This window comes from Bacillus rossius, assembly GCF_032445375.1.
Source record: "Bacillus rossius redtenbacheri isolate Brsri chromosome 9 unlocalized genomic scaffold, Brsri_v3 Brsri_v3_scf9_2, whole genome shotgun sequence".
Lineage (NCBI taxonomy): Eukaryota > Metazoa > Arthropoda > Insecta > Phasmatodea > Bacillidae > Bacillus > Bacillus rossius.
This window is the reverse complement of record NW_026962013.1, coordinates 12,961,328-13,458,523: the sequence shown is the minus strand read 5'-3', so window position 1 is coordinate 13,458,523 and position 497,196 is coordinate 12,961,328. Positions and strand designations below refer to the sequence as shown.

The 497,196-nt window shown below is 38.0% G+C and overlaps 9 protein-coding genes across 19 annotated transcripts; 3 read left to right on the top strand and 6 right to left on the bottom strand.

Moving 5' to 3' along the window:
- Positions 1-3,834: 3,834 nt before the first annotated feature.
- LOC134542795 (beta-1,4-N-acetylgalactosaminyltransferase bre-4-like) lies at positions 3,835-43,061 on the bottom strand. 2 transcript variants are annotated; one of them, XM_063387325.1, is made up of 5 exons: positions 42,861-43,061; positions 16,567-16,961; positions 12,080-12,316; positions 10,079-10,262; positions 3,835-9,010 (listed from the first exon to the last, which is right to left on the bottom strand). In XM_063387325.1, the coding sequence occupies exons 2-5, from the start codon at positions 16,925-16,927 to the stop codon at positions 8,659-8,661; spliced, it is 1,134 nt and encodes a 377-aa protein (XP_063243395.1). In that variant the 5' UTR covers positions 16,928-16,961; positions 42,861-43,061; the 3' UTR covers positions 3,835-8,658. The 2 variants fall into 2 exon arrangements, with proteins under 2 accessions (XP_063243395.1, XP_063243396.1); XM_063387326.1 differs by lacking the exon at positions 42,861-43,061 and adding an exon at positions 20,922-21,121.
- A 2,946-nt stretch (positions 43,062-46,007) lies between these two features.
- On the bottom strand, positions 46,008-104,374 carry LOC134543258 (low density lipoprotein receptor adapter protein 1-A-like). The gene is made up of 9 exons (XM_063388171.1): positions 104,285-104,374; positions 101,779-102,133; positions 61,007-61,167; positions 59,528-59,640; positions 57,352-57,463; positions 56,545-56,674; positions 52,383-52,549; positions 50,464-50,513; positions 46,008-49,617 (listed from the first exon to the last, which is right to left on the bottom strand). Exons 1-9 carry the CDS (start codon positions 104,372-104,374, stop codon positions 49,476-49,478), a joined length of 1,320 nt encoding a protein of 439 aa, XP_063244241.1. The 3' UTR covers positions 46,008-49,475.
- Positions 104,375-120,982: 16,608 nt separating this feature from the next.
- On the bottom strand, positions 120,983-168,958 carry LOC134543196 (actin-binding protein WASF3-like). Its single transcript, XM_063388098.1, is given in 10 exon segments — positions 120,983-129,333; positions 137,918-138,038; positions 138,138-138,326; positions 138,328-138,565; positions 139,220-139,429; positions 141,660-141,853; positions 147,574-147,720; positions 150,525-150,793; positions 153,858-154,170; positions 168,709-168,958. Coding segments are annotated over 9 exon segments (1,821 nt in total). The 5' UTR covers positions 154,132-154,170; positions 168,709-168,958; the 3' UTR covers positions 120,983-129,154.
- Positions 168,959-173,922: 4,964 nt separating this feature from the next.
- LOC134542914 (U6 snRNA-associated Sm-like protein LSm3) lies at positions 173,923-180,011 on the top strand. Its single transcript, XM_063387500.1, has 3 exons — positions 173,923-173,983; positions 175,122-175,229; positions 179,406-180,011. Exons 1-3 carry the CDS (start codon positions 173,963-173,965, stop codon positions 179,583-179,585), a joined length of 309 nt encoding a protein of 102 aa, XP_063243570.1. The 5' UTR covers positions 173,923-173,962; the 3' UTR covers positions 179,586-180,011.
- Positions 180,012-190,897: 10,886 nt separating this feature from the next.
- Positions 190,898-193,472, bottom strand: LOC134542913 (uncharacterized). Its single transcript, XM_063387499.1, has 2 exons — positions 193,168-193,472; positions 190,898-191,834 (listed from the first exon to the last, which is right to left on the bottom strand). The coding sequence occupies exons 1-2, from the start codon at positions 193,459-193,461 to the stop codon at positions 190,938-190,940; spliced, it is 1,191 nt and encodes a 396-aa protein (XP_063243569.1). The 5' UTR covers positions 193,462-193,472; the 3' UTR covers positions 190,898-190,937.
- Positions 193,473-194,761: 1,289 nt separating this feature from the next.
- LOC134543257 (sperm flagellar protein 2-like) lies at positions 194,762-204,223 on the bottom strand. Its single transcript, XM_063388169.1, has 6 exons — positions 204,022-204,223; positions 200,621-203,930; positions 199,631-200,044; positions 198,215-198,449; positions 196,725-196,984; positions 194,762-195,050 (listed from the first exon to the last, which is right to left on the bottom strand). Exons 2-6 carry the CDS (start codon positions 203,872-203,874, stop codon positions 194,762-194,764), a joined length of 4,452 nt encoding a protein of 1,483 aa, XP_063244239.1. The 5' UTR covers positions 203,875-203,930; positions 204,022-204,223.
- Positions 204,224-215,112: 10,889 nt separating this feature from the next.
- On the top strand, positions 215,113-228,586 carry LOC134542862 (zinc finger protein 253-like). Of its 2 annotated transcripts, XM_063387433.1 has the most exons (4): positions 215,113-215,504; positions 215,861-216,034; positions 218,324-218,988; positions 221,158-228,586. In XM_063387433.1, the coding sequence occupies exons 1-4, from the start codon at positions 215,361-215,363 to the stop codon at positions 222,065-222,067; spliced, it is 1,893 nt and encodes a 630-aa protein (XP_063243503.1). In that variant the 5' UTR covers positions 215,113-215,360; the 3' UTR covers positions 222,068-228,586. The 2 variants fall into 2 exon arrangements, with proteins under 2 accessions (XP_063243503.1, XP_063243504.1); XM_063387434.1 differs by lacking the exon at positions 215,861-216,034 and having other exon boundaries at positions 215,126-215,504.
- A 3,030-nt stretch (positions 228,587-231,616) lies between these two features.
- Positions 231,617-258,973, top strand: LOC134543363 (33 kDa inner dynein arm light chain, axonemal). 4 transcript variants are annotated; one of them, XM_063388357.1, is made up of 6 exons: positions 231,617-231,775; positions 235,928-236,071; positions 248,965-249,097; positions 250,591-250,661; positions 254,891-255,088; positions 256,925-258,973. In XM_063388357.1, exons 1-6 carry the CDS (start codon positions 231,677-231,679, stop codon positions 256,958-256,960), a joined length of 681 nt encoding a protein of 226 aa, XP_063244427.1. In that variant the 5' UTR covers positions 231,617-231,676; the 3' UTR covers positions 256,961-258,973. The 4 variants fall into 4 exon arrangements, with proteins under 4 accessions (XP_063244427.1, XP_063244426.1, XP_063244429.1 ...); XM_063388356.1 differs by having other exon boundaries at positions 250,591-250,736; XM_063388358.1 differs by lacking the exon at positions 231,617-231,775 and adding an exon at positions 232,982-233,227 and having other exon boundaries at positions 250,591-250,736.
- LOC134543362 (protein lap4) lies at positions 258,972-496,323 on the bottom strand. 6 transcript variants are annotated; one of them, XM_063388350.1, is made up of 38 exons: positions 495,993-496,323; positions 495,754-495,871; positions 398,264-398,342; positions 397,545-397,634; positions 396,082-396,202; positions 394,422-394,496; positions 392,626-392,843; positions 390,522-390,655; positions 389,589-389,700; positions 387,639-387,817; positions 374,933-375,147; positions 361,892-362,002; positions 360,963-361,076; positions 357,820-358,059; positions 355,829-355,978; positions 352,343-352,427; positions 346,124-346,305; positions 345,273-345,419; positions 344,165-344,347; positions 342,392-342,565; positions 339,983-340,063; positions 338,466-339,263; positions 322,952-323,062; positions 321,030-321,209; positions 316,803-316,961; positions 315,775-315,889; positions 315,243-315,367; positions 314,493-314,588; positions 312,406-312,567; positions 283,320-283,670; positions 281,911-282,013; positions 279,087-279,143; positions 278,776-278,875; positions 274,870-274,948; positions 272,618-272,728; positions 271,876-272,007; positions 268,720-268,920; positions 258,972-264,665 (listed from the first exon to the last, which is right to left on the bottom strand). In XM_063388350.1, the coding sequence occupies exons 1-38, from the start codon at positions 496,152-496,154 to the stop codon at positions 264,474-264,476; spliced, it is 6,042 nt and encodes a 2,013-aa protein (XP_063244420.1). In that variant the 5' UTR covers positions 496,155-496,323; the 3' UTR covers positions 258,972-264,473. The 6 variants fall into 6 exon arrangements, with proteins under 6 accessions (XP_063244420.1, XP_063244424.1, XP_063244421.1 ...); XM_063388354.1 differs by having other exon boundaries at positions 338,724-339,263; XM_063388351.1 differs by having other exon boundaries at positions 374,933-375,039.
- Positions 496,324-497,196: the final 873 nt, after the last annotated feature.

The following is a 497,196-nucleotide window of genomic DNA, read 5'->3' as shown; positions in this document are numbered from 1 at the left end:
TTGCTGTAGAGCTCAAACAGAACCTGGCACACGGTGATTTACCGCGTGTGTGTGATTATTCCCCTTAAACAACATTTGAAAAAAAAAAAATGTTCAAAGTCTGAGTGATGGCACACCAATACATTATATTTCTCCCTCATTTCAACAACTTTCCCAGAATTTAAAGTAGATCCCCTAACATTCCCTGACTTTCCAGAATGCGGAAACCCTGTGGTTGAATGCTGACAGCACTGGAGAACATTTTTTAACCCTGGAAATTTTCAGGCAGCTAGGAAGAGACAATTGTGGCTGCTATGTAACATAAGGGGGGGGGGGGGGGGGAGGAGGAGGAGTAGGAGGAAGAAGAAGTAAAGGTATGAAGAGAAGTTACAGGCTACTTGGAGAATAGAGAGAGGATGGGAACAGAGTGTGATGACAATTGAGCACTAAGGAAACATACATGCAGGGGAGAACGGGCAGTATCCAGACAAACCCTATCTACTCTTAGCATCTTCCAAAATACCTGATTGCCAAACATCTGAGGTTTCGCCAGAGTCACCTTGGTGGGAGGCGAGAGATCAACACCCCTATTTTTTTTTTTATTTCGTGTAAACATATTAACTATGAATACGGCAGTCGGTAGGAGTAATTTTGTGTGAAAATGGAACAGAAGTTGATGAACAGAAATGTCTCACAAAGATGATTGATCAATGCAACATAAACCCATATTTAGTCACTTTCGTAAACATTAGAGGTCATTCCAAACGTATTGGTGTGCCAAATGAAACTTTATGATAGTGAAACTACCCTGGAATATATTTGATAAACTAAAATAGTCATAGTAAAAAGTATTTACAAGTTTTAAAACACCTAAGAAAATTGACATTACAATAATTCTGATAAATATTCTCCTTCTAAATTCCCAAGAGGCTTAGTAGCACAGTGGTAGATCACAAGGTTGGTAACCCCAAGAGGCATGGTTCAAATCTCATCATTGATTTTTTTTTTCTTTTTTAAATAACATTATAATATAATAATAATGTTTAATCAGCTCAATAAAGTTAAGGTTTGTTTGTAGGAAGTATTTACAGACTTATTTCAGTTGTTATAGCAGTAACAAATATATACATATACTGTTAAAATTTGTGTTTTAAAAGGTCACAGGTTAATATTTCAGTAGTATAACTTCTTAACGTGTGCGGAAACTTTATAATTACAACTGTTTGGTGAATTTTAACAAGATTATCAGAATTTCAACAAAAATTCTTGTTGAAAACCATGTTTCAAAATTTGGGGTTTTACCGGAGCCATTTCTAACAGTTTAAAATTACCAGTTATTTTGTGCTGCTCTGCTATCTGCGTTTAATGGTGGCAATCAACGTTTAAAATTCAGGCAGCGAATTCTAGCAGCAGACGCAGAACGAATATGTGCGATTCATATACAGAAATGTTTGTATTTGAAAAGCTACTATTTAATCAGTTTATTAATCATGCTTGGCATTATTTTAAAGAATTCTATGTTGTATTTTGTATCTGAGTTTTGTATTTAAAGTTTATTATTTGCAACATAAGAACACATGAGTTAGCTCATCACAGTGATTAAATGTTTACACGTAACTAGTGAGAACTGAAAGAGTCGCTCACAATTTTTTTTTTGTTGTATTGTGCTAAAAACATATGACTCATTTACTATGGCTCTAAATGCTGGCCAACAGCTTTCAAGATATTCCTGCCAAACAGCTGTAGCTTTAACACATGCAGACCATAAAGATAAGGATGTCACCAGGATTGGCATGTGCGCGTTTGGAGAATTCTGTACGTCGGGAAGTACAAGTTGGCTGAAATGGATTTTGCAAGGCCAGTTATGAGGATTTAAACGTGAAAGAAAAATATCTCGAAACAGAAAAATAATACTCCAAAACTACAGTGACAAACTATTATTTTTTTTAAATAATAGTTTTGATGTAAGTATTAAGTTTCCAAACCTTTCTTGGGAAAAACTACATTAATTAAGAAAAATTATTTTTCTTGCAGAAAATTATTTATCATTTTAAATAAGCTTAATGTTTCATCGACAACAGGGCCATTACAGAAAGTAACGCATGACAAAAGACCAATGATGTTAAGGAAACTAAGCGCTGCAGAGTCTTAAATTATGCATTTTTTTTACAGGACATTAGCAAACATATCAGTGATCTATTTTCACACAGAGTGAAAACAAAATTTCAATGATATTTATAGATATTTATTCAAAGCCCTTCAATAGCAATTTTCATACTGCTTCATCTCAAAACCTTCAAATTAAATCAATCTTACGAAACCACCCAAAGAATGTGAATTGAAATATGCTTATAGTCTATCACGGGCCGTAAGTATGACTAGTGCTAAATTTTATGGTTTTATTTTCAGGCCTATTGGTGTCATTGTTTTTTTATTTTATGGTATCTGTTTATTAAAAACCAAAACATATTAATGAACAAATATGATACTTAAATCTACCAATATTACATATTTCTCCAAAACAGTGTTATTTTGACTGATGCACAATGCACTTTTTCAATGTAATAATCATGTCTAACTATTTGGAACAAATAAAATAAATCTCTTATGTATTTCTGTGTTTGAAAAATGTTCTAATATCGTAATATAAAAATATTTTTATTAAATTGTTTATGTCCAGTGCTTTGTGGTATATTAACATAAATTTCAGTGTTATATGGTGTATGACATTCCTTTCTGTGTTGTTTTGGTTTTATCGCAATTCACTGTATAATCTTGTTCCTAAGCACGACAAAAAGACTGTAAGTCAGTCTCATTGTGTTGCGCATGTTCGACCAGGCACTGAATATACGTGATGGTGTCATCCTTAGCACTTCCTTACAGCTTTCGAAATAACAACAATCCTCAAGTAGTGACCTTGTAAATTTATAGTTATATAGTGTTTGCTTGTTACTTTCGTGCAGCCACGAACAATTTTTATCCCTTGATCTGTGTATGATAGTATTCATATGCCAATGTTTTTGCTGCTAGGTCTTAAGAAAATTGTTTGCATGTCCCTTAATCAAATGTGTACTCTGGAAAGAAATACTTAAGTAACTTCTTGGCTGAAGCCCTTAAGTTTTTGTGCAAATGCATTTTTTTTGGTTGCTTCAACTTATGCAATGTTTAAATATTGAGCAAGTAATATTCTAGTCGTTAATGTAATGTACCTATAAGCATTAGTATTTGCTTAGTAACTCACTTAATGATCATGCTCCCAAAGCTTTATATTGCAAATTTTATTTCGATTTTATGAAGTTTAACAGCTGTATAGATAAAAATAAAATGCTCATAATTTTGAATCAGGTTTCTTGAATCATTTGAGGTCTCTTGTGTGAGCAGACAAACACAAGATACTAAAACTGCCACACTTATACTTCCCTAGAGAAGATTTTTATCGTTTTACTTTAATGCTGATTCACAGCAGGCCAGATCAAGTAAAGTATTAATTTTTGTCAATGACATGCAACCAACCAATGAGAACTAAATTCCAATCCAATTGGTAAATTCCAATTTGAAGTTGAAAAATCCTAATTATAATTCAAAAATTCAGAAACACAAATGCTAAAGAACCACATCCACCCAAATTTAAGACAACCTCATCATATACGAGATTCATTGGATATAAGACACCGTCTCAACACTATTTTAAGGCTGTCATTCTGAAAACCAAAAAATTTTAAAACCACTGGTTTAGAAGATTTTGGAGTAAAGGATGGTGAATTTGAATTCTATTTAATTCACGTTTGCAGATTTTATTCTTTTATTGTAGGATATATGTAATGGATAAATTGCAAAAACAAAATAACAACAGTATTGTAGGTACATATTTATTCTATGTTTCCTGAACAAACGTTTGCTACATGGAAGTCCTATACTTAAGTACAGGGAGACATCAACACACACACACACACACACACATACTGGTAATATCGCACAGCAAAACCCTGTGCTAATCACAGATGCTGCTTCTCCCACACAACTTTGTGCTGACTGCCCTTGGAGCCACTTCCCCATCCCACTATTTGTTTACTACATTAGCAAAACTACTGTTAGGTGAAGTTTATTCAACTTTATAACAAATGCAAATGTACAACTACATCCTACATGCGATAGTACAACTTGAAACTGAACGGATGTCCGCACCAACACGCCCACTGATCACCTTGTAAACTGCAGGAAGCATTTTAAGTACAGTAACAACCAGGAACATTCTATGCTTTCGGAACTGAACACAACCGTGTCTCGTGCACTGAGCACTGAAGGTACAGGAACCATTTTACTAACTCACATGGCTGTATCTACGTCTGCTACAAAATTTGAAGACTACATTAAACAAATGAAAAGAAAAAAAGAAGAAAATTTTAAATGATGTAATCAACAAAAGTGATAAAAAGTTTACTCAAATATACAGAATAGCAGGAAAGAATGATAATTTGTATGTTCATGTCTAAAATGTAAAAAAGATATCTGTTCATAACTAAAACAACAATCTGTGTACAGGGCCGTCGAGAGAAACTAAGGACCTGGAGGCAAATGATTTTATCGGGCCCCTTCCCTATCATTTAACGCACAACTTTTAAAACCTAGCAATAAAAAAAATATAGGTCAGTAAATATTAACATTGCCACAGCTGCAAATTTTATCTGTGCATATCGCATTACTTGTAAGATTTCCTATAAATTCTATTAACAATATACTTGTGATATTCGTTCTATCAGGGTAAATCCAAACATTAAAAATAATTTCAACCAGAGATTAATTTACTTAAAAACTATCTATATCTGCTCTGAATTCACCACACACATCCAGTGCTGTGACTTTGATGAAAACTACACATAATTTTTGCACTGCCCAGCTAAATTCACTTCCCAGAACAAATTAGTAAAATTTACATTCAAACTCCGGGTATCACAAAAATGGAAAGGAAAATTAAAATAAAATGAAACTTCATTCTATACAGTGCAAAATGAACTTATAAATTTGTACATAAACGATAGGGAAATGTTTTCAAGATAAACAGAACAAACTTTTATGCTTGAAATACAGATAATGCTTCCTACCAGACTTTCCAAAATAAATGTGTAGTTAAAAAAATAAAGAACAGTCCAATCTTTAACTTACCTCAAAACATGACTAGGTTCTTCACGGAAAATACTCCGTACCAAAACATAATATGTATTTTAATTTTAAAAAGACACATAATATATCTGTTAACCTAAAGTAAAGACAAATTCACTACTGAAAATCAGAATACATAATTTTTTATGTATTTCAGAAAATTATGTGGATTCTTGCCAAAAAAAATTAGAACATTTTTATTTTTAGTACTAATTAAGATCTTCGCTATTTGGGCTGTAACTGATTTTATTATATTTTATTTATAGTTACAAGACAGTATTTGTATTTCAAGATAATTGTAAAACTTAGCTATTACATTAACTATTTTTTTTTTGCTGAAACAAATGATTTAACAAGAAAATGTTAAGAATAATGTATGCAGTTCACATACTATGGAACCAAGTGAGCTTTATAAGTAATACAGTTCAATTTTAAATTAATCACAATTTTTTTTTTGAAAATTTAAATGATTTGTGAATAAGAAATACTGTTTTCACCCAAACAAATCATTTCAATGTTACCATATCTTAAACCTCTGATTATTGAATAGTGCCAGATTTTTTCAAATCATATATTTTTAAAGCTGAGATGAAATTCTTATAAACCTTAAACCAGATTAAATTTTTTTTTCTAAATTTGAGATTCACAAAATTGTTTAACTATATGACCAATAAATTTACATTAACGTAATAATGTAATACAAGCAAGCAAATTGAAATGCTAACTTTCGAAGAATAATATCTAATATTAATTTACCTATGGTAAAAATTACAGTAAAATCCCATTAAGACTTTTTCAAGGGACAATAAGCTGGAAAACTTATTATGCGGGAACGTCTTAAACATGTTTTACTGTATTTTTGTTTTTGGCATCTACCATGACATCTTATGGAAATGAGACACGATGCATTCACACGTAAAATTTTACCTGAACTGTAGGTATAGCAGAAAATTGCAATGCTTATCTCATTTTCATTATGCCTGTTACACAAACATGTCAGTGGTTAAAAGGCTAACATAGTAAATTACATTTATGTATTAGGTATAACTTCCTGCTAATACTGACACAAGATGCTGAATTTAGCACGCTTCATCAAGATGATAAGTAAAGATCACTACATCAGCACCATTACATCACAATACAAAATTTAAAGGTACGTATATAATAATTGGTATAAATAATAACAGCTTAGATGTAATAATACATACACTGCTGTGATATGCAACACATGTTGAAGTCTTAAAATTTTTATCTGCACATAACTAATGAAAAATTTCAGCAAGTAAAACTAAGTCGTGCAAGTGTAAAAAGAAGTGAAGGCTGTGATACAAACAGGATGAGCTGCCCTTCACTGTTACTTGTACATCATTTACGCAATTTGAGGCATGTTACATTTATTAAAATACAATATCTACATACAAACAAATATAACAATATTAACATACTAACAACATACGTATTCACTTTTTACAGACTACACAAAACAAGAAAACACATACGATGTAACCACAGCCCCTATTATAAATGTAATTGTCGCACGACTCACCCAAAGATCAGAGAATACAGTATTGCTGTTACTGAACAAGTGCCATGCTAAGTGGAACAAGTCGAAACTATAGATCCTCGCTGCCACGTGAACAGATGAACGGGCACGTAACGCTTCCACAACGTATCAGACACAATACGGCACCTTTCACGACGAACACCCCCTGGCACGCACAATCAAGAAACGACCGCAAGAGATATACCACACTTTACGTTTAGAATTATGGTTCTCACAAACAAACATATACAATGGGTTATTGTATCAAAAAAAGAAAGGAAAAACTACACTATCAATAAAACAAAGTGGAATGTTAGTTAAAATAAAATACGTGATGGCTTGTAACAGTGTTTCCAAAAACGAGTGAAGCAGCCGTGTTCACATAGTTTGGAAGCTCAGATGCCCGTATGAACTTTGCAAGCAAGTACCCACACAGTCCGTGACTGTGACCAACTGGAATGCACAAGTCATAAACAAACATTGGATTACATTGAATATATTCTCAATTCAGTTCAGTTTTCTCATTATATCAAACTACCAGTAGAAGTGTTACCAAACTTCAGAGAACTGAAATTTTTGTTCAACTTTTTAAAAAAAAACTAAATGTGACAGCTACTACTGGGAAGTTGTTATGAGCTCTAAAAACATTTATACCATAGTATTCCTTAATAGAGAAAACAAATAAAAACATTAAAATATATCTGATTCATTACTTACAACATCTATGTTTTGATGAGCAAAATTTTCTATTACCACCTAATGAGTATGTATGTTTATCAGATTCAATATCAGATCATTACAGCATTTTCATGAATACAGACATGTACACAAAAAAAAAACTTAAACCAAGAGATTCTAGATTATCAAGAGACCAATGCAGTCAAAGGTTAAAAGTTTCTTTAAGTCAAAATCACAATGTTAGTAGTTAAAACTTGCAAAAATTTACTCTATCACATAGTTTTCAGTACGTTAGCTTTTTAGAAGTGAATTTTGATACACATATATAAATCACGAGAATGATAAGTTCTGACCTACCACCTACCTGAGAGAGAGAGAGAGAGAGAGAGAGAGAGAGAGAGAGAGAGAGAGAGAGAGAGAGAAGATACAGCAACCCCACACACACATTCACATGACCAGATACTTATTTTTTTTTTCCGTTGCTATAAATTAAAAGAGATTCTACGAAAATGTTCAATTGGAACAAACATGTTTCTTTATACATCAGTTGAGAGTCGACATATCACAATCACATTTCTGACTAGCAGCGAGCATGAATATCCGGGGAAGATGGACTGCAGGTCGGTGGGGGGAGGGCGGAGGAAATGCTGCAAGCAGCTCCGGAAGCAATACAGTCTCGTTCCGCGTTTGTCCACACTACAGTCTTATGAGACGAGACACACACAACAATGTTAATGTGATCAAACATGTCAGCAGACACACTAACTATATCCAAACATGATCCAATTAATGAACTCTAGCTAGATGTACTATACATAAGCGAATGAGGTAAAGTTATAAATCAAACTATTCTCAGGGATGTGGACATAGCAAGCAAATGTGTTTCTCTTCAAGTTTAAAGTAATGACCACAGCCATGTTAATATTAAAAAAAAATTTATTCAAAATAGATTTCTTTCTGAAATATATCCATATATATTTTTTACCTTCTTGCAATGAAAAGTGGAGATGATATAGAAAACACCATATGCTTATATGCTAAAATTCGAGTTTCTAAAAAGTTATTTCATGTAGTAGTTATATGTAATTTGGAAGTAGCATTTAGGCATGATCTTAAATTGTAATACCTATGGATTTGTTATTCAAACGTACCAGCCGAAGAGCTGTATGTGCGAGACTCGGCTGGCTTCTCGGCCCGGCTTGTGGCAGCTCCCCACCGACCCACGCGCCCGCCCTCCCCGGGGACAGCACCTGGCACGGCGCGACCTAGCGGCCGCGCCACGGCAGCACGGCACCCCATCAGCTGGGGGCCTCCACCTCCACGAGGACATGGGTGTACAGCCTCGGCAGCTCCAGCCGCAGGCGCCGGTACTTCAGGTCGCTGAGGCCGTCGCTGAGGAAGCGCTTGCGGCCGGCGTGCAGGTACTCGTACCGCTTGGGGTTGGCGCGCTGCTTGTGGTGCGTCAGCATGCGGTAGCGCGCCACGTTGGCCGGGTAGCGCGAGATGTGGTAGCCGTGGTACTTGATGCGGTTCGACATGTCGTCGTCCTCCGCCCCCCACCCCCAGTACATGTTGCTGAAGCCGTTCACCTTCTCGAACTGCGCCTTCGTCATGGCACTCACGCCACCAAATATGTCATCGTAAGGTAACCTACACACACAAACACCATTTCGTTAAATTAATTTCCAAGTGAAATATTTCAAAGAAGAACGTAACACAAAAAAAAAAATCATCTTGAATCCATGCTCAAATCCCATGGATTTAATTTCCCAACTCAAGGGTTACAAAGATTTTTTATTGTCAATCAGCATGACAAATAAGCACTTAAAACTTAGACACAATAACCAACTGCCTTCAGGATGGTCTTGGACATGTTAAAGCCAATATACTATTCTTTTATCAGAAACTAAAAATAAAACCAGTGCCGAAGGCATAATCTGTAGAATCAAAGCATGCACAATTTTTCCAATATAAGTGACAATCTGTGAACTGTGAACTTTTTATAACGTGGACTAAATGGCAGATTACGGGATTGAGGATCAAGAGAGAAAATTCTGTCGCTTTTAATTTATCAGTGATAACAAGAGAAAATATGCATATGCATGGAATAGTCAATCATAAAATACCATAATAATGTAGAGGAAGAAAATCTTATACCTCTTACTCTGCCTTTAAATGACAACTGTCAAAATAATTTTTGCATATTTCCATTTCATGTCTCAATTCCTAATACATACCTCCAATAGACAAAAAATATCTTTCTTCATTCCTCCACTCACTCCAAAAACCATCCCAAGGTGCCCAGCAAAACTCACATATCAAACTCCTTGACTTTTCACTGACTTTTGTAATTTTTTGCCGACCAAAACACGCTATATTTCTATAAAAATAACAAATAATTTTTTTTTGCAATATTCCCCAACAGTGCTACAGACACAATGTACTTATGGATTAGCTTTAATGTTGTGATTAAATGTTTGCACAGTAACAAAAAGCCCGAAAAGAATGCACGGCATGATGTTTCTTTTATCACACTGCAAGGCACCAACATGGGTATATAAATAAAATAAAAAAACTAGCATATTCAAATGCAATGTTGTGTCAAAATTTCAAAAAAATCGGCGAAGAACATTTACATTTTTATTTACATAGAAGAGAATGTATGAAAGCAATTGAAGTGCTAAAATGTTGTCCCCACCATCCAGCAATGACTGCTACCTGTACTTCAGGGAGTCGACGGCCACCGACATGTGCCGGGGCTGCTCCGGGCAGTTGTACAAGTTGCGGTCGTCCTCCGGCAGCAGGTCCACGTCGTGGAAGACGAAGCAGTCGTAGCTGTACTGCTTCAGAGCCTCCACGAACCCAACGTTCATGAGCATGGCGCGGTTGAACGGGCCGTCACCTGCACAGCCAGTCGCAATCAGGAACTACTGGGCGTGCACAACACAACCTGCGACTCAACGTTGACGCTGGGTAATGCTTGCAACTTACTTCACCTCTAAATTAAAAAAAAAAAAAAAAAAAAAAAATCAGTGTAATTTAGAAGAGAAGGGGATATTTCCGATATCCTACCGCCTAGTTTCGCCCCTGCAGTTATCAGCAACACATCACCAGAGGCCTTGCGGGCTATAGCGGGAGTACCTCCACATGATGCAAGCAATCCACAGACACATTTGCCATGTGAGAATAAGAAGTGTCGTGTTGACTGATCCTGAACGACACTGATGTACCAATCTGACAACAGGGTGCCCCAAAGCAACACTAGAGGTGACCTGAAGTCATTCGCTACAACTCCCACAGGTAATACTGGTGTTTCTCCACAACATTAGCCAGATATTTCTCTATAACCTCAATACCACTACATGCACACGTGATCATTATCTCATGAAAGGCAAAGCTGCAATTTACGGCTATCTAAAGTGCCCAAAAAGTTGCACGATTGACGAACAATACAGCAATCCTTTTCTGATGTGGTCTGTTGTTTAATCGGAACCTTCATGAAGCTTGTGGGCTTGCTCACTAGTTCCAACTGGAGCTACCGTTTTGTCGAAATGCCTCGTACTAAGGTCAATTGCATGATACAGCGTATACTGGACTCCCCCAAACCAACATTATGGACACTACCTAACTCTAACAAATGCTTGTAATTCTTTCTATGCATAGTCTCAAGTCTAACAAGCCTCCTTAACTGTATTGACAGATTGTATGATTCTCTGATAATAATATCACTTAATCCACTCTCGTGGACGTTCTAAATGTTGCAAATCAGGGAAACTCTAATCATTTACACATATATTGATGGTATGCACATGTGTCAAATTAAAGAGACTTAAAACATTCTTCCCAGATGTACAATTTCTTATAAGCATATTTTGCAAAAATTTACATATTCTCTGACACAGCTTTACTATACAACCAAGAATGTAACACAAATGTTATAGGTACATCTATTACCGGATGCAAATATGACATACAACAAACTTATCAAAAGGAAATGCTCCAAAGCTTCTAAAGCCTACAAATGTTTCCTAGTAATTCAGTGTTTCCAGTTATAAATCAAACATAAAAAAAACACCTTTTTTTGTAACTAAAAACTATGTAAAAAAATGTGTGTCTTTTCAGATCTATCATTTAAAAAAAATTGAGAACCCTTATCATTACGTTAATGAAAATTAAATTTGATGGTGAAACCAACCTCAAATAAGTTTAAGATTACTAACAGAATATTATATGGCTGTTTACAGAATTTTTAATTGACAATGAAAAATAGAAGAAAAGGACAGAAGGCAGAAGGAGAGGCTAGATAGGATGCATCCAGTGCTGGGTGGGGTGGGAGGGTGGGTAGAACTGAGGCAACGAGTTACGAGGGGGGAAGCCTAGTAGGCGGGAGAACTGAGGAGCGAAGAAGCACGGAATGGTTGTGAGAACGATATGGGAATGGAATGTGTTGGAGGAGTAGTGTATGTTGGCTACGAGTGTAAAGCAGTTCAGGAGAAAAGCGAGAGAAAAGGCTTGCCCCCGGGGTTTATTTTTTGTACATTTGCAGCAGAAATCAATAATAATAGTAATAATCATCATCATCATCATAATCATCATTGTCCATCATCATAATCATCATCGTCCATCATCATCCATCATCATCATCATCCTGGGTATAAAGATAGGAGAATGTGCGAACACAGAGAAGCAAGACTTGTCAGTCGGCGTGGCAATAATCACCTGCCTGCTCGATGACGTACACCCCGTAGTCGAGCTGCTGCCGCTGCAGCACCGGGTGCAGGTTCCTCAGCAGGATGGCGAGGTGCTGGGCGCGGTCGCGGAACGGGACGACGACGGCCACGCGGTCTCGCGCCCGGCAGCTGGACGGCCGGTACCGGCCGCCGGGCAGCAGGCTCGGGAACATCCTCTCCAGCTCCTCCAGGGGGGGCGCCTCCGTCACCACCTTCACGGGCCCCTCTGTCGAGCAGGCGGGACACGGCACTCGCTGCGGGGCTTCTTACGTTACGACACATGCACGACTTATCGAATCCAGCCAGTTTGTCAGAATATCAACACACCTACTTGAATCTATTAGTCTTTAAATCCAAGACATATTCCTCTTTTCCTCCGTAGTTGTTCTAAAAGAAATGTTTACATACAAATATAAGATGGCATTAGCTATATAGCACACATCATCTATAAGAATTTACAGAAGAACACATAGCTGTGACCATATTTTCTCCAGAAGTTTCTCAACAATTGGCAAATAATTATGTCAGCACATGTCAAAACATAGCTTTATAAAACACCACTGACCATGTTTCAAATAATGAATGTATGTATGCATACTTTCACTGCTCATTTCTCACTGGATGCAGCCTTCAAACTAAAGGATACTTTGGTTAAGTATCCTGAATTATTTTGCTTCTCTTATTTAATGTTTTTGCACATGGTTGTAAATAAACTCATAACCATATTTAATTGTTTGTAAAAGGCTTTTTTCTACTAAACAAATCCTTATTATGAACTTAAATAATGGCAGATTTTTATGTCAATCCTAGCATCTGTTGAATTCATGAAATTATGCAATAAGTTATACAGTTTTGGGTTGAATGCTGGTACATAGCCTTTATCTTCAAACACTTCATTAATACCTACAGCATTCATAAATCATTAAAAAAAACTCAGATTTCTATGGTTCTGGTAAAAGGTAAAAACTAATGAATGATATCAAAGAAAATAAAAGTTGTTAGACGAAGGCTGCATAGAAATGGTTAATTCAAAACTGTATACATGATATCATGCTTTTAGTACATAAAATTATGCCTTCAAACTCATAAAAACTGTTAAATAAAGACTTGTTTGGCAGGGGGGAAAAAAGGCATAGCTATGTACTTATGTACGCACATTAGAAGTTACACTTCATTTTTATTTAAGACATTGAACTGTTTTGAAATTTACTGCAACAAAAATTAATTTAATAAACACTCAGTATTCAATATTAATATGAACATCTCTAAAATTAATTAATTTAGTAAAATAATAAACATATTTTAATTAATTATGAAAATCAATAAACATGCTAAATGTTAATTCTCACTTAACACTTATTAGTTATAATTATTTATTATAAACTATTCAATATCAGTCACTAAATTCTGAACGCGACTCACACTTGTACTCGCCGCTAAAATTCACTACCGGAGCAGCTACATCAACTATCAAATCATTCGATTTGTAGAGCAATGAAACGTCTCCAATAAAAATGAAAAAGACTTGAAAAAATTCTAAACCCCAGCTTGGAACTGATTTTTGACAAGGAATTTGATTAAAATACTGCCCACCTAGTTAAAATTCATTAAAAAGTTAATACTTTATAGAGTCCACACCATTAGGTGATTATAAATGATTAAGCATTAAAGGATAGTTGTACTATTATACATAAAGTTTTATTTTTTTATTACTTATGTGAATTCATGGAAATTAATTTCCTAACAAACGTAAATATTATTAGTTTAAGTAAAAATAGAGGATTTAGGTCTACCTAGTATGAAATAATCAATCAAATGGAATGAGCAATAAAATTTAAGAATATTACAGCAATACTATAAACAAATAAAATGTATTCATACATATTTGTTTAAAGCACAATTTGTATAATACAATAATTTGTAATTAATTTTTTTTTTCACATACGTATTTGAATCACGTTCCTTCAGCTTATTAGACGTGCACTATAACCACTGCGATATGAAGCCTACAGAGAGAATACATATTATAATTGTTATAATACCAGTAAACTTACATTATTTAAACCTTGAAATTACTCATTAGTATGACTTTTTTTTTAGTATACCAAATATATTCCAGGGTAGTTTCACTAACATAAAGTTTCATTTAGCACACCAATACATTTGGTATATCCCCTTTATGAACGTGACTGCATATGGATTTATGTTCATACATGTGGATCCGCCATCTTCATGTGAAAAATTTATGCATGGCGCACGCGCAACCCGTAAAAATGTTCCCTCACGTAATTTTTCCAAAACTTCGAAATTTGTTTTATAAGAAATTAAATATGATAGTATAAATTTACTTAAAATCACGTGCAAAAACACTGTTTAGAAGCAACAATGTAGCTGTTGGGGATAAATAGAAATTTTAACAAAAAAACTAATTAAAAAAAATACTTTACAAAAAAATTGATATACACTAAAAAGTAAAAAAATAATTGTGTATTCTTCTACAACTTAATAATCAAATTACTTTTTCTACTCATCAATATGTAGGTACGTTCTATGTGTTTACCACGCAAGAAGGTAGGTATAATGTAGTTACAATTATTGTTATTTTTGGAGTTGGTGTCACACTTCAAATCTAACTCAACACATACCTACACCGTTTGCTACATTATGTCTCAGCATAGTGTCGTATTAAAGTTTGTTTGTTTGGTATAATTAGGTATTATTTATGTCGTTTCAAGGTCGCAGATATTGTCACAGTTTATTGTCGTATGAAAGTTAATTTGTAAATGGGTTTAATTAGGTATTGGTATTCTGTCACAGTACTTACTCACAGTATATTGTCGTTCGTATAAAAGTTAATTTGTAAAAAAAATATTTCTAAAAGTATTCTCGTATTATTATTGCTAGGTATATTGTAGCGTTTCCTTGGTTGACACAGACTCCAAATATAACAATAATTGTAACTACATTATACCTACCTTCTTGCGTGGTAAACACATAGATCGTACCTACATATTGATAAGTAGAAAAAGTAAGTTGATTATTAAGTTGTAGAAGAATACACAATTATTTCTTTTACTTTTTAGTGTATATTAATTTGTTTTAAAATAGTTTTTTTTAAAGTTGTTTTTTTTTGTTAAAATTTGTGTTGATTTTTTGATTTTTAGTGAATCTGAGGTACACTTATTTGTGTGAATATGGGTAGACCTACTAAACGTGCTGCTCATATGAGACAGCGCCGTTTAAATGAAACAAACAAAGTCAGGGAGAAACGCCTAGCTCAACAGAGAAAATCTACTTCTAGGACAATTTCAAAAGAGACTTGCGAAGAGCGCAAAAATAGACTTTCGAAAATGTGAGTTTAAATAAAAAGTTTTGAAAATATCGAATAACGTAGTCACCATCTTGGCTCGATCAACGATCGTCTATCGAATGAGACGGAGGAGCAACGTGCCCACCGACTGAGCGTGATATACGATCGTCTATCCAAAGAGACAGAGGAGCAACGTGCAAACCGTCTCAGCTTAATCCACGTTACGGTAGGTGACAAAAATATCAGGAAAGCCTATAAAAGATTCGGCCGAGTATCGTTAATTAGCTCCTAAGAATTTATTGACGAGTTCCGTTACTTTGCCATGGATCCCATAATCAGAACCTAACCAAACTTTCATCAAACTACCCTTGAAGTACATCCTTTCCTATATAAAAAAAAAAAGGATCATCGAAATCGGTTGGCGTGATATTGAGTTATTCGTCCATTTGTCGCGCACATACTTAATGAAAATTTAAGACTTATATGGTTTTCTAATGGAAACCATTGTTAGAACTGGACCGAATTTAAATGGGACCACACGGGAAGCACCAGCTTTCAAATAAAAAAAGAATCATCAAAATTGGTTCACCCAGTCCAAAGGGGAAAGGGGTCGTCCATTAATTACGTGATTTTTTTTAGCAAATTTTTAATCCCCCCTCCCCCCTAGTGATTTGTGGTGAGGTTTAGGACAAACACCCCCCCCAATAAATCACGTGTATTTCTTTGGTACAAAATATTTTTAAAAATTTCAGAATATTATCTTTAAATATAGGTATAATCTAATTTAATTCTGGAAAATTAAGCACAGCATGTATTCGGCGCCAAAATCACAGTCTTACTGGCGACCGGCAAGCCGAGCCGGGTGGTTCATGTTGCGGCGGCGGGCGGGGATATTGTTTCCCGGCTACGGCGAGTCAAGGTCACGCGTCGCCTTTCGGTTTAGTAGAAATCGCGCTAAAAAAAAAAAAAAAAAAAAAAAAAAAATACACGTGATATCTCTCTACAACCCCCTCCCTCCCCCTTGTGATATTTCGTGATTTTTCCCGAACCCCCCCCCCCCCTTTTCGAGCCTCACGTGATTAATGGACGATCCCAAAATTCTGAGGTAACTAACATAAAAAAACAGCCGAATTGTGAATTGAAGTCTGTTAAAAAGGGAGACTCACGCAGGTCCGGAGGGATGGCCGGGCACTCGGGCCGGCCTGACTCTGGGGTCGGGGTCGTGGAGTTGTAGGCGGCGGCGGCGACGGCGGCGACGGCGGCGGGGGTGGAACTAGCGGGGGCGGGGGACGGCGTGCCGGCGGCGGGCGGCGTGCCGTTGACGGCTACCAGCGCCGCGGGAGGGGGCGGGGTGGCGCGGGGCCGCACCACGCGCAGGCGCGCGTGCGACGAGTTGACGAGGAAGAGCGGCTCGAGGCGGTGCGGCTCGAACATGCCGCTGAACAAGTACTGCAGGCAGAAGTACAGCCCCACCAGCACCATGAGGGACTTGCAGCAGCACGAGCGGAGACACGACAGCAGCGCCATGCCGGCGCGGAGCGGAGCGGTCGGCTGCGGCGATCTGCGGCACACACACAGCCCTGCGATCCCTCACGATCCCTCACGATCCCTTACAGTCCCTTGGCAGATGCGGTCACGGGAAGCCGCCTTTTCACAGACGAGAGAGCCAAAACCCGTATCTTTAATAATATAATAATAATAATTTATTTCCCTTTTTTTTTACACTTTGTTGGCAATATTCACTTAATTAACCAGGAAATTTAGCACTCACGAAAGCAAGCATGTATGTGAGTGCATCTAGTCACTTTAAATTACATGCGGTATGCTATGCATGCTATGGTATGTAGCTATCTTAACCAAATAAACCGTCCACAATGTTTTAAAGTATTTATAATGTAGCTAACCTAACCTAATTGACCATTAGTATCCTTTTATCAACACCGCCATATTTATTTACAATGAACAACAAAAAAAAAAAAAACCGACGATGCACGATCGGTCGTTTGGCTCTTTCGTTTGTGAAAAGAAGGCTTCCCATGCGGCCACAGTGTAGAGGAAGCATTTCTACTTTTAACCGCTAGCACCACCTGTTGACCTTAGCCGCGCTTATGCGCAGGTAGCCATTCCGAGTCGTGATAGCTACGAATACTCAGCAAAACGTAAATAACAACAACCAAATTTAAAAAAAAAATTATTGTACCGTGGAAGTTATACATGATAGCAATCAATTAAATAACCTTACTAGTCCACTTTTTGCTTAGTTTTTATTAATGTTTTTTGTTTCTATTTGAGTTATTACTAGAGACCGGAAAAATTCGCGAGTTCATTTCGCGATAGGCTGAAATACAAATAGTTATACCTCAATGCAGCCTCTGTTATTGGCTCACAACTCACCTAGATGACTCTGGGCCAATGAGAAACACCCCAACCAAAGCTGTATCGAATCACAGGCTGCTACGTTGGGACGTCTCACAAGACAGCAGCCAATGAGTGGGTCACATTTGACCGAGTGTAAGTAGAACTATGGAGTTCATCCTACAGGTCATTGAACCCGCGAATTTTTCCGGTCCCTAATTATTACTTACACTTATAACTAGAGACCTGTAAAATTCACGGATTCATTTCGCGATAGGATAGAGTCCAAATACTTTTGACATTATTTTGCTTCAGTGATTGGGCCACAGTTTATCTGAAGGACTCTGGGCCAATGAAAAATCTTTAACAGAAGAATTAGCGAATCACGATCATTCCAGTCAACAGGTGTTACGAGTCGGTAACCAATCAGCAGATGTAATTTGCACGAGTGCATAGAGGATCATGGAGTCTATCCTTTAGGGATTTGAAATCGCGAATTTTACAGGTCTCTACTTACAACGTTTTAAACACATCTTATGCCAAAAATTTAAGTAATGTATACTGTTACGAACGCAGACAGGACCGCGAACACGCCAGGTTTCGGAGCTGGCTGGCGGCCCCGCCAGGCCACTGGCGTCATGCGCCAATCACGTGGCCGCCACTGACGCGAGGTACGCCGCGCGTGACTGGCCGGATTGCAAGGGTCGTCGCTACCCGCCCTCCCCCCTCCCCCTGCGTCGTCCTACCTCGGCGCTGTTATCTGTCGCCGGGGAATTCCGCGGGTCGCCGCAACCTGATTGACGCTGCTTTTCTGGCGGGGGGGTCGTTACCACAACGCCGAAATACCATAACGCCCGAATGTCAAAATTGACCACAACGCCGACAGCTAGAAAACTGCTGTGTACCACAACGCCGAAATAACAACTGAATGAATTTAGGTGTGAACGTACTTTTCATTGTCCCGACTTTCAAATAATCGGGGGCAAATGTGTTTCTTTTTATAAGAAAAAAAGGGGGAGTGTATGCTGAGGACCCCGAATGGCTCGAAAACAATCCAAGTCGAAAGTGAATCAATTTTTGAAATTCTGTGGTTTTAACCCTTGAGAAGCAGTCGACTTCGGGCAGATTTCCCATCATGCCCGATCTAATGGATATACAAAAAAAAAACATGGTTATTGCTTTTTGCACGAAAGTAGTGGTTTTTTTTTCCTGTGCCCCCCCCCCCCCCCCCCTTTTTTTCCACTCTTCGGGTCAAAGTCATGAAATTATTGTATTGTCATCCGGATTACATGTACTAGCAAAGTTTCAAATCGATACGACAATTAGAAGTAGGTTAAATTCGACTTACAAGATTTGATTACATAGTTAGTTACAAGTGAAGCTAATAAAAGCGTGTTAATAAAAATACTAGCCTGCAATATGAAAATCTCATTTTGCGAAGAACTGCAATCCTACAAATTCGTCGATTCCATCTCGAGTACGACCCCATTCTCTAGGCTAGATGGTAAACTTGCGCCTGATCTCGTACCAGAAGTTGAAAAATAAACCCTCAGCTTAGAAAACAGAAGTAAGTACAGATAAGACTTGGCACAAGACACAAATTTTTTCCTTCAGCTATTTTTTTTTTTTTTTTGCGCCATATTGGTTGGACGCCCAAAACATTGGCCGACCTTTAGTGTTTGCATTGTGGAATCAGTTGTACAAGACTGCATTCTATTGAGCGGATCAATACGACGATAGCGATATTAAAGATTGACTTCAATTACGTTTCCTGACAATTCCTTACTCCGAGGTTTTTTTTTTAAAGGCCACGAAAACGGGAAGCCTAAGATGTACATCAAGTTGTGTCCTTGCCCGAACACGCCCGAATATTCACCTTCGGCCAACCTTGGGTTTATTTATATATATTTATATTTCTCTGTTTATTTTAATGTAGCTATACTAACCTAACTAACCGTCCATAGTGTTTTAAAGTGTTTTAATGTTGCTAACCTAACCGACCACTTTTAATATTTGAATTAATTGTTCCTGCGCAAAAATAAAACAAATCCCGAGGTTGTCCGAAGGTGAATATTCGGGCGTGTTCGGGCAGGGACAGAGCTTAATGTACATCTTAGGCTTCTCCACGAGAACTTACCATAGAAAATTGAAAGTAACACAAAATACTATCCAACCATGGAGTTTGAAATTGTCAGGAGACAACGTGCTGTGACGTAGTTGAACTCACTTCCTTCTACCTCGCCATCGCCATAATGTTCCGCCCAAAAACATTGCGGAAATTGTGCTTGATAACTTCTCTTGATGGTTGGTTAGTTTAGGTTAGGTTAGTATGAATTAGAATATCCGAAATTAAAAAGTCACTTTCAAAAATAAAACAGTAATTTAAACCTGTTTCCGGAATGCAAAAACTACACTACTTCATACACTCACCATGTAAACACGCAGATTTGGCCACCCCCTCTATACAACACTGTATAGTATTTTGGTTACATTAAATGCTCAGAACATAAGACTGACGGCATAAGACTGATTTTTCGACTTCTACGTTGACCTACGATTTTCCTAAATTAACTGTTAAAATGACAGACAGATTAGAATTTTTGCTTAAATTATTAAATATTATTTTGTAAGGTACGTAGTCTAATGCTCCAATCCAATAGCGCGAAGAAATGGTCGTGACACTTTCCGATTAAAAAATATTCGTTTTTCCATCGCGTCGTGGGTGCGACGTTATTGAATGCCTGCGCGTAATTTTTTTTCTAAAGATGTTTTGACTAGTGCATTATTATTATTCCTTATTATTTATATATTATTCTAATAAATGTATTTATCTGTAAATACTAATACATTTATTCATGTTCAATATTTTTTTTCTATCGAACGTTAAATTTAGACTTAACATATTTCAAAAATATCAATAAAAATATTTTGTTGACATTGATGGCTGTAGTATGCGCGGTGCATGTGTAATGATAAGAAACATTTTGTATGTACTACTAGTTTAGTTTTGTCTGTCGCTCAGGTGTAAAAAAAAACACGACTTTTTGCAATCACATCGCGTGATTCCAGCATAATAATATTGCACTTGCGACTTCACATTTAGAGATAAATACGCTTGATGTTTACTAACAGAAGATTTCAAAGACAAACACACGACATACAGTACCTTACAAGCAGTCGAGTAGCAAGCCCAAAAAACCTGTCCCGAAGGACAAAAGCAAACGAACTCTGCAAAAATTAACACCAGTTCTTTTTATGAGGCATGCTTAATCACAACGGCGCTGATGTCGTCGGAAACATGACTCCGCGGCTTTATTCCCTCTTAAGACTCAGGTCGCACAGCGCTCATGTGTTAAATACAGCCACGGAAAGTTGGCATCACCATGACGTGCGCATGCGCGGATAGCACTAAAAAAAAAATGGGGAGCACTGTTCGATTGTGCAAATTTCAGTAATGCGAGGAATATATGATTGTAACTTCCCAGCTTACGACGCTTAGATTACAGTACAGAACAAACGACGCCCACTGTTGCAGGTTCGATACCACTCAACTTGTTAAAATTAGTATTCTTATTTTGTATACTACCAATAATTATAGTAAGTTTTAATTTCTTTCATTTTTTTACTGTTTGTCGGTTTTTTAAAGTCTATAAAATAGTGTATTCTGATAATACTATTACACTCGTGTGGGTACATTCTGAAAAAAAAAAATTTAAACACCAATAATTTTTTTTTTCAAAAGAGAAACGATTTGTAGCAGTCGTTCACTATTACTAACAGGATCATTCCATTAATTATGTACTACGGTTAAACAGAGCCATTTCCAATACTAAATTATATAAAACAATATTATATTTTAACCTGTGTATTGCAGATGTATTTGATAGATTTAACTGAATTACAATACTCAACATTGATATGGGCTTTGAAAGTACGTGACAAAACAGGATTAAATGGCACCCCCCATCGATTATCAATATCATTTCCATTAACTTTTATTGCTATTCCACCGTCTTCCGGAGACAGCCTTAGATACTCAGGATATCCATCTTCAACTGTTTGAGTTTATTTTAAGAAAGGCCTTGGGTATCGTTTAGTGCAAACACCAGCCGCCACGCAAGGTGAATTGAAGTTGAACGACTCCACACGGGCCATGAATCATCGTTGATTTAATAATTTCATTAAGTGTTTGATCCTGATCGGGGTCAGGTAATTCAGCCCTTATAACTTCGTCAATAGAGTCGGGTCATTAAATTAGAAATATATCCATTCTGTATCCCGGTTGCGTTTGTTTGCTCGTTCAGTGGCAGGGATACTGTACAAGTCATAAGACAAGAGGTCTCGTGCCGAGTCACGGGATGCCGGACCAGAGACCTGGATCCGGCGCGGCCAGATGGCGGCGGGTTGCCATGGCGCCGGGCTGCTGGGGTCCTTATCGACCAGCGATACGCGCCGCACGCCCACCGCAGCTGTGTTGACAAAACACAGCGCCCGCCGGCTGTACACAGCTAGAGCGGGGGGGGGGGGGGGAGGGGGGATATGTTCCCCTCCACTCCCTTTGCAAGACCCACAATCCTCGTTACTACCCCCAGACACGATGAATCTGAAGGTTGTTCTCTCCAAGGGCGTCCTATAATAGTTTGTAAGGGAAAAATTGAAAATTTTTAATATTTTGAATGGCAAATGGCGACTTTAAGGAGAAAAAAAAAAGTTTCTGTTCCAACCCCGTTAAAAGCTTTGTCATTTTACTAAAACACTAGGTCACGGTACTTTCATACTCTATAATAAAGAATGACATGTTATTTTGACAACTTTATTGAATGCAGTGAATATTTAGCAACACAAATGCAGGATCAAAGTCCTTATAGCCTACATTAAACCACTTCTACGTATTACCAACTTTTAAATAATTTTCTTGAAAGAAAAACACCTGATTACACTTTTTTTTTTCCTTTCCCATATCCCCGCTTAGCCTTTTGTCCAATTTAAAGGTAAGGTAGGGTATTTCAAATTATTCAATTTAGCGCAACACTTTGCGGTCTTAAAAACACATAAAATGTGGTCAACTGTTGTTATGGTCCTTATTACACAATTTTTTCTAAAAGTATTTCACGTTTCTTGAACGATTGATTTAAATCATTTAAAAGGACATATGCCACTGCTGGTTTTCACGGCGTGTCATAGAGAAACCACAAGAATGGACAAGTAATACAAACACAAAGAAAAACAAGCTAAAATCAACCGCTGTCAAATGTAAAATGCAAAGACAAGTACAGAAAATTCCGTGGAAAGAATCAGACAAGTATTACAACAGAGACGCGACACAGTGGGCTGAAAACAAGAGACAGTTGCAACAGGAACAGTAAATAAAGACAACAAAAAAATACCTAGGACAATACAGCGACAGATAGTAGAACCCAACGATGATAACTAAACATAATGTGGACGACACAACAACACAGAGAAGCACAATCGATGTGACAAAACAGATGTTCTTGACACTACAACGACTACAGCACATACGAACACAACGCTGCAGTTACGATTTTATTTTGGGGCTGTTCTAGAATGAGTGTTGCCCAAGCCTTTTGAGAAACTCTCAAGGTGATATTTGTATTTTAAATATAATTTTGCATTTAAATACACGTTTGCAGTCTTAAGAGGTCGACAGTCAAGAGTGTAACTTCATAGCCAACTGCCGCGCAGGGTCGGGTCGACCCAAAGTTGATCCATCACAAGATCGGTTCGACCCGGTAGACTTTCCGAACGAGCAGGGTAGAAGTCAAATCGTAGACATATCAAACCCGGTTGCTTTTTCCGTAAACGACCACACGGGCTTGCGCACACGGGCTGCAACTTTATCAGCACGCATAGTAGAACGAAGCCTCGCGGAATGGCTAAATTATAGTCTACTTGTATCCTCCGCGTACCACTTATTTCTATTTTGCGTTAAAATATGACCTTTCAAAGTTTTTTTTTTTTTTTTTTTTTTAGTTTATATTTTATGTTATCTGTTAACTACTTACAAACAGTACACAGTGTGTTGTAAGCACGTATCTATTGTAGCTTTCACCACACATTAACGTATAATTATCATCCTTCAGTCTTCCACTAATTATCATGGCCGAAGTGGGCCACATTTATAGCCCGCATGAGTCACTCTTTTAGCCGCAGGGGGGGCAGTGACCCCAAAGTCGGCTGTGGAAATGAACCAGGTTGGTCCTATTTTTACGGCCCGATTAGGCGACAATATAGCGCTCGTACGAAAGAGCCCGCATGTTCACAACGGCAGGTCTCCCACTGGCTCCGATAAAAACTTCCACCAAAACTGTGTCCGGAGTCGGCATACACGCAGCTACTAACGGGTACTTTCAAAAGAATCAACACCATCGTTGAGTTTTTAGAATATCGACAACCTCATTTGGCGTACAATCACACGGCGTGGCAACTGTGTACAATAAAAAAAAAAAATGTTGCCTGACGGCACGCGGGGATAGAAGTGAGTAAATTTACACTTGCTGAAAGTTTTTTTTTTTTTTTTAATGCATACTGTTGGTGTACTATCATCACAACATAACGTGTTATTTTACTTTATGTAAATAAAATTTTACAAAGACACTGTAAATGTGAAACTATCAGAAGAATCGCTCATGTGTATTTTCGAACGAATGATGAGATTTTAGAATATCAACCTACATTTGAGGTAAAATTACTAGTAGTGATTTCGCACAAGTAATGTGTAAAAAACTCACAAACAGTGTTTTTTTTCCCGAATAAAATATAAAAATGTAAATATACACTAACACCGAATGCGTAAATTTACAACAAAACAAATTTAGTGGACGTTACTTTGGAACAAAATCACCACACGATACTTCATTCACAGTTTATGCAGTATTAATTCATGTCCACTGCTGAGTTGCTGATTAACCGTTGTAATCTGTACTATTCTCGATAAAAGAAAAATATTTTTAGTGTTAAATTACAAATTTGCACCTACACACCGTGTCAAATTAATCATTGTCCATTTTATTTAACAATTAAATGTGATAGCGTTAAAAAATCGCCCGTAAAGACCAATTGTTCATTAACAGCTATAAGCTACAAAAATAATATATATCTTGTAATTAGTAAAAAATTAACATTTTCATTGTTAATGTAGATTTACTCAACGATGCAGTGAAATCAACTGACAGTTGTGGTTAACAATACATATGCATTCATATGTAACTTCATATATAAAAAAGAGTCATAATACACCAACAGCTACGGCATATTTACCAATCCATAGCAATTGTATTTTTGCACTTTTTATAGTATTTTTTTTACTTGAACACAAGAGTGAAAATACTTCAACACATGCACGCTTTTCGCGGCCATTGTCTGGAGTTGCTCGGATCCTGGGTTTTCGGTTGTCAGCTAACTTCTACCCTGATGATGGCGACTGCAACGTCGGCCGAAACGTGAGTGATATCTTCGCCAGAAACCAAGCTACTCCCCGGGTGTAAAAATCACACTAACGTCGGCATAGACACTGCTGCCACTGATCAAAAACACTGGACTCGAGACAACGTGTCTGGTTGGACTAAAGCGGCTTCATGCAGCTGCCCACGTTGTTAAGTTTTCATTACTTAATGATTATGATTTGAAAATTCTTTAACGCAACTTCTAACGTGTCACGAAGGTTCACTGGAACAAGACATACGGGTTTTAGTTATTCCATACGGAGCATTATAATCATCATGGTAAGATCGTTGTGCAGTATACTGACATGATACGAGGAGTTGCCAAGTATCATGCGAACCTCGTGGGTCGCGCCATGCACACACCAGCCGGCGGAGACACAGCGAGCGGCGAACGACTCGTCACCGTCCAGGGTTCGATGCTCGGCGGCCATCTTGTTCTGGCCCGCCCAGCGCCAGGCTTGCCAACCTCGGGGCGAGGGCGGCGGGCGGACGTCCTGGGACGCAGGCCCCATGTAGGGCCCAGGACACAGCCAACTGCCTGGTCAGCTGAGCGAGGTACGGGGCTGAGGCGGTGACTATGCTGGGTTGGTGGTCCTAGCCGCTGGTCATTGCCGAAGCTCCAATACCTTCCCGATCAAAAAAGAGGGAGTGGATCCCTAGCTCTGGAATGTATAAACGAACTGGAATTTTCCCCACTCTACCATGTTAGGGAGAATGCCGGCCGTAGGTCGGAACAATCTGCAGTGACCTGGTCCCTCTCTCATTTCAAACCTCGAGCAGAGTGCGCCGTCGGCGGTGTCTTGCAGTTTCCGCGGCTCGCTGCTCAGGACTGTCGCCGGCTGCCCTTGCGACGCAGTCCGCTGCAGGTGTTTCGCTCCTCGTGTTGATGGTAACGTGAAGCACTCACGGCCACCCACTGCGGGTTGATTGCGGACACTCGCGCAAACATGCGATGTTCTTCACGCTCCACCTAGCAAGTACCCCATGGTCATCACGAACCAACATGCGCTGTGTGTTTCGTTATGTCTTGTCATAATCCACGGGACTTGTGAGCCACGGTAAAAAAATCAATGACGTCAAAGGCCAGCAACCTCCGAATCTTAAATGTGTGCGTTAAATAAACTATTTTCATTTTGTTTCAGTGATAAAATAAATATTTTATTTCTACTTTAATTTTTGTTTCAAAATTTAAAACTATCAGTGATTTTTTTTAAGTAATTAAAATTTGTGACGTTAAATAAAGGTGCAATACATGTGTTTTGCCATAGCAAACGTAAAAAATAGATAAGATCCTAACCTCAAATGTTGATTACGTAAAACTTCATTGTGAATAGGTTTGGCTCCTAACACACCCAGCTATGTTAAAATAAAATCGTGTCACTTAAATGTCACATCATTTAATACTTATTATAGTTAAATTACATTGCTAACCTCTTGTTCGTTTCACACCGCCAACTGACACATACACGTGGTACATGACGTAGCACCGCGGTGCGATAAATACCGTCCGAAATGTTTGTTGATACTCAAATATTACGGTACACGCCGTCACAACGTCATCAATTAGTCTGAGTTTAAGCGAATATTGTCGTGTTCGTAATCACGCTTACCGCGTCTTGTAGGGAAGCCTATGATGTACATTCTGTATTGCACAGACCCGAACAAGCCCGAATATCTACCGTCGGCCAATTCATAAACAACCATTAAAATGATTTGACAGTGTTTTTTAATGTAGCTATACTAACCTAACATAACCAACCATCCACAATTTTGTAAAGTAATAAAAAAATTATCCTGTAGTTGGCCGAAGGTAGATATTCGGGCTTGTTCGGGTCTGTGCAATACAGAATGTACATCATAGGCTTCTCCGTCTTGTATATCGCACGCGGCGCGTGTGTTCGCGGGACGGAAACAAAGAGGTCGGAGTTTCCGGAGCCACCGCCGCTTGCTCCTTGGCGACAAAGAGGCGGGCGCGCAGCCTTCTCTCCTTGCTCGCCGGCGCTCCGCCGCAGAGAGCCGTGTCGCCACAAAAGAGGCACGAAGCACTTTTCCGGTCCATTGTCGCCGGCAACAAAAGCTCGCGCGCCTCAACTCCGATCCCTGGATGCCCCCCGAGGGCATTTAATCAAGCCGCGCTTTATGTCCTCCACGTGGGCGCGACACTGTACAGCCCCGGCTAGCTGAGTCCGGAGCAGTGGCGGATCCAACGGGGGGCACCAGGGGCAAGTGACCCCCCTCCCCCCCCCCCGAAAAACCAGTTGTCTGCTACATTAATATTGCCGACAAAAATGATTGTTTCTGAAACCAATAAAATATTTTAAAATATAATTAATGAATTTTTTGTAGAATCATAAAATCTGGTGGTTGGACGTTGTGTGCAGTGTGAGTAGATTAAATACAAATTTAGTAATTTTAAGACATTTTTTTTTTCTCTGGCTTCTCTGAAATCCTAGAGGTGAACCTCTGGATCCGCCACTGGTCCGAGTGCAGTTCTGGGCGAATGTGGTCTTTCCACTGTTACAAATATATTTATACAATTAAATTTGAAAATACACTTTGTAAAGGTTTATAATAAACACCGTTTCTATCCCTGATATTCAAAATAAATAATTTATTTAAAGTATATGATTTAAAAGCACATATATAATTTTTATTTGTATGCAGCCTTTAATATCTTGTCAAATTTTGTTGCTTGCTGCAAACGCATTGTAAAAATTCATTCGCATAATTTTTTTCAAAACACGCCTTCAATAATAATTACTAAAGTACCGATATATATAGCCTTATTTTTTCATCGTGTGAAAATTTCGTTGCTTGGTGCGCGCGAATTGTAAAAATTTAGTCATTTCTTCATAACGCGCCTAAAGAAGTATGACTTAAAAAAAACTGTTGTAAGAAAATCAATCCGATCCTTAATGCAGGCAGTGTATCACCGTATTTACGCCTGTTCCGAGCGTGTCAGTCGCTGAAACGCAAATGTATGCACGCCCACCTCATGAATCATTGCATGCTGCACGTCGAATACATGTTTCCCCTAGAATGGGGCCACGCCATCGACTCACGTGCGAAATGTGTTGCCTACAAACCAGGCGTTGCTGATATTTTACTCATCACACCAGCAACCCTTCTAAAACGATTACGGTTTTTTAAATGGGCCAGGCCACAATAAATAGGACATAGTTGCATATTTTGATATTTAATTTTATATCAGGAAAACATATTAAACAAGTATATCGGGCTTAAACTTATTGTAGACATATTGCATTAACGGCTTGGCAAGACCGTTGGTTTAATACGCATGCTCGAACTTAAATAGTAAAAATGTTTGGTCACAGAAGGACAACAGTTGTTTTTTTTACATTTTATTACATTCCAATTTCCTGTTGGTCAAATATTTCGTCGTAGGACTATGTTACTTTGTATGAGTAAACAAGAGAAGAAGAAAAAGTGGGTGTAAATATAACAAGATTACGTGAGTAACAGCCCATTTTCTCCCCCATAAAGCTTATGTCAATAACTTCACTGATATTATGCAATTTTTTTCATAATTTGTCTTCGCCACTGCCACTCGCACCGAAAGCCAGCGTGCATCGTCTGTGCCACTAAGTCGAAAGGGTCCGACTTATTATATATATATATATATATATATATATATATATATACACACACACACACACACACATACATACAGATATATGCAAAAACAACCTGAGCCATGAGTTCTACAAATTTACAATAAGGAGTGAAAAATATTATTTACTCAGTAGGCTAACTTTTCATAGAAACTCTTCTTTTCAGCAGGACATTTCCAACAGATATTTTATTTTTCAGCAGGCTTATATATACATATATATATATGTATATATGTATATATACATATATATATGTATATATATATATATAATGTGTGTGTATTTTAAATAGGTGGGAAATGTAAATAATTTTCACTGAAGTTACGCACGCGCGCGCCGTCCAAGTCGGAGCTGGTCCCGAGCCGCGCCGGAGAAAGCCGAACGAGCGAGGCGCGACGTGTCAATAAGAAGAGAGGAACCCGGCGACAGTCACCCAGCCGAGCCGCGGTCGACTGGCCGCGCGCTTGCACTTTCCCCGCCGCGAGTCCTTTCTCCGGCTGAATGCTAACACACACACACACAAAAAAAAAACGGGAGGAGGGGGGAGAAGGGGAGGGCGATTTTTGCATCGCAGATCCGACTCGGACTCGCTGCTTTCCGATTGCACAACCACGGGGCATTCGCGGCTAGCGTCCACAGAACCTGCGGTCCGACGGCCACCCGGCGATCCAAAGCTTGAAAACCTTCGTCATGTTTGTGCCGTTAATTAGTAATTTCGACACGATATATTTTAAATTTTTATTATGGTTTTAAATTTTTGTGTGGAAATTTTATTTGCTCTACTATAGTGTGATTTTACTTTGTTAGTCGGGTGTACTCCTCTGAGTTAAACTTTGTCTCAGTGCTCTGAAGTCCCTTTCCCATCGGCGTATCGGATATTTTGCTGGCCTAATCCCTGACTGGCAGACAGTTTACCATTTCCCCCGCCTTCAGTCACGCCTCAAGCCTGTAATATTATTTCTCTTCGTGACCCTAACTGCATAGACAAGCCTGTAGCTTGCAGGCGACCAGTTCTCAGAGACGAGCTGAGATTGGCCTTTTTCATCACGTATTAGTGTTATGTTCGCTCCTCTGCAGCCACGACGGGGCGGAGATTCCCAGCAGCGTTGCATGTTACCCCCCCCCCCCCCTTCTCAGTTCCAAGTAAGACCAATGACCGGTCGTAACCCCCTGGGCAACAGTGACCGTTCTCAAGGTCTCCGCGCAAAAACGAGTGCCCTAAAACTGAGCACAAGCGCTACCTAGCGACCAAGTCGCGAACTTCTCCGCTAGCCTACCCTCTAGGGCGCCAGAGAGCAGCACCTGCTTTCCCTTGAGTTATATGGACGCCGAGGGACGAGTCGATTGTTTTCAACTCAGACCCCTCCGAAAGAGTTCTCTACTGTCGCCCAGTGATGCCAACTTCAAAACTACTGCCAGAGTTTTTTTTTTCGCCCGCATTCGGGCAAGTTCGGAATCTTTCGGCGGCCCAGACCTCCCTCCACCTGTAAGAGCCGGCGCACACTTTTAATTACGAGACGCGGTTTGCCGCGACACACAGATCAACTCGCGTCGCGTCGGCAGACAGATCTCCAGCGAGTATCGGCGAATCGTCAGACTCTGCAAGACTTCATCCGACCGCTAACGACTATGTAGTCGCTTTGTATAAGGGATGCTATCCCTCAAGTCAATCCTAGTAGATTAGTCTGTCTGCATAGTTTAATTTTTTGCCTTCGAAATTTTTCTCTTTTAAATGTTATCATGAAGAAATCATCCGCGTCCTGCCGCGCAATTCGCGAGCTCCAGACCCTGGCTGACTCCACGACTGCAGCGTGCTGGGCAACTCCCCTGTTTTGGTGAGTGATAATTCGCGACCCCCCCCCCCCTTTTTTTTTTTCTCCTTTAAATTTTTTTGGGCATTTTCTGCCCCATAGACTGCCTGTATACAAGTTCTAATCAGTTTTGATTTGGACTTTTGCAGACAGGGTCGATGACAGGGAGAGACTGATTGCTCCCATCTCGTGCCCCCCCCCCCCCCCTCCTGTTCCGTGGGTCACATTAGAAGAAACGTTTCTACTACCCGACGTGATCGTTTGAAGACCCCGGGTGGTAATGTAAATTCAACATTTCCCCCTTACCTAGCTACGAACTATCTTAAGCGGATGACCAACCCACCAGCGACCAGTGTTTTCCTCAAGAACATGTAGAACGAATAGAACTAATTATCAATGTAATCATCGGATCCATCCAATTTTGGGTGTGAAACTCATAATGCAAATGTTTATATTTCAAACTAAGAATGTAAATTGTTTTAAATAATCGCGGGCCGGCCCCTTTTCGTTTTCTTTTGTTTTTTTAAATCTTTGAAATTTGTTAAAACCTTTTGTATGTAATGTAATGGAAACAAGATAATTCATCAGGGCAAATAAAACAGGGAAACTATAGATCAAGTTAATCGTGTAGTTTTTATTTATTGATTTTTACGATCCACCAACTTCCTCCTTGCTTGTTACAGGAAGTTCCTAAATTTTGTTTGTTCCCCACCTCGTGTCGCCTCTGGTAAATCAATTTATTTAACTTATTTTTCTTACCCAGCAGTTTCCAAGGCTCCTTTTAATTAATTTAAAATAATTCAATTTTGAGGCACGAGGGGTGTTACATGTTTGAAAGTTTTCCTCGCAAACATAGTTATCGGTGCCTGTGACATCTCCGTTTAAAGTCTCGTGTGCGTGTGCTCAAAATATTGATCAGCCATCAGTAGAGACATGCAAAATTCACGGATTCGTTTCGCGATAGGCTAGCATCAAAACAACTATACCTTCGTACCGCTTCTGCGATTGGCCCAAATTTTACCCGGGCAAATGTGAGCCAATGGGAAACACTAAACCAAGAAAGTGCCGAATTACGGACAGCCTAGTTGAGACGTCTCACGCATCAGTAGCCAATGAACAGTCATTTCCGCGAGTATTTAAAGGACTGTGGAGTCTATCCTAGAGTTCAATGAATCCGCGAATTTTGCAGGTCTCTACATCACTCATCAGACGGGGCGCCATTCAAATGTTGATAATCGAGGTGCTCAAGCTAGGAGGCTGCGGTTCAAATGAATGTCCAGACTTCGTTACGGGGAGATGGCAGAGACGTGTGAACAGCAAACTGTAAACGAGTCTTTCGGTACACACCAGTAAACACCTGAACCCCGATAACGAGCAAAATTCGAATGTTCTCATGATGATGTAAATACACTGAATAGCATGCATCACGTGCTCTAGTCGAGGATCGGCCAAACGTGGCAGAGATTGATGCCATGCCTACCTCCCCTAGCTTAGATCTGGACTGACACTAGTTAAGTTTGGACCCAGGTAAAACCTGCATGAGTTGACTTGGCAGCCGCGTAGCCTCGGCGATTCTCAACATGAACCAACACAATAAATAACTGTTCGCTTCAGTGGGTTGCGGGCCCGCGTAAGGCATGGGCAACTCTCCGTGGCGATACCTGGGGATTCAAACCAGCCTACGGGCCAATCAAACAATCATACCTGTTTAGTTTCACCTTTGGGTTTATCTGTTTGACATCAGCTGTTTTAGGCTTGTTCTCTTTGGGTTTATGTTTTAATTTTTTTTTATTTCTTACTTTGCATTCACATCAAACAGTGCAAAACTGCAATTGCGCATGTCTAAAAAAAATTGTACCAAATAATAAATGGCATACGCCGTCGGAACTGCCACAGAGGCAGGGCGCCGAACAATTGCCCGCCGGCCAATCGATGGCGAGGTGAGGACCGTTATTTTTGTCTGCACGACGCGCCCACGCGCGACCACGCCGTCGAAAACCTCGGGTCGAGGCAGTGACGTGAGCGTTGCAGTGAAGACTCGCCGCGAGTCGCTCCACGCACACAGGCGCCACCAACAGCAACGAACAGGCCACCAACAGCAACGGAGAAACCACCAACAGCAACGAAGAGGCCACCAACAGTAACGAAGAGGCCACCAACAGCAACGAAGAGGCCACCAACAGCAACGAAGAGGCCACCAACAGCAACGAAGAGGCCAACAACAGCAACGAAGAGGCCACCAACAGCAACTAAGAGGCCACCAACAGCAACGAAGAGGCCAACAACAGCAACGAAGAGGGCACCAACAGCAACTAAGAGGCCACCAACAGCAACTAAGAGGCCACCAACAGCAACGAAGAGGCCACCAACAGCAACGAAGAGGCCAACAACAGCAACTAAGAGGCCACCAACAGCAACGAAGAGGCCAACAACAGCAACGAAGAGGCCACCAACAGCAACGAAGAGGCCACCAACAGCAACTAAGAGGCCACCAACAGCAACTAAGAGGCCACCAACAGCAACTAAGAGGCCACCAACAGCAACTAAGAGGCCACCAACAGCAACGAAGAGGCGACCAACAGCAACGAAGAGGCGACCAACAGCAACGGAGAGGCGACCAAGTCCGGCTTGCACGGTCGGGCGAGGAAAACACAAGCCAAAACTCCGCAGGTCGATCACAAGCAGTGATGGAGTGAAATGTCTTGCATCCGGCATTCCACAGTCCGGCACCAATCGAACCGCTCGCGTTCAGTTCTCCGGGTGGATTCCTTCCGGCTGTTGACCTTTACCTCCAGGTCGCATTACTGCGCTGTCAGCGTTTCTAGCTCGCTCATTTCAGAACAGCTTTTCCAGCTTTCAAGCGGGCTACAGTTTAAATTTTGGAATTTCGGCTAAAACTATACGGAAGTTCAATTATCCAGCAAAACCATTAATCCGCCAAAGGCTTAAAGCTTAGCGTGACATAAATGTTTGGTGAACGCTGCGCCAGAGGGGTCTATGTGAGGCGGGATAATAAGCGCGACGCTCGCTGGTGCTTCTAGCGCGGTATCGCCTTTAAGCGCAAGGCTGTGGACTGGTGCGCAGTCTTCTCGTCGCGCAAAGGGCAAGTACGAAAATTGAGCGGCGACCGTAACATTACATGGCGGAGAAATGAATATAAAGGTGTAATGCAGTCCCTTAAGTGGTTTCAAGAATATGTACCGGTTGTTTACGCGCAAAGATTAATCTTAAAACACGCGTTATGGCCATTTTAACTTTTCTAAAAATACAGTTTAAAAACTTAATCCGGAAAGAAAACTACTCAATGGCCCTCAGCGAATTATTACATGCTTTTCATAAACAGACCCTAATCGGATATCTGGATTAGTTTTGAAATCACAAGCTCTGCAAACCGTACGTGTCCGGGTAGGCGGGCGGCTTAAGTAATTGGCTAGACTTGGGTGAGTCCCGCTAGCGCATAAACGGACGTGAGACGATGCAGCCCCATCCCAAAATTTAGTTTTACTATAATTAGTTCATTTTCACCTCCAATCACTGAAATGACTACTTCAATTAATATACAAATACAAGATTTGATAATTTTTTGATCTTACGTCATTGCTAGTTACACTGTACGTCACAAGAAACAATAACGAAAAAGATGACTATACAAACCCACACAAATCAAGAAAAATCAGCCGATGTCAAACATTAAAAACATAAAAAAGTAAAAAAAATCTGTGGAAGGAATTAGAAAAAAATAATAAAAACACAAGACGGACATAATGGACTAATAACGACATATAGTTGCAACAGGAACAGAGAAAAGGACAGAAAGCGACAACACAGCGACAAACAGACGAACTAAACGATGACTGATGCTAAACCGATCTTCTGTACACAACGACTACAGCACAGGTGACCACAATAGGCTTCCTGAGACAACAGGCGCGACGTTTCGAAAAAACCGCTATCTGTTCCCGTCCTCAGGCACAAACAGAACGAACAAATTAAGAGTAACCATGACGACAATGGCCTTACGCCGAGGTGAGTGATCAAACATGGATATCTGAAACCTAAGAAACACCGGGGAAGGGGAGGGGGTGGGCTACGAGATTAAGTTTTTTTTTCCTTCCCTGGAGTGGTTCTCCTTGAGAACGTGTAACGATCTGCTCGCAAAAGCCGTCTCCCTTGGCGTCGCGACGCGAACAACGCCAGCGATCGCTCCCAGTCGAGTTCAACTCCGGAAAGCGCCCTGCTGGCCCTTGAAACCGGGGCATCCACCGCTCCTCACCGACGCGAACCGAGTTCGACTCCTGTCCGGGTCCGTCCCAGGTTTTCTTTCTGAGCGTGTGACGTCTTAGCTCCCGGTATACGGCGTTTGGTACAAGTAATTTCATTAATGGGACGGAAATGCGTATCCACGGTGCGCTGCCATCTGCTACAGGGAAACTTTATGTCATTAACTGTTTAATGAATTGTAACCAGATGGGCAGTATTGCAACAAAATTCCTAGTCGAAAATCAGGCTCGAGATGGGATTAAGTATTTTTTTTTAAGTCTCTTTGATTTTAATCGGAGCAGTTTCATTATATAGTTTAAAACTTCGGTCTGCAAATTGAATAGTTCTATAGTCGATATGGCTGCTCCGGCAGCGAATTCTAGCGGCGGGAGTGAAAACTATGTGTGATTCGCGTCCAGAATTTAAGTTGAAAACACAGTTTGGATAATTTATCACGCTCGGCATTATTTAAACGAATTATACTTTCAATTTTGTGTCCGAGTTTCGTATTATAAGTGTATTTGCAACATGAGAACACATGAATTTGATCGCTACCGAGGTTAGATGATACACATCTCTGGCGAGTACTGAAAGACTCACTCACTTATTTTTTTTAAGAATGTGAATCTTGGCTGACGTCATGAGCCCATGGGTTTACGCGAGGTTAAATCCAACTAAGCCTTGAGCAGGCTCCATGTGGTGACGTGAGGGTTAGGTAAATGTCATTTAAAATACTTCAAATTTGTGTAAACGCTCGGTTAGGTTAGCTAATTAAAAAAAAAAAATTTCAATAACGTGTGAACGGTTGTTTACGTAGGTTTCATATTTTAGTTAACATAAAGCTATAAATTTTTAAAAAAATGAATACTTCAGCTGTATTTTTTTATTTCGATCCATTAAATACCTAATTTCCTTAAATCTTATTAATACTATTTTTTTTAATTGTCTTATATTTCTCTGCTGTTTTACCCCTTACAATAATATACTTACGGGTCGAGGTTTTGCCAAAGAAGTTTCACTTCTCTCACGTGTACTGAGTTACACGTGCTTTTGCTGAATATTCTTTCCACCGCTTTTCTTATGAGTGCGCAATGCAGGTCTCTCAAGAATACATAAACTAAGTTGATCAAAATCGAGCGTGTAACCAATAATACTCTAGAAGAAATCACGAAGCATAAACTGGCAACAGCGTACTGTGAATGCTGTAAATAAATACACAAAACAAAAAATGTTTTACTAATTTGTATAGAAAATCTAACAATAGCAGTGGTATATTTGAGGGGGTTGCTAGAGATATTTGTTTCACACAAAAAAAAATAGTTCTCGTCCACCATCATGCATCCATCTTGGACAGCCTAAATACCGCACCAAATAACGTACTTAGGCTAAAAATTAATTCCAGCTATACATTAACAGAGTGGCCACACACATTCTCTAGTGAAATTCCCTGACTTTTCCAGGTTTTCCCTGACCTGGTCTTAATTTGCCCTGACTCTGATTTTGCATCTAGGCTACTTCAATTTTTAAAAATTAATCTGCACATTTTTTTAAATACTGCAAGTCTTCAATAGATGGTAATTGTTTTGTATTGCGTATTCATGTCCATTTCTCGATCTTGATCGTGTGAAAATTGAATCCGTAGCACGTGATGCTTATTGTTTAAATTAAGTTGCAAATATCTCGTCCACTTGTTTAATAACAGGTCCGTATTTACCGCGTATTCTGAAGCATTAGTCCCCATAAATATAAGGCTAAATTATTTAATGTGTTCCAAGATGTGTAGGGAAATAATCTTTACATAATATATATGCGTAGAATAACACTTGACAATAAATATGTCACATCATTGATCTTTTTAAGCCTACCACCGAATACTTTAAATGAAGAAAATATTGTCACAGCGTAACGGATGATAAGTAGTATCGTATTTAACGCCAGTCAGCTGGTTGGCTTGCCCGCCCAGGCGTGACCTTCAACACACGTGCGTGCGCCTGTCAGCCTGCTGTCGCAAGTAGCTGGATCCTTTGTTATTACGTTAAAATTCGACAAAATTAAAACACTTTTTTATGATAACCCGTGGTGTAGGAAGGGAAAAAAAACATTGCCGTGGAAAATCTTATGAGTGACTGGAGAAAAACAAATTGTGTTTTGAGTGATAGTGGTATTGCAATAAAAAGTTGATTTGATGTGAGAATTTGTAGCGTGTACTTCCTTAGCGATTTTCCAATGTATTTTTAAATCTAACAAGGAATTGATTTCGATCATGTGACCGAAATGTTAATGACGTCTTACTGTTGCAAACAAAACAACTGCAGTCGGTAGCCATTACTTTTATGGTGTTTCCGTCGCACCACGATAATCATGTTATAATTCAGAGTTGATTCATAAGTCAAATATTTACAACCCGCTATATTCTGGTACACGTATTTCCGATGGAATGTTTATGGCAGTTCTACACAAAAAAGTTGCGGTCGGCAGCCATTACATTCATGTTGTTGTTTTTTTCCGTCGTATCACCATTTAACATGTTATAATTCAGTTAATCCATAAATAAAATATTTGCCGCTCGCCATATTTAGATATATGTATTCATTTACAACGAGATGTTTTATGGCGCTTTGTAAACATAACTGCAGCTGGTAATCAGTACATTCATGGTGTTTTTTCCATAGCATCGCGGTAAAAAAGATATATTTTTTTACTGTGGCGATTTCGTGCTAGCTGGAATTACAGACGTGCTATTCTAGACTGGGGTATTAAAATTTACATCGCGGTAACTGAATTCGCGCAGTTTGATGAAAAAACAAAAGCAGCATTAATGTAAAAATGGCTAGTGACTAGTTTTGTTTACAACAGTAGACCTTCTGCGACTACAAACTTTCTTCTCGTAGTAAGATTTTACATTTCCTTATAATTTTTAATCAATTCAAGTTTTTTTTAACCTCAAACCTTCGGTAATAATTGCGTCTCTCATAAAAAATATACTTTCAAACCCGTCCAAAGTGTCAGTTGTTCATTTTGAAATCACACGTTACCCAACATTAAATAATGACGGAACTTGTGTCATGCAGTGTTCCCGTGCGGCGTTGTCAAATTTTCAGAACACATTTTACAAAGGAAGAAAGAAAAGAAAAAAAAAGCAGATTATTGGGGTGTACCTATACGGTAATATACAGAAATAATTCTGAAAATAGCACTACTAAATAATGTTTTTATAGCAAAAATCGCTGTTGAAATGCAGAAACAAGCTCATCTAAAAAAAATTCCCTGACCCATCAAAAAATTTCCTGACTTTTCCAGGTTTTCCCTGACCTGTTTTAAATTCCCTGACTTTTCCCGGTCTGTGGTCACCCTGAAACTGACACCTTGAGCATAACAGTCAGTGCACACTGAGTTCGTCCATACCATCTGAACTCCTTCGATCATATGTGAGCTCAGGTGGACTTCAAATTGACTGAATAAGCATGACGTCTGAATCCAACTGTAGTCCGCTTTTGCAACATCTAAAAAAATCAATACCGCACATAAACAGTCTCTATAAAAGCTCGGAACGGGATCCCAGTTCATTTAAGTTCAAATATTAATCATATTATGCGTCATTAAAGTTGTTTTAAAATATATATATGCTGCAAAATCAAATGGTAAACATGTAATGAGTGCCAGATAATAGTAATATGCCGTGTCCGTAAAGTATATTGTGTAATTAAACACGATCTGAGACCTAGAATACAAAGTTGACAATGTGACGTCGCTGCACACATTTTATTGCCAGCATTATTTTGCTTTACTGAATTGAAGTCAGTTTGGCTTGCACTTTTTCTTCAGGAAATAGGTTAAAAATTTGTTTGTAGTTTAGTTATTGCAATTTTAATTTTTTTTAATGTATACGAGTAAATATATTAAATTTTTTTCATCTTATTAAAGACGTGATTTTTCGTCGCGGTCCGGAGATTTTCATAAATATGTGACTAAGTGAAAAACCATTCATCACTTAAATATTATTTCGAAAGTAAACATGTTGGAGAATTTTTGTGATTTAATTAACTTTATTAAGTAGCCTTGGACGTTATGAAACCACGAGTTATTAGTTGATTTTTGGTGACTTTGTGGTAATGAATGTAAATCTTTTAAATTACGTGGTATTAGAATTTAAAAAAAAAAACTTTTAAACATGAATTAAAATTGTTTGCAATTCATGTCCTTATTTTTCAAATTAATACACTATCGAAAAGAAAGCAAGGCGTTACGAGAATTTGATCCTGTAGCGATAGGTAGTCCCGCCTTGCCGCGACCTTGTTCACAGATAACGCAGCAACTGGACTCCAGCAGATACGATGACAAAAGAGCCTTCCCCTTGCTTCTTCCCTTTTCACAAGCAGCTCAGATATTTCGCTCCGCCCATCCACTAGCCGCAGCACGAGGCCAGTAGCCCAGCGCGCTAAAGATTTTACTAGGAAGGCTCCCTTAAGTATGTAGTTTGACATAAATTCACGCATTTGTAAATTAGTATAAAAATTTCCCATCGGATTGAAATTTATACAGGAATTAAAATTATTTACTGAAAAAGTTAATATTAACCACCTGTTTGGCTGGCTAATACAATTTAGAAGGCAAAACTTAAATTAATCCAAAGTATGCAGCATCGCAAGCACATGGCTATGTGCTTGAAATACTGCCTTAAGTTAGAACAATATTATCACATAGGATGAGATGGGAAGAGAGTTTTTAGTCCTTTAATTTTGTTTCATTGAAAAAGTAAGGAATAATAACTGGAAAAGACATGCTCATAAAGAGAAAATACTTCGAGTCTTGCCTGTAGCGCATCACATGCATCAATTGCATGTTACCTATATACCCAAGACAATCATAACCTAATCCCAAAAATGACCTTTAGCTTTGGTGAACTGTTAACAATGGAAATGCTGCTATGATAATTTTTTGGCATGAAAAAGCATAATTCTTATCTTTCCCAAATTTTATACAATTTTGCAGTGTGAGATTTATTATTTTTTGAGTCTGTAACAACCTGGAGGAAATAACTAATTATTCTATGGGTTGTCTACATGCCACCAATGTAGACATCAAACAGAAACTTAAGTATTGCAAATTGTGGCAAATTATTGGAAAAAATTGACACCTTTTAGAACAATTATTCACATTAATATAGTTGGAGACATGTGGAAGAAGGAAACGTTGAGCTATCAGATATGTTAACTATTCACATGGCTAAACCTTTAAAATTATAAAAAAGGTGCTGCAGCAGGTATCACCTCATTATATGTCAGCCGGTATTAATTACCTACATAGTTACCATAGCCATGACACGCGATCCACACGCAACCCAATGCTATCTATCCCAGTGCACTCATCCAAATGTCTGTCGGGATCTTTTGCAACCGTGAGTAGCAGGCTCTGGAATAAATTAGACCAAGCGACAAGGCAAACAAAAAATCTAGCATCCTTTAAGTACAGGCTGAAAAAACATCTTTGTAACAACTGCTTACCATGACCACTTCACTGCTACCCTACTGCTTGATTCTGTGCGTGAATGTGCGAGTGACTGGTTTTAATGTAGTAGCACCTAATGTTTTTTTTCTTTTTTTTTTCGGTTTTGATACTTTTTGCTGTATGTTTAATTACTTTCCTTTTTATGTATGTCTATGCTTAGTTTTTAATTACTTTATAATTAGTTATGGTTGAATCTTTTGTAATAGTTAATATTTGAACATTAAGTTAAAATTTTAATTTGTTCTCTTAATATTTAGTCTATATCATGCTTAGTTTTTAATATTCAAATCTTTGATGTAATTGCAGAAAAGTGGTTAAGTGTATTTAGCCTTAACTTCGCCACCAATAAAGACGATAAACAAACAAACAAACAAACAAACAGTAGTTTCTTTTAGTCATTTTTGAGAAGGGAGCGAATTAACCAATACTTGCACAGTAAATTTTCCCGGAAGTGACATCACAAGGGCCGTCTGCACTGGAAGTGAAGTATGCAGTTATGAAGTAAAAAAATTAGTGTACTTTTCACGTTACTTCCTGTCAAAAAAAATTCACCATTTTGAAAAGCATTTTGCAGGTTAAATTTTGATTGATTGCTTAAATAATTAAAATTCTTTTAAAATTTGATCACATTATATTTTACTAGGATTAAGTACCTAAATATTAAATATAAAAATTAATACTTCCAGTTTCAAAAAAAAAAACATGCAAATTGGTATACTAATCGTAATGTATGGTATTTTAAACTACAATGGTATTTTAATGTAAGTAAAATAAAGTTCCTTATTTTTATAGTACACAGTATAAAAATTTTATTTTTTTAAAAAATACAACTACATTAAAAAAAACTCTCTCGGAAGAGGGGGGGAAAATGATAATTTCCGAGGGATACAAAGCTCTCCCAGAGAAATGTCTGGAAGAACACTGATTGCCAATCAGGCCCTGGCACAATGTGGCGAGAAGCATGTGTGTGTTCTGGCATAACTACAGGTGTATGGCATCCCACCAATGAGGTGGCCCTAGTGTACCCTTCACTCTTTCCTCAACCCTGTTAACTCTTTAACATAGCAAAAAAAAAAACTTCTGGCAGCTATGTCAATTGTGAGAGTGTTTTCACAATAGAACATGTAACTGTTAGAGGCATGAGAATAACACTACCTACATTTCAACTTCATCCTAATGCTCACTTGCTTCAATGCATAACAAATAAAAAAATAAAAAATCTTAAAGAAATTTCAGTTTATGCTGGAAATTTAAGTATCATTAATCTAATTGTTTTATTATTTAGGGGGTATAATTGGAATTGTTGATAAGTGCATACTCAGTTTTATTATTTTTTAATGTCAGTTTGAACTATGCCTGCAGACATTTGCATATTAATAATTCATTGTATTTAGCACTGTTAATTTGGCTACATCCTTTACCCTTCACAAATAATGATTAACTACAGTCTCTTTCCCCACTTAAAATATTATAGAAGACATTCACACTGAGCCTATATTTATGCAGCGGCTTCAAATCTTGAATCAGCTTTCATTCTGTCTGGAAATGCTAATGGTCTTGCATTTTGTACCCAGCAAATTTTAATTTATCTAGCTGATGAACTGAACGCAAGCTATGCTAGTATGTGGACATCTTCATGGTGAAGATATTCCCTTTGTCTTTTATATTTTGTTCCAGTTTTGTAACTTACGTTCATGAGGTGATCGTTCTGTATCACGTATCCAAGTTTATCCCTTGATCCTGAATACACTGATACATGTTATAATTTACCTAGTACCTATGTAAAAATATCATTGCCAAACAAAAACTGAAATATCTCAATACAAACAAATCATATCAAGTTTTCCAGAGGTGCCAGGCAATCGCCCAGGAACCCACACTGGTGCTTTTCATTTTTATTTTACTTGTTTGTCTAAGTAGTGTTCTTTTTAAAATATGGACATTAATGGGAAAAATAATATTTAAATGGTAAAAGTTCCATATCACGTATCCAAGTTCATCCCTTCATCCTGATGACAAAATATTGTGATATAACAATTAATTATGAAGTTGAATACAAAAGCAAATATTTCACAAGACCTGACAAAAACTTCAGATATAATATAACATTAAGCGTAACTACGGTATTTACCATGGGGTTTTTTTTTTCCTGAAAAAGCACCGATCACTATACTTACCGGAAAGCGATGGAAATAATTTTTTTTTAGCGTTTAATAATTGTTTACAAGAGCCTTTCAATGTACGATGTTGTGTGTTCTAGATAATCATAGAAGAGTACAGATTCAAATAGAGTACACTATATATGATTATATTATTTATTTACTAGCATATAAAAATTATAGAAACAAAATAGTTGAATTCTCAGCTTTAGGTTATTCAGACGAGAAACAATTTTTTAAAGAAAAATTGTGTAACAGCTATTACTTACCAAAACAAGTAAAAGGGAAAGAGTACATTTCATCAGTCTAAATCACTAAAAACTAACTGGCAACATCAGATCACTTGTTCACCGAAAATCACACATGCTTTATGAACTCAACTCGTCTTCATATTTCCCTCCGCGCCACTTCGCAACTCACAAATGCGACCTCACGTAATCATTTAACAACACACGCAAATTACCTCCGCACGCCATTTTGCCTAATATCAGGTTACGTACTACACCAACAACGAACTTCTTCGCCTACAAACATTCCCATAGTGTTAATATAAATATTCACCGTAATTATAAAAGTGTAATAAATATAAACAAAATAATAATCAAATACAATAGAATTTTAAAATTTTAAACAAAAATTCATAATAATATTTTAGGCTAATATATTTGTTTTCATACTAGTATGCATGAAAAAGTGAGGCGGGCTATTTAAAATGATTCAGATGATTACTGGCACATATTTCAAATAACATGTTATGCTTCTTTACCTTTGTTTTGAGAAGCAATTAGAAAAAAAAAACAAATGAGGATGATAAAATGTTTAGCCTAAAAATGAAGTAAATAAATCCTAGTACTGTGGGTGAAGTCAAATATTGTAGACAACAATGATGGCAAAGTAAATGTCACGAAGAGTGATTTAGGAAGTTTCTTTTAGAAAGTTGGAAAATATGTTCTTATATGGAAATAGTGCTAGTATATACTATTACAGTACAGTAAAAATTTTGTATTAGGTACAATGTGAAAATATTCAGTCATACATAAAAATTATGATCAACAGAAATGTTTCAACTTTACATCTATCCTTACATATATTTTAATATACCAGCCATTGATAACAAAGTGCAATATCAGGCATTATTTTGTTTATTTAATTAGATTTTGTTTACACCCTAATAGAGCCATTATTTTGCACTGCAGGTGAGAAAACCACAAGTACAGACTTCGAGCATATGCTTATCTAAAACCGTTTGAGTTACTCTCTAATTGTGACCTTAAGCCAACACTCTACAATGCTTACAGTCGATACTATTAAATTTTATAACTGGGACAGCCTTTTATGGATATACTGTATTTGGTGAGGTGCAGTTCAATGCAGACACCCATAATACAGCTGGATGAAAGGGCTTAGATCCCCCCCTCCCCGGGGGAGGGGTGGCAGGGAGGCCTGGGCACCCCCTAGAACTAAGAAGCTCCTGACAGGGTGCCCACTTACGCTTGCATAATCGTGACTATGAAACAGGGTCGACTGATACTTGATGCACTTATTCAATATGAATGTCTTAATTTAAAAATAAATAAGATATTTTTGTGTATGAAAATGTTCTAAGGTTGTAATGTAAAAATGAGTAACTAATAACAGTTGCAAGATTGGAGAAAAAAAAAAAGGAAACTTTTTCCAATCTTTTTTTATTAAATTGTGGTACAAACTTCATGCTAAATAAATTACTTTCATTGAATTTAATATTTAACTGATTAGATATTTTCCAGTAAAAGTAAGTTTTTGTTGAAAATGCTGATTAATTTCATTATTTTAATTGCATTTTGGTGCTTTGTGGTGTATTAACTTGTATTTTGGTGCTTTTCAGTTTTATTTTGGTTTTATCACAATTCACGACATAATCTGGTCCCTACCCATACCTCATCTCACTAAACTCGCTCCTGGGAACAGGCACTGGATGTCAGGTCTGCAGCTCACCTGGAGAGGAGATGATTGGGTGGATCAGCTCGGAGGGTGGTCTGTACCTACAACCCAAGGCCGTCAGAGCAGGGGTGGCAAAATCCCCTGGGAGGGTAGCCATCAGCTTAAAAAAAATTGTCGGAACTCAATCAGACCCTCCTTTTCAGTCGGGCCCCGGGGATTTTGCCACCCGGACCTGACGGCGCTGGTTGTAGGCCCAAACCAGCCTCCGGACCAAAATTTAAATTCTACTGCTAATAAAATTTATTGGAAACCTTACAAGTTTTGCAATTTTTCCAGATAACATCTATAGTTATGGCCATGGTTATTTTTAGTCATTAGATACATAATTTTATACTTGTGGGACTTGAAAAATTACACATTATTTGACGAGGAGGGGGGGGGGGGGGGCAAATTATTTGCCCCCGGGCCCTGTCCCCAACCATCCACGGGGAGATGGCCCCTGCCCGGGGCGAGTCGATCCTGCAGTGGTTTACTATTGCTTTCTTCAGTGTAAAGGTCCGAACTCGGGAGGGAAATTTTCCACAGATGAGAGATCTCCTGTCCAGAATGTGAATTGAACCTGGAACTTCTGTCTCGCCAGCCAAAGGCGCTAACCGTTGAGTCCAACAGGTCTTGCCTCTAGAGAGTAGCCGGCTCCAACTCAAAATCCTACTCCCGCTCGACGACCTGAGAAATCTTACAAGGGGCGGCTCCAGGGTCAGGCAAGTGGGGCTACTGTCCTGGCCCCCGCGACTAGCAGGTCCTTACGGCAACCTTTTTAATTTTTATTTTTCTTGTCCGTATGATAATTCAAAGTGCTGGTCATTCATTACCTTTGGATTTCTATGTGAGTTTTCACAATAATTTCATATTAGAAAAACTTTCAAATATTTAATCGCCTCACAAAATGATGACATTTCACCGGAATGTGATCCTCGACATTTGAAAAACCAACCAGGATATAATTTATTAAGAAAGAATGTAAGCAATTTTTTTTTTAAGATAAATCAGTAAAATCACAGTCAACATTTAAGTTATTGGTTTAAAAATCTTGTTTCAAAGAGTTCATTTTTTCAAATTTTCTGGGTTCTTCGATAAGGCCCCTCTCCCAAACAATAGCGATCCGCTAAAGTTAGTGGGCCAGGGGGTTCCAAAGTCTAGACCGCCATGGCCACACCCCAAAATAACAGCCATGAATGAAACTAACCTGGCCATTGACAACAGGGTGTTGTGTATTTTTGTCTCTAGTAATTAACTGTTGACTGTGAACTGTAAATAGAAGTAGTAGTGTATATATAAGCTGTCCCTTATTTAATATCCCAGCAAGACGATTAGGGAATAGAGATATTAATAAGCTTTCTGTAAACCCTACATGAGCAATCTGAATTGTGTTAAGATAAAAAATTTCAAATGAAAACCTAGAAAAACTTCAGCTATATTTAAGTAAAATCAAAAGCACTTGTTCAAATATTTTATTCCAATAAAACATTTTGAACACAAATATACATTTCCTATAGATTACAAAAATATGCCTAGTTGTTAAAAAAAAAGTTCTAATTCAAAATGCCATTTTGAGTTCATACATTAATAAATAACACATTTAAAGTTGTCATACAAAAGTTAATAAAACCTGGAAATATGCCACAACAAATTACAATAAGTGATTTGTAACATTCCAAGAAAAAATTCTCAGTACTATAAATGATCACCACTTGAATATTTCATCTATCATGGTTTTATATTAAAAAAAAATCCTGATTTTAGTTTTCAGAATTAGACAAATCTAGATATTCTGGCCACAACTCACAAACTAAAGATTAATACCATTCTACATTAATAATTAATTACATCACATACAATAGCAAGCAAATATTTACATAAGGTAGGTACATGTAAATATCAATAACATCACATAAATAAGAATGTATGAACAGGCAATAAAACATGGTTTATAAATCATAACTTTTATCATCTTGAATAAGTGCTATTTGATACATTTGACAACACATGTGCTTAACATAAGCAAACAGTTGAACAATAAAAGTATCAAATGAGAAGCATATTAAATAGTTATTCCCTCTCAGTTATGAGTTCCTCTGCCCTTCAGCAAAAATTGTAATCTGCAAATAAATTCATGATTGCCTCCCTCCACATTTATTTCCATCCGTCAGCCTGACAGGCGTACGTACAATCAGCAAATCATGGGTACCAGTACCTATTAAATATCTCATGTTAAAGGTACTCTGGTAGGTATGGTTTTGAGTGCAATGTACAACAATGGTAATCAAAAATATATAATAATATTTTAGTACACAGCAGTAAATTTAAGAAAATTTTTTAAAATGATAAAAAATTTCCAATGGAATGGAATGTATTGACTACTTAAACATTGATACTTTACTAAATTTATTAGGGTATTTTAAGTCTATGCATAAGTATTTGAACTCTAGTTAAAAAATTTAGTTTAGGTAGTAAAATTTGGTTAGCATTTTTTTTTTAATTTGTAAAACTTTTAAAACAATTGCCAATTTGTGTGGTGAATGGTTGTATAAAATTGTAAAAATTTCAAGCACTCTTCCCAGTCAATTGTTGGCACATTGTACATACAAGCATCTAAAACATCAATTTTTAAGCACTGCACACCATACAAAAGAACATTTACACAGATTAAATGTTATCACAATATACTTTTTAAATGCTTTCAAAAATACCCTAGTTGCACTGATGACACTAATAATAAAGTTTTTAAATACACTGTAGTTTCTTAACAACTTATGACTGAATATAGCCATACGTATACATGGTGTTTTTCAGAGTTGCAAATGTGAAAGCATTAAGACGTCCTGTTGCAAAAGCTTAGAGGCTCACAAATTTGGCAGAAAAGTACAGAAAAGATGTGATTAAAAATCTGTTTCAGTTTTTTCCAGAAAGTTCAAATCTAACATATATTTCCTTTAACTTGATGTTCTAAATCAAGGTGTCACACTGTATGCATACCACTTAAAAGCTCAATTTTAATCAAACATGATGTAACAATACAGTGGAGAAATACAAATAATTTAAAATTAAAACGGTTAAGTAGCATACTTTATTAAAAATACATACAGAGTATCTTCAAACTTGGTTGTGATTTAATGAAGAAAATGCATTTATATGCTGTAAGTATGTGAAAATAAATTTTAAAAAACCTGCCATCAACAAACTACCAGTACTCTGATGGGTGCATTATTGTGAACCTGTGCAGGAAAATTCTGAAAATTGGCTGGATGAATGCTAAATCCATTGCCAGTTGATCTAACCCATCTGATATCCTGTAGAAGCAGAGGGACATAACTAGAACAGTTTCTACCCTGGGCAAGAACTCATCTTGGCGCTTCATTTTTTTCAAACCAACCAACCGAAAACTTTTTCCCGACACCACCTCATATTGCCACCACATATTAATATTATTTGTTATTTAACTTTGAAGATAAAAAAATATATTTATTTTCAGTCATTTCATATTCAATACATCGCAAGTTGGAAAGTGTGCGAAAAATTCCAATTTTTGTAAATATTTGACGGTATGACGTGCATGTATCTTTCAATACAAATAATTCTGTTCATCTTCCCTCCATATTTTTTTTTTTTTTTGTGTTCTAACACTATGAAGCTATGTTATTCAAATGAATATCTATGGTAAAAGTTACTCTGCTGGTTTAGCGCCCCCCTTAATTCGGTGCACGGGGCACAAGCCCCGGCTGCCCCCTCTAGTTATGTCCCTGTGTAGAAGGACCTAGCTACTTGTGCTTCCATAAAATAACAATTTTGTGAATAAATACTAAGCTAGCATGACACAATGCTCGCATATTCTGAAAACTCTTGAACTCAACGGCTCTGTAACGAGACAAGATAAAACCGTCCGTTATTCAACTCTGATATTGCTGAATGTAAAACTGCAAATTTGCCCTGAAATACCATCCTGCAATTTGAGTTATTTTATTTTTGCTTAATTTTTTATATTGTTTTTAAGGGTTTTCCAACGCAAACTAATTTCTCACTCTTAAGAGTCTTGCATTCAATGTTATGTTTTAAATTTTACCCTCAGATATTTACCAAATGCTATTTGCTAACTTTAAAATTCCTACAAATATGTTCAAATTTACAATTTGTTGTTATGAAATAGGCAATGCCATCATTGTCTCTTAGAATAAATACATTTTTCAATGTTTTCATTGCTAGATAAAAATGAAACCACTAAAGTTGTTGTTTAGTCTCTTTTTAAACATTTTTACAAATAAAAAATTGGACTAAAAAAACCCAAAGAAGGCAATTAAAGGACAATAATATACAATATAGTAACACAGTTTCAAACCATTAATAACACTGAAATAGGTGAACGATGTATATGCAAAATTGACTTCAGTGTAAATTTTGACATTTGTTTCATAGTTTTATAGAATATTTTAAAGCAGGCTTTCAAAAAAAACATGTTAATTCAGCTGTGTACAAATCAAATTAATTCTACCTTGATTCACTAAAAAAATCTGCAGAAATCTTTCACAGGGTGTCTCCATAGCTGACCTAGTGTTTGTTCTCTCCACTTTCTTAATTACTTCTATACTTAACAGAACCTTGCATTAGCACTAAAACACCACTTGAAAGAAAAAAAAAATTATTTCGTATTCTGGGTGTTGGCAGACTGGAGCACGTCATTTTCCTCTCAAATTTCTGTCATTGGGGGATTCCCGTGACTTTTCCAGAGTTTGGAACCCTGGAACTTCCTCGACTTTCCCGTGATTTTCGCCGACGCCCCGCTTCGTCTCACCGCTCTTCCCCGCCCGAACTGGCGACCCAAAGCGGCGAGGCCGCGTGCACTCGGCGACGCTCCCGGCACAAGAGGCGGTGAGGGGGAGGGATAAGGTGAGGAGGCGGTCCCCCCGCTCCTACTGGCACAGGAGGTCGATGGAGCGGGCCTGGCCCCAGCCGACTGGCCCGTCGCCCCAGCCGCTGCAGCCGCCCGCTTGCAGCACCTCCCGCTGGTGCTGGGGCGAGCTCGTCGTGAACAAGTTCTGGGAGGCGGTCAACCTGCGGGGGAGACGACACTTCGGTGAGCCGTTGCGACTCACCCACACTCGGGGACAACATTTTATGGTATTATTTTTTAAAACATTTTCATGTTTAAAACAGGAGATTTCTGTGTTATTGTTTTAATTCGTTAAAAAAATATATATATTATTCAATAAAATAAGAAACTAAAATATTACTTAATGCTCATTTCACCAAAATATTCTCATTTTCATTGACACCCGATGCACTAATACAATGAAATCATTTGTAATAAGCATGTCTCAACCAGAACTACTGAGAAAAAATATAAATAAATTTGTTTGAAACATGTGTCATTATTAATGTAAAAACTTGTTACTAATGTAAGAGATGCAAGATTAAACAGTATAATATTAATTTTTTTCCCACTCCATATATGTCATACATTTTGGTACAAAATTCATGCTAAATAAATTACATTCAATAAATTTACCATGATAAAAGAATACATTTTTAAAAAAATTTGAGTTAAGTTTTTGTCAAATTGCTGGTTGATTTCATATTTTTTAGTTACTCTGGTACTAAATAGTTGCAACTTGCATTTAGGTGTTATATGGTGTATTGATGCTTTGCTGTGTTCACCATATGATCTTGTCTCTATTTATTCCTGATATCCCCAAAATGTTATACCTAATGGTGATATTAACTGTGATAAATGATTGTTTTATATTCACTTCCTTCCTAACTAATTTTTGGTCTCTCATATTCACTATGAGATGATTTTATCAATAAAATGAAATGATGTTAAAAACTTATAACAGTATCAAGTTGATGACACTAGCATACAATGGGTTCCATTGATGATACGTATTAACTATTCTTTACCTTGCAAAATTGCTATTCATGGTCTCTGGCCAGTCATCCTCAAACGATACCTGTTATGGCACACAAAACAGGGTTAGACAAAACTTTATACTCACATAAACAAAAAAAAAAAATTCACACAAAATACTTTAATTATTTGACTACATAAAGCAAGGCATGCAATTCTCACCAAATGTTTATGACCATTGGTAGATATAAGTATGACATTGTCCAGGGCTATGCCTTAGAAGAGTCTAATGTCGCTCCCACAATATCTTTCCCCCTCCCCTTCAAGCGCAGTTCCAAAGAAGGAGGGGGCAGCCTCAGGGGCCAATAGCCCCTCCCAAGCCCAAATTTCATTTTTTTTAAATTTTTTGTAGGGGATAATTATGTTAACTTAAATACTTCAATTCACGTGAAAATCTTTTCTTTCATGAAAAGTTGTTTGAAACATTTAAATAACAGTATTTGAGACCATAAAGTAAATATTCCAAGCCTATCTGTGTGTTGTTCAGACTCCTTCACACCGTGCCACTCAAAACGCGCAAAAATTGTCTCAAGCGACTGCAAACACACCACTCCACCACATTCCCAATTGCTGGTAGAGAAATGGCTTTGGAGGAAGCAGGTGAAATGTTAGTGTTGTTGCTACAATGAAAGACATTCTGTAAAAACAGAAGATACTGGATACATTTGATCCTTTCTTGAGCAATAACATACCGATTTCTAACCAACACTTTTTTTTGTAACTCTATGAGTATTCCTCTGCAAGCGTGTCCAGATTGTGATTCTCTCCCGCACTTATAAACTAAACCTTTCGGTGTGGAAACTTGACCCCACCATTATTCGAAGAAACAGCTAAATGGCAGTAAGTGGCTTAATTACAAACGCGCCAGTGTACGCACGATGCCCCAACCACGGCTGGTGTGAATGCACCACTCGGTGGGAATAGTTCTGCTTGGTATTTCATGTTACCACGGCATATTTCTGTTGGCGCGCTCGCATTGGCTCAGTGTACAAGGAGCCTTAATGTTACGTTTTGCAACTGATTCTTTCTTTGTTAAGATAGCTCTTCCCGATAAGTGTTTCCGGAGCCGCCCCTGCCCCCTCCTCAATTAGCTTCTCTCGTCAGTCATGCGTGAGGCGAGCGTTTGAATAGCACACCACCCAACCGGAAGAAGGGGGAAAAACAGTAAGGTAGAGCCGGTGCCATGAACTCCTAAGACTGTGCTACCGGGGAGTTTGAGTTTCGTCCCCACGCTGGCAACACCATGCCCTGGCATTGGAGTTTCGCCAAGTCTGCAGCACCCGTGCAACACCAGAACAATGTCAATCAACCCAGTGTCAAATCGTTTACTAAATGTGGGGCTAAAGGTAATTTTTTAAACCCCCCTGATGAATGATAATAATTGGGCACTAAACTTTTTTTTAAGCTCAATTTTGTTCTTTTTTGCCTTCATAATGTGTATAAATGGACAATATCTATAAAAAAAACAAGGTTTACTGGTCTATAAAATCTTTACCATACTAGAAATTTTTTTTTAAATAATAAAGATTGTTCCTATACATTTTTGTAAACACACAAATTTTGACAAGCCTGTAGTAACATAAATACCTGTTGGAACACTATAATGGTTTTTAACTATCATACTTAGTAAAGAAAGCTGTGAAGTTTCATATTATGTTTATTTTTATAAAATTTTATATTAAAGCATTAAATGCCACAAATGAGTCCATTTTAAAAATATATATATATTGTAGATTTAGCAGATGAGGTACCAGCATCAGAATGGTTTTAGATTGTAGTTAAAAACATGCTCATTAGATAAATGTAGCAATATGACATTGAGTGTAAAATCTTTGTCTTCCCATACTTTCCATCTCCTTTAACAAACTTTGGCTGTATTAAATTTCATCATTTTCGCAATGCTGTTACTTACCCAAGAATTGCCGTTGTCTGTCAGGGAGTCATCTTCCGACGAGAGATCAATCAGCATCGTCTTGCTGTCATGATGGGTTTCATTGTCCATCAGTCTCGTCTGGGGCTCATATTTTTTGACTTCTGCAGGTCGACTGCAGCTGCTGTTCAGTTTGGCATTGATGGCATCTGTAAGAAATATGAAATCAAAAGTTCAAGTTTTCATGGTTCCAAATATATACCTATATACTTCTGCCTTTTTATTTATATCTTTTACTATGTGGGCTTCTAGTTAGCGTAATGTTTTAGTCATTAGTGGGATGCTCAGCATCCAGGATGTGACAATTGTGAAGGTAGATATTTTTATTGGGTAGTGTGATTTTGAGGTTTCCTTCGTGTATTTCCATGCTTCAGAAGGCTCGCCCAAAAGCAAATACATATGTTTATTACATTACAGCTTGGTCTTACACACCATGTTAATGTTTTTTAGTTTTTTCATCATTAATTTTACTTAAGGGCTATTTCTAAAATTTTAACTTTATAGCTCTCTTGCATTTGTTCCACAAATATTTTTACTTGGTGTAATATTATGGGAGTAAAAACTAGTATCAAGAAGATATCAAGGAAAACATTTTTACACCGCGTGCATTGTTGTAAACTTTCATCTAAGTAAAACCTTTATCGCAAAAATAAGTGCTGGGACCTATAGTGCACCCGTTGAACAGTGCACAGTGACTTATTGTTGTAGCTCACTACTTCATGAGTACATTAAGTACTAACTATGTGGATGAACAGTACACAGTGACTTGTTATTGTGGCAGCTCACTACTACATGAGTACATTAAATACTAACTATGTGGATGAACAGTGCACAGTGACTTGCTATTGTTGCAGCTCACTACCACATGAGTACATTAAATACTAACTATGTGGATGAACAGTGCACAGTGACTTGCTATTGTTGCAACTCACTACTACATGAGTATGTACATTAAATACTAACTATGTGGATGAACAGTGCACAGTGACTTGCTATTGTTGCAAATCACTACTACATAAGTATATTAAATATTAACTATGTGGATGAACAGTGCACAGTGACTTGCTATTGTTGCAGCTCACTACTACATGAGTACATTAAATACTAACTATGTGGATAAACAGTGCACAGTGACTTGCTATTGTTGCAGCTCACTATAACATGAGTACATTAAATACTAACTATGTGGATGAACAGTGCACAGTGACTTGCTATTGTTGAAACTCACTACTACATGAGTATGTACATTAAATACTAACTATGTGGATGAACAGTGCACAGTGACTTGCTATTGTTGCAGCTCACTACTACATGAGTACATTAAATACTAACTATGTGGATGACCAGTGCACAGTCACTTGCTATTGTTGCAGCTCACTACTACATACGTACATTAAATATTAACTATGTGGATGAACACTGCACAGCGACTTGCTATAGTTGCAGCTCACTACCACATGAGTACATTAAATACTAACTATGTGGATGAACAGTGCACAGTGACTTGCTATTGTTGCAGCTCACTACCGCATGAGTATGTACATTAAATACTAACTATGTGGATGAACAGTGCACAGTGACTTGCTATTGTTGCTGCTCACTACTACATGAGTACATTAAATACTAACTATGTGGATGAACAGTGCACAGTGACTTGCTATTGTTGCAGCTCACTACCACATGAGTACATTAAATACTAACTATGTGGATGAACAGTGCACAGTGACTTGCTATTGTTGCAGCTCACTACCACATGAGTACATTAAATACTAACTATGTGGATGAACAGTGCACAGTGACTTGCTATTGTTGCAGCTCACTACCACATGAGTACATTAAATACTAACTATGTGGATGAACAGTGAACAGTGACTTGCTATTGTTGAAACTCACTACTACATGAGTATGTACATTAAATACTAACTATGTGGATGAACAGTGCACAGTGACTTGCTATTGTTGCAGCTCACTACTACATAAGTACATTAAATATTAACTATGTGGATGAACAGTGCACAGTGACTTGCTATTGTTGCAGCTCACTACCACATGAGTACATTAAATACTAACTATGTGGATGAACAGTGCACAGTGACTTGCTATTGATGAAACTCACTACTACATGAGTATGTACATTAAATACTAACTATGTGGATGACCAGTGCACAGGGACTTGCTATTGTTGCAGCTCACTACTACATGAGTACATTAAATATTAACTATGTGGATGAACACTGCACAGCGACTTGCTATTGTTGCTGCTCACTACCACATGAGTACATTAAATACTAACTATGTAGATGAACAGTGCACAGTGACTTGCTTTTGTTGCTGCTCACTACTACATGAGTACATTAAATACTAACTATGTGGATGAACAGTGCACAGTGACTTGCTATTGATGCTGCTCACTACTACATGAGTACATTAAATACTAACTATGTGGATGAACAGTGCACAGTGACTTGCTATTGTTGCAGCTCACTACCACATGAGTACATTAAATACTAACTATGTGGATGAACAGTGCACAGTGACTTGCTATTGTTGCAGCTCACTACTACATAAGTACATTAAATATTAACTATGTGGATGAACACTGCACAGCGACTTGCTATTGTTGCTGCTCACTACTACATGAGTACATTAAATACTAACTATGTGGATGAACAGTGCAAAGTGACTTGCTATTGTTGCAGCTCACTACTACATGAGAACATTAAATACTAACTATGTGGATGAACAGTGCACAGTGACTTGCTATTGTTGCAGCTCACTACCACATGAGTACATTAAATACTAACTATGTGGATGAACAGTGAACAGTGACTTGCTATTGTTGAAACTCACTACTACATGAGTATGTACATTAAATACTAACTATGTGGATGAACAGTGCACAGTGACTTGCTATTGTTGCAGCTCACTACTACATAAGTACATTAAATATTAACTATGTGGATGAACACTGCACAGCGACTTGCTATTGTTGCAGCTCACTACTACATGAGTACATTAAATACTAACTATGTGGATGAACAGTGCACAGTGACTTGCTATTGTTGCAGCTCACTACCACATGAGTACATTAAATACTAACTATGTGGATGAACAGTGAACAGTGACTTGCTATTGTTGAAACTCACTACTACATGAGTATGTACATTAAATACTAACTATGTGGATGAACAGTGCACAGTGACTTGCTATTTTTGCAGCTCACTACTACATAAGTACATTAAATATTAACTATGTGGATGAACACTGCACAGCGACTTGCTATTGTTGCTGCTCACTACTACATGAGTAAATTAAATACTAACTATGTGGATGAACAGTGCACAGTGACTTGGTATTGTTGCAGCTCACTACCACATGAGTACATTAAATACTAACTATGTGGATGAACAGTGCACAGTGACTTGCTATTGTTGCAGCTCACTACTACATGAGTACATTAAATACTAACTATGTGGATGAACAGTGCACAGTGACTTGCTATTGTTGCAACTCACTACTACATGAGTATGTACATTAAATACTAACTATGTGGATGACCAGTGCACAGTGACTTGCTATTGTTGCAGCTCACTACTACATGAGTACATTAAATACTAACTATGTGGATGAACAGTGCACAGTGACTTGCTATTGTTGCTGCTCACTACTACATGAGTACATTAAATACTAACTATGTGGATGAACAGTGCACAGTGACTTGCTATTGTTGCTGCTCACTACTACATGAGTACATTAAATACTAACTATGTGGATGAACAGTGCACAGTGACTTGCTATTGTTGCAGCTCACTACTACATGAGTACATTAAATACTAACTATGTGGGTGAACAATGCAGAGACTTGCTATTGTTGCAGCTCAGCAACTTGATCTCATGTCACGTAAGTATTTTTTCACACAAAATGCACTTATAAACTTTTCAGAAAGCATGTTTGAGGCAAGCGACAAGCAAGCCGAGAGACAATCGCGCTAATACTTGTCGCTAGGTGTCGCTTCGCGTCTTGCTAGGTGTGGCCACCCAAGTGTTTGCCACGTCGCATCCAGTGTGATCAAGTCCTACGTGTGCCCAGGTAGGCAGGGGCCTTACAACAATTTACAAACCACCACACAGTTACTGCACGCACCTTGTTTCTGGCTGGCGTAGCGGGAAGTGTGGCCGAGGGCAGACTCACTCCTGGCGGTCTCCTGCGACAACTGCCACAGTTGGTAGGCCGTGTTGAACGACTGTGCGACAGTGAGAGTCACTGCCTGAGTCTGCCAAAACCAAATAGCATATGTAACTGTTAGTGATAAATAAAATATAATTACAGCTTCATTTTATAAACTTTCAAGTTGGAAGTATAACACCTACAACAGTAGCTGACAATCCTTAAAAATTATTTTTCTATTTTTTTTCTTTCCTGATTTATCTTTAAAGTAGATAATAGCTTAGTACTGCGATTTTTTTGCCCAAAAGAAAAATTAGTAGATTAATATTTTATTTTTTCCACAAAGTATAATTTTTAAATTAAATTACAACTTGTAGTTACATTTCCATTCAAATTTACCATTTTTCTGATTTAGAAATTATCTAAGGTATCCTTAAACTAAAAGAAACATAACAGTCCTAAAAATTAATATTCTTTATTAAGAATGTACCTAATATTGTAATTGCAGGCTTATAAAAATTTGAAATTTAAAAGTAGAGGATGTTTATATACGCATGTGGTGAATTTATTATTTATCAGACACATTTAACTTCCCTTATACTCTTGTCACCAAGCTTTTAAAACATTTTATTTATAATTTTAAGCCTTGAATATCTACTATAATGTATTTCCACACAGGATATTAAATGTTTTCCTACAACAATATTTTTTTCTGTGCTATATGATACAACGTATGTGCAATACTGAATAATAAAAAATTACAGGGTTTAAAACAGAACCAACCGTTTTTCTTTTCGGGCACAGGAAGGCATGACATTCCATGGTTTCATTGCTGTTCGTGGCAATGAAAGCAAACACATGGCTGTGAGTTGCGTCCGCAGAACAGTAGGAGATCCTGCATGGAAAGACATAGTAGGTGGCAGTTAGTTAACTCTGAACATGATGTTACATAGCAATAAACATTATGTGTTACATAAAACATAACCACTAGCAGGGGCGCAACAACAGGGGGGGGGGGGAAGGGTATTTTGCCCCCCCCCCCCTCTAAAACCTTGAAGTGGGGGCAAACGGGTGCAAAGAAAGTGCTGTACACAAGTCGGATATGTTATTTCCACTAGCTGTGTAACCAATTTTTAGATAATAAAACTGCTTAAATAGCACCTTTTCCACCTTGAAATACAAATTTTCCCGGGGGAGGACCCCCCGACCCCCCGCTTCAATAGGGGGGATCGATGATTCTTTATAAAAAGGTATATTGCCCCCCCCCCCCCCCCCTTGAAAATTTAGTTGTTGCGCCTCTGACCACTAGGATTCATAAATTAGAATAAAATACTTACCTATGAGTGAGTCTTTCAGTACTCGCCAGAGATGTGTAAATAGCAAATTTATTTTCTCATGTGGCAAATACACTTATAATACAAAACTGAGACAAAAAATTTTATGTAAAACTCTTTAAAATAATACAAGCCATGATAAATATATGCACATTGTGTTTTCAACTACATTTATGGACGCGAATCACACACCTCTAGATTTCACTGCCGGAGAAGTTACATATTAGACCATTGAATTGTTCCATTTACAGTACGAAATGTTAAACTATATAATGAAACGACTCTGATAAAAGAGAAAAAGACTTGAAAAATAGTAAACCCCGGCCTTGTACCTGATGTTCGACAAGGAATTGTATTTAAATACTAATACTGCCTATATTGTTAAAATTCGTTAAACGGTTAATACTATAAAGTTTCCCTTTGTCTTTGTGAACTTGGATTCACACCATCTGTCATAGATGGTAGCACCGTGGTTATACACATTTTCATCCCATGCAAATTCCGTTCCATTCACGAAATTACTCCTATCAATGCCTTATACCGAGAGCTAAGATGATACACATCAAAAAATAAACGAGACGTTTTGTGAAAGACAAGTAGGCCGAGTGTGGGTCTGGTACATGACCGAGTGTCTGTCCCAAGCATGTGATCTGTGGGTGTAATGAGGATCTCCCAATTGAGTCCGTCCTCGCCACATCCCCTTTATTACGCCCTTCTCTTGTTGTAGATAGTTCTTGAACAGATATCACTGAATTCTACCACACTGAAAGTCTTCTCTTACGTTCTACTTCAAGATTTCTTTACTGCTTCTTTGCAATTGTCCACTACGAGACGTGGCAAAGGCCAATATATCTATGGAATCTATAGAAGCGACCCTGCCCTACATGAAATATAACTAACGCCAAACCAAAAATAACCTACTTTGAAAGCCTCTAAGAGTAGAGACCATACATACAAAAAAAAAACACTAACATTTTCATTTCTGAAAAATTTGCCTCTGATATTATGGAGTAGAATAATGAACCAAGAAGGCGTGGTAATGGTAAAAAAAAATGCTACATATTACTTGGAATCCAATAGAACTGACATCTCAATTTCAAATGAACCCAATATTCAACACAGGCTTTCCACAGTTCACAAATATCATTTCTTGCAATACGTTGGGTAGTGATGGATACAGAATAATTTTTTTATGGGTGGTACGGGCATTGGATGTTGGGCATGTGATTGGGTGTGTTGCGACTAGTCTAAACAACTTTATGTCCTAGTAAAGGTTGCTGGAAAATGATCCAGAGGTAGAACAGCATGTATATTAAATGCTTCACCGAAATAAAAACTCTGCAGATTTATTTTGGAGAAACGGCAGAGTGCCTAAAAAGGAGAAGCAATCAGAAGGTACTACTAAACTATAGGATCATGACCCTCAGCCATTATGACAACGACTCAGCTGGATGATCAGCAAAACTAACAAATGTCATGGCATACCAAATGAAGGTGATGATGAACTTGGACTAAGCTAGCTGAAGGAGCGTCATCAGCAGCTTCCATCAGGGCAAAAACAAGCATATAAAACTAGTGTCCTCAATACAGCACTGCAAAAATAAAATTAAAAGAGAAAAAAATACCTGTAGATGGAGACCTCGAGGTGCGTGTCCTGTGTGGTTGGATAAACTGTCTTGATGCCGTCCAAGTTGATGCACAGCTCCACCCTCGGCAGTTTCTTGCCGCTAGCCTTCGCCTGCAACACGAGGAAGGCCTCATCATAAGTTTTCTCTTGTGAAAGTCTGAATGAGGTTTTCAGTTGTAATGTTAAGAACGGTTTCACTGCAAGGTTAACCACAGGGTAGTTTTCTGTGAATTTATAAACTGACAGTGCTCATATATTGTGGTCAGACTCAAGTACAAAATCAGCTGGCTTTTTCATCGCATTCGCTCTCTTAGCATTAGCAATAAACTTGATAAGTTTCTTGCATAGTTTGGGTAGGTTCCTTAGTTCTCAGGTCATGTACGTACCAACTGAAATAATGTGTCTGTGTATTGTTAACTGTTACACTAAAACAGTTCATTTTATTCTTAAATAATTCTGTACAAAAACCACACAAAATTAACCATTTTCTTAATGACAAAAAGATGAAGTATTTATATGTGGCTGTGTATAAAATGCAAACAATAAGCAGAAAACTATAAAATATACAGAGAGAGAGTTTTCCGTAAAACCGTTTACGTTTATCAACCCCGTTTCACAGTCGCGATTTTGAAAGCGCAAGCAAGGGGCTTCTTAATTCTAGGGAGGATCTACACCCATAAACCCGGAGTGTTCGACTCCATTATAGGATCCACGAGACACACTGACGTTATCCTGAGAAGAAAAAAAAGGAGGGAACATAGCGTCATGTCTCCCCCCCTCCTCCCCTGAACACTGAATATTTTTTTTTTTTACATTTTCTCCTAATTCCTTTTCATAGCTCACCAAACTTACAGACAACAGAACGTTTTTGAACCACAAATAAAACTGACTAAATATTTCGGTTCTAAGTGTACCAAGATTGTGTTGGGCGGTCGTTCTGGGGGCTGGGACCAGACCCCCACATTATTCTGTGGGCCCCGTTGCTAGAAGTCATTATGCCCCCCCCCCCCCCCTCTTTTTTCTAACAGATATAAAAAAATTTCTTTATATATATTGTTTTAGTTATATATTTTTTTTAACCTTTTCACAATTATTTTTCAAACACAAAACTATTTTTAAGTCAGTGTTTCGATTGTCAACGTAAATTGATTTTGAATAATGGCAAATAGATGAGTGTAAGTGTTCTGCACTGTCAACATGGTGTCTCGTCAATTGGTGGTGGTTTTGTTACTCACAGTTGTAGATTCAGACACGTTCTGTACGCACAGCATATTCCGAATAATATTACTCTGGTGTGATATTTCATCGGTACCTAAATTTAGGCCTTTCTGTTTAATTGTTTTCTACGATTTATTTAAAATTGTCTACTTTTTTTTTGTTTCAAGTTTTTTTTCTTTCCTTCGCAGGCCCCCTAGACCCACCGGTAGCACCGGCCATGTGGGGGCCCTGGCCGGGGGCACGCGGACGGGGCACGAACCATGGTGATGATGGTCTTGATGGCCTCGGCCGTGGCCTCCTCGCTGCTCGGGGTCTCGATGAGCGTGCTGCCCAGGTACTTGACCAGGTAGCTGACGCCGTCGGCGGGCAGGTCGGGCTCGCAGTCCTTGTCGCCGTCCAGCTGCCACTCGTCGCTCAGCTCTGCGACAGCCCAGCCACACTCGTCACTCTCACTCTCACTCTCACTCTCACTCCCGAGGACACCGACCCGTCCAGGGGGGAAGACACGTCTTAATGGTTTCAACAATGCGTTTGTCATAACGAATTTTTTTATTAATCTGTAATGCTAAAAAAAATTGGCCTTATGTTAAGGCAGAGATCATACAATTAAAAGAGTCACGCTATAATCGTGTATATTAACAGCGTAACTACAGTTGTATTTATTTTTAAAATATATATAAATATATATACCAAAAGCCAATGGCTTCACAGGGTAAACTATGTGTAGCAGCTAGCCACTATTAACTTCAGGCGTTCCATTTGTGATTTTTCGAAGCCACGTTTGGAAGACCTAACGATTGCTAATTGTTAAAGTTAAAGCCTAAAAACTGTTGGAACCAAGATGGCGTCTTTTGGTTTCCATGTATCTTCCTTGTGAGGAAAAGTCTCACCCAGAATTTGCCTGTAGCCTGGAGTGACAGTACATCATGATGGCCGGACAAGGATTCGAACACTAGACCTCGGGATTGGGAGTTCAGAGTCCACCTGAACTTCTAATCGCAGGCTGCTGGCGAAGGATCTAGTATTAATCAACTCATTTTTTTTTTCTCTAATACCTAAGTATTTTTACCCGTGTAGTTGAATGCCACTGCGGAGTCCGAGTAATGTGAACTTATGACGAGCACGTGACGAGGAAATGGTTTCTTCACGTGCGACGGGCAGTCGGTTGCAGAACCACGTTCTAGGCCGTTCACACAATTGTTGTTCAAATTCATAATGAAGAAGGATTTTTTTTTTGTTCTTGGAAATTAAACCCCTTGGCAAACGGGGTTTGTGTTTCGTTCATGACAATGATATACTTTACCAGTAAAATTATATTTGGTTGCGTTATCACAAATTAAAATTTTCCTAATAGTTTTTTCCCCCATTTTAACCGCTAGGTATCGACAAGGCTTGGTCCAATAACACCATACAAATGACGAGAGCAGACAGCGAACTTCAGGATAAAGAAGTTCTCGTAAATGAGAGACCCCCTTCCCGTATCCAAACAGACTCTATATCACCAGCTATTTCGGTCGCAGAACCATCTGTAGGAACCACCCAGCCTCAGACATAACATCAAAGAGGGAGTAGAGAAAGCTATACGAGCACGGAAATACACGAAACTATTTATACGCTGGTTCTCAGAGTTCTTCCGGGGCCTAAGTGATCTTATCTCCAGGTGAAGAGAAGATGTCCGTGTACTGCAAGGAAAGAACAAAATAAACAAGGAATGAGTTAACTTTCAACACACTTTCAACTTTATTTGAACTGAGAAAATATATAACAAAACAATTTAAATTAAAAGTACGGAACTGATATCCACGGGTGAAAGAATGATCCCTTCAGTATTATTATAGACATGAAATTCCAAGCAGTGTTCTGAATATTTAGCTGCAAAAGTCAATTAGTGATAGCAAAATAAAAAAAAATCGTTTCATTTTTAATGAAGTAGTGCGTTCATAGATATGAAATAAACAATTATAAAATGCACTGTACCAGCATTTTTGTTTTTAAATTGAGAAAACATCAGTGAAGTCTAATAATTGTTTGTGACGCGTGCTATTATACAATCACCAAAAGAAATCAGAAAACTTCGATAAAAAGAAACTACCAGTATTAATATATTAGATATAAGAGTACGGTAACAACCACATATAATGTGCGAACATCTAACCTCGGTAACGAGCTAATTCACGTGTTCTCGTGTTGAAAATAAAATTACAATACGAAACTCTGACACAAAATGACACGTAGAATTATTCAAAGTAATGCCGAGCGCGATAAATATACGCATATTGTGTTTTCAACTACATTTATTGACGCGAATAACACATAAGTTTCCGCACCCGCCGCAAGAATTCACTACCGGAGCAGCTGCGCCGACCATCTAGTTTGCAGAGTGAAATAGCTCCGATAAAAGTGAAAAAGACTTGGGAAAAAAAAATAATTAAACCCCGGCTTTGGACCTGATTTTTCGACAAGCAATTTTATTTAAATTCTGTCCATCTTGTTAAAATTTATTAGACAGTTCATACTACGTATAAAGTTTCCCTTTGGTTTTGCAACTTTGGTTCGCGCCATCTGCCACACATGGCATGCGATTTCCGTTACATTCGCGAAATTACTCCTACCGAGAGCTAAGGGAAGCCATTTCACAGACGAGAGAGCAACATCCGAAGTTCCCCGAAGTTCATGCTCGCCTTTTTTTTTTTTTTTTTCCGTTCTATCCATTGTATAAACTGGTGTGGCATTAAATTTTGCGGTCGATTAGGATAGGTTAGCTACATTATAAATACTTTAAAACATTGTGGATGGTTGGTTATATTAGGTAAGTATAGCTACATTAAAAATACTGTAAAATCATTTTATGGTTGCTTAGCAAATAACTTTTTAATATGTAGCTATCCAGCGCTAGGAAACCGTTTACATGATTTCACAGTATCTTTAATGTAGCTATCCTAACATAAACCGTCCACAATGTTTTAAAGTATTTATAATGTAGCTAACCTAACCTTTTACAATGAACAAAAAAAAAAACCGAATTGCACGATCGGGCGTTTGGCTCTCTCGTCTGTGAAAAGAAGGCTTCCCGAGAGCTAAGATGTTACACAACAACAACAACAACAACAACAACAACAACAACAACAACAAAAACAACTAAACCGGCCTGCCTGGGCGTTAACCAAATACGTGTTAATACCGCAATCACGCACAATGTAAACAGCTGAACCTATTAGAAAGAACAACAATGATGCAGGCGAACCGGCAGAACTGGTTATAAATGTGTGTCACGCTGTGATCACGTGTTTCCCGTGTGTTCCCTCTCACCGCTCCCCTGTCCTGTCATCTCCTTCTCCTCACTGCAGTCGTACCTGCTAGAGGTGGGTCGAAAAGTTTCAACCTGATACTTTGTCACTGATACGCGCCTGTATCAGGAACGACAAACGAGTACACTTGAAAAGTTTCAAGTACTTTAGTATCAGTTCAGAATTCGCCTGAAACAACACCACGGCCAATGTGCGCAGAACCCGATCGCAGATGACTGTCACTTGGGCGGAGCTTGTGAAAGGGCAGGGAGCAGGAACGACGAATAAGGGATAAAGAAGGGAAATAATGTAGGGGAGGAAGCGCAGGGGAAGGCGTTGAAGGAGAGGCGCAAAGCGAAATTGTTACGAGTCGTTTGGTTATTGTCCCACATCAAAGTACGCTCAGTGCGCAGTGCGTGCACAGTCTCGTTCAATAATAAAACTAATGAAATTTTAATATTAAAAAGTACATTAATACAAGATATAATATTTATATTTGTGCACCTAACAACTATGAAAATGCAAATAAATTCTCAGTTGACACTAATAACAGATGTAATCAACAGATGGACTTTTTTTTTCCGAAAACAATTAGTAACTAGTGTTTTCATACATTAAAAGATTACGATTTTATCAAAAATTAAAAATTAAAAAAAACAGATACGTACATTAGTGAGCATACTACATCAATGTTTACGTTTCAAATGTTTCTTCAGATTAGTCGATGATGATTTATAACTCAGTTTTTGTTTACACAAATTACAATTAGCAAACTCATTATTTTCCGTAAAAAAATTCCACACAAATGAAGTCTTTTTCCTGCACTTATCCATTCCTTATTTCACTATAAAGATACTAACTACAAAGCATGACAGCCCGCAACAATGTACATGGTGGTAATTAATATACGGCCAGGACGAACTGCAGTGAATGTTGAACTGATTGATACTGGCTGTATCAGGCGGGCATGAGAGTAACAGAGGTAGAGAATTACCGGGCGTGATAAATAATGTATCAGAGACACCGATACCTTTTTACGCTGGTGATGACGGCACGGAGGATGTGTACCCTGTAACGAGAATGCTGATACCTTGTCGCTTCCTGGGACCGCTACTGCTCTGATACAAAAGTATCAGAGACTTGTAACTAGGTCCATTACTGTATCAGTAACAGGTTGGAACAGATACTGAAAATTGCTGTAACAACCCACCTCTAGTACCTGCCACTGCACGTCCTCTGAACGAGCTCACGTAATGGACGGGTGCCAGCGGCAAGTGCCTCGCTCCTCTAGAGTGATGGCGTCACAGGCCAGGTGTATGGGAGGACGGTCAGGGACGTAACTAGAGAGGGGTAGACGGGGCATGTACCACTTCATCACGCCAGTTAGCCGATCTAACTGGTGGGGAGCTTCACTCCCCCGCCGAATTAGGTACACGTTAACTTTTGTAGCATTACGCAACCTACCAGCGCAACACACAGGACCGTGTGCCAAACCTATCCCACAAGAACACGCACCCCCGCCGTCGATTCAAATGATTATTCACCAGTGTGGGGTGCACCTGAACTACTATGCACTTGGCGAGTTGTAGAAACTTCTGTTTCTGGCCTCGCCCACGCTTGCTGCCCCGGATGGCAATATGATTAATCGGCGGCGGGGCACGTACTCCGGAGCCCACGGGAGGAGGGGGGGGGGGAGCGCAAAACTGGCAGAGTAAATTTTACTACACACACAAACATACACACAAACGCACACAAACACACACACACACACACTTGAATATCATAGTATAATAAAACACAAAAATGTCGGAGGGCAGACGAACGGAATTATTTATATTGAAAGATACAAACATACACATATATCGTCAGATATTGAAAAGCTGGTATTTCTTCACGTACTCTGCAAATAAATATGTTTGCTTATCATCTAAGTTGAATAAAAAAAATATTTGGAATAGTGGAATCAATACGAGGTGTTGTCGGGAAAGTTTTTGGTTAGGTTGGTATGAGAAAAAAGAATTAAGGGGGGGGGGGGGCAGCCAAGATTAGTTCTTGCCCCGGGTGGAAACTAGTATAGTTACGTCCCTGTGAAGAGTGGAGTCTCCCTTGTTCGAAGTAAACGGGCCGGCATAACGTCGGATAATAGGGAGGTGTTAAGAAAAGGCATATTAAACGTCAACTTACGTATTCATTTCTCAACATTATTAAGCTAATAATCATGTTTACAACAAAACAATAAGAAATAAAACATTCGGTTAGAGATCTGTCTGAAGTTAATTACAGTACTTAAAAGGTTCAGTCGTGTGATGATATAAGGAATGTTTGACCTTCGGGGTAACTAATCAGCTGTGGTGGAGTTGTGTGGTGTTCAAGGAATATTCTGGAGGAGGGGAGACCGGTGATTTAGTTCTGTTTGTGTTGCGCGCTGCTCGGTGACACAAAGAGTCTCTAAGGCGTCGGGATCAAGGTTGTGGTCGCAGAAGCGTAACGCCTCAGTGATCACAACCCAAGACCCTGCGTGGAGTAGGGCAAGGCCAGTGTTACACCGTGCGCTTCTGTCGCCGCGGCTGAGACTTCCGCAGCTGTTTTTCGATCAATATTCTTTCGACCGATTTTCTTAAGTGTGTTACAACGCAGGTCTCTCAAGGATGCACTAGACACTGGCCCCGATTTACAAACGGGCCAACCGGGCATTTTCCCAGAGCGAAGGTTTTTGAGGGGCGGTAAAATTTGAGGTGTAAAAAAATAAAAAATAAAAATTGAGATTAAGGATTTTTTTTTCATGTACGGTAATGATGTGATTTTCATCATGTCAAGGAAAATTTTTAATATGTACTCGCTTTTGCAGTGGGCTTAAAATACTCGTCGTTATTTTTAAGAATTCTGCGTTAAATTTCGTGTCCAAGTTTCGATTCAACATTATTATATAATATATAATGTTATTTAAAACGTATTTTTAAAAAAATCAGTGACGAGATTTTAGCCATGTCCCTTGGGGTAAATAAGCGCACGCTCTACCACTGTGCAAGAAGAATATGCATTATAATTATTGTAATGTGACTTTCCTTAGATATTTTAAAACTTCAGATTACTTTTTTACAATGAATAAATTCAGTAGGTGATGGCGACCGAGACGCGGCTACAACCCAGAAGCCAAGCAACTCCAGACAATGTACGCGGAAAGCCTGCGATCTTCATTGTGACTATTTCAGTTTACTAAATACAATCCGGGGTAGTTTCGTTATCATAAAGTGTAAATTAGGCCCCTCAAATATGTTTGGTATGTACCCTTGATGTTTACGAAAGTGACTGTGCGCGGGTTTAATGTTGCTACACGTGAACTCCGCCGCCGTTTCTCGACTTCCGTTCCATATTCACGAAGTTACTGCTTCCAAATGCCGCATACCGAGAGCTAAGATGTAAAATAAAAATAAAAAAGTGTTGGAAAATGGGAAGCCTACGATTCACGCCGAGTATTCGACATGCCCGAACATTACCGAATACTTGCCTTCGGGTGTCTTCGGAATTCTTTTTTTTTATGTGAAAAAACGTCTGTTTTAAATGCCGGAAATGTCAATTCTAACTTCTCCAATGCTACCAATGAGAAAATCTAGTCAATGTGAGTGTTACATATACTGGAAAGTTATGTATGAATGAAAAAAAGAAATAAAACACTATTTATGTTGTTCTTCTGAAATAATAAATTTGAAATTAAGGTGAGTAATTTTTATAAAAGGGAAGATAGTAATAATAAAAACAACTACTTTTATGACAAGGTTTTTTCTGACATTGTGATCTAATAGTTCACCATTTTAACAAATGATTAAGTTACGTTTATGTATTACAAATCTGTGATATATAGAATGAAAATGGTCAGTTGGGTTAGGTTGTGGACAGTGGGTTATGATAGGTTAGGTCCATTTAATATTCTTTAAAATTAGGATGATTGGTTAGGATAGGTTAGCTATATAGCTAAACAAAAGAATTCCGAAGTCACCCGAAGGCAGGTATTCGGTAATGTTCGGGCATGTCGAAATCTCGGCGTGAATCGTAAGCTTCTCCTGGAAAATAGGCTAGGCTTTGTCTGCTGTTCCGGCACGCAGGCATTTCGGCGTGGGGTAAATACATCCAGCGTGACACGTGTGCGGTTGAACTGATTGGCTGTGCTGGACGCGCGCTGTGCAAGACGCGAGGGAAGGCGAGCTCGCTCGCGACGCGGCGGCGGCGGTTAGTTCGGCGCGGGGAGGGAGTGGGGAGTGGGGAGTGGGGAGTGGGGTGAAGGAGTGGGGAGACGGGAGAGGGGTGACTTTGAGCACGTGATCGCGGCGTGATGCACACAAACACAAGCAGCTCGGCTGGCAGGCGGCCCGGGCCGCGAGGCCGACAGCTGCCGGCGCCCAGCTGGAAGAGTTACTGCTCCGCGGTCAGAGCTGCCAACCCGCTGGATAACTCCCGTCTCATACCGATTACAAATCTACACTTTTTTTTTTTTTTTTTTAACGAAGAAATGTCTTAACACCCGAATAGTGGAGGGAACCAAAATAATTTATACTTTTTTTTTTCAACATAAAAAATACCGGGAGATTAATTTCTAAAAAAAAAAAAAAAAAAAAAAAGATCTCTTATCTATCAACTTACACACGAATCAAGACTTAAGCTGAGTTCACAATTGAAAAAAAAAATTTTTTTATATAGTTATGTGGCCTACAGCTTTCGCCCATAGCCAAAGGGTCATTATATGCAGATTGAATCTTCAATGTCCAGTTTTTACCAAATATGAGAATATATATATTCTACACCCATGCCTTACGCGGGACTCGAACCCAGGACCCCTCGCACCGTCAGCCGGTGTGCATCCGACTACGCTACGAATGGAAAAAAAATAACAGTAACAGTGAGTCGTGATTTGGCCGACATGTTTACCAACCCACTGATTCACAACAGCGCACAGGACGGTCGCGCGCATGGAAGACAGACAGTTCGAGCGCGTAGAAAGGGAAATGAACATGTTTTATTTCTGTTACGGACGCATGGCGCAACAACCAATGAGTAGTAGAGTAGGAAGCCATTTTTGGCGGGACTTAAGAACTGTTTATATTTATCAATCATATTGCGGCAAGAAATTGTCGAGGTATTACGATGCTTAGGTGTGATTCCTGCTTTTAAAAATTAATGCAAAAAATTTAAACAAAATAACGGTGTCGTTGTTAGAATGGTTAGCAAAAAAAATGTATACAAACCTTATTTATATGTTGAAAAACTGAGCTCGCGAATTGCTGGTCAGATGTCACGGGTTAATCTTTTTGTAGTTAATATAGTTACTTATTAACACTGCCAACAGATATAGGATACATCGCGAAATATCATATCATATCATATCATACCATATATATATATATATATATATATATATATATATATATATATATATCCATAGCAATTATTTTTTACTTTTTTAATATTGGAAATTTGCCTTCGCTAAGGAAGAGAACTAAACTTTGAGTAGATTTTAAAAAAAAATCGCAGTGTCTATCGACAGTATTACTAAAGCTGTAGTCATTCCTAAAAATGAATTAATTGCTAAACACAAAGGAATTCAAACGGGGAAACTGTCTGTCGCAGTCAGTTTTTATTCACTTCAGGGCATTCGATTAAATTATATTCTATTCTTTAACTAAATTATATTTTGAAAAATTAAATTATCTAAATATATGGTCTAAAAACCGTTGGAAACCAACATGGCATATTTCGGTTCCCACAGCTTTTCCCTTGAACGACTTAACGGATTTATCACGAATGTTACCCTCGTTTGATATTAGTCCATTCGTGATCACGGTGACCTTCAAGTAGCACCGCTCGAGTGCGTCGCGTTCATGATTGCGGGTTTCGACGATCGCAATGAAACGGTTTTGGTCATTGCAATTGTGGGTCGGCCTTTTTCAAAAACTTGTATAGTGGGAAGCCTTCATTTCACAGACGAGAGAGCCACACCCGAAGTTCCCCGAAGTTCATGCTCGCTTTTTTTTTCCGTACCACAACAGGTGTATTTGTTTGGGATAGCTTACTCATACCGTATGAGTCATACGTCATACACCGTTCTATCTAATCGTATAAACCGGTGTGGCATTAAATTTTTCTGTCGATTAGGATAGGTTAGCTACATTAAAAATACTGTAAAATAATTTTATGGTTGCGTAGCAAATAACTTTTTAATATGCAGCTATCCAGCGCTAGGACACCGTTTACATGATTTCACAGTAACTATCTTTAATGTAGCTATCCTAACAAAATCAACCGTCCACAATGTTTTAAAGTATTTATAATGTATCTAACCTAACCTAATTGACCATTAGTTATCATGAGTTGGCCAAAATAAACATTCACGGACACACGGCAAACGAAAAATATGGTGGCGTACAAATAAATACCGTTGCCATGTTTATGGTCTTTCCTTTTATCAACACCGCCATATTTATTTACAATGAACAAAAAAAAACCGAAGATGCACGATCGTTCGTTTGGCTCTCTCGTCTGTGAAATGAAGGCTTCCCTGGTATAGTTCGCGTGATGTACTTTCCTCAAATTTGACAGTTCTCAGAAGTGGTACGTACTGTGCCCATTTCCCCAATGGCCACATAAAGTTTGTTTGTTTACGCATGAAGTTGCTGACCAACGTTGTGAACGGAACAATGCGCAGACCGCCGGCGATACACAACACAAAACTATACACGGACCGTTTTGCCACGCGTAAAATAATTTTCGGCGTGGCTGACGCGGCGAGACCGGACGGGAGAAACACCAGGCATCAGGAGCGGCAACAGCTCTGATGCCGCATCACGCGCGCACTGGTCAAGTAACGGAATGCCGTCACGAGGGCCAGGTGCCACGCAAGCGTTTGATTGTTTGGAATACGGCGCGGCTTCGCTCCCGTCTGGGCGAGCGAACGAAGACCACGTGTTGCGAACACGCCACGACCTGCTGTGGATAAAAGCAGCTTTTTATTGACGTGACGTCTAATAAATCGATGAACGCCGGCTGCGCGCACGAAAAAGTGTCCCGTTACGCACATTGTCCCGTTACGCTGTGTCCCGTTACGCTCATTGTACGCTTGCGCCGCATCTATCTCTCTTCCACTCGATTGGAACAACCATCGATTTGACTTTTTCGAGGTACATTAAAGTTGAAACACTCCCGTTCGTTTCCTACTTTTCCTATCATCGTCCTATCCTTAACAGAATAACACAGATCGGAAGAAGTTAAATAGCAAACATGTATAAAAGTTATAGTTAAAATAATCTGTTCGTTAAAGTAATAAACATATTTGAATTAATGAGTGCAAATAAAAGTAAATTTATTAATTAAATTGTAGATTTCATTTCACTCCTTTGTATCCATAGAAAATAGTGATAATTCAATAAAAATGATTCAATTTTATTCATAAAAGTATGCAATCATTTCATCAATGTTTTGTTATGACGTTGTCACGTTAGACTATCGTCCGTAAACCGACTTTACAGACAACCAAATTTTTTATTTTTCCTAACCTAACTAAAACCAGGTGTATTAGTTTGGGAGCGGTCTGGGTTAGGGAAGACTCTAGATGCGTGCCAGGCCTATTCATGCTGGGTTTCAGCCACGCAGAAAAGGCAGCACGAATCGTGTGCTTTGTTAGGGGATCCGCCAGCCATGACTAAACCCCCCCCCCCCCCCCCCCAATCCTAGATCTAAACTGTAGCTAGTTAAGTTGGGCCCAAGTAAAAAAAAGACACACAGGGAAAAAACTCCGGGCTCATTCACGCTGGGTTAAATTATTACCCAACACTTTAGCACGGTTATATATACACGTACATACATAAACAACGGGCTCGCTCTGACGAGCAAAAAGGCTCTTCTCGCCGCTCCTTTCGGCAGCGTTCAATCAGTCTGTGGCCCGTCCTCCCCTCTCCCAACAGACAACAAAAAAAAAAATCCCCACTGTACGGCGCATGACTCAAGGGAGAAAATAAACACCTTCTTGCTTTCTGGATCACACCTTTGAATATATATATTCAAAGATCGCACTTAGCTTCTGGTTACCTGAACAAATCGTGGCTGTATGAAGGCTAATACTAGAGACATTTGTTCTCTTACTGGCTTGTAATGACTCTCTAGGAAGAATCGTAAAAAAAAAAAAAAAAAAAAAAAAAAGCCATCAAGCTTCATTAGCACCAAAAAGTAGTTTTATCCAGATGAGGCTAAAATACGTATTTTTATAAAGATGTGATACAATTTCAGAGATGATGTTTTTTTTTTTAAATATATAATTATAAAAAAATGTGGAAGATATACCTGGTTTAGTTTCTCTCACCGTTAGGATAAATTGGAATTAGTTGGTTTCGGACGTGGCATGCTACTTCTTGTATTATCTCAGGAACAATAACAAAGCTTTTAACTTTTTTTTTTTTTTTTTTTTTGCCGAAGCCCTGAACACTATTGCGATCCAGGCGAGCTATATAGACCCGAAGGTAAACAAGGGAGCGCGTGAGAGTGTTGTGATGGCGGAGGCTGCTTTCCCGCGCGTAGCCTCCATCCAGTCTGTGTCGGCCGCGTCCCGCCGCGGGCGTCTCTTCGGGCGTCCTTCGGCCGGGAAGCCCTCATTTCACAAAGAAACGGGCTCCCCATTTGGAAGCCACCCGGAAGGTTTTTTTTTTTTGTTCCACCCACCGTTTCTTTGGTAGCCTGACTTGTTACAAGGGATTGTATTCCTACCAGAGAAAATGCCACCATTTTGTCTGGGCAATCCGCCTTGGAGGAGCCGGGGCGCGAACCCGGGCCCTACAAGTCACAAGGCAGGCGCTCTACCCCAGAACCAGAGTGGTAGAGCTTCATTTCACACACGAAAGAGCCACGCCCGAAGTCCCCCGAAGTTCATGCTCGCTTTTTTTTTTTTTCCCGTACCACAACAGGTGTTATTTATTTGCAATGTAGCTTACTCATACGTCACACGCCGTTCCATCTCATTGTATAAACCGGTGTGGCGCTAAATTTTGCGGTCGATTAGGATAGGTTAGCTACATTATAAATACTTTAAAACATTGTGGATGGTTGGTTATATTAGGTAAGTATAGCTACATTAAAAATACTGTAAAATCATCTTATGGTTGCTTAGCAAATAACTTTTTAATATGCAGCTATCCAGCGCTAGGGAAACCCGTTTACATGATTTCACAGTATCTTTAATGTAGCTATCCTAACCATATCAACCGTCCACAACGTTTTAAAGTATATATAATGTAGCTAATCTAACCTAATTTACCATTAGTTATCATGAGTTGTCCAAAATAAACATTCACGGACACACGGCAAACGAAAAATATGGCGGCGTACAAATAAAAAACCGTTGCCTTGTTCATTGACTTTCCTTTTATCAACACCGCCATATTTATTTACAATGAACCAAAAAAAAAACCCGAAGATGCACGATCGGGCGTTTGGCTCGCTCGTCTGTGAAAAGAAGGCTTCCCGCTTCGGCGCGAACACAACAGCTCCCAGCCCAACCTGGCGGGCACATCTCGTACTAAACATCCCGCGACGCGAGACAACCATCAACTTCGAAGGTCGCGGCGATCACCGCTGGGTGAGGGGGGGGGAGGGGGGGGGGTTGTCTCCCCCGTGATTACGAACACGACAATTTTTCAATAATGCTCGCAAGGCTTTCACGGCCATTTTCTGAAATAGCTTGGCTGCTGGGTTGTAGCCGTGTCTCGGTCGAAATTGCAGTCGCCATCATCAGGGAGCAGTTACCTACTCCCCTAGTAGGTAACTGCTCCCTGATGATGGCGACTGCAATGTCGACCGAAAAGTCGGTGAATTATTCGCCAAGGACACCGATACAACTCAGAAGCCAAGCTAGGTACTTCACGACAATTTTTCTTTGAACTACGAACATTGATGACGGTGTGTCGTTATGTACCGTAGTCTTTGAGTGCGAACACACATTTCGGACGGTTACATATATACCACGTGTGTGAAACGAATAAAAGGTTAGCGATGTAATTTAACTGTAATAGTTACTAAATAATGTGAAATTTCAATAGCGCGATTTTCTCTTTGTCATAGTTGGGTGCGTTAAGGAGACAAAACCTATTTACAATATAGTTTAACGTAATTAATATTTGAGTTTAGGAATTGTTAATGTTTATCTAAGGTTTTATGACGTAACATTAACGACACTAATTTATTTTACTCCGTGTTTAAATGAAATAATTATTCTACAAATAACAGATTAGTTTTAAACTCTTGAAAAATAAAATAAATCTCAAAATAAATATTCATATATCACGGATACAAAAAATGTTTATTGAACGCACACATTAAATATGCAATGGTTGCTTGCCTTTGACGTCACTGAATATTACCCTGAATATTACCGTGACTCACAAGTCACGCGCATTTTGTGACTAAACACGCAGCCGACTTCCATAGCGTGGTTGGATGCACACCGGCTTACGGTGCAAGGAGTTCTGGGTTCGAGTCCCGGGTAAGGTATGGGTGTTAATCCACGTACAGATATTTTATTAGTGATATATGATAGCATTCAAAAGTAGGCTACATGTATATTTTTATTATGGCTTGGCTCCTTCTATAAGTATTATTAAATTCAATTTATTACTGACTGCTGACTTTTAGATAATTAATAAATTTTTTTTTTTTTTTTTTTTTTTTTTTTTTTTTTTTTTTTTTACCGAGATATGTACGTTGACCTTCTAGAGAAACTAAGCGCCCGGAAGCAAATAATTTTGTCAGGCACCCTCCTGTTACTTAACGTAAACCTTTAAAAAAAAATCCACAATTTTAAAATAATATATCTCTCATAAGACTGTAAACGTTATCGTGGCCATACGTGTGAACGTGATCTGCGTGTATCGCTTAATTTGTAAGGTTTCCAATTAACGAAATTACACGTAATTTTCGTCCAACTATGTATCAAGGTAAAGTAAGGCAAGAAAAAAAATATCGAAACTCAACCTGGCCCGGTGATTTCATCCCCCCTTCTCTTTTATTTTTTGTTTAAATTCGACGGCCCTTCAAACACTCACAGCGATACGATGTAATGGAGTTCTCGAAGAGAAAAGAGAGCTAGACGGAGTATGAGGAAGAGGGTGAAGATGTTCTCTGTTGGCAAAGAAACGACCATCTTCACGAATGGCTAAGACGGGACGGAAAAAGGGCAAGATAATAAAAAAAAACACAAGAGAGATGTTAACAGGGAAAAAGAAGGGGGACGAAAGCAATCAAGACAAAAGTTCGAATTACGAGAGCAATTAAGCGGTCGCGGATTTAATTTCCTGCCAGAGAGATTTCAGCGAAACTTAAGTTACGCTATGCTTAGTTTCGTAAGTTACGCCCCCGCGGCAGTTTATCGGGCCCCGCGAAGACGAACGTCAACAGAATTACTTGTAACTTTCTTCTCGGAGAACAATCCCCGGGAAGAGAATGGGCTGGGAGAGTTTATTCTCCTTGTAATAGCCCCGCAAAATAAATGGTTTTCGCCGACCACGGGGCAATCATCCCTCACTAAATTCTGACGTACGAGGCTGTAATGAATCGTGGTTACTCGCAATGGCTAAAGCAAGGGGAGAGGGGAAAGATACAAGGGTTATCCTTCCTCCTCCCCCCCACCCCTTGATGTTATGAAAAAAATTATGCAATATCTCGGCGCAGGCAATATGTTATTTTGAGTGATGCAACACCTCAAGTTGAGTAATCTTGATAATGATAATGTATCCGTACAAACACCTTGTTGACGTAAGTTATTTAATACGCAATTATATACCTATTTTATTATTCAAATAGTCTTCCGGAAAAAAAAATATGTTAGCGAGTCTTTTAGTACTCGCCAGAAATGTCTTAACATCTACCCTCGATAACGAGTACATTCATGTGTTATAGTGTTATAAATACACTTATAATGCGAAACTGTGACAAAAAAATTTAACCTTGAATTTTTAAAATAATGCCGAGAGTGATAAATACACGCAAATTGTGATTTCAACTAAATTCCTGAACGCGTAGTTTCCGCTACCACCGCTAGAATTCGCCACCGGAGCAGCTACGTCGACTATCGAATAATTCGATTTGCAGAGCAAAAGGTTAAATTATATAATAATGAAACTGTTCCGATAAAAGCGAAAAAGACTCCATAGCGTAGAGTAAAATCCACAACAATGAGACTTTTCTCCGTGGACTGCCGCAATAAATTTTCGCGTGTGAAACGGCGTTGTCGCAGTTCGCTTTCACGAGTCGTTGCCGAGTGCGACGAACGGTAAAATAAGCATAACAAACCATAGCGTATCCGGGAAGCCTAAGATGTACATCAAGTTCTGTCCCTGTCCGAACACGCCCCAAAATATTCACCTTCGGCCAACCTCGGGTTCATTTATATATATATTTATATTTCTCTGTCTATTTTAATGTAGCTATACTAACCTAACTAACCATCCATAGTGTTTAAAAGTGTTTTAATGTAGCTAACCTAACCGACCACTTTTAATATTTGAATTCATTTTTTCCTGCGCAAAAATAACAAACAAATCCCGAGGTTGGCCGAAGTTGAATATTCGGACGTGTTCGGGCAGGGACAGAACTTCATGTACAACTTAGGCTTCTCAGCATTTCCGTCGTAGTTTACTTCTTCTCTATGGGAGACAACGTTTTGCGGACCCGCATGACATAATACTTTGGCGACGTCGGGCTTACGAGGATCGCCTCTCGAGTTGAGAGCTTCAAAAAGGTCACACGTTGGTGCGACAGGGATGTAATTGCTTGTCTCAGAAGTAAGCCCCGCTGGTAGGCCATAGAAGGGGGGAATTGCAAAAAAAGATGAAGAGCGACCCTGCTGGGCTTCGGCAATTACGACTGACATTAAAGACCCTGGAGCACTTCCTCCAACATGGCTCGCTTGTCGCCTGGAAAGGGGGTGGGAGGGGAGGAAAAGCGATAGACATTAATGACTGAGAAAAACCCCTGCGATAGCAGTGCTCTATCTTCAAGCGGCAGTTTGTCTGCGCCGGTGACCTAGTTGTCGGCACTCGACAAAACTCGCTTGTTTGGTGCCACGCAGGGCTTCACGCCAACGTGCGTGACAATGAAGCCAGTGATCGAATCACCTCATCTGTGAATCGAATCACCATAGATGATAGGTATGTTCACCATGCTACTAGAATCAGTATAATGTTTACACAAAGTTTTATTTCAAGTGCGTCGTTAGCCGATGGCCTAGAGGGAGGGGGGGGGGGGGGGCGGGGGGGACATGTTGTGGGAAAAGTATGTATTTTTTTTTTGCATTTGGCTACATTATTTTATATCTCTAACGCTCTAGGGGGGGGGGGCAACTGCCCCCCTACCCCGCTCTGGCGACGCCCTTGTTTATTATAACGTGTCATCTTGGCTATCGGTATACGGCATTTTTCGTGAATGGAACGAAAGGCGCATGGAACGGAAATGTGTAACCACGGTGCTGCCATCTGTGGCGGATGGTGCAAACCAAAGGTTCACAAAGACAAAGGGGAAAGTATTAACTGTTTAATGATTATAACAAGATGGACATTATTTTAATAAAAATTATTTGCGAAAAATCATGTCCAAAGCCGGAGTGACGTATTTTTTAAAGTCCTTTTTCGCTTTTATCAGAACCGTTTCATCTACAGTTTAAAATTTCGGTCTGCTAGTCAAATGATAAAATAGTCCGACGTAGCTGCTACGACAGCGAATTCTAGCGGCGGGTGCGGAAACTACGCATAGGCGTGCCTACAGGGGGGGCCAGGTGGGCCATGGCCCCCCATAATGTAATCACTCAGATCGGAATTTTCTCTAATACGTTCGTTAATATTCGTATATTCCTGGCACTGTGACACTCTAACTGTTTTTCAGAGTTGCAGCGTGCTAATTAACAATATTTTTAAACATTTTATCGTTCTGGAAATACAGCCGCCTTAGTTTATTTAAAACAAGAGGTCCCTTAAAATGCCAAGCAAAAAAATAATTTTTTTTTAAGAGGTTTGTTAAAGTTCTGTTGTCTGAATTGCTGTTTTTACATTCTCTAAAAAGAAGTTCATTTCAAGGTAGATCTGGACCAAGCTATTGGAAAATTTGAGGGGGAAAAATGTGTAAGTACTTTTTAAACATTGTCTATGGAAAAAAAAAATATATATATATATATTTTAAAGATTGTTAAAATTATACGGATATAAATATTAACTAGTAAACATATCTCGTTGATACTGCACAAAAATATAAACACGGCAATGAGTGAATGTATTTAGGCTATTTATCATTATAAATTCAGCTTCTGATTTAAAAATTTAGCAGGGCCCCCCCCTAATGGAAATGTCTGGGCACGCCTATGAAACTACGTGTGATTCGCAAAAGAAATGTCATAGAAAACATAATTTTCGTATATTTAACACGCTCGGCATTATTTTAAAGAATTATAAGTTTAATCTTTTTGTCCGAGTTTCGTATTATAAGTTTAATCTTTTTGTCCGAGTTTCGTATTATAAGTTTAATCTTTTTGTCCGAGTTTCGTATTATAAGTTTATTTGCAACATGAGAACATACGAGTTTGCTCGTTACCGAGGTTAAATGTTTACACGTCACTGCCAAGTACAGAAATACTCGCTCACTTTTCATTTCCTAACCTATGTCTAAACTTTATGTTTTACGTGACAACGTCTAATAAATCGATGAACGCCGGCTGCACGCACGAAAAAGGATGACTCATTGTCCCGTTACGCTCATTGTACGCTTGCGCCGCATCTATCTCTCTTCCACTCGATTGGAACAACCATCGATTTGACTTTTTCGAGGCACATTAAACATGAAACACTCCCATTCGTCTCCTACCTTTCCTATCATCGTCCTATCCTTAACAGAATCACACAGATTGGAAGAAGTTAAATAGCAAACATGTATAAAAGTTATAGTTAAAATAATCTGTTCGTTAAAGTAATAAACATATTTGAATTAATGAGTACAAATAAAAGTAAATTCATCAATTAAATTGTAGATTTAATTTCACTCCTTCTTTGTATCCATACAAATAGTGATAATTCAATAAAAATGATTCAATTTTATTCATAAAAGTATGCAATCATTTCATCAATGTTTTGTTATGACGTCACGTTAAACTATCGTCCGTAAACCGACTTTACAGACAACCAATTTGTTTAATGTATGTAAGTTGAAGGAATTACTCACTGCGGTATACAGCTATCATTTGCCGTCGGTGTTGATGCTTGGTTACTCGCCGAGGCCCTAGCGAGAAGCGACAGCTATTGACGTGATACGCGTCGTTATATATAGTCCCTTGCGAGTGCACGCAGTCTTAAAAACCTTCGAGAACGAACGCTTCCAAGTCTGCGTGCAATATGTTGCCAAATATTAGGCCAGGCCTACAGGGCATTTTTACAGACAATTTTTTTTTATGCAGAAAATTTAATAAACTATGCTCATGTGTTTCTTATTGTTTAATTTTATATTTAGAGGCATTTAATTGTAACGATTTTAAAAATATTATAAATTAAACATATATATTTAACTGTCGGCTTTAAAATACTCAATAGCAATGCGAGTTGGGTTGCGGGGTTAATATTAAAATAAATATTCCATAGGCTTTTGCAAATCTTGTTTTTTTATTCAAATTTAAAATCAAATATTAAAATATTTACTAATAATATTTTTAGAATCGAATTTTAACATACAATAAAATATTTTTCACACTTCTCGGGAGTCCAAGAAAAATTGATCCAAAATACAGTAAAATATTATATATGACCATAATAGAGAAGTGTTAAAAAAAATAAAATTAAAAAAATATGGCAATGCATTTTCTTAAACCATTCAATTTTAAGTTTGAAAAGTGTTGTGTTGACACAACTAATTTATGTACATAAAAATTTAGTAATTTTTAAATTTTAATTCTAATATTATATGTTACATAAAAAACAACGTGTGCACAATGTTGCAGTAAACATATCCAAATTTCTAAATAATTCATGTTAGCTTCATACCATCATGCATTTTTTTTTCAATAAACATTTTTTTTTGCGAATGAGTTCAACTTGTATATAGTGTTAGCGAATAATTAAAAAAAAAAATAAACATTAAATTTGAAATTTCTTATAGGATGTCAAATTATTCGCGAACATCGAATGTCAAATTATTTACGAATATCTTATAATTTTTCCGTGGTCACAGAACTGCGAGACGACCAGCTAGTTAATAAGAGAGTTGTTGTTAAACACGCTTCCTTCAAATTGTTTCAGCTTGCACCGGTTCAGTTCCATGGAGCTGAGACAGCTTCCAGACGCCCTGCGGACAGCTGCAGCTGTACTGACTTGATGTAAGCTTTTGGACATACGCCATTGCTAAGCACATGTATGTCTGTAGAAGAAAACTACAAAAAACCCAAAAGACAAACACACAAATTAAGCAAAACATTGCTGTTGTCAACAGGATATAAATGCCACATGATATTCCATAACAGAAATATGGTTAACAAACAAAGAAAAACAAAGAAAAATGGACTAAGAGAACGAGAGAACGAAAAAAAAAACACAAATGATGACAGCACAAAAATATTGAACCCGAAAAAATTCAGCACAACAGTTGAAACGAGACAAAAACACGACAAAACGAAAAAAAAAAACGAAACAAACACAATAGTTTTCTAAAACAGAAGAGAACGAAAAAACCCCCATAAATGATGACAACACAAATATATTGAACAAAAAAAAATTCAGCACAACAGTTGAAATGAGACAAAAACACGACAAAACAAAAAGACGAATCAAACACAATAGTTTTCTAAAAACAGAAACAAGCTACGTTTCGGGAACTGCTATCTGCTCCCGTCCTCAGGCAGAGACGCACATGGTACGGAAACACAGGTGCGACACAGCCACCGCGGGCCTCGAGGACCGAGAGCCAGATCCGGGCATCGAACCACAGGCCCCCGCGGAGAGATCCAGGCCGCGAATTGCCGCCCCACTACCTCTAGTTGTGAAAACAGATATGAGGTTTTAATGATGATGTTTGGTGACCCTGAGGTGTGTGTGTGAGTTGAGGTGGTTCGGCGGGGGTTGCAGTCAGGACTCGAACCCGTGCTGTGCTGGAGGGCTGTTTCAGGAGCACGGTGGGAGAATATGTGTATGTGTGATTTTGGGTTCGTGGGTTCGAATCCCGTTGGAAACAAAGGTTTCAAAGGGCCGCCTGTCCTGCGCTCTCTATTCCGGGTGTGTAGGTTGTTAAGCTGGCTGTGGTTTCCGGTAGTGTTGGTGTGAACGAACAGTTGGATAAGTTCTAAGATGGTGTAGGTTGATGGTGACTGTGAAATGTTGTGGGACTTGTTCGCAACGAGTGGTAGACATGAGTGAGATGTTGTATGGGATGACACAGTGGTAGACATGAGTGAGATGTTGTATGGGATGACACAGTGGTAGACATGAGTGAGATGTTGTATGGGATGACACAGCGGTAGACATGAGTGAGATGTTGTATGGGATGACACAGCGGTAGACATGAGTGAGATGTTGTATGGGATGACACAGCGGTAGACATGAGTGAGATGTTGTATGGGATGACACAGCGGTAGACATGAGTGAGATGTTGTATGGGATGACACAGCGGTAGACATGAGTGAGATGTTGTATGGGATGACACAGCGGTAGACATGAGTGAGATGTTGTATGGGATGACACAGCGGTAGACATGAGTGAGATGTTGTATGGGATGACACAGCGGTAGACATGAGTGAGATGTTGTATGGGATGACACAGCGGTAGACATGAGTGAGATGTTGTATGGGATGACACAGCGGTAGACATGAGTGAGATGTTGTATGGGATGACACAGCGGTAGACATGAGTGAGATGTTGTATGGGATGACACAGCGGTAGACATGAGTGAGATGTTGTATGGGATGACACAGCGGTAGACATGAGTGAGATGTTGTATGGGATGACACAGCGGTAGACATGAGTGAGATGTTGTATGGGATGACACAGCGGTAGACATGAGTGAGATGTTGTATGGGATGACACAGCGGTAGACATGAGTGAGATGTTGTATGGGATGACACAGCGGTAGACATGAGTGAGATGTTGTATGGGATGACACAGCGGTAGACATGAGTGAGATGTTGTATGGGATGACACAGCGGTAGACATGAGTGAGATGTTGTATGGGATGACACAGCGGTAGACATGAGTGAGATGTTGTATGGGATGACACAGCGGTAGACATGAGTGAGATGTTGTATGGGATGACACAGCGGTAGACATGAGTGAGATGTTGTATGGGATGACACAGTTGTAGACATGAGTGAGATGTTGTATGGGATGACACAGTGGTAGACATGAGTGAGATGTTGTATGGGATGACACAGTGGTAGACATGAGTGAGATGTTGTATGGGATGACACAGTGGTAGACATGAGTGAGATGTTGTATGGGATGACACAGCGGTACACATGAGTGAGATGTTGTATGGGATGACACAGTGGTAGACATGAGTGAGATGTTGTATGGGATGACACAGTGAGTGAGATGTTGTATGGGATGACACAGTGAGTGAGATGTTGTATGGGATGACACAGTTGTAGACATGAGTGAGATGTTGTATGGGATGACACAGTAGTAGACATGAGTGAGATGTTGTATGGGATGACACAGTGGTAGACATGAGTGAGATGTTGTATGGGATGACACAGTGAGTGAGATGTTGTATGGGATGACACTCGGCCACCGGAACTCCTGGCACACACAGAGAGGCTCCAGGAGAGAGACGCGGTGTTGCAGATGGAAGACGTGACGACGAAGTGGTGACGCAAGACGGCGGGGTCGTGACGTAACGAAGACACGCGGTTGCCGCAGGTGACAGCAGGGTGCTGGCTGGCCTAGTGACCCAGTTGCCCCCTCCCTGCCTTCGTCGCCACCACTCCTCCTTCCTCTTTGTAATTGGCGGAGGGCTGAGGGGGTTAACACCATTATCGTTCAGTGTTTGCCAGACGTAAACCGAATTCGGGTGCCCATTTCCAAATTACTGTCTGTACACAGTACCCGAGAAGATCCTCTTGGATACGTAGATGTACGCGAATTTAGGGGGAAAAAAATTAATAGTCAAAAAATATTAACAATATCAACTTTTAATTTTAAAAAAATATTTGCCCTGACCGTTACGTACTGACATTCAAACATCCGTGCCGTTTTGAAGTCTCAGCTAAGCTATATTCCTAAGGATCTCTGGAGAACCTCAGGATCATGTTGCTAGTATAAAGAAAACAGTAGGTCAGTAGCATCAGGATCAGGCATATTTCTCACTGAAAAACAAGTCTCGGCTACAATATTAAAGCTCAACACAAATTTACATCACCATATTTATATTACGGTAATATTTACAATAAGTTTACAATCTTTAACCTGAAAATATCATTTTTGACGTGACAACGTCTAATAAATCGATGAACGCCAGCTGCACGCACGAAAAAGTGTCCCGTTACGCACATTGTCCCGTTACGCACATTGTCCCGTTACGCTCATTGTACGCTTGCACCGCATCTATCTCTCTTCGACTCGATTGGAACAACCATCGATTTGACTTTTTCGAGGCACATTAAACTTGAAACACTCCCATTCGTTTCCTACTTTTCCTATCATCGTCCTATCCTTAACAGAATAACACAGATTGGAAGAAGTTAAATAGCAAATATGTATAAAAGTTATAGTTAAAATAATCTGTTCGTTAAAGTAATAAACATATTTGAATTAATGAGTGCAAACAAAAGTAAATTTATCAATTAAATTTTAGATTTCATTTCACTCCTTCTTTGTATCCATAAAAATAGTGATAATTCAATAAAAATGATTCAATTTTATTCATAAAAGTATGCAATAATTTCATCAATGTTTTGTTATGACGTTGTCACGTTAAACTATAGTCCATAAACCGACTTTACAGACAACCAATCTTTTTTTTTAACAAAACACGGTTGATGCGCAAGGCAGTAGAGAGAATGTCAACAGGAATTTCTTAGATGTAAAAAAAAATATCGATACGAAAATAAAATTATTCAACAGGGCGGTTGAGACCGAGGCTCAAGTAATAACTAGCTCAAGTGTTTACTGAATGAATAAACTCAAAGTATTGAAAGCTGATCATTTCTTCGCAATGCATGAAACGTATGGTGTCCCAAAAACCACAATAATTTTGTTTACTTGTACCCCCACCCCTTTCCACCCCTTAATACTCCATTGTTAACGGTCGTCGACAGTTCTTGGCACGCCGCGGCCATCTCGAGGACTCGGGGCTTTTTGCAACGCTCGCAGTTGTTTTTGGTTGTTTGTTTATCTTCTACTCGGGCTCTGGCCACCGTCTTGGTGGAATGTGGCCCGCTTTCGCGCCCGATGACCGCACAGCTGTCGTACATTTCTAGTCGGTGAATAGGTTAAGGTCGACCCTCCATTTTCTTCACCGCCAAGGCTTCGAACCAAAGATACAGCACACGAACGAAATGAAATAAATGAATCGAGTGTGAAAAAGTAGTGTCAAAGACTGTCTTAACTCCAGAGTACTTATTTCTTGGTAATTACTTATATACCTTCGAGATTGCTACACTAATAATTTTTAAGTTAATTATTAAAAAAAAACCTGTTAAATGAACACAGCGTGGTCGGTGTCACGTGGTGTGGCATACCATAAATTTTTGCATTTCCTACTCATTTATATAGCACATGAGATTTTGCATTATAAAACAACATTAAGTGTTTTTTCGCACATAAATCACTTACCATGCAATCAGTCGTCAAGTAGATAAATTAACATTATAAACCTAAATATTTGGATTTGAACCTCTATACCGTTTCTTCCTTTTTTGTTAGTAGTTATGGGCCCACCCGACAGATAGCGTCACATGTCGCGCGTAACATGGTTTCAGTCTCCGCTGTAAGAGCCGCACTTCTCTATCTCCCTCCTTGTTCTATGGTAATGCCCCTTCCAACTGTGACGCGTCCTGACCTTCCGCAGTAGTTTTGGGCCCACCCGACAGATAGAGTCACATGTCGCGCGAAAAATTGTCTCAGTCTCAGCTGTAAGAGTCTCCCTCCTTGTTCTATGGTAACGCCCTTCCAACTGGTTAAGCCTTCGTTTCACAGACGAGACAGCCACACCCGAAGTTCCCCGAAGTTCATGCTCACTTTTTTTTCCCCGTTCTATCTCATTGTATAAACCGGTCGATTAGGATAGGTTAACTACATTATAAATACTTTAAAACATTGTGGATGGTTGGTTATATTAGGTAAGTATAGCTACATTAAAAATGCTGTAAAATCATTTTATGGTTGCTTAGCAAATAACTTTTTTAATATGTAGCTATCCAGGGCTAGGAAACCGTTCACATGATTTCACAGTATCTTTAATGTAGCTATTCTAGTCAAATATACCGTCCACAGTGTTTTAAAGTGGGTATTTATAATGTAGCTAACCTAACCTTTTACAATGAAAAAAAAAAAAAACCGAAGATGCACGATCGGGAGTTTGGCTCTCTCGTCTGTGAAAAGAAGGCTTCCCTTCCAACAACTGCGACGCGTCCTGACCTTCCGCAAGCGATAGCTATAGAGGTCGCGAGCGCCCGGCGTGTCTTTGAAGTGATGAACCGCTGCGCTGGGCGGGCGTCGGTCCCCGAAGGCCTCTGGACCACAGCTCCGGCGCGGCCTTGAACTACTAGCAGGGACCGATAACATTATGTGTGCGTCCGACACGTCCATTAGGGATCGTCCATCAATCACGTGAGGCTCAAAAAAAAGGGGGGGAGGGGTTCGGGAAAAATCACCAAATATCACAAGGGGGGAGGGGGTGTAGAGAGATATCACGTGTATTTATTTTTTTTTAGCGCGATTTCTACTAAACCGAAAAGCGATGCGTGACCTTGACAGGCAACAATATCCCCGCCCGCCGCAACATGAACCGCCAGTCGCCAGTAAGACTGTGATTTTGGCGCCGAATACATGCTGTGCTTAATTTTCCAGAATTAAATTAGATTATACCTATATTAAAAGATAATTTTCTGAAATTTTTAAAAATATTTTGTACCGAAAAAATACACGTGATTTTTTTTTTGGGGGGGGGGGGGGGGGTAATTCTAAAACCTCACCACAAATCACTAGGGGGGAGGGGGAGTTAAAAATTTGCTAAAAAAACATCACGTGATTAATGGACGACCCCTTATCAGTCGGCGGGTTGAAGTTCGCTTCGCGACGGCTGAGCGGCGGTGCAGAGTCCGAGGGAGAAAATCGCCGACAGACGGAGATAAAAAGATAAAAATTGAAAAAAAAAATAAAAAAATGCTGGTCCATAACACTGACCCCGATCAGCTGGTCCGAGAGAAACGCGTAGTTTACAAACATTGGCCAAGAAGATCGCTGGCTGGTGAAATGCGACGTAGGCCTACTCCAACTCGCTCGCAGCCTCGGGATTTTATCAGCCAGTATTCTATAATTTAAAAAAAACCTGTATTTCAGAAATGTAAATGTTGTTGCGTCATTACGCTCGAAAGTTTTCTGCTGACGTGTTTCCCAAATAATTAACGAGCCTAAATGATCAACGAAAACAAACACAGTAACTGTCATATACACACTATTTAAAAAGAATTAAAATAATAGTATCGTGTGATTTTTTTTTCTAATCACAAACCATCCCTAAAAAGAGTGCAAAAGGAGTAAATTCTGTTTTATAAATGAAAACCATAGGAGGTAGGTCGTAGACACACACACAGTGAGCACCAGTTTACAGACTAATATTTGTATTTATATAAACATTGTGACGTAGGTTGCGGATGTGGGCCTCTTTGTGGTATTCTCAGATACCAACGACAAGCCACGAGCGGGGGGGAGTTCGACCGCAGCTCGTCGATTTCCAAGCATCCCGCGCACGAGGCTACAAACACTGGCCAGGAGAATGAACTATAGCCAGATCGCAGGCACTGTCAGTGGGCATAGCCTCGCAGCTGGGGAGCCTGCGAAATGACGCTCTGGTCGTACCCAGAGATTAGAGAAAGTTACAGATGGAGCATAAAACACAGTTTGTAGGTATCTCTGCTGAAGCCAAGGGACTAAGGGGGAAGCAGGTCGCCGCCATATTGTTCCATGAAGAAAATCGCATTTTCTCATAAGTAATGTATGTATGGTGGTGGAAAAGTGCATGAATATTAAACAAATAAAATACGGTTGACTCGAGAAAAAATGATTGTGTACAAGAGTATGTAGTAAACTACATTTCCATATAGGTACGATATGAACAAATGGCCGCCATATTATTACGTGAACAAACTGGCCACAGTGCCCAGAGCTTATGCTCCATCTGTACCTTTCTCTAATGTCTGGTTGCACCTCGACACTCGCCGCAGGCCTACCACCTGCTCGCAGATCCGGCCCCTGGACGCGGGGAGGGAGGGTGCGAGGGTCACCCACGTGGAAGGGTTGATGGTTGTATTGGGGGGGGGGGGGGGCTGGTCCCCGCTGGGTCGGGGGGCGGACTGCGGGGTGCGAATATCGACCCCTGCGCCTCCCGGGTGCTCGCTCGCCCGGCCGCAACCCCCATCCCCCTCCCCAGTCGTACAACCCCCCCCTCCGGCAAAACCCCCGCCCCTTCGCGACCCGGTCACAGCTGCTCCTGGGTTCGGATCCCGCGTGCTTCCTGCACGCACACCTGGGCTGTGTTTCGTCCGCAGACCTCGCCCTCATTCGGATCGCGAGGACAAAAATCACAACCGGGACGGTGGTAATACATACACGTAAAAAATTTCAGACCGTAAATTTATTTCGCAAATTTTGCACAACATTATCTCTACTTAAGACTACAGCTTGTTTCCATAAACGAAACCAAGCGGACGTATCGTAACCTCGGGGCAAAAATTATCCGCTATACATAATCAGCACGGTTATAAGATTTGTCTTCAGTTTGACGACTACCTAAACTTTATCGTTCTGTTGTAGGTTTCTTAAACGGAACACAGCCACATGCATACTAACTTTTTTTTTTTTTTTTTTTAGATCTCGAAGAAAAGCTACTTATTTTCAGTCGTTACTGTTGTGAGACTTAAAAGGAAAAGATTTACCGAGTTTGTATTTCATGGTCTCTTAGACCCAATAACTATCTGTCAAAACTCAAAAGTTTATTAATATACTAGGACATATAAAATAGACACACACTCATATGTGTCTATATATATCTAGCAATTTTAATGGTCTTAATTTTGCACAATCTACTTCAAGACTGTTGCATAAAATACAGCCATGGGAAATCCTGAGCTAGTTCGTTGATTGGCAAAATCGGACCATCAACTCACTTGACGTGAAAACAAATATTGTATCCCTTTATAGTTATTTTTTTCTCCAAAAGAGTAATACCAAAAACGTTTGTCTGAAACAATTTTTGTTTAAAGGACCAACAAATATATACTCTCCTAGAAGTGTTTTGAAATGAAACGTCTTTACGGCCGGAATGGCGGGTCGAAACCATGACTCGTGAGAGTGAAACGAAAACTGCAACGTTCAAAAGTGTGGGCTCGATGGTACAGAGGAAGAGGAGGACTGTTGAGCGCCCCACTCTTCACTCCCGGGCAAGCGTAAATGAAGCGACGCTACAGCGCTGGATTTTTTTGTTACGCGAGAAACGTAAAAGAGTTCTCTTTAAATTCAATTACAACAAAATTTTGTACCGGCATTTCCAAGGGTCTGTTTTTTTTATTGTTGAGTTTTTGAATATTTTATTTTATAGTTCAAACGAATTATTGATAATCGCGAATTATATTTCTTATGTTAGAGGATATATGTTTAGTTAAATACTAAAATTTAAGAGGAAAACTAATATTTTATGAAGAGTTTTATAAAAGCACCTAACGTATTTAATTGCGACAGTAAATTTGTTAAATAATTCATGGCCAATTTTTGAATTATATAATGTAATTTTATTTAGAATTGTATCTTTCGTTGTACGATAGCCCCTCCCGAAAATTCTTCCTGGGACCGCCCTTGATTATTGAAGTGAAAACATGAAGATTCGCGGTACCACGCAAACTTTTTTTTATATAGTTTTGACAAAATTATGAGAGCGAATTTTTACGATGCGCACGCACATTGCAACAAAATTTTCACAGGCTGGAAAAAAAAGGCTACACACAAAAAATGCTATTTACATATTAAAATTATATATGTGCTTTTAAATTTTACTTTATTAATTGATAGTGAATACTGGTTCCTATCATTAAAAATTATTTTTTGTGAATACTAGTGATATAATTAGTGTTTATAAACTTTTTCAAGTGTACTTATATAAGTGAGGTTATGTTCCCGTATGTACAGCTGATTTTCATCATAAATTATTTCATAGTTATTTAATAAATAATTCAAATTAATAAATTAAAATAAACATTCAGCATATTTTATGATTTTCTTTTTTTAAGTAAATTTTTTTTAATTATTTTATTGCAGTATTTATATAACTACAGTTTTTATTTTTTATTTCCATTTATTATTTGCATGCAATATTAAGGTTAGTTTTTTATTTCGCCAATTAAGTAAAATGTAAGTACACGCACTTTCCTTTTTTATATTAAAAAAAAGGCTGATAGCTGGGTAGCATGTTGCTGTGAAATATAGATAATCCAAACGTCAAGAGACGGGATCAACCAGTGACACCCAAGTCTCGGCGTCGCTGGCACCTGGCCAGGCAGAGAAGCCCCACGCGGGCTGCGATTGGTCCTAGGCGAACCCCCTTCCACCAGGGGAAACGGGCGGCCTTCCGCGGGTCGCCGCCGACTGGCGGTGGCGTGGGCTAGGTCCGTGCAGCCCCTTTGTTTACAGACCGCGCCGCCTGCACGCCCGCAGCCCGCCCGACACGCAAGTCCAGCGGGTTGCCGCGCGCGAGCCCTGCAGGGGCGGGCAAGATTGTGTATTACTATTATTGTATATAGTGTATTAAATTTTGCGGTCGATTGGGATAGGTTAGCTACATTATAAATAATTCAAAACATTGTGGATGATTGGTTATATTAGGTAGGTATAGCTACATTAAAAATATTGTAAAATCATTTTATGGTTGCTTAGCAAATAACTTTTTAATATGTAGCTATCCAGCGCTAGGAAACCGTTTACATGATTTCACAGTATTTTTAATGTAGCTATCCTAACCAAATCAACCGTCCAAAATGTTTTAAAGTATTTATAATATAGCTAACCTAACCTAATTGACCATTAGTTATCATGAGTTGTATATTTATTTACAATGAACAAAAAAATATCCCCGAAGATGCACGATCGGGAGTTTGGCTCTCTCGTATGTTGAAAGAAGGCTTGCCAACGTGAGTATTCGGGTATGTCCAGAAGGATGAGTGAATCGTAGGCTTCCCAAATTACTTTAACCAAATGTCGTGAACCGAGAGCTAACGTGTTACAAATAAACAAGTTTTCCCGTCCGCACCGCACGCACAGTTGCTAGAGCCCGGGATCACACGGCAGATACCAGTCGAGTGGCCTGAAGCCAGCTTATCTTTCCTATCCACCGCTATTATTCTACAGTGATTATAAGTGCCGACTATTGGACCGAGCTGTGGGGGGGGGGGGGGGGGGACCCAATATATCCGAGTATCAATTGTCATTAGAAGTTCCACTTTCTGATTGTGATAGAGAAAATATATATATTCAGCTACGTGTTGCTGAGAGCATGCGATAGAAAATACGCAGTAAATACTAACAGATGATAATAGTTTTCGTGTCATTAGTTCCGTTTAAGGAAAATCTCTAGAAATGTTCCACTATTCTAGCAATCCATATTTTGTTTTGCTAAGAACTTTGTCAACACACGAATGCTTAACACTTTTTGATACTTGTTATTCATAATTAACAATTTTTTGACGTGGCAACGTCTAATATATCGACGAACGCCGGCTGCACGCACGAAAAAGTGTTCCGTAACGCACATTGTCCCACTACGATGTGTCCCGTTACGCTCATTGTACGCTTGCGCCGCATCTCTCTTCCACTCGATTGGAACAACCATCGAATTGACTTTTCAATCATGTTTTCGTCGTTTGAATTATTAATATTATGTAATTTAACGATCGTCCACCGATTTTCAGCACAATCGGTACGGTTATTTAAAAGTAATTTTGAATTTTTAAATACTTTTTGTACGAACAATGGTGTTTTATAGTTACACATAATAATTCAAATTACACCCGGGATATTTTGCACAATGTTTTTAAAAAATATTGTAACATATTATAAATAAGTTTGGTGTATTTGGGATGCATATTTGTTATAAAATCGTATTATAAAAACGAAATAATATTATTCCCCTACGGTGCTTTCATCTACGGTGACGAACGCGAACCGAACGATCGCGCAATGTACCCGCTTCCGCGGCAACCAGGCACTCGTTAATACATATTTTCCTTTGTTTATCGCGAGGGGCGTTATTATTAATGAATTATAAATAAAATATCGTGCCCGGGGCCATAATTGCATATCATTTTGAGCACTAGAAGACATAAAAACGTAAAATATTCACGACGAATTTTAATCTGTGGTTTTGATTGCTTATTACAACAACAATTTCGGCAATAAAGGTTAATTATTCTTGCATTTTAAAAATCTGATTACTAGTATAATTTCAAAGTATTTATTCTTTTATTATTAACATAAAAAGGATCCAATTTTATTCATAAAAGTATGCAATCATTTCATCAATGTTTTGTTATGACGTCACGTTAAACTATCGTCCGTAAACCGACTTTAAAGACAACCAATTTTTTTTTTTATGTTTGCGTCACCTCTGAGGTCGAATACATTCGGTCACCTTGGCCAGACTTACTTAAGGCACGGCAAGAACACTATCTACGACAGTCTGCACTATATTGGACTCGGAGGTCACGATGATAGTTTTCACGCTTCCAAACGATTGTGTAGTTTATTTTCGAGTGGGAGGCAGTCATAGAGAGAAGACAGTCATTGAGAAAACAATAGCATGAATAACAGTATTTTTTACTAACTACCTCTCTCTAGAAGTTAATTTTCTGTGATTTTGAAATGTGTAAAATTATATTTCAGTGGTTATATTAATATTTTGTGTTTTATAAATTTCAACACATAATAAAAAATAAAAAAATACCGGTAAAGCCTCGACGTTTTACTCTTGTTTTGTACCTTTTTACTAAAATAAAAATTAATTATTCTATAATAAGTCATTTAAGGATTTTGATGACATATACATGCATATCTATAATTTTCTTTTTGAACTCACAGTTCACTATATGAAAATGTTTTATTACTATCCCAAGAAAATCCACCGCTCCATTACTGACGAAAGCAAAAAATAGTATTTTAAGAGCTAAACAGCATTTTGAAACACAGAAATGTTATGTGTGAAACATTGCTTCCTGCCAAAGTCAAAAACAAAATTAAAAAATATATACCCAACAAAGTGAGTTTTTACTTTAAATTTTGCTGGAATAAAACTTGTATTAAGGATTATTATGGAATACATAGTATAATACAAGGCCATATAAGGGTTCTTAAGCAATAAAAATTAAGGATGGGCCAGTCAAATCCTCAAATATCATAAAATCCTTACTTTTCGAAGGATTTTATTTTCGAAGAAAACTTTTAACATGTAGTTATATGAGTTATATATTCAAAGAACTTAGTTCACTAATAAAACATTTAAAGGGTTAAATGTTTCAACACTACAGTTCATTTTATTTTTCTTGTACATTATTTTATTTTGTACCCTTGAGACTAAAATTCGTATTCGAGAGGTACATTCGAGATACCTTTTGGGATTTGAATTGGAAGTTCTGATTCTTGAAAATTGGTATTCTACTCAGCACTCATAAAAATATCATTAAATAATTTTTGAAGGTTATTAAATAGAATTAGTAACCACGTGACTTTTTTCCCACTACTTGAACAGTGTGCGAAGTGAACCAGGAGCAGGGACTGGAGGAAGATTCTCTGACTGCGACCACTGTGCGTGCAACGCGGGCATCATAGTCCAACAAGAGCGCAGTGTAGGGCAGAGCTCCAAGCTGGCGGAAGGCAAAGGGAAACCAGCGCGGGATCACCTCGCCACTCCGGTGCCTGGAAGGACCGACTTCATCGCAAATATGCCACCCATTTTTTATTTATAGCGCCTATCCGGGCACACACGCGGTGGGCAGGTCTTTGGAATAAACAACCACGGCGTTTGAAAAACTGCTCCAACACATCACAATGGCGTCTGTTTACGAAAAGAATTTTAAGAAAACGTCGAGCGCGGATGAGTTGTCCCGCCTCCGTACTTCGTTTTTAAACTGCATTCTTAAAACGAGTGAAAACTGTTAGAACGCGTGTTTTCAGAATAATTTTTAGGCACGGAACACTATGGGCACAGATTCTTGAAAGCACTCAAGGGACTTGCGTTACTACTCCCTCATCTTCAATAATTCTCCACCATACAGTGTTACGGTTGCCTCTGAAACATCATGGCTGTCCCATGCACGAGGAGACTAGCTCAGAGTTTTGCGCTTAGAGGCGATACCGTGCTATAAGCACCTGGGAGCTTCGCACTTATCCCGCCTCACAGCCCTGACTGCGGTTTCCCGTAACCACCCCAGGCAAATGCCGGCGTGGCTCTTACAATGTGACACGGCCGGTTCACTCCGCAATATCCATTTGATGGGGAAAAAAACGTTAATGCTTGCTCTTGCACTTTCGTTAGATAACAAGTTAGATAACGTACTCGATGGCGCAATATCATTTCACTTACAAATACTGTTATCAGTTTCGCCTGCCCTATCGCGCTTATAAGCACGGCAAGTATAACGTTTGAAAACGTGATTTTTTTTTCAGTTGCAGTACATTCCTTTGTACGGCCTTATTTGAATAAAGGTCACGGTTTATGTCGATCTTAGTGATGTAGTTTCACGTGGTGTTAACAACGGGTGCTCATTTTTTAGACGTTTGAGGAAAAAAATACTGTTATTCATGCTATTGTTTTCTCAAAGACTGTCTTCTCTCTATGACTGCCTCCCGCTCTAAAATAAACTACACAATCGTTTGGAAGCGTGAAATCTATCATCGTGACCTCTGAGTCCAATATAGTGCAGACTGTCGTAAATAGTGTTCTTGCCTAAGTAAGTTTGGCCAAGGTGACCGAATGCATTCGACCTCAGAGGTGGCGCAAACATTTAAGAACCTGTATACGTCTCTCGGCGGATAGGCTGCCAAGACGAAAAAAAAAAAAAAAAAAAACAGCCGATGCAAACGAAATGCAGAAATGACCTCGACGTGACCAAGGTACTCGGCGTTAAGAGTACTTTAAGAGAAAGGACATGAGACTTGTTTATTAGTAGTTGAAGACGTACTTACTACACTTACACACACACACACACACACACACACACACACACTTGCTTTTAAAAATGGCTCGAAAGTAATTTTAACTCATTGCTGAAAATAGTGTGTTCTCGACTGTGGTGTGTCTGTGTTGTCCAAGGCTGTTGTTTTAATGCATTTACTGTTCTCGTCGTTATCGCCCCGCTGTGTTCGTCTGTGCTGTACTTTTTTTTTTTTTCTCCCGCGGACACAATTCATTCCACGGAATTTATCTGTGCCGTCGTTGAAACATTTGACATCAGATTATGTTGGATTGCTCTCCGTACATTTAGGTATTCATCTTAGCTGTGCATTCAGCCAGTGTAGACCAGCAATACCTAATGAAGTGAGAGGGGACGCGACCTTTCTGCCGCGGACTCGCGCCTACAGTCGCTTCTCTTGCAGACGCTGACGCCGGCGAGGTGTTGTGTTGCGCGCTTCTCTCTCCCCCCCCCCCCCTCCCCAACTCCTTGCTCGCACATTTGTCTCCTGTCATCAGCGGCGGCTTTCACGTACTGCAGTAAAAAAAAAAAAAAACAAGCGACGCACGCCGGCCGGCTTTCCCCGCCGCCAGGAGCGCGGACGTCGCGACTTGCGTCTGTGGAGATACCGCCCCTCCCCTCCCTCCAAAACTCGCCGTCACTCACTTCCCCTCCTCCACTAACGTAATTGCGTCGAGAAAACTAACAGTGGCAACTACCTACTATTCACACGCTCCCGAGTCATGCACCCGAATAAACTGCATTCGAGCGTGTTTATCGATTGTGTGACATCTTAGCGCCGCGACTTAAAAAGTACGCAACTGGTCCCATTTCCGTCGCCAGTCGCCGCGTCCAAACAGTCGCCGGGCGATCGCCAAGGGCAACGAAACTTTTTTTTTTTTTTTAACCCGTCCCTTCACACTGGCGACGTAACTGTCGCAACGACTGTCGCGAACCGACACGCCCGAATTCAACAATGAATATAGAATCGGAACTTAATTTCAGAGGTATACAAACGACCTGAAATCTATATTTTTAGTGCATTAAAAAAAAACATAAAGTGATAGAAATTCGAAAAACTAAGTTGTGGTAAGGTTTATGTAAGAGCGTTTTCACAAACTGGAATGACCTGGTTGTAGAAGAGAAGAAATAGAAAGGAAAAAAAGAAATAATTATTTATCAAAAGATTTTTTAAAAAGTTGCCGACTTACTAGCGGATGCACCCATTTCTGTTTTCGCTTACCCCCCCCCCCCCCCCCCTTCTTTTAGCGCGGGCTTCCGAACAAGATAAATCCATCTTGACACTGCGGCAGAATAGAAGTGACGCAGGTGAGCAAGAACAAGCGACTGCCCTTAGAAAGAGAGAGAAAGCGCCCTGCACGGAGGGACGCGGTGTTGACGAAGGGAGTGTACGCGCGGATCAGAGCTTCACGCAGGAGGTGTGCGCGCGCCGCGTGGTCCAGCTGTGAGGTCTATAAACAGTCGCGGCGCTTGGGGCAATGACTCCGCGAGGGGCGTATCGACCCGCCAGCCCCAGGGCGTAGCCCCCCGCTAAACCTTTCTATTTTCCCTCAATAATAATGCAACTAATTAACCAAAATCAAAATGACTGATATATGGTTCAATTTATTGTCAATGAATATACAAAATTAGAGTCTCGCCTTATATTTTAAACATGCATTAAGTAACACTTTAATTTACGATTTTGAGGTTTCGAAAAAGCACACGTAGCTTCAAAATGTGTTTTAAAAAATTATATTTACAAAATAATCTGGAGGACCCCTCGATAAACGACCCCCCCCCCCCCCCCAAACACAACCCACCCCCCGGGCATCCATCCTCGACGTCATCATGAGTCCCACGAGGAGTTTGTGGGACACGAGGATGAAAGCCACAACCACAACCCGAACAGTTCCGAAGTTTACCGAAGTAAAAGGTTAGGTTAGGTTCGGTCGTGTAATAATAAATAGGTTTTTTTTTCCGGGAGGGTAGGTTAGGTTTTCGTAAGGTTGGTTGGATTAAGTTAGCGTTATTTTAAAATACTCTGTTGTCGTAACATATATAAATAGTTATTTTTAAGAGCGATCGGAAAACTTCGGATAGGTTCGGAACTATTCGGGTGTGGTTCTTGTCCCGGTGAACTGTACTGTCTCCTGTAAATTCCTACACGTAATGCATGCCAATTTGCATCCCGCATGAATGTGCCCAGGGTTTTCCCTGTGTATATGCAGGTTTTACCTGGGCCCAACCTATCTCTAGTTATAGTCTAGATTTAAGAGTGAGGGGAGTCAGTCAAGGCGCCAATCGCTGCCATGGCTGGCCAATCCCCTCCTAGCACATGATGCATGCGACCCTCTCCCTGCATGGCTAATCCCAGCATGACTAGGCGTATAGGCTTCGGCCTGAGACGCACCTAGGTCCCTCCCTAACCCGGACCCCTCCAAAATACACTTAGTTTTAGTTAGGTTAGGAAAAAAAAATTTAAAAAAAGGTATTTTTTTCCGGAAGGGTAGGTTAGGTTATCGTAAGGTTGGTTGGATTAAGTTAGTATTATTTTAAAATACTCTGCTGTCATAACATATATATTTTTTTTTCAAGAGCGATCGGAAAACTTCGGATAGGTTCGGAACTGTTCGGGTGTGGCTCTTGTCCCGGTGAGCTGTAAGCTCCGGTTGCAGAGGAGGATGTCAAAAGGGGAAGGAGGGGGGGGGGACAGACAAGGCACGTCTTCCTCGAATTGAGAGTTCCCCGCGGCCCAATTATCACACCCGGGGGCCGACAACTGCGTCTTCAGAGGACGTCGCGCGTTACAGAACAACGTGGGCGAGGTTGAAGGACTGTACACTGTCTAACTCCGTCTCTCATTTCCTCTGGTGCTGTGTTGTCAAGTCACAGAACAAAACAAAACAAGGATTGGGCCACCTAACGAACAGAATATAGGCCAACAATGGTATTTACATAGACTGCGTTGCGTTAGTTTTGCATTCTCCTGTGTTTGCTTGATAAAAAAAATACGACAAAGGCTCTTCGGCGACGTATACACGAAATATTTTTAACGATTTCGTACGTAGTTAACTTTTCGAAAAACTTATAAAATAGGTTGACGTGCTCTGATAAAACCGTAATATTTGAATGGCCATAAATGAATGTTTTAAAATGCACATTGTTGACTAAAAAACGCTCAAAAAATATACGTAATTTAAAAAAAAAATCGAGGAAACGATTTTGTTTAGTACATCTTTTTTGTTCTATTGTTATGACTGAAAATTGACTTCAGAATACAGGCAAAAGATGAATGGTGGAGAAATCCCCCCTCTCCCTTGCATTCTTATGCCCACATACATTTAACGATATCATGAATAATTAACCAATAGACGATCCCGGTAAATTCACTTGTAGGTTTTCGAAAGAGATACGCGGCTCTCAAAAATTAGCGAAGTCGGCTATCGCTGTTCTAAAGGAGCAAATCCGGGCTTAACTTTTTCGTGGGGCTTTCCAAAATTCTCGCTGACGATTCGAGGTGGATGCAGCGGGGAAGTCACGTGCCAGAGGACACGGGTTCGAGTTCCGGTCGAGCCATTCTTCATTTCAGTTTTTTTTCTTCTTCTTTTCAATCCAGTCTAATACTGGGACCATTCCGGTTTGCAAGAATATTAGCCACAGTACTTTGTGACGTCGCCCTTCCTGGCGATTGCTGGTCTTCCTGGCAACGATCGCTTCGTTGACCTTGGGACGCGACTGTTTGTTCTGGGCTCGAATACAAAGTTTTCCTTCTTCGAGCCGGTTGCCAGCTTCTTCCGACGGCCTTCAACACAACTTCATCGCAGTGAGAACGCTACATTCATGGACTGAACTTCACTGGACCGGGTTGGATTGGATTCAGAATGAATTTTAGTTCTGTTACGGGAATTCAAAAGAAAGTTTCTATTATTATCAATCACGTTTAACACAGAATAACCAACGAAAAGAAGACACGATAGGAAGCAACTGTAGTCCTGTAAGCAAGTTATGCATGTATAAGAAAATAAAATGGCAACAATTGAACACAGGGAAACTCAAAAAAATAATTTTTGTATGTTTATGTAGCAATAATGCCAGTACCGCTGTGAGAATACTCCTAGAGTCGACACCGTTCCTTCGCGAATATAACTTATACGTTCCAACACTTCAGAGGTAGCTTCCTAAATTATTTTGCTTCAATAATTTCGTGTTTTTGAGCATTAATTAAAAATAATTTATAGTATAACTATCAATTTTTATCTAATATTTGATACATTTAATAAGTGTTAACTTTAAGACAATTTTTATGCCAACCCTATCATGAACTAAGAGCATGTAAATGTGTTATATACAGATTTTAATCAATCGTTTGTGTGTAGCCTTTGACATGATTTACTTGATTTTTTTTGTATTATCATTTATAAATCAATAAAAATTGGTATTTCCCAAATCCCTGAAAAATTCAGATGAGTAATATTGTGGGAATACAATTTTTTTTTGTATTCATGAATTATATAAAAATAATTAAGTGAAACATTACAAAGGTTACACAAAAACGAAAAATTTAAAACTGTGTACAACACGAATACATGCTCTTAGTTCATACTAGGGTTGACATAAAAACTTACCTTTAACTTTCTAAAAAAAAAGTATTAAATAAATACTGATTAAATTTATAAAAACTTTCTCAACAATTTACGATGATTATATTAAAAATATTATGAAAAATAATACACAACAACAAGAAATTATGAAAGCAAAATAATTTAGAATACTGCCATCTTACACACGATAAGGCTCAAGTAAGAATCTTAGAAGTGATTTCACTGCAAGTTAATAATATAATAGTTACGTGTGTTAGTAATCAACGCATTCCTCTTTGTAGCTTGGCGACAGGCCAAACTTTCGACAAATATACGAATTATGAATGGTTTACTTAACTGCTGAATTACTGTTAATAAACCTCCATCGGACTCTTGGAAAACATCCAGCTCTTAACTGGGTGGATTACAAAGCTAAACAGGAGACAGTTATCCATTCATCAAAGAATGGAGTCACTGGAAAAATGACCAACAGTAACGCATTAAGATTAAACTGCTAAAAAGTCTAGCAACTTTATAAAAAAAAAACACACGAACAAAGAAAAATACATTAGGTCATAATGTCCAGTGTTCTAATACATGACTATACTAATGAACTTGTTGCTAAAAACAAAAGTGGAGGCACAAATTATGCTTTAAAAGATATGTATTGCAAAAATGAAAAAAAAAAAATTGTTTCTATACGTTTTGAAAGGTTTGGAAAGCGAAATTTTTGGAAATAATTTCAACATGTTGCAAACTTGATGTCTAGCAAGCGTTTGCTGTCGCTCCTTGTAACGTTAAAATTTAATAATTAAGATTTCCGTATCATTTAGAGAAAAAAAATGTTCCGTTGCTAAATCATTATTTGAAGTTTATTTCAGTAAAAACGAATATCTGTTGTAAATCAATTAATGGTAAAATAGTTACATTTTACCAAATTCAGCACGGATCATAGCACCCATCAACAAATCTGAATTACGTGTTCAAACATAATTGCCTCTATATAAAAGTTTGTATTGCACAAAACAACCGATATTCTGTTCGTTTACCTAACATCTTCGACTTCGGCACACGATAAGACGACGTTGATAACGGCTCGTCCGCGGTCGTAATTCGACGAAGTGGCGCCGACGAGCAGAACGAAATGCTTGGTTTATCAACAAACGCCTCGCGCGCAGCCTCCGGCACGCGCAATGTTGTGCAAGGCCCGTCATACACGGAGAACAATCATGTAAACAGAGAGGCATCTCACGGAACGGAGGATCAACAATGGCATGCGTGCATTACATTCCTCCGGGCGTCCAATAGAAGTCGAGTATTTGACTGTTATGTTTACATTGTTCAAAATACGTGAAAATTGTTTCAAGTACAATGATATCTACTATTCTAGCATTACTTTGTGGTTGATTTTTTATTATATACTATATAATGTTCGGCATGCGTTGCTATGCATCTTTCAATTTGTTTGTACTTAGTTTGAAGAAGGTACACACATACAAAACATATATATAATATATATGTGTGTGTATGTGTTTCTATCTATACATAAAAACTTTATCGATATCTCTCTAAATCTCTATATATATTTTTTTCTATACCTCGCTCTATAAATCTATAAATCAGTATATCTCCCTCTCTCTATCCCTCAATACATCTCCCCATATAGCTATCTTTATAAAACCGAAGACGAACACACAAACATTTATTTATATATTTTTACCTGTCACAAGTGTGATCTAGTTACATAAAAAAGCGCGCGCATCCCGAATGCAACGTTGTGTCAAAATTTCAAAGCTATCGGTGAAGAACTTTCGAAGATTTAAGATTTTGAACGAACAAACATTTACATTTATATATATATATATATATATATAATTAATTCATCCAAATTTGAGATCCGAGAACATAACACGGTCAGGATTTACGTCTTATGAATTAATGATGAATTAATTTTAACCGTGAAGTTCAATCTCATCACATGCGTCGCCGTTTGTTACGCTTACGTGCATTGTGGGAGTGGCAGACGGATAGTGAATCGAAAATCATTTGCAGGTTCGGATACATGTCCGTGTCATTATAGATCAGGCCTAAGCGTTGACGTCCACGTTTATAAACAAACCGTCTTCGGCGCCGGGAGGACCTACAATCTGCGAGAACCTGGATATTAGCGCGCAGCAGGGCATGGTTCGTACCCTCTTGTGCAATCACAAGTTAGGGTGTCTCTAAAGGCACCTTTACGTCATCGCATTCACCACTATACAATGTATAGAGGTAGAAAAACTATCTGCAATATCACAAAATCCCTCAAGAAATAACAATGTTAATAGTTAATGCACAAAAAAATATATATGTTGTTGGTTAGTTCAATTATTACAGATAAGACCCCTTTTGTTCAGACTTACTTCTGGAACACTTATCTATCTGAAATGGGTAGCCCTAAAATAATGATTTAATTTGATCACTGACAACATTTATACTTTATAAGTTCGAAGTCAGTCGAAACAACGCACTTTTTTTTTTAGTTTAACAGGGCGACACAGATAAAAAAAAATATTCAAAATGTTCAGAATATTTACGTGGAAGTCGAAATTGGCGAATTGTTCTGCGCACGCACAGAGCGTTGTTTGCTGCCGAGTTGCGAACAAAAGTACAATAAATACACGCATGCTTGCATGGCATCAGTGAAATACAATGACTTAAAAGGAGGCGGTGGAACCCTGCAGGGGTAGGTACTCACTCTTGTGCTTGGAGTTGTTGTTCTTCCAGATGGACTTGAGGAACGACATGGTCGCGGTCTTCTGCCGGTTGCGGAGAGAAGCAGCTTCAACGCAGGTCTTCACCCGGCGGAGTCCAGGCGCCTTCTGCCGCAGCTCCGGGGATGCTGGCTCGTGTAGTTTCGTGCGTCGGCCAGTGCTGCCAACCGGCGCGGCGGGGCGAGGAACGACCAGACCTGCGCAACGCGGGCCCGTGCGCAACGGGTTGCCTGCGCCGCAGGCGGGTGGTTGCCGAGGGGGTGAAGTGCGCGGGAGGAGACCGGATCGGCGACGCCACAGGTTCGCCGGCCCCAGGCGCCGCGCCCGGTCCGTGACCTTCTACCCCCACGACCCCCTCCTCAACTCCCCCCCCCCCCTCCACCGCCACCCACCGGGACGACGCTCCACGCTAACCTTTAGCAGCCCTACCCGCCCGCCTGTCGCATGCAGGGATTAGGAAAGGATACAGATGGAGCATTAGCCGTCAGACGTGAAGCCTTCCCCCCCCCTCCCCAAACCCATTATTTTATGATTTTCACGTACCAATATGGCGGATATTTGTTTATATCCAAGCCTGCTTAAACTGTTCGGAAGAAAAATTAGATCCAAATACAAAAATGTAATGAATGATGTGAGTTGACATTTTTCTCCAATTTAACCTCCAATTCAGGTAAAGCTGATACATTTGTAAAACAAACAGCCGCCATATTGGTACGTGTAGTACACTTAAATCCCCCCTCCTCCCCTTTTGGATTCATGGCAAAGAATCGGACCTTATGCTCCATCTGTATATTTTCATAATTTCCGGTCGCACATTCCCGCCAACCAGTGTCGCCAGACGTACCCGAATTACTATGCCAGTACCCGGTACGACAGAAGATCCGCTCGGGTACGCAAATGTACCCGAATTTAGGAAAAAAAATTGGCATAAAATATTGAACAATATTCGCTTGGAATGGAAAACCAATTTGGGTGGAAAACAGTCTTTGCCCTGGCCGTAACGTGCTGAAATTAAACATCTCTACCTTTTTGAAAACAGCCTAGGCTATGCTGTAGTACCAAGGATCTCTGGAGAACCACAGGATCAAGTTACAGCTAGTAGTGGAAATATCATGATCAGGGATATCCCTAATTGGAAAAAGTCTTGGCTACACTATTTAAGCACGACCCAAATTTAAGTTGCAATATATATATTACAGGTTATATTTACAATAAGTTTACACCAACCTTTAATCTGATAATACAGTTTTTCACATGTGGCATGAATAGTAATATTCAACATTTGCCCCATTCTAACTACAAAATTTTATGTTTGTCACTCTATTGTGAGATTTAATAGAACGGTATTAGTGATATTTGTATTAAAATAAGACAGTGATATTTTATTTTCATACTTTTTTTGGTGGATATACCTGAATGACACCAACCCGAACTGAGAAATTCTTGTACCCAAAAGTACCCGAAAGTACCCAAATTGTGTGTGCTATGGCTGGCAACACTACCAAAGACGTGACACTGAATAACATTAGCCATTATCCTGGGAGGAACCTTTTTTTTAAGGAAGGGGAGGGAAGTTTTTGTCCTTGGGATCGTGGGATCCGGACTCCTCCCTTCCAGGATTTAAATGAAAAAAAATATTGAAGACAGAATAAGAAAATTACAGAAACTTAGCTGTTTTTGTGATTTATGACAATTAATTTTATTAACATACTACCCAGCTTATTAAAATTCACTAAACAGTTAATACTATAAAGTTTTCGCTCACTTTAAAAGTTATACTTCTGTGATATTAATAAAATATTAACCTCAAACATTGTAAAACTTATATTATAACACTAAGTATGTGTTTTTATTTGCTTAAATGACTTAGATAAGTCTGTAAATACTTCCTAAAACAGACCTTAACATTATTGAGTGTATTCAACAGTTATTTAAAAAAATTTTTAAAAATAACTTTTCCATTGACGAGTTTTGAATCAAGTTTCACGAGGTTACCAAGCACGCGCTCTACCGCTGAGCTACTAAGCCCTTAGGAAAATTTATATTAAAAAGAAAGAACATGTATTATAATCATTGCCTTTAAAGTTTTCTTGCGATATTTTAAAACTTGTGATTACGTTTTACCAGAGATATATACCAGGATTAGTTTCACTATCACAAGGTGTCATTTGGCACACCAATACGTTTGGTAATCATCCTAATGTTTTTCGAAAGTGACTTAATACAGGTTTATGTTGATACACGTGGGTCCGCCATCTTTGCGAGACATTTCCGTTCATCGTCTTCCGCTTACATTTTTTTTTTCACAAAATTACTTCTACCTATTGCCGAATACAAAAATTAATTCACAGCACGTGCGCGTGTGTGTATGTTGTGGGAAGAGGCGGGTTGGCGTGGTTGCTTCCACACGTCTGGAAACTGACCAGTCGCGGCGCGCCGCCCTTGCCGCAACAGGAAGTCGGCGCTTCCCGCCACACGCAACCCCCTCACCCCCCGCTGACGCTGCTTCCGGTCGAGCGTCTTGCTGCAGCGCGCCGCGTCTGCAGAGCTGCGGGCCGGGTTTGCAAACCACGCGAGCATTGCAACACGCAAGCACCTTTTTTTTTTTTTTTTTTTTTTTGTAAACTACGCAAGACGCGATAACGCAACGTAGCCACTGTTCAACTTCATTTCTTGCGTTTCGCACGCATAAATTTCAAGAGAGTGGGTTCCGAATTATTTTAGAGATGCAGACGATAATGTGCATTGAATACCACAAAGCTCCTTTTCTTCGATTCGTCATGTTTACACTTGTTTAACTTTCATCCAGTAAAGGAAAATAACTTTTTTGACGTGGCAACGTCTAATAAATCGATGAACGCCGGCTGCACGCACGAAAAGGGATGACTCATTATCCCGTTACGCAAATTGTCCCGTTACGCTGTGTCCCGTTACGCTCATTGTACGCTTGCGCCTCATCTATCTCTCTTCCTCTCGATTGGAACAACCATCGATTTGACTGACTTTTTCGAGGCACATTAAACTTGAAACACTCCCATTCGTTTCCTAATTTTCCTATCATCTTACTATCCTTAACAGAATAACACAGATTGGAAGAAGTTAAATAGCAAACATGTATAAAAGTTGTAGTTAAAATAATCTCTTCGTCAAAGTAATTAACATATTTGAATTAATGAGTGCAAATAACAGTAAATATATCAATTAAATTGTAGATTTCATTTCACTCCTTCTTTGTATCAATACAAAATAGTGATAATTCTATAAAAATGATTCAATTTTATTCATAAAAGTATGCAGAGGTAGATTTTATCATACAAAAGATAGAAAAATTCAAAAAAATTTCCTCCTAACTGGTTTGGTCGCAAAAACCTATTAATGCTCAGTCTCAGGCCGAAAATGATATTTCCTTTTCTTATGGATCAATCATTTCATCAATGTTTTGTTATGACGTTGTCACGTTAAACTATCGTCCGTAAACCGACTTTACAGACAACCATTTTTTTTATTTAAGACATTAATTATCTATAAAAAAAAGGAGAAGAAAATAGCTTTCGAAGGTTTTTGCAATTTCAAGTTTTCTTACGTGTTATGTTGTTGCGTAGTCAATAAACCCAGCCTAAGTGTGCATACCAAAGTTGCCAAAATTTGTTTTCGAAATTTCTTTTATGTCTACCGCTTACCATCGGGGAAATAAACATACTTTTCCAACATGAACAGTTGCTGTTTAGGTAAGTATCGACCAGCCAACAAAATGTTGGCAACGCTTATCGGTTTCGTCAACATGTATCCCATCAGCTAGTAACTATTTCGTGGATACTCATCAACATAAGGTGGCATGACATCAAAGATATTTGTCACACATTTTCCATACAGTGTTGTCAACAAGTGGCGTCGCTAGTGACAGTTCCATTACACTCATATTACATCTAGTAAATAAGTTAATTATTTGAGTATATTTTTTATTATTTAGAAAGTTAATAAAGTACAACATGGACCAAAGAGTTCGTAGCAGAGCTAATCGAAATCCTGAAACGATGCTCCTGCATTGTGGAATATTAGATACCGACGAAATTTCGCAAATGGCTTCGCACTTCAAAACAAAAGTGGAAGAAATATCCAGGAAAATTAAGTTCCTTAACACTGAATCTAGGTGGGAAAAGGTTACTGAGTTTAGTCTGGACACGCAACTGGTTTTTTTTGGTTTGGACGCTTAAAACCGTTGAAAAAATATTGTGTCCAGATGCAGGTTGCTGGTGCACCAACAAACAAGTTGCCAACATCCGTCAACGTGTTGGCACCTCGGTTTATGGGAAGCTTTCTTTTCACATACGAGAGAGCCAAACGTCCGATCGTGCATCTTCAGGTTTTTTTTTTGCTCATTGTAAAAGGTTAGGTTATCTACATTATAAATACTTTAAAACATTGTGGACGGTTGATTCGGTTAGGATAGCTACATTAAATATACTGTGAAATAATGTAAACGGTTTCCTAGCCCTGGATAGCTACATATTAAAACGTTATTTGCTAAGCAACCATAAAATGACTTTACAGTATTTTTAATGTAACTATACTTACCTAATATAACCAACCATCCACAATTTTTTAAATTATTTATAATATAGCTAACCTATCCTGATTAACCGCAAAATTTAAAAGCCACACCGGTTTATACAATGAGATAGAACGGGGAAAAAAAAGCGAGCATGAACTTCGGGGAACTTCGAGTGTGGCTCTCTCGTCTGTGAAATGAAGGCTTCCCTTGTGGAAATAGCGTCGGAGGGAGTACCGGCGTTGATGACAATGGCGTCGACGACGACGGTGTCTGAGGATCCAAATGAACCTCCCAGGGACGAAGCCAGTGGTCCGGACCCCTCCTTTCAAGGATTCAATAATAAATTTTTTTAAAATACCAGTGAAGAGAGAGCATAAGAAAATTACAGCAACGTAGCTACATACGTTTACCTAGAGCTTTATGTGTAAGAATGATTGTAATACTTACAGTGGGCTACAATAAATGCATTTCCTCCCACATCCATCCCGACATGCCTCATTATTTAATGCCAGTTTGCACACGTGTTGGTTGTAAGCATGTCTTTCATACAAACTTAACACGCGTGTTTCATGTATTCAATAACTTTAATACATATGTATTTATGACTTTTTTAACGAAAAAATAATCAAACAGTTGACGTAAGGAAAATTATTAAAAAAAAAACTAAAATATTAAATGATTACTTTCATTACTTAAATTTATATGTTGAAACGTTGGACTTATAAATTTCTACTGATTCCCTGAGATTTTAGTGTGACATTTTTCTTTTAAATCTAAATTAAAAAGGAAAACTTCCTAAAAAAAAAAATAATTGTTATATTGGACCCTCCGGGCGATCAAAACAATCATCATCATCATCTGTGCTCAATACAGGTTCTAATTTTTGTAACCGAACAAGAGGAGGTTCCTGCTATACTGATAACATATCACTTCTAAACTGTTTTCCTCGTTGTGAGATGCATCTCAACGGAAAGGTCACGAAACATGAGTGGCTTATCACTATAGGAAAAATAAAACTACTAATTACAAGGAAAAAATAATTGCAACGTTTTTAGTTGAAGTCTGATGACTCAGCACGGAAAATTCTAGTGCCGATTCAAGGGAATATTCAATACATAATTATTACTGCTTAAACGAAGTTCAATTCTGGCCATCACTTATCGCAATATATAATAGTTGACGGGAAATCATGCCATACAGCGGTGGGTGCAGAAATTATTTGTTTCGCAATCAGAGATTTAAACAAATCTTTTATCACAAAGAATTAATTATATTATTCTTTGGTAAATTTTGTGTCCGAGTTTCGTTTTATAAAATTATTTGCAACATGAACAACACAAGCACAAATGAGTTTACACGTTACCGAGGTTACATAAGTACTGAAAGACTCACAATTTTTTTAAATACTCTACTTGGTATATAATTACATCCAGAAGTATGCACGTGACAAACCAAAAAACAGCAAACTAGTGGAATAACATCATGTCAGTGTTAAGAAGACTACAAGTGTCCGCTCTACCACTCTGGTTCTGGGGTAGAGCGCCTGCCTTGTGACTTGTAGGGCCCGGGTTCGCGCCCCGGCTCCTCCAAGGCGGATTGCCCAGACAAAATGGTGGCATTTTCTCTGGTAGGAATACAATCCCTCGTAACAAGTCAGGCTACCAAAGAAACGGTGGGTGGAACAGAAAAAAAAAACCTTCCAGGTGGCTTCCAAATGGGGATCCCGTCTCTTTTCTTGGGCTGCCCATGCGGTGGCCATTCCGGGGGTTTCTCCGGGGGAACGGAGTTTTGCAAAAAACTTCTTTTTTTTAGTTTTGTAGTGGTTTAAATTTTAGTGACTGTAGCATTATCATACCACCATGTTATAAATAAAGCTCAAACAAAAATATTTGAATTAAGTGTGTATCAGTCAGTGAGTGGTTGATGTGTGTTCAACCATTTATCGCTATATATTTTCTTGAAGTATAATTAAATTTTAGTCGGTAACCTTTGTTTTGTAGTATTTTAGAAGTTTTTGGCGAAAAAATATTTATAGACACACGAAATTTTTTCCTAAAAATATTATTTCTGTAAAATCACATAGTTTTCAATCAGGAATATCGTCTTTAACACACGCTTTTTTTTATACATGTGTGTGTAAGTATAAATCCAGATGTAAATAAAATATTTGACACTTTCCAACATAATCTTATGATTATAAAATTATCGATTTTAGGCCTCGTCAAGCAATGCGTGGTATAAATGTTTTAATTATCTTACAAATAGACGCTTTTCAGTCAAATTTGCAAATGCAATTTCATGGTATTAGGTGTTCCGCAAAGTAGTAGTTTATCTCAACTACTCTTTAATATTTTAATAAATGATATTCCAACTGTAATCAGAATTTATCTGATGAAAAATATATATAATTGGGAAATATGTTTGTGAAACTATTCAGCAAGATATTTCAGCTGTCCGGATCTGATTATCAAGTTAACAAACGTCTCTGAATTACGATAGCATTTATTGTATAACATTTAGTCAAAAAACTAATTAAATTAATCAGAATTATTACATAGTAAGTAATGACATTAAACGTGGTGTCCTCTTTTAAGACCTTCGAGTTATATTGGATGCCAAGCTTTTTTGTTTACCAACATGTAGATACAGTAATACTATTAGCAACACATGAAGATCTTTAGGTCTTATTAAATTTAAAACTTTCTCTGCCTTAAATGATTTTAATTAGAAAAGAATTAAAAGTATGCAGAAAAAGTTCTTAAATTAATATTTAAAATTTCAGGCATTATAACCTATTTGCATTTTCTATTTATTAGACGTTCGATCAGTGATGCAATTTTTATTATATATATTTTATTACCATTTTTGTTGATTCAGACATAATGACTCGGTTTGGATTAAGAATTCCAACTTGCAATTACAGAATTAATGACACTTTTAAAACCATTAGTAACTATAAAATGTGTAAAAATAATAATCTACAAATATTCATTGGTAAAACTTTTGTAATATACATACATATTTATTTTGTATGTTAATGAGTTTTTGTTGTTATTTTATGTCATAATTCGTTTATAGGTACTGTAAGGCACAAAAAACTGAATTCAATTTGATCTGTCAGTTTTAATGAAGCATGATAATATGCTACGCATAGTAATATTTATTTTTGAAAGACTGCAAGCCTGTGCAAAGCCCATCAACATTCGATGTACGAGCCCGTGTCTTTTCGTTAGTGTTCTATGGGATTTTCCATTAAATATTACGATGGAAGCCTTGCATATTAAATTTGTCTGAAGTTATTTCAACTTATATTCACTAAATATTATCTAGTCGGGATTTTATTTGACGTGACAACGTCTAATAAATCGATGAACGCCGGCTGCACGCACGAAGTGTCCCGTTACGCTCATTGTACGCCTGCGCCGCATCTATCTCTCTTCCACTCGATTGGAACAACCATCGATTTGACTTTTTCGAGGCACATTAAACTTGAAACACTCCCTTTCGTTTCCTACTTTTCCTATCATCGTCCTATCCTTAACAGAATAACACAGATTGGAAGAAGTTAAATAGCAAACATGTATAAAAGTTATAGTTAAAATAATCTCTTCGTTAAAGAAATAAACATATTTGAATTAACGAGTGCAAATAAAAGTAAATTTATCAATTAAATTGTAGATTTCATTTCACTCCTTCTTTGTATCCATACAAAATAGTGATAATTCAATAACAATGATTCAATTTTATTAATAAAAGTATGCAATCATTTCATCAATGTTTTGTTATGACGTTGTCACGTTAAACTATAGTCCATAAACCGACTTTACAGACAACCAATTTTTTTACCTATGTTCTGAACTTTAAAAAGTATTATACAATTTTAAGGTTCATTCATCCTTTTTTTATCAGCTGGTTTTATCTGCTACGGGCAGCTGTAAATTTTCCTAAACTATAAGCCCTACAATCATGCCCTGAAGACAGTCTGTATAGGCCTCTTAAGAAAGGAATTATTAACATAATTAAACTAGACCCTGAAAGTTTACGTAAAGAAGTGTTTAAACCTGTCTAAATATTAACTTAAGGTGAGTAGAAAAATAGTAGGATTTTTTTGATCCGCGATATAATAAATACGAAATATTAATATAGGCAGACATCTTATGGTCGTCAATAATGACGTATTGTAATCTATTTAATATTATTAAACATTAACACAGGCATAACTAACAATACCATATGTACTGATCGTAAAATATTATTTAATATTAAAACAGATTGACGAAAAATGTTAAATTCCGTCAATTTCTATAGCTACTATCTCAGTACATTGCTTTAGGAGGTAACGTTTCCCACTATTATCTTAATTTTTTTTTTCGACCCAGCCTACTGAATATTAAAATAAACTTGAAGATTGCCGAGGTCAGTCTACGAACATCAATAACCTTAAAACAAGTATTCCTAGAAAATTTGTTTACGAGAGCGTATTTTCCTCATTATACGCCATTGCGAGACCCTGAGAAACCACTATCAATGTTATGGTCCAGAGTCTACGTCATTATGGTTGGTTAATTATTTCCCGTTGCGTAGATTCTCTCGCCCAGATGGCGCAGCGGCGCGGCGCTGATTGCCGCCCTTATCTCGCCGTGTGACCAGTCCGTGGCGGCGATAAGCCAGGGCGGGCCTCGCCGCAGCCTTCACCCTCCAGGGACCCGGCCGCTAGCACAACCTCCTTGACCCGGCGTGACGTCACTCCGTCTTCTGCGCGTCTCCCGAGACCACGTGCGTCTGAAGCAGCTTGGCTTCTGGGTTGTAGCCAGGGGCGCAACAACTAAATTTCCAAAAGGGAGGGGGGGGGGAGCAATATACCTTTTTATAAAGAATCATCAATCCCCCCTATTGAAGCGGGGGTCCGGGGGTCCTCCCCCGGGAAAATTTATATTTCAAGGTGGAAAATGGTGCTATTTAAGCAGTTTTATTATCTAAAAATTGATTACACAGCACTTTATTTGCCCCCGTTTGCCCCCACTTCAAGGTTTCAGAGGGGGGGGGGGGGGTGTAAAATACCCTTGCCCCCCCCCCCCCTTGTTGTTGCGCCCCAGGCTTGTAGCCGTGTCCTTGGCAAATTATTCACCAACGAAAGCCTTAACGTGCGTCTGGCTCGGCGGTTATCAGGCACCACCACCCCTCCTCAAGAAGTTACGAAAAAAAAAAAAAATGGGCAAAATATCAAAGAAGACACGTCGTCTACGTCTTCTACTGTAGACACACGGCAATCTTCAAGTTTATTTTAATATTCAGTAGGCTGGGTCAAAAAAAATAAGATAATAGTGGGAAACGTTTCCTCCTAAATCAATGTACTGAGATAGTATAGAAATTGACGAAATTTAACATTTTTCGTCAATCTGTTTTAATATGAAATAATATTTTATGATCAGTATGGTATTGTTAGTTATGCTTGTGTTAATGTTTAATAATATTAAATATATTACGTCATTATTGACAATCATAAGATGTCTGCCGATATTATTATTTCTCATTTATTAAATCGCGGATCAAAAAGATCTTACTAATATTTATTTATTTTATTTATTAATATTTAGACAGGTTTTAATCAGTTCTCCTGCATCATCCACTATTGGCTGCATGTTACATGCATTTAAGACTCACTCTCACACATTCGTGGGCGTTTACATTAAATATCACGATGGAGGCCTTGCATATTTGATTCGTCTGAAACTATTTCAATAGATGTTTAATAAATATTATCTAGTACCTGCACAAATTGTAGCAACCCAGACTACTGCACTCCCCGCTGTTAAACAGTTTAATTAACGGTTCATTATGTTGTCTGATCATATATAAATTACTTGGTTTTCTGGTGTCATTTAAATAGGCCTACCAGCTTGTTATTCTTTTACACATTTTATATAGTTACAATTTACATTATCTATATGATGTTTGCAGGTATTTGTGATTATTTGCTTACTTTATTGTGAATAAGTCCAGGGCCGCAACTGGGGGGGGGGGGGGGGGGGCGGCAAGCGGGGCATACGCCCCGGGCGCAAAGCTGTGGGGACGCCGAAATCGCTTTCATTGTAATTCCTACTACCTCTGGTAACTGGTAAAAATTTTTTGCATCGAAGTTACAGTAGCACAGAAACTGTTACATGTAGGTATGGAAAATGCTTAAATAGCACCATTTTTCCGTGGGAGGACCCCCGCTTTATTGGTGTGGTATGTGCAAAAAAAGAGGGGGGGGGGGGCGCATGAATCTATTTATGCCCCGGGTGCCAGAGACTCTAGTTGCAGCCCTGAATAAGTCGTAGGGTTGGTTACGTTTTATGTGTGTTCTTTTGTTTTATTTTTACCATGATTCTTAGTTTGAAAACAGGTTGAGTTATTTATTTATTTATTTTTAGCAGTAGTGACCATTTGTATTTTTTCCCCCTTCATTGGAGGCTAATTTTCTAGAAATAACCTAAAAGTATAATAAACAGATGATTTTACTGGTGATTCGGTCGTCAAAGTCTCTGATGTAAAACTGGAGTTTTATTGTTAAGGCAGGCATTTTTCGCAAACAAATCTGAAGGCCTATTAGGCTGCGACAAGATATACCCGCAACAAGCGTTTTCTTTCTTGTGATTGGCGGTCGTTTGCGAGAGAAGTCGTTGCCTTATTTGACCGAGCCACTCAAGATGAGTTTGCTGCCGTGCTGAATTACTGTGCTTGGTCTTGTAACAATCGACATATGCCCGAAAGAAACTCTCCAGATTACAAAACACAGACGATGCTACAGTGTTCTAACTTTCAACTAACCTCGGAATCTTTTCGCGAAATATGCCTGCCTTATACTTATGGTCTAAATTGGTGCATTGCAGGTTATGTCTAATTTAAATCTTCATGATCATTCGTGCACTATTTTGTTGCAAGACAATGCTTTGAAATTGTATACATAAAAATTGAAGGGTAACCTGACTTATTTGAAAACATAAAAAAAATCATCACCCTCAATTCTGTACTTCACAGACAAATAGGTTCAGCATTGCAATTTTTGTTTCTTCGCAGATTGCCTTAAAGTATTTTTTTTTTTTTCAATTGAACAATAACAACTTAACTCACTCACTCAATTAAAAAAAGAAGTGTGTACTTAGAGTTGCAAGAGCCAAAGACAAAAGTTTTAGCTAAGCTCGAATACCTTAAAAACGCACAGACAGCACAGAAAATTACGTGAAAGAAATTAGAACAATATCAAAAAGTGGGCTGACAACGAACATTGTTCTGTTCTCGGTGTAACTGTCTCGTCGTGGTCAGCCAAATGTGTAGCCTAAATTTTGTGCTTCCTTCCACGGCTGTTTGCACATCCATCATCTTTGTCCGTTATTGAGGTTTCTTATAACATGCGTTGTAACTTGCAATGGCTTATGTAAAACAAAAATAATCTTTTTAAATCTATCTTCCCCGCAGCTAGAACCATTGCTGTCACACGCCTACGGAGGTACGTGGACATGACAATAGAGTATAATTGTAAGAGCAGTTTTTTTCTCTCTTATGTATGAAATGTGACTTGGGCTATTATTTTTGAAAGATTTGTGCAATGGGAGTCCATGACTTGATGTAGGCTTTTGGACTTACGCCATTGCTATGTTCATGTTTGCCTGTAGAAGAAAACTACAAAAAACACAATCTAAGCAAAAAATTGCTGTAGTCAGGATATAAACACTATTGTGTTTGTTTCGTCTTTTCGTTTTGCTGTGTATTTATCTCGTTTCAATTGTTGTGCTGAATTTTTTGGGTTCGGTATTTTTGTGCTGTCAACATATGTGTTTTTTTTTTTTTCGTTTTGTGAGTCTTTTTTTTTCTTTTTTTCTTTGTTTGTTGACCATATTCCTGTTTTGGAATATTGTGTGGTGTTTATATCCTGACTACAGCAATTTATTGCTTAATTTGTTTCTGTCATTTGTGTTTTTTGTAGTTTTCTTCTACAGACAAACATGAGCATAGCAATGGCGTATGTACAAAAGCCTACATCAAGTCGTGACTTGGGCTAGTTTGGTTCCGAGGAACAAGGATGTGAGGATTCCTGCGCCAGGCGGCGCGGTGTCGGGGCTCGCCTGATGAAACTCCAGCCGCGGCCAGGATCATCAGGGTCCTTTCCCTCGGAGGCCCCGAGGGCTCTTCTTCTGCCCGCCTGACACAACCTCGGCCGCCCGTTGCATCAGTCGTCGAAGCGGGTCGCTCTTACCCCCCTCTTCCTCGCCCGCACCAGGGCCCGTTCCACAGCGGCGCGGATCACACGTGAACGGAGACGGATTTCCAGGAACATTCCACAATCGCGTATCTGCTGCTAACCACAACGCGCCGAATCGCAAAGAATTTGTATTTCAAGGTTACAAAATATTAATCATAAAATATTTTATGCTTCGGGCTAAGTTTACGTATATATAAATTAAAAAAAAAAAATCCCTTTCGGCACCGCCTACAGTTGTAGGTGGATTTCGAAGTACCTTTTTTTTTATTCTGGAAATATTTTGGAAACTTCTATAAACTTCTGGAAATTTCAAAGAACTTAATGTACATAAAATATTTATTTTATCCAATATTACAAAATTATCGATTAAATATTTGACCATTTTCCATGCAACGAAAATATTAGTAGAACGGGCCTTATAAAGCACCCAAGAACGTAACACAAGTACTATTTTCATTCATCTTCCAACTATATTGCGTTTTGGCTTGCGTGTCCAACGGCGTATTGGAAGAGAAGTATTTCCGAAAACTTTTGAAGGCGCAGACGTTTTGTGCATAAAAGCCCACGATGTTCTGGTTTAGCCTAATATAATATACACACCGTTTTCACTTGTTAAACTTTGACACAGTGAAAGCTAATTAATACCTAAATAATTTTTTTTATTTTTTTAATGATAATTAAGAATTATCCAAAGAAGCCGGGAGTAATTTTATACTGTTGTACAATTTTAAGTTAAGGATTGGTAGCTTCTTGCGATTTGCGTGCTTTATGAGACTGTGAATAAATTGCATTGGTCGCATGTTGCGTAGTTCATAAACCCAGCCGCAACGCTGACCACGTGCGAGTCGGCCGAACGCTGAACCCGAGTCCACAGGACAACAGACCGACGGACGATCTTCCGCAGAAAAAAATAAACGTTATTCTTATCTGCATGCGTCTCTGGTAACTTTCATGTGTACCGCTCGTTCTCACACGCCATGTTGGATTTTTAGTGTTTTTCGTCACGTACTTTTAATTTTTGAGTGATGATTATTCAATTTTAGCTCTATACCTCCCTTGTATTCGTCACAAATATTTTCTACATATATTTACTTCGGTAGCTCAAACTTCGGAGTGTTTCAATGCACGATGGCAAGATGGCGCGTCAGTTCAGAGCATTTCGCTTAAAGGCGATGTCGCGCTAGAAGCACCAGCGAACGTCGCACTTATTATCCCGCCTCACTGACACAGATAAACCCCTGACCAGGAGGGCTCCTAAAGACTTGTTATAATTTAATATTTATTAATTAATCTATACATATAGTTAAGTTTAACCGAAATTTGATCAAGATTGGATTAGTGCGAGATTCCTCTGCCTGTAGATTTCAGTAGCGAAGCACGGGTACAATTGCTAGTCTTTAACAAAAGAGTTTTTTTTGTTGTGTTTTTGTCGTTCACTTAGGTGCAGAGACGGCAAGGCCTACAGCCATGAAATTTGCTACATAGATTCTCCACGAAAGGGATGTGTGCACCTCAAAGCAATCTTTTTTTAAATTTTATTTACCTATTTTTGTTCAATTATTTTGTGTTTTTAAAACACACACTTTTTTTTGTGAATAATGTATAACCTTGCCTTTCGAATAAAGTAGAGAACTAAAAAATTCTTTACGTGTTTTTAACACCATGTTTGTTACCATTTTAAAAAATTAATTTTCAATATTTTTAACTTTTACCTTTTATTCCTTATTTAATTCAATCGTGTGACACGGTTATCATTTCAGTTTTGATACATGTTCAGAATAAATTAATTTTTGTGTGCTATTTTTAAGCTAACTAAAATAATAATAAAAGGTCCACAACATAAATTAACATAATCCATGATAAGTCACACGCTGAGTGTAAACCATTACCTTGATGCCCAATGCTTCACTTTCCTTATTATGTTATGGGCAAGAACACACCAGTTAGTACAGTGTGTGAAAGGTTTCCATCGACGGAAACATAGTACTGCAAGGGCTTGTAGAAATTATTGGAACGTAACTGTTCACATTTGATCTTTATAAGAAGCTTATCTTCACTTATAAGAAAAAGCAAAAGAAAAACGAAATATAAATATTTACTGTTAACTGTGCAACAGTTATTTTAGTAAAGATTGAGCAAACATATTATACGCCACGATGCACATTATCTCTGTGCTACAAGAATAACTGCCATCAAAATATTTACAGTCCATTAGAACAAAAATGTCGAAAGCATTAAGTCAAGATCATGGGCAAAAAACAAATGGTATCTTCTACACGTCATTAGAAACAGTGCTATCTAATGTAAACTGTTTATCAACATACACCATGTTAATGAAATTAAAGTGCTTTTACCACAAGAAACTGCTACTAAACTTATCAGTGCCCCTTATTTTAGGCAGCTGTTTCGAAATAATTTGAGTGTACTGCACACCTGCCAGGCATCTAAGTATTGTTATAAATGGTATACAAGTTTTTTTTTTTCCCCAAAAAATGTAGGGTAAATAGTAATAAAACATGGCAACCATTCTCATTACTTTTGACATGTAGACCAGGGGTAGGAAACTCGAATAGACGGACTTGTGAACTAGGTTGTTTCAGCACCCTGTCACTTGAGACCAGCATAATAGCTCAAATTAAACTGAAAAAGTCACAAAAAAATTTAAACAACCGTTGGTCCTTAATTAATGATGTAGACGAATTGTATAATATTTCCTATAAGTACGAATAATTTTTTGGAAGTTTGTTACATAAATTTAAGTGATGTGTATTAGGCAATGTCTCGTTCACACTGCTGTGTTCCTGGATGTGGGTTAAAAGTTGGGACAAAACATCGGATTCCTGTGTCAGACAATCGCTTAACTGTTTCAAGTAATAGTCACACAAATTTGTCAGAATGCATTTGGCAGTATTTGTTTTGTTAATTACTTTCCCACTATCTTTCATCTTTCAAAGTGAATGCTGTTTGTAGCATCAATAGGTGTAAATTTTTGAGTCTTTTTGTGATTCAAGAGGGGGGGGGGGGAAGCAGCCCTCTTCCCCTTCCCGCCCAAAAAATTTAAAACTTTTAAAGGTCAACGAATGATATTTATAATATTGTTATCAATTATTTTTAACTGTAGCTTATCCAGAGCCAGAATTGTTTTTTTTTATCAGGAAAACATTTAAACTGTTTCATAAAATTTAATTTTTTAATTAATTTTAATTTTTAAAATACACAAAAAAATTGTCCGACATTGACTTGACGCCACAATCTTAATATTCTTTTTGCTGCCAGAAATAGTAGCATTAAGATTCTTGGTTGAAAATGTCAGTAGAGTACTTCTAATCACAACTTGTATCACTTAAAACGACCACGCTCGTGTCATTAGTTCGTCACCCAGCCACCACGGGCGCTAACAGTGCCCTGCAGCTTAGTGTAGGAGTGTTGTCATATAACTTTCTTTACTCTATGATGTAGACTAATAAACTATTTAAAAACAAAATTATTCCTACGCATCACAAAAATTTAAGTGAAATAAAGGTATTAACATATAATTCAAAATAATTTCACTTCAGGAACAAGATTTAGAACTTTGTTTAATTAACAATATCAGGATCAGGGGCGTAGCCGGGGGGGGAGGGGGGTTAGGGGTTCAAACCCCCCCCCTCCCCCCTTAGCACCAAATCTTTAATTAATTTCTTATTCATCACTCAAACAAATTTCATATTAAAATTAATAAAAATTTTACAATTACAATATTTAAATTTAAGTACCGAAAACTGCTAAAATAGCACTATTTTACACCTTAAAATCCAATTTTTTCCGGGGGAGAACCCCCTGACACACCGCTTTAATACGAGGGGGGGGGGGGGGGGGGCATGCTTCTTAATACCCCCCATACACAAATACTGGCTACGCCACTGTCAGGATCCTTGGCATAATTTTTCAAAAATACAAACTTAATTTTCTGCAATAAACAACTGGTTCTACTGCAACTTCTAAGTTGTATACCGGTCTTGGGAAGCACTTTAGGCCATAAGTCTACTACGCTTATTTTTACGTTACAGCCTAAGTTTCGTCAGTCGTATTAGTACTTGCCGTGAATGAGTAATTTTTCATCTAATAGTAATGAACATACCAACATTGTAAGCGCTAAACCTGATTCATGTTTCTTTGAACACTTTTGAAGTCAACCGTCGAGAAAACTCATAATTTAACTGGAAAACATAAATCAATAAATAACCCTTTCACACACTGGTACACAATTACACTAGTTTGGCAATATATTAAAAAAAATTCCTTGACCTAATATATTCATTTTCTTTTTGAAATGGTGGCTGTTATAATTATATTATATTTGCTCATACAGGCTATACATCACACGATTTTACATGACAGCAGGAAATTTATATTTCCAAAAATTTAAGTTTTGTCTTGCTCATAATGCATGCCTACAGATAACTAGTCCAGCGACAACACTATTTAGACATGTGATGTAATTAAATTTACTGAAAGAAATCATTTACCATTTGAGCATGAATCAGCTGTAATAGCATTTCCTGGGACGTTGGTACCCCAATCCATTGAGCCACTATAGAGCTATAGGTGTTATAACACATCAAGCCATTTCAAGCAAAATATTTAGTTTTCATCAATAATAATGAAGTTCTGGGCAAGTCTATGAACGAGTTTGAACGTGCGAAGACAGCTGGGAGAGTATGTACATTGAGTGGGACAGCACATGTGGACAGTTGGGAGAGTACATTGAGTGGGACAGCACATGTGGACAGTTGGGAGTGTATATTGAGTGGGACAGCACATGTGGACAGTTGGGAGTGTATATTGAGTGGGACAGCACATGTGGACAGCAGTTTGCCTACTCTTCTTCCAACACTCCATTTTCCACTAAGCGGTCGCCGGCCTGGGTACTTTACCAGTGTGAACCGCTGAGCTCAGTAGATAAATGCTGGTGAGATAGTTCACAATCACTCAGTTATCATTTTACTCAAGAACAGGTAGCGGTAAGAAGCAAAAACTATAAATTTGTAGAACTGTATCACGAAAATGATTGTTTATGTATTATTAACATGTACACTAACCCAATGAGGATATCACTTTTTCCCTTCAAAACTCTTCTAAAGATTCCCATCTCTCTTGCAACAATGCATTTGCACAACTTTTCAAACATATTCTCAGAGCACGATGACAAACACGATTGAGCATTGTAAGCTGGAAGCCACTTCTGCACTTAAACATCCCATTCTGCAATTCTGTGTGTGGACACCTACTCTACCATGCGCAGAATAGGTGAGTAGTCAGGAGAGTTCACGTGCCCTAGTTGCTATCCTTTTCACTCTGTGTGTGTAGTCGCACCTTAGCAGAACAGCTGCAACATCTGGCAAGTGTACCAGACGAGAGAGCACTTGCACAACCAGCCTGGCAAGTCAAATAGTTACAGAAATATACTGCAAGCAACAATGTTGCCAGCCAAGAGGAAACCACTCAGTAATAGAACCGCTACGTCTGTCAACAATCTGCATACCATGCCAACTAAATTTAAAAAATATATATAAAAAAGTCAAAGCAGTCTGTTTAACATGCAACTATTCAGAGTGTACTCTGGTGCAACGAAGAGGTCAGATATGTAAAATCTCGTCTTCGTGATTCATGTTCGAATCCTGAACATAAAAAAAATGAGCAAGACATGATTGATTATGATTTGGGCTGAAATGACATGCCATGCCTGACTGAACAAGCTCGTGGCTGCTAGCGAACTAAAGGCGCTATGAACAATTTAGTTTATAACTTCGTTAATAGGTGGCGTTGCCTTGAATTTGTAATGCGCTATCGTTTGGTGCGTCCGTCATGTCTTGCCTAGGGTTACCTGCCTTCCCACATGATGAAGCTGAAGATTGGCATCCTGGTTTTGCTGATACGTTGTCTTCCTGCACCAACATCGGCCAATCAATGGACTTATAAAATAAAAAAATTTCCCACTTTTTAAGTGTATGTCCTACAGATTTGAAAATCCTTAGTGATGATCCTTATATTATGATGTGTTTAGCCCAGGCAAAGCAGAGTTCTTCAGCTTGTATATTATAAATTACAAATACGCCAGAGTGACGTGCTATATTGTGATGGTGATGTGGTCGTTCCAGACGACCTAAGTTTAAAAATTGACCTGGCCATCTTAATTTAGGCTGGTCTTGGTTTTTTGTGTTCACACCAGGCAAATGCAAAGCAAGTTAGTTACAGAACAAAATTTTTTTCTAAGGGAATGGAAATTTTTTTTACAATACATAACAGGGTTTCAATGTAGTAGGCTACATAAAATTAAATTATAGATTTTAAAATTTTAATGCAAAGAAAAGAAACAGAATAAACTATAAAATCAAATAATGCAATCCCATTAGTTCTATTATTTACTTTTATTTTACACATTTTCAATATAACAAAGCCCGTTGGCAAAAGCACAATACACAAAGCAATACTTCGCTGTCTTCTTTTATACATTAAAAATTTATATATATATATATTCACAGAACCTGTTCAGTAAATTAACACAAGTAAGAAAATGAAACACATTTCTACATAACAACATTGTACAGATGCATTAATTTCCTAAAGGACTGACACCTAAAATTATTACATTCTCTTCATTCGGTTATACATACATGTAGCTCCAAGAAAATACGAGAATAGCGATAAACGTTTCACTTCATACATACAATGGAAGATGCAACAGACTGCTGAGATGAACTGCGATAGTTCAGTTAACTTCATCTATAACATACCAGGTTCCACAGCTTACCAACTCAAAAACGAAATTGAGGAACGTCTTAGTGCACAGCACCGCAAGTTCAGCAAGAAAGTGAAAAAAATTATTTCTGATGACTTGTTCAAAATTTGGATTATAATTCCTAGTTCAATGCTAATGTTAATATAACACAACATAATAGATAAGCATTGGTCAATATATCTCCCACCTCTGGCTAAAAACTGGAAGTAGATAAGGGGCAAACGTTTTCAGTCAATGGAAACATAGAGTAATGGCAACAAACTGTATACACTTGGCTCTAAGAAGCCATCTATTATACGATCCGCTACTTGCATCATCCTTAGTTTATATATATTTCAGCTTAAGCAACATTTTTTCAATGGTAAATGCTCATTTTTAATGTATCAGTTCTCTTATTAAACCAATCATTAACTCCATTGCACTGCCTGGGAAATTTTCAGCACAGCTAAAGGTTGACTATTTATTTTTACCCATCTAGAAGCGCCAACTTAAAAATTGACGCATTAAGCACCTGGTGTTTTTCTGTGATGAATAGCAGCCTTACTCACATTATGGTGCCCTAGGACTGTTAGTATGTACTTTTATCTCTGTGTGATAGCTGGATAGGTACGACTATTTCAGCCAACTCTTGAATTACCTCCTCACTAAATAACCAGCTAATTATTTAACCTTGGCCCAATTATGAACTTGTCTGTAAACATGGCATGTAGTAAATTGCAAGCAACACCCTATTTTAATAGAACACAAAATTCCACAAAAGCATGTCTTAAAATTGAGAAAACTGCAAAAACCCCAATTCCACGCTGTAAATATTTTATTTAAATTTAAAAATTACAATCCTCCAAACCCTTTCTGCACTGAAACACTGAAAAACAAGAGCCATAAATTTTTAAATATCAAAACATATTCGTGAAACATATGTTCTACTTGCAAACAAGCCATTCAATGTTCAGCTTGTAGAGAGAGAGAGAGAGAGAGAGAGAGAGAGCGAGGAAACACGTAATGCTAAAGTCCACCCTCCCTTATTATTATTCTGCAGATTAGCTGCTTCTTGGAAATAAGGCAAATAATAACTAAATGAAAGGTTTTTTTTTTTTAGGTGAGGTCAGCTAGATTAACTACTATAAGTATTACATATTATTAAAATAGCTCACCTCACATAACCAACCTTTCACCAAGATATTATTTACCTTATTTCCAAGAACCAACTAGCCACAAGCACTATCCACGGAGAACCAACACGTCACCCAAATCATCACTTTAAAATCTTCCAATCCACATACGTGGAAAAACTTTTTCTCTGCAGGTGATGCTTTTACAAACACTATTATTTACTGTACTGAAGACCAAGATCATGCTTTTTCGTACCCCTTTGAGATCTTAAATTGGATTGTGTCTTTACAACCTACCACATCACAAATTCAACTAGTCTACACAAGCACCACACAGGTGACAAGCCAGGTCGCCTGATACAGTCTGCGCATTCAAAATCCGCCCGGCAGCTCTGTGTATTTAGTCAACTACCTACATTGACAGTTTATTAAATTTAAATATACATATTTCCAAATACATGACACCCATCAATACAAAAATGTTAAGAAACAATCTAGTAAACCAGTTCTGAAGTTTACATCAAAATTTGGAGTTAACTGCTTTCAATTAATACCTTGGGTTGAGGACAAAATGATATAAAACAGGAGTAAATGAATAGTTATAATTTTTTCAATGGCAAAAAAAATGGCATCTTCTCAAATGAAACGTTGCCTCCACACCACAGAGGCCAATCAATCCTCCCAGCACCATCATGAGCTGTCTTTCCTTCACCTTTCATTTTAAATCCTTTGATAGAGCATCCGATCTACAGTTCTGATTGCTATTAAAACCACTACTGTACTTTCAAAGTCAATATTTGGTTCATTTTCAAAGCCTCAGAACTACAACTCAAAATTTATTTAATTAAATATATAAATTTAAAAAAATTACATTTATTTTGTACTGGACTCGTCAGCAGTTGTACATTGAAACACACATCTCCGCGTGTAGCTCCGAGCCTTGTTCCCTCACTTGAGCTGGCAAGCTGCGCTCCGTCTGGATTGTGTGAACTTTCCCCACATGAGCACTCCAACTCAACACAAAAACCAGCAATACTTTTTATTTCTTTGTTTACTTTTTTAACTTTTTCAGCAAACACTTAATTAACTACAGGCAAGAACATTCATTCGATATCAGTTCACAAACACACACTAACATACGTAGATCCCTTTTTCACCCGTCAAACGAGGATTTTGGTCCAGCTCCATACAATCTTGTTGCACATTCAGATTCTAACGTGAAATTAAAAAATTGCCTTCCTTTGAAGAATGCACCCTCTACCATCTGAACTGCCAAAACACCAATAAAGCAAACGTGTCAACGTGTCACATTGTAACACAGGCAAGCATCACAGTTCCAATTTCAGCACACCAGTAATTACCCAACAGCTGTGAACTTTACACGTGATACAGACTGGAAGTTAAAATATCCACTTACAAATTTGAATACACCTAAAAAACAAGACATTTCATTTCAAGTATCAACTACATATATGCATTTACATTACCATGCTGCACTTAACCAACATAAGTGTGACTATTTTATAAAATATTTTCAAGAAAGGTGACAAGTTTATTTGTAAAATTTAATGTTCAATATTACAAAAAATGCTCCCTAGGTATCCTGAAATTATGCTACATATTTATTTTCAACCTCTAAAAACTATTGAAATAGTAATTCAAAGTTATTAAAAATATGTAAAAGATGTGTGTGGGTAACTATGGTACAGCACCCTAAACTTTATAAACTACAAGGGCTAACAGATAAAATACAGCAAGGGATGAAATTTACTGAAAAGTAAATTACACAAAATCTCTCACTGCTGAAGTTGCAGCGGAATTAAAGAAAGAAATCACAACACACTGCGTTGGAACAAGCAACTGCAAGAAATAATTACATTTCTCAAAATTATTATAATTATTATTATGTATGTACGTGTTTTTCAGGCATATACAATCTTACAAGTTTTAGGTTCCCTACGTTTTTAATTTAAAAAAAAATTGTGTTTGCTGCCAACAGACGTCCACCACACACACATCAAGCACTGCATTTTTATTCAATCCATGGCTTAAATTTCCAACATAAAAAAAACCTCGGCACTTACTATTTTCACCAACATTTTCTCAAATACAAAATTTCATCAATAACTAAGAACACAGCCAAAGATTCCACTTAGAATATTTCTTGTTTTCACTTAAATAGTTTCCAAGTATAAACACAGCACAGTCAACAACTCTTTTCGATTTTGTCTTAGATACGGAGTGATAAATGTTTAAACACATCTTCACACACACTCGTACTGCTGCCTTTCGTACCTTCATTTGTAAAGCTACACTGCTAGATTTGTAGAAGTCACAAATCACTGTTTCACACAACCGTTTCCATTCGGCAAGAGAACATATATTTTCAGTAGGAGCCACAATTATTGATAAGGTTACGTCATGAATATAAAATTATCCTAGACGAGTAGAATGGACTTGTATGTTCACATTAGTAAACCCATGCAGTATAACTCTTTATTAGTTATCATACTTGTACGGAAGGAATAATTAATTATATTTTCTACAATTGTAATTGTTTGCTAGTTAACTATTACGACAACAGCTACGCAGTAAGAGCGCAAGCCCCGTGAAGCGCGCTCAGCATTTGCATTGTGCGTGATGTACACTGCAACCTTCAATTCTCCAGTTCGCATCAAATATGGATCTACCTTCTACACTTGGTAGCACGTTCAATAATTACATACAAAATAAATAAATAACTTTAGTTTTCATAATTACATACATCGTCCTACGCCAAACTTATAAACACATGATACATTAGTTTAAGTTTAAATATACAAAGACAGCTCTGAAATACAAAATACTATAAGCTTATTATTTTATCACTTACTATAATGGGTAACTGAATCCATTTTCAAAATTTTCACAATTAACACAAACTATGCACCAATATTGTCTTTATTATTATTTTCAGGCTATGTCTGTTAAATGAGGAATGTAAAAGACTTTTGTTAGAACCAGTAAACTGACATTCCTCAAACCAGAAGCACCTTTATTGTAAACACATGCAAACACTTGAATACTCAAGTATCATGCTATTGAAACAAAATGCAAATTAAAAAGCATTTACATTATTCATAACCCTAAGACTCATTCCAGCCATATGCCCAGACTATGTTGAAACTGAACTTCAATGAAATTAAAGGATAACTTCTTAAAACAAATCAAGGGAGATATTTGAGATACAGGCTTCGACTAGCACAAGCCAGAATAGCAGCATTAAATAAAGCGGCAGTAACATTTCAGAAGTTACAAATAAAAATGAAATGCTTTTCTACACATTAAGTAAAATGAAATTAAGAAATATGTATTTGTGACTATTTAACCCCTCCATCATGAATGAAATTCACAGTACACAACTATTAAATACTGACAACTGCCCAGGTAAAAATGCCACAGTATGCCAACTCATTTTCTTTTTACGTTATAAAAGGCATTTTACAAATGTTAAAATTAGAAAAATGTAACAAATTTTCCAGCATATAAGACAAGATTTTGATGCAAGGCTGAAAAATTAAAAGCTGCTTCTTGTATGACATGATATTGTGCGACAGTACATCTAAATGCAGCAGACATACGAGGGTAGTAAAAGAGTAATTTTTAAAATGCCTTGACACTAAGTGCCTTCTTGTCATATGAAGGTGCAAACATATTTTCCAATTTTTATTACTGAAAAGTTAACTTCGTCTTATATTCTCTGTTGTCTTATATGCGAAAGCTATGGTAAGAACAAAAAAAAAAAAATCTTTCAATAGAATGTTTTGTATTAACAAAACAAGCTTACAAACATGCAGAAAATTTTTTCTTTAAAAGTAAAAACATAGAACATTGTACTGTTTGTGTCTTTTTATGCCTTAAACCCCAACAATGGCATTCCAATTTTAAAGCAAACACAAGATAGCCAATCAAAGTTTGTCTAAGGTTACGAGTGTTATGACTAGAGACGTGCATATTTTGCAAATGCAATAAAACAAATCTTTATGCTCATTTTATTACTTTTGTGATGATCAACACCAATTCAACCATTTACCAAGAAATTACTTTTTTCAATTTTCACGTGATAAATGACACCATTCTCATTAAATGGTATGTGTGTGTCAATGTTTCGCCATAATAATTCACAGTGCTACAACTGACAAACATAGGAAACAACACTGAAGTTTATCGATCGCTAACAGGACACTTTTATAGAGTACGGTATAGCAAACCGTGACGATTAAGCTCATTACATGAAGAAGACTGTAACTTCTCTAGAGACCAGTCACACAACATTCAGTTCTCGGCTCACAAATTAAACCTAACCGACAATGTTCGGACGAAGCAGATGGAGTGAAATACACTGTCAGCAAATTTAAAAACAAAACTTAAACATTTGAAAACTTAAGCATTTGTATGCCAGAAAAAAAAAAGAAGAAAAAAAAGGAAAGTCAGAAATGTCCACTGTTCCACTGCCGGTTATTGTTTTTGAGAGAAATAAAAATTTTAAGGAAAAATATAATATAATTCTACAATAAAATAACTTCACAAATTACATGTCTCTAGTTATGACATCTTACATAAACCACTAACATACCTGTTACATTTGTATTGTATATTATTTTTGTGCGAGAACACAATTTTTTTTTACTGAATATATGCTAGAAAAAGAGAATGTTTTTGAGCAATGAAATGAGGAACATTTGAAAGAATTCCTCAAAACCTACACACTTTTCTGAAGTGCTTTTAGGCCACCTATAAATTCTTCAAACCTGACAGTGTTACAATCAAAACTTTATAATAACTCAAATCCTAATTGCACGTTCAGCTATGAAATACATTCTATGTTAAACTCTTAAAAACATTATCAGTACTTCAAGTAGTAGGCAGAATGCCTTCTGTTGAATTGCTACAATTATAAGTAAAAGGAATTTTCACATTTTAGTCATTTTAAGGAGGTTTGTCCCATCCTAGATTGTTATTTTATATTTTTGTTGAACTGTTGAAAACTACAAACATGTAGACTTTTTGAATGTCTTAACTCTCACTATAGACAGACAAACACACACAAAACTTTTTGCATTATTAGCAGTCAGTTACATTTTCTAGGTTATACCACAGTATCTATACAAAAATCAAATGGATCACAAAACTAAAACTTTTTAGTTTTAAAGAAAGTCGCTACTGGCTATTCTACTTCACAACATAATTTTCATTGACTTACAGAAAAAATTTTCTAATTTGCTTGGTTGTCTAAATCCTTACATTTATGAGAATTTAAAAATCTAAGTAGAATAAATACATTTTTCTGAAACAAATAAAATAAAATGAAACTATATTACGAAGTAGCCACTAGCATTATCTTTTAACCTAAAAATTTGCAGTCTTGAAATACATGGAACTCCAAATGGTGGACTGCATTAAAACTCTATAAATGTAACTATTTTTTAGATAACTATGCAAAAAGTTCATAACATTTTTTTTTCATTTTGGGATCATTAAACCTCTCAAAAAGTTTACATATTTAACAGTGTTTAACATAAATATGAAATAATGACCTGAAACAGAAAAAATCTCAATTCAAGCATTTCAGGCACAGGATGTCTACAGGATAGTAGAAATAATTTTTTTTTATAAAACTTTGACCTTCCACACATTTCTGTAATCGCTAATAAACTGAGATCTATGTTGCAAATCATTGCCAATTATGAGCAACATTGTAAATAGTGGCTTTCCACTGCTTTGTTCGCATAGACTGTACTTTTTACAACTACTGCAATAAAACATAAACTTGGCGTTCCTGTTACCAGAAGTAATACTCGAGTTACTGGAACTTCATCTTTCTACTAGCGTGTGAACTACATCTTCTGCACCATGTAAAAGGAGCACATGGACTGGAATTGGAATCTGGTAATTTTTTTAACTCAGGTTATGCACAACAAAATATGTTGTTTGCAGGGAAATATGTATAATATTTAAAAGAAGACTTTTACTAACAAACAATTTCAATAAAATAGAAAAAAATTAGAAAACTATTTTTTCATCTAATATAACTCTCATTTTACATAAATAAATAATTCAGAAATCAAACTTTATGCACCTAATACAGTGACCCATCATTATAAAGTACCTCACTATAAAGGATTTCTCACTTTAAAGTATGTATTTCCGGGTCATGGCAAGATGTTGTACATCTAGCAACAGTTCAGTATAAAATACTTTCATTATTAAGTACCAAAAAGTTCGGTTTTTTCCAGGTACATTGTAATAAGATTTCGCTGTATTTATCATCTATGAAAGGTTATAAATTAAACAAATGCATTCCTGTGTTCAGGAGTTAAGAATAGTTCCCTTTCTACACTCTACGGTCACAATTATTTCATTTCTACAACCACTACACCTCTGGGTGCAAAAATTGCAGGAAGTACAGCCCATGTGAAAAAAAATCCTGTATGATGTTCTGCTATTTGTGCCTATTAAAACCTTGGAGACATCCTGCTAGAGTTGACTGGGAAGTAAACAGCTAGACGAACCCGCACCACAGGGACTGCAACTGGGCAAACGAGACGGCGGTAGGCCAAGGGAAACAACTAGACGTACGTGATGCGCCGCTGGGCCCCCTCGCTTACTCCCTGGTCGGCCGCGACTCATGTCACGCACTCGTCTCCTGCTCCCCCCACCCCTCGCTGTCGTACTCGCTCTCCGACGCGGAGTCGGAGTCGGAGAACTCGACGGCCAGCCGGCGGGCCAGGATGGAGGCCACGTCGTGCGGCACGCAGGCGCGGTCCACTTCCTTCTGCTCTATCTTCTTCACGTGTCGCAGCGTGATGCCTGTCACACGACACCGCTCCACGTTACACTACAGCTCAGTGCTGAATAGACGTGTGCCAGAGCAAGGGGTAGTGTGGAAGGGGTTGGGGGGAGGGGGAGGGGGAGGGAGGGAGAGAGGGAGGGAGAGGGAGAGAGAGAAAGAGAAAGAGAAAGAGAGAGAAAGAGAGAGAGAAAGAGAGAGAAAGAGAGAGAAAGAGAGAAAGAGAGAAAGGGAGAGAGAGAGAAAGATAAAAACCCACTTGCATTAAAGGATCCAGGGCCGTAAAAGACAAAATCAGGGCATACCAACCGGATTTTTAAAGTGCCCAAACTAGAGAAATCTGTTGGTGCAATTTTATTAGCTCAATCATCACTCCAATTCCTAGGGCCACGATTATATGGTGAATCGTGAAATCGCGAAATTTTCCGTGAATTTATATGGAAAATGCGAAAAAAGCGATTTTAAGAAAAACCTCTAAATAACACCGAAATTACACAATACAAGTCTGCTATATTTTAATGTGAAAAGCTTGATAGTCAAGACTTGCCCGGGCCCTGGTTGATAAGCTGGAAGAATTTCCTGCCTTGCATTTCTACGTGCTTCCTCTAATCAGCTTTAGGGCGCCATCTGGTCAGCGTGTGTGTTAGTGAAGCGGGATGATAGGAGTGATGCTCAATGGTAGTTATAGCGCGGTAAAATATCTAAGTGCAAGGCTCTGAACTGGCGCGCAGTCATCTCGTTCCCGTCAGATAACTGTGAAATTTGAGCGGTGACCGTAACATTATATGGCGGGGAAAAAAATGTTAAATGTGTAATGCATTTCCCTCTGATATTTTCAAGAAATTTGTAACAGGTTTATTACACCTAAAACTTTGAAGACATGCCTTTTAGCCATTTTATCTCCTCTAAATCCTCTTGATCCGATATCAAAAGAACCAGTTGGGCATTAAGGGGCCCGCCTCGTCAGGGGTGAATGTGTGTTAGTGAGGCGGGATGATAAGCGCGACGCTCGCTGGTGCTTCCAGCGCGGTATAGCCTCTAAGCGCAAGTCTCTGAACTGGCGCGCATTCGTCTCGTCGTCACAGGATATCTGTGAAATTTGAGCGGTGACCGTAACATTATATGGCGGAGAAATGAAGATAAAGGTGTAATGCAAGCCCCTTAAGTGCTTTCAAGAATCAGTACTGATTGTTTTATGCCTAAAAATTACTCTGAAAACACACGTTTTAGGTAGGGTTGTGCGAATGTTCGGTATACCGATACCGAAATCGAAATTTTGCTACTTTCATTTTCGATTTCGGTAAGAATTTCATCTGTCGAAGTTCGTTTTTAGCGAAATATTTCGAGCCAAACGAAAGTTCAATAGCTTACCGAAGTTCGTTTGTTCTAGTTGAAAAAGAAATCGTAATTTAATAAAAATGTACAGTAGAATACCGGTACAATAACGTACCTTATTATAAAGTATATTTCACTTAACGAATTTTTTTTAAGTGCCCGCAAAAAATCGTATCTTCGCCATGCAAAACGGTTTCAGTTTAAAGTATCATATTTTCACTATAACGTATAAATTCTACTAGTAGCGTGGCATTACTACACCAAAATTTACTTAAACTGGTAAATAAATTTCCAGCTAAATGATTAATGTAGTAGAACAAAGATACACAAATACCACCGCAACGTATTTTCTAACCTCTAAATTCTCAAAACAAAGTTAACACACAGTTGCGCGCACAACCATAGATTATACCGTACGTAGTATGCGACGTGAGCAACACAACACCATTCGATACATCGAAAGACGGAGGTTTGAGAGAAGTATTAATTATTTAGACAAAAGTGTTACGCTACGCTAAAAATACTGTTTGATGTCTGTGCCGGGATTGTTTATTGTTATTGTTGAGTTTCTTTTCAGGTTACGTTATTTAGACACCGCATTATATTTGTGCTACAATGTGAATGATCCTGGAGATAAAAAGAAACGAAAGCAATTCACGCTTAAGGAAAAAGTGGATATACTCAGAGAACTAGACAAGGGGAAAAAAGCAAGTCGCAGTTGCGAATACATATGGCATTGCGGCTCTCCTGTAGCTATTTTTTTTATATATTTTTTTCTCTTTGTAAAGATATGTATGCATGTTTCAGTACTAAGTACAAAAACTTGAGGTACCTGTAAGTACTTAGCACTGGGATTCTACTGTAATGTCTTTATATGATTTGCTTGTTATTACTAATAATGTAATAACATATGCAAATCATATAAAGACATTAATTAGAAAAAAGATTTCCATTAAGATTAATTTACGTGGTGATGAAAAAAACTCACGTTAATGAAAATACGGTAAAATCATAGTTTGAACAAACATGGCAGATAAAGTAAACAAAATTCAACCGTGATTACAGTAGGCCTAGGTATCAAAACAAAATCATGCAATATTTGAAAAATTACCTGATTCATTTGCTTTCAAACAGTAGTGTAGGTACTATATTCGTAAAACATACATTCCAGAACTGTTAGTACACTATTTAGTATTTACCGTATACACATAAACAAAGAACGTACCTACTTTTATTCGCGCACAGCCAAACAAAAACATTGTCGTCTGCTTTATTTAAAATTTACATACTCTGACTGGCATATAAAATCCTCATAATATACAGCCAATTAGACAAAAAGGTCAACAAGTCACTTGGCAGCAACCATTTGTTATGTTTTGTTTTGACCATGTCCCTTGCCTGGTTTACAGCTTCCTGAGCTAGCCATGTGTGACAGTGGTGCAAGATGACGGCCGTTCCGCAGTAGTCACGTGTTTTTTCATCAGTACCATGCACGTGATAAATATATTATCATAGACTGTGACATTACGACTGTAAAGGAAATAGTCTGTGCGCTGAAAGATCTGGATTGATTCTTGAAATTTACGAGTGACATGGGGCTGTGTTGTGTGGTCTAGGGCGGATGTTGACTATATTAAATAGTAATATTTATATATACAGCAAAACCCCTTATTTGCACTTTTCATGGGGACAAAGTAAAAAAGTGTAAAAAGCGGGAAAGTGTAAATAAAGGGAAAAGTATAAAAAGGAGTACAGTTTACCTTATTTAGAATTTTTTTCCTTTTGTTTAATAGCACATACTACAATGCAGGTACAAACACACTAACAACAAATTTTACTTTAGTATTTCATCCATTATTAATTTACCACATTTGACAAAAATAAAAAAAAGAATGAAAGCCAAAATGTTTTTCTGATTACTTCCTAAAAATAAATTTGAAATTTTCTTCTGCTTGCTTTTTTGGCTGTTCAAGATTATTTGCCTCTCCAAATTATAAATACAGTTGCAACCGGCAGGGTTTATAACAAATACGGGCTACATACACATTGCTCACAGTAAAAATTTTTTTAAGAAAAGGCCGCAAATTGTTGAATATTTACCGTCAATAGCGCGCCAAACGCGGAGAAAGGTCATTGTACTCGGTCAGCTGCTGTAACGACGCGGCGGCGCATGCGCACTCTATGCTCCGCCCAGACTCATGACTCATGACGCCATCAGCCGCCAACCAATAGATGCGAGCTTAGCGGAAAAAAATATAAGCTCCACCTCCCGTGTACCAATTTTATCCAGTTCTAATACCAGTTTATTGGTATACGCACCAGTTTTCTCGCTGCCGTGACATGTTCAAGTTTACGTTTATCATGATGTCTTGATACCAATAATTAATTATTTACGATCCCCAGAAATAAATGGTTAGTTTAAAAAATATGGCGTCAACTGTACAACACTTCCCAAATTATAAAAGACGTATAAAACAGTTACCAAGACACCGCTCATTTTATCTTGTGAAGTTTATGTCTCGTACCAGTATTTCGGCTAAGTTGTGACATAAATACAGTATCAGAACTTACAAGCAGCCATGTTTGTACATTCATGAGTTTACGTTTTTCCCTCGTGCATTTTAGATTGTCTCCTGCTATAATTACTCGTACTTTTACACGCCTAGGCTTAAATTATTACATGTTTAGAAATAAAAGCAACTTTTCATGTTATAAAATATGTATATTTTGCTATTTAAAATGTTCATTGCCTACTAGCTCCACGGTATTTTCTGGTTGTTTATGGTTGTTACGTGACGTAAATAGCGGGATTGATTCGATTTTTGAGACGTAATTCGCGGGAAAGTATTGTATTGGACTATATGGGAACCAAACGGGACCTGAAGAATATAGTGCAAATAACGGGAAAACGTAAATAACGGTAACGTAAATAAGGGGTTTCGCTGTACATCAAAAGGTACAAAAATGATTTATGTAATAGAATTTATTACTGAAGAGCAAATTTTGGGGCACTTTTTTTCTTTGTTAATTAAAAAATTTCGCTTAACTTTCGTTAAGAATATATTTATCTCATAGAAAAATTCATTTTCGTTTCACTTTCGCGAAACTTGATAAATTTTCTTTCACTTTCATTTCGTGTGGATAAAGTCACTTTCGCACATCCCTAGTTTTAGGCATTTTAACGCTTCTAAAAATACAGTTTAAAAACTTAATCCGAAATTAAAAGTACTTTTCGGTCCTCAGCGAACTCTTAAATGCTATTCGTAAATAGGCCCCACTCGGATATCTTGAGTAATTTTGAAATCGCGTTGTTTTTCCTGAAGCTCTGCACACCGTATGTGTGCCCAGGTAGGCGGGCCCCTTAAGAAATTCTTAAATGCTTTTCGTAAACAGACTCCAGTCGGATATCTAGTGTAGTTTGGAAATCGCGTAGGTTTTTCGTGGCTGTGCGCGGCACACGATGTAGTTGCCATTAGTCACGCGCCGAGAATGTTGTCCGGCAGCAAGGGAGAGTATAGTTCATTTGTGGTAAAAATGAATACTTTTACGGCCCTGCTAAATTTTTCCATTAAAGAAATTTTGAATTTCAGTGATTTTCCAGCAGAAATAATGTTGTGTAACTAACAAACAAATTGTATCAAAACAATTAACAGTAAATGGCTGTCGCGGGGGCCCTTAAAATTTTTTCATTTAACCAGAAATGAACTATACAAACCTGGCTTCCGTCGCACGCAGTTTGGAGAAGGGGAGGAAGGATGTTGACAGTTTCACATACCAAAGGACGTTTTGGGGGAAGGGGGAGAGAGACACGATGGTTTGTATGCCTGGGAGGGATGAACCTTGAAGTCTGGACAAGGGAAGGAGAGGTAAGCTGTATGACGTCATGCATCCGCCGCCTGTGCTGCCGCCAGCCTGTCTAGAGATTCCCGCGCTCCCACTTACATTGCACAAGCTACTGCTGCCGTATTTTTAAGCACAATGTCCTTTTTTTTCTCTCTTCTTATACGAACATTAGAACGATTATTATAAACTTAAACACAATATATTCTGCGTGTTAAATAATGGTTTTTTAAAAACTTTCATTGTGAGTTTTACAATTTTTTCCCCAATTATTTTTGTTTTGGTGCCAAAATATCAGATTTTTTTGACGGTTCCTGAGAATGTATGGTACTTTTTAAGAGAAAATGTTTAACCATAACATTAAAATGTTGATTACATGTGATTCTAAACAACACAATAGGCCCAACTGCTATTTTTTATGTCACAATCGTGAAATATATTGTGCAAGTACCATGAATAGCTTAAAAAAGCCACATTTTTTTAAAAGACGAAATAACGACGAAATTTGTGGTTTTAAATGACGAAATCAGGTTCAAAATAAAACCATATAATCTTGGCTCTACCAATTCCAAATCAAATGGATACTATCATATGTTTACAGTACGTAACCAAGTTTATATTTTTCATTGATGTTTCAATGAAATTAAGTTAGTAAAACTATTAAATTAAGAAAGAACATTAATTCTCTGGGAGCTGGGTGGGATCGTGATTTTTCGGGGAAAAAAGGTAACACATCTTTCCCAAAACGTTACGCGGGAAGTTACTCATTCCCCTTTTTTCCCCATTTCCCTTATTTTCAAACCAAGTACTGCACTTTAACCTAAGTCAATAACAGACCTGCCAACATTCAAATTAAAAAAATCATGAGGTCCTCGATAAAAATTTTCAGGCCCATAAATACAAGTTAGAAATAAAAAACAACAAATGAAAATCTTTAAATTTAAGTGACATACCTGTACATATGTTACATGGTCTCTGCTTCAAAATTTATTTCAACAAATTATAGGTTGCAGATTTAATTTAGTTGAACATAATTTAGGGCTGTTGTGTAGTGATCATGCAGGGCCGCAACTAAAAAAGATTTAAAATAACATTCTGCTCATGTAACACTATTATCACTGTTCACAGCAAAATTAATTTTTTTATTGGAAGCAATACACTTCACGTGTTAGTTGTGTTTTTTTGTAGCGACATGTTTCACAATGTCTCCTCTTCCACTATGCGAGATAGAAAAATCAGCACGGCACATGCTACAAAACGAAAAATTGCTTCCTTTACGTACTCGAGTATTGATGGAAACTCGTTACTGTAAGCTTTCATAAAACTTGTTTAGTAACTTTTACAAACAAAATCTTGGGGCCCCAAAAAATCGTGAGGAAACACTATTTTGGCGTGAGGGCGTGAGATGGACCTTAAAATCGTGAGCCTCACACCAAAATCGTGAGAGTTGGCAGGTATGCAATAAATAATCGCAGCAATTTAATACGCACCATTTACAGAAAATCAAACTTAAATAAAATTTTCCAGCCTCCATTAGTAAATTCATGTTTAATCAAGCAACGGGTTGACAACAAATAAAAACACGCTAAAAATGTTTATAAGCTGAAAACGGTGAATGTTTGTTTGGTGACTAGACTAAACGCAACTATACAGTTGCAAAAATCAGTTTTAGAGAAGTTAATGCAAATAAATGTTTTTTGTAGAACATAACCTATGTCTTTATGTTACAAAGTACCTGTGTGTACTGGCTATTAATGTTCCATCTGAGAGACCTTTCAGCACATGTATTTTTTATGGCATAAAAGATGTACATTGAAAAATTGAGAATATTTTTTTAATAAAAAACTAGGAATTATGCATTCGGTGGTAGTTTAGATAAATGTTTTTTATAGTGAGCCAATGTTAATTTGGTTGAATTGTTTATTTTAAAATGTTTAATGACAGCAAACTTTAGTAGAGTACTCACTTGTTTTTGTATTTATATTACTACTGGTTTAAAAAAAGAAATCCCATGCAGTTCATATTTGGTTATCTTTATTTTTAATGAACTTTCGTGTAAGCAAATTAAAATTAATGTGCATTTGCATTTCATGTTTTTCCTAGAATGACAAATTTTGGGTAATTTGTACATTTACATATACAAATTTTTTAACCAAGATGTGTTTCCCCCATATCGGTTTGGAATCGGTGTATCAGCAACAGTTGTATCAGCAAAATTTTGTGAATCTGTACAGCTCTACAAGCAATATGAAATTATAATTATATATCGATAACTGTATTTAGCTGCGGTTATGCTGTATTTGTATAGCATAGTAAGATTATACTAAGTGCATGAAAATGTTAAAATTGTTTGATTCATTTATACATTGAAGTGGAAGAGGGCAAGTTTCTTCATAACAAATTTAAAGAATATGTGTGTTTATTGGGCGCTGTAAACTATACACTTAACAGACAGGTGGGAAAAAAAAAGCAAGTTCCTGACAAGTGTTCAGAATTGACACTACAGCCTGTTTTCAAGATAATTTTAAATTCTGTTTAGTTATATCGTTATATGCAATGATTATAATTTATTCACATTTCAAATCTACCTACTTCATAAGTTAATCTTGCTGTTACATAAATAATTTTTGGTTTTACAATTTAAGCTTTTTATTTACAAGCAGAGGCAATTGGGTAACTTGCTAAATGTTTCCTACATTGTTATTATTCTGTGTGTGGTATACAGAATGTGCTGATTAAGCACCTAACTTAAGCACTCAAAAGTTGTATCTACGGTTTTTTTCTTAATGCAGTAAAATGTTTAAGTAATATTTAAATTCGCCTTCGTCAAAGACTTACATCTTCATCTTAGAATTTGATTCAAATAAAAAAAAAAAAGGTCTTCATACACCCCTAATACATATTAATAGATACTACCACGTTGCAGGACGTAGGTACTATTATATATGCACTAGCTTACACGACGAAAGCAACTATGCTACCAAGGTTCTAGGTGACTTGTTTGTAGACAGACTTTGGCAAAATGGAATGCTTAGAAGTCATAATGAACAAATAAAAACGACATCTATCAGGATATAACTGTATCTTTGGTATGATGGGAAATTGTGAGAAGTAACATTGAACCGAGAACCAATATTTATAAACAGGAACCGAACCAAAAGAAAAGTAGGACACATCACTAAACATAACCAACAATTCTTCTTTAGCTGTAAAATATTAAAAAACTGAATTATTTTTATGATAATAATTTTGCAAATGCTGGAAAAATTTATTTTAAATAATTTTTAAATAACGAAAATGGACCCATGGATAAAATTTCTTTGATTTAAATGGACCAACATTTGACTTCAATGACTATTGTTAATTATAAAAATTTTTTACCCACGTTTAATTCACTAGAAATAAAATGGCGAAAGGGCAATTAATTACCTTCTCGAATAGCCTGCAGCAAATCACTTCTCGGGTTGAATGCCAGTCCGGGTGCAACTGCTGCCTTCGGCCGGGGCGTTGTGTTCTCGACGGCAGGTTTGGGTGGTGAGGTGGATATGATCTGCAGCGGGCAAGCCAACACGTCAGCACACAGCTCCTGCGACGACACACCACTGACCGGTCGTGGCAAGCACAAAGACAGACAGACAGACGGACGTACCTGTTTGATCGGAGACTTGCCGATGTCTCCGTTGACGAGATAGGTGCACGCCGGGGGATCCGGCTTGGTGGTGACCGGGCCGTTGGGGATGGCGGTGGGGGGAGGGGGCGGGGGCGGAGGGGGCGGCGGGATGTTGGCAGGAGGGGAGCTGGGCGGAGGGGGGTGGTGACGGGGCGGCCGGGGGCGGCTGCTCCGGTGTCGGCGGGGGCGGGGGCAGGTCCACGGGAGGTGGCTCTGGTGTCTGGGTGGAGGGCGGAGTGGGGGTGGAATGCGCAGGGCTGGCCTCGCGGCTCTGCCTCAGGTGAGGGGGCAGAGGGCCGTTCATGGTCTCCACGGGGGGCGGTGGGGGCGGAGGCAGCGTCTCCCGCCCGGTGCTCATCGACCTGCTTCGAGTGGGTGTGCCGTTTGTCGACGACATTGTCGGGGTGCTGCAACAATATGGATGTAGAGCATGAGGTTAACAGTATTCTTACAACCACATAAGTACCATAAATAAACAAATCTCCCAAATCGTTACAGCTAATGAATGCTAACTTATACAATCAAGAAGAAAATTTAAAATTGTAGCAAAAAATGAAGTAAATTTTCTAGTGTTTATGAACAATAAAAATCTAGAGATTTTTGATGCTTTGCATTAAAAAAACAATTTTCTACATCTTTTACACAACTGCCTACACAAATAGGCTCCCATTTTACGAATACTATGCTGTCTCGCCAAAGAGGCATTGCGCAACGGTATATTTCAGAGAAAATTGCACACGATAAAAATCTTTACAAATTTATTTGTGAATAAATACAAGATTTTCGTACATCTGAATCATTTAAAGGAAGAGCTGTTGAAAAACTTCCCGCTCTGCCTTCACGGGAGGAAGAGGTGAGAGGGTGCCATTTAATTTTGGAATTTTTTTTTGCACCATTAGTATAATAAAATTTACTGGGATAAGACATTCAAAAGATAGAGAAAAGCAGTAATTTACGGTTTAGGTTTGTCAGTTTTCAAATAAAGGCACAAATAAACTAAAATAACCACACTTTTTTTTTGTCACAATTTTGTCAGTTTTGAGGTGTCTAGAGGAGCATACCTGTTGCTGGAGTTGTTGCTGGGCGGAGCGGGAGGGGGCTGAGTCGGCCGCTGGGAGGCGATGCGGGCAGCACTGCTGCGACTGGGGGTCAGGTTGTTGGGCGTGGGGTAGCCGTCCACCAGCGTCATGCCCTGGGCCGCCGCATAGATCTGCTGCTGCTGCAGCTGCAGCTGCTGGGCCTGGTACAAGCTGTCGTCGTAGCCCGTCGCCCTGCGAAACTCACTCCCTTCGTCTCGGTCACCGCACCACGGCAACCGGCAAGCACGGGGTTGACGTGCCAACTGTTTGGGTGTGTGAATAGTGCGTGTTAACTTCCCCACACTGGTTTTCAAGTTGGCTGCCTGCCGAGGTGGGCAGTCCTGCAGCTTCCGGTGATGGAGCAACGGATGCTGGACCATCGTGGCAGCAAGTTGTGCTCTCGAGCAAGCATGCACGCTGCCAAATAGCATTGTTCGTAAGTGACTTATTAATTAATTTTTTTGTATGGATTTTACAGTCTTTCACGTTTCCAAACAAAACACAGTGTTTTAATATAAAATATGGATGAGTCGGGACATTTGGCCAAACAGCAAAGTTCTTTATTTAACACTTGAGGTTGAGCTCATGACAGGTAACAGAAGAACACTACTACAGTAGGTAGAGGTGAAAAGCGATAAAACCAAAAGAACCAAGAAATGTAAGTCAACACACACACCCCATACGACCCAAATGCAGTCAAATTCACCTGATTATCTTACTTTTGTATATTATAACATAAAAAATTAATTTTATAAATCTAAAGTGTAGGATTTAGTCTTAATTTTTTTTTTTATAAATATGTACAGTAAAACACCGTTTTAACGAACTTCATTAGAGCGAACAATTCATTACTACGAACTATGCCTTTGGTCCCGTCAGACGTCCATATAACATAACTTAAAAAAATTTCACTAGTAGGAATTTTCTCGTTCAAATTTTTTAAATATTCTATAAATATTCATTTGAACGAACACTTTTCTGCCCGGCACGGAAAACAACAAACGGATAAAATCGTCGCCATTCACCCACAAACTGCCATCTTATTTATTTTGTTACGCGCCATAGATGACTGCAATGGACTAGTGTTGAAATTAATGCACAAAACTAGTGTAGCGACTAAAGCGCTGCATTGTGGTGTTCGCTGACATTACTCTTTGTTCTATGCTCGCACGTGTTTAACCGATGCGAAGTGCTACATCATAAAGTATTGCTACACACACATCTCTGGTCGTTTTCTTGTTTATTGTTTGAGAAACGTGCGGTAGCCCACAACTCACATAGTTTCGGTTCCCTAGCACGTTCGTGCAACTTCGGATTTCTCTCAAAAATTGAAATTATAAAAATCGAAGGGTTGTGTTAGGTTAGTCACAACATGCTTGATCTTCTGATTTAGTGGCTGAAGTGGCGTTAATACCAAAACGCAAAACTTCGGAAATCTTCGCAAATTCTTGGAGGGAACCGAAACTACGTGAGTTGTAGGCTTCCCAGAAACGTGGCTATACTACATGTATAACTTATTTTTACATGTGTAGGGTGCATTTGTTTTTATAGTTTAAAAAACCGTACTACTGAACATGTCTTCTAGGAAACGACTTGAAATGTTAAAAGCAGTATATAAAGAAAATAAAAAGACTGATGTGGCTAAAAAGTTAGGTATCTCCAAATCAACATTATCCACAATTCTCACTCAGCGATCCAGTTTGGAAGACAATAAAATGTAAAAAAAAAAAATTCCTAACTTTTAAATTTTATATTTTTGATTTATTACAGCATTTTTGCAAACAGCTTGTCTTGATTCCAAAGGTAGGCTTACTGCTTTGGCAAACAACTTACCTACGTATTTCTGTATCGTACATATACATACTAGTATGTATGTAGTATGTATCTTGATCCCAAAGTATAGCTGTTAAAGTAATTGATGCTTGTACCACTCATATTGGTATTAGATTTTCTACTTTGTTTTTTAACAAGATCGAGTTATGTTCAAAACCCCAAAACAGGCAATCATTGTGATTTCGGTATAAAGAACTTCATTATAACAAACTGCCATAATTTTGGTCCCTTCGTGTTCTTTATAATGAAGCTCTACTGTACTCTGTAACAAGAAAAATTGTTTGTATGCATTTGTACAGTCCTGTTTTTTTGGAAAACTATTGTGTTTGTTTTCGTCTTTTCATTTAGCTGTGTTTTTGTCTCGTTTCAACTGTTGTGCTGAATTTTTTGGGTTCGGTATTTTTGTGCTGTCATCATTTGTGGGGTTTTTCCTGTTGTGGAGTATTGTGTAGTGTTTATATCCTGACAACAGCAATTTTTTGTTTTTGTCATGTGTATTTTGTAGTTTTCTTCTACAGACACACCTGTGCTCGGCAATGGCGTATGTCCAGAAGCCTACATCAAGTCCTGATAAGACAGGCAAGCTCACCTGTAGTGCGAGGGGTCAGTGGGGCTGAGGGGAGCAGCGTGCCGGGGGCTGTAGACGGCGGCCGGCAGGGCGCAGGGGCACTGGCCCTCCTCCGGGTAGCTGCGTCGCAGCTCGATGCTGCTGGGCCTCGGGGGCCGCTGGTCCGTCTGCACCATGCCCACCGGCACCAGGCCGTCGTCCACCACGATCATGTTCTGTCGGGCCGCACCAATCAACCAACATATCGACCAACAAATGGGTTGCGTATTTCCAAAACTGGCCATCTCCCTCGGAACAGTTTTGCGAGAAATCGAGGAAAACTGTCTACTCAATTCCATGATGTGGCATTCAAGATGTTGTAAATGTAGAAGTGTGTTAAAAAATGCAAACAATATTAAGTAAAAAAATCCTACAAATCATTGAGTAAACAGTTTTCCTCGATTCCTCGCAAAACTGTTCTGAGGGAGATGGCCAGTTTTGGAAATACACGACTTAAATTAAATAATAGAATCACTTCACCTCTGTCACAGGAATAATACCAGTCACAGCCACTATATAAAAAAAATCAATAAAAAAGTTTCTAATTAATTTTTCACGTAAATTTTTTAAAAACTTTGTATAGCTATATTATTGTATATTATATATTGTATATTAACATTTATAATAATTTTATAACTATGTATTATTTTACAACTTTTTCCACCAATAGAAAATATTTTACATGAAATGACCCAACCCTGATTACTTTTATAATGATACACCAATAAAAAAATTACCTGCAAAAAAAAAAAGGCTGGAAGTTCTTGAATCACAACAGGTGGTTCACTTAAACAATGAAATAAACGTTTACAATACACCGTTTAGTCATTTTTTCTAAATAAATAAGGAATACTGCATACCTATTCACTGACATTGCCATAGAATATTACAGTAACAAAGAGCAATTTAGAGTACTCCTACTCTTAAGTATGATTTTTTTATTTCCCCAAAATTAGCATCTATTATTTTAGAGATTAGTATCTATTATTGTGAAATTAGCAGTTTTAATGCAAATTATTCTTAACTTATAATTTACATTTCACAATGCTTATAAAATAAATATATTCATAGGTATATACTAGGGATGGGGCGAATCCTGATTTCCTCGAATCCGAATCCTAACTCAAATCCTCGACTGGAATTGCCGAATCTCGAACCCAAACCCGAATCTTTTAACAGATGATGTCCACATATCTAATGTAAGTGAGATGTATTCTGCTTGCACTAAAAGTCCCTTGACTTTATCACATGTAGTTTGGTACATTTCTGGTATAGCCTAAGTGTATATAAAGACAAAAAAAATTTCTTGAGAAATTTCAGTTTTAGTACAGATTAGCGGTTAGGATTTTTTCTATAAATAAGCTAGAGGTCTGCGAGCCTAAGAATTTTACTTCGAGCCGAGCTCAAGCTTTTGTGGTACAGTTACACTTTTGGGAAATTATTTTTATCTTAAACTTAGTATAATGTTTGAATAAAGTATTAAAATGAAGTGGGCTTATTAATTTTGGGTAAGTATTGACAGTGTGTGTTTACATTTTGCACTGCTAGAAAAAAAATAACATTTTTTTCCATTGAATCTTACCTGTTTCCATTGGTTCATTAGTAACTGATATCATCCAACTAACATAACCAAGTATATGTTTGTGTAAATGTAACATATCTTTGGGAAAATTTCATCCTTGTCAATTTTTCGGGAGTCCTTACTGAGCTTCAACAAACTTAGCACCAAAAATCATGTTGTTTGAAAAGTACATTCACATTGTTTCAACATTTCCACTTTTCAGCACAATAATTCTGAGAGAGATTGTCACAGAGTATTAAATTCTGTTCTTTAATCTATCATGCAGAACAATAATTTGTTCTGCACGTTCGGGAGTTAAATTAGCTCTACGATTGGTGATAGTGTTTCCAGCAGAAGAGAAGCGTCTCTCGCTGGCAACCTGCTTGGCTGGAATGCTTTAGTAAAATTGCTTAACCTCAAAATTAGTGTCATAAATATCTGTAACTGGTCATTAAAATTTAATCAATTGAAAGTAATAAAAATAATAGCATTTTACTTCATTCAATTTACACTTGCAAAAAAAAACATACACACATAAACCTACATGGAAATTAAAGTCTTTTTCAATATCCTGAAATCTGAAATATGTTTACTCATGTCATTAAATGTAGAGCTGTATTGAAGAAGCCGATTTTGCCAATATTTAGTTGAATCGGCATTTCTGCTGACTTCCGATACAGTACGCTTGTTAATTTTCGGCCGATATTACTGAAAAACGAAAGAGACTGACATAACCTAAAAATCCACAAGTACCATTTTCACTTTTCGTAGTAGTACTGCATTCTTTCACATCACATTATTTCTTAGCAAAATGTGCCAACCGTACATATCAAAGTTTAACGTCCTTTTTTTCAACAATGTTCTTTAATTTAATATGTCATAAATAAATAATACATTACTATCACGGTAAATATACATCTCGGTTGTTACGGTAAATATAGTGCAAATATGGTAGCCATCATGCTTCTGTAGTAATTATGGTATTCTACAAAGAATCTTTAGTTCTTATTATGGTAATTATCTTAAAATATCTATTGGGTTTGTACTGTAGTTATGGTACATCATCCATATTTCTTCGTATGTTGTTGTTCATTTGTCTTTTCTTCATATTTACGTGTGCCATTATTTGAGACAGAAAGTTTCAGAAAAAATTTTAACGGACTTTATATCACACATTTAATGGCGTAAATGATGAGAACTCGGGCAATTTAAACGCTTTATACGGAAAAACCTACCATGCGGGACCTCGTGAGTTTTACTGTATTTTTTTCCCCGTAAATAGTAAAAAACCGAATCCTTTGACGAATCCTATATCAGACCCGCCGAATCTTCGAATCCCTAGGATTCGGCGGATTCGGCGGATATTGGATTCGGTCGCCCCATCCCTAGTATATACCAATACCTACAAATAACAATTTATTTCAGTTTTGTAAAAAAAAAAAAATTTTTTTTTTAACCGTGCCAAAAAAAAAAAAAAAAGAGCTTATTTTACTTCAAAAAGTGGTAGCACAATATCCAAGCAAACATTTAGTTGCACGTTTAATTCATAGAATAACTGGATTAATCTGGTGGGACTTAAATTTTTTAAGTTATTTCCAATACATGTAACTTGACTATCACAGGGACATGGTAATAGAAGCAAATCATGCTGGTAGTGAAAACTAGTGTACAGAACAATTATTAGAAAATCACCACATGGTCAATGTAACATTTGGGGGAACGCCAAGTATTGGCAGTACTGCTGTGGTTTACTTCACACTCCTATTTAAGCAAAATGCAAGAGTGCAGCCTGTTGTTTTCATCTTATTTGCCAATCATACACTTTCGCCTGCGACATGAGAAAATCTGCGGCAAAGATGATGGGCAAGTTTTTTATCTGGAGTGATGATAAGTTTTATGTGACTAAAATAAAATAATTTTATCATACATGCACATGTCCTAAAACTGCAAAGTACGAATAAAAGGTGAGTCAGGTCACAAAGTCTACAACACTGGGTTGTTTCTTTCTAAGTGTGAAAAAATTTATTTTGTACAACAATTTTTAAAAATCGTTAAAAAATATGCAGCAGTTACTTGACATTTTATGAAAGATTTTGACGAATGAGGCATTTAAATCTAATTTAGATGAAAAAAAAAATTATTTAGAAAATTAGCTAAAATAGCATTTACGTATGAAATTAGAAAAAATAGAATCTTAAGAAAAAATTATCTATAGCAAGATGGTAATTTTTCCGGCCCCTACAAATACGAAGAATACTTACGAATAGCTATAGTAGAACCCTGTTATAATGTTCCTGTTTATAATGTTTTCCTGCTTATGTCATAGTTTCAAAGTCCCAACATTTTCCCCAAAGGGCAGTGTATTTACTTCCAGTGTATAATGTTTCACAAATTATGGATTTCCTGCTTTGTTTTCCAAAAGTCAAGGAATGAAGGAAAAAAAGTCTGTGTATTTATTTTATATATCATAGGTATATATAATCGCAACTATGTGTCTGTTGGCACCATCTTGGAAAACAAAATAACGAATCCTATCATTCCTTGTCATTCTGGTGTTTTTTTTCAGATGTACACAATAAGTAGTTCCACACAATTTTAGTTTGTCAACCGTTCCGTGGTGGCACAGAAACATAATAAAAGCTTTTTACATTGCTTATAAAGTTGAATTTATTTCATTTGTCGATAGGAATCCAAAGAACACACATGTTCAAGTGGCAAAGGAATTGCGTGTTGTGGATTGTGAGAATATTTCACAGAAATGTGCTCTGTGTCTGTAACGACAAAAAAAAAATTATACAGTCAAACCTCATTATACGAATCCGCTTAGTACGAAATTCCCGTTTATGCGAAGTACTTTCACAGTCCCGGAAAATAAAGTATGATTTCCTATGTTATTCAGTACTTTTAATACGAAATACGGTTAATATGAATTACGAAGTTGTTTTGATCCCTCAGGTAGCTGTTAACGTGTATAAGTGAACGGTTAATACGAATTTCACCGCCGAAGTCTAAAGTAAATCGTCTTCAAAACCGTCATGTAAACAAACGTTTCTCCAAAGATACATGTATGTATCCTACAGCGCAAAATGGTCGAAAAACAAGATGAAAAGTTCAACTGTAGTGGCGATGTTAGTAACTAAACTAAAAAAGATGCCATGTTGTAAACGGAAAACGAAAAGGAAAGAACTCTATACCTTATTAATATTAGTCGTCGGAAGTGTACATACGTAGAAGTTTAAACAATCTATGGAAAAAAGTTCTGATATTTTCCATTGTTCACGCACGTGTATCTTAACCTCAATTTTGAGTGTTAGTTGTTTTGTAATATGACTGCGAAACGTAAACGCAACGAACTTACATTGCAAGTTAAAGTTAAAATTATCGAAGAAGTAGACAATGGAGAGAAAACGAAAACTGAAATGGTGAGAGAATTTAACATCCCGCAATCGTCGTTGTCGACAATATTAACAAATCGTGAATAGATTGAATCGGCTTTTGCGAGTTAGTGCAGATTATCAACAAGAAAAAGAATGCGAGGCCCAAAATATCAAGAAATGGAAGCTATTTTGTTGCAGTGGTTTTAAGAAATGCGTACAGCAAACTTGCCAATTTCTGGACCTATGATTCAGAAGAAGGCAGACTACCTAGCATTGAGGTTAGGAATTTCAGACTTCAAGTTCAGCAATGGTTGGCTACAACGGTTTAATAAGGATCGCAACAATCTTGTTGGCAAAACTATGTGTAGGGAGTCGGCAGCAGTAGATATGACCAAAGTTAAATGTGGTAAACAATGCCTATAAGAAAAAGATAGTGCAAACCAGAATTGATGCTTTTTTTTAAACCAAATGTTTGAATTGAAAATGTGTCATGAATGCAAGTTTATTGAAGTTTGTATTATTATTTATTCTGTAAGTGTTGCATTGTGTTTGTTTTCTTCAGTGTTTACATATTGTTATGCATGTAGTGAAGCCAGCTTATACTACCAACGGTGTGTATAATTTTCTTTATTATTGTAAATATAGGCATTTAAAGTTCAATCAATTTTTTTTGTCATGATATCCCAATAGTTTGGTTAATACAAACCCTCGTTATTACAAAGTGCTAAAATATGGTCCCTTCAGGTTTGTAATAATGAGGTTTGACTGTAGCTGGAAACTTCATGAAGTTAAAAAAAAATTTGTTTGCTTGGTTTAAGAAAATTCGAGCATAGAGTGATTTTAACACTGACGAGTACTACGTATATCAATATTTCTTGCTTATGCCCCTTTGCACCCTTGAAAAACATTATAACAGGGTTCTACTAGGCGTGGTGGGAAACGAAGAGAGGCAAGGCACCTGAGGAGTCCGGTAGTGGATGTTCTGTGGCATGATGTACTCCCCATGCCGCACTGCCAGCTGTCGCTGGTGCTCCCTCGTGTTCTGGGGCTGTCGCACCCGCTTCTTGTGCCGGCCTCCGCCCCCTTCCGCTCGGGTCCGGTGAGGCTGCAGCCACAACCAGCAAGTTTGTGATCCAGCTCACCCGTACTTTCAACGGACAAACTGCCACACCCCATAAATATAGAGAGCGAAAGAAATGGAATAGTTAAGATGAATATTTTTACTTAAACAGATTATGTGTAAATAGTCATAGTCTCGTTGCAAAATCATACAAAAAAAAAAAAAAACCAATACTTCTTTTGTCCACGTGTTAGTTCACCTTTGGTTAGAATGAAACATACAAACTGACCACAAAATAATATCAAATATATACGAATGCTAAATTTTGCGTAATTTATAGGGTTACTGTTGCACAATGCAGACACACGGATATAAACTCAAGTATGCACTAGTGGCAACTATGGCAGAAAAACATTAATTTAAAAAAGTTGGGAATTACGTTATCAAGTTAAATAATTTTTTTTAATAATAGAAAACATTAGGTTTGTGCTTTCTTAAATCTTATTATATCTGAAATATATGTATATACTATATCAAAAACATTATTATTATGTAACTCATAAATGTTGGCAGCACCTACTTAGGAATGCTATGCCTATGACCCATAATTAGAGACCCCGAAAAATGGTGAAGCGCGAAATTCACGAAATAACGCGAAAATTTGATACTTTAAACGAATTTTGCGACTTTCCTTTGATTTTGACATAGTCGCGAAATTCACGAATTTTCGCGCGAAATTCACGCTTTTTCGCACAAAATAATGTCCTTATGTCGTAAGTTCTATTTATTTACGCCATCATAAACATAGGCGTGAAATAAACATAGACTGGAAGACTAGTGCCGTGATATTATCTTCGTTTTGACACGTTAGTGAAATTCACGTATTTTTATTACTCTGTTTACAAACAGTAAATATTGCCATCGCAAATGAAAACAAAATGTAAAAATTGTCAACAATCGATATGTGCGCACTACCAACATAACAAATTGACTCCACAGTTTTCGTGTTTTGAATAATGGTCGTTTCTGCCGCAAGGCGCACTGGTGTCGATTTTTCTAACCTAATTTAATCGCATCGAGCTAAGATGGCAGTCATTTTTGCGTGCACATATCTATGAGTGTTTACAACTACCGTCCACATTTTGTAAGTTTTGTGATACAATTGAATTTGTGGCTAAGATGCCGAAAACTTAGACAATGTTTGATCGCGAAAGAGAGATAAAATCGGATGATTTTATATTTTTGATCAGCGGGACAAAATTATGATGTGCAAGTTCTGCAACGTGCGGGTTGATTGTACACGCAAAGACACGTGCAAAAAGCATGTGGCAAATGACACACACAAAACAAAACAAAAAAGACAATTATTTTGTCAAGCATTCTACCGTGTCTAAACATATCTCGATAGGCGACAGCGTGAATAAAGCAAACAAGCTTTAAAGTGCAGAAAACGAGAATTTTTTTTCTGATTTTGTTAATATGATGCTGTAAGTTAACATTCCTTTGGAAAAAGCTGATCATCCAGCTATGAGGGAATGGTGTAACACCCATGTTGAAGGTTAGCCTTATTTATTTAGAAATGTTTTCCCCCTCTAATAAAAGTTCATAAGCATATGTAGGCCTACAATATTATCGATTAACTTACCTTTACTTTAAATAAATATGCAAGTACCTCAGATTAACAAACACATAAATAGGATGGATTGCATTGTGAAATGGTGAGCACACCACAAGATATTTTTGACTGATTGATTGATGGTTTGACTCTGTAATCCAGCAGTACCTAATCTAGAAAAGGTTAGGTTAGGTTTGGCTAAGAATTGTTTTGAATAAATTAGCCCATTAATATTTTCAGTGATAACCTTATAAATGCTACCTATTTATAAGTATATTGTAAGTTATGTATACATTTTAGGTGCAGGGGATTTGCCATCATCAGCCAACACTCTTAGAGAAACTTATGTCCCAAAAATTGGCCAGGCAAATAAGGAAGCAGTAAGGCTATGAGGTTTTTTTTTACACCGCCAATGGCATAATTTTTTCACAATTTTTTGCGGTCTCTACTGATTGCTTATTTTTACACCGATTTTTTGCACCGCTTGCTAATTTTTACACCGGTTTTTTGCACCGCTTTTGTCATTTTTTTGCACCGCTTTTGTCATTTTTTTACACCGAAATGAGCCAGTTTTATTTACCATTTTCTGGGGTCCTTACCCATAATGTAAACAATGCGGTACGTGAATTTTGAAATTTAATTTTTGGTTGTTTAATCTCAAAAAGTTGTTCAACAATTATTTAAAAGTACTTCAAATGTATTTAGACATATGTATAGTTTTACTGTAAATTAAATTTAACTTGAGCTGTCTCTTGATTAAAATGGTAGTCAGCAAGCACACTTACCTGATTCCGCAAAAAAAATATTTTGATACAAACTCTCTTACGAAAAAAAAAGTACTTGACTAGCGCAGTTTTTATTTACTGGAACGAATAAGGGCGTTACTTCAAGGGGCGTCTGTTACAGTGTTTGTCTAGAGAGTTGGGATAAAAAAATTATCAGTTTTTTTGGACATTTCTTTTTTTTTTTTGGTTATCGGTGGACCCTGGATAATCGGGAGTCTACCCTACAATATAATCATCCGAAAAGAATATACCTTGATAGGTTGTTCACAGTTGTGGCACAACTTTTGAACATCTGAATGCAAAACTTTATAATAGGAAAAAAAAAAAATACTTGTGCAACATTATGATCATTAAAATACATAATGAAAATATACTTGTAAAGTTATTAACTTTCAAAGGGTGCGCATAGAATTTTCTCAATAAATAAATTTTTTAGTAGCCTAACTCACCTTCTTCCCCCTGTCGATCATCATCCGCTCCGTGTCCTTGATCATCTCTTGCCTCCACAGCTCAAAGAAGTAATTGGCGTCTGTGTAGAACTTCAGGCCGTCCTTCCCGTCCTCGCGGTAGCAGTTGAGCTTGTCGAGAGGCGGGGGCTTGTCGCACGTCTGGTACATCTCCAGCATGGCGGTCGGCATGGTGTCCCGGGACACCACTTGCTGGTCGAACACCACCGCGCTCTTGAACGCTTTCCGCATGTGGATGTCTTGCAGGGACACTGCAACAAGACCAGTCCCGCGCGTGATGTCGGCCGTTACCAACGAGCCTCTTTCTTCAGCACCAAAGAGCGAGCAAGTGAACAGTACTTCCAATTTCACCCACTACGCACGAAAGATGCTAGAAAAATACACATTGTACAAGTCTGTGTGCTTATTTTCACCAGGATGTCCAAATTTTTTATTATAATTTATTTAATTTATGCATGTATGTACTGAAATGAGCGATAATTGACATGAATGTAAAAACAAAAGTCAAGTTTTTTTTATAATGGTGCAATGAATAATTCTGTTTACACTGTACTTTTACACGAAAGAGTGAAAAAATAGAACCCTCCCTATATCACACTAGCTCGTATAGGCTTGCATCCTTGTGTTAACAGTGAATCGGAAACCTGGTGGCAATTCAATGGCAAGTACAAGCAAGAGGCTCGTTATACACAGGGATTTTCGTTGTACTAAAACAGGTCAGCCAAACTGTTACTGCAAACAAAGATCTTATCAAATTGCATTCATTAACTCACCCAGATAAAAATCAACGCAGAGCCAATTAAAAAAGAATTGAGGTTTCAATAACAATTGACGCACGACACTCAATTCCGCAAAAGGCAAGCAATACATTAAGGTAACCCCTAACCATTTTTGTACTGTAGCACCAAAAACACTATGGCAGGTGGAAAATAGGGAATAGTTTATAAGAGAATGCATTGTCAAAGGACAACAATTAGTAGGTGGCTCAAGCCCAAAAATGGCCAACACAATCAATCCTGATCATTAACTAAAATACAATTTTAAATAATTAAAAGAATCCAATTTACATATAATTTTTTTTAAAACTGTAGAGGTTTGAAGGTATTAAAATTAACACCAGTAATAGGCTTGACAATGATACCCAAATTAAACAAAAGAAACACTAAATATGACCTTAATCACCCACAAAAAAGGTTTACATGCCTGGCACAAATGAATATATTGGTGTGGTGATTTATTGGCTGTGTAAGTTACCCATTTTGATTTCTGGGTTATATTTGAGTATGGTTTGAACTGTTTACCCTTCTAAAAATTATTTTTGTTAGGTTTAAAATTGTATTTCGCATATAAATGTTATGTACCAACTAAACATAATGCAACTGTAAATATCTTCATTAGGAGGCAGTCACATTTTAACTATACTTTTTACATTTTAATGAATCAATAAATAGTCAATTAATAGTATTTCAATCCTAGTCAGCCATTTTTGTTTTTTATTACTAATTTTGCCCTATATTTAAGGGAATATTCTACCAGCAATACTTTCAAGCAGTGCTGCATATATATACTGCTACATCATTGTAAAAGTCAAGGAATGTATAAAATGCAATATAACTGTATAATTTATACATCTGAAATTTCCAAAATACTTTACTGCTTACATTTTCAATTTGTAATTCACTTAAAAACAATTCATGCTTGGAAGAAAAAGGAAAAAAAAACAAGAAAGAAAAAAACAAAACATGTGTTGCCATTCTACAAGAACATGTTTTCTGCTAGCCTTCTAAATTAAATAAAACTTTCAGGAAATGACAACATTGTTTTGTAGTTGCATTTATTTTGTCAGCAAAATAAATGAAGTTAAAGTGCATTCCCAATATATCTGAACACTTTCGAAACCAACACCTACAAAATAATGTCAGCTCGCATCCATTTTTCTTGAGCCCCTAATGGTGTACGTAAAGTTAAGTTGGACTTAACTAGAAAAAAGTATCTAATTTATTAAATAAAGCTTTAATTTTTTTATAACTGATGCACATTAGAGTTAAAATATATTAAATTTGTGCAGATGTCACTATCATCCTTTATCAGCCAAAGCTTTGCATTTCAATAATACAAATATTCTCTCTTCAAGAAATAATTTCTTCAACTGCACAAAAATTCTCTTAGCCAATGTTTCCAATTTTCATAAACTCACATTTTATGTTGACATAGACCTGTTTTGGTTTCATGATGTAACACTAAGAAAGCACCTTTCTTATCCAACCAATTACAGATAATTGGCATGTGCCAGGTTTACAACTTTACTCTTAGAATAATAATGTACAGCAAATGTATTCACCATTCCAATGACAGACTATTCATCTGCAGCTGTCCACCACTTAACTTCACTAACAAAAAGCTTATTAAGCATTGTGCATACCACAATGGTACATATTAACTATCTAATGACATTACTTCTTTTTTTTTTTTTTTTTTTAGTAGCTGAATGAGCACAATAAATATCACACGTTTAAGTTCAATAAATGAATTGAGGGTAAAGATGCAGAATCAGCGTCTTAGTTTTGTTCATTTAAAAAAGGAGACCAAGTTGTTAAAATTAATCGGATAGGATTCCAAAAAAAAAAGTTATTAAAACCCTACAAGCACCTACAGGCCAACAAGGTTTCTCAAAAGTGTTCAATAAACTGCGAATGAACTACGAAAATCGGACTGCGCACGTCACAAGTTATCCAAAGGATAAGCATCCACGGAAGCGTAGCAACATGCACAAGAACCTACCCTTGTCCAGCCCCAAGTTTCTTCTGGAAGGCACTGAAATGGAGAGCACAACAGGCAATTCAGTCTCGACTATCGCCTCTCCGGGCTCAACTAACATCAGGACGGGAAGGAGACTGACAGTTACGCACAGACACGTCTACAGCACCTGCAGCATATCGTTTTAACTTTCACACGTGTGCAAAAAAAAAAAAAAACTTAATAAATATCAATATACCTACTACATAACTCATCTGTTGTTCACACAAAGAATGTCTTCAAGAACTACAAATATAATGTTTTTTTATGAAATGATAAGTCCTTAATCGGGATCACCAAAAATTCCCGGTGAACTAATTTCGGGACTTTTTCAGGACCTAGTACTAAAATTTCCTTACAACTATTTTTCCATAAATAATAATAATAATAAAAAAAAACAATCAGACAAGGTCAACTACACATTATTTTTGTGAGATACAAAGCTAAAAACCTTCTCAGGAATCAAGTCACGTGATCCAAGTGGACAAACAGGACGCGAGACGAGCGGTGTCGACTCACCCTCCTCCACGTTGCTGTCGAGCTGGGTGACCTTGACGGCCAGGCGGTCGATGCGCGCCTGCAGGCCGCTGGCCCGGGCCACCAGGCCGTGCGCCTCGCGCGCCAGCTCCCCGAACAGGTCCTCCGCGTGCCGGCTCAGGCTGGACAGCTGCCGCACCGTGTTGGCCAGCGTGCCGTTGGTCACCGCCTCCAGCTCCGAGGGCAGGGGGAAGTCGTCCGGGATGGTGCCCCGGGAGACGTGCACCGGCTCCACCACGCGCTTCGGCAGCGGCATGCTGGCGGCCTGGCTTTGCCTGCCTCCTCACGGCATCACCTGCGCCGGCGATCACGTCACTGCCCTCTCGACAAGGCAATTCAGGTCACACTCCCTACTAGAATTTTTCGCAAGTGGAATATTTGGGGGCTCCTGCTTTGAGCTAGTTTTCTTGGGGCATGGGCATAGATCCCAAGGGGGCCAGGTAGGTTCTCCCCCACCCCCTCCAAATTAAGAAGCCCCTCACTGAGGCAGCCTGCTTGTGCTTGCAAATTGATTGTCGTGAAATGGGTTTGATAAATATAAACATCAAAACTACTATGTTTTATGGAAAAACTTTTGGTATGTTTTGAATATTTTTTTGCACATTCCATGCATATAGAAAAGACTACGGGCAGTTACAACATACAAGCACCCATCCAGCGATGCATTGTGTAGGATAAAACCCACGTGCAAAACTCTCGGGCCACGCCCCCCCCCCCTTCCCACTATAGAATCCTACAGAATTGTGCCCCTGTTTCGGGGTACTCATTTCCCCTCTCAGTCATTTCAGTGTTCCATTCCCATATCATCCCTCATCGTCTTTAATGAACCTTTTGTTGTGAAATGTTTGTAAGCGCCATTATTCATTCATAATCTGCTAATTTCCTATGACTGCCAAGTGTAGATCTTCACCTAACAGTTAGCAAAGAGGTCGAGACAGCAACTCCCGAAGACTTGCAGACCACCGATGCCCGCAGTTACGAGCCATCCCAAAATTCAGGAATCAATGGAGAACTGAAATCGAGATGGCCTGACCAGAATCTGAACTAGGTTTCTTTGAAATGTGAGTCTAGTGCCTTACCCCTTTGCTCCATTTCAAGCATAAACCAACCCCATAAACAAAACTGCAGTAAAACATATTTTTTTACTTTTTTATAAGTGAGATTCAATACAACAAATTTTAACTTAATTACACAATTTACTACTAAACATTTGACACAACAAAAATATTTTTAACAAATATAAACAAAGCATCTCAACTTTTACCCAAGTGCAAACAGAAACATGACTTATGTACAATGCTACTTTATTTTATGTAACTGCAACTTGGTAGTGTTGTATATGTTACAGCTGGTACGTGTGTTTTTAGTATTGTAAAGTTGGTGTAATTTCCGTGTTGTGTATTTGTTGTCTTGTTAAAGAATGGCCTGCTTGGCGTTCAGTCATATTGTGGTGTTCACGCAGTAAAGTTATGGAAACGTCTACTGTCTTATTTTATTACAGTCACAACAGTTAGTTCAGTCAAAAACTTGCTACATTAAAACAAGATGTAATCTTGACTCAACCGGCATAAGGCAAGTTACACATCAGTAAGACATAGTCTCACATACAGAGTAAGTTATTTTGTATCCCTTGCCATTAGTATTAAAGAATTTTCCAGCAAATTTTATTTCCATAGCTCTCTTCATTTTTGTTGGGTCACCAAAATCTTCTCACCAGATAATTATAAAACAATATTTTCGATCTGTGAAAGGTCAATTAAGTGATTAGAATCATTTACACTGTGACTTTTAATCACTATTAGATACAATTTAATTTAATAAAAAAAAGCATTATAATTTTATAGTAAAAACCCTTCCGTAATAGCCTTAACTTAGAGCACCCACCAAGACTGACTGCTGTCAATCACTAAGTTGATTCACTGTCGTTCGTTCTTTGCTTATGCTAAAGCACAAACACATTATGCAAAAAGGATATTTGTTAAGAGGCTAGGACTGATGATGTAGCCCTCACATCTGACCATTATTAAGATAATGCATATTTTGACATCAAATCAACTTAAATTTATTAAATCAGGAGACATTTTGAAGCAAGAGCCCACACAATAATACATTATGCTTATTTTGTAATTGTAACATAAATTAAAAAAAAAAAAAAACATAATGAATTTACAATTTTAATGACTAAACCTAAACAAAAAATACAAATACATACAATAAATTAAAAAACAAAAACTGAATAATATTCTTGGCTATCCAGCATTTGAATTCAATTTTGTGTGTCCAACAATCACAAATTATGACAATACTACTATAGAATGACACTGTAACATAAAATAACCAAAATTTAAGCACACACATGTAATGTATATGCAATCCTGCATATATTTGAGTGTACAAATTTTTAGATTTTAGGAACATCCTTCACTTAACAAATATACTTTTAACAATTTTTTTTTATTCAACTTATTCAACATGGCTAGGGTCACTGAAAAATAGGATTCTGGTTTAAACCAAATGGTATTTATAAATAAAACAATTTTAATAATGTATTTTTAAATAAAATATCTTAATTTTTTTTAATGAAACATTTGATTCCACTCTAATAGCAATGAAAGTTAGCTCATTAATGTTTGTGATTTACAGGGGAAAAAATATACTAATACATACCATACTTTATACTAACCAATATCTTATCATTTAAATTATCTGAATAAGTTGTAAATTATACCCAGCTAAATAATAATGTAGATGTATGGCTTTTATTAGAATATGTTGAGAACCAAAATAATTAACATAATAAAAAAAAGTTGTTTTTGTTTCCAACTCTGAAAAGTTACTTGTATACGTATTGTATTTTGGAATGAGTAACAACTCTAAAAAAGATTTCTTACAAATTTATGCACACATGTTTATTGAATTAACTATTAAAATTACATAAAGATAATAATAATGTCTTTTACCACTAACATGATTAAACTTTATATATATTTATCTTTAATGGTTACAGATTATAATTTATCTGCAGTTTTATTACCACATTTGTTGTATCAACTGGTCAATGTTTAATAGTCACAAAAATGGGTGCTGAATAAACTGCAATAATCAGAACATACTTGAATAATGGAAGATATATGACCGACCTTTTTCACAAATAAAACTAATCTGTCCACTTCACAAAATTCTAAAGAAAGTACAATTTATTTATGAATGAACTATAATCAATTTATTTTATGTTTTATCTTTCCAAACAATTCTTAAGTTAAAAATCTTAAAAAGTTAAATATGGATGGTATCATTAAAAAAAGACACCATTCAGCAAATATGAACACTCATTAAATCTTTCAGCCATACCTGTTCATAACTTTTTAACATTCTCATATTTACAACCTGATCTGTGCATTTGGTGTCCTGAAAAGTATAAAGTACCTATATTAAATAGGGGGAAGAAAATTAATTTTACTGCTTTTCATAAAGACTACAACGTGTAAAAATTAATAACTCACCACTTAATTTAAAGACAATATAATTTTTCTGTTTGTATACCGCATAATTGCTCAAATTTTATCTATAACATTAAGGCTGACTGAGGCATTTAGCCCCGCTTCCAATTGCCTTGATATTTATTTTGTAATTTAATTATTTATTTTTCATGTTCTTTGCATTTTATTTTCACTAAGTCCGCCTCATTCACATCTCTGAATTATGCTCTGTAATACCTTTGTACCGTAATTTAGTTTGTGTTGGCTCTTTCGGTACTCGTGTATCGCAACGTACCATAACTATGGCACGTCCTAGGTGCTTTGTTTTCTGGCCAATGCGAGGCGCTGCATTTGGCATTACGAGTGGAGCTGATGCGCGAGTGAACTAGCGCGCAGAGTTGATTACGAGGCGGCGCTGAATCCGCATGAGTGTCTTCCCTTGCCAATGGACTTCAAAGTCCTGCATTGGACTGGGCAGCATGATGACCTTCACGACTCGTATGAGAGCCAGGCGGAGTCCACTTTGCTGCAGTGTGTGCAAAAGTAAGGCCGCAGCTCTAGAATTATGGGCCAGAAATTGGGCAGTTTAAGTACCCCTAAACTTTCGTACATTATTTTGACTGTAAGGCAATTTCATTACTTTGAGTGCAGTCTCGGATAAACCAGATGTTGATTAATAGTAATGGATTTCAAAAGCATATTTGCTGTTGTTTTAATAACTTTTGCTCCTAAACATCATTGCTAATGACTGTTTATAAGCCTTTTAAATGCTGCATTCTGAAAGACTGCTGCATTTTTTATGCGCATTAAGAGTTAGCACGAGACACTACTTGCGACGTGATTGATGCTTCAACCTGCGCACAACAGTGTTCATGCCACTTAGCTAATCTGTGGAGATCTACAAACAGATGCACCAAATGTTTTACCTTATCAAAAATGTTTCTTCTCAATCTTTGGTGGCCTTATGAACGTATATTATTTCACACTCAGTAAGTGGTGGGGCAAAACTTTATTTAAAACTTGCACGACAAACACGAGTGGAAGAGGCTATGGCTATTACTGCATGTCGTGCGCTGCGAGGCAGCCAAGAGTTGTTTGCTATTCTGTATACAGTAGAAAAATAAATAACGCAATTTAAGCAAAGACTTCAAGTCGGGGCACGAAGTTATTTTTTAAAGACATTAATTAATTTGCACTACTGATGCATCACAGCGAGACATCTATGCGTTTGATTGCACTCACGTGCGGACTTGGAGTGTGGGTCAAAGCAGTCATCAATATTTTACAACACTCGTGATCGTGACATTGCTGCGGGCTTTTTGAGACATTAATTGTTTCGAGAAACGGAGGTAGCTAACTTATGCATCTTCATCAATGATTTTATGAACTAATGGCCAGTCTACGACAAACTATTTTAGCAAGAAATATTTTGGATTTAGAAAAAAAAACATTAAGGACAGTTTTACTTATGGCTCCTTTGTATTATTATTTATGAGTTATTTAGTAATTTTGAATTTGAAGTCTAAGTGCCTTAATATTTTGGAACATTTTAGTAGCTTTTAATATTATTTAGAGGTACTATAAATGCACACATCTTTTATGTGCTTATTATGCTCATACTTTATGCTACATTATGTTTATTTTTAGCTTGTGTATGAAGGCCTGTTAACACAAGGCGGAAGGCCAAATAATGTGATCAGTGTTAACTTTATTACCACAATATATAGTATTAAAGATATACCAATTTTTTGTTGCTTCTTTTCTTACCACTTTAAATTCATTTAATATTTTTGGGGTGCCTACTGTGTTTGAAACCTATGCTCAGGTTCTGAAATATTTTATAGCACCCTGACTAGACGTCTTACTGGGGGTCAATCTATTGTGGAAACTTTACACATTCTGATTGTTGTTTTCAAATATATATTTGTTCCAAAGTAAAAGATCCCATGAAAAGTTGTAGTTCTCTGGAAATACTATATTTTTTGTAAGCAATTGAATAGTTGAAGGATATGAAAATTCATTTACAGACTGACGTAAAAAAAAAAAAACACTGAAATAATTTAATTATATTTCAATATTTTACAATAAGTGAGTCTCTCTTAACAAATATTAATTTTCTTAATGAGTTAAAAATGTTTTATATATAAAAAATAAATATAACTTCACATACAATTCCACAATCATTAATACACAGTAAATTTAGTTTTTATAGAAAATTATATGTAAATCAAATAATGTTTATTTTCTAATTGTTTCTAACCATCTCTATCTAATGCAGTATGCAGTACCAAAATATGACAGAAACCAGTTAAATATTACAAAATGCCATACATAGCCTCCACTCCATAAACTGATGAGAAAGAGGGCAAAAAAGAAAATAAGTCACAATACAGTTTCATAGCCGCCCGAGGTGTGACATGTTGAGCTGTTAGCAAATAAAATGCATTCACGAAATACTTACTGCCCCACCCTGTCAGCAAACATGCAGCCACTATTTCTCTCATGGCTCTTGTCTTTCTGAATAAAAAAAAAGTACATGGAAGGAAAACGAAAGGGCTTGATTTTGACTCAGAAGGTGTCAGAAAGGAATCACTAGTAAAGATTATACATTGGAAACTGTAAGAAAAAAATTGGGTAAATTGTAAATTTCGGACCAAACATTTGTTAAGTCCACCAAGCCATGCAGCTGTATAACTTTCTACAAGTCAAATTAAAATTTTTTAATATCCTTGGTGTGTTGTTAATAAATTCTGCATTGGCCTTGAAACGCTGCTGCAAAGACAGCCAACAAAGAAACGTTGTGGATGGTGACTGCACTCGGAGATAATGACAGCCAGATGCTGCGGGGTGGGAGGCCGGGTCGCCTCCCACCAGCGGACAGGATATTGCGCTGGCAACGATCAACTAGCGCCAATTATGGCCAGCCACTATCACCCAGCGCATGCCCCACTGCTTATCAAGCCAGCGCCAGCGCCGTGAGTCAGCTTGCTAAAGCACACATGCTGAAGTCAACCCCACCTGAGTGATTACATTCTCAGGCATTCCATAGCACCAATATTCACTTTTCCTATTTCATTAACAAATACAAGATTTTCACATGATTAACAGTGGGATTGTGGTTCATGATACGGAATGTCCGGATATAATTTCTATGACTTTAAAAAAATTCCCCAAAAAAAAAACTTCTGTATTTAATTAGTTATTTCAATCAAATGTGCACATCTAAATATGAACTGTTCAACTATTTTAACCAAAATATTTTATAGATACCTACAAATGCTGGTTAAGCAGTTAAATAAATAAAAAATTTTAAGTTTCAGATGGCAATTGAATTGACGTCAATTAAACGACCAGCACTGCAAACATGGGGAATAGGGAAGGTATATGTCGAGAACTGCACCAACACTCGCCTGGAGTGGGGGTGGAAAACTACTTTGGGAGAAAACCACCCCAAGTGCAAATGACAATGTTTGTACTGGCGACTTTCTGAATCTGAGCCGGTTAATGCTACTGTATGACCAAATACACTCGGTTCTAAAGAAAATACTTCAGATTAAATGGTTTGCAGTCCAAGCAATTGTTTTCCTTGACTACACAAAGATTTTCCTGAAATGTCGAGGTTTTCCCTAGCTTTACCATGTTTTTCAGTCAGGTAGCAACACTGTGATTGGTAGGAAGTTACATAAAATTATACAATACATAGCCTCAGCACAATATTTAGCCATAAAGCAAACAGAAAAATCAAAACAGTTTCATAAAAGATGCCAAAGGTGTCAGAGAAAGAGTAAGGTATGCATGTGAAACATTAATTAGCACCAAGAATTTGACTTCCTAGACAAAGTTGTAACTAATGGTATGGAATAAGAATAAACTAAGACCGGCATCATTGAAGACACGAGGAGTGATGAGATGAAAATGAAACATTGACGGAGCGAATAGGTGGAGAAAACGGGAGTACCTTGGAAAGCCCGCCAACTTACTGCAACGTATGCCACATTTCCCTCTTACAAACAATATAGTTTTGGCTCAGTCGGAAATTGAACTCAAATCCCCCTGGTGCGAGACGAGAGACCCAACCACTCGACCATTCACCCTGTGAAGCAAGAATTAGAGCTCAAGTTTTACCTACAACAAAATTTCCTCCACTACACACCTTAATGAAAGCACACATTCTATAATTCACAAAACCTAGTTCCTTCTTAAACATAATCTATTCTTTGTTAAGATAATGACCAAAAAAAAATATGGTATTCTGTCTACTTTTCTACAATTATTACAAAGTTCTTAAAGAAGGCAACTTTTATGCTTAACACTGCTCTGTCTCAAACCACTGAAATAGATAAGACAGTGTGGCTACTCTGACTTTCATTTACACTTCAAGATAACACAAGGTACATACTGGTCCCAACATTCCTCTGACAAAAAAAAAATATATATTTTTTTTTAAATGTTCAATGACTTTTTTGATGATGATAATAAAGCAAGCCATAGGTACATTATTTTTTTGAACAATTTAACACCAGTTATTCTGATAAAAACTTACATATGCATATACATAAAGTTATGTAAATGTCTAAAGTACTATAATTTTGTGCTTGTTAATTTTTGTACTATCCTCTACAGCTGTATATTCAAATGACAGACTGATAGTCAGGTAAAGGTGTTGGGGTCCGAATAAGCCATTTTGTATTTAGGTGCTCTCAACCTCCAATAGTTCCCAAAACTGACTTAAAACTGCACAAAATGAACCAAAATTTCACATTTAGTGGGAAAATTTTCCTTATTAATTCTCCAAAAATGTTGATGGCTTGAAATGTCTTCAAAGTGGTGGCTAACAAACCCGTAAAAAAAATTAACTCAAGCTGCTAGGTTTGGGTTTTGGTGTCAGGAAATTTAACACCTCAATCACGAGTTTACCTAAAATAATAACAAATTAATTGTTTTAAAAAAAATTCTTTAAAAATAAGAAAAATACATTCAAATAATAAGCTTTTTTGGTACGCCATAAAATTTTGAGTCTCCAGTTCAAGCCCAATGAGGTCATGGAACAAAATATTTAAATATAAAATGCACCCACAACACAGACAGTAGAGTCCTTGATTCGATTCCCGATGAATGCACTTTTATTAGATAAAGGTCAAAATATCCTTCCTCCACAATATTTAGCAGGCGACTGACCACCATCACCTATACCAGGGCATATATTTCTCCTACCTGTGTGATGTCACTGCAGCCATATTGACTACCATCTTGGATACACTAGAGTGCCAATCACCATCATGATTTATTTGTTGCCTGCCAGAGCACACAAGCATCAATCACCAGACTTTTACCTATCATAGTGTTTGCCATCTTTTCAGCCATATTGAAAATCTTTAAAATTATTCAAAAAATTTCACAAAATTATTAAAAAATTAACTAATTTCCAATATTTAATCATTTAATCTATTATGGTACTTTGTACAATCATTTACTATTTACAAACCATTAAAGTAAAAGAAGATTAAAAGAAATAACTAAAAATGTTTTTAAAAACATTATTTATTATTATTTACTACAATAAATACATGCAAAAGTAAGCAATCCAATTTGTATTTACTTCTGTAGTGGTCTAAACTGACTAATTTCTCAGCTCCATTTATTTCATCAAAGACAACATCGAGCCAGAACCTTTCCCCATGTAGGTAGTTGTTATCTTCCAGGCATTTTAAACTCTTTTATGTGTCTGACTCATGTAGTAATATTCGTGACACAGTAACTATCTGGGTATAGGAATCAAGGTTACTGAACCAGCAGTTGGAAAATTGTGGTTAAAATAAAGAAATTCAGGAAACTTACAAAAAAAAAACTTTCAGTTATCAGATCTAGTGTTATAGGCATGGGTGTAGATCCAGGGAGGCTAGGAGTCATCCCCCTTACCTCCTGAAATAAATAAGCCCCTCACCCGGGGGGCCACCACTTAGTGATTTTGAGATCCTTGTAATTTTGGAAACCATTCGTAACAAATGCTGCATGTGAATTAATTTAAGGAATAATATGACAATATTAGCCAGGCCCTTGTAATCCGACCAGGCACACATTGCATGTATGACATCAGCACTCATGTGGGGCTGCTGGACAGCCCCTGATATTGAACATAATAAAAATTGGAAGATTCACTTCAAGGTCATGTTCCATGTGCTTGGAGAGAATACACAAAACTTAACCATGCAATGTTGCCTGTTCAACTACAGAATGCAATGCTTAATACAAGTATAGCAGTGTTCATCGGGCCATTGGGGTGCTGAAAGCTATGGTTTCAGAGATAAATATATTTGAGTGAATAATCTTCTGTGTAAATAGTTTTTTTTCTTTTTAAATGTAGCCTATTTTCATAAGTTAATCCTTACTCTAATTTTACCAAAAAAATATGGAAATATCATTATTTTATTATCGTCATTGGATATATAACATTAGATTTGGTACATTATTTTGCATGCAGATTATGAAATTATTTCATTTGGATGAGTTTAGTTTACATGACTTAGCAAAAATTTCGCCTCTAGATCTGAAAAAAGAATAAACATTTTGCTAACTGGTGACACATGGATGAGGTGTTATCAATTTGTTCCATGTTCATGTATATTGTTATAATTTATGTGGGGAGAACTACTGGGTTTGTAAGGGATTGCCTAATTAATTATTACAGTTTTATTTATTACTAATATCCAAACTATATTTTAATTACTGTATGTACTCAAGATTTCTGTCCACAACAATTAGTCTTCCACTCATCGTTGAAACATTAAAACTTTCCACTGGAGCTTGGCTCGAGAGTGGCTCACTCTTCTGTCCACTTCCTTCGCACTCTCACCCACGCCACGCCGCAGCAGTCCTCAACTATCGCTCGTCGCACCCTACTGGCTCACCAGGCCTTCACTCGCAGGTATCGCCTCCCGACAGGCCCGGTTCGGTCAGCAAGGGCCACTTGCCCTCTACACCTCTCACTGATCGCATTGGTATCGTCAGTATCTCCCCCCTAATCTCAGAACTATCAGAACGTGCTCCGATCTCCCGCGGAGGTCGGCATCGTTGCTTATATACCCGTGGTGTCCCTTCTCGAAGGGACAAGAGCGGCACCTGTGACATGTCACATCGTCCTGGACCAACCTGACGCCCGAAACACCCAGAACAGCTACGCTTATTCACGGCACTCCTCGCGGCGGCTTCTGTAAGCCTGGAATTTTTAGGCCGCTAAAGGTGACAATAGCCCGAGGCGAGACTGTGACCCTTGCAATCCTGCCAGGCACGTGTGGCATGCCTTACGTCGATGAATGGCACGTCAGTGGCCGTGCGTGGCCTCCAGCCCGCTCCGAACCTGGTGCGCGTCGCGGTCTTGTCTCTCACGTTCATAACAATATTACTGTTATTAAATAGATCTTTCCTTAAATTAAATATGTTTTTATGTTAGTAAATGTAAAATTCATAGATCACATGAATAAATTGTACGTGTAGATATTTTATGCCCCACTTTTATAGTCAATGATTAATAATTACTAAAACATATGCTGCTCTGCTCTTTTTACCTAGTTAATATAACTCATGTGAAAATTGAGTTATTTTTCCAAATAAAAAGCAAAAAAACTACTGGTCCACAGATTCAACGGGCCCCCCCTTGCGGATCCTACAGATTTTTGCCCTTTGTTATAAGATATCTTGGAGAGTACAAGTTAACGAACCTCCTACTTCTACCGAGAATCAAACATTCATGATAACTGCTTTTCTGTACAGAAATGTTTAGTGAATTTCTGCATTTTGTTAAGGTGCATAAAATATTTTTAAACCATCATTCATATTTATTTAGGTTAAAACAAATACTAAATTTGAAACTACACACACTCAGTTCAAAGATGTGTTTGCATAATGGCAAAGAAAATATACCTATAGGTTATTTGTGTGTGTTGTGATAAGACAAGTATGGAACCTACCACTGTTTAATCCAGTAGCTAACCAGATTTGACCACTTTATGGATACATGATGTATGATTCTTTAAAATAACTTAATTAATGGGTTTTGCTCCAGTAGTTGATTAACCTATCCCATACTTTTTCTTCTTCCACGTGCTTATGTAGCATCTAGGCCTATGGGTTGTATGCCTTTGTAGCCAAGAATAAAGGACTTAGGTATTTTATAAATTTTATGACACCAGGTTGCACTTTCTGAATACAAAAAAAATTTACAAAGATAATTTTTGTAACTGATAGGCAATAGACACAACTGTTCCATTAAAAATGTTAATTGTTATAAAATGTGCAACAACAGTGAATGCTGAAAATATTGGAAAATTTAATTGCTCTTTCGTAAATGTTCATTAGTTTATTTTTTGTATCCACATAACTGGTGTTTATGTTCAACAATGATCTTTCTAATCACATTTAACTTAATAAACACATCATTCAAAGATTCTGCTTTTCTTGAAATAATTTCTGCAGATTTAGCAATGTCGCTCTCCAAATTTGCCTTCTATCATTTCAGGTACTTTGATAGCAAACAAGTCACAAGTCACTAGTTAATAAAATTAAGGACTTTCAAAATTTATGGTAGAAATTAACGACTTTTAAGGGGCCCTTAAACTTCAAACTGGAAATTAAGCTCTACATAGGGTCTTAAACCAGTAAATGAAATTTTATTTTGCTATTGCAGTAAGCACTCTTTAAAACTACATTAGTTTCAGCACATTTTATAATCCAGCACAAATTGAGCTGCTCCTGTTTAGGATTTTAAGAGTGGATTTAGACATTTGTTGACCATGGAAGCAACATGATATTGGTGACTTTAGGCCTAATGCTAATGTGTATTTTTTTGCATAGAGCAATGCAATTTATTACAATCGTTTAAAAATATTATTGGACAGCATTCTTTTTTGGTATTCCCGTTAAAACTTTATTTATGTTCCTTAATTCAGTAAAATTGCTTATCTGTCAGGGCCAAACATGGCTGGTTAAAGGTTTTCACTGTAAAGTATTTCTGTGCCATCAATTGGTGAAGTTGTGCATCATAGCTCCTGGTTAGGTCCCAATTTTGACCATAGTTTTCCTTAAATACATCCTAAATGTGGGTTTCCAGAAGTGTCTCAAAGTTTTGTCTCAGATTCTCATTTGTACACTGCCGCATACTCACCTCAACCCTCATACATCTAATTGGACTGTTGAGCAACAGCACAGTTTGAACATGACATGCATCAACTACTCTAACACAGCTTTATATGGCTCTAATATTAGTGAAACAATTATTTACTGACAAAGTCAAATGTTTCATTATAGAAATACTTTTTCAGGAATGGAAACTAAGAAATTACAATAACATTCAGGGAAGGAAGTAAAAATATTGGTAAATGTGGAGAAGTTTTTCTGAAAAACTAAATTATGAAAATAAAATTTTTCAAATGATGTTTGTATTAATCATACCAAAATAGCACATTTTTAATTGAGTTAATTATCTATATTTAACTCCAAATATGTGCCACTATGCTTCCCATAACAGAGCTGTAAAACTACCCGTAAATTTTTATTCCCTATTTTAAACTGACTAAATAAGGTAAATGGGTATACATACTAGTTTTACACGCTCCAAAAAATAGAGGGATAGATTGATAATTAATAATGTGTTTTTTTTTAAAAGTATTTTCAACTATAATGTGCAACAAATTTGATACTAACTTTTTTAAAGTTATAAATGGGTAAGTACATTAGAATTTCAAAAAATCTGAAAACATCTTGTACTCTGCGCTGTCCAAACCCCACTTTATTTTTCTAAAAAGCCATTTACTGTTTAATCAGATCTCTCCTTGTACAACTACGTGCTGTAGAGTAGGCTGTACTGCCTAATGATACATTTTTTCGTTTTATCGTATGAAGCATTCATATGGCTAAAAAAGAAAGGTCAGTAGAAACTCTTGTTCACTGCCCAAAGTTTAGCCTTACAAAAAAGAAAAAGGACATATTCTATGTTGGTATTTCATTAGATTTAGGGTAATAATACCTCAGACTGGTAGTGTCTGGGGAAAAAATGTTAGGTAGCTACGTGAATTATACATAAATTCTTAGAATTTAAATAGTTTTTAATTCAACTTCCGTAACCAAACTTTCACTTATTTATCATTAGACAAATTTCCCAGAAGCCGCAACTGTGAGGTATTTCCAGGAAAATGAGGTAAAATCTATAGAGATATGGCATTTAATATGGCTTAATTCATAGTTCTTGTATGAATTTGCACTGTTTTTCCAGCTTTATATGGCATATAATACTTCTGTTCAAATTAAACCTCACTACACATTCGATTCCTCAAAAACCAAAAGGCATTTTGAAACGTGCCTGCCTCAAGAAAACATCCAAATAGTATCTTAAAACTCTAAATCAAATACAGAGTTGATAAGTTCATTTTCTTGTAATAAATACTCCCTATAAACACCATTTGAATTGAATTCCAAAAGCCAATATATAAAGCAACTATTATTTGTAATATTTGCAATATGATTGTATGATTTGTATTGTTGATTTATATTTAACTTTTATTGTATTAAATTGAATTTAACTTGCTCAATGTCCCTAATTTGGGACTAAACGGAGTGCATGAATAAATAAATAAAATTAATAAATTAAAAATAATATTAAAAATCTCAAGTACATGTTACATTCTAGGTAACCTTTCTGAATGGCACACAATGGGACACTGAAAATAAATTCCCACTATTGATGTTTCGTGTAGGATAAATTCAAAATAGACACTTAATTGTAAGCCTGTTCCTTATAAATAAAATATCACAATCTAGCATTATTTTTTTTTTCAAATTGAAAATTTGGTAATTTTGACTGTTCCTTGATATTCATAAAAAACAAAACCAGGAAAATGTATAAGTCCATCACAAAAAAACACGTATTTCACAAAATACACATACCTGACTGCCAGAAGAGGGAGTGGCAAATAGTGAACAACAAAAATCAATAGATGTTATGTGCTACAATAAACGAAACTGAGCCAAGACTGCAAGACAATTGTTAAATACTACACCATACTTACACAGAGACAAACCACACGTACTACGATCTACTTAAATTTGGGCTACTGTTTTGGTATTCAACGCATGATTGCTAGCGGTTAACAGCTTAAACAGACAAACATTAACTCTTTGGTCAGAAATCAAATTATAAACACCATCCAATTAATATCTAGAGTCGACAAAGTCTTATAAAAACGACTATCTACGGAACTTACAACACACAGCCTAAAAATATACAAAATAATTTGTATACGAAGTGTCAAACTATGTGCTTTCTGTCAATTTATTAGCATTGAAATAAATAACGCACTTACCCTTCAATCAACCAGGAAACTTTAATTAATACAAAAGCTCTTCACATCCTAACAATTAATACGCCTCCATAATCAATTCACAAAAAACTTTAATTAAATACATTTCACTACAAACTTAGAAAATGGCGTAACAAAACTTTTGGATGACTGTATCACAGCCTTCTGTTAAAACATTCGAATTACAGTTAGTCATTGTAACACAGGCTGTGAACAAAAAAGAAACCTTTTTATTAAAACATTTAAAACGTGGTAAAAAAATAAAACCTTTATAGATTATTTTAAAGAACAAATTACAAAATAATATTTTCTTTTATACCAACCGACGTATTTTCAGATTTGTTTTCCAATGATCGTAGGCTGTTGTTCGTATCATTTTTTCGATTTGTAATAATCAAAAACCACACAGAAAAGGACTGCATTTAATGTCTAACTGACTTTTTTCGCTTGTTGGGAGAAAAATTATAATTGCTAATATTTGATAAGTTAATTGAAATCTTCTGTCGCAGCATCATACTAAAGTTCTCGTCTACTGCCTGTCTGAGGGTGAATACTTGGGTGAGAAATACCGGGGCGCCTATTATAAAGTTGTTTGTCTATGCATTGACTCACAGAGCATTAAGACTTCTGTGGAACTCAGGGCCATTATGTTGCCATGTGGCGGTCAAAGCAGTGATACAAGGGACTGGCAAGGGCGTCCTCGTGGGGGGGGGGGGGGGGGGGGTGTTGGTCGGGTGGTCGGGGGGAAGCAGTTGCCCCCCCCCCCTAGAACCCTAGAGATTCAAAAAAATATAGCCATTTGCAAAAAAATACATACTTTTCCCATAACGTGACCCCCCACCCCCCCGGGCAGGCCATCAGCTGGCGACGCCCTTGGGGACAGGCAAACATACTCTAATGCATCAGCCTCTCAGGACACTACTAGCATGACTTAATAATTACACAGGATGATCTGGTAAGAGCTTCATTTACTAAATATATTAACTAGCCATAACACGCATCGTTACCTCCACTGACGTATTTAAAGTTCCTGAAGCTAAATTACTATTTACAGATTGCCAACTGGAGAATAATATACAATTGAGAGTGATCTAGCACACAGTTGGGACACAAGACTAATCAGAACTAGGGGTTTGACACCTAAAGGCTAAGTTAAGGTGTTCTGGAGGTATGATGCACGGCAGGTTAACTCAGAGTGTTCTGACCTCAGGAATGCCACACTGACAAATAACACACACATGAAGACTCTGAAACACTTTATTACTAACGACCGCACTATCAAAACCACAACGACGACTCGTAAAAGCACTGCACGACTGCCCATTCTCAACAATGTTACTCCAGTACAAATGTCCGCATCTGACAACAGATTAGCTACACTGTAGAACTGACGGCCAGTCTAATCTCGCAGTCTCACCACTCCAGTGCCGAAATCCATCCACTCGGCACCAAGGTCAGCTACCGACTGCCTTACCACCACTCCTCTGCTCCCCTCCTGGGTGGCATCAGTCAGCACATACACTCGGTGGGGGGGGGGGGGGGGGGCGCCAGGCTAGTGGGACACTAGGCTGTTGCTTATGGGTCGCGGGTATGCTGCCCCCGCGTGCCCTGAAAGGTACGCGGCTGAGAATCTACCCTGAAACTCGACCCTACTTGGCTGTGAGGCCGCTCGGCCATGTGGAGGACGGAATGTTGCGAAATAATCTTAGACGACACAGTGTATATTAAATTGGCTTTTAATCCACGGAATTCTCCGGTGCTATGCAAGGGTACACATACACTATGCGGTGGCAGAACCGCTACAAAAGCTAGGATAGTGTGCTATGCGGCGTCTGAGCTGTTGTACTATTCCACTAACAAACGCTGATTACAATACAAAACACGACACTAACATAACACTGTGAATTTGCCGCGGCAGTCTCGCGAGGACGCGATCACTAGTTCGCTGGAGACGGCCAGTGCCAAAAGTTAATTGTCTTAGGAGGGCTCAATGAGCGTGGTCCTAAATTCTAGTCTACACTTACGTGAGGTTGTAACCGGCAGGTGTATGCGCAGTGATCGTAACGAAAATGAGTTGGCTGGAGTCGGCCAGTGCCCTAAATTGAGTGGTCCGCGACGCAGTGCGGAATCGCCAAGGAAATGGTCGAGATAAGCCCAGGTCCACCTAATACATGCCGAGTCTACGTGAGCAGCAATGAATTAAAAAGGTTTGGTTATTAAATCAATTACAGAGTGAACAATCGGTGGAAAAATAACGAAGGCTGCTCACGGACACACGTCTTGACACGGCACGGAGTGGTTGGAGACTGCCGAACATGGCTGCCTCGTAAGGGAGGAAAACGTTCACCTCCCTTGTGAGTCGGCGCCAAAATCTTATAGACGAGCACAGCGGAACTTAGGTATTATCAACGCCCTTAACTTAATCGGCAAGACAAACTGAGTCACGTACACGGTAAATTCAATACACTTTAAAGAATATGCCACTTTAAATTAACAACACCGTGCAAAACAAGTGCGACGTAGGAGTGCCCGAGTCACTTACGTGTAGTTTTTTAATAACACAGTTGTGAGTGCTCCCCTTGCGGCCTTCAGCCTGATTTCAATAGTGTAATATGTGACTTAATAATTAAAACAGCTCCAAATTAGCATTTATCATTCGCCACTGGAGCAGTCATCAAGCGACGAACAGTCTCCAGTGTGACTCTGATAATTCAATCATATTATATACAAACTTGTTACATGTCATTTCTAAAACATATATATATATATATATATATATATATATATATATATATATATATAGAGTTAATTATTAAGTTTTATTGTGTGAATTTAGAGCCACATACATTTTGTTATTAATATAATTTTTTACAAATAATATGGAACTTTAGAAACTCTGGCGCGACAGGGAGCTCACCCCTCCCCTCGCACCAGGGCCAGACGCCAGTACAGCGCGACTCGCGGACCGGGACGGACGCACGTCCCATGGGGAGACATCATCTCTTTGTCTTCACTGAACTTCCTTCTGGTAACTATAGTCCAACTTCGAAACCTTTTTTAATCACTCCCGGTGTGCGCCCGGTCCTTTTTTCGGTGTAGGGCCTATCCCAGCCGCGTAAATATCACACTCCCCGCACAACACATTGCGCGGGGCAGTGCAGCATACGGCGACTCAAATCAAACTCTCTCCCTCAACTTCGACTGGCGTGAGGACGTAATTTTAGTGATGGTGCATCAGAGTGCCCAGTGTATTATGATAGTGTACTTTATGTAGGGAAATCGGGTGAATGTAATTGCAAGTGTAACTACTACGTTATTAACGTGACGCCGTCCCCGCTACCTCTGATTATTTAAACGTAATTTTTGTCCGGTTCGTGTTCTCAGGGAGGGTTCGGCCTTGTGGCTAGAGGTAGGGGTCAACGCAGTAGGGCCCCCCGAGCTGTTGAGGCCACTCGGGACGCCTGAATAATAACACAAAACTTCTTCAGATAGTTGGTGAATTTAATACAGCACAGCCCAATACATGGTGCTGCCCGTTCTGGCCGTAACGGTTTGCCCGACGCGACTAGTCAAACGCGCAGCTCACTTCCTCAGTGGCGGCTCACGATTCTTATGCGCGTGAGGGGCAGACTCGTATACGTGACGCGAAAGTTACAAAAGATACTCTGACATGGCACACGATATTTTGAAGCACAATACACTACACTAATACCTAGCTCTGGATAAACTGGGCTAGCAACACGTAGGCCCGTGTCTCCGGCGACTCTACGTGGTGTCTAGGTGTGTCCCAGGGACTGAATCGTTATTAAGTTTGGTGGCGCACTGCCGTACGACGGTGATACATAAGCCCTGACATGACGAATTACACTTAGGCGAACAACTATTCCACTAACATATTACACTTGATAAACTGGGCTAGCAGCACGTAGGCCCGTGTCTCCGGCGACTCTACGTGGTGTCTAGATGTGTCCCAGGGACTGAATCGTTATTAAGTTTGATGGCACGTGTCGCCTGCTGGCTGCCCCGTGCGGGCCAAAACTAAGTAGCCTGTAGGCTAGGTTGGGCGTGAAGCGCCGACGTAAAACCACATACTCTCCCCACAGTACTTACGTATGACGTCGAACACTCATCTCGGAGCACTGATTGAATTAAGTTAAGTACCTCATGGTAAATTTAGGCCGACCGCGGAACTGTACAAAAGGTTGAAAAGAAATTACACTATGGAAAACTACATGTCGGTGAATGCAAAGGTTGAAGGTTCCGCGTTGCGCGCAGGCTGCCGGCCTGGTTGAGCTCTCGAAGGACACTGGCGGTGTCGCCGCGTACGACCCCCCTCCCCCGCCAGCCCTCCCACGGAAACGTGTGAATTTCGCGGGAAACTGAACCGGCCAGGTTCGGGACAAATCGCACCGTGAAACATGATTTTGCAAAGACTTAATTATTAATTAATAAAAAATAATGTTCAATAAAATCCTGTGGAAAAACATAATTATAACAATTTGTTGTAGTGCGGCGGAAGGATATGCCACACCCGGCCGGATCCTTGCGCCGGTGTAGCACTCGTTGTATGGCGTTCGCCTCGTCGCACGAACTGCACTTTGCTGCGCGCACGGGCGCGTTCGGTGCACACGCTTTTGCGAGACGTTGATGAGGCATAGCGGTCTATGCGACAGAGGAGCATTGGCGGTCGGCGTCAAACGTCCACTCCGCACACTCCGTGCGCGACGTGTAAACGATAGTGAAAAACCGTGTATGTTATTTGCAACCCCCCCCCCCCCCCCAACAATCATTTAGGAATCAGCATCCTATTCTGTGTAGGGCCAATAATACAGCAGGCAGTAGGGATCCCTAACATCACCACAACCGCCGCCGTTCCTAGTGGTCCACGGTTCAGACCTCACGACCCACCTCGTGGATAACCACCGCGTTAGCCTGGCGCCGCCTCAGACACGTTTCCCCGCAAGAAAACAGCTTTCCCGCTAGGAACACCGCCGAGTCTGGACCACGAGAACTAGGACGACGGCAATACAAATGGGAAACATAAGAGGTATAATAATTTGAGGTTTGAAAATCATGATATAATTTTGCATGTGATTTAACTTAGTTCGTTCGATTAGTATTTGTTAAATGTTTTTAAGGATAAATTTTTATTTTTAAGGTTAATTGGTACCAAGGGTTCAATTTTCTCGTGATTCTGGCTGTTTTAAATGTTTTCTATTAAGGATATATATAAAAAATTTAAAATTTACCAGCAAAAATGGCGGAAGAAGCAGAACAGGTATTTAGGTTAGAAAGTCGGAGGTTATCAAATGCGGCTATTTTTTTATTTATCTTGTTATTAGTTTGTGTTTCATGTCCACCAACAATTGCGGGATCTTAGTGGATTAGGATACGAATAACTATTTAACGGATATACATTACAATACTTTAAAGTATTTATGGTTCCTGCATAGCTGATATGATTTTTCTTATTAGAAAAAGTTAACTTATTAGAGTGATCGCGAATCAAACCCAATTGTATGGAGACATTTGGCGATTTTTGATATTTTGATATTTTATCTGGCACAATTAAAATATCTTTGAGTGGTTGTTACTAAGTTGGGAAGTAGGAACGGTATTGTCTAGATCCCGATAACAACATTAATGACGTCACTAACTTGATACCGCTGAAGTAATCATTACCACAACATTCTTATTAGACAATGGGGATTGGTTGGGGAGGGGGGGGGGGGGGGGAATTGTTTATAAGTTTGCAAAAATAAGTTTCATAATCAAACCAAATTTTGGTTATCTATAATATATACTTCCCTATCTATTCTAGTCTAGAAAACGATACTAAACACATTGCCAAGGATTTTTCATTCTATAATTTTTATCTCATTTTTTAAAATATATTTTGTGATATTTTTATATAATTTTAAAATTATTTGTTATTAATGTCTAACTTTGATTGAAATATCTTGAGTATCGTAAAAAAAATACAATTATCGGATGTCACGTTTTTTGAATGGAAAGAAAAAAATCAGAAAACTATACTAAAGTAAAAAAAAATAAAAAACATGGGTAAACAAAGAATGTCTGCAATTGCGTGAGTACATATGTATTGTAACGTAAGCAGTAAACTGGTTAATTTACAATGAAAATTAAGTATATAAGAAAGAATAAAATATATATTTTAACAAGCTACACCAGAAACCTATTATTGATGCTAAGCTAGCAATGTGTCACATTTTTACTGGTTGCAATCCTGACTTTAGGCTCTCAGTACTATCAGTAAATTGCAGTGTGTTTCAGGGAAATATATATATATATATGCATGCACTGTTCAGCTAGACAGCTTGTAAAATTTATAATGATTAATTTTTCTAAAGCTTTGTTATGATAATGAAATTGGGTTAGTGAAAATGTCTGTTTAGGTTCCTGCAATAGCTGTAAAGGAGCCTCTGGATTTGATACGTCTGAGCCTGGATGAGAGGATCTATGTGAAGATGAGAAACGAAAGGGAGTTACGTGGAAAATTACATGTACGTATTGGGCCCAAAGGGCTTTAAAAAACATTGTACACCATTTAACTGAACACATTGGTAAATATGTAGTTGAGCGGTATTTGCGAAAAAAAATGTTAAAAATCCGAAAATACCATTATTAGACGCTCTTCAACTTCCTCTTTTCATTAAAAGCGGCGGAGGTAAGAAATTCCAAATACTTTAGGAGATATCGAATTTTTAAATTTCATCATATGTAGTTGAGCAGTATTTGCGAAAAAAAATGTTAAAAGTCCGAAAATACCTTTATTAGATGCTCTTCAACTTCCTCTTTTCATTAAAAGCGGCGGAGATAAGAAATTCCAAATACTTTAGGAGATATCGCCGTTCTTATTTTGCATACAAGACCTGTGTTTATCATTCGACCGTCGCCATTTTTTTTATTTTGCAGTGCGTTTGTGAATGCCTAATTAATGAAAATGGTCGATTAGGTCAGGTCAGTTACATTATAAATGCTTTGAAACTAAGCGTACATTAGAAATAATATGAAATTATTTCAATGGTTCTTTAGTTTTAAAGTATTTATAATGTAACTGACCTGACTTAACAAACCGGGACAAAGGATGAACAGAAACAACTCATGTAAAATTTTTTTGTTACTTATTACTTGCGCAACAATAAAAAATAAGACTTTAAAATTAGAAATGTTAAAAACTCGCCTAAGATGGAGGCGGTAATTAAATACCGTTTTAAAAAATAAATGAAGTAAATAATCACTATTGGTTAATTTGAATTCTGGCCTATCACGAACAATCACGTGACATCATTATCCAATAAAAAATAGATGCTCGTAAATAGGGGTGTGCGAAGCTTCGAGTAATCGAAGTCGAATCGAAGATATTTTTTTCCTTCGACTTTGGCTTCGACAAAAATAAACTTCGAGTGGAAAAGTCGAAGATTTTTGCCAGAAACGTTTGGCCCACTATTTGGATCAATATGTATATACTGCCAAAATATATTTGCTGCGGGTAATTTCCCGATTATGTATACAGCAAATTCTCTCTAGTACGTCCCTCTTGTTAACGTACAATCCAGTATAACGTATTAAGCCGCCGGTCTCTTGAAACGCCATGCAAATTAATAGGCATAATAAATATATAACGTACGTTTTTCAAAGCCCTGGACGGTAATTTCTCGTTAATACGTATCGTTTTGCTGATATTAATACACAAAATATTAAACATTTTCTCATTTCATTCACAATTCTATAGCTTTGTTTAACGACAGGTCTTGTGGAAATTGTTTACAGACGTTTTCTTTATTTGGTTGAGTAAAATGGCAGTTGCAGTGCTGGTAACCGTGCGGATAGAAAATTCATTCGTATAAAAAAAATGTCCGTTTTTTGTGTGATTGGTGTAACAACATAACATTTATGCGGAATAATCAACAGTTATAAATAAAAAACGCTTAACTTTTTCAATTAAGAAAAAAATGATTCGATTATAATATTTATCCTACAAAATGCGTATTTTCGCGTTTGAATTTGTAGCAATGGATATTGGCCGATGGCGGCCATATCTGGCTAGATACATAAAACGTGGATTATACGATGGCCAACGACTACTAACGCGTTTTTGTTACCGTTTGTTTTCTGTTACGATGACCTAACCTATAATTTGTTTGTAAACATCATTTCAGATTGACATCTTTCGCAATCGTACACAAATGTAATACGAATGCAACATTTATTTAACAGATCTAGTGGCACGTTTCCGACGCTAGTGAACATTTTGTGACGTTTCGTGAAGCATGTTTAATGGCGACGCGACATGACGACGTGGATAGCCTGTTTATATTTTTAATATTAAGTGTATTAGGGCAGCATATGTAGGTAGGCCTACCCGTAGAAGTTATGAGTACCCAAAAGCGTGTGGGTATCAGCATTGCAAAAAACTAGAGATTCTTACAGCTGTTGACAACTGCAAGAAAAAGTGTGATGTTGCAAAACGCTTTAATATTGCACCTACAACTCTGTCCCCAATAGTAAAAGACAGAGCAAAAATTGAAGAAAATGCTGCAAAACTGCACCAGAAGAGGAAAAGATATAGCAAATGTATCGATAGTGACCTTGACAAAAATCTTTTTGATTGGATTGTGCAAGCACGCTCTAATAACATACCCATCTTGGGCACAGCACTGCAAGAAAAAGCACGAATGGAGGCACTATGGCTTGGAATTGACAATTTTCAAGCCTCAAATGGCTGGCTCACACGTTTCAAAGCCAGGTGGAATTTAACTTTACTAATGAAAACCAGATTAATGAATTTTACAAATTTTAAATAAATGAAAAGTACTTACTTTTCCTGTGGATTAAGACATTTAACAGTACTTATGTAGTATACATTTTTTGAAGATGTTTGGTACAATGGAATTTTCTTTAGTCTATATAATCATGATGAAACGTAATTATGTAACAATTTTTTAATATTAAAAATTATGTTATTTCAAATCCTTAGACTTCGATTTTCCTTCGACATTCCTTCGCACAATATAAGCTTCGCTTCGACTTCGCTTCGCATTTAAAAAGAGACCTTCGCACATGCCTACTCGTAAACAAGAAACAATGGTGAAAGCCACATGAACGCACTGCTATAATTGTGATGAAATTTAAAAATTTGATATCTCCTAAAGTATTTGGAATTTCTTATCTCCGCCGCTTTTAATGAAAAGAGGAAGTTGAAGAGCATCTAATAAGGGTATTTTCGGATTTTTAACATTTTTTTTTCGCAAATACCGCTGAACTACGTATGATGAAATTTAAAAATTGGATATCTCCTAAAGTATTTGGAATTTTTTACCTCTGCCGCTTTTATTGAAAAGAGGAAATTAAAGAGCATAGAATAAAAGTATTTTCGGATTTTTAACATTTTTTTTCGCAAATACCGCCCAACTACATATTTACCAACACATTAATTTCTGTTAGCGTTTTTTGACGTGATAACGTCTTTTAAATCGAATGCTGGCTGCACGCACAAAAAAGCATGACTCATTGTCACGTTCTGCCTGAGCCGAGCATGCAAGAACCGGCCAACCACCGTGTGAAAAAATCTTCATTTATCAAACAGGTGAAGGTGGGCTTTTTAAAAGCAGCAATTTAAAAATATTTATTTATTTGTTCAATTTCGTCATTTGAAATTTACAATTTATTGACATTGATTTGAGTTTATTTCTATAACAAATTATTCGTGATTATATTTAAAGAAATTATTTAAATTAAATTTGCAAAAACTGTAAATAATTTTGAAAATTAAAAAGTATGCAATTTTTTATCAATGTTTTCTTATGACATCACGTAAAATTATTGTTCGTAAACCGACTTTACAGACAACCCCCTTTTTTTTATCGGCCAAGGTGAACCAGTTTGTGAACTAAGAGAATGAAGTCTTGGCTGTTTGATTCTAGAATCCTGGCAGAGTGGCCACTCGACCGGGATAATTTATTTGGGAATTTTTTTTGGTGCCGGGATAACCATGATAAATCTGTGGATTTTTGAAAGCCATTGAGGTATATTTGTTTGTTAGTAAGTTAAGAAGAGCTTAGTTGAAAAACTGCTAGTCGTGCCGACGAACTGCATCACTTATGACATTTTTGAGTGCTGTACGTCTTTTTTGAGTGCTGTTCGCAGCTTAGCTGATGTTTGATGAGAAACTACATACGTGTCTACAAACTGTGTCACAAATAGCATTTTTAAGCACGGTTTACTGGTGAATCTCCACAGCGGATGTGAGGAATGCGACAGGTGTTAAGGGGCCGGTGATTAGCCGTAGGAGGAGGACTAAGTCTCTACCCTATTTCTTTTCTTTCTTTGTTTTAATTTTTTTACTTTAACATCTCAAGATTTTCACTGATGCTAATAAGTAATAATAAACACAAGCCACAACTGAAAACTATTACATTGTTTGTTTTATAAAAGACCTCTATTGCATAGTAAAACCAAAAATAATTTTGAATGTGGAGGAATCTAAACAGTGGATGTTTCCATATATAGGTATATTTTAAGTATCTTAATAAATAAGACAATAAGAAAATAACATACATCTGTATGTTAAGATTTTGCAATTGACAATTAGTGTTTAGATACATTTGTTCTGTAGCCCAGTATTAAAGTGATTTTTATTTGAATGGCAAAACGCAGGATGAACAATTGGCTTGCAGGCGTACGACCAGCATCTCAACATGGTCCTGGGTGACGCGGAGGAGACGGTCACCACGGTGGAGATCGACGAGGAGACCTACGAGGAGGTGTACAAGACGACCAAGCGCAACATTCCCATGCTGTTCGTCCGTGGGGACGGCGTGATCCTGGTGTCGCCGCCCACCCGAGCGGGACTGTAGTGTCCGCAGCGCGGGTACGGTCCAAGCATCTCGCAACAAAACACTTGTGAATTATTTCCTTCAAACATTGAGACATTTTTACAATTATGAAATAAGGTCAGCAATGTGATTTTTTTTTTTTGTATTTGAATGTGAAGACATTTTTATGATCTTTATTTTATAATTTGTATTATTGACGTAAACTAGTAGCTCTCATCCCATAAACACATAATTGAAGGACAAGATAAGCGCTCTAAGTGAAAACAGTATGTACCGTCATTTATTTATGTTGTGTGAGATGGTGTAGCGCAGTAAACAAATACTTGGGAGTAGGAGCATCAGCTCAAAATGAATGATACCAATAAATGGCCTTTTAATGTTTTTCACATCATACATGTGATTACATGTGATATAAGTAGAGCCAAGATTATATGGTTTTATTTTGAACCTGATTTTGTCATTTAAAACCACACATTTCGTTGTTATTTCGTCTTTTAAAAAAATATGTTTTTTTTTAAGCTATTCATGGTACTTACACAATATATTTCACGATTGTGACATAAAAAATAGCAGTTGGGTCTATTGTGTTGTTTAGAATCACATGTAATCAACATTTTAATGTTCTGGTTAAACTAGAGGTCTTCGGGTAGTGGATTTTTAAGCCGGGTCGGGTCGGGTCGGATAATTGCACAAAAAATTCGGGGTCGGGTCGGGTCGGGTCGGGTATTGTCTTTCTAACATACCTGATGAAACTGGAAATTGTTATTGCAAAATGTTTTTACTGTATCTTAAATACACTTTAAAAAATTAATAAATATAAGTTAAAACATTACATCAAATTACAAAATAAGCATTGTTCAACATGAACTTGTTTTTGCAATTCAAATAAAAAACAACTCTATCAATTTTTTACTTACCCTAATTTTTGATTTTGATGCACAAAAACCCAGTTCTTCTACATGTTCTGCTGACAGCCGTTCCCGCCTGTGTGAGAACACACGCTCACTGGATACTTCTGTGGCAGGTATTCCCAAATAATGATTTGCTGTTTTGGCGATGCTTGGAAAACGGCTTATTGTAGTTAAAATGTTAAAACATTATTTTAGCATTTAAAAACGTGTTCAAATCAGCATTACAGTAAAACCTCGCTCGTACGGCCCCCGGTTCGTACGTACACCTCGGTCGTACGTACAGATTTTTGAAAGAAAAAAAAAAATTGAATATGAAAAATTGTAAGAACGTTAAAGTTAGGTAATTAAAATACAGTCGCATCCTACAGCGTTCAGAACAAATACGGGCTACTTTAGACATACGCATTGCGCCACACTAAAAATATTAAAAATTAAAAAAAAAGGGGGCGACAAATTGATGTAAATTACCGTCAATAGCGCGCCGTGCGCGGAGAAAGGTCATTGTACTCGATCAGCTGTTGCTACGGCGCGGCGTGGCCGCCGCGCCGGCTGGCTCTCTCTGTTCTCTGAGCTGCGCATGCGCAGTACGCTCCGCCCAGACTCGTGACCTTCCATCAGCAGCCAGCCAATAGATGCGAGCTTAGCGGAAAAAAATATAAGCTCCACCTTCCGTGTACCAGTTATGTCCAGTTCTAATACCAGTTTATTGGAATACGCACCAGTTTTCTCGCTGCCGTGACGTGTTCAAGTTTACGTTCATCTTGATGTCTTGATACCAATAATTCATTATTTACGATCCCCAGAAATAAATGGTTAGTATAAAAAATTTGCGTCAACTGTACAATACTTCCGAAATTATAAAATACGTATAAAACAGTTACCAAGACTCCGCTCATTTTATCTTGTGAAGTTTATGTCTCGTACCAGTATTTTTCGGCTAAGTTGTGACATAAAAACAGTATCAGACAAGCAGCCATGTAATATTCCCGACATTCCTGTTACGTTTATACATTCGTGAGTTTACGTTTTTCCCTCGTGCATTTTAGATTGTCTGCTGCTATAATTACTAGTACTTTTACACGCCTAGACTTAAATTATTACATGTTTAGAAATAAAAACAACTTTCCATGTTATAAAATATGTATATTTTGCGATTTAAAACGTTCATTGCCGACTATAAACGTTACGTTTTTCACGATGTTTTTAGGCCTACTAGCTAATTTTATCTAGACTTAAAAGTACCCACGGTATTTTTTTTTTATTTGAGCAAATATATTGTGTGTTCAGCATAATATACATATAGACACGGCAGGTCATTTCCCGTGGCAGCAGATCACGGCAACGGCAAGTTAACCAAGATTTTTTTTTCTTTTCTTGATTAGACGTCCGACCCGAAAATTTTCGGGTATAAAAAGTGCCCGACCCGAGCCACGGGTAATTTAACTACCCGAAAAATACCCGGAAAGACGGGTACCCGCCGACCTCTAGGTTAAACATTTTCTCTTAAAAAGTACCATCGCTCATCAGGTCATCAGTTTCAATTTTTTGGATGACACATTAAAATAATAAACTGCAGAAAATTTTACTATGCACACTTTTACACAAAAATTACGAAAATGCTACCATTCTCAGGAACCGTCAAAAAATCTGATATTTTGACACCAAAACAAAAATAATTGGGGGAAAAATGGTAAAACCCACAATAAAAGCTTATAAAAAGCCATTATTTAACACGCAGCATATATTTTGTGTGGGTTTATAATAATCGTACTAATGTTCGTATAAGAAAAGAAAAAAATAGGACATTCTGCTTAAAAATACGGCAGCAGTAGCTTGTGCAACGAGTGGGAGCGCGGGAATCTCTAGACAGGCTGGCGGCAGCACAGGCGGCGGATGCATGACGTCATACGGCTTACCTCTCCTTCCCTTGCCCAGACTTCAAGGTTTATCCCTCCCAGGTATGCAAACCATCGTGTCTCTCTCCCCCTCCTCCCTCATCATCCTTTGGCATGTGAAACTGTCAACATCCTTCCTCCCCTTCTCCAAACTGCATGCGACGAAAGCCAGGTTTGTATAGTCCATTTCTGGTAAAATGAAAATTTTTTAAGGGCCCCCGCAACAGCCATTTACCGTTAATTGTTTTGATACAATTTGTTTGTTAGTTACACAACATTATTTCTGCTGGAAAATCACTGAAACTTCAAAATTTCTTTAATGGAAAAATTTAGCAGGGCCGTAAAAGTATTCATTTTTACCGCAAATGAACTATACTCGCCCTTCCTGCTGGACAACATTCTCGGCGCGTGACGCATGGCAACTACATCGTGTGCCGCGCACAGCCACGATAAACTCACGAGTCTGTTTACGAAAAGCATTTAAGGATTTGTTAATACCCAACTGGTTCTTTTGATATCGGATTTAGAGGAGATAAAATGGCTAAAAGGCATGATTTCGAAGTTTTAGGCATAAAGAACCCGTTACAAATTTCTTGAAAGTATATCAGAGGGAAATGCATTACACCTTTATCTTTATTTTTCCGCCATATAATGTTACGGTCACCCCTCAAATTTCACAGTTATCTGACGGGAATGAGATGACTGCATGCCAGTTCAGAGCCTTGTACTTAGAGGTTTTACCGCGCTAGAACTACCATTGAGCGTCGCTCTTATCATCCCGCTTCACTAACACACATTGACCAGACGGCGCCCTAAAGCTGATTAGAGGAAGCACGTAGAAATGCAAGGCAGGAAATTCTTCCAGCTTATCAACCAGGACCCGGCCAAGTCTTGACTATCAAGCTTCTGTTGCTATTAGCATTAATATTCCACACTGTTCACAACTGGAAGATGTGACTATTCACGCAATCGTAGAAATAACAGTTTGTATAAGGCGGGCAGGTTTAAATAACGCGGTATCCTGTCGCGTAGCAAACATTAAATAATCTTTTATGTTTGCTACGCGACAGACGGTAGCCCAGAGCTGGGTTGAGAAGGGAAGGCAGGCGGCGGGCAGGCGAGTGAGTGAGCGGTCGCCCGTCTGCGTGGCGCCGGCGGGTCAGCACACATTCCATGTTCACACGCTTCCATCGGGGGTTTTCTTTTTACATGCTTTATATTAGCTTCACCTGTATGTTTGTCTGTCCGTCTGTAACTCTGTCTGTCCGTCTGTAACTCTGTCTGTCCGTCTGTAACTCTTTCGACTAAGAGTGAGTGACTCATCACTGTAAAATGTCCCACCCATTTCATTACGTTCGTTAGCCGAGCGGTCTAAGGCGCGCGACTTCTGTGACGTCAGCTTTCGGATTCAGCGATCGTGGGTTCTACTCCCGGCCACGCCGAAAAAAAAAATGTTTTTTTTTTTTTTCCCCGGTAAATTCTAATATTATATCCATACATCTAACTGCAAATGATTCGTAGAGACTTTACCATTTCTTTGTGACGTTGCAACTCCAAATAGTTATCTCAGATGGTAATAGGTAGTGTCGGTAACTCATATCCCTATGATAATTATACATAAATATAGTTTAAAAAACTAAAAAAACATGCTTTTAAAGAATATCAAACTAAAAAGTTAAAAATAAATATAGTTTAAAAAACTAAAAAACATGCTTTTAAAGAATATCAAACTAAAAAGTTAAAAATAAATATAGTTTAAAAAACTAAAGAAACATGCTTTTAAAGATTATCAAACTAAAAAGTAAAAAATAATTTTAAAATTAAATTTATGACAATAGTATATAAGCAATACTAGTATAAATGAGAAAAAAGCATGGGGCGCTTGATATTCAAAAAATATGGCACAAAGCGCCTCAAGCTTTTTTCTCATTTATACTAGTATTGCTTATATACTATTGTCATAAATTTAATTTTAAAATTATTTTCTACTTTTTAGTTTGATAATCTTTAAAAGCATGTTTCTTTAGTTTTTTAAACTATATTTATTACGAAGGTAGCAATTTTACGAATGAAATCCGTGGAACCGTGAGCATACGTAAAATCGGGGTTCTAGTGTATGTAGTTTTCGCTTCATGACTTTTCACATTAAAATATAAGAGACTTGTATTGTGTAATTTCGGTGTTATTTAGCGGGTTTTCTTAAAAATCGCTGTTTTCGCATTTTCCATATAAATTCGCGGAAAATTTCGCGATTTCGCGATTCACCATATAATCGTGGCCCTAGATATAAGTGATAAGATTATACACTGCAAACAGATCGCCACAACATAAAACATCAAAATGCTAGTTAATACACCATTTAGCACCGAAATGCTACAAAAAACACGAAATCAATGAGCAATGTGAAAAAATAAAAAATTAAAATTACCAAAAATTCTATCTTTTAACTTGCAAAAATTCATGAAATTTAATTAATTAACTTAGTGTTAATTTTGCACCAAAATGTATGAACTAAGTGGATTATAAAAAATTCATATTAAGTTGTTTGATCTTGCATCTCTTATAAGTTGCATTGTTTTTACATTAATGACATAGATTATTTTTCAAACACATAAATATTTGCAGATTTACTTATATTTGTATTATATGTTCTGTTTTATTGATAATGATTTTGTACTAAAAGTACATAATGTGTCAGCCAAAAGGAGACTATTTTGGTGAAAAAAGTATTAAGAAATATTTTTGTTTCATATTTGTTTGAATAATACATTATTTTTATAAATAAAGACAATGTATAAATTAAAAACATAGTCTCCTGTTTTAAAAACGAATTTGACCTGAAAATAAAACAATATAATCTTGTCCCTAACTAGCGCTGATAGTGCAGGGATGACTCTTGGTTTATACTAGAGGTGGGTTGTTACAGCAATTTTCGGTATCTGTTCCAACCAGTTACTGATACAGTAATGTACTAGTTACAAGTAGCTGATACTTCTGTATCAGCTAGAGCATTAGTTGTCCCAGTAAGCAACAAGGTATCAGCATCTCGTTACAGGTTACACATCCTCCGTGCCGTCATCACCAGCGTAAAAAGGTATCAGTGTCTCTGATACATTATTTATCACGCCCGGTAATTCTCTACCTCTGTTACGCTCATGCCCGCCTAATACAGCCAGTATCAATCAGTTCAACATTCACTGCAGTTTGTCCTGGCCGTGTATTACCATGTACATTGTTGCGGGCTGTCATGCTTTGTAGTTAGTATCTTTATAGTGAAATAAGGAATGGATAAGTACAGGAAAAAGACTTCATTTGTGTGGAATTTTTTCACGGAAAATAATGAGTTTGCTACGTGTAATTTGTGTAAACAAAAACTGAGTTATAAATCACCATCGACTAATCAGAAGAAACATTTAAAACGTAAACATCCAACTGTACAGTTACCTGATCAGAATCAAGATAGTTAAACAGCACTATCACTGTCCAGAAGTAGGAGCGATGATCCAGACATCGCAAATACGACACCGTACCTCAGCCAAAAAAAGATTAAGCCAGATATAGGAATTCCTTCTACAAGCAGTTCGTCGGTTCCCAAACAAGCTGTGTTGGAAAGAACCAATGTGCATGACTGTAAAGTAAGTGATTTTGTTGTAAGAAAACTTTCTGTTTCTGCTAAGAAGAAAATTGATGACCAACTGTTAAATTTATTTACTGTAGATTTTCAACCATTCTCAGTTGTTGAGGATGAAGGGTTTTGAGAATTTGTTTATGCACTAAATCCGTCGTATACATTGCCAAGTAGGAAAACTATAACAAACACATTGTTACCAGCTGCTTATGAAACTGAAATTAGTTCTGTCACACTAACAACAGATTGTTGGACTTCTGTTAATACTGAAAGTTTCATGGCAGTGACATGTCATTTCATAGACTGCAATTTCAGATTGATTTCTTTGGTGTTAGAATGTTCATTTTTGGAGTCCCACACCAGTGCTCACTTAGCCCAGGAACTGAGTCGTGTAGCAAAAGAATGGAGGTTAGAAAACAAAATTTTACTCTGTGTTTCTGACAATGCAGCGAACATACAGAAAGCTATAAAAGACGAATTGAAATGGAGGCATTTTGCTCTGCGCCTCTCCTTATATGCCTTCCCCTGCGCTTCCTCCCCTACATTCTTTCCCTTCTTTATCCCTTATTCGTCGTGCTGCTCCCTCCCCTTTCACTTGCTCCGCCCAAGTGACCGTCATCTGCGATCGGGTTCTGCGCACATTGGCTGTGGTGTTGTTTCAGGCGAATTCTAAACTGATACTAAAGTTCTTGATACTTGAATAGTGTACTCGTTACAAAGTAGAATGTTGATACTCTGCAACCCACCTCTAGTTTATACTGTATTTTCAGAGCTTTATGCTTACTACCAGAGACATACTTCATTATCGATCCTCTTTATCTAATAATACACATCTTTGTTGACTTGCAACACATATATTCATTATCAAAACCAAATTCATTCTCAAGAAAACTTTTTTTCACTGGCTGCTACATTTGAACTCATGAGCACTTTCTTATGGTTATGAGGCGTGAGTGTGAAGTACAGATTGCCACTGAATGTGTGTGACGGGAGGAAGGGTGGAAAGGGTGCGGTGTTGTTTTCCTCTTCTGCCTTGCTTCCTTGGTTCTCTTCCAGGCAGCATCGTGGTCAGATGTCATCCCTACAAGTTGAACCCCGCTTGATATAATTAATAATATTCGGACTCCATGCAGTAGCACTTTAAGAACCGCCGGTGGTCTCTGCGCAAGAGCCTCACAAGTACATGCCCATTAGAAATTTTTTTTGTGACACGCACCTCTCTCGCTGGAGGGGGGGGGGGGGAGTCGTGGTTTCCTTGAATCCGTGTCAGCTGGGCAGCCAGTGACAGACCAGCGAATTTCGAGCTGCCACGTAACAATGAATAGCCAAGCAACTATTTTATTTTTTTAGTACAGGTAATTTAGGAGTGTCATAAGCTGCCAACAATATTTGGACAGTTAATCACGCCAAGCACTGAGTGTTAGGAAACGCAGTATGACTAGTACGTTGTTAAAATTTTACTTTTTCACAAGGAGGACCTATTATTTCCCGGGACAGTTAGAACTACGTACTAGTACAAGGTTTGCCTACCTTCTGATTTTTTTTTTAACTCAACTTCTATCAACCTGTGTTCATGATGTTTGATAGAGATGGAGACTGATCGGAGATCCCAGTGGAGTGAAGAGGGTAGCAGTCACAGTAAATGTGGCAGAATGTTTGTACAGGGGTTATGCAGTTGCCTTTTGCAGTATGGTGATGGTGATTACACAAAACTCAGTCCTGAACAGAAGCAAATTTTTTAAAAAGCTATTTAAAAATGCTTGACCCGACTAGGACTTGAACACAGGAACTTCTTCCCGTGATTTAGGCCCTGGTGTGTACTTTCACTTTTTTTTTTTTTTTTTTTTTTAAATATTTTCCTTTCATATCTTGGGTGTCTTTTAATATGCTTATGCTGCCATTTTTACCAGAACAGCTGAAACTTTAAGTGAGGGTCACATTGTAATAGCAGACGTGAATTAACGGGACCAGATTAGTTGAAAAACTACATACATACTATGCATTGTTAAAGTGTCACTTTAGACTGATGTAAATTAGTGCCTCCTGAAACTCCATTTATTTGAAATACTGCACAATCTGCCTGTAAAGTGTGTCACACGTGCCAGTTTAGTCCAGCTTTTGTTTATGGCTTTCGGAACCTCGGAGGGAGGGAATGGTGTGTCAGCTGGTGTGACAGATGAGACAGGATAATAACGATTGCGACTGGGTTTCTTCCACTTCTGCTTCTCTTCTCATCTCATCTTTCATCCTGTCAGGTGATCACTAATTATCAGAGCAGTTTTCGCTTTCTCATCAAGTAATTGAGCCTTGTTTCAAAAATGTTTATGTAAATCACTGTATTGATGAAAGTGACACCAGAAAGTTATAGTAAATTGAGTATAAATTTATGAACTTGGATAATTTTAGTTTTCTGTGAGTTTTAATTGTGATATCTACTCCGTAAAACCACAATAAAAATGTTTGGGGTCACAGTATAATCAGAGTCTAATTGTTTTCAGGTACATACCGTATCTTCATCGTTTGTCATTACAGTAAAGTCTTCAAGTCTAGCAGCCAGTCGTGGCAGTGTCTGAAATAAAAACCCTTCATGAACATTTGACACACATCACCCGCGACTCTTGGTGTTTTACACGGCGGCTTGGTTACATTTAAAATTTAAGTGTATTTTTCTCTTAACCGGTTAAATATCACAATACACTACATTTGTGACTAACTTGAGTTGGAAGGCCGTAAATACTCCGTTGCCTTCCTTGCAGTGGGCTGTTATTCTGGTGCCTCACTTGTTCAACTGAACCCGTGATTTCCACCGCTGGAACAGAGGTGTGGCCAAAAGAGGGAGGTGTGGAGGACGAGGACAATGTATCTCCTTCCCCCAAGAAATGAGCAATGTAAGAATAACATTACATCTATATTAAAGAACGTTAAGATTTTCATATTATAAAATAAAACTAAAACCAATCCACAACAGAAAATTATTTTAATAACAAACAATGTTGCCATAAGATGACAATAAGGAACAACCTTTCCGAAAATTGAAACCAGACTACAGTTTGGTGGAAGATCCTGGCTTACAGCCAGACACCTACATATTTGTATGTAAGGCTGATTAACATCTCTGCTTTAATGTGCATTAAATTGATGATCTAATATTATATTTAAAAATGTGAAACATTTTTATGTCTCAAGTCAGGATTTGAACCTCTACGCTGCAGAAGGCCTACACCACGACATACCATCAAAGTGACAAAAATTTCCTTATTTAATTATGTTTTCTATAGCTATGTATGTATATGTACTGCTCCGGAGCCTGGGTTTCAGTGCATTCCATTTACTATTCTGCATTAGATTTGTTACCTGAATTTCAAATGCATAACATTTGTTATCCTCCTCCTCGCACCGAGCCTTCTTGGATGAGAGCCAGGTCTCCTGTAGAGAAGGTCGAGCTGGACTTGCGGCAGGATTCACAGTTGGCTGGTGTAGGCGAATAGCTAGTGGGGTGAGGGATGGGGCTAGGCTATTCATTGAAAATGTCGGTATTTTACAAGGAAACTTTAATTGACCTGAGTGTCCAAACAGTTCAATTGGTCGCCTGCGTCGGCTTTCACTACATACACAGAATTTATACACAGTACACCCTATCGTCAAGAAAGGAGGGGGGGGGGGGGGGAGACAAATTCCCTAGGCCGAGATAGGTCCTCGGATGGCCTGACTCGCGAAGGAGGGGTGCGAGCAGCAGAAAACGGATAGCCAGTCGTTCTGCTGCTCCCCCTATGATCGTCCTATGGTCAGTGGGCGGAATCCAGCCTCACTGGCCATCGGGCCGATCAACTGACTTTCAGGTGGATGACCTCGCCTTTATATAGGGAGAAATGCGCGGGAATGAAGGAAAGGAAGGGAGGGGCGAACTAACTCCTCTTTGGAAGGGATGAGATGCGCGCGCATGAATCTCGCCGAAATTTCCCTGCCCTGGTGGTGGAAGTATAAACTAGATATTAATAATTAAAAAGAAAAGATAAATGTGGCATAAATAATTATATGTATATATATATATGTATGTGTGTGTATATGTATATGTATGTGTGTGTGTATATATATATATATATATATATATATATATATATATATATATATATATATATATATTCAATCCTATGTATTAAAAAGTATTTAAACTTGCTTTCACAACTTAACTGTATGTACTTTTATAAAATATAAATATAGTTGGTAGATCGCCGTTCTCAAGATGGCGTCCCAGTGTACATGTTCAGCTGTGGCGAAAGAAAAAATATACATTGTTTACATAACTCGTCCATATTTACTATTATATTCTGAAGTACGTTAATATGTGTGGTTATAACAACGTAAAAAATAAAGGACGAAGATGGTTGGTTGCTTTAATGAATTATTCTACTGTTCGTCGCTTTGTTTATAACCTACGACGTCTAATGAATTATTCTATTGTTCGTCGCTTTGTTTATAACCTACGACGTCGCACAGATTCGTCGCCGCATATTACGTGAGTAGGCCTACTGCCGAAATACCTTTTTCCCTGAATTGCTTCTGAGCTTATTAAAACTCGTTTTGGGTTTAATTATAACGTAAAGTAACGTGATATTTAATATAGGAAGGGCGGGCAAGCGTCACATTGCATTGCAGGAGCATAACTGGTATTTATTTTTGGGGGCTGAGTCCTTAGAGGCTACAATAAAACAGGCAATGGATCCTGGGACAAGGTTTGTGGGTTCAGTCTTAACCCAGAGATTCTACAGTTTTTGAAGTCTCATTGTCGTAAACGTCTGTGCGTAGCCATGATATATAAAGAACCTTACTTTAATCTTTCTGGCTAGTCGCTTGTAAGTTGACACCTATACTAGCCTTGAAGCAATAATGACAGTAAGATTGTGAGACAGATTGTTTTTATTGTTTTGCAAGTATAATGTTACTTCAGTGAGCCACGAGCCGGCTGGACGGATTGCTTGCGTACATCGCTGCCGCCCACGGCCCGGTCCTCACGCGTCGCCAGTACCTCCTCCAGAAGGCTCTCCACATCTATGACGTTGAACTTGGTCACGCTCGCCAGCAGTCGGTCGACGAATTCGTGGCGGAAGAAGTCCCAGGGCGCCACGCAGTCGTCTGCGGCCCCCAGGTCGCGGTACACGCCGCAGAGCGCCTCCCAGAGGGTCGTCTCTCCGTCGCCGAAGACGGGCGGGATCTCCGCCCCCCACAGCAGGGTCGCCGCCAGCACGGCCGCCACGAGGTCCAGGGGCAGGTCTTCGGCGTACCCTGTCTCCGACGGGATCACCCGGGCCAGCAGGGCGTCGACGGTGTCCCGCGCCGCGATGTCGCAGGAGCGATCGGACGGGATCACCCTCGCCAGCATGGCCTGCAGCGCGTCTTGCGCGGCCAAGTCGCCGAAATCTTCAGACGGGATGGCCCTCGCCAGCATGTCGTGCAGCGCGTCGTCCGCAGCGACGTTCCCCGAATCTACCCTGGTCACGTCCTCCTCCGAGGGGATTACCTTCAGCAGCAATGCGCGCACTGCTCCGAGCGCGACGGCCGTGGACCGCACCCTCCCGAGCACGGCCGACACCACTGCCGCCACCGCACCCTCGGCGGTGTCCTCCACCCGGACGAACTGCCCCGCCGCCAGGGCCAGTGCCTTGGCCAGCCCTTCCCTGGGGTCGTCGTCCTTGCAGAAGGCCAGCAGCATGTCGGTGTAGCTCGTCAGGCCCTCCCGGACTTCGAACATGCTGAACAGGAGCTCCTTGATCCTGCCCAGGCGGACCTGCATCTCGGGGCTGTCTCCAGGGAAGTCCTCCTCGAACCAGAGTTGCACCTTGGGAACACATCAGCTTGAGCTATTCACAACAATGAAAAATATCCATATCACTCAAAAATATTTTTTGAAAAATTTATTTGAGAAAATTAAAAAAAAATAAATAAAACAGTTTAGATGTTTATTACTAACAACACAAACGCTGACATTAAATGCTAGTCCTTAGATTTCATTATGAAATATTTTTACGTAAAAATCTTTCTGAAAATTCTTAAGGTAATAGTTTGTAAGTGATTTAAAAAAATCAATCATTATTAGGTTATTGAAAGAACACAATTACTTCTGCAAATCATATAAAATTTTATTACTACTAAAATATCGTTAAAAATAAATTAGCTTTCCTTTACAACTTCTTAGAAATTTTAGATATTTCATATTTTAGGATAATTCTATACACGTACTATAAACTTTTTCTTTGGGATAATTTTTTTAACTCGTGTAATTTCACTGACAGTTTTATTTTCTGCGTGTTTGTGTATGTTTGTGCCATTAATGTTTTGAGACCTCACTGCAAATTTGGCAATAACGATGTCGTCTGTCACCTGGGTTTCAGAACTCAATTTATCTTCAGTTAAATGTCGTATCAACTCTGCTGCTTGTTGCACAAGTATTTTTTTTTTTCCCTTCAAAGAACTTCAGTTTGTGTATTTTCGCCATCTCTAACACCAGGACCGAGACGATGGCGTGAACTGTGCTTCTGCTCGTCGCTAGCCAAACTCTGTAGTGGAGGAAATGAGAACAAGACACACTATCCGTGGCCTGGTGAGGAAATTGCATTTATTGTTCATCCTCCCTTTTTTTTTTCTGAATACAGCCAATATAATGTAAGTTTATTTTCTTTGAAATTATGTAATGTACAAAATGTTGATGAACTTTTTTTTTTTGTTTTACTGTGTAGTGAAAGGTCTTTAATCAGAAAAATCTATGGTATAGCACCCTTTGAGATCTAACACTATTCGAGCCGCTTGCGTTCAGGGTTTGTCCGGACGGATTCCAGGTGTTGACCTCGGGCTGCCAAGTCACATTACCGCGCTGCCTAAGTACTAGTTCGCTCAGAGCGTATTGTTACCGTTGGTTTTCAATTTCAGTGCGATTTTAGCGGGGTTGTATATCTTGCATTTCACATTTAATATTTCTGTTAAATGTTCGATGGTCTGGCAAAAATTGATAATCCGTGATCCCAAATGTGCCAGATTGAAGATCTCTTACTATGCAGGTCTTTTGAGCCGAGGGACGGATAATGTTGATGGATTTTTTGGTATTTTTTGCTAAGCCTCGGTCATCGGAGGAGGTACGCTGGAGATCGCGTGTCGACGGGCCGCGGAGGAGTCACCTGGCGGAAGCTGGTCCAGCTGACGGCCTCGTCCCGGCCGGGGTCACGGGCGCGGAACTGCTCTCTGCACTGCAGCAGCTGCCCCTGGCGTGGCGGCCGCAGTCCCAGGGCCCGCACCAACAAGTCCCGCCAGTCCACGAAGGCCGTCGCCGCCCCGAAGAGCCCGGCCACCAGCGCGGCCACCCGGCCCGGGCCCAGCGCCTCCCAGCGGCGCGGCAGCACCCGGGGCGCGTCGCCGCCCGTGCCGTGCGCCAATAGATCCTCCAGCACGTACACCAGTGCACGGTCCGGCATCACGCCGCTCGGCGACATGCGTCTGCCGGGACGGGACCACCACACACATCACGACCACAGTGCGATTTATTATTACTAGGGACATCTGTATTACGTGATTTCATTTCACGTCAAGGTGTTTCACGAAACACTGTTTACTTTTTCCAAGAGCTGTGGCAAATCGTGAGGGTGCAGCGGTACGGTGACCACATTCTCGTCGGCCCCCGTCGAGAGCGGGACGACACCTCTCCCACCGATCTCAGCCAACAAACCACAGGAGAAGAGCTGCAGTGTTTTGTGAAATACCTCGACACTAAATGTATTCGCGAAATACAGGTGTCCCTAATTTTTATTGTCATGAACCAACTGTTGAATGGCCTGATTCCTTTTAAATTGTTGTAATTCTAGTATACAGAGGTCAGTGTGCTTAATAGGCCACAATATACGTATATGACTGATTTCTGTGAAACATCTTTAATTCTGCACGTTTCGAACCACAACCACGCTGGATTATCGAACGTCAATATAGTTTCAAAAGGAATACCAAGTTTTAAAGAAAAAAACGCTAGAAAACAGGAAATACTTTACTGAGATGAAAACCGACCATAATAATAAACAGTCGTCAGCGCAGTAATTCAACCTGGCGGTCTAGGTCAACAGCCAGAATCCACCTGAAAAATTATGTGTGTGAGTCGCTGGATTGGTGATGGATTACAGAATATGTCGAACCATGGAATGTAAGCCTGTTATAGTACTAGTTTTTTTTTAAATGCAAAAAGTTAATATGAAATCAAATATTTTAATTATTTGCAAAGTCAAATCAAATTGCGAATATTGTTCTCAGCGAAGCAGTATTACATTTTTACAGAATACAGGAACAAATTAAAAAAATAACTGACGGTTATAAAGTTTAGAACTGATTAACCAATTGGGCCGTTTTCATAACATCAATAAAAAATTATGAAATGAATATGCATAATATTAATATTGAGCATTCATAAAGGCAAACTGAAAACTTTTTTTTTTTAAGTAATCAACTTTAATATACAAGCAAAATGAAAACAGCACAAAATAAAAAGAACTAAATATTTTCACGAGTGAATCTTAGGATCTCAGTGTTTCAAAGCTTTGCAAAAAAACACGAAGTTTCACGTCAAGACGGGGAAGCTTTCCGTCGCGACCAAAGCTTTCAAATAAAACGAATGGCAGAAATTCCTGGCGAAGTCAAATTGAGTGTCGGAAAGAGCTTGGCTTGAATTTGCTTAGTTAAGCTTGCTCAGGCCTAATAGAGTGTCGGATTAAAGACCTTCCATTGGAGAGATTACCGCCTGATGTTTCTCGACTGCGAGCCACGCGTGCGGCCAGTGGTCTGGTACCTGAAGGTGGCCGCGAGCCACTGGAGCTGGTCGACGCGGAAGGTGGAGTCCGGGCTGGGCTCGTCCGCCCGGGTAGCCGCCGTAGGGGGCGGGTCCGGGAACACGAGCGCGTCGAGCCTGACGAGGAAGCGGTCTTGCTCCAGCACCAGTTCCTGCTGCAAGGGGGTCTCCTCCTCCACGGCCGCGCGCAACACCTCGCACAAGGCTTGCACCGCGCCGACCTCGCGCTCGTACCTGCGTGCATTTGCCACAGCCGGAACGCAGTGACGCGGCGAGCTTGCGCCAGAGAGGGAAATACATAATTCAAATTTCGTGTACAGTGGAGCTCCGATTGACGGAGCAGAGCCGTAGGCAGTTGTGTGTGAAGGAGGGGATCCATCATCCAGGGAATTTAAGGAATTTAATCGATCTAATTAATCAGTTATTTATTGATGAATTTTGAAATTTTCTCCCGGGTTACTTGGTCAATAAATACAAATTTCCAATATGGCGGTCATAATGGCTTATAGGATGATGGTTGGCTTGGAAATTATGTATCTTTTATGGCTTACCACCTTATTTATGTGATGCCATAGTGAACCAAGTATAAATGCTTAAATGAAGGGAAAATGACGTTGGCCACAGCCGGAACGCAGTGATGCGGTGAGCTTGCGCTAGAGAGGGGAAACAATTCAAATTTCACGTACAGTGGAGCTCCGATTGACGGAGCAGAGCCGTAGGCAGTTGTGTGTGAAGGAGGGGATCCAGTACAACCATTACCTCAATCATTTAAACGAGTAAGTTATCTTTATAATTGAATTTTAAAAAGAAAATTTAATGGTCACATTAAATCTCTCATGGAATAGTGAACTTATAGAAAGCCACCACTTGTTTGGCTTAAGAAAAGAAAACTGTACTTTTTTTTTATTTTTTGTGAACTGTTCTTGATACTCTTTTCTTAAGTAAATTGTTCCATGTTTTCATTAAAACACATAATTACATAATGTTATTAAATATACGAAACACATCTTAAGTTTGCATGTAAGACATGCTTACAAAAAAAGTGCGAAAACCGGCATTAGATGTAAAAAAACTAATTTCTGCTACTTTTGTATATTGATTCTCAGTGTTCACAGACCAAATATAATTTTATTAATATGCAACCATCTCGGAGAGTTTAAATTAATTAGTATGTAGGCCTTAAGTTGGGTAAAATAACCTAAAGTAAAATTCAGGACAAAACAAAGTGATGAATCCAAGCTAGGAACAAACACATAAAGGCATGGCTTGGAGCGCAGTGCTGGGCTACGTATTTGGCTGAAATAAGATGGCACTGCCTACACAGTGTTAAACCAACTGGAATTTGTTTAATCATTTCCACAGGGAAAAAAATGTGAATGACCAGTTACTCTTATAGGTAATGTGAACTGACAAGTGAAACGTAAAAGTTTTTTTTTCCATTACAGAACTTAAAAAAAAAAAAAAAAAAAAAAATCCTACCTGTTATTTAAATTCACGTCAATTAGCTAACATCATCCAATGACATAAAATTGCTCACTTGCTAGTATACAGCAGTGTGATATAAGTGTCTAGTGTATTTTCTGTGATTGCATGGACAGAAATAATTGGAAATGGTAAAACAACATTTTTGTCATTAGTTTGATTCTTAACCTAAATGTTAAAGTAAAAGCCTTGTATCCTACATAATTCTCCATGATAACGGTTACAATGTTTCGGAGTTAACATAATGGACCTGAACTTTTGGTTTTTTCAGTTCCATGTTTATAGCTTTAGTTGCTGTAAGTAATAATGTAATATGTGTACAGTAGTACCAGGAGCACCAGTTTTTATTACCTACTATATAGTATTTTAATGTAGCATTTAGCTATATGTTGATATTCTTGTGTGATTAAACTGTGTGTGACTAACCTTTGAGCTATCTGTTCGCGGATATCCTGAAACATTTTCCGCATTCGAGTGAGTAGCTCTGTAAGATCCCTACGAGCCCTGCTCCTTAGCAATTTCAGCCTGAAAGTTGCACGGTTCACTTCACTGGCAATAGCCTCCTCCCATTCTTCAATCACACGACCTCTCTTTTCGAATGTTGCCTTGTTGGCTTCGTCGTCCAAACTTTGAATTTCCGGTCGCTTGGGCCGTTTCTTCGTCTTCTTTTTTTTGTCTCCGCCCATCTATGGCAGAAAGAGTCAACTTCAATTAATTATCATGTAAAATCAAAATACATAAATCCAAGTACACAAAACTAGGGATGTATTCCACTGACATAACATTGCTTTACAATTTTTGGCTGTCAGTTGCAATTTTTTTTGTACTGTAAGATAGAGCTAAGCGACTGTCAAAATTTTGGATTAATTTGTGGCGTTGATATGTACAGAAACATATTTTATATCAGTGATACAAAACTACCTATTAAGAGAGAAACAGGCTTCTACATTACGTAACTCACATGGTATAAGGAAGAAGAATGGAAAAATCACTTCCATCTAAAATTGAAAACATGCTATATGATAACAGGCCTAAAATCTTATATCTCAGTTAAATCTCTTGCAATTTTCCCCATAAAATGTATACAGGTATGTGGAAGGAGCTTTGCCAAAGACACAAAATATCATGTTTTCAACTTGTAAATGCTATAAAAATTTTCTCAGGTTTTTGACAAGTATTAAGCATTTGCATTTCACTCTGGTGCAGAGCTTCAGAAGATACCTCACAATTTAAAAACTGCTCATATAGCTGAGTGGTATCTGTTTACAAAAAAAAAGATTTAAGAATATACTGAGGGCAGATGAGTAGTTCTGTTTCCATTTTCTAGTTTTTAAACTGTATTTTTTGGAGAGAGAAAAATGGCTAAAACATGTGTTTTCAGAACAATTTTAAGACATTAATTGCCCAGTACAGTTTCTTGAAAACACTCAAAAGGGACTTGCATTACACCTTTATCTTCATTTCTCCACAATAAAGTGTGGTTACCGCGGGAATCACATAGCGGCCCCACGCACGAGGAGAAGACTGCGCGCCAGTTCAGAGGAGATATCAGCGACACATCCCTGACCAGGCGGGCGCCTTAAGGCATGGTGAAGACCAGGGGCGCAACAACTAAATTTCCAAAAGGGAGGGGGGGGGGACAATATACCTTTTTATAAAGAATCATCTATCCCCCTATTGAAGTGGGGGGTCCGGGGGTCCTCCCCCGCGAAAATTTGTATTTCAAGGTGGAAAATGGTGCCATTTAAGCAGTTTTGTTATCTAAAAATTGATTACACAGCACTTTCTTTGCCCCCGTTTGCCCCCACTTCAAGGTTTCAGAGGGGGGGCAAAATACCCATTCCCCCCCCCCCCTGTTGTTGCGCCCCTGGTGAAGACCTGAGACTGTGCCCAGGGCCTGGCAGTCTCTCACTCACCTTTTGTCCCAACTCGTGCTTCTCCCGGGACGCGAGGTCGCGCACCAGGCCGGCGCTGGCCTCCAGGACCCTGTCCGCAGCGTCGATGGCGGTGAACGCATCGTTGCCTTGCAGCGGGGGCTCGGCTCCGTTGAGCTCGTCCAGCAGCCACCTGGTGACTGCCGAGGGCTTGCTGCTGGCGTCGGAGCGCTCGCTGCGAGTGGGCCGACGCGAGGGCGCGTCACTTGCGGTGGGGCTGGCGGATGTCACGTCGTGAGGTAGGTACGCATTACGCACACAGTTGCAAAACACAAAGTTCTTTGCCCATAGTAAATACAGTAGTCTTGATTAACCAAGTTTATGTGGGCTGCTGAAACCTCATATGATTAAAATTTCGGATGAGGATATGAGAAAATCGTCTTGGTTTTCAGTTAGCCCAGTGGTATCATTTTTCAGAGTGATGATTATCCATCTTCTCTTTTGTGTCACTCCATGATTTGCCCATTCAGTAAATTACATATTTGAGGTTAATTTTCTTCAGATTTTTGACAACAGTTAATTTGTTTGGTCCTCAAGAAAATCTTTCAATAGTCTTTGGTGGTAATGACACTTTAGGTTGGCTCAAATAATACAGAACCATGGGTGATTGACGCTTGGTTAATCAAGACACTACTGCAAATTCACTTTATTTTGAGAATTAATTTTTGAGCCAAAGTGAAAATGTGTGCCAGAGCTATCACAATTTTGGCTTCCATTTAGGATTATCCTGCACCTTTATATCTTTCTTGGATCTTTGTCACTCATGAGCTCCCTTATATGTTTAGATGTTCCGCCAATTTTGACACAATAATTTCTCCTGTTTTCTCCTTTCTCAGTAAAGTGGCACAGAACATTTTTTTCTTGGAAGATATACTTAATTATTGAACAAAATACTAACATGAAGCTGTGGAAGATAATGTTTTATTAAATAAAGGGATTTGATGTTGGTTAAGAAGTGAATTGAATGACATGAAAGCAAGTTAAGAGAGCAAGTGGAAAAGTGAAAAAGGATTCTGAGGGCCACATGTCTGGTTATGGCACATGGTATAAAGGGAAAGAAAGAAGAAAAAAAGAAAAAAAAAGCAAAGTCTAGAGGCAAGTATCTGGTTAAAGGTGCAATAATTGCCAAGGTACAGTTCTATTGGATGGTTACTGAACGTAAAAGAGCCATGGCCGCAGAGAGATCCCTGCAGGGAATGTTCACAGATGAAATGTGAGGGTTTTGATAAAGCTTGCTACGATCGTTAAAGTGAAGAAGTGACTTGGCCAAGGGAGTTTAGGTGGTGGAATGAAAAGCTGGCTACGAGGAACAGTTGGTAACGTGGATATGTGAGGAGGCATGGACAGTTAATAGAGTATGATCGATCGCAAGTGAACACAGCTGGATCCTGCCCTCACATGTTGCACGGCGACTCTCCGTCGCTACCCCGCGGCAGCAACGCCACTCTGTCGAGCCGCGGCAGGGGCGGGGGCTTCCCGAGAGCGGCGAGGTAGTAGTCTGCTGCCAGCTGGAGGGTGTCGATGGCGCGGTCGACCTCCGCCTGTGCCCCCGCCGCGTAGGCCCCTCCGAGGACGGCCAGCTCCCCGGGCACCCAGCTCTGCCCCGCCACCCTCCGGCGCTCGGCCTCCGACTCCTGCTCGCGGGTGTCGCAGGCGTTGGTCAGCAGGCTCTCCAGCTCCCACACCCTGCACCGCGCCAGATCACCTCCGTAGGAAACACGCCCGCCCGGAGCCGCTTGGCACTCGAGCGTCTCGCCAAGGCGATCCGGGTTCCACTTCAAGCATGGAGCCATGGTGGACCTTTTCCGGAGCCTGTTAATGTTTCTCAGAACACTCTCAGTCGACTTTTAATGATCTAGATGAGCGTCATTTATTTATTCATTAAGTTGGATGTTTTCTATATAGGTTTTTTTTTTAGTTTTTACAAGATGCTGTGAATATGTAGCTAATCACAATCATACTGACAGTGATCATTGAAGATACATGAGATTTTTAATATTTTTCATTATAATTAAAATATTATTTCTAATAATTATAAAAAAAAGTATTATACTTTACATTAAAATTAATATACATTTGACATTAATGCTAGAGATTATTCTTACCCCTAAGTCATATAGTGGATAATTCAGTTTCTGATCCCTGCTAATTTTTCCATCTTTAATTTCTAAAGTGCTCTGGCTAACAACCAAACTTGAGTATGAGAGAAATAGAACTTGTGGCAATTATCTAGTCTTTACCCAAAAACTGTCTTAATAACCACTACACAAAAATCTATAATCATGTAACCGAATACATGTGGCTTTCTTTGGATTTTATTTTCCTTAACTACTGAAGTCTGAAACAAAAAAAAATGTTTTTATTGTTACGAAATTCAATAAATCAAACCTGCAGTGAAGCTCACTCTTCATTTCTGCAAACTCCCTCAATTCCTCATCGACTTCATTGAATTGCAATTGAAATTTGGAGACCACTTGCTGCTTCTCATCTGGTCGTCTAATGAATTCAGCGAACTTGTCTCTGATGAACTTCTCGTATGGTGCGATAGTGCTACGATGTATGCGCATGAGGAAAAACACCTGCTTCATTGTCTCTATATACACCTTCTCTGCTGTTTCCCACACTGTTGCTAAAACAACCTGAAACTCTGATGGGATGTCTGGTTCCACAAACCGGTGAGCTTCCTGTGGTTGTTCTAATTCTAACGGTTTTTGATCTGGAGTTTGAGTGATAGCTTCAGGCTTTGCTTCTGTTTCCTGTTGGATGATTTCGTCGTCTGTTATCGTACTGCCTTCACTTTTTTCACTACTGATTTCATCACTGCTTTTCGTATCTGTTTTACCATCATGTTTTCTTTTTTTGCTTTTGTCAGTTTTAAGTTTTTTGGTTTTGCCCTTCGAATCAGTTTCTTTAAACTGGATCTTCTTTTTTTTCGTTTTTGAAGATTTTTTCTCCTTAGTTGGAATCTGTGGTTGATCTTCAGACTGGGGCACTGTTTTAGGGGATTTTTCCTTCCGGAGTTTTTTACTAGTCTTGTCTGGTTTTTTTGGAGGAAAAAACTTGCTAGCTACATCTTCTAAAGCTTTCCCGAATAATTCTTCAGAGCTTTTCAAAGGTGGATCCCTTTCACCTATCACCAACTTTGCCAAATTTTGTATGGTATCAAAGTTGAATGTTTTGTAACTAAAAGAGTAAATAACACCTTGTTCTCTGTAAATATTTTCTATCGGTGAGCCTTCGCTGTTCAAAAGGATTTGAAACTTGGCGGGATCGTCTTCTGTCTTTTCCAGTTTTACATAGACACTGAAATATGTCCTAAAGGGCTCTGTTTTTGGTTCGGGAATTGGGTTAGGAAGCAGTAATGATTGTGATGACTGCAGTTCTTCTCCTGGAGATTTACTGTTTATTATCTCGATGTTTTCATTTGATTCTGCGGCAGTCTGAGTTTGACTGGAAATCTGTGGAAGTTTTTGCCCTGTGATAGATTCTTCAATGAAAGCCGCTTGTTGATAAGTGGATGGGAAATTTATAAGCACCCAGCCACTATCCGAAGTATTTTCTCGAAGGAACTCAATCAAATTATCCACCAGTAAATGGTCTGGTATGTGTTGTCCTTGTAAGAGAATTTCATATATGATCTTTCCTAACTCTGCTTTTCTTGACGGATAGCTCGTGTCATCATCGTAAGGTACTATTCTTGGTGTTTGAGTGGCTTTATCTTTTACAGTAGCAATTCCTTCTAATTCATTAGTCACGCCATTAAGTTTTTCCAACATGGATTTAAGTGGTGTATTTTTATCTTTATTTTCATTCACTGTAGGTTTTTCTGTGTTAGGCGTACCATTTAAAGCCATGTACAAGTTTAGTGTACTTGCATCAAAATCACGCTTGGCAAGTATTTCTTTGTGGTATGCTCTGACAGACTCATCTAATACAGTCTTTAGCGTGACAACAACAATGCCTCTACTGTGAAGGAGTTCTTGTAACACATCGAGAGTTTGATCAGGATCCATGCCGACAACAACTGCTGCTACTTTAGCGTTTGGCAGAGCTACAAGTTTTTTTGGAACTGGTTTGGGGTACTTAGTAGCTAGAAGCCTGTGAACCACAAATCCCAGAACTTCTAATTCCTCTTTATAGCTCAACAGGTCAGAATTTAATTCATCTAAGGACCAAAGCCCTGATAAATTCATGTAATCTTTAAATTCATGATCTATCAAAACTTCATTTCTTTCCACTTCAATTGTAACTGAAGGGTCAAGGTTTTCTTGATACTCTTCGTTAAGCATGAGTTCTAAATTTTCAATATTTTCAAATATTGGTAAACCTTTAATGAATGATAATTTCCATTCCTCCCACAATTTACTTGGTACTTCATAATCAAAACATTTTTGATATAATGATGACTTAACAGACAAATCAACAATTGCATCTAATATTTCATGGCACAGTGAATAATGTTTCTCGTACTTACGTTTAAGTTTATCAGCATATAGTCTCCTGTGAAGCTCTAACTTCCTCTTTTTTTCAATATTTAGTTCATATGTTTCAAGTTCCTTTTCTGCGTTCTTTTTTAAGTAATCTAATGTCAACTCTGTTTGTTGCCTATCCAAAATTAACTTGTTTCTCCGGATCCTGTTTTGTGCAATTGTTTTTTGCTCATGCCTAACAAGCAAAAGTTTTGTTGCTATCTGTTTTTCATAAAGGGATTGTCTTAGCAATTTCTGTAAGACTCCTTCATCGAAAACTTTTTCGTACTGTTCCAACAAACGATCCCATAATTCTGTAAGTAGAAGGGTTCGCATGCTGTGCCTAAAAGCTTGGCTAGCAGCTTCTCGTCTTGTACGTTGTCTGATCAAATTTAAAAGTTCATTAGCTTTTGTTTTTGATGCTGTCATCAAAGCAGAATTTTCTGATGTCTCTTTCAATTGTATTAAGTTCTCATAGGTTAATTCCATCTCATTTGATTCGTGCTTAAGAGAAAAATCATCCATGGATATTTTGGTGATATGTATCTCTTTCTCTTTCAATGATTGTTTCTTATGTTTTGGGGTGTTATCAGTAGCACATGGATCTTTATAAATTAATTGATTTCTAAGTGCTTCTCTTGCTTCTACTTTTGCATTCTTACATTTTTTTATTATGGCTTTATAGCGATTCTGATGCCCTTCTAAAATATTTAATTTTTCATTGATATTGTTAACCGGTGGGCATTGTTTAGTGACTGGATATGGTAGATCTGTCTCAAAAGATAATTCCAAACTAGAATTTTCACTTTTGGTTTCTTTCATCTGAGCAATGAAGTAAGATTTTTCATTACCCTCTAAACTCATAAACAACTCATAAATTAGTTTCAAAGCTGTAGTGTCAAATCCTAAAGCTATTTCTTCAACAGTTGTATTGTTGCAGTGAATCCCTATTAATTTTAATAGCTTTTGCAAACGATAAATGTTACTTACTTTAATATTGTGATTTTCAGTTGGTCTAATAGTTTCTGCAACATCTGCATTTATGATGCTATAACTTTGTAGAAGTTTAGTTAATAAAGTACCATCACTGAAATTCAACCCAAAATCTTGTTCTTCGAGGTTAATTAAGACTCCTGTTTTGCGAAATAACCATTGTCTTATTATTTCACCCATTTTGTGTGTGGTAAAATGTTTTTATCCACATGAGTTGTCTACTCAAAATGTAGTCCCTGGAAAAAAAAATTAAATTAAGTGCCAGAAGTATTTTAAAAAAGGCTAAAAACTAAAAATTTTCCATGATGAAGTTAATATTGGTCATACCTTCATGAATAAGCTGTACAATGAAACAAAAAGTAATGTGACAGAATAATAATGGATAAATAACTCTCTTTCTATGAGTAGTAGAAATACAATTAACTTGTTTAACATTATAAACAACAATTCATAAATTTTGTTTTCTGATGGTTAGAAAACAAAACTTCTTAGCTGACAAGTTTGTCTTAGCAACGCAGTGAAAAAAATTCGCGCGCTTTTCTTTGATTGGTTAACTTCCGAAAATCAATAATAGGATATGTTCCGTAATATTAGAGAACTAATGTCTGCATTAGGTGTCTTCTCCCAGAGCCAAGTGTGCTGTTTTCCAATATTACTAACCAACATTTGCCAAGGTAAATGCACATGTCCTTACAAATGTATTTAAACAGAAACACTTTTGTTAAAATTATTTAATGTAAAGTGGTATATAAAAGACTTTGCTGTTCTTTTAAAAAATTTCGTGAATATTATATGGTAAATCCAATAATAGTTCGAATGTTCATTAAATTTATTAACTTTAATAAATTATCTGCAATAACCATAAAACATTTTAAAAAATTATAGTAAAAAATTTTAAATTATAATTTGCGGAGTTTTTGAAAATTCATATAATAATAATAATAATCTATCCTCTTAAAATAAGGGTCCCAATAAACACTCATTACACTATGTAGGAAGAATATTAGTTTTATATTTTATCACGGACCTGTTTCCACAGAGAGTGCGGATATGTGTCAGATGTGTCTCAGTATCGCTGCTGCTTAATGTCATTGCCCGGCATCAGCTCTCTCAAAAAGAGCAGCATCCAGCAGAAAGAAAGATCGCAGACTGTTCGCTCAGAAAGCTTACAGAGTGATGTCATACTCTCGGGAGAACAGTGCTGCGCACACTATCCTGAAGTAGTCCACGTGTTCCGGCCCAAGGACACGCATCTACCAGACTACTTTGTCGCTCTAGTCCTAAGCCATTAACTATGTTCTTGCTGCCAGTACTGTGGCTAAACTAACAAGCCACTGAAACATTTCTGAAACAGATCCAAGCATATAGGAAAACCAAGTCACTATAACAGGTAGCTCGCGTCTGGTCTCGGCAGTAGCCTGATTGAGCCTGGAGACCAAGACACTGGAACACCACTCTCATTTGCATGGAGCAGAAGTGAAGCCACGAGCACAGCTGCGGCATGCTCCTGACATGGCTGGGATATAGGCTTAAATAAAGGGCTAAGGAGGTAAGATGTAAGGCCCACCTAGATAGTCCTGGGAAAAGCCTGTATACATGCACACTAAGGGTAGCAGGATCGGTACCCCCTCATCCGCAGCAATCGTAGGAGTTAGGGCTGCCTCTCTTGTTCTTGATTCACTCGGTCGCCATTTATCAGTGCATCCAGATCCGAGATTTTAGAATATTTTGCTAGATAATTTGAGGCTCTGCATTACCATCGGTGGCATCTCCAGGTCTCATATAGCTGGCTTCTCCACTATGAGCTGGAATTCTGCATTGGTGAAGTTGGTATCGTGCCCCAATCCGCCTAAGGGCGGGATTGGTGGACTCTTCTGCCTTCACCTCGCTTGGCTTTATCACCAGAGGTTGCTCAACCACTGTGTGGGTGCCAGTCTCAGTCGTCCCAGTGATGTCACATATCTGCTTCAGCATTATGCGTCCCGATGGTGTCGCCTTTGGGATGTGGGTTCCCGGTGTCACTGTCCTTGGGCTGGGTGTTGCAAAGGACAGGCTCTGCATGCCTCGGGGTGTGATAGAGATGTCTGCAGTAGGTGTTTTGTCCATTTCTTCCAGTTTGGCATATTCAGGGATTATGTTTACTTCAAAAAATTTTGTTTTCTGGACATTGTCCAGTGCATTTTTCTCAACAGCCATCCACCTGGCAGAATCAGTAGTTGCTCAGATTCAGCTGCTTCAGTATGGGTGTTTTCGGTGTGCCACGAGTAGAAATACTCGTACAAATGCCTTCTGAAATATTGTTGTTCATCAACATGACCCTGGGGTAGACCCAATAAGGGAAATATTATGTCTTGAATATTGTCCCGATAGTGCTGGCACTAATGTGTGTGATTCTACCCAGTGGGTGAAGAGGTCGGTCACCCCCACCAGGAACCTGTTCCCCCAGGATACGCGAGGTTATGGCCCCAGCAAAAAGGGTTTGAAACGGGATAGTGGAGCTACGAGGCTGCTGTTCCATCCTGTCGCTCCACCATGCCTTCTGCCCTTGGCACATCTCACATGTTCTCACATACTCCCGCACATCCTGGGCCATGTCGTACCAATAAAAATGCTGACCGACTGCCTGTCATATTTTGTCTACCCCAGAGTCACCTGCCAGGTTGTGATCATGAATGAAGCACACTACTTCGTGTATCTCTAGCAGTACAGATATGTACCACTCCTGGTCGGATTTCATTTCTTGCATGTGAAGTGCTCTGTCCCTCACAGCACAGGTCTCGCCTAATTACTCTACTTACTTCGCCCATCTGTGCTCAGCATCCTATGAAGTGCATTGGGCATTTTGCACCCAACATTTCATCTCAAACAGGTCCACAGGAGGCAAGTTGTCGTCTGCACCAAGCGCAAGTAGGTGGCAGGTCGGATCCCTTGAGTTGTGGTCGTATATCTCACAGCGAGGTGGCAGTATCTTGCTCCAAAATACATCATCATCTAGAAACGACCTCTAATCGGGGTCCCAGGACAAGGCACATGATGCTCGTTTTCTCACTCTGGGGATGTGTTCCACGACGAAGTCGGAACAATTGTAGAAACATCACCCACCTCACGAGTATTCTCTTGAAGCCGACCGCCGGTGCTCCCTCTGGTTCGCACAGGCCGTTATGCCACAACAACACTTACTCTTAAGTGCGCCGAACACGCTCGAGCGTGATGTCCGCCGAGTGTGTGAAAGTGCGCCGCAACGAACACCAAATCGACGTCAGCGCCCGGCCGGGTGTGGCAATGCACCTAACTAAGTATATATAATTATTTGTCAAATTAAAGCAACTAAATTAATAACAATTTAAAAGAGGATTCATGTAAGGGAAATTATGTCTTATTGTTTTATAAGCATATATTTTGTAACTTGTCTTTAAGTCCAAAACTGGCCAGGTCGGTTTTCCCGCGTTTCACGTGGTTAGGCGCGAGGCCGCAGGGCGGTCTCGCGCTCAGTTACCGTTTGGAGCTCGAAGGGGTCGGGCGCTCCGCGAACGTCGGGTCATCAACTCTAGCAACTCTTCAACATTTCAGCAATAGTGTAAGTTTTCGGAAACCTTTTAATTAACTCGGCGCCGACCCCAACCCAGTCGCACGATATTTCGTGCGGCTCTTAATTAATTTAAATTCTTCCCACCAGGGAACTTTACTTTTCATACGTAATCCATGTCCAGTTTAAGGACCGCGTAGTAGTGGTACGCAGTTTTCGGCTAATGAGCCAATTAATCGTTATCGTCGTAGATCCTCAGTAATAAGTGTTGAGAATAGCACTGACTAACTTTCGTCCTGTAACTTTCTCCGTTTTTTATAGTGCAAAGTGTAACGTGTATTTAAGTGACTAACTTTCATGTGTAAGGAACTTTTAGGTGTACGTCTTCAGTCGGCATGCCCACGTAATTTCAGAGACGCTAATTTTCGAAGCAGGTTAGACTGCAAACTATCCTGAACATAGGATCTTTTCTACGTATTTACGTGCCAGCCTAAGTTGTGGCACTAACCATTCATTTACATGCTAAACCATACATAGAGACGTGAAGCCACTGTTTCAGCTTGTCAATATAACTTTGCAATCTATCTTGGTCGCGCGAACCGTCACGTTTAGAGATACGCGTGTCATAGCGGTCCGACAACGGACGCGGCCAGTCTCGGGGCGTATGAGTGTATTGATACTGAATAAAGTGCAGTGTCCTGTAAACCGTTTTCCATTCATTTACGAGGTGTCCTGGGTGGCCTAAACAGTCCAGGTAATTTCTGAACGTTTTTTCAAACTCCGAGACGCGCTCCTGCCTGCAGCCACGAGGCCGAACCCCCGTTAAAAACCCTGAGATATTTTACAACACTAATAATTAATTAAAAAGCTAAAACAGGCAGCGGGAGTGGCGTCACTCTTCCACCCCTGAATGGTCTGCAACCATGTTTACATCGTCCCGACCAAGGCCTATAAATCCGTGTTCTGCACCGCTAGTACCAGATCCCGTTTTTGGAGCGCACCCCTGGCCCAGCGGGAATGAGTCAGGCAAACGCCTCGGGCGTGACCCCACTAGACTCTAATAAACTTCAGGGCACGAAACCCGGGGGCTCGATCCCATAAAAAAATTAAGGAACAAGACATTAGGACACAATTATAAATCCACAGACATTAAAAAAGTGTGTTGTAGCTACTCCGCCCGAACACCGCACACACGGAGTAGACAACGAACCTCATTACCAGTCACCACGGCCACTGGCCTTAAATCAAAGTGCCCGTGACAATGATCGTGTCAGATTAAGAGAAATCCAACAAAAACAGTTCACAGTGAGACAATATGTTAATAAATTTACAGTCGCCAACTTGATGCCACAATTCAAATAATTAAATACTCTAAAACAGTTGTTAAGCCTTAAGCACCCAATTACCAGGTGCTACCTTTTAATTGAGCACCTGGACCGTGTCTTTAGCTTATAATAGAGTAATTTAAGTTGATATAAGTTTTTGGCGCCGACTCACAAAGGAGGTGAACGTTTCCCTCCCTTGCGAGGCGGCCATGTTTGGCAGTCTCCAACCACTACGCGCCGTGTCAAGACGTGTGTCCGTGAGCAGCCTTCACTTTTGTTCCACCGATTGTTCACTCTGTAATTGATTTAATATCCAAACCTTTCTAATTCATTGCTGCTCACGTAGACTCGGCGTCTATTTCGCGGACCCGAGCTTACCTCGACCGTTTTCTCGGTGATTCCACACCGCGTCGCGGACCACACAATTTACGGCACTGGCCGACTCCTGCAAACTCGTTTTCGCTAAGATCGCCGCGCATACGCTTGCCGGCTGCAACCTCACGTAAGTGTAGAATCACTTCCCCGCGAGACTGTGGCGGCAAATTCACAATGTTATGTTAGTGTCGTGTTTTGTTTTGTAATCAGCGTATGTTAGTGTAATTGTGCAACGTCTTAGACGCCGCATAGCACATTCGCATAGCTTTTGTCGCGGTTCTGCCACCGCGTAGTGTATGTATAGGAAGTACAGCGTACCCATGCGTACCACCGGAGAAGTCCGTGGAATAAAAGCCCATTTAATATAAACTGTGTCGTCTACGATTATTCCGCATCATTCTGTCCTCCACACGGCCGAGTGGCCTCACAGCCAAGTACGGAATTTCAGGATAGATTTCCAGCCACATACCTGGCGGGGCACGTGGGGGCAGAGTACCCACGACCCATCACCAATGGCCTAGTGTCCCACTAGCTTGGCGCCCCCCTCCGGACAACAGCAGCACCGCGACACCCGTAAGGTACTTCCCGGGCCTTCTACAGAGGCAGCGTGAAGGAAATGTGAGGTAATGAATGCTCCATTTGCAGCACAAATCACCTACACTACAGGTGGGAATTGTACTTTTTCAGCGCCCATACCACTGTGAGGCACACATAAATTCATTATTGTGTTAGTTCTATTTGACGCGGCCAAATTTGGTTCTGGCATAGTCAATCATGCACTTGTTTCTATTTTCATCCCATTGGTATAGCACCATGCCAACACCCCCAGAATGCAATACAGTGTTGTGCAGGCTATCTTGAAGTAGTTTTCTGGTTTGTGGACACGCCTCTACCCGACTGCCTCATCACTCTAGTCCTAGGCGATTAACAAGGTTCTTGCTGCCAGTTCTGTGGCTAAACTAACATGCCACTGAAATACTAATGAAACAGAAACATTCTGATAGGAGAACCAAGTGTCTATAGTTTGCTGGCTCGCCACCCAATCATGCCTGGTCACAGAGGTGGCCTGAGCAAGACTAGAGACCAGGATGTTGGGTGACACCACTCCCGTGTGCATGGAGCAGAAGTAATGACATTAGCACAGTTGCGGCATGCTACAGACAGAGCTGGGTCCTTGGCTTTAATTAAGGTCCCAAGGATAATAGTAAAGTATATCACATGTTTGTAATATAATGTTATTGTTTTTTTAATGTTCTCCTTATCTGGCAGTAAAATGCGAAAAATAATACTAAATAATTGGTAAAAACCGCTTTAATTTACAGAAATAATATGTTTGAGAATATACTTTATATATATATTAAAAAACAAATTTCGCACTTTTTTATTTTCGAAAATATTAATAAAACCTATTAATAATTAAAAGAACTGATCAGTGATCGGCTGTTTGTATGTTCAACAGATGCTCGACACGAAAATTTGATATTTCACTGCATATCCCACACTTTACATTTTTTGTACGGTCGATATGTCAAAAACGTTAATGATATATTTTGGTCTTAAACAATTGACGTTTAGCTATTTATTAGGAAATTATTTTTAAATAAATTAATTTAATGCTATATCATTTATGGATAGAATGGCATTTTAATACAGGGTTGTTAGACGTACCATTGTCATGGTACTTGTACCATAATTGGCCCTAGTGTACCATGTACCATGGCGAGGTCGTCATGGTACGCAAATGTACTATAATCTGACTTTCCATCAGGTTTCTGGCGATTTTTGTTGTACATATATTAAATTCGCCATATCGGCTTCCTTGTAGATAAAATGTGCCCAGTGTATATTCTAATTTTGTAGTGTCGCCTGTTCTCACGCCTGCTTACTTATCTGTAATATAATACTCCAACTGGGCTGCCGGGACTGTCAGATCATATGACGGCAGTTCCCGCGTTGCTCAAATCTGGGAAGGGGGAAGGAAACGCGGGAAAGCTTATCACACTGAACATGAAACGAATTACAGTACATTGTTGATAGTTTTCAGTAGCTAGTTACCTGGCCTCGCCGGTGGAGTGATATCTGTTCCGTAATAATATTTTATAAATTCGGAATCATCGGAATTATACATTAAAAGTTTATGTTGCTAGCTGCCTTTTTAGTGTTGTTTTTAGATATTAGAGGTAGTGTGTGCTAACATAATGAGTTCATGCGGAAAAGATAGTGATGATCCTGGAGTACATTCTCATGTTAAGAAAAAATGTGTTCAGAAATATCGTCGGGAATGGGAAAAATTGGATGACATGAAACTGTGGGTGAGTCCAGTCCTGGGAGACTGTTTTAAAGCAAAATGTAAAAATTGTAATGAAAGCTGACATATCTGTTTTAAAAATGCATGGAAACTCGGGCAAACATTCAAAATCTATGAAGGATGCGAACATGAAATCAGTAAACTGTATGAGTTTTATCTTAAACCAGAGTAAATCTGTTACACTGACGTCGTCCGACCGATGGCCACCCTAAAGCCCGACCTGCAACCGCCAGTATTCAACCCCGCTAACGGAACGCGCCCCTAGCCATGGCCCACCCGAGTCAGGCGAGCCACCAGCAGCCAAGGTAGAACCCGGCCCCCTAATAAACAGACCGACATTACAGCCGACTACGTTGCAAAAACAAACACAGAATATTAAACAATATTATGTATAAATTAAAAGTTGATTAACGAAAGTGCAACGTAGGAGTGCCCGGGCACTCACGTGTGTAAATACGTCGATACGTGTGTGAGTGTCCCCCTGGCGGCCTTCTGCCTAGATTAGTTAATTAAACATGTGACAAAATTATTAACCGCTTGTGTTCGTTATTAACCCCCACCAAAGCAGTCCGGCAAGAGACGAACAGTCGCTGGTGTGACGTATAATTTAGAGGACATAATTCGTAAACATACTAACTCCAATTTGTAGAAGGGACGAGTGATGTTAATTTAGCCTTAATAATTAATGTAGGAATTTAGCGCCCTTAAAATCTCTTATTAACGTGTCACATTAGAAACTAACGTAATGAGGTCAACCCTGGCGCGAGGGCCACCGAGCCTCGGCCGGGCGCCATGACCACACGCCAGTACAGCGCGACTCGTGGACCGGGGCGGACGCACGTCCCACGGAGAGACAAAATCCATTGTTTGCATTGAACTCACTTCTGGTAATTATAGTCACTTCCTCGAAACCTCTTTTTACTTATCTCTCCGTGCGTACCCGGTCCAATTTTCGGTCCAGGACTTAATCCGGCCGCATAACTTTTAAAACCCCCTGCGCCACACTTGGTCTGCGGGGTAGTTTCAGCATACGGCATGGGCAGCCTCCCGAAGAACAGAACTTTAACTAAAACCAGTCGCTCTGGCGCTGACACCACCCCGTAAGGGAACTTGAGCGAATTTAGCTGCGGTCCGCGCTCCACTACAGTGGACGCGAACACCGCCTCGAGACATTGATATACGTGATTGGCTGCCTCCAATCGCCCTCACCCCTCTTTTGAGTAACCAGGTTTAGAACCGCCTAGTGCCACGCTAATACGTAATATTTAGTAACTTTGTGCGACGCCTTGAATCTGGAACGTTTTCTTTTGTAAACTTGTGCAACGCGCTACCGCGTAACATTCAATAAACTTGTGCAATGCACCTTCACGTAACATTTTTTGTGAACTTGTGCCACGTCTTATTACGTAACTTTCAGACTAACTTTGTGTAATTGTGTAACTTCTGTATTGTGTGACGTCACCCGCTGTACGACGTGGCGTGTAATCAACGGTATTACACCAAACCCACAGTCGCATATATAAACGACGCACGTCATCTGTTGCATCACTTCAGCGTCTGATTAATTAACCATACGACTCCCAACCACCGCCAAGTAGGGAATTCCTCATAACCCACGCAACACTGCCGACGGTCCTAGTGGGCCACGCAGGGCAACCGACCCCACGACCCACCTATCGACTAGAAACAGAGCTAGTCTGGCGCCCACCCGGAAACACTACACCGACAACAGCCATTCCCGCTAGGAACCGCACCGGGACTCGAGCCCGAGACCCTGGACGACGGCAACACCTCATCAAAACCACGTAATAAAAGCAGAAATAAGGATAGCAGCATATTTTGCTGCTCACAATATTCCTTTCTCTGCGATGGATCATTTAGTAGAAGTTATGAAACAGAATTTCCCTGACTCTAAAATAGCCCAAGGCATGGTCATGAAAAGAAATAAGGCTACTGCTCTTGTGAAAAATGTTATTGGTGCTACACATAAACACGAACTTTCAGAAAAGTTGAAGCTGGTAAAGTTTTCTATTTTGCCAGATGAATCAACTGATATAGGTGCTACAAAAACTTCATGTGTTGTGGTGCGTTTTTATGATTCGTTTATTGGGCGAGTGGTAAGCCAGTTTTGGGATCTCGCATAAGTGTTTCCATCTTGTGATGCAGCCTCGGCTGAGCAAGGAGCAACAGGAGCACATCTGTACGAGATTATAATGAAATCGTTTTCTGATTATTGCATTCCAAATGAAAATGTAATCGGTTTTGGATCAGATTCTGCTTCAACAATGGTTGGCGAACATAATTCGGTGGCAAGTCGTTTGAAAAATATTGTCCAGGGATCATTGTAATGAAATATGTTTGCCACTCTCTTCATCGGTGTGCAAGTGAAGCATGTGAATGTCTGCCACATAGATGTGTAGATCTCTCAAGGAATTATACAAGTACATGAAATGCAGTGCAAAACGGCAATCTCAACTTTCAGAGTTCCAAAAATTTATGGAAATCAAGGTGCACAAGTTATTACACCCTGCACAAACTATATGGCTGTCTTTGTTTGCTGTAGTGGAGAGGGTAATAGAACAATGGAAGGCATTGCTTTTATTCTTCTTAGATAAGTGGCAATAAGACCGTACCATTGCTGCTGAAGAAATATTCAATGTTCTCTGGGACCCATTCAAGAAATTGTTTTATCTTTCCCTGAAGTGGGTACTTCCAAAGTTTGTTTCAGTGAATAAGTACTTCCAGTCTGAAAAAGTACTACTTACTGTTCTAAAAGAGAAGATGGCAAGTTCCTACCGGGAATTACTTTGTGCATATATGGAACAAGACTATGTGGCACACACACCTCCTTTTTTGCAACATCAAAACATCTATCTGGGTGTAGGTGTGATGACAGAAATAAATAAGCAAAGTGTTCAAGATAGGCCCGATCTGATCGAAAACTTCGGACTAAATGTCGAGACTTCCTCATAAAAGGGTGTCAAGGAATAAAACGAAGATTTGATTTTGCAGATCCCATGTATGATTCCATTTCTGTATTGCATCCAAAGAAAGCTTTGTCGCAGAAGAAACGCATTACAACTCCATCTCTTCTGGATCTTGCAAACCAAGTAAAGAGAGCAAAGCCTGTGGAGATGCGCGAAATGCAACAAATGTATGATGAATGGAGGCGCCTACCATTAGAAACTTTAGCAGATGATATCTCTAAAGAGGAAGAACCTGACAAGTTCTGGGATAAGTTGCTGAAATTCAAGAATGAAGATGAGAATGTTTTGTATACAGCATTGCCTAATTTTTCTCTCACAGTATTATTATCTCTTCCCTTCTTGAATGCTGATTGTGAGCGCATATTTAGTAAGATAAATCTCATCAAGACCAAGACCAGGAATCGACTTGTAACAGAATCTGTTAATGGAATTGTGCTAGCATCACATTGTGTGAAAGAAAAAAAAAGGTGCTTGCTGCAGTAATTTCCAACCATCTGACGAGATGTTGAAGATGATGACATCATGACACCTGTATCCCGAATATGATTCCAAGGAACATCCTACATACGATAACACACCAACTGTCACAGACATATTTTCTTTTAATTCTGATAGTGAATAATATCATTGTGTCAGTGTTTCAGTGCCAAACGTTCGTAATTTTGTGATTTTAAAAGCATGAGCTAATTTATTTATATATTTATACCACTTATAGGTTTTTTTTATATCATTAGTGTAAAATTCAATCATGTGTTGAGCAATGAAAACTCAAAATTTTGATTTTAGACAATTTTTTATGTACCATATTGTTTTACCAATGTACCATAAATGTGAATGCGCAGTACCATAACAGAAGCACTGTCTATCGTTTTATATGAAATCGGATTTTCTATTTTGCTGTCAAATGCAAGGTCTTTGGTCAAATGTGACTGTGTTTGATGTTGATCACATTAGTTATTAAATAATGGGACTAGTTTTGATTTTACGGTTTAATATTAGAATTAATCAGAAGATATAATATTAGTTGATATTATCATACGTGTTTACTAATGAGTGTAAAACAGTTTTCACTATTTTTCGTTTTAGAAGTTATATGTTAATAACAATAATATAATATGATGACTGAACTAAATTAAGATTTAAAAATGTGGAGTGATACCACATTAAATTTTAGTTCTAGCGTTTGTCGTTTATGTGCAAATTCTAGTGAAATTGTAATTCCTATATTTGGAAAAGTAACTGACAAAGAAAGAATGGATTTAAAAATAAAGAAGTGCTTGCCAATAATTGTAAGTATCTGGGTTATTATTTCTCATATTCATGTTATGCAATACATTTCTAGAGCCTTAAGTTATGATAGAGAATGTAAGGCTATGGAAATAGTCAACTTTAAAAGTAATAATTGAGGGTAATTCTGAAAAAAGGCTTCTTTTCTACAAATAAAATCAAATCTAAAAGGCGATTTTAACTTTCTTACATATCAGATTGTCAAAGTTGGAAATGAATAAGTTCCTGTTATCTATAAATTTGGGTCTTCCACTGAAACATTTGTGCTTCCTTAGAAATTGACTGTAGAGGCATGGATAAGAGTATTTGGAAACGAGCCTTAATGTAAGATTATAATTTTGTTAATTGTTATTCTCAGGTTCGAGAGGATGACTGCAAACCGAAACAAGTGTGTTTGCCTTGCGCGTCAAAACTAGAAATGTGCGCGGATCTTGTGGAGATGTGTCTAGCTGCTGAGTTCAAATTTGATTCCATTCTGCATTCGAGGTTTCCAGGTCTGAAGTCAGCAGAGGAAAGCTCCGCTCAAATACAGGTTAATTTTTCGTAGTTTATCGTATTCATGAAAGGTCACGGACTTTCTCACGTAGCCAGTACAGTATTTTCATTGGGCCTAGTTAGTACTTAGCTGTTGTCTGTAATTGTAACTTGTCCATTTTTTGCATCACCGTCATTCCAAAATTTATCAACATAGTATTTTGACTACCATTAAAACTTTGGTGCTAATTATTGGACAGTGCAGCTTTTAGTCCCTTGGTCAAATTTCTCTTTTTTCTAAAGAAGCTTATGAATATTAGAGGCAGTTACTACAATAGCTACATTGAAAAATATGTATTACATGATATTCAGTAATGGTTCCTTATTGCTTATCTAGTTTATATCAAATTTTTAAATTCATGTTTTTACAATTAAATATATTTTGTGGTAAATATGTAGTTGGGCGGTATTTGCGAAAAAAAATGTTATAAATCCGAAAATACTCTTATTCTATGCTCTTTAACTTCCTCTTTTCATTAAAAGCGGCGGAGAAACGAAATTCCAAATACTTTAGGAGATATCGAATTTTTTAATTTCATCATATGTAGTTGAGCGGTATTTGCGAAAAAAATGTTAAAAATCCGAAAATACCTTTAGTAGATGCTCTTTGACTTCCTCTTTTCATTAAAAGCGGCGGAGATAAGAAATTCCAAATACTTTAGGAGATATCGAATTTTTAAATTTCATCACAATTATACCAGTGCATTCATGTGGCATTCCGCATTGTTTCTTGTTTACGAGTATCTATTTTTTTTTATTGGATAATGATGTCATGTGATTGATCGTGATAGGCCAGAATTCAAATGAACCAATACGTGATTATTTAGTTCATTTATTGTTTTAAAACTGTGTTTAATTACCGCCTCCAACTTAGGCGAGTTTTTAACGTTTCTAATTTTAAAGTCTTATTTTTTATTGTTGCGCAAGTAATAAGTAACAAAAAAAATTTACGTGAGTTGTTACTGTTCATCCTTTGTCCCGGTTTGTTATGTCAGGTCAGTTACATTATAAATACTTTAAAACTAAAGAACCATTGAAATAATTTCATATTATTTTTAATGTACGCTTAGTTTCAAAGTATTTACAATGTAACTGACCTGACCTAATCGACTATTTTCATTAATTAGGCATTCACAAACACACGGCAAAATAAAAAAATGGCCGCGGTCGAATGATAAACACAGGTCTTGTATGCAAAATAAGAACGGTGATATCTCCTAAAGTATTTGGAATTTCTTATCTCCGCCGCTGTTAATGAAAAGAGGAAGTTGAAGAGCATCTAATAAAGGTATTTTCGGACTTTTAACATTTTTTTTCGCAAATACCGCTCAACTAAATATGATGAAATTTAAAAATTGGATATCTCCTAAAGTATTTGGAATTTTTTACCTCCGCCACTTTTAATGAAAAGAGGAAGTTGAAGAGCGTCTAATAAAGGTATTTTCGGATTTTTAACATTTTTTTTTCGCAAATACCGCTCAACTACATATTTACCCAATTGGTTATGTTACAAGGGACAGGGTCAGTGTTTCATTTTGCGTATCCAGTTTACATCAAAGCTTTGTAGTGCTCAAAAATACATATTTTGGTCATTGTACAGTTTAAAATCACATTCAACTGCTTACTTTATATTAATATTTTACGTTAAAATATATTTGGATACGTCATGCAGAACAAATGTTTCCGGAACAATGTACATCAAAGTTTTTACACACATTTTCTTATTTTATCAATTATATATCATTCCATTACAAGTACAACAAAGTAGTTTCTTTATTTCAATATTTTATTTAAAAATAAAACTGGGTACGCAATAAGGAACGTGTACTGGGGTCTTTTCTGAACACACCAGTGGTTTTGTATAATAAAATTTATCTGATAAAATAGCTACCTTTTTGCTTTTGGGTTGAGGCAACAGCCTTGTAATTGAAGATGTGCTTTACGTTTTGACGTGCCTTGTTGTAGCTAAATATTTTCTACAACTGAGGCCTGGTGTTTTGGCAGTAATTACATAGGGGCCGATCACAGCTGAGGTGATTTAATGTCGCCATTTATTGAGAACACCCATTAATCAAACAATTTGTCGGTGTTCTCTACCTATAATTTTATCACTTAAGTCATTCTGTTGTATTCCCACAACACCAACAACACCAGTCAGAATCAAGACACGTGGTCCAAAATAACATAAATCGTCCACAGGTTCTGGGCAGTTAAATACAAGGCAGTGCTGTCAGGTGTGCGGAGAGTGCCCGTGTCGAGATGGCGAGTGGCTGAGTGTCTGCGGCAGGAGGTGGACTGCAGCAAGGCGGCGGAGGTCCTGAGCCTGCGGCCCGCCCGCGGCTGGCCCGAGGAGCTGGCCAGGGGCGACCCCGTCACGGTGCAGCACGACGGGGGCGTGATCGTGCTGGGCAAGGTGGACGGGGAGGCGCGCGAGGAGTGCCAGGACTTCGTGCTGATGGTGGAGCTCAAGTACAAGGACCCCCTGGAGGTGTCGCTGGACGGCAAGGCCCCCTCGGGCCTGTACGTGCCCGACCCCGGGGAGATGGGGGGCAGGACCCTCGCCTACGCCGTGGACGGGGCGGAGGGGGACGCTGCCCTCGGGGGCTTCACCCTCGCCGACTGCCAGGACAAGACCCGCGCGCTGATCTACGCCGCGCAGCCGGAGCAGCTGGTCGCCGCGGAGGCGGGGAAGACGGACACGGACTCCTACACGGTGGAGTTCACGACCGCGCAGCCGGACGCGCACGGCAGCAAGCTGCAGCAGCTGCTGACGTACGCGACGGTGCAGCAGGGGACTCCGGTCGTGGTTGCCCGGGCGCAAGTCCTGCCCAAAACACTCAACGAAGTCATCGAAGAGGCTAACATCGCAGCCAAAGAGATGGCGTTTTCTACCAAAGATGATGCAGCGCTGGACGGTCTAGAAAGCGGATCAATGCTGCTTGATACAAATAAGTAAGTATCTTTCTATAATTATATAACATTTTAAATGCAATATTACATATTAGGGACATGATTTTGTAGTTTTATTTCTAGAACAATTTTGTTTTTAGAACAGATTTCTGTGTAATTGTTTTTTTTATATAGTCTTTGTTGTATATATGCTTATTCGTCATTATAAATAGTTTATTAGTATTCAACAAATATGAAACTAAAAATTTCTAAATACTTATTTCACCAAAATGCCTCTCATTATGATTGACACCTGATGCACTTATGTACACTAAAATCATTAGTAATAAGCATGCGTAGAACATGAAATTCTCAGAAATTAAAATAAATCAAACATTTTTGCAAGTTTGAAACATGCACCATCATTAATGTTAAAACGTGTTACCAATGTAAGACATGCAAGATCAAACAATATAATATTAATTAGTTTCCAATCCAGTTAGGTCATACATTTTGTTAGTCCCTAAGTATTTTATTTTCTGTGTTACTATAGGATGTTGTTAAGTTGTGAGAAAATTTTATTTACTATATCTAGGGACAGGTACTTTTCGCGATCGCGAATCACCGTCGTTATTTCGCGAATTTAGCCCTTTTTTTTTTACGAAAATGTGAATTTTGCGATTTTCCACTGTTTCGTCGCGAATTTGGTCAAAATTTTGTTATTTGAAGCTTAAATTGCCGCAAACCCATATAATTTAGATATAATTCATCTTCCGTTCGTAACACCAGCGCACCAATAAAAAATAAAACAATAAAACACTACATAAAAATACATGTCACCGTACCGGCAACATTACTAGGCAAAACTAGGTAAACAATTTATTTTCTCCAACCATAACCACAAAAACCACATTCTGTGGCAATAAATCACGGCGAGGTTAACGATCACAGATGCTTAAATTTAGAAGCTCTCAAAACCAAACCCAATTTAAGCTATTTGGAAATGGGCATTTTAAAACTAACCTAAGCTAAACTTACCAAATATAAAATAAGACTCACCTAAACCAACCAAACCTAAAACTAAAGAAACCTAACTTTTTGGCCTAGCATACTACCTGAGTTAGGAATATATTTTATTGACAAACCTTCCCTCTAAACCCAAAAGTTTTGACATTCTGGAAGAGTAGCTACTTTTAAGTTTGAAGAGTTTTTCACTTCTAAATATTAGTTCTAAACATTTTGATTATTCATTACTGAATTCATTTAACTTTTTCTTAAAAAAGGTACGCGTAGATACATTTTGCCGCTTTTTTTTCCTCACCGCTTTTGGCATTTTTGCTCACCGCTTTTCACTAATTTTACTCACCGAAAAGTTCCTGTCCCTAACTATATCATATGAATTCATGTATTTATCTGTTGCAGTCTTTCTAATATTTCAACTATAATTCATCCATAAACGAATAAACAATTTTACTTAACGTGTAGCATTTATTTTTTGAAAGCCAGAAGAGCTAATACTAAATATATTTTTACTAGCAAGGTTGTGTCTGCGAATTGTGGAGTAGGAGGCAAACATTTTAACATTTATTCCACTTACCGCTCAAGTAATTATATAAATGTATGAAAATATGAACAATTAATAATTTCTCTTTTCATGGGATGGAGTCTTCTAGGTTTTTAATATATCTTTTCAACCAAATCCTGTTGTCAGCTAAGACTTGACTTATACCATTCACTAGTTTTTGTGTGATAATGTAATTAGAAGTGTTGAACCTTAAAAAAATGTAAAAAAAGGAATTATTTGTAAAATATAAACTTTTGCTTATGTATTTATTGGAATAATTTCTAATCTGTTTATAATGTATGCTTTCATAACCAAATATTTGCTCTTGCAGAATATGTTTTTCTGGTTAAAAGTTTTATATCGCTTATACAAGTCTATCCCTTGATTCTAATGATCCTGAGTACATTGATCCTTTGGTACATGATGCTTGCTGTTTTATTTAGTAGTTTGAAAGATCCTGGATAGAACAAAAATTGTGATGTAACAATGAATTATGATCATATTAACAGATCAAATAATAATCTGAAAATTAATTTTTTTCTTTACTACCTAACATTCCTTGTATTGTTATATTTTTGTTATTTCCAGGATCTTTCAATGTGCTAAATTAAAACAGCAAGCAATTAGCTGTGTTTCTTATTCTCAATATCGAAATATGTTTGTGACAGATTCAAAAGCAGCGCCACGGAGACGGAAGCAGCGGCTGCAGACAAGCCGAAGAAGCCCTTCCCGTGCTCGGTGTGCTCCAAGTCGTTCATGAGGCGCACGAACCTGAACGCGCACCTGGCCAGGCACGCCCAGGTGCGGCCGCACGCCTGCGAGGAGTGCGGGAAGAGCTTCTGCGCGCGCTGGGACCTGACCCTGCACCGGCGCATCCACGCCGGCCTGTTCGCCTGCCAGCACTGCGGCAAGGCCTTCGCGGCGCACGCCAAGCTCAAGCGCCACGTGCTGACGCACACGGGCGAGCGGCCCTTCCCGTGCGCCACCTGCGGCCGCGCGTTCGGCGACAAGCGCAACCTACAGACGCACCAGCGCGTCCACACGGGCGAGCGCCCCTTCCCGTGCGAGACGTGCGGTCGCAGCTTCCGGGTGCGCTCGCACCTGCTGGACCACCGCCGGGTGCACACGCGCGAGGCGCCCTTCACCTGCGACGTCTGCGGCAAGTCCTTCAAGTGGAAGACCAACCTCAACATCCACCTGAAGACCCACTCCGGGGAGCACCACTCGTGCGCGGACTGCGGCCGGGAGTTCACGCGCCGCTCGGAGCTGGCCAAGCACGAGCGCGTCCACGCGGGCGCGCGGCCGCACGTCTGCGATGTCTGCGGCAAGAGCTACGCCGAGCGGGGCGTGCTGCTGAAGCACGCGAAGCTGCACGGCGACCGGAAGCCGTACGGCTGCGACGTGTGCGGGAAGAGTTTCCACTACCGCTGGTACCTGATCTCGCACAAGAAGATGCACGCGGAGGAGAAGACCGGCAACGCTTGCGAGTTCTGCGGCAAAGTGTTCGACAAGAAAGGTAACTTGGCTGCTCATTCGAAGTGTTGCCATACCTTGACTCAACCAGTTACTGTAGTTTAACATCTTTTAAACGTTCATTAATACTATTTATGTATTTTTATTAAGAACATAATTATTGTTAAGTTTTAAACTGATCTTTGTGAAAAGTAAATTCTAAACAAAATGTGCACTTGTCAAATGGATTCAACTTTGCTAGCCACATTAATTCAATTCTATGTACAGTCAAACCTCTCTGAAACGACCCCTCGTGGTTCCCAGGATAAGGGTCGTAATAGATGTTTTCCGAAATTTTCATTTCATTTCAACCCCCCCCCCCCCCCCTCCCCCCCCCCCTCCTTTCCAAACCGCTACTCGCTAAGAAAAGAAACCAGCCGTACAATGGCAGGATGCTGTCACTCACAATGCTAGACGGCTTTGCTTTGAACCCACTTCAACCTTCATGACAAGTCCGTCGCCCTACAGGCCACTCTAAAGAAAATATGTCAAAAGACAGTTTATTTTTACTGGTTAGTTTACATGTACGTTTTCTGCTTGCCGTAGTTAAATACACTAGAACGCCGATGTCACGAACCCCGGATTTAACGAAGCAGTGATTTTACGAATACATTCTCGGGAACCGTCAATAAATTGGACATTTTGACCAAAATGTGAAAATCAGAAAAAACATTTTAAAAAAAGAAATGAAAGATCATTGAAATCTGTTAATTTTAACACACAGCGTAATTTTGTGTCGGCTTTAATACTTCCAAAAATGTTCATGTTAAGAATAACAAAAAAATAATGGGACATTTCCTCTAAAAATATGGCAGCTGTAGGTTCTGCAACGCGAGTGGGCGTACACTAAGCTCGCCCGGATGGCTGGCGGCAGCAACTTCATGACGCATAAGCTCACCCCTCCCTCCACTCGGTAACATTCTTCAAGGCTAGCTCATCCCTCCCAGACACACAAACCATCTAGTGTCCTCCCTTATAACACCCCAATTTTCCTTCTTTTGAAAAAGCTTCAGTGAGAAAATGCTCATTTCACCCTCCCTTATAACACCCCAACTTTCCTTCCTTTGAAAAAGCTTCAGTGAGAAAATGCTCATTTCACCCTCCCTTCTCCCGTAAAATTGGGCTATTATGAATGGGGTACTAAAGCGGTGAGGGAGGGGTAAGATTGTTGTAAATATTTTCGGACCCCTCCCTCCCCCAAACACGCCCAAAAAAAGTATGTCAAAATATGTCACTTTCCACACCAAGTTCGAGTTCAGTCATCTCTGGCAAGGAATTTACAAGCTTTCAGACTTAAATATAAATGTATTTTAATAGCAAGGGTCCTATGAAAAGGAATATACCGAATAAAATCAAACTGCTGTCACCAAACAAAGCATAAAACGGTCCAATGCGTGGTCGCTTCGTTATTGCTCGCGCGAGAGGTGAGACGTGGAATGTTAGAAGAAAGATAAATGCTGGGGAGACAGACGGCAGCCAGTGTGTTTCCTGCGTGGGGAATAAGTGGCGTAGCCTTTTTTTTATGCTGGGTAAAGCGACCTTTTTCTGTCAACCCACGGGAAAAGATAATTGCTTGAGCTGTCAAAATAAACATCGCTGCCGCAGTTAAAACAAGTCGAGGCGGGCGTGCATCCATCCGGTCGCTGTGTATTGTCAACTGATAGTAATCAAAATAAAGTGAAATCCAGCAGGTAGCTTTGCCTTAACTGCGTACCACACTAGACACTCGCAAAAAGCTAAACGTAAACATGTTGCCACAAAAACCTTTATCTGCACGCTGCCGGCAAAGGGATGTGGAATGGGGGTTGTCAATCGCTGACAGCGGTCGTAAACACGTTGCCACAAAAACCTTTATCTGCACCCTGCCGGCAAAGGGGCGTGGAATGGGGGTTGTTAAGCGCTGACAGCGGTCGACAGGAAGTGGTATCTATTTTTAGATATGCGCTGCTTACAGCAGTACAGCACTCGGCAAGAGAAACACAGTAACATGGTACGCACCACAAGAAACTTATTTTCTGTCCGATTTTCTTTGGATTTTCGGCAATTTCTTCCTGGTTCCTCGAAATCGGGTTGTAATAGAGAGGTGGTTGCAATAAATGGGGTTGCAACAAAAAGGTTTTACTGTATGTGTATATACAGGATGTAATGTTTAGGTGTGTATGTACTATAGTTGTGTGTTCTGCACCAGCTTAAGTAAAATAATGCTCTCTTAACATCTGTAAATCGCTTGTTCAGTTCTACTCTAATATATCCACAGCTCATGTCCGACCATAAGTTTTGAGAGCTTTCTTTTGCTTGATGTGATTTGTGAAACCCATGCATGCATAATTTTACTTCGCATATTATAATTGATCTGAATTACTGATAATTTTTTACACATTTCATCTTCATTTGTAATTTAGTACAAATGCAGGTACAGATGCAGTTACTGTTTGCTCTGACATTGGGAGAATCTTGTATCAACGTAGAGGGTAAAACTGAGTTTGTAGGTACAAGAAATTTACATTGGATACCTAATACCGTGTTTTCTCGCATAATCGTCGCAGATTTTATTCTAAAATCAAGTTTGAAAAGTAGGGGTGCGACAATTGTGCGGAAAGAAATTTTTTGTTAGGTAAAGTTATTCATAAAAACAAAACCTGTTCATGGAAAGTACGTTTATTTAAAAAAAGGCGGAGTATACAAGAGCACGCCAAACAATCTATATTAATAATTCCTTAAACAAAAACCTTTCTTCAACATTAAAAACTCTGACGCGAACGCAAGCCACTAGAATCTGACGTGAACTAACGTGTCATAGTACACACTTGCCATGAAAGAATGCGGGCTTAAAATGTAGTTAACTCGGCACCTGACAGAGAGCGCGCGTTGCATCCAATTGGCGAGATATCGATATTCGACTACGTTCGCACGCTCGATACGGGAAGCAACATAACCAAACATGAATGATGCGCTGGCTACATTTTTATAAGCGGTACGCCGCGGTAACGCAGACTATCAGATAAAGGAAATACCATTTAAAAACGTCTTTAAAAGAAAATTTACACGTCAGACAACTTTGTATTTCTGTTTATTAAATAAATAATTGGTAATGACTGAAATTAAATTTTAGATTACACCTACACCGCGGCGACGCAGATGATCAGATAAAGGAAATAACTTTTAAAAACGTCTTTATAAGAAAATTTACACGCCAAACAACGTCGTATTTTTCCGTTAATTTATTAAGTGGTAATGACCGAATAAATATTAGATTTATACTTTAAAATACATCGTTTTATACGGAAAAGATACCTACACAAAGCATTCTGCATCTACTAGCGGGACCAAAAACATCATGCGACGTTTACGCGAGAAGTTTTTTTATCCCAATTTTGACAGCCTAAAATATGGTTGCGATGATTACGCGCGTGCGATGATTATGCGATAAAACACGGTATTTAATTTCATAGCAATGATTAGATAACATAAAAAAAATACATTTTTAATATTTATTTACAAGTATACCCCTCATAAAATGTGTTTTCTTTTTTTCGATTTGTATTTCACATATGTGAGTGTGTGTATGTAAAAGTCATTCATATTTGACATAAGACTGAAGTTACTGTAAACCAACATATGTTGATGATAAGCTAGGAGTAGCAACTAGATTTCAGATATTTCAGTATTGTGAAGTAATACGTAGTAGCATTTTGTATGATTATATAGTTTTACTGCAATTTTGTATCATCAGTGTTGAACATTCCTTGCCACTCCATGGGCATTAGTTTTTATAAATTATTTGTTTAATTTTTGTACCTGAAAAGTTAAATTTACAAGAATAATGGTGACTGGAGTTTTTACATCTGCTCACTTACCGTATTTTAATAGCATCATACAATTTTAAATAAGCTATAAATTACTTTTATTTTATTTTATGGAAATAATGATACTAAAAAAATATTTTAACTAAAATAATTTTAATGATTACTAGCTGTAGGTTGTTATTGTATGGAGCATAAATATTCGTGAAGAGCTAAAATCATTGTTAATTTTTTTCAACATCAGTATTTTGTGAGCGTTTGCTCTAATGTGAACACATTTGAATGCAAGACATTTAAGAAAATCAATATATATAGCGCTAGTAATTCATGTGCTGTGTGTAGCTTTTAACGTTGCCTGGGTGCATACTCGCAGTAAAGTTGGCCGCAGCTGAAATATGTACTGCCACATCTAAATGTCTCTTATGAAATTGGAAGTGGCCATTGCAATCTTGACAGTATTTGTGATAAGGATTTATTGTTACTGATTGGGTGAATCTTTTTAAGGTTGGCAGTGATAAGAAAAGTACTTTTTATTTTAAAAACAATCATCATGCAATATTTTTATGTTTATTACATTTCTGGTGCTATTTACATTTTGAGACTTTCACACCTTTTTGTGGTATTTACTTTGAAAAGTATTTAGTAGTCCTGTTAAAACTACATTGAAGTTAGATAATTTTGCTAGAACAGCATGGCTGTGGTCATAAATGTGCCGTATTAAATACCTTTAACTGTAATGTATGTATATATATATATAAGATTGGATGTTTGTTCTCAAGCAATTCTTCACAGTGAAACTTCATTACAAAGTACCACACTTTATTGTATTTCTCCCTTTAAAGTTTTTTCCCCGATACCTAAAAGATGTTTTACATTTAGTAACAGTTCTGTATAAAGTTATTATACTATTAACTATCAAAATTCTGTTTTGTTTATGTGTAATATATTTAGCTCTTGGTATACAGCATTTGATAGGAGTAATTTCGTGAATGGAACGGAAATTTGTAACAGACGATGCTGCTATCTATGGCGGATGGCACGAATTAAAGTTCACAAAGCCAAAGGGAAAATTTATAGTATGTATTAACTATTTGATGAATTGCAACAAGATGGGCAGTATTTAAATAAAATTCCTGTCAAAAAGGTGGTCCGAAGCTGGGGTTTAGTGTTTTTCCAAGTCTTTTTCACTTTTATCGGAGCCGTTTCATTAAAAAGTTTAAAATTTCACTCTGCAAATGGGATTATTCGATAGACGATGAAGCTGCACTGGCAGTGAATTCTAGCGGCAGGTGCAAAAATTACGTTTCATTTGCGTTAAAAAAATATAGTTGGAAACACAATTGGTGTATATTTATCATGCTTGGCATTATTTTAAAGAATTCTACGTTAACATTCGTGCCTGAGTTTCATATTATAGGTGTATTTGCGACTTGAGAACACAATTTGCTCATTTTTGAGGTTAATGTTTTACACATCACTGGGTGAGTTCTGACTGACTCGCTCACTTTTTTTTCTAAGTATGTTGTAATGAGATGTTAGAGGTAGGTAACACATGGGCTATACAGATATTATGAAATTCCAGCCTTAAGGGGGTTAAAATGCGGTAGTTTTAATTTTACACAAAAATAATTTAGAAGGTAAGATTTTAAACATCTAAACAATGGGTGCCTTTTCGTCTTTCAAGCAAAACATGTGAAGCCTTATGATCCAAAAGCATGCAATGTGGTCATTATAAGCTCAGAAACATTGGGATTGTCATAAGGTTGCATACTAAAATTGTGTGTTTTTCACATTAATGTATTAGAAGGCCTACACAAATAATGCCTGTACTTAAAAACTGTACTTGACTTGCCTACAGTCCTACTGCAAATAAACAATAGTTCACTGCTATCTCGTATGATTGAAATAGTTTAAGTATAGTGGATTCCCTTTCAACCGGCTTCCGCTTAAACCGATCACCATGAGTTTGAAATTATAACTTACTGATCTGTCGCAATGTGTCTTAACTACTAATCTATTCGGTTCAGTTGAGCTGCTACGTTACTGTAGTGTCGACTGGTTAAAACTATTTTTTTTATTATACTTATTAAATATTTAATTGTGTGGATAAAAAACATTAAAGCAAAAAAAAAACTTTCTTAAAGCTTCTGAAAATTTATTTGTGCTATTGAATAAATATCTTATAATTAATATCTAATTGTAAATGAAAAAATAAGAATCAATAATTGATGTCACTATGCATGAAAAGGTTGAAAGGTAGCCAGTTACTGTAAGTATAAAATATTAATTATTAAAAAAATTTTGAAAACCTCTTGACTTGTAGGCTGAGGATTGAAATCCAACTACATAGTGATGGTTTCTGGTTCTTACATTTGTGGCTCAACTTGAGTGCTAAGTTGGTTCTATGCTGGTTCTTTTGCCTTTATAGCTTTTATTTTGCTTACCTACTCTATTTTGGTGTACTGTAAAATGCAATGTAAGAAGAAAAAAATCAGTAGTAAAGTATATACCTGTGTCAAAAATGTGGTGTTTGAGTAATTAACAGTTATCTCAAGAAGTGTAGGTATGTGTTGGAAAAATAATGTCTAAGGAATAATTCCCTTTTTCTGTGTCCACCAGTGATGTAAATTCTTGTATTAACTTCAGCTAATTTCATTGTCACTGTACTACTATATTCCACCCAATAAACTGTCACTTTTTAAAATTGTTATCTTACATGATTAAAAGTTAATGGAATGTACTCATAATGTGGTCAGTATTAATAAATACAATGCCTACTTTTTGTGTTATTTTGTTTTATTGTTACAAAGTTTGAGGCTCTGATACGTATTGAAGATGGTTTAAATTATTAATAATGGTGTCTTTAGAGGCAGGGTGGTAGATTGATCAGGTGGCTTGCCTTCCAATAAAGTGATAAAGTTTTTTGGGATTGTCCTTTCCCAAATCCATGTATTCCTAAAATGCTCAGTTTTCAACACTTTTCGCCATGTTCAATGACCATAATGTCAAGACATTTAAAACCTCATTCATTCATAGATTTATGGACTCGTCATTGGTAATGTGTTGCAACATTATGCCATTGGTCGCAAATCAGAACGCCTATAGTCTACTTTATTCATTCTGTATATTTTGTGCATTCAATTTATTTTATATTAACATGTACATAAGAGATTAAATAAAACCTATTTAAATATAGGTACAGTAAACTTTTAACCCTTTCGAATTATACCCAAGTCAATGAGAAAACTTCTGATATATCAAAATAGTTAAGTATAAGTGGAGTTTTTTTAAACCCCAATTCATATCTTTGTAGGTTGGGCGTGTGTAAGATAAACTTTTTGGAAGAATGGTGCCTCATACATTTTGCTCACTTCTGTAGTTATCGGTTTTTTTTTTTTATATAGATAAACTGAATTATTTCAAGGGTAATATAGGTACTGCTCCCAGTTTCATTCGCTGCCGTTGCCGGTGATGAGTACTACGGTCAACTGCTGTCCCATTGTTTACATTTGTTTTGAGAAAGTGCATTTCTTAAGGTGGACTCAATTAAAAGGGATGTAATAGACTCTGAATAGTTGTCAGAACCAAACTGTCAGAAATAATAAGAAATATAAATACTAATAGTTCTCTCTCTGGATAGTTATTACTCTGACTATTAATACTGTCGAGTATAGACTCTTTGGTTATTTAAATTTGTATCTGGGCACAACTCTTATGTACAACTTAACTTCGTTACTGGGATAGGTCTAGTGTATTGGGGTACATAAGAAAAAGGAAGTAATTTCACACTTCAAATCTAGAATTGGCATGAGATTGACAACATGTAAATTAAGATCGTTAAGAAAACAAACATATACACTGTAAAATAATAACAGGGTAACATAGGATTAAACAAATAATCTTTAATCAAAGTATAGCTAATTAAAGGTTGGACCGGTGGTATACTATTATGTTTTCTTAAATAACAGGAGATATGTTGCACACATGATAAAAAACAAAAGTTTATGAGTTCAAATTAATTGTGTCTGTTGCTCTCAATCTATATTGAATTTAGTGCGTAAAAATACTGTTTATTATCTTCGTAATCTAATTTAATTTAGTGTACCTCGGCTGAATTCAGTGTATAGATGTGGTAGAACGTCATGAGAGATCCGTCTCATTTCACCTCTGGGTTTGAACTTATTACAGTGTAGATCAGAATTGTAATTGGCTTACAAAAAAAAATGTTTATTTCATTAGGTCTTTACTGTGTTAAGCTCGAAATTCAATGTTTATATGTCCGTTGGCAATATTAAAATTACGTTAATGCAGAAATACGGTTCATTCAAAATAACATGAGTCAGTTTTACTCACGGTAAGTCACTCCTAATTACACGTCATATAGGACGTGCCCTATTTAAATAACATTTAATTATGTTCCAAACGACGATTGAAAACATCCTAGTAATAGGATGATCTAATTAGCTCGTAGATATTTCAGATTTTTAAGGGGATTGAAACCCAGGCTGTCTAGCCAACGCCGTCGTTATTTCAAGACTTTTTTTTTCTTAATTTCAGTAGTGACGCTTATCTTAAGTAACATGGCCTCTCATTGGCCGAGACACAAAGATCGTTGACTTAATTACCACATCAAAACAAAATACAGACACTTAACAATACAACTTAATATGCTAAAATGTCTTAAATTTAAAACTTGATTTTTCAACAATGAAAGTTCTGTTATGCAAATTACGTATAAAAAGTTCAATTTGCCGTTTAAGTCAATTGCTCCCTAGAGGGGTCTTGCTAATTGAGCTTCAAAGTCACTTGGGCTACGTCATAGAGTATAGTACTCGTAGATATGTCCAAATACACAACGATAGAGCAAAACATAAAATGTAAACAAATAATAATAATTAAAAAAAATGTTATTTATAATAAAACAATACACTTTCTGTGCGTCGGACAGTCATGTAACAGCACAGGGAAAATAACATTTCATTTCTTAGTACTTTTTGGAAAGACTGACGGCCACAGTTTTTATATACAGTATTTACCATGAACTCACATTCCGTGCGGGCTGCCACTGAGAGCGGACATCGTATTGCAGAGCTTCCATAACTATTTTGTATTAACAGATTTCACGGTAATAGTTTTTTTGGCAATAAATTTTTATAGAGCTCTGTGTGTGTCATCTGGTTTTTTTTGAGTTATTGAGCCGGGGGGGGGGGGGGGGGAATAATACACCCCCTCCCCAATTTTCTGGGACAGGAAAACGAGAAGAAAAATAGTACTTACATTTCTGTTAGCAGTTACAAACTGTTTTGATACAGCGCCCAAATGCACTTAGAAGTACACCTCGCACCTCGATAAAATGGTTATTTACATTTCAAGGAACGTGATCATAGTCTGCAATGTGGCCGCCATGCATGTACGACGAGATCCAAACACAGACGTCCAGAGACGACATACTGTGACGTAATTGGTCACTTTTTAAACTTGCCATCGCCATATTGTAACGCTCAAAACATTGCGGAATAATTTGACTATTTATGATGGTTAGTTAGCATGAATTAGAATCTCCGTAGTTAAAAGCAATTATTTTAATTTAAAAAGTCTTTTTAAATTGTTTACACATGCAAACACTACACTTTAGCCATTATTTTAGGCTGAAAACCAACATTGCGCAACATTAGTTGAAGGAAAAAATGGTTTCACTCACTTACACTGTAATCATACAGACGTGGCCACCCCATGGACGACCTTCTTTTCAAGCACAGACTGTACAAAAAAGGGAAACCACCTTGGCGTCGTTACCCTTGGCAACGCTTATTTTGTTTTCGAGATCAGCGCGAAATGTATTGAAGTTGGCTCGGTCTTGTTAAATCTGAAAATGGGAGATTTTGAGGCTTCAGCAGAGGTTTCACTAGTCAAGTATGACAACCCAGTTTTAGTGATAAGGCACGAAGACCAGCGGCTGGCACCAGGGAAAGTAAGTTTATTGAAAGAGAAATCCATATTTTGGGTAATTGTCGGACATCGCGGCTTTTTATAACGGAAAGAAAAAATTCGGAAAACGTTTTTCACACACTACACACGTCTATAAATTTAGCCTGAAAGGATATTTATTTTTTAAAATTCCTACTGGTTCATGTAAAATAACATTTTAAAGCTTATATTTCAATACTTGTGTTTTCACACTGCCACGACCATTCATTGTTTACCCACGATCATATATCTATCCAGTGTTGCCAGATTGTAAATGTCAATGTCTCGTACCAAGGAGCGAAAATTATCGTACGACACACAAAAAAATCTCGTACACGATAGTATTGTAAATGCAAAAGTTTAAATGTGTTTCTACAATATTTTTATATTTGAGTTACAAGCCCAACAAATCTAAACTAAACAATTTTCACAATCCTATGATTACATAAGTAAAACATTATTAACAACAATTTTCACAACAATACAATTATTCCTGCCATTCACTCTTTTTGCATTATTTTTTTCGTAAAAACTAGTCAGTTTTTTTATTTTCGTTAATTTAACATACAAAAATTCTCTAAATTGTGAGTTAAGGGTTAAGCATTTAACATTATTTTAACTGTGGGTCATCAATTCCTGTGCTAGACAAATAGAGGTTGGCACAAGTCAACGCTGTCGGGCAGGAACTTCACTTAATGGTATTAAGTTACAAAAGAAATGTTATACGCTTGTTTTGACAAAACGATACAATAAAACTAATGTAGCTTACTAGAACCAACATTAAAAGTGATCTTCCAAATTCTCGTACCAAAGCGTACGAGATCCAACTTTACCTCGTACAACGTACACAGGTTTTAAATTCTCGTACAAATACGAGTATTCTCGTACGTCTGGCAACACTGTATCTATCTCTTTGTTTAGCAAACTGTGTAGCCAACTGTGGAGAATAAAAATACGCTAGAGGTGGGTTGGGACAGCAATTTTCGGTATCAGTCCCAACCTGATACTGATACAGTAATGTACCTAGGTACAAGTCTCTGATACTTCTGTATCAGACGGTCCCAGGAGGCAACAAAGCTCCGCGTACGCAGACCGTGCGACCGGAAGGAGAATCTGATACATTATTTTTCACGCCCGGTAATTCTCTACCTCTGTTACTCTCATGCCCGCCTGTTACAGCCAGTATCAATCAGTTCAACATTCACTGCAGTTCGTCCTGGCCGTGTATCACCATGTTGTACATTGTTGCGGGCTGTCATGCTTTGTAGTTAGTATCTTTATAGTGAAATAAGGAATGGATAAGTGCACGAAAAAGACTTCATTTGTGTGGAATTTTTTCACGGAAAATAATGAGTTTGCTAATTGTAATTTGTGTAAACAAAAACTGAGTTATAAATCATCGACTAATCTGAAGAAACATTTGAAACGTAAACATTGATATAGTATGCTCACTAATGTACCTATCTGTTTTTTATTTTTTATTTTTGATAAAATCGTGCATTTTTAATGTATAAAAACACTAGTTACTAATTGTTTTCGAAAAAAGAAAGTCCATATGTTGATTACATCTGTTATTAGTGTCAACTGAGAATTTATTTGCATTTTCATAGCTGTTAGGTGCACAAATATAAATATTATATCTTGTATTAATGTACTTTTTAATATTAAATTTTCATTAGTTTTATTATTGAACGAGACGGTGCACGCACTGCGCACTGAGCGTACTTTGAAGTAGGAGAATAAACAAAACGACTTGTAACCAGGGCTGCCACTCTGATATTCATGAAAAACCTAGATAACCTACAAAAAAACCCAGACACATGGGTAAAAAACCCAGATGCGTCTAAAATGCTATCGTTGAAAATGTTTGCGTACTAATTCAAAAATATAAACATAACTGGTTTTAATATAAAACAATTAATTACCTTACAAGACTGAAAACGGTTAAATACAACCAATACAAGAAAATTACACTGCAGCAAAATGGCTGTATAAGTAATTCTTGGACCAGTACATATCATAAAAAAACCTACAAATATATACATGACAAAACAAACACCATCACTGCATCCTTTAAACCGGTAATTGTTTTTATAAAACTGCATCATGTACGTTAGTCTTTATTCAGAGTCTGATTCTACAAGATTGGTTTGAAGGTTAATTGTTGCATTGGTTTTGTGTTCTGCAAGCCTCTTTGAAGAACGTGTCTAATTTAATATTCGACTTAGCTTCTTGAAAACTAGTTTTGTGTTTATATGTATTTTAGTGTGTGAAACACATAGACTTGTTTGCATTTATCAAACAGATATTGCAACAGATACAGTAGCTACTACCTTTATTATTGTTTTAGGTATAAAAATAATTAAAATTATAAAAAACCTAGAATTGTTGGAATTCATTATTTAAAAACCCAGAAACCCAAACACCATTGGAAAAACCCAGATCTGGGTGGAAAAACCCATGAGTGGCAGCCCTGCTTGTAACAATATCGCTTTGCGCCTCTCCTTCAAGGCTTCAACGCCTTCCCCTGCGCTTCCTCCCCTACATTCTTTCCCTTCTTTATCCCTTATTCGTCGTTCCTGCTCCCTCCCCTTTCACAAGCTCTGCCCAAGTGACCGTCATCTGCGATCGGGTACTGTATTCATTGGCCGTGGTGTTGTTCCAGCTGAATTCTGAACTGATACTAAAGTCTCTGATACTTTTCAAGTGTCCTCGTTTGCCGTTCCTGATGCAGGCGCGTATCAGTGCCAAAGTATCAGGTTGATACTTTTCGACCCACCTCTAAAATACGCTAATTCTTCCATTTCATATATTGAAGTGAATCCCTGGATCGTGTTGGCTTGATACTGTGGTACATAATGCTTGCTGCTTTAGTTCATTAACGTCAAAAGATCCAGATGGCTTGGTCCTGTGGTACATGATGCTTGCTTTTTTAATTAAGTATGTACTTCGAAAGATTCTGTCAAAAAAATATTTTCCAGTAATAATGAATTATGATTGTAAGTTAAATGAAAAAATATATTTTTCAACCTACAATCATAATTCTTTATTTCGTGATATCTTTAATGTGCAGGTTCTCCCAACATTCTGAACTAAGACAGCAAGCATCATGTAATACAGGATCAAGCCTTCAGGATCCAGGGATAATTTTGGATACATGAAACACCAGCCATACCAAACACAGAATATGCGATGGCTGTAGACTTCAAAATTCAATGTGTTGGCTACTTCAGTGTACAGCACGTATTCCTCACAGAAAATGAACAATGTTAACAATTCTATTCTAATTTTTGCCTCCCATTAGATTTGTCTGTTACAACGTGACTCAAAATAATATGTACTTTTAATGCAATGGAACAAAGAAACATTACTTATTCTAATAAAACAACAAACTTTAAATATAAGCATTAAAATACATTACAATAATTGCTTTACAGTCGTTATTTAAATTAATTTCATTGTTACAACAATATTTACATTGACTAAAGATCTCAAATTTTTTTTTACAAAAACCCACATGAGTTAACAATGAATGTCTGTTATTTTTTCACAAACCAGTAGGAATTAAGAAACCTTCCTTTCAGAATTAATTATGGAACTTCTCCTCAAGTATATGGAAAATCATGTATTCCTATTTATTACGGGTAAATAATATAGTGGTTGCAGCTTAAAAGCACAAGCAAAATTAAGATATAAAAATTTAATTTTTTTCACAAACTAGTAGAAATTACAAAATCATCCCTTCAGAGTAAATTTAGGGACATGTGTATTGTGTGAAAACCATGTTTTCTGATTTTTTTCTTTCCATTTTAAAAAGCAGCAATGTCAGAGTATTATCATAATTTGCATCATTATGTATGACTACAAATAACAATGTCTTAATTTAAGTGAAAAATCATTTAAAAGCTGTTTGAGGGTGTATAATTTCTTCAGAACCTTATTTAAATTCTGGCCACACCAATTAAAATTAATTATTCATTTTTAAATCATAGGTAGTTTATACACCGATTGTGTGCTTTTTGGTATTGGTGGTGTGTGTGTGAGTTATTTACTTAAATCCTCTCATCTTTTATAAAAAATTGATACATTTATTTGATTCCCTGGCTGAAGGCGGAGCACTGTTGCAGACAGAAAATCGTAAACCATTTTGTTTCAGGTGCCAACAGAGGGTTTAGCTGTTCCACCGAGACCTAAAACAGCCCCCTTGAGTGCAGACGCACGCAGGGAATCAGATGAAATCCTCAACAAGATCCTGCCCCCCCGCGAGTGGCTGGAAGACAACCAATTGTGGCGGCAGTATGTATGTATAATTTTTACTGTAGGCCTATATAAGATTTTATGAAGGTATCCAATTAAAAATAAAAAATTCTTTACGTTTTTAATTGAGATATATAATATTCAAGAGAAGTTACAAACCATTAATATGCTACCGTGAATCTATAAAAACATGCAGATTTGCTTGGCCAGCATTTCAAGGACTTAGTTTTTTTTTCAGGGTAGATATCTTCCAGCCTGTAGGCCTATAAATATAAACTTGTTTGAGGGCCACAATGATCAGGTGGTCAGATCACTTGCCTCCCACTAAATTAATCTGGATTTTATTCCTGGTGCGGTCAAACCTGCCATGAGCCGATGGGTTTTCTCGGAGTTCTCCCGTTTCCCCAGTCCATTCGGTCCTTCATTTTCATTTCATAGGTAACCTCCCATCATCTCCGATGATTCTGATCTCAACGAGACATTAAGCTCAAATTCATTCATCCATGATTGTTTTTGTTTATCAGTAATTGTTGCTCTGCATTATCTTCCTAATATGCATACAAATTATTAGATTTTTTTTATCTTTGTGTTTAGTTGATGTTAGTTGTCTCAGACACTTGAGGGATTTTTTTTTTTTCAGTGGAATAGCTACAGATAAGCTAATAGACCATGATTTTGCAGCCAAGCTGAGCTAATTCAGTTTAATGTTAAGGCTTTGAGAGTTGGAAGGATTTGAATACGAGGTTTATTTACTTACTCTAACCATGTGTCTCTTTACCTGTAACTGTAAAGTATAGACATTATGAACTTTCACAATACTGCTTGAAGAAAACCAGCGATAATAAGAGCATACTTTCATTGCAACTGATCTCACAAGTTTGTCAATTGTTGTTGTTGCTGCTCACAGTGTTTAAAAAAAAAAACTTTACTATTTCAACTTTAAAAAAAATTCTATTTAACCCTATTTGAATGCTTTACCTTTTTTTGTGAGTAAACAGAAACACATTTTTTAAAAATTTTTTTTTTTACAAAATTTGAAAGTAAATTTGTGTACTTATACAACTTTATGCTGCAAGTCTTCAGATGAGTTATGTGAAATAACGTCTTGTGGAAGCTAAATAAAATGTATCATTGGGCTTTGGCTAATAGTGGAGAGGACTTAAGCCTGGCCGAGTTATCAACAGTCACTAAAAATACAATGACCTTAGTGAATTATCATCTCTTAGCCTATGTATTAAGGTAGTTATTTTGTGTGGCATCATACTGCATTTGACTTATTTTGGTGGTGGTGGTGTAAGTTTTCCTCATGAAGGTACCAGGCTCGTGCTTGTTTGGCACGAGAATTGTGGTGTGTGTGTGTGTAAGGCAAGATAGTTCTCAGTGTTTTCACATTCCCCACCATTTCATCCCATACATGCGGAGTTGTTGGGGTAGTCGATTGTTTGGGTCGGATGAAAATGATATGCTTGTAGGGCGGCCAGTTCAAATCCTTACAAGCCCTTTCTCGTCACAAGTGAGGAGTGTCTGTTCAAAACGTGCCACTTTCATGTCTTAAAAAAAATATATATATATATAAATATGATGTATATGTATGTATACATGTGATTAAATAGATCATAACCATTATATATTTTTTTGGTACAATTGTTAAGAACCACAATGTGAATCCAGAGTATGTTACGATTGTTTTAACCTTATGTTATAAAAAAAAAAAAGTCTGTATCTTTGGAAGAAGAAATAGCGCCTTTTGAACAGGCATTCCTAAAAGTGTCAAACTTACTGCCAGGGCCGGTGCGTCCATACAGGCGAACCAGGCAACCGCCTAGGACGCCAAGTAGCGGGGGGCAGCGCAGCACGACACATTGCCGTCGTCCGGGGTCTCGGGCTCGAGTCCCGGTGTGGCTCCTAGTGGGAAAAGGCAGTTCTTGATCTGTGTTGTCCGGGTGGGCGCCAGACTAGCTCGTTTCTAGTCGTGAATTTGGGGTCGTGGATGTATGTGCCCCTGCGTGGCCCACTAGGGCCGGCGGCGGTGTTGCGTGAGATGATTTTAAATAAGAGACGTGGAGTTGAGGTGGCGGTGTCGTACCTTTTATTCAGAGGAGCGAGTCGTACACAATACAACACTCTACAGAGGTCCCCGGGGGGTTTTACTTGTTATTCCGTGGCGCCGTATTGTTTGTGTTCCGCGTTATGTGGCCTCGGATGCTGTTATGTCTCAGACGTCTCACTGGGTACGCAGGTAACGTAATTTCGTAACACAAAGGCGGGACACAAAATACACTGAATTAAGGGGGCGCGTACAGGTTACGTGGCACTCGTTACTCGGGTAACGTAAGTTAGCAATACAAAACACGGGATACAAAAATACACTGGATTAAGGGGGCGCGCACAAGTTACGTGGCACTCGTTACTCGGGTAACGTAAGTTAGCAGTACAAAATACGGGATACAAAAATACACTGAATTAAGGGGCGGGCGATTGGAGACGGCCAATCCCGTATGCAAATGTCTCGGCGTGGGTGTTGTGCCCACTGTGGTGAAACACGCACCGCAATTAAGTTTGTCCAAGTTCCCTTGCGGGTTTGTGGTCAGCGCCGTGCGCGTGACCTTAAACAAAGTTCTGTACGTTGCGGGAGACGGCCCGTGCCGTATGCTGAAGAGCAGCCCCGCTGACCAAGTGTGGTGCGGGGTGTCCTTAAGTTGATGCGGCCGGATTAGGTCCGGGACCGAAAAAAGGGACCGGGTACTCACGGAGAGGTTAAGTAATAAAAGGGGTTTTGTTAATTAGTGACTATATTTACCGGACGTTACTTTCAATGTAGACAAAGGATGTTGCCTCTCCGTGGGACGTAGGTCCGCCCCGGTCCATGAGCTGCGCTGAACTGCCGAACTGGCATGGCGTCCGAGGGAGGCTCGGCCTCTCTCGCGCCAGGCGTGACCTCATTACGCTAGACTCCAAACGGGTGTCTCTGGAAGAGATTTTATTGTCGCTAAAATCCTCATTTAATGTTTCAGGAGGAATGGGTACGGTTCTTCTCTTGTCTACTCAGGTTTCCGCGGCTTTGTCTTTAATTGCTGTTCGGGTCGCCTGACTCGGGTGGGCCATGGCCAGGGGTGTGTTCCGTTAGCGGGAGCGTATACTGGCGGGTGCAGGTCGGGCTCTGGGGTGGTCGTCGGCCAGACGACGTCAACATAACAGCTGACATAACAATGACGTCCCTCGGCTTCAGGTCCCCGTTTTCCCGTTGAAATAAATGTCCTGTTATGCCCGTACTGCCCTCGTCGGAGAGGTGTGGGTCCAGGCCAACGTGGCCGGGACCGGGAAAGGCGGGACCTGGAGGGAGAGTGAAGTGATTGCGAGGAATGTTGGTAGGTTGTCGCAAGCAGAACACGGCATTAACGAATTTCACGAGCCGTCTTTTATTAACGCTTATAAAGTCCTGCCGCAGCCTGGCGGAACCGTCGCGGAACAAGTGCCCTACCACGGCGACACGGACTCCCTGATGACGGGGCGGTTCTCAAATACGTTTCGGCGCGAATCGTAAAGTTTATTAATGCTAGGCTGACCCAGTGAGAAAGGGCCCGAAGACGGAACGCTGTACATACGCGGCCCGTTACGTAATGTTCCGTGGACGGCGAAAAGTTCAGAGACTCGTAGCACCACGTTCGCGTTGTAGAAACTGCCCGCTAGACACGTCTCCCGATGACTCGTAAGTTAACAATGCTAAGCTGATTCGCGGTGGCAGCTCAGCTGCCGTGACCGACTGCGGACTGAGCGAACGTTCAATCCCGAGCGCAACGTGCGCGGCTCGCGGAGCAACGAACACGTCTGTCTCCGCTCGAGACCAGGACGCGACAGCCTCTCCCCGCTCGCCCGCGGGCCGGCGCCCGCGGGTGGCGGGGAGGGAGGGGAAAATCGGCCGGCGTGGGAGAGAGCTCCGTCCCGCGGCGCGCCAGGCTGCAATTACATACTACGGCGAAACACTTCAGAAAAAGTTATTGAATTATTTACAAAGACATACACGAGACATTAATTACACAGCGAACTTGCACAATGAATAATAAATAAAATAAGTTAATTACACACATTCAAATCCCTTAATCGTTTACAAATATATACACACTGAAATAAAAGATAAAGTCACATAGAAAAAACACTCGTTGGCATGCTAGGGCGCACGCGGGTGCGTCCCTGGCCGTCGCACACACTGGGGTTCACTGGGGGGGAAAACAGGCCCCCTCAGGCCCGCGTCGGTGGCCAGGTACGGCCTCTGTATCTGGGAGGGTACGACGACTGTCGTCATATGCCCCCCCTCTCCCGAGGCCGTCCTGGCCCCCGACGCCGACCTAGACCGGCAGCCGCGTCCGCGTCCGGCCACTTGTCTGGTCGTCGGAGCTCGTCACGTCATTCCGTCCGGGTCGGGCAAACTGGGGCAGGAGCTGCATCACGCTGCAGCGTAACCCCCCGTCGGTCGTTTGTCTTACGTCGCGGGGTTTGCGCTGACTCCCCCACTCGTAGTCCCGGAGGTAGTGGGGGGCCGTCTTCTCACGCGTGGACCGGCGCAACGCCGGTCCCCTCCCCGCGTGAGCGGTCATCCTCGGCTCCCCGGAAGGCAAGTCCAGGACCACCTGCTGGGCCCTGTCGACATCGCCCTCCCCACTGAGGAGCCGGACCGTTACCCCGTCTGTCACGTCCTTGCTCACGTCCGTCCCCGTCACCCGCCGTTCCCAGGAGTGGACGTACCTCCGTCCACGTCTCTGGGTAGGCTCCGGCAACGTCACCACTGGTTCACTCAGGTCGACCAGGTCGCCCTGAGCAGTGTTGTCATGTGTTACGTCCTCGATGAGCGGTCCATCAGTGTCGTTGGCGTAGGCGCTGACGTCATCAGGCGGGAGCACCCGGTCCACAAAGCGCTCCAGCTCTGCCATGCTTGCGCCACGCGGACCCCTTCCGCCCCTTCTGACGGGCGTCCGTTCCCCGCCCCCTCTTGCCAGTTGCCAACCACCGTTCCCCTTTTGCTGTCCCCCCGTAGGAGGCTGAGTCGGTGTCGTCGTGGGGGCCCGTCCATGTGTCGTGCCCCAGGTGTCGTCGTCCCTGTCAACGTTCCTGCCAACCCCCCGCAGTGACTTGGGGTGGGCGTGTCCTCGTCGACGTCCCTGATCCGGCTCCGGTGGCGTCACCACGGGGTCACCGAGGTCGACCAGGACTCCTACTGCGACGTTGTCATCGGTCCTGTCCCGTGTGTCGTCGTCCCTGTCAACGTTCCTGCCCACCCCCCGCAGTGACCTGGGGTGGGCGTGTCCTCGTCGACGTCCCTGATCCGGCTCCGGTGGCGTCACCACGGGGTCACCGAGGTCGACCAGGACTCCTACTGCGACGTTGTCATCGGTCCTGTCCCGTGTGTCGTCGTCCCTGTCAACGTTCCTGCCCACCCCCCGCAGTGACCTGGGGTGGGCGTGTCCCCGTCGACGTCCCTGATCCGGCTCCGGTGGCGTCACCACGGGGTCACCGAGGTCGACCAGGACCCCTACTGCGACGTTGTCATCGGTCCTGTCCCGTGTGTCGTCGTCCCTGTCAACGTTCCTGCCCACCCCCCGCAGTGACCTGGGGTGGGCGTGTCCCCGTCGACGTCCCTGATCCGGCTCCGGTGGCGTCACCACGGGGTCATCGAGGTCGACCAGGACTCCTACTGCGACGTTGTCATCGGTCCCGTCCCGTGTGTCGTCGTCCCTGTCAACGTTCCTGCCAACCCCCCGCAGTGACCTGGGGTGGGCGTGTCCCCGTCGACGTCCCAGGTCCGGCTCCGGCGGTACCACCACAGGGGCGCCGAGGTCGGCCAGTACACCTTCGGTGACGTCATCCTCGGCCTCGTCACCGTCCACTGGTCCGCTGTCGTCGTGGTCGTACTCGTCGTGCGGGTCGCCTATCAGTCGAATGTCGTCCCTGTGCACCTTAGTTGTCCGTCCGTCGGCGCGACGCACGAGGTACGAGGTGGTGCCCAGTCTGTCTACGATCTCCTGTGGCCCCGCCCACTTAGGAGCCAGACTGGCGCAAAAGCCCCGCTCGCCAGCCGACAGGTGATGACACTTAACAAACACCTGCTGGCCAGGCTCTAGTCGTGCTGGGGGCTGGTGCGTCTGCGGCGTACGTCTAGTCAGGTAGTCAGCTTGGCGACGTCGGGCGTCTTCGCGCAGATCGTCCGTGGTCATGTTGTGCAAGTCGGGGGTTGCGCGCGCTTCCCCGGGCAGGGCGAGGTTCCGGCCCTGCACCAGTTCAGCGGGGGAATGGCCCGTGACCGCGTTCGTCCGACGGCGCAGGCAAAACAGCAGCGTCGGCAGGTGCAGGTCCCACTTGGTGTGGTCCTCGTCCAACCGGATGCGCAGCTGAGTTTTAATGTCCTGATTCCGCCTTTCGGTCGGATTCGCGCGCGGATGGTAGGTGGGCGTCGTGTGATGCTCCACCCCCCAACCCGCGCAGGACACTCGCCAGCTTCTCCCCGTGAACTGCACCCCGTTGTCCGTCAGCAGGACCGCGGGGTACCCGTATCGCGGGAAGAACTCGCGCTCGAGCAGGGCAATCACGGTGCCGGCCTTCACGTTCGGTACTGCGAACGCCTCCGCCCAGCGGGTGAAGACATCCGTGACCACAACAATGAATCGCCGACCACGGGACGTGCGAGGATACGGCCCCATAATATCCACCGCCACAGTGTGGAAGGGATTCCGGGGCCGTCGTGGGACCTGCTGCTCCTTGCCGTCGGGTCGCCTGGACTTCCGCTCCTGGCAACGCAGTCAGGCCCGCACGTAGCGTCTTACTTCTGCCGCGTCGCCAGGCCAGCGGAACGTCCGTCTGACCTCACGCAGCGTCTGCTCCGCGCCCGGGTGTCCCGCCAGGGGGTGGTCATGCAGGTAGCTCAGGACCCAGCGCCTGGCCTCGGGCGGCACGTGGGTCCGCCACCCGCTCGACCTGTGAGCCCCCCTGGTCTGGAGCACCCCGTTCAGGCTCCGGCAGCCCGGTATCACCCCCTCCCCACACTCTGTCAGTCGGGTCCGGGTGTCGGGGTCCCGGAGTTGCGCCGCGTGGACCCACGCCAGCAGGTCAGTCATAGTCTCGGGTCGCGCGTCAGGTGCAGGAGCAGTGGGGCTTGTCAGCGCGTACAACGCGCACGGTCGCGGCACCGAGTCCTCTACCCCGCGCTCACGCTCAGGGAGGAGCACTTCCTCCCAGCCCTGGTCGTCGTGGAACTCATTCTCAGGGTCCGGATTCCGGGACAACTCGTCGGCCAACTGATTTTCACGTCCAGGAATGTGCTCGACCGTGAACGAGAATTCCTGGATCAGCATGGCCCACCGAGTGAACTTAGACTTCCGGCCCTGAGCGGAGTCCAACCAGCGGAGGCATTGGCTGTCGGTTCTCAGCGTGAATGAGCGGCCCTCGACGTGGTGACGGTACCTCTGCAGGGCCCAGACCACCGCAAGGCACTCTTGCTCATTCACGTGATACTTCCGCTCAGCCTGCCCAAACTTGGCGCTGGCGTACTCGATCACGCGCCTCTCGCCCCGGTCATCCATCTGGTACAACACCGCCCCCATCCCCTCCTGACTCGCATCCGTCTGGATGAAGATGGGGCGGCTGGGCACCAGGCGTGAGAGCGTGTGACAGTTCCTGAACCGGCGCTTCACCTGTCGCAAGGCCTCGTCCGCGGCGGGGGTCCACCGGAACTTAGTCTTCGGCGACAGTAGGTCCGTCATCGGGGCCGTCACCGTGGCGAAGTCGGGGACGAAGGACCGCAGCCAGTTGAGCAGCCCCAGCAGCTTCTGGAGCTGCTTCCTGGTCTTCGGTGCCCCCTTTCCCTCTATTAGCTCCAACTGCTCAGGTCGGGGGCGGCACCCCTCCGCCGTCACTATGTGTCCTAGGAACTCTATTTCCGTGGCCCCAATGTGGCATTTCTTTGGGGCGCACGTCAGTCCGTGTCTGGCCATACGTTCTAGCACCAATGCCAGATGGTGCGCGTGTTCCTCCCACGTCCTGGACCAGATGATAACGTCGTCCAGATAGGCACTGGCGAACTCACCAATGTACCCATCCAGAACACGTACCATCAGGGCCTGGAACGTGGCAGGGGCGTCCATGAGACCAAACGGCATGGCGCAGAACTGGTAACGTCGACCGTCTGGTGCCGTAAATGCCGTCTTAGGGCGGTCCTCCAGACATACCGGCACCTGCCAGTAGCCTGATTTTAAGTCTAGTGTCGTGAAAATAGTGGCGTCCCCCAGTCCTGCCAGTGCGTCTGTGATATTGATCTGCGGGGGCGGGGCGGGAATGGTCAGTTTGTTTATCGCCTTGAAGTTTACGCAAAAGCGTAGACTTCCGTCTTTCTTGGTGGCCAGCACCACCCGTGAGTTATACGGGGAGGTGCTGGGTTCCACTACCCCGTCACGTAACATCTCGTCAATTTGAGTCTGTATGGCCTCCCGTTCCCGGATGCCAAATCCGTATACCTTCTCAAAGGGAGGGCGGTGCGGTACCATCGGTATCCGGTGCTCCGTCACGTTTGTCCGTCGTAGCCGGTCCGCGGCCGCAAATACCTGTGCCTGAGAGGTGAGGACATGGTTGATGACATCGACGTACTCCTCTGGAACACCGTGCTGAAGGTCTTCTAGGCGAATGACTGACTGAGGGGGACTGGGGGGAACCTGGTGCACGCCGTACACCGTCCAGCGCCCCTGGGTGCCGAAGTGCATCCGGCCAGCTCGTACTTCCACGGTGGCGTCGACCTCGTGCAGCCATGGGACCCCCAGAATCAGCCCCTCGCGGAGCTCGGGGACCACCCAGGCCTCGACGTGGCTAACGTGACCAACGATGCTCATTGTTACCTGAGTGATGCCCCCTGCTGCAACGACGGCATCCCTGGTGGCCAGCTGCACCAGCTCCCTCCGCGGTGTCACTGCCTCCGCTCCCACCAGGTGGGCCGCGATGTAGGTTCGGCTGGCGGCGGTGTCCACCAGGGCCAGCATCTCCCGCCCGTTAGCGCGGACAGGAATTCGCAGCAGCTCCGGCTCCTCGGGGCCGACCTGCCCCAGCTGTGCAGTCGTCTGTCCCCCACCGCCCCCGGCCACCTGGCCGTCCGGGCGTGGGGAACTCGCGGCGAGGTCCGCGGCTCGCTCCGGCGCCGACGTGTTGACGTTCCGGTGGTCCACCTCGTCGACGACAGGTCGACGAGGCGGCTGGTCCGGCCCTGGTATAACCGGCCTCAGGGCCGCGGCGGTGGCGCCGGCAGTCAGCTGTCCCTGCACGGAGATGGCCGGCGGGATGCCTGCGCTGATGCTCTGGTTGTCCGCCCCGTCGACGGCGTATCGACGAGGCGGCTGGTCCGGCCCTGGTTTACCCGGCCTCAGGGCCGCGGTGGTGGCGCCGGCAGTCAGCTGTCCCTGCCCGGAGATGGTCGGCGGGATGCCTGCGCTGATGCTCTGATTGTCCACCCCGTCGACGGCGTGTCGACTAGGCGGCTGGTCCGGCCCTGGTACACCCGGCCTCAGGGCCGCGGTGGTGGCGCCGGCAGTCAGCTGTCCCTGCCCGGAGATGGCCGGCGGGACGCCTGCGCTGATGCTCTGATTGTCCACCCCGTCGACGGCGTGTCGACGAGGCGGCTGGTCCGGCCCTGGTATAACCGGCCTCAGGGCCGCGGTGGTGGCGCCGGCAGTCAGCTGTCCCTGCACGGAGATGGCCGGCGGGATGCCTGCGCTGACGCTCTGGTTGTCCACCCCGTCGACGGCGTGTCGACGAGGCGGCTGGTCCGGCCCTGGTATACCCGGCCTCAGGGCCGCGGTGGTGGCGCCGGCAGTCAGCTGTCCCCGCAGTTGCCTCGGCATGGGGACAGCTGATGAGGAGTAGTCCCGTTGTCCCCTGCTTCCCGGCGGCATACAGGACGTTAGTGCGGTAGGCGCCGGTGGTGGTCGACGTGTTCTGTCAGTTACTGGGACTGCCGGTGGCTGGCGGGCCGGGGAGCGGCACCCAGTTGTCCCTCCGCCCCCGGTCCTGCGTTTCCCGCCTGCGACGTGTTGCCTTCGCGCGCCTCCTCCCACGCGGCTCTGGTGGGGCAGAGGCGATGCCAATGGTACGCGTCCGGGCAAAAACGGCATCGCGGCGGACGTTCGTCCCTCTCTCTCGTATCTGTCCGCTCGTGACGTCCTCCTCCTGTCGCAGCTGGTTCCGGGCGTTCCCTGGTGCCACCGCGGTCTGTTGTCCTGCGCGGTCCCGCGCCGCCGGCGTAGCTCACCACGGTCAAGTCACTGTCCGTGACCTCTGTGACGGTGACCCCTCGCGGCCCCGAGCGAGCACGGGGAGCTCTCGCGCCCCTGAGTGCCGTCCTCCACTGCGACATGTCACGTTCGATCACGCGGGCGAGGGCCACGAACTCCTCCGTGTCACGACCAGCAGCCGTCCTCATGAAGGGGCGAAACTCTGGCAGCAATTGTTCGACAATGGTTGACAACGCCGCACTCACGTCCCCACTTGTCCCCAATCGGCGGAACATGCGTAACTTCTCGTAAATGAACTGCTCTGCACTCTCGTCCTCCTCCTGGTTTCGGCAATAAAATGTCCGCAAACACATTGCCCGCGCCTGATCGTTATCAAACCTAGTTTTGACTTGGCGTACAAAATGTCCCCACTCGGTATCAAAACTCCCGGCCATTGACCACCAGTTCCTTGCCTCGCCGCGGAGCTGTCCCGCCACTCGCGGCGTCCACTCCGCCCGTCGCACTTCGTACAGTTTTAGGAGGTGTTCACACTCCCGCAAAAACTCCCGCGGGTCCTCGTTGTCTCTCCCCGCAAACTCTGGCAACTCAAACTGCGTGCTCACGTACCGCACTACCGGCCCATCTGCGTCCGCGTGCCTGTCCCCCTGTTCCCGTTTACTGTCCTCAACTGTGCTGTCCGTGCTGTTTGCGCCCTCGGCCGCGCCGCCGGACCCGCAAACCTCGTTTTTTACGTCCATTTTCGCGGAGTCTCCCTCCTCACACAAGTCCGTTTCGAAACTGATTAGATCGTATCTTTCTTGTCCCGCCTGTTTCCACGCCATCCTGTCCTCCTGTGCTACTGATCCGCGGATCGTGAACACAATCTCCCCCAGTAATACAATACGATCCTCCCCAGCGCGTTATCTTCAGTCCGGGATACCGCTGCACCGCCGTCTTGTATTTCTGTCCCCCACGACGCGCTATCTCTCGCCGAAACGTCTCGTGTTCGCGCCGTTCCCGCGCTGCGTTATCTCCCGCCGGCGCGCCGGCGCGACGTCTCGAATTCGAGCCGCTCCCACGCCGCGCAGCCGCACCTGCTTCCGTTCTGTCCTGCACCTGCGCGCTTGCGTGCGCTTGCGTGCGCTTGCGTGCGCTTGCGTATGCTTACGGCCACACTAGTTGGGCGCCAAATGACGTCCCTCGGCTTCAGGTCCCCGTTTTCCCGTTGAAATAAATGTCCTGTTATGCCCGTACTGCCCTCGTCGGAGAGGTGTGGGTCCAGGCCAACGTGGCCGGGACCGGGAAAGGCGGGACCTGGAGGGAGAGTGAAGTGATTGCGAGGAATGTTGGTAGGTTGTCGCAAGCAGAACACGGCATTAACGAATTTCACGAGCCGTCTTTTATTAACGCTTATAAAGTCCTGCCGCAGCCTGGCGGAACCGTCGCGGAACAAGTGCCCTACCACGGCGACACGGACTCCCTGATGACGGGGCGATTCTCAAATACGTTTCGGCGCGAATCGTAAAGTTTATTAATGCTAGGCTGACCCAGTGAGAAAGGGCCCGAAGACGGAACGCTGTACATACGCGGCCCGTTACGTAATGTTCCGTGGACGGCGAAAAGTTCAGAGACTCGTAGCACCACGTTCGCGTTGTAGAAACTGCCCGCTAGACACGTCTCCCGATGACTCGTAAGTTAACAATGCTAAGCTGATTCGCGGTGGCAGCTCAGCTGCCGTGACCGACTGCGGACTGAGCGAACGTTCAATCCCGAGCGCAACGTGCGCGGCTCGCGGAGCAACGAACACGTCTGTCTCCGCTCGAGACCAGGACGCGACAGCCTCTCCCCGCTCGCCCGCGGGCCGGCGCCCGCGGGTGGCGGGGAGGGAGGGGAAAATCGGCCGGCGTGGGAGAGAGCTCCGTCCCGCGGCGCGCCAGGCTGCAATTACATACTACGGCGAAACACTTCAGAAAAAGTTATTGAATTATTTACAAAGACATACACGAGACATTAATTACACAGCGAACTTGCACAATGAATAATAAATAAAATAAGTTAATTACACACATTCAAATCCCTTAATCGTTTACAAATATATACACACTGAAATAAAAGATAAAGTCACATAGAAAAAACACTCGTTGGCATGCTAGGGCGCACGCGGGTGCGTCCCTGGCCGTCGCACACACTGGGGTTCACTGGGGGGGAAAACAGGCCCCCTCAGGCCCGCGTCGGTGGCCAGGTACGGCCTCTGTATCTGGGAGGGTACGACGACTGTCGTCAACATGTTTAACGATTATCGAAACTAAATGAAAATTAGATTTTTGTAACAGTTTGGAATGTGTATATTGATATAAGTATGTAATTATTTAAAGTCCACGGTGACCTGTTTGTGATTTGCAATAAGTAAAAAAAGTAAAAAAAAAAACACAAGCCTGCTTACATTTGATTGTTGACAGAATCTTAGGCTTACATGATGTATTTTGAGGCAAGGAATATATTTTTTTGGGGTGTCCGGTGGCGGTGTTGGTGGGTCGGGGGGGGGGGGGGGGGGGAGATTAAGGTTTTTCGCCTAGGGCGCCAATTGACCTTGCACCGGCCCTGCTCGCTGCAGACGACTGTAGAGCAGGCCCCTGCCTGGCGGGGACTGCCGGCTCGGGGGGCAGGCGGCTGGAGCGGACTGGAACGTGCGCAGGTGTCGAGCACTCCGGCCACGCGACTGGACGTCATCAACCTGCAGGAGGAGCTGGACATGAGGCTGCAGCAGCAGCAGGCACGCGAGACGGGCATCTGCCCCGTGCGCCGCAAGCTGTACACCCAGTGCTTCGGTGGGCCCCGCCGGACCCCACTCCCTGTCGAGTCCGGCTTGCCGATCCCTTGGATCCAGTTCCATCAAACCATGGGCATCGCAAGGATATATTTGGGGGGGGGGGGGGAAGGGAGAGACTGAAATTGATTTAGTTGTTGAGGAATATCCATCCCCTGGGAAAAAAGCACGGGGTCCGGGGGTCCTCCCCCGGGGAAAATTTGGGGTTTGAAGGTGCAAAAGGGTGGTTTTTAGGCATTTTTCTTTTCTAAAAATTCTAATTATAGTTGGTTGCAATATATAATTTATTTTTTATAAAAAATGTTTTCAGAGAACAAATTTGTAAAAATACAGTACTCACATTACCACGATCGGACTAAATGCACCATGCGCAACATATGGGTTATATCACAGAAATCATATTAATAATATAACTACGAAACTAAATATATTATTGGAAGAGACGAAATGGAAGACTTTTATTATTGGGGGGGACGTGTCCCCCCCGTCCCCCCCGTCCCCCCCGGTTGCGACGCCCATGATAAAACTGGTAAATAATTAAAATGATTGAAGATCTAGACTTGATAGAGGTGTGGAACAGGAATTAACCGATGGACAAATCTGACGAATTCTTCCCCAGTTCCCTTGACATTACATGTCTGTAATGTCCTCCCTCTCAAAGCAACGAAAAAGGAATTGTTACGAAGCTTTATAATTTATGATAATAGCCAGTAAGTGCACGTGAACGTAGTGCGTTCAAAGTTACTCCCTTGCCTTAGTGTCAACATCTTTTATCCAAAACTGTACGGCCTCACCACACACAGTGGCACCGAGAGGACCTGAACCTAGTTAAGTTTCGAAACATTTTTTTATGCTCGTGTTTCCTCTGATAGTAAGATAAAAATTACAATTTGTTATTAATAAAATCATTGGTAACCTTAGTAGTTTCACAATTTTTTCCAGAATACATTCACAGGTATGGCCACTGTAACTTTTGGTCTTTAGATACAGTACATTCCCGATTATCCGCGAAATTAAGTGGCAGGGCCACCGCGGATAGTGAAAATCGCGGATAATCCGCAAAGAGCCAAAAGTAGGAAACAAAAAAAGGAAACATTAATTTCAACTTAAAAATCTAAAAAATTTATAAACAGTAAACATTACAATTAACAGTAAACAAATTTTAATGATGCTAAAATTTTTGTATTTTACTGAATAATTACGCATGGCAGCCTACTGTGTGAGTTCCGAGAAGGCCTGTGGCATTTTACTGTATACTGCACACAATACACTTGTCAGTAGAGTTCAAATTTGCTTACTTGTAATAAAATACAGATTTACATATTTGCTGTATTTTTTCGTAGCATGCGCGGATCATCCGCACCGCGGATAATAGGGAGTTTACTGTATATATTTTTTTGAATTGAGGGGTTTGAAAGATTGTACGATAAGTAATGGGGAGGTGTCCCCTTGAACCCCCGGGCCCCAGACGTGCACGCTGCTCGGTGCTTGCAGAGGAGCTGATCCGGCAGGTGACCATCAACTGTGCGGAGCGCGGGCTGCTGCTGCTCCGAGTGCGAGACGAGGTCCGCATGACCATTGCCGCCTACCAGACGCTCTACGAGTCCAGCATCGCGTTCGGCATGAGGAAGGCTCTCATGTTAGGTTTCTTCTTCGTGTGCAGGCAGACAGACACGTCGCCCTCGCACGCAGGGTGCCGGGCTGGCTCAAAGTCTGACCGAACGCTGCATTCATGGGTTTACACCCCCAGTGTGACTAACTCAGTGGAGCTGCACAGTTCCTGGCCAGCATATTCTGCTGATTCCTGACCATTACCAATTACAACTTATAATACCTAGTTTTTCCTGTACAAGAATGTGGTTGGTGTCAACAACTTAATGCTGTTACTCCTTAAAACACATTAATTGCTGGTCCCAACAGCAGGTTTTTACGAGGGTCCGATTGGAGGAGGCTGATCCTGTAAGTTTGTAAATTAATTGTAGGCTCGGTTGTCAGAGATATGAATCCAGGTTATGTTACCTGGGGACTTTGTTGATGCCGGCAGACATATGTGTGACTAATTAAATAAACACAAATTCTCTGAAGTCTGCCAGTCCCGTAAGTTTGGAACCTCATAGCGCAGTCACGTGGCAAAGAGAAATTTAAGTCAATCCGGTTTGGCCTTGCACCGCATAATGACCAGAGGACGCTAGGGTAGTAATTAATCAAAGGTTTGGATGTGTTGAATTAATATTACCAGAAAGAAACTGTCTGAAATCAAAGTTGTAGGTTCCCCACATATCAACGTATAGCTTGGTTAGCACTATGTGGTCAAAATTTTGAACTGTCAAGTCATTAAAGATAATTGCTGTGTCATCTTCCTTGGCCATCTTCCACTAATATAGTTATTCCTTTCCCCTACCTCCCATTCCATCGCACTTACTGCTCAAGCTACTCGCCTATGGCAAGTTGCCTCCACTATAACATGACTTGTACTTTAAAGTCACACTTGCAAGCGTTGTGGAAGAAGGTTCACAGGTTCAGTTTGACCCAGGTAAGACTAACTTACAAGCAGAGTTTGTAGCCAAGCGGTTTGGAGTCCACCGTAATTTATGAGGCTGACTTGGCTTTCGCACCATTTTAAAAACACCCAGTTTGTTAATTTGAACGAGGTGTGTATATTATCACTGTCATATCGGGAAGAGCAATTGTCTGGTCATTGCCCGCGAGGGCGGTTCCAGGAAGACTTTTCGAGAGGGGCTATCGTACCAAGGAAAGGATGCAGCTGCAAGACGTAACATTAACAACAGTTTCGACTTTGAATATATTTACACCTTTTTGGGTCTTAAACATTGAACTTAAATACAGTAGAGTCCCGCTAATCCGAACCCCGCTAATCCGAAAATCCGCCTAATCCGAACAGGGCTAGGACAAAAAATTTTTTTTTTATAACATTTAAGAACTAGGGAAAGTAAAAAAAAAAAAAGGTTTTCCAGGTAATGTTGTCCGTTAATAATATGTACATAAGAAATTTATAATTTATCTATTTCATTGTGTAACTGAAAAGAGAAAAATAGGATTACGTACATAGTACTTCAATACATATTTACGTATTGAAAATTTTTGAATTTACTTACATACTATATGTAGAATTCATGTTCTGTACAGGATTCAGGCGCGTAGGAACCGGGGGGCGACCCAGGCGACTGCCCGGCCATAACATTTCATGGCCGGGCAAAGTGATGGTTTTGCCCGGCCATTGCACCAGATGAACAAGAGGCATTGGCATCATTGCAATGCTAAGTGGTTTTGTGGGATTTTCTTGTCTGTGCGTTACCTTATTCTTAAAATAAATTAAGACTTTTCTATAAGTGTACAGGCACAATAAATACAGCAACTGTTCTTGTTTTCTTCTAAATATTCACGTTTCACAGTGCTGATAGCGGAAATATTATTGTGAGATATAAGACCAGTAAATGTTTCCGCTCGTTGCAGTAGCTTACGCTCCGTTCTTGTCCACCCTTGTCTACCTGACCTTCAGACCCTTGCATTCACCCCGCCTCGTTTCTACCTAATGGTAACGACCTGACGTGCAGAGCGCTTTCCACATCAGTCATCATTCAACAGCTGTACATCTTGCTTTTAAAGTCCAAGAAACTTTGTGAGCCGTACTACAGAACTGTTTAAAATAAACTTATTTATCTGTAGTATCGTGAGTCATTAGTGTGGAATGGCAGTGATGAAAAACATTTAGGTTTTAAGGAGAAAATTTATAACAGTATTTTAATTTTTGCGGCTTACAATGACTCAGAAAAGCATCAGCTTTTTCTTCAACAACTGTTCTGCACAGTCCTGCAGTTCATCACAACAACCGCCTTAAAAGCAGTGCACATTAGGCTGTAATGCCTGTGAAGACAAAGATCCTAAAGAAGAGTTGGATTCATTTAACTCAGGTATTACTTTTGAGCAGTTTAGACTGAGACGAATTTTTACATGATCCCAAAAACCATATGTAATATACCTATTTAACATTAAAGTTTAGTATGTCGGTACATTATTTTTTTCCGCTCGTTGCTCGTGATTATTCCAGCGAGTAATAAAAATTTTTCTTTGAATCTACAAATCATTGAACAAGAATTTATCAAGCAGATTTGCAGTTATTTTTAAGCATCTTCGCTCGCCTATTCTGTGGGGTTCACATTTTAAACTTATTCTTAAGGGGATTCTGACAGTAAAAAAATTAAAATATTGACATTTTTAATTTTTAATACCAAGATAAAATTTCTACTTTCCTGAATAAAATGATATGAGTGTTATTGCGAAAAGCTTTTTTCCATCTTTAATTTTTTTATATTTTAAAAGTTGCATTTTTTGACAAATCAATTTTTGTGACTTTTTTTAATTTTAAATGCTAAAAAAAATATTTTGACCTTTCTGAATACATACAATGTAAATACTTTCTAGTACTCCTTTCAATAAAAAAATATAACGAATAGTAAACTTTCAAAACTTTGGAGCCTTAATTCAGATTTAGTTGATGTATAGACCTTTCCTGTATTGACCTTGATTTATTAAATCTGACAGTAAAAATAAAAAAATAAAAAAAGTTTTTTGTTCAGTTTAATGTCAAAATAAACTTAAGTTTTTCCTGAATAAAATTATATGATTGTTATTGCAAAAAGTTTTTTCCATCTATATATATTTTTTATTTTTTACTGCATTTTTCGAAAATTATTATTATTTTTTAACTTTCAAATTTTAAATGCTAAAAAAATATTATTTTGACCTTTCTGAATACAATTTAAATACTTTCTAGTACTCCCTTCAATAAAAAAATATAATGAATACTGAATAGTATATTTTCAAAAATTTGGAGCCTCACTTGAGATTTGATTGATGTGTAGACCTTTCCAACTTGCCTTTAAAATGAATTCTACGAGGCGAAAACTGAAAAGTGAACACTGTTTTGTGATGCCGAGCCTTAAGTAAATTTGTTATTAAAAAAAGTTAAAATTTCTGCTAGTAGTACATTCTATTTTTATGTACGAAAGATGCTTAAATAGCACCATTTTGCTCCTTAGAATACAAGTTTTTTTCTACCGGGGGAGAGCCCCCGGACACCCCCTTTGTTAAATCCACCACTTATAATGATTCTCTCCTTTGCCCCCCCATTAAATATTTGCTTCCTACGCGCCTGACAGGATTGACACAAAACAAAACGTAAAAAGGCAAACCATTATCTAAGAGGCAAAATCAGTAATCTTCCTTTGACGCAATGCATTAAATCGGCTCGAAGATGCAATGTTTTGCCAACGCCGCATAAACATAACATCTGTTGGGGTTGTATCGGCATGTTTGCTCGACGTAGCGCAAAGCCAGATCGAGGGCAGTGGCTGCGGCAGTGTGAGAAACATCATCGGTCGGCGCGTCCCCTTCCTCCTCACTGTCGTCTGCATCGAGATAAGTCGACGTTCCCTGCACAGCTGCCACGATATCTTCATCTGTGGCCACAGTCGTCAATGGCCGTCCACTTTTCAACGCACTCTTCTGCATTTTCGCAACCTGGTACATATTTGAAATATCAGACACTAAATACGCCTCAAAACGCCAATATATGGCATTGTATGACAAAATCCCGCCTTATCCGAATTTTCGCTAATGCGAACAGGGTTCGGTCCCAATTAGTTCGGATTAGCGGGATTCTACTGTAGTTCCATACCAATTTTGATGGGAAAAAAGTTGACACACACACAATAAACATAAACACTCTCTCAACAATCGAATGGAATGATGAAACGTGGGTGTGGGCGTGCAGGCGGAGCAGGGCAAGGCGGACCTGGAGGACACGGTGGAGCAGCTCCAGGGCGTCAAGGCCGAGCTGGAGAAGCAGGTGGTGGACCTGCGAGCCCGCACCGACCAGATAGAGCGCCGCGCCACCGAGCAGCGCCAGGCCGACGAGAAGCAGCACGCCGAGGAGATACAGAACCTCAAGAGGACCAACCAGATGCTCAGGGTGAGTCGCATCCCCTGCTTCAGCTCCCGATCGGGTTGTTGAACTCCACAGACTTTGCAGTTGTATTGTACAAATGTTGGAAAAAAATCGTTTTAAATTAAAGAATTTTTTTAATATTGAACAGAAGACATTAAATATTAGATAAGCATTTTTAATTCTCAAAAAGATTTGGGCAAGAAAGTAAAAAATTATTTAGATTTTTTTTTCTGTGATTCTGTGCAATCACGTAACTAAGCAAGCAAAGGTGATTTAATCATTATTCATACATTTAGGGGCAAATTATTTATGGGCAGATATAGTAAAAAAAAAAACCAGAGGTTTCTAAACATGGCATGCGTTTGTGTCAAGCAGTACCTTTCGTAAGGGCAACATTAAGGTGTTTCCACCGAGACACAATTTTGGCAACATGTGGGATGCGACATTATTACCTAGAGTAGAGATGAGTGTGTACAGTGGTTCAGCAGATGTCACGCGGTGCAAACGACAGTGTTGGTCGCATCACTGTTTCCAAGAATCCTGTTGTCTTCCACATGTTGCCGAGCTTCCCACGCTGGTTGGGAACAGGCAACATTGTAGAAGCAACATGGAAAGACTATCGAAGGAAAAGACCATGGTTTTTATAAAGGAATACAAAAAATCCAATACTGTGGAATATTCGGCTCCCAGATTACAAAAATAATAATATAAAACTCGATGGGGTGAAGGTACTGGTGAATAATTTTATTTGTTAAGCACAATCTCACAGATTATCGACAGTTACAAACATACATGTATTACTGTATTATTCTTAACAAATGTTTTCTTGTGATTAAGAGAAAATGTTAAAGTAATACGTATATCAGTAAAATATTTTATGTATTTTCTATGTTGGTGTGCTAGTGTAATGTTGTTACAGTGTAATGTTTCCATAACTGTCACATAATGTTGGTAGTTGTCTGCTAATTAAAATAAAAAAAAATATGAGTCTCATTTACTTGTAAGATAATCCATAAATGATGTGTCGATAATAGCCTTTCAAACCTCTGTAACAATATGTGATATAATGGGAACAGAAATTCTGAAGCTGTCCCATATAGCCAGAAACTGCAGCGTAACCAACAAAACTAACTTTTGGTGGCACTGCAGACCGCCAATTTGTGTCAGATTTTATTTTTGACTCGCATCTTTCTAGAAGAGAATCAAAATCTTTACACATTATAAAAAAAAAATTTTTGAAGAGGGCTTCTTCATCTGCCATCAGCTACGTTACAAAATCATCTTGAAATGGTATATTCTTTAACATTATCTGTCTTCAGCACAAACTGTTTTTTTCTTTTACGCTCAACAGCAGCAGAATTCAGACACCAAAAATGCAGTTGCTGCTGTCATTGCTTCTGTTTTGAAGAATGACTGCATATATTTGTAGAAAGCAGTACACACACTTAGGCAACAGACATGTCGCTATCTGTAAGCGACAGCAGTGAAAACGGTTCTTGTAGAAACAACAGGAAACATGTTGCCTTTTCGTGTAGAAAGCAACATGGAAACACACCTTTATACTGTCATGTGTCACCCTGCCAGCGTATTCAGAAACTAGTTCTTATTAACTATCATTTGGTCCAAGAATTAAGTGTCAGCCACAGGAATTTAAACTACCTTACTTAACTAAACCACAATTTTTCACCATTTGTAACCATTCCTGGGCTGATAAGTAACCGCCACTGTATTATGAATGTGAATGGAAAACCGCTTTGATGATACCATTCTTCATTTTATGTTTTGCATTGTATGAAACAATTTAAGTCCTTTGTACAGTTAGCACGGTGAAATTATATTTTTGAATGTTGGCTGTTGCAGACCCAGCTGGAAGGAATCACTGCACCAAAGAAGTGAAGCAGAGAATGAAAACGACTAATGACAATCGGTGAAATAATGTAGATAAGACATGCACAGTATTTCTGGTGGCACATAGTGTGGTAATAAAAGTCATATCACCCATTTAAAATTTGGAGCAGCTAATAACAAAATTGTTCCATTTGAAAAATTATAAAACCATCACAAAAAAAGTATATACGTACTAACAACACTCATCATCTGAAAATTAAAAGTGACACGTAATGTCATAAGCATTAATATTTATTTCTTTTGATTATTTGAGTTTTTAACATGCATTTATTAATTTTAAATTTATGTAATAAACTATATACTTATATAAATCTGGCTACTTTTAATCACACATTGATTTCCGATAATGTGAGTATTCAAGATTGTAAAAAAGTATTGACTTTCATAAATGAGAATATTTTGGGTGCATGAATACTTACAATACAGCGTGTTTCGGTGCATTGGAAATGTTTTCATGAATCAGCTGATTATTACAGTACCTCAATTTTTAAGGCGATTCCAGGCGTCCAAGCCAATTTATTCTGCTATTGTTTCACAAGACAGTAGCAAATTAACTTTGATTGCTTGTGTTTAAAATGCCGAGAATAGTTCAAGTTTCTGATAGTGCTTATGAATGTTTTTACGTCATCGCTACTTGTCATGAGTTTGAAATGCAGTAAATAGTGGGCTTTTTATTAGACCTGTGCAAATATTTTTTTTTTAGTTTGAATCAAATACAAATATCAAATTTGCATACTTCCACTAAAAAAGTTTTTTTGTCCCATCATGTAACAACTTCTTTAAAATTAGACAAATAATACTAAAGTGAAAGGTGGGTTAAGTTATGTCAGCTACAATAATTATTGGGGAAATGTTTGTTAAAATATTTAAATTGAAAAATAAATATTTGTTTTATTAATTATGCAGCTAACCTAACTTAACCAACCAACTAACCAACCCACCCACCCACCTTATTTTCCACATCCGGCTACTCTACCTATTGATCCAGCAAAATCCATGACATTCACTGCAATCCATTTTACGAAAAACTTGAATTTTTTTTTCCTGCTGTATTCCCAAATTAGTGATTGAATGAGCTAATATTTACATATTTAAACCCTAGTTATTCACGAGATTTCGTTGTTAACGGCAGCCAGGTAAATTGTATTTTAGTTCAGCAATATTATAAATACAATTTTCGCTAGTTTCGTCGGGAATCTTAAAATTTCATTAACTTTTTAAAAAATATATTTTAGAGTGGTAACGTCAATTTTGTCATACATGTATACAGCAAGTAAGCGTTACTGTATCACATGGTGTCAGATTGATTGTGATTATCGAAGTATATGGCATTGAAACTATGACGATTACTTCTTTTAGTGCCCATCTTAATGGGTGTCATGTTTTGTGGCTGTGCAGCCCATGGTTCTGAACTGAAAAGAATTCAAATCATGTTTTGTTTGAGTTTGAAATGAATGCAAAAATATGCCATGTTTTGAATTGTTCACTGAATTTTTTCCATCATTGTTTAGCGAGACAGTAGTGAGAAAATTTTTTTTAAATTGTTGCTTATTGTTCATGTTTACCAAAGTGACGATGTACTGGTTCATGTTGCTACACAAGCGTCCGCCATTTTTTTGACGTTTCTGAGACTTCTGTGCAGAGACAGCATTGTCGTCTCGCATTTCCGTTCTATTTTCACAAAATTACTCCTATCAAATGCCCTGTGCAGAGAGCTAAGATGTTTACACATCATAAATTTTAATGGATAAATCAGTTAATTTTATTTACCATTATTACTCATGTACAGTATGAGCACACTACATTATCATCTCCTGGTAACGAAGTATTAGATAATGTACAAAATGTTCTAATGGTGTAAGTTACGTCAAAACTGTGCACTGGACAGCTTTAAAGCCCTAACTGACATAAATTAACACAAAGTATAATAATTTTATTAAGTGAACAGCATGCAGTTTAAAGAAAAAAAAATGAATGAAAAATTAGTTAATCATAAAAATTCTAGTGAGGGTAATTTATTGGTACATTTCTTGTTTTAATAAAATATATTTGTAATAAAAACATTTTTTCGCATGTCTTGGCTATAAAGGTTAACAATAAAATTACACACATTTCAGCATCAATATAAAAAAGTTACATTGTTACATTCGCACAATTTGCAAGTGACACACATGAAAAGAAGCTGGTAACAAATAGTACACAATTTATGAAACCTACCATTAGTGTGGTACATTGCATCAAATTACAGAGTAAATGTTTTGATAGTTTTCTTGCAACAAAATTATTTTTTATTATAAGATTTTTACAGTAATTGTTTGTGAAATGAATTTGCAGTGAACCTGAAGTAAACAATTTATAATTTGAAGGGAAAAAAATTTCTTTACGTCAGTTACTTGCCAACAAAGTATTTAGTTCACTAGCAGTTCCAAAATACTAATCTGAGACATGAAATAAAAATGATGTAGTTATCCTCTTTAAAGCTAATGACAGTCTCATACTATTTTATTCTCCCATTTAAATGTGTGCTAAGCCACGGGTGTTTTAACACTTGCATACTGCTTTCATCCATAGCTAGCAAGCTAGTTATCTAGCTCAAACTGCAGGTTCAAGAGTCAACCCATCTTCACAACGTACAGATCTCACCTAGCTTCCTGTCCATCGCAAGGAGGGACAATCAAAGCCAAGACTTGTTAACCCCGTTGTTTGTATTAAACATGCCCAAACATAATTGTATAAAATGATATCACAAGAAGTAATAATGATAAGACTGATTACTGAGTAGAGAAAATGTATGATCCTGCCTCTCAGCAACAACCACCCCAGAGAACCATAAATATATAATCTTGGTACCACAGAAATCTTTACAGTCAAACCTTTCCAGGTGAAAATACAGAAGACTTCTAGTAAACCACTGCTATAGACATAATGTATTGCTAACACGTCTTTCCAACTTCCCTGCAAGCCAATGAACAGATACAATCAGCACCCTGTGTGGCAGTAAAATGCAGTGAAAAGTAGTCCCGTCAAATTAACACAGGCTCAACATATGTACTTTCAAAACCCATCTTAAAAATTTACTACTGTGGTTTATAGTTGTCTATGATTCTCAAAATCTTACAGCCTTAAACCACTTTTAACTCAACCAACAAACCCTGTAAGTGTAAACTCTTAATAGAACTCTAAACATACGTAATTTGACATTGCTTTGGCATGTTGCTACTGCCTTATTAGTTTTTATAATTTGTTTATTTATAATATACAGTGGAGTCCTGCTAATCTGAACTAATCAGGGCCAGATGGATTACCTCATTTCAGATTAACAGAATAATTGCCACACTGCAACAGCATATAACACTTTTAAAGCCACAAAATCTCTAAATATGTTGATAATTGGGTCAAGATGTCAGGAATAATTTTTAAATATAAAAATTTAAGTTATCACTAAAATGTATTTTACCCTAAACTTGTTCGGATTAGCCAGGTTTTTGGATTAATGGGGTTCGGAGTAGCAGAAATCCAGTGTTCACTGAACATAGGCAGCACAGTTATTTATTATTTTTCCCCCAAGCTATTTTTTACATGCTGACCCAGAAATAAATATGTTAATATATGTATTACTAGATGCTACTGCGCCACAGGATGTATGTACAGGGTTGCTCCAGACATCTCGTGGATGTGAAGCAACTATGCTTACCTAGTGGCCAGGTTACTTGGTGGACGCATTATGGTAAACTCGACTGCTGCAAGTCATGTCATATAATAAAATGCACCATCTCTACTGTGATTGGAAATTGTGGGGAGGTAATCCTTGAACCAAGAACTGATTTTCAAGTTCCGGAACTGAGAAAAAAGTATAACAGACCATCACTTCTTTAGCAGCACAATATAGAAGAAAGATAACTTTAAGAAGATGAGAAGATTGAGGTAGGAAGGAAAGACCTACCAGTAATACACATTAAGAAAAACTATTTTTAGCTTTCCAAGAGAATGGTAGCACAGTGGAGGGAAAAATGAGAACTAGAGAAAGAAATATAACAATACACAATGACATCTACAATGGTTAAACGAGTTAAATGTGGTGGAAAAATAACGTGATGTGTATCTAGTGAATATACACTAACAAAACTGACTCTCACCGTTTCGACTATTAATTTTTAGCTAAACAAGGAGGGTAATATATTGCAGATATTCTAATTAATTTGGTCCCCTATGGCTGTGCTCGCTAGGAATTATGCTCATAGCAACGAAGCTGGGACAATAAGGGGCTTAAGGCGAAACAAGAGTCAGTTTCAAGTCTCTATGGTGTAGCCCAGTTACTCACCAGATGCTTTTGTGGATATAGCTGATCATGTGATAAGACATAATTGCTGAAATAATGTCATGAAAATGTTTTTGTTAATATCGGAAAATAATCAAATAAAGTGATATTTAGTACATATATGAAGAATAAAATGCATAGCTAAACAAAATATCAGCTTAAACTGCTTGGCAATATCACCCCCCTCCCAGGCCCCCCAAAAAGAACTTTTATTTTCCAATAACAAAAAATAACCTTGGCAAACAAATAAAAAAAAATCTTAAAAAAATTTTACTGTGTAAGAAATTGGAAATCTACAAGCAGATGAAAAAGTATATTCTTTAAATAACTGACTTTAAAAAATTTTTTTATATCAATTTTAGTGTGCACTGCTAAAAAATATTATTTATGTACCACACCATGATATTGATTTTAAATATTTTCTTTCATAGAATGTATAAAAAAAAAGTGTCAATCTAAGCTAAGTGTACATGATATTAATGTTTTATTTAAAAAAATTTTAAATGAACGAATTTGGTCCATCATGCAAAAAGTCATTTATCATTTTAATCACAATGTTTTATTAAAGAAAGAACAAAATATATAACAACTGTTGAAGACACATTTAACAATGAACCAAAAATATTTTTCAAACTACATATGACAGTTCCATTATAAAATATCAGAAATGCCTTTTTAAAACACTCATGTGAATTTTAATTGCAAGCTACATCAATATTTTTGCCAAAAACAAAATAAAAACCTTTAATAAAAAAAAAGGTTTTCTTAAACACATGTAAAAATAAAAATCAATATAATAACCCCAGTCAAATTAGGCAAACAAAAGTCTACTGCAGATACTGTCAGTGAGAAATTACACATTTTAAACAAGCAACAATTTTTTATAAAATAATTCATACTTCAAACTGATCTTTGTGTAAATAAATTAATATTAATAGCGAATAACATTTTTAGACACAAAAAAAGCACACTGAATTGAAGAGATGAATTCCCCAATAGACATGGGAATAAACACTTATTGCTGACAGCACCAAACACGATCTGAGATATTAGTCCCGAGAGAGAAATAACAGAATAGTCGAATAAACACTACACAATCTTCAATATAAATACCTTCCCTAAAAAGAGTTCAACTGATTTATCAGAGAATATTTTTATTGTGGTTTCCAACCACACAAAATTTTGTAGGAAAATCATGCAAAAACATTCACACCGAAAATTACAGACTTGAATTATACATTTACAAAATTGTGACAACGCACACACTACACTGTTGGAATTAACACAAGCAATTCAATCAGGACAGTCTCATCATGAATGGGATAGAAAACACAACCTTCTATTTAATAGCCGCCTTTGAATACTTTCAAACACTTTAATCAGTTTTACAGCACTTTAACCACTGTTAGAATTTGTACAGTTTTAGACTTACATTCATCCTTTCCATGCATACGTCAGAAACTCAGAATAAAATTACTTAAACTCTTCAAAAATACAAAACAAAATCTTCATCTTCAAAACTGCCCCAAAAATTACTTCGTGATGTTTCTACAAATAAAAAGTTACATAAAAATAAAATATTTCTTTTTCAATACATTACAATAAAAATACTTGCAAAATACATAACTGATTGTAAAATGTTTTGTGTGTGATGGAACTCAATATTTGATGAGCACAATTATAATTTTGTAAGTACTTCAACCCACAAAATTTATGAACTCTTAATATATTTAAAGTTAGCATATACATATCTCCACATAAAATAAATTGGCATTAATTGTTAAAAAAATATGCTTGTCAATTTACTAAAACAATTTAGTCTCAATCATGGAAAATATTCAGCCAATGTTTTACTTGCTAAGCTAATGTAATAGTTATATCCAAACAGATCAACATGTCAAAATAAAAATGGCTATAACAAATACTTCTCATTGTGTTTACTACTATGCAGGTGAGGTGGATGAAGCTTCTTAAAATAATAAAATAACTTTATGCACATACCCTTAAGGCAATAAGATCTGCACGGTTATAGATGACTCAAAACACTTTTGTACCAACTCTGTGCTCATGATATGAGTCATTCATTCTTAAAATTGGGATCAATTCAATGACCTTCACCACGTGAGTGAAGATAACTCTGCGATAATAGCCACTGACCACCCTTACGTACTATAGTAAACCAGCAAAACATATTAACAAAATTAATAAAAATTACAAGTAATTATTAACGTGTTTCTTTTATATTAGGGTATGACATGTCTCAAAAAAAATTTTTTTTAGAAAAATTCAGTTCAAAACTTAATTCTATTTGCAAAAATTTTAAGTGTTTTGCATTGACTACACAAAAATAATAAATCCAGCTTCACCCACCTTTAATCATCAGTCATTAATAAAATTTACATAAAAAACTTTACACACAGTTGTAAAACAAAATACATACAAGTAAAATTATTTTCTGGAAGTCATTTTCAAATAGTGACTGTCTTAACACACATTAAATAATATTCTAATGGCATAAAGTGGAATGTGTTAAAGGATGACAACACTGTAACAAACTGGAAGATCAGTTTCTGTCTAATTTAAGAGGTTTTGAAATTCTTATAATAAATTATAACAAAGTTTATTTTACAAGCAAACATTTTTTTCAACACTTTGGAAAAACTGTTTTTGTCAACCTGAACATTACTGTCAGCCAAAAATGGTTACCTAATACCACCTGAAGACATTAATTCACAAAAACAGGTGTGTAAAATGTATCGATAGGTCATGACACCACGGCACTGCAGAAATCACGCGCCACCGAAAGTAACCCAGCACTAAAATGCACCATGTGCCGAATGAAGCACATATCACTCCACCACACCGCTGCAATAAATATACAGATGCCACAATCAAATATGAGTCCCAAAACCTTTCATCTTAAAAACATACTGCTACATATGGTTAGTTGCACCATAAAACAAAAAAATTGCTTGCCACTAGTCAAAAAATGTCAAAGCTAACCAAATAATTAGTAAGCATCGACGACATCGGCTGAACTCTGGGAAACAATACCAGACTTGAACAGAGAACAACAGAGATCCCTCTGGATGCAACCAACCATGAGAGGCAGGCGAGAATAATACTTATAAATTACTAGATGTGATGATATGGACGTGAGGTGATGCAGCCGTGTCCAGGTCGCTAGTGCTTGCCCTTCTTGGAGCGCCTTCGTTTCCGCCGCTTGCTGCCGGCCGGCTCTTCGGAGGGGGTGGGCGACACGGGGCTGGTGGGGGTGGAGGGGGGGTCGTCCTCCTCCCCCTCATCCCCTCCGTTCAGCTCGCTCTCCGGGGCCGCCAGCTCCAGCGAGATTATCTTCTCTTTCAGCGTCTCCACCTGGGCCAGGCACTTCACTCGTCACACCACAATTTTTAGTGTCAGAACCAACTAACATTTCTCAAAAATTTACAGAGATCAAAATTCTCTCTTGTATATGCATCATTTTGATGCGGAAAAAAATGCAAATACATACTTATTACAGATAGAACATGGTTCGTATATTTTTGCATGAATAAAAAATTAAGGAATTTTTAAAGGGTTCGTTCATGATTTAAATGTATTGAGATATACAATATATAAATATCAATATATTTAACCTATTTATTTTTTACTCATACTTCACCGAAGTCAAATATCGGAAAATTAAATTAATGAAAATTCTCATCTTCACCATTACCAAAAGAAAAGCAGGCACTAAGAGTATGCTAGAAGCTAAACAATAACAAAGTGAAAGTGACGAACACTGCTTTGCTGCCAGAGTCCAAAACAAAATTATAAATAACACACAAAACACAATGTCCCCCCCCCCCCCCCTCCAATTTTTATGTGACTTGATTAACATAAATTTTGTAGGATCTATTTAAGGGCCCTTCAGCAATAAAAATCATAATTAAGGACTTTTTAAAGAAATTAAGGAGGCGTATGAACCCTGTAGAATGTCAAAGAAACCATCTGTGCCACACAAGTAACATTAGCATTTTTTGCATGAAAAAAATGCTCTGAGAAACATTATGATGATGACAACTTATAATTTAGCTTACTGCAATTTCAAAAAATCAGATACATAGGATTTATGAAAGCTGTCTCTCCATGGGAAAAATAGAAAAGAAAAAAAAATTCCATAATTTCCATGTATGGGTGTAAATAATAAACAGGTACCAAATTGGGACCATGGTTCAACTACCAATGGAGTCAAACCTGAATTTTTGTGAGTGGGGAATGTTGTAGATGTTGCCTTAGAGGGCTTGAGTTGTCTCAGGGTACTCCCACTGCCCCCATTCATGCATTCCATCAATGATCTATTAGTATCTCATCACCTTTTATTGTCTCTAATGACCCCAATGTTCGATGAGACGTAAAGCTCAATCCATATACATTTCCAGCATTGTTTGGAATTAAGTACAAAGTCAACGTCAATGAAGTTCGTTCACTAAGGTTTCTGTAATTAAAAAATTGCGGGATTAACAAAAAGTTTTAAAATGCTTAGTTATATGTAGTTATAGACAATGTGCTAGTGTCACACTGGAAAAAAAAAACCCAAAGAAACAATTACAGTATTCCAGCCGTTTCATGCACAATTCTGAGGTAGTGACATCAGATACAGCGCATAAGGGCCAGCAATTTGCGATCATTATCAGTGATACGCGGAAGTGCGCGGCAAGGGGACGAGATACAGATCTTACGGTACGCAATCAAATCATACAACAGCACCAAAACGGTATTTCGCAGTGCCAAATTGGCAGAACGTTCCTTTTGACCCAATCCACAGTGTGGATTATTATAAAATGTTTCACTACAACTGGAAATAGCTGTCCGGGAAAGGTTCTCAGTTAGAAGCAAATGTTGACGGATCGGGAAGTATGTACACCTATTTTGTCAACATATTTGTAACAATAGGCAATCAGCAGTTGCAGATCTAGTCATGTGAGCAAGACAAAGTTTTGGAACGACAATTTCCAAAAGCATCCTTGCGTCGATACAACAAAAGGTGTGGCTACACATTCTACAAAGCGAGACGTAAGTCATTTCTCACTTCATCGAATAAACGTCGGCGTGTTGTGTGGGCCAAATCTCACCTCAGCTGGACTCCATTTCAGCTGGAACAAGGTACTGTGGACAGATTAAACCATTTTTTAGGTTTCATATGAAATATTGGTTGAAAGGTTGTTAGGAAGACAGATGAAGCAAACAATCCATCATGTTTCAAGCGCGTGATTCTTAAACCAAGCTCTGTGATGGTGTGCGGTTGTATGGCAGCGAATGGGGTTGGCAATTTGCATTTTTTACAGGTACGACAAAGGCTCCAGACTACATACGCATTCTTGACGTGAATCTACACACATCAGCGCAGCGATTGTTTGGCCGAAAACGATAACTTCTTCATCAAGATAAGGCACAGCCACATACGGCAGAGGTAACACAAACCTGGCTAGGTAGGAAACTTGCTGCTAGCAGCAAGTCCGGATCCATCTCCTATAGAGAAAATCTGAACAATTCTTAAGAGGACAATGGCTTAGCGTCATCCCAGCAATATACAACAATTCCAGGATTACTTGCAGCACGAATGGTGAAAAATTTCTACAGACAACATTAAGCCGTTTAGTGTTGTTCATGCCTAAACGTCTTACTGCGTTTATCGCTGTAACGGTGATGTCACCTCTTGGTAATCTAACTGAACGAACATTTTTGACTTTCGTTGAGCATTTGTATCGTTTATCATCACTATCTGTTCTGCTGCAAACTAACACAAATGCTGTTACAACTTTGTATTCAACATATCAAATGTGAATAACATGTTTCTTTTGCATTTACGTTTCTTCGTGTTTCCCCAATTCCCTCAATTCAAGCAATTTCTTACCTGAATAAACTTTATTGACTTTGACTTTGTACATATTTGTTTTGATACATCATAGCAATAGCAAATACTAACCACAATTTGCAGATTGTTGCACATCATGAGAGAATAAAATTAGTGGTTTCAGCGAAGAAAAATAATTGAAACAATTTTTTTGACTTCTATTTCAAGAATGACGCAATAGATTTTGACTTCTATTTCAAGAATGATGCAATAGATTTAGACTTCTATTAATGAAAAGTCTTCACACACCATTAAAAATACATTTTAAAATTAGAGTGTATAAAAAAAACTGTTTTTCTTGTAAAAGAAACTAAGAAAATCTTCACATATTGGAAATCTAAAAAAAAATAGGGTACGTATTTATTCACAATTTTCATATTTTGAAATATCCTTACAAAAGCAATTTTTTTTTTGGTTAATGAGCTATGCTCTGTAGCTGCTTTTAGTTAAAATTTTATGTTTTATATCCCTCTCACATAATTTATCTCTCTTGTTATAATTATTGTAAATTAAATACTACACCAAGTAATCAAGAAATTTTGATAAATTATTGCAGTTAAAAGTTTAAGATCACACAAAAATACTATCATATAAATAGGGGCTACGAAAACTTCAAATAATCCAAAGTTCAATTTTTTATTTGCTTCTCAATAACAAATGGGAAATAAAGTTAACGTCCCAAATTTTTTCATTTCTAAATCACAAAATGAAATATAATCTTTGCTCACTCCTTCTTCAAAAACTAATTAAGTATTACGGATTTAATATCAAGCTAAAAATTATTCCATAGCATAATAGAATATTTTATAAATCAATATATATTAACATGCATTTTTCTAAAATTTAAAGTATAGGCTCTAAGGACTACAATGTGAAGATTTAAAACATCCTGTTAAATATTGAACAGTAACTTATACCACTCACAAAGATGAAACTTGAAAAAAATCCACTACCACAACACTATACTGTTTAACTTCTATTACTAGTATTACGATACATGCTTAAAAAATAATAAAATCAAAATAAATTATTCCAATAGTTTATAAATAATATACAATATTGTTTAAACCCTCCAACAGCATTGTAGAGATTTTTATATTACGTATTAGAATGAAACACTACAATTTACAAAGCATAAAATTTTGTACAAAAACTTATTTTTGTGCACACATTATCAAGAAAAAAGAATGCAATTATGCAATGTTTATAAATATGAAAGTACAAGAGACAAAACTAAAAACTAAAAAAAGATCTGTATGCTTGCAAAGTCGATGTGAAGAATCATGCACTCCGACGCAGTGTGGAATGTTTCGATACGCAATGCGCCAGGCATGAGTGTTTGGTCCCAGAAAGAGTCAGCTCAGCTACACGAGAAGGCCCAGAGGAAAAGACAGAGACAGCAAAGTGGTGCGAATGCAAGGAGCCGCTCGAATGCGCTACCCATGCACAGTGTGGAGTGTGCACTGTGCTCTCTACCAAAGCCAATGCACCAAGGCCAACGCAACGCAAGGCAGAGTACGACGACCACGGTACCTCTCGCTCGATCAGCTTTTCAACAATCTCTACAGTGCGAACTTTGCGCTCGCCCGTCTGCTCGTCAACGTACTCCTCCGTCTTGCGGGTCACCGTTTCCCCCACAACACGTTCAGATTCTCGCACCTTCGTCGCGCCCTCTTTGGCCCGCACTGCGAGCTTGGGGAAATCGTCGCTAGAGGGCCTCAACGGGTTGCGCAGCTACAGGCATGGACATGGAAAACTCTTTACAGACTATCAACAACCGCCTGTTGGGCTCACAAACAGGGATGGGTACTTTAGGCCCCTAATTATCCTCGCAAAAAAAAAAAAAAAAAAAAAAAAAAAAAAAAAAAAAAAAACTTAAAATTTTTATTCAATTGAAAAGCTTTAGAAACACCAATTCACAACCTAGTTCTTATGAAACAATTTAACTGTAATAGGTATCAAACACAGTATTATATTCTTCCATGAAGAAAGTTTATTTATGAAAGTTTTCTAAGCAATGAACCTAATTCACATTTCACTTTTGACTAGTTCCATAAAAAGTGAAGAGCAAAGACTGAAAAATTCACGATGAAAACTACATACTTTGCCATGCCACTACAAATTATTTGCAGAAGTTTGTATTTATTTACACAATAAGAAGAACTTTACCTGTATCAATCACCACAGAGTAACTTTGTAAAAAATATAAAAATAAGTATCAATAAAGAACAAGTCCTTGACTATGTTTTAAAAGTGGCACAAAATAAATTTTATCATTCAAACTGAAACTTGCATTGCCCTTTTATTTGGCTCAACAATTTACAAGAGAAAAAATTTTCCCACAGGAAACAGTTTCACCAGACAAAAAAAAACTGACAGCAAAGCACACAATGTCCTGGAAAGATAGAAGCTGGCATGTGCTAATGTGTATCAGTAATGTGCATACCATTCTTTACCACTCACCTTACAAAACCTCTGCCAGGAAGAGAGCATGGATTAAAAGATTTACACAACAGTTAACATATGAACACTGTACACACTACAGTGGAAACTCAACACAAACTCCTCCATGGAAAAAAAATTCCTCCTTTTTAACTTTATTAGTATATAAAATTTTTTTTAAATTACTTTAAAACAGTTTAGACATAACAACAAATCCAAACGAAGAATCATTCAATGAAGTACTCAAACTGAAGTTTTAAACTGTATGCTGTATTCATATTGTAATGCAGAGACGATTAAAATAATTTAAAAGTGTGAAATACAAGTACCAAAAGTTAAAAAGTCAAATTGTTTTCACCAAATGAAAACCCAGAATTGTCTTTAAAATAACCGAGTAGGGATGGCTTAGAATAGAATTTATAAATATTATAATACAAAACAAAATAAAAGTTTTTCCTCCGAAATTCTTAATAATTTAACGTAGTACATCTACTGGGCTGCAAGTTGGTATTATATTTTAGCGGTGTAGGCCTTTGTCTTACAAATTTAGTGAATAATTATTTTAGGTATAATTTTAATGACAGCTGTTTATTGGCTTAAAATGTACTAATTATTTGTTTATATGACATATTTTTTGCTTGGATGGTTAATTTTTATGTGTATTCATGTATTTATTTTTAGGAATTATTTTTTATATTTATTTTATTTACTACTGCCTTGATACTATGCCTATGTGAATATTAAGTTTTTAAGTTCAAATTGAATACGAATATGAATACCATATTATTCTTGAATACTAATATCTAAATTTAATAATAAGAATAGAATTAGAATTCCTCTAAAAAAAATTTCCGCATAACGTAACAAACACAGGGGAAAAAAAATGTAAATTTGAATTGTAGAGGCTTCTGGGATATTAGACAAATAATACTAAAGTGACAGATTCGTTAGGTTAACACTTATACATAAAGTTTTGTTAAAATATTTAAATATGAAAGAAAAATATTGTGTTTGAATAAGCTCATATTAACATATTCGAACCCTAGTTATTCACACGTTCTCATGACAGCCAGGTAAACTGTATTTTAGTTCAGCAATATTATAAACACAGTTTCTGCTAATTTAATGATATCTGAAACAATTATTTTACTTTCTTTTTTTTTCATTGCAACATCTGTTTTGACATAGATACATACAGCAAATAAGCTGTTTCTGTGTCACATAGTGTTAGATAGATTGTGAATATTGATTTATACTCCATCATAATCATTTTTTCTTTCCCACTACGAGTAACTTGTGTTAAAACTAATACAAATAATATTTTGTTTTCAAGTCTTAAATGTCACAAATATTCCGGGTTTTATATTGTTCATGTGATTTTTACATTGCTGTTTAGCGAGATACTAATGAAAAGTCTTTGAATATTTGCTGCATGTTCAGAACGATGCTTAATGTTGTTTACATCAATGAGTAAAAACAATCTTCTTAGACTTAACTGATGGAAATATTATCAAACAGAACTTCTAATTAAAATTATGAATAGCTTATTTTAAATATACAGCAGTCAGTGCTATAAGCAAGAAAAATGTGTGGAAAAGTGCACTGCAAAGAAAAACTGCAAGCAACTAAGTGGTAAAAGTGTTTCTTTCATCACAGGCAGGTAAATTTTTATAAGTATATTATTACTAAAGTGGTAATCTTAAAATACTATTATGCAATAATTTAAACACCAAACTGAATTGAGTGACCAAGACATAAATTATAATAAACTTTTATTCTTCACTGAAATGAACTTTTTTGTCAATTTATATGTGTAGACTATCGAAAAAACGATGTTTGTAGATACTTTTTTGTTACATTTTCTGGTACTGTGACGTTACACCACACCAAAATTCTATGAGAAGATATATTATTTGCTTAAAACATGGTAATGGTTGTTAATAATTTGTGAACATTTAATTTCATTAATGTACAAATCTCCAATCAGTAGCAACAAAAAAACAAGAAATATCTCTTGTCATAATAAATAACTAAAAATATTAGTAATTGAAAAAAATATATATTGAATTACGTGCTAAAGCATTCACAAATGGTTCAGTTTCGCACAAAAATCTTTTGTATTCGTTAAGACCTAGATCTGTAATGGCGAAGTAACATTTGTGCATGCCCAATTATTTTGGTGCAAAGGATTTTTAATCCTAAGGACACAAAAATTCAATAAAAGTATAAATACAAACAGTGACTTACCTCTAGGTTATTTTCTTGGTCTGCTAAGACATTGTTGTTGGTGACCACTTTGGAGCTGGCATCTTCTGTGATGGGCTTACTGTCTATCATCTCGCTCATGGTCTTTATCATCATCTGCGCCTGCAGTGCGTCCTGCGGCACAACAAACCCTTTGTGAGAAAAAGCGCACATTTGAAAATTTTAACTTCTAAGTCAGACTATTTCAGTAGACATACCAATGAAGTGAAGACCTAAACTGGGTTAATAAAAGTGATAGAAATACACTTATCTAAGTCAATATTGTGAAGGAAACATTTATTTGGAAGAAGTTAGGATTATAAAAAAATAAAAATATAAGTAAACATTAAAAAAAGAAGTATAACAAACTAACAAGGATATTAATATTTGTTACAAAAAAAAATTGAGCACGGTTCACTCAGTACCTGTGACAGAAGTTAAACGTCTTTGGCAATTCAAACCTCTTTATATCTCTTTGGCATTAGAAGGGTTTAAAAACAATGTTTCACGAAAGCGTTGCATTAATATTCGGCCTTGAAATTTTAATCCCATCACGCCCAAAGAAGTTTCACTTATTAAAAAATTAAAAAACCTAAACTGATTTGCACATGCTCAACAGCAAAGACTTCAAAAGAACAGTGACGGCACATGACATCATCAGTCTGCAAGGTGGAGCCATTTCGTAACTGATTAAGGACAACCTGTTGCTGGAACAAGACCTTGACCTCTTAGAGGAAGCTCTCACCTGCTCGAGGGACTTGAGCCTCGCCTGGCGCCAGGCGGCGCGCTTCTCTGCCTTGAGCGTCCTCTGCTCGGCCGGGGACAGCTCCTTGTCGTCGTCCTCCTCCAGCAAGCCCTGCCACGCACACCACTGGTCAACCACACCTCGCCTGCTCAGACTGTCAACACGACTGTCAACCACACCTCGCCTGCTCAGCAACTGAGGGGCCCTCCAGGAAGGAGGAATAATTAGCCACTTTGGAGAATTTACAGGCTACATGAAATTTTTTGCAATAAAATGGAACTTTTCCCCCCAAAAAAATTAAATTTTCCTTTGAAAAGGACATTTTTTCTCGAAAATGAGCTAACACACAGATGTGTTTTGTCGGTTGTGTGGGCACAAAGTGAATTACATATTGCACTAAACCTTGATGGCAATGTATTATCTTTTTGTTTGCAGAAGCCAAGAGGACGAAGTTTGTGCCAGTGGACATAGACACGGCCATCCAGCTGACAGGTAAGTGCTCAAGAATACTTACTACTGAACACAGGAGCACGGACTTCGCCTGCAAGTAAGAAACCTTCCCGTGTGGAGCCCTACGAGATGGCTGGGCCATCAGTGTCAGTGAGGGGGGGATGGTAGTACGACACTCGCTGGTGCTACTGGCGCGCAGTCTTCTCGTCGTGCACAGGGCAACTATGACATTTGAGTGGTAACCACAGCATTTTATGGCTGAGAAACCTAAGATGTACATCAAGTTCTGTCCCTGCCCGAACACGCCCGAATATTCACCTTCGGCCAACCTCGGGATTTGTTTTATTTTTGCGCAGGAAAAATGAATTCAAATATTAACAGTGGTCGGTTAGGTTAGCTACATTAAAACACATTAAAACAGTATGGACGGTTAGAGAGATATAAATATATATAAATAAACCCGAGGTTGGCCTAAGGTGAATATTCGGGCGTGTTCGGGCAGGGACAGAACTTGATGTACATCTTAGGCTTCCCTTATATGGCTGAGAGATGAAAATGAAAGGTGTAATGCAAAGTCCCTCGAGTGCTTTCAAGAATCTGCACCGTATGTTTAATGTCTAAAACAGACACCACTCGGATATCCCCAGCAGGTTTTAAATTGCCGGGTTTCTTATGAAGCCCTGCACACTGGACGTGTGCCCGGATAGGCGGAGTCCTTAATGAATTTTATCCTCACATCTCGTCGACTGCAGGTCATTAGAGACGATGAGGAGCAATGAGATGGGTGAAGGAAACGGTAAAGTCTGCAGGGTTCAGGCTTGCAAAATATCGGGGTTTGGCTCGGGCCGGCAATCAGACCTGGGTTGCCCCAGAGGTAGGAGAGTGATCAGGCATTGTTTGAGGTTTACAAATTACAAGAATTTATATTATTTTACAAAGAAAATACAGTATTGCGTCACTTTTATTATGTAGGCCCTATTTGGGTGATAGTATATGGATAGACAGGAAAGTTTCACAAAATGAAAATTACTATGAAATAATGAGAAATATGTTCAATTTTAAGAAAAAAAAATTGTTGAAAAACAATCTCATTTTCAAAATACTGACACAATTAGCTTATATTTACGCTTTAAATCCTAGCTATTTCCCACATTGGTAATTTGGCAATATTTATTAATAACTTCCAAAAACACAGGCCCTAACCAATTAATCTAGTTGATTTGTGAATTACTATGAATTAAACCTGCAAATTAATGATTGCTAGCATATTGCACTACCAATTTTTTTTTAAATACAATGTGAATTAGTTTTTTTAAAAATATTTTGAACAAATAGTAAAAAAAATTGAAATGGTGTTATTTGTACCTAGGTAGTACTTGTATGTATGGACATTTAGTTTTTAAACATTTAGAATGTTATTATCTTTTAAACAAGTTGCATTAAAAATTCATTTACGACTGTGTTTTCCTTGAAAATTTCCGCCCAACATTTCAAGAGACATTTGCGTTCGCCCTCATGAAAATCAGATCCCAGCTCTAATTCAAAATAAAATACATTTTATAAGGTGTTAAGTCTAGGGACTATGATTCTTGACATGGTAATGACTTGACTGGATCTATACCAGAAGGTTAACATGTTCCTTTACATCTGTTTTACAGGCAGTGATGATTTTTTAATAGTTGATTTCAAAACTTGTTTACACAAACCATAATAGTCTAAAACAGGAAGCATTTAATCACAATACGCAAACACATAAAAAGTAAGTATTTTATTTAGCATTGCTAACAACATAAACAATTTACCTCTTGTTGAAGCTTCTCCTTCATCCTTCGTTCTGCCTTTGCTGTCCTGACACTGCCCATGCTGGTCAGTAGAGGGGCACTGAACAGAATAAGAACACAATTTGAAAAAATCCTACAGGCCAAAACTCAAATCTGATTTAAGTAGTTAGCACTTACTATACACCCATTCTGCTTGTACTAACGATTCAACATGTTCTTTTACACAAATACGCATGTATATTAAACTTTACTAACTGCCTGCGGAATGAGTCTGCTTAATATCATCTGAACATTTCCAATGTAATATTCTTTTTTTCTACCAAAGAAACTTAAGTGAGGATAAGTGCATAAATTAAAGTGAGCTATTATAAAAAAATTTAACTATGTACAATACTAAATACAGTAATAATGTAATGTTACATCCAGTTATCAGGACAGTCTGACCTTGTTCCATTATCTGTAATCTACCAATATGCAAAAGAAAGAAAATTGGTTATACTTAGAGTTATTTTCAAATCATTGGGGAATAAGAACTACAGTAAAACTATACCTAACCATCATGTTTTAACAATTAGATTCCATTATCTGTCATAAAAAAATAAATAAATCTTTAAAATTGTCAACGGAATACTTTTACACCCTTCTCTTACATGTATGCATTAGAGTTTATATTTATTTTATTTACTTATTTATTTTTTTACATATTGAAAGATGCACAACAACATTCCTTAGCAAGATTGAAAGGAATGTGCACCATAAAAACAAAAATAAATAACACAATACAGGTTGTACAGAACAAAGACAACAGAAAGAAGAACATAGATATACAACAGAAGTATCGAGATAGGTATGTACTAAATAAATCAATAGTGTAAAGAACTAAAAAACCTGCCTTCATCATTGAATGAACATAAAATTTAAAAAATTTTTTTTAAGTTTTTTGTCCAAGAGCCAAATAATGCACCAAAAATCTGCGTAACTAAAAGCATGGGGTGCTCTCTTATTTCATTTTGGTAACGACTATATCCTAAATTTTTGTATCGACTATATTCTAAAATTAAGACAAATTGTATCAAGCAACCCATTACTAGTTTATTAAGTTCATATTGTTATTAATTTCACACATTCATTTTTGTAATGACTACATCCTAAAAATAGTGATAGAAAATTTAAGACAAATGATATCAAGCACCCCACAATTTTAGTTATAAAGCAGATTTTTTTTTAGTTTCTTAAACTTTACTATTTTATTCTTTTTAGCATGGGCGTCGCAACCGGGGGGACACTCCCCCCCCCCCCCCCCCAATAATAAAAGTCTTCAATTTCGTACCCTCCAATAATATATTTAGTTTCGTACAGTAGAATCCCGCCGATGCGACCCCCCTCTGATGCATCCATTCCGTTTATACGACTGTTTTTTGAGAAACCGTGAAAAATTTGAGCAGAGAAAGTCAAAAATTTGAGTAAAATCTGTTGAAAAACAAGTCTGTTACATTTTTTTGGGCGCTATGTGTTCACGTTTATCTTGGCGAGCGCTGTACTGTAAGCAGGCAGGCATACAAAAGACAGCTAAAAATAGATACCACCCCTCTAGACTGTCCACGCTAGCCAATACCGGTAAACTGCGCACATCACCTGATAGCATCTACACGCACGTCTATTGCCACCCCGGTCCCGTGCCTTTGTCTTGCGACTGGTTAGTGTGATCTTGCCAGCTGCATCTCAGGTGTCACTGGGCACACAAAGCTGTGTTCACTGTGATAACGACGTCGCCAGGTGTTTGGTTCTCGGCTATTTTTCTATAACATCGCTGACTTCGCACATGCGCAGATAAACAAAAAAAAAAGTGTGGAATTATGCTATACACCTCGGACTCGCATACCCTGAACAATGGGTTCCGATAAATACTCGCGCTAAGTGACGTGAGTTCGGCTATGCTAGCCGGCTGGTGGTTATTTTCGTTCAAAACGTGGCAAAGGAACTTGTGTGGATCAGGTAGAAAACATTCGGCTATAAACGAAAGATATAAGAACAATGCTATCCTGAAATGCTGTGACATGTTTTTGGAGTAGATAATCACAGCGACAGACCGACAGGATGCGCTCCCGCCCTTGCCGTCAGCGATGTTTATTTTGACAGCTCAAGCAATTATCTTTTCCACGTCCCTTCACAGCGTAAAAAAAAGAAGAAAACACAGCTACCCCAGCGGCTTTTCGTGAGGGCGGGTAAGACAACATGACAGCTGAGACGGCTTTTCGTGCGATAGTGGACGCGCCGAGCTCGGCTAGGCACTGCCCGAGCGGCATTCACGTGTATGTATCCGACGATGCAGTGACACCCCGAATTCTCTATTGCGACCATTCCGTTTATAAGTCCGTTTTTCCGGAAACGCATCAGCGGGATTCTACTGTAGTTATATTAAAAATATGATTTCTGTGATATAACCCATATGTTGCGCATGGTGCATTTAGTACAATCGTGGTAAAGTGAACACTGTGTTTTTACAAATTTGTTCTTTGAAAATTTTTTTTATAAAAAATAAATTATATATTGCAACCAACTATAATTAGAATATTTAGGAAAGAAAAATGCCTAAAAACCACCTTTTTGCACCTTCAAACCCCAAATTTTCCCGGGGGATGGATATTCCTCAACAACTAAATCAATTGCAGTCTCCCCCAAAAAATATATCCTTGCGACGCCCATGCTTTTTAGTCACAAAATAAAATGTTGCCATGTTTGATACAGTTGTCATTAACCATTTCATACTTTACTGTTTACCACAGCACATTAGCACTACCACAGAACTGCAAACATTAATAAATTAATAAAAATTAAGATGACACTGGTTTTAGCTTGAAAGTTAAAAATTATTACAAAATTAAATAACAAACTTTTATGGTTTTGAAAAATTAATTTAAATTTAATTTAAATTAATTTAAATTTCTGATTTCTAAGTAAAATGAAAATTCTTGCCTGTCTTTCAAATACATGTCTACAGACTTGAAACTTGGGATAAATTTGATCAGTTACTTACATATATATTTCACTACTATTAAACGGAAATCGTGAGAATTCCACCCTACATACTATAGTTAACCTTAATTACAATAAGAAAAAAAAACCTTAAATGTTCAGATGTGCCTAAATCCGAGTTAAAATACTGGATATATGTATAATGCCGGTCTTTGCATCCGTGGCCAAAAAAATCTTAATCACAGAAGAAGCAAATTTGTTCTGTTGATTCAAAAGATCTTAAAACCAAAAACCGGCCTATGACTGGCCGGTAGTTCTGATTGTCAAAGCAACTTTATAACTTAGTTACGTTAATACAAAGTCAACAATAACATAAAAGTGTGAAAAATTGTTTCAAAAATACAATTGTAATACTAACATAAAATAACTTATAAATAAATGGTATTGAAAGTTTATAGGAGGTACAAGAGTGCCTAACGGGGTTAGACCAAATTACGATGTACTGGACGAAACAGAATACATAGAGTACCATATGCTCTAGACGTAGAAAGTTCAGAAACAGTATAGTCCAGTTTATACATATATATATACATACATATATATATACACACATACACATATACACACACATATACACACACACACACACATATATATAATATTCAATAATAAAAATAAAGTAAAAATCTGGACTTAAATGTATCCGTTCTGTATTCATCAAACAAACATGGCAGTTCTAGACTATGTTGGTGCCTTGTTTCGAACCCACAGGATATTTTAGAGTATAATCAAATATTATGACTTACTATGTAAGGATATGGTAACAGATCTAACCGAATGGACCATTAAAAAACTAGAATCACACAGCCCTAGATTCTTTTTAATTGGGCAAAAGCCACTTAAGTGATAAAAAAAATGAGCAACTTTATAACCAATGTGAAACTAAGTTACCTAGTTGGTTTTTTCTCAAACTCATCATCCTCTAGGTCCACTTCGTCAAGTTGCGTCCATGACCTGAGCTCGTCCCGAGAAAGTGTGGCAATCTTGCGCTCTGAGAACATAGTTAAATATTCACATGTAAATATTAATATTAAACATACATGTCATCTTTAAATAAAAAATACAACCTACATTTAGTTAGTCGTAACTTATCCGCCAATTAAATGTAATTATAAATGATGGATTTGCATTCCTAAAAAATTGTGATTAGCAAAAATAATTGCTTCAATAAAAGTACAACAAAAAAGTTTTAAAATCTGTACCTTCTTCTTGCCTCATTCGCTCCAGCTCATCTTGACTGAGGAAACTGAATACTCTCTCTAGAAACAAACACAGATGATGAAAAAATGTAAGTATGGTACAAAAATTTGACCACAAGACAAAGTTGCATGCATTATAATACATAAAACATAATAAATTAATGATTGTTCTTATTTTTGTATTTTTAATGCAAAAAAGTTGTTGAATTTTTACAATTTTTTCTTGTTATATCTCATCTCTGATAATGGGCATGATCTTAAAATCAGAAATGGACGAGTCTAGAAATTTCTTGGTTGAGTATAGTCCTTAAAAATCGAGCCACATGGTGTTTATATTAATGTACCATAAGCATTATATTAAACTTTAAATAGGTTTTCAACGAGTCAGTCGTTTATGTGAAGTGAATATAAGTAAAATACAACTATAAATGAATCCTTTTAAAATTGGGTATTTTATTCCCAACAGATTCTGGAATACTTATGAAAGATGTGAAGGCCTTCGGAGTCAAGTAAAATTGCATTTTTTAATGAATTAAATAAAGAGACAGTAACTTAAAATTTTTTTAAAATGATTTTAACCCTACAATTTTATGGATAGTAATTCCCAGAGAACATCTCTTCTGCCAAAACAATTTCAAAAATTCTGTTTTTGAACTTCCTGGCAAGAGAGTGTTGTGATACATTGAGTAGTTTACCAGTAGTTCATCATTTTAACAAGTGGATACATTAGGTTAGGTAAGCTACATAAAAATAAATTAAAATAATGTGAACAGTATTTTCTAAGTAGATATCCCAACTTCAAACAACTGACCTCACAATTTAATTCTAGTTTTTATGTACTTAACCTAACCATTCATTAGAACTACAGGTAAACTACTTGTACTACAAAGCCCTCTTAGTGGAGGACCTGAAAACATGTCTGGAAGTAACAAAAAAAGGAATTTTGAATTATGAACAAAAGGCTTTCCTTCAGAATAACATTCCGACTTTTTAAAAAACCAGTTAGATTTAAAAAAGGTACTTTGCAGCATAATCTAGCAACATAAGTACATAATAAAAAAACATTATATCTATATATATTATCCCCTAGAACACCGCTATCTTCGACATCAAGTACTTCTTTTAATGCCATTAAATTGACGTGTCAAAAATCATGAGCATAAAATATAACCTTACCGAAACAAAAAAAGTAAAACAGACAATTCACTTGCTAGAAGTTTTCTTTTCTTTTGCCATTTTCTGGTTGGAAACGAATGTCCCAACTTCAAAAATGGCAATACCAAGGCATTTTCAAAAGTCACATAAAAACAATATATTACTTACAGTGCAAAATAAATAATCATGTTCATTTGATCTCGAACAAGACTTCGTCCCTGAGCCTGGTAAAGACTCCACTCCCTTTCCCACCCTCACCAATCTTTTTCTGGCATTTGTACCACCATAGTATGAGAGCACTGTGTGAGTGAGTGTTCAAACAGTGCAGCACAACTCCATAGGACAACCGGCCATTCAGTGCTATGTACCGCTTTTAATAAAAAAAGTAAAGTAGTATATTCATTATTTTTGATACCCAAGGGTGTTTGTTTTTCAGCAGACTGACTTGAAACATCCTTACAACATAATTTAAGTAATACCAAGCATTTAATAAAGACAAGAGCCGAACAATCCCAAATGAACCCGAAGTTGGCCAAAGCGGGCAAACTTATCAAGTACTTCTAAAATGCTACGTCAATGTCCTCGGGGTCTGGCTCGGGCAGCAAACTGCTTTAATAATAATTTTTTTTAATTCTTAACGAGTCCATGAAGCATTACCTCGTGCATTTCAGTACAGTTACGAGGGTGGCTCGTTCAACCCCTAAACCCATGCCATTCGTGCCATAGGGCTTTTTAATAGTTCAATCTAGACGTGTAGGAGTGAGAACTGCAATCGTGAATGTGAATAAATACAAGTTATGGAATTCGGTGTTACTTTCTGACAATGTGCCGACCATCTGCAGATATCAGGTGTGCGGGACGTTTGAAGAGCACACAGTAACATATCATCTTGTAAGCACACCCGACACTGAGAGCGGCCAGCCCTGGTAGACAATGCGTTTCAAGGAGGGTCCGAATCTCTCTCCCCACATGGGTCACGTCACGCCCTGAGGGGAGTCTCTGCACCCCTATCATACGGTGGCGTCAACTTAACATCTTTCCATAACTTTCTGAAACGTAACCCTCCCCCAAAAAAAATATTAAAGAAAAAAAAGATTAAGTGTGCTATTTTTTCTAGACGGTCAAAGATATGAAGACACATTGTTGAACACTTTTGTGTTCATGTCGAACAGCGATTCTATCGATTGCCACTGAAGTAGAAAAAAAATGTAAATTAAAAAAATATATATATATATTTTAGTAGTTTGTATGCTGTGTTGCAAATCTATGATTTATAGCAGGCCATTACAAAATGGAGTCTTTTCCAATGTTCTGAAATGAAAATATTGGAATAAATGTTTTTCGTGCAGAGTAATTATGTAAAGTTAACAATCTTTAAGAGAAAAAAAAATAAATAAATATGTAATAATGCTGAAGTATATGCAAAATAATGGCACATGATTTTATGCTCATTGCCCATGTCAAGTGTGTATAGAGTTATAAGAAAAAGAGAGAATGTCTCATTCTGTCAAGTTCAATAAACAGACTTTTGAGTCGAGTAGAGATTTTGCTACTCGCTCCACTTGGTTTGGCCTGTCTACGTAAAATATAAGGAATCCTAATTTTACCAAACTTGCTGAACGAAATGTTAAATGCTAGTTTGAGTAAGGATCTCCAAAACTAAGGGATGTACCTGGTTTGGGAGATGGCTGATGCTGCTCTTCCATAGCTTTCTCGAAAAACTTCATCTTGTCACTCACTGAAATTTTCTTCATGGCTGGAATGTTATTTACTGCCTGAAAAGTGAGAACACATCAGATCAACTTGTTCACGACTTTCCCCTTCTTATCAATAACTTTAAATATTTATAAATAAGTACGTATTGAGTTTTATCTGTTACTTCTTAACAAAAAAAATTAAGAAAGTGAAACAATCACAGCTCCATGCTGTCTAGCTTCTAGAGCGTGCTCAAGTAGGACTCATACAGCTGACACCACAGCAAAACACACCCAACCACTTTATTTAAGGATGTTTTTCAGTGTTAAAATTCTGAGTTACCAATTAGTATACACGTACACAGAAAATATGTCCCAAAACAGAAAATAAAAAATAAAAATACAAATTAATAATAATTTTTGCACGAGACGGACAAAGTCTGCTGTATTTATGAAAAACACTTGTTAAAAAAAATTAGAGTATAAATATTTTTAAACCTTTATTCCATTTCAGAAAATTATTTGGAATAAATACACGATTAGTTTGCATGTGTGTTATCTTAGAAACAATGACGTTATCTTGAGAAACAATGACTTTTTTTATACAATTATAATTTGTAAAGAAAAAAATATGTTTGCATACAAACATTATTATGGAACTAAATATTAATGGAATACCAATAACTATAAGGTTAATTTTAGGTACTCATCTACAATGGATACCAATATCTTTTAATAACTACTGGCACACCAAAATAAAAAATCAATACAACAGGAAAAAAAAAAACAGTTTAGAAAATGTTAAAAACTGTTAATTTAATGCGTTAACTCCATGCAAATGAGTCAATAGGTAATTGCCATTAGCTTCTAATGCTGCAACTGTGGCTTATTCCATTCGAATTCAACTAAATTTGACTATTAAAAATTTATATATATAAACAAACAAACACGAAGATCTGCAACTGCTTTATAAATTCATACAATAATTATTATGAGAAAATAGTTCTACTCAAAAGAAGTATACATTATTAAACAAAAAGGATAAAAAAAAAAATTAGAAGAAAAAATACTGAATCAAGTAGCTTAGAAAATTCACTATCTTGGCTCTGAACAATCATTCGGCTATAAGATGCACACAAAGTGTTAACCTTCCTCAAACATAAAAAATTGGTTTTAAATGAGAAACGAAACTTAATACCCTTCCATGAATTCAAATAAGGTGTTCACAGCTGACACATTGCTACTAATCAGCATTATTGATGTAACAATTTTGAGCAGCAGATCAAGATCGGAGGTAAGAAATGCCGTGAAACACACACACACACACTAACTGAGAGTATCTTCTCTGTGCCTATGAAACACGAGAGAGCCAAGAGCGGGGACCCACCTCCACGGGCTGCTTCCTGCCGGACAGGCGGCCGTCGGGCAACCTGCTGCGGGCAATAGGGTCCACAAAGTCGTCGTCCCCCTCCTCTTCGGAGGAGCTACTGCCGTCCGAGTGCACTTGCACGGGAGATAGGCGTTGGGGCTGCCGCGGGACTGGGTGCTTGTACGGGACGGGCGGCGGCGGGGTGGAGGGCTTGGAGACGACGCGGGGGCCCTCCGGGCGGCCCGCCGGGGGCCTGGGCGGGACGACCGTGGGCTTGGCGGGGGCGGGGAGGGTGGAGAAGTGGGCGGCGGCCGACTGGACGGGAGCGGCGTGTGGTGCGGGGAGCGTGGAGGTGCCGGCGAGATGGGGCTGCGAAAACCCGAACAAGGACAGAAACAAAAAATGATTAGCTGGCAGGCAATTTAAATTTAAACTAACAGGAGAAAAAATAAAATACAGAGCACAAGCGGGAAATCAAAACTGAGGGAAACTAACCGAACCGTCACTTCTGGCAACTAAGGCATTAGTTGAAAATTATTTGCAGACTACGTGATAAGTACTAGTCATGTTATTCCCAGCATGCCCAACACCACGCCAATAAATGTAAAAGGCTATTGAAAATGTCAGTAATAGATTTTCAGCTCTGCTTGCAAAGGTTATGTAACTAAAAAGAAATTTTATATATATATATAACACGATAAAATGATAGAGAAAATATCTTTTATTCTCAAAATAACAATAAAAGTTTAGTTGCAAACACTGATTCTAATTTCTTTAGTTTAAATACAATAGTATGCAACCCTTTACATGTACCCATTACAACTAATGATATTAAATCAAATTTTGATGAAATAAAGCTATTAAATTAAAATATTTGACTTGTATAAAATACGCTTTTATTAATCAAACATAAACATAAAGCTATGCAAGTCAAAAACATGACATAGCAAATGAAGCATGTGCCAATTGTCAAGGAAGAAAACCAATGGAAGGAAAAACTTAGAAAAATAGTAGATTTAATAATAAGAATAATAAATATATTTATATGTTTTGTAGAATGACTGTATGTACAAACAACAATAAAGACATCAGACTTTGTTTTGTATTCATGCCTACAACAATCACTATGTATTTATAATGAACGAAGCAGAACATTTATCAAAACAATATGTCATCTTTCCTAACAAGTTAAACAATCTACAGAAATAATGACAGAAACACATAACACAATAATTCATCTCAGGTTCACACACAATTTTAGAATGGCAATGTTTACAGCTAGCATAAAAAATTCTCTTTATTGAGCTTTATCAATTAAACTGCATATTTTTTAATTAATTTATTACAGAAACTATAGCAATATGCAGAACTAATGAAAAAAAACAAAACACAAATAAGTATCTCAATAAACTGATGAGTGAAATAATTTTTATGACATTTCAAATAAAAACTAGCAAATAAGTAAAAAAAAAATAATATGACCTAACTGCTAAATAACGTCCACTTTAAAACTCACTAAAATGTTACTGACTAGAAGTGTCTCATCTTAAGACAAAATAATAAGCTAGCTCATTAAGATTTTAATAAAATTAATCACTATAAAGATGCAAAATGATGGTTAGAATAATTTAATACAAAAGAAATACATATTTATGAAAAATACAAAAAAGAGGGGAACCATAAAAAAAATGCAAAATTATCAGTAATGACTGTATAAAATGATGTAGACAGACTTTTGAATACACCTCAAGGTATAGTAAAACCATAATCTCAAACCATGTCATTAACAAGACTTAGAGCTAAAAGACACCAACTACCCGCATTTTACAATAAATGCAGATGGCACCTAACATTCTTAAACATCAATCATGTTAAACCACCAGTTGCATTAAAACTCAAAATGAAATCTCTCATTCAAAACATTATTTTTTATGATAACTACTAGTAATGTTCATAAACTACTTTACTGAGAGTTTTAGCCTGTTTATAATTTAACCTATTAATACACCCACAATTTAGATAAGAGTATCTATTTGTACACAAAATCTTTTAGTTCTAAGAATTGGAGAATAATGAACGGTGAACATAAAAACTTAATTTGTTTGCATTACCCATAACTAGTAATATTCGTACAACTTATCCCTGGATAGAAGTTTTATTAATATTATCATTAAAACAAAGAAAAAAACATGAAAACATTTTCAAAAGTGTGTTTATAGACAATGTGATGAAATATTAAATATAGCTTGAGGAAAAAAAATTATAAAATGAAAAACTTATAACTTTAAAATTAGAATAAATGAAGTTTTATTCTTGAAAAAACAATGAACTGAAATCCACAAATAATCAACATTCACTACGTAAATAAATAAACAAAAGAAAATGGCTCTACGCTGTCAATTTAACTTCACTTGCAGCAACTACAGCATGTCGGTGACGCGAACCCATAAGTTTTACCCCTATAAAAAATCCTCAATGCTGTTAAATAAGTTTTTACTTCAAAAATTTTATGCTGTTGATAAATAAAATTTTCAGCAACATTTTAATTTTATTTTTTGATATGTTCAACCTCAGATATTTCAACAAAATAACAGAGCACACACTACACGGTAAACAACAAGTTCGTAGGTTATGTATCTAACATCATGAGAATAGAGAACCTGTTACTCCCTGCTAAGAGTTAGTCACACAAGATCTACAAACTAACATCCACCCACTATAATGGTTTGATGCAGATGTCTTTCAAACCTTGCCTAGGCTCCTGTCACCCTTTTTGTTGGTCCCTGGCTTCGGATGATTTAACAACATGCAAACAACGCTCCACTGCTTACAAACTTCACTGCCCAAATGAGAAACAAGGTATGAATAAGTGGTGACAGATCAACAGAACCTCCCCTCTAAGAGATACTTAGAATAAAAATGCACACCCCCACAGAAACGAACAAAAACAAGATAAACACAGACACTAGACCTCTGACCCAAGTACTTCACATAATATTAAGGAACATGTCTGAATGCACATTAAAAACACACATATTTGATGAAAAGATTAACAAAAAGAAAATGAACATCAATAATTTTTTTTTTCTGATCATAGACATAAAATGCAACAAATGACAACATGCTACTGGCAAACACAGTCAACACCAATTCAGATTTGAAGAATCTAACTGCAAATTTGCAATTGTTTTAGAGATGGTATTCATAGACACTTTTTGAGGGACAGATATGTGCCAAATTTTGCAAGTAAGGAATTATTTACATTTATAAACAATAATAGAGCACAATTACAGCTCGAAACTACTTTGCCTAAACAATCCTTTAACATTAGCATTACTGCAGCAAGCATATTACTGCACAAAAGCAATAAAAAAATTGTTTTCAAGAGTATTTTCACTTACTTCACATAACATTTTCCAGTGCATTTGTTAAGTATGCACAGCTACAAAAACACAATTATTATTATATGTAGCAGCTTAGTACAAGTTGTATTTAGCCAGCTACTACAACTGTCTGAAAATAAGTACGAGTATCGGAGGTATACTGCAAGAGAAAGCGGAAAAAGTGACCACAACTGTGAAAGACTTGATGACGTAACTGAACTACTCATCATGCAAGGCATAGTATTAATACTGACATCTCAAACTTCTTTGCCTTGAGGGCTTTGTGGCAGTTCTTGCTGCAAACAGCATAAATGGAAATTATGTCTTTTGACTAGCACACAGCAAAAGTAACATGTAATGGTCAAATTTATTTCACGAATCCACACACATTTAGAGAATTAATTACTTGAGGACTCAATCTTATTCAGAAGGTAATTATGGGCTGATTAGTAAAATAAATGGAATTTCAGTCTAAGTGATGATACCTTGTATACTTTTTTCTTTTTTTAATCTATAAATGTTTTATTTACAATGGTACAACCATCGACCTAACTGCAGCAATGCCATATGTACCACCAAAAGCATATAAGAAAACAACAATAATAAGAATTACTTACATAAAAGATAGTTAATGGTATTGCCAGACTTCATGTAAACAGCAAAAAAATAAATAAAACAAGACTACTTTTTAATTAGTTAAATACTAAGCATTATAATAAACAGAAAGAAAGGTCCCCCCCCCCCCCTAAAATTTATGAAAATGCAAGTCACGAGAAACCCTCTTTTCATACGTTGTTTCACTCACTTAAACATTCATACCTAGGTACCTCTACACTAAGAATTTAATTAATAAAGCTAAATAGCAGTAATTTTTCCCTCCCATTTCTAGAGAAGGTAATATACAATAATATTACATATTTTCAAAAATCACTTTTTTATATGAAGTTACACACAACACCACAAAAGCAAACAAGTATGCCGATGACTTAAAATATGTAATTGTTTAACCTACACAAATTTTGGGAAAACATTAATTTATAAATTTTTTTTCTAATTTACGGTAATCAATACAATGTATTCAAAAAAATAATATTTACATCCGTTTTTTTGTTTGGATGAAGCTGAATCAAAATGCACTCAGGTAGCATGGTGGAAATGCATTTGGTTCCCAGTAGCATTACATTAATTTTGACTACAAAATTTTGAAGCAGCTAATTGTGCCAGTTAAGGCCTAAGTTTACTAAGTACAGCATTAGTAGTCTATAAAATAATTTTTGCAACTGAACAAATCACAAAAACTTACAAAATGTAATGGAAACACACCAGGTAAAAAAAAAAACCTAAGTAGAATTCATGAAAAATTCACACAGAAAATTTGAGATTTAACTTCACAGAAGTGAAGAAGATGCAGATTCCTAAAATGAGTGAAGATCCTAACGATAAAAAAATTCACCCGCAACAGGTAAGACATGTGTCCACGGATTTTCAAATAAATACTGCACGGGACATGTGAAGCAAGTTTTTTTTTTTTTTCCAAAATTCTGAAAACCTATAAATGTTGACACACAAGGTTTAGCATCAGCAGCAAGTATAAACTAAGCTTTCCAAATGTGCCATTAAAGAAAATGCTAACACGTAACACAAAATTCTGTGTTCAAAGAATGGAATATCGCTAAATTCATGAATGTATGCACGCACGCACGCATGCAGGGCTACAGAAAAACAGAAGGGCTGGTAATAAATTCATTAGGCTCTATCCCTATTTTTAATGTAAAGTTTTCAAACCCTGCAGTAAAAAAAAAATCCTAAAGACTGTAAACATTACTGTGGCTATAACTGTAAACATGATTTGTGCATATCACATTACTTGAAAGATTTATTGTGAATTCTAAAAACAATAGACTCCTAATTTTCTTCCTATTAGGGTGAAGCCCAGCATTAAAAAAAAATCTCAAAACTTTACGAGGGACCCTTGGTGGCAGGCCCCCCGGAATTTGGATTTTTCTCCCTCCCAATTCGATGGCTCTGTATACATGTATGTGTAAATGCACCTCAAATTATAGTGCATGACAGTCCTGCTTATTCCAAACCTTTAGTCTATAAAAAATGCTTAGACCACAATGTGTATATACTTTGTCTCTTGCTTTTAGTTCTCCACTCATTAGAAAGATTCCAATTAAGTAGATGTTTGTAGAGCAATATATATACTAAGCATTCAAATAATGACTGTGTATATGCAAATAAAACACTATATTTCTAATGATCCTCAATCTTCCTTGTTAATGTATTGGTAAAATAAAAGAACAAACCTTATTACTTTTGATTAGTTTCTCAAACACATTAACTAAAATATTTGTGTTGACTGTGTGAGCAAACAGCCAGTTGTTAAGATATCTACGTAAGTACAATGGCTTGACATACGCAGAATTATAAAAAAATTTACAAAAGTCACGCTTTGTTAAAAAAAAAAAAATTATGAAAAGATCAAACCCAGAACACATATTTGGGTATAAATAAAACAAAAAAACAAAAAGGAAATGTAAACAACATAATGCATGTGATATTTTAACTGAAGCATATGAGTTAACAACTTTCTGCTTGTTTCAATGTCCACACAGCTACACTAGTAAATTGCTTTGTAGGAATGTAACAGAAAAGATAATAGAATATTATTCATTTCAGTTAAAATTATTTATAAAACAAATGTATGTTCTGGTTCAGGAAAAATCATTGATGAAAATATGGAAATTAGTTATACCTCTGCCATCCATAAAAATGGACAAACAAATACATAGGTTAAGTTAAAATAAAATACTTAATAACTAGTAATGACACTACATTCCTATCTACAATAAATTGCATTCACATCCTGGAATGACATTCTCAGCAATACCTATCATTACACTGTAGTTAGTAACATACACATATGCACAATATTTTGCTATGGAATGATGCACAGACAAGAAAAAGCTTGGAGATATTTGGACCAATCACAACATGATGAACAACCGAGATATTATTAAATAATTACTAGGCTACTTTCTGCATCTTACAAATTGGTACGGCTTCAAAAACTTCATCAAAACTTCAACTTTCATATTTACACTAAAAAATGTCAACATTTCTGTACAAATTGTACATATACATGACTAGCATTTATTGTTTCAGTTTCTTTTTATGATTTTAGAACTATTTTTGATTATTAATATATTTTATTTATTTTGTTAGACTTGCAAACAAATTATGAGTCTCATTAATATGCAAAATTGATGATCCATATTACTAGTGGCAGCAAAAATAAAAGAAACACATGATAGCAATGATACGTAAAGTAAAAGATTTGTCACTCCAAATCATTATGCAGTAACAAAGTTTAGAATTAAATAAATAAAAATGAAAATGTAAAACCTCTCTAAATGGTGCAACACTACCAATAACTCAAAAACGATTTTATGCAAACAGTTTAGTGTTTGTTTGTACTGTAATTTAAAAAAATCTAAACCCATACGAATTGTACTGGACTAAACAAATTCCTACCAAAGTATAAAAATGTTATATTAAAGTATCTGTTTATTGTAGGTGGTAAACTGTTAAAATATTGTTATATCAAATACAATCCTACTTTACTTTGGAAAAATCTTTTATTCTGTTCCTAGATTGTTAAACAGAACTCGACAATTGCTATGAATATGTAACTTCAAAGAAAATTTTCAAGGCTGAAATGTGGAGGTAAAAAAAATACTGATATGAACTCGAAAAATGTGACAACTCTGAAATATGGCTGTCTTTTATACATTTTGTACACTAGACAAAAATGCACTAAAGTTTAATTTCTGGGCTTAGTTTGGTCCTCAAATGCTTCTGTTTATTGCTAAAGCCATTGCAAAGAGTTACACTGGAGCCCCGTTATGTGGATTGCCATATTGGCATGGTAAACAACTTTAATATACAGAAACCTGTATCATGCAAATAATGTACTGTAGCTCAAAAATAAATTTATATCATCTTACAAACTGAAACATTTACTTCTAATAATACATAGAGATTATAGTAATTTTTTACGATATGCTGCTAACTCAACAGGCTTATTACTTACAAGGTAATGTTTGGCTTGTACTTCACTCAATTATGGAAATAAAGGCTTTATGACGTTGTTTTGCTTTAAGCTGGACATGTCAGAATATTTCCCAAAGGTATATTTGAGATGGGGGTTTGAATAATAGTAGTCTAAACAGCCGTTGACATCACAGAAACTGTGTCTGCCTCACAATAACTTAGAAGTTTGGAAGCCATTTTAATTTTTGTATTAAAAGAAAGCAATTCAAAAGTTTTTCATATAGGTGTGAAAACTTATAATAATCAAATTTTTACTAACCATACTAAACAACATCACTAAGGAACACTAAAAATGATCAATGAAAGACTTATGTACATGTAAATCAAAACAACATCAATTAAAATCCTTTTCCTGGAAAAATCTTTTTTTAAATGGAGCAAATAAAACAAGTGTAAATATAACTAACCAAACTGTAAGAAAAAAAAAGCAACCATTTACAGCCAAGCCTAAAAGCAAAAATTAATCTTGATACAGTATATTGTAATGAATTAACACTGCCTTTGGGAACCCAAAGTTTAAAAACTATTAGCATACTTATTGAATAAATATGCTACAAGTAACTGGGTTAAATAATTGTACATATATATGTAAAAATATTTCATTAAAACAACATTATGCCAACAAAAACTGGAATTAATCATTAATACTTGAGATTTAATTTGGCACATACAATATTAAAGCATTTTAAAATGCATTGGTACAGTATGAAAAATAAAAACTACAGTACGCTACACAAGGTGGTACTATGACCAATATTTTCTGTGTAATATAATTGAAAACTGCATTTCACACAATCTGGCCTAAAAATTTTCAAAACAATATTTTTCAGAGGATGGTACATAACCAGATAAATAAAATTTGTGGACTAGAGATTTTGTATTACCTAAAACTACATTCATTAAAAAATCAATTAAATTACGAATGTGACAGAGAAGTCTGTGCCACAAAGTAACTTGATAATTAGTTAAAATTTTCTGATACCACCCACTGCCCAGCATTAAAAAAAAAAAAAAAAACAAATTTCATTAATGAATGACAAGACAACTGAAACCAGGGGGAAGAAAGAGAGACAACACGACACAACAGCTAACGAATCACCGCAAACACGGCCAATGTGTAACTGAAGAATGAGATTTAGGGCCGAAATCAGCTAGAGCTGCAGTTGGGACCTGAAAACCAATACAGAAGCTGTAGAGTAGGGAGAATAGGTGGCAAGCGGCAAATCTCTCGACCCCAGAGATGTGAGGGAGGGGGTTCCTGGCTGGTCATCGAAAGTCTTCCATAGGATGACATGGAATATACAATAATTAACTGTACAGTAATACTTCATTTCAACGACTGACGACAAATTCCTCTACCTAACCCATTATAGCAGTCAAAGAATAAAGATATTCTTATGTTTATATAAATATTTCAAAATAATTTTTAAAAATATAAACAAATTGAAGTCAAAATTATTTAGCTAGCCATACTCCAGCCTAAATATTATTTGATTATGAAATTAAAATTCTTTACAGCTCAACTCTATATTAAAAAAAAAAACACTTACTTACTAACTAGGAATAAACAGAAAATTAATATGGTCAATACTAAGGATTAATGTTTACAATTATCACATATTCAACTTATTATTTTTAAGATCCATCTATGTCTATGTATTTTCTCATACAACAAAAACAAATAAAAATAAACAAATGCTCAAAGTGAAATGATAATTTAAAGAAAAACCTAACAAAATGAAAATAACATGATAGTGGGTCAGCCCTCCACACATTGGTGCTCTACATTATTTTAAAAAAGGGCATGTGCATGTGTACTTAGATATTTGCTCATGTGCATCACTGCAATACAGGGTTTGTCCATAAAGTAACGAGACTGGCCGGTCCACGGAGCTGCTGTCGCCCGGAGGGTGATGCCCAGCCGGGGGATATGTGGTGGGGGGTCTAAAATAAGCCACGGACCTGGCAGCAGTTGCGTCAGAGCTCTGACGCAGTGAGGATCACGCGTGGCGCACAAGCTGTACTTGAGTTTTTGTCACGGCCGAAAACGTCCAAAATGGAGCGTTTGCTGGAGCAGTGCTACGTGATTAAATTCTCCTTTCGCCTGGGCAAAACTGCTTCCGAGACGCTTGCCTTAGTTAAGGAGGCTTACAAAGATGACGCCCTGTCAAGGGCTCAGGTTTTCTGGTGGTTCAGTGGACGGGAGACAGTTGAAGACATGGAGCGATCTGGATGCCCTTCAACGAGTGGTTTGGATGAAAATGTGGCCAAGGTAAAAAATCTCCTGGACTCCGATCGTAGTTTGAGTGTAAGATTAATCGTTGAAGACCTGAACATGTGCAAAACAACAGTTCTCAAAATTATTTTTTGAAAATTTGAACATGCGGAAGGTTTGTGCGAAATTGGTGCCAAAAGTGTTGTCATGAACAAAAACGACGAGTTGACGTTTCCCATGAGATCTTGGAGCAGTTTCTAGACAAAGTAATAACAGGCGATGAATTATAGGTGCTCCAGTACGACCCCGAAACCAAGCGCCAAAGTTCAGAGTGGCACACCTCGAAATCCCGGCGCCCCAAGAAAGCGAGAATATCGAAGTTCAAGGTAAAGACAATGTTCATTGTCTTTTTTGACAAGTGTGGGATGGTCCACAAAAAAATACAAACCGTCAATGCCGTTTTCTACAAAGAAGTCCTTGTGAACCTGCACAGAGGCATAAAATGAAAACGACCAGAGATGGCCACGACAAGGCTCCGGCCCACACCGCCTTCGTTGTGAGCGCCTACCTGGCCCGGATAGGAGTTGCAACCTTGCTGCAGTCACCGTACAGACCGGATGTGAGTTCGCCAGACTTTTTCCTGTCCCCAAAGCTCAAGAGAATCATGAAAGGTCACTGTTTCGAAGATGTTCCCGCAATCCAACAGAGTCTGTCACTCACAGAGTCTCTGAAAGAGGTTACGGCAGCTGACTTCCAGGGATCCTTTGCAGTGTGGGAATTAAGTTGGCAATGGTGTACCAATGCACAAGGAGACTATTTTGAAGAATTTTAAAAAATATGACCTGATCGGTACAATAATATTTTTTTTTTGCTAGACCTAGTCTCATTACTTTACAGACAAACCCTGTTTTTGTAACATCTCACTACAGCATTGTTAAATATCTTGAGCCACATTATTAAAATACACCTGAATTCAATGCTGATAGCTCACACAGAAAAAACAGCTTAGTCACAAATATGGACGTAGAAAAGTTTTGGCTCACAGTGAACTTACAAAATACTATTTGAAACAAAATAAGAATAACACTTATTGAAACACAGCACACTTAGATAAGGCTTTTTGGTACTACCAAAATATGCTACCATCTGTAACATTTTTTTATATTATTACATACCACAATATTTTTACCACAATTAAAAAATTGTGTAAAATTACTTAGTGATACTGAAGTTTAACAAGTTAATAGCACAGACCATAATTTTTAGTATTTACGAGACAAAATAAATGCAACTTGCTTCCAATTAAAAATAAAGCCCTATCACTGAATGTAATTGATTTCAATCACTTTTTCAATTAACTACATGCAAAATTCCTAGGCAAATACACATTAAAAAATAAATTAAATTAAGGGTCTAACCACATTTTAAAGTTAATAATTATGAGCATATTGCAGTCTGGATGACGTACTCTTAAAACGTAGGTGAGAACACAACACACAGCTAACAGTCCACTGTACAAAGAGATAAGAACAACACACTAACAATGGAACATGAACGATTAGAACATGGCTCACACGCTTCACAGTTGTTCAGGTGAACGGTCAGTTCATTCATGGTGCTTAACTCATCGCCACACAAAAAGAAACTTGCACACAGCACCGCCCACTACAGTTTGCCGGCAAAAGTTTAGCGTCTCGCGTCAAGCACACTCTTGCCGTTCTTGGATCACGCTTTCTTGAATCGCTCGCACACTTGCCATTTTGGTCCGGTCAGGCCAAATGGTAATTTTATTTTTGTGGGGTTTCGCGATCCAGCATTAGAGTGGCGATGGAGCAGAGGTCTGAAACGAGTAATCAGTCCACCTTCAGAAACACAACATCCGACAACAAGCCAGAGCCCCAACTACGGAGTCGCACATGCTTCGGGATGGTTTCGCACGCATGCAGGAGACTGGCGCATTCCCACATTCACTAACTTCCGGACTTCTAGGGCAACTCGCTGCAACCGACGCCGAGGTATTATTGCATTACTCCTATTGCACAACACATACATGCACGACACGCAACTCAAAAAAAAAAAGAAAATTAAATATCAAACCAACTGTTATTGTGATGCTTGCTCCGGATGCTTTACAGGCACGTGCATGGACTGAGTTAGTTATTTTAGTCAGCACAGTTACATACAAATTTATAATTTTTTTCTTCTCGTTAGAAATGCAACTTGTATCTCAATATCAAATACTTATACAGTAATGCAGAAATGCATGTTTGAGAACAAGGCCATGCCTTTTGTTAGATTACTGAACATAAATGTGGATTTAACAGAAAAAATTAAAATAAAACAGATCACAGAATTAAAATAAATCAAAAAATTAATACACAGTACCGTCATATTTAAAATAAGCAGCTCTACATATGTACAAGTTGTAATATTGTGCAAATATGATAAGTAAACAGATTAAAGAGCACAGAATATAATTTACTTTTATAGCTTCGAAAGCTCTGTAGCTGTGAAAACCATTAAAGCTACAGGACGTTTTCTCTTCAATATTTATGCCTCTAACACACACTGATAACAGTCTCTTGGAAAATTTGTAACACACTTGTAGCACAGAAGCCATCTGCTCTGTTTGCATGATCAGATTCCCTTCTTAGTAGGTAGCAGAATGACTCCTTTGACATTAGAATTTATTCTTCAATCAAAAATTTCATGTTTTTTCATTATATTATGTACTATACTATGACTGTAGGTCCATATATACACATATTTATCATAAAAAACTATCCCAGAGATTAGAATGCTCTTCAAACAAACTAAGATGAAAGTTTCATTTTGAGCTGCTAGGTGTATGAATTCTAATGAATTTTTCACAATACCAAACATGTGTAAAAAAAAAAAAGAGAAAACAACTGAATAATTAACCCACAAGACCAAATGATACAGACATAGGCATTCAACAGAAATCCTAGCAGAGACCAAACAAATAAACGAACAACATAAACCAGAAACATTCATAAAAAAATATTAATTATGACAACAAATCCTCATGAAATAAATAACAAACAATTAAAGAGGAAAAGTAATGAAAAAAAAAAAAAGAGCTGGGGAACCTACGAAAAATAAAGAAAAAAAAAACAATGGAGACAATTAAAATGAAGTAGAAGACAGAAAGACTTCACAATGTCTTTTTCTCCAGGTGAGATACTAGATGCAGGAACGTAACTAGGTGGCCATTTTAAAGAAGTACGGGGGAGGATAAAGAAGCGGATGTTTGATGAAAAGGGCGAAGAAAAAAGTTCTGAGTGTTGATTGTACAAATAATACATCAGATTCTGAATGAACAAAGATAAAGGTTACAAGACATAAAAACCATAATACATAGTTTATTTGGGTTCCGTAGTGGAGCTCGGTTTCAAACAATGAACGGCGAAGAATTGAAGAACCAGGCACTTGATTTAGCAACTACATATAAAAAAGGCTTAAGACGGGTACGAGCTAAATATAGAAGTGGAAAGTTTTTAAAGTATCATAACCTTGGATTAGGTCTTAATTTTGAAAATGGCTACACCAGAATATCTTATGCTGTTAATATATAAGAACAAACTTGGACATGTACCCCAACATAGGAAACTTAACAGGCCAGCAATGACCAACAAACCTGAGCATCATATCAATAGAGCAAAAGCTAATTTCAAAGCTATCTTTTGAGGACATTGTGAAAACATTTGCAGAAATAAGTGTAATACTCAAAACAACAACTTCAATAAAAAATTTAATTTATGATATTAACACCATTTGTCACAAATATCCTGTCTGTTGATTCAGCAGACACATATACTGAAATATCATTAAATAAACTCTTTTCATTTCATTTACAGCATTTATGATAATTGAGAAAGAATATACCAAACATCATAATCCACGATTATTCATCAATTAAATATCTTAAAAATTAATTTGGTATTTTATCTTGCATTAAAAATTAAATCACTGCAAATCTATTTATTTTACCATCCAAGTTGAATCAAAAATATTTGCAACAGTGGAATTATTGTGTGGTGATGATATGAGGTGTAAGTGGGTTGGTAGGTTTGGAAAAGTGTGAAAAAAAAAAAGGAGGGGTAGAGAGAAAGAGAGAGAAAAAGAGAGAGGGAGAGGAAAGAGTGAGAGAAAGGGCACTGGGTGGAAACTAGTCTAGTTACCTCCCTTACTAGATGCACAAGACAATCGCAGAAGAGTGAATGTCCTATTTTATAATTATTGTGAATGTTGATGGTTTTTGTTGTTTTGTTTTTATCTTTGCCATTTGTTGAATAATAGCCGTTTGACTGCTGTGGTTCCTGGGCATAAGATCTTATGGAGGGGGAGAGGGGGAAAGAGACTGGAATCAAAAACCCCTCCCCGCCAGATGGCACTTGCATAATCGTAACTTTAAAATGGGAACAATAAACACTATCAACTCCCCCCCCCCCCCCCCCCCAACCACGAATCATACAGATATTCGACCACTGCTATCACAGTTAATTCCTAGGTATGTGTCTTTTGTCTTGTGGGTTTAACATTCATTTGTTTTATCATTTATTTGTGTTGTTTGGCAGACTCATGTAAGGTAATAAAAAACTGTCAGTTGTCAATTTCACATAGCACTATATTATGTGTCCAATATCTAAAGTCTCTTAACATCCTCATTATATATATTTATATAATAACTAAACACAAAAAAAAAAACACATTTTTAAGATTACAGCAGCAAAAAAATATTTGAATATACACGTGAGTTACGAAACAACTACAGAAGTGTGAAGATAATGTACAGACTATATAGTCGCAAGCTTTTGTACAAGTGTAATAATAAAAAATTCATAACACAAAATTAACAAGCAAAATTATAAGTTAAAGTAACTGGTGAACAAGGTATTTTTTAATTTACATATACAAATAAACATTAACATTTGTGCAAAACAATGTTAAAAAATATAAAAAACTAAACTTTAAAATAAAATATAAAAAGAAAAACAATTTATTTTATAAAATGAAACATGCTCACACTATCTTGCTGTCAAAATTTGACTGTACTTCACTTAATTCTAGCACATCAGCAGGGGCTCTTGAACTGACATTTCGGTTGACATTGTGTCACCATTTTCAGGGTAGAGTAACTACTGATAAGCCAAGCTACTCTCCCCTCTAATCATTAACTTTTATTTTTACAAAATAAATTTTTAACTTGCTTCTATGAAAATTCTCATTACATTTTCCTTTCAATTAAACCTTTAATATATTTCCTTAGGAAACCACACCTATGTGTTTTACACTTGCTTTAGCCCTACCCTTTTTCATAATAAGCCTTCTCTTTCACCAAAATACCAAGGTTAGAGGCAGGAATTAACTATAAACAGCAAACATGACTAACCCTCTGTGTCTCAACCAAACCACACACAATCAATACACCCTCCCAACAAGATGCCACCCCTGAAGAAGATACGGCACTAGAACAAAGGCAAACCACCTGGTACTGATTTACAACTTGCATTCATTTTGGAGATACACTGTTATCCACGGTGTAAAAAAAAAATGTTATACTAGGCTTCTAATGAACCCAGTTAATATTTGGCAAATAAGGTGAGCCAATTCTGTAATACAAGTAATGACTTGGAACTAACATGCTATAACCGATGCTACAATAAAAATCTTCATGCATGCTCACTAATGCACACACCTAAAGCCCTTAAAAATAAAAAGATCATTGCTTCTGCTAAAACAATACAAGCAAGTTACCTATAATGTGATATCTCCAGAATTTTAGAAATTAAGTTGGTGGTTCTATGTACACTAGCATTAATGTTTCCTGCATATAGAGCTAACTAGGAATAAAAATTAGTTTTAAAATGTCAAATTATATTTCTGCTTTGTATGCATTTGTGCATCCAAAGCTAAAAATGAAACTATGTATCTAAACAAATACATGTAAGTCTATTTACACTACGTATATGGATTCAATGATCAATTAAAATAAGTAAATACAAATACATTTTATCACATGTACATACATGTACTGTAGCACCTTCATGCAAGTAAGTACCTCCATTTGCACAAACAAAAACATTAAGGATGTAGAAAATATGGGAATCTATGTTTAATGTATTTATTTTAGAACAGCTGCAAAAATTGACTGCATATAATAAAGCCCAAGCCTATTGCCTAAAGCAAGACACTTATTTTTTAAAAAAAATCTAATAGACATGATTGCAAATCACCAGCCAATGAGTATATTTTTTTACTTTGATGAGACAAATAAAGCCAATTGCTTACTGGCATTTTTAAATTAACATACTAAAACCAGTTTCAATTACAAAGCAGTATCTTAAGAGTCGAAACAAAATATACACGTAGATAAGGGTACAAAAAAGTGGAAAATGCAACACACTAAAACATTAATTAAGGACGAAGAAAAATGCAAACAGCCAAAAATACTCATGTCTCCAGGGCACATGAAGGTACCACAGACTGAATAAAGGGCCTCTACGACATGTGTAGAGTCCAGTTATGTACACTCAAGTACAATCCATGCATGCGCAAGACAGCAAGGAACATACAAACGAGTCAACCAACCTCGTGGGGAGAAGATGCCAGCAATCACGACACCTAGGCAAGCCGGGCAACAAATAGGCAAACCCACAAAGTTAATGAGATTAAGTGGGAATCAGGGGAAAAAATCTACTTCCTACTTGAAATGAAGACCGTATAAACCAACATACAGTAAAAAGGATGGGGTGAAATAGACAACATACACTACCCTAGCACCTCTTTTATTTCTTTAGTTGCATTATTTGTTGGAATCAAATGCACAACATGTTTTAAGAAATTGGAGGAAGAGAGTTACAGTAATATTTTTCATCAATAATGAAATTTAAAAAAAAGCTATTTTACAAGTTCCAAACAGTGAAACAATTTGCTATTCGTGTAAGAAAAGCTTAAAACTATAAAATGGATAGCACCTCGCATGGATATTCTTGTAATTACTCTGCACTAACTAATACTGTAATAAAAAAAGTAAATTAAAGTATTTATAACAAGCCAAACTTCTTTACCCAATATCCATGACAATCCCTCCTATATACCCTAGCTATCATCATGATTCATTCCTGAAAGTGTACATTTCTTTAAGACATTTACAGATCATACCTTAAATGGAGTGTTAGCTTTTTCAACGACAGTAACTAGCAAGTACAATAAATAAGATGAAATTAGGTCTTGCAGGAAAGAAATAATGCACCCATGTTTAATCCTAAATACTGGTGTTAAATGAACACACCATAATCCAGCATAATTTTATCATGCTGAACCAAAGGTAACCTAATGATAATGAAAATCTTTATAAATACATAAACTGGTGAAAATATAACATGAGGCATAACCTATTTCAACATAATAATACTTATACGCATAACATTTCTGTTAATTTTTGGTAAGGAGGAAGAGAGGGGGCAAAATAACATTATAAAATAGTTGCCAGTTGTAACTAGTACTGTACCCCTTACAGAAACCTTAATTACATAAATTTTAGTCTGAAAGAACCAGCTGGAAAAATTAACAGTTTGATCTACTAGCTACAAGTAGCATATTTTCTACAGTATAAAACACCTTGAAAAAAGGAAAGGACAGGTGGAGATGAGAGAAAGAGGAGGGTAAAAGAATGGTAGGATGGAATGTGAAAAGTGATGAGGGGGTGATGGGTGAATGGTGGGAGGAGAGGAAGGGAGAGAAAGGGAGCAAAAGAAAAAGGAGACATAAATGAGAGGGATTGTATAGTTGGGAAGGAGAGGGGAGGTTACGAGCATCTTTATTTTCTGGTAAGCAATTACAAACAATTGCAAAATTTGTCACAAAAATCTAATCCTTAAGTGCTAACCAACTGTTAGAAGTCCCTATTCAATAGCCACATGTTTGTTATGGAATAAAAATGGTATACAGTAGACTACCAGTTATCCATACTAATCAAAGATGCAAAATCGCAGATAATAAAAATATTTAATCCGCATTACACAGGCCTAATAGATCTATTTACAATGATTGTTAAATTGCTTTTTAAAAAAAGATTAGCCTATTGTTATGAATCACTTATTCATTTAAAAACAAGACTCTTCCAGAAAAAATCAATACAGTGAAATCTCCATTAACGAATATTCTATTTAACGAAAAACCCCATGCAACGAAATAAAATTTCGTTCCCGCTGAACCTCCATAAGATCAATGCTGTTTTAACCTCTAAATACCGAATTTTATTTGTTCTGAAATAGTGAAATTCCCTTTACAACGAACTGCCACTTTTGAAAAACACGCAAAAATAAACAACTCCTACAAGACATCCACTAATTTTTTTGCATTCACTGCTTAAAAATACGTACGTATAACCTTAAAATAATATGCAACATCGCGGAAGACAATAAATAAACAAAGCATCATGGATAACACACGTCGTGTATACATGCCACACTTTATTCAAAATGGCGGGTACATTTAGCGCTAGTGGCAGAAACCTCCCGTACCATCGCTCTGGCAAGACGAACAACTAGTATATTTTGCGTTTCTATGGTTACAGATGCGCACACGCAAATATTTTTAACTATGGTGTAGTACAATTTCCGTTTTTTTCAGTTTTCGCTGTTGTTTATTTATTTCCATACGTAGTTACGGAAATAAACACGGTACTACTGTAAAATGAATTCTAATCCTAAAAAAAACGGCGACAGATTGACATTAAAATAAAATTAGAAATTTTAAATGCAGTTGATGAAGGTGGAAATAAAAAGTGATATAGCTAAACGTTTCGAATCCCGGCATCTACACTTTCGACCATATTATCCAACCGGGAACAGATCACAAACAACGCTTCTCTGGTAGGAACAAATCAAAAACGCGTGAAAGTATGTAAAAATGATGATTTGGACAAGATAGTGATTTATTTCGACCTTATAAAACATGCCATTAAACAAGTGTATTCCATGTACTTTTTCATGATAAATTCCTCATATCGTATTTACAGTCAGAAAGACAGTTATAGCCATTTATGTGAAGCTTTATAATGACTAGAAATATATTGTGCGAAACCACCATTTAACAAACCCCTTTACAACAAACACAACAAATTTCGGTCCCTTGAGATTTGTTAAATATAGGTTTCACTGTAGTACTTTAGAATTAAATGTACGTCTTTAATCGCCAAAATGTTAAATAAAATATTATTGAAGCATAAATTTATTTATCAAGGTAGACATCTCCCAAAATAAACAATACTAGAAGAACCCTTTGCTGCAGCCAAAATAAAAGCACTCGCACGGAATTGCACCTAGTTTTTAGCAAGTAGCCAGCCCGAAGTCCATTTTCAGTGTTTTATTTCAAATAAACAAATTTTATTATGAGGGACCTAGATAACTGTTCTAATGACATATTTCTCAAAACAAAATTTACTTCTTATAAGCATATTTGGACGGTGTTATGCAAAAATGAGTTAAACAAAAAAATTATTTTTTTTGACTCAGCTCTGTAAGCATTATGACACACTATATTAAGCAAAATTATTTAACTGACATTCCATGTTTTAGCCCTCTTAATGACCAAAAATTCAATCCATAACCAAAATACCAGACACAGTGTGTTCAACTTTGAGCTTAATTTACTCAATTCTAAATTTTTGTGGGTTGAAAGATTTTTAAATAATACTGTCTAATTTAAAACCATGTTATCACAAAAACATATTTATTTTAGTCTTTTCAAAACACATTTAAAAAAGGTAACATTTAAATTTAAAACTAATATAGATTAGAACTAAACAGCAATACAAACAATGGTTAATAATATAATAAAGTCATTTTTTTCCAATGCCAACAAAAAATATATGTATTTACATAACTATTTCAGTAAATAATTCATATATTCATGCACAAATAAGCAAAATTTTTAAAATCAAATAACTGCAAAACCTTTTAATTTTTAAAACTAAAGTAAATGAAAAACTGAAACCAAATACACATATTAGGAAAATGATTGTTAAAATTAACCACTTGGAGAATACTTACAAAAAGTCTATAAATAGTAACTTCAAAAAGTGATAAATACCATAAGTAGGGACATGATTATATGGCAAATTGCGATAAAACCAAATGAACACTACAAAGAATGTCAATATACCATATAACACTAAAATGCAAGTTAATAAACCATATATATAAAAAAAAAAAAAACGAAATACAACTGAAATCATGAAATTAATCTGCAGGTAGGTATATTCAAAAATAAACTCATCACAAAAACCTCAACTTTTAATACAGTAAATTAAATAGATGTAATTTATTTAGCAGGAAATTTGTACCAAAATGTATGTATTAAATAGGTATACTGAAAAAATTTTACTTTTTTTTTTTTGATCTTCAACTGTTCTTAGTAACTCATTTTTAGTATTTTTACATTACACATTGTGTTGGTACATTTTCCAAATTATTATATAGTTAATGTGCAATAATAATATATGTCAAAATCATTTGAGTTGCATATTTGTTTAATAATATGCTATATTTATTAATAAACAGAAATCATAACAAAAAATCATAGAAATCTCACATAAAAAAATAGCCTAAAAATAAAGTCATATAATTTTATCCCTAGTCATAAGGCTCAAAATTTAGCTCCTGTACTCAGCTGACATTTGCTTCTAAATTTTAAGCTTGAGACTGTTCAAAGGGGATAGATGACATGTTTTTTTTTAATAAAAAAAACCCAGACATGAAACAGATTATGAAGTTAAAATAAGACATTATTTTGGTATCCCTATCAACCAAAAGCCAAACACTATGAAATAACTATGCTCAAAACATACACTTAAACTGTAAAAATGTCTTCCTTGCAAAATAAAAATAAAACAATTTTTTTAGTAAAAGCTGGAACTAACAAAATTTTTAACCAACTTTTAATTTGTGACATTTTTAGATTTTTACATTTCAACTGTGAACTGTCTGGTGAGGTTATGTATCTAAGACAAGAGTTTACACCTACATTAAACAACTTTATTATATTATTTTTTTTTACAACTGCAAAACTAGATACTAGTCACCAAAAATATGTACTTTTCTACTAACACTCAACAAGTCCAATCATGATAGTTTCCTAACCACACTGAAATTTTTTGTACTAAGTTGTGAGAAACTGAGGAACTGAAGTATACTAGTTATTTTAAAATAAATCACAACTTAGAGAAAAACCAGTCGCTGGGAAACAATTTAACATCAAACAAAACAGATGCACTAATACTTCTAGGATGTTACATTCTTGTTTACTTTTAACTTCAAATCAACATCAAATACATTTGCTTAATGGTTACAAGTGCCTGTAACTGAAGTGAATATTTTAAGCAGACACATTAGATTAAAAACTTTACGAACATTTACAAAATTATTGTAATAATTCCTGTATTTGCATAGCGCAAGTGAAAAAATACATACTCGGAAAAGACATAAATGGTAATTCACAAAGAGATGTAGCTTTTAAGTTAAATAAAAGTAGCCTATTCTGGAATGTCTTAGATACAAATAATTATTTTTACTTAGCCTCAAACTATTAACTTTTACATCTAAAATCATTAAAATGCAACAGTTGAACACCATACATTTAAAAAGATGGCTAGGAAATCTTTTACACATCAGATGAATACAAAATGCTGACAGAAATACTACAAAGTCAAAAATACAACTAATTTTTCAACACATGAGACGAAGAATTCACTAAAAAAATATGAATAAAAATATAATTTTTGTGTACTGTATTCATACGAAACTACACAGCAAGCAAAAGGAGGGAGGCACGAATTGCATCTGTAGTATACTGCTGATCAGCAGAAACATGCATTTGTGTTTTTATTTTATGCCACCAAGTGATGTTATTTTTACCTGAAAGGTGTTATTTTTTCCCAGGTATTTTGCATATTTATGGCAATTTCAAACAAAATATTGAAAAATTTGACAAGAATACCAGTAGATACATGTAATATACACAGCACTACTGCTTATTGCTAGTAGTATATACCAGCAGTACAAGGTATAACACTATTCAGAAAAATACCGTATAAACCCACGTACCACCCGCACCTTTTTTCAAAAAATCAGGTTCGAAAAAGTAGGGTGCGGGTGTTACACGGGTCTTGGGCCATTTTAGCGCGGTGACGAAATAACACTGGCGCGACTGGAGATTGCTGTGATAGAAAAGAGGAGTAGGGAAAAAGGAGGGGAAGGAAGCGGCAGACAGTCAAGGTCACATTCCTCACAGCGTTGTCACGCTGCAGCTTCGCTGGTTACAAACGCGCGCTCCCACGCACTGTCCTATCCTCATTTGCAAAGTACCCAGTGGTTTTACACGTGTGTTGGCTGTAACTATTGTAATGAATCGTAAAAAGTTGCGTTCTTTCACAGTTGCGGAAAAATTAAAAATAATCAGTGAAGCGGAAGAAATCGGTAACCGTGTTGCTGGGCGAAAATATGTCGACGAATCATGTGTGAGGGATTGGAGGAAAAGTAAAGACAAACTGTTTTCGGCCAGTGGCGATAGACGTGCGTTCCGTGGTGCGGTAGCAAAGTTTCCGGAGATAGAGGAAAAACTCCACGACTACATCAGGACAGACGGCAATTCGGGTGCGCTGTAAGCACGGAAATGTGTTCGCTAAAGGCGCTGCAAATTGCTCGTGAACTTGGCGTGGGTGAAGGCTTTAAAACAAGTAGGAACTGGATGCGCAGGTTCATGGTAAGAAAGGGTTTGTCCATGAGGCGGCGTACTACAATCTGCCAGCGTTTACCGACAAGCTACGATGAGAAATTAATAGCATTTCAGAGGCATGTGTTAAAGCTGCGGAAGCTGTAGAATATGCCACATTTAGGCACAAGGTTTTTTTTATTATGCATGTAATAAAAATAGTTTTTATTATGCGTGGCTAGGACTTGCTTGCTTTATCGTTTATTTTGTTTGAACGAGGTCATTGCCCAGCGCACGATAATGGACGCGGAAGATTGTAACTGAAAACAGCTGGGAGCTGGGCAAGGTCACGCGCATACACGGCGTGTTGTTCTCGATCGCGCGCGGCGATGCCACGTTCTACTCGCGCGATGTTGCCACATTGCAGTTGCCTGCCTTCTGTACACTTTTAACGCAAATGCCGAGGCTGTAATAAGTAGCATAGTACTTTTTTGGTAATTCTTTACGATTTGTTACTGGTTGAAAAGAAAAGAAATCATGACTAAATTATTTTTTTTCCATGCAGATTTGCAATAAAAACATTTTTTCCCACCATGGCATTCTAAAAATAAGGGTGCGGGTCTTACCCAGGGGCGGGTGGTACGTGGGTTTATACGATAATAAATACACAAACCATAATTCTATAAAAATGTCACAACTGTTCATTATGTTCAAGAATCCAAAAGTGGAGATATTATTTGGTAGAATGTGAACATCACTGTGAGAAGTAACCAAATACTCAAGCTTGTGAAGTGTTAGTGAGTTAAAAATTATTTATCTTGATTCTGCAGGCTTGGTGTACAAGTAAATACAACCACTATTCCATTTTATTCCAGGAAACCAACAAACAATCAGGATGCATGCTGACAAACATATGCTGTTTTTTCGTTAGGGTTGACCTAACCTCAAAAAGGTTCAGAAATAAAAATATGTACCTAACCTCTGAAGTTGGCAAGATCATATACACCTAGTTTTATACATATATATATTATATATATTTTTTTATTAAAAAAAAATGTATTTACTGATCCATAACCATTCATCCCAAGTTCCCACTTCTTGTAATAACAGTCATTTTCAGGCTTAATGACCACCACCAGATAGCACATTGCAATTATAGCATGTATTGTGTTTTTTTTTAAACATTAAAATAATAACAAAAGTAAAAAAAAACACATGCACTCATGTTAAGAATAAAAGATCCATGGAACCATTGGTAGAGCCAAAATTGTATGGTGTTAAAAAAAGCAAATTTCATCATTAAAAATAGAGGATTTCTTCTTTAATGTCATTACAAATTAAAACACATGTAATAATAAGTGCATCAAGTGCAATTACACTGATAAACTGCTTGAACAATTTGTGGTAAGACACTTCATATGAGTACATTGAATAATACTACTACATAATGTATTGATCAAAGTAAGTTAAACAAAATTATGTAACTAAAACCTTTATTTAATTTATATATACATATATAAATTAAAGTAAGAAGCATTAATAAGTTTTTATCTTTTTTTTTTCAAGTGAATTAAATAAAATCAGTCTACAGCTGATTATAGAGAGTGTATCAAAATTCATGTTACAACGCTTGAGGGTAGAAAGCTCTTATTATTTGCAACCATTTTTGCCAATAAACATGTTGCCGGAAACGCGTAGTTAAGCCCCTGTAGCCCCAGAAAGAGTCAGCGTAGGCAACCTGTTGGGCTTTGTGCGAGACAGACGATGCTGTAGTGAATTACGTGTTTACGATGCCGGGCAGCGCTCGAGAGGACTGTACGATGTCGAATGCTGACCCCCGCCCCTTTTTACTTCCGTTGGTGTCGCCCTCACCTCTTTTCCGTTCGTGCCATGCCATAGCACTGCGCAGCGTGACATCGCAGTGTCGCAGTGTGTTTTGATATCACTGGTGGTCTGTCGTTGACTGTTCTGTCGTACAAGCAAACTCGTGGTGTCATTTCTTTCACTGTGGTTCTAAAAAGGGCGACGTTTTAGTGGAGCTCAATGGAGTACACGTTTATGAGTACACTGACATGCTGCTTGTTTACGGGGAAGCTAGACAAAATGGACGAGCCGCCCGTCGTCTGTACGAAGAACGATATCCAGGTTGTAGGATTCCAGCTCACACCATGTTTGTAAGACTTACTCAGCGAATGTGTGATACTGGTACATGTGCCCTCACAAGACCAAATGATGGTGCTCCACGCAGGGTTCGTACTCCCAGTTTTGAAGAAGATGTACTTCAGAAATTTGAGGAGAGTCCGGATACAAGCACAAGGGCAGAAGGTTCCAATATGGACGCTGACAAAATGGCTGTTTGGCGAGTTCTTCATGAGCAACTCTTGTACCCGTACCACCTTCAAAAAGTGCAACACTTGGGTCCAGCAGACTATCCTCTTCGCATGACCTTTTCTCGTTGGTACATTCGAAGAGTATTGAGGAACCCAGAGTTAGCGGTTTTATTCAGCGATGAAGCCAAGTTCACTCAAGACGCTATTCTCAATTCGCACAACAGTCATGTTTGGAATGATGTCAATCCGCATGCAAAGTGTGTTATAGCTCGTCAGGAACGTTTTTCAGTTAATGTGAGGGCCGGTATTGTTGACGGCGTACTCATCGGGTCTTTTTTTCTTCCGCCACGACTTACCGGCGCCAGATACCTCCACTTCCTTCAGAACGAACTACCAGATACCATTGGATGTCCGACGTGTGCCAACATGATGGGGAACCACCTCATGTTTCCCTGAAAGTGCGAGAGTATTTAAACCAAACATTTCCAAACGGATGGATTGGAAGAACGGGCCCTGTCGCATGGCCGCCAAGGTCACCGGACCTAATCCCGTTAGATTTCTTTCTGTGGGGTTACGTAAAAGGGCTTAGCTACGCCACGCCAGTAGAAACGGTAGAAGAGCTTACACAGCGAATCATTGAAGCGTTCGAAATCATAAGGTCGACTCCACACATGCTCCAGCGTATCCGTGAAAACATGATTCGCCGTTGCCACCTCTGTGTCGCTCAAGGTGGGTGTGTTTTTGAGCCGTTGCTTTATGCTGTCACGTTGTTAAAACTTATGCAACAATTTCAATGCTGTGAAACAAAGCCGAAGCTGTGATTGATTTCAGAGTGAAATTAAAATCTGTGCCACGATTAAAAAGGTTATTTCTCTACTCAAACGCCCGCACATCCACAACATAACACTCTACAACAGGTTGCCTACGCTGACTCTTTGTGGAGGTACAGGGGCTTAACTACGGGTTTCCAGCAACATGTTTATTGGCAAAAATGGTTGCAAATAATAAGAGCTTTCTACCCTCAAGCGTTGTAACATGAATTTTGATACATCCTGTATACAGTCATGGGAAAAGGCCCATAGAGAAACATCACAAGAAATGTACATGTATAAAGATTTTGGGCCTTTAATATATATATATATATATATATATATATATATATATATATATATTATATATATATATATATATTATATATATATTATATATATATTATATACAGTGAAACCTCTAATACAAACCTGAAGGGACCTAAAATTTTGCAGTTTGTACTAACGAGGTTTGTATTAACAGGTGCATATGCTCACATTAATAATAATCGACAAAATCAAGTATTGATTTTTAGCTCGAAAATTAGTCAAATAGAGAATTAAAGAGGCTTGAAAAATTCATTGATTTTTTTCTGCACTTTTTTAGTTGCATAAATGTCCTTTACTGCACTGCAAAGTTTGTCGAAGGAAGACAAGACATCAGTGTCTACATCACTAGCAGCCAGAACATTTTCCAAGACAATTAATGCTGAAGTGGACTTCACTCTAAGAATTTTTAAAAAAATATTTCAACCTCAAAATTAGTGTCAGAAATATATCAGTTACTTGTCAGTAAAGTTAAATCAGTTGAAAAATAAATAAAAATGGAAGTACTTTACTTAATTCAATTTACACTTGCAAAAAAAAACATACGCACAATAAATCTACATGGAAATTAAAGTCTTTTTCAATATCCTGAAGTCTGAAATATGTTTACTCATGTCATCAAATGTACAGCTGTACTGAAGAAGCCGATTTTGCCAATATTTAGTTGAATCGGCATTTCTGCCGACTTCCGATACGCTTGTTAATTTTCGGCCGATATTACTGAAAAACGAGAGAGACTGCCATAACCTAAAAATCCACGATTACCCTTTTCGCTTTTCGTAGTAGTACTGCATTTTTTCAGATCGCATTATTTCTTCGCAACATGTGCCAAACGTACATATAAAAATTTAACATCCTATTTTTCAATAATGTTCTTTATTTTTAATATATCATAAATAAATACATTACCGTCACGGTAAATATACATCTCGGTTGTTACGGTAACTGTAGTGCAAATGTGGTAGCTATCGTTCTTCTGTAGTAATTATGGTATCGACAAAGAATCTTTAGTTCTTTTTATGGTAATTATCTTAGGATAACAATTGGGTTTGTACTGTAGTTATGGTACATCATCCAATTTCTTCGTAAGTTGTTGTTCATTTGTCTTTTCTTCATATTTACGTGCTCCATTACTTGGCTGCAGATTTAAGTTGATTTTTACTACTGTATACTATCGTTACTGTTTTTATGACGGTTTCTTTCTAAGAAATGGTTATTTATGCAAAATCTTTATGGTTAAACGATCATCTATTATAATTTATAGTGACGGGACCACATATTTTGTACGATCAATGCGGACAAAACGATAATTCGAACATCGGTACAAGCGGACTTTTTTAACCTTAGTTGTATGGCAATTTTGCAGAGACCGTAGAAAGTATACGATAAACACGGACAATCGATACATGCGAGTTCGATAGATAGAGGTTTGACTGTAGACCATTTACCGTAAAAATTATTTGCCGTTAACAGAATTATAGTGAAGCTGCGTGCACATGATTAAAGTGTGCGATTCTTGTTCTAAAATTTCATTCGGTTTATCCGATAATAAAACAATAGTAACCTACGTGAGCGGACGTGAGGTTACTTCGTAATACATAATAACGAATATTTTGTATTAACCGTATTGATTGACATTAAATATGCTATCCCAGTCTGAAGGGGAATTAAAAGTGTTCGAATAAACGCGAACTTTGAAATAACCGGTATTTTATTAACGAGGTTTCACTGTATATATAAAATCTTTTAAACACACACACTTTTAAAAAACTATAGATAGAAACTTTTACTTTGTATACAACATTTAGAGTTTTTAAAGGAAAACCTAAAACAATGATTTATGAAACAAACTGTATTATTGTAATAGCTATAATGAGGTAACAGAGTTGAATTTAGCTGCATTTTGGTGTTATGTGGTGTAATTGACTACCATTTGGTGTTTGGCAGTGTACTGATTTTCATATCGGTGTTGAATCAGCTACAAATAAAATGATTTTCTTAAGGGGGCGCACAAGATCTAAAAGCACGGCAGCGTGCAGAGTGGCACTGTCTGGTGCCTCACAGCCTCGCGCGCTAGGCACTGAAAAGGCGTGCAGTCTGCGTGTCATTACTGACTCTATGGGACTTTAGAAGTGGTGAACCTATAATTATATGGTGGAATATTGATGATAAAGTCTTTCGTCCTAAACATACCTATCTTACTTACAATACTGTGAAACATATATTTCATACATAATGTTATTGTTATTTTTTTTTGTGAAATTTTTTATTAATAAAGATGACATGTTACTACACAAATATGAAATTTAAATGTGTCATGATACATTCCACTAAAACAGTTTCGATTTGACTGATACGATGAACTTTATCAATATAATAATTTTTTAATAAGCATGTCTAACTAAGTACTCAGAATAATAAAAATAAATCTACAACAAATTGTGTGTTTGAAAAATGTACCACAATAAAAGTAAAATTAAGTTACTAATGACAGTTGTAAAATTAAGTTACTAATGACTGTTTCAAATTAAAAAAAAACGTAAAATTTTTTTCCAATGTACAAATTTAGTCCATACTTATTGATACAAACTTCTGGCTAAATAAATTACACTATTTAAAATTTTCTAGGCCTGTGGGAAGATTCAAATTTTTGAATATCAAAATGAAAAGTTTATTATTCGTATTCAATTTGAATTTAAAAAAAACTGATATTCGCACAGGCTTAAAATTTACTATATTAAAAGATTATGTTTTTGTGATTAGAGTTAATTTTTTGATTAAAAATGGTGAATGATTTCATGATTTTAAGTTGCATTTTGGTACATTATGGTTATCAACTTACATTTCTGTGTTATATGGTTTTTGAGGTTATTTCAGTTTTATTACAATACAGTAATACACCCTATGATCTTGTCCCTACCAACTAAGCCTTTTCCGCTGTCAAAAAAATACAAATTAAAAAAAGTTTAAACAAAGTTATGAAACAAATCCATCACAGAAAAATAGTACAATGCTGCTATTCATAATTTGACACTTTTAATATATCTTGAACGATTTGTAAAAGAACATTACCACTCTTAACTCCTGCACTCTGTTTCGGCGGCCCAAAACAGAACAACTATTTGCACTATCAGCATGAACGAGACGAGAGAATCGGCACGCACACACGGCGTCCGAGGTACTCACCGAACCCGTCTGCGGGGCCAGCGTGTGCTTGCTCATGACGATGGTGGTGGTCTTGAGGTCCGCGGCCTTGGTGGGGCCGGGGGACTTGGGCGGCACCAGCATCTCGGTCGGGCTGGAGGGCTTGTTCACCAGCATCTCCGCAGCTCTCACCACGTCCAGCACCTGCCAGCCCAGCGCCAAACACATTCGCTATTCCCAGTTATCTACACATCCAGAACATTTTTTGCGAATCACAAATTTGATGAAAAAACGAGAAATTTTTTTCTTTTTATAAATGCTGAACTCTCGTAATAGTGATTAAATGACCTCATATTTACATATTCAAAACCATTTTCGTGTTAACGGCAGCTCGGTAAAGTGTACTTTAGTTCAACAATATTGCATACATTTTTTCTGCTAATTTACTCAGAAATCCGGAACCTATATTTACATTTATTCTGTCATTGAGTTACAACGTCTGTTTCGTCATAGATGCATACAGAAAGTAAGCTGCAACATTGTGGCATGGTAGCAGATACTGTGTGACTATTGATTTATACGCCGCTACAACTATCGCATTCATTTATTTAAATGACCATTGCAAAGGCATGTCCTTTTTTGGGGTTGTAATCCATTGTAGTTATTTTATTAATTTTTTTCAAATACTAATACATGTGACAAAACAAATACATGTAACAGCTTGTTTCAAACATTTGAAATGTCGCTAATAGTCAGCGTTTTGATTTTTCCACGCAATTTTTTTCTGCTGTTATGCGAGACAGTACTAAATTAACTATGAATACCTTTTGAATGTTTAAGCACCAAATATTCTTATTTTTTTGACTATGACAACCCGCACAAATAACTTAACCTCAAAATTGAACATTGGTACACGACAAACACAGGAGGTATACTACATCAAATATTCTAAACCCAATTTAATATTTGATGCATTGAATGTTAGTATTCGAAGTTGAATCGAATACGAATAATAAATTATTCATATTTGTGTTCAAAAATTTTAATCACAAAGGCATAGAAAATATGTTTATTTCTCACAACTAAAAATTATTTTAAATGTGTTTCCAGGACCCAATATGAATAATTTAATCCATTATTTTTATTAACTGCTATCTTTCTTGAGCTGAATTCCTGTTGTACCCTGATATTTACTGCATTTGTATACATAAATTTTTTAGATCAATAGGCATACAAGAAAACTCTTTCTTTTTTTCAGTATTTCATCTTAATGTTAATAAGTTCAAAAATTATGTTTACTTTCACATTATCAACAAGTACCTTAATTTTTCAAAATCAGCTGAAAACCTAACATTGGTATATTAGTTTTTTTTATTAATAATCACTTTAAGAAATTAATACAAGACCTCCAACGCCATTATTATAACTACACCTTGGATGCTATCGCATATTAATATAGCAAAAGAACAGAACATCGCTGAAAGCCATTTCTCTGCCAAACTTTTGCAATTAGTCATTTAACGCCAGTCACTACTGATAACAAGGCATTCCAATAAATTATGTGTTATATTTCAACAGAACCAAAAATTTTAATAATAAATGATATAAAAAATTTGTTGAGAAAACGGTTGAAACCAAGATGGCATGGCGTCTTACCGTTAAGTCTCCTTATAAGTAAAAATACATCAATAAAATGTATTTCCGAAATTTCCATTACACTATTATGTCGTGTATATAATGTTTGTGCACTATGAAGTATATCTGGAAACAGTGCACGCCAAAACAGGGACGGTGCTAATGGCACAATTCCTGCATTGAAAAGAGGGAGTAAACATCCATTAAAAAGCGCACCGTAATTGTACTGAAATAAAAACCAACAGAAGCGACTAAAACTGAGCAAACTAAAAAATTCCAGCAGTGCTGTAATGCGACCAACCAGGCAATCAAGGTCAAGAGCCGGAATCAACCCTAAAAAAAAATTTGAGCCTGTGCGGCTCTTGGCGTCGGATCACAGAGTGTGCTGAACCATCAAATGCCGCGTTAAAAGATCTTTCATTGTACTCATACTTTTAGCAAACTTAGCTTAGCTACAGCATCGGCACTGGAAACTGGAAAGGATCGCAGCTTACCCTCTCCGGAGTGGACTTCTCCTTGGCAGCGACGAGCTGCTTCCTCTCTTCCTCCTCTCTCTCCCACTCCACCAGCTCCTGCTTCATCGCCTGCTCCTGCAACACCCCGCGTCACCCACACACACACATCACCGGGCACCAGCACATCATCTGCTTGCTTTGGGGCTTCTGCAGATACCCACATCACTTACAACCACATGGAAAATCACCGCACAGTCCCGCTAATCTGGATCCCGCTGAAATGTTGAATAGATTTTAAAAAAAAATTATTTACGAATATTAAATATTAGTTGAATTCTCGCTTACCCCTAGCATACACACTTCATTCAGCATTTACAGGAAACAATCCTCCTCACAAAATACTATATGATCATCCAATGAAAAAATTTCCTCTCACTTTAAGTTAGGCACACAGTGCAAAAAGTAAAAAAAAAAAAAAAAACTAACAATTTTAACCTAAAAGCACTGTGAGATTCAAGGCTAGGCTTCACATGCCATGTTGACTGTTTAGTTTTTGAACAAAAATTTATTGTTGCAAATAAATTATGGCTGTTTTAAATAAAGATAATATTAATTGATACTTTTTTATCTTATTTTCTAAGCAATTTTCATTGAAAAAAAAAAAAAAGAAGGGAAAAAAATGTTAAGATGAATAGAGGTGAAAATGCACTGTGTCGGATACAGTTTTAACTGGGACTTGGTGAACTGTTTGCTACGAAGAGGGCTGTGTTACGTCTCGCCACTGCCTACCTGCCTGATGGTGAGAGAGCTCTCATCCTCGCGGTCCAGACTGGAGACGCTCTGCGACACGGACTTGGACTCCCGGCTGAGCCGCCCTTCTGACATCAACCGGTCCACCTCGGCCTTGTCGTACCCTGCAGGAGCACTGCATTTACAACCAGGGGCGTAGCCGGGAAGGGGGGAGGGGGGGGTGGTTTAGGGATTCAAACACCCCCCCCCCCCCCCCCAAATCTTTAATTAAATTTCTTATTCATCACTCAAACAAATTTCATATTAAAATTAATAAAAATTTTAACATTACAATATTTAAATTGAAGTACCGAAAACTGCTAAAATAGCACTATTTTACACCTTAAAATCCAAATTTTCCCGGGGGAGGACCCCCAGACCCACCGCTTTAATACGGGGGGGGGGGGGGGGGGGGGGGGCCCCTTCTTAACACCCCTCATACACAAATCCTGGCTACACCACTGCTTACAACTGGGCACTTTCCCCCACAAACACACATGCACTCCAGGCCCACTTCAGGAAGGACACCAACCTTTGCAGACCACCAGCACGATCTCGTTTCCGCAGCCTCGCAGAACATTCACAGCCTCTTGATGCGATGCACCGAGCAGAGACACCCCGTTCACCTCCAGTAACCTCATGCCAACCTGTGACCAACACGACATGGATTGAAGGAAGGGAATAGTAAGAACTTCAAGTCAGGTAAGTAAAAATCTACGCAAAATTTTTATAGGTTAATAAATTGTTGTTGAAAAAATACTTTCATTTGTTTCAAGTTATGACGGTACAAAATGGCATTAGTTCTTCATGAAAACATAATGATTATACCTAAATACTATGGCATCTAGGAATAAAAAATATAGCGCTCACCTGCCCCTCATCCTGCTTTATATGAGCACAATACACTATTTTCTAAAACCACAATTACAGCTTTCAAATAATTCCAAACGTAAAATACAGTCATAAAAACCATGCCATACCAAACAAATAAAATACTGAAATTTTTTTTTTACAAACAATGCAAACAATGTGAACACAGTAAAAATATAGTTCAATGGCTTCTCCGAATAAAATAATGAAATATCACAATTACTTATCAGAATACTAGTCAGTTGTAAGGTGCCTAAGAGGGCCATTGAAAAATGATCAATATTACAAACAATTTAATATACACAAAATCTTTATTAAAATTAAAAATAATTTTAATATTTAACAAATGAAAATTATATCTGACACACACACACACAGACACACACAGACACACACACAGACACACAATGATAAAAGTATTTGACAAAAAATTATTTTTAATAAAGAACCTCTTGAAAAACTACATTCAAGTGAATCGTCTCGTTCAATAATCCTTAATGAATTATAACGACAGACGTAATCAAAATTTATTTTCAACAATAAATTAAATATTTACTTAATTTGTGAAGTTAATTATTCAAATTAGAAAAGTAAAAGACTTGATTTAAAATCTCACAAACTAACTCCTAACGCCATCTTTTTGGTGAAAAAATTCAAATACAGTTCTCGGAAGATAAGAAGCGCTGTCACCTTCAGGCGACCGTCCCTCTTGGCTGCTCCCCCGGAGTTGATCTTGGAGATGAAGACGCCCTCGTCCGTCCTGTCCAGCGGGTTTCCCCGGTGGCCACGCAGCCCGCCCTTTATGTGCATTCCCAGCTTCTCTCCCGGCACCTTCACTATCCTCAGCTCCTGGACAAGCCAGAACAGACGCTCGGGACATACGATCATTTATTTATTTATTTATTTATTTATTTATAATTGTAACATGCCAACCAACAGGACAAAGCCTTTAATGGTAGGCACACAATTAGACACAAATACACTCACAAAAATAAACATAAATGAAAAACAACAAAACAATACAATATAAAAACAAAACACACATAACAAAGACAATAAAACAAAACTCAAATGTTAAAATTTAGACAACACAGAACTAAAACACACATGATCATTAAGAACTAAGAAAAAAAAAAATTAAGTCTTTATCAAATTTATTAATGTTGGTTATTAGCCTAAAGATAAGATCATTGTTTCTGTTAGCTGTACATAAAGTGGAAGTTAAACGACTATTTAAAGGAGGTACTCTTAAACCGGTGTTGTCAAGTATATATCTACAGTTCAATTTGTTAGTATAACAGTTTTTAATGAAAATAGAGTCAAGTAATTCTCTTTGACTTGAGAGAGACTTCAGATTGGGTAGAGGAAGATGTTTTTTATTAATAATATTTATTAATTTATTCTGTATGTTTTCAATTTTAATATTATCACACATATTGATGTTGTTCCAAATTACTGAGCAGTATTCTAGTTTTGACCTAATTAATGCTAAATAAAGAGAGAGGATCATAAAGTATAACATCATTTTATGCTGTAAATTAGGGCATAATAAAATCTACAACAGAACTCGTTCTTCACAGTCCCAATTGTCTTAGTTCCGTATAGTCAGGGTGCTAGACAATCTGGGATGTAAAAATTCTCCGACTTTTCCAAGTTTTCCAAGCCCACAGAATAAATGGCAAAAGATTAGTTAATGCTATTTCCAAAAAAGTTTAGTGAAAAAAAAAAACACTAAATGGTGTATTGAATTTACTGCAACATAGTGTTGGGTTGTGTTTAAGCTTTGGTTCATAACATGGGTATCCCATTTGTGATTTCTAATTTATATTTTGTTTATAGTTCGCACAACATTAGAACATAAGTTATGACTTTTTTTCTAATATGGTAGTCTGCATTTATAATGAGTTATTATTCCATAATAAGACCAGGATACAAATCATTTTTAAAATATGATGAATTAAGATCATTATTTGATATTACTACATGGACATTTCACACCTTTTAAAAGTTATATAACAAAATAATTTTTTTTAAATTCCTTGATGTTTTCCTGACTAAAGCAACTCTTAAGTTGCTTATTCAGTTTTCTGCATTATTCTTATCTCTCCCCCCCCCCCCCCCCCCACCATTACCAGATCCTTTTGAGAGTAAAAAAAAAGTCAAACTATGAGCTATCATTTAACTTAAACAAATCATATTTAATTGTAAATTCACTCTCTCAAAAAATAGGTAATGGTTTTAAACTGTTTGAAATTACAAATATTTACCCATGCCTAGTAAATATAAACACCATAATTAAAATTTGTTCTTGCTGTGAATAAAATAGGAAAGGCTTGGAGACTCATAATTTATAACTTAGTACGTCAAAATCTCAACTAGGGTCAGTAATTCAATAAATGATGAAAAAATACAACTACCTACATTAATATTATTATAATACTGTTACAACCAACTACAATAAAAATAAAATAATTTTTGGCACAGCCTACAGGCTTAGGTAGATTTCGAAGTACCTACTTATTCTGTAATTGTTCTGGAAACGTCTATAAACTTTGGAGCATTTAAAAAACTAAATGTACATTTTTTCATAATCCATGCAGCAAAAATATTACAAATGTTTTTAACTCAATGTATCTAGCACTGAATAGCTTAGAACTATTTTTCATATTGTGCTTACTAAGGTGGTGTGTGTTTGCTACAGAAATTATACATACTTTTAAATTCCAACCCTGTTTTTTCCCAACCTCTTGCAGGAATGGTTAGTCTTATCAAAAATTGTTTCAGATAAAATTTTAAATATTGTCTACTAAGGGAATAATGAATTATTTCTTCCACAACTCTTTTTTTTTTTATACCCTTTGCTATAATGGTTGGTCGTATAAAAAATTATTTCAAATGAAAGTTGTAGACAATGTTTTAAGGTTTTACAACAAATAAGAACTTATTTAATACTATACGTGGTACGGCAGTTATGATGTGTTAATTAATTCTACCCCTGGTTTTTCACCCCTTTTCTGCAATGGTTCGTTTTATCCAAAATTGTTTCAGACAAAAAATTTAGAAAAAATTTATACCATTTAAAAATAAATTTATGGATTCAATAGTATGCCTACTAAGGAAGTTATGAATTTTTTTGTCCTCCAACCCTTGTTTTCTCCACCACCTGCAGTTATGGTTGGTCGTATCAAAGATGTATTTAGACAAAAGTTTTTGGTATTACTCCTATGAGTTATACTTTCAAATGGATGCAATATTTGTATGGTTGTTGTTATCACAATTTTTCTGTTTTTCAAAAAAACCTGCCCCTATTTGTACTTCTTTGGTGGAATTTTGCCCATTTACGAACTTTAACAAAGTTTTTCCATTACTTTATTTTATGTATCTGCAAGTGATTAGTGCAAAATTACAGCAGTTATCATATGCATAAAATTTTAATGTATATATGTATATATATTTATATGGATACATAAATATATACGTATAAACTTTTGAGTTGACTATTATTTTGGGGTCTATGGACTATGAAACAAAAAAAAAAAATACATATTAAAATTTTCCTGAAGTCACGCCATGATAACGGCTACAATAGGTAGTATTAGTTCGAAATCTACCTAAAAAAAATTTAACATCAAAGAAAAGGTGGTGAAACACATCTAATACTTACGGTGACTTGCATATATTCTACTTCACGCAGCTTGTAAACAATAATGATATAATTAATCTTTAAACCCAACAATAAATATTATTTATATGTATCTATGCATAATAAAAAAGTTAAAAAAATATATTGCAGATCTCAATTTATAAAATAATTAAAAACCAAATCAAATACATACTAACGACCAAGAGGTACGTCTAAAAAAAAAAGGAACAAACTGTCCGTTAAAAATCACAAATGCTCTTGCAACACTTCTCTTAAGTTGATTTCTGGTTTGTCAAAAAAAAAAAAGCTTTAATGCAAGCAAAGTCCACTTTTAAAAAAAAACTCAGAAAATAAAAATCTTCCAAAACTCGAGATTTTAAACTTCACGAACTTACATGGCTTACAAGATACTAAATATATAAATTTTAGAGACAAGTCAAATTGTATCAAATTGGGAGGAGGAGGGGGGGGGAGGGGAGGGGGAGGAAACTTGTCCTTTGGTTCCCACCCAAAGTCAGAAGACCGCACACAGAGCAGCTCGGCCCTCTTCACTGTCGTGGTGTGCTCTGTGTAGGGGCGGGGCGGGATGTACCGGGTGGTGGTGACATGATGCAAGCTACGTGCCAGGGTTTCCCTCCTTGGCCAGCCAGGCTCCAAGGACTTCCCATCGCTGCACTCCTTCTCCTCATTGTGGTAGGGCATAAGGCCTGGCGAGGGAGGAGGAAGGAAAGAGGGTGGTTGGGAGGGAGCTGATGATTGTTGACACCCGGCCAACCACGCCCGCGGTGGTGCCATGAACTGCAGTGGTTGTTTCTACAGTGTGCGACATTTTTTCCAGTCCCAGCCAAGCGTTAAGGATCATGGCAACCATTAACGGTGGATTCGCAGTAAGCTGCTTTCCTGGCTGACCATTTTCGGGAGGTACTCCAGCCACTGAGAAACAACAGAATCGAAACCCAGGTCACAAGAGTCATAAATTTGTCCCTTCCCTCGCGGTCGGCGGAGTGCTGGCGAAGGACCTAGGCAGGAGAGATACAGCTGAAAGTTAGTAAGAGTGTAAGATAGCTTCCCTAGCAAACAGAGGTAGGCGTGAAGCTAATGACTAGAAGTTAATTACAATTCATAATAATCCACCTAACCTCACTTTTGTTGCGAATTTTGTAAAAAAATAACATTAGGTACTTCTAAGAAATAATATTCACTCCTTTTTCAGGTTTACTTAAGAGGGAACACACGAACAGTCGACGGAGAGTGCGCTGCCGACGCCCACTCACTTGGAATCCTTCGGGCAGGGGATCGTGCTGCACGGTCAGCTGTATCTCGTCCTTGTGCTTGAGCAGCAGCTTGACCGCTTCCTGGTGGGGCAGCTTGGTGATGTCCTCCCCGCTCACCTTCAGGATCCGGTCGCCCATCCGCAGCTTGCCCGACCTGTCAGCGATGCCCCCGGGGACAACCTGCAAGCAGACGGCATCGCAGAGAAACTGTACTACAGACAGCATCACAGAGAAACTGTACTTCAACACACTACAGCAACCCAGGCTACCGCCCCTCCCCCACTGTGTCAATCACTTTATTAAAGAAAGTGTGCTCGTATGTTGGTCATGTGCAGTTAGCTAGCCTGCTATGATGAAGATGAGTAGGGGGGAGAATGTGTCTCTTTCATACTTTTAGAGATGACTTTGTATCTGTCATACATTGTACCCACAACTGAAGTCCCACAACTGTTGGTGGACATGTAACAAAAAACTAAAAATATAAATAATCATAAATGAAATATATAGTTAGGTTTCTGGTATGTTGTAAACAACAGCTGTTTATTCTTTTGAGAGGTATTTGTGCACTGGCAATGTGTTTTCTGATCATAATTTATGACGTTACATTCGTTTTTTTTTGGGATATTTCTGATAATTTGCTTGCTTTATGGCGAATACGCAGCTTGAATTTATTTTGTACCGTTTGTTTACTTTCTTAGATTTTTTTGATGTGCTTTTTATGTATTTTTTTTAGTACAGTGTTAATATGTTAATGCATAGATACAGGGACTGTAATGATGAAATGGTTGTATCAGTTACATGAATGTATGGAGGGAGACAAATATTGCTCACGCATGGGAAAGACCTGTGATTTGGGTTTAAATGCTGTTGCCATGCGCCAGTATTGGGTGATACTTTATATGTGATTTATGATTGATGATTTGTGAATGGATGGAAATTATGTAAAATGAGTGCCCTTGGTCTTTCCAGAGGACAAAGGGCTGGCCAGCGCATCTGTCAATGTCTGTACAAGGTACCGAGAAGTCGCGTCTTAGGTTGTGGCTCAGAATTAACAAAAGAACATAGAGGCAAAGAATTTCACTGCTGTGGTCAAGACTATATCGCGTATACTGAACCTTTTTTATGCCTTATGGATTTTTTATTTAGAGTTTTTGGCCACAGTCTCCAACAGCTCACAACGATGATAAAGTAACATTGGCATTGTTCAGAGTACGGAGACCTTTAGCTTGTACCGTGAGTTGCAAGCAACTACAGGATTTACCAACAAAGAGTATGTAATTTTCATTTTTGGTACCAACAAACACAAAATTTGAGTCTTGAGCCAGTGAAATTGTTTTGTGTGACCAGTTTATATTTTCGTCATGTACATTTTCTTTTTCATGGTGGGAAGATGGTGGCCATTAGGATTTGTAAATTTTCGTAAAAGATAAATAAAAACAGTAAAAAATAGTTTATGTCCAAAAGATGTTATTTCAGTAATAAATCATTCAAACTAAGACTTATTTTGGGACCATAAATATTTTTTTCAACATTTTATCAACCTTTTAAGTGTTTATGGATGCAAAAGATGGACCAATTTTGAGCTAGCCAGGGGTGGACTGTTACTACAACACAAACAAAAAAGCATCTAAATGAAATACTTTGAATTTTAATTTTAAATTAATATGAATCTAAATTTTTAAGCTCAGTGACTAGACACAGAGGCAGTAACAAGGGATCAAAATCAAAATATACTTTTAAAAAATTTTGAATTGCTAATTATATAAAGGACTTTAATTAAAATTTGAGGGATTTTTTAATTTTTATACCTGTGTTTGTAAAAATGGAATTCTAAAAAGAAAAAAAAATGCATTATACATCACAGGTAAACACAAAACAAATGAAAATGAACACTTTAATTTCAACAAAGTTACATGACTTACATGAGAGATGAAAATTCCTGGTTCTTTAGCACCAAACGGAATGCAGGAATGATCCGTTCCACCGATTATGCTGAAGCCAAGTGATCCACCTTCTTTAAGTAATGTCACACCCTGAAAAATTATATTCTATGTTGCAGTCACATGAGACAACTATGCATACACTGTTAGCACAGCTTGTAGCTAGAGTATGTTAAAACACCTTCAAACACACAAGCAAAGAAAAAAGAAAAATATTCAGAAAATTTATAATGTAAATTTAATTATTTTTAACAGAACACTAAATGCTGTCTTCTTTTTATTTCAAAACAACAGGTTTAGTAATGTTACAATGAAAATTACTGTAGAACTAACCCTTTAAATTTGCAAAGTTCTACCAAAGATACACAATGATAAGAAATCTGATGATCAAGCTGGCATATTAAATTTAAATTTTAGTAATGGGTCAATTCCAATTATAGAATCAGCAGATTCAGAATCCAAAGGTACTGAAACCAAAGTTGGTTGAAAGCAAAACCTTGAAACTGTGAGTGTCCAATAATGCAGTAAATCGTTGTTCAAAACGGTTGTTTTTGTAACAAAATTGCACAAATTTTTTCTTAACTGTTCTATGTGTTTGTGTTTTTGGGGTGCTGAATCCCAATTTCAAGTTTGCTGCCTTGTAAGAGGTCGGCTTCACAACGATAAATGCAAAAAAATAAAAATTTTGCATTCTTTTAGGTTGTTCGCTTATATCTCGCAAACCACGCGGTTTTCGAAGATTGCTACTCTGGACAAAATTAAAGTAGACAAAATTTCCTAAAGAAATGCAACAGTTAAAGTTCGTTTTTGGACTAATGATTTCAGCTGTGAGCACACTGAAAAACTGTGAAATCAAAAATGTCCATTCCCAACCTTTACAACTCAAAAAATATACATATTATTAAGAAAAAACCTTGTACTACGTGAAAGAACATTAAATTTGTCCTCCTAAACATTGGCAGACTTGCATTAAGGCCAATTAGGCCCAGTCCTAGGATGGCCAACCTGTATAATATCTGCTTGGCAAGAGTGAGCTCAATTAATGTTAGTAAAGTTAACTCAATGACAATGTTTTTGCATATTACTATAATATGTAAAAATGAAACCTCTAAACTAAGAAATTCATAAATCATTCCTATCATAGCAATTAGACTCATCCTGAAGTCCCTCTAAGACCAAAATATATTTTTTTTATCTAGCCTCAGGACAGTCAATGTTGATATTACCACAAATTTTACCCTTCTCCAAAAAATTTCCTGCTGTATCGAAAAAAGTAAAAATGAGCTTTGCTGTAATTTTAACATATTGACGAAGGCATTTTTTTTTAATCACAAAATGGCTACAATTATAAATTTCAAGAACCCATGAAACCTCCATAATGTGAATCCGTAGTTTCTGCAGTGTGGATTATTTGAGCAAAATTTGTGCAAATAAAGGGATGAGTTCACTGTATTAAACTTAAGTAAAAATTTTGAATTAAATACTAATGTACTACACCTTCTGGAACTACTGAAGATAAATAAAAAATACTATACATTACTACCAAATTACATTACATTTATAAAAAAAAAACTTCATTCATTTATATGAACTACATTTGGAATTATATCCAATCCGCCACCACCACCACCATTACATCAGAGGCACAAATAATATAATACATTTTACTTACTTGCAATAAAAAGTAGAAACTATATCCAGATTGAAATATGCCAATATTTATTTTGTAAACTTTTTTTTATTGATATTATAATAGGTAATATGTTCAAAATCCTAGTGAAACAACCATTTCAAAGGGTATTTATATTAATTTTTGTAAAATAAAAAGTACTCAGTCATAATAATTATAAAACCAAATACCACAAAACTCAAATTCAATAGTGATTTATGGTTTATTGGTTTTAGACTATCTAAAATATTTATGAATAAGTGCTTTAAAAAAATTGATAGAAGTTTAATTGTTTGCATTACCTAGATGCAGAAACATAGAAGAAAAAAAAAACTAAGTGAGTGACCATGAAGCTATTTGTCAAACAACACATATTAATCTTGATTGAATACTTGCCAAACATTTTATAAACAGCAAATAACTTGAAGCATAATATCTGGAGACACGAAAATGCTATTTCCCATCGTTAGGGGTGAAGCCAAGCATTAAATTATTAAATACATTGTTTATAAAGGCACAGCTCATATTAATTCTAATTATTGAAAATAATTAAATTAAATACTTATACTAAGCACTGTATTCATATAAATTTATCATTGCTGAAAGCTTTAAAATATGCATTATTTATTAAAATGGCTCTGTAACATTAAAAGAAAATAAAGCAAGCATGTAAGAAATATAAGTTACCTCTCTTTCACCCACTTCCTCTCTCTCATTTCAATTTACCTCTGCACCCCTTCCCCACCCTCTCCAGAAACTTTAGTTCAGTTACTTTGAACTACATTACTACCACTTCCAGATTTTATTTACATAATTATATATTGTAAAATATGATTAAATGAATACATTGTGATATACTTATTAAATAGCATTCAAGTTCAGGTATTCGAGTGATTTAAAAGAATTTGTGTACATGTTTGTATTGAAATCATTGAAATAGTAATTCCTAATTATAGAAGAGGCCTGAAAATTATCATTAGAATATTAGAATCTACTATGACTGTGACATAAGGGCTGGTACTACTATCGTCGGTGGTCAACAAGTTGCTACATCCGATACCACCAGAATACACTACTATGATAACTATGGTCGAACAAGAGCATCCGTGCACAGAAGCAAAGGGTTCACATCAGAGTACCACTCTTACCCATAGTGTGTGAAACAATGAAGGATAGCTGTTTGCTCATAATAGTAGCAAAGCCAAAGCAGAGGGTTACCTACAAAACTATTATGTGACCTCTACAAGCAGACTGCAGAAGTTTCACACCTAAGAGGAGTGTTTTGTGAACTCCTATTACTCGCAACTATAAACAACAAATAGCTAGAATAATGAGTTTTTTTCTGATAACAAGCAGTAGTCCAGTGTGTTAAGAGTTAAATGCTAAGAGCCAGTTCCAGCATTAACTTGTTTTAACCAAAATATTTAGATTGTGATTCTATTGTAATTGTGTTTAAATATATCAATCATTAGCATCATTTTTGGTGAAGTTATAGTAAAACAGAACAGTCCTTGGTGAATTTCTACTACAAAGTTCGACCATACCTCACAGTATGCATAATTCACTACAATACTAATACTACAACTAATAATAATAATAATAGAAAAGCTCAATTAGATACTATAACTTTATGAGTAAAGAATTATAACTATAACGAAATATAGTAGTCATAAGAACAAAAAAATTTATTGTGATGCAAATTGTTGGTCATTCACATCTATCCCTTTCCACACCCTTTTTGGTGTTGGTTAAAAAGTTGGGCATTTCATCAAGTGAAGATGTACATTTGTACTGCATTTCTTACAATATTATAATTAACTTACAGTGATTAACATAAGGTCAAATGAGTAACAGGAACTGATAATTCAGCAAAAGGTATCACCATAAAACATAACGACAATAACAGTGGCAGTACCAAGCCATCTGAAAATGGGCCAAATCGCAACAGCCATCGCAGATGCACAGGCCTGCTACGCACCCAAACGCCGTGAGTGTGGCTGCAACTAGCGTCTGCCCCTACCTTTGTGCTGAGAACACCAGAGTTCTGCTAGCAGTGCTGAGAATCCTCCCTAGTGGCCAAGCCATGCGTGAGCCATGCAAGTCAGCACATTGTAGCATAGAAACAACGATAAGCACGAAAGGCACAGACAAGCCCCGCATTTAATGGTTAGCAATCATGCATCGGCCAGCGAGCGCTTTCCTCTAATACCAGAAATAATGTTAGAATGACAAAATAATACGTACTTGTAAAATGTTAGGGTTGTGCGGATATTCAGTAGTGTAATCAAAATAAATTAAAATATTCATTTTTTTTATTTCAATAAGAAATTCTCTTAATGTAAAATATAGGAATTAAGTTAAAAAAAAAAGTACTTGTTCCTAGAAAATGTTTAATTTGTTTTAGTGAATTAATTGCAATATGTTAGAATCCATTTTTTTGCAATAAAAAAAATCACATTTAAAACTGTAAGACAACTTCAAATGTATGTCTAACAAGAATAAAATAATTTTAATGTAGAAATAAATGGGATATTAATTAGTTCAATCTCATTTATAATACATTTTTAGTGTAAAACATACTCGGATGAATAATTTGGTCCATTCTCTGGTAATAAATCAATTGCTGAAATATAATATTTCAGTAATTTCATCAATGTTTTTTATAAAGGGATGTAAATTGGAATATAGAAATAAAAAATATAAATTGACTTCAAAATAACTAAAAACTACAAAAGGCCAACCTAATTTGTGAAAAAAATGTTTCTTTTTCATTTCAGTCTAGAGAAATTTCATAATTTAATTTTTTTTTTTATCTAATAATGCTTAGCAAATATTTTGTCATTTTGTGTAATTTATTTTCTACAAAATTTTGATCAGTTTACTAAATTGACGTCGTCCGGGCCTGCGGCCCCTTTGAGCCCGATATGACACCGCCCAACCACCATCTCTATTCAAACCTCCCGCTCGTGCGTGCGTGTGTGTGTGCGTGTGTGTCTAGCCCGGCAAGAGGGCGCTTAGAAGCAGTGCGGCGATCCCCTAATTTGCTAAGTTTAATGTTAATTGTAAACCTTTTGTTTTCATTCATTTTTTGCCCCAGTGTTTGTGCAGTTACTCATGTATTCTTTAATTTAAATATCATGTTACTTGAAAAAACCACAGACGTTGCCCGGGCGGACCCGAATAGGCACGGACTTGGACGAGGGTAGGAATGTTTTTATATAAACTTTCAATAACTAAGTAAATATTAATGAACTTTAAATTGCCAGTAGCTTTTATATAATTTTCAATGTTAATCTATAATTTACTTAACTTTCGACGGGGCACGGAATCACAGAATGTAATAACGGTAATTGTGTTGGCGCGGAGGCGCCATGTTAGTCGAGACGAGCAGAGCTCTCGCCCCAGTTCATCTTCATCACCGACCGAGAGCAGACGCGCCAGCACCCCGGGGATCTCAACCGTTGTGAACCACTGATCAAGTAATTCTGTATCTTAATTAATTCTTAAATCTCTTTCGTCCGTCATTCCTCGGGGCAGCTCTCGGTCGGCGGGCTGCATTAATAATTAATTGTCTCAGTCGAGTTTTTAACCATTGTGTACTAAGCATACTTTACAGCATGGCCACGTGTGTGGACCATGCATTCACTTAAGTCAATTCGTGCCTCAGGCTTTTTAACAGTGTAAAGTGTAACGTGCGTGGAGGGAAGCGTGTTCGTGGAATTAAATCTGGGTATAAGTAAAACCTGAGTACTTTATTTAACCACGTGGTGAGTGAGCCTACTTAGCCTAGGAGTGTGGCGTGCCCGACGCCTAGAGCGGGCCAGGTCTGGATAGATAGGGTAGAAAGGGCTGGTAACTCGTCCCCACTTGGGCTACGTCACGCCCTGAGAGCGAGACTCAGCCGGGTCCACGTGCCCTTACACGTGGTGGCGCCCATGCATAACATCTTAAAGTCACCGGGAACGTGCGCGCAGCCCTCAAAGTATTTGGTAGAAGTCAAACTTAACTATCCTATATAATTTTTATTTAATATCAATAAAAATGATTATCATAATTCTGAAAACAATAATTTTTTTAAGAGACTTTTGCATTATGACAAAAATTTTTAACAAACGTTTCAGTTTAGGTTTGCTAAAGAACAGTAGTATTCGCAAAACTCTATAAAACTGTTAATATTTATTTCTTATATTTATGCTAGTCACACATATGCTAACTGCTCTGAAATATTAATTTTTTTTCTAAAACGATTCCCTCGTATACAAAAATTCTAAGTCTGTAAGGATACGTTGTGCCAACTTGTGAAAGCGTAATAAATAATATTTTCAGTAGGCCTGTGCGAATATTCATAACTTCCACTATCAAATTAATAATTTAATATAATAGTCTATTTCAACGACTTGTTGCGTGCCCGCGTCACTATCAGAAGGCACCGATGCCAGTTCTCCCACTGCAACAACCCTACGTGCGCACGAGATCTTGCATGTGCCTGGAAGCAGGCAACAGCCAGCGCAACTGCCTGCTCGCTACTCTTCCTAACATGGGTTCGACCCTCGGAACTCATTCCGCCCCGACACAGCAGTAGGGTGGATCTGCAGTGGCTGGATATCCGACGACATTGGTCTGCTCTGAGAAACGGCTCAACTGCGGAAGCACTCGGCGACATTATTCCGCTGGAAAAACAGTCATGCTTGAGGACGGTCAGTTTGGGACCCTAAACCGCACACCTTGTTAGCTGGACCTCCAACATCACCCCCTCCCTGCTGCTACCACGCCTGGCCTTATGCCCTATCCCCAACAGAGGGGAGTAAAGAGGCAGGAAGTCCTCCTAGCCTGGTTTGCCAAAGTGGGGATCCCTGTCCACGTGTATCCCAAGAACCAGACGGCCACGCAGCTGCAACACACAGGAACAGTGGTGCCCCTGTAGCCTAGGAGGTCCCTGTTCGAGCGGAGCAGCACTGCTGCAACTCAGGTTGAGACCCTGTGCTTGGCACGTGCCCTACCAGACCAGTCGCCAGGGTGTCGGCCCCCGGACAGAGAAACCTGGTCTTCTGAGCCCGCCACCCAGCTGTCCTGTGGCGGGACAGAACAAACCTGACAGCCTACTAGCCCAGCCGCCACCTCACCATCAGGTGGGCTGATGAGGAAGGTACATACCTTAACTTTGAAATAAAATAATATTTCATTATATTCTAAGTGTAGTAAAGCTGATGAATATCATGTTGTGTAACTATTAACATTAGGATTACAAATCATTGTACAATTTTAATGAACTTAGGACACACATACAGACATGGAGTAACTACCCAGAGATTAATTTAACATACCTGCACAGTGAACAGCTGTGTGTCTTAAGTTATGACTGCAGATTATGTTAAAAAATTTTAAGTTGAAAATATGCGAACAGTCAACAATTTGCAACCCCAAAAATAATTCCTAGAAATTCAAATAGTACATAATCTTTTTTATTATATGTATATAATAACATGAAATATTTCTTGCCATTGCACAAACCAATGCTTTGAGTATTTTTTATGACCTTTGAACTGCCATAAAAAAAATGTTGAAAGATAATCTTAGTATTAAAATTTATATTTGTACTCAATAATGTTATTATTTGATTTAAACTTAAAACTGATATTCGCACAAGCCTATTTTTCAAGAATTTCAATAACTGCAACAAGCAATGAAATGCACATGCACCTTATTTATACACTCAACAATGAAATTACAACTACAATATGAAAAAAAAAAAAAAAAAAAAGTAAATGCAGAGCTATTACAAAAATTCCTGAAAGAGATCTGCTTATACATAAAGTGACCTGTATCTGATACTGAAACAATCAAAATAAATACTTGAGATAGTAAAAATTCAGAGTTGCCTCTATTGATTTCTCAAGTCTTTTCTATTAACTTTTAAATAGTCAATTTTATAATAGTTATATTACGTTAACCAAATAGAAAACCAAAATGAGAAAAAATTAACTTAATCACCTAGAGCAAAGTTTTTATATTACAACTCTATTACGACTTCCACTTCTGCTTGCGTTATCACTTACTCTCATATCATCTGCCAAAAGAAGTTCGTTTTCAGTACAGTTATATAAAATCCCCTTACCTATCGGTAGCAATTACATGTATGTTTTATGTGGTGTACATAAATAAATCCTGTTAAACATGTCACCCAACAGCAATGATGGGTACACAAAGTTCTACTTTTTACAGCAAAGGAACTCTTGTTATAACATTTCTAAAGCAACAAAAGGATGAAAACTACATTGAATCAAAACTTTTAATCTTTTGAAAAAAAAATAAATAAATAAATAAATTTAAAAAAATCACACTGTGAACTTTGCTTCCAATATGATTTTTCAAATAATATTGGAGGATTATGACATTACCAAAAACATCATCAATGGAGCCATATATGTTTGGCAAAAGGGATGACTTGAGTTCTCATCAAATACATGTTTTGAATATAGGACTGGTTCTAATATAATGAGACGGAATCAGCCGATCAGAATCATGTCTAGCAATAACATAAATCACGCCTACTTTTGTCACAATTCTTTAAAATGGCAAAGAACATGTGCGCGATTACAATGGTTATAAAAGTGTAAAACTTAGAATATGTAAATGTGAATATCTTACAAAAAATAATTTTATATCTAAAGTAGGCCTGTGCAAATATCAGTTTAGTTAAAATTGAATTAGCGTACCAAATTATTCTCAAATACGAATATGTACCGAATTCGAATACATAGTAAGAATGAGAATTAGAATCCCAGTAAAATATTTATTTTTCACATCGTGCAACAATTACATAGGGAAAGAAAAAGTTAATGTGAAGTGTAGTGGCTTCTCGGTAATTAGACAAATAATACTAATGTGAATAGTTGGTTAGGTTAAGTCAACCATAATTGTTTTTGGTTATAATTATGCAGCTAAACCAAACCAACTAACATTTCATTTTAGTTCCTATTCAACATATTTTCCAGAATCTGCTACTCTACATACAGATCCAGAAAACTTTTGTGAACTGCAAAATGCAGTGAAATCCAATCCATTAACCCCCCCCCCCCCCTCCAATCAAAACAAAAAAAAAAAAAATTAAACAGTATATTCACAATTTAGTGATTAAGTGAGCTCATATTTGCATATTCAAACTCAAGATAATACAAGTTTTCGTTAACTGCAGCCAAGTAACCGGTAATTTGGTTCAGCAATATTATAGATACAATTTAAGCTACAGTAGAACCCCGATTTTGCGAACACGGATTTAACGAAAACAGCGATTTAACGTAAAGGTTTTCAGGAACCAACAAAAATCACCAATTTATTAAAAAATACACTCTGTGGTGTCAGTAATAGAATGGAGCTACTATATATTAATATGTGCCTTTGCATCATCTGTCCAAATACGAAAAAATTAAAAAAAAATTGTTCAAATTGCTTAAAAACTCCGAGCGCTGTAACTGAATTGCGTAGGTGCGTGCCATTGCGTGCGCCTGGATAGATAGACTGTCCGCGACACATGACGTCATGAAGGGTTTCTTTGTCCGCATCCCCCTCCCCCTTCTTTATCCTTGGCTTGACTCACCACGTTATCTTCCAAATACGCCCGCATAGTAACAGTGCTAGCCAATAATCACACATTTCCAAATATTCCCTTTCCCATCCTCCAGGTTTTTTCAACTTGTGACCACGTCACACCAATACGCCATTATCATTATTCTCTAGATGTGTAAAAGTAACGAAAAAAAGCGTACCCGTATGTATTCGTTACTATAACAATTAGTACTCGTTACTATTGTATCGTTACGTTACTCGTTACTTCTGAAACCGCATTAAAAAGCTATGTTATGTTGCACCAACGAATCGAGTCGTATTGCGTACCCGTACATTATGACGTCGCGTAAATAATAATAAATAGAATATAAACAATTAACAATATTTGATAATTAACAGTTTTTGTTAACCAAGAAACAATTAAATCTCATTAATGCGGCTTTTTTATATTATCTCTTTTAAGATAAGAAAAAAAAAACGTGAAAATACGCGATAATAAAAAACAAAAACATATATATTTCTAATTTGTAAACAATACTTTCTTACGTTGTTTCTGTTCCAATCTCAAACTTTGTCTACACACACAATACCTTTAATAAACAGTAAAAAACTTTGACGACGAATTTCCAAATTATACTTTACTTAACAAACAAACATCGTTCTTTGTAACGCAAATTCATCGAATATGCGCGCGCATGCGTAAAACATACGAAAAATGCGAGTAACGAGATGCAGCCGTTTGTAACGTTTCGTTACTCGTTACTAGATGGCGCACCCGTTACTCAGTACCGAATACATACGGTTTGCTACAGCTCTATATTCTCAGTAAGAGCTTTGTGCGCGGTGTTTAGTTTTTGGAATACGTTTTTTATAAGTGCTGCGCAGCTGAGCGAACAAAGAGAGTCAGCCGACGGCCACGCCGCGCCGTAACAGCAGCTGACCGAGTACAATGACCTTTCTTCGCGTACGGCACGCTATGGACGGTAAACTTCCATCAATTTGCGGCCTTTTAATTTTTAAATTTTTTACTGTGACGCAATGTGTATGTAGCTCGTTTTTGTTATAAACGCTGCAGGTTGCGACTGTATTTTAATAAACTTTAATGTATTTTTACACTTTACATATTTTTAAACTTTTTTTTATGCCTCATTTTTCACGGTTTCTAAAAATCTGTATGTACGACCGAGGTGTACGTACGAACCGGGGGCCGTGCGAGCGAGATCAAAAACGTTGAAGATGGAAAGTTGACGAAGTCTGAGATAGCACGGCAGCACAAGATATCAGCGTCGACCCTGTCTACGATACGGAAACGTAGGTACGCGATTATGAGTGCAGGGGTCATTGAAAATCGGTAAATCGGATTTAACGAAACATCGATTTAGAGTAAACATTTTCGGTAACCGTAGCACTTCGTTAAATCGGGGTTCTACTGTAATTTCATCTGACATTTGAAACCAGCATTTTCCTTTTTTTCTTATTTTTGAATTGTAACATTTGTTTTGTCATAGACACATACAGCAAGAAAGCTGCTTATGTGCAGCATGATGTTAGATTGATTGTCTATCGATTTATACACAGTTGAAACTATGGTGTTTACTTCTTTTAATGGCCACGGCAATGGAGTGTCCATGTTTTGTGGTGTTGATGTCCATGGCTGTTTACGTTTATTTAGTTTTCCCACTACTGGTACGTGTGATGAAAATGAATACAAATAATACTTTGTTTTCGTTTGAAATGTCTCAATTATGCAGCGTTTTGAATCAGCCTCGTGATTTTTCCGTTACTGTCCACCTTTACTGAAGTGAAAATTTTTTTTTGCATACTTGTATGTTTAAAACATTGCTTACTGTACATTTTTGATTATGAAGTCCCATTAAAACATCAAAAGAGGGTATTTATATTGCACAAATGAGTTAACCTCAACATTGAACATTGGTATATGACAAACTCACAAGGTATGCTAAGTCAAATAATCATAAGCAAACAAATATTTGTTAAATCAAAATTTGAATATTTGCACAGGCCTAGTCTAAAAAATTTAAAAATCAATGACATTTATTTACATAACTAATAATATGAGTTAAATTTACAGATGTTTAAAAAGTTTAAAGATGCACAAAAAATAAGTTAAAAAATTCCATCCAGCACTGTGATGCATTAAATTTTAAAGTAAGATTAAATAGAAAAGTTTTAGATAGATCGAACACAAATAAACATTGATAGTGTGACATGATCCAAAACATATTTGAGGTTTTCTCTCCAACTTTGATAGATTAACCAAATATAGTTGGAGACAAAAATTTGAGCGTTAAAGTGCCGTTACAAACAAAAGAAAAAATCTCAAATATTACTGTTAAAACAAGATTGAACCATAAAACCCAAGCATATATGCAGTAACACACATTATTCAATCTAAAACTAAACAAAAATTGCATATAAGTTAGCAACAATTTGTACATAAAAAACTGAATAAATAAAAAAAAAAACATGAAAAACTGAATTTTAAAACAATGCAACTATAAAGATAAATGAACAATGTCTAAAATTTACAGTACTCAGTCAGCCATCAGAAATGACCCTTCTACAAACAGGAGAAATAAATGCTCTACTTAGCTACTAGTAATTGACACTGAACTAATTACTACTGTTTATAGAATGACTTTATAAGATTTATGCACACACATTTCACTACACATCTAATAAACCGAGAAATAGCATGCATTTTTTTTTACAATAAATAAAGTTTCACTTAAAGCTTATTACCATACTGTAATGACCAGGTTGACAACGGTTGACAATCTTTGGTGACCAATCTTGTCAATATTTTAGAAAATAAAAATTAAAACTAAAAAACATATTTCAGTAAATTAAAAATGGTATGCAGGAAAATGATATCAATGTAAAAATTTAAACACAGTACATACTTTGAATGCAAATTCATAAATATAAAAAAAAAATGTTAAATATAAAATAAAAATTTTACAAAAAATTAAAATACTACATGAGAATTTTTTGTGATTATGAAAAGAAAAAAGAAAATGAACATAAGAAAATCAAAACTCTAAAAATCTTTGCTCAATTCAGTAGCGCATTATGTGATAAAATGTGCATGCTACAAAAAAAATCCCTTCTGGCGTAGCCTACAGGCGTAGGTAGATTTCGAAGTACCAATGTCTTCTGGAAGTTCTATAAACTTATGAAACATTTAAAAAACTTAATGTACATGATGCATCCAGCATTGAATAGTTTAGAACAAATATCATATTATGCTTACTGAAGTAGTTATGAATGTTTCTGACCAAACATTATTTTTCATTCCTTGCATTAATATGTGGTTACATAAAAATTTGCTTTGCATCAATCAAGGTTTAAGATAATATTAAGATGGTTTAAATAAATTTGAATGAATTATATAGTATGAGAGTTTAGATTTTTTTTTTAAATTTCAAACCCTGATTTTATGGTAATAGCATTTTATACCAAAAAATTTTTCAGCCAAGGTGATAAGTTTTTTAGAATTTTTATAATGAATTATAACAGCTTTGATAGTATACCTACTAAAAATATGATTTAATTCCTTTCAATCCTTATTTCCACCCCCTGCAGTAATGGTTGGTTACATAAAAATTTAATTTAGACAAATGTTTTCGACAATATTTACAAAGTTTAAAATAAACAAGACCAGATTCGAAGTGTAATTTTTTTAATATCAGCCCTGGTTTTTTCAACCTCTTGCAGGAAACTTCGTCATATCAAAAATTTATTTAGATAAAATAATATTTATAATATGTTAAAACAGATGCAATATTTGTCATTGTATGGGAATTAAAGTGATTTTTCAGTTTTTCAAAAACTTTCACCATTTCTGCCTCTTTGGGCAGATTGTGCCCAATAACAAACTAGTCAAAGATTTTCCATTACTCTATTTTATGTATAGGGATGGGGCGAATCCTGATTTCCTCGAATCCGAATCCTAACTCGAATCCTCGACTGGAATAGCCGAATCTCGAACCCAAACCCGAATCTTTGAATAGATGATGTCCACATATCTAATGTAAGTGAGATGTATTCTGCTTGCACTAAAAGTCCCTTGACTTTATCACATGTAGTTTGGTACATTTCTGGTATAAGTGTATATAAAGGCAACAATTTTTTCTTGAGAAATTTCAGTTTTAGTACAGATTAGCGGTTAGGAATTTTTCTATAAATAAGCTAGAGGTCTGTGAGCCTAAGAATTTTACTTCGAGCCTAGCTCGAGCTTTTGTGGTACAATTACACTTTTGGGAAATTATTTTTATCTTAAACTTAATATCATGTTTGAATAAAGTATTAAAATGAAGTGGGCTTATTAATTTTGGGTAACTATTTACAGAGTGTGTTTACATTTTGCACTGCTAGAAAAAAAAAACATTTTTTTTCATTGAATCTTACCTGTTTCCATTGGTTCATTAGTAACTGATATCATCCAACTAACATAACCAAGTATATGTTTGTGTAAATGTAACATATCTTTGGAAAAATTTCACCCTTGTCAATTTTTCTGGAGTCCTTACTGAGCTTCAACAAACTTAGCACCAAAAATAATGTTGTTTGAAAAGTACATTCACATTGTTTCAACATTTCCACTTTTCAGCACAATAATTCTGAGAGAGATTGTCACAGAGTATTAAATTCTGTTCTTTAATCTATCATTCAGAACAATAATTTGTTCTGCACGTTCAGGAGTTAAATTAGCTCTACGATTGGAGATAGTGTTTCCAGCAGAAGAGAAGCGTCTCTCGCTGGCAATCTGCTTGGCTGGAATGCTTTAGTAAAATTGCTTAACCTCAAAATTAGTGTCATAAATATCTGTAACTGGTCATTAAAGTTTAATCAATTGAAAGTAACAAAAATAAAAACATTTTACTTCATTCAATTTACACTTGCAAAAAAAAAACATACACACAATAAACCTACATGGAAATTAAAGTCTTTTTCAATATCCTGAAGTCTGAAATATGTTTACTCATGTCATTAAATGTAGAGCTGTATTGAAGAAGCCGATTTTGCCAATATATAGTTGAATCGGCATTTCTGCCGACTTCCGATACAGTACGCTCGTTAATTTTCGGCCGATATTACTGAAAAACGAAAGACTGCCATAACCTAAAAATCCACGAGTACCATTTTCACTTTTCGTAGTAGTACTGCATTCTTTCAGATCGCATTATTTCTTAGCAACATGTGCCAACCGTACATATCAAAGTTTAACATCCTTTCTTTTTTTAACAATGTTCTTTAATTTAATATGTAATAAATAAATAATACATTACTATCACGGTAAATATACATCTCAGTTGTTACGGTAACTATAGTGCAAATATGGTAGCTATCATGCTTCTGTAGTAATTATGGTATTCTACAAAGAATCTTTGGTTCTTTTTATGGTAATTATCTTAAAATAACTATTGGGTTTGTACTGTAGTTATGGTATATCATCCATATTTCTTCGTATGTTGTTGTTCATTTGTCTTTTCTTCATATTTACGTGTGCCATTATTTGAGACAAGAAGTTTCAGAAAAAATTTTAACGGACATTATATCACACATTTAATGGCGTAATGACAAGACCTCGGGCAATTTAAACGCTTTATACGGAAAAACCTACCATGCGGGACCTTGTAAGCGAGTTTTACTGTATTTTTTCCCCGTAAATAGTAAAAACCGAATCCTTTGACGAATCCTATATCAGACCCGCCGAACCTTCGAATCCCTAGGATTCGGTGGATTCGGCGGATATTGGATTCGGTCGCCCCATCCCTAATCTGGAAGTAATTTGTGCAAACATATAGATGTTAATATGCACGTAAAAATGTGTGTGTGTGTGTGTGTGTGTATATTAACACACACAAAAAAAAAATTCCACGTTGACAATGGTTTTGGGGTCCATAAACCATGATAAAAATAAAATACAACATAAAAAATTTCCGGAAGTCGCACCAGGGTAACGACTGCAATGGGTAATCTTTCTTCGAAATCTACCTAACACAATGCAATCCAGAATACTTTCCTGAACAATGACAAGCTCAATTCACTACTGTACAACTCACAGCCAAAAAACTCATTATATGCTCTGAAAAAAGAAAGAAATAAAAAACCAACTACATACAACATATTACGCAGAAGTGGCACTAGCAGCATGCACAAGCAACATTCCCAACCACATACGGATCTAGCACTACAAGAGCTACTGCCAGGGCATACAGCAAACTTAAAACCAACCTCGATGATGATCGGCCGCACCAGCTGGTTGTCCGTGATTCGCGTCACGACAGTCTCGGTGAACGTGCTCTTGGTGACCGTCTCTGTCACTTTACCCAGGCCCGTGGGCGAAGGAGGGAGCATGATGCCATGCGACGCATGGTCCGGGTTCTTAATGGTCACAGTGACCGTTGGCCCCGCAGGGGGTGGTTCCGGGTTCAGGAAGCGAGCGGGGATCATGGCTTGGAACTCCTCGTTCGTGACGGGCTTCGGGTGTACCTGGAGCGTCTCCTTGGGCGGTGCCTTGGGCTCCGCGGGGGCCTCCGGGGCGGGCTGCGATTGGCTGCCTAGCCTCCGCGGTGCGGGCCGAGGGGCATCTGCCACCTGCACCTTCGAGGAGGGGCTCACGTGGTTGGCCATGGAGGCCGGGGCACTGTCGGACTTGACGTCCGTGGTCGAGGAAGTCGAGGTGGCGGAGGTGGACGAAGTGGTCGTCGAGGTGGGCGAATGTGGCGCCGGTTCGTTCCTCGGGCCCGGCAACTTGCCGTGGCTTCCCGACGCCGCCGAGGTTTCGGTGATGGAGCGGCGGTAGCCACCGTAACCGGGCCGGTTTGCCATGTAACTGTTGGCCGCGTAGAGGCCGGTGTAAGGCCTCAGAGCACCAAAGACACGGGGGGAAGAGGATTTGTTGGAAGGCGAGGGGGAAGGGCTGGGTCCCGCCACCTCGCGCTCCACCACCAGACGAACAAACCGCTCCAGACCCGTCAGCATGGACACTGCTTGGTCGTGGCGGGCTCCCTCCATGTCCACGCCGTTAATCTGCAGGCAGACACATAGCTCTGAGTCTCACTGCGGTGCACGGCCACTGCATCTATCTACACATTTATCTGCATGTGCCAAACCTCTGTCACCAACATTACTTTTAACTTTTAACCGCTAATGATATGTTCCTCAAAAACTTAGCAAACATTCTGTCACACTTGATAACACTGAATTCATGCTAGTGTGTCAGTATGTAAACAAAAAAAAATATATATTAAAATGTGATTCAGAGAATAACTGTGAAGCATGCAGAAATTCACAGCATAAAGAGCTTATCTTTTTTATTTTTTAAATTTGGGACAAGCAAGTTTACTGCACAAAGTTTAAACATTTTTCAATGTTTAGAAACACCTGTTACAGTAATAAAAGAAATAATTTTATATGTTCTTCTAATTGGGACCCCTAAAGGGAAATTGCAAATAATAGTGTGACTACAAAAAAAAAAATATTTAAACACAGAAGATCATTCTACAGAAGAACCAAGTGACTGAGACCCTACAGCAAAGTGCACGAGGATAAAGGGATAAAATATCTAATGCAGTACCCAATTCACGACCGTTCATACCAAGCCAGTGAGCCGAAGTGAGACGTCAGGCAAGTGCCATACGCATACACAAAAGCTACAGAAGCACCCGTATACAGCAACCACAAAGCAGAGAGACAAGTTACAGCATCCCAAACCTTGACTCTGAATAAGAAGCAAGTGTTGTACTTACAGAAACAACCCGGTCACCGACTTGCAGCTTGCCATCCTTCTCCGCAACTCCTCCCTCGGTTATCCTCGATATGTAAATTGCCTAACAAAAAACACATTTTCATTAAAACATTAAAATAATAATTCACAAGATATTTCACAACAAAATAATTAATAATAATAAGTAAAGTAGATAGTGGAGCTTTAAAAAGACAGTGCAAAGTAGTGGAATCAACCTACAATTTCTAACAAGCAAAATATTTGTGGGACAGTTACATGGAACACAATTTTTAATGGTACATGTTACCCTGTAACACAGGAGTCTCCAAAAATTTTTAAACCAAAGGACCACACTGACCCTCCACTAAGTCCCAAGAGCCAAGACCTACCTATCTCATCACACCAACATACTGTAAAGCTATGGCCCGCGGGCCGTAGTTTGTAGAACCATGCTTTAATGGAATAATAATATCTAATGACTAATGAATAATGACATCCATCAATGAAAAACTAGCATCTGGACACATGAATCATATTAAAACTTGTAAAATAAATTCTAAGACTAATATGACCTACTTTTTGGATATAGAGTATACAGTGAAATTACATTTTTCAGTTTTTGAGCTAACTGCATTTAAAAAAAGAACAAGTAACTTGTTTCAAATAGTACCTACCAATGTGAAAATTTAACAGCATACAAGAATACAAAAAAATAATGTGGTGGGGAAAAAAAAAAAAAAAAAACAAAGACCCAGATAAGCGACTGTGAAGCCCTGAACAGCCCAGCAGCACAACTGACACTGGCAAACAGGCCGACAGGAAGCAACAAACCCAGCCACCAGGCAAGTGTCCTTCACGCTTCGACGGGCTGCGTGCATCCTGTGAGACATCATCTCATCCTACCTCGCCAAACTCACGCAAGCCAGCAGCCAAGATGGCCGGGCAGAAACACTGCCAAGTAGGCCTGTGGGAAATATTTTTTTTTTTTTGTGAAGCAAATATCAAGTTAAATATTTAAAATATTCACGAAGTCGAAACGCATTGCGAATATTATTCTCGGCGAAGCTGTATTACTCTTTATTTTATAAAATAAAGGACGGAAGTAAAAAAAAACTGTTTAATGTAATTACCCAATCAAGCCCTATTTAATAAAATTTATACATAAATAAAAACATAACATTAAAATTGAGCACTCCTAAAAGCAAATGGATTGCCACCTTTTGATTTTTTTTAAGTAACCAACTTTTTATTCTAGTCCAACAAATTCAAAATAAAAAGAAAATTTTTTTGAGCGAATCTTAGGCTTCCAAAGTTTTAAAACTTCGCAACAAATGACAATCTTCACATCAGACACAAATCTTCTCATCACAAACGAAGCTTCACTTACAATGATTAGAAAATTTTCTTGCAAAGTCAAATCTAATACCTATTAAAAACAGCTTTGATTGTTTCGCTAAGTCAAAGATTCACACAGGCCTGGTTGCATGTTAGAACACCTTAGGAACAGGCCAATGATATTCTCAACAACAAATTAATCTACGTAGCTTGCTTCTGGGAGTCCAACAGTTCTCACAAGCCAGAACATTAATAAGAATATTTCAAGCTAAACTAATTTAACACTAAGTAGCTACAGATGACAAAAGAAATCCCCTAGAAAATAAAAATGTCACACCTGTTCAAAATAGTTTCTAGCTTTCTATCTATTTCAACAAAAGTTATAAAAGATAAATTCAATAAAATTTCCAACCAAAATTCCAAATTTTCATATGTTTTTAAAAAATATTATTGTTTTACACTACTAAAAGTGTAATATTTGTTTCATTTAGCACCAAAGAGTAAGAGTATTGTTTCTACAGTTAAAGAATTTTATTCTTTCTAAATTAAATGATTCAACTGGAACTGTGATGTGATTTTTTTCTGACTTTCCCACGTTCAACCTATCTTTTCAAAGTTTTAATTGAAATTTTGTGGTTTTCCTTGACCACTTCACCCGAATGAACTAATATTGTCCTCACAATTGAAAATCAAATAAATTAGTTATTATAGGTTTTTATTTACAAATTTAAACAATTATAATGTGGTGGTGGTGGTGGGTTTTTTCCCCCCTTCCCTTCTTCTCAAATACCCCCCCCCCCCCCCCCAACTACCCCCCAACTGCCATTAAAGTTATGTAGATTTGTATCTCCAGTAATACAGTTTCTTTTTTGGATTAAAATTTTTTTTTTGTCACAATTAAATTAGAATCATATATTTGTATACAATGTTAGTGACATGCATGCAGAGTTAATATTAAAAATGATAATAACTAAAACTTGAATTTTTTACAACGAAAAATATGGGCAAAATATAAAACTGTTGAATCTTGGCTCTACTTATACATCCTATTCGTAAAAGACTGGGTCCATGCGAGACAAGACGGCTGGTGACTTACGTCGGAGTTATCCTTGAACGGGGGCGAGCCCTTTCCTCCGGCAATGCTGAACCCCAGGCCGTTCTGGTCCCTGATGAGCGTTGTGTGCACCAACTGCTTCCGCACGTCTGCATCAGCCGGCACTGGCTGTATCGGCTCAGGAACCTTCTTGGCAGGAGCCGCCGCCGCCGCTGGCTGGCAAGCCAATCAAAACTACATAAAGGGGGTGTCTGCGTAAGCGACGCCCTGCTTCCCTCCAAGTGCAAGGTTGCGGACTGGCGCGCAGTCTTCTTGTCGTGCATACGGTAAATATGAGGAGCAGTAACCATAGCATTATATGGTGGAGAAATTTAGAAAAATGCGTAATACAAGGCTCTTGAGGCCTTACAAAAATTTCTTACAAGAATAACAATTTTAACAAACAGAAAAATGGTTTTTCATTGCACTAATTTGTTTCCAAGATTGTTAAGTTCATTTTAAATTGATAATTCATGATGATTCTACAGCAATTTAAATGTTGCTAACCTATTTCAAACAACAAATTTTACAATATCATATTATATTTATACCAAACTTAACAATTTGATAAAATGAAAAACTACTGTATCACAATGCCATCTTACAAAATGAATTGAAAACATTCAGGAAATTAAGAAAAAAATCTAATCAAGCAGTCTCTAGCTGTCACTATACAGTCATCAATAAAAGCATGTAGAGAAACATTACTATTTAACTTACTCCCATCAATATATATATATAGTACCTAGTATTGTTTAATGGACATGATTGAAATGTCTTACCATAAATTGTTGAAGCAGTTTATCAATATAATTGTTCTTGATATCTACTTTGTGTTTTAACTTTTAATGACAATACAGACTAAATATACTATTTAATAATGAAACTTGCCTTTTTTATAACACCATATAATCTTGGCAATACTTACGACTCACTATGTATAACTATCGTCGTAGAACACACCACGAAAGAGAGCGGGCTATCAAATGTAGTAAACTCGGCACTTGACAGAGAGCGCGCGTTGCATGAATCGGCGAGATACCAATATTCAACTACGTGTGCACGCTCTGTACGGGAAGCAACATAACCAAACGTGAAAGATGACAACTAGCGCTGGCTACACAGCGACGCAGACAAACAGATAAAGGTTATAACGTTTAAAAAGTCTTTAAAAGAAAATTTACACGTCAGACGTCGTATTTCCGTTAATTAAATAAGTACGCGGTAATGTTCGAATAAATATTAGATTTCTACTTTAAAACACATTGTTTTATACGGAAAAGATACCTACACAAAGCCAGTGATGTAGCCAGGATTTGTGTATGGGGGGTGTTAAGAAGCATGCGCCCCCCCCCCCCCCCCCCCGTACTAAAGCGTGGGGTCCGGGGGTCCTCCCCCGGGAAAATATGGATTATAAGGTGTAAAATAGTGCTATTTTAGCAGTTTTCGGTTCTTAAATTTAAATATTGTAATGGTAAAAATTTTATTAATTTTAATATGAAATTTGTTTGAGTGATGAATAAGAAATTAAAGATTTGATGCTAAGGGGAAAGGGGGGGGGGGGGGTGTTTGAACCCCTAAACCCCCCCCCCCCCCCCCCCCGGGCTACGCCCCTGCCAAAGCGCTCGGAATCTAATAGCGGGACCAAAAACATCATGCGACATTTACGCGAGTGTTTTTTTTTTATCCAAATTTCGATGCCCTAAAGTATGGGTGTGATGACTATGCGATAGAACAGGGTACTGTGACCCCGCCGAACCGCGCGAGCGCACGCACCTTGCCGGGCGGCTCCCCGCTGTCCGCCCGGCCGGTGCTCTCGAAGCCCGACGTGGTGACGGACGCGTGGGACGCCGCGCTGGGGGCCCGGCTCGGGCCGAGGCTGGAGCAGGCAGAGTCCCCGACCGCCGCGCGGAACGTGGGCGTGGAGGCGGGGGACTGGGGCGCGGGCGGATCGGCTAGCTGGGGCAAGAACAAGGGCGCGGCACACTTACACGCACTCCCCGCCTCTCGCGTCAGTCACTCGCCACACACAGGGTGAAGGAACGAGACAGTACATTTGTATTTACGCTGATTATCAGTGAACTTCAGTAAATCTGTATCAACTTCCTAGCCAATCTGCTGCTTTCATCAAACAATTCAAGCTGAGCGACACCATTTACATATCATCGAACACTAGCAACCAAAAGCTCCAAATGCTATCCATACAACCTAAAAATATAAAGAAATGCTATTTAATTAAATAACAACATTAAGAAGAACTACAGTTAAAGGAAGGCACTCTATTAATTCCCACGCAAAATGAATTATGTTTTTAGTGTGTTTAAAAATCTGGATTTAAAATTTGCATCATGATAAGCTTAAAGCTCAGCAGGTTAACACAAGCTAATTTGTTTGAACATAAGCAAAAATTAAATAGATGGCAGTGGAAAATGTTATAGCTAGACGAGGAAAAACTTTCGGTGTGAGGCAGTTGTCCACAAAATCATGCATCTAAATTCACACAGTACAGTAAAGGCTCATTAACCTAGTACATTCGGGACCACGGCAAAGCGGGATTATCGATTCTGCAAGATTATCAAACATCAATACATTTTTTAAAAGGAATACAAAAAAAAAAAAACAGTGTACAATGGTATATAAAAGAGGTTGTAATACGCGGTTTTTAAGGCTATTAAAAATTATGATAAACACCGGGTGGTCAAGGTCAAAAAAATGCCTGGATTACACCCAAAAAAAATTAGTGGCTCAACCAGCGCCGGACTACAGAACGTGCCGAACCACAGAAAACCATGTTAAAGAGTGCTGACCGTACCACTTGCGCAAGTCGCTGGTTTTCCCACCGAGAACAGTAACAGTGTTACGGCGCGCGGCGAGGCCGCTGTACCTTGGGTGGAACAGGCACCATCCTGGTCACCTCGCGAGTGATCACGAACACCAGGCGGCTGCCGGCGGAGCGCAGCACCTCGACGGCATCGTAGTGGTCCACGTCCACCAGCAGGTCGTCATTCACAGACAGCACCTTGTCACCGACCTGTCACACACACACACAAATAATTGCAGCTCTTAATCATGAACTGTCTCTATTTCTGTGGCGGTTATTAAACTCTGTTTAAGTCCCGCCTCACCAGCCATTTTCAATTTTTAGTTATTTCGCTAATTTTACATTGTTACGAAGAACAGTGTTTAATTATAAATTCTGATTTATGCCTGTCATATCTATATTATTTTTTCCTTAAATTGTTCTCTTAACACTTAATGATATGATTTTACTTATATGTTTTATGTATTGTGTGTTATGGTTCTTTAACCTTTGTTAGTGTTTTGCCTGTTTTGTTATTATCACTGCTAGTGTGTGGTACTCTTGCTCTCGTTTGCTGGCCATCTGTAGATGTTTTCCTCCTATGGTACCGACAGAAGTGGGAGTCCATACACCGGTAGTGATAACTGTGTTCCTGTTATTGCATGTGGTGCCCACCACAAAAGTCTACGACTGTTGGTGGGCATGTGACAAATTACAAATGAATAAAAAATAAATAAAATAAAAAAAAATCTTTCCAAAATGAGAATATAGAATCTATTTTTAAGAAATGCAATACAAAATATTCGCTTTAATTACAAAAACTTAATCCTTTTTCCTATTTATTAAAACTGCCTAACTATGATTCAAATAAAATGTGATTTCGGGAAAAAGGAAAGAAAAAAAAATGATTTGTACTCCAGGAGCCGAGCACTCACCCTGAGTCCCGCGAGGTCGGCCGGTCCACCTTCCGTCACCTTGGAAACGAAGATGCCCTCGTCATTTCCTTTGAATGGCGTGGAGCCACGGCCGCCGGCTATCGACAGTCCCAGGCCGGCCGACGTCCTCTCGATCACGATCTCGTACTGCTCCTCCCTCACCTCGATGTTGGTCTCCTGGTCTGCAACCAACACATGCCGATACATCCATCACGAGTGGTTTGTTTGTACAGCAGAACTCTGTTATTAAGTTTCCCACTGATAAATTTGTGGGGGTGAGGGGTGGAATGTTGTAAGAAAAAATTTAATTATAAACTAGATTTTTATGATTTCCAATTTATTTTATAAATTTCTTATTTTGTTGTTAATATCAAGACAGGAATATAGAATTTTTAACATCACTAAAATTAGTTATTTATAGTGATGGGTCGATTCCGATTCCGGAATCGGTCGGTTCCACCGATTCCAGTATAATCGTGGGATTCAGAATACAATGGTTTTGGAATCGACCATGACCGATTCCTGCATTGTTTTTAAGTTTGCAAAATACATCTCCTACGCAACGTAAGAAAATATTAAAATGAATGCAAATATAATTTTTAAACTACATAATACAATCTTTTTTTAAGTTACTGATTTACGAATTACGGTGATTAACGTATTTATTTACTTGCACCGCCATTTTCCTACAGAACAAATGCAGTATCAACTTTCCCGCTTTAAGCAAAAGCATTTTTCGGAAATTACGTTGCAGCAGCACTGCATTTAATAGTAAACCTTCAAAAATAATTAGACAAAACCATAAATGTTAAAAGAAAATTATGTAAATGTAAACGGCAAGTAAAATAATGTAAACGTTAACTATTTGATCATGGCAGCTACATTTGCCATTGTAAACAACCTAATTTTTTTTTTGTTTGTGCTACCTGCCATGGTAAACCATACGGCCATGAACCAAATCTTTGGTGACGTGAACGTGAAAATTAAGATGTTTCACATCTCTGCACTTTAAACTTTAAAGAATTAAAGGAAATAATTTTTGAACGAGATTTTACCCAAATTCACAGTGGATTACTGCGACCATATTAAAATAAGTTTAAAAGCAACATAACCAAATTGCTGTAAATCGGCGTTCTTGTGTGTGTTCAGCGATGCTCGTTTTACGTTAGATATATTTTGGAAAGGCAGTTGGCTAATCTGAATTTCCAAACATTGCTGCTGAAACGTTCGTAAATTTTTATTACCAAACATAAACAATCGTTTGAAAGTAGTAGTGTTAGTTTAACAGAATTGTATCCGATAAATTTCTGAAATGAATTAAATGTTAACACGCGATTATTTGAAGAGTTTAAATATTTTGTGTAAGAAAATCTCACCATAAACTGTGGAAATTTTGAGATGCTAAAACATGCACAGAACTCTCTTACTCAAGAACAGAAAATTTATTTTCTCTTTACGGTTGTGAAGAACTGCAAGACTGGATGGATTTATTCTTTTCACCAAGTTAGATAATTATGTTCTAGGTAATATATTAAAACGTAAGCATCTCTGACATTTTATTTTAGTGTATTGCATATTTGTTTCTTGTCATTTCCATCATAATGAGATAATAAAATTTTATTTTTACATTTCCCTCTTTTAAATTTTTTTTCGCCCTGGTCCCTTGAAATATGTATAAACGAGGTTATATTGTCATTTTATTTGGATCATTATTTAGTTGTGCTTGAAAATAAAATTCTTAACCTAACCGTACAAACCTCTTTTTTTTTTTTTTTAATTAATGTAAGGTATCTAAAGTTTGTTAAGTTGTAACATTATTTACAATTTATGTCATATGACATTTTTGATTATTGGCAGTGTTTGAACACGTGTTTCGTCTAACTATATGCAAGGTTAAAAGGCCAAATTGTGCTAGAAATTAGAGGTAGCATAACTTTATGGTAATGAATATACTTTTTAACATTATATAAGCTGTATATAATGTTAATTTCTGCACAGAAAATGAAACACAACACAATTACATTTTTAAAATCATAAACAACCTTTTTTTTTCTGAGTATATTACTCTGTTGAACACTGTCAGATAAAAATTAAGGAATCGGAATCGGATTTGAGGAATTGACTCTTTAATTTAAGAATCGAAAATGGAATCGGAATCGGTATATTTTAGCAATCGGCCCAACACTAGTTATTTACTGTGTCAAATTTTTTCTGCACCATTAGAGACAATTTTACTGAATTTCCTAAAGCCATCATTCATACACACAATAAATTTTATAAAAAAAAATGATATCTCCAATGCTATTCAAGCAATAGTTAAGATATTGGCCATGGTTAATGAATAAACTAGAACTAATTCAACTGTTTAACCTTTTCTGGGATTATACCGATAAGGGGTTGAAACTAAGGCAGGTTTGATTTTATAAAACATATTTTAAGAAATGTATTAGTAATTACAAAAAGTAAGAGTTATGTCATATGGTTTATTTTTACATTACTTGGTTATATGCTTCTTAAAAATATAAACTTCTAGGGAAGCATTGATTCCAATTATTCACTTCAAAACGTAAGTATGCTTTTACAATTCCCTCTTTAGAACTAATTTTCAGTTTTAATACAAATCTTTTAAATGAATACTTAGTTTAATGACTTCAAAAATAATTTACCATTCTTGCCATTTTATATTCTGTCATAAGCAGGGAAAAAAAAATGTATACACACTATACACAGGCACTCGACAAAATTTATAAGGATGACCACAACGGGATTTGAACTCTGAATCTTTGGGATGCTAGTCTGGTGTATTACCACCTCGCGCCATAGGAGCTCCAGAGAGCCAGCAAATAGCCTCCCACGTCTTGAGGAAACATGCACTACCCAGTTCTCACGGGTGAGGTAGGTACAGCAACACTAACCCAACCTTGAATTATTTTAAGCTGGATTGGGTCACTCATTATGCACAGAAAATTAGTGTTCCAAATACATGTAGAAAATAAGAAATAATTTACAATATTATAAAACAAAATTAATACAACAAATGTTTTTCCAAGCGTTAGCAATACAAAACATCTTCCTACTAATATGTTTGGATTTTTGTAACTCAATCATGTCTTTAAAACAAAACCAATTTGGACAAATTTGAAAAGCACAAATTTAACTATAAACTGTAATAACACATAGGCCATGTATAATTACAAAAAAAAAAAAAAAAAATCCACCCCTAAGGGCAAGCCTGTGTCAATATCAGAAATTCCAAATATTAAAACAAATAAATTATTATTTGTATTTGATTTAATTTTAAAAAATTTATGCTTCAAAATAACAAATATTTGTTTGTATTCAAAGTTTAGTGCAGCTGTTTCTTACTACCAAATTTAAGATATCAGGTATGAATAATAAAAAAAAATAATGTTTTATAATGTTAGGTTTCATAAAGAAAAATTCATTGTATCAAATGTCATAATGGTTAAGATATAAAACTGAGCTTTAATTACATTCATAGAGAGTAATGTGAACTTCAATTTTGAGTAGTTCAAAAGCTACGAGGTAAAAAAAAAACCTTTGTGTTGGTTTCACAATTTAAAAAAAATTCTCTTTAAACAAATCAATTGGGAGGAAAGATAATAGGCCATAAAATTACCAACTCAATTTCAACACTTTTATAACTCCCACATCTAAAGGTGTGAAAAGGAGGTGTAGTGTGGTTTTATCATCAAAATCATTTCTCACAATTGAATCAAGCTCAAGTCAATATTTCTAGTATGAATTATGAACACTTAAAACTACAAACTTTTCTATGCCATTTTCCAACATTACGAACTTAAGTCAGTGAAAATTGGGTTGGAATAGCTTTATGAATAAAAATTTAATTAGTCAAATCTACTTAAGGGGATAAAATTTAACTGAGAACAAACTACATACACAAAGAATAGCATAGTGAGTCATTTAAATTTTATGAAGACTACCACTAAGGAGATGAAATGGATTTGTAAATCCAGAGGAAGCAGCCATGCAATTGCCTAAGCTTTAAAAACAAAACAATAACTTTCTGGTAATAAGAAACATACAAACTGGAGTAAACATATTGTTCCATGATCATGAAAACAAATAAAATTTCTATTGCATCAAAAAAGAAAGTTCTTTAGGGAATAATTATTAAAATTAATTTATGAAGATAATGTGCGGTGACACAGGCCGCAGTAGTAAAAGCATTTAACGAATAGCCTAATGCTTAAGTTTGAAGCTTTAATAAACATATAATTTGCATTATTACTTGTGTACTTTAAATTTAACTAAACAGACAAATATAAAAAAGTATTTTTTTTCTTACCACTTTATGGTGACAAGTATCAAATGTTTTAATAGTGATACAGATAAATATGGAGCTAATAGCATTAGAATGCTTTGTGATAAGTACCCCGACTAGTAGTATATATTTTAATTGTGAAAGAAGTAAAAATTGTGCCTGTAAAAATACATTTTTAACATTTTATCACAAAATATATTAATGAAAACCATACTTCCCCAGTGTTGGAAAGTTTGTGGGACTGGTATTTCACCAGTGACGGCAAATCACATCCAGTGGCTATTCTGGACAAACGAATAAAACTTCATTTGTTCGAAGACACTGAATGGCCAAATCTTGGTTGTACATAACCATGATGAATTTAGTTCAAAAATTAACAAGAATGTAGAATTTTGTACTGTGTAAGAAGAAGACTTGCACAGGAATCACATTTCTAATTTTTTTTCTAAATACATAACTTGCAACAGTGAATTACCTACACCCAGATGTAATTATACTCTGAAGATTTTCTTTAGTTTTCAAGTTATGTTTCTTTTTATACTAATTATTATGTCTAACTATTTAATTAATCACACATTTATTTGCTATTTACAATTTCCTACATGCATTTGGTAATAAATTGTAATATATAATGGACATCAAAGAAACCAAGCCAGAATGTAAAACTCACCATGATGCCAAATACGAACTCTCTTCGAGGTGCCCATCCTTGATGCAGTCCCATCCCTAGGTTTTGTTAGAATTCCCTGTAACTGATCCCCTGCCTGCATGTATCGATGCTGGGCCGGATACTGATCCAGGTGCCTCTCAGACCGAGCGTGCGCGAATGCATTCACGTGGGCAGCACGGCGACTTTCATGAACACGTGGCTGCTGCCCATCAAGCCTGTGAACTGCCAGATTCCTTTCGGACATTGTATTATGGTTCTTGTGCAGCCTCTGGGCAGTACTGCGATCCCATTCACTTCCTGCGTGACCGACCAAAACTTGGCTGCCGTAGTTCTCGTACGTTTGGTGTGCGGAAAGTACTTCGACCCCTCCCTCCGGACGGGTGTGGTACTGCACATCCACCGAGCTTGCTTCGCTAGCAACACTCATATTTCGACCATGTCTAACTCTGTTTGCTCTCGATTCCTTATAAAAATTAGTCTCGTCCGAATCGTAGGAATCACTCTGGTCAGCTCCGGTCTGCCTCGTCAACTCCTCACGTGATGCCCTGTAGCTGCTGTTTCGATCTCGTTGGGATTTTGGCTTCAAGGAAGACTTCTCTTTCACTGCCTTTCTCTTGCCCTCCGAGGAGACCGGGCTCTTCTCTGGGGATGAAGAAACGTCTGCTTTGCCAGTTATGGATGAGACGGCCCCGGTGCTTCCAACGCTGCCGTCTGTCGAAGGAGAGCTTTCCTTGCGCGCAATAGATTTTTCCATCACCACAGCAGCTTCCTGCACAGGCTTCTGCTCATTTTGCGGTACAGCTGGAGCTTTCTTGACATCCTCCTTGCGCCTCCTGTTAGACCTGCGGTCCAGGTTCCGGAAAAACTTCTTCATGGTACTGATGAAGACGACACAGATTCAAGATACTTTTAAGTATGTTCCAACTCGGCTACAGAATCATTCATTTCCTGCAGTTTCCACACGGTAACAAAGAACTTAAAAACATGTTGCAGCTTACCTTGCAAACATTACGATGTGCACAACACTCACTTCACAGCATTGTAATAACTAAAAACCAAGTCCCATTACATCATAACACTCGTGGAATGATTCTTCACATCAGATACAGACATGCCGCATGCAAGACTACACCTGAACATTTCAAAACACATCTCCTGGTAGTTAGATGCAGGAAACAAAACACACACACTATAGTGTTATACGTTAGTGATGCAGGCTGAGGTGTAACTTCAGGTAACGAACCTTGGCTATGTCCACTGAGACTCTCAGGTGGGGTGGGATAGAAGCCTCCCTTATCAACTTCATCCTCTTGCTTCTTGCTGATAGCCTGAAACAACAACAGATACGGAGATAGAGTTCCACACTTGAGCACCCATCAACTGCCCCAGATAAGACAAGCCATCCACAGTAGATAAGCTAGCCGTGTACGTACACACATACAAACACACACACCACGTAACAACCAAAACAATAACATGAGGCACTTAAATACTACAACCTTTTTGGAAAACATTTCCACTCCAAGTTATCACGGAACATCACATAAACACACGGAGCTCCACGGTAGGTATGGAAGTGAAACAAGCGAGGAAAAGTGGGCCGTGACTGGTGACCTTCGGGATGATGTCAGATGGGTGGGTGTGTGTGTGCGTGCCTGCCATGTTTACCTGGCTGGCTGCCAAGGCCACTTTCACTCTCGCCTACAATCTAGAGCCAGTCAACTTGCGCAGTTCTGAGCTGTGCCTGAACATAAGGGACTACATTCATACTTCTCACGTGAGTCTCTATCAACTTTATTCCTTATGAAACTTAATCAAACTTCAATATACCTACATCCAAATCATACCTCAACTAAATTTATTAAAATAAAATATCTTAAGTCTCTTTTTTTATTTTCAATTTGCTAATAATATTGGGTTAAGGAAAGAAAATTAAAAACTTCAGATTGTTCTGTATTAATTTTAGCTCTACTCTAAAATTACGGTACAAGTAATTATTTTCTGAAGTTAAATTTTACCAACAATTTAGTTAAATTTTATAATACTCTTCAAGAAAATTAAATAATACTGCAAAAAAATGCACAGGTTAATATCGGTACCAAGAATTCTAACTGTGCTGAAGTTATCGCCATTAGGCCGCCCAGGTATGTCATGTACAAAGAGTTTGGGACAACAGCCTATGCGATTCCACACAGCTAAAGCAAATTCCGTCCCGGTTTTTATTTTTTTTTTACATAAAATTGTGCAATGATGCTGATGCATAAGGGCCTTACCATTAAAAAATAAAATTCACGAGACAATCACTGTACAGGTTACACCAGGGCCTCAGAGGACCTCCAATGTGTGGTTTTCATGGTAACTTAAGAGGTAATTCATAATTTATAATAATTTCTTAAGTCCATAACAATTATTGGAAAGTTTGATACGAGGCTTTTTCTAAGCGACAAATATTTGTGGTAATGGAATCACCACAAATGAAAAACATTTTAACACGTATATTTTGAAATTTCTTGATTGAAGATTGTGATTTCTTGAAACAATTGCTTAAAAAAAAAATTAATTGTAAACATTAGCAATTACACTTCAAATAACAAACACAAGAACTAAAACAATGGCAGTTTTGCCACAAGTACCAGATTACACATTCCTAATCAGCTCGTTCCCCTTACATTCATTCAATAAGAATACACTACCTTAAGGGTCAAATACAGTGAAATCTCATTACAACATACCTAAAAAAAAAACACATTTTTGGTACTTAATAATGAAAGGACTTTATACTGAACTGTTACTAAGCGACAAACATATTCCTGAAACCTGAAAACAAGTACTAGGACCCCGATTTTATGAACCCTAGATTTAACGAAGCAGCGATTTCACAAATACTTTCTCAGGAACCATCGAAAAATTGAAAATTTTGACTCCAAAATATAAATAATCAGAAAACAATTAAAAATCACAAAAGCCTGAAAGTTCATAATCATGAAAGCTTATAAACTGAAATTTATTTTTAAACACACAGTATATTTTTGTATGAGCTTTAATACTCTAAATTTTGATCCTACAAGAACAAAAAAAAATGGGACATTCCATTTGAAAATGCGGCAGCAGTAGCTTCCGCAACGTAAGTAGGCATGCAAGTTCGTCCGGCTAGGCTGGTACCAGCGGCGCTAGCATCATGATGCCGTACGGCTTACCCCTACCTCCTCTTGTTAACATTCTTCAAGGCTAAAGCTTATCCCTTCCAGAGATATAAGCTATCTTGTCTCTCCCCTCCTAAAATTCCGACTTCCCTACCCTTGTAAAACCTTCCGCATGATAAATTGTCAATATTCGTTCTTCCCACCAATGCGTGCCATAACACCACACAGTGTAACATAGTTCCTTCCCAGTAAAATTAATATTTTTAAGGCCCATGCAACATTTACCATTAATAAATAATGTGTAAATTATTAACCCATCAGAGATTAAATTTTTAAAAAAACATGAACTAGGTACACTTTGTTCATTAGTCACCCAACAGTATTTCTGCTGGAAAATCACAAATTTCGAAATTTCTTCAATGGAAAAATTTAGCAGGGCCGAAAATATCTATTTAATCTTGAATGAACTATACTCACCTTTCCCTCTGAATTCCAAAATTTTCAGCACGTGACGCATAGCAACTCCCATGTGTTCAACATTAGAGAAGAAAAATGAATTGAGTAGCCACTTCCTCCTACGACTAATCGCCGACAACCCATAGCTAACTTAACACGTCGCATTTCTCCGATCCGCTGGGAAGGTTCGCCAGTAAACAGCGCTCAGAATCGGCATACGTGACACAGTTAGTACGCACGAAAAGCAGTTTTTCAAATAAGCTCTTTTTATTTTCCAATTACCGATGGCTTTCAGAAATTCAGGGGTTTCTCGCACAATAATGTACAGTATGTTTTAATGAATGCTTTTGTTATTACAGCGCAGGAGTTTTTCTTAACCACAAACACCTACGATAACTTTTATGAAACAGTATAAGTGTACAATGAACAATGTGTTCGTTAACATTTTAAACGGGGAGCTGTTAAAGATAAACTTACAAATCCGAAAAGGAGAAGCATGGAGAAATGTAAGGCAGGGAATTCTTCCAGCTTATCAACCAGGTCGGGGCTAGTCTTGTCTAACAAGTAGTGCTTCTTCTGCTCTTTTCACTCCTCTTTATACTTCAAAGTGTGAAATCATTTATAGTGAGGTACTTTATAATGAGGTTTCACTGTTATTCCTATCTGCAAACAAAATCTTTGCTACTACTTGAAAAAACTGTCCAATTCCACATAATCTAAACACAGTAAAAGGTCTTTAATCCGACATATTTGGGATCATGGGCATACTGAATGAGTGATTTTGTAGTTTAATTGGATGTCAATACGGTTTTAACGAGAATACCAAATATGAAAATGTGAAATGCAACTGGCTAGGGACAGGAAACACTGAACTAACCTGAACTGAATTGAACTGAAAGCTGACAATACCAATAAAATCTGAATACACTAAAGACACCGGCTGCAGAGCGACATGACCTGTCAGCCAAGGTCAACAGTCTTGACTCCACCAAAAGAAAACCTAAACACGAGGTGCTCAATTGGTGCAGGATAACAGAAAGTGGTGAATCAAAGAACGAGGTGAACAGGACGTTGGAATAAGACCTTTACTGCAGTATTAAGAAAATCAAAGTGTTGTAAGAAAAGCCTACTTGAGCTATGATGGATGCAACTTTGCTCTGGTCAAGCTGGGCATTAATGCGCTTGTTCTTTAGATGGTGGGGCGTGTCGCGTCGATGCAACCTGTTGGGCCGAGACGAGTTCTCCTCCGACACTTCGAACAAGACATGCTTCTCACCTTCCTGCACAATCATCCCAAATAGACAACACTTCCCCTCGTTTATATTATTAAGTCTTAAATCTGTAATACATATACAGAACTACACAATACTAAAAATAAAACACTAATTCCCCTGAGAAAACAATAGTAAATACAAAAAAAAGTAACGTTAGAAAATACACTACACTTGAACACCCCTTTTGTGTTTGATAAACACTGACAAAATGTACACTAGCACAAAAATTTTCTTCATGAAAGATGTTTGACAATTTTATTACTGTTGAAAACATTCAAATCAAAACCTTAAAATTTTTATATTTAGATGTCACAAATATGTGCACTTTGAAACAAATGAAAATTAACTGAAGACCTCTCATGTAAATTTAGTGATTAACATTCTTATGCACTGCAGCCTCAATGAAGTCAATAATTAAGAAAACAGTGAGAAAAATTTTTCCCCAAAGAAATTTTTTAAAATAAGGGTTTCTCTTTGTAATTTTTATAATTTTTTTTTTCTGCAAGACACCAAAAATAATGTACACAACTCACAAAAAAAAATTAAAACTGGAAATTGATTTGAGGGTTATCAATATGAATTATTAATACCAAATTATTCTCGAATACGAATATTGAATTTGAATAGTAAGAATGAGAATTAGAATTCCACTAAATATTTTTATTTTCTTCACAAAATGTAACAAATTGATAGGAAAGAAATAGTAAATGTGTGTTGTTGAGGCTTTTGGGAATTTAGACAAATAATACTAAAGCGAAAGGTTGGTTACATTAAGTATTCAATAATAATTATAAGAAAAATGTTAGTTAAAATAATTAAATTTTGAAAGAAAAAAAATTGTATTTTTATGCTGCTAACATGCCTTTATCTAACCTAACCAACATACTTTTCATCATTTCAGTTTTTGGCCTTTTTTTTCAGAACCTACTACTCTACATATTGATCCAGAAAATGTTTGTGAACAGCAAAATATTATGAAATCCAATCAATTTATTAAACAAGTGAATTTTTTAATGCTGTTTACTCAAACAGTAATTAAATAATTCTATCTGAAACCTGAAACCATTATTTACATTTTTTTTTAAATTTTGTTTTTGAATCGTGTCTGCTTTTTCAGATACAAACAGCAAGTAAGCTGCTACTGTGATACATGATGTTAGATTAATTGTGTCTATTGATTTATAAAGCATTGAAACTATGGCGTTAACTTTTCTTAATGGACAAACAATGATTTCTTAGTGTTTTGTGGTTGTTGAAGATTATTTATTTTTTCACATTACTGGTTCATGTGATATAACAAATAAAAATAATGATTTGTTTTCAAGTTGTGAATGTTACAAACAAGCCTCCTTTCAAATTTTTCATGCCATTTTTCCACTACAGTTTAGTTAGACAGTAGTGAAAAAACCAACTTTAGTATGTTTAAACGATCAACTATATTTCATGTTTTTGATTACGAAATCCCTTTAAAACATCAAAAATATGTATTTATATCGCACAACTGACTTAACCTCAACAAAGAACATTAGTACCTACATGAAAAATTCATAAGGTAAATATTCATAAACAAGCGAGTATTAATTTCAATTTGTTAGTATTCAAGGTCAAATCAAATACAAATAATAAATTATTTGTATTTTTTTTTTTTTTTTTTGAAAAAATTGAATATGTGCACAGGTCTAGTTATCACTATTTACCTCAGAGATCTTCAATTACATAACTACACAACAATTATCTAACATGCACTTACTGTTTGTTCAAAATTGTGCATACCAAACATCACGCAGGTTTTAAAACCCTGCAACGTCCAATCACAGCTCGGTACACAGCGGCGGGCGGCATCTCACCTGCTCGTCCGCGTCCAGCTCCTCGTCAGAGTCTTGGTTGGACACCTCGCCGTTGTGCTCGGAGCCACACGTCCTGTCCCTGCCCTCGCTTTCACTCTGCTCCTCTTCCTCCTCCTCCTCCTCCTCCTCCTCCTCCGCCAAGGCGTTCGGCCTCGCCGCCTCCCCCCCCACCGCCACCACCCCCGCTTCCTTCACGGCCGCGGCGTGCTCCGCCACCTGCTGCTTCACGTGGAACATCGCCTGCGACACACACCGGGCAAGTCTCACCACACTTCCACACTTCCCGGAGCCGCGCATCCTGCCACCGGCAATTAGGGACCCGCGAGTGTTCAAAAAGTTTGAATTTAAATCCACAGTTTTAACAACTCACTCAACATTAAAAAATATATATCTGAATGATTCATTACTATGGATGGTGATTTTTCGTTTTCGCGAAATAGATGCGAAAATATGCTAAATTATATTTTTTCCGCTATAAAATGCGAAATCTAGAATATTCCAAGATAAATGCGAAATCAAGGTAAAAAAAGTAGATTCGTCTTCACTCTACACAATTTATTTACAGATTGTATTTCGTTTCAGTTCAGTATCAAAAGAAACCATCGTTTTATGGCATATTCAGCACAAGTATCTTATTGTCACGTCATTTACAACACTATTGCTCGTAAATATTGAATGAAGAATGGCCATCGGTGCCTCGCGATTGTAAACAAAGCAAAGAACAACTAGCTGGAAGAGTGTCCGTCATTTTGCAGAGTACAAGTTTTTAGGCCACCATATTGCGACATCTCTGCTACGCCGCACTAACAATGGTAAGTCCCATTTTCTGGCTGTGTTTCACGTGAAAGCCGCGTTCTTGTGTAGTCTGTGGAAGGTGGTGTGTTTACAAATACGTGCATACTCGTGAATGTGTTGTATACTGTTATTTCTCGTGGTAAAAATGGGACGAAACGTAATTTCCATTCGCGATCGCATAAATGAATACAAAAGTGAACAGTTCTACGAATATTTTAATGCACATTTTATGTAATCGCCGTCTGGAGTGGGAAAAAAAAAAAAAAAAAAAAAAAGCAATTGAAAAGCACATTAAATCTGAGACATCAGGCTGTAAAAAAAAAGATTCACCAAGAAATCGGATGAAGAAAAAAAGTCGGTAAAACGGCAAGCAACGGTTTCTGGCATGATCAAAAACCAAAAGAAGGCAAGAAAAAAAAAATTAAAAAACGAGTTTCAATAACATTATTTGTGCACTCTACATCAACTATGGCCATGAACACGGCTAAAAATTATTTATTATAATTTTAAGTAGGTATTCAATTTATTGCACTCATAAGTGCTAAAAAGGTGCTAAAAAGTTGTTTGGAAACCTGACAAGATAGGCTATCTTTGTAGTTGTGCTAGATCTTTATTTCTGTTGTTAATAATTAATATGTGTATTATTTAATGCTTTTTAAAAATATACTTTTCTTCGGTAATGTAAAATGAGAGAATTGGCTAAATCTTGTTTTTAAAAATGCTACAAAATGCTAAATTTCAAATTCAAAATGCAAAATGTTATTATTTTAAATGCTATAAATCACCATCTCTATTCATTACTAATAAATACAGCAAATTACACTCATTGACAAACCATTGAAATCAAAGTATGAACCCAAAATGATTTATTCAGAAATACTGATCTGTTTTCTGCAACACAGCACATACATAATTTTAATTCGTAAGAAATAATCGGTGATTATGATTTATGAATTTCTTTTAATTTTCTTTTAACTGTATTTTTTTTACTCCATTTCAGTATGAAAAACAGTTTCACTGTCCGTCTAAATTTGATTATAAATATATTGATATTCATTATTATTTTATAATTCATTCAAAACTTGAATATAAAAAAAACAGACTACACAAAGGCTTCTGGCAAGCAACATAATAAGGCAGCATTAAAACTGAGGGGAGGATGGGGGGAAACCCATTGTACTATTGTACTATCTATGTCACACTGATTTTCACCTAATAAAACAACTCTTGTGAACTGGTTAAACACACACACTAAACTTAAAAATGCTAGACTGAAAACAATGTTAAAGACTTCAAATCATTCTGCAGTGGACAATATTAAAAAATTATGTTGTGACTAAGAACAATGAGCAATGAGTTAGATAGTAAATCAATTTAAAAAAAATTCCCCGCATTACTGTTTACTGGAACAAAAGTAAAATAAAGCAAAATATACTGAGCTACAAAAACCAATTAGAAGCTGTGCCACAAGCCAATCAAATGCAACATAAAGGCTATTGTAAATAGACTGCTTCTAGCTAAAGTAAGAGGAGATGGGTTCGGTAATGTGCAGACTGCCTAACATTATGAAGAAATAAATTTAAAAAAAACTGCCTTCAAATAGTACACAAAAGATTGCTTGATTATTTACAAAGGCTTTACAACAAGAAATATGCAAAATCCTCAAAAAATTTGATTTAATAGACACATGCTATTATTATTAATTTATTTAAAAATAAAAAGCGTTATTCTGCTTGTCACTAAGGAAATGTTTAAGAAACCATTTCAGTAAAACTGCTTACATTACTGACATATTCAAGACACTAGTACAATTTGATGACTAATCAATTCACGACAAAGGGAGATCAAGTAATGACCTTGCACAGCTTCATACCACTGGCTGGCTGGGAACGCTGGGGGCAGAGTTTTACCAGCTGAAACGCTGCCACCTGAGCAGGCATAGGGAGGCACAGGTGAAGAGGTACGAGGGACGAGTACTGTTTGGACTTGTAAATATTGTGTGTAATTTAGTGTATAGTGTTTGGAAACATTTGAATTTTGAACTTCCCGCGCTGATTGCTAGCAGCGCCAAGTTTTTCAAGTTGGCTGGCTGCCTGCCAAGGTGGGTAGCCCTGCAGCTTCCGGCAACGAAGCAACAGTTGTTGTTGAACCATCCTGGCGGTAAGTTGTGCTGTCGTGCACGCTTGCTGCCAATTGAGTTGTTCGCGAGTAAATCGTTATTGTTTAGTTTTCTATGGATTTTACAGTCTCGTACGTCTCTAGACAAAACAAGTACTGTGTACTCTGAATATTTACAGTAGTAGCACGCCCCTTGCTGCTCCACCTCCCAGATGGACCACGAAACCCACCTCTCGTGCGAGAGCGGCAGCCTGCTCCTTCATGATTGTTTCAGGAACTGCATTTGGCGGCGGAGACGGTGCCTCCGGTTGCACATCCTCGCTCTGCTGTCTGCCACTCTCATCCTGAGATACAAACAACAAAGCCCACTTCTTACTAGCATAACCGCATATGAATCCAGAAAGGATTCACTATAATCATTATAAAACTTTTATTTTTTTTTTATATTATATTCAAGGCTTCGTGGCAATATTGGCAGATCACAAGAAAGGTTGAAAACTATTCACCCCGATTTGCCGAGCTACCACAGCCCAGAAACCAGTTAGCATGTTACTTTTTATGACTGGACTACAGACTCCATTTTAGTTTTTTTGCAAAAATTTTTGTTTTGATTTATAATTATTTTTTTGAACACACAACCTTGTTTACACTGTTGGTGACAGAGAAACCTCAATAATGGATTAAAGAGATGAATGCACCAACACAAAGACACTATGACATACAGTGTTAACAGCAATAGTAGGCCCATATGTTAAAAAAAATTATCTTTCTTCCTTATTGAAAGAATCATTCAAAAATGATTTTTGTTTCATTGCAAATCCTAAGGATGTTTCACTATATAAGCATCACATTGTTTTTTTTGTAAACTTTTAAATAAGATGTATTCTAAATGTTATATGCCATTTGTAAAAATCAGACCAATTTTTAAAACTAAAGTTCTTGCTCAACCAACTGCACCATAGTCACTCACTATAATTTAATTTTCTGTTTCTCCACGAATGGGCTAATGCACATGAACAAACTTCTTTAGTCCCATTTTCGGAATACCTCTGCTTAAACATCTAGAATAAATAAATAAATAATAAAAAAATCAAACGGGTCCTGTGAAGCAGAGTCTTGAACCAAAAGAAGTCCCAATTTGGTTCTGGAACACACTTACCATTTCCTCCATGTTGGATGACTTGTCGCCAAGCTTCCCTTTGCCAAACAGCTTGTGCGCTTTCGCCTTCAACTCCTTGGGGTGGGGTGTGTTCTGACGCACAAACGGAGTCTGCAACACAGCAACGGTAAAACTTTATCTCCGTGTCGATACACACCACAGATATACCTGCTTGTACTCAGCACTACAGCATGCCATCATAAAGCGACTTGCTTCGTGCAAAATTTTCAACAGAGCAACTAAATTGAATTAACTTAAGTACTTTTAAAATTTTCACTTAAGAATAAAACTTTTAATGAATTAAATTTACATGTTATACGTACACACTTCATACATATCAAAGGCTTTTTCATAACTACTTTCCAAATATGAAGTATATTGATTCAAAAAAACATAATACTACTAAGATTTCACAGTCAAAATTTCCCCTAAATTGATCAGCTACAATCAATTTAAGTTTCTTCATATACATATTTTAAATTTGTTATGTCCATACCAAAGATAATTAATTCTGTTTCAACTTTAGCAGACACAACCAGTGTACTAGTTCATGAACACAGCAACAAAAACTAAGCTGGACCTGACGTGAAAACAAACAGACTAACTTCCACAAGAAAGCAAATATTTTTATTGTAAAATTCTTTGCCCCGATTAAAATAAAATCTTAGTTTTCACCTCAAAAATATCAGAGTATTACCCTCCCAGATATACTGCAAAATTTTAAATTTTTAATGCAATATTAAGTGCATAATTAAGTTTTTATTTTTCACAAACTTACTTCATTTAAGTTCAAATAAGGACTACGGTAAAATATGTGGGCATATAAAACATAATTATTATATTATATTCCTAGAATCTTATAATACCAACATATCTTAACTCATTGGAATAAAAAAAAAAATTCAAGTACACAATCCTCAAATGATGCCCAAAGAAGACCCCTTATTCACACTTCACTCAACTGCCTTAAAATATCACACCAAAAAAATGTTCTGTCAAAAATACTATTACAATATATCTCAAAATATTGAGAAAAAATTCCATGGTACATAGATAACTATATTACATAATAATTAAAAATATTATAAATGCAAACAAGTTCATGCAACTATATTTAAAGTACAGGAGAGCATCGTTTATCTAGGCAGCCAAACACCGGACTATTCTAACGGACATATTTTAGGAACAACTTATATCACAAAATTTTTAAAAACAGAGTTTATTTTGTAGGCCTTATATTTTATTATAAAATACCCAATGTCAATATTCATGTGAGTGCTGTAATACTGCAAGCACGTGTACAATTCCTATAATTTTTTCTAGTATGGCATACAAACTTCAACGGAGTTAGAAATGGAAGGAGCGGAGGAAGTGAAGAAAGTGTAAACAAGGCTTGCAAGATATTGAAAGTGATGACAGTGGCACTGTACCTGAGGAGAAAAGGTATGAGTTTACATACTGCTGAAGCTGTTTTGTGCTCCGAAAAACTCTTTGATTTTATAGAAGAAAATATTTTCATTAGAGAACATGAAGTGATGTAAATGTAACAACTTAAAGACAAATTTGTGTTGAAAAAAAATTAAAAATCCCTTTCGGCACAGCCGACAGGCGTAGGTTGATTTTGAAGTACCTATTCTTCTGAGAATATTTTGGAAACTTCTATAAAATCCTGGAAAATTTTAAGAACTTAATGTGCCTTACATAACATCCTATATGTTCACCAATATTCAAAGAAGATTGATTTACATTTTCTCATATTCCATGCAGGAAAATTAATTTGAAATGTTTTTAACTTAATGCATCCAGTGTTGAATGTCTTAAAGAACTTCATATTATGCCTACGAAGGTAGTTATGCAATTATTTTTTATCTTTAAAAACTATTTTTCATCCCTTGCACTAATATGTGGTCAAATAATTATTTTTCCAAAGGTTTAAGGTAACATAAAGATGGTTATTAATAAATTCTGACAAATTAAAAACTACGAAAGTTTTGTTCTTTTTTATTTCAACCCCTGTTTTTACGGTAATAGTTTGTTTATTAAAAATTGTTTCAGCCAAAAGTTTTACATAAAGTTTAGATGTTTCACAATAAATTGCAATGGATATGATAGTAGGTATATCTATTAAAAAAAGTAAATGACATTTTGTCTTTCAACCCTTGTTAATTCCACCCCTTGCAGTAATGGTCTATATTATCAAAAATTGTTTGAAAACAGTTTTAGCTAAAAATTACAATATTTATAAACAATCTAAACAGATTTGATAATGTACCTACTAAGGGAGTTACGACTTTTTTTCAACACCTGGCAGCAATGGTTTGTCTAATCAAAAATTGTTTCAGACAAAAATTTTAGATAAATAAACTTGTACAAATTTTATGTTGTGCCTACGAAGGAAGTTATATTTTTTTGTCCTCCAAACATTTTTTTTCAACCCCTTGCAGTTATGTTTGGTCGTATCAAAAAATTATTCAGACAAAAGATTTTGGCATTACTCCTACGAGTTATAGTACATTCAAACGGATGCAATATTTTCCATATTATGGAAGTTATAGCAATTTTTCGGTTTTTCAAAAACCTCCCCATTTATACCCCTTTGGTTGGATATTGCCCATTAAAGAACTTGACAGAGATTTTTCACTACTAGATTTTATGTATCTGTTTGGAAGCGATTTTTAAAAATTGTGACAGTTATTATCGTGTCCACAAAATTGTGATTATATAAACTTTTGAGTTGATGATGGTTTTTTGGTCTATGGACCATGAAATGAAAAACTATATAAAAAATTTTCCGAATGTCATACCATAGTATCGGCTAAAATAGGTAGTATTTCTTTTAAATCTACCTAATAAGGCAAACAGAGCTGACCTGATTTATTTACAACAGTGCCTTCATTAACTGCTGCGTGTGCAGTAAAAACCATCACTGAAAGATAATTAATAACTTTAAAGTACTGCAATAATTTTTTTTAGTCATTTTGTTACTGGTTGACAAACCTTTTTTATGTTTACGATAGTTTCTTCGTATGTTTGAGCAAGTATTTAGTTATGGATTCAGCATTTTTTTAAATGAATTTTTGAAGTGAAAATTTCTTTAGCCGCGTTAAGCGATTTTTGGTAGGGGCAAAACTTATGGGTTTGCATCACCGACATGCTAGTGACGTGTTGCGCCAGACTGGCGAATCGCAGCGGCCTATGTACATGTATACGCATATATACACTAATACATTGTATATACTCGACTGTATCATGTGCGTGTTGGACTCTTTTTTGAATGGGTAAAATCTTGTGAGTTCGCATCACCGACTTGCTGTAGTAGCAGTAAGTGAAGTTAATTTTACCACGTGAATACATGACCTAGGTCTGACATCACTGGTAAATCATAGCTAGGTAATGAATTTTTACGTAATTTTTACATACCACTGACATCTGTTGTGACTAAAAAATTATGTAAGGATAAATGATATCATGCTGACATCGTACTGATATAATACCAAAATCATTTTCTTACATACATTTAACGTAGAAATGATGTCATATTACACATTTAAAAGCAAAGTTTTAAGTTTTCACTTCTGTTGACAGTCCCCATGACTGGCTATTATTTTTTATCATACATGTGTTTCTGAAACACTATTACTGAACAGAGATGGTATTTTGATGAAACTAACATACTTTTTTTTTTTTAATGCAGTTTCTTTTGCACCTAGTGATCATTACAAGGTGTAAATATTGTCTAGATGAGTTAGTGTTCACATATTCTATAGTCTATAATTTTTATTTTTTTCTAACTAGGCTAGGTTCCAACAAGTCTGGATAGAAGATACTCTACTATCATCAAAATTTTAATGAAACTTTCATTTGAACAAAAACAAATCCAAAATACACATCCATAAATTACTTCCATTTTAATTAAGGCACAAACAATACACTGTCAGCAAACATGTATCATGCATTCATTACACATGCATAAAACAATCATCAAATACTTTGCAGCTTCTGAAGTGACACAAATGTACAGAGTACTAATTGACCCAAGGATTGTGTACTATGAACAAAAACTAACTAGTAAAGAAAAAAAAATTGAATATGCTTCTTCTGGCTACTATCTTAAACCTAACGACAAGAGTTTTAAAATCCTTAACTGGATCTATATAAAAAAAATAGTTAAGTTATTTGTCACTAATAAATAACTCAATCTGTGCAGAAAATATTATATTAAAATCTCTTGAGACAGTATTAACAAGTGAACTTTTTGAACAGCTTTAAATTATACATCAAGCTGTAATTTCATATCAATTATTGTATTAAATAACATGAAGTACTTTTTCACCAAAAAACCAAGGCTAGCTAACAATTTACCAGTACGTATCTCAACTGTCAAACTTGAAACATTTCTTATGTTGCCTGTCATTTGTGGGATAAGTCCAATTCATTACAATTTTAGCTCAGCATGATGTAACCAAGTAGTGCAACATAGGCACTAATCAAAATGAAAAGTCAGGAATCTATTGTCATCATTTCACTACATAAAGAACACTGATACTTTGGCTCATAATTTGTCGTCGGTAGTTCATTTTTTTGTAAAGAGGATCATGGCACAAGAGGTCAAACGGCTAACAGATTCCAATAACTCTTCGTGAGACAGATATGAATCCAGTCCCCAATGTCCTCAATGTATCGCAACGACATCAACCTGCTGGGCTGCTGCCAAAGCTTCACCGACCTGTTCCCTACTCAACATGAACCGACTTACGACCAGACTTACGACCAGCCGACAGGAAAGCCAACCTTGGACTGTGGTGGTCCCAGTAAAAGCAGAGAATGTTTTCTACCAGTAGATTAGCAGTAAAGTAGTTCTCGTAGGGTAGTGCACATCCTTAAATACCGCACTCTCAGGGTGAAGGGAATCTCACAATGGGGCACTCTATAGTCAATCTACCTCAATTTAGAAAATATTTCAGCTTTCACGGTTAGGCTCTAGATCTTTAGGCTTTGGTCACATACCCCAAGTAGGAAAATTAATTTGTACGACTTTACTTTGATTTAAGGTTTATTCCTAAAGATTTATCGTGATAGCTCTTTTGCATTTGATTCTAATGATAAACACATGCATGACTTTACCACTATTCATTACACTATTACACTAATCATATTACTGGTGACCAAATTTGACAAAAGATACAATGCAAGAAAGCTATTAAGATAAATTATCAGCAATAGTCCATGAGCCATAAATAATAATAGTAACCACAAAATGCAATAACAAACTTGGCACATGAGACTGAGTTTAAATGGTCAAATTCACATAGCCCCACGTTATTTAGAGTGAATTTTTTGGTGCCAAAAAAATTAAGTACTAGTTTTAAAAAAACTTTTAAAAATCATATGTACATAACACACATAAGAAAACTTTTGTTCCAATGCTTTTTATTTTACTTCATGAGTAACAAAGTGTGCACCATGAATAAATATATATTATTATGAATAGAAGTCTACTTACTATATATAATACAATTATTAAGAGGAAAAAAATTGGTTGAAATTCAAACTTAACCATTTATTTTAAAAAGAACATGCTATTTCCTGCTTCTTACTGTTTAAACTTTGGAAATTTTTAAACTCTTAATAGTTTTAAGCACAGCCAAACCTCACTGTTAAATGTGTGTTAATAATGTTTAGACGTTCAATTAACTGTTAACTTATTGGTTGTAATAAACAGCAAGAGTGTTCAAATTATAAATATAATTTTTTTTTTTTAATTTTAATGTTAACATCACCCACACAAGTGCTGAATGTAAACATGCATTTTCAAGACATGAAAAATTAATGTGCTGAATAACTACAGCAAAAGCAACATTCATGAAAATTATTCTGCAGTTTTTCTCCCAATTACAAAGAACAAGGAAAACTTTCTTAGCTTAACTTGAAGAATAAGGAAACAAATATTACGGAAGCCGTCTACCAGTCCGTAACTGTGGATTTGCTTACGCAAGCCGCGTGTCATTGCCATGCCAGAACCCAACTTGCACAACTAAGGTCGACTGACTGACTCATTCACATAAAGAATATTAAGTCTTTGGTTACTCACCAAAATATTTTTTGAAGGCCCTGATAACTATGCATGCAGCCAACATGCAAAAAGAGGTTACGAATGGATTTAGAGCAACAATAACATTAAAACACATAAACAGATGAACACACCAGCAACTTCAGAAAACCTGTGCAGTACCTCGTAATTAGTTAGATAATTCATGAAGAAATTATTTTAAGATTGTAATGTCATTCCTCCAGTAGCTAATAAAACACTGAAGTACCATGACAGTGTTTATTCAAAGCTATGATTAGATATTCATTTTCCTTCAACAATACTGCTACGTTCACACCTTAAAACTCTTTTAACAGCTCTTTCACATATCTCACAAATATTTTCAATTATTTTTTACATAGCAAAATGATCAAGTGATGCATATTTACTCTAAGTAATTTATTGGAGTGTAATGGGAGAGGGAGGAAGTGTTGCAACACCAACGAAAAATAAGTACAAAGCTTGTATGTGAATCAGAAAATTTAAGCCAGATTATTACTAGAGTTTCTATATTCAACAGATGTACAGATAAACTAAACACATTGATCCTTAAAAACTATAAATTTGAGACAGCACAAAGTCTGCTAAAGCTTCTGGTTCATTAATTCAATGCCAAAAAATTTTAGTACAGTATTTTAAACATTTTTTTATTAGTGTAATTTAAGCAAAATGATTTAAGTTAGTACAGTTAAGAAAAAAACCCTTCAAAATAACTGCCCTTTAGCTCCTCACACCACAAATTGTGTTTAAGTAACTTTTTCGAGAGCAGCACACATTCAGTGTTACGACAGTGTTAATGATAATCACTAATGAACCTACCTTCTTCCACCCCATGCCAGCCGGCTGGTCGAGACAACGTTAACAAGAGAGGAACAAACAGTTAGTGAACCGACACGGAAAAGCAGCAACCAAGAACAACGTGCACCACCGCTCAGTCAATAGACGAGTCACAAGACTCAATTGGTGTGGTGGGCGTAATCTGACCTTGGGTCAACTGGAGTCAATTGCCCCCCCCCCTCCAGAGAGAACTGGGCAGTAACCCCACCTCCCTTTCCCCCCGCCAACTGTTTAGTTTACAGTGGGCACCTTGCACGGTCTCACACACGCATGATAACTTGTACACAACGATAACATGCACAGAGAAACAGCCACATGATCGTAAAATGAACAGGATGCAATCCAGGTGGTGGCATGAGGACCGCGACTATCTTGCTTGATGAGCTCCATGTGTCTGCTTGGGAGGTCATCAACTCTACAGACGCACTCTAACGAGAACCACAGTTAGCAAGCAGTATGAGTAATCATCTTTAAACACTCTCATATACAAACCCCGAAAAACCTAAAATAAAGAGTTCAGCGACATAACTGGAAATAAGAAATCCTAATATTTGCTGCCAAGGAAACTAAGAATTAAAAACCTAAGCATTTTATGGCTTGGCTAAAGAGTACACTGACTAACACTAAGTTAAATGACTTTTTACAAGCCAGTGGACACACAAGGATGGCCAATCCAGACAACGCCCTCCCCAAAAGACAATTAGTGCTGCCAATTAGTGTAGTCCCCTGCAGAGTGATTTAATAACCTCTAACACAATCAAACAGGATTCCCATACTCTTACTCTTCCCTACGTTTTCCTTGTTCTTGTCCAACAACATTTTAAACCTGTCTTGTGCAAGATAACAACTATATTACACTAAGTAAAGACTGGTTTTAAGTTTTAAGACATCAAAGAAATACATTAGCACTGACAAAATTACAAATCCAGTTTTCCAGGTGTTAAAGACACCTTTTCAATTTTCAAGTTTCCCAGATTTTCTCTGTCCGCAGAAACCCTGCTAAAAGAACGCATCAAGAAATATTTTTTTTAGAATAAGCTGATTTCAAAAGTCAACAAATGTTCAGTATAAAAAAAATTCCCAATGAATTGGCATATTTTGTCATGAAACACACTTGATTAGTTCTAATTTGTAATTTTTAATAACATTTTTTTCAGGGAAGACACTCCTGAACTCCTGCTTTGCAGATGGGTGCTGCAATGTCTCTTTGGTAACAATTTTGTACATGTAACTTCAAGACTTATCCTGGTACCTATAGTCACATGCAATATTCTCAATTTAATTTTGCGTGGTTCTGTACAGGAATGATTTTCAGATCTTAATTACAAGTTTTCAGATCATCACAAATGCACTACAGTAGAATGCCTTGGGGCTCTTTATACGTCTACAAATGACATTTTGGCCTATTGACAACCATTAATTCAAAAATCTCAAAAATTCATTACTTCACACTAATTCATTGGTCAAAGAAAATTACAAATCATAATTTGAATTGTTAACTAATATGTACCAATAATATGTGTAAGTGGCATGACTGCAATAGATCATAGAGGCCAGCAAAATAATTCAGGAACAATTTCCATAGAATTACTTATAAGTGAGCTGTATCAAACTATTTTAATTTGTGTTTGAAATTTGTTTAAATTATGGTAAACTGGTTTAGTTTCCTATTAGCATATTTTGTTTTCATTACAAGACAATGATCAGACATTTTGGTTTTATATTTTCTATAGGTACAATTATAAAGCATTTAATAGTATATATAGCGTCCAAGACTGCAACTTTTCAGTTTGTTTACTGTGAAAATATTTCTCAAATGAATTGACATGAGTTTAAAATTAGGTCATCAATCACAAGTATGAAATTGCAATAAAAAGATGAAAATTAATTTAATTATGATATGACAATAATATTAAGAGAAAGAGTAAAACATTATGAACCACATTAACATTTTTCTGAACAGAAACCAAACTCCAAAAGTGAATCTGACAACAATTCTTGTTAATACTCACATCTTTTCTTGCACTTAATCATTACCATTACTTAAGAGTATACAAATAAAAAAGTATTAAGTTTTCATATTCATAGATCCTTCTTTGACTGTTAACTATGTTCGTGGTTCATTGCGTGGTAGGCCATACACAGCAGAACTGCCTATAAACAAATTGTGAAGAACTGGGATGCAGGGCCGCGACATGTGCCAGGTACCTGAGCGGGCTTTCCAGCTGTAGTCTGGTTTGGAAGCCCCACAAGGCACCACTGACATCATGTGCGCATACCGTTGGGGGATTAAGGTGGCCAGGCCTAGCTACCCCCTGCCCCCACGCCAACCTTCCTCGATGCTGTTATCTATCCCTGAGTGGCCCGAGAATCCCGTGGCTGCCGCGTGGAGTGGAGCTATTCTGGATTTTCGAGAGTTGGGCCGGCTCGGGATGATGGCGCGACACACCACAACCACTCCAATTGGTTCCGGAAAGATGGCCAACGGGTATGAAAGCATCGACGCCAGCCTCCGCGGGAGTTCCAACAGGCCAAGAGTGAAGTGTGTGATCGACGAGCGGTGCAGAACCGGAGCGATAGGACGGTTTTTTTTTGTGTGTGTGTGAGTGTGTTTGTGAGTGTGTGAGTGTGTGAGTGTGTGTGTGTGTGTGTGAGTGTGTGTGTGTGAGTGTGTGTGAGTGTGTGTGAGTGTGTGTGAGTGTGTGTGAGTGTGTGTGAGTGTGTGAGTGTGTGTGATTGTGTGTGTGAGTGTGTGTGTGTGAGTGTGTGTGTGTGTGAGTGTGTGAGTGTGTGTGTGTGTGTGTGTGTGTGTGTGTGTGAGACCGAGTGGCGCAAGACTGTGTTAGTGGACAGGCGCCAGGTAAGGGGCGAACCACTGCTGAGCCTAGCTCCAGTGAGGGAGTGCGAACTGTGGACTTGATAGATAACTGTATTAAATTAATTTGGCTATCCTTACGAACCTGATTTTCCCCACTCGTAACAATATATATTTCTTATTCATACAGCCATTGAAAACATTATAAGACTGCCTGATGTAAAATGCAATAAAAATTCTGCAGGAAAATGAATTCATGTAACTGCACCATAACTTAATCCAACAAACTAAGATAAGTATTAGAAAATTTGTTTCACTAACACATTAAACTTGCATAACCATACCATTTTGTATTAAGTTCACTGCACGAAGAAATAAATACTATAAGAAAATGTAATGTGTTATCTCCTTGCAATTTAAAAAATTGATATGTTTTTGTAATAAATAGTAGTAAAATTATTTAAAACCAAAATTCATACAACTAAATTTTCATATTTGACAAAAAAGAAGTTACACAAAAATGTGTACTGTAAAACCTTAAAATTATCACTCATATAGTTGCATAATGAAAATATTAAAATATGTATAGTAAATGTATCATTTCTTACTATAAGCATTATGGAAAAGAGAAATATGATTAACTACATAAAATTTAAACCAGAGTGTAAAAGGAGCTACACAAACTCACTGTTCATGATTTTACTGTACAACCATTAACTTTTTGTAGAAGTAAAGTTCTGGCATTAAAGAATAATTTTTAGTTTATTTTGTTAGTAAACCAAACAAGATTGTCAGAAAAAAAATTTCCAGTGAGCAAAGTTAAAAGCATTTACTTACAAGTGTGTAGAAATTCCTGGTGAAAATATCAGGAATTTTTCAGGAACTGTAATAAAGTTTTTTTTTTACATTTTCTTTATATAAAAAAATTCATTTTCATATATAATTAACAAAATAAGTACAATAACTGTATATACTATTCACAGGAAAGTGCAGTTATTTTTTTGATAGAAAACTAAAACAATTTTCATAGATAATGTGCACATAAGTATACGTGGATAGTCAAATTAAATGAGACTATAAAAAAGGGCGAGGGAGCAAAAAACTGTATCAATGCTAGCAAAAGGCTGCTAGAAATTAAAGTTTAGTGACTTCTAGCAGTGTTACTGTTTATTCCAATACTGTTTCATGACTTGCGCAACCAGTTCAAATTTCGTGACCTTCGTGACCTGTAAAAACCCTGACTCGTGGACAAAAAAGGACTAGCACCATCCAACATCTTTCCAGTGTGACCTTCCCAAGAGTAAAAGATATCCTGACGATTGGTATGTCCTCAACATGTTCCCACTGCCCTCTTTCCAAAGCCTTCCCCCCACCCTATCCTTGTGAGTGTAGTTAATACAATGTGTAACATATATATCAAGCTAATGAAACATAACCAAAATCTCAAACGAATAGCACAAACTCACACACATGCTTGCATATGTTGCGGAGATTACTGCTGTCAGATATAATCCATACCGAACATCATTCTCAATACCAGACCCAAAATCATTGGTCCCAAAGGAAAATATATATATTACTCCGAATATCAAGAAAATATAACCAATAGTGCAACAGTTATAATCAAAATTATAAAAAACACACAACTGTAATTCACACAAATTTTGCAAAACGAGTAATACATACCAATAATTTGTGTTCTTTTCCCAAAAAAATAAAAAAATAAATAAATAAAAAACATAAATAATGCATAAAAATAAAGTAATAAACCAATGTATCTCCAACTGTGCTACAGTCTTTGCTGGAGATACGCATGCTCAAATATATTGATGTAACTACTTATGATTAAACATACAAGTGATTAAAATATTTTATGATAGCAGAGAATAAATTGTCTAGTAGTGAGTGTTTTTTGGAGCAAGATTTATCAATTTTTATAATTCAGGGTGTCTACAAATAGCTAATGAACTTTTTTTCAAATCTTTTTCAGAACATTTAAATAAAATTTTACTATCACTATTTGTGCCCCAATGTTATTTTTTATATATAATAAACCAAATAAAACATTACACAATAGATCTACTATTTGCAGGAATGTGCTGATTTTGTGTTAGAAAGCCTTACCTTTTTAGAGATACCTCCACATGATTTAAGAGAAAAGTCTTCAAATTATTTATTATATTAAATGTGCGGCTAAAAACTGAAATGAGACAACAAAAAAAACTAACAGCAAGTTAGTAAAAGGCTAGTGGAAATTAAAGTTTTTAGACTTCCAGCACCACTGTTTTTTTCAGGACTTTTTTGTGACTGTTGTAACCAGACCTTCAGTTTCATTACTTTTTCATGACTTTTGTGGCCTGCAGACACCCTGTATTTGCTCTGCTTGCTGCTACAGATATTGACGTCACAGAATCAAGTTAGCTCAGACATCATGCGACGAAAAATTATTATTATGCATGCACAAGCAAAATCTCTGTACTTTAAGGTACAGTTGCCAGAGAGATACTATCTGATAACCATCTACAACTTCAACCGAGTCAGCATTGTAAAAATATTTTAGAAATGTAACATACACAGTTAGATAATGGGTATGTACAGAATACAAACCGTACATACCTCCTACTCTATACCTAATACCAATACCACATAAAAAATACTTTTATATAACCTCTCTGACCATGACTTTGACCTTCCAAAATTATAAATTAGTTGTAACATTTTATAACTCCCTAATCACGCACTAGTGGGCTTGTTTCTATAATTTTAATTGAAAAACATTACAAAAGGTGCCAACTTTGCACTGTGGCAGCAATTCCAGGAGTGTGTGACTGCACTTATTCCGTAAAATTCCTGAAGAGGCTTCTGCTGACTGTTTCCAAAACCTTTAAAAGTGTGTTGTAAAGAATGGCAATTAGTTTTTAGGACAATAATAGTATTTATTGTACAATTATTTTTTAAACAGCAGCTCTTTAAAGAGAGCTCGTACACAACTTTAAGATGTTCTTTCAGAAATTATGTGAGTGTACACACACACTCTAAAAACCAATCTTAAACAACAGCTAAGAAACACAATACTTTAAATATAATGAAACATATACATGTATTATGCAGCGACCGTCATTCATAATTCTACAGAGTTCCAGAGAGTGAACACACAAAGTTCCAGATAATAAGCAAACTTGTTCAATCATTTTATAAAAGGAATGATTTTAAAAATTTCAGTCATGACAATAAGACAATATTTAAATAATACTGCATACTCAAAAGGCAACCGAGAGCAATAACGAGCAGGTTTACTCACCTCCTTGCCACTCTCAGAATCAAGGTCATCTGTGAACTTAACAGAGTGTGTTCTAGACGCTTCTTTCTCCTTCCAGCCGTCATCGTCGTCACTCTCTGCCTGGTTATCTGGCGACGACATAGAGGCCAAGTTAGCTTCGCCTTCACTTGCCTCGTTCAGTCCCTCGCCACTAAACTCATTATCATAACGATACAAGCGCCCATCATAAAAAGCGTCTAAAACAGAAAGAGAGGGGGGAAAGGAGCACACACACATTCTGAAGATGTGTAGCAGATCAAGGAACACAAAAAAGCATTCACAAAACAAAAAAAACCACAAGACATGCAAAGCAAAAAGATTAGACTCAAAGTGCACCACAGCTAAAATGAGAAATGGTATGAACAGTGTGTAACTGGTGGATGGTGTAAACTAAACATTCAAAGCATGCAAATGTGTGCAATTATATAAGCAAGCTGATAATGAAACACTGAAATGTTTCAAAAACTGTTCGAATACCAGAATTAGTTTTATAAAATACTAGCACACAGTAAAAAAATATATATTTTTTAATGCTTATGATGACTAAAAAACTAATAGGGCTATATGTTAACAAGATTCAATACAAATGATAAAATAACCAAGCATAAAATTAATTTTGAGTATTTAAAAAAGCAGCGTCACCTTTTGAGTTTCCGTACGTAACCCACTTAATTCACAAAAAACCATTTCTAACACCAAATAAATTATTATTTTTATTCCATAAAAAATGTGACCAACAAAGATTTTTCCCATTTCAAAAATTACAATAATTAGGCATTTTTAAATTCCACATGAAGTACCTAGTACTAAAAAATACCATGAAATCTGTTGTAAAATTTGTAATAACATTTGCATTAAACTAATATTATCTACATATACTATAATACAATAAAAATGGTATAACTGTACATTTGGATAAAAAAAATGCAAAAATTGATTTTTCGTATATTTTATTTGGTAGAGGGTGAATCTAATACTTAATGTGAGCAAAAACCAAATAATCAAATAATTTTTAAGATTTTAGAATGTAATTCAGTCAAAAAATTATCTGATCTTATTACCAGAGGTTTGGAGCACAATTAAAACCTCTAGCCATCATATTTCAAGTAACCAGCACACAAGATGTGTACAGGCAAACATGTGCTGTCTTTGCTTTAGGATGGAACTAACCTCAAAAAAGCGGTAGGTACTAAAATAAAAATACCTAACCTCAAAGTTGGCAGGATCATAAATGCTTTAGAATATATATATATATATATATATATATATATATATATATATATATGCTTTAGAATATATATATATATGCTTTAGAATATATATAATATATATATATATATATGCTTTAGAATATATATAATATATAATATATATATATAAACACTGCATTGTAAATAAATTGTTTTTCCTAATAATTTTCCCCCCATTTCTTTAATGATTTCTTAACCATTCATCCTTCCTGAGTTCTCACAATAATATACCAGGCTGCTTTCTTTTATATATATATATATATATATATATATATATATATATATATAAAAGGAACAATATGTAATTGCAATGCAATTAGTATTTATAAATGTAACAAGAATCAACCACGTGAACATTTTTTTTCTTTTTTAATTATAAGGTCTACAGCTTACGCCAACGACCGATGACTCAGATCCTAAATTGAAACTCTTTATCATATGTTAACAAATCAAATATTTTCTTTCAAATTTACACCTGGGACTCGAACCCAGAACTCCTTACACCATAAGCCTAAGTGCATCTGACTATGCTACGGAGGTCGGCTTGCGTAAACAAACAACGAACACAAAACGAGAATAGAGTATCCATAGAATCACAGATACAGAGAGGAAGAAGCAATTTTTAGTCAAATTGTTGCTAGTCATAAACACAATACTGCCCTGAGAACTCAAAATATTGAATGAACTATCAATTGTGTAGCTTTCAGCATCTGATTGCATTCCCAGTATTGAAGCATATTATATTTTGTGACGTAGCCATGTTTTTAAAAAGCAAATGTTACTGACAGATAAAAACCAAACAATAGTTAGAAACATAACGTATGCAGACATTTATAGTTTTCTTGCAATTTTTTTACCCAAATTAAAATTTAAATCAATGTAATTTCAGTTTTAAATGTTAATTTCACAGAATTCCAAGTATTTGGAGATGAATTCCCAGTATTTTTTAAGTGTTAACATTAGCATTTTCTCCACAAAAAAAAAAACCACACATTTAAATTCCCATAAAAATGTGTGTTATCACAAATTTGATAATTTCATGTCCCTGTGCATTACAGCCCTGCTGGCATTTTTCTACATTCTGAGTTTATCCTTGATTTTAATTTTCATTTCAGTACAGTGTTTTCTGTTTTCTAGCTGGTTACACATCCCATTTTCACATTTGGTATTCGTTAAAACTATACATTCAAGTTTGATAGTCTGGCAAAATCGGTTATATGGCATGGCCATGGTCATGGTCATGGTCATGAACGTGCTGGAGTAAAGACCTTTCACTTAAGTTTAAAAAAATGTTAAAAATTAATTAATTATTGTCTACATACGCAAAATTAATAAAAATATTTAACAGCAATCACTGCATACAAAAATAAATAAAGTTGTACAATGTTCTTATCACCACTGCGGAAAAATAAAAACGAATGTCTTTGGGTACCAGTTACGCTGCAGAGTTAGAATACTGTTTATGAACATTATTACGTGCGACAGTAACATAAAACCTAGCATGAAAGCTATCCTGCAAGACAACCGCCTTGGTTGAATGTTTAACAGCTGTGGTTTGAATGCCAGCAATTTGCCTGGATCTACTTGGGAACAAACACACCACAGTCACCCATATGAACTTGCAGAGTATCTATTCACCAGACAAGGACTGAACAACTAAACAGCACAGTTACACGAGAAACAAACTTGCTAACTCACCAACCAACACACTTCATATCAGTGACATGTCACCTTGGCACAAACATACAGCAGAGCATTGATTATCCCAACCTCGGTTAACCGTACGGTCAGTTAACCGAACGCATTACAGAAGGCAAAATTAATTCAACTTTGCACGCCATGCACTGCAGGATTTCTGCTTGCGGCCGCAAGCATCGTTAGTGCAGGCGCGGTTTTCCCCTCCCTGCCAAGAGTGGCATACGTGAGCAACATTGCGTCCTCAGTGGCATGTGAGCCCTTCGTAAGTGAGACATGTATGTAGTGCAGTTTGTCATGCCGTACACAATGGAATCCAAACGTAAACGCATCGTTCTCAGCGTTTCTGATAAAACTTAGAAAAATAGATCAGTTGGAACCAGTTTAGCTCGTGGTTATGGAGTTGTAAAAGCAAAAATATCGGATATTTTAAAAAAAACAGTGATGTCATTACAAAATTTGTGAGTGTGCTTGACAGTGAAATTGGAAGCTCGCGCTGAAAAACAATGAAAACCGCTGACTGGTTAATTCACAAGATCTATTAACAATAAACTTGGGGGAAAAAACTGTATACAACAGGGTCCAAGAATATTTGAAATGCTACTATAAGGATCTGCTTATCTCACCATGAGAACTAAATTACCCAGAATAGAAAAGTTATTATAATAGTGTTTTAAAAAACTTCCGAGAAACATTTATAAATTCAATAATTTGCAGTATTATATGTGAAAAATATTAAATTATATACAGCATACACATGTGCAACATATTTTTAATAATTAAAATAATGCAAGCCAACATTACAGTAAGTTCATACAAATTTAGCATGCAGTGTATCTTTAAGCAATTCATTTAACCATATGTTGCCAAAATGCAAACATGCATCAAAAAACATTATGTATTATATATTCTATAATGTACTACAATTTTAAAGGCTATCTTATTGAAGACAAAATTTTGTGTTCTTTTTAATTCAATTTTATTTTTAAAAACAGACAATTCTGGTGTTATTGTTTTTATTTTTATAAATACTATTTAGTATGATAGTAACTAGGGGTGTGCGGGATCCCGACGTTTCGGGAAAAAATTCGGGAAAATAGGCTTCCCGAAATGCCGGGCGGGAATTTTATTACTCCCAAATTTTTCGGGAAATTGTTTAAAAATTTACGAATGTTTACTAATCATGTGAAAATGTTTTCTATCAATTCAAACTGTTTTTACAACAATATTTTTTATGGATTCGTACATTTTTGAAGGGTTTCCATACTATTTAAATGCAAAACATCTTTTAAACGTATGACGATTGTAGCAACAGCTGTGGTTTGCAGTGAATTATGATAATCGTTTACACATAAATATATTTCTTCAAGGGTACAAATTTGCAAGATACGTGAATAGTCAGTTATATAACATTATTGCCATCACCATCGAATATTTAACCTAAAACCACTGTGTGTCCTTAGACACAAACAAAACACATGCGCAATCCAACCTTTTCGCCAAAGACACAAGAAATACTAGACGTGTGTTACATAACGAAGCGTAACCATTACTTGATAGCAGTGGCGATGTAGAGAACTGTATTGGCACTTTGAAAAATATGAAATCACGTAGTTTTACACCACTGCTCATGAGTATCTATACATCTATGATTTTGCTTTGGGAGAAAAAATACAGTAGAACCATGTTATAATGTTTTTCAAGGGAGCACAAGAAAAAAACATTATAAGCAGGAAAACGTTATAAGCAGGAAATCTCAATTTAGCACTAAACAATGTTCGAGCTTTGTAGTAATGGACTCACCAAGCTATGTAAACAACTTTAATGTTAAAACCAAAGATAGTATACTTGATACATGAATTTTCTGAAACAAACCAACAATTTTTCAACTTCATCTTGTTCCCTGGTTAAATTTTGTTTGTCTTTAAAGATACACTGCCACATTTTTTGTAAAATTGTCTCACAATTCATGATGACAACATTAAGAGTGAGAACGTCTACTCCTTCGCCACCTGAAAATGTTTAATTTTGTGTTTCCTACGTATCAATGAAAAAAAAAAAATATTTGTAAGCAATAGAAAACACTTAGTTATGCCCTCGCTCAATGGTTGGCAACTTAAATATCGTAGGACTAGGTACGTGCATCTGAATACCCACTGGAATGGCAAGGAAGAGAAGAGTTGACTAAGGGTGCCAACTGACACGTAACTATGAACATTGTGTACCTTCAGTATATTGCATAAAATTGTATTTTAACAAACTTCATGTATTGTATGGCAGTGATTGTAAACATAAACATACATCAAGGAAACTTTTTATCGTAAGTGTTGGAATAATTTGGTTCTAAAACATTTTTTCCCCATTTATTGAATGTTACAAAGCAAACATTATAAGCAGGAAATTACACTATTTATGAACGTTATATGCAGGAAATAAATACATTGTCCTTATGGGGGGAAAATTGGGACTTTAAAAATATGACATTATAAGCAGGAAAACATTATATGCAGGAACATTATAACAGGGTTCTACTGTAGTTGTTTACTGTTTAGTTTGGCGGGCTTTGTCGGCTGACGTTACGTTATTAAGGCTTGTGCAAAGTATCTGTTCCTATTTTCGATGCCGTTGTATATTAAAACAAACTAGCAGCCTACAAATAATGGAGGTGGCAACCTATCAGCTTGTTACTTGTAAACCTAAAAGTGTTTGGAAGTATTTTGAACGTCTGACAGACAGTAAATCCCTGGCAAAGTGTGTCTCGTGTGAAAATTTTTTGAGATGCGAGCATGGTAGAACGTCTGGATTACTAAGACATCTCAATAAACATCCCTCTATAAAAAACAATTTGAGGATGCTAAAAAATATGAAGCCGCCGCTGAAAAAAGGGCAAGTGAAGCAGACAAAAGAAATAGCAAAAAAACAACTAACTTTGCAAAAAACGTTTAAATGGCCATCTTATCATATTAGAATTAATTTTTTTTTTTTTAATTTTCCAGATCCCGTCCCGTTTCCCGAGGGAATAATTTTTTTTTCCCGAAAATTTCCCGCAGTACAAAAACCTATTCCCGCACACCCCTATTACTAACCAAACAATCACGACACTAAAATGTTTCTCAATCTTATTTCACCCTAAAAGTGTAAATTACACACTTATATTAACAATAAAATATTTATAACAAGCTTGTCCCGGACAGAATAACTCCAAATAATTAAAATTAATTAGGAAGAAGTGTGTTTGAAAGATGTAAGGACTCTAATAATGTAAAAACAAATGCAGTAAGATTAATTTTTATTCTCCTATGCCTTTGGTTGATATATTTTGTTATGAACTTTAAACGTAAGAAATGACATTCTTTGAATTTCATATACAAAAAAGATTACACTTTTGTGTTTATAGTATATTTTAGTTACAATTATGATTAATTTCACGATTTTAGATCGTTTTGGTGCTGTATGATGTAATAAGATGTTTTTCTGTGTTATTTTGGTAATATCACATTTTTCCATAAAATCTTATCCCAACTAATCATGCACTCCAAAAAATTACAAAAAAATGTCCCATGCAAAAACTTCAGATCAAAGTGAAAAAAAATAGTACATGATTGAAAATATTAAGAGTTGAACCAACCATCAAATAAATATGACTATAAGAAATCACTAGTAATTTTATGAAATATTCCTAATAAAAATAACTACTGCATTAAATGAAAAATTGTGAATTGCTTCATAGTATTTTTATGTTATGATTTGTGCATTTTCCATCTCTAATCTGTAAAGTTATGGTATAATGTACCAGCATCTCTCAAAAAGCTAGTATTTGTACAAAGTAGGTACTATGTTTATGCAACTTTTCAAATTAATATTAATTTTTTTTATATGTGACTCTAGGATGAAAAACACCAGTTACTTTTAAAATTAAGAAGAAAACAACTGCCATAAAATGTTCAGTAAGAACCACTAAAACTGAATTCCAATAGTAGCTGTTTGCTATGGTGCAGTAAAATAGTCACGTGAACAGTCAATATACTAGCATGCATGTTTACTTAAATGAGGAAATTGATTTATTTTTTTTTTCTTTATAGCCTGAGGTAACTCTCTATGGTCTGAGAAGGAGCAAATTATTGAGAATTAGAACATTAGCAGTCCTTATTAATACCCCCTACTTACACATCCTGCTAAATAAATGGTGTGGTGGGCGAGTTCTTTAACTTTCATGCTACAGCTGAAATTTTGAATAGTCTTACAGGGTAATTTTGGTTGTATTAATCCACTCAACCTCCTACTCTTCTGGAAAGGTAAATCAACCACATAGTTTGCACATTTTTCTGGCTGTATTCCTTTTAAAAAAATTTCTATCAAACAATGTGGCCAAATTCAATTAATTTTTTTTTTCAAATATTATATTTAATTATTAATATTTGTGAATCAACTGTGAGTTAGGTATTTGATTTATATTTTGTGTAAAGCTTCTCGTGTTTGATTATATTGTATTTTTTTTTTAAATAAAAATTCACTATTACACACACATCAGATAAGAAATGCCACAAAATTATATTCCTCATATATTAAAAATTGAAATAATATTTTTAAAAAGCTGTATACGTTATTCTTGTCATTTAGGACCATCAACCAAACAATGCACCAGCAGTCGCTGCCCTACACAACCATTACAGTGCAACTGGAAGCTGAGAGGTGAACATTCCAAAAGCTGTGCCATCAACTAACTTAGCATAGCAGTGCACAGCAAAGCAAGCAAGGCACGGAAACCTTACCACACAGACACGAGACAAACAAGGAAAAACTTGGACACCAACAAAATGTTAAGTGGGCTGAGGGACTGTACGAGCATCTGAATTCTGCTGAAACTTAAAAAATGTTCTAGGTTAATCACAAACACACAAAATAAGTCTTACTTAACAACAAGTCTGCATTGATTCAGCTTAGCACTTCAATGCACAAATTATTACTAGATTTTTTTATTACAGTGTACAAAAAAATACACATCCATAAATAAACACCACCTGCTTTAATCACGTCAAAAGTGCAAAAGATACTGCTAGGTATAAGCTACAACTAAAAATAAAGTTATCAACTTAAACAAAGTAATTTCACATCGACTTGTGTATTCAACAACAACAACAACAAATGCACTTCCGCATAGTTGCAACACCAGCAATTCGAATAAGATGCAACAACCTACACACAAAAGCTGCAGTGCACTTACACAAAGTATGTACACTGGTTCTCCTAAAATATTTTCTTCCACGACAAGGAACCAATTCACAGCAAAAGTGTCACTGGCTTGCTCTAATTTTTTTTTTAATCGATGAATGCATAATCACAATATACATCAACTTCCAGCTATGGAGCAGTTGATTTATCTTCTATGAAATTTTTTTCAGAAAGGTAAAAATCCAGTAAAAAATTGACAGCCAAGAATACAGTAGCCCAGATGCTCAGATTTCACTTTCGTGAAGGCCAACCATACACAATTCTGGTGCAAAAGTGTTCATCGAAAACCCTCAAGACCAAATAGTTGATTGGATTTTCAAACTACTGTATTTTTTTGGATTTTAGGACTAATGTAATATTCTAATATGAACTTATGCATTGTACTGATTTTTCAGCATTATGTTTATACTGTAAGTTATAATGTATCGCCAAAGTACTGATAATTCTTAAATGGATTTTTTATTTAACACTGGCTCCCACAGTCATGACTTCAGTACAGGGTCTCATTACTTGACTGTAGAAGACAGCCTAGACCAGCTTGCTTGTAAGCCAAATAATAATTAAAAAAATTACATGTTAAACAAAGTAATACTTCCCTTTGCCTTCATACAAATGAAGTACATAATAGTTTAAATCTTAAGTATAAAATCTTATTAATACTTAGTATAACATTAATTTTCCTTCAGGCCGTATTAATGAATAAGGTTTCACTGTCTACACTGCATGCACTGAATGCCAAACGATAAATTGGTTTTATTTTCAAATGTTAAATTTCTCAAATACAAATGTAGCTACCCAAAGGCTAAAAAATTCCATTCACTCTCTTCTATTTATCCACCATGAATTTCTTGACTCTTTCGCCAGACTAACGATTGTTTCAATGCATCCATTTTACCCTTTCTCAATCACACAAAACTTAAAGTATTAAAATTGTACACACCATAACACTTCCCTAATCAGTAGTCCTGTGTAAATATTCAAAATTTCATTATCAATACAAATAATTCATTATTTGTATTCAATTTGATTTAAAATACTTACCCTTAAAAATAATGCATACTTGACTGTGTACAAAGTTCAGTGCATATATAACGTTGTGAAAGAATCAACACTGAGGTCAACTCCATGTAGTACTTGATAAATATGTACATGCCCAGACAAAACCATATTAATGGGCATGATATAATAAGGAATATTATTTTATTGAACTATTATTATATTCCATTATGTGCACAGTTAATAGCAGAATGACCAAAGTTCAGATGCAGGACAAACTCCAACCATGATTTTCTTTTATAAGTTGAAAATAATCACAAAATAAGCAATTAGCAAATACTGCAAAAATATTCTTAGAAATCTGAAATAATAGGTTTATATTTTTTTTTACAATAATTTATGTGAAATATCCATTGTCATTGCACAAACAAAGACAAGTATTTATAATATTATCCTATTATTATAATAAAAATGTGGAAAAAAATTTACCCACGCTTGCTATTTGAATTTGATATTCACATTCAAAAATATTTTGATATTTGTATTAAAATTTAATTTGAACCAAAAAAAAATGCATTTCCACAGGCCTACTGATAAGGTATGTGCCCACAGTGTAATCAAAAGAATCATCAACGCAAATGAGCAAAAAAACACCACATTAATACATTATTTCTACCTCAAACAATACACACATGCCAACTAAGTTCAGTAACACACAATACGATTGTATGCAATTTTACACAATATACAAGTTCATCTACCCAGTGAGCACAATCGTCAAATAACACTAGCACATCCAGCGCCAACAGTGATGTGTGCTAGCTACGTCCTAGGCACCGTGATCTCTGTACACAGACTGAACACTGAACACCAAAACATTTTAACCACAACAATTGAACACATAGCATTCTCATCGTTCTTGAATATTTGCGTGCTATGTGTAATAACCCTATAGTTTGGGCTATGTATGCACATAACTGTACAGGTGTATAGAACAATGTAGAAATAATTACCTGCATTGAAAGTTTAACCTGAACCCGGATTAAAATAAATAAAATTCAACAAATAACCATTATTATTAAATGAGTAAAAAAATGTTGGAGATGATGGTGTTGTTTACACAAGAAAAGATTAATTAAGAAAACATGCACTATTATGGAATGGCAAAGACCAATCCATTATGGACTGACCAACTTGTAGCTCTACCATCCGCAAAGTGCACATGAGCATGAATTTTGACTCAAACTAATTTTTTTAGACAAATATGAGTAAATATTTAGGGTTATTGTAATGGCCACAGTAACTTGACTGCAATACGGATAACAATAAAAAAAAAGCAGTCCTAATTTTTTAAAAAAAAAAAGTACCAGCGCACCTTAAAGGTATTGTGGTTTTATTGTAAAGGTCTTTTAAAAGTATTCAAACATATGATTTCATTGATCAAAGTTGTAACAATAAAAGTTAAGATTGCATGTATGATTTTCAGTTGAATCTGCTACATAAGATATTCAAGAGGTCAATATAATATTTATATTAGCTAATTTTTTTTAAGAACTGTTATGGAGTGAAAAAATTAGGAATGTTGGGAAAGTTCAGAACTCGTCTGCAGCTGCTATGTACTTTAATGTGTGTTAGTGTGTTATAATTTTAAATGTACTTCAGCAAGTACATATAATAACAACTCAAGACCCCAATTCCGGCAAAAACAATAACCACTAGTATTGTTTACACAATTACCTTCATGTTATGAAGGACTGTTATGTTTTAATAAAGAAAATAAATCCAAGGACTTTCCCAGGCCAAAAGCCAAATAAGTAGTGATGGTGATTTATAGCATTTATAATAACAACATTTAGCATTTTGAATTTGAAATTTAGCATTTTGTAGCATTTTTAAAAACAAGATTTAGCCAATTCTCTCATTTTACATTACTGAAGAAAAGTATATTTTTAAAAAGCATTAAATAATACACATATTAATTATTAACAACCACAGAAATAAAGATCTAGCACAACTACAAAGATAGCCTATCTTGGCAGGTTTCCAAACAACTTTTTAGCACTTATGAGTGCAATAAATTGAATACTTAAAATTACAATAAATATTTTTTAGCCGTGTTCATGGCCATAGTTGATGTAGAGTGCACAAATAATGTTATTGAAACTCGTTTTTTCAATTTTAGCCTTCGTTTGGTTTTAGCCAGAAACCGTGCTTGCCATTTTACCGACTTTTTTTCTTCATCCGATTTCTCTGTGAATTTTTTTTTTTTTTTTTTTTTTTGCAGCCTGATGTCCCTCAGATTTAATGTGCTTTTCAAGTACAGTAGAGTCCCGCTAATCTGAACTAATTGGGACCGAACCCTGTTCGGATTAGCGAAAATTCGGATTAGGCGGAATTTTCTTATATAATGCCATTTATGGTCTTGATGAGGCGTGGGCTATTTAACATCTGATGTGTCAAATATTAAAGATCAGACACAAAACACACCTTTATTATTTAGCGTATTTAGCATAATATAAATATGTAAATATTTAAGTACTATGTACGTAATCATATTTTTTTTCTTTTTAGTTGAAGGAGAAATAGATAAATCATAACTTTCTTATGTAGGTACATATTAATAAACGTATGACATTACTTGAAAAAGAACTTGTTTTTCTTTGCTTTTCATGGTTCATAATTGTTATAAAAATATTTCTTTTTTCGTCCTAGCCCTGTTCGAATTAGGCGGATTTTTGGATTAGCAGGGTTCGGATTAGCGGGACTCTACTGTACATCTTTTTTATCCACTCCAGACGGCAATTACATAAATTGCACATTAAAATATTTGTTTCACTTTCGTAGAACTGTTCACTTTTGTATTCATTTATGCGATCGCGAATGGAAATTACGTTTCGTCCCATTTTTACCACGAGAAATAACAGTATACAACACATTCACGTGTATGCACGTATTTGTAAACACACCACCTTCCACAGACTACACAAGAACGCGGCTTTCACGTGAAACACAGCCAGAAAATGGGACTTACCATTGTTAGCGCGGCGTAGCAGAGATGTCGCAATATGGTGGCCTAAAAACTTGTACTCTGCAAAATGACGGACACTCTTCCAGCTAGTTGTTCTTTGCTTTGTTTACAATCGCGAGGCACGGATGGCCATTCTTCATTCAATATTTACGAGCAATAGTGTTGTAAATGACGTGACAATAAGATACTTGTGCTGAATACGCCATAAAATGATGGTTTCTTTTGATACTGAACTGAAACGAAATACAATCGGTAAATAAATTGTGTAGAGTGAAGACGAATCTACGTTTTTTACCTTGATTTCGCATTTATCTCGGAATAGTCTAGATTTCGCATTTTATAGCGGAAAAAATATAATTTAGCATATTTTCGCATCTATTTCACGAAAACGAAAAATCACCATCCCTACAAATAAGGCCTTTTAAAGATCTCGGAACTACACTGAAGTGAGGCTGGAACACGCGTCGTCGCGGCACGGGGCACTCACCAGCGGCGTTGCTGTCGGGGTGGTACTCCAGCTGGGGCAGCAGGAAGCACGTCAGCACCTCCTCGCCCGTCTCCTCGTCCGTGTCCGTCTGGAACTTGAGCATGGGCTGCGCCTGGTTCTCCGACAGCCACACCGCCTTCAGGTTCAGGTTGGCCAGCGACATCGGCAAGTACTGCAGCCTGCGGGCACGGAGCAGCACCGCACGGCTGCACGCCTCACCTCACGTCGCATTGAGGAGCCCGCCTCGTGTGTGTGTGTGTTGGTGAGGCGGGATGATAGGCGCGACGCTCGCTGGTGCTTCTAGCGCGGTGTCGCTTCTCTGAACTGGCACGCATTCGTCTCGTCGTCACAGGATAACTGTGAAATTTGAGCGGTGACCGTAACATTATACGGTGGAGAAATGAAGATAAAGGTGTTATGCAAGTCCCTCAAGTGCTTCCAAAAATCTGTACCGATTGTTTTATTCCTAAAAATTACTCTGAAAACATGTGTTTTTGCCATTTTAACGCTTCTAAAAATACAGTTTAAAAACTTAATCCGAAATTAAAAGTACTTTTCGGTCCTCGGCGAACTCTTAAATGCGATTCGTAAATAGGCCCCACTCGGATATCTTGAGTAGTTTTTGAAATCGCGTTGTTTTTCCTGAAGCTCTGTGCACCGTATGTGTGCCCAGGTAGGCGGGGCCCTTAAGAGTCAGAGCTGGATAAGCAAGGAGGCTCCGATTGGGACGTCCCGGCACCTGGTGAACCCTTTGCGCGACCAAGTCGCCCGATTGGCGCAAATAGTTCACACTATTGCAGATGAGCTCAATGGGGTCTCGCTGAGAATGAGGTGACGGCATCAATATTTTACCAGATTGGGCAGTGGTTTCTATTACAAAACTATACAGACGAGCGGATAAACTTGTTACCGGCAGCAGAACATGCAGATATTTTGTCGCCAACGCAGGCCACAGAGCTGCCTCGGGGCTTGCTATATGGCTCGCTTAAATTTCACACTGTGAAAGGGGTGTATCTGAATAGAAAGTACACAATAGCGCACTGTTCAACTTGTTTAAAAACTGTAACTTTTTTTTTAAAATTTTATTTATTCATTTAATGTCTCTTTGTCACCACGGACTTCATACAAGGGTAGTCAACCTTCTTTGAATAAAGGGCCAGTGTTTTATCAGCTTAAGTGAAGCTAGTCTAGCCCACTATAGCACACATACTGCATTTAAAACTGTAATAAACATCTGCCAATCAATATATTTTAAAGTAGTAAGTTGTGGAACACATTGGTATTAAAACACAGTGCAGTGAAGAGTGAAAGTACATTCCCAAATTTTACTTTGACATTATGATTTATGTTTAGATCTGTCTGTATGCTAAAATAAAAGATATATAATACAAGCAAAATCACTATTCTCATGTTTGGTAAATGTTTAGAAAATCAGACACTTAATTATTAACAAAAGACAAATTTATGATTAAACTCATTTGGTTTAAAGAATTGAGACACTACACAGTATGAAAAAATCAGTGACTGCTTTGTAGCAAAGATATTGCCAATTTTCCCCTGTGTTTATCAATTCCTGCACACAGTATTATCACAAGAGTGATCTGAAGCAGTGGCGTAGCCAGGATTTGTGTACAGGGGGGGTGTTAAGAAGCATGCTCCCCCCCCCTTCCCTGTATTAAAGCAGTGGGTCCGGGGGTCTTTACCCGGGGAAAATTAGGATTTTATGGTGTAAAATAGTGCTATTTTAGCAGTTTTCAGAACTTAAATTTAAATATTGTAATGGTAAAATTTTTATTAATTTTAATATGAAATTTGTTTTGAGTGATGAATAAGAAATTAATTAAAGGTTTGGTGCTAAGGGGGAGGGGGGAGGGGGGTTTGAACCCCTGGCTACGCCCCTGCTGAAGGCATTGACAACTGCTCCTGCCCGGACCGGACGCACGCCGGTACCTGTTCCCAGACACGTCCAGCACGTGAAGCTCCTTGCACTGGCCCAGCTCCGACGGCAGGTACTGCAGCTTGTTGTCCCTCAGCGACAGCACTCCCAGCTGGCTCAGCTTTCCTGTCGCACACACGCATCCACTCAGCGTCCCCCACTATAGGCTATTCACGCATGCACACCACCTGCGAACTAACGCTCGGTCTCACAAGAGCTACGGGCAAGTTTTCATTCTCTTTGCATATTATTATTATTATTATTATAATTATTATAATTATTATAATTATTATAATTATTATAATTATTATAATTATTATAATTATTATAATTATTATAATTATTATAATTATTATAATTATTATAATTATTATAATTATTATTATTATTATTATTATTATTATTATTATTATTAAAGGGCTACAACTGAAATTTTAACGTGTCTCCCTTGAATTTGTTGTTCTCTTACTATTCAACACATATCTATTCACCAAATGCAATATCATGGCCGTGAAAATTCTCGCCAGTGTTTGTGATTATAATCACTTGCGCGGTTATTTAAACATAGTTCATTATATTGCTTTTAGTTAATGTCAACTTAAAAATTGTTTACAACAGAACAAATGATGCAATGGAGTACTTAGTATAAGTTTGTAACATCATTTTCAATTAAATAATAAACCATCTGTGCACCTATGCAGCACGGAATTCCTGACCTTTTTGAAGTAAACAAAAGTTAAGTCTCATGTAAATTGTTGAGAAAACAAGCAACTAGCACATGTAACAATAAAAAAAATTATTTAAATAAAGCTGAGTGAGTCTTAACAGACAGTATATATTATTTAAATGTCTAATTAAACTACTGTAAATCAAAATACAGTGCACAGCACTCACTGGACTAGTTAATGCCTCCGCCGCCAGAGCTAACATAGTGTGGCTGTGCCTACCTATCTCTAGTGGAAGACTCTGCAGGCTGTTCCTGTCGATGTTGAGGTTCGTGAGGCTGTTGAGGCTGCCTATCGTGCCAGGCAGCTCGATAAGGAAGTTCTCTGTGAGGATCAGTTCCTGGAGGCTCTCACATCTGAAATAACAAAAAGCAGCATTTCCTCTTGGTCAAAATTACACGCACGATTCGACCTTGGGGGAGGGGGGCACTGGCAATATTAAGGGTGTAATTAACATAGGAATTCATCAAGAGAGTTAGTTATCACCTCAATTCTCCAACTGCAACATAAACGTGGTGCCCTTGTGAAACAAGAGTAATCCTGCCGAAGGTGGATCTCTAGCTGGATTGGCAAGCCAATGGGTTTTGGAGGTTCATGGAACGCACGAGGAAACTATACCACCAAAATACATCACTCACTAACACTATGACCACTGCTTTGCTCGGAGATAAATATTCCGGCATACCAGAGAGTCTGAAGAGTGGAGAAAACATGGTTAAGAGGGTTAGGAAGAGACAAAAACAACTTAACTGATAAAAATAGTTTTGCACCACAACAGCAAATAAGAAAATAAAATGGCACAAAAGCACTAACCAATTAACTTTTATACTAATGCCAGGGTTGTGAAGTGATCAGAATGGTTGGTTCATATGTACTGGAAAGTAGGAAAAATTATTGATATTGCAGTGATCTGAGTGTCTTATTTTAAGGACATCACATTTCCATCACCACATATCCACTATTCCTATTTCATACCTTCCCAGGTGGATCAAGAAAGAAAAGGTTGCCCCTCTGGTTGTGCAGTCAGACACAGTACAATCCTGCTGTGACATTTATTTTAATACTATTTTCCTAATTCATAAATTACCATTATTTCATCATTAAACTTGTTGATAAAGTAATGATAGGGACATGCAATTATCACATTTGTGATAACCTGAATTTTAATGTGAGGTTGAAGGTTTTTTTTTGTTTTTTTTTATTTTATTTTTTAGAAAATGTGAGTTTTTATTTTTTAACAAAATACTGAGAATTCATCTTTAAACACTCAGAATGCTGCGAAACTGATGTTTAAAAAAATGAAAAGACATTGATGTAATTTATAATTTTCTTTCCAAAAAATTTGCAATAAAATGATGATAATACCTGCATTCATTATTTTTCTAACAATGGTTTGATTTTTATTACCTAATCTGTAACATGTTTAAAAACACTAAAACATCACCAAATATAATTGTGTTTCAATACTAATCTACGTGACTGCAAGCAGCCAGATGCTGAAAGCTACACAATCAATATGTAGTTTGTCTGATATTTTGAGTTCTAAACGTGATAGATTATAAGACCAGCAATCATTTGACCAAGAAGTGTTCTTCTGTATTTAAGGTTCTAGGGACACTTTGTTCTAGTTTCAGTTCATTATTTATTTAGTGTTTAAGGTTTTTTTTTTTACCTGCTGGTGTTCATTAAGCCTGTGACCATGACTCTGCTTTCAAAAAAAGTGACACCAGGCAGCATGAACGGTTAAGAAATCATTTAAGGAATCAGAAAAAAATCATTAAGAAAAAAAAAACACAAATGAAAATATAAACCAAACTAGATTTATTCAAAATAACACGCCAATTTATATTTTTTTAAAAATTTTGAGTTATGATTTTCATGTGTTATAAGTAGGGACACCTGTATTTCGTGATTTCATTTCATGTCAAAGTATTTCACAAAACACTGTAGCTTTTTCTAAGAGTCATGGCAAATTGTGAGGGTGCAGCAATACGGTGACCACATTCTCATTGGTCCCGTCAAGAGCGGGACGACACCTCTCCCACCGACCTCAGCCAATAACCACAGGAGAAAAGCTAGAGTATTTTGTAAAATACCTTGACACGAAATGTATTCGCGAAATACAGGTGTCCCTAGTTATAAGTGGACAACCTCCAAATATGTATTTATATTTGACGTGTGACAGTAAACTGAAGTTACGCATTAAAAACCAAATGCAAGCTAGAAAAAGGCTGCTGGGAATCAGATATTTCGTGACTTCCGTGCACCGTTCCAGTAACTTCCGTGACCAGTCCTTCAGCTTCGGGGGGGAGCCGGGGCAACTCACTTGCCGATGTTGGCGTTGAGGACGGCGAGCCTGTTCTGGTCCACCTTGAGGATGGCCAGCTTGCGGAGGCTGCCAACGCCGTCGGGCAGCGTCTCGATCACGTTCTGCGAGAGGTGCAGGTCCGTGAGGCTCTGCAGGCCGCCGACCTCGTCCGGCAGGTCCTCCAGCCGGTTCTCAGAGATGTCCAGGCACGCCAGCTTCTTCAGGTTGCCGATGTCCTGGCACACATCGATAACACACACTCCATAACTGCACAACCTCGCTCTGCAACACTTAAGAGGCCACTCCAGTGTTTCAGGGGCACTACGCAACCCGCGTTAACCTCATAAGATTCAATGCTATTTTCATTTTGCTTATAACTAATTAACTAATATAGATTTCAAAATTATGCTTGCTTGATATGTAAGACAATGAGGCTCTTATCAAAGCTCCTTTCTTCAAAAATGTGCATAAATTATGGTTCAAACCTAGAAAATACACCTATGCATATTAGTAAAGATTAGTATAAAACCATAATTTATGCACGTTTTTGAATAAAGGGGCTTTGATAAGAGCATTGCTGTCTTACATATCAAGCAAGCATCATTTCGAAATCTATATTAGTTAATTAGTTATAAGCAAAATGAAAATAGCATTGAATCTTATGATGTTAATGCGGGTTGCATAGTGCCCCTGAAACACTGGAGTGGCCTCTTAAGAAACAAAACAAGCTTTCTTCTGTCTTGACGTGATTAAAACTTCACAATGGGACAAAATACAATATCACATATAAAAATATGTGGGTATTGATTTAAGATAACTTATCAAAAAATAAAGTGCCTAGCTTTTTTTTTATAAAAAAAAAATACAGCTTACTGCAATTTAATAATTCTACAATTTTCCCGGATAAATAATCAATGCAATACACACAGTTCTTACAGATATCTCGGTTGCATTTTCGAAGTCTTTTAAACTAATATTTCAAGGGTTCAAAATTTAAAATTTTCAAGGACAAATTGACAGTACTGTTATGAGTTATGAATTTAAATCTTTTTCTGTTGAAATCATTTACATGAAGTATTCCTGATAATGATCAAATTAACTTTCACCTTTAAAATAAGAACACCATTATTATATAGCAAATAAATACTAGACAATAATTATGAGAATGTTCGAGAATGCTCTCAATTCTACAGTAGCTGCTGTGAATGTTATAAGAACTCTGACCCCAATTCCAAGGCAAACTACCTAACAATGACTACTGGCAACTTATAAAATTTGATGTTATTTTAGGCTAATCTATTTTTTTCCAGACATTAAAAATTCAAAGACTTTCCAGGACCAAAAGTAATACGATTTTCCAAACCCTGAAACTACGTATGTATTTGAAAATATTTACAATCGGCAACCTTTTACAGCAAAAAAAAAAAAAAAACCTATAACATAATAAAGTTAAATAAATTAAGTATTTTTTTTGTATTTTTTTATAATTATTTTTTAATATTCGTTCTTGTGTGCAAAACAAATTTCCTATCCAAATGACAGTCCATAATACAATTTCCAACATTTCTCATAGTGATTGCAATGTGACTAAAATGCCAAAATTGGATTTATGGTATGTTTTCAAAGGTAAAATATTAATTTCCACGCAGTTTTACCATACGCAACCTTTTATAGTTAATAGCTTTCACGCATTTATTTATTTATTTATTTATTTATTTATTTATTTATTTATTTATTTGCAGCTGCCACACTGGCTGGGACACTGAACGGGACACTGTTGAGCTGCACATGCTGGGTTAGCTCAAGACTCTCACCGGCGGCAAGTGCTGAAGCTGGTTGTGATCCAACCACAGTTCCTGCAGGGCGGGAAGCTTGCCGATGTGCGGTGGCTGGAACACACGAGTCATTGCAAAACAAGTCGTTCTGACAAGAGGAACTGCGACAAGACAAAACAAAACCACATTCCACCAAACATACAGTAGGTAAACACACTGCTGTGATGTAACACACAATAATGCTCAAATCCGAACAAAGTTCAGCACATTCTACTGCTTTTTGTAAATTTCTATTTAATAATTAAAAAAAAAAATCTATATATAAAGCTGCCTGCATCTACGCACACCCATTAAAAATCATATTTATGCAGACAATAAAACAGGTGTAAAACAAACGCAATGAAGTAGATGCCAAATACTACACTACAAACTAATACACTTTCTCTTATATAGTCAAGAGTTAATTGAACCATTAAATAATTTAAAGATTACACAGGTTCCCAAACCACTCAATTACTAAAAAGCTAAAATACTTGAATTTCAGGATTTATAATTATATTAAGTACTTTACAAAAGGATTTCTTTCTTAATAAATAAGCTACATGAGCGAGATTTAATGAGCGAAACGCCAATACACAAGCGTCATTGTTTCTGTAATAAAAAAATAACCCTCCATAGTTCCGTAGTTGGTCATCCAAAACTAAGTCCTCTATGCGCTCGTATAAACATACATTTAGGAGACTAGGCCCCGCCATATTGGATTTTCCCCGTACTTAGCCACAGCTTGCAGTATTGTTTCTGTATTGCCTTTCATGACTCGACAGGGCATCAAACGTATCTTTGGGCACTTGTTTAAGTCAAAATTCACGAGTGCCAGTCCTGTCTATCTGCATGGTAGGTTGGGTCCCTGCAGGTAGTGCCCACATACTCATAGTCCCAGCGAACATGTGGTAAGATGCCGCCCATAATGCCTGATTTGTTGTATTTTTTTATTTTCTTTATTTTATCTATATTTCATATATTATTTATATCTTTTGTGTATGTTGTGCATTTGTTTTTCTTTCCGTAATTATGATTGTTGTATGCAAGTTTGTACGTGTATGCATGTTGTGCACACCATTGAAGTTACCAAATCATCGGTGGGCATGTTACAATTACAGTACACTCCCGATTATCCGCGAAATTAAGTGGCAGGGCCACCGCGGATAGTGAAAATTGCGGATAATCAGCAAAAGAGCCGAAGATGGGAAACAAAAAAGGAAACATTAATTTCAACTTTAAAATCTAAACATTTATAAACAGTAAAAGTTACAAATTACAGTAAAAAAATGTTATATGATGCTAAAATTTTAGTATTTTACTGAATAATTAACATTCAATACATTTCAGTAATGCAAACATAAAAGTGCTCAATCATACGACTAGAAACAAAGTAGGACAGAGACAAAAATAGCAACGCATGCCAGCCTACTGCGCGAGTTCCGAGAAGACCTGTGGCGTTTAACTGTATACTGCACACAATTCACTCGTCAGTAGAGTTCAAATTTGCTGACTTGTAATAAAATACAGATTTATGTATGTGCTGTATTTTTTCGTAGCATGCGCGGATAAAAGGGAGTTTACTGTAATATTAAAAAATAAAATAAACAAGTGAAATATATGTATTTGAATGATCTGGTTCCGAGAGGGGACTTCGTACCAGCTCCTCCATCTCGTTGTCGCCCAGGTCGAGCCGCTCCAGCTTCGTCAGCTGCACCAGCGACTCGGGCAGAGTCTTCAGGAGATTCTCGCGCAGCTCCAGGGACTGCAGGCTCGACAGGCTGCCAACACCAGTGCACACTGCTACCAACCACCACCAGGGTGTCCACACAATCATATAATCAAATTTCCCTAACTTTCCCCTACTTTCCATGACAAAAATTACAAATTTCACATTTAATATATTATTTTTTTAAATAATTTATGTACTATGCAATCTTCTGAAAGAACTAAGAAAAATCCAGTCCCTACCATCCCCATAGCTGACCTAATTTTAACAGAACCTTGCATTTGATACAGTTTCTTGGAAATATGCCACCGTTTGTTATGGAAAAAATTCAAGAATGGAAACTAAGAGTTAAAAATGAAAACATAAACCCACAGAGAACAAGTCTAAATCAGCTGATGTCAAACAGATGAACCCAACAGTGAACATAAACAGCTGTCCGATATTTCAGTTTGAATGTGTTTGTCTGTGTTGTCGTCGTCGTGTTGTCTATAATACCTGTTTATGTTTATCACTGAGTTTGTTTGTTTGACATCAGCTAATTTTAGGCTTGTTATCTGTGGGTTTAAGTTTTCATTTTAAATTCTTAATTTGCGTTCTCGAATTTTTTCCATGACAAACAGTGCAAAACTGAAATGATGTATGTACAAGAAATTGTATTAAATCAAAATTCCCTATTGAATTAATAATTTAAAGAACGAAGAACCTTTAGTACACCATTTTATAGCATGTATGCTATGCACTAAAATAACATCTGAAAAAAAAAAATATTCCAGCAAATGACATTATTTTCTGAAAATTAATATCACTGGGCAATTTTCATCACTTTTCCAGGTTTCAAATAAATTTCCTGACTTTCCCCTACCATTTCCAATTCTCCCTGATTTTCCAGAATGTGTACACCCTGACAAAACACCTGAATCAGACAAAACTTTTAAAAACTCAGCTCATAATACCTTTCCACCCCCCTTCCATTGTTCCTTACTCTGCAAGAGGCTTTAAATTAACATTGCCATGAGCCTAGACACAATTCAAGATAAGGCGAGACTTTTGTTAACAGGTAGTCCAAGAAATATTTTAACTTTGAATTCTGAATATTCGTTAAATTTACTAAATAGTTATTGACACTTGATTAGCTAGTCTAGAGCTAAAGTAAACTTATCTTTGTTTTCTTTATCACATCACAATATTCTGCTGCCAAGTCTGAATGAATGGTGAAGCACCCGTCAAAAAATGGCTCACTTATATTGAACAGAGTGTATGCACTTGTATCCATGCATCAAGTATGCAAAACTTAAAAAAAAAAAAATTTTAATACATGCATAAAATGGTGAATGAAGGTCTTAACTTATTAACATTAGTCAGCAATCAGAATCTGTCATGTCTTACTGTCTTACCTGCCAAAGTCAGGTGGAAGATTGGTCAGCGACATGTCGTTAAGGCCAAGAACTGTGAGATTGCGAAGCTGAACAAACCCTGAAGGTAACCTGCAATCAAAGAAAAACACAAGAATGAACACACTTGCTGGTAGCCTATGTTGTCAAATAATCTGGTCACTATAGGAGTAACGGGAGTGAATCTTAAACGTCAAACAAGAACAATCTAAGTTTAAGGGCTAAGCATATGTCATACAGTAATTAAATTCCAATACAGTAGAACCAATCAAATACAAATTCACACAAATTTCTGAAACTCTATATGAGTGAAAACAATTTCATAAAAACATAATTACAATATCTAGATTTGATTTTATTGCAAAAACAGTAATATTTATATTACTTCAACATTTACTTTAAGCGTTTGTTGCCAAATTTTGGTTTTGGTCTTTTTTCTTTCTTTTTTCTTAATGTTTACAAAACACTTTGGTAGACTGTCCAGAAATTTTTGTTTTGCAATAATCAAGAGTATGTTGAGAATGCAGTTTTTTTTTCTCCATAAAAATTTTTGATGTTTATATATATTTAGTTTATTCAATATACAATGGAGATTCTACTATACAGTACCCTATATTTACTTCAATTCACCACTGCCTTTGAAACTATATTCATATCAAATGGTAGAAATGATAAAGGGGAGAATCTTGGAAAACACTACATTCACACAGCAGATGCCTCACCTCGGGATAGGGTTGCTGCTGAAATCTGCTACCTGCAGGGAACGCAAATTTTTGATGTTCTCTGGAATGTCTGGGATATCTGCAAGCAAAAAATAAAAATAATGTAATGATATAAACTGTACTTGATCTATATGTATAGGAGGAGAAAAGTGGTTTCTGAGTCACTTGGGTAACAAGTTAGTGCTTATGAATTAAGTGATCAAATTTACAATTTTCATTTGACCAGTCATTTAATATTACAGCCAAAGAGAACCCTTTAACCGCCAATGTTAAGACATTAATATGTTAAATAATAGTTACTGAATTTCACAAAATACATATAAATATATAAAAATTAACATAAATCATTAATGACTGATTTAAATAAATCAAAATAATATTGAACTCTAAAGTATGAAGAAAAAAGAAAAAATCTGTAGAATCAGAAATAGTGTGTATGTACGTTAATATTTTTTTTAACCAGTTTATACATATATGTGGTAATGGTACAAGTCTGTGTGATGATATCAAATGAAATACATAATCCCAATAAAAAACACAATCCCAGTAAAATATTTATTTAAACTGTAATATCATTCAATCTTGAAAATAATCCTTAATTTTTCCCAAAGCAATAGTTTAGTAAGATTTCAGTGTACAATCAGATAAGGAAAGAAAAAAAAGTTTTCCAACAAAGTCATTGTTACTTATTGCGTAAGGTATCCAATTTATATGAAAGCTTCATAACCCATATCTTCAAAATCATAAAATATTTTGGTAATTGTATAGTTTCGAATCACAAACACATTCAACTGCTTTCTTTAACATTTTACGTTCAAATACAATTGCATATATGTTACACAAAACAATTGCTTCCGAGAACAATGCTCCTCAACGTTTTAAACATATTTTAAAAATCAAAATATATTTGGGTAAGTCTACAGCTTGGCATCAGAAACACAACCAAATTCCTTTATTTATTTTAAGATTTACTTTTAAATACAACTGGATACCGCCAAGGGTGTATTCAGTGGTAATATGCTAAAATTCCAGGTCAATGAACTGTCAGGTGAGGAATTAGGATTGTGGAGCTTCCCCTAGTCAACAGTTTATCAATACGGTTTTTGGGTAGACACGCAAATAAATCCAGACTGGATAACTCTGCACAATGCCCCGTTTGCATCACGTAAGAGGACAAGGGAACTGGGCGGAGGCCAGCCGGCGGCTTCAACACGCGTGTACGCCACAGGCACGTAGTGTCAGCTGGCCGCGTGACGTCAGAGGCTGCCGTGTCGGCAAATTCCTGTCGCGGACGAAAGCGTCAACAGCGCGCGCGGTCGAGTCGCAGTTCGTCAGCAAGGTTAAAAACCGCGTGCGGTGCATTCCAGTTAACCCGAGCGTACAGTTACTGACTTTTGACGAGTCACTCCTGCAAACGACTGCACTAAAATAACTTCCAAGGATATCCTGCCTTATTCAATCATGTTTTATTGCTTTGACAGAACAGAAAAAAAAACTGTTAACAAGAATTCCAAAGTGTTCCAATGACCTGGAATGTACTTCACAGTACATTCCAGCTGATTCGAAACACATTGGAATTGTTACTGTTTCCTTTCAGCAAGAAGGCGTCGAAATACTAACTACGTGTGGCAAGATTTTTTTTTTTTCAGTTCCAACACATTCTCGCACTCGTGCGAGCTTTTGAGTTAACATTCTCTTTCTACACACGCACGATATATCTCACGCCAAGTGTAGTGCGCACTACAGAATGTTCCCAATTGCAGGTTTTCCGAGTAATAAGCCAAGTTATTGTAGGTCAGTTCGCTTTCCTGCTGAGAGCAAAACTTCCCACGATCATCCTCAACGCAATATATCTAGGAACAGGAGAAAATGGTAGATATCCAGGTGTTACTGATCATAGTCAGGACTGTATTGGTGCTAGTCAGGCGGGATGATTGTATGATACTCGCTGGTGTCTGGCGCAGTATCTCCTCTAAGCGCAAGGCGCAGTCATTCTCGTCGTGCATAGGGCAACTACGAAATTTCAGCGGTAACAATAAAATTGTAAGGCGCAAAAATGAAAGTGTAACGCGGGGCCCTTAAAGTGCTTTCAAGAATCTGCACCAGAAATTTCATGATTAAAACGTATTCTGAAAACACGCGATTTAGCAATTTTCACTCTTCTCAAAATACAGTTCAAAAACGAAATACGGTAACAGAACTACTCATCCCTCAGTGTATTATTAAATACTTGGCGTAAAAAGGCACCACTTTGGTACATACCTAGCAGTTTTCAATCGCGTGGCTTCTTCTGAAGCTCTACATACCGCGTGTGTGCCCAGGCAGGCGGATGCCTTGAAGAGATTACTCACAATCCATAAAAATACCAGCAGAGACGAGTATGTACGTACATAAAAGCCAGGGAGACCAAGGGATCCATCCCTGTCATTTGCCTGGAATCGCTATCGGAAAACCACGTGGGACGGAAATCAGAATAGCTGGACCGGGATGAGAGTCCAGCCACATACCACGTGTTTTTTTAACACAGGAACGACCGGCATTACGAAGGTGGGTGGAGTTCTAGGATTTAGCTTGACAAAAGTGTCGGACAACGTTTTAGCTGTGTGACTGCTTAAGAGTCAACATGCCACGACGAACACGACACGACAAACCTGACAAACCGTCGTACAGCTCCAGCACGACAAATTTAATAAGGGTCACAATACTACAACAATAACCAGACTAATTCTGATCTGGCTATCGGCAAATCGTCCCAAGCCAAATAATTCCATAAAATGCAGTATATAATACACTACAAACAGTGTAGAAGAGAAAAAGAACACGCTATCTCAGTCCGTGCTTTTTTTATTTTTGGGCTGAGTTCTATAGTCCTTCGACCCAATGTCATACAGAACACCATGAGCCTGAAATGTATTATCAAACAGTTCACTGAACTCGTCCATTCTTAAACTAAATCTTCCCCGATTAATCTACAACAACATTGAACATAAACACGATTATATTCGTTCATATAAACAGATGAAGGCAAGCTAAAAATATTTAAGTGTGCCCTCGCGTAAAAGGAAAATTTCATTTTCCAGCATTAAGATATACCAAGTAGTAGGTAAAGATTTTTGAAGTTTACTTCTGTAAGGTTTCCGTTTCCGTTTTGCTTTCTGTCGGGTAGCACGACACGCCAAAATTAGAAATATAATCTATTTCATGCGGGGTCGGGGCGCTTATTTCGTCACGGCCATGTGACACCAGCTTCATACATCCAAAACAAGCTCAGGCTATTAATCTCACGAAAGATTTTTCCCAAGTTAACTGGTGATATTTTTATCTGAAAATTCAATTTCAAGGGTGATACATGAATCTAAATGAACGTTTTACATTGTCTGACACGAGTAAAACAAACATCATAAACCAGGTGCCGAACAACACAAAAAATATATAGCCTAGTGTTCGTCTAAATACACCCGAAACGTGACAAACCTGGCGTTATTATTACACCAGTCTGAAATACAGCAGAAGATGTGTGCATAGTAACAATGTTTTTATTTTTTTTATTTTTATAGTAAAAAAAAATTCCCTTAGCAAATCTTTATATCGTTAAACACATTTGTTGTAAAAATAAACCTCCAGTTCTTCGAAATCCATACACGTAAATAAAATATTGAAATGTCACGCCGTGCAAATAGGTTATCTGTCGCAAAATCACATGTGTTGATAGCAGAGAGCTGTCCGGTATTAGCCCGTGGGTGTTTCTTAGGTCGGTAAAATCATTTTGTTCCACAGTGTTTACTGTCGCTGCAGACCGGCGAAAGACGCCGAGGCCACGCGCGGCGCCGCGGGCTTCTCTACCCCACCCGACCACGTAGTGGCCGTAGTGACGCGCGCCACACGTGCGAGATCGATGCGCGTCCCTCCCCGCCCGACCCCTGCCACAGGTGCCCCGACCGAACCTCCCTACGTCATCGGCCAGGCGCGCGGCGCGCGGCAACCCGCCGACCCCTCTCACGAGACATCCCGGCTCATCCGGCTCACCGTGTTCTTTGGGAGTTAGTTGTTCACGATAAGGGGGCAATTTTAAAAAATAAAGAGAAAATAGGCAAACATGCATTTTCTTCCCATTATTACGTAAAAGGTCATAGCAATATGTCAACATTACTGCTGCTTGATTAGTATCTAAACTAAAATTACTATAAAATAAACTTATAGTTTATAAAACTAAAAAAACCGGCTTTTATCGTGAATAAAGTAAAAATTAAATATACATTTTTTTTTCCAACAGCCAAGTAATGCACCACAACTCTGTATGACTAAAAACGTGGCGTGCTTGATATCATTTGTCTTAAATTTTCTATCAGTAATAACTATATGATTTGTAATAGGTAATTTTAGGATAAAGTCAATACGAAAATTTTAAGATACAGTAATAACGAAAATTTTAGGACATAGTCATTACGAAAATTACTAAATGAACTTCATAACAATAATGAACTTTAAATTAGTATTGGGGTGCTGGATATAATTTGTCTTAAATTACTTGTCACTAATTTTAGTCATTACGAAAATGAAAGAAGAGAGCACCCCACGTTTTTAGTTATACACAGTTGTGCATTATTTGGCTGTTGGACAAAAAAAACTTAAATTTAAATTTTATTTTTTAGTTTTATATTTCATTCAACAATAAAAGCGTTTTAGTTTTTTTAACTATACGTTTATTTAATTCTTTTTAGTCTCGAAATAAAAATATTGAATATGAGAAATAAAAAAAATATACATATGAGAGATTAAAGTACTTATTTGTTACAATGAACTTAAAATTAATTCAATAATATTCAAGTAATATAGTCATTTCAGCTAATGCGTCAACAATACATGGAACTTGTCTTGTAATTAAGAGCTACATGAGCCTGCCCGACAGCAAAGAGACACGATCCCAAATAAACTGTATAATCTAAAGTACAGCCTCGTATTTTATGAACGGTAGATGAAGCTTACATAACAAATCATCCACACTATTTCACAGCACACATTTAAAATGTTAACCTAATCCAAACAACTGTTAAAACGGAAAAATACTTGAAATATTACAATGCTCTTTTACTGAATCAGTAGAAAGTTTGCCAGTCACTAAAATGTCCAATTTCGTATTTTTTTAACCCTTCTTATGAAAATTTCCCTTTCCGGAAAAAAAAACCTTATATCTATCTCACGACCAATGCACATTTTTGACAGGTACTTTATCAACATTTTTATTTGTAAAGCTGAATGTTCATCCATCATTTCTGACAAAAATGCTGCTAATGGTTGGCTATCCTAGTCCTTTGAAAAAAGGAGTTCATACTTTTATTTTATTTTATGGAATAATTTGTTTTGAACGACACCGTTTCCGTCATTATTTTACATTTACGGTTAACCTTATAAACTGAGTGACAACTTCGAAATAAAGAAAACAATGCTAACTTTCTGCATAAGATGTAAATACTTTTATGACATGCCAATAAGAAGAATTAAATGGACTACACAAATGAAACTTTTTTTGTTCAAAGACAATGCTACTAGTTACTTTATATTATTTACATTGATTTGAGATGATATCTAATTTTACCCGGCGTTTGAAATCCTTCAGAATTGTAAATGTTTCGAAAGTCGCCCAGTCACTAAGCGATTATGGATGTGCCGTAACTAAAGGCTGCTTCTGTTAGTTACAGCTCAGTAAAGAAATGGGCCGCTTGCATACCTTGCTACTTATTTCTGAGAACGAAGATAATAAACGTGTGCTGCTTCGAGGCGTCAGTAGAACTTTCTGCCCGTCACAACTCTGCAGCCAACCGCACACTCGTTCATTACACATCCCGCTCGCTTCATGGATGTCGTATTTCCTCCCCGCACGACTGAACTACCTGCGATAGTTGAACCTATGCAGGTTTTATGACATTGGACGGCCTAGCCAGAGGCTAGTCTTCGGCATTACGGTAACCGGCATTTCGATACCCACGGTAGCAAGACTTTTTCGCTAACTTTTCTCCGGAAATGTCCTGCGGCTCCAGAAATGTGCGCACAAGCCTTTTTTTATATGGATTGGGGCACGTGTTTCATTTAAACTTGTACAGTAAAAACCACAAAAAATAATTCCTGTTTAGATTTTCGTGTACCCTTGGCAATTTAAAGTTTCAAACGTAAAAACAAACGTTTAAAAATAAAAACAAAAATTCTAGTTAAATCACGGTTGCTACAGAATATAAAAAAATTCAGTTTTCCCAACTCTCCAAATTTTTCCTTACAAAAAAAATTTCCCGTTATTTGTGAATTTGAATAGTTACTATTTCTTCAAAATAAGAAACGATAATCTGTTTTTAAGACAAAATTTTTATTAAAAAATCACATACCTAAAGCCTATATTCATACTGAGCGGAGATAATCTTTGTTCACCCTCCTCGTGCGATTTTAAATTTAAGACAAATTCATCCCGCAACTCAAGTTACTTTGATAACTCACACCTTAAACACCAAGAATTTATTTTTGCAGTTGGTGAAGTTTATACTTCCGAAGTAAATTATTCAGCTAACACAAAACATTACAGAAAAATTTCGATTTCAAGTCATTGTTTTCCCTCGACCTTTCAAAAAAGTTTTTCGTATATTTCAAGGTTATCCGTGAATACTTTCCCCAGACTTTCCAAAGTTTTCCAGACCTGTAACAACCCCGATTTCACGTCCCATCACGCAACGTGGTACGGTACAAAGTCAAAGCGACGTTCTTTTCGTGCGGGGAGCGGGAACCTTTCCGGTAAGAAAACAGAAGCTTGTCGCTGCTCGCGGTGACAAGACGAGGGCATGGGCCTTCCACCACGCCCGGGCCGACCCCGGCGAAGCTTCCGTGTCAAACACAAGGCCACGAGTTGCATGCCAGTAGCGGAAACACAGTCTACGCAAAGTGAAGCGTTAAACATTGTTTATTCGTAAAATATGTTCAAACATTTCACAAGAAACTTATTTTTCTCCTATAATATCGTGCTTTTATTTATGATAGTAAATAACACTCATAACTACACTTTTGTAATAGCTAATGCTCAGTCAGCATGCGTTGCAATGCCTCAATCATTTTTTTAAATTTGTTTTAATTAGGAACAAATAAACAAATACACAAAGAATCTATCTCTCATTCTCTCTCTACATATATCTACATATAAACACCTCTATGTGTCTATATATATATATATAAACACCTCTATGTGTCTATATATATATATATATACACATACATATATGTGTGTATATATATCACTCTATAGCAATGAAAATATTACAAATATATGTTTTCACCTATCTATATACCTATGCCACACCTGTGACATATGTACATAAAATCACGCGCGTATTCGAATGCAACGTTCTGTCAAATTTTCAAAGCAATCGGTGAAGAACTGTCCGAGATTTAAGGTTTTGAACGAACAAACCTTTAAATTATTTTTATTTATATAGATACGAGGTTTTAATTAATTTAAACAGTGTTTATTAAAAGGTTTTTTTGAAACTTAAAAAAAATCAATTCTAGCATGAACTAAGAACATGCATGTAATCTACGGTATGGAGTTTTAAATTAACCGTTCGTATGTAGTCATTGTTAGCAGATTCTCAATAAATTCAGGAAAGTGGAGGGGGGGGGGGGGAGAGGACACGTCTGCATGACTACGTGGTAGCTGGGTGAAGTATTTTTTTTTCATTCAGCTAATTGTTGCGCCATGTTGGTTAGACGAGCCAAACATCGGCTGAAGTATATTGTTCGCATTGTGGAAACAGATACAAAGGACTTTTTTTTTTTAAAATGAAACTGACGGTTTAACGACGGAGATTCTCATTCACACTTACTAACGATCATCCGAGATTATCGGGCTCCATTTCCGCAATTTTTTTGGCGGAACAATAAGGCAATGGTGAGGTTAAAAAGTGACCAACTATGTCACAGCATGCAGTTTCCTGACAAATTTTCAACTCCATGCATAAACCAATAACAATTTGGTGTTCTAAAAATTAAATCCAAATGAATCGTGTTTCTATGATTTTTGGAAAATATAATTTGTATTGATTCCTGGCAGATAAACTAATGATTATACAACAAAAGATATCGACAATTAATTCAAAACTGCAAACCAAAATATTTCATGCTCATATTTCATTCTACGATTTAAATATCAATTGGCTTTCGAGTTTCTACAAACCATTAAAAAACACTTTTTTGAATTATAAACCCTTTAACGTACGACTAAAATTAATTATTTTAGAAGTCTACTTATATGCATGAGCAAATTCGTAGAATTAACGAAGCAAAATAATTCAGGATACTACTCCCTTACAAAGCTGCAGGGAAATGCATCAATTAAATGTTCTTCCAACTTATAATTAAAATATGTATGTGATTTCAAAAAGACTACGTGCTTATAACAAATGCCGAGACAAATTACTAACGGCAAACTTTCTAGTCGATTTACACGCTTTTTTTTTATTCACAGCTTCACACTTTCGTGTCCCAATATATGTTATGTACTCGTCCTGTGCACATGGACGTTTCTGTCGTCTAAAAACGTCATATGCATAGGTGCGTGTTTCTGCTACCCGCACACCACGCGATTTAAACTTTAAATGATTAAACTTTAATACAATGAGCACGTTATGTTGCACGGATATTATTCTTATATAAAGGCTATTTCATTTTTTTCTTTTTTCTTTTTAACTGAACAAAATGTCATTCTTCATTCCCATTTTGTAAGCTTGCTTGTTGAGGACTACGAACTCCAGAAAAAAAGCGAAGTGTGGTGATTCCTCGTGCAAAGTAAGGCAGGAAAACATATTACAAATTGTGGCCTTGGAAATAATTCACATATATCATCGAAGTTACTAATAAGAGTTATCTTGATTTGAAACCAACAATTTATTGATAAAAAATAACCACACATAGCATAGGTTTACACTGTCATTTACAATTACAACAAATGCCATCACTGTTTATAGTATTTTATCGTATCACGGCATCTCCTGGAAAATAAATGAGAAACAATAAAAAAATATGCAAGACGATACCACACATTAACATACTAGAGAGAAGACATTCATACTAATTTTAAGCAAAGGATTGGTCAGTTGTTTTAATTTGTGCCGAGTAGGATAATTCTTTACTTATTTACTGTATGTAATGAATATTACTTACGCAACCAAGGTCCGTTGAGACACGGTCGTCTCTTCGGAGCAAAAAAAAAAAATGTTCGGGCTATTCGGGCGTAACCGTGAAATGACTTAATTGCTAGACCTTTGAATGTAAAATAATGTGACAACATGTACGCTTTTTGATTGCGTTTTCGTGAAGTAGTTAGATGAATTTTGATGTTAAAAAAACGCCTGGGTCGCGATGTCCTGTAGATGTTTACTCAAATAGTTTGCACGTAGCCTGCCACTATTTTCAAAAATATAACTATTTAAGGAATACATGGGTACAAAGTTTTGCTTGTCATGTGTATTCTGTTTATTAAAAAAAAAAACTACGAAAGAGACCTAAACAATTATTATTTGAGATTAATACAAAAGGTAACAGTTAACATTATAATTTTAAAATATATACATACAATATTTTTTTTCTCCGTTTGCCATAACAGCAAGAGTACAACAATTTTGCGAGTGCTATTTAACCACGTGTATTTTTTTTAATTCCCGCGGTTATGTGATCTATCTTTTCCCGTCAATACGCACTTGACCGAAATGGCGGCTCCAGGAAGGCTTTTTCGGGAGAGGCTATCGTAAAAATCAAATTTGCAGCTGCAAAAAAAAAATGAAATTAAGTTAAGTCCGAAATTGGTTTAGAATATTTTTTTTTCTTTACAAATGTATGGCCTCATATACAGAACCTTAATAGAACACATGGAATTAAGTATTAACGTACACATAAATAACATTGGTGTCTCGGGAGGTGCTATCGCCCACACAGTCCTCCCTTCTGGAGACGTGCTTGCTCGACGAACGAAGTCTCGATGGCGGTTCGAAAGACGGGCGGGGTGCACAGAGGTGGTCGCACGGCCACCGGGCGGAAGTGTTGTTCGCGCGCGTCGCTGGCCGGGAAACAAAACACGCCCGCGCCGGTTGCGCGGTGTGTGCCGCGCGCGGAGGGCGACGACCTTGCCTTCCCCCGGACTCCAGGCGCTCAAGGTCACTCGCTAGCTCTCCGAGCCGGTCCGGCAACTCCACCGCAGCGCGTCTCCCTCTACCCTCGCCGTGTGTGCTTTCCGGCCCTGTGCCTCTGTCACGCGCGTGTCTCAAAATACATCTGACCACACAGCTGGACAGCTACCATTGGACAGAAAATACCTTACGAATTTCTCCATCAAATAAATTTGGACTGATACCATCAAATGTGTTTTAAAACATGCCACACTATCAGTTTCTTTTTGGTCTGAGCTACCTCAAACTTTCCTATTTTAATATAATTTTGAAATTAAATAACGCATCACAGTACTGGGCGGAATTGTTTTAACTCGTTGTGCTACTTGTGCATTTGTAATTTTTTAAACATACATTTAACTCACAATAATATTTATTGCATAATAAAAATAAACTTTCAGTGATAGTTATAAAAACATTATTTCCTTTTTAAACATAAAATTATTTTGCATACGAGATTTTTGTTATTTAACTTTTACAACCTCTTTAATCACTCATGTGTTGTTCTTGGCCGGTTTAAAGTTTAGTTGCGACGTAAATAGACATGGCATGATTTTGATTGGCTGATTGCATCCACCTGCCGAAATATTTTAGAACCTGTCCTATATTCGAAATGTTTGATGGAAACTCAAGTCATCTAACTTGTCAAACAAATATGGCTGCGCTTGTGACGTTATCACTGAAGTCAAAATCATAAATTTGGACACACATATATGGAATATGTTGGACCCGAAAATTTGACTTGTGTGACTGGGCATTTGGGAGTGTACTTGTCCTAATGATGGGGTACTGGACTCGCATTTCAGAGAACCCTGACCATATACTATACAGATTTTTTTAATCCTTTTAATACAAATTCATCCCGTAACATAATATTGTTTGACAACCAAAACCTTAAACACGAGATATTTATTTCTGCATTTAGTGAATTTTAAAACTTCCAAAGGAAATTATTTAGCTAATAACTAGTAACTGATTTTCCCGACCTCTCAAAGGCTTTCCCATATTTCCAGGTTATCCATGAACACTTTCCTACACTTTCCAATGTTTTCCATACCTGTAACCACCCCGATTTTATCTCTCTCATCATGCAATGGTGGTATGGTACCAATTTCAATACATTAAAAATAAAATCATGTCCGTACATAAAAAATAGCATGTTTAGTATAAAAACTACCCTTTTCTACAATAGCCAGTTGAGTATGTATAACAGTTTCGTGGTTCGTTTTAAAAATAATCTTTTATAACCATTCGTTCCAGATGAAGAACATGGTGGTATAAAAACCTGCAACCGACGACCCTGGGGCAACATGCGATTAATAAAAGACGAAAACAGACAATATTAAAATATAATTTATTTGACGCACACGAACCGCATTCACATCATTTTCTTCAAGAGCCTATCAGTGACGTATTCAAAACTCTGCCTGGTACATCCCATGGGATATCGAGAGAAATCAAGGAACCTTGGGCAAATAATTTTGTCAGGACCTCTTCCTATTATTTACGTACGACTTTTCACGCCCCAAACTGCAAAAGTGATATGTTGGTATCGCATTACTTGTAGGGTTTCCTATGAACTGCATTGACAATAGATTTGTAATTTTCATTCTATCAGGGTAAGCCCAAGCATTAAAACCATGTCGAAACTCACCCAGGATTCCCACTGGTACGACAGCCCTGTGCCCCCCCCTTTCCCCCAAAAGAATCCTTTATAACTGGTTTCAGGGGCGCAAATTTGACCCCCCCCCCCCCCCCCCCGGAATCTGCGGCACAATGACTTTGTGCAAGGGGTTAACCGGCTCAATGCTGTACTTCATCATACAATTCTGTACCAGCATTAATAAAGTTTGAGTCGTGTAACTTGTCACGAATTCGACAGTTACCACAAGTTGTACCAGAGTGGTACTAACTTCCCAAATGTCACTTGCATAGCAACACATGTTTGTTTACAAACGCCGAAAACCACATGAAGCTGTTTATGCAGAGCATTGGTACTACTACTGAGAACGAACAATTTTGAACACGTCACATGACACTGATTAAACCAATAGTCACTTTTTTAACGTCATTCGGAAAATATTTTAATTCGTGCCCTGTACATAACAAATTCTGTTTATTTTTAATAGCATGTTAAAATTAAGTTGTTGCTATAGATATTAAAAATAGCGGTCTGATGGTGCAACGCAAAATTTCGCAATCTCTCTGAGCTGCAGTGGTATTGAAATCGTACAAATAAAATTGAAAATAGGCCACATGACCGACGCAATAAACGGTATTTTTACAATGTTTTTTTGCCAAAAGCATCGCCTGTGGAAGGCCGAAAGTGAATGCCACACGGCCAGGGAACTACCGACTATGTAACTTCACTTCGCTCGCGCAGAAGTATCTCTTCACTGCACTGCCCGCAATTGATTCGTAGGGGTTTTTTCGCGGATAAAACTCTGTGAACGTTCAATGTACTGCAAAAAAAAAGTAAGGAATGTCTGTGCCAGTTGGTTTTTTCCCCCGCCTTGTAATTGGTAATTTCCTTATTTGGTCAAACCATTCAAACCCGTTTCCTTTTGCACAGAACTGATGTGATTGGTGTGCTGGCAGTAGACGTTGACCTGAAAGAAGTTCGACCAGTCTCGAAACACAAGACGATGCTGAAGTGTTTTATCACACATCTACTCTCAAAAAAAACTTTTAGCTGGAAATACATGCCCCTTCCCAATCGCCACGCACGAACAATCGTGGTCCATTACAATAATTAATTGTTTAAAGAACAGATTCTACAGTGACTTACAAACACAGTAACTCAGTGCATACTGGCAGTATTATTGTATTTCTAGTCGTTCCCAAAAATAGATTCCATTCCAAACGCCAATGACTTCACGGCGAAACTATTTGTTGCAGCCAGTCACTATTAACTTCAGGTATTCAATTGCATTACACACTACGCTTTAACAAAGCCAAATTTAGAAGGAAAAAAAAAGAAGAAAAAGAATGTGAGTCTTTCAGTACTCGCGTGAGATATGTAACACCTAACTTCGGTAACGATCATATTCATGTGTTCTCGTGTTGCTAATGCACTTATAATACGACACTCTGGCACCAAATTTAACGTAGAAATCTTTATAAAACAATGCAGAACGTGATAAACATACGGAAATTTGTGTTTTCGACTGCATTTCTGTACGCGAATCGCACGTAGTTCCCGAACCCGCCGCCGCTAGAAATCTTTGCCGGAGCAGCTACGTCGGCTATTGAATCATTTAGATTTGCAGAGCGAAATGTTAAACTAAATAATGAAACTGCTCCGATAAAAGCGAAAAATACTTCTAAAAAATACTGGACCCAATTTTCGAAGAAAAAAAAATAATAATACTACCCATCTTGTTAAAAATTTTATAAACTGTTGAAATAGATACGAAGTTTCCCTTTGGTTCGCGCCATCCGCCACAGATGGCAGCACCGTGGTTACTTACACATTCCCTATCCATTCAAGAAACCACTCCTACCAAACGCCGTATACCGAGAGCTAAGATATTACACACATGGGAGAAAAAAAAAGCGACAGAAAATGTTTATTGTCTGAAGACTGATGAAACCGAGATGGTGTCTACCCCTGGAGAACACTGGCATTTCCAAATGTGTGCGGAGCGTCAGGTGGCGGATTTCACCCGCGAGAGCTCCCGACCGCGCCAGATTAGATTACCGCGTGGACTGGCGATAGCGCGGCCTCAAGCCGAGAAGGGCGCGCACAGCAAGTGACGAGGCGACTGTGCCTCCCAACCAGCTCGCCGGGACACACGCCGGTGTAACCAAGTGCTTCTGTCGCTGCGGCTAAAACTTACCGCAGTGGATTTTAACCACAGTTGGGGGGAAATATTTTTTTTGACGTGAATAAAATTGCTTCCATAGGGGGAGGCAATTAAAAAAAAAAAGAATGACAACAAAATCGGGGGATACAGTTTGGTGTTGCAGCTACATATCTATCATATCCGTCCAAAATTTAATCACACCGCTGGATAGCTAAGGGATCAAATAATTCGTTACGCCAAGTGAGGACTTGTGACGCATCGAGCGCGGTGGAAGGGGAAGCGCCGCCATTTTGAGGTCATTTTGCTGCGTTTCGAGAGTTCCATTCAGTATAACTTTTGACTCGGAGAAGCTACGACGTTCGTTTGAGTTTAAATCGTCAGCGCTCGTCAAAATCTATCGATCGCATATATATAAAACATTAGTGTAAAATAGTTGCAGTGAATTTATATAGTTAAAATAAAATAATAAAATTCAAAAAATATGTCGTCCTATACTAGACTTCTTAGTGTCCAAACATGATTATAACATCTATAAAATAACGTATTTTATATTTTGTATAGAAAATATTGCCTCTGTTACGTACACGTATTCACGTACAACACACGGCCGTGTCCATGACACAGCCACAACCCATTTTTTTTTATTATTAAACCAGACGTTTTTGTTTAAACTAGCTTGTTTTTTATTACATTAGTTATTTTGGTTCTCGGCATGTACAAATGAAAGCCATGCAACATCTAGCTCTCCGACTATCATGTTGAACCCGGCGCCACTGCTGTCCAGTTTGGGCCGAGCCGCGCGACGCCAGACGGCCGGACGGGCTCTTTGTGCCCCGCGCGCGCGCTCGCCAGATAACAAATTTCGCAAGTTCCCAGCGACGTCCTGCGGTCGATAACGGCGCTTCTCGTCTCCCCCCCTCCGCTCGGTCCACGGGCGTCACGGCTGCGGCCCCAGTTTACGTCCGGGGGAACAGGCGAGGCTTCCATGCCCGAGTCTCCGATCGCACTTTAGTTCGCCAGGGTTTTACTTCACACGGATATACACACCGGCTCAAGGACCCCGCCTCGACAGCGGTGTGTGTGTGTTAGTGAGGCGGGATGATAAGCGCGACGCTCGCTGGTATTCCTAGCGCGGTATAGCCTTTAAACGCAAGGCTCTGAACTGACGCGCATTCTTCTCGTTGTCACAGGATAACTTTAAAATTTGAGCGGTGACCGTAGCATTATATGGCCGAGAAATTAAGATAAATTTGTAATGCAAGTGCTTTCAAGAATCTGTACCGGTTGTTTTACGCCTAGAAATTACTCTGAAAACATGCGTTTTAGCCATTTTAACTCTTCTAAAAATACAGTTTAAAAACTTAATCCGAAATCGGAAGTACTTTTTCGGCCTTCAGCGAACTCTTAAATGCTTTTCTTAAACAGACCCCACTCGGATATCTTGAGTAGTTTTGAAATCGCGTTGCTTTTCCTGAAGCTCTGCACACCACTGTATGTGTGCCCGGGTAGGCGAAGAATCGAGACGCCACACGTTAACTTAGGATAACAAATCCGTGAAATCTTCCCATAATCATTTTACGATCGGGAACTCCTTTCCAAGTAATTTTTAAATTACCCCCCCCCCCCCCCCCATACTAGTCTTGTATAGGTTGGGAATGAGGAAATACATTGTTTTCTCAATATTTACACATGGCTCGCCGCACGCTAGAAATGTTTACGAAATTCATATATTCACGACATCTGACATGTATGTACTATGGCCTTGGAATTTATCATAGTTTATGAATATACCAACGCAGTTTCTCATTCGCTCAGACGTATCCACCAGCAGTACTTTTATAGCCACTGAAAATCCGTATAATCAAAAAATAAATTAAAGCTGATATATGATCATGTACTCACAGAAATAGAAATTACTGCCAACTGAAAAAAAATGTAAAAGGATTTCACCCTCAGTAATAAATACTGGAGTCTTGTGCTGTGACAGGTCGCTGTAAGTTGCAATCGCTTTGAAGTTCCCCGAGGTTGATTGTTAAGCACTTTTTAAGCTGAATTAAGAATTAACAAAACATAACCGAGTGCATAGAAGGTCATGCACACAACTGTGCACACCACCTGTGCGAAATCTGTTCACAATTGAAATCTCACTGTTAATTTCAGCCAATGAAATTTTGCTATGTATCAGATATCTGTTGATTTGTGAGCATAGTTTTTCTACATATTAATGAATTTGAGCTATGCCAATTTTTTAGTTAATCATTATAACCACGAAACATTTATATTTACATTAATTGCTAATACCTTTTTGTATAAGTAACAGCATTAATTTTTAAAGCAGGAATCAATCACACCTGAGCATTGTAATATCTAGACAATTTCTTGCAACAATTTCATTGATGAATCAATCTCTAGTTCCGCCAAAATGGCATCCTAATCTACTCTACGTGCGTCCGTGACAGAAATAAAGCATATTCACTTCCCTAGGCGCTGTTGTGAATCAGTAGGTTGGAAAACACGGTGGTCTAATCTTGCGCGCACAGACCGACTGTTGCCGTCGCTGTTACGTTTTCAACCGCGCACCCGGCTTCAGCGACACGGGCTGAAGTAAGACCCGAGTGCGCGCGCCACTCTGGTTCATGCCAAGTACAAAGGGAAGCCTATGATGCACATCAAGCTATGTACCTGCCCGAACACGCCCGAATATTCACCTTCGGCCAACCTCGGGTTTATTTATATATATTTATATTTCTCTGTTTATTTTAATGTAGCTATACTAACCTAACTAACCGTCCATAGTGTTTTAATATAGCTAACCTAAACGACCACTTTTAATATTTGAATTCATTTTTCCTGCGCAAAAATAAAACAAATCCCGAGGATGGCCGAAGGTGAATATTCGGGCGTGTTCGGGCAGGGACGGAACTTGATGTACATCTTAGGCTTCTCAAGTGCAAAGTGTTAAGTTTCAGCGCAAAAGTGAATTTCCCGGTAAAACGTGGCGGACGTCGTCGTGAGCCGGGTCTCATCGGGGTACTCCCGTCTCTCCCCCATCCATCAATTCCGTCACTTCACCCGTCGTCGTTCGTAATGAGCTCGACCGTCATCCCGTGTTACTCGACAGAGTTCCCCACTCAGCAAATTCCAATGAGTCTTCCCCGCCAAGCCAGTCCATCTGGCAGGACCTTATATGTAATACAATACAAATTACTCAAAACAAATTTCAAAGAAAATGCATGAAATGCCAAAACTGACCATAAATTAGTGTTTTTTCAGCGCAACATCAAGTTTTGCTCTGTTATCATTAACAGCACTGTGATCATGCAAAAGACTATGGTAGATATTTGGCACTGCTTCATTTTTCAAATCCATACATACTTGTTTGCATACCTTACAGTCAATACTACCAAAAATTAAATACAGATCATTAATTGTATATAAATTTACGATTTGAGTACATTCGTTTCACAGACACAAAGATCTTACAGTCTATGAAGAATTACTACTTGCCTATCGTTTCGTAGTTTTGTACTTTGACATTGTAATTTTCCCTGTGTTTCCCCGGGTTTCCAATGACACCTTTTCAATTCCCTGAGTTTTCAATGTCTACGGGATCCCTGCTCGAATACGGAGTGCATCCCGACTGATTTGGGTTCGATTGCCGACCTCCGTTCCAAGCTGACGAACGCACAGTTCGAACTGGCGTGTGTCTGAAAGCGAGCGCTCGGCGGGAACACGGCTGCGGCAGTTGCCCAGATAAGCTGGAACGCCCCCCTGGGCGGCGATAGAGGCTGGCGGCCCGGGACATCGCCGGGTCGTCACCGGGTCATTGTCGTCGACACGGCTGGGCTAACCGCCGCACAGTGAGTCCCGCAGATCAAGCTGGGTGGACAAAATTCATTATCAGTTCCCCGGAAATTATTGACAGGTTACCGTCAGCAACACTCCCAAACCTCAATTTCCAGGAATTGTATACGTATTACATTCCAGATTGATGAGTCATGGGTTCCCGATAGTAAGTAATGAGTTGACTGCAATAGAAAAAAATAGGTCAGTTGAATTTTCTTGACAAATACGACAACACCTCTCTCTGACAGTTTGCTTAAAAGTCAAGTGTTTTAGTGATGGATTTTATTGATGAAGGTATGTATATTATTTTTACGTATGTATAAACTTACATCAGTTCAATATTAATGTACAAAAAATTAATATGCACAAAATATTTCAATTATTTTTTCGTCTTCAATTTATTGAAAGCCTGGGAAAGCAATGTAGACTCATGTATCCCGGCTGTGTTTTTTATGTGTTTTAGAAACACTGTTTATAATAATAATTATTCTTGTTTTATACCGCAGACTCGACTATAACAATGGCTTTTATTTTTTTCCAGATAGCCTACTCTCTATCACAAAGGTAGAGTTTTTTTGACGAGTGGCTTAAACACCACAAAGATGAAAGGATCGATCGTCTTTATGACTATTTCTTCTAAATTTCAAATCGTTGATATAACTGAAGAATCCAAAAGGGAAATTAAGATGACATTGGCAGTTTTTCCTCAAATCGCAAAAAAAAAAAAAAAAAAAAAAAAAAAAAAGGAGGGGGGGGGTTGCTTCAGGAAGATCCAAAGAGGCTTTCTTGAGCAAGAACAGCACATGGAAGGAGCCTACCGGGGCAAAAAATATGTAATGTGTGCAGAGCTTCAGAAGAAACCATCCGATTTTAAAACTGCCAGATGTATATCAGAGTGTTGTCTGTGTACGAAAAGCATTTAAGAATATGCTGACGGCGGATGAGTAGTTAAAACTGCATTTAAAAATTTTTCATAATAATGTTAAGGCATGAAAGATCCGGTAGAGATTGCAGCGACTTGAATCACTTCTTCATTCGAATGTGACGTTTGGTGAGTGCACGAGCTCGCCGACACTAATGCACTCCCGTGACCGCCACAGCAGCAGCAGCAGCAGCAGCAGCAGGCCTCCTGAGCGGCGGGCGGTGTGACGTCACCGGCCATTCCCTAGCAACCGTGACGGATCGCTCCGCTGACGGGCCCGCGGCAAGGCCCCGAATTCCGTCGGAGGTCCCGCCCGCGCCGCGCCGGAGCGGTCGACATCTCCCCGCCACGCCGTCAAGTTCAGTTCGGTTCAAGCAGTTTGTTTACAGAAAAAATGAAATACACCAATACAGGTCAACATTATATATTTTGATTTTTTTTTTTTTTAACATTATATATTCACTGCCACTATTTTACACTGATGTTTTATTTATGCGATCGATAGACTTTGACGAGGGCTGACGATTAAAACCTAAACGAACGTCGTAGATTTTCCGAGTCAAAAGTTATACTAAATGGAAATCTCGAAACGCAGCAAAGTGACCTCAAAATGGCGGCGCTTCCCCCTCCACCGCGCGCGATGCCACACAGCCCTCACTAAGCGTAACGAATCATTTCATCCTTTAGCTATCCAGTGGTGTAATTAAATTTTGGAAGGAGATGGTAGATATGTAGCTGCAACAGCAAACTGTATCCCCCGATGTTGGTATTAGTTGTTTTTTTTGACGTGACGTCTAATAAATCGATGAACGCCGGCTGCACGAACGAAAAAGTGTCCCGCAACGCACATTGTCCCGTTACGATGTCTCGTTACGCTCATTAAACGCTTGCGCCGCATCTATCTCTCTTCCACTCGATTGGAACAACCATCGATTTGACTTATTCGAGGCACATTAAACTTAAAACACTCCCATTCGTTTCCTACTTTTCCTATCATCGTCCTATCCTTAACAGAATAACACAGATTGGAAGATGTTAAATAGCAAACATGTATAAAAGTTATACTTAAAATAATCTCTTCGTTAGAGTAATAAACATATTTGAATTAATGAGTGCAAATAAAAGTAAATTTATCAATTAAATTGTATATTTAATTTCACTCCTTCTTTGTATCCATACAAAATAGCGATAATTCAATAAAAAAAAGATTCAATTTTATTGATAAAAGTATGCAATCATTCCATCAATGTTTTGTTATGACGTTGTAACGTTAAACTATCGTCCGTAAACCGACTTTACAGACAACCAATTTTTTTTTAATTGCCTCCCGCTGTGGAAGAAATTTTAAAGACGTATTCACGTCAAAAAGTGGAAAGACGTAAGGCATATTGTCCATCGAGTCCAGCGAATCCCCACACTGAAGGCAGGGGTTGGCAGGAGCTCGCGCGAGATCGCAGGAGCGGCTGCGGTGCACGTGGTGGACGGGCGGGCATTAATAAAAGTCAACATGCCAGACCTGCCGGTGATGGACCCGCCCCCGCGGGGCACAGCGCCAGCACACGAGAGGGGGGGGGGGGGGAGGTGAGAGCATCTCGCTAAAAGCACGCCGCGCGGGTCCGCGAGAAAACCTTACAGCTGGTTTCTCCCTCAGACCGGTCCCCGAAGAGGAAACACACACACACACACACACACACACACACACACACTTCTTAGCCACAACCATCTTGTATCGTTAGGGGCATGCAGATTTCGCGACAAGATCTGAACACTTAATAGACTGCAACAAGGTATACCCGCGCCTGTGGTTTCTTCCTTGTGATTGGCGGCCGTCTGTAAGAGAAGTCGTTGCCTTACTTGACCAAGCCACTCAGGACGCGTTTGCTTCCGCACAGAATCACTGTGATTGGTGTTGTAACAATCGATAGGTACCTGGAAGAAACTCACCCAATAACAAAACACAGACGATGCTACAGTGTTATAACTTTCATCTAGTCCCGAAATCTTTTCGCGAAATCGTCATGCCCCTATGTATCGTTATCTGAACAATTCTTCCACTGGGGAAGACTGATTTAACGTAATATCTGGGGAAATTCGCCATAACTGTAGCGTCTCTCATCCTTATTTTGCGGGTGCATTTCAACTGGCACTTACTTACTCACTCCCTCCAATACACGATTTCTGCCATGAGCACTGTAAGCACTGTAAGCACTGTAAGCACTGTACTTGTTTCGGTGTGCGGGAACTCTGCACCGGCACTTCTGGGCGTGGATGCATTTCCCTGTGTGCGAGGACTCTGCATCGGCACTTCTGGGCGTGGATACATTTCCCTGTGTGCGGGAACTCTGCACCTGCACTTCTGGGCGTGGATGCATTTCAAGATCGTCATGGGAGCTCCCGCGCTCAAATGGGCCGTAACAAAATACTCCCAGCCATGTGCAGCGGTAGGCAACAACAAATGACAGGAAAGTATAGGGTTCTCGGTGGCCGAGCACATTATAGCATCACTCACGTGCCAAGAGGGCCGGAGAGATGACTGCAGCCCAGCTTCCATAGGGACCGAGGCGGATATTCTAGCAATTTTTCCACACTTAAAACTAAACACACGAATATACGTAAACAGGCAGGCAGTAAATATACGATTCCCAAAGATTAACATCTGTGACCAAACGATGAATTTCTATGCAAATGTTCTCACGGAACTTTTTTTTATTACCTGATATAAACTGGTATGCCAAACATTTACAAAAAAATAAAAAAAGATTCTGATAACTTTAAGAGTTTGTGAACGAAAAAAGGTAGAATATTTGACACTCAAGCCCAATGCACGTTCAATTTCCATGGAAATATTTAACTAATGTATCAATAATATTTTTACGCCAGCCAACCCGCGCGTCTGCCCGCTGGTGGGGGCGAGATTCAGGTGGCGCGCGTCTCTCCATTACCGCTACACGCCTGATCAGATTAGCAGCGGCTTCTCGCTACCCCCATTACCCTTTCCAAGCGCTTCCACACTTGAGACCGGATACTCTCTGCGTCTCTCGAGGGTTCGGAACGTTCCAGAGCCCCGTCTGCGTGACGTGGCGTAACTAGAACGCCTTTTTTTTTTCTCGAAGCTTCGATATTTTTAAGTCGGGGGATTCCGATAACGCGAACTTTTGAAGGTCTACAGAGACCTTCCAAGGTCAAGGACTTGGCAAGTATTCAAACAGAGAGACTGGCCTGCCGAGGGGCAGAGAATTGAAGAAGTTGAGTAAACCCCTCGGTGAGCGAAAGTGGACGACGAGGGACGGGCTTCGTGCGCGAAGATCGGTGAATTAAGGACCCAAAACAACCGGATCTGCGTCGTATGTGCGGCGGACATGCGAGAAGTGCGAGGCAGTGTGTTCGGACAGAGGTGCGCGGTAAGAGACAAGCAGTAGCGAGAGCCACTGTCGAGCCGAACTATAATAGGGAAAGTAAATCGTGGACTTAATGAAAGATTTATTTGTGGCTAGACATTTAAATTATTGTATCTTAATTAATAAGTGTAAATATTATGTAATAAATAAAAACGTAGTTAATTAATTTGGCTATCCTTTACGGATATGATCTCCCACCTGTAACATAATTTCGAGAAAAAAAAATGTAAATCTTAAATAAAGGCCGGAAGCGATTTGTCTAATTCGTCAACATAATGCAGTTCAGTTCCAACTACGAATTCAAGCGAGGTACTTTTTTTTTTTTACCAGTATTTGCCCAGCAGTTATTTTTAAAAAAAATTGTCAACATAAAAAACTGATTCGTTGAGATCAATTTCTACAACATTAGATTTTTTTTGGCGTCGGAGAATATATAACACAATGGCACGCAGGTCGTGGCACGTTCTGGAAAGCAAGCCTACTTCTCCGGTGTCACACTGTTAAAAATTAAAGTAAATGTAAGAACTTATCAACGAAGAATGCACCGCACATAAACGAACCGCTTTTCGTAGTTGCAACTAACTGGATATTGGTAAGAACTACGCCGAATTCCTACATCCTAGCTGTGTTGTGAACAGTGTAAACACGCACGTGGAATAAATAAGAGCGTTTTATTGTGGACGACAAATTTTCGAAGGTACAAAAAATACAAATTATTCTCTAATCATCATGTTCAAAGTGAGTCGCCAATCATTATTTTCAAAGTTAGTGAAATCAGTTAGGAACACGTACCTACATTTGCAAATATTAAAGTAATTTTTCGAAGTTCCCTGGATGACTTCCCGTCCGTCACACCCATCAGTAAGCACATGTATACACTAAATTATGCGTAAAACAACGAAGTTTGCACCAAATAATAACGTACTTACACAGTAAAGAGCATCCATTCCTCAATTGTTTTTAAAAAAACACAGGTCTAGAAAAATTAATATTTATGTTAAGTACTTTACTTCTATAATTTCTATACTTCAAGCACTGCATGCTTAGTTGTTTGAATCTCATTGGAGGTAAATTTGTATCTTATAAGATGAACTGGATCTAGCCAAAATGGATTTTACCTCAATTTTGCCACACATGAAGCTAGCAGCCACCCGGCTATACACACGCGAGATTTATAGTACGAAACGATGTGAGCGAGTTTTTCAGTACTTGCCAGTGACGAGTAAAAATCTAATTTCGTGACGAGAAAATTCATGTGTTCTCATGTTGCATATACACTTATAGGTAATACGAAACTCGCAAAACTAAATTTAACGTAGAATTTAAAAATACTGCCCATCTGGTTAAAAATTCATCCGCCAAGGATGGCAGCACCGTGGTTACACATTTCCGTTCCATTCACGAAACTGCTCTCACCAGGGGAAGCCTTCTTTTCACAGACGAGAGAGCCAAACGAACGATCGTGCATCTTCGTTGTTTTTTTTTTTTTTTTGTTCATTGTAACTCATGATAACTAATTGTCAATTAGGTTAGGTTAGCTACATTATAAATACTTTAAAACATTGTAGACGGTTGATTTGGTTAGGATAGCTACATTAAAGATACTGTGAAATCATGTAAACGGTTTCCTAGCCCTGGATAGCTACACATTAAAAAGTTATTTGCTAAGCAACCACAAAATGATTTTACAGTATTTTTAATGTAGCTATACTTACCTAATATAACCAACCATCCACAATGTTTTAAAGTATTTATAATGTAGCTAACTTATCCTAATCGACCGCAAAATTTAATGCCACACCGGTTTATACAATGAGATAGAACGGGGGGAAAAAAGCGAGCATGAACTTCGGGGAACTTCGAGTGTGGCTCTCTCGTCTGTGAAATGAAGGCTTCCCTCTCACCAGATGCTGTATACCGAAGAGCTAAGATGTCACACGTGAGAAGTAACAGCCCCATAACTCGGCGGCACTGGCTGTGCGACCAGTCAACGACAGGAAACCCCAAGGGTAGAAAACAACACAACAGTGTTGTCAATACCGAAGGCCGCCCCCGCAGTTCACACGGCAGGTTACAGAAATACAGCGACCGACCAACCCTTCCGGGTTATAAATAGCGGTGCTCGCGCGGCCCAGAGGTCAACGACAGCCGCTTCTCACTCGCTACCCTCGCTGAGCGCAAGTGCTTGTGCTTGGCTTACTTATCGTTCCTACGGTAGCCCTGCAAATACTCAACCATACCAATGTACACAGTAACTCAGTTTGTTTATTGCAGCGGTTCCCAACCGGTGGGTCGTGACCCACTAGTGGGGTCGCGAAAGGGTTACAGGTGGGTCGCGACTCGATCCTAAAACTATCAGAAACCATCGAATAAACCATCAGAAAAGATAAGAAAAATCGAATTGTGTGCAAAAACATATCTATTGTTAAATAAATTACTGTTTTGCTACAAAGTGCTTATATTTTATCAACCATTTTCAAATCAGAACATAAATTGTTTATCAATAATCAATCTGTATCTTAAAAAAAGCACATATATATATATATATATATATATTTGCAATATTTGGTGGTAAATTATATATGCATAAGGAAGGGATACTATACAAATAAGGTTTTTTACTCCACCATGGACCGATAGACCGTGGAGGTATTCCTATAACGAAAGGTGGGTCGCCAGCTGACAAAGTTTGGGAACCACTGGTTTATTGAAAATCAATACTACAGCTACTAACAAGGGGAGGGCATACTTGGGAAATCACTTCGGGATGAGACTCGGATGTAGTAGTAGAATTACTTTAGGGTGTTCACCCCTTAAAATATTAAAGCATGCTGACCAGCCTATTCGGAGGAAAAAAGTCTTTGAAACTTCGAGCATAGTGTTTTCAATATTTAAGTTTAACTTTGGCCAACGGCTCAGCGGTTTACGTGGCAACGTACTTTATTGCCGTCCAGACGCTCAGGTTTCGATTCTCGCTAACGGCCACTTTTATAAATATACACATATATATATTTTTAGTAAATCGTACGTTTACATATATTATTAGTTTAAGTAAAAATATTTTTTTATTTATTTTATTTATTACATATTACTTGATATATAAATTACAGTAATATTTCAACCTTAATATATAAAATATTGGAGATAGTAAACATAGTTAGAAATAAAAAAAAATAATGATTTTTCATTAAAATCTCATTAAATGTTTTATACCCTGAGCAGTTGAGTTTTTATCAGCTTCTATGGTTTCTATCAAATAGGACAGTGAGGCGACTTCTTTTTCTTACACCAGTACCTACTGCATATAATTTTTCTACTGTGTTTATCATAATTATTTCTCTGCGAACTCTGAACAAGGTGTCTTTATTCTTGAATGAATGAAGTATGTTTTCCAATAAATCTACTTCAACGTTGTTCATGTAAACAATTATCTATTATTAATAATGCAAGACGTCAAAAAATGTTTTTTGTTTCCAATGTTTTATGGTAATTTATATGCACGTTCTTTTTTGTAAAAACAACTTTATGAATAAATTTCAAAAATAAAAATTTAACGTTTTAATTATGATAAGCACTTATTTCTCTTGTATGTTGAAACCAACAAAAAAAAAAACCTTGAAATTCTGTCTCGATGTAAAAAGTAGCATGTATTTATTTTATTCAAATTTTATAACTAATGAAATACGGACATATTATTGGATCATTTCACTTTTCAATACAAAAAAAATTATCAAATTGTAACTTGTTACTCTGTACCCCGATACCGTCCAAATATATGTAGTATTTTAAACGGAATTGAAGAAATGTATATATATAATTTTTTTCGCAGACGTTGCAACCAAAATGAAACAGTACAAATGTTAAAATATACGTCCATATAAATTTCTGAACGATAAAAAAATTATTCAAAATAATTTATTGCAAAATTTCAACTCGGGGCATTTTGATGCTGAAAGGTCGAAAACGTGCGGCGAAGGGCGACTAGGGTGAACTGGTTTGATTTAGAAGCCCTGCACGCAGGAGTCGTCCCTTCATTAGCACGTCTTCAACTCCGAGGGCCGCACAACAGACAACTATGCCGGCTGCGATCGGGGCTCTCCATTGACGAAGCGTCTGACCGGGAGCCCCCCCAACGTCAGGGAACCCTACTTTTCACAGACGAGAAAGCCAAACGCCCGATCGTGCATCTTCGATTTTTTTTTTTTTGTTCATTGTAAAATGTTAGGTTAGCTACATTATAAATACTTTAAAACATTGTGGACGGTTGATTTGGTTAGGATAGCTACGTTAAAGATACTGTGAAATCATGTAAACTGTTTCCTAGCCCTGGATAACTACATATTAAAAAGTTATTTGCTAAGCAACCATAAAATTATTTTTTACAGTATTTTTTTATGTAGCTATACTTACCTAATACAACCAACCATCCACAATGTTTTAAAGTATTTATAATGTAGCTAACCTATCCTAATCGACCGTAAAATTTAATGCCACACCGGTTTATACAATGAGACAGAACGGGGAAAAAAAAGCGAGTATGAACTTCGGGTGTGGTTCTCTCGTCTGTGAAATAAAGGCTTCCCCCAACGTCAACCCAAGCCAAAGTTGCGCCCGTCGATCCGAACACACACTTTGGCTACGGAATCTTTGCTCCAAGAACGGGAGTCCGTACATTTATTTGCAAGCTGCGTCAAGTGTCGAAGAAACGTTTGGTGCACTCTCACATTGGTGCTGGAATAATTTTACAAGCCTGCCATGTCCCGTCGAGCTAATAGTTGAAGTTGGGCGCCACAAGATGACTCGGCTCTGAAATAACACGTGCAACAAAACTATAACCTCACTCCCACTCCGCGATCGACGGCCCCACTGCTAAGCGTTGCATTTTTTTTTTGTTACGTTCTTACCGTACCGGCTGTGAAGAAATTTCAATTCAAAAACACATATTGCCTTATTTATTCCTTACAAGAGATATAAACAACTATTAATGTCTCTGTTTTACTTTTTATTTACAGTACTGCCAAACATGGCAGATGGTACATGGTACAAGTACGTCTGACAACTCAGTCTCCAGTGTTTGTACGACCACGCCGCCGGGGGAGTCACGTGACGGCCGCAGCGTCGCAGAAAGCAATCCCTCGCGGTCGGTTGATTACTCGTCGGCAAACAAAGAGGGTGACCCAACAACAACAACACCCCTCGATCCGAGCCGCGGCGCCCGTGGCGACGGCAGACGGCGAGGCTTCCAAGGGTCGTTACCACAACGCCGAATGCCAAATTGACAGCAACGCCGACAGCTAGAAAACTGCTGCGTACCACAACGCCGAAATACAGTAACGCCGAAAAATGTTGCTGCGGGAAGGGGAGGGGGGGGGGCACAGGAGCAAAACGAAAAACAACTGAATTAATTTGTGTGCTAACCTTACCTAACCTAACCTAACCTAACCTTTGTGGCAGTCCTGCAATGACATTTTTCGGCGTTAATGTATTTCGGCGTTGTGGTAATTCGCGGTTGTGATACACAGCAGTTTTCTAGCTGTCGGCGTTGTAGTCAATTTGGCATTCGGCGTTATGGTTTTCGGCGTTTATTGTACGTTCGGCGTCGTAGTATTTCGGCGTTGTGGTGCGTCCCCGGCTTCCAACCCCACCGGCGAGGGTGCTGGGAGTCGGCGATAACCGCGGCAGCTATAGTCAGGTCGTTAGGGAGTGGCATTCCACAGTTCATTTCTTCCCCATCACTGGCCCCCCGGGGTCAAAGAAACCATTAAGATCCACTCCAACTTCATTGGACACTTCGAAATCGACTTCTTGATAGTCACTTCTTTTCAGCAACTGAACAAACCTCGACTTAAAAATTATACCGTGTTTTACAGCTGCTTCAACTGGCAACATACTGAAGCAAACATTTTCATGTTTTAATGCTCTTTTTTTGGCTGAAAGGAAACGGCAAAAATTCAAACTTGTTCAGCTTAGCTGGAATATACCGTACAGAACTAGTAACCTCACATATGACAATAATTCTGAATTTACGGTTTATGTTCATCCTAAATCTTTATACAAATCAAACCAAAAATTCATTTTTTAATTAAAGTCTTCCCAAAATCGACCCTAACCTTTTTATTAGATTGGATATGACATAGTATTTTCTTCGTAAGCAAACTGTAAAATATAATCCCAGCAGAAATAAAACGTTCACAGGAATTTGCAAAATAATGAATTTTGACTGGCAACGATTTATATGGGCGAGTTGGTCACATGAATAAACCACGGCATAAATTACGGAAACAATACTTCTGAGGAGCAGGTGTTCGTAAGTGGCTGCGGACCACAACCATTGTTCTGCTTCAACCTGCGTCAGACAGCTCGAGTAGGGGAAGGAGGGCGGAGCGGAAGGATACAATGATCGGGTTACCGATCCCCCTCCCTCGCTATTGCTTCCTTCCTCGTCGCCTGCCTCCTTAATTACCCTTCGCTCGAGATCTCCTGTGGCCCAGGCAGCCAACCACCCGCGCCCAAAAAAGGGCACCCGCCACTGGAACTGGGTTCACCAACTTCGCGGCAGCCAATGGCGATACTAGCGTTACTGCTAGTTCGAATGTAATCAAAACTCTCCCGAAAGCCTTGTTGGGTGGGGTTCTTTCTTGTCATTTGTGTACACCCAGGCCCGTATCCAGGGGAAGGGTGTGTGGGTGTGGGTGTGGGTGTGGGTGTGGGTGTGTGTGTGTGTGTGTGTGTGTGTGTGTGAGGTCCAAACCCCCTCCTTGAAAATATTACGAAAATAATTAAACGTTACATGATTAAGACCATGTGATCGGTGATATTTGTGTTTTACAGACAATGCAAAAAAAACCAAGTTTTTTGTTTTGTTTTTATAAAAATAAAAGTTACAAATATGATTTTCAATACGCCGAGGTCAAAGTAGAACCACTCAAAAAAAAATCCTGTTTTCGGATCATCCCCTTCCTTCCTCCTGCTATACATGACCGTTTAAACAAGAAAGGTTACTTTGACACGTAAGGCCGTTCGCTGAAATCTCCTGGGAGAATCGCTGCAGACAGTTGGTAGTAAAATCGGATACGTCTTGATCTGTGCAATTCTCTCGGCGCGACGCGTGCATTACTGGCGAAGTTTCAAAACCAGAAATGAAGATTGTGTTATGGATGAATTTCAATATTAACGAAAGACTTAATATTTTAGGGCAATAATACGGACACGAATTTTACCTTTGGGAAAAAAAAATAACTACATATTTCTGACATCTGAAAATTGAAATCAGCCCACAAAATCACATGAAAACTCGACCATTTGGGACTCGTCTAACCACCGACAAGACGACTTGGGACATCTGCATTGTAAAAATTCCCCGCGTTAACACAAAACAAAGAAATACCGCGTGCAAAACACAAATTTGGACAGGACAACAATCGCGTACAATTCCGCTGGTAACAGAGTGAAGGTGCAGGAGGTTGGAGCGGTAACAAGTTCGGAGTCGAGAGAAAGTGACCCCGCGGTGGTGGAGAAAGCAGTCCTGTTTTCGTCGACTACAACGAAGCACTTTAGCTACAACAAGAACAAAGGAGGAAATCTGGCCGCGTCACCATGGGGTGTTCTAAGAGCAGGAAGCCACTTGTACAGATGCGTCCTAATTAACTTTGGCGAGATGGTACAACTCCAATGCTAGAAACACACGTTCTACAGCGACAGTATGCAAAAAAATTGTGTACGAATGATATTCTATATGCAAACGAAACCCGAATACAAAATACAATCTGTCCTAATGCTGCACTCAGTGAACTGCATAGAAAAAATTTCGTTGGCCGGGTAGTGTGCACTTTGGGGTGAAAGCAAACATCTGGGTGGGTAATTTAATGAATTAGGGTTCGTCTTTACGTCAACACTGACGCCATTAGAGAATGATAAGAGGGAAATCGGCTAGAGCAGCAGCCACGGAATGATACCCTGAGAAAACCACCCGCCATGTTTCCTAATCGTGAAAACTCTGTATTGTATCCTACAGAGAAGCACTCTCTCATTGGTCAATCATCGACTTCCGGCAACATAAATAGTGCGTCGAGTTCATTTGCAATGCCTTGCACGTCGTATTTTTTTTCAATGATGGCCCAGAGGGTGATGTGGGTTTTGGTTCCCCCAGCCATAGTCATGAGAAGATGGCAAAGGCTTGGCTGGGGCGTGTCATACGAGATGCTTCTGATGTGTTTCGCCATTGTAAACACGATCAGGAGAGCACGTAGAACTTATTTTCGGGTGGGAGGGGATAGAACCACTTTTCCCGCTTTTCTATCAATTTTTTTGTCAATTTGTTAGTGGGAATGATAGTTTTTTTTTATATTATGGAGGAAGGAGGAGGGGGAGGGGAGGGGGGGAAATCACATCACACCCAGTTCTGGGCCAGGGAAGGAAATATTCCACAAGCTACAAATCCCCATCCCGGCGGGAATCGAACTAGGGACGCTGTAAACTAGACAACACAGTATCGAGGAAATTGGGGAAAGGTATTTGGCCATGGCCTTTAGGAAATCCTGTAAATCGGACCCCGCGATCCTCCGGGATGCGAGTCCCCGTGTCTTTAACACTGCGCCACCTCGATCTCCCGGAAGCAACGTGACGCGGAACCAACCATCAACAGGTCGATCGCCAAGCCTGCGTTCGCGTCCCCCACCTTGTCCAGAGTCTGCCCCCGGCTGCAGCCTCCGAGGCCACGCCTGGAGGGCGGTCACAGGAACACAGTGCGAGCTAAGCTGGTCGCACTGCGCTGCCTAGCTGTTCGTTACCCATCACAAAAAATTGGTTGTCTGTACTGTAAAGTCGGTTTACGGACGATATTTTAACGTGGCAACGTCATAACAAAACATTGATGAAATGATTGCATACTTTTATGAATAAAATCGAATCATTTTTATTTTAATAATAAAAGAATAAATTCTTGAAATTATACTAGTAATCACATTTTTTAAATGCAAGAATAATTAACCTTTATTGCCGAAATTGTTGTTGTAATAAGCAATGAAAACCACATTAACTTTTCACTTCACTTTATAAACAGTCGACGAAACAGTTCACGTGTAGGTGACTTGTAATTAATTTTAAAAACTGGCGTTTAGCTATAAAGTTTAAATATAATCATGAAAAAGTTTTCATATAAATAAACTGATCAAAATCTAACATCACCTATTATTACTGCACTCGCCGACAGATGCTACTTTTTTAATAATAAAAGAATAAATACTTGAAATTATACTAGTAATCAGATTCATTTTCTTACGTACATTTGACGTAGAAATTATTTTATATTACACATTTATAAACAAAGTTTTAAGTTTTCACTTCTGTCGGTGCGGCGCAAGCGTACAATGAGAGTAACGGAACACAGCGCAACGGAACAATGAGCGTAACGGAACAATGTGCGTAACGGGACACTTTTTCGTGCGTGCAGCCGGCGTTCATAGATTTATTAGACGTTGTCACGTCAAAAAAAAACTCAACTGATGTTCAACGACATTATTTATTTGCGGTGAATTTTCCACAACCTTGCTGAGCCAAACCGTTAATTTGATGAGACACTGATACACAAACACGTCAAAATACATATCAAATATTAAAATCCCCGGCAACTAATTTATTTATTTAAGTTTATGCGCGTGCATCAATATTTTCACAAAAATTGTGTATACAAAGGAAACTGATATCCGGCTCCAGTATTATCTCGACGTTTTTATACAGTTATTCAGTAACACATCTTAGCTATACATACTTATATATGCATTTTTTTAGTGTTCCATCAACAGTAAACAGTATTTTAATAACATGCACTTTTTAAGTTTCAAAATCTTAGGTTATGTCTGCAGAATAAAGGGTTCCTGTTTTCATTTACGACCGTTAAAATAAAGCAAAGTATTTCTGCTCATTTTGTCAATTTATTATTCGAATAGAGAAAAATGGTGGGTTACAACCATCATAGGTCAGGGGTCTCCGAACCTTTTAGCCTAAGGGCCAAACTGGCCCTCCACCAGTCCCAAGGGCCAAGACCTAGCTAACTCATCACAACAGACTGTACAACTATGGCGGGCTGGATACCGTTGTTGGCCTGCGGGCCGTAGTTTGGATACCCCTGGAAAAGGTCATACCCAAGTTTTAAAAATTAAATAAACTTTTGTTTGCACTATATTACATGTTCAGCTTACACTTGTAGGCCCTACAACACTTATTTTAAAGCAAGAAACATTAGAGTCAAATGTTAAATGGGTAACAAGCCCACAGAAAGAGACATTTAGAAACTAGAATAACGTGATAAAAATAACTTCGGGCCGAAATGGTGTCTGTCTGAAGGGCGCCGCATAACCGAGGCTATTTTGGATCTGTTCGACTGGCACAGGTCAGAAGGGGGGAACCCTAACCCTAACACGCGAATAAATTTACTCCTATTGATCTCACGAGCAACGAACTGAACAGGCGGGCAGTTATTCTCCTCTCCCCTACGTCGTGCATGCATGCGATACATCTGATCAGTAGCGTGTAAACTAAACAATGCAGGATTATAGCCAGTACGTGATTGGAAAATTGTACCAACAAAACTACCGCACGCGGGAACACATATCTATGTCCTTCTAGATAGAAAAGACGTAAGTTGTCACAAACTTGTCGAATTATTAATAACGGCGAAATAAATGATATTACGTGGCTTTTCAAAGACGAGGAGTGCGCAACAGGAATATACTACGTGGAAAATATTAATTATAACTCTAATACAAATGCGCAGAACGGCAGAACTCGTTCGTGGCGTGCTGTGTGCTTGTGCCTGGTTATCGAAAGCGGTCAGGTGAGATAAACCACGTTACTATCCATGCAGTGTGACCTCGGTGCTTGGTAAGCAGGAAGGAAGCAAGTGGACATTGAAAGATGTGCTGAATGCTATTATTTAAAGGTTTTACCGTCCTTCTGTTAAGCACATAAGCGTTCCCGTCACTGCCAGAATCAATTCTCGTCTAAGCAACGGAAACGACAAACAGATTGAAAATACATACGTGTTCGTATTCAAATGACTGCTTACTGAGTGGTTTAAATTTTTAAATTTAGTTCCACGTTGCTTTTGTTTTCCATGCTCATTTCCACCTTCATAATTCAGTTTTTTTTTTTTTCGACAATAGTTGATTTCTGTAGATATTTAAAGTGTCGGTTTACTGGACAGACAATTGGTTTGAAACAGCATGTGGCCAAGATTTCTCACCAGGTTACTATCTCTATATTGCAACCAACTTCAGGAGAACATAATTCAAAATTTTCCGCCGTGACGATCAGGGAAATGTGAAATAACTTACTATAAAGATAGGTATCCCCGTACAGCTCATCCTGAAAGATGGCACGTCAACAAATATCACAGGTCGAGGGTCTCCTTAACCTTTCAGCCCAAGTGACACACTGGTGCTTCACTAGTCCCAAGAGCCAACACAAAAGAATGAATTTACCCTTAACGGAATGAACGTACGGGGGCTACGGGAGTACCCAGAGAAAATCCACCGGTTCAACTGAAAACGTCCGTTGCCATTTTTTTTCCAAATTGCAAACAAATCCAGGTTCTACACCGCCGGGAATCTGACCAGAGTCGTCTTGGTGTGAGATGAGTGATCGACTTCTCAGCGGCCTCTGATCTCAACACCAATGTCGCCTGGTGCATTTCGTTGGAATCAAGACGGAGGTTCGAAGGAATGTGAGCAATGCAAGGTGTAGATAATGTTAAGTTTTCAAGAAAAAAATATTTTCTTCCCAAATCTAAAAAAAAAAAATGTTTTTAAGTAGCCTATCATACTTTACGGAACCACGCTAATAAATTTTATTTACTTGTTTTGTACAATCAGAACCAACTATAATATAAAATGTTTTTAACACCGAATGACTTACTTGTCATTTAAGACTTAGGTAGGACCCATACTACCCTCTATCAACTGATAGGAACCAAAATATTGTTTAGACAGTACCTACCAATCAGAATGAAATAAATTACTGTCTAATGAATATCAACCCATCTAAAATAATTTAAATCTATGTTGGTAATAAAAAGGGAAAAAACTTCTGGAAAAAATATAAGCTTATACTTTTCCAGAAAAAACTTTTTTCGGAAAATTATTTTCTCGGGAAATTTTCCCACTCGCATTTTTAGCAAGTGCGCTCTAGTAAACGAAATAAATAAAGATAGCTAGTGAAATTCACGTTTCTGAACGGATCAATATGAATAAATTAGTTGGAATGAAAAGGTTTTTCTTTTTTTTTAAAAAAAATCCAGACAACGGAAACAGAAGTGGAGTGGCAAAGCAGGTAAAAAATATATCCAGGAGGTAGGCGATGAAAAACACAAAATGGCTGCCGACACACGCGCTCTGCGAGGCGGCGAATACAACAAAGAGTAAACGACACCAGCACGCTTTAGCAAACTACGAGAGCAATTAACAAGAATTCCGATAACAGCAGACAGACAAACATGTTCAGGCCCACTAGTCAGGGTGCAGTTGTGTTAGTGAAGCGAGATGGTAAGAGCGAAGCTTACTGGCGCTCCTAGCGCGGGAATGCAATCTTCTCGTTGTACATAAGGCAACTATGAAATTTGTGCGGTAACCGTATCATATGGCGGAGAAATGAAGATGAAGGTGTAACGCAAGTCCCTCGCGTGCTTTTAAGAATCTGTACCGGATGTTTCATGCCTGAATATCATTCTGAAAACAAGTATTTTTAGCAATTTTCACTCTTATTAAACAGTAAATACGGAAACAGAACTACTCGTGCACCCTCAGAGTATTCTTAAATGTTTTCATCAAAAGACGCAACTCGGATCTCTTGAGCAGTTTTTTAAATTGCATGATTTTTTTTATTTTGTCTGAAGCCTACGAGTAGGCGGAGGCCCTTAAGTTGCAGTAGTTCAGAGTCCCGCGAAACCGCAGCCTGAATTTCTTCTTCCTGCCCAACGCCACGTTAAAATCCAATTCAATCCCTAAATCAAAAATCAAATTTGTAATACTGTGAAGCATAATTATTACGAACAAAGTCTCAAACAATTTTTGTTTGATAAAAATATATATATATATTGTTTGAGACTTTTATATAATCCTAGACACGCGTGTACAAGAATAAAAAAAAAGACATTGACTTGGCTGAACACCCAGGACCTCTAATCAAGTCACGTGACTGTTGGCCGGAACATAAGAGGTCGAGGAAGAGATGTAAAGCACCGCGGTACGGCAGCACAAACGAAGCTTATTACGAGTATAGAGGAAGGTAGAGAAGGAGAGAGGGAGCGAATGGGAGAGAGAGTCATCGCCCGTCCCATTCAGTCGTGCACCAGTAAATGAACCGAGCGCCCGGGCATTGTGAGCCAATGATCGCCCAGCACTCGGCTGAAGGACGAGGTGATGATGGATGAAGGACTCGGATTTCAGGGGCGATGCTTTTGTACGCACCAGTTTTTTAACAAGATGGAAAAGGGGCGGGGCCGTAAGGTAGGGTTTATAAACTACGCAAGAAACGCAATACGTAAAAATATAAAATAAAAATATAGACATTTTCAAGTAATCGTTTATAAATTACAAAAGACGTAAAAACACAACGCAACGCAAACATCTGTCAACTGTCAAATTCATGCTTTTCTACCTTAAATAAGCCGAAAACCTTTGAACATGTAACATGCCTGGATGTTTGAAGACCTGGCCCTGGGTTTCTTTAAATGCATGTTCGTACTGCGTTTCTTAAAAGTTATGCGTTCTAAGTAACCTTCGATCTATTCACGGGAATCAGTCAAACGAACAAAAGTTAGCATTCCAGACTGTCGTCAAAAATAACACGAATTCTGCTGGTATTGACAAATAGCCTATTCCTACCGCCATTTATCTATACAAGTCATTTTGACACGGGTGACGAACTGTGTGCTCCAATTTTAGGGCGGTTAGGGTAAGGAGGCTTTGAAAGATTTCCGAGAGGCTTGAAAACCTACTCGGTAACTATGTCGTGTATAGGGAGTTTGGAAAGAACAAACGACCAATGAGCCATCGGCTGTGGGAGCAGACAGTGAAGAACTTACGAGTAGTTACGTCCACGCTTCTCATTACGGGTTGTATACGAGTACCATCATTGCCGAAAGAAATTTCTTTAAATCGCCTTTGGCTTGGTCGATTCGTAAAGCGCAAAGCCGTGAGCGAGGATTTGAAGGAACTCAATAGACATTGAGTTGGGATCGTAAACACTGCACTGCTATATCAATGAACATTGCCAGTCACTGGAATTAATCACAATAACTTTGTTTGCCGAGCTCTCGTGTGTGGATGGTCCGTATCTTATCTCCCTAATACGCCTCCTCGACACGTCGCGCACATCACAGTACTGCGGGTAACACTTCCTCAATACACCGAGGGAGCGAAACAACTGTAATTAATGTATCAGGCCCACTTACACTTCTGTGTATTATAGAAAATACTATTTATAGTTACGCTCATCACTGACTCTGTAACGTCAAAGAGATACGTTGGAGAAAAGCGTATCATGAAGTACAAATTTTAGCCTACTCCATAGAGATGTGTATAAAATAGAAAATGGAAGTGTAACAATATCCGAATTTTGCAGCTGCACTGATACTTATCTGTCTCGATACTCGATGTACCATGCCAAATATAGAGATGAATAATTCTAAACTGAAAAATAGTAAAAAAAAAAAAACCAGTTGATTCCCTTTGCGTTATACAAGAACAACATTGATCATGATCTACATTTGTACCGTAATAGAATCGTTTTAGTGTCTTCCGCTTGGAAATAAAATAGCGCCAAACATGAAGGCCAATATGGCGGATCCAAGATGGCTGCCGGGGTCAATGTCATACAATATGGCGGCCGTGACGTCATCCAAATTAAAGGTTACGACGTCACACAATATGACGGTCGGTGACATCCAATATGGCTGCCAGCTCCAGGTCTCTTTTAAGTCTTCTGATCCTTCGATCCGTCATACTATACTACTACTAGTTTGATTCGGGCGATTTTCGTCGTCGTTATCCACGACTCGCGACAGTCCACGCAAATACCGCACGGCACGTGTTCGCGGTGGCGACCCGGGCGTGCCCTCCCCGTTCGCGAGCAGCCTTCCGCAAACAGCGCAATCACCGCAAACAAGCAGGCGAGCGACGGACGGTCCTCCGCGGCGCGTCGAGAGCCGGTCCCCACTTCTGCATACATAACCCCACATGCTGTCATCTTCCGAACTAATGTTTCATTAAATAGAATTTACAGTGTTGTTTGGCCACCACATATATCATTAATGTGTTACACAATAACTATATAATTGGTTAAGGTCCAAACAACTAATAGAAATTAAACCAAAAATTCAACGTCCAGTTAATAAATACTCAAGTTTAACGTCAGTTTATAAAGTCTATACACTTTTTTGACGTGACAACGTCTAATAAATCGATGAACGCCGGCTGCACGCACGAAAAAAGATGACTCATTGTCCCGTTACGCACATTGTCCCGTTACGCTCATTGTACGCTTGCGCCGCATCTATCTCTCTTCCACTCGATTGGAACAACCATCGATTTGACTTTTTCGAGGCACATTAAACTTGAAAAACTCCCATTCGTTTCCTACTTTTCCTATCATCGTCCTATCCTTAACAGAATAACACAGATTGGAAGAAGTTAAATAGCAAACATGTATAAACGTTATAGTTAAAATAATCCGTTCGTTAAAGTAATAAACATATTTGAATTAATGAGTGCAAATAAAAGTAAATGTATCAATTAAATTGTAGATTTCATTTCACTCCTTCTTTGTATAAAAGTTATTGTTAAAATAATCTGTTCGTTAAAGTAATAAACATATTTGAATTAATGAGTGCAAATAAAAGTAAATTTATCAATTAAATTGTAGATTTCATTTCACTCCTTTGTATCCATACAAAATAGTGATAATTCAATAAAAGTTATTCAATTTTATTCATAAAAGTATGCAATAATTTCATTAATGTTTTGTTATGACGTTGTCACGTTAAACTATCGTCCGTAAACCGACTTTACAGACAACAATTTTTTTTCTGGTCATATTTATCCACACGCATAACATTAAATTAATTCCACAGTTGCCAGAAATATTAACATTTGATGTGTATTTTACACAACAAAGCACCAGCGGCAAAGATAGATGGTATGGAATTCAACAACGCCATACATTAAAAAAAAAAAAAGACATGTCCATGAGAAAAGATACTTCGTATTATGAATGACTTAACGGCAACGTTACGATTCCTCGCTATAGGAAAAGCTTTGTCATATCTGTTCTCGGAAAACAATGCCTTATCGTTCGGTATTTGGATTTGTTTGTGGGTTTTCGTCCCGTTTCGTAGGACATACGTTTTGCCGTCCACACGCTTCAATTACCTGATAATATCTATCCGATACGATAATTCGTTGCGTGTGAACGACCTTTGAGGCACCACATATTATTCAAGAGGGAGAAAAAAGCGCAGCGTTTTGTGTATATATTTCTTGAGGAAACTGCAACTGACTGCCTCGCCCTCAAGTTTTTCATTTTTTTTCTTTAATTTGCATAACACGTTTCATGCGATGTGCTAATTCTTGGAATAATTGTTAGGAAAGAAGGAATAACTGCACTCACAGCAACCACGATGGTATTGCGCTACCGACCAGTGCCGAGTACAACCGGGCAGTGCACCTCGTGCCTTGTTCCCCACATCTACAAACGGCTTACCGTAACGACCTCATTCTATTACCTCTCCAGAGACACGGATCACACAAGCAGATACATCGCACGCACTGGCAACGAAAAAAAAATTGTTCGCAAACACGCAACAACTGAACGCAGAAACAGTGCCGTGAAATGCATAACGCTAACGCGCAGGGCTACTGGCACTGGGGATAAATATTAAAATAATTTTCTACAACAAATTAAATTTAAATAAGCTTTTCTTTAGAGAAATTATGATGAAGTCAATAAGCTGGCAGTAGCATATCATTTTTTACATGTAAGTTACTCAAATATAAAAAATTATGACAACTGACAACGCAACAAAATAAGAAACTACATGAAAATTGCATTGCAGGTACTTTTATAGTCAACAAGTAGAACAGTGGTTAACGTAAATACTATCATATATATTATAAAAATCTTTACACGCAAATATATCACATACCTACATGATTAATACAATTAAGAGCTTAAATTTAAAATAAAAACTTTTTCCCCCTAGAATCCAATAACATTATACCAAGTGTTTCAAAAGAAGATAAAGAAAAGGTTGGGCCTAAGTGAAAAATGTCACGACCTCCAGCGTCCGTGGTTGTTACCTCAGAAAAGTGGGTTGAGTACGTCAATGTCAAAAATTAAAATTAATTGGAAGTGTAAAAGAAAAATAAAAGAGTAGGTTGGCCAGACTGAAAAAAGATGAGAAAGCAACAAAAAAAAAGGAAGGGTGAAGAAAATTGATGAAAAAAATTGAAGGAAGAGACAATAAAGAACAGGAATATAAATAATGGTACCAAAGATCCGATTGCTTCAGAACAGGAGTCATATGGGGCCTTCTGGTGACAGTCTTGATGATGCCAGCCTTGGTGTCAGCTCACGTAGTGATGTAGCAGATATGCAAATACGTAGAAGTCAAGAAGACACAATGAAATATGAAGAAACTGTGTAACGAAATAGAGCTGTGACCAATAGAACACTGCCATAAACGAAGAAGCTGTGTTTGCAATGCAAGAAGGCCGTGGCCAAGATGGGGAAAAACTCCGAGAAGGAAATGGAACCAAAAAATATGGGCCACGAGCCAATTTTACAAAGCTTTAACAAAGGAAACTATTTTTTTGCTTTGGTCAATGGTAGGAAGAGAGAACTAATATGTGTCTGCGATTTACGAAACAGAGTACACTGCAACCATGCAACCACTTTAAGAAAGGTTTTTGTTCAAAATGATACAAACAATACAAGACTTCTTGTCAGCAAATTAATAATAATACTCCCAACACCCTTAGACTTTCAGACACATAAACGTTACTGGTTTCCTTATTCAGTTCCCGTATAATGGTAATGGAAAAGAACTGTGAACATGAGCGTAAAATAAAAGAACACTGGTTAATGTTAAATGTTGTAGTGAGGAAAACTTTTGTAGGTACTTGTTTGTAAGAAACGATTTTATTATAACTTTTTAATATTTTTTTAAGCATCAATAAATCCGTTAGTAGTTAATCAGTATTATTTTCTTGTATTCCCCCTGTAGCCACTTTATATTTTTGCTTTAGTAAATTTCCGTAGATCGTAACTTTCATTGATGAAAACAAGAATGGCCACTACTGGATTTTTCCATTTTTCAAGTGGCCGCTACTAGTGCAAAAACAGTTTTTTTTAATGAAAGATTAAATCTACAACAGTAATTTTGACATCAGAAACGTATTCAAGAAGAGTTTACCTGTAAAAAAAATCAGGAAAAAATATCGGTCTAATTTACTTCTACTGAAAAAAATGTGCTACAATTTCCTTAAGGGTGGCCGCTACCGGTTCTTTTACCTTAAAAATGCGCGTGAAAAAAAAAGTGCGTGAGTTATGGACGATAAAGTTTTTGAGAGTTTTGCAATTAGGCCCATACCACGATGATTCTTGTAAGATCGTGTTTAGAGTGTTTAACGACCCCGCCTAGCCGGGAAAAAATAGGGTGTGCAGAGCTTCAAAAGAACCCGCGCGATTTGAAAACTGCTCATGATGTCCGAGTGGGGTCTGTTCGCGGAAAGCACATACGAATACGCCGAAGGCGGATGAGCAGTCAGTCTGTTTCCATATTAAGTTCTTGAACTCTACGTTTAGGAGTTAAAAGTGCTAAAAAGGCGTGTTTTCTGATAAATATTTAGCCATAAAACAACCTGTACAGATACTTGAATGCACTCACGGGACTTTCATTAAACCTTTTTTTGTCACCAATCCATCATATAATGTTATGTATTTCCGCTAAAATCCTGGTTGTCCTACGCACGACGAGAAGACTGCGCGTCAGTTGGCGCTTAGAGGTGATACCGCGCTAGAAGCACCAGCGAGCGTCGCACTAATCATCCTGCCTCACTAACACAAATACAACACAATCTCTTGAATAAGTACTTCCACAGCAGTGCGACTTAACCTAAATCGTTCATTAAATTCAAAGTCTGAAGCAAAATTAAAACTTTTACGGGGTTTATACTTTTTTTTTTTTTTAAGTATTCTTACAGCTTCTTCATTCTCAGTATCGCTGCTGTCCCTTGACCACATCAGTGAAACTATTTTCACAACAAAAAAGAACCACTAACAGCACTTTCTACCGAACTTAAGTTCATCTGTAAGAATTTACTATGCAATTAAAGTTTGCAGCATACAACTATAATACGTTTGCGACTCCGTCTTGGCTAAGTGCCTGCCACAAAATGAGACCATGCCACCACTATTTGCTAGCGAGAACACATTATACAGAAATATTAGCATGCCGAAATACTTGCGTTCAGAGCAATTGCAAACTTTAATTGTAAGTTGGTAAGTATGGAGTAACAACTACAAGTTACAAGTATATATGTTTTGTGGAACACTATATTTTATATTTCTTGAGTTTACAAGTCAATTCACTAATAATTACTAGTCCATACGTTTTGTGGAATAGGGCCCAGGCGTGGCCCTTGACACTCAGTTTAGGCACCCTTAAATTTACGAAGATTTCAGAATAATCAGTAACCGATGATTTTCATGAATTAAAGGGCGACAGTTTTGGAAGAGTGCAATGAAGAGGAGAGAGACTGGGGAGAGCCCTGGAGGCCCTGGAGGCCCTGCAGGTCACCGACCCGGGCCTCGCGTCGCGCGGGGAGACGAGATCACGGCATCCCGGGACCAGGACAGGGTGGGGGGGAAGGGGGAGGACGACTGCGCAATCCCGCGCGCGGCGATTGCCTAATGCCGCCACTTGGCAGCGCTGCACGCGGATCCGTTGCGGCCCGCCAACCAGCGATAATTGCCGACTGCCCCGCCGCGATGCCCCCCCCCCCCCCGGGCAGACGAGAGCGACGCCTCGCGTCAACTCTCTCCCGGCACAGCCTCCCGGGCCAAGGTAGCGACTTCCTGGAGCTCACGGCCGACTGCGTCTACCACAATCCGGAGAAGCGCATTGTCAACATACGTATATCCCACAAATTATTATTTTCACCTCAGTTTTCGACATTTTCAATCATTATTCCCGTAAAGTCCAGATTTGTCTCCAGGAAAAAAAAAAGCTCTAAATCTTCACCTCAATAAACAAAACGACAGCAGCCATTCGTGACGCAACATTTGACGCTATCTTCATTGACGTTCATGGAACATGCATCCGACAGATTCAACTGTCATATTTTATTTTTGCAAATAATGATATATTACTGCAAAATTTAACGTTAGTAAACATATTGCACCCACTCGGGTGTAATCGCGACTACACCGTGACACAATACGCTATTTTACGCCGTCAAGGTCTCAAAAGTCGCGTTCTTTTTAAATGCTTAGAAATATATTTCACGGTTATAAAAAAAAAATCTCTCACCACTAATGCGTTGTATTCGGCTAGATTCAACGAGGCGTTCCAAAACAAAATGACGTAAGAGCGCTACGCGGTCTGCGGTCTGCGATGGTGATTACGCCGTTCTGCCGCTCCGCTCCGCCGACCTTCGCGTGCTCACTCGGCCAGTGGAGGAGGACAAACAGCGACGTAGCCACGACAGGAACACGCTACGGCGCGTCCGTGGAACTGGTGAGGACATGAACAGTGAGCTCAGAACTGCGCAGTAGAGCATCTGTGGCCGCGACACTGAACGGCTCGTTACGTCAGACGACTAGCTCGTTGTCGTCACATTCTAGGTCTCAAATTCAATGTACTAGGTATCCGATGTTCCCCCAACTAATACAAATTAACTGCGTCAAAATACAACTTCACATTTGATGTTTCTGACAAAAGCGTGTGTGTCGTAGTCATCAGCTGCTCCCAGCCTGTTCCTCCACTATTCCTCCTTCACCCTGTTCCATTCTTCTCCTCTTTCCTGCACTTATTTCACTATCGGCTCTTCCAACGTCTTCCTTGGGGCCTTCTTCCTCCATTTTCCTAGGCAGCCTCTCTTTTCACATCCTCTGCACATGACCATTCCATCTCATTCTTGATTTTCCATGATCTCATTCCTGATCCTGTCTCGCTTCGTAACTGCCAACATACTCCTCATAAACCCCATACCAGCATCTCTCTTATCTATCGTCCAAGACCCTGCCATGTAAGTTACTAAGGACGCATATTAAGTATTGAACACCACTTGTTTTAATTTAATGGCACCCCCCCTCTTCGTCATACTGACATTAGCAAACAAATGCACGTGTCTTTTACAAAATGCTGATTTTTTACAGTTCTGTGGGAAAATCGTTAAGCGACGTTGGAGCCAAGCGCAGAACACAATACGCAGCATACATCATCCATCATTCGTCTTGGCTGAAATACCCGCCACAAAGCTAACGAGAACACATTATACAGAAATATTAGCGCGCCAAAATAATTGCGTTCAGAGCAATAGCAAAGTTTATGTGCAAGCTTAAATTTTAATAATTATTGTAATTTTTCTTTCGCTGTGATACTTTCGAATCTCAGTGTGTTGTTTGAGGTTTCGTTATATTTACTACGAATATGGTCAAGTATTACTGAACTAAGCCAAGCGCAGGCACTTTATCACGCATCGCTCATTATTTGACAGATTTGTTAAGAGATAATTATATACCCACATAATTACAGGATCGTCGTGATTCTTTCGTAATTAGGCACACAAGCATTTGTGCTTCAAATATGGTCATCTACTACTCTAACCCTTCTCCTTACACACGGACACAAGAAAAAACCATTTATGTTGTAACTATGGCAGAACACGTGACAAAAATTGAATTACACGGTGAGGGCCGTGTTAAGATTACATTTACGCGTGCGTACAAGAACACTTTGCTGTATACAAACTGCAAAACGTGGACAGAAGACACGATTGCCAATTTACAATTCCGTTATTGTTCTTAGCGAATCTCGTCCTTAAGACTAGTGGAGAGAGTAATGAGTGAGTGATACGCACTTTCTTTCCGTACGGCATAAGAAGTATCACTTGGCGGCACCAGCAAGCGACCTTCCAGCTGCCTTGGATACAACGGTCGCAAACAAGTGCGTCTCCAGGGCGGAGGCAGAGGCAATACAAGATTGAATTTAATTTTTTTTTGGATGTATTAAGGCCAACTGAAATTCACGTGCAAAACTTTTCTTCCATCAAAAAATTGTATGAAACTATTAAAGTTCAGTATTTGAGACCATAAGTTTGTAAATATTTCAAAGCCAATCTCAGACTTATAATAAAGCTTTTTTTTTTTAAAACTGCATCTTGTACATAGCAATGTAAGTTTTTTCTTAATACATGAGTTCAAGTTTAAAATTATGTCTATTATTTTTTTCAACCCCCCTCCCCAGAATAAATTATTTATCCGCTACTGATTTCCATGGATGATTCTCTGTTATACCTAAATAAACATTACATAGTGTGCTACTTGTAAAATAAAAAAAAGGATAGCCTTTTTTTTGTCAGCGTTACATCACTCATTATATACCCTGTTCGTTTGGTTAAGTTTTCACTGATGGCTAATGCACACTAACATCGCTGTCTTTGTTGCGTGCGAAGTTTTTAAATAAGCCAGTGCAAAGTGATGTTGCAGACAAGTCTCCCTGGGAGAGGGAAAGACCAGTGGAGGACGCTGCTGTTTCCGCTCCGCCGGCCCGCTGGGACTGTCGTGCATCGTAACCCGATGTCACAGCTGATTCCGCAGCGAGTCTCCCCCCCCCCCCCACCATGCCCTCCTGGGGGCCGAGCACGTCACCGCGTTGCCAGCGCTACCGCGATGACGCGAGGCGGGCAGGGCTGGCGTGTTCCCAGGCCGCCGGGGAACACACTCCCCCGACAATCCCGGCTCCCGAACCACCGCCGCCGCCCACCGCCGCCGCCGCCGCTGCCGCTGCTGCGAAAACCTAATTACTCCCGCACAAAACATTTCCTCCGATTTCCAATTACTACATCTCGCGGGGCATTTCGCCCGCGCACAAAAGGCCTCGGGGGGGTTGTGGGAAGCAGGCGCCAGCCAGCCAGCCAGCCTCGTTCCCCCGGTCTGACGCTCGCGATATCGGCTGCCGGCCCCGACCAATCAACCCTCGCCCGGCCGACACGTGACACGAATGTCGACAAGAGTCAGGTGCGGGAACTGCGCGTGCGTTCAGCACGCGCGGGAACTAACGAACCTTACACAGCTTCACATGGCCAGATCACTGTATCCCCAACATAATATGTTTACAATTCAACCGCACCCATAGCTTTCAATTAAATGTTTTTTTTTTGAAAAGTGGCTTTCTTTTTGTTTGAAAGGTCCCACCTTCCTGCGCACACAAGCTGTGTCCAGAACTTTATGATAAAAAAAATTAAAAAAAAAGACATCCGAGTGGGGTCTGTTTATGAAAAGCATTTAATAATACGATGAGGGCGGCAGTATCTCGATTTTAAACTGTATTACAGATTTCTGAAAGCACTTAAGGGACTGCATTACCTTTATCTTCATTTCTCCGCCATATAATGTTATTGTTACTGCTCAGATCATAGTTGCCCGAAGCATGACGACAAGACTGCGCGCCATTTCAGAGGCGATACGCGCCAGAAGCATCAGCGAGCGTTGCATCATGCCACGCACGAACACAAAATACATCCCTGACCGCTAAGCGGGAAAAAATATCTGAAAACCCAGGAAATATTTACGCTACAGTATGCGCCCTGCAACTTGTTTCAAATTTGACTGTTTTCAGAATTAGTGCCCACCAGAGGAACTCATTTCCCAAAATGACATCTGCAGAAGCTACACATGTTTGTTTACGGCCACAAGTTGTTTACTAACACTTGGCAGAACTACAATGGCAGAATGGTGTTCAGACCCAACCCCACACGCAACACAACCGACACGGAAAAACGTCCAAGGAAAAGTCGTGTTGTGCTGGCGTTCGCAGTTTTCGTTCGCGATGTTGCCTTGAACAAGTCACTCGAGTCGACAGGTATTCGGGCGAAACTATGCCGACAGTCGGCACGATTTTTTTTTTAAGCCATTCTGGCAATTTTTTCTTTCCTTTTTTTTTTCGCGGTGAAGGCCAGGTCATGTGTCAACTAAACGTATTTTGTTCCCTAGCGCTGCGTAATGCACATGCCGCCGAATCCGTACTGCATTGCTGAAGTGAAGTCCTAGCACGTCAGGCACAGTGAGACCGATAAGAGCAGAATAGCGCAAGTAAATGATTTGATATCACACTGTTAAAAAAATATTCACCTTATTTCATTGCTACCAACATAATTTAACATCAAGAAAAAATCTTCCGAAGTATAATATTTTGCCACTTTAATCAATACACCATTCCATGAATTATAAACTAAGAATATTTGTAAATATTATTATACGAATGTTACTATGTTGAATAAATATTTTACTCAAATTTAGAACTTGAATTTTTTATGTTGGCATTTCTCAAGCGCGCAGTATTTTTTAGTGGCCGTGGTTCCGCCTGAACTTAGCTCGCCAGGGCCGGCGAGAGACAACGAGGTGCAGACGAGACGCCAGTAAACTGGCCTCGTCCCCCGAGCACGTCACTTCCGCGCGGGGGTGTCCGGCCAGGAGGGGGAGCGTGGGGGGAGTTGCAAGTAGGTCGCCCCGCGCCGGGCGACGAGGTGCGGGCTGACCCACATGCGCGCGGCCTTCCGGGCGGCGCCCTTGCGATACATTTACGCCCTGCGGTGAACGACTGGCGGCCAGTCGCACCTTCTCTGCTCTTCGATCCGCTCTGCTCTTCGATCTTGGCCCGCGAATGATCCATCACACTCAAAACTGCGGCAACCGGCGGCGAATGGTTAGGTGGGCAAGAACGACATGAAGTCGCTACAATCGATTGTGACAAGATTAGCAAATGGTTGATGCGGATGCGGTAGCTCCCTCATCTAATGATTTTTGATAACGACTGAAAAACACATACTAGTAATAAAAAATTTTAAGAAACGAAAACAGTATGAAATATTCATAGATACTGATTTTTAAAAAAAAAAAAAAAAAAAAAAAGGCTAAAATACCTATTAAAACTACAAACTAAAATAACTAGCATTTTTTTCAAACACTAAAATATGTATTGCATGTGGGGAGTGGTTGTAACACGTAATAAGTGAAATTCTGTAGATGGTTCTCTAATATTTAAAATAAAGGACACTAAGTCCGTAAAAATTCTGGACAGTTTTTGGTCGCCCTCTGTCCCGCCGAGATCAGAGTCGTGAACGGCCAGGACTGTCGGTACGTCTCGAAGTTCCCCATGATACTTTGTTCAGCGCTCAGACATAGTGGTGCAACATGAAATGTGGTCGAATCACGATCAACGCCAATTTACGGAACGAGACCACGCTCGAACTCCAACGGTGCGACTGTCCATTATTGCATTAGTGTTTTGCTCGACGACTCGTCGAGATCGAGGTCATCGAAGCCGGATGAGGGACAAAACATTGAAATGGATCAGCGACGGAATGACTAGGGACTAGGGACTAGGGACTAGGGACTAGGGACCGAGACCCTTCTACCATGAAGATGGCGACCGCTGAAATGTCTGTGTACTCTTAGCCTTCCGACGTGGCAGGATCCACACAAGCCGAGCAAACCCACAGACGTGTGATTTCAATCCGACCTCAAGTACGCGCACGCATAAAAAAAAAGTTTTCTCCCCCATCTTTGTTTTCACATGAAAAGACGATATATTTCGCTCAGTTCATTCAATCTGCAGCGAGAGCTAGCAATTCCCGGCCACTCAGGAGAAATAAGTTTGAAAAATACTCCCCTTTCTGCACGAAGCTCCAGCTGGAAGTTTAAATGCGTATATATAGGTGTTTTTTTTTAACTTCCTCTGGGACAGCTTGGACTACCATACATCACTCACCAAAATGCTTCCCTCAAACTCGGCCAACACTACATTACATCAGGCCCCGCGCGTCAGCCAAGGGAGGATTATATATAATTATATTTAGGCCCACCGGTTCACGGCAACGTCCGCCAAGTTTCTCCTGCCGCAAAGAGATCCTGGGGTGTACCCCGCAAGGGGTTTTAGTGGGAGGCGGGTGCTCTGACCACTAAACGGCGAAATTCTAAAATATTCTCTCATAACAAAACTGATCGACAGGTCACAATGGCTGCACTCATGCTATCTACATCGTAGGATAACGTGGTCAAAATCACTAACTACTCCTTGACTTCTGGTTAGCGCCAGACACGTCCGTGAAAAAGTTAAGTGTGCCCGACTTTTCGGATTTTTTTTTTTCGCATCCATCTTCAAAGGCGATAAAGCCACTGAAGAGTTGGTGTTCTGCAATGGTATTTATACAAGACCAAGCTGTGACTGGTCCATTTGGGTGGCCATGCTCGGCTGTGAATGGTCCTATTCTGCTACGGTGCCAGAATGCACGGCCTTCGGTTGTTAATAGCCGAAGCGTCGGGTAAATAATCATTTCCACGAACTACTTCTGGACTTCTGGTTTGACGGTAAGCCAAGAAAGAAAGAACTCGTACCGTCATTCTTAAATTTTCTCACAAACTAAAGAAATGTTTCATCGAACTAACATTCAGCCTTGCCGTTTGGTCTCGCGGTCAGCACTCCTGCCTGTTGAGCCAAAGGTACCGCGTTCGATTCTCAGTCGAGCCCGGGGATTCATCCAGATTTTTTCCCAGGCTCAGGATAGCTTTGTCCCTTCACAACCACAATCTCGCCTAGTCCACCGAGGCCACTCAACACTTTGCACACGTCCAACAACGCCTAATCACTGGTGAATCTTGAATGCTGTCGAAATGATCGTAACACAGTAATTTTGTATTATCTTTGAAAGATTTGTGCAATGGGGGTGCATGACTTGATGTAAGCTTTTGGACATACGTCATTGCTGAGCACATGTATGTCTGTAGAAGAAAACTGCAAAAAAAAACCCTGTTAGTCCATTTTTCTTTGTTTTTCTTTGTTTGTTGATCATATTCCTGTTATGGAATATTATGTGGTGTTTATATCCTGTTGACAACAGCAATTTTTTGCTTAGTTTGTGTTTTTGTCTTTTGGTTTTTTTGTAGTTTTCTTCTACAGACATGCATGTGCTCAGCAATGGCGTATGTCCAAAAGCTTACATCAAGTCACAGTAATTTTGTGCTGTTCCTCGCCTCTGGCTAAGTCCGAGAACGACACTGCTAAAGAGGGTTTCCACGCGAATATAAATAGATCCTGAGATAACAAAAAAAAACTAAGTCGATTTCTGATTAGCATATGAAAGTCGTCAAGCTCGTTCAGCGTCCGGACCTCACTGCACGATACTGCAAGGGGAGGCGTGCTCAGCAGGCTAGTGCGATACTTGCGATACTTGCGGAACTTGCGACACGAGATACACGTATTTCAGAGCATTTTCCACGTGACGGAGCAGCATACCGAATGAAGCGCGAAATACTAAAACGGATTATCGTTTTCCAATATCTTCGCGCTTTCTGGGACGAATTCCGTTCGGATGAACGCACCGCTCTTGAACTGGGCAATGGCATATATGATTCGAGCACTCGCATTGAAATTGTCTCTACAAGTTCTAGACCGGTAAGAAAAAGAAATGTATTTTATTAGATTTTAGGGGGGGGGGGGGGAGGCAGATGATAACTGTGGAAAAATCAATTTGCAAGGAGTAAAAAAAAAACTGATAAATTCTGGATTAATTATAGTACGCGACAGTATCTCCTAAAGCAAACATTCTGTGTCCGATTTGTTTGAATCAACTTACAATCTTGGTTCTAATCGGAGTATTCCTGTAATGCAAAGCTGTTCTCCCACTGGCCCAATCCATTAATGAAATTTTGCACATTTTACGTTAAAAATTAAGAGGAAGGTATAGTTTAGCGTATTAGCATGATACCCTCTCCCAAACCAAAGTAAAATATCGGAATATAATCAGGGTCATTAATATTCCCAAAAAAAAAATTTTAATTTTATACATACACACTTATTGTTATAATTTCCTGCCAACCAGTCATTTTCCTAAATAGCCCGACTGATTTGTGTGACGATTGAAAAGTTTTTTCCCCCCCTAAAAAAAATATTTGGTTTTGTAGAGGTATTGCTTAATTAAGTAGATTCGAACAATTACTTGGTTGGAAGGAAAATTTCGTTGAAACAAAGAAGCTTTAATTTTTCGTTAGTTTAGGAAAATCGATTTTGTCGTACATATAAAATCACATTCTTCAGCAAATCAAGTTCACACGTTGGATCTCGCCGCGTGTACTCGCTGGAAACCACCCCAAGGAGTTCTCGCGTGTGGTTTGTAAACCCTCCTACCCGCGGTCCCACTGCCCCGCTGACCCGGCCGTAACGACAGGTCGCGAAGCCCCGCAAGACACGGCGCGGCCTCCTGTTTCCCGCGAAAACTCTTCGCAAACGTCATCACACTGGCACCTGCGCACGTCGATGGGTCGATATTATTTCACATCTCGAGAACGACACGTCAGGTCATATGTTCACACCTGTATGTGTGTATGTGCTGTCATGTCGAGATATATACGTCCAGGTCGAAACATCGAGGTCGATACGTCGAAATCGATAACTAATTGAAACCGCCACTGATGCTGTTAAGACCGAAATGTCGAACATGCGAGAAGTGTCGAAGACCGAACTCAAAACTCCGGATGTCGCACAACCCTACTGTCAACACGCCGAATACTCTGCTCTCCCCCCCCCCCCCCAACCACCACTAAAAATTTTTTCACAAAAGTATATGTGAAAAATAAAGGTGTTGCCCCCAATTATTTCCACGAAATAATTGAGCGACAAAATCCGCGGTGGTTGTAGAACGTCACTCGACGCCCAGATGTTCAGCTCCAACTTCAAATACTTATGTATACCAGCCTTGTGAAGTAATCTAGACCATGAGTCATATAGAGGTTTGCAACCTATTTTGTCGTGATGAACCTGCAGCCTGAGATTTCCGGTCGAATTCAGACTCATCCTGTATAAACGAGGTTGAAAAGTAATGCATCCATTGCCATAGCCAGTGGTGGACGTAAGAGGAGGGATAGGGGAGATGTATCCTCCCCCCCCCCCCCTTTTTTTTCAGACATTATGAAAATTTTTTATTTTGTGTGATGCAAGCTAAGCTGTCAACACCTGAAATCACAAACTACTAAAGGCAGTTATACATGTTGATAATAATAAAGTAACTGTCCAAATCTTTTGTTGCCATAAGTTTAAAAAAATAACCTCCCAGAAATGATTTTCTGCATCCGTCACTGGCCATCCAATAACCTTTTAATTGTACCCGATTTTCACAATTCTTGTTGACCTGAAAGCTACATATTTCACTTTCCACTACAATTCGGATATTTGGAAAAAGGGTATCAAATGTATAATTTATGCCAATATAGACTTTTCTTTTTAATGAAGCCTCGTATTATTCTCAGTAAAGTTCCGTATTTTTTTAAGTTAGAAAACTGAAACCTTTTCAGAGAGACATATCCGCATGATTCAAGTGGACTGTTTCAAAACTATTTATATTTAATGTGCGATTATAAACTGAGGCGAGGTGTCAAAAACCACATGTATTCAATATTAACATAAATATGTATATAAAATTATTTAATTAAGTAAAATAATTTAGATAAATTTTAATTACTAATTAAAATTTAAAGAATGCTGAATGTTTTTTCTAATAAATTAATTTTCATTATTTATTAAATAATAATGAATAATGAAAATAAATACGGGAATATAACCTCACTTACATAAATACACTCCAAAATAAACCACAATTTAAATCACTAATATTAACAATAAATTATTATTTTTTAATTATATGGACCACTATTTAATATCAGTAACCACATTTCTGAACGCGACTCACACTTATTTCCGCACCCGCCACTAGAATTCGCTGCCAGAGCAGCTACATCGACTCTCGAATCATTCGATTTGCAGAGTGAAAGATTAAACTGTATAATGAAACGTCTTTGATTAAAACCAAAAAGACTTGCAAAATACTAAATCTCGGCTTGGAACTGATTTCGACACGGGATTTTATTAAATACTGGTCACCTTGTTACAATTCATTAAAAAGTTAATACTTTATAGTTTCCGCACACGTTAGATGAAATAAATTACTAAGCATTAACGGACAGTTATAGTATTATAAAATTTTATTTTTATTACCTATGCGAATTCATGGACATTAAAGTCCTGACATATTTAGTTTAATATTACCTGAAGTAAAATAAAGGTTATAGGCCTATGTAGCATGAAATCAATCAAATGGATTGATATAGGTATGTATTAAAAAAATATTATAGCAATACGATAAAGTATAATCATATATATTTGCTTAAAGCACAATTTGTATAACCCAGTAATCTGCAATTTAAAAAAGTAATTTTTTTTCCTACTGCCGAGTTTTGTACCACGTTCCTTTAACTTATTAATTGCGCTACAAGGCCCGACAGGAGATTATATGTATTAAGATGGTTGTCATACCAGTAAAAAAAAACTTGAAATCACTCTTTACTGTTAACTATTTTAATTTACCAAACATATTCGGGAAGTTTCATTATCATAAAGTTTCATTTAGCACACTAGTACATTTGATGTCTCCTATTTTTTTTATCAAAAGTGACTACACATGGGTTTACGTTCATACACGTGGGTCCGCCGTTTTCCTGTGAAATTTTCGTTGCATGGTGCGCTCGCATCGTAAAAATTCACTCTCTTCGTTTTTTTTTCCATAACGCGCGTACAGAAGTATAACTTACAAATAAAAAAACAGGCAATGACGAGCGAGCCTGCTGGACTACAAAGAGGACGGACGCGCAGTAATGGCGTACAGGTCGAGCGCGCGCGCGGAATGCAGAGCAAGGCCACTTCCCGTGGCGTGACGTCACACGGAGCTCGCACTGCCTCCTTACGGCGACACGGGAAACTAGCCGGCGAGAGCGAGGTGATGACGCCAGCTGGGACTGTACGCTCGCAGTCAGTCCCTGGCCACGACAGCATAAGACACATTAGTCAAAGGGACAGAGCGCATACATTAAAATATATTTTACAAACTATAAAGTACTGCTCATGGATGAATAAAAATCGTTTTGTGACTGACACGTGCCTTAAACAAGAAACTTTACATTTCAATAACACATTTTTTAAAGTTGACACTGAATGTTCACAATTGTAAAAAAAAAAATTGCTGCAGAGTCTATTTTATTATTTATTTCTCCTCACCCTCAAACAGTTAAATTACGAGTATTTCGCGTAGGTGGTGATTCGCAACGTTACAAAAAGCGGCATTTTTTCAAAACACGTATTATAAATGATCTGCAAATTATGTGAACCAATCCCTAATTGTTAAAGTTCGAATTGCTTAATGACCTGCATAAAAGTCCGTACAGATTCTGAACCGTGTCTACTCGCGCTGTGTCTTTCCCGAGGTCTTCCGTTTTCGGCGCTCAAAAAACACAACGGTGCACCAGAAGTGGACTCCCGGTGTAAAGAATCACAGCGGCGGGGCGTGGAGAGCAAGTAGCGTCCAGTCCGGTCCAGGCCGACGACTCGCCCGAGACGAGAAGGGAATAGGGGTAGGGGGGGAATAGGGGCGCTGTTGGCGCGGCACGGTTATTTCGGAAGGCCTTACATAACACGGGCGCCCGGGGAAGGGCGCTTCAACGCGTTACGCGGGAGCGAGAAATGTCGCGAATAGTTGGCCGGCCGACAAGAGCACATACAGGTGACTCGGCACCTGGCCGTGAAGACGAGGAATTACCTCTCCTCCCCCCCCCCCCCCCCAACATCCCCCCAACCAAAACGCACACGACACACTGCGACAGCTACCACACACTCCACGGTGATTTAAAAAACGTTGTTTTGTACACAAACAAGCCACCGCTACTTTGCACTGCATGCCACGGATAAAACCCGAAGAACGGACAAAGAAAGATGAATACCCAGAAATACAAGCCAAAATCATCCGCTGTAAATTGTTAAATGTAAACACAGCACAGAGATTATTATTTTTTTACGGCAGACAGTGCAAACTAACAATGGCGTATGTCCAAATTAATTTTTTAAAATCAAACTTCCCCATTCAGGAAACACTAAAAGAACATACTCCAATGCAAATCAGGACTTCTAAAGGTCTGTTATAATTTTCCACCGATCAAAAACCTGCATTATTTTCTTAGGGGAAAAAATGCTGTGCTTCTTTCTAACACTGCCACAGTCACAACGTGCTTACAGATTCTTCTCTGTCGCGGCAAAACTGTTGTAACAGTAACAAAACGCCTGGAAACGGTGGGCAAAGTAATGTTTTCTCACATACCTCTCCTAGGATGGGATTTAGTTTCGCGTGCAGAAAAATACAGTTCTTCTCAAAACTACTTGGCACGCACAATAAAGACTGAACCCGGGTGCAATGTGCATATCGTAAATTGAATGGGTTAGCGTTAGAGATACGTGAGCCTTTTCCTAAATTTAATTTGTATTCCTACGCCTTAAGGGGCCCGCCTCGTCAGGGGTGTATGTGTGTTAGTGAGGCGGGATGATAAGCGCGACGCTCGCTGGTGCTTCCAGCGCGGAATAGCCTCTAAGCGCAAGTCTCTGAATTGGCGCGCATTCGTCTCGTCGTCACAGGATAACTGTGAAATTTGAGCGGTGACCGTAACATTATATGGCGGAGAAATGAAGATAAAGGTGTTATGCAAGCCCCTTAAGTGCTTTCAAGAATCTTTACTGATTGTTTTATGCCTAAAAATCACTCTTAAAACACGCGTTTTATGCATTTTAACGCTTTTAAAAATACAGTTTAAAAACTTAATCCGAAATCAAAAGTACTTTTCGGCCCTCAGCGAACTCTTAAATGCTATTCGTAAATAGGCCCCACTCGGATATCTTGAGTAGTTTTGAAATCGCGTTGTTTTTCCTGAAGCTCTGCACACCGTATGTGTGCCCAGGTAGGCGGGCCCCTTAACATGTACATCCTTACTGTTCCGTGAATATTCTAGAAATTAAAAATTCCTGACAATTCCAGGTTTTCCTTGATGCTAGACACTCTTTACACAATCACTTTCTTTTATTACAACCTATCACATCACTTCTGAAAGAACTTTAAAAAAAAAAATACATCCTTGCACCCAACATAAACTAGTCTAATTTAACATGTTCTACGCACACTCCCATTGCAAAATTAAAGCAAATCACAAAAAGTAGTTAGTATCCCTGGTACCGTAAAATGGGGCTACTTTGACATATTGTGGAAGTTTTTTGGTGGTTACTTTTTTTTAACATCCTAAATTAATTATATATTTGCTCCATCATAACAATGTGTCCATTGGCTATCAAATTCATATCAATAACACGCCCCACTAGCTGCCCAAAATTTTATATATTTTTTTTAAAAAGTGTCAAAGTTACTCCGAGTGTGGGGTTACTTTGACAAGGCATTTAAATGCAACTGATGTCAAATATCTAAAGCGTAATGGTTACTTTGACATTATTTTGATAAACAAATATTAATATTTTATTCATTATACACAAAATTAAATTAAAAACGAGTTTTGCTAAGCAATATATCATTTTTATTAAAGGCATATTTAACACAATAATATCAAACACTAAGGGTACAATTATAGGCACATAACCAGTCTTGAAATCAATATTATGATGATTTCGAATGTTCCTGGACTCTTTTGACGCGTTTGTGCCCTCGGCGTACTAGGACATTTATCGCCCCCGGGTCATCTGTAATATTTGTCTCATCAAAATAATAAATTAGAGCAGGACGTGTATCCTGTATCCTGGTCTCAGATTCTCAAAAAAACTATTTTATCTCGTTAGGACCCACTGATGCCCTTAAAGTTTTGATGTTTGTGGCCAGTCTTTGCGTGAGGTAGTTTCGAGCTGCAAATTCGTTCACAAAGTCGGCGAGTCAGGTGATCGCAAAGCAAACCCACGCGCCCCCCTCACCCCACTCCCCCCATACTATGCACTAACCCACTCCCCGCACTCACAGCAATCCCCTTCTGCCTCACAAGGTCACGCGAGTTCGCTCCGCACACGTTTACACCATATTTTGGCACTCTGTTAAAGTAGCCCCAAAAACTGTCAAAGTTACCCTTAAAGTCAAAGTAACCCCGTTTTACGGTATGTATTTTGCTTCCGTCTCCATCGAAAACTGTCGAAGAAACGTTAAGGCGTTCAAATTGACAGAAGCGAGTGTGCCAGGGTCGATGATTCAACGTTACGAAACACCAAAGCAAGGCCGTACAAGTGGATTCTCGGTGGACGTAATCGTGAGACGAGTAGGTCGAACAGGCTAAGGTTCACATACCCAGCATCACCGGAGACTATTCCTTAGCACAGAGCCACTACCGGAATATCCCGCAGTTTCAAGCCTTTCAGAGCTTTGCCACGAGTCGTGAACCCTCACTTAATCACATCCTTCCCATCCTTGCTTTCTTTTTCCAAAAAAAAAGTATTTACCCCCCAGAACCAATTTTACAAATTTTGTGGAAACACTTTCAATCAACTGCTGGTGAATGATTATCTGCAAATTGGATTTTAAATTACAAATAACGTATTGTATGATTTCATTGAAAATTAATTAAAGGCCAATTATAATTAGTAGCTGGCTGTTAATTTGCTTCAACATGTTAAAAAAAAGGCAAACATGCTAAAGAGTCGCATAATCGTCAGGTACAAATTAATTGCAATAAACTATGGTTGCAAAATTTGTGGCTATAAGGTTCGTGTAGTTTTATCAGGCAAATAACGGTAACAGCGACGTTTCTGCGACTGAAATAATAGCCAACACAATTAGAATACTAGCCTCAGGGTGCCAAATCGTTGACACACTAAACATTGGTAAGATACCAAGAATCCTAAAACTTACTTCCGAGTAACTATACAACCTACTGCCAGGTGTCCGTAAAATAAAAAAATAAAAAAACTTTTAAATTAAAACACATTAATTATTGGATCGGACACAAATTAACTACAGGGCAACATACCAAAAGGATCCTTCGTAACGACCCGAAGACACCTTTGACGGGACTCACTAAATTATGAGGCCACGGAGACTATCCACTATTAAGTGAATATCTAAGCATGACACCGATAGAATAAAAACATGTTCACTGTAGCGGAACATACTAGCTGACAAGGGAAGTAACAGATAGCTGTAAAGCTTTTCTCGCCAAACCTCCTTTTTTTTTTTTTTCTTAGTTTGAAAACGCGCGTGCGCGCAGATCGTGCAATGGTCCAGAGGCGGTCGTGCGAGACAAGAGGTAGAGGCCAATGAACGAGATGCGATCCAACAACACGACGCGCTCAACCGAACGCTCACGAATTCAAACTTCGGAAACAAAATCCCTCGGCGTTTAGCAAACTTTACGTTTGGCTTCACCACTCTAGTCGTGATATTGCATTTTTACATATGTTTTGTTCCTTTGCAATTCCTACAGATCGATGCACTGTATGAGCATTGCATATTACTTTATGTTAATTTTTTGCCTATTGTACACGTCATCAGGTATATGTAAAAAATGTAAAATTATTACAATTTTGTCCTGCGTTAAGGTCACTTATACAAGTCAAGTTTCTGTGTTTATGCTGTTCTACAAATGTATATAACCTTACTTTTTTAGACTCATTTCCTAAACATTTCCGCATAAAGATCTGGAATCATTAAAAAATATACGAGGTGTTTTCAAAAAGTAGCGGGAATTTCCGTTTTTCGCAAAGAAGTTTATTTATTTGTCTATACAAGTTATCCAATCCCCGAAACACTTATGAACTCGATCTCTGGGATAGCGTTTAGCTCTTTCAGCGATGCGCTTTAAATGTAATCTATGCTTGTAAAACGGCAGCCCTTTAGTGTTCTTTTTATTTTTGCGCAAATCAGACTAATACAACCCCCGAAATAACAAAATTCCTGCTTGAGAACTATGGTCACTGACGTCGGTTTCTTTCCTACTCCCTCGCGTCCCCCCACCACATTTTTTTTTCTTGTATTAACATAATGTAAAAAGGCGAGTACTTATGTTTCTAAAAACAATGCCACAGTTCCACAATTGATGACGTTGGGACCATTTTGATGCGTTTAATGAATTTCAAGTTTAAAAAACGCAATTTGTTGTAAACCGGCCACAGGATGAATACTTCGTTAAGAAATGAATAAATAAATTAATAAAAAGGGTGCAAGTGCTAAGGTACGCGCGTGAGAGCTATACTTCTTCGGCATGATTAAATAAAGTACAAAGTTATCAAAAGGAAAAAAGATAGCACAGCGTTCGTCATATTAAAGAGAACCAACAAAGTAGTCGACGATATGTGTTCCAATACAATTTTCTCTGCTAATAAATTGTAAGTGATCTTAATAAAACCATAATTATTGCAAAAAAATCTGTGTTCACTTGATTTTAACATTAAAAACAAAACAAAAAAAAGTATAAACAGTTGTAGCAAGTAATTCAATATCAAATATATCCATATGTGTGCGTGTTTTTCAATTTGTTTTTTACAAGAACCGTTTTTTTTCCGTTCGTTCGAAATCAAACCAGTGCACAACTTGTTAAATTTCCGTTGCATGGTGCGATAACATTTCGCTCTCGACGCCACCTAAAAGAAGTAAAACTTCAATAAATTGATTTTATTTCGCAAACAAATAATCCCCTTGGTGAAACGAGACGAGCGGGTTGTCGGCCCACTTCACATTCACCTGCCTGTACCTCGCGGACCGCGCGAAGGAGTGCCAAGCCCGGCCGGGAAGGGGGCAAGGAGTGCAATGCCCTTGGGAAATGCGCCAAGTTCGGCAACGCTGCACCTCCGAACCTCCCTCCCCCACACTCTAGCCGCCGCCTGCGGGCGAGATGGTCCGCTGTGATGATCAACACGGGGGACGCACCACAACGCCGAAATACCACAACGCCGAACGTACAATAACGCCGAATACCATAACGCCGAATTCCAAATTGACCACAACGCCGACGACCCGAAAACTGCTGTGTACCACAACGCCGAATGACCACAACGCCGAAATACATTAACGCCGAAAAATTTCATTGCAGTACTGCCACAAAAACAAACTCAGAAGAAAGTCACTAAATATACTGAAAGAGAATTTAAATGTACAAAAACGCCGAAATACCATAACGCCGAATTCCACCAACGAATCTACAATATGACCATAACGCCGAAACCATTATATGACCATAAGGCCGAAACCATTATATGACCATAACGCCGAAACCTCAATGTGACCATAACGCCGAAATTCTAATATGACCATAACGCCGAAACCATAACGTGTTGCCTACCTGCCAGGCATTGAAATGCTGTATTCGTAAGATAAGCGCACTCTCTTGCAACTGTGAAGCTAAAAATTATACACTTTCTTATTTTTTATAGGGCAAATGGAACATTGATAGAAATAAAATATATTTTTGAAATAATAATTTTTTTTTTACAATTCAAGGTCAGGTTTAGTGTTTTTTATTTCGAAAATGCGACGTTTTTACAAGGGTTTCAAGAAGAGTAGGCGGCCTTTGAAATGTCAGCTCCTTAGAGTTGATTTGAGGAAATAAATTAGATATGAAGTAGCGCCGGGAATGATGGGCAGGATAAACACGAGATCCCGAAAAAAAATTGCCAACTTTCGTTGAAAATCTGGAAGTAAATTGGACCCGGATCGATTTTGTGGGAGGCTAATGCTGTAGCTAACCTCCACTCTTGCAGTGCGGATGTGTTACTAATATATTATTCGATTCAGAATTACGTAGTTATAACAAAAATGATATGGTTACCGCTTAAAGTCCCGTAGGTACACGCTGCACAATGAAAACGCTGCATGCTCGTTCAATTGCTTGTACGTGAAGGGCGACTCAGAGTTGGAGGCACCGTGGATAAGGACGGTATATAGATTTAGTGTCTCATTCACACAAGTAACCTATGAGTGGACGAGCGTCTTAAACATTTGTCTCAATAAGTGTAGTAGTTTGTAGTTCGTAATTTACACATAAAGTATATATTTAAAATGTACGATTTTTGCAAATAGAGCACCACTTGTCTGCAAAAAAAGTATTATACCATTTTAGGCTATTTTCATAACAATATTTACAATTCTTTACGTGCATAAATTTAAACACTATTTGATTCATTGTTATAAAATAATGTAGATAGGCTATACATAATTGTATAATAGTGTAGAAATAATAAGAGATTCTTTAATACCAATAAGCCTACTATATTTTCTTTAAAAAATTTATAACTACTGTAAAACTACCTGGCATTTCCCTAAGGAGCTCGCCTACATGTGCCTAAACTGCATTGTAGCATGTCAGAGTAATTTTTTTACAGATTTAGTTAAGTGTCTTTATGCTGTTTATCTACGAAAAAACCCACACTTCTTTCAAGAAAACAGGCGCAATATAAAAACCTTTACTTCGCGTCTAAATAGCTAAAAATGGGGTGTTTAGGGTGCTATTTCAGAAAATTTACTATCTGGATACAAATGAAACTACTTAAGGGCGTTGCAATAGGCGGGCCCCTTAAATGCGTTCAAGTGTGAAAAATTCACAGTTTGATGTTTATTATAAATAACGTTAATTCTGTATACATTAGTTGTAAGCACAGTTTGCATATTTTTGTCAAAACAGCTTGTTAAACACTAAATATGCATGTTACAGGAGCATACAATCAGTAAAAAAATATTAAATTATTCAGAATGAAATTACGTGCGATAGACAATATGCTGAAATATACCCATAACAATATAATTTCTTTATTTTTTTATAATTGCTGCGTTTTCGAAATTTTTTGTAAAATACGAGGTTCTTCTGGTATTCATGTGATAGCTATCTTTGGGTTATTATATCCAGTTACGTGAAGTTATTTAAGGTGGTCGTTTAGACCGGCCGCTATAAATACTGTGCAGAGCTTCAGCAGTTCACGTATCACACAAGTGTACCGCGTGTGTGCTCGGCACTTGATACCAATACCACTTAACGTATTGTTACGATTTACCGCGGGTTCGTAAAGGATAGCCCAATTAATAGATTTTATTTCACACACACAGTTTTATTTATTACCACTACTTGTCACTTACAAATAATCTTCTAAAAAGGCAAATAACTAATTACACTTAAATAAATGTCAATTCCCCAGTTACTCGTTCCGCACACCTCTCTGGGCCACACCTCTGGCGCAACTCTCGCCGCAGCACCCCTCGTGGGTCTCCGCCGCGGGACTCCGCCGCCGCACTCCGCCGCCGCCGTCACACCCTTCGCCGAGATCCCACACGACGACTCGCTCGCCACTTCACTCGGGACTCCACCGCGCCCGCGACTCTATCGCCCGGAAACTCCGCCGCGGGAAAACTCCCGACTCCACACAACTCACTCCCTGCCCTGGAACCTTCGTCCAAGGACTTCGCCACTCTGCCGCACCCGCGGCACTATCGCCCGGAAACTCCGCCGCGGGAGAACTCCCCACTCAGACTCTCTGCCCTGGAACCTTCGTCCAAGGACTTCGCCACTCTGCCGCACTCGCGGCACTATCGCCCGGAAACTCCGCCGCGGGAGAACTCCCCACTCAGACTCTCTGCCCTGGAACCTTCGTCCAAGGACTTCGCCACTCTGCCGCCCCCGCGGCACTATCGCCCGGAAACTCCGCCGCGGGAGAACTCCCCACTGAACTCCGACTCACTGACTCGAAGGTCGGCCCAACCGCTTTATATAGCCCTTGGGTTCCCGTCCAGAACAATCGGGCATGTCTCCGAGATATCGCGCGACCTTCGCCGTCGAAATGCCCAGAAACGCGTCGTGAGTCCTCGAAGGACGCGGTGGCTGCTCTAAGAACGCCGATAAACGTGTCTGAGTCCTTTTATTCCGCAGTGCGGCCTCTTTTAAGTAACCCGATCTGAGGCAGGTGCGCGCTGCGACGGTCAGGATGTAGCGAGATAGTATGGCACGAGATACCAGGGAGAGGATACGGGTGGAAGGGGGCGCAGACAGGCCGAACGAGCGCGGCGACGCCAAGCACTGCAGCCAAGCGCGATCGTAACATTGCCCCCTCCTTAAACCTGTTCGTCCCGAACAGGTAATGCATCTCCTTCTGGAGGTCCCCATGCTACTCGAAGTTTAGGCCTCCTGCCTTTCCTCCATCGCGGGCTGTACAGTCTCACCAGATAACCCTCTCTCTCATTAGATGTAGCTTCTCTTGTCACCCGGCGACACTTCTGCGTCGCAGATGCCCCATGTCGTTCAGCCAGCTGCCCGAGACGGGCTGACCGATGCCTTGGACGGACCCGATACTCTTGAGTGCATTGCTTATTGCCTTCCAACAGTTTCCTTGTTCCTTCCCTTTTTCTCTCCATTTCTTCTCTCGCAGCTACTTGTTCGTACAGCATTTCTTCCCGGCTCTTCTTCGTCTCTTCTTGTTTACTCGTGCCCTCTTGGTTCTTCTGTGTCTCACCTGGACTGCACTTAGTTTCTCCTTGTACCCTCTTCATGACTCCTTGTGTTCTCATTTTCTCTTCTCGGTCTTTCTTCCCCTGTTCTTGGTCTTTCTTCAACTCTTCTTGGTCTTCCAGAGTCTCTTCTTGGTCTTTCTTCGTTTCTTCTTTGCACTTCTCTATCTCTTCTTGACTCTCTTCTCAGCTTTTCTTCAGCTTTTCTTGGCATTTTCCTCTCTCTCTTTCGTTTATCTTCATTTCTTCTTTTTCAATGTTCCTTACTTTGTAACTCATCTTCACTACTTCTGTTCTTTTCTTCAGCTCTTCTTTCATCTTCATGTCCTGGCTAATTTCCTCTTCGCTGGTCTTCTCTTCGCTGGTCTTCTCTTCACTGGTCTTCTCTTCACTGGTCTTCTCTTCACTGGTCTTCTCTTCGCTGGTCTTCTCTTCGCTGGTCTTCTCTTCGCTGGTCTTCTCGTCGCTGGTCTTCTCGTCGCTGGTCTTCTCGTCGCTGGTCTTCTCGTCGCTGGTCTTCTCGTCGCTGGTCTCCTCTTCACTAGTCTTCTCTTCGCTGGTCTTCTCTTCGCTGGTCTTCTCTTCGCTGGTCTTCTCTTCGCTGGTCTCCTCTTGGCTGTTCTTCTCATGGCTGTTCTCTTCCAGGTTTATCTTCATTTCGGTCTTCTTTTCATTCTTATTTTCTTCCTGGCCATTCTTCATTTCATTCTGATCCTTCTTCATTTCCTCTAGGCTATTGTTTGACTCGTTCTTCGTTTCTTCATGATGGTCCTTACCCACATTATTTTCACTCTTCACTTCTTTCGCAGAGTTCTTCATACTGGTTATCCATGCCCTCATGTCATTCACCATTTCTTCCAGGATAACCCTTATCTTCCTGATATCTTCTACATTTAACTCTTCAGCAGCCATCTCTTTCTAAAGCATTTACTAATTAATCAACCTAAATAATTTCTTTTTCTAATACTGTTCTTAATTTTAAATGACCTAGCTGTACCTTCTAATTAAACTAACAATAACTCTATTACATTTAAAACTATCACTGGCTACAGTAAACTCAAACTAACTCTAGAAAAATCCAAATTCACTAAATTTCTAAACACTAACTATATTCTGGTAAACTAAATTCTATTCTTAACTTTTATTCTAATAATGTAACTGAATCCTAAATCTATTAATTAGGGCTATCCCACTTCTGACACCAAAATGTTACGATTTACCGCGGGTTCGTAAAGGATAGCCCAATTAATAGATTTTATTTCACACACACAGTTTTATTTATTACCACTACTTGTCACTTACAAATAATCTTCTAAAAAGGCAAATAACTAATTACACTTAAATAAATGTCAATTCCCCAGTTACTCGTTCCGCACACCTCTCTGGGCCACACCTCTGGCGCAACTCTCGCCGCAGCACCCCTCGTGGGTCTCCGCCGCGGGACTCCGCCGCCGCACTCCGCCGCCGCCGTCACACCCTTCGCCGAGATCCCACACGACGACTCGCTCGCCACTTCACTCGGGACTCCACCGCGCCCGCGACTCTATCGCCCGGAAACTCCGCCGCGGGAAAACTCCCGACTCCACACAACTCACTCCCTGCCCTGGAACCTTCGTCCAAGGACTTCGCCACTCTGCCGCACCCGCGGCACTATCGCCCGGAAACTCCGCCGCGGGAGAACTCCCCACTCAGACTCTCTGCCCTGGAACCTTCGTCCAAGGACTTCGCCACTCTGCCGCACCCGCGGCACTATCGCCCGGAAACTCCGCCGCGGGAGAACTCCCCACTCAGACTCTCTGCCCTGGAACCTTCGTCCAAGGACTTCGCCACTCTGCCGCACCCGCGGCACTATCGCCCGGAAACTCCGCCGCGGGAGAACTCCCCACTCAGACTCTCTGCCCTGGAACCTTCGTCCAAGGACTTCGCCACTCTGCCGCCCCCGCGGCACTATCGCCCGGAAACTCCGCCGCGGGAGAACTCCCCACTGAACTCCGACTCACTGACTCGAAGGTCGGCCCAACCGCTTTATATAGCCCTTGGGTTCCCGTCCAGAACAATCGGGCATGTCTCCGAGATATCGCGCGACCTTCGCCGTCGAAATGCCCAGAAACGCGTCGTGAGTCCTCGAAGGACGCGGTGGCTGCTCTAAGAACGCCGATAAACGTGTCTGAGTCCTTTTATTCCGCAGTGCGGCCTCTTTTAAGTAACCCGATCTGAGGCAGGTGCGCGCTGCGACGGTCAGGATGTAGCGAGATAGTATGGCACGAGATACCAGGGAGAGGATACGGGTGGAAGGGGGCGCAGACAGGCCGAACGAGCGCGGCGACGCCAAGCACTGCAGCCAAGCGCGATCGTAACATTATGTTACACGTGTTCCTAGACCATTGCCAGCTTATACAATCCTCTATATAAATAACATCTTTTGAAAACTTAAAATGGCTAAAATGGTTATTTTCACAGTCAATTTTAGGTTTGAAAATACAGTTTCACTGACTTGAAAATGGTTTAGGAACGTACAACAAACCTTCATATTTAATATTTCGTCATAAAATGATAGGATACCCACTGAAATTGCCTTAGAGGGGAGTCTTCGACAATGTTGCTGCATGTCAGAAGACCGCCTGGCGGATATAGGCGTTAGGACCTTGATGCGCGTGACTGTATCGCTCTTAGCTGTCCTGCCCTTCCCACGCCTCGAACATTAAAAAAATACCCGCTGTCAGGCGGCCAAATTAAATCGTTGCGCAATATTTAGGATTCCTGCGTACAACTGTTAGTTCATTTTCAAGGTAGGCCGTTCACGGTAAAGTTGACACTTTGAAAATAACTTATATTTGAATAACAACCAAGATTATATTTCGTGGAGGTTTCGAACATATAATTTTTGTTGGGTTGAATAAAACAGACTATCTTGAATAGAAAAATATAAATATTTAGCATAAATGAGTAGTGAAAGGATACAAATTGATCGAGAGAAAAAAGTAACCAGGTGCTCAGAAGTGTTAAATTTACCGTGAACAGTCTTCAGTTTAATTAGTATATGGAATATATATGTATGTACATATATACATACATATATATTTTTTGGCTTGTACAGGACCCTAACGGCAATATCCCTGTGCTTATGGCGTACTTCTGCTGATAAGTATTCATGCCTACCTGGCATGAGAAAGTCTAGGCAGTCACTTTTATGATTTTGTGTATATATATCGCTACTCCAACACCTGATTTTACAGTGATTCAATCTCATTTATGAACGTCTTTAAAAGCGCAGAGGGCATGCTAACGTTCCTTACACTGGACACATTTAAAATACACTTTCATTTTGTTGATATGTTATTTAAAAATCAATGCTCAAACGATACAATTACATAAATGTTACAAATACACAAAAACACTCCTAAGTGGCAGACTTAGTACTAATATAAAAAATTACAATTCTATTACGTTCATGTACACTCACACCCACAATTATACAGATCTGAATAAACATTTTGCGGAATGTCAGTGTCATCCCCTCAGCCATGGGATGACTAATCTGATGTCGGTAAACTGTTCCAAGCTTATGACGCGACAGTAGTGGATGACTTTGAATATAAATTAGTCTTGCATAGTGGTATTAACCATCTATTGTCACTTTAAGAGCGGTGTTTACAAGGTGATAATAATTCAAATATGAAAATCAATTTTTTTTACGTTACCAAGGGTGGAAGAATTTAGTAGTTTAGCGCCAGTGGTATGGCAGATCACAACCAGCATTCGGTAATTGCGTAAATCTGTGTGTATTATCATCTATAGTCTGTAATATCCCACACATCGTTGACTCACTACTAAATGAACGTTTATAATAGTAGTTATAGTACTTAGTAGTTGATGGTAGACGTTGTTTGTTTACAATGTGGGACGTGTACCACCTCCTCCCTCACACTTAGGTCCCTAAACAGGTTTATGGTAGTGTGAGGAGGGTTCAACCAAATATTTTAGAAGAACAATATAGGAAAGTCGTCAAAAAAACGGGCGACACATTCAGCAGCGCATTCTGGCGGCCTAGCCTGGACCTACGTTGAAAGCGCATTTGAGACAATGTTATTTTGCTAATTTTGAATGGACGTTTTTTCCTTGTTTTCTCCTGTTTAAGTTATTTATAATGACTGGGAAAGTTTGTGCAATGTTTGGTTGCAATAATTACGATGTATCTAGCTGTTAGAAGTTGTTTTTTTAGTTTTCCGAAGGCTGAAACTATAGCCAAATATCTTAATAGGAACTACAATATTTGCTATAGCCATGTTTACTTGTGTATGGTTTACATCAAATATTCCTTTTCCACTGTTTAAAAATGATAGTGCCTTATTGGAAACAATGATACATATTTCAACATTCAATGTTTTGAAATATTTTTTTTAACCTATGTTTAATAGAATTTTGTTTTTAAATTTTCATTGTATATTTTTAAATATCTTCAAATTCTTATTTTTGCACTCCTCTCATTATGCTGAATGACTTAGTTGTCACTGTAGTATTTCAAGCAGTTTACCAAAATTATTGATTTCAAAAGTTTTATGTTTAATTTTCAACATAAAAATAATGTAAATTAGTTTTAAGTATTTGGTTATGTTAAATAAATTTAATTGAGCTAATTTTTTTTTTAGTGTTTGGTTGACTTCAATTAGCAACATACTTAATTGTTGTGGTCATTTTTAATTTTGGTTCGGGACAAGTCATATTCAATTTTTAAGTTGTATTTTTTTACTTAAGGCAGTTCCTCGAGGAAATTTTTTTTTCAACTTTCACGGAATATTTATAAAATATGTGATTTACATGTAAGTATGTTAAATATACAACACCTACAGAAACTAATTTTGCTTGACTTCATGTCGCACAATTGATTGTTTTTCTCACGCTATTTTAAAACTTTTTGTTCCAAGAGGTAATAAAAATTTGAAATATTACAGCAAAATGCATTCATACCTTTGCCGACAAATATTTGGTTTAGTATCTATTTAACTGCAAATTTTAAAAGCACACATCATTTTAACCTTCTACCTTTTTGTAATTTAGGCCTAATCACTGTTATTTATTCTAATAAATTCAAATTTAAAGCTGTGCTTATTATGAGTAATTTTCGCACTCTATTTCTAATCTAAAAAGTTATTGCTCTATAGCATTTAAATATTTCCTACAGTTTTACGTCTCCGCGACGAGATGATTGCGCACACACCTTACACATCAGACAGAGACTGCTGGGAGGAATCATCAAGCATGGCATTTGTTAAGGAACCGTCCCATTATGCGCCTGGAGTGATATAGAGAAATAATGGAAAACCGAAATTAATATGACCGAACCGGGGATGAAAAACGAACTCCTTTTGAGTGCAAGTTCACTCCTAGAAGGGTAAAATATGCACAAGACTTATGCAGTTATACATATACTAGGTCCAAATCGTGGTTCCCCCCCCCCCCCCCCCCCCCCCCGGCCCAAAAAAATCTAAATCCGTTCTTGGCTGCTTACTCACTTATACAGCAGTATTTGTTTTCGGACACCAATAAACAGCAGCTTACCAATAGCCTGGCCTATTAAAACTGCCTGAAAAAAAATTAAATATAGACAAATAAGATAAATAGGCTATAGCTTAAGGTTAGTTGTTATAAATCAAATTAAAATTCAGTCCAGAGGCAGTTTTTCTAACACTGGAAAGTAAGTCACATTGCACTGATATTCTAGGAAGTTTTCAGTAGTTGTTCTTATAATTCTGAGCTGTATGTTAACAAAAACATGGCATAGAAGTACACAACAATGAAGTCCTTTATTTTTAAAGCATACATTAGTAAATGTGAGGTTTATAGTACCTACTTAATCGACATAATCAGCGCCAATAAAGATAAAACGGGGTGGGAATTTAACAATGGTGGATCATAAGGGTGGCAGACGTGGGAGTATCTCGATTAAAACTACCGACCACCGGCAATGTACGCCACTATCTCTTGTTGGAAATTCCGATGTCCACCCCACCGCAAGTCGAACCCAGACTACCTTGGATGGAGGCTGACTTGTCAATTGCAGAACCACCAAATATTCTTCAGGTGTTAGTACTATAACTGAATTAAATGCACCAATTAAACTAACTTTATAAAAGCCTAATCAAATTAACATCATAAGAATTTTACAATAAACTAAAGGAAATAGTATTTAATTATTTAATGTAAGTACAATATGTATAACATGCATTGAAAAATATTGCACTGTTAAAATGCTATCATTAAAACATTTTCTAAAAAGCTATAACATGTCTACATGTCCGCAACATATTCGCTATTTTCTAACGTATGTTTAATAATAGTTAGATATACTAATTGTACGACCGTAATGCTTTTGCGACACATTCTTTGCCTTTATCACTTCTGACTGACTGGCAGGATTTTATTTATATTAGTACGGCCATAAAATAAAAATAAATTTTAGCGTTATTGCCTTTACAGGATCACTATGCACGATAGCTGCACTCTCAAGTTTCGACTTCTGAGCATACGTTTTCTTCTTGGGACAGTACGATTGTTTCCTTCGCCCCATTGTTGTAACAGAACTATTAAGACATCTTAGGCCCATTCTACAATTACACAGATACGGAGACGAATCCCACGCAACAGAGCTTCTACAATAGCACGCAGACGGAGACGAACCCGCATGGACCAGTTCAGCAATGCTGAGCTCTTCCGTTTATGTTGCTCCGTTCGACCAATAGGAACACGTTATTTTTTCACTGCTTTTCTCAAGCTACGTTTGTGTTTTCATTCCTACAACTGAAATTTGATTTATTTTTGTTAAATTAATATATTTTTATTTGACAGAAACAAAATGGAAACAAGTGTTTGAATTCTTTGCGTGTTTTTCGTCGTGACGAATTTTAACGAACTGCTCATTTTCATGGTTAAAATATTTACTATATATATGACAAGATGGAGAAAAACTTTAAAAGGAAATGTTTAAACGTAAGGCGAGGAGAGTTATGCCTTCAATTATATCGGAATTCCTTTCCAAATGGCTATTTATATATTTCCAGATATACTACCGTACATATAATACAAGGATTTAAAAAGTAATTAATTTGATACTCTTAGTTTTATGTGACGTCACGCTTGCTATTTACTGGCTGTTTTTCTTACGGGTCTGTGTAATTGTAGAAAGAGAAAAATACGGACGGAACGGAACAACGATCCGTTTTCGTTTTCGGTCCCGTCTGTTCTGTTACCGTTGCATTGTAGAACAGGCCTTACTAGAAAAACGTAACGATTTTTCACTATACGCACAGTAATTACTGCATCACGGCAACGTATATTTATGGCAAACCCAATAGAATATCTGACCTACGCTTTCGAACTGAACATACATATATTTAGTTTACATAAATATTCACACTGTCGACTACGAAGTTGTCACGTTTTGTGTTCTGGACTTTCCGGCGCTCTTCGTTGACTTGGAAAAGAACAGACGAGTAAGTGACAACAGCGCACCTCCTAGCAGAGCACTCCACGCATTCTAGCGGGCTCTTCGGAAGCAACGTTTACCCTCGCGGTATAGAGAATAGTTTGTTCTTGGGCTCCTGCACAAACCAATTACCTTTCTTGAACGGTTGAACGCAGTAAACGTACGAACGGGACCTAACTCTAGCTTTATCAGTTTACATACATGCTATTTTACAAATTCGTTGCTACGCTTTAATAAGATAAATTTATAATTAGGTGCATAAAATTTACAGTAGCCAAGTAAATAATATTTAATTTATTATTTATTGCAATCACACTAAATTATATCTATGCTAGGCTCAAGATAAAGCCCCTGGGAATGAAAAAAAAACAGCAAAATATGTTCGCTAATTATACTTTAGTAAAATCTGTTACATAAATACGAATGGTGCAAGATAAAATTTTTAGGTATAATATGCTTATTTTTTTATTTTGTTAAACACATTTATATCGCAGTTAAGTACGCATTTGCGGCTAGAACAAGATTTATTCTTAACATGAAAAAATTCAGAAACCCCTGCGATATGTAAGGAATTTATGAAATGTAATTTTCAAGACCCTAAAACGCCCGAATATCTCAACCGCGCCATTTCAGTATTAGCCTTTCGGGAAACCATTGAAAACCGGAATCAATGTTTAAAAGTTTGACATTGTTTGGTACAAATATAAAACTACAACTATTATTGCGTCCAAACCACCTTAATACAATGCATAATTATTTTATGTAGTCATCTTGCAAGACTTAAATGTTTTCCAAGCGTTTGAATAGCTACTTCAGTTATATTTGTACCTCCACAGTGCACAATGAAACTTAGGCATGGGGGATAATAATGATACATGGAAGTGAGTTTAAATGCTATAGTGAAATGATAACGAAGCAGTAACTGAGGAGACAGATCGAGAGGAATGATTTTATAAATCACTATTGCGATCACCAAGTATCCGGGGCTACTAATTTTCGCTAACAATTCATATAATAACTGACAATTATAATTTATTTTAATTAATTGTGCCACTTTACAACTACAGATAAGATTCTAAACTTTGCTGCTTTCGTTATAAATAAAATAAGTTTCCAAATACTGCGTTTAGGTTCCTGGCTGGTAGGCAACACGCTTGGGATTCGGCGCTGTGGTCAAATACGGATTCGGCGTTGTGGTCAAGTATGGATTCGGCGTTATGGTCAATTTGGATTTCGGCGTTATCGTCAACTTTGAATTCGGCGTTATTGTCAATTACCGATTCGGCGTTATGGTATTCGGCGTTGTGGTATTTCGGCGTTAAGGTACTTTTAAGAAACACACATAAATTCATTAAGTTGTTTTCAGTTTGTTCATGTGGCACTCCCGAAGCAACATTTTTCGGCGTTGTGGTCATTCGGCGTTGTGGTCATTCGGCGTTGTGGTACACAGCAGTTTTCGGGTCGTCGGCGTTGTGGTCAATTTGGAATTCGGCGTTATGGTATTCGGCGTTATTGTACGTTCGGCGTTGTGGTATTTCGGCGTTGTGGTAACGACCCATCAACACGTCGCAACACGCGGCTAACTTCTTAATTAAACCACGCGTTACTCACTCCACGCGGCTCCGCCGAAGACATGATTACTCGGGCCTTCCAACACGGAGGAGAGAGTTGTTAGGCTCGGACTCACGAGCCGAGTTGGTTTTGGTTACGGCATGTTCTTGTCATCACCATTAATGAAGGGGACTTTCCTGGAACTTTATTCCAAAAGCTCTCTTGCATTTGTTATTGGTTCACAAATTTTCTCGACAAAAAATACATCTTTTTTTTTTTTTAAAAGATGTTAATGTGCCCGCCTAGTCAGGGGTGCATCTGTGTCGGTGAGGCGGGATGATAGGTGCGACGCTCGCTGGTGCTTCTAGCGCGGTATCGAATCTAAGCGCAAGGCTTTGAACTGGCGCGCAGTCTTCTCGTCGTGCATAGGACAACTATTAAATTTGATCGGTGACCATAACATTATGTGGCGGAGAAATGAAATTAAAGGTGTAATGCAAGTCCCTTAAATGCTTTCAAGAATCTGTAACGGTCTTTTTGTTTGCAAAAAAACTCTGAATACACGGCCTTTAAGCCATTTTAACTTTTCTAAAAACTTCTAGTTTAAAAAACTTAATCCGGAAACAAAACTACTTATCGGCACTCAGCGAATTCTCAATTGCTTTTTCGTAAACAGACCCTACTGGGATAGCTTAAGTAGTTTCGAAATCGTGGTATTTTTCCTGAAGCTCTGCACACCGTATTGTGTGTAAGGGGTCTTAAAAGTGCAAAATGCCTCGCAAATGTTCATGACTTTATACCGGTATCATATAGTATTAAGTAAATATATGTTGAGAAAATTTTTGACAAAACATGAAACGCTATTGGTATCACCCCACAAAAAATAATTCCTCCCTCCACAAAACAGTAATGACAATAACTTGAAGGAAATTACCAACAATGTGTGAGACCCGAGCTTTTAAAATGACATCCCTATAACTGTGTAACAAAGTAAAATTCCCTGAAATGTTTAGGCACTAATGCTAACCAGGAAATTATGAGTGCATATTTATTAATCTCACACAAGTAGTACGGAATCATTACTGAAATGATCAGAATCTGTACTATAGCAGTCCTGAAAACTCCACTGTGTGTCGTTTTGCGAAGGAACATGTATGTGCGTTCCTTTTGCTCAGACATAGAGATAAGCACTGTTGAAATGCGTCGGGGCACAAGGCAGCGATGACTAACAGGTTAAGGTGACAAACGTCCTAACCTCCAGGAATGCTTGCGAGAAGTTCTATTGACTGTGCTCGTTAAAGACGGAAAGAAAATACTCGCAGAGTTAAAGAGGGGAAAAAGACTAGGGAAAATTTAAATGAAAAGCAGTTTAAGAGCAAATAACACGGTTATTTCCCGTTTCACCAGCCAACTTGCAAATTGGTGAATTAGACAAAGGTTGGCATTACTCCAGCTGATAAACATTCAAGTTTTAACTTAATTTTTTTTTCCTGTGCTGGGCGGTCATAATATGCATCATCGTCGCTACCTTAGAAGCCCGACAAGCTCAGAACAAACACGAGGTGTTAGAGAAGTTTGCGACAGTCCCGAGTAAGTTAATCCAGGTTTCCAAAAACCAAGGCTTGGACTATGCAGTCGCACGCAAGCGTGGGTCAGGAAGGTAGGTGTCTTCTCGGGGTGCCCGCGTCAGGGCCGTAGGAACCTGGAGGGGGGGGGGGGGAGGGGGGACGTGTCCCCCTGAACTTTTTGGTTGGAGGGGACTGTCCCCCCGAACTTTCTAGACTGTGATATTTTTATTTTATAATGTTATTCTGCCCAACTTTATTTGTAATTTCTTCACTCATCAAATTTTTATCTTAAGGAAACAATAATCATTTTAACATCGATGTATCCAATGGTTAGATACAAAAACTGCTTAAAAAGCGCTATTTTGCACTTTTAAAATCAAAATTTTCCGGTGGAGGACCCCCGGACCCCCCGTCTTAGTAAGAAGGGAATGGGTTCACATGACATCAAAATCATTATTTGTCCCCCCCCCCCCCCCAACATTATAAACACAGCTACGCCAATGGCCGGCGTGCTCGCTACGACGCTCGCCCGCCCGGTCCGACGGGCCTGCCCACGCAGCGAGAGAGAGCGAGAGAGCGAGAGAGCGAGAGAGAGAGAGAGCTGGGACACGCCCAAGGGTGAAGGGCAACGGCGTCGAGCGAGCTCGCTAGCTACCCGCCTGCCGGTTCAACTCGTCTTGCAACGCAATAACAAAACACCAAGTAAACACCGCGTGCAATTTCAGTCTGAATCAGTGAAACAAAACAAAAGACAAATCATCCGTAGCAGCTGCATAGACGGTATTATCAGGACTGGCAGGCTACGTCAGCGGAACAGCGGAATACACCACGAAGAAACACGTCGGCGAACTTCAGTCAACGGGAACCAACTACGGAGTCCAAAAACACAACAAAAACGTACACACAGACACAAAAACAAGAGGTAACTGGCGGCAACGCGCGTGGCCTGGGACTCTTTTTTTCGAGCCCCCCCTGGATCTATGCCACAGACAGGCACAGACAGGCATGCCGACCGGCAGAGTGATGACAGTGTCGGTTCCAGCGACGCACTGATCGCTGACTGTGCTTTCCTCATTAACAACTGATCTGAGCCAGGGTTCAAACGAATTTCGCAGAATCGAAGCAACTCACACTATTTAAAATTTGTAGCGTGATCAACGGAGAGGGGGGAAGGAAGACGACCATAAGGGTCGAAGGACCCCGCGTCACGACAAGCGGAAGGGGGATGTGGAAGAGAGAGAAAGTAAAGACAGAACGAAAATAGACACAAAAAATTGAGAGAGGAAGAGAATTACGAAGCGGACGCGGCAGAAAGAAACGGGACGAGGAAGAGAGCAGGAAAGTGCGCGCTACTTGTTGCTCGCTGCAGGCGTCCGCCTCGCGAGGTCAACCGCCCGCGCCACGTCACCGAGGGGGAGGGGAGGGGAGGAAATTAAGCCCTAAGCTTTGAATATATATACTGTATAGAAGTCGCCAACCCAGGTTAAAATTTCTAATACGGTTTTGAGGTAGTTGGTTAATTCACCGCCGCAATCGCCACACATCTCTAGGGCATCGACTTGTGGTGGTCCCTAGCGGACAAGTGTCGAACTCTTCAAACACCCCTTCCCCCTCCCGTTGAACGACCTCGAGCTGCAGTGAATGATAGATGGGCGGTGCGGGGGAATGACAGCGGGCGACAGCGCTGCGCTCTAACGTGTAAATAACAACTATGACGATACAGGGCGTTACGGCAGCGCACTGCAGCGGTGAAGTTCCCAAGCTGCTCATCATACGCTTCTGAAAAACGTAGAGTAAATCCTATCCACTCGCGACTTCTATACAGTATATATATTCAAAGCCCTAAGGCGGCGTCACACTATCCAGTTAAACCGGAGCTGCTGCCAATTGAGGCCTTGACAATGAAAAGGAGGTAAGTGCCATTAACGCTTTTATTTTCGAGAAAAGAACCACCAATTGAAAAGGATAAATACACTACCGCTGACTTATTTTGTTGTATTACAATAAAATTTGTAGTACTTTTGGTTTATGTTCACTTTTTCATCTTCAGTAGATCCTTCTTTTCCTGGAGAAATGGCAATGTGGTGAAATATGGCACTTACCTCCTTTACAATGTCAGTGCCTCAATTGTTTACCTGTTCGACGTGATACATTTATGCCTACTGCTTTCTCGAAAGACCTGCGTTGTACGCTCTTTTAAGAAAATCAGTCGAAAGAATACTCAGCCAGAAACCGCTGCGGAGGTTTTAGTCGCAGCTGCAGAACTCATAGTGCGGTACCGGCCTGAAAATTCGGCTTCATCCACCAATTGGTTAATCCAGTCTCTTGCCATTACTTTTCTTCTACAGCAATTTATTCGGGAAATACATTATTCAGAATGTCCATAGACGAATGTACCAGTTCCAGACATCAAATTGAAGGTTAACTAACCTAGTATGTATTTCTTACAAATATTCATTATGTGCACCTTAAGTTATACGGGACACATCCAACCTAAAAGTCAAATTCTTCCCACATAAAAGTTGTTTAGTGGTGTAAAAGAATATTTGTAATGATATCACATAACAGCATTTTTATTTTACTTAGTAAATTTAATCCCATTTTACATATACTGCAACATACTGAATAGGGTTATTATGACTAACATAAAGCCTACTGTAAATATTTTTTTTTTTGGAAATGCACAAACAACTTTCATAGGATACCCCACTTGACCTGATTAACTGCTTCATAATACAACCCACACCAATATATCAACAATCCCTCGGCCGATTTAGATCATATATGAACTTGAACATTTGATTTCTATCCAAATTCCATGACGATCCAATCAGTGGCGGATCCAGAGGTCTAGGATTTTAGAGTAGCCAGAGAAAAAATGTCTTAAAATTACTAAATTTGTATTTAATCTACTCGCACTACACATAACATCCAACCACCAGATTTTGTGATTCTACAAGAAATTCATTAATTATATTAAAATATTTTATTGATTTCAGAAACAATCATTTATGTCGGCAATACTAATGTAGCAGACAACTGGTTTTTCCGGGGGGGGGGGGGGGGGCGGCACTTGCCCCTGGTGGCCCCCTCTTGGATCCGCCACTGGATCCAACTAACGGTTCGGAAGTGGTGATCGCCGGACGAATGAAGACGCCGTATCGCACAGTCTCGAGGAAGCGGGCCCCGAGGGACAATGCGCCGGGCGGCCGCCAGAAATAGCGGGTCGCTTCCTGTGCCGTCGACGGGGTCGGCCGAGGCGCGGGGAACAGGTTCCCGCACATCCCTTCCTCTTCCTCCTCCTCCTCCTCCTCCTCCCCCCCCCCCCCCCCCCCATCCTGGGGCGCTCGCGGCTCCAGCCGGTCCGCGTCGACTGCGCAGAAACGGTCGGGAACGACGGACCGATGCTGGGGTCGTTACCACAACGCCGAACGTACAATAACGTCGAATACCATAACGCCGAATGCCAAATTGACCGCAACGCCGACAGCTAGAAAACTGCTGTGTACCACAACACCGAAATACAGTAACGCCGAAAAATGTTGCTGCGGGGATGGGGGGCCACAGGAGCAAAATGAAAAACGAATGAATCTGTGTGCTAACCTTACCTAACCTAACCTTTGTGGCAGTCCCATTTTTTTTTTTTTTTTTTTTTTTTTTACAAATTGTCGAAATAATAATACAGTGCTGCTCCCTATAAAACATTTGTTTCTACTAGTGTGCGATCTATGCGGTGATTTGTGATTGCAACTATGACAGTTAAAAGTGTTATCTGTAGGCTTTAAAGTTAACCTGAGAAACAGCTAGAGGGTTGACAGCTCTACCTACCGATTATTATATACACTACTTCGGGAGCAATGCTGCTGTACTCATTTCATGGATGTATAAGAAAATATGGCAGAATTCCGTCTCGTTATGGTATTTTTCCATCTTTTTCGAGGAGGCCAGGCGGAATTCTGTCATTATGGTATTTTTCCAGTATGGCAGTCTTCCGCGCCTCCGTTTGTCATCCGTGTTGCCCAAGGTCGTCTTTATTTTATGTTCTTGCTGCAACTGTCTTGTCAGTCTGTGCTGCAATTATTTTTTTTTTATTCCTTCTGCGGAATTATCTGTACTGTCTTTGTTTTTAACTTTTGAAGTCGGCTGATTTTGGTTTGTTTTCTGTGCGTTTGCATATTAATAGTCTTTTGTCGCCTACCGTCCCCCCCCCCCCCTTAACAAAATACGGGAGCGATGACGATGTGTGCCGCCAGAACACAGACCGTTGACGAAAAACTCTATGCAAGTGCGGAGCTGATAGTATAAAAAATGGTACCAATAATCGGTGGAGAAAAATGTAAGCTACCTCAGGATTGCGTGGCGTCTTAAGGTGGGGTCGCATACGCCATGTTGGTTTTTTTATTCTCCCGTCATTAGTAGTTGAGGGATAATTATGTAAATGTAACATCTATACATAGTTAAATGGACACTAAAATTTGTTAAATTTACAGAAATAGCCCTTAACTAGAAGTAATGACAAGAAAATAAAATTTAAAACATCAACATGGTACGTGAGACACCACCTTACAGGTTGACTTTTGCTTCACTCCTCTCAAAGGCATAAATAGAGCCAAAAAAAAAAAAAAAAACCTGCATGTTTGGTTGCCACGCGCGTTATAAATGAAACTTTACACTTCAATAATTAACTTCAACGATAAAATCGAACAAGAAAAAAAACACACACACTAACACTACTGGTAATGTCTACAAAAATTTTCATAGTTCTGGTTGAATTTAATTAAATTTTTTTAAGAACAGGCTATAGTCGCCAGCATAATCAGGGGGAAATGCGGCACTATAAGCATAGTCTTCGCCAACGATAGATAAATAAATAAAGTGTTCATCTTAGAACAAATGCACTGTAACAAAATCATGACACCTGGTTAGCTTGTACTAATTTCAAATCTCCTACAGCGTGAGTCATGCCGGACCAATCACGTGCTGCCTCCTTGCCGGCCACGGGCACAGAGAATCCGCCATCGCGCGAAGAAGGGAAACTTCGGGCCGAAACGGAAGCCACGCACGACCCTGCAAAGCCCGCTAAGTTTTAGCTACATCTATGGGGGTCTAAGTGGAAGTCTTACATCACGAGGTCGCTCGTACTTAGCTACGGCCCCCGCCACAACAATTAGTCACTTTTCAAGGTCTCAAAACGACACTTCCACGTCCGCATTACACTTTCGCGCTCTCTTTTTTTTTTTTTTGGGATCGGAACAGTCTCGAGTTGCGAAATGCCGTGCTACAAAACTGGATAAACGTTTCTGTGAGAGGGAAGACTCGGCGGTCCAATAAATGAGCTACACACTAAAGGCTTAGTTCTATTGGGTTCGGTTTACTAGCTACTCGCCTGCGAATTCACTCTTCGAGACCAAGGTCGCTTAGTGTAATCAGAATCACCTCAGTAAATTTAGGGGAGATATACAAGAGCTCAAAATACTCTATATTGTTTCCAACAGTTTTATATCTATTTCAACTTTTAAATTTTTTTTTATTTCACTAACACAAATATCACACAGTAAGATATTTTTAAAGAGCAGTATCATACAGATGTGGTCAAAAATTAACTGAGTACTAAACGCAATAGCTTTACAGGAGAAACTAATTGTAGCAGTACTTTAAATTCAAGCATTCCATTAAACTATACCTACTACGCTTTAACGAGACCCAAATTTTGAAAAATTACTCGACCTGAAATAGGTTGAAACCAATATGGCGTTTTACAATTCTTTTCGTCCGGCCGTCAAGTCTTGTGAACAGGTGCTGGGTCGGGGATGTTCACTTCAAAAGTCCTTCCTATATATATATAAATTTGTTTTATTTTTGCTCAGGAAAAATGAATTCAAATATTAAAAGTGGTCGGTTGGGTTAGCTACATTAAAACACTTTAAAACACTATGGACGGTTAGTTAGGTTAGTAAAGCTACATTAAAATGAACAGAGAAATATAAATATATGTAAATAAACCCGAGGTTGGCCGAAGGTGAAAATTCGGGCGTGTTCGGGCAGGGACAGAACTTGATGTACATCTTAGGCTTCCCGCACGCGTCTCTGGCCGTGGCCCAAGGACGCGGCCAGTAGGCTCCCAGTGCGGACACGTGGGCCTCGCACCTGGCGGGCCCACCGGCACACCCCGGCACACGCAGCTAGCATACTTACCAGCGGGCTGTGGTGTAAGGGCGCGGTGACACTGAATGCCGAACAACTTCAGGCGAACAAGTTTACAAACGCTAAACTGCACGGTGACCCTTGTAACTTTTATAGCATTACACAACCTACCAGCGCACACACAGGACCGTGTGCCAAACCTATCCCACAAGAACACGCACCCCCGCCGTCGATTCAAATGATTCTTCACCAGTGTGGGGTGCACCTGAATTACTATGCACTTGGCGAGTTATAGAAACTTCGGTTTCTGGCCTCCTCGCCCACGCTTACTGCCCCGGATGGCAATATTATGAATCGGCAGCGGCCGAACAACTTCAGGTGAACATGTTTACAAACGCTAAACTGCACGGTGACCCTTGCAGTTGGCGTCAAGTATAATCAACTCAAAAAAACCGATTGCCTCATGTCATCGAATGAATGTTCTGTGGATCATACTTACTTGAGCAAGTGCACCTGCGTTAGGAGAATTACCGCCAGCAAAAATTTTAAAACAATGAAAAATCACACGAACTTGTGCCAGGAACATGCGTTTTCTACCAAAGGACTTGTTTATACTCTCAACACTACAACCAATCAGAGGCTTATGTAGAAGATATGTCGTTCTGAACTACTTTGCCAACCTGTTTAGGTTGAATGAGAAATGGCCTCAAAATGTTTGAGTGCGTGCAACCGCGTCCTTAGGACATACAAACCACCGCACAAAAGAAGATAGGCGAGAAATAACACAGCGTTTTTTTTTTTTTTTTCGTTTAACTCTCACTATCGGTGACGACGTGGCGGTATGTACTACCGTTATTTATTTCTGAATACGGACACACATTTCTGACGTTATTTATCGCGCCAGTGCTACGTTATATCCTACGTGTTTATCAGTTGGTGGTATGGAGCGAATAAAAGGTGAGCGACGTAACTACTATAAAGATTTAAAAAAAAAAAGTGATCACACAGTAATATATTTACAAACATTTTGTTTAATGACAGTATTATTACATTCTTTGAATGGTTCTTGCTATTGGGAAGACTGATTTACAACATTTTCATGGACATAAAGCCTAGTTGACACGATGATAGTCACTGTCACGACAGCAGCTGTCACGACAGTGTGCGATAGTTGCTGTCGCGATAGTTGCTGTCACGACAGTGTCTGTTTACACTGGCATTAAGATATTATGCGATAGTTGGGAAAATGTCACACCTGGTGCGTTGTGTGGCCGAGGTTTTAGTAGTTGCGATAGCTATTTCCGTTAAAAAAAAAAAAGACGAAAAAACAGTGGATAAGACATTGGTTGGCACGAAGAAACGAGTTGGGCATTTCAAACATGCTTATAAAAGAATTAGCATTTGAAGACCCCAAAAGTTATGTAAATTTCCTTCGAATTGATGAAAGAATGTTTGTTTTTTATCCCACAAACAAGGGTGTTGTTGGTATTTCTCGAGGAAACTAGCAATCTCAAATCGAGACATTGTCCAAATCAAAATAACCTATAATAAATTTGACTATTGCTTGAAGTACTAGGAACACATGCACTCACACTATCACGATAGTGATTTCAATCCGTTTACACTACGAAAGTGCTGCGACAGTTGCAAGTACTGTCATGAAAGTCACTACCAACTATATAGCTCGACTTGATATCGCGATAGTGCTATCGTGACAGCGCGAGAGTAACTATCGTGCAGTTTACACGGTGAAAGTAGTGTGATAGTACGGCGATAGTAGCTGTCGTGGTAGTAACTATCGGGCTTCACTATCATCGTGTCAACTAGGCTTAACCCACCGCTGTTCGTGTTACAACTGTCTCGTCACTGGCAGCCACTGCGTCCGTCTGTGCCGTGACATTTTTTTTCTGACTATAGCGCCATCTCGTCATTAGATTGCAGCTTTGAATATATACACTGTATAGAAGTCGCGAGTGGATAGGATTTACTCTGCGTTTTTCAGGAGCGTATAATGAGCAGCTTGGGAACTTCACCGCTGCAGTGCGCTGCCGTAGCGCCCTGTATCGTCTTAGTTGTTATTTACACGTTAGGGCGCAACACTGTCGCCCGCTGTCATTCCCCGCACCCCTCATCCATCATTCACTGCAGCTCAACGTCGTTCAACGGGAGGGGGAAGGGGTGTTTGAAGAGTACGACACTTGTCCGCTAGGGACCACCACAAGTCGATGCCCTGGAGATGGTGGCGATTGCGGCGGTGAATTAACCAACTACCTCAAAACCGTATTAGAATTTTTAACCTGGGCTGGCGACTTCTATACAGTATATATATTCAAAGATTGCAGTGAAAATTTAAATGGGCATTTACTATTTTTTCTCAATGCACGCTTTCTTGTATTAGCGCTGTCCTCGTATCGGTGTGATCTGTTTCCAGGTGCTAGCCATAGAGCACAAAAGTTTCAAACAGAACTTTGTAATGTAATGAAAGATTTTTTTTTTTTATGTTTAGAAAAAATCGTATTTTTTAAAGTAAAATTTGGAATGAGGAACCGGGGGGGGGGAATACATTTTCCTAGTTTATTTCATCAAGAGCATCGTCATCTATTAATTTTTTTTTGTTCTAAGGAGAAGTAATTGAAATACGCCATCTTGGTTTCCACCGGTTGTTAACAATTTGTTTGTATAATTTAATTTTAAAACGTTTGGATCTTTTCAGCGTAGTACATGTGTCGTGGAATACTTTTGTCACGAATAGTGAATGCCTGCTACAGAGAGTTTCTCCTGTGAAATAATAATTGGTGTTCAGAATTTAATTTTTTTTTTCCTGTAGACACTATTTGTCTTAGAAAAAACAAGAAATAGAGTATTTTAAAAATGTTAAAACCTCTTATGATTAACAATGGTATATAAAATAAGACTTACAGTGTTAACAAGCCGCGTAGCATCAATCCTTCCAAGTAATTCTCTGGGCAGTCTATCCGTTTTAACATTTGACATCGATTTATTTTGGCTCGTATTTCTCTGTGTTCGTGTATTCATCTCTCGTCTTTTATTCGTGTAGTTTCTCCGTGAAATATTTAATGTAGCTATACTAACCTAACTAACCGTCCATAGTGTTTTAATGTAGCTAACCTAACCGACCACTTTTAATATTTGAATTCATTTTTCGTGCGCAAAAATAAAACAAATCCCGAGGTTGGCCGAACGTGAATATTCCGGCGTGTTCGGGCAGGGACAGAACTTGATGGACCAAAGATGGCGTCCACGCCTGGCCGACGGCCGCGTGGAAGCGACCCGATGGAGCGGAGGACCGGGGGTCAGGGTCGGGACAGTGGACGCGGACGGGACACGCCAGGCTCGGCTGCGCGGGCGTCTCGCTGTTCTCCCGAGGTGTCGCGTTTCCGCGACGTGCTTCGAGAGCCTCTTTCACAAGAGTCTAGCGACAGCAATGCTACCTTCCTGCAACTGGCCGCAAATGCCGATCCTTTCCGAAGTTAGCCGATCGGGAGCGCCTACCCCCTGGATGTTTTTTATTTTTAAGCGCGCGTTTTTTCTCTCCAGTATAAAAATGCCACATAGAATGTTTAGTGGATGGTTGGTTATATAGGTAAGTATAGCTACATGAAAATTACTGTAAAATCATTTTATGGTTGCTTAGCAAATAACTTTTTAATATGTAGCTATCCAGCGCTAGGAAACAGTTTACATGATTTCACAGTATCTTTAATGTAGCTATCCTAACCAAATCAACCGTCCACAAAGTTTTAAAGTATTTATAATGTAGCTAACCTAACCTAATTGACCATTAGTTATCATGTCCTTACCTGAAAATTACAATTTAATTAATAAATATACTTTTATTTGCATTCATTATTCAAAAATATTTATTACTTTTGAAATGTTACGTGATCGTATTTATTTTTACAAGTACAAAAAAAAGTTCGTACTTGCCGGGATTCGAACCGTCAACCTTACGTTCAGATGAGAGCGCCGCTGAGCGCTCAGCCACGAGGCCATATTTAATAATTGGAAGTTTCAGATGAGATATATGATAGTGCCGCCGGCCCCGGAACGAGCGTAAGCGGTGCGGCAGTTGCAGGAAGGTAGCATTGCTGTCGCTAGACTCTTCTCCTCTTTCGCCACGGAGGCAGCACCCAGCAGTGTCGAGGCCATGTGCACAGTTGCGCACTTGCGACCCCGCATACTTCACTTACCCGCGAGCCACGTGGTTTATTAACAGCAACTGTGGTGGATGGTTTCAGCCAGCTAACGGGTAGTTTTTTTTTTCCCCATCAATAAATAAATTTAAACCTCGCAAAAAAAATTGGTTGTCTGTAAAGTCGGTTTACGGACGATAAGTTTAACGTGACGTCATAACAAAACATTGATGAAATGATTGCATACTTTTATGAATAAAATTGAATCATTTTTTATTGAATTATCACTATTTTGTATGGATACAAAGAAGGAGTGAAATGAAATCTACAATTTAATTGATAAATTTAATTTTATTTGCACTCATTAATTCAAATATGTTTATTACTCTAACGAAGAGATTATTTTAAGTATAACTTTTATACATGTTTGCTATTTAACTTCTTCCAATCTGTGTTATTCTGTTAAGGATATGACGATGATAGGAAAAGTAGGAAACGAATGGGAGTGTTTCAAGTTTAATGTGCCTCGAAAAGGTCAAATCGATTGTTGTTCCAATCGATTGGAAGATAGATAGATGCGGCGCAAGCGTACAATGAGCGTAACGGGACACTCTTTCGTGCGTGCATCCGACGTTCATCGATTCAAAAATTTAATCTGATAATAGTATCTACTACTCAATTACAAACACATGAATCTGCTTAAGTTTCTAACTGTGGTTCGTCAGTTACGGTCCGTACGTGTATGTGTGACAAAGCTCGACAAAGATTTATAAGAACCTCCTTTTTATGTGAATACTGTTCCTAGTTCGGACACGAAAAAATTATTTTCGCTATAACTTTTTGTTTTGCTTTGTAGATTTTTTAATGGTTACTAATAAAAATCATACCTTACTAATTACACTGACTCATAGGTAATAAAATCCCAAAGCATTTACTAGGGTGAAAAAGATATAAGTTTAAATCAAATCGCACTGAAAATACCACACCAATTTACAGAACTAAATCACGCTTGTTCCTAAACAAATAAATAACGTTAATTTCTAAAAATATATATATATTATTTAAGTTATTACAATTTTACAGAAAAATTTATTTCAATTGAGAGTGTACGTAAACTTAGGAAAATATTAAGTAAAACGAACACAACACCACTTACAATGCCTATTTACATTATATGAATTTCACAAATGTAAAGTAATAAAGGGATACATTAGGCTACCAAACGTACTGAAGGTTCATTTTGGTTTTACTTAAATTGAAATTATAATTACCACAATATGCTTCAAGAGATTTCACAGTTTTGCTCATGGGACTTTTTATAATGTGGTGGGAAAGATACGACAATGGACATACAGTGACAGTTACAGTCCAAGAAGGGCCTTCAAGCCTTGCATCCGCAGTGCTGCGTCAACGGCAGAAGTCTGCTTTTAACTGAGTCAATTGACAGGAGATGCAACGAGTACATGCTTTCGAGAACAGAGTTCAGAGCAGCTTTACTAAAGCCTGACTATATTTTTAAAGAGTACTTGCGGCTGGGTGCTACAAATCAGGTTCACATACCTCAGTCGTGACTTGACCTCACAAAACTTCGAGTTGTAATGCTCTTGACGAATACTACCCAGCACAAGATAATCGGAACGTTGTGTAAAAGTGCCGCCTAACTGGAAACCAAACTCCCCTATTTTCTATATTTGTCTCTAAATGAATAATAATAAAAAATTGGGGTGCATGCATATCTTCAATTATTTTAGGCTACCTTAACGAGCACTTAACATTATCAAGTAACGACGCAGTAATGGTGCTCTTCAGCAACAAGGAAAGCCCATTTCAGTTAATTGGGCCTCCTGTAATGCGGTATGCGACCAGAGAAGCGGATCGATATGCTGTTTATCCCACTAAACAGACTAGTTGCAGGTTGGTAGGTAGGCATCCTTGAGGATAAGCCGATTGTCAAAGAATATGCATGACGGTAAATCAAGCACAACGGTGATAGTGTATGCAAACAAAAGTCCTATATCAAGACCTCATCACGTAGACTTTTAAAACATTTACAGTCTGCGCATTTCTGACGCTAATACTGAAAACGGATTAAAAAGCACTCCAGATGTGAGACGAGGCCCAACCAGTAGAACCTTTACATGGTACGTTCCGAGATTCAACTTTGACATTAATTCCGGTCAAATTTAAGCACAGCTTTAGCAAGCAAAGAAACGTCACACATGATCTCCTGGGCTCCTTGGATTTACTTTTTTTATATTACACCTGCTTTGAACTATTCATCCAAATTATTGGTATCGCAAGGAACAATAAATATCTCACCAAGAATTTTTTTTTTTTTTTTTTATGTCTGAAGCTTGAAACTGTTGGGGGAAAAATAACAGTTGGCTGCTGAAGACGTTGACGTATGCAGACATCGAGTGTCCAACACAAGGCCTAACTGCGTGTCCGTAGATAAAGCCTCAAACACATCGAGAGAGAGAGTACTAGCTGATCGTAAGGGGTGGGGGGGGGGGGGTACTCGTGCGCCTAAATGCAAGTAATACACTATAAAGCACTGAAATCAACTACAATAATTAAACTAATATCTACATGAGCCAAAACTCAACTCAAGTCACAAAAATGTTATATTTTAATATGTGAAATTTAATAAATGTAATTTATTTAAAATTAAATTTTGTACAAAAATGTAGATATCAAAAAGAATTATATATATATATATATATATACACACACACACTCTTTGATTGAGCTTGCATCTGCTATAAGTAACTCATTTTTACACTCCTGACGGTAAATTTTTGATAACACAAAGACTCAGCGATTTATTTTCATTCCAAATAATTCTATCCTAAAAATGATTACATTTTTTTTTGTAAAAGTGCACCATGTTTCAAATGGTACTCTTGGGGTGAAATGGGTGTGTAAAGCCTAACATCTGTAACGAACAAATTTACGTGTTCTCATGTTGATCGTGCATTTATAATACGAAACTCGGACACGAAATTCAATGAAGAATTCTTTAAAATAATGCCTAGCGTGGTAAATATACAATAATTGTTTTTTATTGTAACTAGTTTCCACACCCGCCGCTAGAATTCACTGCTGGAGCAGCTACGTCGACTATCGAATCATTCGATTCGCAGAGCGAAATTTTGAAATATATAATGAAAAGGCTCCAATAAAAATTTTAAAAAATTAAAATAGACTTGAAAAAAAATACTAAACCTCACCTTTGAACCTGATTTTCGTAAAGGGATTTTATTAAAATACCGTCCACCCTGTCAAAATTCATTTAGCGGTCATTACTACAAAGTTTCCCTTTGGCTTTGTGAACTTCGGTTCGCGTCATCCGCCACAGATGGCAGCGCCGTGGTTACACATTTCCGTTCCATTCACGAAATCACTCCTACCCAAATGCCGTACACCGAGAGAGCTAAGATGCTACACGTAAAAAAAATTGGTTGTCTGTAAAGTCGGTTTACGGACGATAGTTTAACGTGACAACGTCATAACAAAACATTGATGAAATGATTGCATACTTTTATGAATAAAATTGAATCATTTTTATTTTAATAATAAAAGAATAAAAACTTGAAATTATACTAGTAATAAGATTTTTTTAAATGCAAGAATAATTAACTTTTATTGCCGAAATTGTCGTAATAAGCAATGAAAACCACATTAACTTTTCACTTCACTTCAAAAACAGTCGACGAAACAGTTCACGTGTAGATGACTTGTAATTAATTTTAAAAACTGGCGTTTAGCTATGAAGTTTGAATATAATTATGAACAAGTTTTCATATGAATAAACTGTAATCAAATATCTATAAATTATATGAATCACCATAATTTTTTAGTCAATTGTAACATAACCTATTATTACTGCACTCGCCGACAGAGTAACGGAACACAGCGTAACGGAACAATGAGCGTAACGGGACACAGCGTAAAAGGACACTTTTTCGTGCGTGCAGCCGGCGTTCATCGATTTATTAGACGTTGTCACGTCAAAAACTAATGTAAATACAATAACCTACATGCTGCGTGCGGGGCGCGGACCGAGGAAAGCCCCGCGGCACAGGAAGGATGCTCCCCCCCCCCCCCCTTCCCCTCATGAGCCACGGGCAGCCAGCCGGCGCGAGTCGCGGGGGGAACAAAGCAGGCCCCCCATCCCGCCACGGGATATCCTGCGTCCGCCACTTCCCTATCCCCCCCCCCTCCCTTCCCCTAAACCAGGGGCTGGACACTGGCCGGCAGCCCATCCAGTGCAGAAAAGAAGAAAAACATTCCTCTCCCAAGACGATGCCGCCTCCCGATGACTACTGTGCCGGTGTTGCATAAGGCAATCGTTTATTTATTATTTTTAAATTGTGATTAAGGGAGAGTTAGGAACCGAAAAACGCCACTTTGTTTTCCACAGTTATTATGCCAACCACAATTAGTTTATATCTTGATATCAAGAATTGGCCTTCATTAAGAGATGTACAAAGGCCACAACATAGTGTCTATTGCAGTCATTCAAAAAAAAAATTATATAAACACTAAACGCCAATGACAGGGTAAACTATTTGTAGCAGTCAGTCATTGAATAATATACCAGGCTTTAACGAAGATATATTTTGAAAATCCAACGAAGGAAATTATGACCTTAGCATAAATTGTTGAAACCAAGATGGCACCCGGCCGTCTAGTCTTTTATTACCGTCTAACATTTGCGCCACCTCACTCCTTGGTCGGGAAAATAATGCGATTAAGTTTTTTTTTTTTTATCTAATAGAAGTAGGTACTAACGGCACAAGCTTAATGCTATTAATACTATCATCATGGTATCATAGAACAAGGAGGGAGATATAAAGTGCTACTCTCCACGTTTGCAGGGCTCTGATATTCAGGAAGGGGGGGCCTTACCGTACCCCCTAGAAAAGGCGGAAAATTTGACAAATAAACTATTTTTAACGTATTTAAGTCAATCAGAACCTAAAAATTTAAACGATTATATGCTCAATTATTTTTTAAGTTTATAATATAAATATAAATAACTATAAAGATCCCTTTAGCTTTACTAAATTCTAATAAATTATGTTCACGTTCGATAACAAATAGTAATCTACAGTTTAATGAAATACATTTTGTATAACCAGGGCGTCCGTAATACAAGGGCTACAAATACACTAAGAGACTAATACTGGACAGTTCTAAGATGTCTGTGCGAAAACTTAGCGTTGTTTTCACGCCAGTCCCGACAGACGGCAGAAGGTATGCCCAATATGAACCATGCAGGTATTAGTCTATTACTTCTTACCCCGATAGTATTAACAGTGCAGCTAGCTGTTTATATATATGGTACCAACATCATAACAACAAAAAAATCTTTATCTTTTTGGGGAAAAAAAAAAACTTTTTTTTTAATTGTACAGATTTATGGTGGAAATAAATATTCAGTGCTTAAAATTTCTTAAAAATGAATTTATAGGTTGACACCAGAAATTATAATTTATAATTTAACGATTTACACATGAAATATTTCTGTAGCCGCGCCTCTCGCCGCCTGTGTTATCCTCTAGTCTCTAGTTTTATTTTATTTTTCCCCCGTTCTCTTCTGTTTTGGAAAACTATTGTTTTTGTATCGTCTTTACGTTTAGTCGTGTTTTTGTCTATTTTTTTGGTTTTTATATTTTTGTGCTATCATCATTTGTGGGGGTTTTTTCGTCCATTTTTGTTGGTTTTTCTTTGTTTGGTGACCATATTCCTGTTATGGAATATTATGTGGTGTTTATATCCTGTTGACAACAGCAATTGTTTGCTTAATTTGTGTTTTTGTCTTTCGGGTTTTTTGTAGTTTTCTTCTACAGACATGCATGTGCTTAGCAATGGCTTATGTCCAAAAGCTTACATCAAGTCTAGTGTGATGGCTGGCTTGCCCCCCTCTGCCGTGGCCCGCCGCGCCGAGCTGCTAAGACCTGCGGTGCCTCACGGAGACTGCCTCGCGGGCCCATATTTCCACTCTCGTGTGTATGCCTCGTGTAAATACACCCGGGTGTGGGGGCTAAATTCGGTATCGCGCCGTCTGCGCGCGCGCGCTTTTTGCTCTCCGCGCCCGTGCGACTAGCCGCGATGTGGCGGGGCCCGACAGTGGTGGTCCCGTCCTCAACCTCTCCCGGCGGTCGTCGACCCTCGAGCTGGACTCACTGCCGATACTGCTGGGGAGCCTTCTTTTCACAGACGAGACAGCCAAAACCCGAAGTTCATGCTTTTTTTCCCCGTATCTTTAATGTAGCTATCCTGACCAAATCAACCGTCCACAATGTTTTAAAGTATTTATAATGTAGCTAACCTAACCTAATTGACCATCAGTATCCTTTTATCAACACCGCCACATTCATTTACAATGAACAAAAAAAAAACCCGAAGATGCACGATCGGGCGTTTGGCTCTCTCGTCTGTGAAAGGAAGGATTCCCGATACTGCTAGTTCCAGCCCTCCCAGCAGACCGCAACGCATCACATCTAACATGTCTTCCCTCATTTCACACCACCCCGTCAATGCACGTAGTGTCTTTTCCCTCTTTCAACGAACCAACATCATTCCTGTGGCTTATATTTATCCATTCCTGTCAGGGGCGTACACGATGGGGAGGGAAAATATCCCTCCCTCCCCCGAAATCATTAAAAAATATATTAAAAATCTATCAAGTCCAACAACAAAAGAAAAAAAAGTGAAATCAAACAGCGGGCAAAGTGGTTCCAAAACCTCCCTTCCCCAATCCCAGAAATAAAATTCTGGGGCCTATTCCACCAATAAACTTTGCAACTTTTCAATTTGCACTTTGCACTTTGCATATAACTGAAAAGTGCAAAGTAAATGTGTTCCACCAAAATTTTTAACCTCTTTGCATTCCTACAGCCAGTCTGCAAAGTCTTTGCATTATTTTATTCATTGTTTACATTACTGTTGCCTAGTTTGTAGGTTATAGAGTGCATGATGAGTAAGAAAATAGAAGTTGTGCATAAAAAATTAGCAGTATTAGAACTTATAAAAGAAAAAAAAAGATATATTATTTGCAAGTTTCTCGAGTAGGTACAGTAACACAGAAACAAAAAGAGAATGAATGGACTGACGTTCTTTTAAAAGCACAATGAATATCATTGTCATTCATGAAATTTATTCTTAATCTGTACACTTTCCTACTGGAACTCTTGTCATCTTCATCAGATTCATCACTTGAATGCAATAAAATACGCCTCCTCATTTTCCTTCTTTTACTTTTGTAGGTTATGTGTTTATGTTACTACCTATGTTTTCATTTCTCTCAACAACATTAAATTAAATTAAATAATTACTTAGATGCTAAATTTATAACAAACAACACTTTTAACCACCTCAAACAAATTATTTAAATAAGATCACACAATAAAAAGTTAAACTGCAAAAGCAAAATGATATTTGCAAAACCTCTGAAAACTTTGCAAATATTTATAGATGAGTTATGCAGAGAGAGATTATTGTGGAACAGAAACACGTTCAAAAGTGCAAAGTCTTTGCACTTTTCGCTTTGCACTTTTCAATTTTTGCTTTGCGAATTCTAATTTTCGTGGAACAGAAGTAAGAAAGAAAAGTGCAAAGTGAAAAGTGAAAAGTTGCAAAGTTTATTGGTGGAATAGGCCCCTGGACAAGCTTTGTCTAGTAACGTTCCGTTTTGAAAATATAGAAGAAAAAAACCTTCGACACTTTTGTGACCTTTGGTAGAAATACGTTAAACGGTTAGCGGGAAATCAAAATTGAAATTCAAGCACATAATATTATTCACGTGTCAGTTAAACCCCTCTAGCATGCAGCAGAGAGAGCTCCCCCCTCACGCACACAAATGGTGACAGTGAAGTAGTATTCTGCAACACCGTGGCTACTGAGTCGACGAAGGGGAGCGAGGTGTGAAATGAGAATGCGGTAGAGGAGTAAAAGGCACCGAGTCGGGGAAGAGGAAAGGCAGTCGTAGAGACCTAAAAAGGTGGGGGGGAAACAAAGCAAAATTCCGACACCAAGTGTAAATACCACGCGTTTTAAAATTACTACTCCTAAGAAAATGGGAATGTTCTTATCTAAAGAAAAAAATACGAAAATTATTTTTCAAAAGTGAGAAATATTATGACACAAATATGAACTCATACTTAATCCATTATATACGCTACTTAAATAATTTTATAGTGTAATTATTAATCTAATAGGCATAATAAGGATTTTAAGTAAAAAAAAAATCACCTTGCCCTCACCAACAAAACCAAAATAAACCCCATTTCTGAATTTGTCCAAAATTGTGAATAGTTCTTTCAATTTTGTGACTGTATAATATATTTCGAATATTTTAAGCCATGCATAAAATTTTAAATATTTTACACGAGTTTAATGAACTAAATGCAAGAAATTAAATAAGTGTAAAAGAGAAACGGGCTCAATTCTAATATGCAATAGGTACCGGATTCCTATTGGTTGAGAATCACGGAGAGGAAATGAATAACGACATGGAAGTTGGCCAATATAATAAATTGACTAGTGGAACGAAAGAAAATATAGTATGTAGTGTTGGCAACAGCGAAAAACAAAATAGCACCGTGGAAAACCAAAAAACGAATGAGTTTCAGTTCTGGAGCGAAAGTGGCGGTCAATTATAGGAGTGAATTAATAAGTAGAATAGAATATCATTATATATTGATTAAATAAGTACACAATAAGCATGTAGTAAGTAATAAGAAAGTCGTGTTTAATTATATATAAATAATATAACGGTACAGTGTAAAGAGAGAGAGAGAGAGTGTATTAGCGATTGTGGTGACCAGGGAAACGACGGTTCGTATTTCGCGATAACTAATAAATTAAAAGGAGAAATGGAAAATTGATGTGAATTTATAATAATAAGAGAAATAGTGACAAAAACGATTATTGAAATAACGTTGAGAAAGTGTTTTTCATGGCTTATAAATGTTTGTGAAGTGTAGTTTTATGTGAATTTAGTTTTATGTGTTATGTGAGAGGTGTGTTGTTTCATTTGCTTTGGTTAGGTTAATGAACAAAAGTTATTAATGTAAAAATGGCTTGTTTTCCTGTAGGTTAGTAGTGCAATCGAAGTGATAATCGCAAAGCCAAAGGTTTTTCAGTGTAAGTCGGCTAGTAAAATTTTTTCGCGTATTTCATTTTAGTAAATTTTAGGTGGAGGATGTCGTAAAGGAGACTAAAGTTCTACAAGGTCTAGTTTGTTTTACGATAGCGGTATTTCATTTGTATAAAATAATAATTTTCGTGATTAAAAAGTTTTGATATGAAATAGAAAATACGCCCACCCGGTCTAGTCTATTTTGCGATAACGAGATTTGAAGAATTACCATAATGAAAATTCTAGATAATATTTTGATCGGTATAGTGAAGTAGGAAACAGTCCCACCCGGTCTCTTCTATTTTGCGATACCGGAAATTAATTTTCTGAAAGTGAGACGTTTCGAAATATTTTTCTCGGTATTGTCAAGTTATCTATAATAATTTTACTGTGAGGATTAATTTATGGACGCTTTACAGAAATTCTGAACCGGGTTATCTTTTTGGACGTTTGCAAATATTGCAATGGTTTATTGTAAAGTTAATAATGTACCGCAGGCTTTCACGGCCATTGTCTGAAGTAGCTTGGCTTCTGGGTTGTAGCCCCGTCCTTGGCGAATAATTCACCGACGTTTCGGTCGACGTTGCAGTCGCCAACATCAGGGAGCAGTTACCTACTGTAAAGTTGACTAGTTATGCGACAGTATAGTTTCGGGGACGCACCACAACGCCGAACGTATAATAACGCCGAATACCATAACGCTGAAATGCCAAATTGACCACAACGCCGACAGCTAGAAAACTGTACCACAACGCCGAAATACACTAACGCCGAAAAATGTCATTGCAGGACTGCCACAAAGGTTAGGTTAGGTTAGATTAGACTAGGTTAGGTTAGGTTTGATTGTGGTATTTCGGCGTTAAGGTACATTTAAGAAACACAATTTCATTCAGTTTTTATTTCGGCGTTGTGGTACACAGCAGTTTTCTAGCTGTCGGCGTTGTGGTAACGACCCTATAGCTTCTACAATGATGAAAGTCTCTGCGGAATGCACTTGCTAAACAAGAGTGTCCGCGAGCCATCCCCCACCCCGGCCCCTGACGACGCGGCCGGTGAATCACGCGACCGCGCCCCTCCAGGCCCGGAGGTTCGCGTTCCGAAGCGACGATCCACCCGCACGACATTCGAATAGAGTCGCAACTCAATGCTATCACTAAAGCTCCCATTTCTTTTAGTAGTCAGCGAACTGAGCGGTATTTATAGGCATCCTAACAACCTAAAAGTCTTCACTTTTCGGAAGAATATATTTTTCCACCTTGATTTTTTTTTTGTTTTGGTCGTCCGTTGTTAGGAACATTCACCATAAATGTTTCAGGTACGGAAAAACCATAACACTATGTTAAAATGCTTTATTTTTGTTTCAAAACTGTATGGCCGCAATATATGAGTATTGCAAATCATAACTTCAGTTTCAATTGAGAAAAAAAAATGCAAAACATGGCATGCTTATTTCATTGGTACCAAGATAATTCAACATTGTAAAAAAAATTTACAAAGCATAATATTTTGCAATTATACTTAATACACCACTTCGTTAATACACCATTGTATAAATTCTGAACTACGAATGTTTGAAAATAACCTTTTTCAAGAAATTATCTTTAAGAAATTTCTATATTTTCTTTGTATTCAAAACCTAATTTTTGATGTTGGCCTTTCTCAACCGCACTCTTTTTTTAGTGGCCATATCCCTCATGTACAATTGTATGCGCTACCCCCAAGGATTACACTACGCGCACTGCCAAACGTACAGCTGTGAAACCAGCTTGAATAAACATTCTGGATAGCTCTGATTACGATCTGCTTCCAGCCGGCTTCCCGGCCTTAACTTGGCCGCGCTCTCGCGTTGACGTCAACAACGGTAGAGAAAATAAAGTAAATGGTACGGAGTGAACACTCAATGCTGTTGAATCTTCACATTTTTCTCCTTTCGTAGTCGCTCTAAAATGTCACAAACTTCATAAACATGACAGCAGTTACGTCGCGCTTTTGAATTCCATCCCTACATGGGCCCGCAGTCGATAAATGAGGTATGTTGATAATAAACAATACGTATAGATTCTGCCTTCTATGCAGTATGCAATAAATGGTTTTAAAAATGTGTATCACCTATGGCACTTCTGTGTAGCATGTGGAATAGCAGCCCTGAATTTATTGTTACAGCTTTGCAACACTTAACTGAACTAATATTAACAGGAGATGAATTATAGCATTTCGATGTTGTTTGGTCTTCTGTTGTTGTGGTTTTACACACAAAATATATCAAATTCACATGTTTTCCACAACAATTCAGATCACTGAACAAGACTCCTTGCAGCAAACACAGGCCAGGCACTATAGCCACGCCATGTTTTCTTTTGCCAAGATTCAGCTAGTGCCTTGATAAGAAGTTATATTAAAATTATATTTCTCATTTTTAAAAGTAATAATTTGAGAAGTACACAAAATTTTAAATTAGTAAAATAAGCTTGGTTATTGCACTGCTAGGTGATCATAGCAACATCGAATAATTGGTTTGATTGGGTTACGTTAGCAGCATAAAAAATATATTAAAATGACATTAAAAATAATAATTTTCACTTTTTTTTCTAAATTTTCTCCCTGGAACATTAGGATTTCATGCACCTAAGTGATCAATAGCTTATAGAAAAGTTTTCAGTTGAGGTCGGTGAGATTTAAAAGATTGTAAAACTGTTTGTACAGTTTATGTTATGTCATTAACATTATATATACTGTAAAAGAAATAAATGTGTGTAAATTCTCACAACATGGCATCTTTTATTCAGACTTGATCCAATAAAATTTGGTAGTTGTTAAAGGTCATTGAAATTGGGTGAAAATGGGTGATTTTAGAAAGTTAAAACTAGTGGAAAATATTGAAACAGCTGCAACTTACTTATTACAGAGATTTAAATGTCAATGTTCATTTAAATATTTGTATAATTAAAATTGTTTAAAATCCTCAATTTCATTGTACATCACCCTCCCCAATATTGAGTCGATCAGAATCCAGTAGGCATTTGAAAATGCAATTTTCTGTTTACACTAATTTTTTTATATGGATGAACCACTCAAGTAAAAATTATCAACTTATGTCGCAGGCAAAATGAACACAATTTTCATTGCGAACAGAAATTAATGTCTTCAATACAATTTCTCTCAGCATAAAATAAATATCATATTAGAACTAACATGCTATTGAAATTTATACCTCAATTACATTAGGTGTGTTTACAAAAATTATTTGCAACAGGAAAAAAAATGCATATGTTATGTTATTGTTATCTGAGCAAGTAGGTATAGATTCCATAAAATATGTTGAAAATTGCTTACAAAGAGGTTTTTACTGAATGTTACATTTAAAGTTTTTAATTTATTCAGGCACGTTATGAAAAAAAATATGAGTGAATTTTGATGATGTGTGCACTCCATGCAACCAAATTTTCACAGGATAGAAAAAAAGCTATAAAAAAGCTACATATAAATAAAAATAATTTAGTGATTGATATTAAATACTCGTCCATATCATTAAAAACATTTATTTACTGTGAATATTAGTAATAGGAATTGTTTATAAACTTTTTCAAGTGTATTTATGTAAGTGAGGTTATGTTTCCATACATCAAGCGGTAAAATATTCAAATTTGGATTTTTATTTGCTTTTAATGGATGCGCCCCACAGCCATATAATTAACATATTTGTTCTTTAAGCCAGAGGTAAAAGTGTTGGGTGAATAACAGTTATATAAATAAGAGTGACAATTAATATGTGAAATTGTGTGAATTGTTGGTTAAGTCAGGATAGCTGTATTGTAAATTGATGGTAATTCGTAAGTGACCAATAAAAATATATTAAAGTATTTTTAAAGGAGCTGCCTAATCTGAACGACCACTCTCACTATGTAACAAATTTGTAATATTTACACAGAACATGCACAAGCGCAGCCTCAAAATGTACTATTGATGAATATTAGGGCTGCTGATTCTGTGATGCTCCATGTAAAATAACATTTTTAAAAACTAGGGTAATGGCTGTTTCAATGCATTGGTATTATTATAATGAAAGCTATAAATGGTCATTTCTCAGAAACCAGTTCGAATATAAATATGCTATTTTCAAGGAAAAAACGGGAAAGTTTCTAGTTTTCGAAAAAAAAAGTATTTTCTGAATTTTATTATTAATTTCCGGAAAAGCCGCGACTTAAGAAAATTACCAAATTACCATTACAGAGTATGATACAGTAAAAATGCAGTTAATTAATGTCACATGATAATTTACAATAAAATATCTTAATAAGTATAAAATATTACTGTGCTTGTTCTGTTTGCTGTTAAGTACGTAGGGGTGTTAATAGTCGCCATATTGACGTCATCGGTACTGTAATGGAATAGAGTCGTTTACTAATGCCGATTATCGAACTACAATTGACCAATAAAATATAAACCCCAATTTCAGGCGAGTAGCAAGAACTTAAAAAAACTTTACTCGCTGCTACAAAGAGAATGGCAAGTAACGGAGTCAAAAGTGGCTACATTAGCTAAGGTGCTACACGCGCTCAGTGTAATTGAGGCTGTAAACATTTGAAACGAGAGCAATGTTTATCATGAAATACCAACTACATTCATACCACGGCTATGGCACCGTTTTCAAAACTCACCATTCCTGGATACGTCCAATTCCACCAAATTCTCGAAGTTCTGAATGTCGGGAGGTAGTCTATGAATTTCATTATCACTTAACCCTAACCTTCTCAAACGATGTAAACGAAAGAAATTCTGCAACAAATCAAAACGGAATTCTATCAAATACGGGGCGACGTAACAAAAGTACAATAAAATATTGCGAACAATTAACTCTTTTACTGGAAAAAATTAATTAAATACAAATTAAATATACCTTGGGAAGATCTCGTATATGATTAGCGTCCAGTAAAAGCTCTTCTAGACTTCGCGAATATCGCAAAATGTCCTCGGGAACTGTAGGTAAAGAGCAATGACGCTTGTCAACATATTCCACTTGCCGATTACACCCTTTGAAGATAGGAATACAACGAAACATGACTCCTCATAAATAACCGATGCTACACATTATACTTCACAAACTGGGCCCACATATACAAAACATTCTTTAACTTAACAGCACGTAACCAGGCGACAGCGAACAACACCCACCGAGATTTTAAACTGAAAACTAAAAACTTTGAGGTGTGTGCGTGTTTAAATGACGTCATAGGTACTGTCAAACTCAAAAGTGGGTCTGCTATCTAGCGTCCACAAAATCAACTATTTTCAAACAAAACAAAACATTCTTCTTTAAACTAAAACTAAAAATAAAAACCCAACTTAAAGTACTTTCGTTATTAAAACATTTTTGGAAAAACGTTTGTTCAATATATACGTTATTTAAGAATCCTTTGTTGCAAAATGATATTACTAACAAAATACGATCATAAAAAAGGAGTAAATCGAGAAAAGGAGACCATCTTTGTTTCAAAAGGCTTGATATTACAATTATACACCATTAAAAATAAAGAAACTGTTCAAAATTATACTATTAAGCTTCCATCAAGATCAAAGATATAGAGCAACGTAGACCAAACAGAAAACTTTATTAAGACCGATTCTTGTGTTCTATCCATAAAGTTATTTTAAGATAAATATAAGCAAAAATAGTCAAAATCAGCTGAACTAAATAAAATCATGTCTTCTCTGGTTCTAAATCTAAAGGATTGTATCGACAATTTTAACTCAAGAATATAAGTACAAAATGTAATAACTACAAAGACATGCCAATTGCCATCTGCCAAGACAATTTATTAACAGTTCTATTGGCAAATAAGCAGTTCAATAATAATCGCACGCTATCTATACGATATTATTACAGTGCTATGTGCCCATCAGTAACCTAGTGAATCAACTAGGTCTTATCTCACCCAAAACCCCTCCATAAAACAGACACTATGGCAGATCAACTTGAACAGTGTGACAGAGGGGGTAGAAGGTCTCGAGAATAAAGAGTGGAATTGAAAGAAGTGGCTTAACAAAGGAAGGTAAGTCAAATGCCGGATGTGCGAAAGATGGGAGGAATCAATTGCAGGTGA

Coding starts and splice junctions, on each gene's coding strand:
- LOC134542795 (XM_063387325.1), bottom strand. CDS start 16,927: ATGGCGCTGCTGTCGTGTCTCCGCTCGTGCTGCTGCAAGTCCCTCATG. Junction 10,263..12,079: donor GTACGTCATCGAGCAGGCAG/GTGATTATTGCC, acceptor CTGGCTGTGCAG/GTGACGGCCCGTTCAACCGC. Junction 9,011..10,078: donor GTCGACTCCCTGAAGTACAG/GTAGCAGTCATT, acceptor TTGTGTGTGTAG/GTTACCTTACGATGACATAT.
- LOC134543258 (XM_063388171.1), bottom strand. CDS start 104,374: ATGCTCGCGTGGTTTGCAAACCCGGCCCGCAGCTCTGCAGACGCGGCG. Junction 61,168..101,778: donor CAACAACTCCAAGCACAAGA/GTGAGTACCTAC, acceptor GGGCTGTCGCAG/AGCTGAGCGACGAGTGGCAG. Junction 49,618..50,463: donor ATGAATAGCAATTTTGCAAG/GTAAAGAATAGT, acceptor TCTCCCCCGCAG/GTTGACCGCCTCCCAGAACT.
- LOC134542914 (XM_063387500.1), top strand. CDS start 173,963: ATGGCGGAAGAAGCAGAACAG. Junction 173,984..175,121: donor TGGCGGAAGAAGCAGAACAG/GTATTTAGGTTA, acceptor ATGTCTGTTTAG/GTTCCTGCAATAGCTGTAAA. Junction 175,230..179,405: donor AGTTACGTGGAAAATTACAT/GTACGTATTGGG, acceptor ATTGGCTTGCAG/GCGTACGACCAGCATCTCAA.
- LOC134542913 (XM_063387499.1), bottom strand. CDS start 193,461: ATGCCGGACCGTGCACTGGTGTACGTGCTGGAGGATCTATTGGCGCAC. Junction 191,835..193,167: donor GCTGGACCAGCTTCCGCCAG/GTGACTCCTCCG, acceptor TGTGTTCCCAAG/GTGCAACTCTGGTTCGAGGA.
- LOC134543257 (XM_063388169.1), bottom strand. CDS start 203,874: ATGGGTGAAATAATAAGACAATGGTTATTTCGCAAAACAGGAGTCTTA. Junction 198,450..199,630: donor GGAGAGTCGCCGTGCAACAT/GTGAGGGCAGGA, acceptor GACATCCGCCAG/CCCCACCGCAAGTGACGCGC. Junction 196,985..198,214: donor AGCACGAGTTGGGACAAAAG/GTGAGTGAGAGA, acceptor TTTCTGCCATAG/ATGGGCGGAGACAAAAAAAA.
- LOC134542862 (XM_063387433.1), top strand. CDS start 215,361: ATGTGGAGTGATACCACATTAAATTTTAGTTCTAGCGTTTGTCGTTTA. Junction 215,505..215,860: donor AGAAGTGCTTGCCAATAATT/GTAAGTATCTGG, acceptor TGTTATTCTCAG/GTTCGAGAGGATGACTGCAA. Junction 216,035..218,323: donor AAAGCTCCGCTCAAATACAG/GTTAATTTTTCG, acceptor TGTCTGCGGCAG/GAGGTGGACTGCAGCAAGGC.
- LOC134543363 (XM_063388356.1), top strand. CDS start 231,677: ATGGGAGATTTTGAGGCTTCAGCAGAGGTTTCACTAGTCAAGTATGAC. Junction 249,098..250,590: donor GCTGTACACCCAGTGCTTCG/GTGGGCCCCGCC, acceptor CGGTGCTTGCAG/AGGAGCTGATCCGGCAGGTG. Junction 255,089..256,924: donor GGACCAACCAGATGCTCAGG/GTGAGTCGCATC, acceptor TGGCTGTTGCAG/ACCCAGCTGGAAGGAATCAC.
- LOC134543362 (XM_063388350.1), bottom strand. CDS start 496,154: ATGTTTCGTTGTATTCCTATCTTCAAAGGGTGTAATCGGCAAGTGGAA. Junction 352,428..355,828: donor TTGCATCCATCATAGCTCAA/GTAGGCTTTTCT, acceptor TTGTTGTTTCAG/GCTATCAGCAAGAAGCAAGA. Junction 342,566..344,164: donor GCGGGGAGCCGCCCGGCAAG/GTGCGTGCGCTC, acceptor TTGGCTTGCCAG/CCAGCGGCGGCGGCGGCTCC.